We start from the raw sequence: 576,716 nt of genomic DNA on the forward strand, positions 1-576,716 counted from the left end.
TCAGCTGGGTGCTCCCTCCAGAAATCTTGGACCACAACTCTCTCATCATCCCAGACCATGCTGGTTAGGGCAGATGGGAGTGGGAGTCCAACAACATCTGGAGGGCACCAGGTTGAATATGGTAGATTTTAAAGGTCTTGCCTGTGCCACACACCTGCAGCAGAGGCCTTGTGGCAAGCCCTTTTTCTTCTCCTGTCCCTGTGGACTGTGAAATCCCAGCTAGATCCTAACAGGTCCATCTGCCGTGCCTAGTGGCTGCTTCTCACTGCTGGAATTTCTGAGTCAGTCTCAGTGTTGAAAGTGATAATAGGATCAGCAAAATGTTCTGGACTTCCAGCGAACTCTTTCGTGCACATTTAGCAGTGAATCAGGGCCGGTCCAAGCATTAGGTGGAGTGAGATGGCCTCAGGCAGCAGGTACTGAGCTGCAGGGAATTGTGACGAGGTGTTGGAGGCCAGAGCTATGTGTGCCACAGGCTCTGACCCTGCACTCACTTTGCCACTTCTGCCTTTTGAGATCCTTGTAATGAGAGACACTGGGGATTGAACCATGAGCCCGTATTTATGAAAGGATCTGTCATTGCGGTTTTGGCTGTGCACAGGACCCGCTTACTTAGATGTAAAGTCCATATTAGGATCTCATCCCAGCACATTTGTTTCAGTGTAGAGAATTTATTTATTTGGCTAGGGTGGAGGAATAGTTGTTTCACATTGTGTTCTTTTGACATTCTCATGCATATAAGAAAACAGTGTAATTACCAGGAGAAATAAGGTGTGGTGTGGCTCTCTTGCCTAGTGGTGGTCTTCAGGGGGCCGGCAGCCCAAACAGACAGCCTACTCCACATGCAGTGGGTTAATCTTTGCTTTCTTGAGGATTTCCTCCACCCATATGCAAAGCAAATGAACTACTAAAGGGAGGTGGCTTTTATTGTTGAAAAATACAGTCTTACATTTCTTTATGACATATTTCCAATATGATTATTCTTTAAAATTGATACTTCTTAAGGGTTATAAGCAAATTTATATTCCCCCCTCCTGTTCAAGTTGGCATACCACTGATGGAGCACATTTGTTCATTTAAGGCCCAGGCGAGATGTTTAAATGAGGAAGTCACTTCCCTTGGGAGTTTTTGGGAGCGGAGATGCATTTAACTGGTTCTCTGCCCACCACTGCCCACCCACTATAAAAACATCCACCCCACCCCCCATGACTTTAAACTGCACATTAGTGACGGGAAACACACAGTTGTCCTTGGGAATGTGTGGTCAAAACTCCACAAGGGAAGTTTGGGGTGGAGGCAATTTGGAGATGGGATAGGGCAGGTGGGAAAAGTACCAAGTACCTCTTCCCAAGAGTTCCTCTGCAAAATGTATTAGACCACTGTTGTGCATGCTAGCATGGAAAGTGCAGTTAGCCCTTCATTTGCTGATTAGCAATAATAATAGCACAGGGACAATGAAAAAAGGTATATATTACTCTGCTAGTGCTGCCCCAGAAAGTACATTAAGGTGGGCAGACTTTTTAGCTACTGTTTTTAAGAAGTCTTTTGTTGTTGTCGTTTAGTCGTGTCGGACTCTTCGTGACCCCATGGACCAGAGCACGCCAGGCACTTCTGTCCTCCACTGCCTCCCGCAGTTTGGTCAAACTCATGTTGGTAGCTTCGAGAACACTATCTAACCATCTCATCCTCTGTCGTCCCCTTCTCCTTGTGCCCTCCATCTTTCCCAACATCAGGGTCTTTTCCAGGGAGTCTTCTCTTCTCATGAGGTGGCCAAAGTATTGGAGCCTCAGCTTCACGATCTGTCCTTCCAGTGAGCACTCAGGGCTGATTTCCTTCAGAATGGAGAGGTTTGATCTTCTTGCAGTCCATGGGACTCTCAAGAGTCTCCTCCAGCACCATAATTCAAAAGCATCAATTCTTCGGCGATCAGCCTTCTTTATGGTCCCGCTCTCACTTCCATACATCACTACTGGGAAAACCATAGCTTTTACTATACGGACCTTTGTTGGCAAGGTGATGTCTCTACTTTTTAAGATGCTGTCTAGGTTTGTCATTGCTTTTCTCCCAAGAAGCAGGCGTCTTTTAATTTTGTGGCTGCTGTCACTATCTTTAGGTAGCCCTAAAATGGTAAAACCTATGTTTGCGGCTTGTGGATTTCATTCAGTATCAGCAGCACCCCTGCCGCCACCCCCATCACCCACCTTTCCTTCTGCCATAATTTAAGCACAGCCCTCACCTTACAAAAGATGGATATCTTTCTAATATAAACCTTCTTCAGTCATCTAGTACCCATGAATCAGTGTCAGTCCATGGGTACAGAATACATATTGGTGCTCTTTAATCTCCATCGGTGTGGATGGAGCCCTACATCTGGGTATCCCTGTGTGCAAAGGCCTCTTTCAGACTAACAGTGACCATGTATCAGCCAGGACATTGCCAGTGCATCCATCAGTGTCTGCACATTTTAGAAAGCCTGTACACAACCTGGGTCATCTGCTCTTCCAGAGACTGAGCACGGCACACTCCCACATTTTTAGCTTTCACCTGTGTGGCTCAGAGCCCTGCTTAAGAGCCTTTTGCACCTGTCAACATCCTCCTTGACTTGTGGGTGGCCAGGACTGAACACAGCACTCCGAATCAGACCAGAGCCGAGTAGTAAGGAAAACCACAGCAGCAAGACTGTTGCTTCCCAAGACTGGGCAGTGGATGGTACATTGTATTAATAATGCAGCCTGAAATAGAATTGACCTTTTGGGCCTCACCGTCACATTGTTGACTCACGATTGGTTTGTCATCCACTGAGTGGTAAAGACCACTCATCATGAATTTCTGAAGATTTTGTAGGTGTGAGGGCAGCTTGTTCTCTCACTATAAATCTGCTTCCCATTATCACAGCTGTAAGTGGGCATCTGATTATCTATTAGTACATTAGGTAGTCTTTGCTGCATCACTTCCATTTGTACACAGCAAAAAAAAGCTGAAGTATTTTCTTTGCCATGGCAATGGATCAACTTTTGAGCAACGCATTAAAATGTGAAGGCAGCATCTGTTAAGGCTCTGAGGCTACAGGGGATTCTGTGAGGCCTGGTCAAGGGGAGGATGAGAGAAACTTTTTTTTACTGTTCACTGATCCTCTTATACCCCAGCCTCAAAACCCTTACCCACTGCCCATCAATAAGTGCATTTTATTTTTATGACTTCTGTCTCTCCTTCCCACTTGTTCTTTAGTGGCCCATGCTGTAATTAGGGCATAGTAAGAAACCACCCTGGAGGTGTACATATCAAATGAATTGTTACTAATTCTGCTTGAATTCTGCTTGAAAGGTACTTTCACACAAGTCTGCTTAAAATCAGAGAGATAACCGAGTTTTGCCAGTGAATTAAAACACATTCATTGCAAAGTTGCTACATTTTTATTGGTGTTACAACTGACTTTTATTAAGGAAAGGCTAATGTTTGTGTTATAACTGTCTTAACGTATTCAAATTTACCTATCCCATAGTTTTCTTTTTATCATTTTATTGGTCTTTTTTAATAGCTAAAAAACTAAACTGAATAGTTTATTAATTTCAAAGATATTTAGATATGACTAACTTGCTTTGGATCCCATCATTTGCATCTCATATACAAAACTTAAGTCTGAGATTCAACGTCCAGTATATGTGTGTGTACAAATACTCCTTGGGAACTTGTAAAATTTGCTTTGGGCTGAATTAACCTAAGGCACTTTCCTATATGAATTGGCCCCTCTACACACTCTTAATCTATATTGGGTAGTTTCATGTTACTTACCCATAAGAGGTACGGTTTTTAGACAGCTTGATATATGAAGAAATTGGTACTGAGGAAGTTTAAGAAGAGAATTTAACACTTAAAAAGAAAAGATGGTTAATTTGGTTGGACATGACACAACCAAAGTTAGGCACTTGTTAAAGTCCCATTGATTTCACTGGGAGTTATTTAAGCATATGCTTAACTTTCTTTTAAAGTACTTAATTTAATGTGGATTGTGCACCCACCCAATGCATGAGAATGAGTTTACACAGGATCAGCAATCTCCCCCTTCAGATACCTCTAGCAATTTCTCAAAGCACTACCCTGAACATGTATTTTCCACACTAATCCTGTCTAATAGCCAATGACTGGCATTCTTCTCCTAAGAGAGGAAACAGCACAAAGACAAAGAGTTAAGACTTTGGTAAGGTACGTTTCAGTAACATATTAGGCAAAAATATTTCCTAAAATGGAATGAATAACCTAGCTATAAGAAGTGAATGTTTCAGGAAACATTGCCGTAGTATTCAAAAAGATTGCCACTATATTCTGCTATAGGCCTGTGTGCTACATGCTCCGGAAGATTATGTACCTTAGCTCTGCTAAGTTTCCATCCACCCAGCTTTATTTCATGCTACAGCAGAGTTGGTATGTTTGGTTGTACAGGGCACCCTCCTGTGGTAGCCGCTGGCATGGCACAAAGTTTTGATATGGAGAAAAATGTAATATAATACTGAGAGCACAAAGGGAGAATGGACTCATGGAAGGCAAATGCCTGATCCAGTTCTCCTCATGCACTGATAGCTGTGTGGGAATATCTGCACTAAAAGACGGATGAGAACACAATATTTTTAGCTTACATACCTTTGAAAGCACCAGGAGTTTCTTGCCATCTAGTTGCACATTGTTCTAATAGGCAGAATTATAATTCCTTGAGAAGGATTTTACAATGCTATCATTATAATTTGCCACTGTCTCTCGAGACAAACAGGTGCCAACAACACTAACTGCTGAGAGGGAGTGCATATGTAGGTGTAAGTTGGCCCAAGGTATGGCTATAGTGGTTCCTCGGGTTACAGACGCTTCAGGTTACAGACGCTTCAGGTTACAGACTCTGCTAACCCAGAAATAGTACCTCAGGTTAAGAACTTTGCTTCAGGATGAGAACAGAAACGTGGTCGGCAGCGGGAGGCCCCATTAGCTAAAGTGGTACCTCAGGTTGAGAACAGTTTCAGGTTAAGAACAGACCTCCAGAACAAATTAGGTTCTTAACCCGAGGTACCACTGTATACTGTATTAATTCTGATTTCCTTGTAAACTAATTTACAATCTTTTTCGATTAAAAAAATTATAAATACGAAATACAAATAAATTAGAAGGGGGTTTCCTGTTAGGCCCTCAAGAAGCCCAAAAGCTAAGAGAATCTACAGCACTAAACAGGCACATGACATTAGCTGAGGAAAGATGACTGAATCTTCGTTGTCTGCTATATTGACCCAACATTACAATTTAGCTGCGCTGCTTCTTCATTTTTTGCAGGGGGGTGAGAAGATAACTGTAGGGAACAGTTCATTAACAAGGCTGACCCTAGACTTTTGAGACCATTGGGCACGGCACCCTCAATCTGTAGGGTTGGAAGGGACCATGAGGGTCATCTAGTCCAACTGCCTACCATGTAGGAATCTTTTGTCCAACGTGTGACTCTGACTCAGGACCCTGAGATAAAGTGTCTCAAGCTCTACCAACTGAGCTACTCTCCCTAATAAAGATATGGGATATGCAAACTGAGAATTCTATCAGGCTCCAACTGAGCTTGGATACTCAGTGCAAAGTGGAAACAGTGGCTGTTACAGCAGTGAACCTTCTGCTGGTCTTGGGGGCATGGGAAAATGCCCATTGTAGCCACCTTCAAGAGCAGCTTATCCGTGAATGGCTATAAAGCAGTTACAGTGGAATTCTCTCTCTCATGTTTGCTTTTCGAAAATGTCATTTTAAGAACCAGCCCATGTCAAACACTATCTTTTAGCTTCTTGTATGTTATGTGTAGGTACACGGGCATGTTATTTATTTACTCTTACTGCTTATGTTTGCACTCTGTCCTTCTTGCCAGAGAACTCAAGAGCAACTTATATACGGTTCCCAGGATAAGATCAGTTTTGCAGAATGCAGGGCCAGAAATTGCCTTGCTCGGCTTCAGCAGTAGAACTGCATCATGGGCCTTTGTATCATTATTTTGAATAGAAAGTGGAAGAGTCTTATTTTGAAATCAAATGTGCATGTCAGCCAATGCAGACTTTACACCCACATTACAGGTGTGGGAAAAGCAAAGTTTTTTAGTGTCATAGTGAAAATGCCTTTATTTTGCAACAGAGAAAGGAAGCACCAGAAAAGCCACTTAACACTTTGTTCACATTGATTTCAAATGACCTTGTTCCAATATGTACATTTCAAAACTGTGTTCTTCTATCTGTTAAGGACACAAACTATTTATGGGGTGTTGTTTTTAGATATGGTGCCCTACATTCTGGGTTATATTGTTTCTTGTATCACGGCCTGAATTTAGACATTGTATCTATTTTTACCCTTCCAAAATATAACAATATTTCCTGAAGAGTCATTGTCTGGTTATATTCTAGCCAGGAAGAATGCTGAAAACATCCTCCTTCTTAACTTTTATTATAGCCATGCTGTTCTTTCCAACATACTCCAAATTGGGGTTATATTGTAAAACTATTTTCAGGTGGTTTTTATTTAGCTGTAATATTTGTTCCAACTCTCATCTTAACAGGGGCAGTTTTGTCTTATCTTAAATATACTGCAGTTTTGTAGTCTGAAAATCACCAACTGAGGAACAGCTATAGAAATGGTATGCATAAAACTAGTGTAGGGAACCTTAGGCCCGCCTGATGTTGCTGGACTACACAACTCCCATAATCTCTACCTAGCATGGCCAATAGTCAGGGATAATGGGAGTTGTAGTTCAGCAACACCTGGAAGGCCAAAGGCTCCCCACACCTGGTATTTTTAAAATGCCTTATTTCATGTTTGTTTGCATATTGGTTTTACTGCAACGTGCTCACATCTTTCTTCCAACTAGTCCATATGTGTGCTTAGCAAAACAACTTGTGCTGAATTTAACTCCCACCTCCCCCTTAGCCAGGCATTTACGGACATCAAGTCTTCCTGGGACGGCTTTTGACAGAAGGAATCTAAATGAGAAGTGCTAGCAGAACTCCCTTTGCGCTTTGTCCTAATTGTTTTCATACTATCTTGCTCTGCTTTAAAGCAAAATCGTTCACAGAGTAACTTGTATAAACACAATCTGAATGTAAATATACACTTAAAAGACTTAATTCCCACTTACCGTCTGATGATATACTTTAGTATTCTAGCCTCCCACTTTCTTTCAGTGTGTCTTGTGTCGACTCCTCCTCTGTTCTCCACTATAGCGTCCAGAGCTTATCTGCTATTTGTTCTTAAAGTCAGTGCTGCCTTGACCACACACAGCACGTTACATTATAGTAGGAGACTTAATACCAAGATGAAGCTCTTTTGAACTGTGTTAAAACTTTTCAAGTACACACAGTTGATCTGGATTATTGTTTTAATTTCTGTGGGGGAAAGCAGTCCAGCACCACTCATGCATGAGTGTAAAGGACTTCTGCAACTGGACTCTTATCTCCTACAGCACCAACTCCACAGATTCTCCAGAACAGATTTTTTGGAGGTGTAGGTGGACGGAGACTAAGATTATGCCACCTTGTGCAATGCTGAATTTCACCCAACATCTTTTGAAAAGGCCATTTCTCCCCCTAGAAAATTATAGTTCAATATCTCACAACATTCTTGTTTGTATTAGTCTGAAGGTGAGGCAGGGGAGTTGCCATTGGTTAAAAAAAAAAAGACCAAGCGGTGAGGATGAGGTAGTAACATTTTAGGGCAAGAAATGGAAAAGGAAGTAGGAAGGTTCAGGACATATTTAGGTAGATGGTTTGTAAGCATTGGTATTTACGCAGTACCTGAAAATTTACACTTATTTTCCTTATGCAATCACAGCTTTAGGCAGTTTATTATGCATATATGAATAGAAAGGGACTCTCACTTACTGGGCTCTGGAAGCCCTTCTAAGGTTTTGCAGGGCCATCCAAAGACTTTTCCTTTTCAGAAACAGCTTTTCAAGCTCTGCACCTTGCTTACAGGGTTCTGGGAATGTTGCACAAAGCCTCTGGTAGGCTGCAGAGAAATATTGGATGGCAGAGGTTGCTCCTCGGATTGTTCAGATTTCATGCTATTTTGCCTTTGCATATGGATCCCTAGAACCTCAGTGTACATTATACAGCAGAACTGTACAGCAGAACTGTTTTCATACCCACCCATAACAGTGCACAGAAAAAGGTCTACTTGCCCTTTCAGACCAATTAGGTAGCATAATCCCATGGCGCTATTGATGTAACCTACGCCACCACAGGCTCTTGCTGGTCTTGTTGGCCAATGCATCAAATGTTATTTCCTCCTCAATGTACACTCACAGTTCTTAAAAGTCACTGCAGAATGTAATTCTTCAGCGCAGGGTGGGGATCCTGTGCCCACGCTCCCCCCTATGTTATCTGGCTACAACCCCATCACTGAAAATGCTGGCTGGGGCTGATGGAAGGGCCACAGGTTCCTTACCCCTGCTTCAAAGTACATAGATATGAAGGCTGAGCAGATAATGGTAGAGCAAATATGCAAAAGAGGTGATTTGAGGCTGGAGGATGGCAGGTGGAGCAAGCTTCAGTTTACAAACTAACTACATTGGTCACCAGAGTTTCTTTTAAGCATACTAGCCAGTCCCTGTGATGAAGCCCACAAAGGTTTGTGCCATACACTCTTGGGAACAGAATATCACAAAGACCTGGTCTCTTACCAGCTGAAATTACCTTCCAGGCTGCTTAAAGGTAAAGTAGAGTAATTTCCTTTCCCGTTCCTCTTAACTCTCTGAACTGCAAACCGCCCTTTGCATCAAATGAGAACTTGACATTGAAGGGATATCCTGAAACACTCTCTGATAGTACTGAACAATTATGTGGTTAATGTATTCACTAATATTCAAAGAAACAGAAGTGATTCCTTCCATTATTTCATAATACAGTTATGCCTATCCCCACCGCCGCACCCCTTCTGCAAAAGGCCTTTGGGTCACTTTTTGTAGCTTTGCACAAGCACGCTAGGTGACAGCACACCACTTTGCACTTGTGTCCGCATCTCAGGCTTGTGCTTTAAAGCGAACATGAGGGCTCGCACAGTCCTGCGGTAGGGCGCACTAATGAGACGGGATGAGAGATGAAAAGCTTCTCGCTCAATATTTTCCACCAGCGGGTGACCAATCTGAAAACAGAAAGTAAGAAATGAGATCCTTACATTTAATAAGGAGACTAACTGTTTGAAATTGGAGGCTGGTTTCTTAATCAGCTCAAATTCAAGGAAATCCACTTCACATCACAAGTAAAACAGGAAGAGCAATTTAATTTCACTCCAGCAATTAAAGAACAAGGCAGTGTGGTCAGTCGCTTTCTTTGCCAGCCCAACAGGAAACTAATCTGCAGCCAACCTGGGGTATCAGGTTCAAGTGCAATTACGAACAGGGTAATACTGCCTCCGATAACATTCAGTGATACAAGACACTTTTGATAGCATTTCAAACTCAACTCCAAAACCAAAACCTGGATGTTCTAAATACTTGGCAGGGCCGACTGGCAGGGCTGTAAAGGGAAATGCAGACTCTGTGAGCAAGTGTAAGGAGGTGTAATTAAGAAAACAGAAAGGGATTTGCTAAATGTTAATTATGAAGTTATTGCTTCAACATGTGCCAAGCTATGTAATTTGGCACAGCTGAGACATCTAAATAAATTATATAGAAATAAATGAAAAGCAACTATTGCCTACCAAGAAAGGGTTTATTTCTCTTTTGGCCATTAGTGCCGAGGAATTCTGTATTTGGGGAGAATCCAGAATGTTCAATTGTTACTATCTTCAGGCTTATTTTCACCTCTGCTGTGGTATAACCACTTCCCACTCTTTGCGGAATCTTATATCTAAATTTTAGTACTCCGCTGAAATCACTGACCCTCCTCATCCTCCATAAGATCACTGATCTTTGCAGGGTTGTGGATCTGGATCTAAAGCACACCGTCCAAAGCTCACTGCTCCAATTATTTTGAATAGCTTCTAATTCTAACTCTTGCCTCTCATATTTTGCTCACAGCTCACCTCTGGTGGCTCATGAAAATGCATATGGCACTTCTTTGTATTAGTAACAATGGCTCTTGTGGGGAAGATTCAAATAATAGGACGGAGAGTTTTGATTATACTGGTGAATACACAGAACAGGACCTTCTCAGCAGTGGCTTCCCCGTTCTTGCAATTAGATTCCACGTGAGATAAGGCAAGCCCCATCGCTTGTTAACTTTAAATTGGCCTTAAAAACTTACTTTTAAAAACATGGCCTCTGGAGGCCATTTTTGTTTTACTGTATGTTGGTTAGTGTACATTGCATCGCACTGGATATTTAAGTGCTTAATGATTTTATTTTTGGATTTGCATTGCATACAATTGTAAACTGCTTTGAGAAGCATTTTAGCCTGAAAAGTGGTCTAAAAGTATAACAACTACATTTACTAGCCCTTGGGTTCCAATTAGAAAAGAATGGCATCGGCTGCCAATTAGCTTCCGGGCTAAGTGTGAGGTGCTGGTTCGAGTGTACAAAGTCCTATACAGCTTGGGATCAGGATACAATAGTCTCAACCCTTTATATATTCTACTGATCATTATGTTCTTCAGGAGCAGGCCTGTTCCCATACTATATAGGCATCAGGCCTTTAATGTGGCAGCTTCGACTTATTGGAATCCTGCCCCGCTCCTACACCCGAGCAATTAAATACTGGACAGGCTCCATCTCCATTGTTTTATTATTTATTTAATAAATTAAAAGCATGATCTTATGCTTTGCCAGGGATCACAATGGCTTAATCCAACACATGGGGGGTTGCCAGAAGGTGTTCAACAGAAGAAGATGCTCTGTGTTTTAAACTATTACCACCCTGGCCTTTGAAGTTCTCAGCGTGAGTGGGGATGTCACATTCCCTCCCCCCTCCAAAAAAATAGGCTCCTTTGCCCAACAGCCAACTTGCTAGTAGGCAGAAGCAAGTTCAGCAAGTATATTATCCCCCAACACTGTGGTGTCAAAATTAGATGTTTATGGCATTAAAGACTGGAATTCACCCAATTCGTAACTGGAAAAGACTGCAAATAGTTTGCATTATATATGAATCTTATATTAGATGAGCATTTCCCATGAAGAACAGTCAAGATGCTACCTTGCGCACCTAGTTTCCCCATTTGTACATTGCAGCAAAAGGCAATTTACCAGCCCTTCAGCAGCAAATGAATTTCAGAGTGACCCACACTCAATATATATATATATATATATATATATATATATATATATATATATAATGATTAAAACAGAAATGATTGGTTAGCAGAGGGATGCTATAAAGACAACTTGTTTCACAATTAGGCAGATGTAGGCAGTCACTAAGAGCAGTAGGGAGATAGTAGGGGTCGCTATTATTTCAACTGTCTGCTTGCTATGTCACTGAGGGGTTGCTAGCTTGTTTTTTCCTCCTAATCTTGCTTTGCATTGGTTAAAAAAGATTCTCATTCAGCAGCTATCTTAACATCTGCACAAATACACGGTGAAGGAGAGTGACAGCAGTGACCAGCCAGATGCAACAAGAGTAACGGATGGAAAAAGAACGTAGAGGCAGCGTATCAGTCAGGGGCAGGGAAGCTCTGGCTCTCCAGATGTTGCTGAACTACAACTCCCATCATCCTTGGCCATGCTTGCTAGAGCTGGTGCGAAATTTAGTTCAGCAACATATGGCAGGCAAAAGGCTCTTGGTACCCAATATATATGTTTGCACTAGGTGGAAATAAAAGAGCCCTGAACATGCAGACCCAGCCTTTTGGCAAAAGTGGAGAAGCACATATATGAATAGTAATGAGCCAGGAAAACAATCCCAATTAAAACTGGCTTCTGGCTACTGACTGCTCCAGATCAGCAACATCAAGCATGTATCTGAAGAGTTACATACATGGTAGAGTTGAAGCTGAGCACTCCAGCTTCAGGACCCAACATTAGCTCCTTAGCAGAAACGGTGCATGATTTTCTGACCAGAGTTGACAAGGACTGTAAACACTGCTTCTAAATTTTGCACGGCAATTCCTGAGGGCCTTGACGTGCCATTTAAAGGATAATTAATGAATACATTAAAAGGATAATTATTATGGAGTTTAATATAGCAGGCAAACTGATCATTAAGGCTTAGAGAGAATTCTTGTTGTGTTCATTACTTAAGAATACCACAGGGATCTGATATTTACCATCACTTTGTACACTATTGACCCTCTCTGTAGGTTCTCACAATAAACTTTGATTTAAAAACACTTAATTACGGATATAAAGTTTGCCTGAAATACAGAGCATCCAAAGGGCTTTAGCACAGATTTAGTGCATTAAAATTTTGTGTGATCTCCAATGTTGCACAAGCAGGCTTTTGCTCACACTATAGAACTTTGCTCCCCTCCACACCATGCAGCTCCTTGAGGACCCCCAAAATTTGCTCCAGAGTCCCAATCCATGGGAACTGAAGGGGGGGAGGAGGAGGGAAAGCCAATTCTGCTGCTGTGCTAATACCATGCGGTATTGTTCACTAACAATCCATTTCCATGCTTTCCTTTCTTTGAATAATTAGGATGATATGTACATGCTGGCTATGCAAAAGCAAATGTTTTTTCTACTCCTCCTACCCGTCAGTTACGAGTCCAGGGTCATGTAGAGTCCATGGTCTTCTTAACACATGACTCTGCTCAACTTTATAATCATAGTAAGATTATAGTAGTATATTATGATTATAGAATCATATTAAGATTTCCTAGTTCCACCCGATACCTTCTGCAGTTAGGCAAGTAACAACTAGGGAGGGAGCTTTCTCAGTTGTAGTGTCCATACACAGAATGTCCCTCCCAGGTGCCAAATCTGATGTCTTTTCCAGCACCAAGTAAAGAGCTTTTCATTTCCCAGGCCTTTCTGCATGCCATGGAACCGAATTCTAACTGAAAATGTTTTCTGATTCTGCTGCTTCTATCACTCTGCACACTTTTCTCATTTCTTCTGATTTTGTACTGTACCTTATTTTATTTGATATTGTTCATAGGACCTTTGAGAGCTACTCTCAAGCTTTGTGAATTTGGGAAGGATGACAATATTTTAAATAAGTTATTGTTGTTGCAGATCCTGTACACGAGCTTTTTTCTATACCCTCCTCATTACAAAGAATATATCTGGGGCAAAAGGACAGTGAAAATTCCTAACAATAGGTTTCAGTCTTAGGATCAGACAGTACTTTTGCAGCCACCTACAGAAAGGTTTTCTCATTCTTCAAGGCCAAATGATGAACTTCCATGTAATTTCTCACAATGCTGCAAAAACATTTATTTTTATTTTTCTGATTTATTTAACTATTGCTTTCTTCCTTCCCCACTGATTGAAGAGGTGAAAACAGATGGAACATTTTTAGAGCACTGGGGATGGGTTCGAAACACACCCATTGCATTCAATATAAAATTTACATTAGTTTTTCTAGGAAGATCTTTCTAGGAAGAAAGATCCTGCTCTGTAAATTGAGGGTGTCTCAGTTTCATTGAGAAAAAACCAGCTATAGATAGTGCTGACTGGATATCGCCCATTATGCTAATCAGCACACATAATCCTTGGTGCAGCTTTGAAACTTTAAAAAATTCAGTGGGAAAACATATAAGTGAACATGCTAACATATATGGCTTAAACCCTTTTTTAAAAATCAGATAGTCTTGCTGGAACATGGCATTCTACACAATTCTATGCAGCAGAATTCCTGCATCTGCAAGGGGTTGGACTAGATGACCTTTGGAGTGCTTTCCATCACCATGATTCTCTGAGAAGAGCAAGAAATCTGCTGCATAGACTCATGGGGAGAATAATAACATCTCCCATTATTTAAGCAGGCTGCCTGCCTTTAACACCCAGCCATTTGATGACTGAAGGACACTGTTCCTGACAACCCTGAAATCACTGTATGAGATTATGTTTCAACAGTTTCAGAATATGTTTTGTTTTGTTTTGTTTTGTTTTGCTGTTGCAACTTGGGCTCCTTTGGGAGGAAGAGGCAAGGTGTAAATAAAATAACATAATGTTACATAAATAATAGTTAAATCACTATAGGCAAGGTTATACATTGTTCCCCTTATTTTTTAAAAAGTAAGTTGCAAATCATTCAGGTTGTTGTTATGTGTACAACATGCAAATTATAAATACAGACTCATATCCCCTATAAAGTGCAACTAGAATTTAAACCTTATACCTCTCGTCACTAAGATCAGCACTTTTCTGTTTTGAATTCCTGGCATCTGCCCTAAATCCGTAACAGAACCACCCCAACTTTGTAAAGAAAAATGCTTCTCATTCAAAGCCATTTTCAGAAAATGAGTAATAAAAAACACAGCACCTCCAGCTCTAGAGCTTCAGCAAGTAGCTTCCGTGCATTCTGCCTAAGCTTCTCTGTCCTGGGATTACTCCTCACTTCTATTGAGGGCCTATTTGAATGGTCTTTGATGAATGTTCGCCACTCAGTATACACTTCTTTGGCAAGAGCGGCCACATCCTGATCTGAATGCTTGCGCATCTTGTTCACTGTATGACCTTGCAGAAGATGACAGCAACACAAAGTCTTAGCACACATTAATACATATTAGTACACAGCAGCACTGAATGAAACTTCTGAAAACTGAGGGCAAGCTTGGAAGCACCTGGAACATGGGTGAAAAAGACTTGCCATGAGATGGACTGACATTTGGCTGCTTTGCCAGCAGTTTCCAGGCCAGTGTTATTTCCACCAAAGCCTGCTATAAGCCCAGAGATTTAGCACAGCAGTTATGACAGCTGGAACATCTGTATACATCTTCACTTCTCCATAGAGTTCTTGACTAATTCATTGTATTTAAATATATTTAAAGCTGCCTTGGTAACTCTGATTACTGCTAGAGGTATAATGACCAACTAAGACAGCTAACATAAGATCAGCGAGGGCAGAGAGTGGGCTAAGGTCTTTAACATGGACACTTAAAATGCCAGTCAGGCTTAAGCTCACATTATTTATATATATATATATATATATATATATTGTTGTTGTTGTTTAGTCCTTTAGTCGTGTCCGACTCTTCGTGACCCCATGGACCAGAGCATGCCAGGCACTCCTGTCTTCCACTGCCTCCCGCAGTCTGGTCAGACTCATGTTTGTAGCTTCGAGAACACTGTCCAACCAATATATATATATATATATATATATATATATATATATATATATATATTCAACATGCCAAGCATTTTTAAAATGAGCACAACTGATAGGTCTCAGTTTATTCAAATGAACCACATACATATTTCCAATGGAAAATTTTAAAAAAGAATGTTACCTATTTTTGTTGAAAGTAAAACTTCTTTGGAGGGTATTTTCTTCTTTAATTCCATTAAGGCTTCAGTTAGATTCTCCTTGGACTGACCTGAAAGCTCTAGCATAGATTTCCATCTTTTTATATCTTCTATAACCACAACTCTCTGCAAAGAACAATCATCATTAGGAGACAGAAAGAGGCACACATAACTTATTGCAGATAAATGTACTGTATTCTGTGTCAGCTAATATGATTGCTATTGACTTATGAATTATTAAATATGACAGGTAGACTAAGTGCAGGAAACCTAGGTAATCCAAACAGACGAATACTTGTTTCACAGTAAGTCCCTGATGTGAAGCAAATGAGAGAAATCTAGAAAGCAAAATAAACTCATTAGACTGCCATCTTCAATCCACTTACTATTCTGAAGTGAGTGTTTTAAGCAGGGTTTTTTTAAAACAAAACCAAACATGAAAACGCCTCATTGTATTGTCAACTACCAGCTCTTATTTTTCATCTCATCCCAATGTAAAGTCATCCCTGCACTTACCAAATATTTTTTTCAAGCCACAGCTCAGCATCCAAATTCTTCATTCCAAATCTCAGTAGGCCAAACACCTCAAGCACTCCCCCCCACTCCTGACTTGGTCCACTGTAAGCTAACTTTTTACTTCACTGATGCAGCGCCTTTTGTTGTCAGCCTTTACATGGAATTCTTGCAGTTTCTTCACCACTTTGGACCCAGTCCTTCTACCAGAAGAGGGGAATCTGTGGCCCTCTAGCACCTGTTGGACCCTTAACTCCCATCAGCCCTGGATAGCATGACCAATAATCAAGAGATGATAGACGCTGTAGTCCAGCTCGTCAAAGTAAAGTGCATCATCAAAGCAGTTTCACTGAAGCTTTTGAACTACCGCATTAGGACCTCTCTAGCAGGAATGGTTTGTAAGCTGCATGCACAGTGTCAGATCCATCCCCACAGCACCCTCAAGCCTCTCCTGAAGGTGTGGGGGGGACGGGACACACACCCTGCTGAATGTGGTGAGTTAAGGCATATAAGACTAAAGGGAAAGGGAGAAGAAAGGGCAGGGAAGTCATCTTGCAACCAACCACTTCTGCCCACATTTCTCTGGATCCAACCCATACTATAAAAGATGCGTTTCTGACTACTTTAGGGAACCTTAATAGTTCACTGTGCAACATGTTAATTAATGATTTTGTTCCAACAACTGTGAAGGGACTAACCACACCCACCCAGACCCAAGTACTTATTGCCCTATAGGATTTTGTACCTACCTATCTCTCAAAATAACTTCTACTTTGCTAGTATTTATTTATTTCGTATACTGCCCTTCATCTGAAGATCACTAGGTGGTTCACAACATCAAGAAATGAAAGGAAAACACAAAATACACAATAAAACGAAAACAAACCAATAACCCTCCTCCTTTGCTTGGCTAAGTTTCGCCTTCCCTATTTGTACGCTCAGAAACACTGTCAAGCTATCTGAAACAAAAGGACAGCCATAACATATTACAGTAGACATTTAATGAAATTAGAATAATTTGGGCATATCCAATATCTTACCTTCAGAGATTCTATAGTAGCTTGCTTGTAAATCTTTTCTCCAGGATCTTTCTCCTTAGGGTGTCCTTCAGTTCTGGGTTTTCGTATAACAAACTTATCCATAACACAGTCCTTAAAGAGACAGAAGCCATTGAATGGAGCAAAAAGACAATTCTGTTTCAAAGGCCAGGTGTGTGTGCGTGTGCACACGCACTGTACAATTATCTTCTCCAGTAGAACATCTGGGGTTGATACAGATCTTGCAGCTATAACTAACACAGCACAGTGCCCATTAATCTGACAAAAATGATGAGAGCAGGAAAGGAGTAGGGGAGGAAAGAGACTTTCATACTCTAACTGGCAGCTTGGAATAAAATCACAGCATCTGAGTTAATAATGTGTAACAACAGAAGACAGAGAAGAAAATTGGGTATCAGACCACAAGCACTCAAACCTCTTAGAAGCAACAATGGTTTGATGGAGACCAGGAGTTACCGTAATATCCTTCAAAGATGGGTCTGTTTGGAGTCATGCCCTCTGTTTTGGATGTTCTTCCTCAACTACAGATTTGAGAGGGCCTCCTATTAGCTCCCAGGGTAAGAGGGCGATTGGTTAGCTACTATTCCTTCCTATATTGCAAGCCGACCAGACAATAGAGAAAGGACGAAGAACATTCACAATGCAGCCTTGATGATCAAAGCGAGTTAAAAGGCAGGCAATGCTGTGAAACCCTGAGAAACATTATGTCCGAGAAGGACGGGGAGACACCACGGTCTGAATGGTGGTGGACTTGCGGTGGACTCACCTGGGAAGGAGCAGCACTCGCCCAAGATGCTTCCCGGCTGCCTATTAGCTTCCGGTATTGCAGCTCCCATCCCGCCTCCAGGCTCCCCGAACTACATTTCCCGGCAGGTCTTGCGGCGCGCTCTGTCTTAGCTTTCACGATGTCTCCTCTTCCAATCACGCGCCACTAAGTCATTCATGGAGGCAGCCTATTGTTTTTTAAGGGCGATGGCTACTCAGAAGTACGTCCTGTTGAATTTAGTGGGGCTTACTCCCATGTAAGCAGAGTTGGGATTGCACTTTAAGTAGCACAACACCCATCCTGGAGATGGAACCTGCAGGGTTCCTTAGAACTTTTCCCCCCAAGGGAGAGAGAAAGAGAGATCGCCGTTCACAGGAAACTGGGGAAATCTAGGATTTTTAGCGTAGTTGTGGTTAGACAGCGATCATGTTCATACTGTTGCTAACGTAAAGCTTCTGTAGCGTGGAAAGTGTCCTAAAATTGCTCTAAAATCATCAATTCCAAGACAGTGAGAGTACTTTGATTTTATTACCTCCAAACTAGAGGCAAGAAGGACCAAGACGGGTGTGGATTTGTGCTTAAAGCCCCACCACGCACCAATCAGCCCTCATGTTGCAGGAAGCAATGTCGGCCTCAGTTCAGTTGCCTCCTCAGAGCCGATCTCCGAGCCAAAATCCAGCGCGCTCAGCCGCATTGGAAAGCCTCGCGCTCCCGTGAACTTTCACGCAGAAACCTTATGGTTTCCAAGTTTTAAAATCTTTTTATCATTATTTTTAACACCCCAAATTATCTAATTCTTCATATGAAACTAAGTTGCAAATAGTGCGACATCCTCTCTTGGTTGCTTTCTCCAGTGAATACTGTTCTACTAAAATCCAAGTGTATCCCCCCCCCCCGCAAGCCGCTCCCTTTATATGAGCAGTTCTCCCTTCTGCCCAGGGAGGGGGTGTGAACCGCACAAAGAAACCCGGAAGTCCGCATCCTCCGTCCAGTCTAATCCATTTAAGTCCGTAGAGCTGTTCGGCGGGTGCCGGAAACCGGAAGCGCGAAAGGGGCGGTTAACAAAAATAAACAACCGTCTGGCTGGGGGTTGGCGACTCAAGATGGCGGCGCTGCGGCCGAGCCGTTTGGGGCTGGGGTCTCTTCTTCTCCTGCTGCTGCTCGCTGTGGGCGACGAGGCGGCCCGGCCCGAATTAGAGCCCGTTCCGGAGTCCCTCTCCGAGTCTTTCGAGCCGGCGCTGGGGAACACCGCCCCTTGCCAGCGGACGTGCCAGAGCACCTACCCGCTCCATACTTACCCCAAGGTAACAAGCGGCGGGCGGGCGGGGGGGGGGCGCCCCACCTTCCCTACTGAAATATTCCGCCACCCCCCAAGAACCACGTCACGATAGCAGCCAGTTAGTGGGACCTTCTCTGCATTTCCCCTTTTTCATCCTGCCACCTGCATTTAAGCCCCGGGCGCTCCTGGTTTTTTAAATAAAAAAATAAGAATCTGACCCTTGGTTGCGGGCAGGAGGGGCAGCCCCTGTGGCATCGCTGCTTATATTTAATATATCTCCCCACCACCACCCTCAGTGTAGGGATGCGACCGTGGCTTGTTCTCCTTTCGCTGTGCAGCCCTCGGGGCAACTGGCAGCCGCGACTGAATGTTCTTCCTGGTAAGGAGAGGGAATGGGAAGGAAGCCACATTCCTGCGGCTGCTGCTGCTCCTCCTTTGGCCAGTGGATGAGGCCTGACTGGTTTTGCCAGTGCTGCGATGCCCTTCCTGGGGTTGCAACCGCCAAGTGGCTATGAGAACGCGGACCCGTGGATGGATTTCTCACCTGGTAGTCTTTGACTGCCTGAGGTGGGGCCTCGCAGCTTGGCTGGGTGCAAGTGGGAGTCTCTCTACAGTTGCTGTCCGCTAAGTTCTGTGCGATCAGCTCTCCTCCACTTTCCTCTCCTCAGCTTGTTGGGCTGGCTAGTACACAAAGGAAGTGTGCAAAAATAAATCCTTCACGTGTACCAAAATGCAAAGTGGCATGATTTATTGTTGTTACCTGTTAGCTGCATTCCTCATAGAAGTGGCCGGAAAAGACTTACAAAATGCTGGCATAGGTCTCAGCTGTCCCCTGCACAGCTACAGCATACTGTATCTGCAAAAGGCTGTCAACTTTAAGGAAAAGGAAAACTGCTAAGATAAGGTATCTGGGACTGCCTTCAGATTCTGGTTTCTATGCAAGCACTTTTGTCAGCTGGTCTGAAGGCCAAATAATGGTTGGGCTAATGATTTTCAGATTGATTGACATATGGAAACGGAAACTTTTCTATGTTTCCCCATGAGGTACTAAGGCTGCAATTTTAGGTGCATTACCTGAGATTAAACTCTAGCTAATTCAATGGAATCTGCTTTTCAGTAGGCATGCATGGGATTGCACTCTTATTTCTCAGCAAACTGCAAAGTAAAATGTATTGTGTCTATATCATCTACAGGATTTGATCTCTACATTTTTATTACAAAAATATAGTTGTCATTCTAGCCCACTTTCCAGCCTATATAACTCCCCCAATTCCACATCTAGAACCAAAATAGTGACACTTTGCTGACTTTTATACTACTGTAAATTCACTAAGAGTGTTTGTTCAGTATCTGTCCTGATATCTTTCCTAACTCTCTTCTTCCCAGTGCACACATGGAGCTGAGAAAATTATTCTTTAATTTCACCCACCCAGCCCAGTATTTGTGTAGCTTCTTGTAGCTACCTGCTTCTTACCGTACAAGATAACAGGTTTCTCCTCAATGTTAGGTCTTTACCTGTCATGATGATTATGCCAAGCTGTTAACATAATGACACATCAGACCAGGGCTTCTCGGCAAACATGCTCCTTCATATCTCTGCCAAAATTCCTCCTTTCACATCCATATTATTGTTAGCTACTGTATGTCTTCCATGCCGTTGTTTGTTCACCATTGCACCCATCAGTGTAATCAATACTGCTTTAAGACATTGACACTGTTACTTTCCTTGATAGATACCTATGGCACTGTTACTACACAGGAAATACATAGTTACACAATACATTGTCATTTGATTGTTGAACCGCATAAGAATTACCATTTTCTTGGTATGTGTGTTACTCCTGCTTTCAGGTTCCTGATTAAGACTGAAATATTCATAATAGATAAATATCTAGCTTATAGGAGAAGGGGTCCATATGTTGACTGGGGAGAAAAGTAAAGGAACCCCTGACTGTTAGGTCCAGTTGTGGACGACTCGGGTTGCACGCTTATCTCACTCTATAGGCCGAGGGAGCCAGCATTTGTCTGCAGACAGATTCCGGGTCATGTGGCCAGCATGACTAAACCACTTCTGGCGAACCAGAGCAGCGCACAGAAACACCGTTTACCTTCCCGCCGGAGCGGTACCTATTTATCTACTTGCACTTGATGTCCTTTTGAACTGCTAGGTGGGCAGGAGCTGGGACCAAACAATGGGAGCTCACCCCATCGTGGGGATTCGAACTGCCAACCTTCTGATTGGCAAGCCCTAGGCTCTGTGGTTTAGACCACAGCGCCACCCGCGTCCCTAGACTGGGGAGAAAGGATACATCAAATACAGTTTGGTCAAAAGCAGTGCCACCCATCCCTAACTCGGGACAGCCACTCCAGAAGGATATCATGGTCAGTGGTATCAAAAACTGCTAAGAGGTTGAGGAGAATTAACCAGGACCTATTTCCTCTGTCTCTCTCCCAACAGAGGTCCTCATACAGGGCAATCAAAGCAGTTTCTGTGCCAAAACAGAGCCTAAACCCTGATTGAAATGGATCTAGAAAATAAATTTCCATCAAGGGCACCTGGATCTGGTCCACCCACTCAAGATAGTTTATATTTGTGCAGCTTGTTCCAAAGTAAACTAAATAATAATATTTTATTCAACATCTTGGTTTCATATTTGTATAAGGTGTTTCAAGGCTCAGATACAAGACTTGTATTAAAGCCTACTTTTACTAACCTCAGTAGTCTGCTGAAGTCTCAAGTGAAAACTCTTGGCTCACTCTTGTAGCTCTGTGAAAAAATAAAAGAAAAATATTTTTGAAGTTAAATTGTGCAGCACATTGTGTATGTCTTTGTGTATGAGTAGGGTTAGAGTAGGACGATTATAAAAGAGTGATACTGACCTCTTAGGTTTTCATTACCAGGAAGAAGAGCTCTATGCATGTCAAAGGGGCTGCAGACTCTTCTCCATTTGTCAGTTTGTGGATGATGGGATTGATTTGAATCGGACCAAGTTGGAATGTGACTCTGGTAAGATAAGCTAGCCTCTTTTTCAGCTTGTAATATATGGGTGGTCCCCACTTTTCTTCCTACTCAGAGTAGGCTTATTGAACTATATTGACCAGTAATTTTATTTCAGTCAGTCTACCCGAAGTGTGACTTAGTTGGATATCTCCCTAGGAGAAGAATTAACACCATGATGTTAATTGATTAACATCAAGAGAGTTCAGCAAGGAGGAAGCTTCCAAAATCATGCCACAAAATAAGTGTCCACATAAGGGCATGAAATCTGATTTATTACAAAGTCAAAAAAGTAAATTTGGCTTAATGTCAACATGTGTCAGCCACAGATACCCTGTCATCAGGGAAATCTATAACAAAATAATAAGCCTTAAAACATGCACCTTGTCACATTTTGTTAGTTATAATAAAATATGTCATTGCAAGCTTAAGAATAAAATGAGATATTAAAATAAACAAAAGTTTGCAACATAAGAGAATGTTGTGATATAAAATATAATAATAGTGTTGATGCCTTAAGATTTTTGTAATTGTAGCTTCTCCTTTGAAAGAGAATTTTTCTGAAACAAAGAGGAGTTTTCTAAGATGAAAGAAAGTGTAATTAAGAAGTTTTCAGTCACAAAGTTACTTGCAGCTGGGATGGGAATCTCTTAGTCCCAAAGCTATTTGCAGCTTTGTTGAGACAGTATGGGTCTTGCTTCTACCGTATGAGATAGGTCTGCACCCCGTCACAAGATTGAGCCTGTCATGGAAGAGAAAGTTCTGTTTCCATGCTGAATTGGACATTAAATATAAACATTCATGAATAATAATCCTGTAAGCTTTGATTGGAAGTAGATCCATTGACTTGAGTAGTGCTCACTTCAAGTAAGCGCACATAGCATTGCAGCCCTAATTGGCTCACTGAGTACACAGTTCTGGGAAGAGTTTATTTTCCCTCTGCAGTTTCTCTGTATACAATTGTTATTTTCACTCTGCAATGCTATTATTTTGCCTGTCTCCTATCTAAAATGTTGGAACTGGAGCCTTTTAGAAGTTGCATCCTGACAGAGTTGGCATAACTGAAAGCTAAGCATATAGCTCAGGGGGCATACTGAAAGTGAGTGGGTATTCTGTTTTTACCCTGCCCCTCTTTGGTATTTCTGTCACTTGGGGAGGGGGTGTGGGTGTTTTTACAGATCCTGAATGCTGAAGTGTAGTTCAATTTTGCTTCTCTCTTATCTCTTCACTGACATAATTTGATTGGAAAGATGAGCGTCAGGGAAGGGAAGTCCAACATTAGTAGCAATATGTGTGGTGTTGCACCCCTAATATTCAACTGTGCTTTAGCTGCTTATGTGGAAGTTGTGAACATTTAAACTGAAAGAATGTGTCTTTTACAGCATGTTCTGAGGCATATACCTCTCAGTCTGATGAACAATATGCCTGCCGTCTTGGATGCCAGAATCAGTTACCATATGCTGAACTGAGACGAGACCATGTAAGTATTTATATTAAAGTGAGTGAATACATTTTCACTGCTCGTATTCCCATTCTTCAACTATTTTTAAAGTAAATTGTGGAGAGAAGCTCTGTGACATGTTTGAAATTGTTGCTTTTATATTAATATGTGAATCACTATTTATTTGCAGCTCATGTCCTTAATGCCAAGAATGCATCTTCTATTCCCCCTTACGCTTGTAAGATCATTCTGGAGTGATATGATGGAAACAGCCCATAGTTTCATCACCTCCTCATGGACTTTCTACCTTCAAGCTGATGATGGCAAAATAGTAATATTCCAGGTACTTGCTAACCTGCTCTTACCTGTTCTGGCATAAGAGTTCAAGGGAACTAAGGGAGGGTGTTTTTTGTTATTCTGTTTTAAATCAAATAACTCCATGTTAAATGTCTGGGAGTGTTCTGTTTTATTGGGTTTGCTCTGCTTAAAAATGGTAAAAATATAATGTGTCTATTTAAATTGCAGTTTGTGTCATTATGTAGGTAAATATGTTGGGTTTGTTTCACTAATTTGAAGGTTTTGTTATTATTTCAGTCAAAGCCAGAAGTTCAGTTCATTGAAAGTCCTGGTCAGGAAACACAGGATTTAAAAGAACCATCATTTCGCAAAGCATCTTGTAAGTTGTTTTAGGGAACTTCAAGGAATAGAATATGGTTTGCCAAATGGTAAGGATGTACTGTCAGTGTCTGACCAGCAATTTGTATCCATGATTAGATAACTGTGGAAACCAGTAGCTTATTTTTTAAGATGCTTACTGTTTGGAATTTGCTTGATGACACAATCTTTGTCTGATGTTTAAACATGGCAACTGAAACATGTTTTTACAAGTTTTGTACTTCAGTTGCTTCATTGGCTCTGGTTCAGCAAGACACTGCGTGTTGCAAATGTAAGAAACAAACCCACAAGATATTTTTTAGCTGTTCGCTTTTTCCTAGGACTTCCTTCCAGTTAAAAAAAGGGGGCATTGCTCAATCTTAGCATTTATTTAAAGAGCTTGCTGTGTCTAGCAGGAGAATTTACCGGAAGGAAAAAAGGTTGGGTAGACATTCATAGCGTACAGAGAGATTGGACACTGGAGCATATGTGTCTTGGATTCTGTGATAAAATTAAACAAAAAATGTACTATGATTTTCAGTAGATCTGCAGCCAGGAGGTCCACAGACACGCAAGGGATTCTTCGACGAAGATGAAAGTGATAACTTCTTCAAATGTGTTTCAATGTATGTACATTTTAGCATATGAAGTAATTGCTTAAGGGAGAGACATGTTTCATTCCCTAATGCTGTATATCACATGTAGTTCAACTACCAAAACAATCATGTCAAATGTTTTCACAAAACATTTTCTTAAAATTAACATTCTGACTGTTTATGCTGTATCTAACTGAATGCTCTTTAAAAACAGGAAATGCCCATAGTGGCACAACTTTTACTACAAACATTGCTGTCATGCTGCTTGCATTGAACATTGTTTCCAAACTCAGACCATTCTTTAATATTACTAGGTTAGGTCTATCTATAAGTAAAACAAAGTTCTGAGCAAAGCTGTTGGCTCACATAATATTGAGGGTCAGTTTGAGTATGAAAGGGGCTAAAGTAGTTGTGCTTTTAGGCTTGTGGCAGTGATTGTTAACAGCTTTGGCTCTTAAACCAACTTTGAAAGGTCTTAAGTTCTTCTGAACCTAGTAACTGTAGTTCCTGGTTTGGATGAAATTGAAAACTCTGGTTAATTCAGGCACACCATGAAAGGAAATCACTGTATTTCACAGGCATATTGTCTGTACATATCTTGGCTTATTAAGCTGAGACATGATCATGTGATCATTTTCACTGAAGGTAAATGGTAATGGGGAATAATAACCTCTTATTAGATCCTGAAAGCTCAAAGACAATGGTTTTGTTTATTTTCTGGGACCAGATTAAGGTACAGTAGTTGACTGTGATGGCATCTAAGTCTGCCTATTTTGGATTGTGTGTGTGTAGAAACGAATATTTAGGGGGGATACAATTTTCAATATACCTCAAGCTTGTCTTTATGGCTGATCTGTTTTCTTATTTTCCAGAAATTCTGGCTGGATACTGACAACCACACTTGTCCTTTCTGTACTGGTGTTGCTCTGGATTTGTTGTGCAACTGTTACTACTGCTGTGGAGCAATATGTTCCATCTGAGGTAACTTAAGTCCTAAACTTTCCAGCATCCTACCACATTATATTCTGTGATATCAGAATGCTTTGGGTTTGATTAGAGCCCTTTTGTGCAGAAGAGAGTATCTAATGATTCTCTTGTTAATGAAACAGGATTGTGAACATATATATTGATTATATATTGTAAGAGGTCTCACCTGCTTGTAGCTAACCTCCAATGAAATTACCAACTTAATCAGCTGATATGATCACTGGGGCAAATACAGTATGGAATATGTAAACTGGTAGTGACAGTTCATGCTAGCTTTTTCAGGGAAACAAAAGATAACAAGGGTGGTTTCATGGGATGAGTTTTGACATCTCCCAGCAGAAGCAAAGCATGCACGTGATTTTTGCTTAGCAAGATGACATTCTCTAGATTTGGTGGGCATTTCTGTGAGGTTGCAGTACTGAAGCCATTTCAGTTCATAAAAGTTATAGTACAGTTAGGCCAGAATGCAAAAAAAGGGGGAGGCATTTCTGGTAGCAAATATGCCTGAAAATGTTAATGTAAATAAAATACCATTGTAGAAGTCATATGGATAGCCATTCATATATTATGTAACATACAAAATGCTATGCAGGATTAGATCAAGATCTATCATCGTGTAGTTTTGTGGAGCCATATGCAGCCATTTTAAAAAGTGGTGCTCAGCTAAAGGGCTAATTATGTTTCAGATGTAATGTCCAAAATCTTTATTAAAATTTGAAGTCTTCCATTGCTACTTCCTACTGATGCACAATTTAATTGTGCCTTTTCTGTGCCAGTGTCTCAAAGCCTTGATAATTTCACTCATAAAGACTTGTTTAATATCTTCTACTCCTCACCCCTACCCTCCCCAACCCTATGTTTCTGGAGAGTGAACTAAAAGTGTGTGGTCCTGTTTAACAGTATAATCCTAAGCATGTTTACTTGAATGTAAGCCCCACTGACTTCAGTAGGAGTTATTCTCCAGTAAGTGTGCATAAGATTTTAGTCATGATATCCATGCACCAAGATGTACTGGAATAAAACTTACTGTGTGAAATGATTTCCATCTAATATCATTTTGTTGTTGTTGTTATTTTAGAAGCTGAGTATCTATGGGGATTTGGAATACATGAATGAACAAAAACTGAATCGATACCCAACTTCTGCTCTCATTGTGGTTAAATGCAAGGCTGATGAAGAAGAAGCTGGACCTCTACCTACGAAAGTTAACTTGACTCAGTCAGCAATATAGATTTAAAAAATGAATTCATTATCTTATTCTAAGACTTCTGTTAACTTTGGCGACTTTTTCCAATGAAGAGGCTTTTGCAGGGGTAGTCAAAATTCAGATTCAAATAAAGTTACATAATTGATTGCTGTTCTACTGTCATGGAATTCAATCTCATTTTCCACCAGTAAAGGAAATTGTGTTGAGCAAATGGGGTTTGTAGAGAATTTACCTTTATTTGCATCTTTTTTTTTTCTTACCGAAAATCATAAGTATTGTCTATACATTAAGGTTGTGGTATTTTCAAATTATGAACATCTGTTGGTATCAGAGTGTATATTTGGAATCTTGTTTCTAATAGTGTAAGGAATTTTTTGTGGTCAAAGATGCCTTTTAAGTTGTCTTCTCAGCTGTGGATAAATGAAACTAACATGTAGAATTGCTTAGAAATCCTTATTGCTTCAAATGGCTCATTTTCCACAATAAGAGTACATTTTTGTTGACCTTTGTGCCAGTTTCTGGCACTGAAGTACTGTGGGTCAGAAATAAAACTTTAATGTATAGAGGAATCTATTATGGTGTCACTTCTGTATCCTAAAACAAATAAGGTTCCCTGGCTTTCATTTGCTACACTTGTCGGCTCAGAGAAATGACTAATTTAAACAACAACAACCTTTCCCTAAAAAACAGGCAACATTGGTGGCAGACAAAAATTTCTGTGTATATTGGACATTGGTATATTTGACATCTTCACAAGAAGTCTCTTGACTCTCACACTCCTTCACACACCCGTTGAAATTGATAAATGCTACTTTCAATTTTAAACTAGCCACACCTCCCTCTTATGCAGATGCCAGCCAAGATCTGAAACTATGGTTTGATCCTGGCTTGTGTTCGCTATACAGAGCTGTTGCTAGAATCTGTTAGTTCAAAATTGAAATAAAAAGTTTTCAATTTCTTCCTCTGGGGCACAAAGCAGGGAAGATACTCACAAGCCCAAGGATGTTGGAACTCATTCTTGGAATAGATAATCATGGTTTCTCACTATGCATAAACCCAGACACAGTTTACACTTAACCCTATCTGGGACATGGCCAGCTTTTAAAAACCTACTTAATGAATAATAAATCGTTACGTTGAGGCTTGTGACCAAACAAATGTCTTGTCTAATACAGTTTTATAAATCAGTACTTTCCAGGGGAGTTTGCAAGTTCTAATTTATTGTTAATATAATTCTAAATGTGTTGAACTGGGAATTTTATTTCAGTATTTTTTTACAAGTGCTCTAAAAATCTTTAATGTTTTAAATTTTAATTTACCCTTGCTAATTGGTAAAAATGTTCTGAAAAATAATAAGCATCTTTATTCGGTTTACTGAAGTGTCCATGCTTCAAGTAAATGACGAACAACAGAAGAGGCAACTATTGTAAACTCTACGGTGAAGTGACAAGCCAATAAAATTGGTATGCCATTCTCTATAAATATCACTATTGACAGCATCTCTGCATAATTATAAAGCTGATGATTCTCTAATACAGTGGTGGTAGAAAATGAGGTTTTCTGTCTAAAAGTTGATCAATGGGAGCCTAATAGAATAACTTGCAAGGGCAATCATTAAGCAAGTTATATTGCTGTGGTTTCATCTAGTCAATACAAATTCTGAAGTTTAAAACTTGCCCTGTTTCTTAAAGCGAGAAACCATGGACACTCCTTTATCAATCTGTGAAATAGTTACTTTCAAGCAACTTTTGCAGCTCAGTTGCTGTTTGTGTTGTACGATAACTTCTGCAATATCAGTTGTCTTGATTTTTCACTTGCTGTGCTAAAATACTGTTGTATTATGCACCAATTATTTCAATTACATTTGCTTTAACTTATACATTTGTTTTTCATTTGGATTCTTGTTTTAGGAGATGCCTTTGCAAAATAATCCAGACTATATACAGTAAAGGTTAAATGGACTGAAATGTAGTACCCTTACTTTGAAGGTTCAGTATTGTTGAACTAAGGATTCCATATTGCTATGATGTAACTGGATTCTTCTCTCACTGTGACAACTTGAGCTGAAATCTGTTTAAAGGTCTACAATAAATCAATGGCTAAAAGAACTAGTGCTACTTAATGTACTACTTTTTTTAGGAGGAGAAGTTAGTGGTCCCCTGTTAGCAACCGTGTCAGTCTACCAAACTTCAGTTGTGGTTGGTCTGAAAAGCAACACTGAAAGCTCTCTTCTGGTGATTCAGATCAGCTAGTTGAAAAATACCTGTCCATTAAATATAAAACACTGATCTTGTTTCATACTTCATTTCACAGAACTGAACTGTTCTGCTCTAGCTTTGGAGATTAATAAAATCCATTGTGTTCAGTAACAAAGATAATTGATGTCTTAATGGTGCTTAAACATTGTTGTGTCTAATAAGTCTACAAAAGCCTATATTGTGAACACGCCTCAAAATTAACTGTGGCTGAACTGAATATTGGGCTACCCGATCAGTTTTGCCTTGCTATTTTTTTCAAAAAATATGCAAGTATCCATTTATTTTCTGGACCATTTTCAAGCTTGGCTCCTAACACTAGGTGCCCTTATCTTAGGTAGACTTGATGGTGAAACTTAAGGAGCTTTGTGAATTTACTGAAAGAGGGGAGTTGGCCAAGGCAAGGTTCCTTGGCAGAATTGATTGACATGCCTTACTCACATTGGAGATGGAAATATGTGGCGTTCCAAGATTTATTGGGGCTACAGCTTCCCATCAGCTTTGACCACTGGTCATGATGGCTGGGACTAATGGAAGCTGATCTCTAGCAACAGACCCAGCCCCTCCCACCCTTGACTTAGGTCAGTTCTAAACTCTGCATTTTTCTGGAACCCCAAATGTTGTGATAATGAGACTTAATTCTAGCTCCAGCATGAGCTCTACAGCAGAGGAGGGCAATATTTTTGGCTTGAGGACCATCTTCCCCTCTGGGCAAATGTCAGAGGGCTGCCTGCCAGAGGTGGGTGGAACCAGAAGCAAAAGTGGCTGGAGCAACAAATGTACAGTACAGATATTCAGTTTCTGTACACATTTACACCGTTTTCCATGCAAGCAAGTGGCCTCAGAGTCTACAGGCACATTCCAACCGGGCAAAAATACCATATTTGTGGTATGAATTAGGGCTAATGAGGGGTGTTGCCTGAGGAGAGGGGCTGTGGCCTGGGCAAAGTTCTGAGGACCAGACATAAGCTGGAAGGGGGTTGCATTTGGCCCCACCTCTGCTCTACAGGTTCCTGCAAGGGCCTTATTGAACCCCAGTGGTTTGTTTCCTTCAAATAGCTGAGCTTTAACATATTGGAAGGTTCTGCCTCAAAATCTTCAGTCCACTGCATCAAAAGATCAGTGCTTTATAAGCTGTGATCATAAAACTGAAACAAAGTTCAGTCATTAGTACAGACATATTTTTGTTCGTTCAGTAGGAAAAGTCCTTAAAGGGTTTGATCCTTTCCACACTTCCATCTAAACCGTACCATTATGGGCCTCCTGGGCCAGGAGCGGATTGGTCCCACATGTACTGTAGAACCCCAGTGGATGAAATATTTTCAAACCCTCTTCTATGACGACAAAGCTCAGCACAATGATCTAAGTGCCTACTCCGAGAATTTACCATATTGGCCTCCTGTCTCCATAGAGGAGGTGGGGAAACTAATTGCTCAACTGAAAAACAACAAAGCCCCGGGCATAGACCACATTCCAGCAGAGCTCATGAAGAACAATATCAGTTGGTGGGCTCCTATAATGGCGTCAATATTTACATACATCGATTCAACAGGCATAATACCTGGTTGCTGGACAGAGGCAGTAATTATTCCAATCTATAAAAAGGGTCCTATGGCAGATCCAGCGAGCTATAGACCCATTAGCCGCCTTACTATCCCCAGCAAACTGAATGCCAAACACCTCCACATCAAGCTAATTGACTGGATGGAAACTGAGGCAGTTCTGGCAGAGGAGCAAGCCGGCTTCAGACAGGGCAGAACAACAATAGACCATTGCTTCGTATTAGCACACCTCATTGACAAATACGTCAATAAAACACGTGGGATTCTATACGCAGCATTTATTGACCTGAAGGCGGCCTTTGACTTGATCTCATGAGTCAAACTTTGGGCTAAACTCAATGCTACCAACATTGACAAAAGATTACTATTCTTGATAAAAAGCCTATATAAAGACTCCAAGTTATATGTAAGAACCTCAGTAAATGGGCAACTAATTGGCCCTGTACCAGCCACCAAAGGAGTCAAGCAGGGCTGTATTTTAGCCCCGGCCTTATTCAACTTATATATAAATGACATGGTCAAATACCTAACATCCCCGGAGTTTCATGCCCCCAAATTGGCCGAAAAATCAATTTTAGTGCTCCTCTATGCGGACGACGCGGTTCTCTTATCACGAACTAAAGTAGGCCTCAAAAGGTTACTAAGAGAATTCTCAGCCTACTGCAGGAGAGATCAACTGCTGGTTAATCACCAAAAAACCAAAGTCATGGTCTTCACTAGGAGACACAGACATCACAGATGGGAGATGGACAATCAGCTAATAGAACAGGTCAAAATTTTCAAATACCTCGGAGTAGTTTTCCAGTCAACAGGGGCCTGGGAGGCCCATCATAAATATGCTAGGGAAAAAGCATCTCAAAGCGCCAAAATACTGTCTCGCTTTTACTTTATGAAGGGGAGCAGACATATCCCAGCAGCTCTGGAGGTCTTTCAAGCAAAACCCTTGGCGCAATTACTCTACGGGGCCCAAATTTGGACGGGAAATCATTGCCGCACACTTGAAACGGTCCAGTCTAAATTTTTAAGACAGATTCTAGCCGTTCCACCATGCGCACCAAATGCAGCCCTACGGCTGGAGACTGGCCTCCTCTCCGTCGAAACCCGGACCTGGTTAAGAAAATTCAACTATTGGCTTCGCTTAAATTTAAACCCATCCGGACTACTACCTCTAGTAGCACGAGATGCTCATAGAAGTCAGTGGTCCAAAGTAGTGCATCAAAAACTATTTACATGTGGCCTCCAAGCACAGCATCTCCTGAAAATGGGTCTCCCCAAGGCAAAAACCTTTATTGACCAGCGCATGAAGGATATTGAACAGCAGAATAATCTGGCCCATACAGTGGTACCTCGCAAGACGAATGCCTTGGAAGATGAAAAACTCACAAGATGAAAGAGTTTTTTGGTTTTTTAGTTGCTTCACAAGACGATTTTCCCTATGGGCTTGCTTCGCAAGACGAAAACGTCTTGCGAGTTTGTTTCCTTTTTTCTTAAAGCCGCTTGAAGAGGTGCAGTTGCGACGGACCGTGCTTCGCAAGACGAAAAACCGCGCAAGACGAAAAGACTCGCGGAACGAATTAATTTCGTCTTGCGAGGCACCACTGTATTAAGAAATTTAGTGCTTGGTACACTTATCTGCCCCCCTCCCACTTTGATTTTCGGGCACCTTATTTGTCTACCTTAACCATTCCAAAACTCAGGCGGGCCTTTACACTGGCCAGACTAAATATGTTACCCTCAGCTGTTCTTGAAGGTAGATATCAAACGTAGAGGCTACGTAGGGACTGTGTCACACGTTCTCTTGTCTTGCTCCCTATATAAAGATCTCAGGGACGAGACCATCACGCCGCTCCTATCTGCCATCCCGGGCCGCTCTTGTGAAGCCAAATTGTTCTCACTCCTAGCCGACCAGAACAGCTCAACAACAGAGAAGGTTGCCAAATTTATCGAGAGAGCAATGAGACTGAGAGCTGTTATCTGAATGACATCAGTGTCGTCACCCGGATTCCTCGCCTAGGATATTATTATTATTATTATTATTATTATTATTATTATTATTATTATGTTTTATTATTATTATTTTATTACCTCTGCCAAGTTTTAAGTACTGAGATTATTAATTTATCTACATCTGGTTAATATTATCTTTCTCCCTGTCCTGACCATCCCTCCGAGGTTATATTTATATTTATAATTGTCAGAGCTACCCTAGGTCCCAGCTCACAAAGGACCAACGCTGCTTCGTTGTTAAGTATAAAAGTCTTTATTGAAGTTCAGTTTCACTTCCAGAGCCGCAGCGCGCAGCTCTACGTCTCAACTGTCAGACCGCTGATGCTCCATCTGAGTCTCCTCCCCCTTGACACCAATTTAAGATTCTAGCCTTGCTCCACCTTCTCCGCTGCTCCTTCCTCCTCTGGGTCTGCCTGCCCGCCGGGGTTCCGCCCTTTCTAGCCTCTTCTCCCGCTGATTCCCCTGAGCCTTCTCCCTCCCTCCGGCGGGCTTTAGGAGCTGGTTCCCCATCCGGGTCTCCTGCTGTTCCGCGCGCCTGCACATTTGAACTTGGCGCGCGCGCCCAGCCAGCAGCTTTCCTCCTGACCGTTTCACTGCTGCTGTCACTGCTTCCCCCTTCGGGGGGGCTAGCTGCAACTGACCTCCCTTCCGTTCCCCCACTCTCCGATGGAGGCGTGGTCAGCCCTGACTCCCTCTCTGGAGGAGACACTGCCCCTGACACATGTGACTCTTCCCCCCCACTACGCTCTGGTGGGGAAACTGGTCCCGATCCTCCACTGCTGCTTTGGGGTTCCCCTCTGGCTCCTTGTTTCTGGTGCGTCCCCCCTGGGACCCCCCTTGCCCTGACCATCGGCGCCCCCTTCTGGGAATCTTCTGATTCGCTGGAGAAGCTCATGGAATCTCTCGGGCCACTGTCATACTCCCCTACGCTGCCCTCGGATTCTTCCCCTTCGCTCTCCAAATCCTCTCTCCCCAGTGCTCCTGCTCCTGATTCCCTGACAATAATCTTTCAATTTGGCTGGTCTATTCATTTAACCGACCTGGAACAATCTACCAGAGAAAAGGCCGCCGCCCATGGGACAGAGGGTCATGGATGAATGATAATCCAGCTTCTACCTAGGGTTTTAATAGGTCATAAGATTTTATGGTAACTATATTCGTAATGTATTTTTGTCGGTGTTTGTCCTTTGATGCTATGGCCTGTCGGCTACGCAAATAAAGTCTATTCATTCATTCATTCACTTCCATCTAAACTTTGTAACTTGTCGACTGAAAGAAAAGAAAGAAAAGTTGCTTTATAAATTAAAAACCCCCACATTTAATTGTTGTGAGAGTGTATTTAAAGAAGGAAATAAGCACTACAACCATGAAACAACTTGTGGAAACAGAAGATTTACAGTTATAATCTACTTTGTGATATCAGCTAAAATGGAACACTTCCTAAACCAGGCTAGTAGAGAAGAAACCAAAGGGTTGGCACCTGTATCAAAATACTTTAAAGTTAAGAACATGAAACTAGCAATTTATTCCCTAAAGCTTTGAAAGGGCAGCATTCATGCCTGTAGTGTATTTCCAGTGTTACTCAGTGCTACCTGTGCGTGACGTTTAGTAATATGCCCAGTAGGGGCTGAGACATTTTTTAATTATTTGTGGCACTAGCCAGAGGAGAAGCTAATGGGGATTCTTGAGTTTATGCTTACTCTGTTTCATAGGTATGAATGGGATTAGAATGACTTTCTTCTTCCTACCTCTGTTTCTCTTAGTAGCCAGGTAACGTTACCCCAGGAATGTATTTAGTGGCTTGGTGAGCTAATAAAGCAAGGCAGCTTGAAAGAGGCTAGTTCCTCCTTTCATACCTAAGCAACACAGTTTGAAGTGAACATTGATGGAAACATTGCCAGAACAATTCTGCCTATTAATTAGCATAATCCTGCAGCAGTCAGGGGAGAAATGAACAGAATTCATCCTCAGGTAATAGCATCCATTCTATTGTGTGTGGGGGGGGATGTAATTATTACTTTTAATACGATTGATCAGCTAGCTCTTATTGCTATTAGAAAGTAGACACGCTGGAAACCTCTGTATCTCTATTTTACCAGTAGCAAACTGGAATCAAAACTAAAAATTATAGTTTTAATTAAATCTCTGTATGTTAGTTACATGTTTTTGAATGTATGCAGATAGGGATTCTATCTGAATACTGAATGCACCGTAATTACAGACAATGTAATGCCTTGTGTTTCCTTAAAAACAATCTTCTCCCTCACAATGAAGGCAATATAATTTTATTTTATTTCTGTTAATTACAGAAAATTGAAGGAGCTTCATTTGGTTCAACAAACTCTCTCTTTACTGCTAACAGAGGTAATTGGTACTCTTACTAACAAAAAGCAGTTCAAAAATGCTGGGAACTGATTAGTTTATGAACTAAAGTTGTCCTTTCAAAAAGAGGAAATCTCTGCTTATATACTACTTGGCTCATATACTTCTTGACAATTGATGTTTCTATAGTTTACAGTATTTGAAAGTTGCTTCATTTTCAGTAGTGTATTATTTGGCTACAAAATGAAAAATGCTTTTAGTTCATTCAAAAGCAGTATCCTATAGGCAGTGGTCTGTTGTTAGAAAACATAGCAAGTATAACTCATCAGGTATGTCTTCATAACAATATGAAGAGTCTTCTTAATTGTTGGTATGGTTTTAATACATTTTATTGGCATTTTACCCCAGTTTGGATTTAAATTATAATGAACAGTGGGTAACAAATTGCATTTTTTAAAATACATTAAAATATTTTATTTGCAGCATTTCCTGCATTCTTTTCTTCTTACTAGAGTGATGGATGAAACTAAAAACTAAAAACAAATATGCAGTGGGGGACAGGAAGAGGGAGATCATCCCCCACACACTCCATTTCAACTTTTCTAGCTTGCTTCATTGCTGCCTATGCAACTTCTGTCTTGTACCATAGGTGGATTCTAGTACAAAAGCTTTGAGGAAGACATTGCAATGATTCAAGGCAGTTGCAGCTAATTCTTAAGTACCTTGTAAAAGGAAGGCAGTTAATCACCTAAAGGCAGGTTATGAGCACTGGGAGTGAGATTACACAATACATTAGTCAGCTAATTTTTACTATTTATACCCCGCACATCTTGCTGGATTGCCCCAATCACTCTGGGCAGCTTCCAACATATATAAAAACATAATAAAACATTAAACATTAAAAAAAACCTTCTCTATACAGGGTTGCCTTCAGACGGCTCGGAGGTCGGATAACTTCATACCCTCCAACATTTCTCCAATGAAAATAGGGACACCCTAAGGAAAAGTGGGACATTCCGGGATCAAATCAGAAACCGGGATGGCTTCTCTAAATCAGGGACGTCCCTGGAAAATAGGGACACTTGGAGGGTCTGGTAGAGCACATGCTTTGTCCCAGATTCAATCTTTTTGACATCTCAAATTAAGAAGACACTTTGGTGAGCCATTGCCAGTCAGAGTAGAGAACACTGGACCAAATAAATAAATGGTCTGACAGCAGCTTTGTAACTTCATAAAGTGCTACCACGTAATTTAGCTTTGAACAGGGATAGGAAACCTTAGGCCCAGATACCAAATGTGACCATCCAGTACTCTGTCTGGCCCATAGCTGTCAACTTTTCCCTTTACTTGCGAGGAATCCTTTTCGGAATAAGGGAATTTCCTTTTAAAAAAGGGAAATGTTGACAGCTATGGTCTGGCCCTCAAGACTCTCCTTAGGCTACACTGTCTACACTGTCCCTCCTCTGCGCTCTCCTCTGGTGTCTTTGCTTGCCTGCCTTCCTTCCTTCCTTCCTTCCTTCCTTCCTTCCTTCCTTCCTTTCTTTCTTTCTTTCCTGGAGGATGGACAGGTGTGGGTGTGTGAAACCTCTGACTTTGCTTACCTAGAAAGTAACTGCCTATACAAAGGTAAGCATTGTATCTGTTACTCCACCTGCCTTTTCCTCTGGCCCTGCCCATCAGTGGCATGCAACCCCCACCCCCAGAAGGGAATGCAACCCTCAGACTGGGGGGGAAAGTACTAGAACCAGGAGTGGAGCTAGCTGCTCCAGCTCCCGGAGCAGCGTGCACTTGGGGGCAGCGCTAGCCGCCCACAGAGGCGGGGCGAGCACCCCAGGGGTGTGGGGCGTGTGTCCCAGGGGGGTGCGCCGGCCACTGCGAGCCTCCTGGAGGGGGCGCTGGGCAGTGCGAGTCTCTGGGAGGGGCACCAGGCGCTGCAAGCCTCCCAGGGGGGTGCAGCCTGTGGCGAGCATCGGGGGCGGGGGAGCAATGTCAATCCCCCTGAGGGATGGCACCCAGGGCAGACTGCACCCACCTTTCTTCACCTCTGCCTAGAACATACATTAGCTCTTGACAAGCAAAAAGATGAGCTTTACAGAAGGTCAGCTGTTTGCACTTAAGGCAACAGGAAGCCTCTTGATTATTGTGAAGAAACATATTTTTATATATGTGAAGAAATGCAAATATTAGGGCATGACCTACGTGTTACCAGCATTATTTTTTTAGCATAAATGGGACAGGTGTGTGTGTTAAGTGTGGTACGAGTTGAAACCTTTGGGTATAAAGTCTTGTACAGTTATGTTCTATATAACATAGAATTAAATACCCATGGGATAATTTCAATATGGGTTAATTAGTAGGGAGTAGCAGAAGCCAATGTCCTCAGTGTGGATTTTCATACAAATTTAGTGTGAGGGTATATTTGGAATTGATCTTTAAGTCTTCTCTCTGTGACAGGTACTATACAGGGCCTGCAAGGTTGCTGCAAGGATTGCTGTGCATGCATCCCTTGCACCCAACAATGTATCTGTGTGTCTGCCATTGGTCTTGGTATACTTGGTGTCATCGCTACTGTCATTGCATTGGTGGTCACAATTGGCATCCCTCCACATATACCAGGTCAGTCATTTCTAGCTTTCGTTATTATGATGGTGACCAAACTACTGCCAACTGGAGTAATACTTTCAATGGGGCTGTGTCCAGTGTTTCTTCTACTCAGAGTAGACCCATTGGAAATAATGGGCAAGACTAAGGCCACACGTGCACAATACCACCTTAAATAGTCATGGCTTTATTGGGAATCTGTGGTGAGGCACAAGACACAATCCATCCGGAAATTCTCACATGCAAACTCTATTGCAATCAACATGAGCAGTGCAAAAGCTTCCATATATTTGCAAACTCATTCATGGCCATTGTTTATGTGTGATGCATCCCAACATGGCTATGGGTCAAAACTGGATTATTTGAATGTGTCACTATAGTACTGGGGGTTGGGGTCTGATTAGGTCTGATCATTTCTTTGTCAGTATCCTCCATTGTTTCATCTCAATTTTATTTTTCAGTAAATCGTTTATGTGTGACCTCCGGTAATCAGACAGGCTTTTTATGTGACAACAGAGCTAGCTGCATTCCAGCCAGCCAGGTCTGTGATGCAAGACAAAATTGTGCAAATGGGGAGGATGAGCAAGGGACACTATGCGGTAAGAATATTTGCTTAAATCCCCCTCTTACCATGCCCAGTTAATGCCTCATGCTTTTCCCCACCATAACTCAGCCATTTTATAAAGCTTCAAGCTATAGCAAGTTGGGTGGCGAGGAAAACAGAAGCAGACTGAGGATGAGGTCACACATACATGTTCTGCAATCAGTCGATACAGCATCTAGTGATTATTTCCATGTGTGAATAGACAAGAGAACAGAACAGCAGCATCAGGATTCAGGACCTCTTCAAGTGGACTGATGTAGCCTGAATTGAAGTTGTAGGTTGAAGTCAAGTCGTGAACTCTGCCAGGAGTTCTCACATATCAATAACGATATACCTGCAGCCCAGTCATCACTTGGAAGAAGACTATTTCAGTTTCTACTTTAATAAATCCTCAAAATGTGATTTGATTTTGATTATTTAATTTCTATGTTGTTGTTGCTGGCATCCATCTGTCTTGAGAGACACTGGAGTGTGCCTCTGGGAGTTAAGTCAAACCACTGTGTTAGTAGCACCGAAGTGGCCTCAAAATATCTCTCAGCTGTGTAAAAAATACCTGAAGCAACAATAGGCAACTTAAACAACTTACATATAAAAAGTTACATTAACACAAAGTTGCATGTGTGTGTGTGTGTGTGTGTGTGTGTGTGTCTCAATTAATTTCCCTTCTCACACACCCTTCCTCTCAGCCTCTGAGTTATCACCCAGGGTCCAAACAAACTTTCAGCTCAAGCCGAAAAGTCTCAAAACAATAAGAGTTCTAGAAACACCAGACATCACCCTAGTCTCTTACTCTAGACTTGCTTTTGTTTTGTTTTGGAGGGGCTGCCCACAGCTGTGTCCCATTCAACTGCACTCTCCAAACTCGGTTGCAGGTACAGCAGTTTGTTGAGTTTCCCAGGGGGTCCAGTGGATGTGAAAAGCCCCCCCCCTGCACACACTTCTCCTTCTTCATCCTCTGTCCTCTCCTCCGCCTCCAGCTGCTATTTGGTAGTCTGTATATCTAAGCAAAGCCTTTAACAACATCCTTTATTATTGTTTTTAAAAGCCCTTTTAAAGAAAGAGATGGTAACTAAATAAATGTAGTTGCTTCAACAGAAATAGTGTGAATATTGCCTTAGTAATTGAACTTCTGAATGACTTTCATTTTCCACCTGCAAAGTAAGGAGAGGGATGTTCTCTTCACAGACTATGTTTCTGGAATGAACTTCAACACCCCCCACCCCCCACCCCCCACCCCCCATGTATGCTGTTTTACTTTGAGGATCTATGCAGCTTACGATGCAAACTTGTACTTGTCTGTTCAGAAGAAAGTCCCATTGAGTTCAGTGAGAGTATCAAGATTGCCTTAGTTGTATTGTTATTTATTACTAATTACCACATTGTAAGCCACTGCTGTTTTTACCTAGTATATATTTTGCGCAATACAGCATTTTCTCCCCTCACCGTTTCTGCTTCTTTCTTTATTTTTTTGTAGATGATTTGCCCAACAACCTTCCAGGATACTTGATATTTTATTGCAGCAACCGCAAGGTTTGGGTCTACGCAGACAAAAGATGTAATGGAATCAATGACTGCGGTGACTGTTCTGATGAAGTAGGAGCTTGTAAGTATTTTCTTACAAAGTTCTGCTTGTAGTTAATGGATAAATGGGAGCAGTGCCCAGGCAAGGATTGCACCCCATAACCTCCTTGCGGGTGTTGCACGTGAGGCAACACAGCAGGCACACTTCACTGTGCCTCTGCTGCAATGGCTCCTCATGGAGGTTACCTGCGGGTTGCCGCATTTGCCCTCTCAGCTTGTCAAACTCCCGGCGTGAGTGGTGGCTTGTGCTCCTTGGTGGGCTTGGTGGCGTCCCTGCAGCGCCAGAGGTGAGTTGGCTGCACTCCTCTCTGCGCCCCTTGCCCAAGGACACATGGGAGGAAGGCCTAAGGGAAGAACCGGGGCTGGCTGGGAAAAGCCCAGGCTCCAGCTGGTGGGATTTCTGCCCTGAGGCAGAATGTCTCTTCACTGGCCATGTTTTATTGTTTTTAATACCCTGTTGGAAGCCGCCCAGAGTGGCTGGGGAGGCCCAGCCAGATGGGAGGTGTATCAGTAATAAATTAGGAGGAGGTGGTGCCACAGCCCTGAAGGCCTGGGCCTGGGCACAGCTCGCTTCCCCACAACTCCGTAAGGAAGTAGCCATGAGGCCTTGGCACGGGAGCCAGTCATGGGCGTGCTAGGTTGCACCCCCTCAGAATTCTGTGCCCAAGGCCATGACCCGCCTCAGCTCCCCAACGCTGCACCACTTTGTGTGAAATATGCTGGATTGTAAGTCCTTCAGGTTGGTACAGTCCCTTTTCATCTACCAGAATATCCTCTTTTGCATAGTGTCATTCTCTAGTTTAGCGACATGGGATTTTGCACTAGTTCCCAACATCCCTGACCACTGTGGCCATGCTGGCTGGGGCTGATGGGAGCTGGAGCCCAGCATCTGGTCCCCATCTCTGCTGAGTACATCTGTTATGCTTCTTTTTTATTCCAGGGGCCAGTTGTCCTCCTTGTGGGCCTCAATGGTGGGGATGCACCATGGTTGTCTTCCATATGTACTGTCGCTGCATTCCCAGACGTCTTTGCCGAGATGGAATACAGCACTGCAGTGACTGGTCTGATGAATACATCTGCACAAGATGAGCACTCCAGGACTGTAACCTTCAGAAAATAATGGGAGCTATCCATCAAATACTGCTGTTGGGGAATTGCCATACGTATTTATGAGAGGGGCTTGCGATGGATGCATTGTGTAGTGTTAGATGTGCTGCTCCTAGACCAGTGATCTTTCACCTTTTGAGCTCAGTAAAGTGTGTCTGCATGTGTGTATAACACCCTTGGCTTCCTCAAAACCCACTGCTACAAAAAGTGAAAGGAGGAAAAGAAGCCTGCTACCAAAAAATCTGGCTCAGACTTCCACAAGTACTGGAAGCTGCGAAATCTTGCTTTGTAACAGGGTAAAGGACCAGGGACAGCCGCAAATAAAATGTTTTAAGTGTGTTTAAAGTGCAATATACAATGTGACACTAGATGGCAATGGTGAGCCTTATGGAAAATTAAATGTATTTTTTTTATTTTTTTATTTTTTTAAAAGGGTTTCCAGAATGATTTTTATATGTGTGTAGAACTCAGTTCAGGCGGAATCCTTCTCGCAATTGCTGATCAATGGCAGCTATTGCACAAGCACTTACAGTGATGGAAACTAATAGGTATCTTATTCCTAGATGACATTTAAGAGGGCAGTGATTACCTGCCATGTGAACTCTCTGTTTTCCCCTCTCCTTTTCTCTGTTATTTTCCCTTAGCTATGGGCATTTGGGTGTTTGATGAGTAAAAGATCATTTATTTCAAACCATGCTGCTGTATTTGATACATTGCACTTCAGTCTACAATATTATTGTATCTCAAAGCCCTCACCTTTTTATACCTCTAACATGCCTGGTGTGACCTGCAGCTATTAGAGTGGAATGAACCCTTAAAAGTGAGAGCATTAGCTGTCAGTTGTAACTACGATAAAGTGGCCTCAGAATAGTCTTCTGGAAGAGGTTTGTGTGACTTTCATACTCTTATGTAGATGCAGACATCGTCTTATATAATGAAACGGGTACTACAAACAGACCTTTAAGTCAATATTCGTATCTGATAATCAGATTTCTACCAACATATACCATCAGACTAAAACGAATGACTCTTATTTCCTATTGTGACAAGTCATGCAATATATATGGTGCAATAAACAAACATTTACAAGTTGTTAGTTGCCCAACTAAATCTTATTCACTTCACAGCACATCATTAAATGCTAAGTGTTTAAACACTAATGGCAGATGAATGGGGTTAGGAGTCATGCTTATCTGTTTTTCGTTTGACAGTCACTTTAATTTACATATTGTATTAAATATGTTACTGCTTGAGTAAATAAAACTTGATTTTAGTATGTTTTATTATACTGTGCTAGCATGTGTTCCTCGGCAAAATTTGAAAACTCAGTCTCAGCTTGAAACAACACACCCACACAAAAAAATCCACAGCAATGAAGTGGAACAGTACCATGTAACAACACAGTAGGATACAAAAGTACCACGTGTTAGCTCTCATTTAATTCATCTAGGGATCTATATAGTATAGTAAAGGTAAAGGTAAAGGGACCCCTGACCATTAGGTCCAGTTGTGACTGACTCTGGGGGCTGCGGCGCTCATCTCGCTTTATTGGCCAAGGGAGCCGGCGTACAGCTTCCAGGTCATGTGGCCAGCATGACTAAGTCGCTTCTGGCAAACCAGAGTAACGCCCTTTACCTGCCCGCCGGAGCGGTACCTATTTATCTACTTGCACTTTGACGTGCTTTCGAACTACTAGGTTGGCAGGAGCTGGGACCGAGCAACGGGAGCTCACCCCATCGCAGGGATTCAAACCGCCGACCTTCTGATCAGCAAGTCCTAGGCTCTGTGGTTTAACCCACAGCGCCACCCATGTCCCTATATAGTATAGTACAGTATTCCAAATTTACTTCCTTCAGATCTACAAGGCAACAGAAACAAGTCAGGCTCAAATCCCCACTGTGACTGATCTTGAGCTAACTACTTACAGGTTAACCTACTTCACAGGGTTGATAAAATATCAGCCTGGGATTGCAGGGGGAAAGTCTGGATATAACTGTGAAAATTTCTTTAACATGATTAGGTCCCCAAGTCAGGGCTTCTCAAACTTCCTCTTTAGCAGGACCCACCTAAGGGCTGAAAATTGATGAGGCCCACCACTCACAATACAACGGCAGAGCCAGCCACAAAATGATGGCAGAGTTTGGCAGAATCAGCTGGCAAGTAGGGCAATCTGACCCTTCCTTAGAAATTGCTTCTCTTGTTCAGTCCCTTTTGCCTTGTTTCTGTATTTTCTCAACTTTCCCTCACACACTGCTGACTACTCTGTTCATTTCTTCCCTTTCATCCACTCCAAATTAGCATGCTGTAGGCTCATTGTCTGACTCCTATACCTATGTGTGCCTATGAAATGGACATCCAGAGATCCTGCTGGTCCAACCAAAAGGCTACAGCACACCTAGATGAACATAGGCTATGGCAACTGAGGCCTACAGCTTGGAGAGGAAAAAAAAGCACCCACTTTGTAAATCAGATGTAACCTATGATTAGTCAAGCCACATGGTATTACTCTATTTTGAAATACTTTATGCCGGAAAATGTGTAGCGTTTTGTGTACCTTTGGTGTTCACTAGTTGAAACCACCGAAACATGTTTAAGCATGACAACTAATACCCAGTTTGTTTATAATGTACAAGAGTCAACAGTGGTTTGGGTGTGTTCTGAACAATCAAAATCAGTTCAAACAGATATTCCACTTCAAAAAGGATAAAATATTTAAAACATATTGTGGGTGTATTTATACTACCGGCTTTTATTGTTTAATTCCTCGACTTCTATGTTTATTTTGTTAAATCCTATTATCTGTGGTTAAGTCTCACACTGTTCCTTTGACTACGGCACACAAAATACAAGGACAAACACATAGCGATGACTTGCTTGTAAGAGAAAAAGTCACTCAAGATCAGTCACCACTAAGAGGCTCATATCTAACACTACCTCAAGCAGTTTCTCAAACCTTAGGGTTTATAGCTAAACATGTGTTGTCCTTTTGTAAATGAGCCCTTTGGAAATGAAACAGTGGAGGGTGCTCACCAAAATTTAATCTATCCCACATTAGGCATTAGTTGAAATGTCATCAGTTGTTTTCTCTGATTAATTCAGAAATGGAAAAGTCACTGCTTTTTTTGAGGACACTGTCTGTTTTGATGGAAAGCAGAAAATTCAGCTGTGCCATTTTTTTTTCTTTTAAAAGTGTTTATTCGCATGCAACTCATACTCAGTAAGAATTTAGTAAGTCCCAGTCTGCCACTGAAAAGCTCAGCTGCTTTGATTTAAAACGCTGTTCTTTGTGCTCAGCTGAAGCTCTCTTTTTCTTCTTCTGTAATTCTTCGCTCTTCCCTATTAGTACAGGTAAATTTAACATTTCTGCTCTTGGCCTGTAGAATTGCAGGTTCTCAGAAGTCTCTATTTCAAGAGGTTCTTCTGTCCTGGCTCTTTTTCCATCTGCAAGACAAATTTTATGAAGTAACTTCACATAATTTTGAATATAGCTTAATTTTGCACTGTTCAGTTTGGGTCAGTTGCACTAACAGAAGAGTTAACCTAAAGAGGCAGTTTCCAAATACAATCGTACCTTGGAAGTCAAACGGAATCCGTTCTGGAAATCCGTTTGACTTCCAAAACATTCAGAAACCAAAGCACTGCTTCCAAAAATAGTTTGTAAACTGGAACAGTCACTTCTGGGTTTGCGGCTTTCAGGATCCAAAATGTTTGAGAACTAAGCTGTTCGAAAACCAAGGTATGACTGTAGTCAAAATATTTTAAGGGTTCAAAGCTTCTCAAGAATTGCTATTGTGACCTCTCCTATCATTTTAAAATAGAACATAAATGTGGTGATGGTGGAGGTTACCTGCAGCTTCTATGCAAAAGAACACATTTGCAGAAGCAATGTTACACGGAATTCTGAATGTAGCTGCATGTTACTAGCATGACAAAATCTAGGCCTTTATACTTAAATGATCGAGTATTACATGTTACAAATTGAATATTTTCAGCTGTCTTTTTAATTCTCTCCTAACCTATTTCTAATTAATTGCTAAGGTCTAAGTGCTTTGCTCTGACCACAGAGAAGCATAGCGATAATGCTACTTTCTTTGTCTGCAGCTATAAGCTCCTACGGTCAAAGACACAAGCCACTGCTCATGTTTCAAAACCAGCTAGCCTCTTCAGTTCTTGGAGCTACCATGAGGGGTCAGGGGTGACTCTGTGGAAAGCTCCACTTGCATTTGCTGTTTTCCAGCGGTGCTTAAATCATCTTTAGCTCAGTTTACAAAAATGCACTCTAGCTCTAATCCAAGTTTAGAAATTTGTATCTTCATGCAAGTTGCTTACAGAAAAGTTGAGCTGCAGTTCGAGATTTCAGGCTTTCTTGTGGTTTAATTGCTTCTTGCACTGCATGCTCCCATTGCAAGATGGTCTGAGAAAAGAATTGCAAAAAAGTTTCAGTAGGCTTATTCACTTATTCAAAGCTAATAGGTCACCACTATAACTTGACATTCAGTGTGAATATGAGTTTACAGTTTTTCAAGTGTTGTTTGTTAATGTATGGCAGTTCCCCTGTGATTCAACAGTATTCAGCCAGTGCTGAGTGATATACAGTTGACTGAGCCATATGGAGTTTGCATAACAACTCACACAGTCTTAAAAAGGAAAACTAAAGTTCTGTTAAAAAGCGTATACAAGCCTTAATCTACTAATGGAGTATTAATGAGAGGAAGGCAGATAGGGAGATAGAGAGGTAATTCTCTAGGTTCTGAGTCATTTAGAAAATCCCCCCTTTTTACCACACAGGAAAATCACTTTTTACCACATAGGAAGATGCTTGCTATATGAAGTCAAGAAATAGTTCAAGAAGGTACATTAAAGCATACCTGCTCTGCCCATCCCTCTGTCTTGCAGCTATTATGATCAAATTCTTTCAAGGGCACCTCTGAATGAACGAGACCTATTTGTGTCTGGATCCAACAAACAACATCATTTGTGTCCTAGGTAAAAAGAAAAACCAAAACAAATCCCCTTAAAGAAATAATTGTCAACCAAAGTCTGACTTTATAGAAAGACAAATTTTTGACTTTTCTTTGAAACTGCGGTAAATATAACATGAGTTGCATTTCATTTCTGTGCTAAAAATGCTCCAGATATTCAGCAGAGCAGAAAAATATGTTCACCTTGAGGCAAGTTCCAGAAAGATCCAAACAATTCAGCTTTTTGAAAGGAAGCAGATACCTGAGTCCCAAACGGGTGATTCCTGGATTACCTATATAAAATCAAGAATATTGTATTAAATCTAAAATTAAGCTAAATTACAAAATAGTTTCAAGTTGCACGTAAATGATAAAGTGGATTAAGCAAAAGGACTGTTTGTAGTATAGATACAGCCCAGTAATTCAGAATAAATCTGCATATACCCGTATTTTTTGTTCTATAAGACGCACCAGACCACAAGTTTTTTTTTGGAGGAGGAAAACAAGAAAAAAAATATTCTGAATCTCAGAAGCCAGAACAGCAAGCGGTATTGCTGCGCAGTGAAAGCAGCAATCCCTCTTGCTGTTCTGGCTTCTGGGATAGCTGCGCAACCTGCATTCGCTCCATAAGACACACACACATTTCCCCTTACTTTTTAGGAGGGAAAAAGTGAGTCTTGTAGAGCAAAAAATACGGTACTTTACATAAGTAGGGGTGGTAAAAAGTTAATTGGTTTTTTTCTGGTAAACACGGCTCTACCCTAATATCTAGATATGGTTTGTTAGTTCCCAGGGACTGGAAGAAAATAAAAAAATACATAAATGCCTACAATATAAAACAGGTACTAATGGTTAAGTCAATATGGAAAGTCAATGTTAATGATATCCAGTACCTTAGTTTGTAATACAGGCAGCAATCGTTTCGCATTGGGGTTCCTTTCCAGGTCCCCATATACATCAGTGGAGTGCATATAAACTTGCCCCTTTCCACCCAGCCCCCATTCTGCCTTCTTTCAGGTCCATAAGGACCCGCACATCAGTGGTCACACGTCAAATGGATGCGCCTAAATGGTCACCACCTGTAATAGGGTTATGCACACTTGGATGAAAACCAAGTTCTAATAGTACATAGTAATCTTTCACCCGAAACTCTCCCAAACCACAGACTCATTGTGTCTAAAGTCTAGGCAGAAAAGACGACGGTCATCTTTCTGGTATGAAGTGAAAATGGTTTTATGCCCCCAAGCCTTTGGTGGCAATTGGTGGTGATCCTGTATGAACGTAGTGGTTATTTTGTGCTGTTTTAATTACATTTTCTTTGAATGAACACTCAATGTTTTATGTTTTGTATTGTTTTGTTGAATTTATGCATTTTGAATTCTGTTATTCTAAATTACTTTGGGCCTCCTTTTGATGTGCAAAGCAATCTGTGCAAACTAACCCTTCCACAACCATATACAACTCAGCCTTTCTAAGCTCTACATAACAGAGCCTCCCATGCAATCACTACCTTTGTTTCAAATGGTTTATCAAAGAAGTAGCTCAAAGCTATATCCAGTCCAGGGCTGGGTTCTGGTAGCTGACATGGAACTATATCAGATATTTGCTATGATGTAAATCTAGGATTACAGCCTCAGGGTCAGCCCATACAACAGCTACTAAAATGTATGGTTTCCATATTAAACTGTGCAATACAAAATTGCCTATTTCTGTTGCAGAATACACAGCACATTTTGACCATCTCTTGTGTAAACTGGACAGCAGCTGGTTTTAATCAACAATATTGAACAGCAGCTATTCTGGTTTCTATGTCTCTCTTGTAATGGGTACTCAATAGTGATTAATTTTTATTTATTAAATTCTTCTGAAATTGGCAAGGATGAATGTTGGATTACAATGCATATACCCTGTTTCCAACCTGAAGCTATACTTACAAGACAAATCCAATACTGAGAGATTTTCAAGGCCCCTTTTCATCACTCGGACAGGCGCTGTCATTTTGCGAAGACCAGCATCTGACAAGCAGTTATCTTTCAGGAGAAGCCGAGTTAAACTAAGGTAAATGTAAAAGCTACAATTATACATTTATTTATTTATTTAATAAAATTTACATATTGTTTTGGTAAGTAGATGGGAGTTTTGCAAAGCCAAAAGGAAAGTTCTAAAACTAAGCCAGCTGTGAGATATACAATGAGTAAAATTTGCTGAGTTTCAGACTTTCTGCATTTAAGACTGATTTATATTGCTACAGTTCTTTGAACAACAAAGCAAATGTTCACTTCCTCTGCAGCAAACTGGTACCTAGATAGTGTCCTGTTGGTGATATGGTCTAGCAGCTCATGCTCATCTCCAAGTTTACAGAAGGACAAATCCAAGCATGTCAGATCCCGGAAAGATTTAATTTCTTCAAGTTTTTCAGAAATAACTAGGTAACTGTAAAAGAGCAAACACAACTGTAAGATTCTGCACCCTTGTCCAGTTTCTTTCATTCCCATAGATTTAGCACCACCAACCAACTCTGTCAATGGGGGAAATGCCTATGAAATTACTTTAGTCCAGTTGAGATAGATATATATGTATTTTACAAAGCAACCAAGAATCTCCTCAATGCCCTGATCCAATATTCTGTTTCTGATTATGCTCTATTCTACAGTAAACCTGGAGTGAGGAACCTTTATCAGCACCAACAGACACAATTCCTCATGAGCAGCCTCCTAAGAATGGGTGGGCCAGAGGGAAAACTGGGCAGAGCTCCCAATATGGATTTTGCCTTTGTACCAGTAGGCTAGAAGGCTGATCGCCGAAGAATTGATGCTTTTGAATTATGGTGCTGGAGGAGACTCTTGAGAGTCCCATGGACTGCAAGGAGATCAAACGTATCCATTCTTAAGGAAATCAGCCCTGAATGCTCACTGGAAGGACAGATCCTGAAGCTGAGGCTCCAATACTTTGGCCACCTCATGAGAAGAGAGGACTCCCTGTAAAAAACCCTGATGTTGGGAAAGATGGAGGGCACAAGGAGAAGGGGACGACAGAGGACGAGATGGTTGGACAGTGTTCTCGAAGCTACAAACATGAGTCTGAGCAAACTGCGGGAGGCAGTGGAAGACAGGAGTGCCTGGCGTGCTCTGGTCCATGGGGTCACGAAGAGTCGGACACGACTAAATGACTAAACAACAACAACAACCAGTAGGCTAGTTCCTACACATGCTCACACATCCCTTTCTATCCCCCATCCAAGCAAGCAAGAAACATCATCAGAATTCAGGGACACATTCCACTCAAGCAAAAAATATCTGAGGGGAGTGCAAAGCAGAACTGGTGAGGGAGGTGATCTGGGGAGAGGCCAGACAGGAAGAGGGCATTTGGCCCCCAAGCCTAAGGTTCCCTGCCCCTGTGCTAAATAATCAGCTATGAGAAAGCCCGATACAAGAAACAGTAACAGTCCTAGTAAACCATATATATAACAGAAAGTTGTAAAAGAGCATCTCTTCTAGGAAAAATATATTTGGTGCAGATAAGACTATGAAGAAGAAGCCAGTATTCATTCCTAGATTTGCTGTGAAGAGTACAAAGAACCACACTAATAATCTGAGCCTAAATTTAGTTGTTTGGAAGCAATGTTCAATAAAGCTTATTTTCAACTAATTGCACTTAGGAAAGATAAAAGGATTTACATTTAAAGGCCAATACCGAATCTTATTTGTAAGGTGTAAAGCAATGCTATTGCTCCATTATTCCATACAGAAAAAGGTAAAGCTGCCAAAACAATAAAAAAGATAAAATAAAGTTTTTAGTTGGATGCCTTTCCAAACCTAAGTAAAGTGGTTTATGTTCCAAATTCAAATGCTATGAAGCACTAGGAACAGCCAGAACAGGCCACACAACAGTATTCTACCTTATTCACTTTGTATCCTTTTAATTTAGCTCTAGGCAGTGTGATTTGCTACTTTATTGAGGACTCCTTTAATGGGGGTGCAGATGTGCTACTATAAACAAGTTATGCATGCTTACCCATTTTTCAAGCATAGAGTCTGAAGCACTAAACTTCCATAAGCATCAATAAATTTTTGCAAAGCACAGAGTCCTGTTCTTGGTTCTGTAAATTTCTGTCTAGCATCTGCTGCATAGAAAAGCTTTTCGGCTATCTGTTCTGGAAAGTCAACCAGTGAATCAACATGATGAATGTTGTCAGCAATGTAACTCAGAACGAGGCTGAAGAGAGATTTGGCAGAATAGCGAAGACTTCCCTTCTTTGTGTAAGTGAAGATGAAGTGATCTGTCCTTCCATTGTCATTTTCCCTATTCACACAGAGCTCAACAGAAAATCCTTTGGAAAAGAGTCTTGAAGGCCTTGGCTTTGGATCACTGTTGTTTACTCCTTCTGATGCTTGATTTGCCTTATACAGCTGTCCATTTTCCCGAACGTAGACAGATCCTCTATCTGGAAAGTTTTCCGCATAGAGATAGCATGACATTCCTCTTTAAAGTTTCTGAGAGAGGAAACAAACAAGGTAAAGCATAAAACAAAGCAAAAAGGGATTTAATCTGGGGAATGTCTACGTGTATGATTTCTACAGTGTCACAAATGTGCTAGAGTTTACACTTTTTAAAACAAAACAACAAGCAAACAAACAAAAAACAAGTTCTCAGTGGCTGATATGGTTAGGCATAGTGGATACTTTGAGACAGAATTCTCTCCCTTTGAAAAAAATATATATAGGAAGAGATGAAAAGGCTGTTGTTTCAAAGTGGCTGGGCATTCTTTCCTCACTCCTTGGTTGCACAGAATTTTGAGTTGCATCCTCCAAAATAGAGACAGGATTGTATCTATGACTGAGCAGAGAATGAAATCAACCACTACCCCTAGCCTCTAAAGGCTACAATCCAACAAATTTTGAGCTTGAGGGAGTCACACCCATGATCACTAGCAGGATCTCTACTACCCACATTATGCCCTAAGAATGCCTTCCAAACATTCTGGATAATGTATTTTTATCCTACCATCCCCATCAAAGGAGCCCAAGACCACAAACGGCAAAGTAACAAAACAGCACAAGTAAAAACAAAATCAAAACATTTAAAAACTAAGAACTAAAAACAAAAGCACACGCCGTACTGTGTGTGTGCAAGGGTGATGCAATATTTTTAAAGATTCTTCCAAGTCAAAAAGCTCCCTGCACTTCAGTTAACTGGGGAGAGGGCGCTAAATCCTTTCTCCCAGTTCTATTAAACGCGACGAGTTTTTGTTTGGAGTGCGGGGGAGGGGGCCATTCAAATACGTGACACCGGAGACTTCCCCGTCTCGTCCTGCACGTCTGAATGCAGAATGCTCACAACTCCACTCCGCAAACTCGTGCTGCATAACGCGCAGACCGTTTCGCGACCATAGACATAATAAAGACAAACTACCGAGGTGGGGAGGGGGAAAATCTGCGCCACTGGGGCCTCAGTCCTCCAGGCTAGCGGGCAATATGCACCTTGGGAGCCTCGAGGGCTTTCGGCGACGAGGCAACACCTGCGCGGCTTCTCCTGAATGCAGGCGCAGAGCCCGAAGGAGTCTCGGAAGCAACGCGCCCGAAGACCACAAATATAGGAAGGAAGACGAGAGTCACACCCTCCCATTAGCTGCGTGATTTTGGGTCTCGTCTCCTATTATTTTGTATGGTCAGGCTGCAATCCTACCTTACTTGGCATCAAGGCCACTGAGGTCGGGGGTGGGGTGTGGGGCTCACACCTAAGTAGACATATGCATAGGATTGCAGAAGTTAGAGAGGTAAAAAGCTCGATGCTATTGCACGAAAGCTGCACGGGGGGAGGCTTTAAGAAAGGGCTGGCGAATTTAACTTGAGCTGGTTTGGCTGCACACTCAAGTCAGCTCAGGTTTGTGACTGCGAGGTGTGTGTGTGATATGCCGCTGTCACAGCCCTACGTCTGCAAGTTGCAATACAGGGATAATGGTAGGATTCAGACGACACGAGTCCCTCTTAACAGCGCAATCCTCTTATGTATGCACGACTTAGAAGTAAAGCCTCGATGAACTCAGCGGGACTTACTGCAGCAATGGACGTACCCAGGATTTGCTCTCAGCAGGTAAGGGTGCCTAGGATTGCAGCCTTCGCTGAAATCTGTGGGGCTTCAGTTAGTCGCCGCGGCTAACTTTAGACCCTGATTTCAACGCAAGGATGGCTGCAATCCTAAACCCACTTACTTGGGGAGCAAGGCCCATTGGATTCCCTAGGACTTACTGCTGCGTAGGCACCATTAGGATTGCGTTGTTCGTCTGGATCCAAACCAACAACTTCGAACTGTTGTCTGCATTTGTAGCATACAATTTTCAGGTGCCTCTCTGGTGGGTTGCGGGGGGGAGTCGCATTTTCCACGAGAGCTGTCCCCCGAGTCAGAGAAAACACGTGCTCCACCATTATTTGCCTAGATACCTTTTGAGGGGCCGGGATGCTCGTTGCAGCAGCAGCTGCTGCCGCCGGTTTCGGCCTCCTAGGTAGGGATTTCTCCGTTATTTCCTAGGATCACCCATCCGTTTTGCCCCGGAGACGACAGAAAACATGGCGCCAAAAGCAACCAGGAAGCAGCAGAGGTAGAAATGGCTGGTCACGCCTCTTCCTGGGTTTTCCCTTCGAGTCGGGATGGGCTGCTAGGCAACCGGGCAACGTTTCTCCGTAGATGCAAGAGGCCTTTTAGGAAGCGAATTTTCCCGAGGGTGGAGAAAACATGAAATTCACGGACTACTGCCTTAGCTCCGAAGGAACCGATGTGATTCAAGCAACATCAAGTGATGAAAAATACCCGCCAGAAAATATCACGGATGGGTAAGGTCTTGATCCTGATGAAAGTAGCAGGCTCTCGCCTTGTAGCGCCTGATTATTGCTATTATATATCATGAGCTTTCGTGGACTAAAGTTCACTTTTTGGTGTATATATATAAAAAGGTTTGCTTCCAGGTTAATGAATGGTTTTTTACATCCTCAACTCGCATAATTATTTCCTTTGGGTTGGAAGTAAAACCCATCCATTTGGTTTCCGAAATGCTTTTAAATATGAACTTGAGCGTCATGGAAGAATATAGTATTTGTAGCCAGTGGTCCCCCCCCTAAAACAAATGTTTAGGGGTACTCTCATTTTCCTACTCATATTGAAATACTGCCCCTCAATGAGGCCAAACTTAGATTCACAAAATGTTTAGGGGTATTCGTACCCCTGTGCCCCCCCCAGGAAAAAAGCACTCTTTGTCGCATTTGTGTCACACATTCAAATAACAGTATAGTTGTAATAGGTTGCCATACTGTAGAATATAGGCTGAAAGAATTAGAGTCTTATGGGTACGTCCATTAGCTGGGGGTGAGAGACTAGGTCATTTGAAGGTTTGATTTTTTTGTTTAACATATTAACGGGTAAATCTTAATTATTTTTAATTTATATTTAGCTTGTCATTATGACATATAAAACACCTCATATTAAGTTGTACCTTGTCTCAAAAAGTGTAACATATCTATAATCCTGTTCTGGTACCATGTAAAATATAATATGATTCCCCCCCCTCTATCATTTAAGGTCCTTGATACCACTGTTTAAGGACCTTCCATAGAATATCATGGAAGAATTCCAAATATATGGTGAAAACAGTAATATAGTTAATGCTAACGTTTACTATGTTAAAATGCAACATTGGTATTGGAATGTTGGATGTCTTTATTATTGTAAATTGAATAAAATTTCTCTGTTACAGATATATCTACAATATATTTCTAACATTTTGCATTCATACAGGTTATTTCACTCTCTCTTAACAGAAAATCTGAAACCTTTTGGACAACAACTGGGATGTTTCCACAGGAATTTATTATTTGTTTTCATAAATGTGTAACTATTAGCAAACTCACAATCCAGTGTTATTGTGGTAAGTTGATGTTATACAGCATGGTTTTAATTTCTGAATTAACGCCTTTCCCTGCAAAAATATATGTTCTTTTTGCTTTAGGGCACAATCCAAGCCCTCCCTCCTGCTGGTGGGCTTTTGTGTAGCAGTGGATCTGTATTCCTGCTTCTTGTGGCCATAGCGGTTGGTGGGGAGAGGCAGATGATCAGGCCCAAATTGGACTAGATCACTGTGCCAGCTCCAGGTCCCAGTGCTGTTGCATGACATCAATGATTCTGGCTTGGTATCCATAAGATTTATGGCTGATTTAGCCCTGCCCCAGCCCACCATTGGAAGGCCCTTTTTCAGTGCCTTCCAGAGGTTACTGCCAGAAGGCAGCTCTCCACCTATCCACCCATTTTTGGGGCGGCGTGGGGAGTGGGAAATTGGTTCTCACAGCAGCCCTATCCACCTGCACATTTGGCAACTAGCAGGGGCCCGCACAACTAGCAAAGCTGAGGAACACTAATCAGTGAGGTTTTGTGTAGGGTTCTGCACTTGTAGTTCTATATAGGTTAGAGCCAGCTGTGTAGGAAACTGTGAATGTGGGTGCTAGTTTGTGTATGAAAGTACAATGGATAAAGTACAACCGCTTGTGGGGGTTTTTCACATGCAGAGGGGATTCAACTCATCACAAGGTTATAGATACTTCCCAAATGCAACTCAGCCTAGATTTTCTGTGTCTTTTAACAGTTCTGTATCTGATACTATCTGTGATTTGTCATAATTAATGAAATCTTAGGCATGATTGAACATTAATATTCTAATGTAAAGGCTAAGTACAACTTTGTCGATGAATTTTGTGTGAAACTAGGCAGCCTTAACCAAGGATTTCTTTTCTTAACACTGTCCTTAGTGCAGACATTACGGATTGAAAAAAGCGTGTCTAAAGATCCAGTTGATTTTGAAGAATGCATTGAAAAAGGTAATTCTTTACTTGATGTAACAGTTCTACTTAGGAGGATGATTGCAATTTAATGTACAAATCAGTTAAGGCCGCAATCCTATATCTCTTATTAGAAGGAAGTCCTATTGAACTCATTTGGAATAAGTTTGCATATACGAAGCAGGACTAGGATCAAAACACACTTCTGTGATATCTAAGGAACCGATGGCTGGTTCTCCACAACTTTCAGATGCTGACTTGTTGCTGTTGCCTGCTTATAACTTGTGTTGTGCCATTCATTGAACAATTTAGTGCATTTTATATTACCCCTTCTTGGTTGGTTGCTATGATTATTCAGATATTGTATATGAAGTACTTGGAGCACTTAGCAAAAGTGATCTATAAATATCTGTTACTATTTGGAACCCAGATGGTAATTTCTTACCTTCCATGACAATATTTTTCTGGGAAGCGATTAAATGTTTCCTTTGTCTATGTCTGCAATTGGTCTAAGAGTATTTTTTAAAAATAATATAGCAGTGAAAATATAGTACATTTTGAAGGGTCTTTGATAACCTTGGGTAGATTATTATGGGAGAAGTTGCTAATTTTAAACTATTTTTAAGTGGATTACATTGTGGCCCTAATGAAGCTTGTGACATACCATCTACAGAGTGTGTTAACTTTATTGGAGTTAATTTAGATCTTTACTAGGATTATGAGTTTTTATGCTCCAGTGAATTTTCAGATCCAGAATCCAAGCATCATGTTACATATTAAGGTGCTGCTTGTTTGTTTAATGTTCAGAGCTGCAACATAAAGAAGGAGAACTTCAAACAGAAGAATTTTCGGTAAGTATGTGCCATCTAGCATTAATGCAGTGTATGCAAAGAGTGCATAATGAATTTGTGGGGAAATCTTTAGTCAGCAAGGTAATGTAGACATTAGTAGGAGCTTGATAAAATCTGAAGCAATGTTTTCATGTTCCTACTATTATATATATATGCCTATGTTACATTTAACTGCTAAAACATAGAGGCCTTTGACAGTTCCATATCTGAACCAAAGTATTTTATATTTTTGAGTGATGACAGTTACCATTAGGGATTATGAACACTGACTGGTTTATGTATTTTTGCACATTTGCAGTGCAATCCTAAGCAATGTTTGCTAAGAAGTAAGTCCCATTAAGCTCAATGGAGCTTACACATCAGTAAATGTATTTAGGATTGCACCCCCTGTACTGTGCAGGATTGTCAATATTCATCATTTTTTACATTAACTGTATTATATGTGTATATGTGTGAAAAGGAAGAGTCATAATTATATCTATAGCTATATCTTAACACTAAATGTGTAGTAATTTCTCATGATACAACTTCTATCACCATAGTTTGCTAAATTCCCAAGCCTCTTAAATATTAAGCAAAAAGCAGTAATATAGAGGAACACTGATTCAGATCAAATTTTAAAAAATCAATCTGAAATTTACTTAGTAGCCTGATCTTGACCATACCTGTCATCAGCTCACTCCTGTAACCTGAGTGTAATTTGGGGAGTTTTATACTACGTCTTTAGTATAGCAAGATTTAGATTCGGATTCTTTCTAGCATACAATGGTTTATTTTTCAATTAACTAAGTATTCCCATGCTGAGTATCAAACAACTACAGAATACATTTCATCTAAAACTAAGTGATTTCAAGTCATATTGATTTCAGTTTTTGTAAATTAAAAAAGCTCTTAAATCTCTCACATTGAAATTATTGCCATTGAAAAATGCTTCACTTGCACTGAATTGTGCCCATAGTTCTATAACTATTGATGTTGTTATTATTATTATTTCTTTTTGGCAGTTTCCTGAGCTCCAAGCGACATACTTGCGATTCATTATTTTGTCTGGCTTTGATGCTTTTGTGTCAGTTCATAGGGTGATAGCAGAAGGAATAACACAAGATAGTGAAAACCAAACTTAATGTGCTGCAATCACAACTGTATAAATATTGTACTGATATTTGTATTATAGATTATGTAATCCAAGCATTAAAGTATGTTTTCTAAACTGTGTCTTTTGTATATCTTTGTCACAGACTTTTTTGTTGTTGGTAAATTCTGTTAAACTATGTAGTAAATATGATACCTCTGTTCCAGTAGAACTCATCACTTCCTTAATCTAAGTTTATAAATGGAGAGCTCCTATTCAATCATGTCCTGACCCCATTTGAGAGACATTCCGGACAACCTCCATTAATCTGAGACTATTTGAAATATTCCCCGCATTTTGGCCACTTCAGTGCTGGAGTGTTAGCCACTGTTATGCATCAAGAGGTCCTCTGGCACAAAGAAATTTTACAGTACTGTCAGAGCATTCAAAGTGGAGTGAACCACTTGTGAACAAATGTTTACCTATCTGTTTCAGAAGTATCCCTGACAGTTTTGATATCCCCTTTTATGAGTATGTGAAGTTCAAGCTTCTTGACAGAAAGATCAAATCAACATCTGAGCACACCCTGACCAATGCACTTACATCCATTGGATCCCAGTCAAGGTTCAATTTTGCTCAGGATAGCAACCCAGGGGGACAGGGAGTACATTATAAACACCCAAGAAAAATCACAAACTGCTGAATGTAACTGAAACTAATTACTTGGTTTATTGATATATAAACAATAGAGATGAAAAATTGGAGATGATGTGAAATAGAATTATAAATGATACAGAACGCATACAGAAAATAGAATATATAGTAATGAATACAAAATACGATTAAATATTTAGCCATTGGATATGATTTGCATATTGATTAACAAATGGCATGCACTGACAAAGCAATCAATCCAAGTGAATAGCACAACAGCTATCTCCCTCCAATCGATCTGTTGTAAATAATTCTACGTTCCTAGCATATTAGAGCAATGAAATTCATAGTTCCCAAACTTACAGCAATAGACCAGATCCTGTGGACCAGATTGTGAAGCAAGGTGGAAAGCAGCAGGAAAGGATAAAACCATAAACCGTGCAACCCTCCCCTCCCCAAATAAAAGATGTAGAAGAACTGAGCCTGCCTTTTCTATCAATCAGCAAAGGGACTATGGGGCTGGATCTTTCCATTAATTTTTTTCTTTCAGTTTTACTGTTTGTATGGACATACTCCCATAAACATGGGCTATGTATTACCATAATCCATATGGGAGAAGGAAGAAGGATGAACAAACGGGACCCTGTTGTACAAGTGGTTCTTCATGAAGGGACCTTTGACACACTACCAGCATCAGTTTGCCAAAACATGTTAGGCTCTCACTTTGTTTAGGTGATGTGGTTGCTTTTCTGCCACTCTGCAGAATACCAAGTCACTGGAAGCCTTGATTGAAAACAGCAAAAATGTGCACTCAGATTCAAGCAGCTTTCATAGGAAAGAGCCAGACACGGTACAATGTCCATTTTACTCCTATATGACTGTTCTACCATATGCACAGAACATATCATCAGGGTTGGGTGTGATGCACATGTAGGCCAAGCAAGACCCAGATAAGTAATGGTTAGGATCAAAAGGACCATATGACTAGTCTCAGATACACAAAGGGCCTTTGAGCTTGCAGTTTCTCAAAGAGTAGCTTTTCACATCACATGCCATACTGCTTTTGAAACTGGTGAGAATTTCAAGTGTATTTTGGTAATTATGGCAAGGGTGGAGAACCTGTAGCCCTCGACATATTGTTGGAGTCCAGGTCCTATCAGGCTAAGGCAGCATGTTCAACCAAGCACTCCATACGGCATGGGGTTCCCGGTTTGTTTTTTTATGCCAAATATAAAATAATCTCAACAGGTACATTTGTATACTTGGGAATGCTTGGAATATCTTAAGAAGACAGATTCATAGGTAGTGTTAACAACAACAAATAAAGGTAAAGGTAAAGGGACCCCTGACCATTAGGTCCAGTCGTGACCGACTCTGGGGTTGTGGCGCTCATCTTGCTTTATTGGCCAAGGGAGCTGGCGTACAGCTTCCGGGTCATGTGGCCAGCATGACTAAGCTGCTTCTGGCGAACCAGAGCAGCACACGGAAACGCCGTTTACCTTCCCGCTGGAGCACTACCTATTTATCTACTTGCACTTTGACGTGCTTTCAAGCTGCTAGGTTGGCAGGAGCAGGGACCGAGCAACGGGAGCTCACCCCGTTGCAGGGATTCGAACCGCCGACCTTCTGATCGGCAAGTCCTAGGCTCAGTGGTTTAACCCACAGCGCCACCTGCGTCCCAACAACAACAACAACAAATAGTGTGCTATAATTGCACACTAGCAACTAACTAGTACACTAACATTGCTAGCTGGACAGATCCACCTAAAATTACAGTATTCCTTCCAAGGCATTTGTTCTAGCAATGGTCTGAGTTGGATGAATATTCAGGAATCTTCTGGCATCAAAATCTCTCCTGCATATTATCTATCCAATACAGCCTTAGAAAACAGAGAACTTAAAGTGATCTGTTATGGAATAAGCCTCCGTCTTTCACCAATGCAACCACCACCATCCAGCATTCTGTAGTTGGTGTTTCTCCTTTGCTCCTTTTGACAATATCAAACGATGACACTTAAAAACAGCAAGCCTGTAAAGATGGTATGAGACAGTTTGATCATAATAATTTAATATATTGTTTCTGTTAATATTTTTTTTTGTGTAAATCAGGTCACAGCCACTTGTTTTAAGCTATGACCATCATAGACAAATATTAATAGAAACAAGACTAATAAATCTATAAAATAAAGTAAGAATTGGTTGTATCCAAAGAAGTTTTCCTGTTAGCGCCAAGACTTGCATGAACACTAGAACTTCCCCTCCCAACATCCTTCTCCCTGCAATCTCATCCAGAGGGCAGAGCGACCCTCTCGAAATATTATAGGGTAAGAAAGGGAGAGGAAGTTCTATTGTGCAGGCAGAAGTCTATGCACTAATGGGATTACTTCATGGGTTGTATGTAGCCTTTAATCAACAGACTATGATGTTACTGTATTGTTCACATACGAGATTGTTATTAGGCCTGTTTTATAGTTCTAAAGCAGCTTTTCCAAGACTTCACGTACCTCTTCTGGGTGATAATTCCAGGGTCCCACTCCACCCTGTAAAAGGAGAAATACCATTATTATGTCTCTGAGCAATTTCTAGGGAGGAGGATGCAGGTTGTACAAAAGTGATGCAATTAATTACGGATATTCCTCATCTTCATGAAAAGTATTTAGTGAGACAATATTTGGCATCAGCTAATTATTTAACAATTAGATGTCAAATATAGAATTCAAAATGGTTTGCAATTATACAAATACTGTATCTCCCAACTAAGCTATTGTTTTCCATCTCATGTGAGATGAGAGGCAAAATTACACAAGTGATTACACTGGGAGAAAGGGTGAGAAATAAATTCAAGGAACTAAATAAATGCATGCTGTGTTTTTTTGTTAAGAAAAGCAGACTTGGACAGCTGTTGTTCTGAACAGATAAGCAGACACATCGCCCTCCTGCATTTCCTTCAGGTTCAAGTCACTCCCAAACTGCTTTTTCTCCCACAAGGTCCCAGGTGCTTGTTCATCCTTACAAACAAGTCCATGGAATCCCACAGGGCAAGGAGGAAAGGAACTAGGTTTGGAAACCTTAAGCTGGAAGAGGGTTAAACACCCCTTTATCTCTAGTCTGCTCAGCTCAGAATGGCAACCCTCCAAACCTGATTTCCTTCACACATTTCTTTGCACATATTTACATGTAATGCATATTTTGCAACTATACAAGCATGAGAGAGAAACACAATGTAGTTGCCAGCGTAGCTAACAGGGTGCCCTCCAGATTTTGTTGGACTAAAACTGCTGGAGTAAAACTTCTGGAGTCTTTTCTTGAAGGCACTACGCAGGTTACCCCTGCAGTAGACTACTGTATCTCTTTCTCTTTAAGGAGATTCAAGTTGCAGTTCTCATAGGATCAAATCTTGGTAAAGTTAATGACATTTAGAAACAGATAGGTAAATTCAGGAGGCCTGCTAAGTCAAGGCGGATTCCACGTTAACTCTAAAAGAAGACAATGCAATGGATGTAGTCTCCACTTTCATGAGAAGGTTCTTGGTTGACTCACACAAGGGTAGGAATTATTCCGTACTTTTTCTTAATAATATGATCTAAGGCACTCAGGCTACCCAGACCAACTATCATGTTGTGATACATGCTGTGCTGATTGCAAGGGTCCTACCAAACTAATAACATTTTTATTACCTTGTAGATAGTATTTCCTTTTTGAAGGACATAAAGCCTTTCTGGTAGAGCTGCATACTTGGAACTGCTTAGGTTCTCCATTGTGTCTACAACCACTGGACATGAGGGATTCTCTTTCAGTAGGACCTGTGCAGCCTGGATACGATCTTGGAGGGTTTGATGACTTTTAATTGCAATATTGTTCTTAAAAGCCCATCCATCTAAAGCAAACAGCATGATTAGGCTAATCATATAGCATCTAGTCATAGCAACATTTATTAATAACCTTCAGAATTGTAGAATTGTATGTCGGAGTATTAAGTTGGATAATAAAATTTGTATTTTAATCCAGTTTTTACTGATTTATAAATGAGGCAAACTTGGCAAAAGGTGGTATTCAACCTAAGTTTTATTTGGAGTAGATCTATTAAAATTATTGAACCTAACTTTGCCATGTTTATTAATTTCAGTGGGTGCATTCTCAGTGAAACTTAGTTGAATACCACCCAAAGTATTTAAGTCCTCATTTTTAAAATGGTTGTGGCTAATACTGAGACCAAAAGGTTAACATATTTAGATGTATACAAGCACTTTCTTGCATCTTCTAATCCCTTTTAAGAAATTAACAAAACAGATACAGGGAATCTGTGACCTTCCAGATATTGTTGGACTACAACTCCCATCATCCCTGACCATTGACCATGGCTGGCTATGACTGATGGGAGTAGGAATCCAACAACATCTGGAGGATCACTTGTTCCCTGTTCCTGAATTTAAAATATGCTATAGTAGTTTAGTTACTGTCTATATGCTATGACAGTAATGGGGCACCTGAGGCCCAGGGGTGAGGGCAAATGTGGCCTTGCAGGCCTCTCTATCTTACCCTTAAAACTATCCCCAAGTGATACGCCCTCCTCAGCCATGCTCCTCACCAGCCCTGATTTGTACCCTCCTTGAGTGTTTTTGCTTAACTGGATAGAGGATAGAGAGGGATGTGTGAATGTGTGTAGAAATTACCCATAGTAATCTTACTTTACCTGAGGCATGAGCTTCTTCAATGTAGATTATAAGGAAATCTGCTGCAAATCTGAAGTCTTCGATGAGCTTCTTGAATTCGCCGAATTTGAACATAAATGAAGGTCAGGTACAGCTTCCAAATGCCAAGACCAAAGGCCTCGTTTCTGCAACAGACATAAGCAGTCTTCAAAGTGTAATGAAACTTACTATAATTCTAGTGTTTTCCTTAAAAAGTAAGTAAAGAGTTCTGCCACATTCCTTGTACACGCAGGACATCTAATATTTGATCCTATGGGAACTCAAACCTTGGGAGACAAGCAGGATGGCATTCTACTAATGTATCCCATTACAGCAAGGATTTCTGCTTGCACAATGGGACTTCCTCTGCTCCTCTGTGCAAACCCTGCACCCTCCGCAAATCTGTTCCATTGGGTTAGGGAAACCCATAGAATGCATTTAATGGGGGAGGGGGAGGAGAAGGGGATGGAACAATTGCCTTAGCTCTATGCCGGATTCCACACATACACTTTCCAGTATGCTAAGGGTGCTTCCATTTATCCTGCAACTCAAATGGGCCACCTACAACCTCATAGAATTATATAACTGAAGAGGTGGAAAGGACCACAAGGGTCATCTTGTCCAACCCCAGAAATGCAGGAATCTTTTCACCAATGTGAGGCTTGAACCCATGACCCTGAGATTAAGCGTCTCATGCTCTACTGACTGAGCTAGCCATTATGATCTTCATGGTATCTGATAAGTTGTGGGTGAACATATCAGACGACACAGAGATTCTTCAAACAGCTCTTGTTTATTCACAGGGCAGGCCAGAACTGAAGGGTTCAGCCATCCTGCTTATATAGAGCTCCACTACAATGCAACAGTAACAACTTTCTGTAACTATCCAATCACTGAACGTCACTTTCAATTCCTTATTTGCATATGTGGACCTGAGTGAAAACTATCTACAGTATCCCCCTGCTGGCTCAGGGTGAGAACTTCAGTACAGTGGTACCTCGGGTTACATAGCTTCAGGTTACATACGCTTCAGGTTACAGACTCCGTTAACCCAAAAATAGTACCTCAGGTTAAGAACTTTGTTTCAGGATGAGAACAGAAATTGTGCTCTGGAGGCGCGGCAGCAGCAGGAGGCCCCATAGGCTAAAGTGGTGCTTCAGGTTAAGAATAGTTTCAGGTTAAGAACGGACCTCCGGAACGAATTAAATACTTAACCTGAGGTACCACTGTACATAACAGTATCACCCTTTCATGACAGTCTATGAAATATCTTTCTTTGGTTCTTATTCCAAAACACATTTTGCCTCAGTCATACTCGACAACCAAGAATGCGCAGACCATACAGTGTAAGTTTTGAGAATGTGCATATGCATGTTTTGACTTTTCTGTGCATTTTAAAGACAGTGCAGTTATTTATTAGAAAGTGCAGCTTAATGATTGAAGAGTATGTTGTAAGAGAGAGCAAAGTGTGTTTTGTGTTTGTTCTTTGTCCTGACAGTACATTTGGGCAACCTGGAGCTTTAGTAATCACTGTCTCTTTTCTAGACCCACATCATGTACTTAAAAGAAATTCAATGCATTTTCAAAGCATATGGTTACCGGAAACTGTCATTTTCTCTCCTCCCTCTTGCCAGAACTACAATTCCTTACACCCTTACCAGTCCCCATAATTCTTTGAGGGAAGTTATGTGCTTTGAATGTATGGTCTGGATCTGACCAGGGAGAAGAGAGTCTGAGATCTGCTGCTGGAGTTCTTCTCAAGTCATTAATATGCACATGAAGGAAAGACCTTGCCATTTCACCACCCAATTTGTTCACAGTTAATTCCAGATAGTTATATCTGGCCTGAGTTGTTTTGTGCCTTTTGTAACCTTCCCCAATTTTCTAAATATGCTCTGGCTCAATTCAGGCTGCACACCCACCCACTTAATTATTGTTTAATGTGGTGTCTAAATTGTCAAACCATGGTTCACGATAAGCTAACAGTACAGAATCAGAAACCATGTTTTGAAATGAGTTGCCAAACAGCAGTTTGTGTTAACAAATACCAGGAGACCTTTAAAAATATTCAACTTACCATGCATGAAGTCCAGTATGTGACGTATTTCCCCTCTAAAATCTACTAGAGGGGTGTTAGGAGCAGGACAGCCTTGAAACACTTCGTCTTCTAGCCTTTGCCATCTGACTTTCAAGACAAAGAGTAAGTACTGGAAACTGAAGAAAGTTGGACCCCAGTTTTCATAGTCGAAACTGGGGTTTCTTGCCATGCTGCTCTTTCCCCCTTGTTTCAAAATATATCTCTTCGTGGTAGCTGGGAATAAGATCAAGCAGATTTTACCAACAGCCGTAAAGAAGCACACTTCAAAGAGAATCCAGAGTTTTTGCACAAATGTCCTGATTTTGAACATCTTGCCAGAATGAGAGACTGCTGTGTTGTGCAAAGTTGAGAGAGGGGGAAAGTAGATGAAGTAGCTTAGCTTTTGAACATGCATATGCAAGACTTCTGCTATTGGCTCACCAACTGCCATTCTAAAGGTTACGGTAAATGAAATGTTAATCAGAATAAATAATTTGCAGTTTCCAGGAATCAAGGGTGTATCCCTTCTGCTGTGCTGTAGGGTTTGTACTTGTTCCAATAGTATTTCGGTGCACCAATTATTACTGCTGGAAGATTCAGAACCAGGATCACATTTTAGAATGATTTAATTTGTTTGAACTGAGGAATATGAACAGGAATTACATTTTGTGTTTGTTTTTGAATCAGAATTCCTGACCCCCCCCTTGACTTCTTTAAAAAAGTAAGTGTGGCCCTTGTGCATACCAGCTGTATGGATAATTCCCATCTCCCTTTAATATCCTATTGCTATTTGTATTGTGCATATACGCTGCTGCACTTGCTCTCACAACAGCCACTGTTCCCATTTCACATATGAAAGCAGAATGCTTGAGGCTGTGTGGCAAGCGGGGGACTTCTGTTTACTTTTAACAGCTGGGCAATCCAACAAGCATAAAGATTAAGCAACAGGTAGAGTTTGGTCTATTGCGTCTCTGAACAACACGGTTGTGAAAGACGAGGGAGCTGCCGGGAAGAAAACAAACCTGTTTATCGGCGTCCCCCTGCTCAGTTCCCGCACATCTCTTTTGGAGCGAGCGTTTCTTCATCACTTTAAGGGAAGATGTAACAGTTTGCTCCGCCTTCAGGGGCTGAAAGCTTCCTAGCGAGATCATTAAGGAGGGTCGTGTGAAGACGGTACGGCGCTGCCCATCGGAGCAGAGATCGGGGATCTTGAAATCATGGTGCGAGAAGGAGGGAAAGAGGCTGTTTGAATGAGTAACCAGTTCAAGAACCTGCAGGCAGGCAGCCCTTGGAGCTTACTCCCAAGGGAGCATGCATAGGATTACAGTTTGTCCTTTACAGGCAGCTCTGCAAAAGGCAGAGCGGCAGCTTGGAAGGTTAACACATTTATTGCGGCACAAGCTTCCGCACCCCTAATCCCACCTGCCGCGACAAATCTGCTGGGCTTTATAAGGCGCCCGGTGCCAACTGGAGGCGCTGCTCGCTTTCTCTTTAAAGGGAGGGGACAGGAGAGCGACAGAGAGACGCGCCGGTCGGCTCCGGCCTCTTAAAGGGCGTCCTCTCTCTTTAAGGAGGAGAGAAGTTAAAGCAGCCGCCGAGCCCTTGCCGTTTCCGGCAACACAGGCCCTCGGTACGTAGCGTCCCTTCTTTGGCACCGGGAGGTAGTGACCGCGGCGCCGCCTCGTGGAGTGGGTGGGAGAGGGCCCACCCTGCGGCCTGGCCCAAGGGGAGGCTTCACACGTTAGGGGGAAAGAGAGAGACCCGTGTCTGCGCGCCGGCTCCCTGGCGCGCAGACCCCACGTTCGAATGATGCAGCCGGGGGCTTATTCATTGCGTCCAAATAGGACCGCAGGGAAGCGAAGCGATGGCTGCTGTCCCTCTCTTCCCGCCATAAGAGGCATCTCTTAATGCTGCTGGGTCCCTCCTTCGTGTCCTTTAACCGCCTTAGCAGTGCCAAGGGTGGGTTTTCTCCCTCGCAGCCAGGTTTATGGCATTAAATATGGAAGCGGCGGTGATTTGCATGGAACCGGGAAGTGATTTGGGGCTGACCTATAGATAGGTAACGAGCGCAAGGCTGCTGGTTACATCAAGGCTTGTCTCTTGCTACGTCTTCAGTCTCCATGTAATAAAAGCATATTTGCTTGGAAGTTAGCTTCATGGGTTCCCCAAAAGCACTTCAGGGTTGGCTTTTGGGGGGGCCCTCTTAGGCACTGGGTAGTTTTTTCTTTCCCTGCTGGAAGACTGCAGTGGCCAGAATACTTGCCTGCCTGCTTTCCCATACCTTGACCACTACAGATTTCCAGTAGGATATTCTGTCAGCAACCTTAGGACTTGAAAGATAAAGCAGCACGAAACTGCTTCTGAGGAAGTGCCCCTAGATTTTGTGTATGTGGTGTAAGAAGCGGCAAAAGCACCAGGAAAGATACTGGGGGGCTAATGCTACTGTAACGGTACCTCTGGGGATGTGACCACATAGTAAGACAGCCAGGGCAACTGCCGCTGTATGGCTCTGGCAGCTTTTCACCACACCACAGTAAATCACCAAAGAGAATCATTGGCAGTGGTGCATATTTGTGGGGCATTTGACATGCTTACAGATACAGTGCAGCCTTCATCCTGGTGTTTGTGACTTTCATCTTTGCCTTGCGCAAGGCAAAGATGACTAATATATTATTAAAAAAGAACATTAGGAATCACATTTGAATTTCTAGCAGACATCAAGTTGCTTTTTTGTTTGTGTGATTCAGGCCTTAGACTTTTGAGTTTGTTTTTTGTAATCTAGTTTATTATATTAATTGCCAGAAAGGTATTTGCACCCAGGTTAGTTGGCTTGTGTGTTTCTATTTAAAAAGCTGTAGTAAGGAGGGATTGCTTTCCTTTTCCCCTGTTATAGTCTGCCTGAGCTATTTGCGATCCTCGGATGAAGGGCGGTATAGAAATTTAGTAAATAATAGTAATTCTGCCCGTTATATCCGTATTTATATCATTCTCCTTATTGCTTGTAGCAATCTGGATGAAGTGGACTAATCTTGTTGGGAGTCTATCTGAAGGTTTCTTCAGATTTCCAGGATTTTCATAGATTCCAGAGCTCTGTGATTCAGTTTTGTCAATATGTGAATAATAGAGTTCCATTTTTAATCTGAAATTGTATTTAACCTGCTTCATGTTTTCCAGCTATTTTTCACTTCTGAGCACTTCGTTGAGACATTGGTGCATGAATGGCAACTGTGGATGACCTAAAGTTTCATGGTAACTTATAAAATTACACTTAAAGTCTCTGAATTATTCTGCAGTATGTGCAGGGGGCCATTGCATTAATACCACTTATATAATTAATCCATGTTTCATAATGCACAGTCTTGTGAGCTCAACATTACTGCTGATTGTTTTAAAAGCAGCGTTTATCAGTTATGGAACTGAGCTTAGTTGTCTCTACATAATGGGAATATTATGGGGAAAGTGATAGAGCATTTTGCACATGAAGAGTGCATTAAGTAATAGCTTAAAGTTCTGCCAATTTGCTAGGTGCTTATTCTAATTAGGACTGAAAGCCCAGTTACAGTTCCTACAGTTAGGTAGTATGCCACTGGTTCAAATGTATAGAAAGCCAACAGTTACAGCAGACAAGTAGGAGGAGTGACTACTTTCGGAGTTTGCCATTGGTGAAAATTTCAGTAGATGTGAACTGTTTCTGTTCTGGCAGTCTACTGCTGTTCTAATTACTTAAAATGTGTGTGGGTTTATACCATTTGTCTTAATTTGTCTTCTGCACTTATTGATTTATGTTTCTGTGCTGCTCCCCTTTCAATATGCACTAGTTCAAATAGCTCTTCTGTCTAGTGAACTCAACCCTAGGGTGTAGATTCAGGTCTGCCATCAGCTGGTGTGCAGGAGGTAGACCAGCAGCACATCTTACTCAAAGAAAACCAAAATCTTTTTAACTGGGGGCCAGCACAAGCTTTGCAACATAATGATGGGAGAGCCCTACTAATTTCATACAGTTGCATGCCCTGACAGTTAGCAATGTGAAAATCTAAACTTTATTGGAATGATTTGTTTTTCAGAATTTGATGATGCAGCCAATTTGTTGGCAGCAAATCCGGATGCTGTCACAATAAGCATTGATGAACCAGCTGAGAAACCAAAAACAAAGCACGGACATCTGCAAGATTCTGGGAGAGAGGAGGATGATGAGCTATTGGGGACAGATGATTCTGATAAGACTGAGGTTAGAGGACAATGTAAAGATGTTTTCTGACAAACTGATTTTCCTCCTCAAGCTTTTAATTAGTACAACAGCTATTTTAAATAAATTGAATATGTTGTATGTAAATAGCAGCAGAAGCCACTCGGGGTAGTCAACTGTGACAAAGAGAAAACATAGGATAGTCCTTGGCCAGGCTGCTCTGTAGCAAAAAGATTGTATTCCTGAGAAGTTTAATACCCCAGACAGGGTGTTCGATGGGTAGGCACAGTATTGGAAGATAGCTCATGGGGTGTAGGTTGGAATGGGGATAGGAGAGCTTTTTTGTTATCATTATTCACTTGCTGTTTTCTCTGTTAGCCCTGAGCTGGTTTGTGAAAGTGCTCTCGTACTTGTTACAATCTCAGGTGGTAAGCACTACATTAATGGTTTGGGGCACTTGTATATGTAAGCAGATATCAAATAAAAATAGTTAACTTCAGAATATTCCCTGTGAAAACTGTTCTACATGGCTTGTTGGTACCCTTTTACTGAATTGCTTTCTATTGAATTTCTTTCTTTCTAGCCACTGGAAGATTTGTTCAGTGGCAATACTTTCCCCGCTTTGACCAGAGGTGTGTGACTCCTCTGTAGTGCTGTGTGTGGCTTTCCCACAGGACTGCAAATTGGAAGGGATTATATACAGCACATATAACAGGCAGTGATGAAATAGATACTTCCTGAGTGGAGTGGCTAGAGTTGACTGAAGGACACGGGGTTGGTACCAGGTTGTCTGAACTTGTGGCCAGTGGCCGGACAATACCACACACACTGTTTCAGAAAGATGGGCTTGGCGAATTAGCAGGGTGTTAACAATAATATATTTGGCATACATTTTGCTGAAAATTCTTCTTCCAAGTTGAAATGTCTTTTCCCGCTTTGCTCAAAGATATTTGCAATTCCTATGAGTTAAAAAGACCTGCCTGTTAAAATGACACACTAATACTGACTTAGCAATCTTTTTCTCTTCTTCTAAAATTTCAGTTGCTTGCCGGACAGAAGAAAAGCGCCCCATTCTGGACATTTGAGTATTACCAAACATTTTTTGATGTCGATACATACCAGGTTTGCAATCTGCAGTAATGTCTCTATTTAGGCACCATGCACAAGTGATCTTCAGCTTGCTTTTTTGTGCATAACAGTTTGGCAGAGCTGGTAGTGAATACTATCTGCAACTGTTCAGAGTTCATCATGTTTCCATATTCACAGGTCTCCAAACAAAAAAAGGACAAATGAGTCATTCTTTTTGAAAATGTATCTGGCCTGTTGCCTCTGCCTGCCACTTGAAATTGCCAATACCAATCAATGCATGTGTGATTACTACTTTTGTAGCACTATTATAATACTTAGCAGAGTTTGCTGTGCCCTTCAGTCTCTGGAGTTCTGTCCACAAATGCAACCTGTTATTCAAAGTGCTGCATGCTTGCACCCTTTACTAGTGTGTGCTGAGTCATCAAATTTCAATGGCAGCTTAACTGTGGATGTTAACTATGGAAATAATAGGATGAGTGTTATGCAGCAATATAGCAATATAAGGAATAGGTGGGGCGGAGGGATAAGCAAACCATTCTTACAACTGAAGCAAGAAGAAAATACAGAGGGGATATCCAGACAACTGTGCCATTTCAAACACTCAAAGCAATTATCTAGTTCAGATGTCACAATAATTTAATTAAATAATTTAATAAAAATAATTTATCTTCAGTCAAATGTTTTGTATTACTTTTATTAGGTCCTCGACAGAATCAAAGGTTCTGTTTTTCCAGTACCAGGAAAAAACTTTGTAAGACTGTATATTCGAAGTAATCCAGATCTTTATGGTACGTGCAAATGCTAAAATTGTCATGAAAGAACTTAATTTTTCCCCAACACTGGGTCAGTCAGTCAGAATAAATGATCTTTTGCTTTTGTTTCCATTAAGGTCCCTTTTGGATATGTGCCACGTTAGTCTTTGCCATTGCTATCAGTGGCAACCTTTCAAAATTTTTCATCCATCTGGGCAAACCTGATTTCCATTATGTGCCTGAATTCCGAAAAGGTTTGTGTTAAAAGCTGTATTCCAAATACATTTGAGTTCCTGGTGGTTCACTGTTCTAGCTAAGATAACAGAAGAAGAAATTTAAGATAGTTAGCCACCATATAAAAGGTTTTGTTCCGAAGTACATGGCAGTTCAAGATACTAAGTTCCTCACCAAACTAGAAGCAAGGAAGAGGCTGTAGATATGGTGTGTATAATGTTGCCTGACCTAGACTGAGAGCTTAGGCAAGTGAAGACAGGAATGGCTTAGGGAGCAGCCAGACAGATCTGGGTGACCATAAGAGAAAGCATGTATCAGGTAATTGCTCTTAGTTATGTATGGGTGTTGTGTTATAGAGGTTCAGTAACTTTGGCAGCCTATTTCAGTGTTCCATTTCTCTTACTGAGTGACAGAGATAACAGAGGCATATTTTAAGGTGTGTCAATATGCAGGCCAGGGCAGCCTGTGAGACCTGATTTCAAAAGGTTAACTGCTGCCAGATGATTATCAATCAAACACAGAGTAATGCAGCCAACTGTTATGTACAGTATTTTTCACACCATAGGGCGCACCGGACCGTAGGGCGCACCTAGTTTTGGGAAGCGGAAAACAAGAAAAAATTATTCTGAACCCCAGAAGCCAGAACAGCAAGAGGGATCTGGCTTCTGGGATACCGTGTGGCTGTTCTGGCCTCTGGGGTAACCGCGCCAAGCCTCTTCAGGGCAGTGGGATGAAGGCTCCCCTTGCCCAAAGAGGCTGCGCAGGGCTAAAGCAGAAGCCAGGACAGACGCGTCGCTGAAGGGGCACTGGGCCTTCTCTCTCTCTCTGCGCAGCAGCCCTCCTTCACAGGAGAGGTGCTGCACAGAGAGGGAGAAGGGGCAGCGCCCTTCAGCGAAGCTGGAGAAGGAACAGAAGAAGACCCTTCTGTTTCTCCTCGGGCTTCGCTGGACAGGCGCGTCGCTGCGAAGCGGGAGGGGGAACAGAAGGAGACCCTTCTGTTCCTCCTCCGGCTTCGCTGGACAGGCGCATTGCTCAAGGGGCGCTGCGCCTTCTCTCTCTCTTCACAGGAGAGGCGCCGCGCAGAGAGGGAGAAGGGGCAGTGCCCTTCAGCGAAGCTGGAGAAGGAACAGAAGGAGACCCTTCTGTTCCTCCTCCGGCTTCCAGGACAGGCGCGTCGCCGCGAAGCCAAGGAGCCTGCATTCGCTCCATAGGACGCACACACATTTCCCCTTCATTTTTGGAGGGGAAAAAGTGCGTCCTATAGAGCGAAAAATGCGGTAGTTTTAATTTACATCCTTTGAGGTCAGTATTTCTATGATGTGATAGCCTTGATTATTTTGCTGTGATTCTGAATGCTGAAATACATCTCTTTACAGTGTCCATAGCTGCTACAGCCATCTATGCATATGCTTGGCTAGTTCCTCTAGCTCTCTGGGGATTTCTTATGTGGAGAAACAGTAAAGTTGTGAACATTGTATCCTACTCATTTCTTGAGATTGTGTGCGTTTATGGCTATTCACTTTTCATTTATATTCCAACAGCGGTAAGTTCAATATAAAGAATTCCTGAGTACATGAAGAGTCTTGAGGAAGTGCTGAATAAATTGTTTTGATTTTTTTATAATATAAACGGATCAATACAGATTGTTGACATTGTATATGGGAAGTTTAGATGAGAAATCCATGCATGGCCTGCTTAATAGACCTTGGAAATACTGGACAAAATTCACTGAGATTTGCCCTAAACTGCAGAAATGTGCATACATAATTTAATCTGAACTAAGGAAGGGATGCTTCTTGCTGTTCCCTCCAGCTGTTATGCGCATGGATTCCATGCACTATGCTGTTTCATGTGGCTACACTGAGGAATACTTTTCTGTAGGGCTGCTGCTTGAACATGGGTGCCATCTGAGATGCTGTTGGAATCTTTTGACAGATCCTTTTTTTTTTGAGAACCCCTTAGTTGACAAATGAAACAAAAAAATTGTGTATCGAGTATCATCAGTATCTTAACTTGTTGAAGGAAGGGTGGATTGATTGATGGTGGATTTTGGATAGTAGCAATGCAGAGTATTTTCTTGGAAATAGCCATTGCCTACTGTTCACTACAGGGACGCTGGTGACACTGTGGATTAAACCACAGAGCCTAGGACTTGCCGATCAGAAGGTCGGCGGTTCGAATCCCCGCGACGGGGTGAGCTCCCGTTGCTTGGTCCCTGCTCCTGCCAAACTAGCAGTTTGAAAGCATGTCAAAGTGCAAGTAGATAAATAGGTACCACTCCGGCGGGAAGGTAAACGGCGTTTCCGTGTGCTGCTCTGGTTTGCCAGAAGCGACTTAGTCATGCTGGCCACATGACCCGGAAGCTGTACGCCGGTTCCCTTGGCCAATAAAGCGAGATGAGCGCCGCAACCCCAGAGTCGGTCATGACTGGACCTAATAGTCAGGGGTCCCTTTAACTTTACCTTACTGTTCACTACATATGCATCATTGTGTACTGTATTGTGGGCCACAGTTCTAGATTATGTCTTGAAGAGCAGCCAATTTATAACTTTACTCAGTATTGAGTTCAAGACATTGGTTATATATAGAAACCGTTTGTGGGTGCTCTTACTAATTTTCTCATTAAAATCCAGAAAATTCTTTTTCTGTAAGATTTTATCTGATTCAAACCAGCAAAAACTAGAACTGCATTTCCTTTCTTTTTCTTTACAGATATTGTGGATTATTCCGCAGAAAGCTCTCAGATGGGTTTTGGTGGTATTTGCTTTGTGCCTTTCAGGATCTGTCTTAGTGATGACATTTTGGCCTGCTGTTAGAGATGACAACCGAAGGATTGCCGTGGCTACAATTGTGACTGTGGTCCTTCTCAATGCCTTGCTTGCTGTTGGTTGCTTGGTATGACAGTTGTTTCCTAACTTTTCAATAGTTTTTTCTTAGGTCAGTTTTCATGAACAGTTAAAAGCTTCACCTATGGAGACCTTTATTCATGGAGAAAATCTGCAATCCACACAAATGTGGTTGTACTTACTGTAAATACAGTAACTCTAGAAATGGGTAGCATTTTAAAAATAGGATTTCTGTACCAAGTCATGTCTACAAATGTCTATCAGTGACTGGCTTAAAAGCTGTTTAAGTGGCTAAGTGTTCCTATATTGGAGTAGGGTATAAAACCAGTATGTTGAACATGCTTAAATCCCATGCCTTGAGCACTTACTTGCTTGTGTAAACCTTTTTGGCTTTTTTTCCATATAATTAATTGATGCTATAATCTGTTTTTGTTTCATTTGTTCACTAAATCAATAGTCGGTATTGCAGTCATCTTTTAAAATCCAGTGGTAAAGCTAATGGTTGTATTACATCTTCCCTGCCCACATAAGCAATACAAATGTAAAAAGTACAGTATAAAGGTTAACCTGTGATATTCATAATATACTACTGTCCCTTCTTCTCACCTTATCCAATAATGTAGGCATACTTTTTTGATGCCCCTGAACTGGATGTTGTTATGCCAACTACTGCACTTCCACAAAATGTAACAATAAGAGCAATAAAGGAACAGTAACAAAGGTAAGTATTTCAAAAGTTATGCCCTATGTTGGTGGTCTTGCTATAACCCGCTTCAATTTAAGCAGTGATGCTTGTTGGGTCGAATTCTATGTTAAGTGTGCCTGGGTTCTCAGGTGGGTCTTCTACTTACATCCTTGCTTGCTGTGCTTGTGCCACAGCAGCTGTGATGACACCCTGCACAAGGCAAGTGTGGCACTGCTGGACAAATTAAGCAGCCTTTTAATTCCCCTCGCCATCATGAATGAATTTCAGCAACTCACCTATGTGGGGAAAACTCAATATATGAGCCTGGAGACACCAGTAGGATAGAGGCAAAATGCCCCTAGTAGCCCTGAACCTTAAAAATCAATTTTGCCTACAACTGCACAGTATCTTGTGATGATTCTTGGTCACAGTGAAGTGTGAGAAAATGCTGTAAACCCACTTATCACTCCCCACCCTCCCATTTAGACAAAGTACACCTGACAGTTCTCTGCATGATAGCATACCGAGGTAGTCATGTTTAATTAGCTAACAGGCTTGCTTCAGTGCTTATCTGTATCCTTCTGGGTGCATTTCATGGATATGATCATTTTTTGTTACCGGATGAGTATTTCTACAGATTTAGAATTAGAACTGGAATACATGAGGGCCCGCATCCAAAATCTGAATATGTTCTATTAAAATAAAAATGGACCTTTGCAATGTATCTGGTACAATTAAAACACATTAGCAAAACTGCAACGAAACTAAGAAGTGCTTCAGAACAAGGACAAATGCAAGTTTACAGGTTTTTCTCTTCTTTCTAAGTTTTTTATTCTGGACAAATTGTGTAGACAGTAGCAAAGATGCTCTAGAACTTGATATCTTCAGCATTCTGTATTTTAGATTCATAATACTAACTTGCTTGTCTTGCCCTCCTCAGATATATATTTCTTCATCTGTGGGATATTGCTTTATTGGGGCTTTCCCATATTGAAAAAAAGAAAACCCAAAAGATCTGAAAAGAAGCATCAGCGAAAGCCAAAAGTTCTTAATGACACATCAGCAGAACCATCTAAATTCATAGTACCTCACCCTTGAATGATCAACTAGTAATGGACTTAGCTGAAATTCTGCTCTGTTGAAGCAAAAGATTTAAAAAAGGTTTCCGTTCAGTGGAATCAATTTCACCTGGAGATTTGAATCCTAAAAATTTCAGCGGTAGATTTAAACCCTAATAATTTATTATTTTTTTATCTTCTGTATAATTCTTGTTTTGTCATCAAATAAAAATGACTCAAAATGCCACCATTTCTAAAAATTTCTTCCCAAAAGCCTGTATATTTTGCTGTATTTATAATACATCATCAGCATCCACAGGATTTTTGGGGGAGGATGGGAGCATATGCATACAAACATAGTTATAGCTGACTAAGTTTTGCTCAGAAAAGACCAATTTAAATTAGTGGACCCAAGTTAGTCATGTTCATTCATTTCAGAACGTCTACTCTAAGTGGGACTAACATTGGATACAAACCATAATATTTTTATGAGTTTGTGGATCCCAGCCCTCTATAATCCCTGGACCCAGCAGGTGTTAGATTTAATCAAGGCTTGTGTGTTAAGCTGAGTGCTAAGACACTTCTGATTCCTGGATGCAGCAAGTGTCAAAAGCTAATTAAGCAGTCCTGGGCGATAGGCCATTAAGAGGACCAGGGATCAAAGTGCTTGTTGTGCTAGATTGGCAAAAGGCGGGCCTTCCCTCCTTCAACAGATAAAGCCAGTTTAGAGAAGAGGAGTTAGGAAAGCTGTAAGCTGGAGAGACAGCGAGGTGGGTGGGAGAGCAATGTTTGATGTCTGTCTGAATCCAAGGCTGTGACTATGAGAGAAGACCCTTTTGGGGGTTCTGCTGTGAGCCCCTCCATCGTAGGCTCAGGTTGTATATATGTGTAAATAAACCATATATCATAAAGACACCACAGTCTCTGCTGTGTCTCATTTCCAAAAGGAAACATGGACCCCGGGCAAGCGCATGGAACCCTTGGGATCTTGCACCGCTCAAAGATTGGGGTGGCATGCAACTATATATACCAGGGCCAGCCCACCCATGAGACCAGGTGAAGCAACCACTATTTGTTGACTGCAAGGGTGAAAGTCAACCTAGCAGTTCAAAAGCACATCAAAAGTGCAAGTAGATAAATAAGTACCGCTCCGGCGGGAAGGTAAACGGCGTTTCCGTGCATTGCTCTGGTTCGCCAGAAGCGGCTTAGTCATGCTGGCCACATGACCCGGAAGCTGTACGCCAGCTCCCTCGGCCAATAAAGCGAGACGAGATGAGCGCCGCAACCCCCGAGTTGTCCACGACTGGACCTAATGGTCAGAGGTCCCTTTACCTTTAAGGGTGACAGAACCAGCACATGAAGGTCGCAGACTGGGCTCGTATTAAACAAGAAATTGGACATTCACTGCTAATACTATAGCCTTATCTTTGCCATATCAGAACTAGTGGGGAAGTTAATGGGGGGGTTATAGTGAAAGAAATCATCATCATCATCACCATCATTTTATTATTTATACCCTGCCAATCTGGCTGGGTTTCCAGCACAAATAAAAACGCCAAACATTAAAAACTTCCTGATACTGGGCTGCTTCAGATGTCTTTGAAAAGTTGTGTAGCGTCATTTGCTCTGCCTCCATCCATTGACCCCCCCCCCCATTTAATGGGTTGATTCCATGAGCCAAAGGCGTTAAATTTCTGCAATAGGATTTTCAGGTTAGTCCATGACATCTCCATACTTGTTCCTTTTTGCACCGGCCTCTGTCTCCTTCTGGGGGTCCACATGGGGCACTTTCTCTTTGGCTACATCTGGGACACTGGGTTGTTTGCTCTCCAGAAAGATCCATAAGTCAGAACACTTCTGTGTCTCCCATCGAGTCACTGTATAGCTTGCAACTGAACCTGCAACAAAGGAGAGCAGGATGTTCCACTGGAGCGGGTAGTGAATCTTCCAGATGATTTTTTGAAGAGCAAAAGCCATCCCGGAGACTGTAATAAATGTCCCCATGCCCTTCATGAATGCATAAGACTGGCAGGCAGTATATTCTTGTAGCCCCGGGTGCTTGGCTGCCACCGCTTCGTCCACGCGAGACAACCCCACGTTCACCATCTCTGCTGCAGACTCCAAGCTGCACACTCCCTCCTCCACCTGTGCCTTGGACCCCTCAGATCCTCTGAGGTGCTAAAATGAGAAATAGAGAGTTCAGAGAGAAGACCATTAGCAATCACATATTTTTCAAAAGCTTATTTTCATCTGCATGGTTCACTCAAAGATTTATTGCTAATCAGTAGACATAGGAAACTAAGAAGTTCCAATAAACCTTAATTGTTTTTCCATCCATCTGGCAGTAGACTTGCTCTACTATCATATTCCGTGTGCTGAAACCAAACTACATTCCTCCTGCTGGGAGTAAACCTTGGGGAATAATCTCTGTCCACTGCCTTGCAGGACAAATCAGGAGCGGAGTGCCTAAGACGGTTGGACGGTGCCTTGTAGACCTCCTTCCGTCAACTCCTGCAGCCACCCTGGTGTCAAATGTACTGTTTTGCTTTCCTCTGGACCATATCAACGAGGCCCAAGAGGGGGATTGTGTTTTCTGAGCAGCCCAGGACCTCCATAAACGCTCCTCAGACTTGCGCCCTGGGAAGGTCACTTTGGTGCTGCTATTGTCTTCGCCACCGGAGGAGCACTCCATTGTCTCTCGAGACGAAGGAAAGCGAGGCCGAGAGGGGGGTCTTGTCATCTAAGCAGCCCAGCACCTCCATGCACACTGCCCAGGCTTGCGCTTTTCCATTGTCTCTCGAGAGGGACGGATGCCAGCAACATTATATATTGGATATTTTAAAATACTATATTGTATATATGAAATATTTAATGATTTTTTTAAAAAAACAACACAAAATATATTTTAAAATATATCGGAAATCTGCACAAAGAAAACAGAGGCACATCTCACTTACTTCCTCCCCCTTTTCTACCGGGACTCCGTAAGAAAGTAAACTTCCGCTTAGAGAACGGTTGAAGCTCCACACCGACGACGGACGCGCTAAATTAACGTCACTGAAGCTATTCCCTGCTCTTGGCAACGGGAGCAGGGCTCCCTGGGATAGCATCCGGGAACTGAAGCAGTTCCTATCCGCTCGCGGCATGGGAGTGCGAGGGGTGATGTTCCATTCAACGCGGGAACAGCTAAATGTATGTATGAATGCGCGCGCATTAAGCACATGTGCACGAACACCCGAATAGAGCTAATGCGTGTTTGCGCAACATCACTTCATGCTTCAGAGGTATCAGTGGGTTCCCAATTCCTCCCTTTGGCAAGTGGGCGGGGGACCCTCGCTTTGGATTGGCTCCAATAAACCCATAGTTTTTAAGCACAGGCTTGTAAAACTGCCCAGATTCATTCAGTTTTATCTTTTGGGGAGAACTGAAGAGGACTGCAGGCAAGATAAGCTGGAGTAGAGTTTTTTTTAATGAGAACATAGTCCAGTAGAATTGCCATTACTTTCCAGTACTGCATCGGGTTGCTCGTTCTTCTGCCTTAGACTGAAGCAGAAGTTGCTGCCCCATGAAGTCGGTCGGCCCTTTCCATCCTGGCAAAGGCTGTCTTCGTTGAACCTCTGCATGCATGCTGCTATAACAGCGGAGGAATGCTGCCAGGAAAAGGTGGCACCAACCTTTTCTAGGTGGGAGTGGAGCAGGGGTTGTTGCTCATATTTATAATGGTATAAAACAACAACCAGCTGTTAAGATGTCTCAAATGTCCACAGAGGACAGCTGGCTTAAGAAAGTGCTACCCGTTGCTATCCTTGAAAAATTGGCCCTCCACTGGAAAGTATTAAGCGGTAACACCAAACATGGGGATTTGCAGCTGTTTGTTGGTCTTTCATGACATATATGTGCAATTGTTCTGATTTCAAAATTGTGCCAGCCAAAAATGACTTTATGTAGAGCTATTCATGACATCTATATGTGTCTTTACATATAAATAGCCCGTAAAATTCATTGTGTCTTCGGGTCTTCATCAGATTGCATGATGACCTCTTGCCCATGCCTATATGTTCATCCTTCACCCCCTTTCTCAAATGCCCACGGAAGAGCTGGTAGTTTGCTTTCTTACACTGTGTCATTACAGGTTTCATGCCTCAGTCAATAGTGGTTTGTTTTGATTAATAAAATTTATTTTTTTAGAAAATCAGTTGTTCCTGAGAGGGACAAGGTGCAGCCCCATCTACCCAGCTGGTTTCCTTCCTTCAGAAAGATAGCATGAGATCCATAAGACAATAACAAACAAAATCTTCAAAACACACACACACACATACACGGAAAAATATACAGGGAAGGAGGAGGAAAACATGGAAATGTAGGCACCAGTCCTTACATATACTTAAAATGAACATAATTCTGCTGTCCCTCTTCTTCCTCTGGTGCAGCCAGATTTACAAAAATATTGCTGTCCTGCAATCTATGCATGCTTAGTGTAATTGTGATTAGCTGGTTCACTAGCTATAGGTTCTCCAAATCTGTCTATGGAGTGGTGGCTCTGTAGATAAACCTTTGAGAACGTGTCCGAAAGCAAAGCCCTTCTTCCAGCTGGGCTAGCAACTGCTACTCAGTCTACTCTGAAGCAAATCCATTTGAGTTCAGTGGAACTTACTCTCAAGTAAGCGGTGTTAGGATTGCAACCTTGAATGTTCACATGCCTGGCCTAGGGAGTGAGCTGTTTACTTTTCAAGATATAAACGCTTTATAATTCTGAAATAACTCCCATTCCTTCACCTCTTCAATTTTAATGGAAACGCTGTTACTTATTTTCCTCTGAAAATTGTTCATATGATTTGAAAGTGATCAAACTCTTGCATCAAATTAAAAGAAAAAATAAATATTTTTGACTTAAAAGTTTTCCAAAAGTTCTATTTCTCTTTCCCCCACCTCTCTCTCCACCAGTCTTGAGAGGTTCATTTTGAGTAACTGTTTAAATGGGCATTTTGTCTACATCTACATCCTGGTTTATAGAGTCTGTGTTTGGATACGTTTTTGTTTCCTTTCCAGATCTTGGGATGGAGAGCAGCTGCAAGCCTTGCTTGGTCGGTGCTGCTGCTTCCTCTGTGTATTGCAGCCTTCATCAGCATTAGCAGCATTGACTTCTTCCACCCGGTACAATGGATCACAAGTATGTCAGTGCCCTGCCTGAGACAAATGTTACAGAGCAGTATTTATGCAGTTTTTAAATTCAACATTATTTGGGCATATTATCACAGCAATCCTTACAACAGCCCTAACATTTAGGCCAGTGTTCTCATATTACATGTAGAGCAAGGATGGGGAAGATTTTTTTCAGCCTGAGGGCCCCATGCCAATGGGGGGGGGGGTGCGTGGCAGAGGCAAAAATGGGTAGAGCAACAACTGTATATGGTGCCTTTGTACAGTAGGCTGGTTCCTACACACACTCTCACACCCCTCTGTATCCTCCATCCAGACATGCCAGAGGTATTATCAGAGTTACCTCTGGAATTACCAGTTCTGGACTGGGAAGAAGGCAGGGTAAAAACAGTAAGAACAGCAACAAGAATGGTTTAGTGTGATGTGTGAATGTGATCACTGAGTTTATGGCTGAGATGAGAGAGATACCAAAGACCCCCAAGGTCTCAGCCCAACCTTGTAGGCACTAAGATCTAGTAGTAGCTCTGTTGTATAGTACTTCTCATTCATATTTTTTCTCCTGTCTTAGGCTCATTCAATGACCTGTATACCTCCTACGTTATTTTCTGCATACTGCTAATGTCTGTGGTCATACTGGTAATAAGCATCTTCAACGTTGAGTTTCATGCAGGTTGGTGTTGAAAGCTGCATCAACTTAAAAAGTGCCGTTTGATTTGCTGATTTGTGCTTAACTCTGTGCATAACGTTAGGCTTTGTTTTAAACATTGGAATCTGTTTCTTTGTGTGTCAGTAGAAACTTAGTTTCCTACCTTTGCTCTTAAAACTCTCCATTAATAAATGTGGAATAACTCTAAATACTGTGCTAAATCCTTAAAGACCATTCTCCACTCCTGAAGGTCTGATTTGGCTTTTTTAAAGAATTCACTATCCTACAATGAACTCATGAGTGCTTAAATGTGGGGCAGTGATTGCCTGAATGTGGTGTCTTGAAATGTGACACAACATATGTACGTAACGTGATATTCTTTAAGTCAGGAGGTGGTTAAATGTTCTTATTTGCCTTCTTACTTTGCAGTTGTGCCTTCTATTCCTTGCTCTCGGTTAGCTCTGATAAGCAAGATTATCCACCCGCAGCAAGTGATCCATTCCGTTGCTCATGCTGTAATGGGAATGCTGGTAGCTTGGTGTGCAGCAGTTATGACGAAGGGGAAGTTTCTCTTTTTATCTGTACCCTGCACAGCTACAGAAAGGTAACCCTGGGAGTGGTTCAAGAGCTGTTTATTAAAATGTAACTTCTTGTGAATGCTAATAACGAAATGCTGCCAGATAGTTCACATTAGGTGATTCTCATTTTGCTGCAAGTATAGAAAGCTAGTAGGAAGATGTGTGCAAGCAAATGTTTCCTGAGAAATAAATTGCTGTGTACTTGTGACCCTTTGGGTGCAGAAGATAAAAGTAGCCTTGTAGCCACAGGTGAGGCAAGGAGAGACTTGGTGGAGGAAGGAACGTTTGTGCCATCTCTCCTCTTCTAAGCTCCTCGGTATAAGGGTTTTTGTTGACGACTAGCCTGCCAAAAGGCTAGAAGCTTGCATTTCCATGAAGGCCATAGAGGACGGGGCTCCCCCTGTACTGTAGCTTGTATAGGAAGTTAGTAACAATTTTTGCAGACTAAAAATAATACATGCAATTATTTACAAACCTGGATTAAAATACTCCAAAGAGGCTGCACCTTTTTCTGTAGCCTTTTCCCTATTTTTAGGAAGCAAGTCAAGGTTGCTGAGAAAATGCAATTCTCACACCAGCTAACTCCAGCCAGTGATCCCATAAGGGTTATAGTCGGTTGCAGTTATTTGTTGGATAGTGCTCAGGATGCTGCCACTGCCCCCCAATATTTGTGCAATTTTATCACTTTTTAAAAAGTCAGTAGTTAAAAATGAGCACCTCCTTGCAGTACCATATGTATATCTACAAGGCGAACTGAATATAAAGTTGGGGAATGTGTATTTCAGTCTGTTTATTATGTAATAGATAAACGAGAGTAAAACTTTTTTTCATAGTTGCTGGACAGTGTTTTGGAATGAGTCCACCGCCACCTTAATTTTGCAAAATTGGATAACATTTCCTTAAAGGTAGAATTGAGTATAGAGCTATTATCTTCCTGTGCAACTAAAGGCTAAAATTACTGCTTTGCTTCAGTGTAGCTGATGCTGATCTGCACATGTGCCTGAATGAGTACCACCTCTTCCTTTTGCTTCTTGGAGCCTTTATGGGTTACAGCTATAGCCTTCGGTATCTAGTTAACAATTTGAACTACCTTCCATTTCCAGTTATACAGGTAAGTGCACAAGTAACAGCAGGAATAGAATTCAAACACTGGGCCACCTGTAGTGCTTTTGCTTTTATGTGATCATGAACGTCAGCGGTTTGAATCTGTGTGATGGGGTGAACTCCCATTGCTCTGTCCCAGCTTCTGCCAACCTAGCAGGTCGAAAGTACGCCAGTGTAAGTAGATAAATAGGTATCACAGTGGCGGGAAGATAAACAGTGTTTCTGTGTACTCTGCTTCCATCACAGTGTTCTGTTGTGCCAGAAGCGTTTTAGTCATGCTGTCTACATAACCCAGAAAGCTGTCTTTGGATAAACACTGGCTCCCTCGGCCTGAAAGCGAGATGAGCACCACACCCCATAGTCACCTTTGACTGGACTTAACTATCCAGGGGTCCTTTACCTTTATTATTATTATTTTTTACCTTTTACGTGATCATGACTATTACCTATTTGGAGGGAAGTCATAACATGCTGGGTCCAGGAAGGATTTTCCTGCAGGGCATAGCTGCAGCATAGTGGGTGGGGACCCAAGAAAGATGAGCAAAACTTGAAGAAGGAGACTTCCCACGTCTGTTGGGACTCCTAGATGGTGTGGCTTGTGATGTGGGCCTCTGCAGTGGGTAGGCAAAATTGTCCCAGATCAGACAGAAACCCCTTATATGAGCAGAGCTTCCTTCTTTCAACAATCTCTTATATCCGCTTGCAGTTCTCAGGATCCAAACAAAGGATTCTTGAGATTGTCTGTCACCCTGTTATAGTTGGGCTTTGATGCTGTACAGTACAGTGGGTTGGATCCAGAGAACTCTGTTTTTCCCATAGTGTTTTCTAGGCTGCTCCCCCTTTACAAGCCCTTGTGTTCCGTTCAAAGGATGCCCCTGAGGATTTTGGGGATTCCCTAGAATCCAGCAGAGTGGAGCTGTAGCAGGATGGTGAAATCAGAAGAATTTGGTTTTGCTGCCATGCACATGCAGAAGTGCCTTTCCACTCATGTAGGACACCTTTGGATCCAAGCCAGTAACCTATAGTAATACAATATTTGGGAAGAGAGTAATTCTAAAATAGAAGAAAACGTGCTCTTAATATCTGTCAGGATCTTGCAGTATCTGAAATCGTTTCTGAGTTTAAAATGTGACATATTTTAAAATCCAAAGTCTGATATATGGTATGTGGATAAGAATATTCTGCTGTTAAACATTTGCCCAATCTTTTTCAGCAATACAAGTATCTGCGCTTCAGGAGATCACTTCCGTTGCTTGCAAGGCATAGTTGTGTGGAGTCGCTTTATATGGTCAGAAACTTTTGTGCTGCTTACTATTTCTTTGGTAAGAATTTTTGGTAATTTTACTTCTCTCCCCCTGCCCCCTTTTCTGTAAATGATATGAGTGGGAAGGAAGCCAGCAATTCCCTGATAACAAGTTGCTGAATTGGGGTGGGAGGGGGCTTTACATAAGAGTTGGCTGCCATAGTCATGCCCAACTTTTGGGGTTTACAAAGTCAACTGGCCAGTATAGGGGAGGGGGAAAATGCTCTGTGTAGCGGAGTTTTGCCCCAATTTATCACCATTTCTTTCAAATTTCTGTTGGTAATATATTTTTATGCCAGAAATACATTTCCTCTATGGAAGTGTTAATAGACCTGTGTTTTTACAGCTTGATTTCCCCCCCATTTGTGGCATTTTAGGTTATATTCCAAGGGCATGGATAATTACCACAATGAACCTTCAGACCGATAGGTTAGTACCTATAATAAATAAATAAATTGAATTTCTAACTCTTCATCTTGTAATAGAGGAACTCCTTGTACATTTTGCAGGTTGTCAGATTCCTACCCCGTGCTTTAGAAAATAAGACTCCCAGAGCAGCTTGAAAAAACAACAACAACAGCCTAGCAAGACTGTCCCCACTTTCAGGCGTATAATATGACACACAAGGAAGAAGGAATGGGGAAGGAAGAGTAGGGAGGAAACAAGCTCAGACTTCATGCTTTAAAATTGCAGTTCTCCTAGCGTTCAGTTGGGGTAGAAACAATTCAGGTAGGCTGATGGAGTTTAGCCAGTGAGATATTAAAACCAACACTTTTAATTGAACCCAGAATACAATAGGAATGCTTATGCAAATACTAGAGTAGTGGTATAATAATTCCCCCAGCAACCTTGTCAGTGAAAAGTGATGCATTTAATTGAAGTTTCTTATTGAGGGTGGTCTAGCACAGATGTTTCTTTCTAACAAGATGTGCTAAGTAAAAAAGAAACCTGGCCTCTCCCACCACCCTGGTATAGGCGTCCTTCCTATTATTGATGGCCACTCAAGGTCACATGCAGCTTTGATGTCGTACAGAGCTTCAAAACTTAACTTTCCAGCTCCACCCCACTAGTCTGATGGTGCCCACAGGAGAATAATATTCTTCCATGGAGTACGATAAATAGACTGAACACTAAAGCTTTCCACCAGGAATAGTTCTTACAGTGTTGGGAGATTTTAAAGATGTTTGAGGCTCATTGGGAAAGGATGGTGACATTATCCTCTCTGGCAGTGGGAAGTAACAAAGAACAGACTTCTCAGGCATCCTTGGTGGACCTACTGAGTCCGTTTGATTCTGTGTCAGTGGAGAATGTCCCAACTGTCTTCCACTATGCCCTGAACAATCGTATGGGAAACACTTTCACAACAGAAGTATTAGAATCGCATTTCCACTTGCATACCGTATTTTTCGCTCCATAAGATGCACCAGACCATTAGACGCACCTAGTATTTAGAAGGGGAATGCAAGGGAAAAAAATATTTTTAAAGGGAGCGCTGAGCAGAGCCTGCATGCATCGCAGGCTCTGCTCAGCCCTCCCTTTCACGAGCCGCGTGGAGCGTGTGTGCGGCGCTTGCAGGCTTCTCCCTCCTCGGCGGGAAAAGCCCCCAAGAGCCACAAACATGCTCCAAGCAGCTAGTGAAAGGGAGTGCGGCTCTTGCGGGAGGTGGGGGAAGGGACTGAGGGGCTGCCCTCTGTCCCTTCCCCCACCTCCCACAAAAGCCCCCAAGAGCGGTGCGCTCTTTAAAGGGTGTGTGGCTCCTGTGGGCTTTTCTACGAGGTGGGGGAATTCCCCCACATCATAGAAAAGCCCGCAGACGCCACGCACCCTTTAAAGAGCGCACAGCTTTTGTGTGCTTTTCTATGAGGAGGGAGAAGTGACTGACACAGCCAGTCAGTCCCTTCGCCCTCCTGGGGAAAAGCCTGCAAGAGCTGCGCAGAGCTTGTGTGCGGCTCTTGGAGTTTTCCCCGCCTGCCTCCCCCCTGCATTCGCTCCATAAGACGCACACAAATTTCCCCTTACTTTTTAGGAGGGAAGCAGTGCATCTTATGGAGCGAAAAATACGGTAGTTCATTTGTTGTGTTGTGTAGGCGTATATCAAAAGCGACCCTTTTGATATAAATCAGCTTGTATTTATATACTGCTCATTGCAAAAAAACACCATCTAATAGTGTTGGCTCCCCCCCCCCCCGGCCTTCCAGTAAACTTCATCCTCTGGACACGATGACTGGTCTCTTGGATTTGTCCCTTCTGTACCACAGCTGGCTATGTGGCGTGTTTCTTCTGATGACTTGGTACATTGCATGGCTGCTCTTCAGAATCTATGCCACTGAGGTTGGTGCTGTATGTCTGATACATACAATCTTACTATCTCTTCCATTTTTAAAGCAATGCATGAATGCTCTTATATTTTTTGTATAGCTCAGCAGGACTCTTGAGATCAGATTAATTGGTTTTCAGTTGGATAATTTTACATTCCTTTCCCCTGCTTTCTTGTCAGGGCTGGGTTGGGTTGACAGCCCGTCCGTTTTGCTGGTTTGACCAGGCTTGCAAATGTTCACAGTATATATTATTATTAATTTTGACAAAGGGGTTTTTCTCATGGCGAGCTTCAGCTACTGTGTGCGTTCCATTTTCAGGCACATCATTTTCCTGTCCAGCCGACTTTTGCGGAAGAAACCGACCAGTGTTTACCTAAAATTTTAAGCAGCAACCCCCCACCTCTTATAAAGGTATGAATTTGGTTAAATACACAGACTTGTCAAATTGCCTCTTTCGTAGTCTTTGTCATAATAGAAGCAATTTGAATAAAATATAAGTGATAAAGCATGGGATTTCATGCAAGGTATTTTTCAATCTACCAATAAAATTCACACTAGAAGCTTGCAGCCAAGGATTTGACAGGTTTTTTAGATCACTATGGGAATGTAATCTTTTCTCACCTCTGTAACTTCTAGCCATAAGTTTCTTTTGCCCATGTTCCTGGTTTTCCTTCCCCATCACATTCCTCTTTCCCCTCTTAATTCCTCTGAATCGTTTCTTTCTCCCACTCCTTTCTGAAGTCGCTGTGCTTCTGTTTTGGGATCCGAACCCCTCTTTCCCTAGGTCCCTAATGCTTCTATTGTCTCCTTCCTTAGGCCATTCTCTCTGGCTTGCCTTATCAGTTTAGCAAATGACAGCCATAAACCCATTTTCATTCTCCATCCATTTTCATAACTCTAGCAGCTCAATCAGACCCTGCCAAATGCTTCACCAGTGCAACATGTTAGTGCAAAAATCTGTCTGCGTATCCCAGTAATTTCTTATACGTTTGCTTGTGTACCTAAAATGGCTGAAGCTCTTTGTCCCTTATCTAGCACTTAATGAAAATGCAGTTCTCAGGTGTGTCTGGAAAAAAAGCAATAATTTGAAAATAATTTATTTTGAGGGTTCAGATAGATAGCCGTGTTGGTCTGATGCCGTCGAAATAAATTTAAAATTTAAAAATTGTCCAGTAGCACCTTAGAGACTAACTAGGTTTGTTCTGGGTATAAGCTTTCGTGTGCATGCACACTTCTTCAGATACCTGTATCTGAAGAAGTATCTCAAGAAGTGTGCATGCACATGAAAGCTTATACCCAGAACAAACTTAGTTGGTCTCTAAGGTGTTACTGGACAATTTTTAAATTTAAAATTTATTTTAAGGGGGCAGAGTGAAGGGAATTTTAGTGATAAAACTCGAGTAAAAACATTACAGCTGTTAATACTTCTAAACATTTCCCCCTGCAGTTCTTGGCTTTACAGGACTTGATGTTCCTTTCCCAGTATTCTTCTGTGCGACGTCAAGAGGTCTTCAGCCTTAGCCAGCCAGGTATTTGGAAAACAATATCTATGACCCATTAAGTCAGAAGGGGAAAGTGAGAAGTACTCTGTAAGAAGCTGACTTTGAGGAGAGTTGTTCTGTTTTCATTGTTGTATTTAGCAAATACTAGTGAGGAAAGGTAGGTTTTTATACATAGCATCTTATGCTGACCACCACTGTGTCCAAAACAAGGTATGAGGAGGTCCAAGATGGATTGTATACAAACAGCATATCCCCTCTGCACTGGCAAAGCAGACGGTGCTTGTCACATGCATTTAAAAGTAATGCAGCTATGCATATTATATTTGGGCTTTTTGGACCCCAATACAATGTTGTAAAATATGTTGGAAATGCCTCACTCCACTGCCTGATGTTCCAGTGTTTATTGACTAGCTTCTGATGGCTATATGATGCTGCTATATTCGTGGCCTAACAGTTTGACCACAACTTTGGGCATTTAAAGGGTTGATGTTTTGAGTTGATTTTTTTAAAAATTCACATACTTCACTGTGATATAAGGGCTTGCGTAATAGCCTGACCCCTGTTTTGGGCTACTTCATGCTATGTAAATTGGCTAGACTTTTTTGGTTGTAAGTTGCTCTGAGTTGCCTTGGGCAAGATAAAGTGACTAGCAAATGTAGTAGTAATAATAATAATTAATAAGTTTTTAAGTCTAGACATTCTGCTTGTCTGTAAAAGGTGGACACCCTCACAACTGGACTTCAATCTCCCAGGAGTGCTTGAAACTTTTAAGTGATCTGACACAGAAACTGATAATGCACCAGGAGGCTACAGCTGCAAATGGGAGGCTGAAACAGCAATCTGTGGGGGACATGAGACAGCCCTCTAGCCCTCCAGGTACTGGACGAATCAGTTGCAATGTTGCAGTTCTTGAGTCTCCAAATCACAGCTGGGCCTGCCAATGGGTGTCCGGGGAGAATCTTATTTCAAAAAGGGGTAGGACAGCTGATTTATTGTTTCACTTGCATGTGGAGCTTTTGCTGGTTTTTTTTCTTTAAAAAACACACATTCCAGTGGGTGTTTGTAAAGAGCGGCTTCAGACTTTATGTGGGAATGTTGCCTTGCCATGGTTGTGCTGGTGTTTTCTTACAGTAAACCCATGTTCACAGACACACATTGCTCAGCCTGCAGTGAAAATGTACTAGGGAACTCCCCGTGGTTTCATTCCGCTTTATGTCATGAGATATGCATCCGCCCTTCATGCTTTGCTTGTGTTACAGCAGTGTTTCCCCACCAATAAACAATTATAAGGTAAAGGTAAAGGACCCCTGGACGGTCCAGTCAAAGGCGGCTATGGGGTTGTGGTGCTCATCTTGCTTTCAGGCCGAGGGAGCCGGTGTTTGTCCACAGACAGCTTTCTGGGTCATGTGGCCAGCATGACTAAACCGCTACTGGCGCATGGAGGACCGTGAACAGAAGCCAGAGCACACAGAAACACTGTTTAATCAGAGTGCATGGAAACGCCGTTTACCTTCCCGCCACAGCGGTACCTATTTGTCTACTTGCACTGGCATGCTTTCAAACTGCTAGGTTGGCAGGAGCTGGGACAGAGCAATGGGAGCTTATCCCGTCACGGGGGTTTGAACCGCCAACCTTCCGATCGGCAAGCCCAAGAGGCTCAGTGGTTTAGACCACAGCCGATATAATTGAAGTATAATAAAGTATGAAGCAGCCCTAAGGAATATATCGCCTCCTGTTGCTGCCCAGCTGGGATTTGGATCACTGTCAGTAACTAAAACATTAGGTTTGCAATGTGCATGACTTAGTGAATGCTACTTGTTGGTATAAACCATTTTGAGTTCTTCTTGTAAAATATTCTTATTTGCCAGGAGCAGCTGCTGAAGAAACATCATTTCACACTCCAAGGTCCATTATGCTTCCTCGAACCCAAATGCCTTCTCTGGTCAAATCATCTCTGTTGCCTTTGAAAACATCCCCTTCTTCTGACGTCAGAAGCAATTTAGGGTCACCTTTCACACCTCTGAGTCGCAAGGCTGGCGTGCTGGATTTAAATTCTCCTTGGAATGGATCTGTCCAAAGTCCCCATATTATGAGGAGAGGACCAAAATTATGGACAACAAGTTCAGGTAGAATTTCTTCTCTCCCAACCTTAGTTTGAGCACTTAGCTACTTAATTACTGGGACACCCAGTTAGGCTTTTTTTTTTTTTTAAAGGGTGGGGGAACCAACAGTTTGGATTTCTTTTGTAGATCTGCAGTGGACAGCCTCTTCTCCTGAACCCTACCCAATGAGTGCTGTTGCAGGTGGTGCAAATGTAGCAGTACAACCAAGTTTTATCTATACGTGGCTGCAGAGCAAGAAAGAGCAGGTATACAAAATCAAGCAATTAATGAGTCAATACTTCCACCAGCATTATTTTCTAGTGCATTTCCCCAGCGCTTTGTAATGTAGTTTAGTACATTTCCCAAAGCAATCTGTAAACTTGCAGCAATGACCGCTTGATAGCAACTCCTATCCCTGCAATGAAGCAGCATATTTTTGTTCTGATCATTGACACAACTCCAAAGATTAAAGCTTCTACTCTACTGAAGCTCTGGATTAAAATAAATGTGGGTTGCAGAACATAAACCACTGTCAAATGCAGTGCTTGCAATTCAGAATATCTAGACCATGGAGAGAGACTAAGATAAAACCTGAAATGCATTTATTTGGACCTGCATACTGCATACAGCGCCTAGGACTTGCCGATCGCATGGTCGGCGGTTCGAATCCCCGCGGCGGGGTGCGCTCCCGTCGTTAGGTCCCAGCGCCTGCCAACCTAGCAGTTCGAAAGCACCCCTGGATGCAAGTAGATAAATAGGGACTGCTTACCAGCGGGAAGGTAAATGGCGTTCCGTGTGCTGCGCTGGCTCGCCAGATGCAGCTTGTCACGCTGGCCACGTGACCCGGAAGTGTCTGCGGACAGCGCTGGCTCCCGGCCTCTAGAGTGAGATGAGCGCACAACCCTAGAGTCTGTCAAGACTGGCCCGTACGGGATGGGGTACCTTTACCTTTACCTTTTTACTGTTTTAAATTGTTGGGAATTAGTTCCAACAAACTCATTTTAGGATTAGGGTGTCAACCAGTGAAGCTTAAAAGTTTTGGATTACTTTTAAACAGAGAGTAAATATCATTTTGATCTGCCAAAGATGTTCCGTTGTCTTTTCATTGATATTTTCTTCTTCCAGATCAAAACCTTCTTATCAAAACGAGTACTGATAATGTATTTTTTCAGCAAGGTAAGGATGAGGACATGACTTAATGATCAAAACTTAACTGGGCAGCAAAGAATTATTGTTGTTACTACCTTTTGAACTACTCCTATGAAACCTATGCTCATAACTATTGAACTCAAACGAGATAGGGGAACCTGTTGCCCTGAAAGCAACTCTCATCATCCCTGACCATTGGCCCTGCTGGCTGGGGCTGATAGGACATTTGCAGGGGGACAGGTCCCTCATCCCTGAATTAGGACTTGATACATTGATCCTTGAAATAAATGCTGTGTAAACTGAAAATTTAGCTTCAAAGTACTAATCTTCATAGGGTTAACACACTGAGCACTGAAACTATTTTCAGATTAACTTTTCATACAGAGCTCGTGATGGCTAAACTTTGGTTAGTTCATTTTATTTCTGTATTTGAAACATTCTGTTTATATGGTTGGCTAAAGGGTTTGCAAAAACACTTCTCTCTTTCTCTCTTTCTCAGAACCCTGAGGCTTCCATTCAGGCTCTCTTTTCTGATACCCAAATGCATATTTGGGCTTTGGAAGGTAAGCACTTTCTTCATATTGGAAATGGCTCTCAGATGCTGCTCCCTTTGATTTATGTGGTAACCTTGCAGTGAAATTCACTCAGCAATATCAATTCATTTTTCTTTTGGCACACCCTCCTTCTCAGTTTCTGGGTTCTCACCCAGGGTTGAAACAAACTCTCAGCTCACCCACAAAAGCCTCACAACCAGAAGAGTTTCTGGAAACAGTAGACATCACCCTAGTCGCTTACTCTAGACTTGGTTTTTATGGGCAGGCCCAAGGTAGATGGCACTTCCTTAGGCTGCCTACAGCTGTACAGCTGCACTTTCCACACCAAGTTCCAGGTACAGCTGGTTTGTAGAGTTCCCAGAGGGTCCAAAGGATGGGAAAAGGGCCCTCCTCCACCCACAGCTTTTTCTTCACCCTCTGCCCTCTCCTCTGCTTCCCACTGTGTTATAATCCCAGACTAAGCAGCAAGTTATCCAAACTACAAATTACTCCTTTCTTTAGGTTTGTCGCATCTCATAGCAGCTTCATTTACCGAAGACAGATATGGAGTTGTCCAAACAACACTGCCTTCTATTCTGAATACGTTGCTAACTCTTCAAGAGGTGAGGAGATTTACTTTCTTCTTTAAAAAAAAAAAGTGATATGAACTCCTAACATGTTAATTGACTTAGGAAAAAATGGTTTTTGTTTTGCCATGACTTTTTTCAAGCGAATTTTAGCCATAGAAGAAAGGTCTGATAAGGTAAGGAGGATATTGGTGCTTAAGTTTCCTGTTGGTTTATTTCCATCCTAGGTGGTAGACAAGCAGTTCAAGCTTCCTCATGTTTCCAGCAAACCCCCCCGGATTTCAGGAAGTCTGGCAGACACTTCCTACAAAACCCTTCGATTTGCCTTAAGAGCGTCACTGAAAACTGCAATCTATCGGATCATCACCACTTTCGGAGAGCACTTAAAGTGAGGTTTGGGCTCATAAAGCTGCCTTAATGTTCATTTCTAAATATAATGAGATGTACCATAGGCTTCCATCTCTTTTCACAAATGAATGAAAATGAAAGGTTAGCAGGAACCATGCTCTACTCTACGTAGAGAAAAATAAAAGAACTCTCTGCCAGGGATTTTACAAATTGTTATGCGCAGCAATCTGTGTAGCTTTGTACAGAAATGTTCTTCTAAGGCAGCATACACACTATACCTTTGAAGCACATTCAGAGCACATTTGCCCCCTCAAATAATTCTAGGCACTGTAGTTGGTTAAGGATTACTAGGAATTCTAACTGTGAGAGGTAAAGTTGTAAGGTGAAAATGTGCTTCGAATGTGCTTTGAAAGTATAATGTATACACAGCCTAACGGTGCTTTGAAGAAATCGGGAGCTGCATGATAGCAACTGAAAAGCCTTTTATCATGCCACTACCCTGCTAGACCATGAGTTGACCCCAGCATTACCATCCTTCCATTTCCTTGGATTTCCAAGTAATAGCAGAGGGATGATAATGTTGGGCTACATTTATTTGCCCAGGTTGTTTAGGCTTCACGTTTTTTTAAGAAAGTCATCAAACCTTTTCTGAACTTTGTATATTAAAGTGTTTGGGGAGCAGGTCTGCAAAATATGTTTTGTGTTTTTTCTGTTCTCCAGTGCCGTGCAAGTATCTGCAGAAGTCAAGAAAAGACTCCAGCAGTTCCTGGAGTTCAAGGAATAGTTCAAGTCAAACTGCCTGTGCTGTTAACAGGAGGATAATGCAAGTTCAGCTGCCTCAGATCAAAAGAAATTGAAACTGATTTGATCTGTCCTACTGACTTTCCAGAGGTGTACTTTAATTGCAAGTCACGGGGTGACTAAACTGTCAACAGAAGTACTTGAAACACTTAGAATAAGTTACTTGACGTTTTGTATAATAAAGTGTGTTTTTTTAAATGAATGAAGGTCTGCAGTAGTTGAATGCTATTATGATTTATGTATGGCAGATAATGGGAACCTGTGTCCTTCCAGACATTTTGGGCAGCACCTCCAGACATCCCTGACTGTTGGTCATGCTGGCTGGGGCTGATGGGAGTTGGAGTCCAACGACATCTGAAGGGCCATTAGTTCCACACCCCCGATATATGAGATTGCTCTGATTTGAAGGAGGGTATGGGTTTTTCTACATGATCTTTACTGATATGGCACTTTTCTTCTCATAACAAGTGGCTTTCCCCAGCCACTCTGGGCGGCTTCCAACCGAATATTAAAAACAATACAGCATCAGATATTAAAAACTTTTCTAAACAGGGACGCCTTCAGTTGTCTTTTAAAAGTAAAATAGTTGTTTATTGCCTTGACATCTGCTGGGAGGGCGTTCCACAGGGCAGGCGCCACTACCGAGAAGGCCCTATGCCTGGTTTCCTGTAACCTCACTTCTTGCAGCGAGGGAACTGTCAGGGAAAGCAGGTTGAATTCACTATTTAAGCTGAGGGGCCCATAAATCATTTGAAGAGCCACTGTGTGGATGCAGAGGATTCTAATACTGAATATATAAAACAGTATAAAACGTTATCTTGTGGCTGGCCTGTTCAATGAAGAAAATGAAGACGTCAGACAAACATGCTATTCTTTGCTGTACAGATTGGAGAATAAGTAGAAATTTACATACATTTGAATGATTGTTTTTGTGCTGCACGCCATCCTGATGTTGCAGTTTCTAAAAGGTGGTAAATATATAAACTTTTGCAAATAAATAAATAAATAAAAAGGTCTGGCTATATCTTTGGTTCACCACCAGAGGTCACTGTTCTACATGTAAATAGCATGTATTGCCTCCTTTCATCCAAAGAGTCTTGCTTTGCCCTTAACGACAAGCCGATCTGCAATACAACCTAGTTTCTCAAACTTTGTTGAGGGCTCAGCATGATGTGACAGGAAAGGGATCCTGAGGCTGGAAGTCAGATCAGTCGGAACACCCCATCAATTCTCGTTCATCCACTTTAGGGTTCTGCGAGTGACTGCTCTCGAGTGCCTCACCAGATTTAGTAGCTCAGGAGGACCAGCTGCTTTATTTCAATTATGTCTCCATGGTGGGTGTAGTTTCAGGAAGGACCAGAAATACAAAGGTTCTATTCTTTTATCATTTTTGAGATTGTTTTAATTTTCCTTTCTAATACAGTGGTACCTCAGGTTACAGACGCTTCGAGTTACAGATGCTTCGGGTTACAAACTCCACTAACTAGGAAGTGGTTGCTCCAGGTTAAGAACCTTGCCCCAGGATAAGAATGGAAATCATGCGCCGGCAGCAGGAGGCCCCATTAGTGAAAGCGCGCCTCAGGTTAAGAACCATTTCAGGTTAAGAATGGACCCCTGGAACAAATTAAGTTCTTAACCTGAGGTACCACTGTACATAGCAAGCAATAACAACAACCATAAAGAAAAGAAGATCAAAGCAAGATCATGATTCCATTATTTTCAATGTGAGTCTGAGATACACTGAGGGGCCAACACAAGAGATGGTAGGCAAATGAATTGCGCCTTGCTCCCCAAGTGCCTTCTCTAACTAGGGTTACCACATGTCCCCAGGTTTCTGAAAAGCCCTAATCCTAGCAACAAGGCCAGTGCACAGGGACTAGCTGTGAAGGAAAGAGCCAGTTTAATTGTGATTGTTTTGGTTGACATGCGCTTTTGAGGAAAAAGGGGGAAAGGCACACTAAAATCTATGCACAAATTACTGTCTGTGCAACTGTGAATGCATTTGTGTGTGTGTCCTTTCAAACACCATCCATTTCCTCTTCAATTAAAACAACAAGAATGTGTGGTGCGTGGTTGGGTGATAATGACAACACAGGACACACAGGACTTAAGAAACTGACAGTTTTTATTATACTTTCTTGTGGCTTTTAGCATGAAATCGCAGTATAAACATGGGAGATACAGGGTTGTATTCCATACAGTCTGACTCCTGAGGAACAATTGCATTTGCAAAAAATAAAGTAACACTTTGCAAAGCAAGGGCAATTCAGGGTAGATTGTACCCAGGTTGCCTTAAACCAAGTCATCTCATGGGTCTATCTAGCGCAGTATTGTCTGCTGACTGGCAACAGCTCTATAGATTTTTAGACTACTGGACCATAGATCTTCCCAGCCATACTGGGATTAGCTGGGGAAATGTCCTATGACTCTTGGCATGTGATAGGGCTTTCAAAGGCAGAATTAACATCCGGGGTTAGGGTTGGAATAAAAAAGCTCAACAACTTTCGGGTTTGAGCTTTCTGTTTCCTGTAAGAAAGAGAAGCTGTATTTGGAAAACAACTCTTGTCTGTTATCTCAATCCAAAGCCATTCTTTCCCAAAACAACTGTTTGGGAGGGAGGGTTTTGTGGCTCCTTGTGTAGCGTTTGGTATGCATAGCCATTTCTGTCACATCAGATCCTGTAATTATGGTCACATGCACATTTTTTGACCCACCTGCCTATTTTCCTTTATATGCTATGGTTAGCGTTGCAGAGGACAACTTCCTCTGTGAGAGCTCCCTGATTCCAGAGCATTTGAAATAACAAAGCTTGTCCTTAAGCAAATACACAGTTGCCCTTATCAGTCTTGAAGACGACTGGAATCTCTGTACATCCAGTCTGGAGAGCTCTGTCCATGTTGAGATTTGCTGTTATATTGCACTGGGCTGCTACCAGGGCAAATTATAATTTAATTGCTGGTTTAAAATAAGTTGCATTATATTTTAATTATTGGTTTAACTAATTTGATTTTATTATTACCGTATTTTTCCGTGTATAAGATGCCCCATGTATATTTTGGGGGACTCCAAATTAACACAACACCCCTCAGCACTACCCGTGTATAAGACGAGCCCCAATTTTAAACCTAATTTTTTGTTTAAAAAACCTAGTCCTATACACGGAAAAATACGGTATGTATTTTAATAATTAATGTTTTTAATGTCGTAAGCTACCTTGAATCCCAACTTGGGAGAAAGGCGGAATGTAAATATATTAAAAAATAAATCATAATTCTATTGTTTAATTATTGGGTGTCTCTGCCTGTTATGAGAAATTGGCCCTGCTCCATATACCTAGAGAGTGTAGTCTAGAAGGGGCCAAGAGGGACCACATGTGTATTACTTCTGTTTTAGCTAATAAAAGCTAAGCTCAGGCTGCTATATCAACAGAACCTCGGGCATGGGTAACTGGAGAGAAAAGGACAAACGGCTCCTGTAACTTTTATATTATTTTATTATTTTTACTGTCTAGAACTAAGGAAGAGTTCTCCAGTAATTTAACCTAGTTATCCTCTGGATAAGCAGCCAAGCGTAGAGAAAATTCAGCTAGCCATAATGATGGACTATAGTTTTGAAAAACTGGCTAAATTAATATTCCCCCCAGAAGCTAAGAGGTTAATGCATCTAATTAGGTTGTTTTCTGCTGAAAAAGACTTTCTACTTGTTGAGAGACTACATTGTTCACAAGTATGGTGTTGTCTCTTTAGATTCATGATTATAAACAGGCTCAAGGCTGGCAGCCAAACACTTGGCTGGCAAATTCCAATAAATATGTAAAATTCAGCTCCTCCAGATGCAGTCTGCCAGTTGGTCTAAGGCTATGGGGAAATGGCCTCCCAAAATTCTGCACACTCTTTGTGAGTGGTGAAACTGAGGAGAGGCATTTTGCTGAATATTTTTTTGCAGGTGAACTGGGGAGGTGAAGTCCTCAAACAGTATTTCTCTGAAAATTATCTTCAGAAAATTTTGGCTCACTTCATGTTGAATGAAACTTTGTTTAGAACTCCCTTATAGGTGAGGAAGGCAAATTTCAGTCTTAGTTTAAGGGCTGCCTCAGGTAACACTGGGAATGGATGGGTTTGAATAGACGGAAGTGAGGAACTGGTACCTTAAAAATGCAGCAAGACTTTTTAAATGTTGATCCTTGTTTGAGGGTGATGGTGTTGGTTTGAGATCTTCTTAGCATCCTAAGTGACATTTTGTGGGGGTTGCTGTTTGCCTTTTGGCAGAAACATGGATGTGTTTGACTTTTAGTCTACAGTATTTTAAAGCGTTTGGATTTTTTTTTGTTCTAAAAATTTGACATGAATTTTAATGTGAACCTTTGTAAGCTCTCTCAGGCAGCTATTTGGCTGAAAGTCATCATAAAAAATGTCTAACAATAACAAAACTTTACCTCAGGAAAAGGCCTGGGAGGAAGAAACATGGCTGTCATATACCTCAGTGTTCTCTCCCTCACACAGCAGTGACCATGTGCATTTAAGTTATCCCTTTTGCTTAAGTTTAAGAGGGTATAGAGGTCCTCTCTTCACTTGTCATTTGCTTTCTTGTAACAACCCCCCACTAAAAAAAAGAGGAGCATTCATCATCCATTTTTTCTACTAACACTGGTAGAGGAGAACTTTATTTTACCCATTTAACACAGTGAGTGGTAGTCAACTAAGTTTTACTCACAGTAGACCTGTTGAAATGAATGAACCTAATTTAGGCATGTTTGTTAATTTAACTGGGTCTACTCTGAGTAAAACTTTGTTGAATACCATCGGGGCGGGGGGGAGAGACAACTATGACTTGGCTGCAAAATGTTGCTGCAGCTTCTGGCACAGAAAAGAAGGTGAAAAGTGCTAATTCTCTTATATGTACAAACACCAACACACAGCATGTGCACTTGCTGCCTCATTGTGTACTCCTGCTGATGGGTGTGTACATATAATAACAGCCTAGGACAGTCAAGCTGCCTCAGTTCTTCCACATCTGAAGCAAAGCACATCCACCTAGAACTGGCAGCAAGGACGACTTTTGTGCTTAACTCTTCTAGCATGTACAAAACATCTCCACCCCTTTGCCAGTGTCACAGATACACTGTATGTGATAAGGTTCCCCTGCCACAAGTGCAGTACAGTGTAGACTGCAGATAGAAAAACCACAAAATGGCACCACCAGTTATCATGGTCAGTTTGACCTACATTCTGTCTTGGGATAAAACACACACTGAGGGGTTTTAGCTTAAAAGGAACTGGTCAGAATAATCTTTAATCTCTCTCTCTCTCTTGAAAAAGGATGTTGATGAATACCTGGCCTTTGTATGGCATTGGGTGAATTCAGTTTGAAAGTTCTCCAGTTACTTTCAGTTATTCATAATATAATACCTCTTATCACAGAATCTTCCTCTCAGCAAAAATCTTCAGACATTCTTTAGACTGTTTTTTTTTGCCAAAAGCAGAGGGATGTTAGGATCACCGTCTATAACTTCTCTAAAAGAAGTGGCCAATTTGTTTATCATAAAAGGTTGGCCCAGAAACATCTAAAGATCTGGAAGATCGTGTGCTCCTATCTTGAACGTTTTATTAACCCATCTGGTGCAGATATTGTTGACAGTGACACCAGACCAGGCCTGTACTACTTGTGACCCCATGAAAACAAAATGCAGCCCAGTAGCCATGGATTGTTGTTGGACAGATATTTGACAATCTATTTTTACACACACAGGCGGGCACCAAGGTGTGTTCTCTCTCTCTCTCTCACACACACACACAAACATACTTGGCTGATGAGCTACATTTTGCAACCACAAGTTGTCAAGGCCAGGCAGGACAGGGTGTACTGTTAGGCAGTCAGTTGGCTGCCACAGGCAAGTGACTGTGGGTGTCATTAAAGGGCTGCAAATTGTTATTTATTATTCTTGTATTTTTACTGCCAGGAATGGGAGAGATGGTTTTTGGAATTGTCTGCTCCAGAATTACTTGGCTGGCTTTGAGTGCTATGCATTTTGGGATGGTGGTGGCGATTACCATTTGCTGTTGAACCTCAGACAGCAAAATGTCTTGGGCTGGCCCTGGCTGCACTAAGAGCATGGCTAATACTGTGACCCTATTATGTGGGCTCCTCTTAGCAATTTGTACCGTTTTCAGAGCTACTTCCCAAATTACTATTTGACATGAAAATTAATCCTAGTGTTGAGAGAAAAGTGTATATTTACATTTGAATGAAGGGATATGTGTCTCTTATTTTTCAGCAACCTGAGTTGTGAAGGTGCCAGACGCATGTATCAACTTTCTGAACCAGGTACACTCAACTGGACAGAAACTCCATAGTTAGACCTTTCATGTACATGCTATTTTAGCACAGAGGTTAATTTTTATGCCCCAAAATTTAATATGCGAAGTGGCCTTCACTGAGAAACTAAAGACCATTTTGTTATAAGTAAGAGATAAACATTGCATTGAGAGGCAAATGATTAAAGCCCCTCTCAACCAGAGTCCCAGCATGGATTTGTGCACCTGCAATTTACTTTAACAAAAATAATACAATTGTTAATGGATGTGGCATCTTCCATTAACCCATTAGCCCTAAGAATGTTAGCTGGCTGCCAGGAAACTCCTGCTCAAACCTCTACTTAAGTCATGCACTCACTACATGGCCTGATATAAAACATTATTCCCTCAATCTCATTTTGTTTGTACCATAGTGATAATAATACCAACCCATTTTATAGGGACTGTAAGTAGTGTTTATGGTGTTAGGCATGTTACTCATGAGCAAATCCCACTGATTATATGGGACCTTGCAAACATGCATCAGGGAAGAAAGCTTATGGGGGTAATGTCTGTGGAGCACTTAAACTTGTTTGGAACCCTATGGAGTGGGGTGAGAGTGATTTGGAGTATTATAACAGGTATATTATAACAGCAGGTAAAGGGTTGCTCACCCTTCCCTTTGCCACTTTTCTCATCCCAGTTCATTGCTCCCTAAACTGCTTCAGGGTTTTTTTGTTTTTTAAGCTGCACTGGAGTTTTTGTAATGTATAATTAGGCTTTCTGAAAAGCGATCATCTAATCATCATTGTCATCATCTTATGAAATAAATAAGCATTTCATTGTAATTTTAAAAGACAGTCTACCTTATTAAGATTATTTTTGTAGATATTCTCCATCCCTTCTGTTAGTGATCATGCAACATGTGTGATAGCTGATGACTAGGAAAGATAAGTTGGCATATGTAACTAAGAGTGACTACAGGTTGTCCACACTTTTTGAAAGATGTTTTGTTGATACGGGGAAGAGCAATTTGGTCCCCAGCTGTAAAACAGGGCCATACTAATCAAATAGGGGGGGAACTTAGAGGTAAAGTCAAATTGCTACACAATGGATTTCAACAGTTCTAATGTGTTTTGAACCTGTATGGTGGTTCCTCCAAGACAATTGCTCCCAAGCTTATTAAGTTAATAGTTTTTCCTAGGCAACTAGAACAAGCCCAGAAAATAAAAGTCTAAAAAGAACATGGTAGCATTCTTTTGATTCCTTGGTGGACAAGCCATCTCTTCTTGGAAGGGTGAGATTATTTAAACCAGTTTAAAAAACCCTCTTCTCTTTCTGTTTCCTAGACCAATTTTTATGCAGAATGGTGCTTAAAGCCACTTCTTATACCAGGGAACCACTTCTTATACCAGGGAAGCCACTTCTTATACCAGGGACGCGGGTGGCGCTGTGGGTAAAACCTCAGTGCCTAGGACTTGCTGATCGTAAGGTCGGCGGTTTGAATCCCCGTGGCGGGGTGAGCTCCCGTCGTTCGGTCCCAGCTCCTGCCCACCTAGCAGTTTGAAAGCACCCCTAAGTGCAAGTAGATAAATAGGTACCACTTTATAGCGGGAAGGTAAACGGCGTTTCTGTGTGCAGTGCTGGTGCTGGCTCACCAGCTGCAGCTTCGTCACACTGGCCACATGACCCGGAAGTGTCTTCGGACGGCGCCGGCTCCCGGCCTCTTGAGCGAGATGAGCGCGCAACCCTAGAGTCGGTCACGACTGGCCCGTACGGGCAGGGGTACCTTTACCTTTTATACCAGGGAACCAGTGGGGACCTTGGAGGCAGAGTATGTCACATTGGGGGGGGGGGATGGCAAAAATTAGGTAAGTTGGTATAATGGGTGCTGAATGGCTAGGTGATATCCATAGCTAATTTAATTACAGTGGTACCTCTGGTTAAGAACTTAATTTGTTCTGAAGGTCCATTCTTAACCTGAAACTGTTCTTAACCTGAAGCACCACTTTAGCTAATGGGGCCTCCCGCTGCCACTGCACGCTGCTGCACGATTTCTGTTCTCATCCTGAAGCAAAGTTCTTAACCCAAGGTACTATTTCTGGGTTAGCCGAGTCTGTAACCTGAAGCGTCTGCAACCCGAGATACCACTGTACTTTAATGTAACCTGGCTATTGTTATTATTTAATGTACTTATATCCTGCCTTTCTCCCAAGCTACTTTATAAAATACAAAGTAAACAGGTTAAAAGCAATAATTAAAATACATCAGAACTCATTTAGAACCCGCAATTACAATTCAGTTTGCCCTGACAGCAGCCCAGTCATCAGCATCATTTGTACCTTAGTTTTCAGAGGCCCACCTTTAACAGGAAGGTCTTAGCCTGTTAGCGGAAGGAAAACCTAGCCAATCTAGTCTCTCTTGGGAGGGAATTCTACAGTATGGAAGCAGCCACAGAAAAGTCTCTCTCTCTCTCTCTCTCTCATGTCAATGTCAATTGTACTTCACATGTTGATGAGACCAAGAGAATATGCTCACTTGAGGATCTTAGCCCCCAGGTGGGTTAATATAGGGAGATACAATCATTTGGGTAGCCCGGGCCCAATGTTTTGCCTCAAGCTCAGTGGTATTATATGTCACAAAATGTACCACAACATTTCCTTGTTGGACTAAATTAGACCTAAATTTGATTAACATGCTCACACGATCACTCTGCCAAAATTAATTATTAAGCAGTATCGATAGCATTATGGTAACTAGCCCCATGCTATGCTCCCAATTGCATTGTCGCCTTCCTCTGTTTAGAGATAGCTGCTCCCTTGAGAAAGGGCTCAAGCTCAGGCATAGGCAAACTCGGCCCTCCAGATGTTTCGGGACAACAATTCCCATGATCCCTAGCTAACAGGACCAGTGGTCAGGGGTGATGGGAATTGCAGTCTCAGAACATCTGGAGGGCCGAGTTTGCCCATGCCTGTTCCAGCTCATTGCAGGGCAACTACTTTGCGTGCAGAAGGTCCCAGGTTCAAGCCCTGCCATTACCAGATAGTGCTGGGAATGTAACATCTGAAACCCTAGATAGTCACTGCGATCAGTAAAGAAAATACTGAGATAGATGAACCAGTGGTCTGACTTAGCAAAAGATAGCTGTTCCTATCTATTGACTGGGTGACTTTGATTTTGAAATAGAAAATAATATATTTATAGATGCTAGATATGCTCATTTCTCTCCCCCCCCTCTCTCTATATATACATAGCCCTTTTTATATCCAGCCCTTATCTTTACATATTGGCTTTGGTTAGCTTCCCTTAGCTGTACAGAGATTTAACTGAAGCTTGATGAAAATGGATACAGCCTGCTTTTGTGAAGACCTGTTCTTTACAGTGAATTGGCAAAAGGGTCAGTGTCAGCTTACCCATGAGCAGGGTGAAGCAGTCATCTCAGGTGGATGAAGCTCACAAGGTGTTGCCCACTGAGATCTCGCTGGTACCCCTTCCTGCCATGCAAAGCATGTTCTCTACCTTTCCCAAGTAAAGCAAGTTTTAAAAGGATCCTTAAGAATATTGAAATCAGTTATTTATTGAATAGGTCTTAATACTTGTCTCCATAATCCAAACTCCATAATGCAACCCTTAACGAAGAAATCAGCATGGTGCTGTACTCACACTTTGAATACAAAGTGTGAGCTTTCCAGTCTTTCTTGAAAGACAATGAATGGAACAATGGGTTGTAAACAACCCAAGTGCTCCTCAGAGTAGTCCCACTGAAATTAATGAGCCTAAACTAGTCGTGTTTAGTAACTTCAATGGGTCTGCTTGGAGTAGGACCGGCACTGAATACCACCTCATTTTGCCTAGGTCCAGGCTATACTCCCCGTGGGACTACAAAATCCATATATGATTTTGTTCTGCTTCATGCATCAAAGTAGTCTGTGATCTACATAAGCTTCTTTTGCAATATACGCTGTTTTCCATAAACATTGTGGCAAACTCTGCTGGTGTTCAGGAACAGCGCGTGAGTGTTTTGTTCAGTGTAGTGAGAAATTCCAGAGAAGTAGCTTGTTACTCTGTTTCAGCAAAATTCAGTCCTCTGCTATTTTAAAGTTTATGTATATTTATGCCAGCTCTGCCCACAAAATACCAATCCCATTGTGTGTGTAGCTGCGATCTGGGCTACTATAATTACAAAGGCTATCTGGGAAATGACGAATCGCCTTTTCCAGTGGAACAAAATGCAGGTACTGTAGTTGGAGACGGCGATACCGCTGCAACATGAATAAAAACAAGTGTGATACAGATGCTCAATTTCTTCCGTAAAAAGAGAGAGCAGAAACGAAAGAAAGAAGAGAAAGAATTACAGCTGCATTTTAGGGGCGTAATTCCGATATCCTGCAGATCACCTTGATGGGCATGTCTGGATAGCTCAGCTGGCTAAAAAAGATGTCCACTGATGCACTCGCAAACCCGGGCAAGAAGGAGCGAGCGAGGATAGCTTTGCGCCGCCACGTGCCGGCGTGCGCTCCTTTGCACACGCGTGTCCCTTCGCTGGCCCTTGCACGCTCGCCGCCCATCCCAGCCCCGAAGGGGCGGTTCCTCTCCGCCCGATCTGACTCAGGGGCTGGGCTTCCTCAGCCACCGGCGCCTTGGAAGGGCAATGACCGCGGCTGCCTTCAATCAGGCGCCCGGCATTAGAGGCAACGCCGAGCGGCTGGAGAAGCTACGACGGCGCAAGGCGGAGAGCAGCGATCGCCGTCGGAGCTCTTCCAGCGATGCAGTTGTTGAGACGGCAGCATCGTCTCCCGGGACAGACTCCGGCAGGTAGGGGGCATGGGGAGGATCCGGCTTTTCACCTGCAGGGGAGTGCGTATGCCTGCCTAACTGAGATGCTCTCCACCTGGCGTGGGTTCCAAAGGCAGAGTTCTGGTCTCTAGCTAATTCCCGGCGGGGAGCCTCTTTTTCTGCCCTTGGCTGCTTGGAGGAGTTTGGCGTTAAGAGCTCCCTGAAGTTCCTACGGCGAGGGTGCCCTGGAAACATGCGGACCCGTGCAGTGATTATTGCCTGCCGGCATCCCCCCCCCCCCAGCCTCCACTTTAGCGAGGCTAAATTTTGTTATATCGCTCTAAAATGCAGGTAGCAAGTTTTCGGCTGCAGCAGAACTCTTCGCTCAGCAGTGCAGGCACTTAGGATTCCCCGCAAAAGTTAAAAGCGCCCAAAGGCAGCGGGAAGGCAGTTCTGCATTCTGAGAGAGTGGTGCGTTCTTCGCTAATCGTGCTGTTTCAACAAATTCAGAAATGCAACTTGCTTTTTTTTTTTAAATAAACGAAGTTCTGCTGCAGTCTTGGCCATTGCGCTTTGTCAGGCAGAAGTGAAAGAATCAGCAGGAGCAAAACATCAAGAGTCCCTCTCCCCTTCCCCCCATAAGAAGACCAAGGGTAGCGTTGTAGGGAAACTTACATTCATCTATTAGCAAAACGTAACAAATCCCCAAACTTCCCATTGCTTCCAAGCTTCTAGCCACAACAAAATACTTTGCAGTCTTTCCTGCCTGGTATTTATTGTTCTCTGTAAAAAAATAAGCATCTGATTTACACTTCATTGGACAATAGGCTGAATGCGCTAGCCAATGCACAAGCCAATACGTTGCATAGATGTTATTTACGGATCCCCATGGATTTTAAGATTTATAAAGGAATTCTTCTTTTGGAATGTTTGACTGGAATGTGTACTGGGGTGTGAGATCAAGAAGGGCACATGCTGCTAAATGATGCTTTCCATGGCTGTAAATATTTAATTGCCACATTCTATTGGGGTTGAAAGGATTAATTTGATTTTGGAATTCCCATCTCCAAAGACCGGCTGTTGGTGAGACTTTGCTAGCCACAATCTATGCAAATCTGAGTTTGCCTAGTTGAGGATAAGGATCATCCTATGGTCTAAATGGTCACGTCTTTCAGTGACACCTCTTGATAAACTTATGCCATGCATGATCAATATTTTTTCTGGTACTGAGTGACAGAATTATGGTAAAATGTTAAAAATGAATAAATGAAATATTTTGGAAATAGACATCTTATTTCTTTATTTAAATTAGTTAGAAAATAGGGTTTACTCTTGTTTATAAATCTGTATCTTGTAGTGGGCTCTACCCTATAAAAGCTGATGCCACAATACATTACACATCTATTGTGGAGAATATTTTTACTACAGAATGACTGACACTGTAATCCCATAGATGTCTACTCATAATTAAATCCTATTGAGTAGGGTGTGTTCCTCAGTAAGTAGGTGCAGGATTGCAGCCTCATATGCATACTCCTCTGGAAGCCCACAAATGTTGCTGCCCACAGAAGTGTTACTGTCAGTTTGCTTACTTGCATTCTAGTCTGCTAGTCATTTATGGTAGACTGATGGTCCAAAATTGAAACCAACCAGCCAGCTGTCTTCTAGATTAGAAAACTTGTACTTCCTGATCATCTAGAGGTGATTTGTTGCTTGCTATAGGCAATTGTGTCTGTTTTCATACCTGAAGTAAATAAAGAATGCTAATCAACATTTAATCTGTTGACAGACTTCAACATTTCTTGCTCCACTTGATGTAGGAGACTTGGAAGGGAGCCTCTCCAGTAGAGGGGCATCAATATGCACTATGAAGTGGCAGATTATCCGAAGTCCAGCAGCAGCAGTGCAGCGTTCTTTGAAGTCCTTGACAAACGCCAAGTCATGCCTATGAAGGAGCTGCCCCAAGGTAGCTGTTCAAATAGCAGTCGAGCTTTCTTGAATTCCCAGATGTCCTTTAAAATAACTGTCAGCAATGGTGGTGACAGCACTGAAGCTCAGCAGATCCCACCTGAACTGCCAGTGCCTCTGCTAGATCTCTTTCCCAAAAGACCTAGCATATTTGAGAGACTTCCTATTCTGCAAAGGACACAAGAGACACGATGCCCTAAAACTGGCAGAGAGTATTTCCAGCAAAAGGGTGAGTAATAAAGTGCATGAACTGTAAAATATTTTATCTGTGGTCTCCTTTTCCTTCCTTGTTTCTCAGGATGCTATTTGCTTTTTTTATTCACTTAATTTATTTGTTAGCTTGGCAGCTTTCCTTCACCTTCTCACCACAAGACAATTTAAACCAGACTTCCCTTGTAGATGGCCTAGTTAGTCATCGATACTTGAAAGAAATAGCAAGACCAAGTTCTGAAAAATATGTGCAGACAGTGCTGTATAGGCACCGTGTCAGAAAAGAGAGAAAACACTCTTATTTCTTCTTTGTTCCGTATTTGTGGGTGTAGTAAGGTTAGTTTAGTTAGTTATTGCCCTCTCTCTTGATTTCAAGAGAAAATGAAACTGTCGCCATCTTAAGTGTCTGGTAGGGTTTTTGGTGTTTGAAAACTAAGCATGTTATAGCCAGTATTGTTTACTTGAGAGACAAATATGGCCATGCAAACTTATTTCCTATTTGGCTTGTAAAGTTTCTGCTTTCAAAATGCCTCACTTATGCTTCATTAATAATAGTTTTGTGTCATCTTTCATTGCAAGGTGCTGAATATATTATTAAGTTATTGTTTAAATCTTGTGAGTAGATGAGCAATATTTTCATTCCAAAAATTGTGGAAGTGAGTCTGAGTGATGAGGACTATAGTACAATGGGATTTGAAAGGAAGATTTTTCAGTAGGAGGTCTGATAACATGTAAACGCGTTGGGGCTTTTCAAATGTGTACATAGGCTGAATCTAATATGCTAATTCAGTGTGTACCAACTCAATCTAGGATGAAAGAGAGCAGTCTGATTTATCACATGGAAGTCTTCATAGCAAGAATGGGGAGTACTGTACATAATTTGCAATGGAAAACAGTAGTACCCAGAGTGGTAGCATTTGTCAGTGCTTCCTTCCTTTTTCGTACCAAAACGGCTGAAAATGAATTGTGAGAACTCTTTGTTTCATCTCAAAAGAGATGGCCAATAGTATACAATTAAGGATAAAGTATTAGAAAAATGAAACACAATATAAAACCTTCCAGAAAGATCCTTAAAAAGCAGCAAGAAAAACAAGACGTCAGTTTTGTCTCCTTCAAGTGCCTGCTGAAATAAAAAGGTTTGCTTTCTAAAAATTTAATTATATGTCAGGTCTCAGGTTTATCTGCTGGCGCACACAGACTTATCAAAAATGAAACTGTTTGGTGGGAGATAATATCTGTCCTCTAAGAAGTGATGTTATTGAAGTGATGCAGCAAAACGTAGCGGAGATGATAGCATCTAACGTCTTCACACGGGTATCCTGTTTTTTCTTCTTCAAAAAGCGCAATGGCAATGTTCTTCATAAAGGACTGCTTGAGCGAGAGGAGAGTTGGGACAGAGGTGTAAAGGATCTGGAGTAGGAGCCTCAAAGTATTCATGTGGTGGCTTTGAACTGGTGATTTACAATAGCTTGGCTAAGGAGGTTTTCAGCTGTCTTTCTGGGCAGAAGGCTTAACTTCTGCCGTGGGTTTACCACAGGTGTTTCAAGAATCAGTGTACTAGCCAGAAAAATTCTAAAGGATGCTGTCATTGTATCCATTTTCTTTCTTTCTGCTACAGTATATAAATCTAAATCCATCAACTTCCCTTTGAATGTTTTGCTCAGTCTTGCATCTAGGTCCCAGAGGAAGAGAAGTAGGTACCTAAATGACTTGCCATGAAATTAAGTAAATTCGCACCTAATTCTACATAACTAATCTGCAGCTGAACAATCAAGAACAAGCCTTGGCTACAGATCATAGTTAAGGAGGGGAGAGAGCTTAAGCATGATCCCCTGTTTGGCGATAACCTTAGTGTAGTTGCTTAGTGCTTGTGTGGATGTGGTTTGACTTAGTGCTTGTGTGAATGTGGCTATTAATGGTCCTAAAATAATGTGTGAGCCAGTGAATGTTTATGGATAGAATTATTTCAGGTGGGTATTCATACCGTTTTGCATATTCTAGCTCAATAACCATTACAGTAGCTTGTAAAGCTACCGTAAATATTATTTATTCATTTAAAAGCATTGATGAACTGAATATTTCAAAAATTCTAAGCAGTGTACAGTCTAAAAACAAAATATAATTAAAACATTAAAATTATAAACTGTTCTTAATATAGTGTTGTAATGTTCTGTTTTAATATTGTAAGCTGTCTTGGCACCTTAGGGTAAAGGGTGGGTAATAAATCAAATAATAATAATACAATAATAACCCACATAAAACATATGAGCTTTGTGCTATTAAATCAAGGTGATTAGGGTGATATGCAAGGAGCTTCTCACCATCTAAATTTAAAAATAAATATCTACACACTAAATTAACAGGCTCGCTTCAGCAAGCTGAAGTTCTGTTATGACTGCTAAAATCCAGTTGTGGCTCACACGAACATTTACTGCTGAGGTACAGATTGTCCTGGAAAATTCACAGCAAAGGTTTGCTGATACCTCAAGCTTCATAGAGCTAAAACATTTTGGGCAAATCCTGGGAGTCACAGTATTTTGCTTGGCGTGCCTGTAAATATTTGAAGTTATATGTTAATAATAAAAGCAGTTGGTCTGCTAAGCTTTCTCAAAACATTTCTGAGTATTTGGGTATTTATGAGGACTTGCTCAGAAATGCTATTCACTGTGGAAAAGAAGATTCTGAACTTTCTAAAACAAAAACAAAAAAACAGCCTGGCTGTTCTTGATGTTGGACTTATTCAGCATATAGGCTGCCTACCTTTTCTCTTCACCTGTGTAGGTGTGCCACCTTGTAGCATCAGAGAATATGCCTTCTTTCAATTGTCTTATACAATTTCTTCATAATAGTGTTTACGAAAATAAAGATATAGCCACATTAATTAGAAGAAGCAACTCCTGTCATTTTGTAGGAGATAATTACCTTTCGTACGGGCTGTTGTTGAAGTTTATCCTATTATGGTGTTTTCTGAATAGATAATACTCTTCTGAGGTCTTGCAAGTATATGCCCTCTGTGCTCATACAGTACATAGACCCCCATCACACTTGTCCACTGTCCTTTCATTGTCTAAACTTAGTGAAGACACTGAGTACAATGACATGGATGGAGAGAGGTATTTTACAAATAGAAATGGGAATCCTGGAGCAGACTGGTGTCATTTGCAGATAGTCCACTCATTCTTCGGCTAATCTCCTTGGTGGAGGGAGACTGATTACCATTTTATGGTAGGGGTGTGTATGTGTGTGATTTCTCCAGTATTCAGAAAGGTGGTGTAAACAGAGTATTCCTTCATAGCTTGCTCCATCCTTTGTGCAACTTGTTACATTTGATTTCTCAGTGTTAGTTTCTGAAGCTCCATTTCAATAATGTTGCTGGCCAGTTGGCAGTTTGTTTTTTAACCAACTGTGCCACACCAGGTGCTATTACAAAAACAGGACCAGCTAGGTAGGGGGTAGATTCAAGTGTTCCTATTGGATCAAAATCCCTCTACACTTGCAGTTACTGGAGGACTTGCTCAGAAATGGGCATAGTCTACCAACTGTCTAACTGGCAATAAACTCTAGGTCGTGGGCTGCAGCCAACCACATCATAATCTTCCTCTTTCTTCAAACCTAAATTTGATTTTCCAGAATTTCTCATTATCAAAAGCTTGCTGGGACTGTCAGTCTAAGCAAATAATACTGTTTTATTGAATTTCAAGTAATTGAGCTTTGTTGATCCTGCCAGCAATCCATAGTATAATCCATGGAGGGGAGCCTCAGAGATGTAAAATCATTAGTCTTATCATAGCTGCTGATTGTAAGACAATCTAATGAACAAACTCACAGAAGTTAGCACGTGAAAATGTTTTACTAGCCTGTGTGTCTATACAGACTGTGCAGAAAGGTATTACCGTATTTCTAAATAATAAACATTCATAAAATGATGGAGAACTGGGGATCAGGGAGAATGTTGCTTGTACTAATGTAGCAGTTCCCAAATGTTTATGTCTGCAGAGCACTTGAAAATTACTATGGGTCCCAATGGACCACTTAATAATTTTTCTTCATGTTGTTGCAATTATAATGTGCTGTGGCTAGATGCTGCATGATTCTTAATTGTATTTTTACAGATTACAGATCACCTGAATGAAGTGGTCTGTGGACTAAAGTTCGGGAACCTGTGCACTAATGGATATGTGGCTAATATAATAGTTAGTCCCTACAGCCATGCGAGCCATATGCAGTCTGACAATTGCTGTTGCAATGGATGCTGTGATGGAGTTTGCATTTGGGAAAATGTATTCCTTTCCCACAATCCCAAAGATGGTGTATAAAAATTGTGTGCCATAAATTATTTCAAAATATGCATTTATTGCATTAAAATTGATTGGGTTTAAAGGCGTCCAATTTCCCCCCTTAATGTAATGAAATAGCAAGAGTTCTCCCACTACCCTTTTTGGCATGTGAAAAGCCAAAGACCATTTAATCTAAATTCAATTCCAGTTTTGCCTTTAGGTTTGGACTTAAATACCTTTGAAGACTAGCTGCCAAGTTTTCTGCCCACTCTCTTACACTCTTAAGGCATCCAGTATGTGTGAATGCTTTCTTATTTGTACGACACATGCTTCACTGGTAAGCTGGCAAAAGGATTCCCCCCCCTTTTCTGTGGTTTAATTTGTGTTTTATTAAATGATGATTCATCACTGACAGTTACTGGGAAAAATACTGCTGTACGAAATAGCTCCAACTTATGCTGTTTCAATTTTCATGTGGTTTTGTGTATTTACGAATTGCAAGAACTTATTCAAACCATTGCAAAGTAATGAGCCAAGCTCTATCTGGCCAATCAGTACATTAAAATAAATATTGTAAAGTTTGATGTTGCTGGTTGATGTCGATTGACCTTTTATATTGCTATGCTTGAATAGGTCTTTGATAGTTTTACATGATTTCCTAATAAAAAGCACAGCAGTGAAATAAATCTGATTTGTAAATTTGTTTCAAGGATTAGGCAAATGATTTTTTAAAAAAACATTCAAAAGGATACCTGATTATGAAGGATTTACAAATAATAGCAAGAATCTTGATGTAAGAAGAAAAATAATGTGATTCTTGTGTGCATTTGCATGTTTTACTTTGGGGAGGGAGGGTGGCCCTAAGAAGACATCAGCAAATACCATAAAACTAACTTTTTAATGCATATTTCAATTGCTGTTATTTTAAGCTCTTAAGGGGTTGAAGACTTGGTTTATTCTGGAACATTGCTGAACTATATGAAATGTGACTCTTGGGATCTGGTATTTTAATACTTAGTAGAAATATGTATAATAGTAGATGATGTATTTTGCCTGCCTTCCAGGTCTGAAGAAGTTAGGCATACTGGCTAAGACAAAGAGAATCCAATGTGTAAATCAATGACTAACCTTTCATAAAATAATAATCTTTATGTAATCATACAGTTTTACAAGTTATGGTACGTAGAAGAGGATTAATATATGGTGCAACAGTGAAGCCAAGTAACTTCCCAGCACATACTGTAAGGCCTAAACTTTACTGCCAATGTGTTCCAGTGATTCACTGCTATTTCATGTTTTATGGAAGTGAAGTAGCTTAAAAAACTAAAGCCACCAATCCTTGGGGAAAAACAACAACAACCCAACAACAATTAAAGTGCATCATAGAAATGAAATTTAATCATACCCACAATCAAAGCCTAGGTTGCTTTTGGTTGCTTCAAGTAAAAGATCCCAATTGGTTTTGTTGCAAATATATTTTTCCTTGTTTAAGATTGACAGTGGCATAACTGCCAAATAAGAAATGAAACGCTTCTCTAGATGGATGTGCACTTAAGTTCTTCATGCTTAACGTGGTCCAGGTTTCTTTATAATACGTTTAAATTCTTTGGAATGTTGGATGCCTAAAGCTAAGCGCTTAATGATGTGTCGTTTCAGATATCTAGGAGCAGGTTTATGAAATGGGATATTTTGCTGGGAGGGATGAGTGGCACACTTCAGAGCTATCGGACCAAAGGAAGCAGAGCAGGGTGGTGCAGTTTTCTTTTTAAAAAATTATAATAATAAACATCTCACATTGACTTACATCAAAAAACATAATGCTTTTGAAAGTGATTTACATGAGAATAGGACCAGTTCTGTACACATTTTAAAGTTCTTGGATTTTCGGCTCTTCCTCTATCCTATTGCTGCAGCAGCTGGGTTTAATTTAATCTGACTCCTGCACTGAGGGCAAGGCATTGGTGAACCCCTGATAGAATTTGCTCTTTCCTGGAATTGTCCCATGTATGGTGAGTAACCCCAAAGGGAAACAGAAAATGGTATTGGAATAGCATTTGAACAAGGCAAGTTGTTCCTTAGCTTCTGCTAAAATAGACCACCCAACCTCCTTAACCCTTTTTTATGAAAACCTTGGTTTGCCCTGTGTGTGCCAGGCAGATGACTTTGTGGTTTGTGTGGATTACAAAGAAGAATGAGATGGATGGATTTCCTACTGGTTCCCCAAGAGAGTTTCTTACAGTAGTATTTATACACGTGCTCAGGGTTGCTGCAACTGCTTCCATTTTAAATCAAAGAGAATTATTGTTGTCTTCAAAGAGGAGAACTGAGCTCTGAGCACTTTGCGAAATCCTCACCCCTGATGGACTGGGGAACATTGGCAGCAAATATGACTTTATTTTGTTCCTACTGTCCATGGGTTCACGAAGAGTCGGGCATGACTAAACAACAACAACAACTGAAATAAAGAGTGACTTTGCCATTGACGTCAGTGAGACAACAATATGGACCATGGGTTGACATCACTGGTTTCTTCACATTCAGCTTTGTTTTCATATTGCTTAATAACTTCCTTGAAATTTTGCTAGTGCAAAAGCTGTTTTATATGTTACTCTAGTTTAGATTGGACTTGTAAAAAAACACAAAACCACTTGGACACCTCCACCTCAAAAATAGATTCCCAGTTAGTGGATTATACTGGGTGATATTCATAGGAAGGATTTCTAGCTGGAGAATTTCCACACACCCACTTTTTCTCTTGATGTTTCAACCTAAAGCTATGAGCAATGAGAAGAGTCTGCGTAGCTTCTATGATACCACATTATCCTTGCCTTTTTTACTAACAAAGAGGATTTATCAGAGACTGCCTTCTTCCCTATAGACCCTAATGGGTGTTAAGACCAGCATAGGGTGCTGTTTTGATAGTTCCATCTCCCTCAGAAGTTTGGGGTGGTGCAGGCCTAGGAGAGAGCATTCTCTGTGGCTGCCCCTGGTGTGGAATTCCCACAGAAGTGTGCATAGACTCTTCAATCTACAACTTTTGGTAATTCCTTTTTACCCTGGTCTTTGACACCCGAGATGTGTGTTTTCAGGACCCACCCTATTATTCTTAGGTAATAACTATTATTATTATTATTATTTATTATTATTTATTGGTTGGGTAAACTAGTCCAATGCATCTTTGAAGCCTCTGTACAACCAAGTTACCTGCTATATGGGCTGCCACCTCTGTAGCGGTCCTCCCTATATCTGATGAAAATACCTTAACATGAAAGCAATTCATCACGTGATATGATTTCCTTGTCCCCCCACAAAAAAATCATTGGCCACGGCTTAGTGTGAATATGCTGGCTCCCAAGGAGGAAATTGTAGTTGCTTTGCTATTCCTGGTTTTTTTAGATAACCATGGCAGCTAAGTCAAGGTTTGGTTGAACACGATAAACATTAAAGTTGCTCCTCCTTAACCAAGATCTGTAGCCAAGGAAGAGGGACCATGACCTCTGGGTTGGATGGCACATTAATACAAACCTTGACTTAGCAGCTGTGCTGTGCTGTGTTGACGTAAAGGCCAGGGAGAAGCAAAGGGATATGAGTTCCTGTCTAGGAGCCAGCATGTTTGTGTGGTCACAGTAAGCCATTTTCTGTTGCTGGCAGTGTGAGTTTCCTAAGGACAACCAATAGTATGATGATACACATGACTTTACTGTGGGACAGATGTGTGGAACTTCACTGGGATGCTTGTTTTTAGAGGCATCACCATGGCATGGCATATAAAACTCAGTTTCTAAGAAGCTGCACTGCAGGTGGTGGTTGTCCCATATCAGGCAGTTTTCCCATTTCTGTGCTCAGTTAGGCCTCATCAGATGTTTTCCCCTCAAGCCTGGCTTTTCTATGAGTCACAGCAATGTTACTTTTGCAAGGCCTTATGTATCTCAGGGAGAGAAAGAGAAAGAGAAAGAGAAAGAGAAAGAGAAAGAGAAAGAGAGAGCATTCTTATCTACTTGGGCATGGACAGGGACATATTAAACTTTTTACTACAAGCAAAGCTTGGGTGAGAAGTTGCTGATCATCTTTCCATTCCTTTTCCTAATGTTTTAAAGGTCAACAAAAGCTGATTCCCCCCCCATTGTCTCTTTATATTGTAAAGATATTCCTGTTGCACCACCTTTTTACCTTCCCACTAACATCACAGCCTGCAATTTACTCCAATGGTCTTTTTCTGTGGGGAGACCAAAAATCTAACGCGCAAATAACCTCTTTAGAAGTTGAGTTAGTCACACATTTTTAAGACATTCCAAAAATCCTGCTAAGCTCCATTTGAGCTTGCTCTGTTGACTGCTAAGTGAATCAGATGTTTGAAACTTTTTATTTTAGCTTTGATTTTACATTTTGGTCACCAGAGAAACATTGGTTTTCCTGGCAAAATGCAGAGTTGGTTTCATTAAAGAAAAATAAATCAGTTTTACAGATATGAGGTACTTCTTATTTCCTGAGATGTTAAAAAAGCTCAATTCTCCAACAAAAGCAGAGCAGAAAGGATGTGCGGGAAAACTATATGAATAGACTCACTCTGAAGGGAAAACTGGCTGCAATAGGGTGAAGGAGAGAAAGGGATCCATGATGCATTGGGGTAGGGAAGAGAGAAAGAGGTAATACCAGAAATAGTATATGACAGTACAGTATGTGATAAAGCAGTGTCAGGTGTGCAGAAAATATATGCATGACCACCAATGTATGTGGAATGCAGTTACCACGTCCAGACTATGATTCTGTATAGGTCATTTAGCAATAGCAATAACAATATAGATGTGGGTGTGAGCTTACACCCAAGAAATGCCAAGCCTAGGAAGGAAACAAATATATTATTTAATCCTATGGCAGGGATACACTTTCTTGTGGCTCCCATGGAAGCATTTCTTGATTTGGGGGGGGGGGGTTCTTTGAAGTTGTTTGAATATGGTTTAGAGTCCTGGCATGTCCTGAAGCTGGTAACCATCGTTCGGATGAAACGTGAAACTATGGGTAATTAGAGGCTTCCTGGTTTGATTGCTTGTACTAGGAAAGGAGGAGCAAAGGGTCTGCACTTTCAGTTATGTTTAACGGAGATAGGGTAGACCGAAGCAACTCTATGAGATCTTTCTTTCTTATGCAGTATAGTATGTCAGGCCATGCATTCACTCCTGTGAAAAGTTTCAACCAGATTTCAAGTCAGTAAGATTAACTTGCCTCCCACCCAACCACCATCTCTCTTAATTGCTACGTGTAAGGGGTTCTCAAAGTTCCAAGGGTATTTTATACAAGAGTTGCCTAGTGGAGGAAACTGGTTTTCATTGTGCAGTTCCTGCTATCGGTATCAACCCCAGAAGCATTGATGTGATTTAGCAGGTACCTTGCAGGCATGGTTTTTGGGTAATCACCATCTACATATCAACATTATGTAAATCGAGGTTGCTTAGGTATGCAATTTAATTGTGAACACTTAAAACATTTCTGAAGGTATAAAACAATACCTGGAGTTCCCATCTTTAAAACGTTTCAGGTCAAAGGACACACGTGTTTTTATTTTCTTATTTGTGGTATAATGTGTTCAAGGCAGATTTATGGCACAACCTTTGTTTATTGACTTGTACTTTTTCTGCATGAAACTAATGGAACATGACAGATGATATTTATGAGGCATGTGTTTCTGATTAAATTGCATTGGACATTAAAACCTGATAAAAGAACACATTTTAAAGGCCAGGTAAATGGAAAAGGACTTGCACTGCCTTAATTGGAAAGTTTACACAGAAAAAGGCACTGCCTTTTGATGGACTATACCTGCTTGTAATATTAGAATTGTTTCTAGCCAAGAAGGTGAATATGCATTTGTATGAAATGTTAGACAATCAATTGTTTGCCCTTTTGATAGTCAAGTTTTAATTGAAGCAGATGATCTAAATTGGACCATGAGTACAACAATGCTGTCCGGTGATTTAATGAGGCTCTCTTGCTTAATATGTTGTTTTCCTTTTGTGGAAGGGCTCTCCAGGTAGAGCAGTGGGTCAGTGCATCTGGCTGTTAACTAGAAGGTTGGTGGTTGGAAGGTTGGGACAGTTGCACAAGGCCTCTGGGACGTTCCCGTGGATGGTCCCAATCTCACGAGATCTCGGGCAGCAGGGGTGATTCCAGGGGTCGTTCTGACTTTACATGATTCTGTTTTTATTCACAGCCCCCAGGAACACAGTTGTCATGTAAGTTCTGATTGCTCTGTACAAGAAAGTTTTCTAAGGTGGGGGAAAACATGGAGTTTTAAGGAAAATATGTTACAAGGCAAAAAAATAAAAATCCAACCAATTCCCCAGTGGAGCAAAATTAGGCAGCAGCAAACCTGGGTTTGCCAGTTGGTCAAGAACCAAGCCAATCCTGAATGAATGTATCAGAAATAGTGCTACTTCCCAGTGTTGTGGACTACAGCTCCCACCATCCTTGACCTGAAAGGGGCTGATGGAGGTTTTGTGTCAAAGTACTCTTGAAGCCCACTTGGTATGAAAGGCTGGACTTCCCTGATCTAGAGGGTACCACATTGTCTACGCTATCCTATATGACACATAAGTTTGGTGCATTCAGAGGTCTCAAGACAAAAACCTAGTGACTTTAGGCTGCACCCACTTACCTGGCAGTAACTTGATGGAATTTACTTCCAGGAAGGTATGTATAAGATTGCACTTTTAGCGCCAGCCGCAGTTCTTTATCCCTATGGAACTGAATTTGCTGAGATTGAATCTTTAGATCTCAGTCTTAAGAGATTTATAAGCTTACTGGAACAAGGAGGCTGTTTTGTATCCAGAGAATGTTTGTTTGTTTAACTCTGGTAAAGTTATCTGTTTTGTATTAGTGCTTATTGTAAGCTTAAGAAGAAGTCAAATACAAAATAAAAATAAAATATGCAAGCCTACTTATATGTAGCATTTAATGTAACACGTAATGTAGCACTTAATTTAACACTTAAAAAAATATAGAAGAGAATGGTCTTAAATTTTTCTTTTAGTCCAGATTGCTTCCTGTAAAACAGAATTCCTTGGTTTTATTCACAAACTCACTAACCTCAGTTTGAACTGAAATATTTGATTGTTGCACACCAAGGTTTGTTTGATTGTTGACTGCTTTACACTGTGATGTTCTTTTTCTAAAGATGGTATAAAAAAAGTAAAAATTAAAAATAATAATAATTTTCTAATGAAGCAGCAGGAGCATGAAATAAATCTGGGACAGAACTTGACAGCACAGAAAATATGCATTGTTCTCATCAAGGGCTTCCTCCAATATATAAAGTTTATCCCTCTATCGAGAGTCTAGACTACTGACCTCATTTTACTAGTTTATGATAGATACATAGATAAAAAGTTAAATACTCTTAGATAATCAGTTTTAAAATCATTATCTTTCCTCTCTTCTCTCTTCTATTATCTCTGTGGACTCTCTTCTTACTGTGCTTTATTTGCATTTAATTTTCTTGTGTAAATCTTGTGTTTTTGATACTGTAACTTGACCCAAGACCTTTGGATGTAGGGCAGGTAATACATAAATCAATAATGATAGGATTCCCACAGAGGTGTACCTGGCCACTTCACTGTACAGTTTTTGGTAAACCCTGAAATTGTATGTGTTTAATGTGGCCTTTGACACCCTGAGGTGTATACTTTTAGGACCTGCTCCATCTTTTAAATTGTTTATCATGTAGTATTTCAAATTCTTGTAACCCATCCTGGGACCTTAGGGTGAAGGGAAGATAATAAATTAAAACCATCGTAATCATCCTCATCTAGCTCAGACCAGTAAAAGTGATTAGACTTGTGAGGAAATTTAGCAGGGCCTTCTCAACAGCAACTGCACAATTATGATATATAGCATTATACCTGTAGAGATCAGGCAGGCCCCAACTGTTGTTTTGTTTAAGATGACTGAAAAACAACATAACTAGGAACTTAACTAAAGCATGGTTGAGTTACTACTACTTTGTGCTGGTGATTCTAATACTGTTTATCATATGTTAAAAGGTTATATTAAATGAATTTGTATCTTGCAATATTTTAAGCGGCTTCATGGAAATATTTATTAAAAAATGATAAACCTCTAAAGATAAAATCTTTTTTAAAAAAAGTTGTTTCTTCTGTATCTTTATTATACAGTGCAATCTTAATATACTTGTTGCAAAATGAGTGCTGTTATGTTGTAATTCCTACACCTGTATTTCTGGACTATGGGATCACTTTGAGACAGAGTATCTTTGGTGTTCAGTATACATTATTAAATGTTGTGGCCTTTTATTTACCATATTAAGACAGCATCTTTCAGTAACCCGTTTTTGAAATATTTTACAACATATAGATGTGCCTTATACTACAAATAATAACCCCCTTTTGAATAGCACTATTCATTTAGAAATTCATATGCCACTTTTCTTAAAATAAACTCAGCAGGTTATGAAAAAGTTCATAAAATATATTAAAGAGAAGTCAATATCACTAATCAATAATATTTTTATATTATCCAGTGCCTCATTAGTAAAATGAATTCCCCAGGCACAAGATATTTGATTTGTAGTGTCTAGTTTGAGCAGAGCTGTGTTTTCTGTAATTTGCTGTATTTCCACACTACTTTTGAATGTGTGTACAGTACTGCTGAGTTTGTAATAATTGTGCCTCTTCTACTGAAGCCTTATATTCCAAAATAGTAATAATCACCCACCCATAGTCAAGAAAAATACTTGGTGCTTCCTAAGTGAAATTTGGAGTGTTTCTTACCCTATAGATAGGTTCACACATGTATACATGGCTGACTGAAAATTGTGTTTACATTTGTATTTTATGTGTACCCTTAGGCAAGGTGGTGTTTTTAGCAGATGGCCACTTTATTTTTGTGAGGCTGCAGTTAGCGTGGGTGAATAAATTTTCAATAACCTTCAGCTTGCTGTTGCTTCATCAAAGAAAAAACTTGGTGACTGCATTAAATAAAGGTTTCGAGATGACTGTCCTACCCACGCTTGCATTACAGTTGGAAATGCAAACTGTTTCAGGCCAATGCTAATTAATTTTATTCCTGTGGTTCTTTCCAAGCATGCAGTGTGCTAAATAAGCATTTTTATGAATCCAAAGAGGGTTTGTTTAATAAGTTGGTACAGTTTGACTAGCTTCATAGCTGTCTGAAGCCTGCTGGGAAAAAGTAACCAAAACTATCTGCTTTGTAGTCCCAAGACAAATCCCTTCTCTACTACAATTTGTCATTAAACTTATTGAGTTCTTACAGATTAAGGCATGAAGTTGTAATTCACAGTTTATAGAACATTTCACAGATTTCATTCCGACTTTTGGAGTGATGCTGACTCAAGTTCCAAGTGAGGAGAAAGATTAAAGGTCACCAGGAATACTGTTTTGAGGATGGAACTGTGACCAGAACTCATAAAATAAAACCAGGCAGTAGGATTTATATATTTTTTCAAGGCATTTTCCAGCCTGACAAATGTTTCCTGTAAATAGGTCACTGTGTTCTGTGTGATGAGGTTTGTGAACTGAAAAGAAAAAAGAAAAAACCAAAATTAATCCTGCATAACCGAGAACTTGTTGCTGTAGAATAGCGTAGGCTATTTCCTTTTAGTAAGTAGTCTCATTCCCATTCAGCTGTACTGTTTCATGATGCATAGGAAAATGTGGAAAGACAAATCTGTGTGAAAGAGGCGGTGTTTTTTAAAAAACCAAACGAAATTAATCTTGACCCTGTCAAAATATATGCGTAAGTTATGTTTTTGAGAGCATTCAATATTCATTAAATTGCAATAGTAATTTTTACATTATGGGATTTCCTCTGAATACAAGGAAAAAGTCACAGGGTTGGACTTGAGAGAAAAGTGTGTGGATGGGGTTTGGCAAAAGCGGATTTCGCTGCCCTGTGACAGCCCTCTTCTGAAAGCCTTCCCCAAGGATCAGAAGACCCTGCTGAATGGAGTAGGTTGTGGTACAGGGGACTGAGAGGAAGTGGGGAATCAGTGAAAATTGAGTGGAGACATTTTCCATAGCTTTACATGTTACTCTGGAGATGAATTGTGGGGGCTGCGAGGGCTTCTGGGAAAGGAGTGGGCAGGAGAGTCAGCATCTGCCAGCCTCCCTCTGCTTTCAGTGCCAAAGCTAGGGGTTCCATGGCCAGGGCAAAAAGCAGGAAAGACAGTGGGCAGCCCTGCTTCATGCCCTGGCCAATGGGAAATATTGAACAGCATTCCTCATTCACCAAAACTTGGGCTAGTGCCACATAATCTAAATTATAAAGCATCTCAACCCAGGGTGTGCTAATACCAAAGGAATGTAGACTTGTAGATATTGCTAGTTTAAATGATCAGTTGCCTTGACTGTGTTCAGCATCAGGAGAAAAGTAGGTTCTGGATATGATTGACTAAAAATAAAATTGTATTGATAACCCTTCTAATAGGGAGGGCTGTGAATCTTTGTCTTATGAATCTGACTTGGTCATGGTGGACAAAGTTGGGTAAAATTTTTGAAAGTCTGCTGATCACTATGCCTGTAAATAATTTAGCAACCACATTAATCAGTGAATTAGGGCTATATAATTCAACTTGCTCAAGCTCTTTCTGTGGTTTGGGTATAGCTGTGATAACAGAGGTACTCCAGGTTTCAGGAATTTGGCCTCTATTTTGTATGTCAAGAAACAATTTCAGAAGAAAAGTGAGATATGTTCTGAAAACTTTTTATAAAATGATTCCTGGTGAGACTGGTAAAATTTTGGCATTTTATTATATTCAAATAATTTTATGAAGAGTTGGGAGTCCAATGGTGCAGATTCAGAGTTTTGTTTGTAAAAAAATTAAATTCCCCCCAAATGTCTTTTCATCTATCTGTTTTTTCACCTTTCTGCACTTTAAGAGATGTGATTGTTAATAATGTAAAGGTCATACTATGTCAAATGTTCTTTTTAAAGTTAGCCAAGTTTGTGTACACACTCTTGCATACACAAGGACTTCAGGCACATACTTTATAAGGCTGCCAACACTTTTATAAAATCTTCATTTTTCATTAACTTGTTGCCTTAGGGTCTGTATACTAATGCAATTCCTCTAAAACAGGAAGCTAGGACTCTGTTTCCCCTGTGGTTTCACATTGGAGGGGTAGGAGTATGACAAGGTAAGAAGAAAAATTGACATCAAGAAACTGTTTCCCCCCCCCCTCTTGGGCATGGAAGGGACGTCCTGTGCCAAGGAACACACTGTTTTAAGGTCTTTCTTTTTCTTTGTTCACTTTGGGAAGAGAAGAAATACTTTAGGACAAATCCTACTAATTATTAATTAGGTAAAACTTTTCTTGAAACTAAAGAACCAGGTTTTTGAGCAGTGCAAAAGCTATCTCCCTTCACCCCACAATTTCACCCCTTCTGCAGGTACTGCTGCAGATCAGGGGAACCCTTTTCATAACATGCTGCAAACTTATCAAAGCCCACTGTCCATTTGAAATTGTGCTAAATTGTAATAGTAATGCAAGAAGCTTAGCCCAAAAATAGAGCATTAGCAGAGTGGTAACATGATATTTGAAACTATAAAAGAGATTTTAGCATTTAATGAGTTGAGCAGTATTTCATCGGGAGTAACGAAGGTCTGCTTCAAAGCTGTATAAGTGAAACACTTAATTTTATTTCTTATGTTGACTTGTTCATGGGCCCAAAGGACCAGACAGGAAGAAGTTAGAGAGCCTTATATTACAGTATAATTGCTTGGAGAAAGAATTCCATCTATTTCTTGTTATCCATTAGCTACTTCCAGTGTTAATAAGCTCATACAACTCCCTTCTACAGCATAATCCTTTCAGATATTATTTTATTTTAGGACACGCCCCCACTTTTATACTATTTCATAATGGTCTTCGGCTAAATGTTTAAGAACCATGGCGTATTAGCAGAATGGGTATATGGACTAGGATGGTGTGGCCAGGTGGGATGGTCTATATTGTAGGCCAAGGGTGGGGAACTTTTGACACTCCAAATGTTGCTGAACTACAACTCCCCAGGACAATGGAGTGTAGATGGGCGGCAACTAGAGGGCAAAAGGTGCCCCATCCATGTTGCAAGTGGTGCGGCAGTGATGCACAGTTTATCATTGTGTACTCTGTACATTTGATACCATACGGTTTTGCCCTGTGTAGGCCACCACTCTCCTGCTTCCTCTTTGGTTAGTGGTAGAGAATTTGAACAACCATGTGCCTAATTGCTCTTGATGCTAATATTTACATGTAAGCAGGGATTGCAACTTTGGCTCTTAGCTCTGCAGCTCATCCTGTGAATGTCCAATTAGTAAAGGTCTGAGAACAAGCATTTTTCCATTAATGTAGCAAACACTAAATAATATGTTGGATTCATGCTGAAATTTATCTCAAACCCTTTTGTAGTCATGACTGCAAGAATGGGATGAAGTTATGTTTCTTGGAACTGCTACTAAAAGCGGTGTGTGCAAAGGTGTTGTGAAGTAGCCATATGCGTTTCACAGTGTTTTTCTGATTATGAAATATGAATGAGTGAAAACGCCCTCTGTACTTTCACAGGGATTATTTCCCTCACCACTGAGTACAGAACTACCACCACACAACCAGGTCTTTGCATCAGAGGATGATGTTTTTAGACAGATCTTGAACCCTGGCATACCCTTTTCTAAAAATTAAACACTGATTGCAGAGGAAAATCAGCAGGAAGCAAGGAAGGGCATAAGTGCCAACCACTTCCATTGAAAAATAGTCTTTTTTTAAAAAAGTGACTAGCCTTTGAGGGCACAGGTTTGAGACCGAATCTGTCTTTTTGCCCATAATTTTTCTTTGAAAGCTTTTGTCTTTTTATAGCCGCAGTCTTAAAAGCAGTGGCCTCAATCCAAAATGAGTTAGTTCCACTTCATTTCCTTCACAATCAACATGACTTGTTACAATTAACTTACTCATTAATTTCAGTAAGCTATAGGGTGGAACAGCTGGGGAAGGAGGGTTAAAGCTCACCTCTTACCCCTCCCCCACATACCTGATACTCAGGTTGGAATCAATGACACTTTTAGCATCATGTCTATTTCAATCCCCCCCCCCGCCTGCTATTAAATTTATAATGAGATGTAATTTTGCATCAGATCCGCTTAGAAAATGAAACAAAAAGCACAGCGTGGGGAAAACATTTTGGACAACTCCACTTTTATCAAGGAAATTCAGATACACAGAAGTGCCATGTACTTCCTTGTACTATTATATACTGTACCATGTACGTATATTGAACTTCTATATATCTGAATTTCCCTGATGAAGGACCATTGTGGTCCAAAAATTGCGTTGGACAATAAGGGTATATGCAGACATGGGAAATTTTTCATTAGTTTTCCTGATTATTTACCTATATATTAATTTGTTTTCATAAGATTTATATACTTCTTGATTGTAATAAAACCTCAAAGTGGCTTACAAAAAGAATAAAACAAGATTTCGGTGAAAGACAGCATTTAAAACATAAACAAATTAATTAAAATCATTGATAAGTTAAAAACCAGATTAAAATGCATGTCAACATTCAACATGTCTGAATATGCTTGTACAAACAAAAATATTTCTAGCAGGTGCTGAATGCACTATGATTCCCAGGAAAGAGGAACGGACTGGCAAAGAGTTTTAAGTTTGTAGTGTAGATATTGCCATAACTCTCACATTTAACTTGCCAAAAAATATTTTTGTGAGTCAGGTGAATCGTATATATATCACTAGACACTGTATATACAAAGGGCATTACATTAATTCAGTGTTCATCTTTTAATTTATTTGATATTTATACTCCACCTCTTCTGCCTAACTGTGGTGCTTAGAGTAGCTATTTGCTCTTCACATATAGATTATCATATTTGTCCCACTAGAACTAGCCATCAGTTCTTCATTCCCAAGTTTAGCAACATATTTTGCCTGTTGCTTTCTTACCTGGCTTTCTGTGACTAGACACAAGTACCCTACGTGTGGGTATCCCATCAAATCTCTACAGCCTTATTTATCATTTTATTAATTCCATTTTATGTTCAAAGAGCTTTTATAACCCATTTTATCCACACTTGAAATCCTGGAGAGATTATGACAAGCCCAAGGCTACCCAGTCACTCTGAGCTGGGATTTGAATTAAGTCCAATACTCTCCATGCCCTGGACCTTTGAGGATGTAGAAGTTATACGGTTCCCACGGTCCCTTCATTTATTTCACTGAAAACTGAGTGGAGTCTATGCTGCTCTGATGTGCTGTCACAACCATTATTTAATGTTTGTTTGATAATTATATATAAATAATTATATTGTGAGTAATTAACAAGACCTAATGCTTCCTTACCTTGTGTGTGTGTGTGTGTGTGTGTGTGTGTGTGTTTAATTTAGTTTTTCATATGAGATAGAACGTCCCATTAGTTATGATGTCATGGTCAACTGCTAATATCACTACACCAGGTGGTGTTACTGTTTCACAAACAAAATTCTATCATGGTCGTAGGGCAATCCTTTTGGTATGAACTGATACAGCACCATTGTCTCACCTTGCTTGTGTGGAGGGTGTGGCTTGTGATGGATATGCTGGTGACAGATGAGATCCTTCCCCTGATCCTCTTTTGTATGAGACATCGTAAACCTGCATTTCATTGGTTTGAAAATTGTGTATAGCAATTGCTATATCTCAGATGGAAGAATATACCAAATAATAACATTGATGAAGAACAGTCAGGTAACAATAATTGTAAAGGGTAGAAATACCATAACATCTGTCTATGGACTACAGAGACAGATGAAGGATTCTCTCCCCACCCCCAACCTACTAAATATCAAACTTCCATATCCCTTGGTCCTGACTTATTGGCAGCAGGTTTCATAGCTAGTTTTGGCCATGACTTTTGGTGTTTGAACTATAATGTCCCAGTACAGAATATAACAACAAATACATCACATTACTAACATACATCTATCTTTCTGTGACAGATGGTAATCACAGTGTGCTTTGATCTGCTTTTAAAACATATATCCAAGAGTTCTTTTTGAAAATGTAGCCTAGATGCTTCGGCACAGGCCATTTCCCCCAATCTTGAGCTGCTTGACTGGAGGTGAGCTAATATTAAATCTGTTTTAGAAAGGAAGTGGTTGTTCATGATGGATCTACTGCATTACTGAAGTAATAGTATGCCTAGCAGCTTTGTAAATTAATGCAATTTTTTAAAACGATCCTTAACGTGCCCACAACAGGGACAACCCTGCTTTTCTGTGCATTTTCAAATTAAAGCAAACTATTTCCTATGAATACTTTTATTGTTTGCTTGAGCTGTGGAGTGTAAGTTTGGCCTTGCTTCCTATCCTTTGATGCTTTCATTTTTGTCTCTACCATCCACGCCATCCAATATCCATGCCAGCCAGCTGTACTGTGCTGAATGTGATTTTAAAAAAATCAAGCTTCCCCTTTAATTTGTAATGTAACAAGTCCTCAAATGTGTTCACCGCTCCTCCACAAAGGACGATTATTTTGGCACAGGCTTTCCAAAAGACCCATCCTGCTGCCAAAACAACTCTTAAACATGAAGCAATGATTTCTTGTGCATTGATGGGCATGGGACCCCATATGTTCTGTACCATAGACAGGAACTGTGCTTTAAATATTGCTTTAAGGTGAGCTAAATATAGTTTAGACTTGATTCCTGCAGCATTTATCCCTTTGTAGTCCATCTGGCTAGCTAGACTGTGTACTTGGTCCTTGAATCAACAAAGACAGCGTTGGGATGGATGTGCAGGGAGACTTAAAAAGGTAAATGTAAAGGACCCCTTACAGTTAAGTCCAGTCACGAACGACTCTGGGGCTGCGGTGCTCATCTCACTTTACTGGCCGAGTGAGCCAACGTTTGTCCGCAGACAGTTTTTCCGGGTCATGTGGCCAGTATGACTAAGCCACTTCTGGCGAAACCAGAGCAGCACACGGAAAACACCATTTACCTTCCTGCCGGAGCACTACCTATTTATCTACTTGCACTTTGATGTGCTTTCAAACTGCTAGGTTGGCAGGAGCAGGGACTGAACAACAGGAGCTCACCCCGTCATGGGGATTCAAACCGCGACCTTCCGATTGGCAAGCCCTAGGCTCAGGGTTTAGATCACAGCGCCACCCGTGTCCGCAGGGAGACTTAGGCACCAACTAAAAAAACCACTTGTCCTGAGCAGGTAAAATGATGTAACTTAACAAAGTTGTTGCACACAATGGTTGTAAGTGGTGGGAACTCCCTTCTGTAGTAGTGGTGTTGGTTTAAGGTCTTTTTGTATCTTTTGTCATTGATACACACCATTGTTTCCACTGTGTTAGTGCAGCATTTACTCACAATCTTTATCAGTATATTGTCATGCCACTTAATCAACATTGGTTTCTACAAGTGAGTAAGGAGAATGCTGCTGATTGTTTAGATTTCTCAGCATCATGTGGGCATTAATTTGTGAGAATAACAAACTGCATGTGAGGACGCCATTAATAAATATTTGGCAGTGTTGACTTAGCTAAGACATGCAATGGCTATTAGTAGTCTAGGACGCCACAATATTGCTCTCAGTTCTTCTGTGGCATCTTCCTGTTCCTGCTCTCCACCTCATTCTATAGTCTTTCCATTTTCTTTCCGATAGGTTGAACGTCATAGCAGAACACTAGTTGTCTTAAATGAATGTGGATGTTGATGATGCGACTCTGGCTCATACTTCCACGACTCTGGTTGAGACAGAGCCTTCTGTATTTCTGATACAGGGGCTGATAGGGACAAATAAAATAATAGGACCCCCTTTGGCTCTTTTATTGTAGCATCTCAAATACACTTTCTTGTGGTCAAGTTAAGTAGCAGAATATTCAAGGGCTACTCACTTGGGTTGCACAATCATGTGCTTACTTCCTATGAGAGGAGCACACTTTGGCTGGGTTGTGGGAAGCAGCCACCAGTGATCTGGTTGATAGTTGATCCTCACATGTTATCTGTCATGATGTGGAATTCAACAGCATGGTTGTGCCAGTAAAGCAATAGGTGTTTGGCAAATGTAGTGGTAGGAGGCTAAGCTAGGTTCCTTGCTGTTGACAGAGAAGTATATATAGACAATTGGCTTCAAACTACCATTGTGGTCATGTGGTATGTATTCTGCATTCAAAGCATTTTGCCTCTGGAATATTTTCTAGGGATACTCACGTGTCAGCACTGCCCTGTTTCTGATCATAGTATATACTATGCCTGGAGAAAGAAATTACAGCTGGCAGGAGGTGTCTATTCCATAATAATAGTCACTGTTATTTACAACACATCTGTCTTGTTATACTTAAAGTTTATTTCCTTTGGAAAAATGAGAAAATCCAGGAAAATTGAAGGATAGCTTGAAGAATAAAGCTTATAAAACCACTAGGGCATGAAATGTTGGATTTAAATAGCATAGTGGTTTATTCCCCACCCCTCCTCTTCTATTTATCATTTTAATCGGTTAAAGCATGTTTCTTAGAAATAGTCAAAATACAGACCCAGACATATTTTGTATTTTATGCATCCCCACTGGTACATTTTTTTGGATGCAGAATGGCTCTGCAAAACCTGTGGAGGTGTTTGAATAGAAAACATGGTGTAATGAAAGTCTTGCTGTGTATTCAGTTTTGAGAGAAGCGGCAGTAAATCAGAAGAGCCAATTGCTTTATGTTGCTCCCTACGCGGCGACAGTTTGTCATATTGCATGAAAACGTTACTGATCAGCTCATTGTACTTGTGCCAGTTGGTGTTTAGACTCCACACAAGAGAATTGTTTTTTGCAGATCTTAGTACTATATGGGTTAGTGGGTAAAGATCTGAATTCCTGACAATCATGCACATGGGTGGATACAAACATAGCATATACATCAGAACAGGAAAGTCCTGTTCAAGTCAAAATAGTATTGGGGCAGAAAAAGTCAAAATCTTAACTGGCAAATCTTAGCACTGTGCCCAGTGTGGTACCTTTAACTCAGCACTGCTGTGCAGAAGAAGCTGACATGTACAAAACTGAAACAGCATTTGTGTAACAACCACTGCTTCTAAATCATTATTTTGTTAAATCATGTGCTTGGACATATTATTAAAATATGTTCATAGAAAAGGATCAGAGAGAAAGGCTGTTGTTAATTATGACAGCACACAGTTATAATTGATTATTATACAACTTGTTTATAGATGTGTATGCCCACCCAGCTCCTGGTAACCTTGCTTGCCTAAGTGAGAAACATCTGCAGCAAAGACAGCTCATTTGGGCAGTTGTCACTATTTCAAGTGCTGCAAAAAGCTGCAAAACATGTTTGACCAGAGATGATAGCAAGACAAAAGGAATGTATACACCACAAGCAGTGATGGTTCTATCATACCATTATCAACTCTTCTAAACTTATCTGTCTGTATGAATGTAATGGAAAGTGAATGAATGTCTTATGAGAGTTCCAGCTGATTTAAACAGTATCAGATCCCATGCTGGAAATAGCATCCAGACTCTTGTGTTGATCTTAATATTGGAAACCTGTACTCTCTTTTGCCCCTCAATTTGGGTCTTTTCCATCTTATAACAAACCGAGAAGAGCATTTGGGGGAGCCCCTTCAAGGGTAGGCAGATTAAGTTGAGGCACCGCAATGAAATTGTTCCTTTTATACTACCCACTGACTTAACTATAATTTTGTGAGAACTTGGTAATAAGACATATAAGTGAAAATAAATCAGAATGTGATTTTGTTTTAGCTGCATTGTAGGTAAAGTGGCAAGGGTAGAGTGGATTTAGCATACAACAAATAATGGAGGAGGCTTGAGAGTACCAGATGTTGCAGCATTACTGCACCTAAGTAGCTGTGGAACAGGTCAGAAATGTGGATGTGAGATCGCTGGGAAACTTGTGTAGTAGTAAGATAGAAGGTCCCCCCGCCCCAGGGATATCCCTCATAAAGGAGTAGATTAGGTTCCACTAACTATGGCAGGTGTAGCCAATGTACTCTCAAGATGTCGTTTTTTTTTTTTAAATTTTATTAAAGTTTTACAAAAGAGAAAAATAGAAATTCACAGAATAAAAAACCATAAATTACAGAAAAAAGAAACACACAAGAGAGAAAAAAAAATACAGAAAGAAAAACACAACTAATTAAGAAAAATTGCATTTAAACAAAGAAAAAATAAAAACCATTCCATTTTTCCAATAACCTCAATTTCATATGCTTATGTTCTTGACCTCCTCGCACCTTCCCCTTTTTGTATTCCCATTCAAATATTTAATTCAGCAAATTCTTACCCTTTATCAAATGTTTAAACTTTGTGCCATAACATATACTATATCCCTATTTTTCAACCAATTATCAATACCTTTTTTGCATAATCTTAATAACTTTTATCACTAATTACCACTTATTACCCATCCAAGCACATTTTTAACACTCATTAATTTTATAATATTTCTGAAGATAGTCTTTGAATTTCTTCCAGTCTTCTTCCACCAACTCTTCTCCCAGGTCTCGGATTCTGTCAGTCATTTCCGCCAATTCCATATAGTCTATCAGCTTCATCTGCCATTCTTCCAGGGTGGGTAGCTCTTGTGTCTTCCAATACTTTGCGATGAGAATTCTTGCTGCTGTTGTTGCGTACATAAAGAAATTTCTATCTTTCTTTGGCACCAGTTGGCCCACCATGCCCAAGAGAAAGGCCTCTGGCTTCTTAAGGAATGTATATCTAAAGATTTTTTTCATTTCGTTATATATCATCTCCCAGAAAGCCTTAATCTTTGGGCATGTCCACCAAAGGTGAAAGAATGTTCCTTCACTTTCTTTACACTTCCAACATTTATTGTCAGGCAAATGGTAGATTTTTGCAAGCTTGACTGGTGTCATGTACCACCTGTATATCATTTTCATAATATTCTCTCTTAGGGCATTACATGCCGTAAATTTCATACCTGTGGTCCACAACCGTTCCCAGTCAGCAAACATGATGTTATGACCAACATCTTGTGCCCATTTAATCATAGCAGATTTAACTGTTTCATCCTGCGTATTCCATTTTAGCAGCAAGTTATACATTCTTGAAAGTATTTTAGTTTTGGGTTCTAACAACTCAGTTTCCAATTTTGATTTTTCCACCTGGAAACCTATTTTTTTATCCATGTTATAGGCTTCTCTTATTTGAAAATAGTGCAGCCAATCTCGCACCTTATCTTTTAATTTCTCAAAACTCTGCAATTTCAATTTATCTCCTTCTTGTTCCAGTATTTCCCAATATTTCGGCCATTTGGCCTCCATATTGGACTTTTTAAGTGCCTTTGCCTCCATTGGTGACAACCACCTTGGGGTTTTGTTCTCCAGTAAGTCTTTATATCTTAGCCAGACGTTAAACAATGCTTTCCTGACAATATGATTTTTAAATGCTTTATGAGCTTTGACCTTGTCGTACCACAGATATGCATGCCACCCAAAGACATTATTAAAACCTTCTAAATCCAAAATGTCTGTGTTTTCAAGAAGCAGCCATTCTTTCAGCCAGCAAAATGCGGCCGATTCATAATAGAGTTTCAGGTCTGGCAGGGCGAAACCACCTCTTTCTCTTACATCGGTTAGTATTTTAAATTTTATTCTAGGCTTCTTGCCCTGCCAGACAAATCTAGAAATATCCTTCTGCCACTTCTTGAAACAGTCCATCTTGTCCACAATTTGCAAAGATTGAAACAAAAATAACATCCTTGGCAATACATTCATCTTTATAGCCGCAATTCTTCCCAACAAGGAAAGCTTCAAGTTTGACCATATCTCTAGATCTTTCTTCACTTCTAGCCAACATTTCTCATAGTTATCTTTAAACAAGTTTAGATTCTTAGCAGTCATATTAACCCCCAAATATTTAACCTTCTTTACTATTGTTAGGCCTGTCTCCTTCTGAAACCTGTCTTTCTCAATCGGTGTTAAATTTTTCTCAAGAACTTTTGTTTTAGATTTATTCAGCTTAAAACCGGCCATCTGCCCAAATTCTTGGATCACTTCCAAAACTCTTTTCGAACTAGATTCTGGCTCCTGTAATGTTAAAACTAAGTCATCTGCAAAAGCTTTCAATTTATATTGCTTAGCTCCGACCTGAATGCCTTTTATCAAACGGTCCCTTCTAATCATATTCAATAATACCTCCAGGACTGTGATGAATAACAATGGGGAAATTGGGCAGCCTTGTCGTGTACCTTTCTCTATCTTAAATCCCTCTGTCACCATATTATTCACAATTAATTTAGCCTTTTGTTCTGAGTAAATTGCACTTATACCATTTTCAAACCCTTGACCCACCCCCATCCCCTGAAGATTTTTCTTCATAAAACTCCAAGAAATGTTGTCAAAGGCTTTCTCCGCATCTATAAAGATTAAAACTGCTTTGGTGTTTATATTCACTTGCAACTTCTCCAAGATGTTGATTATGTTCCTTGTATTGTCCGACAAGTGTCTACCCGGGAGAAAGCCCGCTTGGTCCTTATGAATCTCTTCCAGTAGTACTTTCTTTAGTCTATTTGCCAAAATGTCCGCAAATATTTTGTAATCCACATTAAGAAGGGATATGGGGCGGTAGTTCTTAAGTTGCGTCTTTTCAGACTCAGTTTTTGGTATAAGTGTAATATAAGCTTCCTGCCACGACTCCGGCGCCTTTTTCCCCTCTAGTATCTCATTGCATACCTCCATTAGTGGTCGAATTAACCAATCTTTCAAAACTCTATAGTATTTGGAGGTTAAGCCGTCTGGTCCTGGAGATTTGCCCAACTGCATGTTCCGAATGGCACCCTCCACTTCCTGTTCTGTAATTTTGTCACTCAACATTATCCTCTTTTCTTGAGAGATTTTTTGTAATCCGTTTTTCCTCAGAAATTGGTCTAATTCGACCTCTTTCTGTGGCCCTTGTGTATAAAGTTGTTTGAAAAATCTCTGGAAGCAGTTTCTAATTTCCAATGGGTTCTGTATAATCTTTCCATTTACTTCCAAATTTGTTATGGTATTTAGTTTCTGTCTTTTCTTCATCTGCCATGCAAGCAGTTTCCCATATTTGTTAGCCGATTCAAAGGACTTTTGTCTCATCTGTTTAATTTTCCATTCCACTTCCTGATTTATCATTCTCATATATTGTACTTGATATAACTTAATTTCTCTCAGAATCTCTTGGGATTTTGGTTTCGCTCTTAATCTTTTCTCTCCTTCTTTTATTTTTTCCAAAATTTTATCTTTTTTCTCATTTTGAGTTCTCTTCTTTATTGCATTCTGTTGAATCAGAAACCCTCGCATGACCGCTTTGCCTGCGTCCCAGACAGTTCTTTTTTCCACCGTAGTGTTTAAATTTATCTCAAAATAGTCTCTCAATGTTTTTTGGGCCTTCTTAATCACCTCCTGATTTCTAAACAGGGCGTCATTCATCCTCCATCTGAAGGAGCCGATTGGCATTAGTTTCATCTCCATCTTTATTGCATTGTGGTCGGAGCAAGTTTTGGGGCAGATTTCCACTTTTCGAATCTTAGGTGCCAGTCCTCTAGTTATCCATATTTGATCAATTCTTGTCCATGTCATATTGGCTTCAGAGAAGAATGTTCCCTCTCTTCCAAGGGGGTTCTTAGTTCTCCAAGTGTCAATCAAATCCATATTGTCAGTCAATTCAAAGAAAGTTTTGGGTAGTCTTCCATCTTTAGTTACCACCTGTCTTTGTGACTTATCCATGTTAGTAGATACCACTCCATTCATATCTCCCATCAAGATGATGTTATAGTCCATATAGTCCAACAATGTCTCGTGCAATTTCTTAAAAAATTCAGATTTCCCCTCATTTGGTGCATATACTCCTAAAATCAAATATTTTTCGCCTTGTAGTTGAATCTCAATTGCAATAAACCTTCCTTGTTCATCTTTAAAAACAAATTTCGGTGATAGGCTCTCTTTAGCGTATATAACAACTCCTCTCTTTTTAACTTTGTCCGATGAAATAAATTCTTGACCCAATCTTTTATTAATAAGAACTTTCCTGTGGAGCCTTACCACATGGGTTTCCTGCAAACAAATTAGATCCAATTGGTCCTTTTTCAATATATGAAATACTTTCCTCCTCTTCTCCGGCGAGTTAAAACCGTGAATGTTCCAACTTAATAATTGCAGAGACATGGTGTGATTATTTTAATTTCCTCCAGCCGCTCCCAAGAGCTCGTCAAGTTCTTGCGGTGGTATCTTCTTTTTTGATTTGTCAAATTCCAAAGGTGGTGGTGCTGTGCCAGCTCCTGGTCTCAAGGCTTTTGGCAGATCTGTCGCTTCCTTTTGTAGATCTTCTTCAAAATCTCTCAGAAATTTTTCCTTATCTTCCACTGATCTGATTCTGAACTTTTTCCCCTTAAATGTAAAGGACAGTCCCTGGGGGAACTCCCATCTGAAAACAATAGTATTCTTTCTCAACAAGGCCACCAAGTCTCCGTAGTTAGTTCTCAAATCCAAAAGGTGTTTCGGAATATCTTTAAAAATCTCCGCTCTGGTCTCATTAATCTCTAGGGTCTTCTGGAAGTGAGCACTCAATATTTTGTCTCGTTCCTCTTTCGATCGGAGGGTCACCAAACAGTCTCTCACCCTGTTTTTCCTTCCTCCTCTTCCAAGTCTGAAGGCGCTCACTATCTTAAAATCTTTATCCAGCTCCAAGTTCCAGAATTTCTGAAATTCCTGTGAAAGATAGTCATTCAAATTATCTCTCTCAAGTTCTGGCACCGCCCTGATCCTCAGGTTTGTCTGTCTCTCTCTCAATTCAACCATAGACAATAAGGCCTGGTGGTCCCCAATCTGTTTACGTATTGGTTTGATTTCTTCCTCCACAGCCACAGCTTTTTCTTTTGCCTCCTCGGCTATTTTCCTAGTAGTCGCAGATTCCTCCAACAGTTTTTCTATAGCTTTGGTATTTGAGTTAATACTGGCTGTGTTCCCTTTAATTTCAGCTGACTGATCTGAGACCTGTTTACTTAGGCCTTCCAATTTTTCGTAAATTTTATTCAACACAGATGTAAATTCCCCTTCTGAGGCCATTCCTTTTGGCTCAATTTGCCCTGGGTCTTCCTCCTGAGTCACAGGGAGGCCAGGCACAGATGCCCTACGTTGCTGGGAGATTGAAGTAGATTGTTGGACTTTGACCTTGGATCTTGTTGCTCTTTGGTCAGTCATTCCCCTTTATCTTCAGTCAAGGTCAATTCCCACAGGCAAGCCTTGTAGTGGAAAGTCCCCAAAGTTAACAGTGGAAAATTCCTCCAGTCAAGTATTAACTTCAATAGTCCTCTAGGGGGACACAGTAGCTACCATAAAATTCTCAATAGCCAGACAAATAAGTCTTTTTGTAGCTTTCCGTGTCCCCTCTTTAATTGAAACTAAGTATTCAGATCAGTAAAACTCAGAAATGTATCTTCTTGCAGAGTTAGATCACATATTTACTGTATCCACAGTCAATGCGAGCTCAAATGTAGCAAACCTCGTTAATCTGACAGACCGTTCCCATGAGAGTTCAAATAAAAAGTCTTTTTAAATTCCCAGAAGATCCCCAGAAGAAATACAGTCACTTTCTCAACTTCCCCTACAGGGGAGTTCTCTCTTTTGGTGCTTAGAGTTAAAGTTGAACGATCCACATTAAAGTAATAGCACAAAAAGGTCTTTGCTTTGATCTTTTACAAAGCGGAAAGGCGGACTTCCTGTTTACACCTTTCCGCTTCGGAGCCCAAATTCAATCCTTTTTGTTCTCGCTCTCAAGATGTCGTTGGACTCCAACTCCCATCATCTTCAGCCAGCATGGCTAATGGAGAGGAATTTGTAACCCAGTATGAGGAAGGCACCACAGTTTGAAGCAAATGCATGACTAGTTTCATGTGCCTACAGGGGCTTGTGTTATTCAATCAACAGCTGCCTATGCTGCATAGTCAATTATTTTTGTATCTCAGGAAGGTCATTTGTGATGCAGGATGTAGGGGCATACTCTCGAATGCAAATTCCAAACAGCTCACTGGATGTACCCAAACCATGTTGGGCATGCCCTACATATCACTTACAATTGTTATATTGGGATATAACGCAGCCACTATGAAATGCAATGTTTCTTTTCAAAAAGAGGAAAAAAGCAGACATTATGTAATTTCAAGAGACACATAAGAAGGAAGTGGTGAACCTGAACGTAGGTTTAGCTGTTTGTTGTTCCTCTTGCTGAGTTTCTGAATACCCAAACAGAGAAATCAATGTGTTCTGCTAAACATGCATTCCTAAAATAGAACTTAAATGGCAATGAAATGATTATATTGTTACAGGCTTCTTCTTTTTTACATGTACTTATAAAAATTCAATGGATTCACAACAAATGTTCATTTTCAGCTATGGATGTTACACAGCTGCATACACCAGGAAACATTGGCTAGCTCATTGGTGCAGTTAACTACTGTGGCAAATGTGCATTTGCCACCACATCTTGTGTAATACAGCTTTATTTGTGAATTTTAAACAAATATTTAATTAAAACATGTTTCATTTTATGTAGTATTAATATTAATAATTTTACACATATGCCTGGTAAGTTTGCAAATGTTCAGCTAGACCTCACATTACATCATCACCTTGCACTTTAATTTCAGTTTAGTTGTCCAAGTGCCACTGCTTATGAAGCCAAAATGGCAACAACTGTGCACAAGAACGAGCTATCAGCATATTTGGGGTTGGGGTGTCTAGAATCCTGAACAGAAGCACTCTGCACTGCATTACTTTGTTGGAGGTCTCTGCCATGAGCCCCACAGCACTGTTGAAATGTGTTTGGATTGGCAGGATATGCCCTTTCCACCCCAATTTCAGTTGTTACAGAATGGGGAGCATGGATGCCCTTGAATCTTCCTGCAGAGTGGAAAGACTTAGTGGAGGCTGGCAAGGGCTTTGAGTAGCCAAGATGTCAGTGACTAAACAGGAGCCTAAACAGGAGACCCAGCTTCCCAATGTATCATGCGCTAGCAATCCTGTCATTCCCTAAGATGAGCAAATATTGTCAGTAAGCACACCATGTAATGATAATATAATAATAATAATTAATTATTTGTACCCCGCCCATCTGGCTGGGTTTCCCCAGCCACTCTGGACGGCTTCTAACAAAGATTAAAAATACATCAAAATGTCACACATTAGAAACTTCCCTGTACTGCCTTTAAAAGCTTGGTGGATGTGGTATGGAAACCTATTGGGACATCTTTGTCACTTCCTTTGTTCTGAACTTCTTGCTATACGCTTGAACTCCTGAACTGAGACGCCTCAGCTCTGTGTCTGCTGCTGAGTCTGTGTTGAATAAAGATCTCTTTCTTACAAGAGCCTCTCTCTGCTTGTGTGTTTTGGGGCAGAAGTCAGGACAGTTCCACTTGTTGTTTGTCTCATTTGGAATGAGTAGCATTTGCTCACTAGGAAAGTTGTCACTGTGAAAAATTGTGATCTGTTGAGGCAGTATGTTGACAGCATACAAGGCAGTTTGTCAACATCTCTAATTTTAGTGATGAGTTTACGATGTTATTGGCTAATAGGTAATCCAAGGCGACAACCTATAAATCTTCCATTTGTGTGTATTTTTCTCACCTGCACATTTGGCTTTTCATCGAAGCACATAGCTGTTTACATAATAATATTTTTTAGCTATTAGTAATTGATGGAGGAATGAATTTAAACTGATCTCTTTCAGATTAAATTGGTATAAAACTGAATAGTAAAATTTATGTGTATTATGAAATTAGAGTTTTGTTAAGTATCCACAATAATCAACACATGAAAGTTGAAGCCAATTTAGAAGCACCCCCCTCCATCTTACATATAAGGTTTAGAAATGTGTCCTGGAAATGATTCCATGGTAGTCTTCCAGGTTTTGGTATTTGTGTAACATCCAATGTAAAGAGTTGGTGAATCAGACCTAAATGCTTGTGGGTTTGAGATCTGACTGACTTTGGTTCAAGTTCATATTTAAAGCTTATGTGCATCTTTGTTCCAGAGCCAAACATTCATTAACTTAGTATGGGCAAACTAGACATGATACCACTTGCCTAATTAACAATTGCATGAATTATTTATAAAAATAAGTAGTAGAGACATGGGACAGGGCTAATACAGATAGGGATCTTGGTGGGTGGTAAGGACCTTCAGACGGTAAGACTTTAGCCTTTTGTCTCTTGTTACAATTATGATTTGGATTGTACCCCCTGCCCCTGCTAGTTTCATTGGAAGAAAACTAAATTAAAATTCCCCACATGTTCCCAGGTTCCCAGTTTGGATTAGGGATCCCACACCTTATGTTGATTGTCAAATAAATATACATGTTACTGCCAACTTCATCAGTGGCTTTATGTCTAGTTTAAATACTGTCACAGTCAGACATTAACCAGAGTTATTGACTAATTTGGCCAGGGAGAAGTCTTTCTTCCTTTCTTTCTTTCTTTCTTTCTTTCTTTCTTTCTTTCTTTCTTTCTTATATGGCAGTTAGACACTGACTGACACCTACAGGCCCACAGGTGCCCAAGGTGGTTTTCCATGGTGCCCACAAGATCTTGTCCTGTCCACCTGTCCTTGCTGAAATTAGTCTTGAAAGAAGTTTTTGGCTGTAACCAATAGATTTTTTTTTTGCAGCTTAATTGTTGCACTATACATTTAAAACACATTGTTTGCCCCCAAAGATTCATGGGAACTATAGTTTACCATTCACAGAGATATAATTCCCAGCACCCTTAACAAACAACATTTCCCAGGATTCTTTGGGGGAAGCCATGCACTTTAAATATGTTGTGACTGTATGGTGTGGATGTGATCTCTCTGTGTGATTATTTTCTTGGAGTTTGCAGCTGGGAAAGGAAGGTTGACACTTGCTTCTCCAGTTGTACTCTTTAGGAAGCTCCCTCTCCCAAAAAGTTAGGGGAGGTGGGAAGTGAAAATGCTTTTCTAGTGGGAGGGGGATATTGAGTGCTCATGGTAATTTAACTGGTTTGGAAAGGTGTGCACAGACCAAAAAAAGTTGGCGACCTGGTACAACTTGTCTCCTGATCCTTCCCCAGCAACAAACCTCTTTATCTAATTGGCAGGCATCAGTTGTGACCAGCATTTTCATTTCTTGTAGTGTTTAGGGTAGCATCTGGTTTGGATGGTTATCCCTGTGCCAGTGATATCATGTCAGCTGTGCTTTTCACTAGGGGAGGATGGAGTGGGCAAGGGCCTGTGTCTCGGTTGCAAAATGTCTTAAGAAATCCAAGTCTATTTCTGGCCTTAGAATATGAAATGTTTAGCAAATGAAAACTGGTATCCATAGCACAGGCTTTAGGAGAGAATGAGACAATTTTGAAAGGATTTATTATTTCATCTGGGAATACCATGATATGATGGGAAATAAGAAAAGTCTGGGGAAGGTATGAAGGGGAGGTATTAAAAATATGAGCAGCAAATAGCCTTTGTTTTTTTAATTCTGTGTTTGGTTCACAGATTTATTCTAACCTCTGGCTTCTCTATCACTTTCATCTCAAGTCTGCCAGATTTTCTTGGTAAACAAACAGTGAAATCAACAAATACCCTTCTTACATAGCTTTGGATGATCCTTTAAAGATATTGTGAGGGTTTTATTTTAATTGCACAATGAGATTTCCACACACAACCCAAGGCTATCTGCTTAGGTCAGCTTTCCCCAACATGGTACCCTCCACATGTTTTGGACTATGACTGCCGTCAGCTTCAGCCATCTTGACCATGCTGGATGGGGCAGATGGGAATTAAAATCCAAAGCATCTGGAGAGCACTAACTTGGAGAAGGCTGAGTTAGGTTGTCATAGACTGTTTTTGTTGTGAAAATAATGCTCCACAAACTATCTACCAATAGGGATCAATTAGAAATATGTTATTGGGTTTTTTCCTCCAAGATCTTTATTCAGTGCTGGATGCATCTTCATTCAATTTCTGCTGAATGGTGGGAAAGCACTTCTGAACATCTTGAATTTTTTAAAAATAACTCTTACGATGTGAAGTTGATTTATTGCTGACCTGTACCGGCTTTCAGTGTTGTGTCTGCAGGTTTTGAGAAAGCATGATGTAGAAAATTATTGCTTCCCCTGTTGTTTGGAAGAATGACTCCCTAATGGAGTCTTCTAGGCTTTACTGTCTTTTATCACTAAAGCGGATCTTACCTTGGTGTATGAATGCAGTATTTGTACTACCTCACGAAGGATATCTGTTGCCTTTGCTGTGTGGTGGTAAGTCTTCCTTTTGTCTCCATGAAGCCACTTTGTTACTGGTTCCTTCCTTTCTACCTTTTTTTCTTCAGGGTGTGATGGATTAATCTTGGAAGACTGAGATCCATAGGCATGAAGAGGCTTGTCAATTGAACTCTTGGTAAAGGACCTTGATGATAAATTCAATTATAAATTATAAATCTATTTGTGAATTAGATTTACAGGGGAGGCTGAGTCAAAGATTTTAGAAATATACTTTTTTTCTGATCAAAAGATCTCTGAGGCTGGAAGCTACTCTGAGAGTTACATGCTAGTGATCACAACCAAGTCTCGTGGCAGTGTTTTACAGAAGTACTGTAATTGCCCTTACTTTGTCTATAATAAGTGAACAAACTTTGTATGCTGTCCTTGTATAGTGCTGTCGTCGCCCAGTGAGTCCCAACTGAGGGCACAAAGAGACACAACACAGAGGATCTGCAGTTGAATCTCCCAACTATTCTTCCACCACCACCACATCAGTTTAATAGTAGCATCAAGGACAACAACTACTTAAAAAAAACAACTTGGAGCAGAACTAGTTGAGGGAGGGTATTTATCAAAATAGACCTGAAGCTGCTTCCCATTACAGAAAAAAGAAGGATGTGATACTCCCCTGCCCTGCTGCAATCTAATAGCCACTTCCAGGGGGGCAATTTAGATTGGGATATGAGTGAAGTTTAAAATGACAATGGGGTGGCCAACCTTGTACTGTCCAGTTGTTGTAGGATTCAGATTCCTAACAGCCACAGCCAGCAAGATAGATCATAAGAAAAAGGTCTGTTTGCATATGTAAAAATAAAAACGATTAGAAACCCACTATAAAACCACCAATATATACCAATAGCGTAATACAACAGGTCTCTTTTTGAGACCTAATGTACCAGGCTAAAAACCTATCTAGACCTGCTTCCTGCTTACCACAGTAACCAATCAGATGCCTAAGGGAAGCTTAGAAGCAGGACCTTGGTGCAACAGCTGCCTCACACTGTTGTTCCCCAACAACGGGTATGCAGAGGCATGCTGCCTCTAATTGTGGAAGCAGTAGTCAGCCATCATGCCAGGTAGCTGTTGAAGAGTTTATGACTTAAATTGGAATTTAGGATGCTTCCCAACATGATCTGGAGCAGTCAGGTAAGAAGAACACATTAAAATTTCTACACTGATGCAAAGAGATATGCTAAGAAAAGGCATGAGGTACCACTAAAAGTCTGAATGAATTGGGAAGGCTGAACCAGGCACCAGCCTTGTAAGTTCTTCCTTTCTCTGCCTCCTTCACCCTCTAATCTGTGAATTTGGAAAGAGATGCGTGAGACACAGAGGCAGGCAGCACGTCCTGTTCTTGAATGGTCCTGTTGGGAGGAAAAGAAAGGGAACAGATGTGCGGTCTGAGGCAAAACAAAGCGTTGAGGTCAAAGAGCATCACTGAGGGATCCAAGCCCTGGGAGACCTGTCTAGTCAAAGGAGCAGAGCCCAAAATTAACTGTATTTTGTTTATTCCCATGTCATAATCTGTTTAGTCAGAAAAACAAATTCTGATTAGACTCTAAACAAGCAATTCTCCTTGCTACAGAGCCGGCTTGTATCATTTGTGCCAAGGAGAGTTGTCTCAAGAATACTTAAAGATGAAGAATTGTGGCATTTCCTTTCCTTTTGTATTTTTTTTTAAAGGTCCATTTAATTTTGTTTAACTTGGGAATAGGTCAGTAAGCTAGGTTTTTAAGTGGAAAGAAGAATAGGTTGGGCTGTATTGTGGTAGTCCTCAGAGCCTTCCACAAGGTCCCTGTCCCCTTAAGCATCCAACATAAACACCTTGTTCTAGCTGTCAATCTTCATGGCCTCACTGATATAACAGTGCTGATATAACAGTGCTTGTTCCTTTTGTCCATCCATCTCTACCTCTTATGGAAAGTCTACTGTTCCATCCACATGCATTGAATTTTGCAGTCTATATATCTAGACAAAGACTTGAAAAACAGTGGTTTCTCAATGGTGCTGCACAATATGCTTAAGGTCACTGAGTGGTGGCCAAGGAGACAGGAGGGGACCTAGTTTATGTCTCCCAATTTCAGTGGGTGTTATAAATCCCTCTGTAAATAACTGGTTTTAAAGCAGTGTCTACCATCAGTGATGGACTAGATGAGGGTGAACCAAGGGTGAACAAACCTAATCCAGACAAGACATAGGTGCTCTTGAATAGGCAGAAAGTAGAACAAGAATAGGGATTCAGTCTGTACTGGATGGGGATATACTTCCCCTGAAGATGCATGTTTGTAGTTAAGGTGTGTGCCTAGATTCAACCCTGAGCAAGGGATGCCCAGGTTTCTGTGGTGGTCAGGAGTGCATTTGCATAGTCAAAGCTAGTGTGCTAGCTTCATCAGTTCCAAGAGATGTCTGATCTGGCCACAGGAACACATACCTTAGTTATATCCCATTTGAATTACTGCATGTAGAGCTGCCTTTTAATAGTGCTTGGGAATTTTAGTTGACCAAAGAGCTACAACCAATCTGTTGACTGGGGATGGTTATAGGGAGCATGTTACTTCCTTGTTACAACAACTCCACTGGTTGCCAGTCTGTTTCTGGGCACAATCTGAAGTACTGGTTATGACCTATAAAGCTGAGTCTACACAGCTTAGGCCCAGGCTATTTGAAGGACTGTATGAACCGCGGGTGGCGCTGTGGGTAAAACCTCAGCGCCTAGGGCTTGCCGATTGTATGGTCGGCGGTTCGAATCCCCGCGGCGGGGTGAGCTCCTGCCCACCTTGCAGTTCGAAAGCACCCCTAAGTGCAAGTAGATAAATAGGTACCGCTTTATAGCGGGAAGGTAAACAGTGTTTCCGTGTGCTGCTCTGGTGCTGGCTCGCCAGAGCAGCTTCGTCACGCTGGCCACGTGACCCGGAAGTGTCTGCGGACAGTGCTGGCTCCCGGCCTCTTAAGTGAGATGAGCGCACAACCCTAGAGTCGGACACAACTGGCCCATACGGGCAGGGGCACCTTATGAACCTGCCCAGGTTCTTAGATCTTTGGGAGAGGCCTTCCTGCTCTCAATCTTACCACCCTCACAGACCAGGCTGCCAACTTGAATGAAATATTGTGGGGGCCTAGGTAAGCCCCGCCCCGCATAATCAATCACATGACACAGTGCACGCACACCATTTGAGTGGCAATGCCCATCAACTTTGAGGTAGCTCATCCCCCTCAAATATTTTATTGTGGGGGACGAAGCCCCCGCAGCCCCTAGGAGTTGGCTCCCATGTCACAGGCATATTTTGTGGAAACACAGTAGAGGGCCTTTTTAGTGACTGCTCCCAGACTTCAGAACTCCCTTCCTAGAGAGACTAGAATGACTCCCTCCCTGTTGTTCTTCTGCCGGCAGATGAAGACTGATTTATTCCAGCAGGGAACTGACTGCTTTCAAGGAAAGTGCTTTTAAATAGCGTGTTGTTTATAGTGTTTTTACTATCTACACTTTAATAGATTTGTTTTTACATCATTTAAATTCCGTTATAGTTTAATTACTTTTTAACTACATATAATCTTTTATATGTTTTCAGCTACCTGTGGTTTATCCCTTTTTGTTTCAATTTTTGTGAGCTGCCTTGAGTTCCTGTTTTGGGGAAAAGGAGGAATATAATATAAAATAAATATAGCATGGCAAAGTTCACTGTGTGATCCAAGCCTTCTTAAGTTCTTAGCATGCTCAAATGCTTTGTGTCCAAAATATACACTGCTGTGTGGCACAATTATAGACTAGTTTTGACTGTACCATAAAACCTCCTACTTACCTACCCTTTTTGGTGGTTCTTCAGCAGTGCCAGTTAGGTAGGTATGTAAACTGTCTTAGATGCTGCTTAACAGTGATTGCTGAAATTCTGTGGTTGCAGTGGTTGCAGATTCTGTATCTACATGTCTTCCTGCTGATTTCAGAATGTTGGGAGCACCAGATGAAAAAGTGTTCTACAGATGCAGTAGTACCAAGAGAATGCCCCTCACATCCTATAAACCTGGCCACCTCCTTAAGTAGATCAAGGGGAAAGGGCATAAATCAAACATGACAAGGCTGCTTCATGATAGTTAAACTAAGCCACAGGCGAGGTACATAATCCTTTTTCAAAAGCCCATGTTGCAGTTAGTGAACAAAGAGGAAGTTTGGTTGTGCTGCCACAAGTCCTGTAATATTATACTCGAAGGCTGCATTTCTACACGCACTTAGTTGTCTCCTTGAACTCTGCACAGGATTGTGTTGCAAGCTTCTTAATGATGAATGTATGCAATATATTTTGCTGGGACTCCTGTAGCTGCCAGCTCACCACTGGCTGCAGTTGATCAGTTGTTTCCATTGTGAGTTGCATGCCCTCTCATAATGTGTCCTCTACTGCTTCATTCATCAGAGGTTCCCTGCTGCAGTGGTAGAAAAGAATGCTGTTAGTAATTGGCAGAGTATCAAGCAAACTCAATGGATTATTTTCCTGTGTGCATTCAGGAACTGGTTGGTTCCATGTGTCTAGGAATGGATGGGCCTCTTTGTTGGCCTGATAGAAAGGTAGTTACCTATATTTTTAGAAAGTAATTATTAGGTCATGATGGTGTGGTTGTGTCTTCCCTTGACCCTCAGTTATTAGCATCTTTTTCTAGGCCAGTACAAAACGTGCAGCCTAGTTGAATTCATTTGCTGAAAACAAACATTAGGGGAAAGGTAGAGTATTTTAATCCTTTGTAATGGTTTATAATTAATGAGGGAATTAAAGTGTGTGGCACGTTCAATGCTGAAGCCCTCAAATTGCTTTGGAAAATGTACTATGGAGGTAAATGAGATGCCTGTGGGTGAGACGCTATGAGACTTCACGTAAGGCTAAAGAACAAGATAACAGATAAGAGAGTAGGAATATGATACTTTTAGCTGAGTTGCTCTACAATGCAACTGACATCTCAGAACAAGAAGAAATGCTGGGTTTGTAAAGCTCTTTATTCCAAGCTACACTGAACATAATAAACAAAGGATTTGATAATCCTTCCTGGACATTTTCTTTATTAACTTCAGTGAGAATGAAAGTAATGTTTATATTTAAGTGTATGTTTGTGTGTGTGTGTGTTTTACACTCCATTCATCATTTCAGTGTCTGTACCATCAGTTCTCAATGGATAATTTTATCAGTGTTACTCCTGTTACTACTTGCAGATTTTCTATGCATGTGGACTTGTCTTCCTGGCTTTGTGCATTGTTTTTTGAAATTGAAAATAAAACATCCCCACTGAATAAATAAAAATAAAGGTTCTTACAAACATATATTTAATAAGTCTACAAATAATAGGGGTCCACTGTTATTCCTTTCTGCTCCCTGCTATGGCAGTTTGCATGAGTGTTGAATTAGCTTTTCATGTAAAGATCTGTTTTTGTGCATTGATCTTCCTTATTGAATTGTAACTTGTATGTGTACAAGAATCAAGCTCAAACCTAGCCACTCGGCTCATGATCCTTAACATTTTAAAGTTCTGTAATACAAACTAACAGTAACATGAGCCAGAATGATTGCTGGCACAATAGAGAAAAGGGGAAGAATGCATTCCATGATAATAAACTGGGATTAATGCTGCAATTTTAAAACCTTATATTTGTTTATGTATTTATTATTTAATTTCTATAGAACTTTTTATATTAACAATATCTCTAAGCAATGTACAAAAAAGCTGAAGCAACAACAGGCAACTTAAACAAAATAAAGTTACATATAAAAATGGTACATTAATACATAAATTACTCATATATATAAATCAATATCCATTCATTTTCTGTCTAATTCTCTCTTCTTTTCAACTGCCAGGTTTCTCACCCAGTGTCCAGCAAACTCTTAAGTTCACCCACAAAAGTCTCACAATGAGAAGAGTTCCTTGCCATCACCCTAGTCTCTCACTCTAGACTTGCTTTCTATGGGCAGGCCCAAGGTAGATGGTGCTTTCTCTGGCTGCCCACAGCTGTGTCCCATTGAGCTGCACTCTCCACACCCAGTTGCAGCAGGTTTGTTTAGTTTCCCAGGGGGTCCAAAGGATGGGGACCTCCCTCTATTCACAGCTCTTTTTTCACCCTCTTCTCCAGCTGCTTTTGGGGAAGTTTTTTTTTGTATATACTGTATATACCAATGATCTGTGTCATTGTGTTGCATTCAGTGTAACTATTTGGGAGGACATGATTTAAGAGGTTGTGGTTCTTTACCCAGCAATAAGCAATTGCAATAATACTTGTAAAAAGTAACTTTTTAATTTACCTTTTCATCTAAGCACCACTAGGGGGAATTCAAATCACTACACTAATTCAGCAGCTGCCTCCAGCTGATGTATTTATCAAGTGGATAAGGGAATCTGCTGCTGTACCCGTCATGATTGTTTCTCTACGGTTTAATGTGGAAAATCCTTAAAAACTAATATTTATTGTTTCATAAGCTTTCATGTGTTAGAGCCCACTTCATTATATGCATGAAATGCTCCCCTAAAATGGGGATTGTGTATAACACATTGGCTAAATATCTAATTTCTCTCCGCACCCCACCCCTCACACACAAGTGTAAAAAGAGAAAATAAAGTTTTACATTATGGAGCCAAAAGACCAAGAAAATGCAAGAGCCATGGAATACTAGGTTTCATGGGAACCAAAGCAAACTGCAAAGCAATAAAGATTACTTATCACTCATTTTATGTTTCATTAACTCCAGTCATATATTGAACTATATCTCACACATTGTGATAAACCCTGCTCTCATTGAGTGATTATAAAATAAAGTGTGGGAAGTCTGTGATCATAGAATTGTAACTGAAATTGCAAGTGAAAGCAGAAGGGAGATTCTGCAGCACAGAGGCCCCCAAATCTGCTCTGGAGGGTTCTGCAGCTCTTTACATCAGTTTTTTTTTTTGGGGAGGGGTGGGGGTTGCAGAGGAAGGAGTAATTATCTGAATGGCTTCTCCATTTTCCATGGACAGATGCCTTCCTGTAGTGGAGCAACACCAGCTTGATTCCATCCTGTATCAAAGTGCACTACAAAAGATGTCCTCCTGTCTTGGAGTAAATCATTGTTCATTTGCATAGGATATGTAGGAAAAGCAGCAGTATGGCTTTTCACCTAGAGAAGAACACTTCTTTAAACTCTCCCAGAGACCTGAGGGTGTTGTCTTTTGCAACACCTGAAGTAACCACCCATGTTTGTTGTAACACTGAGCTTGCTGCTGGAGGTTGTTAACCTGGGGTTGGTATACTTAACCTCCAGGAAATTCGCCGAGGTGAGATGAGGCAGTTGCCTCAGGGCAGCAGACTCCCAACAACTGGGAGGGGTGGCAAATCCATCCTCTGTGGAGCAAACTCTGTACTTGTCAGCCTCCTCTTCTGCACATTCACTGCCCTCCGCCACGTGCCTTTAAAAAATATATATACATGCAAGAGCCAAACAAGAAATGAGCAGCATTGGACAGAATGAAGGAAGATCTGGGTAGAATTACAAGCAGGGAAATTTTTTACTGGTACCTTACTGCCAATGATGGAATAATAATTGTCCTACAAAGTTGCTTGCTTGATGCCAAAAGAGAAGATGCCACAATGAGTAATGATAAAGGAATGTACATTTGTCTTGAACATTCACACAGGTTCTTTTTATTAGCAGTCTAAAGTAAAATAAAGTACCTTAGTTATTACAGTGGCCATGCACATGAAAAGACGAGCTGGTGGATGAGCCAATTCAGTGACCCCAACCTGCACAAATATGAAAGTTAAAAACACATTAGATTTTCCAGAACTGGTGTTTTGGAAACAATATCCATCTCAGCAGAAGACAGAGTAGCACAACCCCAAGGGCTAGTCATTTGCTGGGCAAAGAGAACTAAACTCATTTGTTGAGCATGCATATATACAAACACATGCTTTATTGAAATTTTATTTTATTTATTATTTTGATAGATAAAGGTAAAGGTAAAGGTACCCCTGCCCATACGGGCCAGTCGTGTCTGACTCTAGGGTTAGTTTAGAAAAATGGCGATTTGGGGAACATAATATCAGAAGCTGGGGGTCATCCTATAAAGCTGAATCCTGAAATCTTCAGGAAAGGCAAAAGGAAAGACTTATTCACACCATGCAGTGATCTTTAATGCCGCTGAATTGCTGGAGACTTGCTTGAAGCTTAATGTGGATGTCCCTAGAAGCTTAATGTGGATGTGCACATGTGTGTTTTGAAAGAAACCCAACTGCATACCAGATCTCATGCTGTGCAATACATATCTAAGTGTGGGAAAAGGTATACGTGTCTGTGCATACCTGGCCTTGTTTCACTGCAGTGAACTTGCCATCTTCCTAGCAATGCATTATGTGTCAGAAGCGCCTCTCCACTCATCTAATCCATTTCTCAACCACGGATGGTTTAATTGTTGCAAATGGAATACTTGTTCTACAGAAGTCCAATAAATCTGCAGCCCGTCTTCCCGGTAATCAATCACAGATTGCGAATTGCATGAGGAAAAAATCTATAAGCTATGTTCTTCATGTCTAGTATGTTGGGTTATTTTCATGTCTTGTGGTTTGCATTTGGCCACTGTCATTTTGGAGGAATTTCCTGCCATCTGCGTTCAATTGAATTTTCTCACAGATTTGGACTTGCTTGTAAATACTGTGATCTGGCAAAGGGAGAATCTTTGTTTGTCAGGGGCATTTCTTGAAAACCATTATTATGGGATTGGCAGTGTGCCGGCCTAGGAAAAATGCAGAAGGTAAAAAAGGTGCAGGCTGATCTTTCTTTTTCTTAAATGGGTGAAACAACCAACACTTTTATCAGCTACTGTTGATGGCTCATTGAATCCTTCTGCCTGTTCAGGCTGTCCTTGTATTTCATATTTTCTCATTAGTGGACTGCAAGCCAGGATACAGCAGCAAACCAAGCAGTCCTTAGAATTATATTTATTTCCCAAGTAATGTCACTGCACTGCACCAATCACATCAGGACTTTATTTACTACCATCCCTAATGAAGTGTATTTGGTGGCTAGATTTGTTCTGCAAATTAATATTCTAACAGCAAACATCGGTGCCAGCCAATTCTTAGAAATGAAGTTGGGTGCGATTTAATTCTGCTGTGCAAAACATTTTCTTTAATTTGGCAATGGTTTCACAGCTGAGCTGACTATTGCCAGAGTAATATCTTTAGCTTTATCTCTGAGACAGAAAATATATTTCAGCCACTGTATTAGTACTCAAAATTAAGCAAAAATAAAGCTTTTTGGCCCTCTTATGTGTCTTCAAGGACACACTGCGTGGGCTTCTTGCAAAGACTGTCACAATCTCTACTGCACTCCCTCTCCCACAGTGCACAGTTGTTACTGTTTTACTTTTTGGGGTTATCAACAAGTTTTCCAGGTTAACAGAACAAGCCATTATTTTGTAAACAAACCATAAACGCTTCAGATTTTTTTCTAGGAGACATACATATCCCAGAGTCTTAGAAATCCATCTTTGAATGTTTTTTTTTTTTTTTAGCCTGAGCTGGATGGCTTGATTTTTGGGTTGCTATGACTTGAACTTTGACTTGCCAGATGTCTGCATTTGATCATGGTCATAATGCTTGTGCAGATTGTCTGGGTACAGGCCAGAAGCCACTTTAATATTTGTGTTCTACAGCCATTGGCAACTCCACACATAAAGATCCTTCACCTTCTCCCTCTGTAACATTATCCTCCTTACCTAATTATTGACCTCCGTAATTGCAAGGTGTGTAAAGCAATAACTTTGCCCAAACAATATTCGCTTTGGGCTGTTCCCTATGCAGTGGAAGGCTCAGTTATAAAAATTCCTAAACAAATCCACAAATTGTGAATTGGTAGCTTTCGCCTGCCATTCCTAGAGACAAGGAGGTAGGAAAACAAAATAGCCTCTCTAGCATTAATCTATCATAAAATGAAAGTGAAACAGGTGCTTTCAGTAGTGAGAACTGCCCAAGTCCCCACATTTTCAGAATACAAGTACCTTTGAATTATATATTGTTCTGTTTTCAGTTCTTAATTATTTTTTTATTTACTGTATTTATCTTCTGCTGTTTTTGACTTACCTCATTTTTGTCTGTTGAAATAATAAAATACTTAACGCTTCAATAGTGTGGTGATGATATGATATAATATTGTGAATTTAGGTTGGATTCCAATGTGGTTGCTTGCCAGCACAACAAGCAGATTTGGGGTGTGTGCAGAGGAGTTTAAAGGCTCTCTGGAGCAGATTTTTGAGGGTGCTGAAGGGCTGCTGGGGGGAAGGAGAGAAAGGTGAAGTTCCATTGTGTGAATGAAAGTTCATTCTACTTGTGCGCAGTGTGTGTGTATTGCTTTTTTATGCTATTGTTGGTGGTTTCCAGCCAGCTTGGGCTTTCCACAGAAGGGAAAAGCGGGATGTTAATGTTGAACTGAATAAATGAGTGCCTGTGTGTTGACCTTTGTCTGAAGACAGAGTGCTAGAAGCCTTTGCTTCTATTTGTTTCTATAGAAAAATGTATAGACCACCTAATCAGAAAACTTATAGCAAGCATCTTATTTCATCATCTCCCCAGAACTTCCAAATAATGTCATTTTAACACTCTGACAGCTTTGTCTGTGTTTCTTATCTTTCGCTTTAATGGACTTCATTTAATTCTGGCTCAGTCGAATGCCAGGTATTTTGTTTTCTTAGCTTTAAGAACAGCTTTTCTGTTTGTGTTTTTAATCATATACTGCTTCATCATGAACCTCTTGAGGGTGGGATGGTAAAAGGACACAAAGGAAACAAATTAATTCATTCTCCTTCAGCCTTTTACATAAGGCATGGCCAAGAAAATAGAGATTACCTCTCTGCATGACAACAGCATATCCATGATACAGCATCTGGACTGCAATACCTTTTGAAAGACTCCAGTTCTCAAAGAGAGGAGCTCTTTGATTTCAGCAAAGTTTCCAAGATTCTTTGGGTCACTGGTTTATAGTTTATTTGTTTACCAGAGAAAGAGCTGTGTTTTGCGCAAGCCAAACAAGGCTGGCACCACAAATAGAAAACAGATTACACTCATTGCCATTAGTCAGCTCTTCTTTGAAAAGGAACAACTGTGTACAAATGGCACAAGCTTTTCTATTTTGCTTTCTTGCAGGCACTGAAAAGGTGCTAGTTCTGACAACAAAACTCTAGCCCCTACCTGCTTTGCATTTGCTGTCAGGTATCCAAGGCTCATGTCACTAGGCTCCTGCCCATCTTGATCATGATTCATGATTGTTGTTTAGTCGTTTAGTCGTGTCCGACTCTTCGTGACCCCATGGACCAGAGCACGCCAGGCACTCCTGTCTTCCACTGCCTCCCACAGTTTGGTCAAACTCATGTTGTTAGCTTCGAGAACACTATCTAACCATCTCGTCCTCTGTCATCCCCTTCTCCTTGTGCCCTCCATCTTTCCCAACATCAGAGTCTTTTCCCGGGAGCCTTCTCTTCTCATGAGGTGGCCAAAGTATTGGAGTCTCAGCTTCTGTCCTTCCAGTGAGCACTCAGGGCTGATTTCTTTAAGAATGGATAGGTTTGATCTTCTTGCAGTCCATGGGACTCTCAAGAATTCAAAAGCATGAATTCTTCGGCAATCAGCCTTCTTTATCCCCTAAACCTAGCCACTGTTAAATGAGCTGTCATCAATAAATATCCTATCAATTATTTAATTTTTAGATCTCTATTTTATCTGGTAAATGTATGGGAACTTTTGTAATGTATGAAGAGGCCATTATGTCTAATAATTGAGACAGAAATTAGAGAAAAGGTCATGAATTTTGAAGAAGATTGGTAGGGGAGTGTCAGGTGGCATCAGAACAGCAGGTAAGATGAGGCTAGGATAATTAGAAACTATCTGTTACCAGAGATACGGGCCTTGTTCCAGGCGTTGGGATCATAGTAGAAGAGCAAAGGACAGGAAGGAAATAAGGGGAGAAGGCAACAGTTGAAGCTTTTTTGTATGTATGGGACTCCAGATCCATTGTTCTTTCAGATATACTATTGTTGCCTAGCAACAGCTCTTCACTTGCCAGTAGAGTATCCTATGTAAGAGGCATTAGAGAGGGACATAGCCATCCATCTCCCATCTATGCCTTTTAAAACCAGCACCAGTATAAAAGTGAAACAGTATTTTCCTCTGCTGTGTGAAGAATACATTATTGTGTCTGTTTGCTTTAGAAAAGAAAACCCATAATGTCTTCTTAGAAGTGAAGAAGGCATAGGTTACCAAAGCCAGTGGGACAGCAATAGAAATAGCAATGGTAGCAGTAGTAGTAATAGTAGTAGTAGTAGTAGTAATAGTAATTGTAATAGAAAAGGTTCCCTGGCTCATATTTGTATTAGTGGCTCTTCCTCATTCAGTTGCACTTTACAAATGATGGGGCTTCTTATTCTTCGTGCAGGGTGAGGTGTACAACCCATCATTTGTGGCATCACACAATTGTCATGGGTCTGGTTAAGAAAAACCTCCTTTTGGCATGTTGTGAGTTACATTGTAGAACAGAAGTTGGAGCCCTGAGTTCCTAAAGGAAAATTAATGCTTTAATAGCCAGCCTTTGTGCAACTAAGAACCAGGCTGCCAAACCATAATTAAAGTACATGTAGAGATGTGGGTTGGAACTGTGCATGCACCAACCAAGTTGTAGATGATGCCTGAGCAGTAAAGACTGAGGACAGTTCTCTCTGTGTGTATATACTCACCGAGCATATTCTTAATGTGCTGCAAGCTATGTATGAAGTTGTTAGTGTTTAATTCTAAAAACAGAATTGGCGGTCCTTAAACAATCCTGGAATTCACACCCATTTAACTGCAAGCAGTTGTAGGTGGGTGGGATATTATGATAATCCCCCTTTGAAGAGATGGCACTGCATGTGTTCAAAGACAATGAGCCCTGCTTTTGCTAGTAGAATACTGGAGTGTGTAGGTTTGATCCAGAGGTGCCTTTTGTAAGTAGATAGGGATTTCTGCTTGTGGAAGGTGGTCATGACCACTGTTGACTTCTTTTGGCAGCCCACTGCACCATATCCCTCACTCTTTTCAAAGGGGCACTGACAAATTCTGTATGGAGAAACCCCAGTTGTGTATGTGGGGAAACTGCTCACAGTTTACTGGATCCAACCCTATTTTCCATTGAGCAAGGGAAGTTGTAAATTACTGGATTCATTGTATTACAGTGGTACCTTGGGTTACAGACGCTTCAGGTTACAGACTCTGCTAACCCGGAAGTAGTACCTCGGGTTAAGAACTTTGCTTCAGGATGAGAACAGAAATCGCGCGGTGACACAGCAGCAGCGGGAGGCCCCATTAGCTAAAGTGGTACCTCAGGTTAAGAACAGTTTCAGTTTAAGAACGGATCTCCAGAACGAATTAAGTTCTTAACCCGAGGTACCACTGTACTTATTTTTGTTCATTTTTACAGTGAAATAAAAGAAAGAAAAAGACTGCTTATCGTATCCCAAAAATAGCAGCAGTAGATGTGGCCTGGCCCGGCCCAGCCCAGCCCCCAGAGAGCCTGAGGTAGGGTGGGAAGAGCAAATCACCTGTGTGGCTGGATGATGTTACAGGCAGTTTCAGCGGACCGCAAACAATGGTGGAATTGACCACCAAAAATGTTTAATAGTACCTGAAGTAAACTATTTATTAAAGATACAGGCGCTTGGAAAAATCTCAATACTGCTTTACTTTACTCACACTGGAAAGGCTGAAACTGCAACTCTTTTTTTATTTTAAAAAAGTATAATTTTTATCGAGTTTCACAGCAAATAAACAAAATGAAATGATACTGTATTCAGAAGTAAAAAACATCGAGTACCCTCCTTTTAGCAACCACTGACCATCCCCACTCCCTTTCCCAGAGTACTTAATGTCATAAGCACATCTAAAGCATATACATAGTACTTGGTTACAGCAGGAACAGACAGACTAAAATAAAGAAAAGGGAATCAATGCATACACTTATCAGACCTAAGAGAGTCAAACAGATTTGTATTAGGTGGGAATTAGTCTATTACCAGGGAGGCGGGTGGCGCTGTGGGTTAAACCACAGAGCCTAGGACTTGCCGATCAGAAGGTCGGTAGTTAGAATCCCTGCAACTGGGTGAGCTCCCGTTGTTCTATTCTAGTCCTGTTGTTCTATTGTTCTAGTCTATTACCACATTGCATATTCAATAAGGGAGTACCCATCCCCACAAATGAAGCAACTGTGTTTTTATTACAAATAAATGATCGCAAATCACAACTGAGAGAAGAACACTGGAATGCTATTATTTGATTAGAATGTCACCTGGGCTATTGGATGCAACCAAATATTTGTTGACCCTTGACTGAAATTTAAGCCTTGGGTGAGGTGTCTCTCTTCTAATGACTGTAACCACTAGCCAAAAGGATTTATTTTTTTCTATTGGACCGTGCCCAGTTTATTTTTTGTTATAGAGGCTAGCACTTACTGCCACAGAAATTAGCAGAACCCTTTTAATTACAATGAATTTATTTTTTGTTTTGAGCATAGCTAGATCCCCCTTAATCTTCCTTTCCCTGAGCCTAGAAGAACTCTAAATGCCCCAGCTTCATCATTTGATAAATCAAGCTGTTAGTACAAACAAGCCCCAACCATTTCTGAGATGTGGTTGGAAATTATGCAGTGAACAATGTGTTTATTTAAAGGCAAGTGGGGAAAAGCAGACCTATTAGTATTAGGGTGTGTGTGTGTGTGTGTGTGAGAGAGAGAGAGAGAGAGGGAGAGAGAGAGTGTTGAAAGCATTGTGCACATAAAATCCCAAAAATATTTTGTGGCCAGCTACTTAATAGTTTTTACTGAATTTATTTAAAAATAGGAGCCTTTGTTTCCTTTCAATAATAAAACCAAACGACTTCCATATTCTTGCCCATAACCAAGAAAGTTATATAGCATTCTGCAAACAAAGTGAGTATTAAAAAGTTTCTTTTCTTCCTACATGCTGAATTAATAATTTTGTGCAAGGTATTTTATAATAAACAGCTCATGCACTTCATTTTTTGTAACAATCGCGGTGATAGATCCTTCACAGATCTGAATTGTTAAGTAGTGTATGACTATAGTTTAAGCTTTATAAAAGTTTACTTATATTTATAAAGATTTTGGAGTTTTAAAAAAGCTAGCCAATTTCTTTAAAATTTCAGTCTTTCAATATTTTAAGAGAGCTGAAAGGATGATGACATTGTTCAGTCTTGAGAACAAATGAGCTAAGGAACCATTTGGTGTGTCCACATAACTGCAATGAATCCTTGCCTGACTCTGTGGCCCCTGAATGATGTCCCCACTTTCTTTGCAATGGTTCTGTGGTTGGAACTATCTTTGACTCAAAAGCCGAGAAAATATTTGAGGCTGACATTTTGGTAAGGGCTGGAATTGAATCAATATTTTTCCATTTATTTAATAATTTTGCCTTATGCAAACCATTTTTTGTATTTGTTTATGGCTTTAGTTTGCCTTTAGTTTTTCTTGCAATAGCAACCCCAAAGTGAAATAATACTAGCGAAAGTGGGGGGGGGGGAGCAATGATGTATATATAGAGACCTTCAGATTTTCTCCTCTCCTGGATTTATAAATTTGCTAGTGTGTTTTTAATTGACATGGATCACACAACTGAGGGGAAATAGCATTTGCATATTTTTGAGTTTCAATGTTCTGGGGAGGAAAATAATTGCAATAGTGGAGTAGAAAGTAGAGGCCCATACTAGAGGCGATGGGGCAGGGCAGAGTGTTGCAGAGAGGAACAGAAAGCTTGGTATGGCATTTGGCAATTCTGTTTAACACCCTGCTTGTTCCTCTTCTACTCTCAAATTTCCTTGGAAAGTTCATTGTATTATTGGAAGTAGATTCAGGTTGTATCCCATGTCATTTATGACTGTCTATTAATTCAGCTCAAATGTGACCTGGATGTGCACTACAAGAGAAATGGATTACTTGGATGCCACTATCATGTTTGGATGTAGTCCATGTCACACTATTCCTTTGTATGCTGTAGGCCTTTGACTACTGTGGCCAAGCATAGCAGAATCTTCAGAATGAACTTTGACTTAGGCAAAGCATGCTGTTGGCAACTCTGATGGATTTCTGGTGTTGACGAAATGGAGATTCAAGAAAGATAAAGGAGAAAAAAGTGAGCTAACCTTTATGTGTATCACAGGTGGAGAATTCTAGCAACACATGCTTTCTGAAGCTTTGGAAGAAACTGTTCCACCCAGCTGTCTAATTATAGGAACAGAAAAAAATTAAATGAAAAATTGTGGACCCAAGAATGTGTAATTTTACCTATAGGAAAAAGAACTGGTCTCCAGATTTTGAGCAGCAGAGTTTCACATCTGTTCTCATCATGAGCTCTAGATTTGCTATCTGTCATATTTTTCTACAAAGATGCTTATGGTTCATGATAACATGTTGATAGATGCAAAGCTTTTCCTCTGTGAACTAGTCATGGTGTGTTTGATATCATGCGTGGAAACATTGTACAAGTGGTGACTGGTGATTTCCGATTTATATTGAGACTTGCACCTGATCCAACTTGAGTTTTGAATTTATGATCCTTCTATCAAGAAGAAACCTGACTGTAAATCATGGTTTATAGTCTTGATAATATAATGTCTGCTGCAACTGATATTTTATTTCTTCAGCTTTTTGATTCTTTCCATATGAAAGGCGGTTGTCCATTGGGATGCTTTTGTTGTTCCTTTCTTTAGAGGATGAATACTTTTAGCATGGATTGAAGAACGGATTCCTTGAAATTTGCATATATAAATCAAAATTGTAGTTGTATGGTCTTCTGTTTCTTGGTGTCCTTAATATTAGATGATTAAAGATACTGCAATTTACTAATGAAAAGATGCATTTTTGAAGAGTAAAGGTCAGAGCCGTACTTGAAGACTTCCATTGCCTGAAATGTCAACAGTAATTTTAATCAAGGAATTTTCTAGTCCATCATCAAAGTGCATTCCCTTTCATGATTCAAAAAAGCCATACTGCTGATGTTTATAATTATGGTACACTGCCATCAAAATCTTTGTTCATCAAACTTCATTACAATGATTTATTTGACATGCTGTAATACTGTTAATGCAGAACAGAAATGAAGCTATTAGTTTACCAGCAAATTCATTAAAATGGTGTAAGTATTATTGTCAATAGATACACCAGGAACATAAATTATCCTGTTCTGCCTATTGGTTTTATAGGGTTTTTTGTGTTTTTGCTTTTGCTGTTGAACAGTTCCATATAAAGCAGCATAGAATGCCAGAATTTTCTCCCTTTAGCGAATAATTCTGCAGCCGTTTTGTATATGTTCTGTTGAATGGTTGAGTATCACCTAAGGGAATATTCTAACTCAGGCACTCTTTTCGAAAGGAGAAACAGTTTTTCTTACTATACAGAAAGTCACAATGTGTTGAATGTGACATGAAAATCTTTTTGTAATAGAGGACTTGTCAGACTTCGCAAAGATAAATTCATGATAGCCCAACATGAAGCCTGTTGGCCCTGACTTTTTTTTAAAAAAAGTTTGTTAGCTAAAAACAGCATGAGAAGACATTTCTAATCTGCCTGTCACCTCAGTGTCATTTTGTTGATATGCTGGAGATCCAGATAACCCAGTTTCTCCTTTATGAAAGCTATCAGAGTATTTTTTCTTATTTTTTGTAATCAATAAAAAATAATGTCCAAGACTGCAATGGGCTTGAATGTTCATCTGCTCATTTTTTGGGGCGCTCACTACAAGAAGAATATACAGTGGTACTTCAGTTTACAAACGTAATCTGTTCTGGAAGTCCATTCTTAAACCGAAACCGTTCTTAAACCGAGGCACGCTTTCAGTAATGAGGCCTCCCACCATCGGTGCCCTTCCACCGTTCCGCTTCTGTTCTTAGACCGAGGTAAAGTTTGCAAACCGGGACATTACTTCTGGTTTTGCGGAGTTTGTAAACCGAATAGTTTGTAAACAGGGCTGTTCTGTACTATGATGAATCCATGGAACATAATGTGAATGTTTCTTAAATTGCAACATGATAGCTTTGTGTTCAAGAGTGGAAGACTCAAATGGCTGCATGCCCTTTCATGCTGTGTACTTAGCAAACAAATAACTTCTCAACTCCTGGACCTAAGACCTGTATAATGTTGTAAATTGTCTGTATTTAGCCTAACATTTTAATGATGAATATGGATGAAAATTTTCCTTGCGGATACAAGAAGCAGAACATCTGCAGTTATCAAATTGATTCCATTTCATTTGCTTCAAGGGACATATTTTGTGCATTCGGACAGGTTTCTCCCCCCCCCTCCAGTTTTACTCACTTTACTTTTCCATTTTCCTTAGCAGCTGTATGCTTTACTTCCTGTGATTTGCTAGCTGCTAGCACTAACCATATACAGTCATACCTCTGGTTGAATGTGCTTTGGGTTGAGCGCATTCGAGTTGCGCTCTGCGGCAACCTGGAAGTAATGGAGTGTGTTACTTCCGGGCAGTGGCGTAGCGTGGGGGGTGCAGGGGGGGCCGGCCGCACCGGGCGCAACATCTGGGGTTAGGGCAAATCCATTGGTTAGGGGGCGCAAATCCACGGGTTAGGGGGCGCAAATCCACGGGTTAGGGGGCGCAAATTACTTGCCTTGCCCCGGGTGCTGACAACCCACGCTACGCCACTGCTTCCGGGTTTTGCCACTCTTGCATGCACAGACGCTCAAAATGACGTCACGCACATGCGCGGAAGCGGCAAAACGCGACCTGCGCACGCGCAAACGCGCCATTGCTTGTTACGTTCGCTTCAGGATGCGAACGGGGCTCTGGAATGGATCCCGTTCTCATCCCAAGGTACCACTGTAATACACCTTCTGTGGCATGGATTCTATCATTATTAGGTTTTCCATTCCAATCCTGGAGGATTGTTTGTTTAATTACATATTTATTCCCTATCCCCTTTTATGGACATAAGTCAAGTAGCTAAGTGCAATGCCAAAATAGTGTGTCCTCTTACGGTCATGACAGATTTTTTAATGCAAAAACAAATAATTGATATTTCAGTGGACCGAGGGGTTGAGTACAAGATGTCACAAAATGACTGTTTTAATAAGGTTCATTGGTGAAAATGATGTCACTGTGGGGTATTTAATGGGAAAACATATTTTTTTATTTAATTGTAATATTTGACCAGGCAGGTTTTAATGGGCTTAGGCTCTAAGCAAGGGTACCAGTCTCTTCTGGTTCTATCACTTTCCCTAGTTAAACATTCTCACAAAACCATAGAACTCAGATAGCCCAGAAGGCCGTCTGGACACATCATTTTCATTGAATTCTAGCCATGCTTTAAAAATGTCTTCACGTAATATTAGCTTGCCTCTAAATTGAATGAATACAGTATGTGCATTCAGATGCACACCCCATCAAAAGGATTGCGGTGCAAATAGATAACATTTATCCGCAAAGTACATTTTGATGAACATCCTAATTTATGTGCATGGTTCATGATCCAGCAAGTGATATGTGCACAGAAGTTTGTTTTAATGCACAGCTCATCCTGACTAGATTGGTATTCAAGAAATTCTGAATTGAATTACTAATTGGGCTTAGCGCTGCAGTTCCTTTCAAAGGACTGGAGTTAATTAATGGGGAAAGGAACTGGAATTAGCAAAAGCATTTCTTCCCTCAAACTTTAAAATGTGTTTTGTGTCAGGGACTTAAGGAATTAACAAGAAGGTAATTCACACACAGAGAGAGAGAATTTGTTTTTGTTTTTTGTTTTATTTTTGAAATCTTTTCATCAAAAGATACCTAGCATCAGGTGGTCATAGGGAACAGACTTTCTGTCTTTGTCCATGGAATTGCATGGATCATTGACTTTGATTGGTAGTGTATTAGAATCAGTTGAGTTAGACATTTTATGCTGAAATTCAGAGCCATCTGAAATTACTTGAAGATGAAAGAAAAAATTCTCTGTTCCAGGAGGGAAATATGATGATAAGAAGAAATACTTAACTTTCTTAGAGTTTCTCAGAGTTTGCTCCTGGAACAGGAAGGAACACAAATTATACCCTTTCTATCAAACAGTACATGTCCTACCATTCTTGATTGCTTTTGGAAATGTCATGTACCACTGCCCAGGTTCCATAGTCTTCTCATTACGTAGTCAATATGAGGTGGTCTTATTGAATATAGGCATTTGACATATGCCATTTGGTCAGATCTGCTGAACTCCCTCAGTCTGGGGAACTGACTGCTGTAGATTGCTACCAGACTATCCCCCTGTGCCTCCAAATTTCTTGATTGCCTGTATTCTGCTCGTGTTTGTCAGAATTTGATATATATTTTTCTGCATTGCTTCTGAAAAAACCCAATATTTGTTGCTGTATTGCTCCTTTACCAATCCTAATGAATGGTTTTAAACCATCTCTAATCCCCCCATAAGACTATTCTTTGCGCTTCATTATGAGTACTTATTCTTGATAAAGAATGTTGACACTGACATGTTCTTTTCCAGTAGTTTCTAGTCTGGTTTTGGATTATTCTTGTCCAATGTTGGAGGAGCATATAGTATGCTGCTTATATTACAAAATATTGACCACTTACAGCTGAAGGTAGAAACTGGTTGTAGTGCTGAGGTTTTTATAATGGAAATCCTGGCTTAGACTGAGGAGTATTTTAAAAACATTCAGTGAATGCCTGTCACTTCTATCCATAAAATATATTTCCCAAAATTTATTGGAGACATTAAAAAAGCATTGGCTTCTGGTGAGCTTCAACTGATGTTCATAAAAAAGAAATTCTAAAGCCCATCCAATCTAATAAAAAAATTTGGCAAGGTGGCAATTGATGGAGGAAAAATGCACAGTGTTTTCTATTCCTTTTTCTAGGGCCTTTGTTTTAACATATTCTAGCTCAAAACAGGGGTTTCTTTGTAAATAAATTTTTATTAGTTTCCCAATATTTCCCAAATAATAGCAGATTATAACAATGTCAGTTAAACAGAATGGAACTTCTCAACATGCCAGAAAACTCTCTATACTATTCCAAGAAGGCTACCATTTTGAAATATTGGGTTGCCATGGCTAGTTCATAATTACTTGAAGATCCAGATCAAACAGTGCTTGAGATACTAAGCTGTGTATCGTGAGAGTCTGAGTTGCACGACCTATTTCAGAGTGCAATGATGTTTTCTTCAGTTATTATTTGTGTTTAGTTTCTGCATAGTTTGGAAAAACGTGTCCTTTTTTGGGACATTGCAGTGCAGTGCAGTGCAGTGCACCCTTAATTTATTTCTGCTGTTTGTTCATGTTCCTTCTGTGACATTCTGGAAAAAAATAGATCTTTGCTAAGAAGTACTTAGGGTATAGGCTAGTACTGACAGACATGGAAGTCAGGTCCTGCCATTATAAGCATATAAAAATTATACATGAGCTACCTGATGAGGTCTATGTATATGGAAAATTTCAAACTGATCCATGAAATTTGCCAGAGGTACAGCAAATCAAAAGTGCTGATAATTTACACATTTACTTTTATTCCAATTTTTGAAAAGGCATATCATATATTGTTACATGCCCCTCAATCTTCACAAATGGTGTAAGTTTCCAGGGGTTGAAGGCACACTTTATCCTGTGTCTGTGTTTCCTTTTGGATGATGAGGCACAGTGGAGACTGCGGTGTTTTTATGATATGTGGATTTTTAAAAACACATATATACAACCTCAGCCTACGATGGAGAGAGTATGGAGCATTCAGATTCCAAGAGGGTCTCTTGCTTCTAGGTTTGCCACCTGTCCCTAGAAAAAATGGATTGGCCAGTTTTTGGACAAAAGTGTCCCCTGTCCAATTGAACGTCAACTGTCCCGTTTTCTACTTCTCATATTCGAGCTTGGCTGGCCCAAAATGGCAGTTGTGTCTCTGTTGGTGCAGCTCACAAGGAGCCTGGCCAAGTGACAATAGAGAGAAGGGGAAGGAGTGACCTCCTCTCCCTCCCTCACCCCGTCCTTCCTTCCCTTTTGCTGGTGCTCCTCCTCAACCATCACCCACTGGTTTAGCATTGCGTGAGTCTGCCGTCGCATAGCTCTCTCTGCCACCCAGACCTGACCTCTGCTCCCTCCTCCTTCCTTCTCCTATGCACTTGTCTTCCAACACCAACATGGGCGAGAGACTGGAGCTGCGGCTCAAGTCACCCATGGGAGCCGGCCGTCTACCCCTGGCCCCTGCCCATCTATGTGGTGAGGAGACAAGAGGTTGAATACAGGGAACACCCCTCCACAAAGAGGAGTAGGATTTGGTGTCATGAGAGTGTGTGTGCCCCCCAATCCCCACTCTGACCTGTCCTTTATTTTGCCCAGCCTGCCCTGTATTTTACCTTGCAAAGGTGGCAACTCTACTTGCTTCTCCCATAGGAGCAGCAGCCTGGGGTCTCAGAACTGAGAAATCAGCAGTGCTCTCTTTCTCTTTGCTACAGCCTGTCCTGCTCAGCTCACAATGTGTTCTTCACCCCCTTCCTCTTCCTTGTCCCTCCTAACAGACTGAAAAAGGTTTTTCCTGGTTTACATAATCCATACTGAAATGTAACATCATTTAAACCCCTTTGTCTCTGCCCACTAACACACAACTCTTCCTCTGGCATATTCTTCGCCCTCCTAATGGCTTCTCTTGATGGTTTAATGACTCAGCCATTATTAGCTTTGTTCCTCTTGACACCTCCTCTTCCAGGTGGCTTCCTGGACAGGGAAAGCTGAGTCCAGCTACTTAAAGGCTAACTTTCAGCTTAACCCTCCAAGCATTGATTAATTCTAACTTTTATTAGACCCAGGAATTTAGAGGGATCTGGCCTTACAATAACTCATATATATTTCTTCCCCATTTTTATTTTTCATCATTTTGGTGACGTTCTGAGCAGTAGGTTAAAGTTTTCAAGATTTTCTCGTCTCATTAAAGCCTGTGTCAGCAACTCTGGCAAAATAAGGCAATGCTAACACAGTTTCATGTTTGAAGCAAGAATTCTGCCAGTATTCTGCCAGAATTCTGCAATGTTTGCAGAGGGAGTCACCTAGTGGATACTGTAAGCAATGCCTATTCCTTAAGTTATGGAACAGAATATTGTGGTATAGGATCATGAACATTTTTGGACTCGTGGGCATATTTGGAAACCTGATATACTGTTGTTGAGACACACATGCATGCTGTAGCCATACATGGGTGCAGGCACCCACACTTTGAAAGCATATGTGTGTACAATTGTGTATCCCCCCCACACACCATAGTGTATCCAACCACACACACACACCCTACCCCAAACTGCAAGAACACATACATACAGGCACTGCACATCCCAGCTACTGTTTAACCTGTCCTGCCAGCACCGATGTAAGCAATGAAGAAGCATGGGTCAACTCACAGGAGGTTTCTTCTAGCAATTCAAGAAGACTTAGATGCTTTATGACACAATGCAGGACTAGGACAAATTGCAAAATATTTGTTGGTTCTTGGTACTCCATCTTTCCCATCCAGATTTGTGCTTGAAATGTGTGGGTGTATGGAGAGTATGCTGCACAGTTTGTGACATTGCATAAACCATTACTGATGATGGGACACATCTATTAAGCCTCAGCTTCTAAGTTCATGACTTTGTGGAGCTTGAGCCAATATGAGATAGCTTTAACTCTGGTTTTGAACAAGCAGGTGTTGTTATATTTTTAGAATGAGAAAGCTGAATACTGTACTATTTCTCAAATGTGCAGAATGTGATTTTGATCAATTAAGGACATCATAAATTTTCTGGATTATTGGCAGATTCTGAAAATGACATTAGATTTATTTTCCTGCATCTTTTTATCTTATGCATGCTGCACATGCAATTCCAGGGCAACAAGAATTGCACTCAGCACAGGGTGTCACACATTGGCCAGATTTGCCTCAGCATGTTGGCCTTCAATCCCATGCTAACAGGCAACACTGATTTCAGAGTAATGAGTTATTAAAAAAAATACAGTGTATCTAAGCAACAGTGTTCTTATAATGTTCATTCCTTTCCCTCAGCTTTGCATGTCACCACTGAATCTATTTTAAAAAAACCTTTAAATTAAACTAACATAATTTGGAGGGGAAAAAATCTTTTCTTTTGTTATGATATTTTTAGATTTGAATCAAATGAAATGGAGTTTCTGCTTGCCAGGCTCTTTGTAGAACTTTTCAACATAACTTTTCCTGTTAAAGCTATTACATTACTAAGATTAGTTTGTCTTTAGATAGAGCATTGTATTAAATGTTGATTTCCTGAATAGGGATTTACTGAGATGGCCTTAAAAATCTTTGAATATAATCTCTGAAATAAGTTGATGGTGGTAAATTGCAGAAGACTACTTACTGCATCTAAAATGATGGCAACTGTCATCAAATCCAAATCCAATAACTTTATTCCCTCTTGCATTTGACTTCCGCTTTTTTTGTAGATGGAAAAGTCACTGGGTACCACAGTTGTAATATTTTTGTTAACGATGTAGATGGGTTGGTGGGGAAGAACCATAGCTTGGTGGTGGGGCACATGGTTTGCGTGCAATATGTCATAGTTTCAGTGTGTGTGTGTGTGTGTGTGTGTGTGGTGGTGGGGGGTGGTTGGAATATAGCCTACTGTTTAGCCTAAAGGAAAGTCACATCTTCTGGTGCTTTCACTTTTTGCCTCTGGCTCAGCATAACACTGTTATATGGTCACCAAAAGATTACCCATGAAGGATTGTTACCTTTGGGCTTAAGAAATGTCTCCACCTGTGCATTAAACCATAGTTTATTTTTAGCTATGTTTTAATGTGGTGCCCAAACCACACCTAATTCATAATGAGCTAGATTTTTTTATTAAAAAAATTTAAATATTTTAAGCTGATTTACTGGGCAATTTGTTACCCAAAGCAGTTTAAAATCAAAACATCTGCCTCTGTCCCAGAACTACAACCAGGCACTAGTTTAGGATTCTGAGAATGGACAGGAAAGGTGAAGTCGAATATCATTTGCATACCGATGTAGCCAAACTTTTGGATGGCTTCCTAGTGGTTTCATATTGATGTTGAACAGCGTGGGGAGCAAAACAGACTGCCAGCAGAGCAAAAGTCCTTCAGCACCACCTTTTATATCCTTCCTGGATGCTTGCACCCTTATCACTGTAATACACAGATGGACCAATATCCTGATAGTTTAAACCCTATGATCCTAAGGTTGATCTTGTTAAATGCTGTGTATTTTTGTTAAATGCTAAGTATTTTTCCAGGGTAGGAAAAAAAGTCTGCATATCACTAAGTTGTGGTGATTCTGAATAGCCATACTTTGGCTTTAGGCTGCTTGGGGACTCATAGAGATTTGTCACCTTGTTCTAATAACTGAGATTTGGAAAGTGGGGATTGTAATCTAGTAAAAAGAATTTTTTTGTGCTTTAGGTTGTCCGTAAATGAGAGCTTCTATTTCTGTATTGAAATTTCAGAAAGTTAGTGTGTGTTTGTGTAGGGGAAGGCCCTCAACACACATTAGACTAGTGTTATGTTTTCCCTAAGCTACCAGATATTTTCATGGTGCTAATCTCTATGGAGACCTCTAAATCCATATAACATTATTGAATGCAAATGTTTGCTTTGGCACAGTTATTTAACAGTTGTGTGTGTAAATTTAGCATTTTCTCTAGTATTTTCTCTAGTGGCTCAAAGTGTAACCCCCCCACTAGTATTTTATCCTCTAAAGTTTCTACCAAGACTTGGTCCTTCCTAAATTTCATGTCAGTTTGATGTCTTGGTACTTCTTTTTGATATTTATATCTCTATATCTCTATATCTCTATATCTCTATATATCTATATCATCTATATCTATATCTATATCTATATCTATATCTATATCTATATCTATATCTATCTATCTATCATCTATAAATTAATTTAGTTCATAATGTGTTTTGGTGTAAAAATGGATTATCAATTTTCATTTTGATTTCTGGACTATGCTGTCCACTAACGTCTGCAAATGTATACCTCTCTCAACATGCTATCTTGGTTCCTCCAGTCTTTGTCCTAAAAGTGAGTTTCTTGAACAGTTTATGGAAATACAGGATTTTATACTAGAGCTGTTATTTTAAAAACACTTGGTAAACACCACTGAAGACAGTGGAATTTTCTTTCAAGTAAAGATGAATAGGATTGTACTGTAAAACAGTCTACCTATTTTGGATTCTGTACATGGGGGTGATTTTACCATTCATCTGAAAGTACAAAAAAGGCAATCAGTGGTATTTCAGAGCCTTGCCTTCCTTCTGTATCCAACTTGGTGCAAGTAAAGAACACACAGAGATTCACACCTTGGATAATTGCATTGACAATTAGGTTTTAAGCTCTCTAAGAAATATACCTTTAAACTTTTAAAATTAATTACATTTTATGTATCAGCCATTTGATTTATGGCTTCATAATATCTCCATGTTAATCTTTCAAAACTGATTATCAGTTCCATCTGCTTTCTACTTCCTTGACAGCTTCCTTTGCCTTGAATTCAGTTGTTGACATCCATGTCATTGTTTGACATTCATTGTACCAAACTCTAATTCTAAAAAATATTTACAGTATAGTAAAAAAGGAAAGAAAAGAAGTATCATTGGCACATGTGCATTTAATGATGTTCATTGTACTAAGTGGAACCAGCATGCATATTGGCATAAAAGAAGTTCAGCTGGAGTTGTGAGCTCTGTATTTTTAGGTAATAGCTAAAAGAAACAGAGTAATGAAGCTAGCAGCAGTGGAATAAAACAAATTGTCACAATTTTGTTTAAGTTTTGATTATTGTCTGTTATGGAGAATGGGGATAGGCATAACAATATACAGAGTAGCCTATCTCCTTCAGGTCTATAGTATCTTTTTGAGATGGCGCAGCCTGACTTGCACACAAAATTATCTACATCTAGATGTGCCACAGACTTGTGATGTTTGCTGTTATTTTTTTTAGATATACTGCCAGTTCCTAGTGTGTGTGTGTGTGTGTTTTAGTGACCTTTCCATTATGAAGCCCTGATTTGTTTGCCAAGTACTTGCAGTTAATGGCAGCAGTGAGATGGAGGGCAATAAGAGACCACCACTGACCACCAACTGAAGAGAACATGATTGCTTCAGTTTCCAGTGCTTGCACCTTTGCCATGCAATGCCTGCCAGTATGGATGTGAGGCTCCCCTTTAGCTTAGGCAGCCTCTTAACACCTTACAGCAGAGTTTTCCAAACTGTGTATTGCAACATGTTAGTGTGCCAGCTGCAGTGTGTAGGTATGTTGCGGCATGAACACTCCCTATACTCCTCCCGGGTCTGGAAAGGGGTTAGTTTAACATCCAGTTTGCTAGTAAAACTGAATTACTTTGTTGTGAAGTGATGCACATCTGAAAAGTGTGTAACCAACATGAAAAGTTTGGAAAGTTCTGCTTTTCAGTTTCTGAATCTTGGAGGCTATCAGTATATTTTTGCCTTTGGAGCACCCCCACACACCGGCAATATGCATTTATTCTTGGTTGCAGCTTGTAGTTAGTGAGGACAGAACTTAAACCACAAGGCAGGGTTTGAATGATACCCTGAGCCAAATCCTGGCTTAGCTCACAGTGGTGCAGGAGTGAAAAAAGATGGGGGAGGAGCAAAGCAGTTGTGACGTCTTCTCTGGGAGGTGTCACACACTTGTGCATAAGCCTTGGTTCCGCTTACTATGACATGTTACCTGGCCAGTGCTTCCATCCTAATTTTAGAATCCAGGAGTTCAGCGATATGAACAGAGCTCTGTTACTGCTCCAATTATACAGCTGCAATATTGTTTCCAGTCACTCAGCTGCAGTTAACAAACAGCTCCTTTTCCTGCCAGTGTGTGTATTCTAGGAAGAGAATGACTGCAGACTTGTTCCATTAGAAGTAACATGCAAGTCTTGTTCCTACCATTCTTTGGCAATAATTTCAAAGCCAAAACGTTGTCTTCTCTCTTCTGCTCAATGTTAGAATCTGTTCAGAAGGGCAATATGACAACAGAAAATATTTTTCTACTTATTTCCCTCAACTTTCCTTTTATCATCTGATTTGAAAATAGGGGGAGCCATTGTGGTGACCTCCAGAAGCTGTTGGCCGCCAGTTCCCATCAGCCCTAGAAAATATGACCCATGGTCAGGAGAGATGGGATCTGTAGTCCAACAAATTGCTGGAGGGTCACAGGTTCCTCAACCCTGTTTTGATGTATGTTTTTCACTTTCATCTTCCTAACTCCCTCTCCCTCAGCCCTACTGTGGACCTACTACTTGTTTCACAGCCACCATAATGACTCTGCCCATGTGGTTTTTCTGCAGGATATGTGATATTCACCTGTGATCCCTATTCTGTTCTTTTGGTTCTGCAATACAACAGACAACTCATGCACACCCAGTTCCAGATCTTTTATTACGGTTCAGTTGGGGTCTGTATTTGAACTGTCATTCAAATATTCAAGTGGTTTTTTTTTAAAAAGACGGGAGGTACAGGCAATCCTTATTTTGCACAGGGGTTATATTCCAAACCCCCACATGCATTGGCGAGGCCCAAATAAAGCATCCCACATTTCCCCCATTCACTCTTTTTTGTGACATTTTGGTAATGTTTTAGGGTCACTTCTGGGTTCGGTGCCATCCGTGCATGCACAATCGTGTGTCAATCAGATGCATGTAAGTTGGTTGTTGCCTGTACTTAGTTTTTTTTAAAAAGGCGTATTGAAAATATTTTAGCTGCTTAAATTGGAGGTGCTTCATCCTGAAAAAAATAGTAGGATTTGGATTGAGACTACCACCAGCTGAGTTTTACTTTTGCAAGGGGGCTTTCCCCCCTTCTCCCCTCTGAGACCTCCTGTGCAAGGTATCCATGCACATTTTCCACCAAGCCGACTTTACACTGCAGGTCTGCACTCCAACCCAGTCAGGAGTAGCTTTTACTGGATACAGGAAGAGAGAAAATTCCATTGTGTGTGCCACTCCAGATCTAGATATTTGTAAATATACACTGAGAGTCATTTATTTTTTAATTCTTTTATTTTAAAAAAGTATCATCCATCTTTCCAGAAAAATTGCCCATGGTTGTATACAATACAATGTATGAAGCCAAATTCAATAAAAGCATAAATATTCAGCAGCAGAGAAGAGGAATGCACACCAGCTCACAGCCTAAATGCCAGCCTGAAGAGGAAAGTTTTCACATGCCAAAAGTTAAAGCCAAGCTAGCAGCCAAACTATGAATAACCACTCAGTTCTGGGCACCACAATTTAAGGATATTGACGAGCTGGAACATGTGCAGAGGAGAGCAACCTAGATGATCAAGGGTCTGGAAACAAAGCCTTATGAGGAATGGTTGAGGGAATTGGGCATGTTTAGCATGGTAAAGAGGAGAATGAGAGGAGATATGATAGCCATCTGCAAATATCTAAAGGGCTGTCACATGGAGGACTGAGCAAGCTAGTTTTCTCCCAACCTGGAGGGTAGGACCCAAACCAACAAATTCATGTTACAAGAAAGATTCCAACTAAACAGCAGGAAGAACTTTTGACAGTAAGAGCTGACAGTGAAACAGACTTCCATGAGAGGTGGTGAACTCTCCTTCCCTGGAGGTTTTTAAGCAGAGGCTGTCTGGCCATCTGTCATGTATGATCTTGTTGAGATTCCTGCATTGCAGGGGGTTGGACTAGATAACTCTAGGGGTCCCTTCCATCTCTCCATCTCTACAATTCTATGATTCTAGAATAACTTCTGCCCAATCCAAAACCACCTTTCCTGTAGCAAAACGTAACCACTGAATTGTATTATTCTCATTCTTATCCTTCACTTTGTGAAACTGGACACTACAACTTGTTTAGCCAGGAACCTTTTGATGGGTGAACAAGTGTTGCATCCCAGTGGGAAATCGCCCGAGCTGTCATTTGTTCCCTCTGTCTCTCCAGCTCATTCTGTGAGAGCAGCCAACCCACAGGAATAGTTTTATCAGGAATAGTCCCCCCGCTTCTCAGCTGTTTTTGATACAGTAAACAACTCATTACGTATTAAGATGGTTAGCTTTTATTAAGACGTATTGAAAATGTGTAACTGCAATTTCATGAAATACTGTACATAAAATCTCAGTAGTTGCATATTTTGAGAATCAGTTATCAACCAATTTAATAGAATGGATCCAAGATGTAGGTATATATTATTTGAGATGATTCAATATCTTTACATGTTTTATAATTGTAAAGGTTTTACTTGTTTTTAGAATTGTACTTTCTATTGTTGTTACCTGCCCTAAGACCCTTATAAACAAACAAGCAAACAAACAAATGTAAAGCTCCTCTTTTGTATTGCTTCTGCCATTTTGTCTTGTCCTCCTCTATTTATTAACATTTCACATAGTAGGGTTTGTCTGTTTTAAAAATTGCAGTTCAAATGAAATCGAGATATATGTGCATATATATACTTTCCCAAAATTAAGAAGACGGTAGAATATGTCTAACTGTTGCAGGATTTTATTGGGTGATACTAAGCAGGTTATTCAGCAAGTTTTCTCTAACGGTTCTAAATTCTTGAGTTTGTCAGTCATCAGTCCTGCATTACTTTAAGTCAAATGTGTCTTAGAGCTGCAAAGATTAAGATATTTTTGCTGTCTTAATTTCCTCTTGTTTCCAGTGACACTGAGATCACCATTAACAGCAAGCAAAAATCTGCAAAATTGTTGTCACCCCCCTTTTGGATCTACAAAAATGGTGTAATTTTCCAAATTGTAGACATGACTTCATTTTGACATTCTTTCCTCACTCTTGCACACAGTGACTATATAAACAAGCATTTGGTGGATTTTTGAAGGAATGACTAAAATCGTCATCAAAATGTTAGGTTTTTAGCTCTTTTAAATTCTTGTGCTGCAGTAGCTTCTCCAGCAATTCTTCATACATTAATCCAGAGCTCATGTTCAATATCAGTATTCTCCGCAATACTAATGCCTTTCCTTAAAACGAGTCCCTGATGCAATCCTACCAGTTTTCATTCTGACCTACTTTGTGTATCCAGTCCTCTGTCAGAATTATGCCATGGTTTAGGGAATACAGAAAAGCATCAATGTGAAACTTTGTTAAAGCAATGATTCTAAATCAATGATTTAAATCAGTTGTGTGTTTTTAAAGATCATGTTTTGAATTACCTTGATTTAAATCAATCCACATTGGCAAGTGGCCCTGAACCAGCGCCAACTGAATTAAATGGTAGCACCCACACCAGCATTCCACCTTTCTGGATTGCTGGCATGCTGCTATTGGTTTCTACCATGTGTTTTAACTTACCATGGTATCTAGCACAAGGTTCAGTCAAGCCATTCCACATGGGAAGCAATTTTGACAATATCTGGACCTCAATCACATGGAAGTAAGTTTTTGCAGAATCCAAAATCCTGCCATAAATCATGCAACAGCTGGGGGCAAAGCTAAGAAGAGTTGAATATTTGAATTGTCACCATTAAAATATAGGGTCCCCCCCCCACCCCCGGCAGCTGATCCAGCCTTTTCCTGATATAGATATTCAATGATAGGCAAGGTTTCACATATTGAATGCCTTCCTTTTCAGCACCGAAGTCCTAAAAATGCAGTGAGACATATCACTAACTAAACCAGCTTTTGCCAGCATGGTACCCTCTGATGTTTTGAATTTCAGCTCACTTCATCCCTGACCAATGGCCACACTGCCTTGGGCTGATGTGAGTTGTACTGCAAAGCAGCTGGTGGGCACCAGGTTGGGGGACGCTCATGCAGAAGTAATTTTACAGTTGCCCTGGGTATTTTTTTAAAAAAATCCTTTCTACAAAAGGATAAATTCAATTGAATAAAAATAAGTGTCTTGTTCTGAAAGGACACTGCAGTGCAAGTTCCCAGTAAAAATGTTATTTTCTTTAGATATGTCATAGGTGCATTCTGTATGATGTCTCAAAGCAGCAAGAATAAGCAAATGACCTAGTTTGGCAGACACCACAAAAGCCACAAAAGCTCTGGGGATAGTTTAGTATGTTAGGCAAATATTTCAAACATATCTTTGTTTTGAGTGTGAGTCACTGCAGTTTTATGTGTCATTAAAGCTATTTGTTCATTGTTCTTAATTAGGTAAAGTTCTAAAGCACTGCAGCAAACTCTTGTCGAATCATCACCCTTTCCATTCAGCCTTATCTCATTGTGAGGCCCCAGTGGGTGCTTTTATCAGAAACAACAGGACCTCTGTACAGCACAGTATCCACTATGAATGAAAAACTGAAACATCCTTGGGAAGTTGGAGTTATTGCTATAGAGATTAGTGTCAGACTGCAACCCAGCATTGCCTTTTGGAGACAAACCGCACATTTATGTAAAAATGCATGTAATAAAGCTCTCATTAGCATGCAGCTACTCACACAGTAGGGACGTGGGTGGCGCTGTGGGTTAAACCACAGAGCCTAGGACTTGCCGATAGGCAGTTGGCGGTTTGAATCCCCGCGACGGAGTGAGCTCCCGTTGTTCGGTCCCTGCTCCTGCCACCGTAGCTGTTCGAAAGCACATCAAAGTGCAAGTAGATAAATAGGTACCGCTCCAGCGGGAAGGCAAACGGCATTTCCGTGCGCTACTCTGGTTCGCCAGAAGCGGCTTAGCCATGCTGGCCACATGACCCGGAAGCTGTACGCCGGCTCCCTCGGCCAGTAAAGCGAGATGAGTGCCGCAACCCCAGAGTCGGCCACGACTGGACCTAATGGTCAGGGGTCCCTTTACCTTTTTACTCACACAGTGGGACTTCCCTTCCTGTACTCCTTCCTGCAACCTCCCACGCCCCTGCAATTCTGCTCTGGTATAGGCTGGGGGAGGGATGTGGGATGGCAGCAGTGGGAGGGGTAATCTGTTCCGCAAACAATATGGCAGATGGACATTCCTGGATATCACCCAGTGTTTTTAAATATGAAAAGCAGACTCAGGAAGCTGCAGTTTTGAGTGAAAGAGCAATAGCACGATAGTTAACCCTTTCCAGTGGTTTCTTTCCTCTTCAGCACCCCATTCCCTGGCAACTTGATTAGTAATTACCCAAATTGTGTTTCGAGTGGGCAAAGACTCAAGAACCAAACTTTCCTCAAAAGAAGTCTCTGAAGGGTGCTTTTCTTTTCTTTTTTAAATGAAGCTTTGTTACATATGTATTAAAATGTAACATATAGTTGGTACTTTTGTAGTCCCAGGTACTATTGATTGTGAATGAATGAGACACATTTCAATGGCTAGGTTTATACACAATAACTATAGAACTGGGAGCACAGACCTCATACTATGTTTGCTGCAGGGAAACCTAGCTATTTAACCTATTGCTCACCATTCATGGTAGATAACAACATACAGTCAAACCTCGGCTGTCAAACGTAATCCGTTCTAGAAGACCATTTGACCAAATGTTCAACCACTGAGCATCAAAGGCGATCGGCAAAGTCAGTGGAGAAAAAAGAAAAAAACTCTGGGTTTTCAGCGTTTGGGAGCCGAAACGTTCCAAGGTTTGACTGTATTTGCATTCTTTTGCCCAGGTCCAAAAGTATGAATAAGCTCCTGTGACTTGCAAGAAATGTGTGCCTTTTGTGTATAGACTTGCCTAGGCATGTGCCTTTATTAGGTCTGCAACCTAGAACCAATTAATTGGTTCTGGCATGTGAGGGAATGCCATTTGTTGGAGGATAAGGCTATCAGTGACTATTAGCTATGATGACTCTATGCTCTGCCTCCACAGTCATAGGTGATCTCTGAAGATCCCTTGCTGGAAACCACAGTAGGGGAAGGTGCTCTTGCACTCTGGTCCTGCTTGCGGGTTTCCCACAGACATCTGGGTAACCACTGTGAGAACAGGATGCAGGACTAGGTGGGTCATTGGTCTGATCCAGCACACTCTTCCTTTGTGCCATTATTCATTTCTAGGATGACAGTAACTCCAAGAAAATTTATACGATTAATCCATTATCTGTGGCACTAACTCTTGTTCACCGAGTGAAAAAAATAGTGAAGTCAGAGTCTGAAATCAATACTGAAAGTGTAAAGCCATAGTTTTCTCGTAGTGTTTTAATTAACATTTGGAAGAAAAGTGTGTGTGTATGTGTGTGTAACCTAGAGTTAAACTTGGACATATTAACCCCCTGCGACATTAGTCTGGAAAGTAAGGAACAGTTTTATTTTTTTAGGTTTATTGTCTGTAAACTAAGACTAGTATAATGTAAATTTTGGAATTATTGTGATTGTATTGAAAGTAAGCAGATATTGTAGGGGTAGGCAGCATGGTGCCTTCCAGATGCTTTGAACTACCATGGTATTGGTAGTTTAAGTATAAAATATGAAAATGTTTTCCTTTCATCTGCTATTGGCAAGCTTAATTATCTAGGTTAAAATTCTGCTGACACCACTGAAACAGGAAGCGTAGCCCCAAACCTGTAAAGTAGCCCATTTCCCCACCAGCTGTGTTAAGGATGCACAAAAAATAGAAATAAACATTTTCTAGTTTTGCATCATGTTAATGTTCCTTTTTGTTGCTTGCTTGATTTACATCTAATTAATTGTTTCTAATACTAAGCTGAATTTAGAATTTGTATTTTAGGCCACTTTTTAAACTCTTTTCTGTGTTTTTGGATTAACAGGAAATGCTTTATTGCAGTGGTTTTCAACCAATGTGCCATGGCACCCTGGGGTGCCTTGAATGATGGTCAAGGGTGCGGCACTCCTTCCTTGTGTCTATGCCTCCCAAAGACTTGCATATGGGGAATTTTGTGGGTGTTTGGGCACCCAGGGAGCCAGCACCAATGGTGAGGAGGCACCTCTCTTTGGGGCAGGGGGGCGGTGGCTCAGAGACCAGGGGGCGCCAGCAGTGGCTGTCCAGAGGACTCCAAAGGAGAGGAGGATGAGGAAACACTCCACAAGGGAGGTTGTTCAATAAAGGGTGAGAGGCTGCCAGCTCTGCAGGCAAGGGGTGGCATAACTGGGCTTCTGAGCTCCACAGGGGTGCTGCAGAAAGAATGTAGTTGGTCAAGAGAGCTAAAGTTGGAGTTAAAAAGGTTGAAAACTCCTCCTTTATTGCCATGGCTTGTCTGTTATTGTTACTGCTGCATTTTTTTAAAAAATGGGAAATTGGCATGAAGATGATCTGACATTTTATTAGAAAGTCTATCTACATTAAACTTATGTTGTAAACATATGCATATTGCCAGTTGGCCTCAACTTTATAATACTTCTCTGGCTTTAGTTTTGGTACCCGCTGGGGAGGTAAATGTTGCTAACATTATGAAGATTGTGTTGATACTTCTCTTTAAAATTGTTCCCCCAATAGCATCTATGTTTTCTGTATGCATGTAGTTCAGCTGTTGTAAATAGTCCAGTTCAAGCCTTTGGTTTCTGTGTCATGATATCATGGTAAAAGTGCTAAAATGGTTGCTAATGAATTTCAGAATTGTATTGCCCAAGCAATGAAAGAGTGCAGCTACGCAAGATGTACACCCACAGGGTTTTTCCTGGTACTAAACCCATCCCATATGTGAAAAACAGTTTAGCACTTTGATGTTGGGTGAGATACTTGGGAGAGGGAGAGAAATCTGATGGGTTACAAAATGTAACCACTCTACCACCATTTTAAATGAGAAAAATGTACCCATGCAGTACTTCCATAGCTTTAGGAGAAAGTGGATCTATGTATAAATTGTAGTCATTACTTCTAGAAACCGAAACAACTTACAAAACTGTGGCTCCCATCCTATGTATGCTTACCTGGGAGTGAGCTCTGTTGAACAAAGTGGGACTTCCAAGTAAATATGTGCATTAAAAATACCGTGGCATTGACAAGCTACCAAGGAATTTACAGATCTCACTACCTCAAAGAGGTAATCTCCCCAAAGCTACATGCATCAAAGAGGAATTGTGGCTATTTCATTGGGCGGGATCCAGTGTTAAGTATATGTGTCCGGACTAGCAGACACTTTTCTCTGCTTCTTCCTAATGGCAGCTCTCCTACAAGATGCCCAGCTGGACGAGGTGGGCTGAGGTGTGGGAAGCTGTGTGGCAAGTGAGGATCCTTGAAAACCATGGGAAGCTTCTATGAGGAGCTCATCTCCCATAGCATTCAGTGCTACTCGTTCAGCCCACCCGTTCAGCAGGGTTTCTGAGCCTTGGAGGAGCGTGACAAGGCAAGGAAGTCAACTTCCACCAGCCTTGCTATGCACATTTAACTCTGGATCTGATCTATAGCTTTTTAAAAAACTATTTTGATAAGGAGTGCTGTATGCTTTCTGAAATATATTTATTATTATTGTGATTTTTAAAAAGACATTTAGGGTCACTGTATTTCTCATGCTCTGATAGTATAACGTTTTGAAACTGAAATGGATATGGCTGTTAAAGCATTGCACATGGGCACATTTCCAGGACTTCTTGTATCCTTCAAGACTAGCATGTTATCCAATTGAACTGTCTAACAGGCTACAATTCAAACTCTAGATTGCGTGTGGCAAAGAAATAGGAACCTATGATTTTGACGAGCATCTCATTAGAAGCCAGCTCATATACACTATCCTATAATGAGTCAAAAGTCAGGCAGCTGGCACATTAGAAAGAGCGTTTCTGAAGGCCATCTATTCTTATAGTTTGTGCAATGAAAATGAGTCAATGTTCAGGTGTAAAAGAAAATCAGTAAAAATGGAGGCTGCAATTTAGCACATAAGTGAGAGCTCTCAGTTCACACACATTTTAATTATTTCAGTTAAAGGCAGGAGGAGTGAAGCACAGTTATGTATGCTACTTTTTCAGTGTTGCATAAATAACCTTTACATTCTTATTTTTCCTCATTTCACATTTTTTTAAAGAGTAATGTGCTGCCCTTGTCTTACATAGTATTGCTTGGTAAAGACTTGAGTGGCTGAATAGAAGCAAAATGCAACCTGGACCGGCAAGAATTTGGTATCCAGTGTTTATGTTTCAGAAGAACATTTCAGGGCCTATGGTCAAAGTGCCACTTCCCATCCCCCCTCAACCTACAAGACTCCCCCAAAAGAAATAATAACTAAAAACAAAAACTGTTGTTTCACCTCCTCCCGTAGTAAAAGAAAATGTTATTGGAAATATTATCATTTATTCAGGTTTCAATATAAGGTGGTGGTAGGGAAAGCAACAATCAATGTCAGTAGTTAATTCCTTAGGAATTGGACCTTGATTACTTTGAAACTTTTTTTTTATTCTCTCCTGATTTCTTGAGGCAGACTGCCAGTAGTAGGTGGATCATGCTGACGGGAACAAGTAAGATACAGCACCACTCTTGTTGAGGAGCTCATCATTATGTTTTTCTCTTCCTCCTCTCCTTTCTTTAACAGTGAATGGTGCCTACAATCATTGTAATTTGATATCTGAGAAGAATAACTTGATGGATGTGGAGATGACAAATAGCTTGGGGCCCGTGTGTAGACAGAACCTGCTCATCCACTCAGGAAGCTCGCTTACCCAAGACCACCCGTTGCCTTGTGAAAGACTCCTACATGTTAGTCAGCTGAACTTGTCTCGCTCAGACACAAGGTATCGTTTTCAATTTTGACTGCCTTATGTGCTCTTATCGTTTCAGAAGTTGTCACAGGTCGGAAAACTTCAGCAGTTACACACTATGCTATTTTGCCAACTTGAGTTATTAATCTTTTTATTTATTAACTGTCTGTACTGCCCTTCATCCAAGGATCACAGGGTGGTTTACAATATACATACAAAAATAACATTACAAAACATAACATTACAAAAATACATAACATAGTAACAAACAACAACATCACCCCCCTAGTTTAAAATGCCACAGATTGTTTAATTAGCCAGGAGAACGACCGTTTACTGTAACTCTGATGATTTTTGCAGCTTTTCCCGGCCGAGAGTGGGAAGCAGTAGCCCTGCGCAGCCCTCTGCTTTGGCCTTGGCTGGCCACGGGGGCTGGCGGATTGCCCGCCAATAATTAAAAAATAATAATGGGCCACTCAGGGGCCCAAAAGAGTGGGGATGCCCCACCTGCGGACCTGGCCAAGTCAGTCTTCAGTCTGGTTTGCCTGCAGGGCACAAAAGCAGGGTGTGCTGTTGTCTGTGCACAGTCCAGAATGGGCATCATGGGCATCAGCGGACAAGTGGAGATGAAGGAGCAGTTGTTGACAATCCTGGATCCATGGAGGTCGGAAAATAGCAAGGATCACCCACTCCACATCCTCCTCAGGGCTTGAGCAGTGGGGTTGTTTTTTTGTTTTTGTTTTTAAAGTTTCCTTCCCTCAGGTTTCAGTACCAACTTTGTTTCTTCCCATTTCCCTTTTCTTTTAGTCTGGTTTACTTTCACCCCGACAGGCAAATGCTTTAGAGCACCAGGAGTCTTTGAGGCTGCAGAACATTTCCTTCCCTCCCCGCACCCCTGTATTCTTCTACAAGAGGAATGTTTTTGCTTGGTGCCTAAATATATGTAAGGAAGGCGCTGAGCAAGCCTCACAGGGGAGAGCATTCCACCTTGTACCTTCAAGTATGCCCTTCTTTTGTGTTCCAGTTCTAAGAATCAAAAGGGGGGGGGAGGCAATAGTTTCCTCTTAGCTTCTTGAAATAGGCTTTATCCATTACCACAATCTCTGATATGGTTTCCTGTAGTCAAAATGAGATCAAGATTTGCCATTACAAGAGGTGGTTTGTTGCTCATGCCCTTTAGCCAAACATGCAGCATGAATAGCTAATGACTAGATGGTAAGTAAAGAAGAGGATTTTTGCTCAACAAACATGTGGACGAGACATTGGTCTCCTTTTCACCCTCCTCTCCAATTACTTATTTCAAGGGTAGCCCTGCAGATGTTGTTGGACTATAACTTCCGTTGGTCCCAGCCGGCTTGGCCAATTGTTATGGATGATGTGGAGGGCACCTCAGTTAGGGAGTGCATTAATTCCATGTATGAGGCTTGATCCCATCTTCAGTAAATAATTTGTTGTAGATCCAAAGAAAATAATTGCTGGGTTCTGGACAAGCTGCTGACTTGAGTTTAGAATGAATCAGGGATCTGGCCTCAAGTACTAGAAAAAGGATGCTTTCAAGCTACAACTTGAAGGAAGGTAGAAAATAATAAAACAATCCCCATAGCAGTATTTCCCATAAGAGGACATCATAAGTTTCCATCTAGTCAACAGGACATTTGTATCTCTATCTCTCTCCCTCCCCCCCCTTATAAAAAAAAAATCCTTTAAGACTTTTGTGCTTTTTTAAGGGTGGAAAACTAAAAAACAACAACCATTTTTTTTTATCCTACTTACATTAGGTAACATTATTGCAAAGTTTGAATCTGGTACCCTTCTAAGAAGATGTCAATTGTTGAGAGAAACTTGCTATGAATTTTTATTTTTTAAAGGCGATCCATCAATTACTCTGCATTTTTGCTGAACAATATTGACCTTTTTGAGAATCTAGAGAGGGGGAAAATACCCTTCAAAGTTGAAACTTTTATATGAGATACTTTAATACATAAATGCTCCATGTCTAGAACCATCTTATTCAAATTTCCATATACATGGCATGAGGAAACAAGGGCTCTTAACTTATTCATGGCAATTTAGCTGCTTTTGATTTTGTTATATATGTTTGTTAACTCCATCTTGACCCTGTTATGAATCCACATGCTAACAATCTGGTTTTATTCTTTCACTGAATACAATTATGATGCAAAGATAATTGGGGTTGGAGCAAACAAAAGGAGGAAGAGAAGACCTTGCTTAGATCTTTTCAGGAGCTTTTTGAAAAATCCATAATGAGGAAATGACAGATGCCTGTATACAGGGGATCATAGTACTCCCTTACGAAATATGAACTCCTTACAACTCTGTCTCAGGGAAGATTCCCAGAACAACACAGGATTATGTGCCATAGAACTTGAGAGAGCCGCTATTGTGATATAAAGCAGCAGGTGACTGGGGTAATTCCCTTTACTCCTAAAGCTTGGCTTGGGCTCTGTAGGCTTTGCCTTTTTCTCAGAAACTGGAAGAATGTAGAATGAATGCCAGTGTTTCTCAGGGGTTCCATGGTTTGTTTGTTTTCTTGCTTACTTTTGGCACTTCAGGTCCCACATAATTTTATGTTTCTGTAGACGTATTAAGAGCCCCTTGCTGTGATGTCATCCCACAATCTTGTGGTATTTTTTTTAACATTCACACACACACACACACCCCAACCAGCAATTAGCTTTGCAAATTTCTGACTGCTGATACTTCACTAAGCTTCAGCCTTTCTAAACCTGGTGAGTACCGTGGATAGGATTCCTCCAGATGCCACCACAGCTGTTAAAAAGGAGCTTTCCTCCTACAGTGGCCAAATATTTAATATAGCCCATTATTTTGTCAGTGGATTCTCTGTTCACTGGTAACTAGGAGATCATATATGCATTTTTGCGGGGGGCAGTAGTTTTGGAGTTTATTTTTCAGTGCCCAGCTTAATTTCTGATCCTCTCATCTTCATTCATACAGACACCCATGTGGATTCTAGATATTTTCTTAACTCAAATGACACTTTTGTGCAGTCCTACCACAGTCTCCCAGTGCTACACTCAGAGCATGACTTTGTAGGTAGGAACAGAACCACTGTAAAACAGTGCCCACATTGCAATCTCCTCTCTATCCACCCCTTTCCTGCTTTATACATGCTGATTTACTGTTGCCATCAACACTCAGTGACGTGGGTCTGCTGCCATTACATGTAGTTTTTCTGGTAGTTTGGACTTTGGAGTTCACAAGTACCTGCCAATATAGTGGGCAGCTTGAGTATCTACTTTCCTGATTTTGGTCTTGAGTCAAAAGCCATTTGTGGGGCAAAGGCTGTCCTTGTGTGCTACCATGCTTTCTTCATGTAGCACCATTTAAAAGTTCAGTGTATAAGTTCTATGAAAATGAATCCAAGAGAAAGGTCCTGTCTGAGGTTAAAAACATAAGCATGTGGTGTCCATTATCCTTAACCTCCATTAAAGTAACAGTTTCACTAGGGTTTGAGACTACCGGGCAATAGAGGGGAAGCATTGTGATAACAGTATACTGGAAGCTTCCTTTGCTGTGGTCATTTTGGCCATTCCTGCTTCCCAGTCCATAAATAACAGAAAAGAGAATTTCTGTGGTTCTGTCTTTAATTCCTAGATTTGCAACCACAAAGAAAACCCCAATAAAAGCTTATACCATCTGTGCCATCAGCAAAAAAACATGTTCTAGACAACTGACTGTTGCGAATAAAATGTCCATTTAGCCTAATATGCTGAAATCCTTTATCTTCTTCCAGTCCTCCTTGACTTATTTGAGAGCTGTATTCCAGAGAGAACCTTTTCTTCTTCTTCTCCTACCCACAAGTTCATCTCATGGCTTTGAAAGCTATGCAGTACATTTTCACTACATAGAATAGATAAATGAGATCCATATGTTTTGATAGAAAAATCCTAATCGTTTATTCACTGCAACTGGTCCTGATAAACAGCTAATATTGGCAATTTTTCAGATAATCCATTATTAGGCACAGAAAATAACGCTTTTGCTGGATTCAGTCATAAAAGCAGAAAAAGGAGCATGTTGCAGAACTGTGAAAACATAGCAAAAAACTTTCAAAACTTGCAGTGGAGTGATCTAGGAAATTTATATATGTGTGTAAAAAAATCTGAAGAAAATTGAATGAAGTTATGTTAGGAAGACTATCTTGTTTCTTTCAGTTATTATCTTAAGTAGCAGAGCTGGAAATCTTTTAAGAAACCTCACATCTCTTGCCTTGCCTCAGTGCCTGTGAGTGTATGAGGATGTGTATTATCTTTATAAATAGAAGCATCCTAAACAAGTAGGCCAAGCCATAATAAATGTCTCTTATGTGTGACAGTTAAAAATATTTGATAACAAGCTTAACTGCATGAGTCTAATTGACCCATAACACCTTATTTCATCACAAATTGTAGAATCCAATTACAAATTAATTTGGAATAACCAGATACATTTTCTAGATGCCTGGAAGTTTATCTAGGCTCCAAACTAAGCCCTGATCCTGCCTCTTGGCCTTCTCAGAGATCTGTAAGCTTGAGAGCAATGGGCGTAATTGCTAGGAGTGAGTATCTACAGGTCTCAGATGCCTCAGTGACAGGAATTGGACCATCCTAATCACTCCTTTCATACTCTTTCAAGAAATGGAGTTGGGAGCAGCCAGTGGTTCTATGGTCTTCCAAATGCAACACACCGCTGTCACTAAGAGGGGATAGAAAAGGTAGTAGGCTTTTAGTGTAGTGTAAGCACTGAGTCAGAGCCAATCCACTGCTTTTGCTGCTGTGTTTGTGCTGTGCCTGCATTGCACCAAGCTACCACTGTCTTGCCCCTCTCCCTCTCAGTAAGTGGCAGTGATGTGTCATGTTTGGAAGGAGTCATAAAAGCTATAGAAGTCATACAATGATAGAGTTGGAAGGGACCCAGAGGGTCATCTAGTCCAATTCTGCACACAGAGCAGTGCAGCCACACCTGTGCAGTGACACCTGCTGCTAATGAATGGAGGGAATGATCACAAACACCTAGTCCATAACAGAGCCATCTTAAAGGTGGGCCAATCAAACTCCAGGAATATCTAACATCAATCCAATCCTGTTTAGGATTGGACTTGGGGAATCTGAAGTGGGTCTGATTTTTACCTCCAGGATCCAGCAAGACATATCTGGTTTACCAAAGACAGATTAACTTAAGCAACAGTCCTAACTATAGTAATTAAAGTCGCTAAGATTTATAGAAATACTTTAAAATAAATAGTGCCATTTGTTCATTTTTATTCAGCTACTGCTACTGGTTTAAATAAATTCTGCTTAGCTCTATTACCTAGAATAGGGTTTGCCAACATCTTCAGAATTAAAATAATTAAATTGTCAATGGACCAAAAACTCTTAAAACTATAGGTTGCCTATGCCTAACTTCAGAAATTTTGCTCACAAATAGGACAACTTTGATACCTTGTAGCAGATTAAGATACTGTGAAAATGCAGGGTTTTCTTGCATGGAAAACACAAATCATTGTAAAGCTATGAGTAAGCTGTGTTGGTTGTTCCAAATGAATGTCAGGTAAAGATTTTATACCACATCATTTTTCATTTTACTGGTGTGCCTCATATTTTATAAACAATCTGTTAAGATGTGTTAATAAATGTGTATTTACTATTCTACCTGTAAAAACCAGGTGTGTTGGTTATTATCAGATGAAGTGTAAAAGATTAAGATATTATAAACAATAAGTCATAAACATTATTTGAAATAGAATTTCTACAAGTCATCATGGTAGAGATGAAAGGCTTGAAAGTGGAGTTTCAATGGAAAGAGAGGGAAGTTTCCAGTGCGATTAAAAATCCTAAGCCTAGCTTTGATGGTTCAGAAGATATTGGATAGTAAACCTGCCACAAAGAAATGACTAAATCTTGCCAAACCAGCATCCCAGACAAATGTGATTTTATGAGAAGTCAAAATTTTCTGAGTTATTTTTAATGTGACATTTTGGAATCACTGGGATGCGTTAGAACGGTGGTATGCAGGTGGGGTAGAACTATTTTTAAAATAAATTCATTCCATCCCATGCTTCTGATACTTACTATATAGCTCTTTCTCATAGAACATTATGCAGGACATATACATAGAACTAAGTGGCGGGATACATGCTTAGCCTTGGGCAAAGCCAAAACAAGTGGCATAGGGTGGGTGGGAGGGAAAATCCAACGCCAAATGAACTTCTGCTTCCAGACACGCCCTACTTAAATGGGATGGGTGTGGACCAGAACGAAGAGTATGGCTTGCAGTCCCCACTCTGGTCCGACCCTGATGCCACACCCCCTGACCTGCCTGAGATTGGTGGAATTGAGGGCGGTTCCCAACAGCCTGCACAACCAGTGGAGGGGGAAGTGATGTCTTCCCCTGAGTCTGCGGATCAGAGGAGACTGGTGTAGCTGCCGCTCACTGCCATTGAAGACAGCAAGCGGCCATTCCATTCCCCTTCTTAAAAAACCCATTAGTTTTAGTTATTCTGAGAGCCAGTGTGGTGTAGTGGTTAAGAGCGGTAGTCACGTAATCTGGGGAACCGGGTTCGCGTCTCCGCTCCTCCACATGCAGCTGCTGGGTGACCTTGGGCCAGTCACACTTCTCTGAAGTCTCTCAGCCCCACTCACCTCACAGAGTGTTTGTTGTGGGGGAGGAAGGGAAAGGAGAATGTTAGCCACTTTGAGACTCCTGAAGGGGAGTGAAAGGCGGGATATCAAATCCAAACTCTTCTTCTTCTTCTTCTTTAGTTATTCTGTCTCTACAATCACATTTAGTTTGTTACTCATTCAGTACTGTTGTATCTGTTTTTGTAACTGGCATTTGTACTAGTTGCCCATTGCTGTCTACAGGAGACCAGACTGCTAGGGTAAGCAAAAGCATTCTTTGAGAGTCTTTTGCCCTTTGAAACTATGGTCATTCGTTTTGGAAAGAATGAAAAATTAACTACGTAGTTAATTTTTTTCAGTTGTCCCAAACAAATGCGCACCTCTACAAAGCATATATCGTTGACATTAAAAATGCAACTGTAAACTGTTCTATCCCCTCCCCAGCAAAGCTACTGCCCCCTTATTTTGTAGGAATGGGCTACTGAGCTGTTAACAACAGAAACTGCGAAAACACATGAGTAAAGTGATTAGCAAAACAGGGTTAGTTAGCCATTTAGGACTCATTATTCTCAACCTTCTAAAGGGTAGAGTTGAATTCTGTCCTGATGCCATCATTCTATACATGAAGCAGAATGAAATGGGAAAGTCCAGAGTTGGTAGAATGCACTGCACTGAGTCATTCTGCACTTAAAGGACCATATTTTAAATTCTTCTTCTTCCTCTTCCTCCTCTTCTTCTTCTTCTTCTTCTTCTTCTTCTTCTTCTTCTTCTTTGCTTCAAATAGAAAAAGAAAAGGCTGGTCCCTGTGTAATTGTTGGTTGGTCTTACTTGCAGCAAGCTTTTTTTAAAAAAATGTGCAGCCTGAAGTCCATTCCATCTCCCACCTCAGGATTCTACCACCTGCTTTTACTACATCTGTACACCAAACCAACCCTATTAGATAAATTATCTCAGTGTTCATGTTCGGATTCCAATGTGGAGTAGATTATAAATCATTGTTCAGTGGGAAGGATGTGTGTTTTCCATCTGGAAATAACCTATTTCAAGGCAAATATCTTGAAAGTATTCAGGTAGGTAGCCATGTTGGTCTGATGCAGTTGAAATAAATAAAATAAATAAAAAATTTAAAAATTGTATATCTGAAAGAAGTGTGTATGCACATGAAAGCTTATACCCAGAACAAACTTAGTTGGTCTCTAAGGTGCTACTGGACAATTTTTTAATATATATTTTTAATCTTGAAAGTATGTTATTTTCATTTTTCTGGACAGACATGTGAGCCAAATCCACAACTGTCTTGATTTGTTGTGTTTAAACTGCTCTATATACAACTAGTGGGGGGTGGAATTAGAAATAAATAATGCTTTAATAAATTTTGTCTGCAATACCCACTGAACAAGATATGTAGAGGTTATTGAGGTGCTGCCATTTTGAAAACAGCTGTAACAGTACTTTGCTCTGTATGTGTGAAACCAACACTATACGGGATGCTACTGCTTTTCCAGAGAAAGCTGCTAAATAATTTTCAAATGCAGTTATTATAAGATGATGTACACAGAAATACGATATCTTTATTGTCATTGTCCCTTGCGGAAATTGAATTTTTTTTTTTTTACGATGAACTCTGTTGTCCCTTGCTAAGGAGTTTAATAAACATTGCATCTTGAATGAAATGCTACAATTCTCTGCCACGTAGTGATGATAAATGAAACTGTGTTTCAGGCCTCCCGCATTTCAAGAATCAGCAGACTCTACCACTCTGTGCATGAATGGAAGCCACACTACTCAGCATATAAAACAGGAGTGCCGGAGCGATTACAAGGGCCTTTCTGAGGTTTCCACACATAGAGGGATTACCGAAGGAATGGAACTGAGAAGCTCAGGCAGCTTTCATCCTGAAATAGACCTAATGAACAATGGCCTTACAAATTCACTTTCATCATACTTGTTTAATAATGAACATAGCTCCTCCCTGGGCTCATTGTCACTCAGCAGCCCTCAGCATCCAAGCAGGCACCAGGCAAGCAACCTGAAGAAGAGATGCATCTCCATGTTGCCGTCTTCCGCTGATGGGATAGATATTACAACTATCATCCGCACATCACAAACGTCACTGGTTACCTGCGTGAATGGACTGCGGACTAATTCAGCTGGAGTTTCCCCTTCTCCTGGAGAGATCGCTCTCCACAGTACACAGAAAGCCTCTCGTCCCCAGTCTTGTTCCCAACCTGGGAACCATTGTCATCTTCCTTCCCCTTCGGTATGCCTTGTACCAGTTTCCACTGAAATTGTCCGAGGTGACTGTGATCATTCGCAAATGCAGCAAACCGGAGAAAATGCAAGCCTCTGTCTTATAATGAACAGTGCTAGTGTTCCTCATCAAGACACTTCACATAGCAGTCAGAAGTTGAATTTTTTAAAACAAGAACCACTTGATGAATATTCCTCCACTTCAGATCTTTTTCAGCATAACCAAGAGCTGCCGCCACCTTATCATTTGCACCAGCAGCGAAGCCAAACTCAAGGGACGCTGTCTCATTTACATGCTTCCATGTCTCCAAAGACAAACGAATGCGATGAGCAGGAGACCAGCAATGGCAAGCAGGCCTGTCGGTGGATTGACTGTAGTGCTGCCTATGATCAACAAGATGAACTGGTCCGGCACATAGAAAAAACACACATTGATCAAAGGAAAGGAGAGGACTTTACTTGCTTCTGGACAGGCTGTGTCCGTCGGTATAAACCTTTCAATGCGCGTTATAAACTGCTGATTCACATGAGGGTTCATTCCGGTGAAAAACCAAACAAGTGCATGGTAAGTCTGGAATATATTTATTTGGCTAGAAACATGCTAATGTCTCTGGACTTCTTCCTCCTCTTAAAAATCCTCTTCCAGCATTATCAGGGTGCTTTTCCTGTAACTTATTTCCAAGCAGGATTTGACTAAAAACATACACTCTGAGTTCTTTGCACTCTTCCTTCCTTCGCAATATCATTCCAGCACAGTAATGTTTTCTGGCAGTTTGGTCTGTAATGCTTCCAAGATGATTTTGGGTGTTGTGAGGGGCACAGAATATATACATATTGGGGGGCGGGAGTGTCTGAGATATAAATGTTGTAATGTCAAAGAATAATATTTTGTTGCCCTCTGCAAAAGCTTGACTCCTAATAGAGTTGTTTATTTTTAAAATGGCCATTGGAACATTAATATGATGATCAAAGCAGCCTGCAGCAATTTGACATGAAGGAAGGGTCATTGTGCCTCTGGTGACATTGAAATCAAACATGAAGTACATTTAATGAAAATTATTTTCCTTCTGCCTTTTGAACAGTATTCCAACTGAGCAGAAGCCTTTATAATTATAAATGGCAGAAAAAAGGGAATCCTAGTAGTGGTAGTAGTAATTATTATTATTATTAACAATTGCAGTTGAGCATGTCATAAAACTTTTAGGATGGCTTTCATTTAACTTTCAAAAGAAGAGTTTTGAAATAAAGCTGCTTTCTTCTGATCAGGCAGATCTAAGCCACATTATAATTCCAAAGAGAGCATCTTGGAACAGTGTTGTTTCTGCCTGTGTTATCGCAATAATGTGGGCAATTAAAATAAAAGCTAATGACTTGCAGTTGGCTTTCCACATGCTGAAAGCAGCAATAATATGAAACCCTGAATAGAATAGATAACAACAAGGAAAGATTGGTCAGAACTTCCAAACCCAGCAGTGAAATATGAAACTTTTGTTTGCAACCCCAAATGTATTGCTTACAAAGGAATAACCACACCAGCAGATTGGGTTGCCTCATCAAAACATCAGCAAGTAGAAGCACTTTGGAGATTTGGTGCAGGGGGTGGGGTGGGGGAGAGGTTTCAGTGGAGTACAGTGGAGATGTGCTCTGAAAAAATGAACACTCGCTACATACTATGGCTTTGATATTCTGGAATGGCAAGCATTCCCTTTAAACTAAGATGTCCTTTTACATTAAAAAAGAGCAAGAAGACTTTAGAGCAAGCATTGGGGAATATTGGAGCTATTACCAAGCACTGTCATAGGGTAAGGAATAATAACATAGGTCTAGTTATACTTCCTTATGATGGTGATACATTCCTCATACATCACTCTGTTCAATTTATTATTTAATATTTTGAAATATCAAGACAACAAAGAATCTGCTTTGTAGTACTTCTTATCCTCCTTATCTGAAACTATATTATATATATATTATGGCACCCTTTAAATATTTCCATTAAGCTAAAAATGGTAAATAATGGTGTCTCTGTGTATTCATGACCAGACATCTAAAAACAATTAAATAGTATTCACAGCTTTCCTAAAAAAGCACATTGTTTTCTAGATACTAATTGTGAACAAATAAGATTTACCCGAAAGTTAGTTTATTGAAAAAACCATCACTAGTTAACATGCCAATTAGGACAGATAATTTATGTAGTAATAGAGGGAAGCATCATGTAGAATTTTAAACCTCCAGTTTGCATCTTCTAAAGACACATTGTGCTGCGTTGGAGTTAGAAATTTGAAACTATGAAAATATCTGGATTACTCAGCAGAGTTGGCTATATAATTTTGTAAGTTGTTTTTAAAAAGGTGGTTAAAACCAATGTACTGGCTTCACTTTTCTCTTTGTCTCTTTTATAAAAGTTTGTTTTAAAATTAGAAAAGCTTGGTTAGTTGCTTTTTTTATAGTGATGAAAGATGTGGTGTAGAAATCTAGATTTACTCGACAGCAAGAAATACCCTCTCCATATTTTCTTTGAAGTGTGTGTTTGACAGCTATTTTACGGAGTATAGCAGTTTTCTAATGTTACCTTCCCAGTTAGCATTTCACACAAACCAGCTGTTGTAATTCAGGGTAAGGAAAACTGTGAGATTCCTGTCTTTATGTTGCTGTGTTAATCTGTATTAAATAATGAGCAACACTGGAAGAATATTGAGTTGCAAATAGGCCATGAAATAGTTGCATACGCTTTAAATAATTAATCTATTTTTCATGTATAACAGAAGACTTTCAGTACTGGTGACAGAGCAATATTTCAAATGTGCTTTTGTGACCCAGTCAGAATGAAAGAACCTAGCATAACAAAACCAGTTGTGATGCCTGGGGAGACTGTTAATAACTGTTTAGCAACTATGAGTAAAGGAAAAGAGAGTTAAATATTTGAAGTAAAAAATGCATCTTTAGGATTATGACTCTGAAGGGACTGTTAAAATGTATATTTCTCGCCAGCGTTGGTTTTAAAATGTTAGAAGGTTAAGATCTTAAGGAAACATATCTTCAAAATCATTGCTGCACTAGGACTATATGCATTTGTGCTTTTTGCTGCAATATTACTGTAAAAAATGTGTTATCTTTGGAAAAAGTTAATAACGATGAGTTCGAAGTATGAATTATTTTGTGCACATTGATGCCCTGTGTAAATTTAGAAACAATTAGCAGATTGTTTCTAAAGCCAAGATCAGTAACAACAACCAGCGATCATTGTTGGGTAGTTGCCGTGGCCCTGTACTTCTCCCTAACACCCCCCACCCCGTAAGTGATTCCTTTTTCTCTTGATGTCCTTCCAAAGCACTTTTTTTTTTTGATTATGGGTATCTTTCCAGTCTGTTCAGCAAAATTTGTTGGCTAAATATGCACTGAACGTGTTCACAGGAGGCTGGCAACAAGTAGCTCCCTGTCTATATGCATAAAAGCTCCTGTCCATGTAAAATTATTAATTTCTTATGACAGGCTTTGCTACTATGTACTGTAATAGACAAAGGAATTTTGGAATTCAGGCTACTTGAGAACAGGAAATACATGAGACATTTTGATTGAAAAGTAAATGGTCCACTAAAATGGCAGTTAATCCTTTTATTATCTTTCCAACAGCAGTTTCCACAATACTTTCATGAGGTAAGCTTTCTTTCAGTCCAACTGTAACACTCATCATTACAGCTGGTTTAAATTTAGCCTGTGTGCTCTTTTCTCAGCAGCAGACAGAGGAAAAGTAAAGTTCTATCTTCTGTAAAGGAATTACTGATATATATTTTTTGGGTGGGGGCAGGTTCATTTTTGCATTTGGTGCCAAAATCTTTATGAGTCCTTTTGTATTATCTGCTGGAATATTCTAATTCATTGATTCCTTTTCTGCATTGTGTCCTTCATTTGGGTATGTGCTTTCTCCTGGTCTTCTTCTCTTTTTATTCTTTGGGCTGTGTAAGTAGTCTGAAGGAAACTACCTAATCTCCTTGCAATATCCTGTTATGTTTCATACTTAACTTGTGTTATTTTAGTTTTATTAAATTTGGTGCTCATCTGCATTATGATCAGAAATATATCCAACAAAAATAATGATGCAATGCCTCTAAGACTTGAACTTTTGAAGATTAATTTCAAGCTTTTGTAGATTTGGTGTCCCAGACAATTGGAATTTTGATTGTCTGAGAGCAAAAAATTATCCAACTTAAATGTTTTCAGTTTAAAGCCTCCCCGCCCAAGATTTATCATATCATCTTTTACTTTCACCACCATTTTGATTAACAATTAATAGTGATCCCAATCTTGTACAATAATCTTTAAGTCCCTGTTTGCAAATGTAAATATGTTATTTCCACCAGAAGAGGTGTTGGGGTGGGGCTAGTGAGGTATATTTTATATTATATTATATTATATTATATTATATTATATTATATTATATTATATTATATTATATTATATTATATTATATTATATTATATTATTATATTATATTATATTATATTATATTATATTATTATATTATTAATAAAAGACAACTTCTAGTAAGCTAAATGAAGTGTTGAAGAATATGTTTAAGTTGCAGAATTTTCTTATTTTAAACCTGAGTATCTATGTTTAAAAAATTTCACAAGGATGACAGCTGATTCATGAATATATAAATTCCCAGAGTGGTAGCTGTGTTATTCTATTGCCACAAAAATAACAAAAGTGCCTTGTGAATCCTTAAAAACTAAAAATATATGGCATAAGGTTTTGTGAACCAGGGTTCCCTTCATCAGGTGCATGAAGAGTTATCTAGAGATGCTGATATATGCATACATGCATGTTGTTCTGGTGTGGTAGTGGTGGTGGTGTTCATGCAATTGTAAATGGTGACATTAAAAAGGTAAGGGTAAAGGTACCCCTGCCCGCACGGGCAAGTCGTGTCCGACTCTGGGGTTGCGCGCCCATCTCGCTTAAGAGGCCGGGGGCCGGCGCTGTCCGAAGACACTTCCGGGTCACGGGGCCAGCGTGACGAAGCTGCTCTGGCGAGCCTGCACCAGCGCAGCACACGGAAACGCCGTTTACCTTCCCGCTATAAAGCGGTACCTATTTATCTACTTGCACTTAAGGGTGCTTTCGAACTGCTAGGTGGGCAGGAGCTGGGACCGAACGACAGGAGCTCACCCCGCCGCGGGGATTCGAACCGCCGACCATGCGATTGGCAAGTCCTAGGCGCTGAGGTTTTACCCACAGCGCCACCCGCATCCCATATGGTGACATTAGAGGGAAATAAAATGTGGAAAGCACAGGCAGTGACCATTACATTATTAACAACAATGTGTCATGAAATATAGTGTACGTAGTATTCACCTATACTGCTTTATGCTCGTTTTCCTTTACCTAAATGAAGGCAAGACACCTTGCTTCACTGGGGTTCTTTCAGTATTTGCCTAGTTGAGTAGGAGCTGGTTTTGAAAAAGTGGGCTCTGCACTTGAACCATTTGGCAGGGAATGTTGGCATGGGTCTTCCCCACAGAATTGATGGCCTTCAACATGTTTCTAATTCATGGCTTGTTGATGCCCTGGTTGACCTATGGAACGCAGAGATTAGTTTAATGGTTGACATTACGGCTCCTAGGTGTTCTCTTTTAGTTTGCAAAGTCTGCATTGCAACTCCTCTGCCCAGAATTGAGGGATGAAAGAGTTTGATAGATTAGATCATAAGTGGCAAAAGACTTGATGTAAATGCTACCAAACACAGGCTAGAACTTACTGCTGAATCTATTCTGTGGTGGTGATAATGGCAAAGAGGCATACTCTTTTGCCACTGCTGTATCCTTTGTTGTTTATGGTCCATTGCAACTATGCCCCCATACTGATGTAAAGGAAACTTTGGGAGACTGCTGTAACATGTTTGCTGTGGACATCAAAAAGAATGCTAAGCATATCCTTTTCTATGTGGATGCCACAGTTGGCACAAGATAGTCCAGTGAGGAGTCTGGAGCACCATATAGTCTTCTTTTGTGGGATGGGCTTCATTTGTTGCAACCTGAGAATGGTGACAAGATGCTTGAAGGATTTTGGCCCCCTTTTCAACTCTATCCTTGCCCTCTCAGGCTTTTTACTTCTAGCATTAAGGGGTTGGCTGACTAAGTCCAAGGGGGGGTGATTCCAGCCCTCTTTAAAGAGGTTAGTCCTAATTGTTGTTAAGGAGGTAGTTGCAGGACATTTCTAGAAGCTCTCTGAGGACACTGCTTGGATTTATTTCAGTTTGGTTTCAGAAACTTTCTTAGTCAGCTTAATGCAGGTGTGGGAAACTTCCAGATGTTGCTTAACTACAACTCACAACATCCCTGGCCATAGGCCATGCTTGCTGGGGCTTATGGGAGCTGTAGTTCAGCAACATTGGGAGGGCCAAAGATTTCTGACACCTGCCCTAATGAATAATGTGTACTGGGAAAGGCTAAGAGGGAACCCTGCTTCTTCTAGATCTCTTTGGGGTGGTTGATACTATTGATCATGGTATCATTCTGTATAAGCTTTTTGGCATGGGTGTTTTGCTTGTTCCATTCCTAACCTGCAGGGCTGATCCAAGTAGTAGTGGTGGAAGACTACAGCTTAACTCTGTGGCACTGATGCTGCAAAATCCCACAAGCATCTCTCTTGTTCCCTAGGCTGTTTAACATCTGTTTATTGAATATTGGATTGTGTACATGTATGATTCTATAGAGATTTGTTTTTGTGAATTGTATCTTGACTTGATCAACATGAAGTAGCTTATTGAAAAAAATAAGTTATTCTTTTAAAAAATCAAACAATTAAAAGAAATTATAAATAATAGTAATCATATACTTTTTGTGGTACTACTTTCTGTAAAGAACTGTACTGCAAGCTTGAATTATTAGACTTACTCAGCAAAGTGGTCCAGACTCTCTGTGTTGTTTTATTCTTCCTATGTGTAGAGATAGTATGTCCACAAAGAAGTTCCTGTGTCCTGATACCATGCAACTTGCTTTGCTGAATAACTTATATTGGCCTTTGTTTTGATATTGCACCCAAGGCATTTAAAAATGGGAAATGGAAAAAGCATGTTCTCATAATCCAACTCGGTAAAGTTTGCACAACTTGCTCTTTGTTTCATCATCCCAACAATAAATCTTTCATTTGTGTCAGCTGAGAGTGCCTACTAAGTCTGCAAGTGATTACTTCTATGAATTGTGTTGGTACCTTTGCAGTACATGAGTGAACGATAAAATGGGGAGTTGATCAAACTCTTTTATGGTCTGGCAGGAAGCCTCTAACAAAACAGTCCTGATGCATGGAGTTTCATCCAAGTGTTTCTAATCTCTTACTCCGTTAACCTCTGTGTGCAGGTTAAACAAGTTAAAATTATTCCTTTACACTGTGGAAATTAATGTTATCTGATCAGAAATGGTTTTGAACATCCTTCGGAGGGCAAGCTGACACAGTAAAAAAATTAGACTTGTGCGTTGTCTTGAGAACAGAATTCCAATATTGTAACTGAAGTGAGGGGAAGGTAAGTCATTTTCATCCTCATTCACAGAGAGAGGCCAGCAATGATTGAAGCCCACCATATCCAGGACCCCCAACACTATCTCAAGACATTTTGCTGTCACACATTAAAAGCCAACTGGACCGGCAGTGGTTTTTTCCTTCAGCATTGGTGATAGGATGGTGTACTCTACTTCACCTAAGGCAGCAGACTAGCTTTGGGTATGCAGAGCAGACCACATGGCACACACACCTCTGTTCTCTTAGCAAGTTACTGCTGCTTGCTCACTGCTTTTCTTGGTACCTGCCTGCTGCTCACTCAAATATTGCAATGTATTAGTGTCAGCATGCATCATGTGAGCAGAGCAACATGCATGTACACATGATGCATGTTGGAAAGGATGGCTTGGGCTGGCTTCTTCTTTGCCTGCTCTCTCAGTCAGGGGCCTTTCCACACAGAATTGTTTGAGACATGTTGAGAGGGGGACTTGGCCAGACAGCCCAGAAAAGTAAGCATTGCCACCAAGGTGCCTGCTCAAAGGGGGGGGGGGACTTAAGAAGAATGGCTGGAGGACCTGCTGCTCAGAACTTAAGAAGAGCCTTGATCATAGGGATGGAGTAACACCCCTATGGGGAAAAGTCGCAGCATTTGGGACTTTTTAGTTTAGAGAAATAGTGAGTGAGAAGTGACATAATAGAAGTTTATAAAATTATGCATAGCACAGAGACAAAGGTTAGAGAATTTATTTTGCCCCTCTCATAACCCTAGAACGCATAGGCATCCAGTGAAGTTGAATGTTGGAAGAATCAGGACAAATAAAAGAAAGTACTTATTTGCACAGTACATAAACTATGAAACTTGCTCTTACTTAAAGCAATGGTAACCAGCAGCCTGGCTGGCTTTAAAAGAAGAGTAAACAAATTCATTGAGATTATCAATGGCTACTAGCCTTAATAGCTCTGCTCTGTCTTCACAGTCAGAGGTCATAATGCTTCTGAATACTAATTGCTGGCGACCCCAGGCAAGGAGAGGGCTCTTGTGGTGGGGTCCTGTTTGCAGGTTTGGCACAGGTATCTGGGTGGCCACTGTGAGAACAGGATACTAAACTAGTGAGATCATTGACCTGATCCAACAGACTGTTCTTGCATTGTTATGATGGCTAAGCTTACCCATGAGTCTTTTGCTGTATACCTTGCCAAAACCTTTTTGAAAGTCCAAATATGCTATGTTAACTGGATCACCTCTACCTACATGCTTGTTGACACACTCAAAGGTTTGTAAGGGACTTGCCCTTGCAGAAGCCATGCTGGCTTTGCTTCAGCCCTTATTGTTCTGTGTGCTTGGTTAGTTTATCTTTAACAATACTTTCTACCAGTTTCCCCAAAACCAACATTAAGCTAACCAGCCAGTAATTTCCAGGATCACCCTCATCCTGTATGGTGTTACACTGACCATCTTCCAATCTTTATGTATGGAGGCTGATCTTAGGGACAAATTACTCTTTTTGTTAGAAGACCAGCAATTTCACATTTGAGTTATTTGAGTACTCTCCAGTAGATGCCATTGAGGCCCAGTGATCTGCCAGTTTTTATTTTGTCTGTTTGGCCTAGCTCTTAATCTCTCCTCCCTGCTATGTACTTCAGTTCCTCAGACTCCCTTCCTACCAAAGTTAGTTCAGGCACTGGAACTTGCCCTATATCTTCCATTGTGAAGACAGATACAAATAATTAATTGAGCTTCTCAGCAGTCTCCTTATCTTCCTTAGCACACCTTCGACTCCCTTGCCATCTAAGGGTCTCCTGCTACTAATATATTAAAAAACTTCTTGTTGTTCATCTGTACACTTTTAGCAATGTGCTTCTCAATTCTTTTTTAGCATCCCTTATTGTTTGCTTGCTCTTTTGCCAAAGTTTGTGTTCCGTTTTGTTCTCTTCATTTGAACAAGACTTCAATTTTTCTTTTAAGAAAGCCAACGTCTTGAGATAAAAACTTGTTTGCCTGTGCCATTGCTAGGCCTTAATCCAAGCCCAAGTCATTAGGGGTCTAATGCTAATTTGTGTGTGACCAAACTCTGTTTTCCACGGTTGATTTTGCCCCCCGTAGTGGGGAAAGAGCAAGTTCCTTCCCTGCTTGCTCCCATCATATCACTTGGAAGTTGTTACAAGTGTTCCAATAATACTTTGTATTATTTCCCTTGGATGTTATTTGTATTTGCAAATAGGACAAAGCTAAAAGTTTTACTTCCAAGTTGTTAGCAAGCAGGATCATGTCTAGGCTGAAACACTGCAAGTGACTACTTGTGCTTCTTTAGTCCATTGAGCCATCTGTCATGGATGCTTTAGTTGTGATTCCTGCATTGCAAGGAGCTGGACAGATGACCTTTGGGGTTCCTTCCAACACTACAATTCTATGATACTCTAAACAATTGACTGCATTTTTATATAACATATGGGATCTGTGCTTTGCATATAAACAATGACTATAATATGTTCATGTTATGATTCACATTTCTAATCTTACAAGAGCAATCTATATTAGTAATGTTGTTGAGTTGTTGCTTTAAAAAAACACACGCACATAACTGGTGGATTAGAGTTAATTAGTTAAAATGTTCTAGAGAGCTTATCCCCATATTAGAAGAACAGCCAGCTGACTTTCATGTCCGGAACTATAGGAGTTCCATTTTGTTGTGGCAAGTCTCCATCTCTCATTTTAGTGTCTTTGGCACTCACTAAGAGGATAGGAAATTAAAGAATTGTTTGAAAACATGGAACACTGGCTTTTAAAAGAAGATTAAAAGAGTGAATTGTGTCCAGCTTGCCCAAAGAAAGCACTAAGGGAGATGAGAAAGAAAAGGGAATATTTGCTTAGAAGGGTTCAGGAAGCGATAAGTAAGAGTTAACAGGATGAAAAAGAGCAAAGCCAAAATTGAAGTGGATCAAAAATAAACTTTGTTGTGAGGCCTCCTGTGCTATTAAATATTTTTTATGGAAGGTCCATCATTACTGGAAACAATTCTCAAACCACTTGCTTCAAATTATTCACACTAGTATTAATGGAACTTCTTCATTTTAGGTTAGTTTTTATAATTAAAATCAAGAAGCCACACATTTTGGGTTAGTCACTGGAAGTTCTCCAGGTTAAATGGTTGTTTATCTGCAGCCTGAGGCTATAAAAAGCAGCAGCTGCACATTTCCTCCTTCTCTTGACCCTCCTTCATTTCATTGGCTGCTGTTTACAAAACAGGAAAATGTCTAGTATGTGATGATGTCATCTTTTGGTGAAGGGTATGTAAGAAATCTGATTGATGATGATATAGTTCACAAGATGTTGCTTGTGGAGAGAAGATGTGTGACTTCTGTTTTCAGCGGTAACCACATGATCTCCGTAACATTCCATAACATCTAGTTTCAGTCTGAGTTACCTATAATTGGATTTGAAAAAAAACTAGATATTGCTGACCTAGATAAGTAGAATCAGACAGAAAGAAAGTTTTACATGGATTTCATAGATTTCAAGGAAGATAGGAATGTAACACCTCCAGAGGAATAATATCCAAGGGAAGGTCAGAGGATTGCCCTTGGGTTAATTTGCTCAAAGGAGGGTTATTTCCAGAAGAACTGCACCAGAGAGGGAAAGGGCAAAAATATAAATTCATTGTAATTCCTCTAGCAGAGTAGTGTATTATTTTTTTTTAAATCTAGAGAATTTGAGGGATAAATAAATTAACACCTCCAGGATAATGTCATCCAAATATTTTGTTGTGAATACAATGTGTACTATAGGTAATTCAAACCGCATCATGTACTTGATGGAATTTACATTTTTATAATTTATTGCTTCCTATTTTTGTGTGCAGTTTTGATACAGTTTTAAAGGTATTTCCATTGTTATGCATGTGTCAGTTTCTATAACAGGAGCCCTATGTTAGCGTTCACGGCACACACAACTGGAATTGCGTGACAGGGTGGGACCACGCTTGTTGGCCCCACCTCCATTCCTGTAGTAGAGAAGCATGGTTTGGAAAGAACAATATCAAATATAGTTCAGGATACTGAGACCTAGTAATAGTGGACAAGGAGGTAGATCTTTTCTGGGCCTTGTCCTCATAGACTCTACATAAAGCATTTTGGGTGGCTAAAATTAAGCAGCCTAAAACAAGTTTGCCTCTATCTTGTCTTCTGCTGTATGTCACAACTGGTCTTGAGTTGCTGAGCACACTCAATGGCCACTGTGTCTCCAGTCCATTCCTCTTCTCATGTCTCATGAAAAATACTTCCATATAACTTAAATTCACACTGTGTCTCCACTCCACTTACTATGCACTCATTGCATTTCCAGCGCTGGGATTTTAACTTCTAGTTACACAACATTATCCAAAGTGCATGTGTATCTTGTGTTTTGTTAGAAGATGTGTTGTTTCTCAAACCAGCTTTACAATGATTGGCAAGGTGTGAACACGTTTGCATAGGGTAAAGACATCCCTGGCCTATCAGTGCCCCCTGGTATGTAAGCAAACAGAAACAAATTGAAGCTAGGGAGGAAAGAACTTTGAAACACTCCTGCTTAATTGCATTCTATGAAACGCTCCTACTTAATTGCATTCTAAGGCAGTAATGTCAATGCATCCTGATTTGGAGAAGTACCCCGTTTTCTGTCATTTAACTAGAACCACCGCCTCAGGTTCTATAATGTCACCCTAGATTACCTGCTCTTGTACATTGTCCTCTAATTTCTATCATGGCTGACTCAAGGTCATTTTAATACTATCTGGCCAGTGCAGTAGGTGATGTGAGACTTCTGTGACACGGTAGCAACTGGAGAATGGGTAAGGGTTTGAGTATCTACCTTTTCTCTTGGGATCAATCCAGAAAGTGTTAAGCTTTTTATGTAATAATTTATGTGTACATTCGTACATCAGGTTGTATCCCATGCTGCACAAATGATGTTCTACTTGTGCAGTAGAACTTGCCCTTCCTCTCCTCTCTGCTTGCTCTCCCAAAATCTGATCTGGAGGGTCCCTCAACTCGTTTGAGTGCTTGCAAAAGGCAGCCATGGGGTGCTTGACTCTATCACCTCTGTCAAACCCTCCTCCCAGGGCCTCATCAACTTACCAGTTTGTAAGCATGCAACCCCGCTTTAAATGCTTGTGACGTCTCTATCATCTATCACTGCTATGCAAAAGCCTTCAACAGTGCAACATCAACTAATTTTGGCATTTGCCACTTCAGCACAGTATGAACTTTCCCACCAGCCACAATTGGTTTCATGGCATGTGAAAACCACTTATATAAATCCCTATTGTTGTCCCTTATAGTTTGCCTTAGTGTGTACTTTGCTTCATTACCAAATGGAGTTTATTTAAGTTTATATTTAAGCAACCTACTCTTGGGTTTTAAAGTTCGTTTTTCCAAGGACAATTTGTGAAAGCATCCATTGTAACATAAACAAAACCACATTTTTTTCTTTTTAAAAAACTGGCTCACTCTTACTTTAAATCCATGGTGTTATGCCCAGAAATTATCTGGAGTACACGAAACTAATGTGCAGCTCTGCCACCTTAGACAAAATAGACAGTTAAATCTGTAGCTTATATTGTGTGGTTTGGATTGAGATATTGTACTGACAACATTGTAATTGTTTTAATGCTGTTTTTCCTTGCCATCAATTGTACCATAATATAGGGAGAAAATGAAAATAAAGACTGGAGCATTGGCTTAAATGTACTGACTGGTAAACAACAAAACTGCAAATTATAATTTTTTGGACCATTGCAAACCAATTTTAATTTTGATTGTGAAAGTGACTTTAATCCTGATTTCTGATTTTCATGACTATTGGGAGCCTACAATAGTTGTATTCATGGCCTCAGTCTGGTTCTGATTATTTTTTATAAGCATTTTTCAACTTGGACACAGGCAGCACTCACTTTTAAGTTGCTTTAAAATGTAACCTTGTTACCAGATATTGTGATACTTCCCTCAAAAACATGACCTGGATGTAGACAATGGAAATGCAGCTGAAACCTCTCATGGTCACAATAAAGGCACCATGAAGATATGAAGCTGTAAGTCACCACAAAATCTAAAGTGGTGTTTATTTGGAGTATTGGGTAAATGCTAGGTATTAATTTTGAGTCAGGACCAAGAACACATTTTCAGTGCTGTGAACCATGTGAAGTGAATGTTACAAAAGGTATTTTTCATTCATAGGAAATAATGTTAAGACTGTGGGAGCAATTTAGCAGGTTGCACTAGTAGACTGTTTGTCCACCAGCCCATTGATTATTCCATTACAGTATATAGAAAAAGGCATTGTATATACAGTGCAGTCTGGGCGCAACAACCTGGGAACATAGCCCATCTAGGAGAAGGAAAACTCTTATCCTAAACCTCTGCTGCCTTGTGGGATATTCTTGGGAAAAGAAAAAGCTAAGGAGTAAACCCTACACAAATCCAGAGTGGAGTTCCTAAGATGGTTGGCACCTTGTACACCTCCTTCCAGCAAATCCCGCAACAAAGCTGGTGTCAAGCATATTGCTCTGCTTTCCTTTGGGCCACATCAGCAAGGCCGGGAGGGGGCTCTTGTCATCTGGGCAGCCCAGGACCTCCATACACACTGCCCAGTCTTGCGCCCAGGGAGGTCACTTTGCTGCTGCTAATGCAGAAGTTGGACTTCATTTCTTGAGGCGCGCTCCATTGTCTCACGAGACAGATGGACGCCAACAACAATATATGGTGCCATAAACATGCATAAGTTATATGTTCACATATTGTACTAGCGTACCCATGTGAACATTTCTTACATCTATGAAATAAAATGTTGTTTTAAATTGAAGTATAATTGCCAATATCCTTTGTCAGGGTAATGCTTTTTTATCTGTATTATTAAGACTTATAAACTAACACTAATAACTTAATTCAAACAGTTCTTCCAGAACTGCTGTTCAAGTCTTGTGTTGTACTTTCCTTCGGTTTAATAATCCCCTTCCAAATTTATATTGGTTTCTGGAAAGAAGGACTTGTTAGGAGTGTTTTTCCAAATTGGCCACAATAATCCACTGAGATCTGCCAGCTGAATCATTGCTATGCTTGTGAAATTGCCAAGAGTGCTGTTGGGGAGGGGTTGAAATTTTCACAATACTGCACTGTTATTCATACCTCTTCTCTTACATTTGATCCAAAAGATGTTGACTGTGTACAAAATTATTTTAAAACAGTATGCACACATTGTCTGCAATATGTGGGAATTATGCTGATGTGTGTGTGTGTTTGGGGTGGGGTGAGGACCAAGTTCAAATCTGTATGGTCACAAATCTCATTAGGTTGACTTGGTTTATCTCCCAGCCCAATGTACTGGATTGTTGTGGATATCTCTGTTATAAAGCACTTAATCCATTATATGAAAAATGCAGTTGTAAATAATAATGGAGACTTCAATGAGAGCCTAAATCTAGCTCATTTAAATTGTTTTGTAAATAAAGAAGACTATTGGTAGCATTGTCTTACAAATAACACTGTATATATGTATGTGCTATATACTCTGATATCTAGAAGTTCATGTCCATTATTCACCTATATGTTTACAAAAACACCTCACATTTTATTTACCTCTATATCCCCATGTTCCTCATAGCCTCTTCTCTTAGTTCTCTACCCCTTATATGTATAATGCTTTACCTTTTACCTATATGTATACTGTCATATCTCGGGTTGAATGCGCTTCGAGTTGAGCGCGTTCGAGTTGCGCTCCGTGGCAACCCGGAAGTAATGGAGTGTGTTACTTCCGGGTTTCACCGCTTGCGCATGTGCAGACGCTCAAAATGATGTCATGCGCAGAAGCACTAAAACGTGACCCGCGCATGCGCAGACACGCGGACATGGGTTGCGTTTGCTTCTAGATGCGAACGGGGCTGTGGAACGGATCCCGTTTGCATCCTTGGGTTAAGAACTTAATTTGTTCTGAATGTCCGTTCTTAACCTGAAACTGTTCTTAACCTGAAGCACCACTTTAGCTAATGGGGCCTACCGCTGCCACTGCACCGCTGCTGCGCGATTTCTGTTCTCATCCTGAAGCAAAGTTCTTAACCCGAGGTACTATTTCTGGGTTAGCGGAGTCTGTAACCTGAAGCACCTGTAACCTGAAGCGTCTGTAACCCAAGGTACCACTGTAATGCATATGCATACTGCTACACAGCACTGCTTTGAAATATGCCTCATCATTGACAAATGTGTGTAATTTCTGGTTGTACGTTAGCATCATTGGTATATATGTGAGAAGGTTCCTAAGCCATTTATTTTTTTAGGATGCCTGGAAGGTTGCCTAGAAGGGAATTCAGGCCTTCAGCTGAAAAGGTTTCCCCACCTCTGATTTTGGGTCTTGCATATTTTTAGTCGTAGGAATCTGAATGACCATTGCATACTCTGGTGCAAGTGCTGACAGGCAGACAGGCAGCAGTGTAGCAAATGGACTGCCTAGTGGAGGCACAGAAGTATTACCTGGTAGGTAATACTTATTATCTGGTAGGCTTTCCTAATGATGAGTTTCTCAATGATGCAGGGCGTAGATAACCATTGGGTGGCCCTCAGGATTTCTGGTTCAAGTAGAGAGGTGTCCATTACAGATTTTATTTCGCTACTGCTCAGGCTGGACTGGGTTTCTGCTTTCTATGTTGGCCTCCTCTCTGCCCAACCTGCTGCTTTCCTAACTTTCTTCCTTGACTTATTCTCCTGGATTCTCAACCCTTGCTTGCCCTTATTAAAGCCTTTGTGGTAGATGCTCTTCTATTTTTTTTACCCAGCAGCCATACAATATCAGTGATACAGGAGAGCCATGATTATGGATCTGCCAAATATATGTGTTTTACTAAATACCATATCCAGCTGTCTTTAGCCACTACTTTGAAGACAATGGAAGTGGCACCAGGGAAGTGGTGGATTTAACTCATTAGTGTTTTGCCATTTTTTCTGTATGAAATTGCCCCTGGATATTTCTTTTAGCTTTGTTTTTCTACCACAGAACTAATAGCATATTGGGGGTTGATTACTTTTATGCTGCTCATCAGATCTTCTCCTCCAGCACAACTTCTCTAGTCTTCAAAGCAGCCACATGTGGGACTACTAATTGGAAAAAAACACTGGAAGAGATCTTGACCACAGATCTCCTACATTTTCTATGGTTTGTCCCTTAGTTGTCACCTTGGAGTGGAGTCTGGTTGTCATTCTTATGTGGTTCAAAGGTCTTACTGTCAGTTCATGATGTCATGTTAAATCTAGTTTAAAGAGACAAATTTAACTTTAATGATTACTATACAAAACAAATACACATCTTTTTTCTGCCTGCCATTTGTTATGATTTCCCAGTTATTAGCCAACACACCCTCTGATTTAACTATTCCACATACTTAGGTTGACTCAATATTTTTGTAACCAACTTGTACCCATTTAGCCCCTTTGCAATCAACATCTACTTCAGTTATCATTCATTAATTGGTTTATAGGAATACTGCACTATTTCACAGTCTTCTAATTTGCAAGGCAATTTTTCCTGCTCTCATTTGAACAGCAACAATAGTTTAAATGGATTTGTTTATGTCATTCCAAGATTATGTATAAATCTAATTTAGCTTTTGGAGGAAACTTTGTGGCTTTGGTGGTATGAATTATTCCCCCCCCCCCAAAAAAAAATCTCTTCTAGGCAGTATTCATTGAAACACAAATAAATCAGGGCAAGAGGAGAAGAATGATTTCTTTGCAACTGTGTTTATTGTTGCCTCCTAATTTTAGACTGAAGCTTGTTTTGGTAGATGAACACAGAACATTGGAGGTGGATTTGGTAGGCTAATTTACACTGCTGTCATTATGAAAGCCATAATGATGGATGAAAATTTGTAACAGGGAAGGAATTGCAGCAGAATGCTCCTTAGGACTGTGTTAGTGGCCTAGGTCCAGTTCTAAGAGATAACATCTCTTGTCCAAATTGGTATGCTGCTAGCCTGTACTTGCATTTTTGCAGCTAAAATAGCAGCATAGGGATTGGCTATTGAAGACTGGATCTTCTTGTGCCTAGAAGTAGACATTCTTTCCGTTCCCAAATGCAGAGTTTCTGAACATGTGGATTTATTTGTTCCTTGGAGTTGCGCACATTAAAAACAAATAAATGAAGAGACTTTTTTTACCATGCAGATTTGACATATGAGGAGAATATAGTGCATGACATAGGAAGAGATTATAGTGCATGGTACTATAAGAAGAAAAGGAAAGAAAAGGAAGAAAAGGAAAGATATGAATGTAATCAAGAAATACAGGTGATATCCAGCTGTGGTTGCCCACTTGCACACTATACTTTTGCTCACACAACTCTCCTTCTCTTTCCCACTCCAAGTGCTCCTTCCAAATCTAGAGGTGTGGGTCCCTCTGGAGCAGATTGGGAGGGGTTGGGGGAAGAGAGGAAATGGTGGGTCCATTGTGTTTGCTGGTATGTTGTGTGTCGAGGTCCCCAGTACACCCCAAAGGAAAACACAATTGACACTTAATTTTTGTTTAAATTTTTTGGCATAATTTTGGCCACAACTTTATTCAAATACAGCAATGTGAGTGGTTGCTTAGGCATTGGTAGCACTAACTGCCCCCGCACGGGGACAGCTCTGACATTCGCACCCCCCGCAAAGTCAGGAAGGGTAAGTCACCTAGGGAGAGAGACGGGACTGGGAACCATGCCTCACCTCTCCCCAGCATGCTCCCAGGGGCTTGCATGGCCCTAGCCCCTTGCCAGGGGGTTTCGGACAAAAGCATGGGGGAGCCCCTGGGTTCCTTTAATGGTAAAACCCTTCAGCAGCAGCAGCAGCAGCATTTTGGAGGGGCAGGCACAGCCGAATCCATACCCCTCCACCAGCAGCAGTATTTTGGGGGGCAGGCACGGTCGAATCCATACCCCTCCAGCAACCAATTCCAGACCAATGCCTAACCGCCAACTGAGCACTGAAGCTCACCGCCAAACCACTCACAAATGCAACCCTTCCTTCAAACCCAAAGCGACTGCAGCCAACCAGGTGTCATTCCCTACAGGGGAAAGATGTACCCCATCTGCCCTAAAGTGGGCAACAGCCTTGAAGGAAATAGCAGGGTGCATGATCACAGAACCGCCTAAAGCGAGGACCTTCTTTACCGCCACCTTGTTAATGCGCTTCCTGGCCTGCTCGGTGGCAGCCGGACTGCATCTGGCTATTTTGCATCTGGCAACATAGCAGCCAGTTTCTCTAGGTCCTTCCGTACTGCGTTACGCAAGTCACAGCAGTCGGTGGCAGGCAAATCATTCTCCCCCAGCTGGAGCACAATAGCAGAAGGGGGCCCCATAAGACTCAACTGCTTTTGTATCATTGGAAGCAATTCGGCCCACAGCATTCCATGTCTGGACAGCCAAGACACCTGCACATGATGGGGAAGGCCAAGTGCTGCTCCGAATCCAGACTCCCGAGCTCTGATGCCAGCCCAGTGGACAATGCTGTGGCCTACAATCCAAACCCGAACTTTTTTTTATTATTTTATTTTATTTTATTTTATTTTATTTTATTTTATTTTATTTTATTTTATTTTATTTTATTTTATTTTATTTTATTTTATTTTATTTTATACCGCTTTATTAACATGCTTTCTGGCCTGCTCGGTGGTAGTTTGTCTAGGCATTGGTTCCGACTATCTGCACCTGACCTCAGCAGGGGAGCACTGACGACTGGGCCCCACCATGTCGTCAGTACAAGCAAACATCGTGGGGGAGCAATGAACCAGGATCAGACTCAAGCGCACCCCAAATGCTCCAGGGACCCTTGCGTGGCCCTACCCCTCGAAAGGGTTCGACAAAAGCATGGCAAATCCTTGGATTCCTTTAAAGGATTACCTTTGCGCATTGGAGGGGACAGGTGCTCCGACCCCCCCCTCCAGACCGCCTTAAATTATTTTGAGTCCAGGGAGAGCTGCCATTTTTACCATGCAGATTTGACATATGAGGAGAAAAGGAAGAAAAGGAAAGATATGAATGTAATCAAGAAATACAGGTGATATCCAGCTGTGGTTGCCCACTTGCACACTATACTTTTGCTCACACAACTCTCCTTCCCTTTCCCACTCCAAGTGCTCCTTCCAAATCTAGAGGTGTGGGTCCCTCTGGAGCAGATTGGGAGGGGTTGGGGGAAGAGAGGAAATGGTGGGTCCATTGTGTTTGCTGGTATGATGTTGGACATCACTGAGTGCCTGCAGCATTCTGAGTTTTTCACATACAAAATGCAATCTGAATTTGCAAGCTTTAAACACAACGAAAAACTCTTCATTCCGCTGTTTCTATAGCGTAAGTGCTAATTACTCCACTGTTGAGATGCCCATGTGTGCAATTGTATTGGTTTTTAACCAGTGCTTTTTTCCCTAGAAAGGTCCTGGTACTCACCATTAAGTTGTTGCAGTAAATGCCACACCTTTTAACAACAAAAAAAGTTGTTTTCAGGATCCTTAAGTACCGCCTGAAAAAGGACTGTATTTAACACATATTCATACTGAAGAATGCCGTCACCCTCCCAGCAGGAGTATGGTGGCTGCCACTCTGTAACCAGCTATTTATATTTTGGAAGAATAAAAGTAACCAGAATCTTCCAGATTTTTTTTTTCACTCTTGGGTCCCTGATATACTAAACTGTTTCTGTCGCTTCTAACTGTATTTAAACCCCAGCACTAAATTTGTTACATGGACAAAAGTTGGGTTGATTTCAGTGGGACTCACATCCATATAAAGGTGTTTAGGAGTGCAGCTTAAATCTAACACAGATGTACTGGGGAGGAAGCACAAACCCTACAGTAGCAGGCATATATCTAGTGGTAGTTCTAGCAGTAAACTGGTTGTAAAAACGAATCCCTCGGCAAATGTGTGCGCAAATTGAGTATTAGAGGCCAAATCATGGTTCTCCTGAAATAGTTTTTTTCTGCTTGGGCTGTGTTCAACTCTCAATCCCGTAACCTCATTGAAACAACAATAATAAAAAGAGTTGTAATGAACTAAAATGTCAGCAAGATGATGTGTTTATAAAAGAACAGTTTTATGCAAATTCTGGCTAGGCTCAGCAGTGAACAGTTGTTTACCTTTGTAGTCCCTTGATTCAGTGGCATAAATAAGCAAGTCTATTTTCAACCTCTGCCTGTTGTGGACATTTTGCAGGAAAAGTGCAGTAGGCATTGTGCATGCATATCAACACATGAAAGTGGTGCAGTGCATCTCCATAAGACAAAGCCTGGTGCCATTTTGTAATAGGTACTTTTTGCCTCCCCCTTTTTTATATTAAAAATAATAATATGTGATTCCTGTGGTGGAATATGCTGGAGCCTTTCCTTGCTGCTCATCAGGATTAAATTTCTGGTTGCCATTGGCAACCTAGCAATCATATTTGTGGACCCCTATGCAGAATCTGACGCCTGTGGCTTATTATATGCAGTGCAAATGCTACATACAGCATCAACTTTTGTCAGTGACTAGTATTTGACAATTTAAAAGGGATTCCTTTTAGTGCAGGTTTTATGTAAAGCTGTTTACATTAAAGTAACAGCCAATTAAAATGTATTATGTAACCCACATCAGAGTTGAGTGCAGATTTTCTGTTTTAACTGACATATGGCCTTATTTATGAAAATAAAAATCATCATGTTTTGATGATATGTTCACATAATTTATGTGGAAAACCATGGGGGAATGCTTTTACTGAGTAAACTATTATTTTCTGGGATTCATTAAGTTCCTTTTAACCCATGTACACAGCTGCCCTCCCCCACCCAATTCTTTATCCTGGAACAAAGGGGCCAATATCGAATATGAAAAGAGATTGGGAACAGGAAAGAACAAGTTGTTCTATACCATCCCGTGCCATCAGTAGTCTGTGTTTAGAAGTGCATATTCGTTTGACTCATTAAATAACAAAACTTTTAAATAAATCCCAGACCTGATGTTCCAGGCAGCAGTCCAAAAACTCATATATTCAACTGGAGTACATTTTTACTCCTATTGAATTGGACCGTAATGCATTTACTTCACATTTGTTGCACAATAGGTCTGCTAAGAAAGGCATGCAATTTGCGTTTCTCTCCCAATAAAAGTAGTTTGGTTGATCAGTCAAGTCAATTGAACAAGGTTCAACTTGAGCATACATTTAATCTCATGTTCTTGTTCTTGTGCTCAAGTTAGATATTTGTAATGCCTGGGTGTAATGGTGTAATGGTTTTAGGGGTTGCTCGTGCGTAAGTTACCGCCGCTCTGGGCTAGGTTGCCTGGTTAAACCTTTTCTGTCTGGACAGCCATTCTCTCCGTGGCTGTTCAGTCGCTAGCAGAATCCGTCAGTGGGCGTTTCTTGAACCTCTTCCAGCAAAGAAGTTCTTTGACGCCAAGTCGCCGCCTACTCTCCCTGCACGGAAGTCTTCTGCGCAGGGTGGGTGTGGGCAGCGGAGGACCCGTGCTCTCCTCGCTGGTCTCCTGCGAGGAGTCCTGGAGCCTCCTCTCCGCTTCCCCCATCGGCCCCCCTCTATCCCTGGTGTTACGCTGATTTTCTTCCCCAGCCGGAGAGCTGCCTCTCTCCCTGCTTGGCCCTTCTCCAGCATCGCTGTGGAGCCTTGCCTCCACCTCTAGCTCCGATGGCAGTTCCCTGACACTGGGGTTACAAGAGGTTGAGAAGAATGTGTGCTGAGGGGCAGAGAACTGACAGCATAGTAAGAATTCACATTCTGACAGCATTTGCATGGCTAAAAACCAGTACAGAGTGCAGATAGTCACATGACAAAAATAGTCATATGAATATTTAATCTCACAGCCAGATCAGTTTCAATGTGTGATGAGATGAACAAGAAAAATGACTCCTGATCGCACACTGGAAATCAATGTAGCTGCAAAACAGCTGTTGGGTAACCGCTGCTGGTTGGCCAATGAGTTTTCCTGTATTTATTTGATTTGATTTTTTGTCCACCATTCATTCAAAGCAATATAGATTCTGTGAGGGCTGTGCCACTATTTCTTGGGTCTTTTACTGAGAGCCCCAGTTTAATAACTGCAGGAACATCTGTGCGAACTCTTTTGGGTCCAGTGCACCTATGGTAGTTTTGAACACATACTCATGGTACACCTTAAGAGTTTCATGAATTCTGGTGATGCACTTTGTTTCTGAAGAATTCCTGACTTGGCATAATTATCAATTTAGAAGATTTGAATATCTTCAGTTGTACCCATTGCACACTGGAAACCAGTGAAATCCATTGCACACTGGCATAGTGTAATCCCAAAGTGACCCATTCCCCTCAGAAGATGGATGTCTGCACAAGTTTCAAGTCAAACAAGTTTCAGTGGCAGCCTCCTATATGTGATTTGCCTAGTCACATTCATAAGACTACAAAAGGATAAATGGGTTGAGGAGAAATAGGTTGCATCCCTTTCAGAAAATTTAATAGGTGACATAAAGAGTAAGTGTGCTGTTAGTTCAGCTTAGATGTTTTAAGTGCTGTATTTTACCAGAAAGTATCTGAAACTGCAAAACTCATGAAAACATACTCTTGTGAAATTGATTATGCTGACTGTGATATTTGATTAATGAGTAAAGCATTCAAACACATATTTGGCTCAGGACTGTGATATTCAACGTCTAAGTGAAATTTTAATGGATTTGTCATACTTGACTTTTGTCTTAATTGTGACGTGAGCTAAAGAAAATTAATCTCAGAGTATATCTTAATTATGAAAACGTGCGCATTACAATTATGACAGTGTGTATTAAAACAGAGGGCTTCGCTTCTAGGGCAGAAAATGTTCTCCATATGCACAATAGGGAATTCCTATATACCCAGTGCTTCCTTCATAGAAGAGTGTGTGGGGCTTTGAACTGTGACAGAATCTACAAAATTGTAACCAGCAGCAAATCTTACACTGTCAAAGTGTATCAAATATATATTCAGATAATAGGGGTGCCAAGCTGCATACAGTGTATTTGTCAGATACAATATCCTGCTTTGGTATCATCAAACTCTAATAATGTTGTAAATAAAGCCCACAATGCCCCTGGCTAATGCCAGTGCATTGTGGGAGAGGCAAGTTATCTTCATTATACTGCCCATAGTGATTGGCTGTGCATTATGGGAAACATGTTGTCTTCATTTTGTTCTTGGATGACTTCTAGAATCATCACTCCCAAAGGAAGTTAGGTAAAACAAATTCAAGACCTATTTCCTTGCCAGAGTCTCTTTAACAATTGTGAAAGCTAATAAATGTATTAGTTACCATTTCAAATCTACTGAGACCTAATCCACATGATGGTAGTATTCATTTCTGAGAAACGTAATAGTACTTCCAACCAACTGTGGCAGCTGCTGGCAGCACCTCCTATTCCTAATGAAATTTGCTATTTTACATACTGTTGGATAGCTAAATCCAGCTAGGTTAACAAAGAGCTGTGCACTCTGGTCTTGATTATTATTACTGAAATCCAATAGGCCAGGCGCCAGGTTGTGTGGAGCAAAATAACCTATGAACAAGATGGGAAACAAAAGGGATGCTGAATGGATTTTTATTACTTGGCTAAATAAGGTTAGCAGCTCTTTGAGTCAACACATGCCCCCTCCTTGTTTTGTTAACTGAATGACAATTAAACAATGACCCTTGTAATGGAACATTGCCTCTGAATTCACGATGATTACTATAGCCCCTGCAAAGTGTGCCTTTTGTCCCTAATGCTCACCATATTTAGCAACATGGAGAATAAATTTTGTGTTCCACAATGTAAGGGCTCTTCTAGATTGTCAATATTTTCAGGTAGGACTCAGTCATATCCTGAGAAAATTCAGGCTGTGAAATTAGAGGTGATTTTTTTGCCCTTGGGAAACAAATCTGCTTTCTCTAAAGACTGGAATTTTTGTGCGAAGGAAAGTTGATGAGCAAATACTCTGAAAAGTGTGGGGTAACAGCTGCTTGAAGCAACATTGTCTAATCTCCCCAAAAACAAAGCAGGAAACAGCAGATGTCATCAAATCCTGGGGTGGGCAGCAGTTGCGGCACATCACCATCGCCCCCCAGCCCCCTGGGGTGAAAACACTTCCATGTGGTGGCCAGCTGTTTGGGAATTCCCCTGGCTGGCTTCAAGGGATGGCAGGGCAACTCAACATCTTCATATTAAAACTGCCAAATCATGAGCAGGCTGGGGGGTGGAGTCTGGACAACAAACCAGAGTGGATCTGGATATATAAGGTGACTGTGCCTGAGTATTGGCACTGCAGTTGGCTATCAGAAGACAGACACCACAACAACATTTTGAGGCTACTCTAAAAATTGCCAAATCCAGACTACTAAATATATAGATCACAGTGTGAATGAAGCCTGGGGATGTTTTTGCTTTAGCTGAATGCTTTCAGTGACTCTTTAAAGCAATCACATGAATGGCCCCACTGCAACATTTCATGGGTATATTCACAGACATGATCTAGAATTCAGAGGTTGCTAACCCTTTGGGGCCAGTGGGCACATGTGGAAATTTGAGAAAGTGCCTTCAGTGCCAGTTACAGAATAGCTTCTGTGGGAGCATAGTATAGCATAAAATGGCTGCCATGGGAACTGGACATAACACAAATGGCTGATGAGGGGGCATGACAAAAGCTGAGCCAATGCAAAAGAGAACTGAGCAGGAAGACCAAACAGCCTCCCATATAGTGTCAGTTTTTGAGAGAATGTTAACTAAGACATTTTGCAAGTATTGGTGACCCCTGAACTCACTCAGTAACAACATCTCTGGAAAGGTTGCATGGATTATTAATCCTCACAATAACATTATACGAAGGCACTAATAATGCCCCTGCCAAATCTAGCCACAAGCTGTTGTGTGTGAAGTTGGAAACAAGTGTGTGGTGCATCTGGGAATGGTATAATTGTCAGCACCATTGATGCTTTCTTTTTTTCTGAGCTATACTACACTGGTATAATCATAGACTTGGCTGTCAGCGTCTTTAAGTTATCTGAGAGCTGGCACACAATTATGATTTCTGCAGGGATGCCACCCAAAGCAGTATCTTCATAATGAGCTCTCTGCTGTTACATATCAAATGGTTGCTGTACCTATCATTTTTGTCATGTGGAGTCTTTACATCCTAGCTAGCTGCCACCAGGAATGTGTAGAGAGGACATGCAGACACTGTACATCACTGTACAAGCGGCCCATGGGGGTCATTTAACCAACTCATGGACCCCTGCCATCCGCTCAGTCGGCTCCCGTGCGCTGTGCTAAACCAGCACGGAGCAGAGCGGGGACTGCCAATGGGAAGCTGCGCACGCCGCCTCCACACCGGAAGGAGCACTGGAAATAGCGTTTGTGCATGCATGTGCACGCGCGCATGCATGTGCACTCTGGCCCACCGTGGCGTCTGCGGGACTGTGAACTGGCCCAAGTCACAAAAACTTTGCCAACCCCTGCTGTACATGAGGACAATGATCTTCACAGTGTATCAGCTTAGTTGGAAGTAGAAAACTTGTGTTGTTTCTCAGTATTTTCATGTAAACTTTAGGTTAATTTCTACCCCATATAACTCATCCAGCTCTTTGCCTCTCTAATGCATACATAGTAACATACCTTTGTTGTACTCCAAAAGTCAATAATAGCCACCAAAGAACTGCTATCCTTTTGTAGACCAATATTCTTCTCACTAATGTCATATGATTTGTTTTCCACCTAGGGGCATACAACATGGGGCACAGATCTTAGAATTCTTATTTGCATCTTTTACCACTATGCACCGGGACACGGGTGGCGCTGTGGGTAAAACCTCAGCGCCTAGGACTTGCCGATCACATGGTCGGCAGTTCGAATCCCCGCGGTGGGGTGCGCTCCCATCGTTTGGTCCCAGCGCCTGCCAACCTAGCAGTTCGAAAGCACCTCCGGGTGCAAGTAGATAAATAGGGACCGCTTACCAGCGGGAAGGTAAACGGCGTTCCGTGTGCTGCGCTGGCTCGCCAGATGCAGCTTGTCACACTGGCCACGTGACCCGGAAGTGTCTGCGGTCAGCGCCGGCTCCCGGCCTATAGAGTGAGATGAGCACACAACCCTAGAGTCTGGCAAGACTGGCCCGTATGGGCAGGGGTACCTTTACCTTTACCTTTTTACCACTATGCAAGTACAAGCACTCTTGTATTATAATGTTAGCAATTGTTAATTGTAGTAGCTGAAATCAAAGTTTAGTTAACATTACCCTGTGAAAGCATTATGCTAAAATACTAGGTTTTCCTGTACGTGTGTTGCAGAAGTAAAATAGATGCATGCAGTACCTGATGGTCAAAAGTATGACTTCAGTGAAGACGTTCCTGCCCACAGTAGTTCTTTCCAGATGCTGTTCTCTAAAGAGAAGAATATTTGACAGCTGCATTAATATTGTTACCCTAGAGGGGGAAACTGGGCAGATGCTGAGGTAAGACATATCCACTGACCTGCTTCTAAATGGAATTTGAACAATATAGTCCTTCCTTTCAAGCTTCATATCTGATGTTTATATCCTGCAGAATTTAGGGGAATATGGCTAGCATATGTTCATGCTTCATACATGGAATGTGTTCTTTCTTATTGGTTCACATTGCAAAAATATCCATTTCTTGTGTACCTCTTGAGAAGTTCTTCACACTTTTGATTTATCCACGCATGTTGGTTTTGTCATTCATTGTTGAGGGATTGTTGTAGAAAGAGTTGGATGCTTTGTTCTTGTAATTCAAGGCTGGTTTATAGCACTCAGCTGTCACATTATGCTCCCTATGTGGTGGCTTTTGTCTAGCCTTTGTCAACCTGGTGCCCTCCAGAGTTTTGGATTACAGCTCCCATCACTTCAGCCAGCAAGGTGAAGGCTGCATTGAGCACTCTGAGCATTGTGTTTTTAGCTGTATAATCAAGACATTGTATACTCCAGCAAATATTTCTGTTTGCTTTGATACAGAAAGAATTGTGCTGTTCATCTGGTGAGCCGTTACAGCAAAGGGGCTTAAATGTGATGATAGTTGTCAGGTGGGGCTCATAATGATAGCCATAACTGTAAAATATTGCTTGTGCTACATTATTTTGCTGTTAACCAAGTCTTGCTATGGCTGGAATCCTGACACAGCTATGTCCATTGTGCTTTATTCCATTCTAGAAACATTATGGACTTTTGTGCTCTTCTTCTACCTATATCTTTTATGGTCTGGAAACTTGTTAGATTCTCACCTTGCTGTATATAAATTTAATCCTTAAGGGTTGGGATAATTTCTAGCATTTAAAAGTCAACACTATTTAAAAGAATTGAAATAATGATTTAAACAAGATCTCTCTCCAGTTATAGAATTTTAAGGTAAACCCATTTTTGGTACCTGTCCCCTCTTTATGAAGTACCTATGGTGTTCTATACATTTGTGGAGAGATGGATCCTCTCCCTAAAAAAAGTGTCTAGTAAAATAAAAAATAAATAAAAGTCTGTTGCAGTCCTTGAGCAGTCAAAAGAGTACAGTGGAATCAGTGCTCAGGGGACAAGCTCATATCAATGAACTCAGGGCCAGTTTATAGAAATTAGAATATGTCACATTTTGCAACATTGTACTGGTGGAATTGTTTGTACATATATAAATCTAATAAAATGATTTATGACATTAGAACCTAGGAATTGTAATTTATTTTTAACAGGGCAAAAATTAAAATTACCATATCTAATTAAAGATAATATTTTGAGATTATTTCAACAAATTGATTACTGTATAGCCCTTTCTAAAAAAATACATAGACGTTGAATTGCTATTTTCCTCCACATCTTCATAACTTCCTGAGAGGTAAACCATCATGAATCCAAATATTTCACATAGGCAATTGAGCCTAAGACATGGTAATTTTGTCCTTGCAGTGCCTAAAGGAGTCGTGACTAAGCTGGGATTTAGACTCAAGTCTTCCAAGCTGAAATCCAAGATTCTCTCCATTGGACTATATTGGCTCACAATATAACACTTTCTTTTAACTAAAGTAATTTCCCATTGGAAAATTCATGGGAAAATTCAAGATACATCTCTGTTTCAAATTGATGTTGACTGTTTTTGAGCAATATAACATGTGAATTGGAAACGGACTACAGTCATGGATCTTGGCATGAATTGGGGCAGGGGTGGGGAGTCTATGGTCTTTCAGATGTTGCTGGACTACAGTTTCCATCAGCCCTGACCACTGGCCATGCTAATGGAGGCTGACAGCAGCTAGGAGTCCAACATTATCTGGAGGAACAGAGGTTCCCCATCACTGCAGCAAGGGCTGGACTGTTTTGAGACAATATCCAACTGCAATTTTCTCCAATTCCTAGGCACAGTATTGCAGATATAATGCTTTTATATATTCTAATTGTCATAGAGTTCTACTTTATTGTATTCCATCTGCCTTAATTGTTGTAATTATGCTATATGGGCATTGCAGGCTAGTCATTTGGAATTTTTAAAAAGAAAGTGGGACTTAAATGTTTTGTGTTCATAATTTTAATACAGGGAACCTTACCATCTAGATCAGCCTTTCTCAATCTTAGGTTCCCAGATATTGTTGGACTACAATTCCCATAATTCCTGACCACTGGTCCTGCTAGCCAGGAATGATGGGAATTGTAGTCCAACAAATATCTGGGAACCCAAGGTTGAGAAAGATGGCTCTAGAAGGTATACTTGTATTTTTCTGCTGCAGAAATCTGCATGCTCTCAGGTTCTTCATCACACTGCTAGCAGGCCACAGTGTATATAAAGACCTAAAGTGTGAACAAAATCTAACAGATAGAAAGATATTGATATAGAAAGATATTGTTATTTTGCCCTTTGTTATAGAGAACAGTAATAATTGATTGATGGGTACGTTCACTCAACTTCTTAATAATATGACATCATTCAGTAGTAATAGGCTGGAGTTTGATGTGCGTATGCAATTTATTTGAACTGAATATATTTCATAGTATATTTGGAAAAGTCAAATGGCTTCTATTCCCTTTTGAGAAATTCATAGACAGCTTGATGGGACTTACCTTAACTGTACCCTGAAGAAACATGTTGAATACCTTAAGTGAGGTGGGAAGGGGAGTGGAGTGTTAGTTTATTTTGTGATATTAAGTATATTTTAAAAGTTTTCTTAAGAAGTAAGAAAATAAGCATGTTGAGTAGATTCTGAGAGCTGCCTTGAAAATGAATAGCTGCTGGAGCAAGAAAATAGAGCTTTTAAATAAGGAGCACATGGTCTAGGTCTTGATGCTGTCCAGGTTGACACTTGCATGGCCGCATCACTTCTCTGCAACTGTTGCTGTTGTTTAGAAAGCCGTAGTTCTTATTTTCTGGTAGAAAATACTGAAAGAACACTGAAAAGTTCTCAAAACATATGATATTGACCTCCCAACCATTTTTTTTCAAATAGATTTTAATTTCCTTTCATTTGGGCGGACAGTTCAGCACATTTGGTGTGCTAGGTAAGTCCTCAGTCTACTTGGCTAATGTTTCCTAGTTCCAGATATGGTCTTCCGGTCTTTTTGCCTTGATTTTGCTTTTAGGTTCAATGTATGCCTTTAAGACAAAGGAAAGGGAGATTCATATGTGTGTGTTTATTTTTTAAAGTTGCCATTTTGGTTCCACAAAAATTAGAGTAATATGAACAGTACTGTGAAATGAGGAGGTAAGAGTTATAATATTTTACAAATTCAACCTTATGTCAGAAATTAGGTAATCATAGAGAAAAAATACAGAACTGCAGGGGGAAAAACTTGTATTTATTGAAGGATATTCTTCAGTATGTTGAAGGATATATACTCTTCTAAGGTTGAGTTGCTGAATTAGTCTGAGGTTTAGTAAACTATGTTATGTGGCCCACCATGTTTCAACGCTTGAAGAGATTTCATAAATTGTATGCTATAAAGACCCAGTTTACTTAGCCTGCAACCACTGTTATCTCTGGTACACTTGTGCTACTCTAATTGCATTCCTGTCTCTTCAGAATGTCTGAATCAGTGTCTTTGACTCCAGTGGGCTTGAATTCCCATATGATCCTGTCCTCTCTTGACCCATCCCAGACCTTGTCTACCTAAGCATGAAACAAGTTTTCTTACAAGACATAGCAATGTTGGAGGTAGAAAGAAACCACTGCCTGCCAGCACATCACTGTTGGTCATTACTGCATCAATGCAGAAAGTGAGACTGGGGTGGGGGCTCGTGCACCAAGCACTTGTAACGGAGCACCAAATTTATAGCGTTTGCCAGTTAGCTACTGTAATAGTGACCCCTCCACGTGACTTTGCTCCATTAGGAAGTAATGCATTTTGCTCTACACACAGTGTTGGGACACAGGTGGTGCCGTGGGTTAAACCACAGAGCCTAGGGCTTGCCGATCAGAATGTCGGCGGCTCGAATCCCTGCACCAGGGTGAGCTCCTGTTGCTTGGTCTCTGCTGCTGCCAACCTAGCAGTTCGAAAGCACATCAAAGTGCAAGTAGGCGGAAAGGTGAACGGCATTTCCGTGTGCTGCTCTGGTTTGCCAGAAGCGGCTTAGTCATGCTGACCACATGACCCGGAAGCTGTACGCCGGCTCCCTCGGCAAATAAAGCGAGATGAGCGCCGCAACCCTGGAGTTGTCCGCGACTGGACCTAATGGTCAGGGGTCCCTTTACCTTTACCTTTTACACACAGTGTTATTGTCATTAAAATACCAGACTGTCACAACGCTCCCATTTAATTGTTTGCTATTGCAAACAATTGGTCTCAGTGACCAATTTCCAACATTAAACTCTCATCTGAAGCATTCAAATTGAGCAGCCCATACCTCCTTTGTGCTGGGGTGGATTAAACAGAGCTCTCCTTCTGGCTGTGTTGGCCTCCTGATGTCGGCCTCCCCCTTCCACCTGCCAAATGGGCAGGCAGAAGTGCTGCTGGCAGGATCGCTAATGGTGACAGCCAGCAGGAACCCCCTTCAGTTGCTGGGAGAGGGAAGGCTGAGCTGGTCCAGCATCCTTTGGAGATGTGGTGTTGGTCTCATCACTCCATAAACTCCACGGGCTGGTGGGGAGGGGAGGTTAGGTTTGCACTCTTAGACTCCTGATGCTCACTGGCACTTCATCTTTCACTTTGGGAATCTATCACTCTAGTCCACTATTGATATGCCAGATCAGGAATCTTGATGCTGACTGGGCAGAGGCCACGCTTTTAATTTTAAAGCCAACATTGTTATTTCCTGGTGGCCAGCATCTCCTGGAAACTGCTCGGCTCTTGATAAGTTCTAGTAGAAGGATAAGATGGTACAACCATCTTATCCTTCTGTTGAACCGATTATTGCAAGATGGTGCTTGGAATGCTTTGAAAAATAAGTGTTAAAAAAGGTTGTCATATCTGTTTTCAGATTTATGATCATAATAAGTTGGGTACAGTATAGTTTTCATCTATAAAACACCCAAAATATGGTTGTTTTCCATGCAGGAGCATAGCTGGAAGATATTGACAGCAGATGCCAACAAACAAAGAAGCTTCCCCTAAGTTGTTTAAAATGTGGCAATCTGCAAGCCTGTTCCAGGGGATAATTCCAGACCCCAGCTTTTTACCTGCTCTTTGGCGTTGTCCCAGTTTGAGCCACTTATATACCCCTCTAACCTGATTTGCTGAAGAAGATGAGGCTGCCAAACCAGATATTTACCTTGGGAACACAAACTCTTATCCTGTAACATTTCATCAGGCACAGCTAAAGAAAAGATTTATAGGCTTTGTGGCACTGAAATAATTTCAGTTACTTTTTAGCCAAAAATAATGTAAAGTCATATAGTGCTTGTTTTTGTTATATACGTATATATAAAAGTTTGTAATTAGGAGACCATATTTTGGCTTGATTTACAATGTTAGCTTGGTATCCAATTAGCAATAATAGTGTTCTTTTAACTAAACACATATCCTTCCAGAATTATGCAGACTTTCCAATTACCATGCTCTGATGAAGTTATAGCTAGAGACTTGTAAAGTGGTGCATAGTTTATAAAGGCAATATATTCTTAACTACCTTGCCATACAGTATACTACTGAGCTTCATTTGCTCTCTGGGTTATAGGAGCTTGTTAAAAATAAAACATGTATAAGATGATTGAAAAAGTATGTCAGAGAATATTTATGTCTTTTCTCCCCTGTGCAATAGAGTTGGTCCTCCGAAACAGACAGAGAGGCAAACTTGTTTTCAAACTTTATTTACAATTGAGCTGCAGCTCCATATCCTTAAGTATGCCGGGCAGCATTGCTGGCCAAACTGACATGCTGCAAAGTAACACCAAATGCATAGGAGTAGCATGCCGATACAGCTCCCCTGAGTGTGTTGCTTAATTTCCTTCAATTGTTGATTTCACTCCGAGAAACACAATTGTGCGCCCAGGTGCAGGGTGTGTGCGGCTGGGCAAGGGGCAGGCCAAGGGAAAACTATCAGACACAGGACCTCAATAAAGGGCTTAAAGAGGCCACAACTTTATGATACAGCAGCAAACTGAGCTAGGCGGCTCATATGTGGCTTACTTAACTAAGTAATAGGCAGACCTGACTGGGAACCTCAAGCAATCTAGACTACCACTGTCGCAAGCCCCCCCCCCAGCTCCACTGCCATTGGCCTGTTCAAACAGGCATCCCTTGGCACTCTGCACGGTTCCAAGGGGAGGCGGATGTTCCCCAATGGCTGTGTGGGGAAATGGCCCCAGCCCAGAGTCGCAGCCATGCTTTTGTCGCAAACCACTGCTCCCTTGCATTTTCAGGCAAGTAGCCATTGTGTGGCATCTCATTTTTATGAAACCCTGGACTGCTCACTGAAGTGAGCAAAGTTGCATTTTCAAAGGAATTGTTACATGCATGAGGCTACAATATAGATCTCTTTGACCTTGCAATGCTGCCAGATGTGTTGTTGTTTAGTCGTTTAGTCGTGTCCGACTCTTCGTTACCCCATGGACCAGAGCATGCCAGATGTGTTAATGCATGCTGAATGCCACTCCATCCAAAACAAGTCCAGAGAGCTGAAGAAACAGGATGGAATAAGCCTTCACTCAAACCTGTGCTTAATTTCTAGGAAAAGAGATGTTGAACCTCTGGCAGCTGCTTAGGTGCCTTAGTTTTAGAATCTCTTCCTGATGGGTTGCGGACTCCCTCTACTTAAAACTCTGCCAGTTGAGAGGGAAAACACCCAAAATATGTTCAGGGGCATTTTCATCTGTTCTATCTTCCTAGGATTAAGTCCTGACGTTAGAAAAAGATGCCTGGACTGAGCTCTGACCAAAACCAAACCTATAAAGCCTTGAATGGCTCAGAACAGCAATACCTCAAGGACCGCCTCTTTTCATATGAACCTACCTCAATCCTGAGTTCATCTTCTGAGGCCCTTCTTCATGTGCCTCCTCTTTGAAAGGTCCAGAGGGTGGCAACACGGCAGGGCTTTCTCTACAGTGGCTCCCCATCTATGGAATGCTCTCCCCAGGGAAGTTCGCCTGGTGCCTTCATTATACACCTTTAGGAGTCAAGCAAAAACATTCCTGTTTAACCAGGCATTTGCTTGATTTGATTGACATCCTATGCCCTTTTAAAATGTGGGTTGTTTTTTTTGGGGGGGGGTTATTGGGTTGTTGTTTTTATTTTGATTATGGATTTTGTGGTTTTATATTTTGATTTTGTTCTGTAAACCACCCTGATACCTGCGGGTATAGGGTGGTTAATTAATTAATTAATTAATTAATTAATTCCATCTCCTGCTATGATCTAGTAATTCCCTTTCCATAGATGCCTGAGTTTGTTTGTACCCAGTAAGGTTTCCCTTTCCTCTTTTCTATCAATTGCAATACATTTTGTAATATAAGTAAGATTTAAAATACAGTTTGCAATTACTGTATTATTTAGCACAATATCCTGTTGTTCAGAGCAAAGGTAGAAAAAACCTGTACCTGTACCTGTACCTGTGCTTCTTCCTGTAATACAGCCTTCCGCAACCTAGTGTTTTCCATATGTTTTGGACTACAATTCCCATTAGTCCCAGCCAACACAGTTGCCTTGTTCAGATAGGAGTTGTATCCCAAAAGATCAGGAGCACCCCAGATTGGGAAAGCTTCTGTAACAGATCATGGCCCATGCCTGAGGCACCCAATCAGCTTCTCATGGGGTATGGCAATACAGATAATGCACTGTACACCATCATGTGGGAAAAACACAAGGCTGTGTCTTTTGTCACGATTAGAACATCTCTGGAAGTTGCAGCTTTACCTATGATGTTACGTGCAGGCGTTTACTTTCCCAACTACTCTATATGGATAGGCAGCTGAGTGTGAGGCTATCAGGGTGAAGTCAGCAGACATTATCCCATTCCTTCTCTCAACACATTCATCAGAACATCTGCACAGATGTATTGGATATCTTAATGCGTGTAACACAGCTTCACATTGATGTTTATATAAAAGCCCACATAAAGTATAGCATAATTTCTACCGAGTTTGATGCAAAACCCCCCAGCTAATTAAGCATTTTAAATACACATGACCAGTGCCTATTGGAACAAGGCACTTATATATCTCTTATTGAACATGTTGCTTCCTTCTGCAATAAATAAAAAAATATCATTCTATATGTGTAATGCCTGCCTCTATTAAAGCTTGTTGTGGTTTTAAATGCCAGCGCAAAGAGGGTAAGATTAGCTTTAAAGTGAATGTGATCTTTAGAGATATCCACAATCTCCAGTTACCGCAGACTTCCTGCAGTACGGGCAGACTAGGTAAATATATATCTTTTCTAATGAGGCACGGTATAGTTTTTAAATGGTTTATATCTAAGTTGTTCCTAGTTTTTATGTACTGCTGATTTCTAAATATCCCATTATTTGTACCATATGCTCCTCTGAAGTCATTGTTTAGCAGCACAGCAAAAGAAATACATAAATCTGGCAATGTAGCATGAGTCTGTGATTTTATTTCAGTCACTGTCAATCAACTACCATTCATGTAAGTTGGAATCGGAGCCAAAACATGTAATTAAATCATGGATGATGTCCTGGGATGATGGGGGGAGGGGGAGGAATATGGAATACTCCTGTAGACAGTGCCATGTACAGTTTACATTACACATATTACCAAATAAGCAGTAAAAGGGGGGGGGGACACTGTAGAAGGAATTTTCATGGCAGTGATGGTTCAAGGTACTGCATAACCAATTCTGTGTCTCCACTGTGGGGGGTTTTGTTTTGCCCTCCCATTCAAACAGCAACCCACCATCCTTTTCCCCTAACAGTACATGGAGAAATCCACTTTTGCAATTCACTGGATGAGGAGCTTATGATCCTCCAGGTGTTGTTGAACTTCCATCAGCTGCAGCCAGCATAGCCAGTGAACAGGGATAATGAGAGCTATAGTCCCTCAACATCTGGAGGACCAGAGATTACCCAGCCCTGATATAAAGAAAAATACTCAACAATGCAACACCTGTAGGAGCTCTGTACATTATGTCATTATGCAGTATAACAATAACTGTATCATAGCGATGTAGTAATGATAACAAACATTAACATATTATCAAAACATTAATATGTTATCTTTCCCTTGCAGACGATGACAGTATACAATAAACCACCAAAGGAAGCATAAAATGGGGGCTCAGGCAAGGGACGCATACAAACACCAAAATGGTTGACGGAGCCACTAGCTGTTAGAAAAATGTGAGAATGTGGTTTGTGTCGTCTAAAAACTACCGCCACGTATATATTCTTAAGCTAACTTTTTCTGTTCCAAATTGTCAGTTTGGAAACACAATACAGCCTTGTTTATCTTATAGTGTATGAGTCACATAAATCTCTTTGGTAAGCAGTAGCTCAATAAACAGTCCTTTTTGCTTTAGGGTAGGGGCCAGGTTGTAGGCTTGGAGTGGGAGAAGAGAAGGTTTGGTATGTGTGTTATTAATAGCAAATTGCTAATAAATTTGTGGGGGAGTGTGCACAGAGAGGATCCCCCCCCACCAAAAAAAATATGTGGAGTGCTCACAAGAGAAATATGAAAAACCAAGAACATCTAAGAATTGCTTAGTGGCTTCCCAGTTGGCAACTCACCTCTAAGTCCTTAGAGGGGAATTAGCTGTGAACCTCCGATACGCAGGCATCAATGCAGCCTGTCTCATGCCCTTAAGCAGATGTTATTTGTTACTGTAGGGCAGGGTTGGGCAGACTTTGGGTTTGCCATATTTGCTTTGTTTCCCCACTCTAGAACTCCTAGTATCTGTCATTCAGATCCAGGTGTAAAAGACATATGGTTAGGTGTACATTCCAAGCCCTGGGATTTATTTTAAGTACCAGAACTGAACCGAGCCTACATTCCTTTCACATCAAAGTCCACTCCTGGCTTTCTTTCTTAATTTCAAAAGCATAATTTAGGTGCAAAAATCATGTTGTTGTGGCTTTGTTAAACAATTGGGAGTCAGAAACTCTTAGTGATCTTCTATAAATACTAGTAGATCCCAGTCTAGGGCAGTATTCATCTAAATATGTGCACAAGTAGAATGACTTCCGCTTGTGCAAGCGGATTCTCTGCCCCACCCCGATGCACCCTGAACCACCCCCAAGGCTGGTAGAAAAAGATTCCATTGCAGAAGCAGAAGTCATTCCACTTGCCAAAGTGCTACTTAGTGCTGCTTTGAACACAGCCAAGGCCAACTGGTACATTCTGCCTCCCTGTTTGTGATGGAGAACTAGAACTTGATCTTATTTTCCCCCTGCCTCTTTTGGTTTAATATGTATTACACATTTGATTTTAATATATTCTGCTCTGAGGTTGCTTCAACAATGAAGAGCAGGTAAGAAAAATTTTAAGTAAAAGAATTAAGAGAATTAACTCATAATCACAGTGTCTTCTGAGTTCAAAATATATTTGAATTTTGTATGCTTTTTGAAGTTATGCATTAAGTTATGCATTAAAAATAAATTATTCCAATTGTTTCAATCACATTTTTTAAAGCTTCTGTAAATCCACAGGCAGTCTGCAAGGAGTGCTGGTGCTGTTTGATATTAAGGGAGAGTGAATGAAATACATTTAAAACTATCATTTAAACAGTGGCTACTGTGCATATAAAGTAACATGCCTTTGCACCACATGGAGTTTTACAAAATATTCCCAAGCTGCCTTCCAGCTTTACACATGTGGCAGTCTCTTCGTTTGCAACTGAAATGGGGACACTGCTGGAATGGAACAAAGTAGCTACTTAACACATAAGGCTTTTTACACATTGGGCTTGAGTGGAATTTGGCCAGGAAACTTGGGTTAATGCCTCTGCTCTCAGTAAAGTTTTCATGGGATCTTTAGCATCATATTTTTCAGCTTTTGCTCTGCATTTTATGTGGGTATAATTTCCAGGTGCAAATAAGTCTGTTACATTTTAATAGCCTAATAATACAATGCAACAGAAAGTTTAACATTAATTCAATTAATTTCTACAGGAATTAGTTAGGAGACTTAACTTTGGCTGGGTTGTGCCTTAAGGCTACGGTCCTCAAATTGCATTCTCTTGTATATTTGTGCAGTAGCCCTGCTGGTTTTAATGACACTTGTCAGCATGCAGCCTGGTGCTATGCATGGGTATTCAGAAAGAAAGAAATCCTTCTGTGTGCAGTGGGGCTTCCTTCCAAGTAAGTGTGAATAGGATTGCAGCCACCTGCCTCAAACTGGACTCACATAGAACTGACAAGGGACCACCTAAGGGTTGCTTTCTCAGTACGTCTCAGGGGAGATGTAACTCCAAACAGTGTTACATGTATAAGCTAGTAATAAACTTTGGGCTCATTCACACTGTCCTAGTTTGTGGCATAAGAAGAGCTAAAAGGCCCATATACCGTATTTTTCGCCCTATAGGACGCACTTTTCCCCCTCCAAAAATGAAGGGGACATCTGTGTGCATCCTATGGGCGAATGCAGGCTTTCGCTGAAGCTTGGAGAGCGAGAGGGGTCGGTGCGCACCGACCCCTCTCGCTCTCCAGGCTTCGGGAAGCTATCAGCAAGCCTGGGGAGCCCGCGGGAGTTCCCGCAGGGCTCCCTAGGCTGCGGATAGCAGCCTGCTGCCCGGAGCATGGGGCGAGCTGAAGCAGAGTGCCCCGTGCTTCGGGCAGATATCCTTTTCTCCTCTAAAAACTATGGTAGGTGCGTTTTTAAAAGCTCGGGCTTCCCCCGCCCCAGCCCCGCGGCTGGGGGGGAAATAAATTCCCCCCCCTTTATTTCCCCCCCAAAAAACTAGGTGCGTCCTATGGGCTGGTGCGTCCTATAGGGCGAAAAATATGGTAGTCATCAGCACCCTGTTTTACACATGATGTCTCCGGGGCGGATGTCTCTGGATACCCCAAAAGCAAAGTACGAAGGCATATGGGGTGAACTATGTAGCCATTGATAGATTTATCATCTTGTGAATTTGTCTAATTCTCCTTTAAACCATCTAATCTAGTATCCGTTTGGTGACAGCAGATTCCATAAACGTATATATGTTGTGTAAAGTATTGCTTTCTTTGACCCTGAATCTATAGCCTAACCACTCATAAGTTTCACTGTATGTCCCCAGAGATCTAGTATTATGAGAGCGAAAAGAATATTTCTCTCTACACTTTCTCTATATCGTAGGTGTCTATAATTTTTTTTTGTCATGTAAAATTTTATGTCTTTCATGTCCCCCTTTAGAAAAATGTGACTAGCTTGCCCTTCAGCACTGTAGCGTTTCCTTGTAGAGGAAGCTTCAGCACCCAGAGTAGTCTGGTTGCAATAGTGCAGCACTTCCCAAACTATGTTCTGTGGACCAACAGTGGTCCACAAGCTGCATTCAGGGGGTCCACAGCATGTCTGCATTCACTATTAATGTTGATTTCAAATGGTATATTATTGCTTGTTTTTTGAATCCCATAGAATTCAAATTGTGACCTGATAAAATTCAATATAAGAAATAAAAGAAGCAATGCAATACAATTAAAAAGCATACGGCTTCTAGCACAGTGCATTATAATTGCTACAACAGGCAGAAAAATAATTAAGTGGTCCGTGAAAACCCTCAGCTTTTTTCAAGTGGTCTGGGAGGGGGAGAGTTTATGAACCACTGCAGTAAAGAATTAGGCTGGATCTACCCCGACCTTTTTAACATGATTAGAAATACGGTTATAAAATGTCACAGGGCACACTGGTAAATTGAGAAACATTCCTTGCCTTGTTTTGTCAGTAACAAGCAGTTTCCCTATTGCTGGTTGCTCTGTAGCCCCCTCTGGTGTCACATTTTAGCGACGCATTATTAATGTTACATGCAAAACATCATATTTCTATCTACATTATGAAAATCATTCCTTAACTCTATCTTAACGTTATAAACCGTGAGTGTAGATCCACCCTTAGTGAGGCAGGACTTCCCTTTGCAGAAGCCATTCTTCTATATGCTTGATAATCTCATATTTAGTAATTCTTTCCACCAATTTATGTGGAACAGATGTTAAGCTAATTTAGGGTTGCCATATTTCAAAAGTTAGAATCTGGACATAAAAGTTGTTGAGCTTTTTTATATATACCAATTTTCATTTATATTTTTTTCCCTTGTTTGTTTTAATGCTTTTAGCAAGTCTCCCTCCCTCTTCCCCTTATTGTTGTTGTTGTATTGCCAGAGTTGTTATTCCCTTTGTTCCTTCTTCTTTTTTTTTGTTTAAATTTATCGAAGGAGACCTTCTTGCCTCATGTAGCTTTAAGCAATGCCCTTTGTGGGGCAGAAGAGTAAAAATGTGATTGCATATTTCAAGGAGCCTGCAAGGGTCTCTGCAGAGACCACTGCTATCTTTAAACTACAGCCTCCGGCTTGGTAAGGACTGCCCTTTCCACATCCTGCATGCTCCTCAGCACCAGTTCCTGCCCTCTTCATTTGCTACTCTTCTCAGCAGCTCTTGCACCTTACACACTGTAAAAAGGGTTTAGGTTGTGGTGAATGCTGTCTCTGTATTATCCTCAAGGGTTTTTACTCCACAGTCCACACAACCCTTAATGTTAGCAGGGAACTCTATAGCGTGTCCAGGTGCAGTGAAGCCGCAGGTAGTGGAGCAAAGATATGGTGAAGTTGCAATGAGTACAGTACAACCATATTGGGATACAACAGACCACAACTTTATTGATTAGATGTCAGCAGGTTTTGGCACAGGTATTGGGTCTGTATCCTGAATTAATAAGCCTGCTGCTGGTTGATTATTTAGCAGGGTTAACCAGGGTTAAGTATTGCCCTTGGCATACATCAAATTGCGGTTACACCCCAGAGGCCACTATTTTGGGAGTGCTATGGCCCATAAGCCCCTGTCTGGGCTTCTGGACAGAGACACCTCTCCCTGGATCCCTTTAACGGGATACCCCGATTCCTTGGACTGGGGTGTGGGGCTTCCGATCCCCTCACAACCACCTTGACCAAGGATTGAACCCAGTCCCTTATCCACCACCCAAGTCAGCCCCTTCATGCCGACTCGCTACCAAATTGCTCACATCTGCATCCAATCCCTAATGCAATTGTGAATGCCCAACAATCAAACCTTGGTGACCGTTGGTGACAATTTTAGCTCATTGGGTCTATACAGGGCCCCATTATCAAATTCGATACCCCCCCCCCCGTTGCAACACTGTGTGCTGCATCCCTCTGCTCATTTTCTTCTGTGCACAGGTGGCTCATATGGACTCCATGGTTCTGTCTTTCCAGCAGTTCTGACCACAAAATTGTCATCAGTGGGTGTGCTGCGTGCAGCACCTGAAGGTCCACTGCGGCAGTAAAGTTTAGGTTGATGACTTTCCTGGTTCCCTGATCATTTTCTCTTAACTGAATGATCTCAGCATCCAGCAGGCCTACCACTGCAATGTGAGATGTCAGCCAAGGCGATGTGGGATGTCACATGTTATATGAGCCTGGGCATCCAAACCGAAGTTCCTCTGCAGCTGGTAAGCAGCCCTTACCAAGCACAGTTAGCCGCGATGCCAACTTCAGGAAAAGCGTTAGTGAGCAGAGCTGAGTGCTGAGAGTAGCTTTGTTTCCAACTGCTCTTGACCAGTGTCTCTGTTGTTTGGCAGATTTTGTTTGGGGGAGAAAACAAATCACAGTTAAGCCATAGTTGAGAAGATGCCTGCCTTCACAGTTAAAATTAAACCATAGTCAGTGGGTCAGCAACAAACCTTGACTTACCGGTATTTTATGATCAAGCCCATAGTTAAGGCACTGTCCTGGGCTCAGATGTAATACTAAGTCAGGGTTTATTAACTAAGGTTTATTTAACTGTGGCCTAACCTGATATGCAATCCAGGTATATTCGGGTTTAATTATAAAATTGTCTCTTCTGTGTTGTTAGCTGTTACTTGAAACACTATTACTTAGCAATCTCTCTTCCATAGCATAAATAAAGAAATATGCTCCTTTTGTATCCACTCTTGTTAAAGCTACTCTGAGCATGCAACCATATCTGTCACCCCTAGTTCTGTGCTACTTATTACCTACGTATCTATTTTGATTCCATTGAAACAACCAAGTAAGATGTTTAGTATTTAATTGAAAGCATAAATTTGAGGCAACTAAAGGGGAAGAATGTGAAGTCCTAGGAATGGTGGCCAGACCTAAGCTTTTAACATACCATTTGAAAAATCTGACTTTACAGCAGCATCTGGGAACAGTCTTCATGTTTCCTTTATCACTTTAATTCCTTTTGTATGGAACAACACAATTTGGAAATGGAAAAAACAATGGCATGTATTGTATTAGTCTAAAAAGCACTGTAATTGGAAATGCTTGCTTCACACTGGAACAGAATCACATCTCCTGCACTTATCTTTTGTGCACCAGCCTCCTGTTTTATCTGCATATGAGCTTGAACTTAGGAAAGTTGGATGAGTGCTTGTTTTTAACAAGGGCATCTTCATGTTTGCAATATTAATGTTTGGAAATCTTACTCTTCTGCTCGTTATGGCACTATCTAAAATGATAGTTCTTATCAGGGTGGTTGGATTCTTTCCCCTGTGTCCCTGTGGGGGGAAAGCTTAGTTATGCTTGATTTTGCGTGACTGGATAAATATGCACAAAGCACTCCTTTGAATGTTTAAAATATAAGCTGGTTAGTCATTGTGCAAGTTATGGTTCATGGTGGTACAGGCGGGAGGAATCTGTGGCCTTCCAGAGGATGTTGGACTCTGTCTCACATCCCCAGCCACCATAGCCAATGGCCAGGGATGATAGGCGTTGTAGTCTAACAACATATGGAGGGCCTAGGTTCCTCTGCCCTATTGCATCACTAGGGAGTAATAGCCCAGGGAGGGCCAATCTGTGACCCTCAAATTGTGACCCTATCTGTGAGCTGTAGTTCCCATCAGCTCCAGCCAGCATAGTCAGTGATAGAGCATTATGGAAGTTGTACTTCATCAACATCTGAAGGTTACCAGCTCTACGCCTGTCTTGCCTTCTGTGAAATGAACCTGGAGAAGGCAGTGCATAGATGGACTAAGAATTGTCAGTTCCCTAATGAAAGGTCTGCTGCTGGGGGAAGAATAACATGAACATAAGGTGGATGATAGTGCATAGTTGAATGCCAGGAGTCACCCTTGGCACACTGAAACTCTTCAGAATTTAACATTTCGGGAAACATTTATTTAAATTAACCTGCATGACTTAATCCATTCAGTACATTGGCTAAATAGTAGAAACTTTTAAAGTTTGCTGTCCCCCTGGTAACCAAGAAAACAGAGCGCTTCATACACAATAGCAGATCAAAGAAACTGCAGCACTGTATGTTTCTACTGGGAACTGTTTCTGACAGATCACAGATACACAGCAATGAGCTCCTTCCCTGCTAAATTGCCAGCTGTTGAACTGTAGCCAACAGCAAAAATTGGGTCGTGGTGACATTTCTTTATTGTGCTAAATTAATGTTTCCATTATCTTATTTATGATCTTTGTTATTATATTGCCTCTAAGGTCACTTCCCTGATTTTACAAGGACACAGACACTGTCAGGCGTTAAAGAATGGGGCTGAGTGGCCAGCAATCAGCCTTTTGACCTTTTTCTCTGGTTCCTATTCCTCGCTTCAAATGTAGAAGGCATATTATTTGAAGCTGGCCATGTAGGCCTGGCAAAGAGATAGCTCCAATGTTTATTTGTTTGTTTGTAGTTGTATTTAGATGATCAGATAAATAACCAGAGTGGGCTTACATCTGGGACATCTGTGTCAACATTGTATGTGCTGGAAACATTTCTTTTTTTTCTGGCTAGACTTGCAAAGCAAATTCTAGTGGCTATCATCATATATAATCTGTGGACTGTATTCATATGGATAGGGAACATACACATGCAGGTGCTGGATTCCATGTTCATATCCCTGACTGAAGGACCATGCATGCAAACAGGTGCTGTGTACGTAGTTCTTGGCTAGATTTAGCTGCACACCTGGAATTGCAAACATATAATTGGAAAGAGCATTAATGAGTTCTTTGGAAAGATATCAGGGGGTTGAATTTAAACCATCCACTCTCTTCCCAAACAGCCAATCACAGCTATCACCACTTATCTATGCAGAGCTATGTGTGCCTGAGCACTGCCTGGTGAGCATGTGTTTAACTGGATTGCTGCAAGTAAATTTCTGTCTGAAGTGGTTTTGTTATTCCTCCTAGCTCCCCTCCAAAAATAATATAAACACTGGCGTGGGCTTTTGTTCTCGAGAGTGGACAATATAAACAACATTCCTGATTGTAGGCACAATTAATATTTATATTAATTTTGAGGTATTTTTCATTTTCTGGAAAATTATTTATTCCATGTTGTGTGAGGGGCTCTGTTTTACCAGTATATACCAGGAATAAATACCTTACCTACCTAGCAATAGCTGAGCCAACTGAAATGACAACCATTAGGTTGAATGCATTAACCCAAGGTAGTACTCTTTTGTGTCCATAGCACACACACAAGATTTTCAGTAGATGCAGCTTCTCCCTCCATTACAGTTATATTGTATTTATTTATTCATTTATATCCCATTTTTCCTGCAAGGAGCTCTGGGTGGCGCACGTGGTTCTTCCTCTCCCCATTTTCTATCTTCACAACAACCGTGTTTTGGCTGGAGCCTAGAACCCCAGACTCCCCGGTCATAGTCCAACACTTGAACCACTAGACCACACCAGCTATGAGAGAACAGGCTTCTAAAATCTTCTTTTCTGCATAACAATTAAAAGTACAGGCTCCTGACATATATTCAGCTTGAATGAGAATCATCTAATCCATGCATGTCCAACTCCCAAGAGACTGTGATCTGTGATCTACTCACAGTATAAAAATACTGACAGTGATCTACCCATTGTCATTGCCAGGAGTTGTTGAGCTTTTTTAGGGGAGGATTAACATTAACATTAAGATAATCACTAAACTTGATGCCACCGATTGACCGGGGGCACTTCCATGATTGACCATTCAATCACGATTGAATCTAATACAACCCCCTGCAATGCAGAAATATGCAGCTGTCCCATACAGGGATCGAAAATGCAACCTTGGTGTTATTAGCGCCACACTTTAAGCAACTGAGCTATCTAGGCTCAGTTAAGATAGAACCAATTGCTGCAAGACAGATTTATTAACCAGCTGCCTTCCAATTTTCCCAGTGAGTTTTGAGTTTTCCCAATGAGTTTTGTTAAGAACGTAAGAAGCTACTGTGTGCCATATACTGAATCAGATGATGTGCCTTCAGTATTGTTTCTGCTACGTTGAATGACGGTGGATTTCTAGACTTTCATTGCTCCTCCAGATGACCTATTTACAGAGTATTCATCTTGATTTGCTTGCACAAAGCTTATGTGGAAGTTATATCTGGTCTTTATTGAGCATTCATTCAGCTTTGTTGTCTGACAGTGAGCATTCATTCTGTAGAATAACTCCGTTTACTCCGGAGTAAGCTGGAGGTTATTTAATTCAGACAGAATTTTCATTCCACATGTCATCCTACATGACCCTGAGACCTTTCTGATCAGCTGTGAAGTATCATTACACGCTCCCATCACAGAAGGGCTAGAATGACTGTGAAATGTTCTTTTTGCCTTTCAAAATCAAGATGGGGTTATTTCAAATAGCTTCTATTTTTAGAGACTCTTTGCCCATGCTGCATTTTGCAAAGCATATACAAGAGCAGAGGTGACTTTAGCCAGGCCTTTGAAACCTGAGTATTTTTTTTTTAACCAACCAATTTGCTATTGATATTTTTACAGCTGTCATTATAGTAGTAGTGTGTTTCTATGTTGTACAGCACATTTTCCTGTGAAAGTGTGGGTTGTAAATATTTGAATACAGTGGTACCTCGGGTTAAGTACTTAATTTGTTCTGAAAGTCCATTCTTAACCTGAAACTGTTCTTAACCTGAAGCACCACTTTAGCTAATGGGGCCTCCCACTGCTGCCGCGCCGCCGGAGCACGATTTCTGTTCTCATCCTGAAGCAAAGTTCTTAACCCGAGGTAATATTTCTGGGTTAGTGGCGTCTGTAACCTGAAGTGTATGTAACCTGAAGTGTACGTAACCCGAGGTACCACTGTAAATATTTTTTTCCAAATTTTTATAAATTTTCATCCCTTTTAAATTTACTTTGGGTAGTATTCGACCAAGTTTTATTCAGAGTAGACTTGGTGAAATTAATGGACCCATCCTAGTCATGTTCGTTAATTTTAATGGGTCTAGTTTCGGTAAAACATGGTTGAATACCACTCTTTATCTTTCTTCACTTTCCTAACTCAGACACTGTTCTAACTCAGACCCAATTGGCAGTAGGAGTGAGGCAGACCTGCAGAGCTACCTTCCCAACACCAGCATTGGTCCAGCTTACTGGACAGGAGCTGGAGTAGGATAGGGTGGTAGTGAGTTTGGTCTACACAGATGAACCAATGGAGCCAATCCAGTGCTCCCCCTGGTGCATCTGCCTCTTAACCATTCTGCTTCACCCCAGCACTGTCCAGCTGTAACAATACTGGTGTCCAGAGGTTGGGTCTACACCAGTAAATTAGTTGTTGTTGCTAATCACTGGTTGAGTACATGAAGGTTCCTGCATACACCCTTGTGTATTCACATGATGCTGCAAAGAAGAATCCATGTACTGGACAAAGCCATATTGAAAAATATTTCAGCTGGAGTGTTTTTCCTTTTTTCTATCATCTGCCCTGCTTCTGTGTCCCACCAGGAAAGGAGTCTAGGATGGTGGGCGCAAGGGACAGGGCTTCCTCAGCCATGGCCCCAAGATTTTGGATAACGTGAGTGGTGGTGGTTTCTCTCTCTCTTCAGTTTTGCAACTTCTCTCTCCAGCTTACCTGGAAGATGGCTCCATAGTAAGTCAATAAAAAGACACCCATTCTTTTGTTGTGATTCCTACATCACAGGGGATTGGATTGGATGACCCTATGATTCACTGATGACAAAATCATGGGCATAGAGCTTAATACTCCGGGTTCATGGGGGCTCACTACTTCAGATCTTAGCTCATCACTGACAGTAGTAACATTAAGCAGAAACACAGATGGTCCTTGCCCTGTTTTCCTAAGAGACCTTCCTTTTTAATGGTGCGCAAGACATACAACACAAAAGCTCACACTCTGCCCATATATGATGAACTATTTCTTGTACACCCATTTTCTACACTAGTTTGAGGCATGTGGCTTTTGGGAGTGAATGCTCAGAGAAGAATGCTGCAATCTGATAGCAGAATCCTTTGTGGTTGTATTTGTCCTCTTAGCTTTTGTTCTCCATGGTTTTCTTTAACCCGAAGTGCCTGCAGGCTGCACTCTTGTTTAAGGGCTGTGATTTTGTCATGGTACATTCTGAGGGAAAATTATGGATTAGTCATGGTTGGGGTTTTTTGTTTTTGTTTAAGTTATGGTGAATTTTAAAAAAAGTTATCAGTATTCAACTTGTGGGTGCATGCATGCACATTTCACACCAACAGACAGACAAGTGTACGATGCATATTCCACCCACCCACCAACCATGTTTCTAGATTTCATTTCTAAACCCGGTTTGAGGTTCCACATTGCAGGTATTTGCTTCCTTTGCCCTCTTCTTTAAGATTGATCTGTAGAACAATATAACTTGACGTATTAGTCCAAATGTTAAGCTGTTTTCTTGCTAGCTCTCTTATAAACCTATATGGGTGCTTATAATATTAGCACCTGAGCATCTTTCCAGTTGAAACTTTTATTTATTTATTGTTTTATAATAACAACATTTTATCCCCTATTTTATCCTCTTAACAACCCTGTGAGGTAGATTGGACTGAAAGAAAGTTTACCCAGAATGCTTTATGACTTATTGGAGATGTGAATCTGAGTCACTATAGTGAGTCTAATCACTATACTTTTTCTACCTTTATTTTGCCCTCAGTTTCCTATGTTTATTTAGATAGCAGCCCAAAACATTGTATCCAGGGGAAATGATTTATTTAGGATACATAGAACTCTTTTTCTTTGTCTTTGTCTTGCCGGTTCAGACACCTACATTATGCATGTTTGTAAGGAAACCATTTTTGCACATCTCAGTCCTCTTCTCCAGAAAATGCATGATTTAATTCTGGAGAGGCCACATTGTTAGAAGAAAAACTTGACGTTTCATGTTCAGCAGTGATGCTAACATTTAACTGGGATTGCATCATTCAAATGAAATCATTGATAGTTAAATAAAGTGATTGCCTTGGCACAGGAACCTGATGTTGAGGTTTCATCATGAAGAAGAATAGGACAGAGTGACCTCTGTGTATTATGTATCATTCTTGCTGTGGAACATTGACTGCATGTCTTTAAGCAAACGTAGGCTGCAGCTGGACGAGTTTGGCAATAGGAAAGCTTAGTTTTTGGCTTTGTGGGAAAGGATGGAGGGGCATAAAATGTTTGGGTGTATGTTGTTTTTTGAAGAATATTGATAGTAGCGGATGGGAAGTATCATAATTACTTGCTGAATTATGTGAAGGTTTTGTTTCTCTTTACAAAGAGCCCATTGTGGTCATGTAAATGGCCATTATGACTAAGCAAATTAAACCCTGTAAGGCATCTGTTCTTTTCAAAACAACAACAATCAAAACTGCTCTTCCTACATTTCTCGAACGTATTGTAGACAATGATGAAGCCAATTAACAAAAAAACAACTGGAGTGCAACTAAGCTTTGGAAGTTTAATGTGGTTTAAGTTGCACAGCACATTTAAGGGCATGATTTTGCAATACTTGGGATACAATAAAACCATAAAACCCTGCCCAGCATTGTCCCTTGTTAGAGGTGTTTTTAAACATCTGTCACCAGAGAGCAATTGCGCAATTTAAAATGCCTTGGATCCAGTGTCCTTTCAATGAATGGAAGGGTTCCATCAATTTGAGGGAAAGACTATGCAGTGGAGACTCTTACTGGAGGAAGGGAGGTGGTTTTTGCTTATCCCCTCTTCCCTGTCCAGCCTCCCCTGCCACTTCCCAATGCTCTGGTTATAGCTCACTTTTCAACTAGAGTTCTCAGAGTGGCTAAACACAGCAGATACACCAAGTCATGTACTCAAAAAAGCCAGCCCCATAGGAGCAGGAGCTGGCATCCATTCCAGAGGGCCGTTGGCTCTATGAGGGTCATTGAGGAGACAGTCCAATTGAAGCAGGTCCTGATGTTGCCTTTGCTCTCTTCTTCCTTTCCACAGGACAGTTGGGAGGGGCAGATCTATGGAGATAGAAAGTTCTGGGGATTTGTAATGATCACTTCCAATATGAAGTGAATGACAAATGCTTAGTACTTTTCCAGGTCTGATTTCACAGACCACTGGAGAATTCTTTTCTTTCTACCCCTTCCCACCCAAACCTCCTGTACTTCAATCAAATCCACCAACTATTCCTCCAACTGATACCCAAAATTCCTACCATCCCACCCATGCTGATCTTCCAGTAGCAATCCCTGACAAGTGGAAGAAGGAAAAAATGGCAGAGTCCTCCATCGATTCCCTCCAATGACTGGTATGCTTCATGAATATACAGCATACCAGATACCACTAATAGGAGTGGGGGAAGACTTATTGCCAGTCTCCTAACCCAGGCACTGACCAGACCAATCCCCACTTAGCTTCAGCAAGGTTGCTGTATCATGTGCCTTGGATCACAGCTCAGTTGCAGACTCTCCAGACCATTATCCCATATAAACGGGGGTTTGAAGCTGAGAGAATGATTGAGGCTTGCCTAATGATTTGGGTTATGTGTACTGTATGTGTATCTGAATCAGGGACTTCCCAGCTTACTGAACATTTTTGTAAGGTGAGGATGTAATCCAAGAGCTAGCTTTGTCAGGGTTGCTTAAACTTAAGTTTTTCTTCTCAAATAAAGCCAGAAAGTAGAGTCAGAAATGTAGTAGTGAGTAAACAATTATCTGGGGTAATCTATATCAATTACCTTTATGGTTTGGATTTCATCCAGTTCCAGCTCTGACTCAGTTCATATATGCATGCATGTCATTACTTCTATCCAGGGTACTTTGGCTTATCTGAAACTTTGACAATCATAATTCCAATAACTCATTCGTTTGCAAGATTCCCAGAGTTACACACAGCGATAATACTTAATATTAAAGCTGTTGCCCTTATAAATACACTTAAAAGTATTGTGAAAGTCGATTTCTGTTGAAAAAATGAGTTAAGGTATCCAGTTCAACGTCAGTCTCTGAGTTTTATATTTAATTTTAGAAGCCATAACTAAATGTTTTAATTTGACATTATTCTTAACATCATGCTAATTTGTTCCAGATGTTCCTACAGAGCCAAACGCTGCAATTTTTGCATAGAAAGTATGTGCATGGGTGATTTATTCCGAAAGAGCTTCTATTTTACTGCATTTTATTTCTTCTCAATGAAGCACTTAACAACATGGTTCTCTTTAAGGCTTTTACTTAATCATATGGATATAATTTTTTTCAATTTACATTTTTAGTTCTTTAGTGGTGGACACGGGACGTTTCTTAAACTGGTCAGATTAAATGCACATGTCAAAAGCATCTTGTATGCAAGTCTGAAGCACTTTCTGTTGCAAAAGCCTTCATAGAAGATATAGAAGTGATTGTGGTTTGCTGCTAGGTTGTGGAATAGAGGTAAAAGGACCATGAAAACGTCAATGATTCCCCCTCACCAAATATTACATAATCATATATGACAATAATGTAAGTTCACTCTTTTCATATAAAAAAAGCATAGTACATTGTGAACACTTAAGACATGGGGAAAGAAGGGCCAGAAAAAAGCACACTAATTTTTTTTGTCATTTCTGGGCTGATGTTCAACATTTCAATTTAAAACCTATTTCCGTTGGGTTACATTTCCAGTTTTTCTCTAATATGATCTTGGAAAACTTTGCAATTAGGCAGATATTTTTAGAGCTGCATACGAAATGTGAGATGCTTCCAATGTGAAACCTGCCACATTTGAACATATTGTACAGCCGTTACTATACCTAGAAACACCATTTCTGAAAAATTCCAAGAATGTCATCTGGCTCTGCTCTTTGGAAATGTGGCACACATGTAATGCAGTTCATCACAAGAAATCACCATGGACTTGTGGGGCTGTAGGAAGCTGAGGAACAACATCCAGGAGAGCTGCCCTTTCTCCCTTTCACTGTGTAGACAGTCAGCATGATTCTGAAATTGTTTAATGCTGTGCTGAAACCTGTCCCATAAGTTCTCAAAATGTTTTCACCTGCAAAAGAGGCATCTGTTTTTCTGCATCTTTTTTTGGGGGGGGGGCACATATTTACAAGTGCTCACATGAGACATATGAGTTTCCTCAACACTGCTCCCGAGTTTCACTGTTATCCTTTATAGGGAACCATAGGTCATGGGTGCCATTGGGAAGCCACCTGATCAGGTCATACTGCGATGAGTGATACGGATCCAGCTCATAACATTTGCAAGTACTTAATATGTGATTAATTTTTATAGTCCTTTCCAACAGCTCAAGGGAACGTGGAGGAGCGTTGGGGAAATTTGCATGTCATGTCAAAGTAGCTTGGTCAAGCGGTAGTTGCTTGCTGCAGACAGGCCATTTTTAAGCAACATGTGGTGAGAGACAGCTGGGATTGACAACAACAGGACTTGAACATTTGGTGGTAACCAGCTCTCATTGCTCTACCACAAGCTATGGAGGAGAACTTCAGTTCGGTTTTCATTGGCAATGTATTTTCACTTTATCTTTATGACATCTATTCAGAACTGAATATAACTTCTTTATGGTGCCATGTCCTCAGTATCTCCAAACCCTCTTGTAGTTCCTCCCACATTTATTAAAAAGCTGTTCTTCATTACTTTCTGCTTTCTATGACAGGCAGAAATATTCAGAGTTCCCTAGGAATAGGCATTACTATTGAAACAATTCTGTGAATTGCAGCTCTCTGAAAGGAATAGGGGTCTTTTAACAACTCACAGCCCAATTAACGAACTACAGCTCCCATGATCCTTTGTGGGGGGGGGGGAAGAGCCATGACTGTTTAAAGTGGTGTGATACTGCCTTAAATGTATAGTGTAGATGGACCCTAGGAAAAATTGCAGTTAAAATGAATAGATGTAGTTGGAGAATAGGTGCTAAAAAGCAACACTGTAATAATGTTAAGACAGGCAGGCCCTGTTCCAGAGTAAGAATTGCTTGCCGGTACTGCGTGACCCTTTGAAGAATTATTCTTTTTCGAAAAAGAAAAAAAGTATAGCTACACTGACGAACTGAGAGTTCTGAGATGAAGATAAGAATCCATAGGTTCTGCTGTGGAAACAAAATGACCTTGTAATCATATGGGGGAGGGGGGCATTTCCATGTCCCTTGAAAAGCAGTTCTAGAAGGCCTTCAAAGGGCCCAAAATCTCTGGAGAATTTTTGGTGGGCTATAAGATGGAAGAGGGAAAAAACAGAAGTGCTCCCCACTTGCTCAATAGGACATTTGGACTGAAGCAATTGTTTCCCATATGCCATTCTATAGAAGTTTCATCCAGTATTCGACATTGTGTAGGTACGCTTTTTTTGCTATTTCTCCTGAGGATACAGATTTTATTATTTCAGAAATGACACAGTCCCTTTTGGACAGAGAAATGAATGGAGAATAGTGTATGGGAAGAAATGGGGCCTTTGAAGAAGGCAGTGGAGACAGGAATGTAAACACAGCTACTTGCATAAAACAGATTCTATTTTGAAGAAAACCATTAAACCTTGTCTGACACCTGTGGAATCAGATTCACAGAAAGACACTGTATAGAGGCAGAAAATTATTGAACTTCTTCAGTTCAGTATTTTACAGAAAAACATATTGAATAGCGTGCATTTATTCGTGCAAGGTTCAATGTCTTTCTATCGAACCTGCTGAACCACAGATTTTCTAAGGGTTTGGTGTCTCCGCTATGTGTGTGTGACGGGGAAACTGTTGAATCTCTTTCACATATAATGTTCAACTGTCCCCTACATAGCGTAGCCAGGGCTAAATTCCTGGGTCCTGCTTTACTGCGCTTGGTTGACAGGCCTGTTGAGTCACACGCCGCACTGCTTTTGCAGGATACAGATCCTTCTGTAACTCTGCAGGTGGCGAGATTTCTGAATGCGGTTATCTCACACTCAAAAACCACCAAAAACCAACAACAACATCAAAACTAATCGAACTGTTATGATGAGAGTGCATGTTGGAATTCGTCTTCAGTTTTCCTTTTCTGTGATCTGTCCCTTGGAGCTCTCCTGGCCCCAAGCTGTCACTTGGCTCTGCTCAATGACCCACCCTTGCATCGTGGTGTTCACCTCCTGTTGTCGGATATATCTGTTTTTATGTCCCTGTGTTTTTATGTTTGTACATATTTTATGGGCTAATAGCCGTAAATAAATAAATAAATAAATAAATAAATAAAATAAAATAAAATATTGAATAGCATAGACATTTTAAGAATATTGCAAATGTAAAACCCATTACAGGAGGAGTTTGCCTGACCTCCTGTTCAAATTTATGCGGAAATCATATCTGTGTCCACACTCATTTAATTTTTTGTCATGTTTATATTCCTCCCTTTCTTCCCAAAAGGTGCCAACACCTTATATGCATCCCAGCTTTATTTCTCTTTACACACATTTCTATTTAAATTAGAATGAGTTTGCATTTAAAAGCTAGCTTACCAAATTAATACCTTCCAAAATTGAAACACAGGCTTCAAAATATGCATTTCTTTGAATTTTGTAGTGCAGCTACCCAGCCAAGTGGCATGCACCAATTTCATATACTGGGATATATTGGTCATCTTACTCTTTCCCTCTTGGTTTGCTTTCATTTGCCCCTTTCTTCAGTTCTGTCAAGTTTCCTTGTATAAGAAAGTATTGCAGCAGCCCTTTTTCAATTAGGTTTTCCTCTTGCTTGCTGCAATAAAACTCCAGATGTTTTGGGACTTCATGGTTCTCTGGATATTCTTTTCCTTTATTTTAATTTTCTTTTGTAACATGCCACACATGTGGTATTTTGGCCTTTTAAGATGTTGTGCTATGCTAATCAGCCCATTTTTATTCTTTTTCTATTCCCTTTGTTGTCTTTATTTTGCCTTTGGTATATCGGTTACAATACTTTGGAAACTTTTCTTAATCAAATCAGATTTAAATTAATGGGAAGGAGGTGGGAAGAGATTTCAGAACTGTTAAGTTCTTTTAAAAGGAGCATGTGCTGGATATTTTCCTTGTAGAAGGTCCATACTTTCCTTGCACAAGAAGGGAGGCATACCTGAGTGGTGGAACATGTGCATTGTTTTGATGAAGTCCTAGGTTCAAAGGTGCGTCTATGGTTCACGGATCTCAGGTAGCAGAGCTGGAAAAGAATCTTGGTAGAACTATTTGCAGTTAGAGTATACAGAACTGAGACAAGCAAATGTGCAAATGCAAGTTAGCTTTGTGTACACTTATAAGTCCATTCTGTTCCTGTATCTTAAGCAGAGCCTTTGATTCATGCTGGTAAGTCTTCTACCAAGTTTTGTGTCAAAACTTTTGTAACAATGGAGACATGACTTTTTAAGGGCCCATTCTTACAAATACTTCCATGAGCAGTTATAGAGATGCCAAGGGCAGCATTCATAGAAGTATGGTGTTTACCTGGTTATACTATCAAAGTTACCACATCAGAAGAGAATACCACAATAAGGTAACTTTTCCCTTGGCAAACAGAGAAAAAAAATGTGGAAGGGGATTAAGCAGATGATTAGATGAACTTCAGTGTTCAATAGGGTTTCCAGATGCCTCTTATTTTACAGTAAGTCTCGCAGTTTAGATAGCAATGCATTGCTCTAGAATAATAGAATTGTAGTTGGAAGGGACCCTGAGGGTCATTTAGTCCAACCCGCTGCAGTGCAGGGATATGATCAACTAGATCATACATAACAGGTGACCATTAAACCTCTGCTTAAAAATCTCCAAGGAAAGAGAGTCTACCACTTCCCATGGGACTCTGTTCCACTGTTGAACAGCTCTTAGTGTCAGAAAGTTCTTCCTGATGTTTAGTAGGAATCTCCTTTCACGTAACTTGAATGCACTGGCTTGAGTCATAATGGGCACCTCAAATCCACAGGACTCTGTAGGGCAGATTTCTTAGTTCTATATTAACCCTTGTTTGGACCCACAAAGACTTCATGCCCACCCTGGTCCTGGACTCATCCAGCTGGAGTGAGTGGCCAGATATGAACCAGCACTTGATTCCTTTGCCTCTGTTACAGGGTGTTGGATCTTGCTTTTGTCACCATTTTGTTGCCATGGCTAAATAGGAGAAAAGGGGATTTGGGTGCATCTAGTTGAAATTAGTAATATCAAGCAAACAAACATATGCTGTGTTGTTTTATTACAAGAATTAAAAGTCTACAGGAGACTGGATAGTCAGTCATTAATAAGCTGTTCTGTAATTTGCAGTTTACAAATGTATCCAAAGGCTTAGGTGATATAGAGGGTTTCCAAGCCATACTTGTATTTTGTTCCAGACTTTCAACATAGTCTTGCAAACATCTGAGCCACGTGAGCTGCCTGTTGAGTCCTGTGAAATTTTATTAACATGCATACATATTATGTTTGCAGACTTGGTGGTGTGTGTGTGTGTGTGTGTGGCTCATGTCCTTTTTAAAAAGAGATTCTAGCATTCGAATCAGTGGTGTATATATATTTAAAAATCTTTTGAATACTATTCATGCACACATTTTCCTGTATATATGAGGAGTAGAATGTGTGCAGACCCTAGCCCTTTAATATTTATTGTGTATTGGAAGTTTTGCAATTGCTTTGGAAGAAGAAAAAACATTTCATAGTGCTCAGAAACAGCTTAGATATTTTGAGCAGACAGAAGACTTCCTATTGATAGCCATAAATGTTTTGGGAATGAAACATTTCAGGTTTTCCATCTGTAGGCTGTCTGAGATGTCAACAGCCAATATGACCTGGTGTTTCCCTTGTAGGTCTATAAATAAAAGGTAGCTTGTTTAACTGATCTTGCAGCCGAAAGCAGAGGTGTGTATTAATGAGCTTTCTCTAATGGCACACTGACTCTATTTACAACACCGCCACTGTGAAGCCTTCTCTCTTTCAGTCATAACTCATTTCCGATGAAAATGTCAGTTATTGCTCCACCTTACGGCACAAGCTGTTTGGTTTCTAGTTGGTTTCTTCCCGTTCCCAACAACTGACAGCTATTCTAGCCATGACTGTGATTAAGTACCCTTAGGAAAGCAGTCAACGTTTGATAATATATTGGCTTATGCTCTCATTCCCACAACATGCATTTATGATGTGGTATGGAAGCAAAGAAAAATGCATTTGAGCAATGATGATGTATCATATACAGATGATTGTGGCAGGCATAATGGTATGTCCTTAGAACCATTTTGGTATAATTTTGCTTCTAGTAATAAGATTTCTTAGGAAGTGCGTGGCATGTCAAGTTTTTAAAGAGGCATGTTGTCATAGAATCATAGAATTGTCGAGTTGGAAGGGAATCCCAAGAGTCATCTAGTCTAACCCCCCACAATGCAGGAATCTCAACTAGATCATACATGGCAGACAACAACCCAACATCTGCTTAAAAACCTATATCCTACAAAATATATTTCATGCTATTTCTGCTAATGAGTAGAGGACCTATCTGATGGCAGTTGTCCCACTCACCCTTCCCCCCTTCACTCCCAAAAACTTTTTCAGTTTTGGGATTGTTAAAAAGAAATGTAGTAGTAGTAGTAATTTGTACCCCATCCTTCTGACTGGGCTGCCCCAGCCACTCTGGGTGGTTTCCAACAGAATATACAAAAACACAACAGAACGTTGTCACACATTAAAAGCTTTCCCATACAGGTCTGCCTTCAGGTCTCTACAGAAGGTCATATAATTATAATTATCTCTTTGACATCTGATGGGAGGGCGTTCCATGGTGCGGGCGCCACTATCAAGAAGGCCCTTTGTCTGGTTCCCTGTAACTTTACTTCTCACAATGAGGGAACCACCAGAAGATCCTTGGAAGAGAAAAAAAATTAATAAGCTATTTTGTTGAAGGGTGTTTTACATCTTATATTTTTCAGATTTAAGAGCTCTGGTATACAGGGGTCAATTTAGCCTGTGAATTGATGGTTTAAATTTGGTATGAAAACCCCAGCCCACTATGGAAATGGATCACCAGTTTCATAGGTATTCAGTTTTCATATACCATAGTCTAGGGTGGCTGACCTGTTTTGGCCCCAGAGCCAAATTGTCACCCACTCAAACCACCCAGGGGTTTCATCATGGCTACACATATCAGAGCACATATATACAGCACATGCATTCTTGCACACACATACTCAGAGCACACAGACAAAAGGTTCCTTGAGAATGGGGGAAGGAGGAATCAAAAGGGTCTGGTCTCAGTGCAGACCTTCCTCCTGCTAAAGTGCTAAGCCATCTCAGTACTCCACATTGAGTGCTTCCCCTTTCGACTCAGCCCAGGACTGCAGTGGAGATTCAAATTGCTTATGTCCTCATAAGGTAATTTCTTCCCATTTTCTGGTACAACATCATTGTTTAGAGGTCTGACTGCTAGGACTTCCTAGCAATGGTGCCCTGGCTGAGGGGGAAGGCCAAGCACCTTGATGACTGCAGAAGAGACTGCCCAATTTTGCCAGGTTACAGCCAGATTACTGTAAGTGGCTTGGTGAGCCTTGATCTATGCTGCATATTGTCATGTTTTCATATATATTATAACATGCAAGTGCTTTTTGCATCTGCAAAAAGTTAACGTGTGGAATTGTACCCTAGGAGGAGCAGAACTATTGTATACAGTAGCAAAAGTTTTTTTGGATGCAAGGCTAATGTATAAAAAGCTATGTTGGCATTCTATCCACTGTTATTGCATGCAATGCCATGCAATGTATTTGTGAAGTGTGGCCGTTCCTAAATATGTGTACATTATGTCATAGAAGTGAAAATATGTTTATTCAAGCTTTGATTTTTTTTTAAAAAAAGAATAACTCCATTTACTGCTGTTTTTTGCAGACGCAAAAGATTGTTACTATTATCCCAGGTGTCAATCTTGAGAAAAATGTGTAAGGGAGTGAGATGAAAGAATGACAGATTAATACCAGATGTCTGGGAGATATGGCTAGAAGCCTTCTAAGTTGACCCAGTAGTTCTTATATTCCTACTGCTCTTTAGAAACTATATATTAACTCCTTGTAGACATATCATATAATGTATGAAAATGACCAATAATTTCCATGATAAATGATTTGAAAGGAGCTAAAAATACCCAGATTTCAGGACTATTTTAGATTCTGTGAATGCTTTTAAGTAGGCCTGCACTGAAAAGAGGATGACATTTTCACCAAAGGTTTTAAGAGCACCTTGCATTCTAGGTAAAGGTTGGAAACATTTGCCCACACTCTGAAATAGTTATGTTTGCCCTCAATGACATCATCACACAGTTAAACCTGATTGTCTATGTGGTGTCATGTTGATTCATGATAGGCTCACAGAGTTGATATCAACTAAGTCTGACTAACGATATGATGACATTATTTCTAAGAAAGAATGAATTAATCAAAACAAATGGCACTGAAACAGCAGCTTAAGACTGATCAGGGAACAGACTGTAAACAAGATGTAATAAAGAGAAGGATTGCATTTCATCCCCTCCTGCCTCCTTCAGTTGCTGCTGCTGTTATTTAGGAAAGCAATAACTTTCTATTCAATATCCCACCTCAAACTTGATTTAGATTTTTTTTTCAATCTTAATGTCTGTCAAAATTACCTATACTCCAAATTAATAATAATAATAATAATAATAAATAATAATAATAATAATAATAATATTTATACCCCGTCCATCTGGCTGGGTTTCCCCAGCCATATAGTTCAAAATTTAATTCTGCTTTGGGAAGGTAGGGTAGAGGGTCATGGCAGGACATCTGCAAGCATTCTTGAATAATACTGTTTATTTAGAATGATACTGATTACCTAGACCCCTTCCAGTTTGGGTTTAGGCCTGGTCATGTGTATAAATCAACACTGGTCATCCTGATGGGTGACCTTTATTCAGAACAGGACAAAGGGAGTGTGATATTGTTCCTTCTTCTTGTCCTGTCTATGTCTGTTGACACTATTGACCATAGTATACTCCTAGATCAATTCCATGGGATGGGTCCAGTGTCCGGAGAGGAGTGTTGGGAATTATGCTCGTTATTTCTCCATAATACGTGATTAGAAGAGGCTATGCAGGTTCCATAATGGTTGCAGTGGTGGTCTGGATGAGGGCAGTATTATTTTTACTGATAATTTTATAGGTTTATTCTCTTTGTAAATCACTTTTAGGGTGGGTGTGTTTTTACAATCAAGTGTATAAATTTTAAGAAATAAATAAAATAAATAAATTGAGTTTGAATCCTGTCTAGATGGAGGCTCTGTGGGTAAGCAATTCTTGTGTCCAAGAAATAGCCTAGAGTGGGATTTCACTCCTTCTGAAAGAGTAAGGCACACAATCTGGGGGCCCTTCTGGATCCAGAGGCCCATGTGACCTTTGTGCTGTGACTGCCTTCCATTAGCTTCAACTGATGCAATAGCTGCATCCATTCGCAGACCAGAATAGCTGTAGTTCAGGCACTGGTAACTTCAATATGGGATTATTGAAGTGCACTCTCTGTGAAGCGTCTCTTGCGGTTGTTCGAAAAACTGCACTTAGTGCAGAATGCTGCAACATGATTCCAGACAAGAGTGAGATTCTACCAGCATATTACACCTATGCTCAAAGATCTGTACTGGCTGCTCATTTGCTACTGGACCAAGTCCAAGGTCTTACTATTAGCATATAAAGCCCTTAACACCTTGGGAGCAGTTTCCTTGAGAGATTGCCTTGCTCTCTGCTTGACTACTTTGATCTGTGGAACTTGCACTCTTGCAAGCACTATACAATGTTCACTCCATAACTGCAAGGAGCTGAGCTTTCAGTGTGGCAGCACCAATGGTCTGAAACTGCCCCTGCTTGTTAACATTAGGCAGCCATCCTTGTTTGCTGTTCCAGATACCTACTAAAAAAAAATTTTGGTTTTGGCAAGCCTACCTGAAGGTAAACAAGTTATGCATACTTGTTTCTAGTGATTTCATTTGTATATTTAAAAATTATTTTAAATTGTTTTACATAGACCTGTTTTTAGATATATTTTTAATTTAAGTGGTTTATAAATTCTAAATAATAATTGGGGTTTTTTAAAGAAAGAAATGGCCTACACTGAAAATGTACTGTTCAAAATGGAATAAAAAGAAGGAGGGGGGAAGAAGGAATTACCTACACTATGCAGAATGTAGAATTAAGTTCAAGAACTGCAATCCTTAAAAACTTATCTTTCATTTCCATTCCAAACGATTGCCCAGAAAGTCTTGGAAATGTTCCTACCGCATGTGCCAAAGGCAGAAAATCCAGAACAGGCTGCATGGATCTTGGGGTTGGAACACCTACGTCAGAGGGGCTTCTCTGCAACATCTGTATTTCATGGCTTTCCTCTGATCCTCTGGTGTGTTGCTGCATTGTTTTCAATGGAATTGTGCCAGAGCCAGCAACATGTTCGGCAGCTAGGGAAAAATGATGCCCGTGCACTGCATAATTAGTTACCCTAAAGGAAACAGCAGCAAAATGGCTGTCATCAAATCTTAGAGTTGGAAACAACAAAGTGGATAATCTAGCCCAGAGATTGCCAACTGGTAATCCTTGAGCCAGATGTGGCCTACAAAGCACTTTTATCTTCTGGCCCTACCAAATTTGAAACAAGAAGTCATAACTTTTTTGCCTAGAGGTTTACTTACAAAGAACATAAAATTGCTTTCAAACATTGTGACAGCTAGAGATAATTCCACACTTAAAAAAAAAATTATATGTATTCATACAGTTTTAATCCCTCTGCCATTAGTTGCTCAGAAACAATAAGAGTCTGTGCATTTTTTATATTTGTTTTATTGTATTGCTACCCAGAAGGGCAAAAGAACACAGCCAATCTGTCTCTGGAGGAGATTTTTTGAGATGCACATTTGTTCCTCAGCTCTCCCACCCAAGTCAGGAACCTCTACTACTGCTTAATTGCCAAAAACTTCTGTTCTGCAAAGTACAGTACAGGTCTAGTGCCTGGGCAATGGTCTGGACATTAGACAGCTAATTATACAAACACTGGCACTCCTAATCCATTCAAATTGCTCTCTCTGTGAGAGTACATACTGCATTAGAAAACCACCAACAGAAGCTTGTTGGGCATTTTTATAGCACTCTAAAAGAAAGACGGTTCCACTAGGTAGCTTGTCCCAATGCTTAATTTTAATAGCAGCTGCCACATTTTTAGAGACTGAAATAAATTCCAGAGATCACCCCAAAAACCCTGGTTCCAGTCTGGAACCCTGATACTATCACTAAATGTACAACTAATTCCTCAGCTTTGTAAAACTGAATGGAAGGTGGCAGCAACAGAGAACAGAATTAAGGCTGCAATGCTATAAGCACTTTCACAGAAGTCCCATTGAAAGCAATAGGGCTGAGTAGACATGTAGACACTGTAAAAATGCTGAATTTTTGAGGGTGTTTAGAAAGGGGAAGGCTTAGTACAACAGAGTAAAAATGAGAGGGCTATAGCTGGGAGTTGTGTGTTTTCAGAGTTCTTTCGTTCCCGAATGGACTTAGAAAATGTCATGTTTGCCAAGGCTACTCTTAATTAAATGGACAGCTGCACAGTTGTTGGACAGTAAACTTAACAAAACTTAGATCTCAGGTTGCATTTTTCTTTTTTGAAGTTGTTTGCTAAAATATGTGCTCTAGTTTCTAGACCTTTAGCATTTATTTATTTACTTTTTATCTGGAATGACCGAAATCTTCCAAGCTTCATTGGCACCTAGAAAGACATCAAATATTCCAAGGGGGAATTCCCTAGCAGCCAAATAAAATTTCTGAGTCACAGGTCACTTATTTCTTCAGTTTTAAGGTGACTACTCTTGAGAAGAAAGTTGCCCGTTGATGCATATAACATTTCACTGTGCATTTATCCATAAAGCTAAGTCCAAATAACAAGTAACAGCAAAGGGCAGCAAAAATGTAACGGTCTTGTTATCGATCATCCCTCTATGGTATATATTGAGATTCTATTCTATGTAATTTTCTCTCCAATTTGAGGATCACTTCATGTGGACAAGGCTTCCTGAATAGGAGATTTACTACCTAGTCTTAAGAGAAGTGTAGGCACATCTGCTCAAGAAAAATTAGATGTTGGGGTGCTTACATTTTGCTTGATGAAGCTAAGAGGACTACTTTGGTTTCCCTTGCGGTAGCCATATTGTCTGGTGGAATGCAACATGGGATAGGATGTTGATGATGCTATTGATTGATTGTATGAATATGGAATCTTTTAAACCATATAGATTCACAAGGTAGCTAGAAATGTATGATCACAATAAATGAGAGCAGTTAAAACAATGAGAACAATTAATAAGTACAATTTGAAAGCCCTTCTTATAATCCCGTCAGGCTCACAGGCACACACAGGGAGGGACTTTTCAATGGATGCTCCCAGAATTTGGAACTCCATTCCTAGAGAAGCTAGACTGGCTCCATCCTTGTTGTCCTTCTGCTGGCAGGCTTTTTCCTTGGAACACCCACTTTTCTCTGTTCACAGAAAGATCTTTGGAAGATGGGTTGTTGAGGTTGCTCTCAGGCATCTTTGTTAACCAGCCAGCTCCAGCAACTTAAAACCTATGCTAACCAGCAGTTAAGAAGCTGATAACAATCACAACCTATTTACAGCGCTATGGACAGAATGTAATAAAATACGACTTTTTCACCAGTGTGCCACTAGCTGGTGGATTATCTAAGAAAACTAAGAGTCTAGTTGGCACACTGAAAACAACCACCACTACCACAAATTCCTTCAGACTTCTTTCCCCACAAATTCACTTGTAAATTGCATGCCAAAGGAAGGGCAGTAGCTTTTCTTCATAGCCAAAGACATCAAGAAGCTTCAGAACTGGTCGGGGCTATCACTGCTCATACCAGGAAAAGCATCACTGTGGGTGACACAATGACAGAAAATCACAGAGGTGATGTGCTTCATATAACAATTTTGTCCTATACATGCAGTTGTGAAGTGTGATTGTGCATCTGCCACACAAAGAGCAGGTGCTATAACTGCAGGTTCTGCGAGTTTTGCTGTTGTTGTTGTTACACATAACTCACAATGCACTTTAATTTTACTGTTGTGCCTATGTGGCATTATTTTTTCGATTGGTGTTTAGAAAACTGGAGGTCAGTTACACCCACACACTGTTGTTGTAGATTTATGTACATTACATTGTGGGGTATTAATGTTAACTTAAGTGATTATTGTGCAACTACTGTTTACTAGAAAACCGACGTTCGAAATGAAATCATTTATTATTATTTTTAAAAGCCTTGCAAATGGTTTTATGCTGAATACTTTCCACCAAGCATTTTATTTGTATAGCTTTCTCTGGGTACATTTGACACCAAAACCAGTCTCAGACAGTCAGTTTAGCTATTGAAAAGTAATTTCTCTGTTTTGTTGGTGGCAGCCAATGATCTGATCCTCACAGTAGCTCTTGTTCCAATACTTCATGCTGTTCATAACATTGAAGAGAACTCTTCCTACGCCGCTGAAAACTTGTTCTTTCTTATTGTTTAAGCTCCTTTACTTAAACAGTCTCTAGAAGCCTTAACACTGTGTACATATAAGAATACAGTATTACCGACCCCTACGCCATGCATAATGATGGATTAAGACAGCGGAGCGAAATCTGTTTCATCCATAAACTTCAGCAGATGTTCTGAATTCTGGTTGATTTGTTGCATGTCCAGTTTGGATTGTTTTTTCAAACACTGTACTCATTATAGCAGGATATGGTTTATTTAATAAAGCTTTACAGAGTTTTTTATGGCTTTATTGCAGTTTGAAGGGTGCAACAAAGCATTTTCTCGACTTGAAAACCTTAAGATTCACCTGCGGAGTCACACGGGTGAGAAGCCTTATCTTTGTCAGCATCCTGGCTGCCAGAAAGCTTTCAGCAACTCTAGCGACCGGGCTAAGCATCAGCGAACACACCTGGATACTGTAAGCATCACATTATTCTATATGACGCTATATATAGTGCATCCTTTGTAACAGGACCTTTCCTGAAACCAGCACAGCCATAGAATCATAGAGTTGGAAGGGACCCTGAGGATCATCTAGTCCACCCCCCTGCAATGCAGGAATACGCAGCTGTCCCACATGGGGATCGAACCTAGAGCGTTGGCATTATCAGCATGCGCTCAGTCTATTCCTGTGTGCTACAATTTGTTTTTAGAAAGAAAAGGGGAAATTATTATCCTATCAAAAGGTTCTCCATGGGATTTATTTTATTTATAAAAAAATATTTTTATGTCACCCTTCATCAAAACTGACTTCAGGGTACTTTACAATAATTAAAAATACAAGGTCATCATTAAAATGCAACACAGAGAGCAACATTGGCACACAACAGATAAAGGAGCCAGCAGAAATATTTAAAATGCCTTAGAATTATTTTTGCTCTTTAAGGTTTTGCCTAGCACCTAAAAACAAGTGTGTTGGTGCCTTGCATGTCTCCTTGTGGAGGGCATTCTACAACTGGGACATCACTGCCAAAATAGTTCTCTGTCTAGGAGGGATTTGGCAAATACTAAGGCTTGGCATAAGGGGCCGGCATCATCAGGCACTTGCCAGAACCTTGAGTCCTCTGAAGGGCCCACCAACCCCCTATCCCATCTTAAGGTAGGCTGGTGCTAGCAGCAATAGAAAAGAGGTAATGTAATAGGAAACCACCCTTTTAATTCCCTCACACTGTCTTTGGGGCCTGACAGAGTGTCGTTCCAAAGGTATTGTGAGGAAATTAAAATGGCAGGCTCCAGCAGCTCAATGAGCTTCTTTGCTACTCGTGCCCGCTGGCTTCAAGATAAGGAGGCCAGAGCTTCCATCGCTTAAAGGGGGAAGACTTCACTGTCTGCTTCTACACTGCCAAAGGCCTCACCAAACTTGACATCAGCCGTGTAGATCACCTTAAAGACAGGCAGGTTGCTACAAGAGTGAGCAACCCTTCAGGTTGTTGAGACCTAGTAAACAGCATGACTTTGAACTGGATTTGGAAAGATGTTGGCTGGTAGTGAAGATTTTTTTTTTTTAAGATTGGACAGAAATGGTCTGAACAAACTGTCCCCGTCAAAATACTGGTAGTTCTGAACTATCTTCAAAGGCAGCTCCAGTGATTCATACTGGAGGCTACCAGAGTATGGATAACCATGGGCCGACTATCTTTATCCTAGAGAGGTCACAACTGGCACACTGGCTGTAACTACTGAAAGGCACTTGGCACTAATGAGGGCCTTTTAGGGGTTACTATTGACCACTCCTTCCACAATCCCAACTGAAGCAGACTTCAGGAGCAATAAACATTTTTTTTTTTTAAGTCCTAAGACTTCATGTCAGCATTCCCCAACCTGGCACCATATGTTTTGGACTCCAACGCCTATCAACCCAGCTGGCATAACAAAAGATCAGGGCAGATGAGAGTTTTAGTCTAAAACATCTGGAGAGCACCAGGTTGGGAAAGGCTGCTTTGTATTGTGACAATATATTGTCATTACTAAGCTCCCCACCCCAACGGCACTTACAGCCTCCTTTATGTAAGGTGGTGTAATGCTCAATTTTGTTGTCCTAGCGTAGTAAAACGTCATTAATGCATATAGCCCACAGTACTTCCAAGAGTATTTGGGACCCATCTGCACTATATGTTAAGGCGGTATCATACCGCTTTAAGCAATCATGGCTTCCTCCCAATAAGGGTGCTGAGAGTTGCTAGGATGCCCCCATTCCTGTCACGGAGCTGCAGAGTTAAATGTATTGTTTAAATGCATAGTGCAGATGGAACCTTGGATAGGGATAAACAAATACAAAGTAAATAGGGTTATACCGACTTCGGCAAACTACCACAAACTATTCAATTAATTAGAATTTCTAGAGATTTCTAGGTTACTACAGTTTGGATAATAGCTATTTGACTATACTGTCCAGATCATGTTAGCCTTTACTAGTGTCAACCTACCCATGAAAGCAAAGCAGACTCCTTAGGTCACCTAAGCTCCTGGGCCAAAGCTCATAAAGAATAACAGCAAGAGTCCTTCCTTTGTCTTTTTGAAAGAGGTGAATATGTGGTTTAACGTTTGGCTGGGTGTTTATGGGGCAGAAACCTGGCGGTTAATTGATATTTACTTTTAAAGCAGCTACACATTTCAGACAGTACAGCATTAAGGAATGTGTAATGTACATTATGCCCTCCAAAAACAAACAAGCCAGTCAGTCACATTTTCCAAACCCAAGCACACTTACAATAACAATGTTTTATTTATTTGAAAGTCAGCTTTAGAGATTTGAATTTGTAATTACTTCTAAAATGTGGCTCTTTTGAAATTTAATATGCTGTATAGGATGCACCTTTTTGAAGTTGTAACGGCTTGACGTTAATGTAAGTGGAATGAGGTGGAAGGGCAGACTAACTTGGCTTGCAGAAATAATTTTGTAGACTTCGTGGTACATACAGAACCAAGTCCCTCTCTGCCGCCTTGTTTTTTTGTATGAGTGCTGTTGCACATCATTTTGTAGATTTCATGGTACACCAGAACCAAGTCTCTCTCTGTCTCCTTATATCTTGTTACATGGGTGTTATTGCAAAGTGCTCCTTTAACTTTCTATTCTCTTTTTCCTTCCTTCTTTTTCTTTACTTTTTCTCCCATATCTGTCTTTACTCTCTGAAATATTCATAATCAGCAAAAAGGTACAGTAATAATTTTGACTAACCTTTTGTTGGTGCTGTAGCTTAGTTTTCTAGACATTCTTTAAATTTTTTGCTGCATTCACAACCTGCATACGCCGGCATTCATTTTCTTATATATTTTCACCTAATTATTTAATCAATAATTTTAGATTTGTTTTGTCTTTTGCTTTTTTAACATAGATCTAAGTAATTAGAATGTGTCTTGCATGCTGGTGTTTAATGTTCCAAATGCATGAAACAGAAGATCTGCACTTCGCGGAGCAAACTCTGATCCCTTTTAATATGCCTGCTGTGTAACTGAATCCTGTGTGAAAGTGAGATTGAAAAGGTTTGGACTAGTATGGATGGACTTTTTCTGATCTAGTTTCCCCCATCCTTAATAATGTGTTACTATAGCTGGGAAAATACTCTGCCTAGTTAATTCCACTAAGGAATTGTTTAATGGTTTCCATCATCCTTCCTCAAATTTCGGTTCTCTGTGTGTTCCAGGCACTTTCAATAAATTGACTTTCATATGTAAGTTTCTGGGTACGTATCAGGTTAGCCTTTGGAGCTTTGAGCTGGTGAATGATCTTATTATTCCTTTGGAAATTTCCTGCTGGTACAAGGAGCAGGACTACTTATTCCTCTGGAGGCGCCTACAAAGAAAAAGGATTTATATGGACTGCTTAGTTCTTATTGAATGCATGTGGAAGTGATTTGAGATTCCGAATGCAGGTCAATCTGTCATTTATCTTCTCTGAAAGGAGAATCTGTAAATAATTACGAAGACCTGTTAGAATGTGCTGGTTTGATCGAATAACAGATTATTAGGTTAGGGTTAGGTCTAGGGCTGTCCTGGAAACTGGATTAGAATCTACCTTTTAAAGAAGAGATAAGATGACTGCTTTTATAGTGCTGGAAAGATTTACTACCAATGTTGTAAACCAGAATTGTTAAATTTTGTCCAAAAGAAGGAACAGAGCTTTGTCGTAGAGCAGGAGGAATCAATTTGGTGCCTGCCAGGTGTTTTAGACTACAACTCCCATGGTATGCGTTGGCCATGCTGGCTGGGGATGATGGGAGCCATAGCTCAAAACATCTGGAGGGCACCATGTTGACTGCTCCTGCAGATGAAAAGATTGTAGAATTGCGCTGGATTGTCCTAATGTCATATTGTCTACCCATATGTCAACTCAGCCAGCTAGATTGTAGGATGATAAATGCACAGAGATCAGCAGTAAGCAAGGGATATCATAATGCCAGAACTTTCAGCAGAGTAAAGAATAAATGAAATGGATAATAAAAGCCATGGATATATGTAGGATAGTGCAGAGGAACACAAACTTCCTTAGAAAATGAGGCTACTCTGATATTTGAAATAAATCTTCAGAATGGTTGTGCCCATGTGAGTGCCCCTAGGATTGTGCAGTGTTTCTGATGGGCTGTTGGTCTGATGTGTTGTCACATAAGTATTATGTAGGGCTTGTCCACAGGGGCACAGCAGGATGTGTGGTTGTAAAGACTTGCGGGGGAATGTTGGCAATATTGTATTTCTTCAGTAGTTGTGGACCCTGGACAGAGGAAGTGTCTCTTAAAATTAATAAAAAGGATGGACATGTAAAGAAAGTATCATTTAGTTGTTAGGCCTCATGGCAATTTCAAGACCTGATGTAATTTTCTCCGTTGCAGTTTCATCTAGTACACCTTATCCAAAAACATTAAGTGCCCAGATGTGTAAAATGCTTCAAGCATTTGGACTAAGTCCAGAATAAAAGCGATTTCTGCAGCAGATCTGGATGTACTACCTCTGGTTCTTTGCCAGGCCTGTTATACACAGTTATGGTTGCTCAAGTAGCATTTTCAAGCTGAGCAAAGCAACTAGAGGCTTCACAACATGTTTGCACATCACCAACAATCCCTGAATATTTCATGTTCTGAACATAACAGTTCATACCTTTAGGATAATGTTTCCAAAACAGACATCCTTCCATGTTATCTTTTCCCCTCCCCTTTCCTCTCCACATGCTTACAGAAACCATATGCCTGCCAGATTCCCGGGTGCTCCAAGCGCTATACTGATCCAAGTTCCCTCCGAAAGCATGTAAAAGCTCATTCTGCCAAAGAACAACAGGTGCGCAAAAAGGTAAGACCACCAGTCCAAAAAAGGAAACAATTCCAAATGAATGTTCACCTGAAGTGTTTCACCGAATGTCATAGGGCAATTCTTAGTTCACCCTGTCAAATAATCAACCAGTGTCAGGATATACACCCAATTCCTGTACCAAAATCTGCTGAAATTTGTAATAAATAAAGCTGAGACCTGTTTAATCCCAAAATAGTTTTAATGTGTTTACTGCTCCTTCATCATTTGTTGACCCCACTGTCCTCAGCTTCACTGCTCTTGGACCTGCAACTGAGAGGACAGGAGAAGCTGCTTTATACCTGGGCTTGGTCCACCTAGCTTAGCATTGCCTATTGGTTGCAGCTTTCGAGTTTTTTAGGCAGAAATCTTTCCAGGATTGAACCTGGAATCTTCTGCATGTGGCTTCACAACATGCCACAACCTGTCCCCCGTGCATTCAATTCCTGCCTTTTTTCAGGCAATGGTACATCAATGAGCTCTAAAATTCTTTTAAGAGAACAAAATGAAGTAGTTATTTAGTAGTAGTTTAAACTTTTATTGGCTGCAGCTGCTGATTGTGATCCAGAATTCTCAATCTTTGTATGTGAAAAAACAAACTGCCTGCAGGATAGAAGGCTAAACTGATTTGCCTGGATCTTTTAGTTTAGAATAACTGAGCCCAAGGGAAGGCGGAATGCAAAACTGTAAACTTCAAAACAATAACCATTTATTAATGGTCACAACATAGAATGGCTGTTTCTGTGTAATTTGAGCCTTGTGTTATGACAAAAGCTTGGCAACATCAGCATGTTTGAACGAGAATTAGAAATGCTTTTCTTTCTTAATTCTCTTCTCCTGCTGTTTTTAATATGATCAACATTGTGGTTTGCAAAGAGCATGCTTCGGACACTTTTGCCAGTGCATTCATTTACATGGAAAACAGCTGCCATATCAGCAGTACCTCTTGCACATTACTAACAGCCCGCCATTTTGTCAGCTCTAATCTGATAAGTGCAAACACTTTCCCTCCCCTATCAAATACCCTTCCAACCACTGCAGTTACAAAAGTGATGCAATCCTTTCAAGAGAAGGAACCCAAGATACTAGATACTAGAGGGGAGTATGCAGCCAAATTACTCCATAAAATTGTGAGGAGCACAAGGGTACATTATGTTTCTGAGAAACAAGATGCTGCTGGTTTAAGATCAGCATGCTTAATTTCTGTGTGCAAGAAAACCCAAATGATTTCTAATTAGAAGCACTAAGCACCTAATATATCTTCAATTACTCTAGTCCTGGAAACAATGGCATTTTGTTTCTTCCATATATGTAGGCTATAAGCAAAAAAGCATATGCATCCAATTAACTGCACTTTAGTTCTGCACTTTGAAATGAAAATCTCTTTGTTTTATCCTTCCCCTTTAGCTACACTCGTGCTCTGATGCTGAACAAGACATACTAAGTGAATGCTTAGCCATGCAGCAACTCCACCCTTCTTCACAACACATTTTGGATGGCAAGTGTGGGCGATCAATGGGCCACCATGATCTAATAACAGGTAGGAATATTTCTCAAAGATACATTATAGCATGCACCATCCAGTCTGGTGCCCACAGAGCTAAGATTCAAATCCCCACCTAGCCACAAAGCTAATCAGGTAGGCTTAGGCAAAGGCACTATCCCTTGGTCCACCTGGCCACACAAGGTTGTTGTAAGGCTGAAATAATACACTGATGTTCATGGAGAGAGAATGTGACATAGCAAATAAATACAATTCTGAAATCTGAGGTTTTGAAAAAGTTTCCATACATTCAAAGTAGAACCAGTGCTTTTCCTCCCAGGGGGTACTCAAGGGTACGCATTTCTGACACCTCTCTTTTTGTTGTTAAAAAGTGTGACACTTACTGTAACAACTTCAAGTTGAGTACCGGCACCTATTTTTCTAGAAAAAAAAGCACTGATAGGACTAGATGCATTGGCTGATAACCATGCATTGTTGCAAGGAAAATTTGCAGATAATTAGAAGTTGGCTTGAAATCAGTCTTCTCAAAGAGTGTTTACAGCTGGTGTGTATTTTCGGTTCAAACATGTTTGTGATTATTTTTCCAACAGCCCATAATTTGTCTGATGGACAGTTCATGTTTATGGTACCCATGTGAATTGGCCATCAGACAAATTTTCTGCCATTGCCAGTCGAGCACCTAAGTAATTTTAGATCCTGGATTTAATGGGACATCCTTTCAGGCTGTCCTGTGTACCACTGCAGTTACAAAGCACACAATTAACATTTGTCTTCTCCCCGCTCCCCAAGCACCATACGAAGCTTTCCAACTGCTTCCACATTCCTGATGTGTTAGAGCACAAAAACAGTGTGCCAGCCCTGATTAAAAAAAATATTTTGAGCATGTGCAGTTTTGCATTTTAAACTTGCGTAAATAATAATAAAGAATAATAAAAATTACCAGGCCTTCGGGTAATTAACACTCTATTGCCGTTTAAATGTGTTTTGGGGGAGCGGGGGTTATTAGTTTGTTCATTTTTGTTTTATTGTGTATTTTGTGTTCTCATTTAGTTTTTTTGTTGTGAACCATCCTGTGATCTTCGGATGAAGAGCGGTATTAAAATTTAATAAATAATAGTAATAATAGTAATAAATCATGGCACCATCATGACTACAATGATAAAATGAAGTTTGTGTCTACTGCCATTGCTGCCATACATATTTATTTGTGAATAAGCACTATTTTGTTGTAGAAAAGGATAATCTAAAAAAATAATAAAATCAACATCTGTAACCAAATGAATACTTAGACAACCACCCCATGTATACAGTATGTGTGTAGGTGTATGTATATGCACACACACACACACACACACACAGAGAGAGAGAGAGAGAGAGAGAGAGAGAGAGAGAGAGCGCGCCACAGTGACCAGTATCAGTCCTGGTGGGCCCTCCTGGAATAATTCATGCCAGACCAAGGTACTGATGCTGGGTCTGGTTGCCAATGTCTCTATCATCTGCCACGCTCCGGATTGTCATGGGGCTGGTCCTGGTTTTTGGCTTAGAAGTCCAGTCCTAGTGCAACACTGGCCATTATGCCATGTTAAAGGCTCCCTGGAGATGTGGAGAGGGAGCTTTCAATTTGTAACTGTTTGCTTAAGAAACAGGCTTATTCATTATTTATGTCATAAATTTTGATAGTGCTAAAACTGAAACCATAGTTTCTTTGTTCGTAGTGGTTTAGGCCTTCTCTCTCAGTAAGTTGTATCAGCAGAAAAACATGCCTTGTTTGTTTGTTTAAAGTTGATAACAAAATAGAAAAATATATTTTCCAGAGTCTTCATTTCAAAGAAGCTGTTTATCTAGGACCTCATCTACAACACTGTTATAATTAGTTTTGTTTGGGGGCACATCAGCCAGTCAATATTTTTTAAACATTACCCACAATATTTTTAAAATCAATATTTTTAAATTGATTTAAATGAGGTGCATCATTTAAGTCCTGATTTTTTTTAAAAAAAACACCTCTTGTATGTCACATAATAATAATAATAATAATAATAATAATAATAATAATAATAATAATAATAATTTATTTGTACCCCGCCCATCTGGCTGGGCTTCCCCAGCCACTCTGGGCAGCTTCCAAAAAAATATTAAAATCCTCTAATACATCAAACATTAAAAGCTTCCCTAAATAGGGCTGCCTTCAGATGTCTTCTAAAAGTCTGATAGTTGTTGTTCTCTTTGACATCTGGTGGGAGGGCGTTCCACAGGGAGGGCGCCACAACCGAGAAGGCCCTCTGCCTGGTTCCCTGTAACTTGGCTTCTCGCAGTGAGGGAACCGCCAGAAGGCCCTCGGCGCTGGATCTCAGTGTCCGGGCAGAACGATGGGGGTGGAGACGCTCCTTTAGGTATACTGGGCCGAGGCCATTTAGGGCTTTAAAGGTCAGCACCAACACTTTGAATTGTGCTTGGAAACGTACTGGGAGCCAATGTAGGTCTTTTAAGACTGGTGTTATGTGGTCTCGGCGGCCGCTCCCAGTCACCAGTCTAGCTGCCGCGTTCTGGATTAGTTGTAGTTTCCGGGTCACCTTCAAAGGTAGCCCCACATAGAGCGCATTGCAGTAGTCCAAGCGGGAGATAACCAGAGCATGCACCACTCTGGCAAGACAGTCCGCAGGCAGATAGGGTCTCAGCCTGCGTACCAGATGGAGCTGGTAAACAGCTGCCCTGGACACAGATTTAACCTGTGCCTCCATGGACAGCTGCGAGTCCAAAATGACTCCCAGGCTGCACACCTGGTCCTTCAGGGGCACAGTTACCCCATTCAGGACCAGGGAATCCTCCACACCTGCCCGCCTCCTGTCCCCCAAGAACAGTACTTCTGTCTTGTCAGGATTCAACCTCAATCTGTTAGCCGCCATCCAACCTCCAACCGCCTCCAGGCACTCACACAGGACCTTCACCGCCTTCACTGGTTCTGATTTGAAAGAGAGGTAGAGCTGGGTATCATCCGCATACTGATGAACACCCAGCCCAAACCCCCTGATGATCTCTCCCAGCGGCTGCATATAGATGTTGAAAAGCATGGGGGAGAGGACAGAACCCTGAGGCACCCCACAAGTGAGAGCCCAGGGGTCTGAACACTCATCCCCCACCACCACTTTCTGAACACGGCCCAGGAGAAAGGAGCGGAACCACTGTATGACAGTGCCCCCAGCTCCCAGCCCCTCAAGACGGTCCAGAAGGATGTTATGGTCGATGGTATCAAATGCCGCTGAGAGATCCAGCAGAACTAGGAAACAGCTCTCACCTTTGTCCCTAGCCCGCCGGAGATCATCAACCAGTGCGACCAAGGCAGTTTCAGTCCCATGATGAGGCCTGAATCCCGACTGGAAGGGATCCAAATGGTCCGCTTCTTCCAGGCATGCCTGGAGTTGTTCAGCAACCACTCGCTCAATCACCTTGCCCAAGAATGGAAGATTTGAGACTGGGTGATAGTTGGCCATCGTGGCCGCATCTAAAGATGGTTTTTTAAGAAGCGGTTTAATAACCGCCTCTTTCAGCGGGTCTGGGAAGGCTCCCTCACGGAGGGAAGCATTCACCACTCCACGAAGCCCATCGCCCAGCCCTTCCCGGCTAGCTTTTATGAGTCAGGATGGGCAAGGATCAAGGAGACATAGGCACAGTTTCTCATCACAAGTTGTTGTGACTATTATTTGTTGTAATAATTTTGTTGTTAAATATTTCTATATTTAATGAGTCATAAGCAAACAAGAGAGATCCCTGCCCAAGGACCCTACTATGTGGAAGAGTCAAAGAGGTGACTAGGTAAGAAAGGCAGAGGTGGACATATCAGGGGATGGAAAGGTGCAAGTGGAGTTGTGCATGCTTAAGCTTAGTTTTAGGTTCAGGACATGACTAAGGGGCTAAGTTAACACTTCAGCTAAATGAAGAACAGTGAGTTACAGCCCTGTAGGTGGGTCCAGTTGTACTATGGGTGGGATGCCAAGCTGCCAGTAAATGTATAAAATAGAGCACAAAGCACTAAAGACATTCTTCTTCCAAGTTAGTAATTGGAACCAACAGGTAGGTCTCAAGCAGAGGTAGAATTCCATTGGTAGGAGCTTTAATAAAATGTTTGGGAATTGAAATTCCTGTGTAGTGTACATAGTAGACTACACATGCTTCAAAAAGTAACGTGCAAGTCAAATTCACCATATAAAGCTTCCCTTTATTCTGCTTGAAAATACTTGTTTATGCTGGGCTGTTCTGTCAAAGAAACCACAGCATTAAAGTACAGAGTGCTGTGCCACTGGGATTACTTGGATTACCAAGAACCTTTCCACCTAAACTAAGGCTGCAGCATATTTAAAATATGTCAAGGATGAAAGCGAACATACAGATATGAATCATTTTTCAAGCCTCCTATCCCTTGTGCCAAACTTCAAAGCAAGCCTGCCTGTGCTTGGGCTAGAAGTAGAGAATATCTGAGATGAATGCTCTCTGTAATCACAATACATGGGCATTACAATTCTGCATTTTTAAAAAGTCCTAATGTGGTGCTTTAGCATAACGTTGAAACCTCAATCTACTATCCACTATTTATGAAAATGCTCAGGAACATAAGATCCTTGCTGAGTCAAACTGGGGATCCCTCTAAACCAAGATGTCCCAGCCCTGTGGTATATGAACTCAGGTCTATCAGATCCAAGTGCAACAATCCTCTGGGCCATACTGACTTCTGTTGTGAGGCAGATGATGGACGAATCTGTAGGTCAAGTAGTGTTGTGCATACAGAAGACTCTCTTGCTCGCTCTCTTTTGGCAATTCTTCTAGCTCTGTATTTTCTGCACCTTTTTGGTTTTGTTTTTTGCTGCAGTTACTTGGCAGAAACCCCAAAAAGCCCTTATCCCAGATGGTCTGTGATGCTAGTTTAGTAACAGATGTTAGTGCTAAAGGTTAAACCATTTAGATTTTGATGGATGGCATGTATTTATAAACTGAAGTGGTTAATGTGTTAAGAAGCCCAAGGTACTCCCTTCCATGCTTAGGTACATAGTAGGAAGACAGCATTTATAGGGCTTATGTGCAGTACATTGCTCCTTGGCGACCATTCCTCCCTTGAATGTACATTAAGGGACTGAAACAACACAATGGTTTCATGCTTTAGGATCCGTCCAGGGAGATCTTTGCTTTTATGAAAGTGCACAGCTTTCCAGGATGTGCAAATAGGAATTTGTACAGAATGCAGGGTAGAGTATTTTCTCATCAAACCAACAGACACTTCACTGACTTCAGTGCACACACTATTCTGTGGCTATGGTGATGTTCTCCAAACAGACAACACCTCCTAAAATGTCTACTCTTTGGAGATTAGTTATCAATCAGTGATGGAATGTGAGCAAAAAAGCCCAAGCTCATACTAGAGTTACAGACAATTTTGAGAAACTTCTCCAACACTTTTCAGATGTGAATTTGCACAGAGCAGTAGCATGGTGGTGGTAGTCTGTACTCCATATCCAATGCATACTCATTAAAATGTGTCAACAGAGCCTTCTGTATGCAGCTTCATGTGTAGAGGGCTCTATCCACATGCATGTGAGCTTTCAAAAGGTATTTTAATGCATGTAGGTAAGGGGTGAAGCTGCCACTGTGATGCCACCCCCATTCTCTTATTCATTCAGTGTACAAATTCATATCTGAAAAGGGCTCATGTGTCTTCCTTATACTCATGTCTCTTCCTTATACAGGTATATGCTACTACAGGAATCTGGAGTTCCCTACAGTGGGTACCCATATCAAACTTGGTACGTGTTTCAATGTTAAATGCTATGCAGTTGCAAAAGCACTACTCAAATCATATCACCCTCAATTGCTGTACAAAAATATGGAACGACTGCCTAAGACCAGTTGGGAAGAAGTAACTGAGTTCTCCTATTGAGCATCTGGTTTTAGATACCGTATATGTGCCAATTGCTAGGGATTAACACAAAATGGTAACCAATGGTACCTGTCTGGCTGCTGGCCACAAATTCTTGGGGTAGATCATTGCTCTGTCACAGAATGGCGTTTCTGCGTTTACACTTAAGTCATGTTTAGAACAGAGCCATTGAAACCAATGAAGCTTAAGTTAGTCTAACCGAAGTCCTATTGATTTCAGTGGGTCTAACCTAAGTCTGGATCCCAACCCTTAATGCTTAGTCATGATGATTCTGTGATATCCAAAAGCAGCCAGAAAATGCATTTCATGCTGGAAAGGTCAAATTTGTCAACCTGTGCAGAATTAGTTGTGCTTAAGCCCATTGATTTAAATGGTTTTAAAGACAAATGTAATGTGACTTTAAATCACATGCTTTGCACTTGAGTATGATGCATATTGCATGAGTGGAGGCCCTGGTCTGAACTGAAGCAGCAGTGGCAGGAAAAGGAAAAGCCCCGTATCCCCATGTTACGGTTGTGAAAGAAAAACCTTAATTAGGAGAATGTAATTCTGTTGATGTGATTAAGCTGCTAAATCTAGATCCAAATAGAGCTTTTTGCTGCCTGAAATCAATAGTTATGTGATTTCATTTTGTGTTCTCCACATGAATACCGATAGTCCTTTCATCTGCCCCAAATTGCAATATCCAAATGTTTGGACTTTCGGACAATACAGGTTCCCCTGAAAGGTAATAGCTCTTTCCATTACTCTTCCAGGAGAGCTATTTTGTCCAAACATCAAAACAGTTGGATTTTTCTTCCTCTTCTCTCATATTAAATTAGTTATTTATACAATCTGAGTTCCAGTCAAATAATTAAAGTAGCAGCTATGTGGTGTCTAGCAATGATGTGTTACATCTTTTTTAAATGTCATCTGAATGTCACTTGCATGAATTCAGCATCAAAAGACTGTGCCAAAAGGAAATTATAATACCCTGGAACCACACAGATATACAAATGAAAGCAGAGGTAGAATCAATGATACTGTCTGCAGAGAATAAGTGATAGAACAATATTTACCCAACTGTTAGTAATAGGTTGTCATTATATTCCCCAGAGGGACTTTCACATAACACAAGATGGGTCTTGTGGTTTGGAGCCCTTCTTGTAAAAACATGGATGTGTGCAGCTAGCTCACTCAGTTTAAATACAAATCCTACATCAGCCTGTTCCAAAATAACTGAAGTTAATGAGAAAGTAAAATTGTGGATAGTATCAAGCCAGACTAAAAGAGGTCATGAAGTTAAACAAGCCACCAGGACTGGTAGCAGACACAAGCATCCAACTCACACTCAAGGTCACCGTCAACTCAGATTGTTGCAGCCAACCAGATGCTGGGCCCTCCTTCTCCACCAGAAATGTGGTCTGCTTCATCTCATGCTCCGTTGGTCAATGTATCATGCTCGAGCTGCTCACCCTTGGCTGAGAGCTGTGGGATAAGAGCCCTTTTGCTCATGCCCTTGCTAGGCATTAGGTTTAAGTATGATACATGGAGATCTGGGAGAAAGAGGAGGCTAGTCTTCCCTGCTGAATCTCTTTCTACTAACCAGCCCCACTTTCTCTTATTCATGCTGATATAATTTATTTATTGGGCTCAGGAGTGTAACATGCTACATCACTGAAACTGCACCTGTCCTTCCTAACGGGAGTATATGTATATAATACATAGTACTTGAACAAAGTATTTGTTCTCTTTGCTGCCTGAAAGGATCATTATGCAGATGGGGGTGGGGAAGAGAACAGCCATTGGTTCTATCTTACTGAGGCATTGTTGTAAAGCTGGTGGGGAATAAATTTGCAGAAATTTTTTTTGTGAAGTGCACAACTCCCCGAAACCAGGAAAAAGCCAGGGCACAGGCACCTTATTCTGTTCCCTACTGTTCTCCACCCACCTCACTTTCAGATCAAACAGTAATGTTTCTCAGCATGTTTCTCAGGTATATGCATGACCGTGTGAAACTGCCTGGAAAATTCAGAGCTCATCTTACTTAGGAAATGGTCTGATGGGAAATGGCAAGAGCTGAAGGGATGCGTCTCAGGAAGAGACTCAGGCTACATATAAACATACATAAAAACAGAAATTGGGTTTTTGTTTTTTTTAACCCACTGTGGCATGATCCCAGCTTTCCTCATCCTACTTTCAGATGACATACATTCCTGTCTCTACAATGAATGCTGATTTTCTCACAGGTTTGGCTTCTCCCCTCATGTTTCTTTGTTGTTATTGCTGTACAAAATGTTGTTTATATGGTTATACATTTATACAACCATATGGCATCTGAATTTGTTTCATTTGTATGTATGTTTGTTTGCTTGCTTCCTTGCTTGTTTGTTCAGAAATGTGAAAAGCTGATCCAGGGTGAGGTGTACTTATTTACATTTCCTTTTGTTTCTACAGCTCAGAATGTTCACATGTCTCCTATGAATGTAAATCTTAAAGCCTATACCTGAGAATGCCAATACTAGTACTACTTAAGAAAATAAAGTAGTATGAATATAGTAAAAAGATGATTTAATGCTCCTGTTCATTGCCTGGCACTGATTAGCTAGCCCTGGAGGGACCATTGTCACGGGACAATTGCAGTGGTGCATGTGTTTCTAGATAAAGCAATTCATGGCAGGGACCTAGCCTGTCACATCTGTTTTGAGACATCTGCCCTAAGGAGAAGTTAAACAAAAGTTTACATTTTTCAGGGCTGAGCTTCTTCACTGGCAACTTTTCTCTTTCCTCCTTAGGCATGTACACAGGTTCCAGCAGTAACCACAATGGACCGTCACCTGGTCTCCTGCCACCATCTCATGATGTACCTGCAAAACAACATATGCTTGAGTCCGCCCTCACCAGTGCACACCATCATGTGTCACCCATAGAAGGCACCAGAGAAGGGTATGTTGCCTAGGAATGTGTTTTTAATGCAGTCCAATGTATGACAGATTAATGTGTGTTGATGCATGTATGCAGTTGTGTGCATACAGGCTCCAGTTGCAGGTAAAGATATTTGGATTGTGGAAATAGCCCCCCACTGGCATTAGAGCAGTGTGGAGTGTTTTTCTCTGGAGGGCTACAGCCCCTACGCTCCATTCTCCCTCCCCACAACAGCCTGTCAGCATTCTGTGCCCACTGAGCATGTTCTCCTCTTGGTGGGCTGTTCGCAGGCTCCTTTCTCCAGGTGGGTTTTTGAGGGAACATACTTGTGCACATTAGAATACAGTGGTACCTCAGGTTACAGACGCTTCAGGTTACAGACTCCACTAACCCAGAAATAGTACCTCAGGTTAAGAACTTTGCTTCAGGATGAGAACAGAAATTGCATGGGGGCCACATTAGCTAAAGTGGTACCTCAGGTTAAGAATAGTTTCAGGTTAAGAACAGACTTCCAGAATAAATTAACCCGAGGTACCACTGTATTGATTATCTCCACTGATTTCTAGGTGCAGTTCTGACTTCCAACCCTGGAAACGTTTTAAAATGGCTTGTCAGGAAATGGCCTATCCAGACAATGAGACTGTCCTCTGTACCATTTTTATATCCCCGTGTTTCTCCCTTTGGCCTCCTTCTCCAGCCACCCACTTTCACTCCCCCTTCCACACAGTTTCCAGGGTTTACTCTCTCTCGGTCAGCATTCCTTGGCATTGAGTTTTCATTGGGATGTTTTGGAGGCTTTCTCCCCTTTGTCCTCTCCCTGCAAACTCCTGATTTACCCTGAATCTGCTGGTACTTTGCCCTGGTAGGTGATGCTGTTCTGGGTACATACGCCAAGGCCTAAATTGGAAATAGAGGAAATGATCATAGAATCATAGTTGGAATGGATCTCAAGTGTCATCTAGTCCAAGTCCCTGCAATGCAGGAATATTCAGCTGTCCCATATGGGGATCGAACATGCAACCTGAGCATTCTTAGGACCACACTGAATCAAACAGGATTGCTCTGACCCTTTCCTAAATTTAAGAAATTTAAGAACCAAGCAACTCTGTTCCCAGATCACTGGGAGGGTGGAGGGGGCTTGATGTTGCAATCATGTCCAGATATCTAATATGGATCTATGAGAATCCACTGCCAGGCCGCAGCTCTTGAGAGGATCCTGCCACCTGTCTCAGGATCCCAACCTGCGGCCCTCCAAATGTTTTGGCCTACAATTCCCATGATCCCTGGCTAACAGGACCAGTGGTCAGGGATGATGGGAATTGTAGTCCAAAACATCTGGAGGGCCGAAGGTTGGGGATGCCTGTATTGGTATTTACTGGCTTTGGTCGCAACTAGATTAAAAAGGTGTGGTTTTTTTACTAGCCATGTCATGGAAGAGCATGCTAATCTATTACATTCCAATGTTTGGGTACTTAAGCAAAGCAAACAGTATAATGAACAGTCACATCTTATCCATGTTTATTCATAAGTAAGTCACACCAAAGTCTGTTTAGGATTGCAGCCTATCATTAACCTAATACAAGAGTAATAGCACAAGCCTTTGTGCATCTACTCAGAAGTAAACTCAACTATGTTCAATGGAACTTACTCCCAGGTAAATGTGTATAGGATTGAAACCTAAAATAATGAAAAGGTTCTAGCTATGATGCAAACCTCTGAAAACTAACTATGAAATTTCAGCATAGTACGTTTACATGCTTATTTTAAAACAGTGTTACCTAATTTTGTCATATGGTGATTTGATTGTTGGTGGTATATTTTGACTAGCAATAAAACTGCAAAGTAATTGTAGTGTTAAATATTTTATCAGCAAATGCACTAAAATATACATTTTATTTTTAATAGCCTTTAGTTTAATTGCAGGGTTTCAAATCTAAATAATATCTCTAATACATTGTGAGCTATATTATTGTGGAAAATCAAATTAGGCTTGAATTGGCCTCAATATGGGACTACCCATATGTACTTAAGGACCCCATTTATTTTTGGCTAGGGGTTCTTGGCAGTGGCAGATTGAAAAATATTGAATATTGGTTTTAAATGTTTTGCTACTTAAATTGTGTGTGCGGATTTTATTTTGTTCATGTTGCCTGTTGTTCTAACCCACCCTATGACCTCCAGGCAAAGATCAGAATATAAATCTTAGTTTAATATAATGTAAAGAAATCAGATCTTTGTGCATAGAGATTAAGTTTGGCTTGTGATGGGATGACTGTGTGTGCCAGCATTTATTTTGAGAGTATATGATAATCTTACACCTAATATTACTTATGCATACTAAGACTACATATACACCATACATTTAAGGTGCAATTCCCTCCCTCAAGAACCTTGGAAACCGTCGTTTGTTAAGGATAACAACTACTCCTACTTCATTATTTATATGCCAGCCATCTGACTGGGTTGCCCTAGCCACTCCTGGCAGCTTCCAGCAAAATATAAAAACACAATGAAACATCAAAATCTTCCCTATACAGGGCTGCCTTCAATTGTTTTCTAACAGTCAAATAGTTATCTGATGCTGGGAATTGTAGCTCTGTGAGGGATAAACTCCAACTCCCAGGATTCTTTGCAGGGGATGCTTTAAATATATGTGCACACACAATTGGCCATGTTTGTTGGCTTATCAACAAAAGAATACACATTCAGTGCGATTTGGCTACTGAAATTTTACACCTTTGTCAGTTAATTGTAGCAAAGGGAACATGAAGAACATGTGGCTCTCCATATCTTGCTGGACTGCAACTCCCATTCTCCTTTACCATTGGCCATGACAACTGTGGGTGATGGGAGTTGGAGTGCAACATATGGAGGGCACAAGTTCCCTAGCCTTGCTGTACTGCACCTGCGTTCCCTCAGATAAAAATGTATATGGCACAAATTAAATAAAAACCCATCACTATCCTTTTTTATGCAAGCTGCTATACACTTCTGGCAAGCCTGCAATGTTTTGCCTCATTCATCACCTATCTCAGCCTCCATGTTTAAGTACATGTACAGAATTTCTACACTGTGAACCAATGTGATGACAAGGTTGGATTCCTGGGTTTAAGTCTTTGGGACGGACCAAAATGATTGCTATCAAAAAACCGTAATGATTGAGTCATCAAATATGGGAGAAGCCAAAAGCTACAAGAAGCAGAGCACAAGAAGTCTACTCACGTTTGACAGAAAGACTAAGATTTTGATTTAGAACCTTTTTAAAACAAAAAAAAGCCCTTGTTATACCATTCTTTGCCAAAGTCAATAACAAGTGCAGCTCTCAGTTTTCCCAAATGGTTTGCTAAGACATTTAAATAGTTTGACAAAAATTATTTAATTTACTTGAAAATGTTCTAACAAAATCTGACTTCATTACCAAATATATTTACCCTGGCTACATATGAGATGTATAATATTTTTTTCTCTTCAATAAAGAAGTGTGTGAAGTGTACAGAATGCTGGATCAAGTAATTTTATACTAATTTATATTAATATTAATTAAAGGAGAAGTGTTTGATTTAGAAATATTTTGGCATATAGAAAGTGAACCTTGTCATGATCCAGTTTTTTTTTTTAATGTTTCAGGTAGTGAAGTGTTATTTTAGCATTAGTTACAACACTCACCATAAATAATGACAAGCTCTGTTTAATTTCACCAGTTGTGAAGATAGTAAAATTTGATTTGTGGCAGGCTGAAGATGGAAAAACAACACGGCATCTTAAGAGTTGTCTGCACTAAAAAAAAGTTTACAGCTATATGTGTGGTGTAGAATGTGGTGTGTATGTACTAGTAAGTATATCTTGTGTCCACAAACTGTTATGTCTCCCACAGGTCTCAATGCTGGTCCCAGCTTGCTCATTTTGACTAGATATGTTGAACTGTTTTTATAGAACTTCATAGAATAACAAGAGTTGGAAAGGGGCTAGATAGACATCTTTAGCAAGGAAGGAACCCGCCACATACCAACTTTTAGCATATCAATCCAGATATTCTAGGTCATAGCGTGTCATTGCCAAAGAGTGGGTGTGTTTCAAAAAGCATCTGCAAAGCAAATTTATGTAGGTGATTCCAGTAAGGAAGACAAATCTACTGATTTTTTCTAGGGGACAAAAAACTTGTGTTAAATATCCATGTTATCTTGGCTATAATTGTGCTATTTTTCAATTGGTGGGTGACATTTGAATTTTTGCACTCTTGTATGTGGGATAGCCATTGAATATTAGGAATATTAAGTACAGTACAGTGGTACCTCAGGTTACAAACACTTCGGGTTACAAACGCTTCAGGTTACAGACTCCACAAATCTGGAAGTAGTACCTCGGGTTAAGAACGGACCTCCAGAACGAATTAAGTTCTTAACCAGAGGGTTTCCTGCATATAAAGGCCTGTCCTTGTGCAAAATAAACTACTTGTTTAATTTTTATTGGGTGCAGAATTTTGCTTTTAGGGCAGAATTTAGGTTATGTTGGTGCAGAGTTTTACCTACAGACAACATGCAGTTCTGGCAACAAATATTGACAACATTCAATATTGCTAAAATTGAAGTGTCCCACTTTTTTGTAATAATAAAGTAAAAGGAAACTGTTGAAAAGTATAACTTTGGTAGCATCCAGCACCTTCTTTAAAGTTGCATTCATGTGTGAAAGATGTAGAACTGTTTCTGTTCCTCCTTCAACTTGAAAAGCTTTTACCCCCCCCCCCTTTAAAAGATAAACTTGTCAGACTAGTTTTGAGTTTTATTTCAAATTTGGTTAACTTCTGCATGTCAATCCATGCTGATATTTTGTGCACTGTGACCCATTTGGTTTTTTGCAAATTCAAGTGGCTGGTGTATCTGTGCTGAACTACAAGGGAGTCAAAAATATCCTGTTGAAGTTGAATGACAGAAGAATTCCTGGTTATTCTGATCTTGGTAGCGATTGCTTCCTTTGCTAGCTCTTGAGCCGAGCAGTCATTGTTCACGGAGAGGATAGAAGCATATTGCTGAGTTTCTGTTGAGTTCCAGTATAATGTAGTAGAGCATACAAGTATCCAAGAGTAAGCTTATTGCTGCATGCTTACACATTAATGTAAAACTATAAAATAGAACAGTTCTTTGGGAGAGTAAACTACAATGACTGATTTAGTATTGTGCTGTTGAAGGAATCCTGCATATTCTGTAAAATAAGGCAAAGGCACCTGGGACTGATTAGTAGCAAAGTTCACCAAACTTCAGATAGAGGGTCCCCCCCCCTAAAAACTGAACGGTTTAACTATTTCCTGAGCTTGTGTTGACAGAAATTCCCCGAGGGTAGGGCCCAGAAAAGAAACACGTGGCACGAAACTGGGCATCGTCCAGAAACTAGATTAGTAGAGCTTTGCACATCATTTTTAATATTATTGGAAGAGATGAAAATCGATGTTAACCTTTTCTCTTTCTTTTCATTTTGCTTTGGTCTTTTGATCCTGTAGCTGACTTGAGAGGTTATTTTATAAATATAATTTGAGTGATCAGAGTGCAGTTTTTATAAATGAGGCATTTTGCGTTTATTTGTTATAGTTTACTGCTATAGTATTATTTTACTTAAAGCTTGTTTACACAATCATGGAAAATATACGTCCTGAGGTGTCTAATTTATGGCTCCTACCCTGAACTAACAATTTGGTACAGTGCTTGTTTACATAATCAAGGAATCCTATCATGCTTTTGCCACACCTCCTTGCACAGTAATTTAGGACAACTGTAGATCACACCAGTTAGCTCTAAATTGCGAACTCTGGGAAAATACCATATTGCAGTGCTTAGAATTTCTTATGGACAACTATGTCAGTAACATTCAAGTCGGGGAAACAGTTCTTGATTTTTCCCCCTGAATTCCATTCTGCTTCATTCAATCTTGCCTATACTTCATGACTGCATAAACAAATTTGAGGCACAAACCAATTAACTGATCCTTATACCAAGATGAGTAGTTCTGTAAAACAGTCCTTAAAGTTTCCCCTTGGCTGGTTATCAAAAAATGGTCTAGTTTTTACAAATTTTGATATTTCCCTTTGGCATCCTAAAATCTTAAGTATTACAGTTAAGCATAAACATTCGACAAGTTTCTGACATTTACCCTAAACTTTCTCTCTCTCACACACACAAAATTAATGTGGCACCTCCTGGTCCACCTTCTGCACCTCTCAGAGTACACTGTTTATACTGTCATGTAGACCACTGATGTGAGTGGCTGACATGCCAGCAAATGGTAGGTTATAATGTATGAATCGGTCCTTAGTCTCTGAGGTTTTACTATACTTTTGCATTTCTTTGTGTTAGCATTCAATGAATAATCACCCTCCATGTCAACATTTATTATATGCTATTTGACAGTACTTGATAAATGGTTTGAAGTACAGACAAGCACCACATCACAAAACATATTGGAATTTATTTGAGATAAAGTACAGATGGACTGAACTCTGGATCTGATCTTCTTCCTGCTGAGATGGATGGAAGAAATATTGGGATCCATTGTTTAGCAGAGGAATTTGACAGTCAAAGCTGTCCTTCCAAAACAACAACAAAGTGAGGCTGTTCATATTGGAAACATCCCTGTCTCTGTTGTGGTCGTATTTTACCCCAAGTATAAGTAAAAGAGAAGTGGATTTCTCTTGAGTTTCAGTTTTATATTCTCTTAAAGTAGTTACCAATTACACATGCTGTACTGTATTTTCTGTTGTCAGGAATACATTAAATAAGATTAGCTGACTGTAAAGCAAGATGAGTGCCGCAACCCCAGAGTGGTCTGCGTCTGGACTAACTGTCAGGGTTCCTTTACCTTTACCTTTTTAGAGCGATAAAAGGCTTACCTTTTCATCATTTTAGTCTTTAATGGCTTTGGAATAGTTTATTCTGTAAACCCATTTACCGGGAAGATTTTAAAAGTAAAATAAAATCTGAGACATTATTTATTACAAAATACGTACATTGCCTCTTCTCAATGCAGGGCATTGGAACACAGGAAACTGCCTTAAACCAAGCCAGACCATTGGTCCAGCTAGCTCAGTACAGCCTACAATGACTGAAAGTAGCACTCCAGGGTTTCAGCCAGGAGGCTTATACAAAAATGAAAACAACGAAACCATTTCAAAAACAAATTCTTGCTTTTTAAAGCTAGGAATGGCTGGGTCAGACCAGTTATCAAGCAGAAGATGTACGTATAAAGTTTGTCTATACCTACCTTCCAAAAGATGTAAGAAGAGCCTTGCTGGATCAGACAATCTGACTCAGCAGCCTCTCTTCAAACTGGACAACACAATGCCTATGGGAAACTTGAAGCAGTATATGCTTTCCCACTTATGTTGGTATTAGAGGCATACTTTGTTCCAACTCAGTGCAGCCAGCCTACTTCTGATTAGATATGCGTAGGATTGTGCTGTAAACTTCAGTTGGAATTGGATGACCATTGCCATTTCACACATCCTGCTCTAGGCATCCACACACCTTGCTGAGACAAATGTGTCCCCTCATCTGCATGACAGTGCTTATCCAAGGCATATTGGACTGATACAGTGTGCTGTTTAATGATGGTGGTGATTCATATCCAGCACCATCAGTTATTTCACTTGATTTGTTGTGCTGTACCTCATATGGATTTATTGTCCATGGCTGCATCTGGATCAGGGTTCTTACAATCTTTCAGTGTATGGAACACCTAAAATATTTTTACAGGTACACCTAAATGTGTCAGACATGTAACTAAAAATGTGTGTTGTACAGTTACCGTAATCAGAGTTAGGATTGTGTTCCCTGCTGTATAGTATTAGAAAACCTGAGTTTGCAGCTGAATAATTTGTGTACTGTATGGTCTTTTAAAATCCATTTGTAGAATGCTCCAAAGAATCCCTAATGTATCCACCACAATACCTTTCTTTTCCCACTTCAGAGCATATTGTGTCAGGCACAGAAGGTCTAGTTGGAGGTGTCTCCTGCCTAAATTTTGGGTGGAACACCCTTAATGAAGTATTGCATCCACTCACATATCTCTGTGCTACAGTGATTCCCTGCATAGAACACTGAAAGCCTTTAAATTATCAGAACACCTGAATGGAATCAAGGGTAACTTTCCCTGCCAAAGGTATATGAGACAATGCTAGCAATATCAAATAATTAGGCAGCCCATCTGCCCGTGAATTTGACCTCATGATCTACAAGGACGGAAGCAAAGAAAACACATAATCTATAGAATAAATGCCATACTGTACTTGCATCCATATGGCTGGCAAAACGTGTAACATATTATTCTTGGTTTACACATTGCTTATATAAATCTAACACAGATGCCTCACTCTTCTGCTCTGCCCGTGCCATTCAAACCAGACAAATTCTGGGAAGGGTTTCACTTAAATGCTACTCTTTCACACACAATTCCTAACAAAATGAATAAGGTTTTCAACAGAGCATGGATTGCATGGCGGATTTTGCCCTATGGTTTCAAGTAGCTAACTGAAACATGATCAAAAGTACTTTCCACAAGTTCTTTCGCCAGTTGTCTCCACCCTGAGGTACATGGGGATGCCTAAGGCATCAGTGTCATAAATCTTCACATTGTTAGGACACTTAACGGCCCTCCCTATGAGGAGAGCCTTTACAGGATAATGAATGGTGATAGGTTTCTCAGTTAGAACCTTCATTCATTATGCAAATCTCTGGACTCTTCAAATCTTCAAACATTCTTGCTGACTACTGTGATCTTCTACAACAATCCAAGCCAGGGCTAGCTTCACTGTAGCTTCTGATTGGATCGTATGTGGTCTCCCTTCTGCCTTGTTGCTGTCCTATATTTGGCAATGTGCTTGAAAGCTCAGCAGTGGAGACAGGTACCCTTCAATGAACTTGCTCATGAATTAATAAGCACACCTGCTTTATTTCAAACATGACTGTGGAATACTTGTTACTTGCATGATTATCTTTTGTAGTAAATGCATCAATAGGAAGCAGCCCTCAGCCTTTTGAAGTTTTTAATAAGTTGCTTTTGGGCCAGTGGTGGGACAAATAATAATACTGGGGTTGTGTGCAAAGAAGGAAGCTCAGCTCTTGCAACTGGAAAACAAACCAGCTCAGGCATTTTTGATCAATTAAAAGCTCAATGCATTCTAAAAGGATGAAGTGCTCCTATGCTATGAGAAGTAGATGCAATGTACTCTGTAACTGTTGTCCGTAAAACTTTTGCAAGTGATTAGAGATTTGGGACTCAGCTATACAGATGCAAATAAAACATTTTAAGTGTGTTGTAAAGTTCAATAAACAAATGTGACACTAGATGGCGATGGTGAGCTATTGCTAATTCAATATATTTTTCAAAACTTTTTTTAAAAAGCATTTTCACAGCGTTTTTTATATGTGTGTAGATTCCACCTTGGCTTTTAAAAGTATATTTCTGTTAAGCTATTTTTGTTGTTGCTGTCATGTCTCACAGACAAATTCATAGTTATTAATACTGTACTTTTAACTTACATGAATTGTAAGTAAAATTCACTCACACACACATACTAAAGCTACACTTGCCCAAGTGTTTCATGCACTCAGTGATATGGGATCAAGTTTATCATCTCTCTCGCTCTTCCTTCTTGTTCTAGGATTGTTCCAAATATTCATCCTCCTCTCGTTAGTCCATTGAAAACCATAGTTGCTCCTCCCCTACTTCCGAAACACAGCTCCCCATCATCACACAGCCAATCTCCAGGTGGGCAGCACTTCTCAGCAAATAAAACATATACGCAATTTCAAAACCAGTCTGCACAGCAGGGACCACAAGGTAATTCTATACTATGTTCATGCATATGTGTGTGCGTGTGTTGATGCACAGTGCGTACAAGAAATGCCAAATGTGTGTGCAGATTCATTTAAAGAGCTGACCAAAAAGGGGATAGTGCACCATGCTGCTTGTCCTGACATCATGGTGCTATGACTTATGCTGTGAAGTGGAATAGAAATAGTAGGAACATATTCAGTATGGTGACATTTGTACAGTCGGTTGTACAACCCATTATAGACGAGAAGGGTTTGAGGCTGCTATTCTTGTCAGCAGCTAAATGTTCCTCATAATGTTTAGTTATGTCTGGAAGGTCTGCTAATATTTTCATTGACGCTCTGCATTGTTTGATTGGTTACAGTGCTTACTTACATTAAGGCAGCAAATGGCAACTGCACCACATTTATTCTGTATTGAAAGCACTTCATCTTCTGCAGTATGAAAGAGGAAAGCTATAATTAACAGTGGCATAATGGGCTGTAATCTGTGATCAATGATAACTATTTATGACTGGTAGAAGCAGCCACACTGACAAGCTAATGCAGTGTCAACCAAGTGCTTTGTATACGTTTTGAAGTGTACAAATGAAGTAGGAGCTTAAATACAGATGTGGAAACTGTGATAGTGTGTTCTGTTTAGTGCTGCCAAATTTCCATGTATTTCAATGGAAGGTGCCCTTTCAACAAGACAGAGCTCTTTTGAAAATGTGGACATCCAATGTGAAATGTTTTTATGTTTGTTGGCCTTAGTACTACAGGTGACAGCTGCCTAGACTTTGGGAAAGGGTATGTCCTGTGTATAAGCTAGCACAAAAGAGCAACACACAGGGGAAATCCCCACTCCATCTGTGCCCATTTCCAATTATATACCTGTCCCCACCATTGCCCATTTGATTTGGGTACAAGCAGGGCTACTAGCAGTCATGTGGTTTTACACAAGATGTATAAGGCTCAAGCTCAGTTAGCTGCAGAAATTTCCTGAGTTTAGTATTTTTTGGGCTAGTTCAGGTCTGTGTGGCTCAAGCAAGGCCACAAAGCAGCCAACAAGCATCAGCAAATGACAGTATCAAATAAAAAATGATAGTAAACATTAACAGTTTATCATCAACAAAGGATAAACAAAAACATCTATATTAAGCCAAAATCCATAAGTCTTGAAACTAGGCTTATAAGCAAACCTAAATCCCTTTAAATATATCTTTGCTTTTAAAAAAATGGAAATAAAGTGTAATTTTACACTAATTAGCAAACTACAAACAAAATACATTGTATAACATAAAACATCCTATAGTTAAGTATATCCAAAACATTGCAAAAACATGTTTTATATCTGGAAACAACTCATTTCTCCTGCTGTAGTCAACAAAAGGGTTCTGTGTTATGAATGTAAGTTGTCACTGGGTTGTGACCAATGCTCCTGGCCCACTCATGCATCAGACACCAACTTGCACAATGACGCTTATCCCTCTCCCCTGCAGCCCTCTGTGTGCCCTCAAAATCTAATCCTGATGGGTTGGGAGACCCTCTGGAGCAAATTTTGGGGGCACACGGGGAAAGAGGAGGTATGGTTGCAGAAGTGGATACAACCAATTTCATATTTTTCTTTAAATCTGATATAGTGTCTCAATTTAACCACTGAGGCAAATTTGCACAATTTTCCTGTCCATTCTTTAGGCTATATCATTGAAACCCAACATTATCCTAGCAGCAGTTATCATATGATCATACCTTACTAGATCATGCACATATTTCAAGAAAAAGAACAACAGGGTCTAGTTGAATTTTATATATTACAGTTATATCTACAGTTATATCTAAGAGTTCAGGAAATCCCCCCCCCTCAAATCTGTGTCTTTACATTCCCACTACATTTGGTAAAAATCCTCTTTTTTCTTGGCACTTCCAACATATATTGGCGAGTAGTTATTATGTAGTTATTTCTCAGCTGTGGAGTAATGTACTATCTATACATTACATAATGACATAATTTTATAGCAGCTGTCCCTTATGGGCCATGTTTAAAGAAAATGTATGTGCACTGTTCCATAATTTTTATCAGACATCCATTGGGGTATTTTTACCTATATTATTGGGCAAATAAACCCTGTATTCTGTAATGTGTTCTGATTCTGTGTCATACGACAATTTTAGTTTATGGATTTTTGAATGTGTATGACTGCTGTTCTCAATAATTAATTACTCAAAACTCCATTAAATCTCATATTTGCTGATGCACACTAAGATATTCCTACAGAAATGATCTCATCTATAAGTATTCAAAGCAAGTTGCATTTTTCTATTTAGTCTTCAATCTATTTAATCTCAGAATATGTTAACGTGGTGTTCTGACTCACAAAACCTTTAAACCTTAAATAGTTTGAGTTGCAGATTTCAAAGCCAGTATGCACATTGTATTTAATTTGTCGAGCACTGATTCTAAGGGTGATGGGCATGAGCTAAATAATCTTTTATATTAATCGCAAATGCTTTAGTTTTGGGATCAGATATGTCAAAATGGCTTCCAAGCAACTATAAAATCAACCTATCATTAAAATACAAAATAAAACGTTGTTCTTTACCAACCCAATCCTACAGTTGTTATTTTCCCCATAATATCTTATGGACAGTCTCCGATTCTTATTTGAAACATGTTCCATAGGAATTCGGTAGCTTATCCAGTCCAGAATCCAAATAATACAATTTGCAATACAAAGTGGATTCAAATTGGAGACTTTCAGACCCTTTCCCATTTTTTAAAATCTTGCATATCTTTCATGTTTTTGATTTTTGCATGTTCTTGTTGCATGCAACCATGACAAGCAGAACAATTTTTTCCTTGCGTAAATGGTCATAGCAAATCTTTCAAAAGCAGCATAATCAATTAAGGTTCCAGTGGACAACAAAAAAACATGAAATGGAGCTTGTTGCAATACATTATTTGTCCTTAATAAAAGCTGACTTGATCGGAAGCTGAACAGGTTATTAAATTTAAAAATATTAATGCCACTGAAGCACAATAGCTGATTTATGATAGCTGATTTATGATAGCTGATAATAACATATAACCACATTACAATAATAAGCTAAGTAACTATGAAACCACAAGGGTTTAGCTGCTTAAGAGTAAAGCAGAAACAAACATACAGTTATACAGAATAACTGTTGAACTATTGTAATAAGTTTATTCTATAAGAAAATCACACATCCTGTTGGAGGGAAGTGTTGCTTTTTCATTGCAATTTTTCAAAAGCAATTATTTTAGCCAAACACCAAAATATTACCTTAATTTCAGGCCAAGTAAATGTCATCAATATCCTTAAAAATCAGTTATTTTCTTATAATGAGTGTTTTAAATTAGTAAAGTAGTAGCATGTGCTCAATTTTTTTAACTCTAAAAATGAAAATATAACAACTGTCAACCAAATGTAAAATCTTTGCTCATGAGAGTAAAAGGCATATTTATACTTCTCCTTCCTCTGGGTAATAGAAGTCTCAAAGAAATCCTATTTGGACGCATTATGGATGAGAATGCATGGACAATGGATGAAAACAAAAACCCAGCAGAATTTTTGACTTCAGCTAAAGTAGGATCAGATGGAAATTGTTATGCGTTGAAGGAATTTGGCAACCAAATGAAATAGCACAGCTATTTATATATCTTACATGATGTCTTTTCATAGAGATTTTATGTAATTTGACGAGTTTGACTTATTTGTGCTCATACATTTAAGTGGAATGACATGAACGAATTGGCATTTAATAGGCATATTCCAATAATTTCCTCATTACATCATTCGTTTAAAAAGTGCTTTAGATTTTTGGGTTGTGGCTTGAGGGAAATAGAGGCAACGAGCATACTTTGTGATGTGGTTAACTACAGCTTTTCTGTGTCACATTCAAAGCAAAATTGTAACTGAATGTTATGTTTGGAACACAGTTGATTCCTTTATTAACTGTTATACTTCTACATTTTATTCCACATAAAACATTTAACAGTGATCATTTAAACCGACAGGGTGTTTGGGAAATTCTTCATTGGAAATTAGCTGCCACAGATTTGATTTAAATCTGACAAACTGAAGGAATGCTGAAATCGTTTGGGGTGCGGGGGGATGTCAACTCTGCCGCTGCCGCTGCCAGGACTTCGCTTAACACAAATAGAAATGTTACTTTATGAAACTTACAAAAATAAAAGAGATGGGGGGTGGAGAAAGACCAATTTTATACAGTTCCATGGAATGGTTCATATTTGAGCCCCTTAAGAGTTTGGAAATCCTTTTAAAAGCTCCATGTTTAGATTGCAGTACTAAACCACATGTGGTTGTTAATTGCACTATCGTTATGGGATTTGAACCTTGTTTTAAGCTCCTGCTGTTACTCTGTGTTAGATCTTGAAAGACACTTTGGCATGAAGGACCGACAAATCTGTAAGAGCTTAAGAACAAAATGCTTTTAAAAACCCACAACAATATAAATGTTTCCCCTTCTTTGCCTGAAAATAACAAGAGTAATCTAACAGTGGAATGATGAGTAACATGAAGAATATCTATGACATATTTGACAGAATGTCCAAATTGAAATATCAGCCGGGTAACTGTTTGGTTACGAGTGAGGAGGGAATGACAGTGGGAGACTTCACTCTGAAGTGCAGCAACACTGTAATCTAAGTAATTATTTTGTCATTACTTGAGCATTCAGCAAGCCAAGTTGAATGATACTCATCACAGTATGCTACTTTTATCTGGAATGGAAATGCAGTTGAACTAGTGTTTCTGATTAAATCGGCTGTATTGTCAGTCACTCCGCAGAGCTGCCTGCAAACTAAGGTACTGCAACTCTAGCCATTTTCTCTAGAATTAACATTTTGATCCCCTTAGCACCTGCTAACAAAAGTAGGGAGGCAATTTTAATGGGTCCCTCCTGTGCCACTTCCCATGCTGCCCTCAAGGGTACACACACCCAGCAGATTTGTGGGGGTGCAAAAGGGAGAGAAGGTATTAGTGAGAATCTCCTCCTTTATTAGGAGAGACCTTAATTTGATCACAAGGCCTTCCATGATTGGATCAAACACATATGGTCCAACAGTTACTGTAGAGAATCATAGTTGTTGTATTCCAGTGTTTTCCCTGTTGCTATCTAGCAGACTGGCAAAGGACCTGGTGCAGAGGAATTGTTTGCACTGAATGCTGTGATTGCCATGCTGCCATCACCTCTCTTGAAATACGGAGCCCTTTCAAAACAAATTCTGCAGTTCAGTTATTTGGGAGAGGAAGCATGAGCTAAAATTACTCCCCCCCCCCATCAAACAGAAAAAAACCCCTGTATGGATGTCATGCTTTTATTTGAACCCTTGACAGATCATATACCTTTCCTATAAGATGTGGAGATCATGGGAAGAGAAACAAACTGCTTAGAGAATGCTATTTTGAGCAGGGAAAACATGACAAGGAGGATGGGTTAAGCAACCCCCTATACCGCCACCATTTCTCCACTTAAATTTACCACTTCCCAAAATGGTTTTTCGTATTGCTGGGGAAACATACATTCAGCAATATGTCATGCCTAATTTGGAGAGAAACATGGGGAAAGAGAGATGACATGTCATCATTTCTGGAAGATGTCTCTACCGGGCAGGCTGGAAAATGTTCAGCTTTTCCCTTAGCAATGCATACAAAGTGCTCATTGGAGCTGAACGGATTGCTCAGTGGAATCCAAGTGTCTCATTGATTCACTGCCCATCTCTAAAGTATACAGTCATCTTAGAAGGTGTGTGCAGAGGACTTCATAGTTCATAAATATAGAAATGAGGATAACTCTCAACATCAATAAGGTACTGTCCTTGAAGTCTCAGAGTGAGATAGCTGATCAGCCTGGCATAAGAGCTCTTTGAATCTCTCAGCCAGACACTCCCTGCCCAATGCCAAAGAGGATATACCTAATTTTATCAAGGCAGCTTTCATTCCGACTCCCTGTCATGTGTGATTGGAAATACCTCCGACAACAAGCCTAGAAAATAAACTCCACAATACTGCTAAAATTAAAAGTTTAAAGATTGATGTCAAACTACAATAGACAGTACCACCATGAAACAAAATTTCATAAATGAAACCAAATGCATATTTCTAATACTAAAAATGCCTGTACAATATCTATTTGCAGGTTATCAAGGCAGCTTTCATTCTATACAGAACTGTTTCCACTATGAGGACTGTTACCGAGCAATGGACTCATCTGTCAACAGTGATGCGCTGTCAGGGGACTCCCATTGCTTTAACCCTCTGCGACAAAATGGCTATCACATCCTCAGTGCACCTATAGCTTCAACAGGTAACTGATCTGGGCTGTACTGGATTAATCTTGCTCAATAATTTATTATAGGGGGAAAGCAAACATCTTTTTTATATTTTATAAATAAGGAAAGTGGGATGCTGCTTTTTTGTATGTATTAAGGTCCCCTAATTCTCTTCTTTCAGAGACTGAATTATCTGACGCTGCACAGCAAGAATTCAATCTCTGAGTCAGGTGTTGCATGAAATGTGTAGCTCTTATCCATCCCCATGTCTCACAGTATTATCTAGTTGAATCAGACACATGGCACAACAACACTGTATTAACATCACATGCCTGTTTCAGTTAAACATTACTTGAAGGCATGCAGAAGAATTGTCGGCTGGCAGTGACTACATGTTTCATGTAATGCCTAGATCTAGTTCTACAGCTTGATCAGCTAACATTGCAGCTAAAGGTTTCTGTTTCATAGATATACAAAATATTTGTAGATTTATCATATCCTTTAATACTGAGACAACTGTTTTTATTTCTGTATTTAAGTTCACAAAATTGTAGCATGGTTGTGGAAATTTTGAGTTTATAAAATGTTACCCAAATATTAGAAAAAGGTATTAAATTCCTATTGGCTTTTTAAAAGGTTATTTTCATAATTTCAAATTTCTTATACACATGCAGTCTTTGAGGTGCCAGCCAATAATTTTTAATGCAATTTAAAAAAAATAAAATAACCAAAGATGTAAAAACGAAGCTGTAAAATATACATAACTTTAGCAAACTCCTGCTGGCATGCTTAAATCTCCCCCCCCAAGATTCTCTTCATTTGCTTGCCCTTTTCTGAAACTTTTCCAACTCTACAGTATCCCTTTTGAAATGAGGTGACCAGAACTGTATGCTGTATTCCAAATGCAGTTGCACAATAGATTCATATAATGACATTATGATATTGGCAGTTTTATTTTGAATTCCTTTCCTAATGATCCCAACATGGAATTTGCCTTCTTCAAAGCTAATGGAATCCTGGGTTTGATAGGTTCATTGAGTTATTCCCTATGACTCCAAGGTCTCATTCCTGGTCAGGCATTGTGAGTTCAGACTCCATGAATGCATATGTAAAATTATTGATTTTTTTGTCCTAACATGCATTGCTTTACACTTGTAATATTGAATTTCATTTGCCATTTTAATGCCCCATTCACTCAATTTGGAGAGGTTGTTTTGGAGCTTCACACAATCCCTTTTTGTTTTCATGCCTCTGAACAATTTAGTATCATTAGCAGACTTGGCTGCCTCACTGCTCACCCCAACTCTAGATCATTTCTGAAGAAGTTAAAAAGCACAATCCTTGGGGGATTCCACTTTCTACATCACTCTATCTGGAGAACTGTCCATTTATTCCTACTCTCTGCTTCCTGTTATGTAACCAGTTCCTAGAGTCTTTGGAAAGGTACTTTGCTGAAAGCTTTTGGAAAATCCAAATACATTATGTTAACCAGATGACCTCTATCTATAGGCTTGTTCAAAACAAAAAATTTTTTTCCTTCCAGTAGCACCTTAAAGACCAACTAAGTTAGTTCTTGGTATGAGCTTTCGTGTGCATGCACACTTCTTCAGATACCTGGTATCTGAAGAAGTGTGCATGCACACGAAAGCTCATACCAAGAACTAACTTAGTTGGTCTTTAAGGTGCTACTGGAAGGAAAAAATTTTTTTGTTTTGACTATGGCAGACCAACACGGCTACCTATCTGTAACTGGAACTATAGGCTTGTTGACACTCTTGAAGAACTCCAGTAGGGTAATGAAATAGACCTTACCCTTGCATAAGTCATCCTGTTTCTGCTACAGCAAGACTTGTTCTTCTATATGGTTTGTAATATTATCTTTAACAATACTTCCCATCATTTTTCTGGGGCAGACGTTAAGTTAACCCACCTGTAAATTCCAGGACTGCCTCCCCCCATCCCCAGATCCCTTTTTTAAAAAATGTGTTGTATTGAGGCCATTTTCCAGTCCTCAAATATGGAAGCTAATCTTACATATATTACATAGGATATAAGCAAAACAGTCATTTCACAGAAGGTAATTTGCCTCAGATTCAGACTTGTTTATCATCATATGCAGTTACCTTGTTCCAACTAGCACAAGTTAAAATCTAGTAAAAAGTTAAGGATGGATTTTTTAACCTACAGTTGACATTTTTGTATGTTGTTTCATGTTCTCTGCCTTTTTGGAAGTCGCTTTTTTGATGTTTTTTAAAACATCCTCTATTCAGGTTAACATCAGATTGCAGATTAGGATTAGTATGGAGCAGACTAAATAAACTTTTCAAAAGAAGTCACCGGAGCAAAGAATAATATCATGGCAAGAAACCAAATTCAACAGCCATTGATATTTTTATGTCTGGCGTCTAAACTGCTATGAGATATTTCACTTTGGTACTTTTTATATTTAGGCAAATACTTAAGAGTCTTAAACACAAAAACAAACAACCCTGCAATTCATAGATAATTTGTTGGACAAATAGACCATTTGTACTCACTGGGTCTTAGTTTAGTGTTTCTTTTTCTTGGTTTTATGGTACCATCAATATAAGGGAGATCTCATCTACTAAAAATGCCTGGTATGACCAATCCTATTAACCTGGTATGACCAATCCTATTAACAGAGAATAAATTCTTTATCTTAGTATTTTGGATGTTTTGTGCTATCTGGGTTGTTACAATGGCATCTGGGTTGTCATAGCTTACTACTGTCCATTCTACCACTGTGGGTGAAACAAAACCTAATAAGTGCACATAGGTGCATTTGCTATCATTTATCCTTGTTATCCTTTCTTGCCAACCTTCCTTTGCTGTTTTCCCACTGTTGAAATTTGGATTGTAAACTCCTGGGTTGACTGGGTGGTGGTGGTTATGTTTTATTTTGTCACTTACGGCAATCTGCAAAGTTCCATGCACATTGATAGTGTTATATAGAAATATTAAAAAATAATTATGTACCAAGAGCTGAAATAAAATAAATTCAAGAATGCAACCCAGAGCAGATCTGAGTTCCATGCTTATTCAGATTCTATTGATCATTTGAATGAAAGAAGCTGCCACACAGACCAAGACAGGAGTATATGGGATTTGGTTCCAAATTTATTTCAGCAGAGCGTTGCAGACTGAGCTGTAGCACAGAGGATAAACAAGTTCCTTGTGCAATGGGTCCCACTTGCCGTTTTCTGGGGCTATGTACACACTATACCTTTAAAGTATGTTATTTCCATCTATTAATTTTGGGTGCTGTAGTTTGTTAAGGGTTGCTGGGGATTGTAGCCCAGTGCCCAGAATCCTTTGAGCAAAAGAATGTGTTTTAAAGGTATAGTGTATACACAGCCTGGATGGTTGCTTATACACTCTTTTGAGCATGAGGCTCTCAAAAAATCCTGAAACTGGAGAATGAATTGGACATTGCGGGAAAGGGAGATAAGTTCCAGGTCTTCATACTTTCTCAATCTTTATCTTCATTGTCAGTCAAGTACCTTCCTTCCCGCTGCCCCCCATTCCTACAACTTTCCCTTTGAGCTCCTGTTAGCATAACAATTTAGAAGAAAGTGTGATAACTCTGAAATTTTGTCAGTTCTAAATAGTGGTATTGGAGCCAGAAGATTAAAAGTTGATAGTTTTGAGAGTATTGGCCCTTCTGCAGCATTCTTTAGCATAGCTGTTCACCCCTTTCCCCTTCCCAGCCACATTTTCATCAGCCAACTGCATTTGGTTTCCACAGGTGAAAAAGGACGAAGAGTGCTGTTAAGAGTTGGGTCTCTTACAAACAGGAATTTAAATGATAATAAGGAACAGATACTTGTTCTCCAAAAATGTTTTATAGTTGATAAGCAGCGTCTCTAACGCTGCAGCGCTGTGAAGCTACAAAATGCACAAGGAAGAATTGCAAATGCAAACAGAATGTGTTTTTTTAAGTTTCTGCTGCAGCTGCTCACGTGGCTAGCTGGTTTTAAACTTAAAAGTGACTTGCCTGCATAGCTATACAAGTAGCTGCAAAGTTGAGCTTTGTGTGGTTGATAATTATCTTTTGCCAGGATGTTGCACAAATTATATCCACATATCTCTAAGTGATATTTTTAAAACTTAAACAACAAAGTCCTCCATCCATACAACAGCCAAAGGTCCAGCCACTAGAATTTCATTTTAGAAACATATTTTGTGTATCCCCTGACCCAGGATAAATAAACAGTCACTCCCCACATTGTGTCTGTTTAACATCTTACTAGTAAGGCTATCAAGTCTTAATTGGAAATCATTGACAAAGCCATGCAGAGGAATTTTATGCTGTAACTTCAAAGCAGATCACGGTTACTGAAAGTTTTATGACAATTTGTGAATACAGTGGTACCTCGGGTTACATACGCTTCAGGTTACAGACTCCGCTAACCCAGAAATATTACCTCGGGTTAAGAACTTTGCTTCAGGATGAGAACAGAAATCGTGCTCCAGCGGTGCGGCAGCAGCAGGAGGCCCCATTAGCTAAAGTGGTGCTTCAGGTTAAGAACAGTTTCAGGTTAAGAACAGACCACCAGAACGAATTAAGTACTTAACCCGAGGTACCACTGTACTGTATTGAGCAGGAGTGCCAACCTGAATAAAATTGGGGGGGGGGGGGCAGGTAAGCCCACATAACTGAACACAAGACCTGACGCGCACACACCATTGAAACAGCAGTGCCCATTTGGGGGGCCTCAAATATTTTAGGGGGGGCAAAGGGTCCTCAGCCCCTGGGAGTTGGCTCCTATGGTATTGAGTGAACAAAGCACAAACAGCTGCTGTGCAACAACAACATGTATCAGAAGCTGTGGAGTTATGACTTAAGCTATGAGCTCAATTGCATATATTTTTCTCTGCAGGCACAAACGGGAGGTTTTGAGAGAACAAGTGGTAGGAAGGGAATGTGCTTGAGCAGCTCCTCTCCTCTTCCCATTCTCAAGCCTACCTGCTACTTTGCATTTAAAAAAATACACAATGAAAGGAAAATTAATCTTAGAACTGAGCATCACATTTAGTTTGTGCCTCGTACTCAGATTGTATTTGCCACCTTTCGTAGTATTAATCAGTCTCATGTGCTTGCCATATTTTCAGGTTATGAGGTCATTTCTGAAGCACAATGTGTGTCGGAAGAAGTAGTTATCAACGGAACAGAAGAAAATAATGGATTTTTCCAAAATGGCACTTTTGATCACTGTTTGAATCACATTCCTCCCATCTATACGGATACCTAAGCCCGGCTAAAATATTTGTTTTCTTTACCATGCTTATGCCTTTTGTATTTACAGAATTGTTGTTCAACTACCTTTACTGTATTTAGTCTGCAACTAAATGTATGTGCTCATTTAAGTCAATCTCTCACATTTTACCAATCTATTTTATAAAGGAATATACTGTACAATTATTGGAATCTATTCCTTTGCTGTGGCACTTTGAAATTGATTCTCTTAAGGGAGAAGGGAGAGCATCCGAAACTGCTTGTTGTGTAAGTTCTTTTAGTAAAATATAAATCTAAATTATATAATATGCTTGTAAAGATTTTTTTTTTTGAAAAGTATGTTTTCAATTTAAGAATCCTGGTCTCTTTAATCACAGTTAATTCATCTGGTGTTTTCTTGACTATAAAAGGACTTCTTTAAAAGTCACAGACCTCATGTACATAAAAGTTTTCACTATGCTGAGCTGGTTTTATATTTTCAATTTTACAAGAAAGCATTAAAAACTGGAAACAAGTCTACTGTCTTTTTTAAAAATAAAATTTCATCTGCCATTTTGCTAAACCTTAACATCAGTGACTTAAGAGCACATGCAGTTGTTTGCTGCAGTTTATATCTTCTTTCCCAAATGCTGTAATTGGTTATCTTCCACTAACTTCTCATAAAACTATTCTTCTTTCTGAATATGCTTTATGATACATTCCTGTGTTAGTATAACTTACCATTTTGATATGGTGCTGAAACTGACTAATTTTGTGTCAAGAAGCAGCTGCCCTGGTCTATAACCTTTGCAGTTACAGAAACCAGTTTACCTTGGTTATTCACAGAGGAAAAGGGAATAACCATATACATGTATGCAACCTGGGGTGGGGCAGATGTAAGGGTTTTTAACACCATCCTCAGCAGCAGCAACTACATGTAGGAGGAGAAGTCTGTGCCTGGAAGTCTATTTATCCAAATGGACTTTTCCTTGCTAGATCATGACCTATGTTTAGCATTATATTGGGTTGCCTTCTCTTTGGACAAGGAAAGTTTAAAACAGCCAAAGGTGAATGCATCATTCAAATAATAAATACTCAAAGTATGCAAATGCCTTTGTGCTTCTTGAACCAAGGCCATTATATTTCACCATCGGTTTTCTTTTTTTTTAAAGAAAGCAACAGCATATAAATAATAAAATCAGAAGATAGCCTCATCAACTGTAAACTTTCCATAGGCCATGCCCATATCTCCCTCTTGTGGCTAATTAATGCAAGCTATGAATACTTCTATATTTCTTTGAAAGAATACAATCCTATCCTCAGCAGTTAATCAAAAGTACCACAAAGTTGGGTGATTTTGCACAAGGAAGTGAAACTTAGAATTTCTGTGCATTAGACACAGCATTTCCCAATGCTACTGATTGTTGGTGACATTCGTTGATTCTTATTATTCTTATTTGTATCTGTAAGCTGCCCTGAGTCACTTACATGGAAACAGGCAGGGTATATACATATTATTATTATTTGATTATGAGAGCATGCAAGGCAACAACACACTGCTTGAAAGTTTTGAATATGAATAAATACCCTATCAAGCTAGTGCTATGTTTCCATGAAAGCAGACTTCAATGGCAGTAGTCCGGGATGGCCTCAAACTCACACCATCCCAGACCATTACCCATAGTGGTTGGGGGTTGATGGATGTTGGATTCGAACAACATCAATGGGCACTATGTTTACCTGTGTTCTAGCCCAATGTACCAGCTGAGGCTGTGCGTACACCACTGAAATAGATGGGGCTTACAGGGTTCTCCTTGCTCACTTTTTTTAACACTGACAAACTGGATGCAATTGTGAATATCTGACTAGAGGTATTGAAGCAGGATCAATATGTGCAGAGAAGACAGCACTGTATTTTTCTGGGTTATGCCAAGTAGATGCTACATTCTGTTTACAATCGTAATGTGGAAGGTTTGTAACAGCATCACTCTGATCTCCACCCAGTTCTGCCCAGCAATAAAATTAAAATAGGCAAGAGACTATGTTATTTTTTCTAAATATACAAATGCATTTCTTTCCATGGCAATGTAATTTTCTTTATGGGGTTAAAAGAAAAACAGATTTTGGAAGAGGCATTACGTCTCTGTGGTTGTCAGTTCAGGTTCATGAGCTTTTTGTACTAGCCAAAGGCCATGACAAACTTGTATTAAGCAATAGTATTAATAAAAGAATACAAAACATACATCCATAATATAAAAATCTGCAAAGCCTTTGCCAAGTTCCTGAGCATTAAAACACAGGTTCCCTGTGCCTCTCTGACAGCTCCAATTCTAATATTATTTTGCCTTTTAAAATCCAATTTGCCAACATCCATGATGTAAGAGAGAGAAGTTACCAGAGACACCAACAAACTCAAATCCAGCATATGCTGGGTGACAACAGCATCTGCCTCCCAGCCATTCCCAAGGAGGGCCTAAGCAGCCACTCCTATCTTCCTTGGCTGGTACTAGCAAAATTTGGTTGCTGCTGGCCTGGCCTAGCTGGCTGTCTTGCCTTGCTGCCTTCTCCCAACGTTATAGACAACACTATTTTGAAAGGCCTTTTACTCAGCAAGCATGCAAAAAGGCAGCCAGCCCAGGCCATGCAGTTCTGCCAGACACCATGTGGGTCACATGGTGTAAAATGGCAATAATTCTCCTGCATTATTGCCAGTGGTACCTTGGGATGCAAGGTACAGGGGTACCTTGGAATGCAAACAGGATCCGTTCCAGAGCCCCGTTCGCATCCTGAATAGAACGCAAGACGCAACGGCACATCTGTGTGTGTGTGTGGGTCGTGTTTTGCCGCTTCCACGCATGTGCATGACGTCATTTTGAGCGTCTGCACATGCGGCGAAACCCAGAAGTAATGCACTCTGTTACATCCGGGTTGCCGCGGAGCGCAACCCAGAAGCGCTAAACCTGAAGCACATTCAACCCGAGGTATGACTGTATTTCCTTGGGCAGGCAGCAGATGAGCATTAGGCAGAGTAGTGAGCTGACAGTTGTCAGATGCTAGAAGACAAAGCTGTATGTGTCATGCAACCTGATAAGTTAACCTGCTGCCCTCAGCTGGGGCACTGAAGTAAAAGTTAACTGTCAGTTCAGTTATGTTCTGTAAGTATCTGGAACAGGGAACTACTTTTGTCCTTCAACACAGACCAAAAATGTCTTGGGTCACCCCTACCCCCAGGCCTGTTAGCCCAGCACTGAAGCCCCAATACATGAGGGGGTCCATGGGAAGAGAAGGCCAGGTGTCTGTGTAGGCCCCACAAAAGCCTGAAGACAGCTCTGAGGGAGGACAGCTCTTGCAGAATGAAATGTGAGACTCTTTGCTTGTAAATGTAGTAAGGTTTCAAATGTGTTAAAAGCACATTTGGGTTTTCACAGATAAATTATTTTCTCTTACTGTAGAATTCTGTGAAATATTAAAATAACATTCAAATCTCAGTTGGGGATTGCATTAAGTATGAAATTAGGTTCAACAATAAACTATTTTCAGTTGCAGGATTTGTAGAATAAGAAAAACAATTATTGTTGTTATTTGGCATCTGTATAGCACTTTCAAGTGTTCAAGACCTTTCATGTGCGTTATGTAGTGGTAGTTCTTACAACGACCCTGTAAGCCTTATAGGGTAGGGTAGAGTAGAGTAGGGTAGGGTAGGGTAGGTCTTGCAAAGATGCTTAAGACCCCTTGATGTCAATAGGACTTTAAAATGTATAAATGCCTGTAGGATTTAGACCCTTATCTGTGGGAGATTTTAGTCTTATTCAGAAATTCCTCAGACAGATTCAGGGATCCTTGATTCCTCTCTATGCTTTTGTTATTATTTACAATTCTATAACATTGTATTCTACCCCTCCATCAACTTGTGCTGATCACCAGCTTTGCTTTTGTTTAAAAAGGAATATATAACAATAATCTTGTAAGTACATTCAAACCAGATAGTAGATCTAGCTGTTGTTCATTAGAAGATTTTTTTTAAAAGTCCTTATGTTGTTTCAGTTTTGTAAGATCTGTTCAAACACCCTGTTTCAATTACTTGCTTTGTGATACATAATTCAATAAGCCAATGCAGTTGTCTTAACCTGATCCTTTAATCCAGCATTCCAGCTATGAGCCTCTAACAGATGTATGACAATCAACAGGTGAAGCTTTTTAGGGACAAATCACATATGATGTCTGGAGACCCATTATTTAATCTTCTGCATTTTTAAGCATGGTAAATGCAACTGTGGGTGGAATGGGGGCAAGTTTGATTCAGAACAGGGCCATAATATAAAGAGATTTTCTAGCCTTTCCACCCAATTTTTCCTGTCTGAATTAACCCTCCACCCCTGGAAATTGCCCCCTGGAGCAAATGGCAGATGGCGATGGGGATTCACACTGCAGCCTTCATTCAAATCAGCCCTGCCTGCTTCCACAGCTCAGATATCAAGATACTGTATCTAGCTTGGTTCTCAGTTTGAAAACTGCATTGAGAAAGCACAAGCTGAATTCATAGGGCCTCGGTTTACAGCGTGGGTAGGCAAACTAAGGCCCGGGGGCCGGATCTGGCCCAATCGCCTTCTAAATCCAGCCCGCACACAGTCTGGGAATCAGTGTGTTTCTATATGAGTAGAATGTGTGCTTTTATTTAAAATGCATCTCTGGGTTATTTGTGGGTCATAGGAATTCGTTCATTTATTTATTTTTTCCAAAATATAGTCCGGCCCCCCACAAGGTTTGAAGGACAGTGGACTGGCCCCCTGCTGAAAAAGTTTGCTGACTCCTGGTTTACAGAATGGCAGCAACCTCAGAATTCCTAAGTATTTCATAACGCTTCTGCTTTACCAATCCTCCTACTGGTCGCACGCCTCAATCCTAGGCAATATTTTACAGATTAAAGAGATTTAATGAGAGGGAAGGGGTAAAAGTGCATAAAGGCAATCTACCTAATTCTATCTAACTCTATGTTCTCTCTCATCAGAAGTTAAACCACTTCCCCTGTCAGCTGGTCACCAATATTCCAACTTCTTCACACACAAGTGGTTCATGTGACCCAGTATTGAGAATAAAAGTCCTAGTGGTGGTGCAAAGGTCCTGCCTAATATGAATGTACACTAATACAAATATGGTGGCTCAAGGATACCCCAACCATCACTGGCGCCCTGGAATGCTGGGGCAGAAAACATCAGGGCTGCCTTCAGATGGCACTTTATTCTACCTTCTCGACATTTCTCGATCTGTTAATTTCTGCATTTAAGGCATTTTTTTAATGCAACACAAAAACAACTTCTGGAAATCTAGTGGAATCCAGCAAAATTTGGTCTCATTTCTGTGTTGCTTTAAAAAAACACAATCCATTTGCAGCCCCATTAACTAAGAAAATTGCAGGAGTTTTACATTGCAATTTCATGTGACAAAAATTTGGGCAGTATCCCAGCATACAGTTCTTCCATACCATTTAAAATTCAGAGCAACATGGTGCTATAGCTATCAAAAAGCCACTGTAAAAGGAAGGTTAGAAACTGGGACAGAAGCACCAGCATTATAACCAATAGGTAAAGGGACCCCTGACCATTAGGTCCAGTTGTGGCCAATTCTAGGGTTGTGGCGCTCATTTTGCTTTATTGGCTGAGGGAGCCGGCGTACAGCTTCCAGGTCATGTGGTCAGCATGACTAAGCCGCTTCTGGCGAACCAGAGCAGCACACGGAAACACCGTTTACCTTCCCGCCGGAGTGGTATCTATTTATCTACTTACACTTTGATGTGCTTTTGAACTGCTAGGTTGGCAGGAGCAGGGACCGAGCAACGGGAGCTCACCCCGCCGCGGGGATTCGAACCGCCAACCTTCTGATCAGCAAGTCCTAGGCTCAGTGGTTTAACCCACAGTGCCACCTGCGTCCCTTCATATTATTATAACCAATAAAATGCACTAAACCTGAAGTCTGAATGCAGCCCAGATTGCTCCACTTCCAGGCATTATGTTTTTAACTGCAGTAACAGCACACAATATGTTCAGGCAAGAGCAGTGCAATTCTAATCCCTTATTTGTTACTATCTAAAATATTTTGGGAGTCATGTTGGTAGTTCAGTCCATAATAGATAAAAGCAAATTATTTATAATTTCTTTAATAAAATAAAAAAATAAAAATCTTGTTTTTCTGCTAAAAAAAAGTCCCACAGCAGTTTATCATCAGAAAGGGGGTGGGGGAGGGAGAGAGAGGGAGATTTCCTGCCCCCAGGTTTACAATCTAAAAAGACGCAACACAAAAAGAAAATGGATTGGGAAGGAAGAGGAAATCAACTCAGGTTCAAATTTCAGGATAACAACCAGTTCACAATAGCAGTTTTATGTATAGATGAATTTATCAAATTGCCAACATCACACATAAACCCACCAACAGTACCTGAAGTAACATTAGCTGAGGTTTGTGAGAGAAGCCAATGTTTGCAATGATGCTGCCCTGTCTTGGCCGTGTGGGGAAGAGACAGAGTTGGGTTGGCATAATATGCTGACACCCAGAGCTTCCTGGCCTGGCTCCTTGCAGACACAGCAGTCATCCACATGCTTTTGGAAAGCACACAAGCACCACCTGGGTGAAACAGCACTCTCCCTACTTGTGATTCCCAGAAACCAATGTTCAGAAGCATACTGCAGCTGACCTGGAAGGTCGAACACGATTGAGGAAGAGGGCAAATAAGCAGTAGCAAGAGTGGCAAGTGGGCTAAATCAGGAGGCAGTCAGCTGCTAATAGCACCTTGACTAAGGGTCCCCAAAGCTTGAAGTTGTCACTGGAAGACAGAAATGCCTGGTGCACGTCTGGGTGGCCCAACATGCCTATTAATCTCCCAACACGAGATTAGCTAGTGGTTCTAATCTCCCTTGCTCTCTTAAGCCCAGCTACTGCCAGCCCCTGCTGTCATGGATGTTAGCTGCAAATAGAATACTATTCACACACCTTTGAGAAGCAGATAACACAGATAACTTTTTAGATGGTTCTGCTTTGCTTGCCGCAGGAAGCCACCAAACTTTCTGGTCTGCCCGTCCCATAAACTGGCAGGAAATCATGACGGGCTCCCAATTTGCAATAAAATGTTAGCAAACACCCAGTTCGGCCAACCCAATGCTTTTTTAAATAACACTATTCATCCTGTGCCTGCCAAATTAGAGGCGAAATTAAGATATTTTACATGCAAGTCTCAAAATTAGATCAGACTTGTGAAATGAGCCAACTATTTTTCTGCAAGCTGGTGTCTATTGGTTGTATTAGTTAACTATTTGGAAGTAATAATAGTAATAAAGTAAACAAATGACTGCATGTGAAGGGAATTGACTAGGATCCTGATACATCGTGATGGCTGCTGGTGGCAACTGTACAAGGAAATAAGAAAAAGAATTATTTTGTGTTTATAGTAACGACTACCAATATGGAAGCAATTAGAACACACTTGAACATTCTTTTTGTACAGAACAGATCGTGAAGGAAACAGTGTAAAATGATTGTTACTTAATCGGATCCATATGTGCTTAATTCAATTATACAATGACAACATATTGCTATTGATAATTAAAAGAATCAGAGAAGTACAAGGACACCCAAAGAGCTGACAGCAGCATTCCACTCCATTCCAATGCTAGCAGAAAGCGGTTCACCAAATTTAACCATGGTGTAGGTTTCCCTGAACTCTGTCAAGTTACACCCAGAATGAACCTGGCACAATGAAGCAAGAGTGCAAACATTAGAGAATTTTTTTTTAATAATAATAAAGCTTTGGAATGAGCTAGTCTCCTGGGGAATAAAACCCTGCAGATTTCCAGAATTTGGAAGACCATAGAAGGCTGTGTATTTTGGCTGCGTAGTCTAACTAGCTATTCACAGCTGTAGGACCAGTCACACTATGGAAGACATTTTATATAAACATGACTAAACGGTATAAAGTATTGAAGCATTTTTAAAGATCATGTGGTCAGTTTTTTCAGTTATTCACATGGTGTAATAAATTTCTGACTAAGGGGAAGGGGGTGGAATTAGTCCCCGAACATAACTACTACTAGTCATTCAAATGCCCTCTTATATTATCATTCAACAAGCGGCACCAGAATCACTTTTCTCCCTTCAGAGGGCAATTCTTCTCCAGTCACTCTGTGGTATAATTCGTATGGGGTAAAGGTTGTGTGAAGGATCCAATAGAAGGTCGACTCTCTGGCAATAATTTGAAATCCTGGCTATAAATTCAACCCTGATTTTTGAGGCTTGTGGTAGATTCTTTGTATTAACTAGACACATATGCATCTATTGGGAAGAGGGTTGAAAAAAGTTGTTTAGCAACGAGAAAAATATGGTTGTGTCCCACATTTGGGATCAATTTCATAATCCTTTGTGCTTGTTTTGCTATGAGAAGCAATCATATAAGCAGCATATAAGCATGAAGTGATGTCAGCTCTTTTATGTCAATATTTAAATGTGCTTTGTTACAGATCCCGATTTGATAGCTACAGTCTCTACACCTCTGCCATAGGCTTACATTAGCATGGAGCATTTTTAGACAATATTGAGAGCGAGGAATATATCCCCTGCCTTCTATCTCCACAATTTACTGCGTGAAACTGTCCCCACCCACCCACCCTGGCTTGCTTCTGATACTGGAGCTTCATCCACTTTCGCCAAAAGGGGAACAGATTATAGCAGTATTTAGATTCCCTATTACAGTGAATGGGGGAAACACAGATTATTGTTTTATACAGAGCAACTAACAGAGGATGGATCCTGCAGAAAGGAATGGCTGGATGTGAGTGAAAGGAATGACAGTGGAAGGTGACTAGTTTGCACTCACTGTGTGTGTGTGTGTGTGTGTGTGTGTGTGTGTGTACGATTTTGCTGACTTTCCTTCATGCAGATGGAATCCCCTTAGTACAGAGAATGATCAGAGAACTGTGAGAAGAAGGTGGGTAGACTGAAAGTTTTTCTACTCGCTGGCTCAGTCTTGGGAGACATACAGTTAGACACTTGACAAATGTGGGATGGTGCTTGAATTTAGATTTGTTCATTTCTAAAAAGAAAGATATCATCTGCCCTGGAATCCCTTTTTAATTCTGAGCAGATGAAGGAAGGCTGCAGTTTTATGACCCAGGGAATAGAACAGATGAAATCCTGGGCTGTTTAGATCAGCACCCTGATTGTGGAAGGCAGCATGGACAGGAGTTTATGTATCCTACAATGATTTCTATAACCAACACACTCACCCACCCTTCTGATGGTTGGTCTTCATTTTCCAGAAAGAGGTCTAGAGGCTTACATCATGAGTTTGGTTTCTGTGCAATGAAGGTCACTGGAAACTGGTGGCTTTTCTGCATTATAAGGTTTATTTGCACACACACATGATAGAAATCTCATGACGGTAACACTATGCACACCTTCCAGAAATGATCTGCAGCAAGTAAGTTTCTGTGGCAACACTTTGGCTGAAGGATACCTAAAAAGTTAGGGTCATTTATATAACAAAGAAACTGGTTTGACCATCTCAGCAATACTTTTTTCTGCAGAATCCAACTTCAAGATCCAATCACAGCAATAGAGGGAACCACAAATGCCCATTTGGTCCAACCAAGAAAACTAGCAGATCCAAGCAAAAGATTCTGATACGAAATCTTCTAATATGAGTATAACACTTCACCATCCTTCATCCAATGTAATTTAAATGCTTGATATGTCATTCTTGCAACTTTCTGACTACTCTCCTGCCCAGTTTCTACTGCCACCACCTCTTCCAGCTAGGAATCAGAGTGCACTACAGAGTGTGTCTACAACAGCGTCCCACAGATGGGGAAGACATTGTGCCACTTCCTCCAAGACACATGCAAACTAGTTTCCTGTGATGTCTGAATAAGGAGGAGAGGAAGGGGAGGGACATGCAGGCACATTGCTCATGCACTGTTAGATAAACTCTTCACTGACAGATAAACCATTATTTGTTGAACCGACACTATCACATCTGAACCTTCCAACATAACTTCTAAGTCAGCCTATGTTTCTTTTAGTCAGGCTAAGCCAAAGAGTTAAGGTTGGCCTGTGCTGCAGCACCTAGATGCCGAAATCCAGCATCGCCTGAGCTCTGCGAGTGTGGCTTTCTCCCGATTGAAGTGCAGAGTGTTTGAGGACCAGGACATTCACAGGGAAACCAAAATGCTTGTTTACAAAGCTATTATACTACCAACCTTACTGCATGCTTGTGAAACATGGACCACATATAAACGCCATCTCCAACTCCTCGAAAGATTCCATCAATGGTATCTCCGAAAAAATGTACACATCACTTGGGAAGACAGGCAAACTAATACCAGTGTACTGGAAGAAGCAAAGATCACCAGTGTTGAAGCAATGATTCTTCAACATCAACTTCGTTGGACTGGTCATGTTGTGCGGATGCCTAATTATCGTCTTCCAAAGCAACTACTCTATTCCAAACTTAAAAATGGAAAGCGTGATGCTGGTGGTCAACAAAAGAGGTTTAATAAAGACTGTCTCAAGACAAATCTTTTAAAAATGTAGTATAAACACCAGCAATTGGGAAACACTGGTCTGCAAGTGCTCGAATTGGAGAACAGCCTTTACCAAAGGTGTCATAGGCTTTGAAGACACTCAAACTCAGGACACAAGGGAGAAATGTGCTAAGAGAAAGGCACAGCTTGGCAAATCCACACCGTGATAAACTCCTGTCCGGAAACCAATGTCCCCACTGTGGAAGGACATGTGGATCCAGAATTGGCCTTCACAGTCACTTACGGACTCATTGTTAAAACCGTGTTTATGGAAGACAATCTTATTCGGCTACGAGTGATCACCAAAGAAGAAGACCCTTGATCCCTTATTTATGAACAGAATTCAAATCCTCGAACTAGGATCCTTCAGTTCACTGTTTCTCCTTCCTTGTCACTCTTGGTTAGAAGTCAGTCATGCAGCTTGTTTAAAATTCTCTCCAGGGCAGAACTGACTGCTTACAGTTAGCAGCAGAAACTTTGTTTGGCACCAAAAACAGAGTTACAGTCACACCTGATACCTAATACTACTGGCAGCAATAAAATTACAGCCTGATATTTGACAGTTTAAAAACTAAAACATTCCACACAAACTGCATTGACCCTTTCATATGTACTCAAAGCCACATGTCCAAGCTGATGTTTCAGTTCCAAATTAGGTGGCTAAGCAAAATATGCAAACAAAACAACTGCAATAAATTATAGAGCTCTGAAAGTACCACTGCAATTGCACAAATCAAGGTCAGACATGCTAATGATTAAAAGCTGGAGAAGCAGCAGCATCTTTGCCTTTTCCCAATTGACAATATACATGTCAAAGTGAATTCCCATGCCAATTGTAAAAACTGATTTATCTCATTGTACTAAAAACACTTATTGTAAGACATCTGCAAAAATGTTTGGAGGCTACCACATTTAACCTTTATTTTCAAAGGGTAAGTTACTTAATTCTGTAGACTGCACATTGTGTAGATTGTATTTTTACAAGAAGAAAAGAAAGACAGAAAGGAAGGAAGGAAAAGGAAATGATGTATTTATTCATTCCAATTTATATCCAGCATTGTAGCCTTTGTGACATCTAAGATGGCTTTAAAATTTGCTACCGTAAATGTTATGAAAAATTAAAAAAGTGTTTGTAGCCAGGAACTTTATTGAAACTATGCAACTCTTCTCAATTTTATAAAGTGGTAGCTAATCTATCCCTTGTCATTCTCCAGAACAGCTTCTCTCACACAAGTGCTCATGGAACGCTATAGTTTATAACATTATAGAATCACACAATATAAAAGAGTGTTCGGGAAATAACAGGAGACAAACAGACCAGCAGTACAAAGATCAGCAGCACTGGAGGAGATGGAAAAAAGACTTAGTCCTCCCCGTACAGGCAAATCTACAGGACCCAATTTAGGGTTTGCTTTTAAACTCGACTGATGAATAAAGTCAAGCCAGTTTGCAATTGTACATGATGAATGAGAAACTGAAAAGAATACTCCTCCTTAGAACATAAATGGTAGCACAGCAAGCTGCCTTTCATCACAGTATCAAATACTGGAAGAACTGTAAGTCTTACTTTTGTCACGAGAGGGAGCTCCAGTTCAAGTATTTCTTAAATGTGAATTTGAGAGTGGAGATGCAGTGTTTTGTCCAGCAAGAATAAGTTAACAGAGATACTATACCGATAAAAAACAGAAGTTGCAGACACTTTCTGACACCATGTTTGTGATAGGACAGGCAACAGTACCTATAAAACTAGGCAAATATTACATACTTTATTTTTAACCTACATTGTTCTTTGATTAAACTTTTATAAACAGGGGCGACAGTAGCACTGAGATGGGGGAAAAGATATTCAGAGTTGTACAAAGAAAAGTAGATAGGGAAGATCTTGATTTGGAATCAAGCCTAAGGGTTGTACTGAACTAGCTTCTAACTCGGAGTAGGCCCATTGAAATTAACGAACCTAAATGAGCCACATCCATTCACTTCAGTTAATCTACCCTAAGTAGGATTAACATTTAATATCACCCTAAAAGCTGGACCAGGAACTTCTGCAGTGCAAGTCCCAACTATACACATTTTTATACCCATGGCCATTTTTAAAAATTATCTCCATACTGTTGCAGACAGTGTTTGTTTGTTTGCTTGCTTTACTTTCAAGACCCTTATTCAGGTCCCCTAAGATATTTCTTTTTCAGATATGGGATTTATACCCTGCTCTACAATAAAATAAGACTCAAGAACAGAACGTATTTCCCATTGGGAGGGGGCAGCAGGTGCCTGCCCTTGTGCTGCTGCTACTGCCAGGGCAGAAGAGGAGGAGGTGGTGGTGGTGGTAGAGGAGGTGCCTGCCCCTTACCCTTGAGAACTGGTTCTGGGGTGCTTAGGGCAGGTTTTACATAGGTCTTCTGGATGCTCGTGGCCTCTGTTGTGCTTTCAGCAGCATGTATTGTTACAGAGTCTTGGGAGCCAGGGTTTATGGGTGCCAGATTCCCCTAAATCCCAGGGTCTGATAGGTGTTAGCATTTAATCAATGTTTCGAGTGTTAAAATTGACTTCCAGACACTGGATTTAGAAAAGCATTAAAATACAGTGCCAAGCCAGCTTCCCTTGTTCAGGAAATCGCCTGGGAGATCAGCCATTAACAAAAGACAAAGGGAAAGTAATGGGCCATTAGGAAAGCCAGAGAGAAGGGACTCTGTGCCAGGCAGAAAACGGGAAGGGTCCCTCCTCGCAGCTCTAAGTAAGTTTGGAGACAAAGCAGAGTAGGGTTCAGGAATGCAGTTGGCCGTGATGTGAGCTGAAGGTTGGAGTCTGTAAAAGGCAGCAAGCTAGAGGGTCAGAGCCATGGTAAGTATGCCTGGGACCCCTGAAATCTCACATCGCTCAGAGATTAGGGTGGCGTGCAACAGTACTTTGTGAGGTGCTTTCAATAAACTTGTATTTTTGCATTTCCACATAGATGCTGTATGATCTGGAGAGGGGGCGGCACAGCCTGTGTCTGTTTGGGATGCTTTTGGGGCCATGGAGTGTACTAGTGATCTTCACATCTGCTTACCTGGTTGTGCTATTAGTGTGGTTGTGCAACTGGAGGAGTGTGTGGTGGGTGCAGTCAGGGTGTGTGGCATGTACTCATTAGAGGCTGCATGCAGAATGTGCTCTGTGTTTCTGCACTGCTTCCCATGGATTCTCTCTAAGCGGCCTCACAGTCTGCACAGTTAGGAGGGCTTGGATCCTATCCACCCTGTGTGTCAACAGGTGGCAGCAGTTTCCATGGTGACAGTGGCGTTCTGTATTTCAGCAGATTTTTCTATTCTGCTGGGTTGGTGCCAGTTCAGCCATCATTTCTGCCTTCCTGAAGCTTCTGAATGGACTCAGGATCGGGAATACTTTATGGCGGCTTAAATTCAGCCAGCATATATTAAGCCCGATTCCCATGTTTAGGATTGCCCTGCCCGCTAAGATTCAAACTGGTTCACAGCATATCATATTAACAACTGCACTACCCTGCTGGGCTTAATCCATTTCCATTTAAAATCAGTGGGCTTCAAAACATGCTTAAATTGGCTGGAACAAACCTCTAATTATCTACATTTGTTGTTAATTGTCCAGGCAGGCAGCCCCAAGTGAACAGCCCTGACCTCTTTCACTCTCAAGGCTTGAGATTATCCAGACATTTCATCTGGTCCTACGGTTACTTGGAAATATATACGTATAATGAATTATACCTATTAAAATCATTTAAACTGCTTTTGTTTAGAGATGACATTACAAAGCCAATTGGATTTTTGTGAACCAACTTAAAAACTGTATCCTTGTGCACCAGTATAGTGAATCTCATTCTATATTGCTTTTAAATATATTTATTTCCCCTCTGTTTTCTGGCTAGCTACATGCAGTCCAATAAAGCTAATGGGACTCTGTTATTTCTTCAATATCCAGATAGTAAGAAAAAAAGCAAATGCTATTACATGGGTAGGCAAGCTAAGGCCCGGGGGCTGGATCTGGCCCAATTGCCTTCTAAATCTGGCCCGCAGACGGTCTAGGAATCAGCATGTTTTTACATGAGTAAAATGTGTCCTTTTATTTAAAATGCATCCGTGGGTTATTTGTGGGGAATAGGAATTTGTTCATTCTCCCCCCCCAAAAAAATAGTCCACCCCCCCCACAAGGTCTGAGGGACAGTGGACCGGCCCCCTACTGAAAAAGTTTGCTGACCCCTGTGCTATTAGATGTTGAGTCTACATGGATCACCTAAATCACTGGTCCCTTCACTGAAATTTTATCACTTTTTAGCAGCCCTGTACATTAAAACATTCTTTGTATTATTATTTTAAGGGAAAGTAATGAGAGATTAAGGAAGTTTGTTCTGTCATTCCCCAGTTAACAGCTTGAAGTGTGGAGTCAGAGTACTGCAATATAAAAGTACATACTCAAAAGTGCTCTGGCATGACTTCTGGAAAAGTGGTTGGGAAGTTGTAACTAGGGTTTCAAGCTTTAAATAGGTTCATTAAATATTTAGGCTGCAGTCCTATGCATACTTACCTGGGAGTAATTTCCAATGAATCAATGGGGCTTACTGAGCAGTCATGTATTGGATTGCACCGTTAGTTAATTAATTGCTGAGGATGGTGGAAATCCATCAGAGGGGCAAAGATTAAGGAAACATTTGTTGATTTTTCAAGGCTATTTTGATTCTGATGTGTTGCTGGAAGCTTTCACCTATTGAACTACAACTCACTTTTTCCTTCAGTAGTTCAAAAGTTACTGTAAAAGCTAGCTTGTGGGAGTGGGATCAAGGGTGTACCAAAGGAGTGGTTAGGTTGGGGACCAAGGGCACAGGCCGGGGGGGCACAAAAATCATGCCCCTCCACTCTGGCTCAGAGTGGCTAGGAGCCTATCTGCCCACTCTCCGTGCCAAGGGTGCAAAGGATGGGGTGTGTGTGTCAATACAGCTCCTTGCCAAGGGCGCAAGGGAGCCTAGGTACGCCTCTGGTGGAGACAGATTAACAATCTGACCAGATGGGCCACCAAGGTTCCCCCCTCCCCGACCATGGCATGTCCATGTCTCTTTTGCCAGATGCAGAAATGTGTGTTTGCTTTCACATCTATTCTGACATAGCATCAAAAACAGGGGCATACAGCTCTGCAAAGATGGAGTTGGGTAACAGAGAATAGTGGTAAAAATGAGTCACTATGTAGACCTGGAATGGGGAATCTATGGCCTTTCAGATGTTGTTGGACTACAACTCAAATCACCTCTGACAATTAGCCAATCCATGCTGACTGCGGCCAAGGTGAAATCTAACAATATCCAGAAATTCCCCATATCAGAGTTTAACTATTACTATTACTACTACTCCTACTCCTACATTACAGTTTGAGATACAATGCCCTATCATTATTATAAAAAACAATAGGGCATTGTATCTCAAACTGTAATGTGACAGTAAAAGTTCAAGGCACTGTAACAAATACTACTGCAAAATTAGTGCAGTTTCTCAGTCTTGTCTTCATGGGGGGAAATGTTTGGTTTTACCTTACCAATATGAACCTTTAAACTTTCAAGATATTTGGACTGCCATCTATTTTTTGTTTTGTTTTGTTATAATATCTTGGGCTTCTGAGTAATTGAACAATTAGGGTGATTAATTGCATGCTTGCAATAAAAACAGACGACCAGCAGAGATCCCTTACAGGCTAAATATTTTGAGAAAATTCTATCTGCTACTAGACATAACAAATGCAATCAACCCAGCATGCAACTTGAAGCTGGTTGAATGGATGCTTGCTGGTTTGCTCTGGAACCCAAACCTCCTTAAAAGAAGCCAAAGTGTTTAAAAAAATAAACTCAAGATGGAGAGCATGGGGGAAGAGAAATATTGACATGTGAAGCTGATATTATCCTAACAAAAGAAACACTGTTGGCCCTTTGGCCATTTCATTGTTCAAATCAAAACAGCAAGACTTGGGAGAGTACACACTAGCTAAAGCGTTTGCCTCTGAGTAATTAACTGCTGCTGGGTAAGTTACAACGCACCAATAGGATATTTCTCAAATGCACATTTTATATCAGGTGGTCAAGCAAGCTGTATTTATACAGCACAACACAAAATCTAGTGGCTTATGTAAAATTCAGAGAAAGTCAGGTTTTATTGTTTACATTACAAGATCAAGTTTCTAACCCATGGGCTTGTGAAGCAAAGCATAAAGACACAGGCAGTGTGATAAAGTATGAGAAGCTAGAGTGGCTTTAATTATTTATTGGACTACTACCCTGCCCTTCAAAAATATGTGACTCACACAATAATATATTCAAATACAAAAGCTAAAACTTGCAATAGCAAAAACTGGATAAAAACCAGCAGCAGAGATAATAAATTTTAAATTCTAGAGAGTTTTGGGGGAAGGGGTCTTCATTAGGCACCACAATAATGCAAATTACAGGGGAGGGGCATCTCTGAAAAGGGATGGGGCATCTCTGAAAAGACACCTACAGAAGAGCTGAAAACATGAAGCCTAGTTCATTTGTTTATACAGTGGTACCTCGCAAGACGAATGCCTCGTAAGACGAAAAACTCGCAAGACGAAAGAGTTTTTCGTTTTTAGAGGTGCTTCGCAAGACGAATTTCCCTATGGGCTTGCTTCGCAAGACGAAAACGTCTTGCGAGTTTGTTTCCTTTTTCTGAAAACCGTTAATACCCAGGGTGCATTGCTTGAAGAGGTGCAGTTCCGTGCTTCGCAAGATGAAAAATTCGCAAGACAAAAAAACTCGCAGAACGAATTAATTTCATCTTGCGAGGCACCACTGTAGGTAAATCTTCAGCTCCTTTTAAATCCCTTCACATCTTAGGGCTGGGGTATGTACCATCACTTTGAATTTGACTCATAAATAGACACTGAGCCAGTGCAACTATAATGCCCAGTCGTTTTAACTATATTCTAAACCAACGGAGGTTTTCCAATCTGTCTTCAAATGCAGTCCCATATACCACACATTTATTATTCAGTTCCTAAGCCTGCTCTTTATTGTAAATGATCCCAAAGCAGGTTACAACATATAACTACATAAACCACAGCAGGCCAACACTAACAAGCCAACCACTATCATAACGCATTAACAAAAAGTTAGATAAAAATTCCAAAACATTTCACAATAGCCCAGCTCAAAAACTGACTATATTGCTTCAATCTCTTCAATAAGCCTAGGCAAAGAGGTGCCTCCTTAACTAGCACTAAAAAGCTAACAGTGTCAGCACCAGGTAATCTTTAACAGGCAAAGCATTCCAAAGAGAAGGGGCCACCACAGAGATGGCCTTTTCTCGCATCACTCTACAGGCAGACTTGTATAGAAAGAGGTATTTAGGTCTGATCATTTTTTATACATCAACATTAACACATTGAATTGAGTGCTGCAGGTTCTGCAGGACAAATGTTGTTATGTGGTTCCAACCGCCAGTACTTCTCAACATCCTCAGAATTACATCAGCTACAGTTTTTAAACCATACGCAGCCCAAAAAGCACTTTACAATAATTCAACTGGGAAGTTACCATAACATGCGTTGCTATGGCTAGGCTTCCTAACCAGGAAAGGCCATCACTGACAAACTAGTAATTGGAACTCCTTGCCACCAGGACCATCAAGGACAGCACTGGATCAAGGAGAGCCCCAAGACCATGAGCTCACTCTTTCAAGAGGAGAACGAACCTATCCAGAACAAACTGTGTATTAAATTCCCAATCAGAGAACCAGCAACACACAGGTAATCTAACCTGAATGTTACCAGTCCAGAGCATAGATAAGTGAAGTCAAACTATTAATATTCCAAGTAGAGTTGCATGTGGTGCATCACCTTAAGCTTATAAAAAGGATGCCATTCCATGGAAGCAACTCACACTTCAAGTGACACAAGTTGTACCTAAGTGTCTACACTCTCTTGTTCCTTACTTGTATCAGAAAAATTTCCAGTGTGTGCTGACCCAAGTTACTGGAAGACCCAAATCACTGAATGAGAGCAATTTTTAAAGAATAAAATCTTTATGGACTACTGTGGGATAGCCCTCCATCAAAATAATGCTTGGGTCAATTAAAAGCCCTTCCTTATTGAGGCTTTACTTAGCTTCAGGTTGTGAAGGAGCAAGAGGCAACAAAAATAAGCCTATCATCTCAGTCATTCCCTACTGTTTCTTCACTAGCAGAGGGCAGCCCATAACAGGCATATCATGAAGCCTGCAGGAAGCAAAGGAAAGTGGAAAGAGCAGACTTTGGTCATTTCCTGTAAAAAGAGCCTGACTGCAATGTGCAGAGAATAACTTGTCTTGGTAGCTGAGAGCATTTGGACCTTTTCACAAATGAAGCAACCCAATCTTTTAAAAACAAAACCTGTGTTTATATAAGCTAGCTGCATGAATTCTTGTTGGGCAAATTAACTCTGTGATATGACTCAATATGTAGAGAAAGAATTTTAACCATTTCAGTTGCTATGAGTGTTTCCATGATTTACAAAGCTCTCCTTCATGCAAGAGCTCAATGGAGACCAAGAGCTGGGAAAATCTATAAGCTATAAATGAACCAATATACTATCTTTAAATGAAATTGTTGCTAAAAGAAAAGAACATACACTTGCTTCATTAAGGCAAATTATTACTTGGGGCATATTATTTGGGACTAAAAGCAAGACCTTGAGATGTTAAACTGGCCCCCCAAAGCTTGAAATACGTGTTTCTTTAGTATTTAAATCAATTGGCAATTAGTGCTTTAATTTCTTTTGTGTATAGAATGAAATATTGGCTCCAGCAATATTTGTATTTTGTAGGAAAAGGTAATGCGTATCTTGAGAACTGTAATGCATATCTTGAGAACTTTAACTTTCCTTGCCTATTGTTTTAGATAGTAGAATTGAAGTGTATTGCACTATTGCATTATTTGTAATAAGGGTGCCAAGAATCTATCATCAAAGTAGTATGGAATTCCTGTCGCCTAGGCAGCCCAGGACTTCCAGACACACTGTCTAGGCTTGTGCCCTTAGTAGTAGTGTCCAATATATTTCCAGCGAAAAGCAGTAAAGTTCAATTCCATACACATACTATTTTCTGTGGAGGTGGATGAGAGGATTTTCACAGCACAAATCCTATCTTTGCATGTCTGCTTGGCTGTATTCTCCATTTTGCTCATGAATCCAACTCCCTAGTAAGTGTGCTTGGGATTGCATTCTCAGAATTGAATAAGCTTGAAAGGAGGGCAGCTGCTCATAGAATGTGCACTTATTCTACCACCACTTCCGATAAGCAGATTCTGTAGGTTTTCAAAATAGTACAAAATCTGTAAAACCTTCTTGACCAGAAACAACAGTGGGCATGGCTACCCTTAAAAGGTACAGGACAGATCACACTGCACACACCGCAGTTCTTTAATTTCCCCTTCTGTTTCTGCTGACCCTCTTCTCCATGACAGTGGTGGTGGTGACCCGTCCTCGTCCCAGATTATTTTTTTGTCAGTTTGGGTGCATGTTTTTCTTTTTAATAGCAGTGGTAGCCTCTCTGCTTGGAGCATATCATAATCCGAATGATATGGCTAATCAAATGGCAATGCTGGTTACCAATTACCCTGCTTCAGCAAAGGATATTCAACTAGATTTTCAGATCCTGTTTGAAAGAAGCTGCAGTTGCGCCATTTTATGACATTATGCTATGTTGTAATATTTTTTCACCTGGTTTTTCCTCTGCAAGTAGTTACACTGTATTTTATAATATACTGGAAGCCATATGCCTGGTAATATTTTGCAGCTTCATACAGGCAAATAATGTTTTACTTATAAGCAAAACAAGTTGGATGAAAAAAGCCCAGTTGAACACATTTACAAACATAAACATTGATGAAAATAAAAATGCAAATCCTCACTCTTACCAGAACACACTGATCTAGTTCCAATGTATCACAACAAAGTAGAACGTTTTCCCCCTACATCAGAAATGGAATAGGAGTCAATGATGTTAATTACTTGCAGAAGAGTTACAGTTTTACATACAATATGAATATTTAGTAGGGAGACTTCCTTATTAATATTTCATAAGAATACTGGCCATCCAAGCTACTTAATAGATTTAAACTTTTAATAAAGATTCTACTGAAAAAGACAGTATCTGCTTGTTTATTTCTGAGCAACACTCTTGAGATAAATGCCTTACATCAGTGTTCCCCAACCTTGGGCCTCCAGCTGTTTTTGGACTACAATTCCCATCATCCTTGACCACTGGTCTTGCTAGCGAGGGATGATGGGAGTTGTAGTCCAAAAACAGCTGGAGGCCCAAGGTTGGGGAACACCGCCTTACATCCTCCTTGACTTCAAGACCTGTATCATTAACATTGTGATTTTCTTGTTTTGCGTGATGATTACACAAAATACAGTATCTGGCTGCCATGTCTATTAATTCTTTATTTTCTTGGCGTTTTATTATTTTGGGGCTCCAATTATTCTCAAGTAAGAGAAGATCTCTGGAAAAGACACTGGACAGAGCTTGCTCCTTCCAGTCACAATTATTTTCTCTGTACACATTTAGGTATTTATTCACGTTCTCCTCACAGGTACGTTTCTGTGAAGTGCCACCTTCAGTTTGGCTTGCTGTGATAAAAGCTACATTCAAAGGAGAAGTGTCTGTGATTTTATAAATGCAAGGTCCACAGTCTAGAACCTTGGTATTTGAATGCAGCAAAGGAAAACAAATATTCAACATACCAGAGTTAACGCATGTCAAGTAATTAAGGTAATCATGTCCACTTTGGAATACGTTTTCCTCAAGGGCTGGTAAGTGCTCTCTGCTCAGCAGCTGTCTTCTCTGATGGGCAGCAAATCCGTCAAAGGTTCTTTGTCGAAGTTCCCTTTCCAGCATTATTGATTCTAACTCCTTGTCTGCAAATGCCCTTCTTTTCCTCATTCTCTCACTGAGACTAGAAAGGCAATGTTCTGTTTCCTGGGAGGGTGGACTATTTGCTACAACAAAATCCAAAGGAAAAGGACAGTTATTGTGCAAAGCCTGGCATTAGGTGCTTTCAAACATTATGCATTTCCTTTACAGAAAGCATCACGCGGTAAAAGCGGTATTACTAAGAAACCTGTGTGTAAGTTGTCACATCACAGGTAATAGTTGCACGTGCCAGTCATTAACTGTTTGTACACGTTGTATAGTTGAAAGTGTAGCATAGTGAAAGTGCACCCATACGCTTGTCACATACAACAGCTAACAGCTAACTACACCAGTGTATTTCATGTGTAGGTAATATCATATGTAATTAAGACATCTGAAGCAGCCTTTGTGCTTAAATACAGCTGACACCAATAAAATCAAGAACACTCAGTTCATACTCAAATCAGTTGCACTTAGGTATACTTAGCTTCTCTGGAATGCATCCAGTATTCACTCATGCAATGTAATGTCAACCAGAGTCTTGACTAGAAATGCCATTGTTACACAATCTTTTGATGTTTTTTAAGGGTTTGGAGAGTCATGCCTAAAGAGGTCTTCATAAGTAGATGCTTATTTATGGAATGTGTCAGGAATATAAAATAAACATTCATTTCACAGCTATAACAACTTATTGTCCTATATCAATACCACATTTTACAATGGAATGCATTAAAAGGGAAGAACCTACTAGGTTTGTTTCAAGTGTATTTCCTACATGCAGGCACATACCTTCCGGTGAGTGTCTAGCCAACAACCTGGCAGTCTGCTTGGTCTTGCAATGGAAGTTTAATCTGTGGCCAGAAACTGAACATTCACTGCTCCTCATGGCTTTCTTAACCTATGCAACAACAAAAAGAAGAGGACATTCATCAACACCATAGCTATTTTTGCTTACTAACAATGTCCATGCTTGCCTGCTAAAATAATACTGAAAACATTCAAGCTATTTGGAAGCAAATAAGAAAAGCTGCATTATGATCAAAAGACAACTTTCCCCCAGGATGCATTACAATTATATAGTTTACATTAGGGGTTTATTATTGCTGTTTTAAATACATATAACATGAACTCAAAGAAAGGGAACTTGTCTTCAATAGCAGTAAACCAATGACAGTGCCAGGCCCAGACAGCTCCACTAGCACCCAAATTAATTTAAGAAGCTTAAACTATTTACACTGAATCCATCCCATTTAAAAGTTAATGTTACTCAGCTTCGGTCTACATGAGGCAAAGCTTACTAAAGACTGGAACTTGTTTTAGCTGAAACGCAGAACCAGATTCCAGTGACTTTCTCAGGAAATGGTGCTTCAGGAGAGGGCAGTTTTAAGGTTACTTTCCTTACATTATTCCTCAGCTTCACATCCTCCCTGTTTGTTTTTGTGTCACTTAGAATCATAGAACCGTAGAGTTGGAAGGGACCTCAAGGGTCATCTAGTCCAAACCCATGCAATGCAGGAATTGCAACCAAAGCATCCATGACAGTTGACCATCCAACCTCTGCCTAAAAACCTCTAGAGGAGAGGAGTCCACCACCTTCCCAAAGAGTCCATTCCAATGTCGAACATGACTTACCGCCAGAAAGGTCTTCCTGATGCAAATGCTTTATTTTTTGTTCTGGAAAAGCTTACTGCCCTATAAAACTAGCATGGGCCCAGAAGCTAAGCAAAAAGCCCACCCCACTGCCCAGGGCACACACCAATGAAGCTAAAACTAAAGCCAGCTGAACTTACAGGAGCAAATTCAGCAGCTGAAGCTTTTTGCTTTGCTACAGGAAAAAAACTTCACAGCTGAAGATGCTCCTGCATTGCAACGAATAAAGGCAAGGTGGGGGGTTTGCCTCTGAGGCGGGGATCCTGCTTATACTGTACAGGGACTAGTACGTTCTTAGTTTAAACAGCAACTATTCAACTTGCCAGAGTTGCCCATACTGGCAAATGTGGCCCTCTGAGGGGGCCCCACATCACATGCCCTGAGGCATTTCCGCCATTCCCCCACCCGCCGCCGCCGCCTGAGGGGATTTCTTTAGCCATTACTAACCGTTCCGCTGCTCCACCACCGAAATTAATACAACTCAGTGCTGAAGCAAGTTGTTCAGGTAAGTTTTTAATGTCTCACATTATTATTATTTTTATATTTTGCTGGAAGTTGCCCAGAGTGGCTGGGGAAACCCAGTCAGATGGGCGGGGTATAAACAATAAAATTATTATTAACTGTCACCATCATCCTCACCATTATTATTATTATTATTATTGTGTTATGGCCTCTTAAGGACTCCAGAGCCGTCAGCAAGGAGAGAGGGGCCCGAGGAGGAGCCCTGCTGGCTCTACAGCCGGCGTTGTGTTTCCCGCCCCTGCTGATTTTTTCCCCCGCGCAAGGCGCGCGCGCCCACTCACCTGGCCGGCCACCTGGTCTTGGTGCCTCCTCAGCGCCACCTGCGCGGCCGTCACGCGCTGCCTCTCGAGCACCAGCAAGCACGCGGCGCACGCGCACTCCCGCCAGCGGCACAGCCGCTTGTGGCCCTTGAGGCTGGACACCACGCCGTGGTTCCTGCAGCGCGCGCACTTGGGCAGTCGCTGGCTCAGCAGGCGCCGCGAGCCGGTGCTGAAAGCGCCGCAGCAGCCCTCGACCTCATGGCCGGGGCGCTCTGAAGAGTTGACGGGGCGGGCAGACTTAGCTTTTCGCTGCTGCCTGGAGGGCAAGGGCAACATGACGGACCTCTTGCTCGCTGTCTCAGGCCTTCTGAAGCTGTAGCTACTTTTTTTTTTTGGTGGGCTTGAAGGCACCTGCACAGGTTGGGCTTCACTTTGCTAGACGACAGCAAAGCCGCGTCGCATTTGCAACTTGTCGGGGCTGTAGCGCCCTCTGGCCGAGTCTGCGGCTGCTTCCCGTCGGCTCTCCTCTACAGCCGTGTCTTCTTCTGTCCTGCGTATTAGTAGCACCTTTTCTGATGAAGGCTCAGCCCGGCCCAGCCGTGATCTTTGACGTCAGTTCTCCACTTCTCCCCACCACTTTCCACTCAATCAAATCTATTCTAGGCTTAACCCCTAAAATGCTATAGGACACAAGGCTCTGCTTTGCCGTCCTTCCCACAACACACACGTATCGACCCATTTTCGAGTCCTGTACTACATCAATTATTGCCAAGAATCGGATGCATTATGAGAAGAACCTGGACTGTCAGCCTTGCAAGGCACAGTAAGTGAGGACGGTAATTCAAAATTACGCCTACCAGTGAGCAAGGACTAGGGCGATGTGTTTATTATGTTTCTTCATTACCTTTCTGGCAAGATACTCACGGCATTTTACAGCAGAAAAGCACAAAAACAGATGCAACTCCTCCCCCAGCCAGTAAGAAAAAAAAATAATGGAGATTGCAACAGCAGATTTTAAAAAAATAATTTTTGTAAATAGGAAACGGTCCTGAAAAACTCCACTGAAATAAGAGTTTTTACTGAACTTTCTTCAGTGGTTCACAGTCTTGACTTAGTCATTTAGCATTTTAAAATCAAAACTAGCACCTTGAAACATGGCTGGAAGCAAATCAGTAACCAGTGAAGCTAGTAAAGGATTGGCATAATGTGATACAGCTGGCAGTTGCATGTGGAACTAATGGAACCTTTTGGGCATTATTTAATGACGGCTCCATGTAGAACATACTGCAGTACTGTAATCCAATCTCAAATTAACAAGAAATTACTTTTGGTGTGTAATTCAAAGTTGGTAAAAAGCTGTCCTAGCCACCACTGATATCTGAGCATCTAAGTGCAGTTTTGAGTCTAGAACGCTCAAACTATGTATACTTTTTTCCTCATTCAAATGCAGATGTATACATATTTAATCATTTAAATGATTAAAACTAACATGATTAATTGACTAAGATTTATTTAAAAGGGTGATAGTCCTATTAATTGGTACGATAAACTAACATTTTAATCTACAATTACAATCTCTTAGCTAACTGATGAAATGAACAATAAATTTCAGGATTTGGGGCTCTTGTAGCACCAATAACTACAAGACTAGGTAAAAAAATAGTTTGCCATACTTATGACAATTGGCTTCTCTCTCATACTTTCCTATATAGTGATACCTCAGGTTAACTACTTAATTTGTTCCGGAGGTCCGTTCTTAATCTGAAACTGTTCTTAACCTGAAGCACCACTTTAGTTAATGGGGCCTCCTGCTGCTGCCGCGCCGCCAGAGCACGATTTCTGTTCTCATCCTGAAGCAAAGTTCTTAACCCGAGGTACTATATCTGGGTTAGCGGAGTCTGTAACCTGAAGCGTATGTAACCCGAGGTACCACTTTACTTCACAAAAGTCCACTCTCAAGGATCCACAAACAAACAAAAAAGAAACATTCTTTTATATTTAAATACACTATAGTTATTTAAAATATAGAATATTGACTTGAAAACCAGAAAATTCAAAAGCTTACATCTGTAGCACTACAAAAACAAGCAGAACTGCATACATCATTGCAAAATGATCCATGATCTCTTGATCCAACTGCTGTTTGTCTTCAGTGTTATGAATTTCAAATTCAGGGTCAACTTTTAAATATAGTGTTTGATTCAGAACTAAAATACTAGAAGATAATACTCCCATGTTGTAACACGTGTTCACCTAAGTAGTTGTAACACATGCTCACACAAGTAGTCTTGCACAGCTCTCACTCCTTTTGGTTGAGTTTGCACACAAGAATTTCTTACATGGTGGATTGTGACCTAGTGCACTAGTGCATTATTGTGACCTAGGCCACAATAATTTGTCCATCCTGGCTCATTTGTGATATGAAAGAGTGATTTCAGCCATGCAGTGATATGGCAAAACGCATCCTGACTAAAATGCCTTTGGCTCTGGATGTTGTTCGGTCACTTGAAATAGGAAATTTTTATTAATCCTTCTATTGCTGCTCATTAGGTAAGCCAAGTAGGTATATGTTTGAATTTTCCATTAATTCTTCAACACTGTACTAGTAATTGTATTCAGATAAAAGTAACCTTGTTAATGTCCCCTCCGCCTTTTAAACATTTGAAGTCTGTTTCAGAACAAAAATGTGACATTTCAAAACTTAAGATCAGTATCAATGTTTAATAGATTTAAGCAAAGAAAATGAAACTAACATTTGTAGCTGGTCTTTTTACAACGGAACACATTAAAGCAGAATGCTGTTCTTCATTCTTATTCTGATTTATTACAAAAATAAATCCTATCAGGTAAGAACTGTGCTCTTTGCAAGGATGCTACTTTTTCCCAAAGTAAAGGCTGAGTAAGTAAAGGCTCTTCCCCACTTCTTGTCTCTGGTTTTGGACTAAGCCATAATTAACATGAAACAGTTATATAAATGACACAGTTCAAACGCTGAGCATGAAGAGCTACACTTATACCCTGCCTGCACTGTATATTTAAAGGCCTTGAAGCAGTCAGAGCTTCCCCCAAAGAATCCTGGGAACTTGTTCGTTAAGGGTGCTTAGAGTTGCTAGGGGACCTCTGTTCTCCTCCCAGAGTAACACTTCTCAGAGTGGTTTAACAGCCAACCTCTCTTCCCAGAGAACTCTGGGAGTGTAGCTCTGGGAGGAGAACGGGGGTCTCCTAATCCCTCACAGCATCATAAACAAAAAAACCAGTTCCCAGGATTCTTTGGGGCAGGCCCTGACTGTTTTTAAGGTGGGATGACGCTGCTTTAAATGTATAGTGCAGATGAGGCCTTAATCATAGTGGTAACTGTTAACTCTGCTATCCCAAATTGATCCCAACTGTTCAGCCATATGAACCACAACTCTCTTCATGGTCTGTTATCATTAGCAGGCCCTTGAAACTCAACAGTTATTTCCCTATAAACATTTCTGTTTAGGGAGAAGGTTCTTCCCATTATGTGTATTGCAGCTCTAATACCTGCTGAAGCATAAAAAAGCATCTGAGCCATCCCTCTATAGTTCCTCTCCTGAACTTTGAAAGAAATACACAGCTGCAGCACAAGCGTAAGTTAGGGGTGCCAACTTGTCAGAAAAAGAATTAGCCTGATTCTGGGGTTTTAATACCAGCCTGATATGGAAGAATTAGCAAATTAAGCAATGGAGATAATCACCATCGCCTGCTAATATCTACATAGCAAACTCTTGTTAAAGGCTCAGACAGAAGCAGATAACAAAAGCTGGCAAGCCAAGAAATGGCTAGAATATCCACTTTCACAAGCACAGGCTGGTAGGTGGTGTGAAAGTGTGACCAGACATAACTTTATTTGGGGATCGCATGTACTTGAGCACATCTGATCTGCTACAGTTTACATTAAACCTGAGTTGAGCCTGCATTAACTTCCTGCCCATCTGCATGTCAGAAACAGACTATGAAGATTCCTAAACTTCCACTTTGGCACTAAGGCACCAAGCAGCAGAAATTCCTGTGTGGATAGCACCTGATAGACCAAATGTTGTGAACAATACCAACCCAAATACTGACGTGACCAGTCAGTGACGCAAAACAAAACATCGCTTTCAGAATGGCACCACTTGAAGTCAACATTTGAACATGACTTCTTGGTGCATTTAGTGCTCAGAATATGAGGAACATTTTCCACTGGCATCTTCCTGAGAAGATGACAGGCTGCGTTCAGATGTCACTCCAGAATCCTGGCTATCTGCAGGTGTAGCTGAAATACAGAAGCAGAAGAACAATCCAGTGATTTCAGGTTCTTTGTATGAATCTGCTCTTTATTATTAATCCAAGGAATTCTCTGTTTGTTTTAATTTCATGTCCATTTTTGATCTTGAATCATACAAATATCAGAAATACAAATAAGCTTAGCACCTCATGTTATTATAGCTTGTATCTTTCTAGTTTGCAGATGGTGGCTTATTAGATCAACTCCCCAATACTACTGCAAATATACAACTTACTTCATGTAGTCTACAAAGATGCTATAAAATCCTTGAAGTTTCAAACAACCGCTCCCCCCCCCCAAATTGACAACTCTAAAGAGTTTGAGATTAATTTCCAAGTAGTTTGCCCTCTTGTGGCTACTCAAAAATTAAACATCAGAACTTAAAACTCCAAAAATAATTTTCACGTCCCACATTCATGCCATAGACTGTGAGAAAAGAATGGAAAGATTGGCTCTGTTCCTTTAAAATCTGGGGTGGTATCTGACTCATAACCTGAATAGATTACTGAAATTAATGGATTTGTTAGTCTGGGTCATCTATGAGTATGACTTAGAACTGTCCGTCAATGATATCTGACTTTCTGTAACTCCATTTGGCTAAAGATACGTATGACTAAATACACAGAGGACTAAACCAGATAAATATACTTGTGAAAGCAAGGGTTGAAGGAGCATTTCACTACTAGCAGAAGTGTGCCTGCCAGACAGCACTATCAGCTAGATCCATTAGAAAAAAGCATCTTGCAAGCAAAGGAGAATACACATATAGTGCTTTTACAAAATGAACTTTGTTCCCATGTTGAAGTTAGCAGCTTTTCAAAACATACCTTCTCAGCTTGAGACAAGCTGCTGCTAGGAAGCAAACAATTTTTCAGTTTTCAGGCAACCTAATTATGTACACAAAACAGTATGTGGTGCTTCAGAGTATGTATTTAGGTCACATAGTTGTGAGTGCTTCTCTGCATCAAAAACAAAGCACATGTATAGGGAAAGAGTTTCAAGTCTAGCCTTTTCTTTGATGTGCTAGCTTTTCATACATAGGATTTTAAAAAACAACAACAGGTAGGCATGAACATACAAATAAGAGCTATTTCATGAGTTATTTCAGCATGTTTCTATCAGCCATGTTTGTGGCAGAACAGGAAAAGTAGTTCTTCTGAAGGGAAAAGTTAACTCTGTTTGAAACTGTAGAAAATGTTTCTGTATCACAGCTGTGATCCAACCAAAGGTTGCCCATAGTATACTTGATTTTCCCCTACACTGGGCTAAAGGCATGAAACCAAGAAAGGTAAATAGTTAAGGGTTTTTGTGTGTGTGGTTTTTCCTTGACCTTACCAAATCTGAAAGCAGCTATTAATTTATATTCCCACAATTCAAGATGAAAAGCAAACAGGAGCTAAATATTTTAAGAAGGACCATGCTAAAGAGGGAAGTGCTATAGCTCAGTGGTAAAATACACCCCACACAGGGCAAAAGGTTATAGGTTCAATGCCTAGTGTCTCCTGGTAACAGAAATATTCCTGCCTGAAACCCTGGAGAACAGCTGCCACTCAGTACAGAGTACAGGTGACTCTCAACTAATGCAGGAGTTACATTCCAGGGATAGTGCATAAAGCGAAAATTGCATATAATGAAAACACATTGAGTTCAGTGGCAGGTGGGATTGCCAAAGTCTTTTTTTCTATTGTTGTTTAATTGCTTTTTAATGATAGTTTCTTCTATGCTTTTAGGTGTTCTTATCTGTAAACCTCCTTGAGTCCCTGTCAGGGAGAAAGGGAGACTATAAATAAATATATAATCATTGTCATCTTTGGGACCCTGCCACCAGGTCTGGCCCAGGCGCTCCACTCCTGTCACTATTCATATCAGGTTACCAGCAGGATACTAGTCACATGGCGTCCTTTCACACTAGCCAACCTCCATGGGATTCCCCAACAGGCATGCTGGGATGGCGTATTGGCATCCATATCAGGAGTCTTTCAGGATAACAGGATCCTAACCTAATGCAATGCTTACCTCACTGTAGTCATGTGAAAGTTGTGGCCCATACACTTGTCTTAGTTGTTCTTTATCCCCTTCCTGTCTGGGTGGACAGCCACAACACACCTGCTATGCAACAAACGGAACCTTTTGAATGCTTACCAGATGTTTCCTTTGTAGCTTCAGCCACAACATTCAGTGGGAGAGGCGGCGGAATGTAGTGAATCCCTGGCAGAAATCCCTGAGGTATAAAAGGTGGCAATGGAGTGTAATAACCTGGACAAAAATCTCCACCTACATCTTGCATCTGCGTGAAGGCAAAGAGACAAAGGTATTTGGTTTCAGTGTGAATACATAAAAGGATAGAAGGCTAAGACAAAATGTGTTTTATCATTATATAATTCTGAATTGTTTACGAAGATTTATGTGTAGTTCGACCAGGAGCAAAAGAGGTCATTGTGGCTATGCTCTACTTTCAGTGTCAAATATAGGATGCCTCTGAATACCATTTGCTAGGAACCAAATGTGGGGAAAGTGTTGTGGCACTCAGGACCTGCTTGCAGGCTTCCATCTGGTTGGCCACTGAAAGAACAGTATGCTGGAGTAGATGGGCCTTTGGCTTTCCTTATGAACTTATGTCCAGGGTCCTGCAGCTTTAATAGTTGTGCAGAAGAAGGAAATTCTACAGCTGTAACCTGCGTTACAAGCTGCTACCGATAAACTACAGGAGCCCTGTCCTTTTTTGCACCTAGCTACCCTATTCCAGGTTGACTGGGGAAATTATGGCAGTTTTCATCATACTGGGAACCCATTTTGCATTTACATTTCCATACCATTTCCATTTACAGTGTCCTGATCTTCCATTCAAGTGCAAAACTGTGAACATGGGCAAAGTTCTCCATGTACATGTGCCCTAACAGGAGCCAGTTGCAATATGTACTAAAAAAAAAAAAAAAGGCCCCTAAAACCCCAAGAGAATGATTAGTTCAATTATCCAGCAGGTTCAATTTCTGATGTGGGTTCCTCTAGCGTAGATACCTTGAAATCATCTTCTGTCAAATTCTGTCTGATTTACTTTCACTTTGAAGAAACAAATATCAGTGTATGGATACACTATATTTTGTGCCAACTAGGAGCTGGGTATTTAAAATAAGGATTATTTCTGAGTGAACAACCAAATATGTACCCCACTGAAAGCAAAGGAGAACACCTGAACTTGGATGCACATATCTGTTGAAAGTAGTGGTTAAATCACATTTAAGGTACTTCACACCTGGCATTTTGTGTGGAATAGTCATGCTTTGTTCACTTATTCTTTACAAGACAGCTACACAGCTGTTGCATTGTATTTTTCCTGTTCTACTGTCTTTCCTCAGAAGAACAGACATACACCGAAACGTCTGACTTTATTATGCAATTGATTAATCAGTTTCCATGAGGCATCCTGATGCCTAACAGGCACCTTTTTCAGGAGAACAGAAGAGTAACACAATCTCCACAGGTGTGGATGCCCTTAGATGTACTTAAATATCTTTTTAGAACAGCAATATTTTCCTGTGGGCATTGATCTATCACAACATATATATGCTGTTACCTTTGTGGTGGAAACAATTATATCACTCTACTTTTTTATTGATATTTTAATTAGCACTAAAATGCTTTTCTGGCTTTACTTTTTTTATGAAGTAAAACCCCTTTGTTGTCAACACCATTTTAGCAATGTGGTTAATGGCAGTGATCAGGGTGGATTTTTAGTTTTTATTACCACTATAATACCCCTTTGATTAAAAGCAGATAGCCATAAAATACACACTGGCATTAAATATTGATTCAAAACTAAGCAAGCTGCTAAAATGGCACCAGCTACAAAGGCTGTCTTTATTTTTTCATTTAACAAAATTTATAGACTGCTTTATCAGTATAACAAATGCATGCTTCTCTTCCAGTAGCTGCTGACATGATTTGGACCTTCTCCCCCCCCCCCCCATATAAATTTTTATTAATTTTCCAGCACAATTGTACAATTTATCCAAATTTTAACAAATTACTCTTTTTGGACTTCCTTCAGTTTCTCTGGTAATCATCCATAATTACTCTTCAATACGCATTCCCTTCATTGTACTGCCATTTGACTTCCCTCCCTTTTCTATTTCTTTTTAACAATACATCTTAAACTTTTACAGTGCTTCTTGAAACCCCACTAGCGTTGTTTGCACATCACATACATTTTTCAGATAATCTACAAACTTTCCCCAATCTTCGATGAACTTTTGGTTTCGAACATATCTTATTTTCCCAGTCAATTTGTCCAGTTCCGCATAGTCCGTCAATTTCATTCTCCATTCTTGAATCGTCGGTATTTCCTCGTTTCCATTTCTGGGCCAATATGGACCTTCTTTTCCACCCACATCAGCTGTTTCACATCCAGTGATGAGGATGGAACATAGGAGGTCTATACATAGAGTAATAGTGTAGAAAGTCAATTCCAATTGTAGCTTACAGCAGAAAAGCCATGAATGGATGGCACTAGGAGCTGCCTGTCTGGAAGCTCATTCCAATGTGCATCCAGTTTGTACAATTCCTAATAGTAGCCGATCTGAAACACTCCCAGAGATATTATCTATATTCAAGACCAGGAGTTGGAAAGGTGGAAAACTCAATAAAATTAAAGGGACAAGTTTTGCATAACCCTGAAATTTACCCCTTTTTTGTTTTGTCTACATACAATTCAAGACTGATGCAACCAGAGGCAAAGGGTTCTTTCTTTCTTTCTTTCTTTCTTTCTTTCTTTCTTTCTTTCTTTCTTTCTTTCTCTCTTTCTCTTTGCAAGTACGGGATATTTCAAGACCTGAGCTCCTGCATTCAAACACAGCTTGCATTAAGCAGTACTATGGATAAAATGTCACTTACTGGCATAGAAGCAACACCTCCTGGCCCATGACTGCTAGGAAAGTGCCTGAAACCTGCTTGCAGGGGCAAGACAGAGGCAGGTGAAGGGCCTCTGTAGCCTGTTTGGTTGATAGTGAATCCAACAGAAAATGGATGGTAAGGGTACATCCCAGAGTACCCAGGATACACTTTCGGAGGCTCCCTCTCCACAGATTCTGGGCCCACAACAGCACATTCTTGAGGCTGGTCTACAGAGAAATAGAATAGTTGAATTGTTATAAACAATATATGTTATAAACAGTATATGTATTTTTGCATCTTGAAAATGCTGTGCTTCCACTATTTGAATATTCATGAGTAGGTCCTTTTTAGATGTCCTCCCAACATTGTAGGAGATGATTATCCAGGACCAGCTCTGTGCAGCTAGGAGGATGCTTAAATTGCCAAAACATGCGGAGAAGGACATAATTCTCACTGCACTGGGGCAAATTGCCAGGTCTGTGGGAAAGAACCTCACAATTGGGTTGTACCTATAGCTGGGTTCAGAGGTGTACTTAGGGGCTGGTGAAACAGGCCTTCGCTGGAGACGCAGGCCCAGGGAGAAGCAATAATCACCCCAGAAATCTTTCTCCAGCTGTCTGTGTAAAGTTGTGAATTTAGACAAGAGTGGGGAGCTGAGCTGTAGGAGAAATGGCAAGGCGGTATGAAGGTAGACCACTGGAGACTGGAAAGTGTGTGGCGGCACACCGCCACTGTTGTGGTAAGATCAAAAGTGGAACAAGCTTCCCATCCTTACTGCATCACAGAACAAAGACATGCAAATGTTTTCACCCTTCCTCCAATCCTCACACTAACTCTGGTCACTTCAAGTACTTAGGTAGCATAAAATGCAGCAATTTCTAATGTGGCTATTACAGTAAAGTCAGATTTTTTTCTGGGGGTGGCGCCACCAATACAGCTCCTTGCCATGGGCGCAAGGGACCCTAGTTACGCCTCTGGCTGGGTTATCTAAATGTTTTTATAGCTATGTAGAGGTACTCATGGATAAACAGCTCCCACCCAGCTGGAGAATGTCCAGAGACACCATTCCTACTCACAGATTAAAAGATTCTAGACACCATGTAGTATTGAAGCAAAGTTAAACACTACCAGGGCCTCTGAATTTGCAGCACTTGTGGCTGGAAGATTTATCAGTATTTCGAAACAAAACAAAACACAACCTGATGCATTTGAAAATAAGCTCACAGATTTAATTCTAAGTCTAAATAAAAGAATAACATACAGGCTGTTTTAATAGTGTTTAGTACACTGACAAACCAGTAGATGGCAAACCACAATTAAAGATAGCACAAAATAGAGGTAATAGAATTAAACAGCTAGAGAGCATGATGAAGTCATATTAACCACATATTTTTTAGAACTGAACCAACATGTTCTGAAAATTTAAAACTGAGGAAAATTGCAGAGCTTAAATACATTTTGCAACATATATGTTTTTGATAAATTTGTTTTACTTACAGCTTGTTGATTTAAGGCAGTATTGCTATCAACTTGCTAGATTTAACATTTTCTAAACTCCATGTTGTTACTTTAACCCTTAAATTCAATAATGAGAATGCTGACCAAAAAAATCTAAGTACTGTAAAATAAAATTTAATTTTGCAAAGTTAGATCTTGATTTTTCCCTCCCAAAATTCACTGCAGCTCTAGGTATTTGTAAAAGCAGCCACATATGAGCAGCACTTTCATTGCAAAAATAATTTTTCATAAGACAACAGTCAAATCCCAGGTTTGCTTTTCTCTTTTATATTTTACACACCCGGTCCTAACAAATGGCCGTAACTTCCCTGTTTATTTGCACTGGCTGTGATATATTCCCTTTGCTAAAGGAGATGTCTGTAAAATACAACAAACTTCATTTTAAGTCCAGACTCTGGGTTAGTCTTGTTGATCTATTGGCAATTCAGTGCTGCGCAGGGCCTGCTGCAAGCTCATTTCACTCTTAAAACAAAGACCGGCTGCATAGATTTGTGGGGTGGTTTTTCTTTCTTTTCTGCAACAATGAAACATGGTCAAGCAGCCTCCAAGACTAAATTCCTGCAGCTACAAAGTCCTCAAGCAGGATATGGAACTGCAAAATAAATAAATAAATCCATACTATCTTTTCAGGGAAGAAGAAATCCCAAAATAGCACCAGTACCAAATCTCAACAGAAATTATTGAGGCAGAGCAGGTGGAACATTTGGTGCATATATGCATACTAATACTAATACTAACAATAATAATAATAATAATAATTTATTTGCACCCCGCCCATCTGGCTGGGCTTCCCCAGCCACTCTGGGCAGCTTCCAACAAAGATGAAAAATGCATTAAAATAATGGCTATGAACACATCAGCCTGTTTGGAGCAGAGCTTTGAGCTGGGCCACATACCTAAATCTATGAAGGTTGGAGAGCTGGGTTTGGGTGGTGTCCTGGCAGTCCTTGTCCTCATAGAGTGGCTAACTGCTGCAGAAGTCCCCTTGGCTCCTTCATGCACAACAGACCCCTGGGTGTGGGGTTCTGAAAGATTCATCCTGGAGCACTTTCTGCCGCTACCTGTGGTTGCCACCTGCTCATCGCTGGGACTGTGCTGACCAGGTGGCAACATTTCCCTGAGTGGGGAGTCCGGTCCCTGCCTCTTCAAGGCCTTCTGCGCAGCCATGATCTTCTGGCGTTCAGTAATGAGAGCACATTTTTCACATGGGCACTGCTTCCAGCGGCAGTGGCCTGCGTGGCCCTTCACGGGTACCACAAAGCCGTGGTTCCGGCAGCGTGAGCATTTGGGGGCCCGGAGAGACTGAGCAGCTGCATCTTGGGACTCCATGGCAGGCAACCCTCTGCAGCCCCACCACACCAAGGCAGCAGGTCTGAATCTGCTGGTAGAAGCTGCAGAGAATAGCTACAATATAGCTAGTAAGCCTGGGCCTGCAGAAGGGGAGGAGTTTGGTTCCAAAAAGAAAAGAAACAATTGGCCAGCCCCCAGAATACAGTAGAACTCCTGTAGCAGACTTCAACAGAGTAATAGGTGGGTGGGTGGCATTGCATATCCTCAAAAACCTTTGTTTTTTAAAATCAAGTGTTCTAAGCTTGCTGACTCCCTTCTCCCTCTGTCAGAAAGGAGGTGGGGCTTTTGGTTTAAGGACTGCAGGCGTTTGCTAACAGAAGATAAGGAACTCAGTCTTCTAGTGGTCCTGCAATAATTTTTATTAAGAAGCAGGCTACTCAGTTTTGAGCTTTAACAGGACATGAGGGCGGCAGCATTCACTAAGATGGTGTTGTTTTACTGGCACTGGTTAACCCCGTGGCCGAGTGATTCTTGTGCTGGCCCTACCTGGGGCTGCTTAAACCACTGTTGGCTTTTGATTAATTAAAAACTGGCCAGCTTCACATGTTTTAAGTTTTATAAGTGGAGAACATGTGGCCCCTCAGATGTTATGGGACAGCATCCTCAATGCTTTGTTCTTTTTATTATATGAGTTTTCCATATAGTACATTTGCAGAAACAAGCAACTTATGTATGCCTTTAGTTATACAATACCTTGTTTTCATAAAATAAACGAAGGGCAACCATAAACTATTGTTTCACACAAAAATATTATTTCAGCTGTTTTTCCACCCATTTCTGCCAGATTCCTTGGTCAGCTTTTACAGCTGGACAATTATGGATAGCTCATTTACGGGCACTAATATGCCTTCTTTAAAAACTCCAAACAGCCACACAAGATATTCAGTATGTTACAAGGCAAGCTATATAACCATCAAGCTAATTGCTGTACACTGTATGGTACTTAATTGTGCAAAAGTCTGATAATAAATTGGGAACCCTGTTCACACAGGGTCATAGCTATACAAACATAGAGGCCAATTTAACACTGTTATTTATTTGTTATAAATATTTATATCCCTTTCTTCATTGCAAGCAATTTCAGAGTTACAAGTTAAAAGTATCATGCATCAATATAAAAACAACAACGTTAAAAACAGAAACAGATAAATTATAACCAAAAAGGTCACTTTCACTTAACACATAGAAATCGTGGGCAGAGGCAATGGGTGCAATGCTGATCCCCTCTTATGTATGTATATACTGAAAAACAAAATAAATTGGAAATATTTATTAAATCAAAGCATATAAATGACAAAAATATAAAAACTCTGCAATAACTGAAATATAAGAATAAAAAGAATGTATGAATGAAATATAAAACTGCAATTTATAAATGGAAAGCAAGATTAGAGTTGCAAATAAAAATAATTAACCAAACTACCAATAATGCATGTATACGTGTTAATTCCCCCTAAAATGCATCTTCCTAAACTTCAATCAGTCCAAACCAGTTAAATGTTTTTCTAAATTGTCAGTCTTATAAAATTAAGGAAATGGCTTCTGGGGACTCAAAGGAAAAGTTGAGGTAAAAAAAGAGGGGGGGGGGTTACAATGGTTAATAGTGAAGTCTGAGCCTCCCAATGGAACAAGCAAGAACTAACAGAAACAGAATTTTAGTGAAGATAAAAACCTATAAAAACTGCATCTATTTTTAAAAAAATGTCCATTAGCCAAATATCCAGGTCCAAAAAGGCTGGCTTAGAGAAAATGGCCAAGTGCAGCTTCAGAAACTCCCTGATATCTACAAAACTTCATATACTGTTTACTCAGCTAACCTTTGAAGTGCCTGTGTTCTTTTCATAATTTATATTGTTAAATATGGGTGCCACTAACCTTCTGAAATGTACAAGAATCCAGGACTTTCTATTGTGAAGGAAACAGACCTGGGAACACATACAGGCTTTAAAACCATACCACCACTCCAGGAAAAAGAAGCAGATGTGGATCACGAAGCTGGTTCATTGTCCACAATTCTAATTTTGTGAAAATAGATACTTTCAGAAGTCCTTTCAGAAACTGCTCAGGAGCTATTGTGTCCAACAGTTGCCGAAAGGTCAACTTCTGCTAGAGGGTTCTGCTGTCGAAGAACTTGACCTACACAGCAGTGCGTCCTCCAGGCACTGCCCTCTCTAGCTTTTTGCTACTTCACAGCAGGACAAGCAATCTGCTTTAAAAGCAGACCTCCTCTCAGGCCCTGACGTTGTCCCTCTTGGCCATTTTTGTGAAGCTGCAGTTTGCTTGCAAAACACAGTAACATGAGGAAATGAAAACAGCCACATACTGTAGTTAGTTGCCTAGCATTCTCCTTTTGCATGTAGTGGGGACAACTAATATGCTCATCATTTATCCTTGAAAACATTAAACTTAATGGTGCTTCCAGATAGCACCTTATTACAAATGGGTCATTTACAGAAAGCAAATGGACAAGAGGCATTCTTTAACTTACTGAAAATTCCATGGAAAGTGTAAAGCCAGATTAAATAGGGGGAAATGCAGGCTGTCATTTTTATGCCAATGATGTTGTGTGGGTGCTGCAAAAAACTTGTATGCATGAACAACATCAATCCCACAATAAATCCCTGCCTGAGAGCACATTGAAGCTTTGTTTCCTTCATTACAGTTAAAAATTTTGAATTTAAATTTAGCACTATGAATATGAGGTAGAGTCAGAAACAAACATTTATGCAAGTTACTTTGCATTAAAAGGGGAATGAGGGCATATTAGTAGCTCTCAAATATTTAAAGAGCTGTTTTAAAGAAGACAGTGAACAGATGAGAGAGAACGATGAAAGGTAATATTCTAAGCCACAGCCGTAGTAGCAGCGGCAATGGCAGCAGCAGAGGTTTGGCCAGAAAATAAGGAAAGCTTTGCCAGGTCTATTTTATCTTTGTCAAAACGTATTTTCAGCCTTCTAATACATTCTTACAACAGTGTGGAAAATTCTTAGCACCACTCCCCTGTAGCCCTAGAGCACAGGAAGGCAACCTTCAGTCCTCAGCCTACTTTTATGTGACCCTCAGACTAATTTCCTGTAGGTGAGGGAAAAGCGGGTTTCAGAAAGAGAGCCGGGGAAGAGAAGGGGTGTCCCATACACTTTTGTCTCTGGCCCCACCCATCATTGGTATGTGGTCTCTGACAGATTACACCTGGACACACACTGGAGGGTTAATCTGACTATGAGATGGAAATATCCAACTAGCTTTATGTACATTACAATCCCCAATAATACACTCAGGTTAAAAAGATCACTATTTTAAACTCTGATGCTCAGAAATCTAGTGGCAGGAGACATTTATTTATTTATGCAATCTTGATCAAAGACAATACAAAATGGCTGCCATAGACAACAACAAAAAAAAGATGCAATGGTACTTTCAACCAGTGAGTACCATTACAAAACAAGCACTGGTCATGCAGATCTGGCAAACCTTTTCTCAGATAATCCATTCTACCACAAAACACTATCCTGAAATCCCCACTTCTCTGTATCCCTCTTTTATCCTGTAACTCTCTCCCATTATATTTCCCATCTTTCCCCCAGCTTTATTTTTCCACTAACAGCCTACCTTTTTTCACAATTCGCATCCAATAAGTAATGTTTGTTTTCTAAGTATCCATGCACCTCCTTCTTAGGAGATCATGGTGCCATTTAGTTTATGCTGAGTGACATACAGCCACTAGGACCTTGCTGGCTATCTGTTAGCCAGTAACATACAACCACTGTCTACTTTATTTACATCAAACTCAAACCTTTAGCAGTTAAAAGTTAAGGCTTAACATCTTTTGGGGAATTCCATGTTGTCTTATTTCTCCCAAAGGTGTTAGGAAGAAATGAGTGAGTGAACAACCAGCCTCTGTTACTTTTAACCTCAAGCAAACTCTTCTACATTGTGGTTTAATCTTATTATTAAAGAGAGACTAATTCTTAGGACAACATAACCACTTCCCATCCTCTTTTATGTATTTAAAAGCCTGCTTCCATAGTGCTAGGCCTGTTTTGGCCCACTGAGGCCTTGTGGCTTTCAGCAAAGCCACGTGTGGAGTAGGCTAGAGTGTATGCAGTGCACAGTCTGCACCCACTGGGAGGGCCGATCCTTCCTTTGGAGGCCGAGTCTCTATGGTTAGAAGAACCCTGGGATTCGTGGCAGTTGGGAAAGTAGCCATTAATCCGCTCCTGGCCCTTCTCCCTTGCGCTGAATATGCCTTGTCCTTCTGCAGACCAGGGAAAATGCAGTTCCTGGAAGGAGGAGACTAGCAGCACCAAGTTCACCACCTCCCAGAACATACCTTGGCTGTGGAGTGCAGCTGCCTATTCTTCCTGTAGAACGGGTATCGACAGCAGATCCATCAGCAACCTGGAGAAAATGGAAATGGAGGCCTCTAGGTCTTGCACATACCCCCACCCCAAGCTCTGGTCTCGACTCTGGACAGTTGCTTGCCCCGCTTCCTGGAGCTCTCAGGGAAACAGCAGCGGCAGCCCTGCACTCCCACTTTTGTGCAAGGCCTCAGGCAGCTACAGGGCCATGGATGCAGTGGCCTCCCTGAACAGCAGTCCACTCTCTCTGTGCAAACATCAGCGCTGCCTGTCAGCAGCAGCTGCAACCAAAAAAGCGGCCCCTCCTCCACCTCCACCACCACCACCGGAGGAAGAGTATAGCTGTGAGTATGGGTCAACGGCTTACCTCATACTATGCTCCCTGGGCGGCGTGGTGAGCTGTGGCGCAACCCACACAGCAGTATGCCCGCTGGATGTGGTGAAGTGCCGCATGCAAGTGGAACCTACGCGCTATCGGGGACTTTTTCAGGGGCTTAGTCTCACTGTGCAAGAGGAGGGAATGCGTGGTCTGGTCAAGGGGTGGGCTCCAACAGCCATAGGCTACTCCATGCAAGGACTTGCCAAGTTTGGCCTCTACGAGTACTTCAAGATATATTACTCTGATTTGCTGGGTCCCGAACAAGCTTATCTGTGGCGTACCAGCGTTTACCTCGCTGCTTCAGCCAGTGCTGAGTTCTTTGCTGACATTGCTTTGTCCCCAATGGAAGCTGCCAAGGTACGAATTCAGACCCAGCATGGCTTTGCCAACACACTGCGGGAGGCAGCTCCCAAGATGTACATTGAAGAAGGGCTGTGGGCTTTCTACAAGGGGGTGGCTCCACTCTGGATGCGGCAGATCCCTTACACCATGATGAAGTTTTCCTGCTTTGAAAGAACTGTAGAGGCTCTCTACAAATACGTCATGCCCAAACCACGGGATGAGTGCACCAAAATGGAACAACTTGGAGTCACATTTGTTGGTGGATATATTGCTGGAGTCTTTTGTGCTGTAGTCTCACACCCAGCTGATTCTGTGATATCTGTGCTCAATAAAGAAAAGGGCAGCACTGCTGTAGGCGTCCTCAAGAAATTGGGCATGAAAGGCATCTGGAAAGGGCTGTTTACCCGCATCTTAATGATTGGCACCCTCACTGCCCTGCAGTGGTTCATCTATGACTCAGTTAAGGTTTATCTCAAGCTACCCCGGCCCCCACCACCTGAGATGCCTGCCTCTTTGAAAAAGAAACTCTCTGAAAAATAGATCCACACTGTGAGGCTATACTGCTATGTTTCAGGGGTGTCATATGTCATAGTTCTATAGGAATTTCTGTTCTACAAATATGTGGTTATGAGTAGACTGTAGAAATCCATCACATACTTATTCTGAATCTAAAACTAAGATGCACGGTGCTCCAACAACGTATTAAGTAAGCTATTTAAAATAACTACTTACTGCATGCAACACATCATTTAGCATAATATTTTCCCATATTTTATTTTGCTATTAATTGCGTTCAAAATTACATATTGCATAATTTGGTATATAGTTTTTATAGGCTGTTAAATATTTTAAGGTTAACCTAACCAGCTAATAGCAACTGCTAGATGGGCTGATTGTTTTAATACTGTTGTCATGCTCTGAAGATTATTGTCATTTGTCAAGTTGTTAGTATTCACTATCAGATGGCACCCTGATTATAATGTAGCAAGTTGTAGATCCCCATGTACATCAGTTGTTTGAGACAACATCAAACATACATACTTTAAAAAGTAGTACTCAAAAAGTTAGTGAAGTTGTTTTAGAGAATACTTTTGAAGATCATAGATTTTGGTGAGAGAGCCTGTTTATGCATGCAGAAGGGCAGGGCATTTTATTTGATAGGCCTTGCCCTATGCCTCACCACAAATCTCATTGAGAGTATCCTGGGCTTAAAAAATGATGAGCATCACACATGTTGGTAGTATTATATTGATTCAGAAACCACAGTATGGAAAGGAAGTCCTCTATGCTTGGGACTTGGCTGAAAGTTGAATTTATATGTTCCTTTAATGCGTATGTTGCACTTTCCCTAATTTGTATAGTTCATTGTCCTGCAATTTCATGTGGACACTTAGTGTTCACATACTAAATAAAGTTATTGTAGTTATTGAGAAAATAAAAGGCCTTCTTTGCTAAAGTTTTATTTATTTATTTATACTGCTTTTTCCGATTAAAGTTTAGTGATCCAACACAGCCCCTGCCCTAAGGCTTAGAATCTAAAATACACAACACAAGAAGGTACAAAAGAAAAAAGCCAACTCAGGCATGCATTCTTTAATGCTACTAACGTATGAATTCCTGCTATGGCTATGCTGATATCATTCCATAAACCTCCCAAAGTGGAGAGCAATTTTTTGGGAGATTTCCAAATGTTAACTTATGCTATCTTTGAAGCTACCAAAAAAATTCCAATTCTGTTCTGCTCTATTCTTACTTGTATTGATAAAAATTAAGAAAAACCATCTTGGATTCAGAATGTTATCAATAGCTTCTAATTAGAGCCCAATCAGATTTTTTCTTTGGCACCATATTTATAACTGGACAGCCCTTTCACATATGAAAGATACCAGTATAACAAAATCACATTCCATTTCCCAGACTTGTTCACTTTGTTTAGACACACACACACACACGCCCCATACCCCTTTTTATTATAAAATACTGTATCTGAGAATATTGAAATAATAAGGTGATAATTTATTTGCATTTCCACTCATTAAAAAAAAAAAAAGCAGAATCCACTTGTGTTATACTTTCTAGTTGTTCTAAATTAAGGTGCCAGTAATCTGGTATTAAAGATTTGGAAATGCTTTTATTTATATTTTGCACATTGGTAACTTTTGCATCTAATTGAGGGGGGGAACTCATCAAAAAAGAATAATTTGTATTAATTGACATAGGAATTGGCATTAGGCCCACAGAATTTTACACACTATTCAGTATCATTCAGGAAACAATTTAAAACTGATGTATGCTCTGCCCAGTTTAGCCTCACTACTGTGGTAATGCAACACCATATTGCACCTAGTTCTCAACTGAGGTAGTAAATGGAGGTGGGGACTTACATGACAGAACATTCTTCCAATACAAAAACCCCCTCCAACCCTGCAAACAGATCTCTTATCTCGACATCCATTATTATATGGGGAGATTGTTTTTTGTATGGGTGGCCATACATTCAAGGGTAGTCGCTCTGCATTCCCAAGGGTAACAACCCAGGCACAAGTTAATAACCTCATTGAGAACTAGGCTCAAAACAGCATTTCAAGACTCTTGTTTAGGCATGTGTCATTCAAAGTCTTCTGCTGCTTAACATGTGTTTCACAGATGGCTTAACAGATTTAGGTTAGGCCAGAAGCCAAAGCAAACATAGTTGCATGGTTTCCCCACACTTTTCATGCATGGTTGAAGACTTCACCTTTCCTGCCTGACAGTTTTCACACAAGATACTAAAATTGTTCATTTGACCATGTCGTCGTATTTCCATTACATGTGACCATTGATGATATCACATGGAATGTGAAAAGCAAAATATCTATATACATTACAGATTTTACATCTGCTTGTCGACCAAGAGAATTAAGTTTATTGTGTGAAAATGCTGTATGAATTACTTTAGATGATATTTCAACTAGCTCACATGCTAGTCATGGAACTCCATGACATAGGCATACAGTACATGAAAATAGTATGACATACATGAAAGTGGTATATCATGGTAAAATATAGCTATATATAAGTTAACTGTTTCAAGAAGAAAAGGAACTTTTGGGTGATTTCTCCATAGTAAAGAATGGTTTTCTTATGTAGCTTGTTATTTTATGAAAGTAAAACTGCAAATACTGTATTTTTTTCCTTTTTTTGTAAAAGGGCCCTCTTGCAAAAAGATAGAAAGCAATCAAACCCTTTTTCTGTCTTTCATTCCAACAATTCCAAATATGAATATATTTTGATATGCAAATTATTGCTCTGCATATATTCTTCTATTGTGATTATCAGTATGTGTTGATTGAAGTCAACAGCTCTTGCAGTGATAACAATGCCACATGGATGTGGTTCAGTAGTGAAACTGTAGAATATCACTTTTACACAAAGCTTTTGTTCCAGCTGGAGACTTAAATTAATTCTGCATAGAAAAGCATATTTCAAAAAAACCTTTTGAATTCTAATCAAACATGCTTCAAGCGGGGGTTGTCACCTTTTTCCTGGCAGAGGCAGATAAAAGGGCACTTTTATTAAGAAAAAATCAGGCACGTTGTTTACTCTTTGATGTCTCACTTTGCAGGGATTATTTTGTTTTACATTGACTGAGTACTCTGACATTAGAGAGGGTGAAGATTCTGATACTGGCCCAAGCACCCTACTTTTATGGAAAGGCCCCTGTTTGGCTGATGGACTGCATGTCATTGCTGGAAATCCAAGAGTTGTCAATTTCCCATTCATTTATTTTCTTTCCCCTTCACCTCCTGCCCCCCAAGGAAAAGCTGGCTTTTAACTTTCCTTGCTCACTCATGGCTAGGTTAAAATGCGTTTAGGAGAGTTCTTAACTAAATGAACAATACCACTGGATAACACCATGTGTAGAATTTGCTTGGGCAATGTATATTCTGAAACAAAATTCAAATTGATTTCTGACATTCTTATTACTACACAAATTGCCTAGTTTCACAGATTTAATATTGTTAAATCCACAAATGGAAGAATGATGTAATTCTTATCACACTACATGTGTTAATTGCCACAATGTCTGTGTTACCAACACAACTGTAGTTATCACTCTCCGTATTTTTCAGCATTTAATTCTTTTCTGACCTGATTACAGTTCACATTTTTAGCAGGCGTTTTTTGCTGGCACCCATGATGCTTATATCAGGATAATAGTACTGACACCTCTATCTTCTTTTACCAGCAAAAAGTACAATACATAGACACATCTGCAACTCAGTATAACACTTCATACATCTGATGAAGTACTTGTAGTTCATGAAAACTTATGTCATTATAAATTTGTTAGTTGTTGTGGTGCAACCAAAAATGTTCTTGTTTTGTTGCAAGAGAATAAAAAGGTTACTCCTCTGGAAATTATTACAGGTGTGTTAAGCCATATGCTTAGGTTTCTGAACTTTGCAGCTTTGGGTATTCATCAGTGCCAAAGCAGTATCTTGAAACCAAAGGGTTTCTGTTCATTGGTATGGAATAGTGGCTAACAATCTCTTTGCTCTTGAATGGTGCACCTTAGCCAGATAGTCTGACACAGTGTTTGGGATTTACGTCGACAAAAGTTTGTATAAATTGGACTCATTTGAGATGAATGGATAGAAGGTCCCCTTGAACAAGCTGGACCAACCTTCCACTATTTCTGTAGGCATTTCTAATAGCTGACATTATTGTGCCTTGAAAAGCATGTTTGGTTGCCTAATTGAGTTGACAGTTTTGAAGTTCTTCCGCCTGTTGAACTGACAATTTTCTGACTGGACCTCGAAGCTAATATTTTTTGTACTATTTGTGGCTCGTGGGGAAATCTAGATGGACACAATGATTGCAGAAATCAAATCCTGGTTGCTTAGGGAGAAGTTCACACCAACAATTTGCTTCTGAAAATATATTAGAACTGTCCTTACGCTACAGGCGCAAAGAGTGAGTGGAAAAATTTAAAAACCCTGATCTAGGAATCAGGATGATAACCAAATTATAGTAAATTGTCCTAGAAACAGTCTGTAAAATCTGTTGTACTCTGTTCTTATGAGATTCACATATAAAAATTAATAAGTGATACATACATTGTGTTGTAACGTAGCTTTACATTCTGAAATGGTGACATTCACAATATCCTGCAGTTTATTTGTTTTTACTATGCATAGTATCCAAGATCAAATGCCCCAGCCTAACTCATGTCACCCGTATGTTTTTCTACTAGTTTCCCTAGTAGTCTCCTTTCCTTTAAAAACAACAACTTCCCCACTTTGTAGCAGTTCTAGTGTGGATGAAAGTAAACTCTCTAATGGTTTGTTAGCAAAACCAAGGGATCAAGGAGCTGCTTCCTGTGCACGGAGCAGAGGCATAACAAAAGTTGCAATTAAAAACAAAAGATGGATTTGGCCTGTTTGTGGTCCTTTTCTTAGTGAGCTGTAGAGCAGAACAGCTCTTAATGCTTTGTGATACATCATCTCCTATTAAAAGAGGCATTTTAATAGGGAGATCATTAAATGTACCATAAACAAAAGAGAAGGTTTGCACAGCCACAGTGAAGCCAGTGGAAACAATGACACTCTCAATTTATTGTATGGAATACATTGCTCTGACTTTTGAGAATTTTGAAAGGGATCTTTCAGGATCCAGTAGGATAAGAAATAACAAATAAACATGTGATTTAACTTATTTTATTTTTAGTTGGATTTTGTAAACATATTCAGTGGAATCAATTCAATTCAAAAAGGGAACGCTTGGGAGGTATTTTGTAAATAATCTCATTCTAACAAACTGCATGTGCAACTGGTTCCCGTTCTCAGTGATGTAACGCAAGAATGCACAAGTTTATAGTGGACTGTGAAAGGACCTGGCTGCACTTTTTAAAAATGTATATAATTCATTGAATGTCATGTGCTTCCTCTCTCCGTCTGCCTTGTATATATGTCATGCATATATATGGTGAACTGTTCTTGCCCATCCCATCAATGGATGTACAGTGTAACACTGATGCCAATCTACATTCATGCAAAAATGCGTGTGCAGGCTCTGTGTGAGTGTAGGGTCCATATTGATGCATATTCTGACTTTATCTAAGTACATTTTGTACGCATGGCCGAGCCATATACCCTATATTTAAAGCATGTTCAACGTGCATTTAATAACATGACTTCCCCTGAAGAATCCTGGCAAATTTCGTTTTCCCCTCATGGAGCTACAATTCCCAGCACTCAGAAATAAACTACAGAATTGACATAAAATATCACATCATTGCCTTTGAACTAGAATTTGTGAGATTATCCTTCAAGTGCTAAATTATAGTTGGACTGATAACTGAATAAGCCTTAGGACTGAAAATCATGCGTCTCTCTTTTACAAGCTGTGCTTCTTTTATGTCAGCAGATGGAGCTGTAAGATAAATAGTATTACCTAGTACTGTAACCAAATGGATACACAAAATAGGTCAGTTGTTGGTACCTGTTGAGGAAAGAGGCTGAATAATTTTGAGTCCTGCCTATGATGGAATCTGTAAAAGTCTGGAGCTGCAATTCTTAATATATTTACTAGGTGTTCCTTTTAACTTGATGGAATTTACTTAGGATTGTACATCACATTGGTCTAAAGTGGAAATACTTTGACTTAAGTAGTGGATCAGGCTTCTCATATGTTTTTGTCAATACTGTAGTGGGATGTAAGAGGTGGGGTCCCACAAGGATCGCTATTTGAACCTGTGCTTTTAAACTTCTTCATAAATGACACAAACCTGGGGTGAGGTGGCAAAGTTTGCTGATAACACCAAATTGTTCAGGGTGTCAGAACAGAAAGAGATTTCAGTGAACTCCAGAAAGGAGTTCTATCCAAATTGAGTGAATAGCCATTAAAATAGCAAATGTAATTAAATGTGACCAAGTGTAAAATGATATATATTGGGGCAGCAGCAGCAACAACAACAACAAAATATATTGCTTGTACCCCGCCCATCTGACTGAGTTACCCCAGCCATTCTGGGTGGCTTCCAACAGAATATAACCCCCCCACACAAATCTTCCTGATATAGGACTGCCTTCAGATATCTACGAAAAGTCATATAAATGTTTATATTTTCGGCATCTGATGGGAGGGCATTCTACAGGGTCTGAACTGGTGGTGGGTGATTAGGAAAGGGCTCTTGGAGTCAGGTAAATAGCTTGATGAAGATGCTAATTTTGTGTGCTACAGCTGGACTAGAATAGGATGCTGGCCTAGATGGGCCTTTGGTCTGATCCATAGGTCTCATCTGACAACTGGAATAATTTATTTGTATTCTGTGCTGTTTGCATGTCTAGTCATTTCTTTCCCCATCCTTAAAAAGAGAATTATCTCCCTTTGTGAAAGTTGCAAACTGAACTTGTGTGTTGAATGTCAGTGTGGCCTGGAGAGCCAATACAATGTAGTAGGTGGAAGGTTGCACTTAGATTCAGAAAATATGGGTTCAAATCCCTGCTAGGGCACAAAGCCTACAGTGTGATTTTACAGCAGTCACTGTCTTTTAGAGGATGCTTGCGAGATCTAAAAGGTGGGAGATAAATAAATAAACCAACAAACTTTTGAAAGCTCTGGGATAGGGTCTGGGGGCTTCCTTCACCACCAATAGTGTGGCCACAAAAAGCAGAGCGGAATAAATTCCTGCCTGAACTATCAGGCTTCCTTGGAACTTAGTTAAGCAAAAAGGAACTGCTACATTCTTTTTCCTGCCTTTTTAAAGCAGAAGACACAGGAAAGTTTGGCAGCTCTGGGGATCTGGGATTGCCAAGTAAGATTGGTGGCTGCTATAGTCTATAGTACATCTATAGCATAGGAAGAGCCACAATTTCTGCATTCCACCTACAGAGAATGCAACAAATCTGCATAGCAGATTTAATCTGCAGCATAGAAATAAATGCTTCTCCTAAGGTTAACTGATGTGGTTGTAACTCCCATAACACTGGATAGGCATCAACTGAGAGACAGTCAGTACATGTATTTCTATGTAGCGGCCACAAATTGCGAGATCACATGATGGGTTACCATCTGCTTTGACCTCCATACAACCTTTGTGTTGCTTTGCTTTGAGTCAAAGCATTGGCATTCAAAACACATGCAAGGTATTTCCCCCCAAGCACTCATAGGGATGCTGTTGTCAGTTAACTGTCCAGAATCCATGAATCACATCAAAACTTCAGTGCGGGAAATATAGAGGTCTTACACAGAGTGCATTCATCAGCTGGAAAGCAGGTCATCTCCCCAGCAGCAATTGCCCTCCATTGTTTGTAGAATGAATGAAGCAGGCTTTCCCCATGAAAGTAACTTCATGAATTTTTATAGCATTCCTAAAGAGAACCAAAACTGAAACACGCTTTATGACGAGCTGGCAATTTTAAAAAACAAACATGTCAAACAACAGTGTGCAAACACTGAGCACTCTCATGTTTTGCAATGGGCAATTGAGCATTCTGGCTCCTACAATGTAAAGCATATAGTTTAGATTAATTTACCTGGAAGGATGATAAAATGGAGAGTCAGAAGAGATGGGACATAGTAGCGAGTGATGACAAAGGCCTTCAGTGTTGCCTTCATCAACTTCATTTCTTGGTTGTCCTTAATCTCTAGGAAGTGCTGTGGGGCTTGTTAGTCTTAAATTATTAAGAATAACTTGTCCTGAGTACACAAGCACTGCCAATGGAACATATCTTTAATGGCCTCTCTCCTGATCCAGAAAGCATACCCATAGTCCCTAGGAAAGTCTCCAAGATGTTGCGCCACAATTTTCCAGATTGTGCACAACAGCTGCTTAAGAAAGGGACACCCTTAAATGTGTTTTATATTTAATGTGTCTGCTTCTTTTAAAATACCAGTCCTTTTAGGTGAGGGAGCAGTTAGCATTGGGATTGTGGTGTACAACAAAAAGGGGGTTAATCTGATGGAAAAAGAGAGAAAGCAGTGGGCAGGAGATAACAGACATCCAGCTAGTTTCAACTCTTTGGAAGGAAATGCCAGCAATAAGTTGCACAACCACTCAGTCTTTTCCTTCCTTGTGGTTTCATCTGTGCTCTGATAACCTCAGTCAGCTTTGCATGTAAGATCAGATGCTATCAGCATACGGTCCCGGTAGATATTTTAGTTCTGTCTGTGAGACACAAATGCTGCTTCTGATTTTGGCTGGGTTAGCTTGTTTAAAATTCAGAACAGGTTTAGCTGGCCACTGGGGTTGTAGCAATGGATGTGCATGTCCTGTATGATTCTAAGAAAAAGGCTTTTGGTCTCTTTCTCTGTGCGTTTTTATCCTGGAGAAGTGAAGGCTACAATGAGGACCTGCTGCTCTGTTGTTTTGGACCAAAAAAAAAAAAAAAGCCTGATTGAACTGGCATTTCACCCTTCTTGATACAACAATTGTCTAACATTTACTCTGTTTCAGCTTTTGTTGTTGGGTTCAGCTTACTGTGCTGCAATTTAGCAATCCACACTGAAAACATTTCCCTTTTTATGAGGCTACAGGTTGGCGTGGCTTTTGCTGAAAAATGTTATTGGATGCAGCCCACCAGGTGCACCTTCTTTGAAATCCTCAGTATAATGGAAGGGATTTCTTTGGGCAAAGGCATGCATCTCTTGCATATATTCTATTCATTACAGGAGATGACCCCTGTGGATGAACTGTAGCTGTGTTCATTTACATCAGATATGGGGAACTTGTGGCCATCCAGATGTTCATAGAACCATAAATTCATAAAATTGTAGAATTTTCCCTTGCACCACAGTCATGGAGCGAAGAACACATTTTTTGGCCAGTGCTTGATGTCCCAAATTATTTTACGTTTCTAAAATATATTCAGTTTTGAAATCTATATAATTTAAAATTATATCGTTCTAAAGAGGTTTTTTGAGTAGCTGGGAAAGGACTGTAGCTCAGTGGTAGAGCATCTACTTTGCCTGCAGAATATTTCCAGGCGCAATCCCTGCCATCTCTACATGGGGCTGTGAGACACCCCTGTCTGAACTCTAGAGAGCCACTGCCTTTCAGTGTAGACCACACTGAACTAAGTGGCCCAATGGTGTGACTCAAAAAGGGCAGCTTCCGATGTGTTTTCCAATACTTTTTTCTATACAATGTGGCAGTTTAATCCCAATGCAATGTTTAATTCCAACATTTGATTCTGATCTACCAAGATGCAATAGCTGATAAAATGTAACATCACTCCACATGCAGCCTTGATTATCTGGGGGAGCAAGAAGGTATTATCCCATCCCCTGACAGCAGTCACAAACTATGCCTGTGTGAGCAAGCATGCAGTGCTACTTGCATAAGCGTTTTGCTGTTGTTCTCTCGCCTGCTATCATCATTCACTGTCTGGCTCCTCTCTCATGGGGAAGTCCAAAAGGAACTAAGAAGCCAAGAAAGCACAGGAACATTAGGAACGAGTTGAAATGTGAACGCCACACAGCTCCCACTGGCTCCTCTGAAATTGCTTTCTTGCAAGCATGCAAGACAGAATTTCAAGGCAAAATTTCAGTCAGCAGACTGATAAGACTCAGGGCCATGCGAGGGCTGTTACTGAAATAGCGTTCTATATGTATGATTTGGGGAAATTATCCACTTTAGAGGAAAGTCAGGCAGTAGGATTGCTCTGGTTAATAGAAACTGTGCATTTAAACCAATATGCCCTAAAGCTTTTTGATCCACTGGAGAGCTTCATTTTTGTGATGGAGCAAGTAATAGCCTTAGCTGGTCTAGGTCATTGTAATTTGGTTGACTGTATGAATATATGGCCTTCTGGAGCTTCACTTTCACCTTGCTTTGACCTAGAACAAACCACCCTCAGTTTATCAAAGCAATCCTGCTCCCCTTTGCTGCTCCCTACACATGGAGCTGCCTCCCTGATCAAGGTCTACAGTCCCATCTCTCTCCCTTCCTTAAAATCTATATTTTGACTGGAGCAGCAGTAGTGAGGGAGGAACGGGTAAGTTAACTCTTTTGCTCTGTGCTGTTTTTGTGATCAAAATGGCAGTCCCTCAAATCGTCATTAGCTCCATGGTGAAAAATATGTTATGGCCTCAGATCAATATGAGAGTGAGGAAGTTATAAAGTGCACCTTCTTGTGTACCTTTGGAGTGTGAGGTTCAGGAAGTATGAAAGATTAGGAAGCTCTTGTGTCCATGTGTCAACGACCACTGTAAGCTTAAAGCTTTGAATCCTGGTAATGCAAGGGTATGGAACATTTTTTCAGCTTGAGGGTGCATTCCTTTCTGAGCAACTTTCCAAGGGCCACACAGTGGGTGGGGTCAGAAGCAAAAGTTGATGTGGGAGATGTTCCACAGCCAAATATAACTATGCGTACTTGCCAGTAAAGTAAGGGGTTAAGGACCACACAGCTGAAAAATGCTAAAGAAGTCATGCCCCTTCACCTTTGGGGAGGGAGGAAGTTTTATTTGTTTCCTGTTCGTCTCTCCCTCCCTCCCTATTTGAATCATGTAACTGAGCAGATGTCGGAGGCTGGGTCTTCCGAGTCAGCCTGTGTGTTTGAGACTAACGTCTGTATTTTGTAAACAAGAATTCCTTACCTGTGTTGTTTCTGCTGTAGCACTAAACAGTGCACGAGTGAGAGTTCTGATTAATGTAAATAAAATGTTTAAACTTACTTAGGTTTGAGGGAACGCAGTTGTCAGCACTTAATACTGGGGCATTTTAAGGTCTAACAACTCATATTTCCCATGCTTTGCAAACACTGCACATATATTTTAGTTTTAAACTCTGCTGGGGACTCTTTTGGCTAGACAGTGAGTCAAACACCATACTTTTTGTAGTTACTCACACACGGGACTTCAGGATTAACTGGTATTCCCCAGTTATTTTCCAACAGTTGACAGAGCAGTGAATTTCACCTTTGTATAATAGGCTGCTTTCTACACATATACCTCTCTATTCTCCAGACAGACAAGCAAGAGATGTTATTAGAGTTCAAGGACATATTCCATCCATTCAAAATAAGCTGGGGTGTGAAGCTGGGCATGGGGAGAGTTCCCAGGGCCTGAAAGGCCATATATGACCCTGGGCCTGAGGCTCTGTGCTAAAGCCTAAGATTGTTTTTTTCCTCTTTGACACATTAGTTTCCTGCATTACAGTGTTGCCGGGAGCAAGGAACATCTGCTAGTGACAAGAGAAAGACACACACACCCTGACAATAAAGCAGCTTTTCTCCCAATTTTGGAAAGCTGGAAAGAGATTCCTGGAGGGATGTCAGGGGCTGGCAGGACTCTGAAGGATGTGAAAAGGAGGCAAGGGAGCTGGATGAACATCTTGGGGAAGTGGCCAGTGATTTGCGGGGTTCTGTGCCACCCATGAGACAGGAGTTGGGGCTGGAGGAAGAGGACGAATTGGGGCTGTCAGAGGCGGGGTGTCGTGAACTGGCAGGACTCAACACAACACTAGGTCCGGAGAATTGTGAAGGTTACAAAACAAGGGTTGGCTAGCAACACAATTGCTGCTGCTGGCATTGGAAGGATTAACAAAGGGTATGTGGAGGGGGGGAAGGAGCCAATGGCAAGCTCCACTTCTGAGGAACTGTTGGATAATTTCAGGTTCAGATGTCACCTCAGCCATAAACTTACTGCAATTGCTTTAGGCAAGTCCTTGTTTTCTCAGTTCCACACACTTCTCAACCCCTATCTTCCTGTCACTCCGCTAGCAAAAACACCTCTACTCACCAGACAAGCCAATCCCCCTCTCTTCTCCCACCATTCTTCTTGGGGTTCTCCTGATTCTCCAGAGCAGAATTGCAGGAGGCATTTGGAAGGAGCGGAATGTAGGAAAACTCCATTGTGCTAGCAGGAGCCAATGCACTGGCTTACGCTACCACACTAGGTTGGTTGAATCTAGGCCAAAGTGTTTCGGACAGCAGAAGTATGCTATATAAATGCTAATGGCTATTGTGCTTATAAATACAAGCTGGCCTGTCTACCAAAAATGATCTATTGTGCCAGTAGTCCAAATTGACACCCCTGTTCCAAAATTCAGGACAAAGAAGTTGCTCAGAGGGAAATTGACACATCAAGGCAGTTTCCTTTAGATACTCAGCACCGTATCCTGGATTCTGTTGGGTTTTTTTTTTGCTCAAACAGCTGTGTTCTCACCTTTGTTTCCAATCTAGAGGAGGTGTGCTGAGAACAGGATGTGGGACAACACTGCCCCTATGTATCGTTCTATCAATGTACCTCAGTCACCTCTAGACCTGCAACACAGATGTATACCTAGGGACCCAAAAGAGCAGCAGTCTTTGATAAAGCGACATATACGTAGTTAATAGCACATCAAATGTGCAAATTTTAGTTGGACAGCAGTATTTGTTTGAAACCTGCACTAGAGACGGCACTTTCTACCTGGAGGAGACTGGCTTCCCAGGTAGAATTCTGCTGATTTCATTACATTTATAATCCAAAGAATGTCAGCACTGCTGTGTTCTAACTGGGTGACATTTCATTTCAAAGGTACTCAAGACCAATTAAGCATTTTGCATGCAGCTAAGCTGGAGAAAACAAACACTCTATAAAAATGCTTTCCACAACACAGAATGTGCTCTAATGACTACATTAGGATATGATGATCCATACTTATCACAGCTTTTGCTGATTGTGTAGTGTGTGTGTGTGTGTGTGTGTGTAAAAGTGCAAGTAATAAATGAGACCCTGAGTATCATCTTCTGTATGTGCCATTGCATCCAATGCTTGCTGCTGGAACGAGAGCATAAGGTGATCCCTGCTTGATTAGGCCTCTTTAGTCCAGCATCTTATTTTCTATAGTGGCCAGCTAGATGCCTATATAGACGAGCAGGACATGGGCACAATAGCATTGTCTCTCACAGTTGTTCCCCAGCAACTAGTATTCAGAGGCATGCTGGGTCTGTAGCTCAAGGTAGCATATTGCCACCATGACTAGCAGCTAATGAGTAATGGGATAGCGAAGCTGTGCCAGCTCCCACCTGCCCACCTCCAATCACCATGGCCTAACATCCATGTAACTGGGATATTATGTGATCAGGAGCCCTGGTTGCATGACATTCTCGATAGTGTGGTCAGCTTGTGCATGTTCAGCTCCCCTTTCCAACACTGTTCAAATGGAGAAGTTGCTCATATCAGATCTGCCTGGTGCCAGTGTTGTTGTTTTAATTATTGATGTACTTAGTTGTACTGAAATAATTGAATAGAGGGTGGGCTAGACATTTATTTCTTTATTTACTCTTTTTGATTGATGGGTTTTTATCCAACCTTCCCCGCAAAGGAGCCCAGGGCAGCAAAAACAAAGCAGTATAATTTATTTTAAAACACAATCAAATATCCTCACAGCTAAATGATATCAAGGTTGCCAGGAGCAATATCTTTCAAGCCATGAAATGCTTGAGTGTAGAGGAATGTTTTTAAATTCTGCTTAAATGTTAATAATGAGGGGGGCAGATGGACCTCAACAGAAAAGACATTCCATAAGTCTCCACACTGTGACCCCTCTGTGACTCAGGTGTTGTGAGAGTCTGCAACACACACACACACACACACACACACACGCACGCACGCAAACCAAACAACCATCCCAGTCCTTGAGTTGATGCAAGGAATTACCACTGTAGAAGAAATAGCAGTGAAAGCAGAACCAACTGAAATGTGAATAGGGCAGATTCATTTTCTGCAGAAACTTGCTGCTTTGGAGGACCATAAAAATGCAACTGCAGGAATTCCTCTTGCAGACTTCACATGTGCCTACCAGGAAAAACAGTGGCAGAGATACTTTCCTCTGGATACTCAGGATATGGTATATTGCCTCTATGAACAATGGTATGGGAAAAGCAAACAGTAGCTGTAGCAGTCTCAGAGGTGGAAGCGCATGAATGACCTTAATTTTGCAGAGAGCATGATATTGATTGCATCTCGATCAGGAACTCGGCAACAGGAGCCATGCTTTGTATAAATCTATAAAACATAGCCACAGAGCCAAGATGCACTTGAGATAGAACTGGTTGTGAGTCAGGGAGATTGCTATGTTATTAGGAGGAAAAACACAAGAGTTCATCTATACTCTTCTCTGCTTCGAGGAGCTGAGAACACAGATGATTTAGGAGAGTTTCCTGAGGCTTCGGATAAGAGGAGGTTCACGTTGCCTCTATTCCAGTGTTAGCAGAAAATCATTTTGTGTGCAGCACAGCCATGGATGTCTCAGGCAGCTAATCTGCCTGGTGTCATTGCAAATAAGCAGGTGCTGAAGGGTTGATTAGCACGACATTTTATACATAGTCACTTTCCTAGAAATTGCGGGTGGCGCTGTGGGTTAAACCACTGAGCCTAGGACTTGCCAATCAGAAGGTCGGTGGTTTGAATCCCTCTGGCCCTCTGGCCAGTCACAGGAATGCTCTAGAATGTGCTTGGTCAGGACTCATTACTGGGTCAAAGACTGCCTTAAGAGATGGAGGATTGTAATACCAACCCCAACCCCATCCACATATGTCGTAAAAAATTAAGAAGTGAGCCCCCCCCCAAGCACATTTGGGCTAAAAGCGGGTCCTGCTGGATCTGAAAAGCTGATGATTACTGCTCTAGAATATAATTGTGTTTTGTGAAACAGGGCATTCAGGACATGGATCACTTTAGGCAGAAAGGTGTGGCTTATTTGGGTATTTGGTACTTGTAGGTGTAGGGGGTAGTAAGAGGATGTAGGCTAGCTCTGCCCCCTATGGTGCTATAGTGCATGATGCCCGCATCTCTTGCCACCTTGTGTTTGGCATCAGTCACAAGGGGGGAAAGGGGGGTGGATCACTCTGCAGTGAAGTAAGTTCCTTGGCAGAGGGTGCAACTCAAGATCTGTGATTAGGATCTCCTGCAATTAAAAACCAAATCAATAACTGCCTCAGGACAGGAGTGAAAGTCAGAACTGTGGAGCAGAGGAAAGGGGTCAATCCTTCCTCCTGCACTATTTTCCTCATTAAAATCCTCCCCAAGTCACTATTTGTCTCATGAGGGGAAACCTACAGGTACCAGTAAGATACCTTAAAGTTTACCCCTGCAGGGAAAATAGTAGCAAGGGGCAAGGATTTTAAAAGGGAAAACAGTGCAGAGGAAAGACTTAATCATCCCCTATAATAAGTACCCCATTCCTGGCTTGCCAACTTAAAATGCTGTAAGCCATCTACCCCACTGCACTGCTTCATTTGTGTTTTAGATTGCATTTGCAGGTTTCAAGTTGCCTGCTGCCTGTCCACACCAGTCTTCATATGGCTTACATTTCCAATTCGGATGGAAACAGGTTTGGGCAAAAATGCATCAAGACGCATGATATCTCAAGAAACTTACAGGATAGATGTGGGTCGTGGCTAACATCGTGTGTACATGGCTTCACAAACCAGCTGGTGGAAGCACACTGGATACAGAGTAAACAGGAGTATGTGCACAGCCTTGATCCCCACCTTCGCCTCCCATATCTGCTGTTTATTAATTTATTTACAGTGTAAGATCCTAATCACAGATCCTATCAGAATGTGAATCCAGTACTAAAAGAATTACATTTTGGACAGTGCCGCTTTTCTGATTAAAAAAACCAAAGAAATATGTGCCTTCTAAGCTGGTTGTTGGAAAACTAGTTCATATGATATTTTTTAATGAAAGGAACACCTAGCTCCAAAACCTGTAGAAGTGGATTTTGTGCTGATGCTGTCTATCCATAACTATGATCTGTCTGTCAGAATCTGAAGAAGACAGGCAGGTGCTCAGCTTTCCCAGATTCTAATGACACAACTGTCATCAGGGGATAACTGAATTTGTGCTGATATGTACTTTCTAACTTATCTTTAACCTGGCAGGGCTTCTCTGCTGCATCCTTAAAAATTCAGAATGGTAATAATAATAGTAATAATAATAATTACTATTATTATAGCATACATGGTGTTTTACCATTTCATAACCCCCAAAGCAGCAAGACTAGACAAGCACCCTTTATGAAAAGTTATTTCTCCCACAACTAGAAAGATCAGTTGCCTTAGAAATGATTCTCAGCAATTGTCCATAACTAGGTCATGCATCAAGTTGAAGGGGGAGCAGTAACAAAGGGGGTATTGTTTAAAATGAGGGTGATAAGGGTGCCTGACTTAAAATATTTTAAAATATAACATGCTTTAGAGATGGTCCCTCAAAAAACTGTTTGTCCTCAGTGTTTTTTGACTAACGCCTATAAATTGGGTTGCCAGTTTATCACTGGGACTAATTCAAAGTTTACGAAGTGCTAAATTGCTTAGGACCCATCTACTTAAAGAAGGGCTGGGAACCTTTGGGTCTCCAGTTCTTGCTGAACTACAGCTCCCGTCAGCCCTAGCAAGCACGGCAAATGGTCAGCGATAATGGGAGTTGTACTTCAGCGACGTCTGGAGGGCCAAAAGCTCCCCAAACACTTGACATAAAGGAATGCCTCACAGAGTCCTATCCTGTGTGGGCTCTGAGGTAAACTGGGGTAGACCTTTTAGTGAAACCATTTTTGATCAACGTGTATAATTCTGTGACCTGCTGGAGGCTCTTCTGGGGAAACCCAGCCCGATGGGTGGGGTATAAATAATAAATTATTATTATATTATTCTCATTATTATATTATTATTCTCAGCAATGGCACCCAAGCTTTGGGACAGACACATTCTTCCCCACCCACTCATAGTTCAGCTGGCACTAACGTTTACCATCTTTCATTGTCAGCTTAAGACCTTCCTCTTTTGTCAAGCTTATGGCTAATATATTTGACCTAGGCAGCATAGTGCAGTTATTTTGATAAGACTGATTGTTATGCTTTGACTTTTTGTTTTTTCAAGCATAGCTTTCTACCCTAAGTTATAAGGTGGAACATAAAATAAATAGATAGATAGATAGATAGATTAGATAGATAGATAGCAAACCAAGTCTGAGTGGGAACATAAAGTTTCCAGAACATCATCTAAGTATTGGCAGGATCAGCCCCAAAAACCATAGCTGAGCAAAGTCAGTCACCATGGCAACCACACAAAAAAGGCTGGAAACAGTTCAGGAAAGCCATGGGAACCAGTCATGGTAGAAGGATTTGAACATAAAAGGAAGACATGAGGGGCACGGGAGGTAATAAAGAATTAAGTGGAGTGGAAATTCTTTGGGAGGACCAGGCAAAGCCACTTGCTAGAACAGGAGGGAGAGCACTACCATTATGGACTGATGGGTGGAATCCGGGATGTGGAGAGGGGGGAATCCAGTGATTTCTTTGTTTTATTTCTCCCACATAATCTACACCTCAAAACAGCTGGCAGGTGAGGGTAGAGAAAGGAGCTTGTAGGGTCACATGATTACTCAGGATTTATCCTATCTCTTTTGAATACCGGTACATCCAGACAAGGCCCTCCTCTGTAATGAGGCTCTTTTCTGCTAGCCCAGGCTTCCTCAACCTTGGCCCTCCAGATGTTTTTGGCCTACAACTCCCATGATCCCTAGCTAGCAGGACCAGTGGTCAGGGATGATGGGAATTGTAATCTCAAAACATCTGGAGAGCCGAGGCTAGCCCAACCTTCATAGCTAAAAAGCTGCCAGCCCCGATTGCTCCTCTTCCCAGTATCTGTCTCCTGGGGCTGAGGTAAAACAAATCCAGTGAGCCTGCTTATTGGACTGACTAAGACTGCAGTCCTAATGCCTCTTACTAGAGAGTAAGTCCTATTGAATTCAATAGGGCTTTATTCTGACAGGATTCCTCTGTTGGTGTGTGTATGAATAGACGTGGTTGCAGTTCAGACAAAATAAATAGTCTGAAATTCAAGATTTTGTGTGTGTGCGCGCGCGCGCAAGTTAGAGATGTTGTACAATAATTAAATCAGATAATGCTTTAGTAGGTCTGTGTTTTGAAAGCTCTCTCTGAGCGTCATCTATTTTAAGGTGTTTTTGTCCTTCTGCCGATTTTAAATATTTGTTTCCATCTCCAGACAGCTCATTATCAGGTTTTGCAATAGTAAAAATAGCATATTTCAGTGTTGTAAGTTTTGCTTTTAATTGGCTTTAGCACACTATATCAGTCCGCCCCACTGTATTCTGTGCTGTTTTGGGAGTTGTGGTCATTTTTATTTTGTGATGAACGTCATCTAGACCTTCCAAGAGAGAGAGAGACAGAGGGTACCACTCTTCTTCCCTCACCTCCTCTCCCCTTCACCCTAGAATGCAGGATGTATCAAATATTAAACTGGCATTAGATTTAATCCTACATGAAAGGGTAGGAATTAAGAAGAGTCCACTTTCTGTAAACTGGCATTTGATGTAAAAAGAGAGAGAGAGAGAAAAGAGATAAAAATAATCTCATAGCAAACTTGTACACTAGGAATTATCCTTTCTTAAACAAATATCATAGGGAAGTGCTGCTCCAAACAAACAGGAATATCCGATTTGAATTTTATACTGTAATCTTCAACAAGAAGTGAAAAACGTCTTTGAAATTTGAGTGCCTGAGAAGAAAAATTGTGTTTGAGAAGTAAGATGATCGCAAATAAGACTGCAATCCTAGATCCACTTACCCAGGAGTGCTAAACTGCCTTGAGCTCAACAGGACTTACGTATGAGTAGTCATGCACCACAAGAGACAGAGACTGCAGCAAGTCTTAGCAATACTCTTGATACTCCAGCTGAGTTTTGAAGACTGACCTACAAACAAAGACAGTTTCTTAAAGTTACCTTTGAGTAATGGATAAAAATGACTCCAGGAGTCCAGGATGCAGAGAGGAGCACATTTTAAAGGTTTCAGTAAGGAGGAAAGATGAGCTGTAGGTGAAATCATTTGGATTATTTATTAGAGCACTACTCCATTTACAGCTTCTAGTGCTACCATCAATGGAGCTTTTACAGTGTTGAATCCTGCCTTATGCAGTAGTTTTAAGAATTTTCCCAGTAAGACAACAATCTGAATGCGTGGAAATCACAAGGGGAGGACATTATTTTAAAACAAACAGTTCACCCTAATTCACATTGAGGTGGAAAACCTGTGCCTGGCGTGGACCAATTGAGGCTGCAGGTAATGTCAGGGACAAGGTTGCTTATCCACCTGAGGTATGTGAAAAAATGCTCGATGGCATAGCCACTTCCGGCCTGCCCAGGAGGTGGGGTTGCGGGCTTCACGCCCACCCCCACATGAGCGGGGGCTGGCTTCAGCCCCCGCGAGAGCAGGGGAATCCCGGCCGCATCTCCCCCCCCCCAGCCAGCCAATCAGCTGGCTGGGGGTCGTGGCCTGCCCTATTTAGGGCCGGTGCAGAGGGGGCTCGCCCTCTTTTCGCCGGCTAGCCCCCATGTTTTCCCACCCTCCCTCCCTTTGGGTAGGCTTTAGGTAGGTCTCTGACTTTGCTATGGACTTCGGTCTGTCGCCGCAAGGGGCATGGTAGGAATTTTTCCCAATTGGCAATTTACAGCCATTTGGTTTTTCGCCTACCTCGTAGCAACTCGTCACAACTCCTCGGCATTGGCGGTTAGGCATTGGTAAGAAGGGATTAAGAGGATGTGGGGGGGGAGGAACGCCATCACCTCCCCCCAGTGAATGAAGGGTGGTCCGATAAAGGACTCCGGGGGGGTGGCCCTGTCCGAAGCCTATGGAGGTGCGGGCCAAAGGCACGCCCCCGAGCGGTGACCCAGGGAGCTCCTAGTTGACGTGCCTCAGCAGGAGACTCCCCCCCTATGGTGTTAACCCTTCCCGTGTCTCCAGCAAATGGGCTGGAGCCAGATAGTCGATAGGACCAATGCCTAAGCCAATGCCTCTCATTCCTGAATTCAATAAAGTTGTGGCCTAATTCGCCCATTTAACCTTAAATTATGGTGTCTTGTGTCTTTATTTATCCTGGTGGGGGGCGGGAACTCGCCACGCAACCTCTACCAATGTGGTCAACAAGCATTAATTCTAGAATGGCTGCTTGATGCATTGACTGCCCTCCAGCAAAACAAGAGAGGAAATGCATCACCAAAAGAGAGAACAAAAGATGGTGCTCATTTGCATAAAATTTGTATATGCAAATATATGTGCAAATTTATAAGCAATGATTTTGATTTAAATAGAAATACAATGCACCTCATCACAATGAGAAAGACTGCAACCAGGTGCTATGGGTACCAGCTCAGTCTTATCCAGAGCTGTTGATGGGCACTGATGCCCCCCTTCCTTCTTAAGGGACAACTCTTCAAATGGAGGACACCTTCAAACACTTTCAGATTAGAGGACTGTCCTCTGTGAAGTCAGACACCCCACCTCATTCACAGGTAAAGTCTGTGGAGCCTTGATCTGTGACACAAAATGCTTTCTAATGTTTCTCCTCATTCAGCCACTCAACAAGCACCCAGATAATTGCCCGGCTTGCTGACCACAAACATTTAGCTGTCAGCAGAACTCTTAAATAATACAACCACTTATTCTACCCAGCTCTCCAGAACACAACCTCAAATAACTGTCTCAAAGGGGGAGATTATCAGAAGTGTGAATTACATTTGTTCACTAATGTATTGCCAAAAAGATGTTGCTAGAGGGCAGCTACGTAATGTACGTGCTTTGCATTCTCATTGCAGCAGATTTTTGTCTGTGTAGATGCTGTTTTCCCGTCAGCAGCATATCTCGACTGCAGCCTGTGCCCTAAGCAACCAGTGCACCCCAGATGGACTAAATCGCATCTGTTTACCTGATACTAGAAGAAGAAGAAGTCAAAAGGAATCTTAAAGTTGGTCAGGGTGGAGGGGGAACCCTTTCCTGGGCAAGAGGGGATTTATATTTGCTAAAGGGAGAGGCTGGCTTTGATTAATAATAGAAGTGCTGAGCTTAATCACTGAATCTTTTCTTCTTCTTCCTGCCTATAGGCACAAAAAGGCAAAGGCTCTTCTCAAAGAGATACAGAAAATCAAACATTGATCAGAGTCTATTGCTTTCCTTTTGGCTGTGCCTAAAATACACATATCAGGTTCCTAATCTCAAGAGATCTAAATGCCAATGTACAAGGAACAAATCAGTAAACATGTGTGGGATTTTGCTATAAGAGAAGGAAGAACTCATTTTTGGGGGGGGGTGCGTGTTTGGAAAGGAGAATTAAAAGAGAAAGGACTAAGAATTTGTAAACTCAGATAAATTCTTGCAGAAACAAGTTGTGTTGGGGTTTAAAAAGACAAAGGCTGCTGATGGGCAGTACTTCACCTTTAATTCTTGGTGGAGCTACTACCTCCTACTCTGATGTGTGCCATTGCTATAATCTGTATTCTGCATGTTCTAATCATTACATTAATTAATTACATTAATTAAATTCATATAATTTGCACACCACTTGCTTGTAGAAACAACCCTCAAAGTGGTTTACAAAAAGCGTAAAACTATAAATTACCACTAAGAAAAATTAACAACAATAATTTAAGATTTTCAAAAAGTTAAAATACAAAAGTTAAAAGCCTACATGAAAATGTTTTTAGCAGGCACTGAAAAGAGTACAGTGAAGGTGCCTGTCTTATATCAATAGGCAGTTCCAAAGTGTAGGTGCTGCCACACTAAGAGACTAAGTTCCTACAACGGTTATTATTCGGCACCTGTAACAGTGCCAGTTCTGCCAATCCAAGTGGTCAAGTGAGCACATGCAAGGTAAGGCAATTTTGTAAGTATGGTAAACTTATCTCAAGTTGTTAAAGGCTTTATATACCAAGAGTAACACCTTGAACGCGACCCAGTTGCAACATGCCAATATGGCCCTTGGGTCCAGAAGGGCCAGCCGTCCCTATTCTAATTGGTTTGAGATCTTAGCAATGTTGTGCTCCTTCCTAATGTGCTGTAGGAGGGGTTGATCAAAATGGCTTGGCTGCAACTTTTAGCCATATGACTCTGTGATTTGGTGAGTAATAGCTCATTTTATGTCTTAATCAGGTATAATTTTTCTTCAGACAATGAACACATTGGTATTTAGCAACTCCGCCATGTTTCTGTGGGAAAGCATGCTCAGATGAGAGTGTTATTCAGAAAATGGATATCTAGCAAGAAATTATTCTGCCTGCTTAGAAGAGCTACCTGCTCTTTTCTTTCAAGGTTTACTCGAAAAGCAAACCTGTTATGTGAAGTGAATCATTTTTTAAAAAACAAACAAAACAAAAACAAACCCACATACTTTTAGTGTCATACTTCTGGTGCTGACATTTAGAAAAATCCAAACACAGCAAGAAGTGTTCGGCAGCCATATAGACAAGCATTGCTTTTTAAAATATGATTGTAAAAGGGAGGGTTAATGGGGACAGAAGAACTGCTGAAATTTGGTCAAGCCTAGTGGTGGAAGTCTGGCTCTACCTTTCTTTTGTTAAGGAGATTGCTGGTTGATTGCTCCCAGTCTCTGAATCTTCTCCAAGGCTTCTGAATGGGGGTAAGGGGCATACCATCGTCTTTCCCAGCTAAGGGTGATGTAATATAAGTCTCTTTGTGTGTCTGTGAAAGGGAACAAAGGAAGAGACAGACTGCAATCAGAGAGAGAAAGGGAAAGAGCTAGCTTTGAGCTCTTAAAAAAAGTATTTTTGGAAAGGTTGCCCTGTCTGGAGATATTTTGTGGGGCAGTGGATTTTCTGTTGGAATGTTTAAGCTGTCTGACAGTAGCTGGTGTGTGGGGTGCTCACGTTACCTCTTGACAGTTGAGTCATTGCTGCTTACCTGAACAGAGAGAGGGGAGGTTGGCCAGCATAGTAGAAATGTGCAAATGCACTGCTGGGGCCCTTCTGACATGCCTGACCTCACCACTTCATTCCTCCGCTTCTTCTCCTCCTTCCCTGAAAGCAGCAGCAACTCTTCTCCCTGGAACCCATCCACTACTGCTGTTGAACTCTATCTAGGCTCAACCTGTATATTTGTTAACAGTGTCACAAGATGCCTCACGTCTTTGGTCATGCCTTCTTCCAATGTAAAGCAAACCCTGGTCAGCACCTGGTGTGTGTAACAATAATTTGGGTAACTGGTCAAATACTTAAGGGAAATCCTCAGAATTAAACTTTTGTTTGATTATCTAATTTCTATAGCGCTAAATATATTTTAAAAATATGTGTAAGCAGTGTACAAAAAAACTGAAGCAACAACAGGCAACTTAAACAAAATATTACAAAAATAGAGTTACATATAAAAATGCTGCATTAATACAAAGTCGCTAATGTACCAATCCATGTGAATTATATATAACAAAGCATGTACAAAATATTTGGGAAAGTGTCACGCTTGGTTGTAGTGCTTTAGTTTAATAAGGAACAAGAATGAATTTGTAACAGTGCACTACATTATATTTTGCCCAACACATTTCAATGAATCTTAGAGATTTCCAATTTCACATTTGAACACATGAAGAGAAATAAACGAAAATGGACTATACCTCAGGGATTCTCTTTTCTTGTTTCTGCACTGATGTCTTCCTCCTTTTCACCTTTTGAAAAATAAACTTTGAGGGGAGAGGGTGAGGAAAAAAAATATCAGAATTTTTCATGGAAAGCTGTCTTTGGAGAAAATTCAATTCAATTCTAGGTGAAGGAATCCTTTGTTTTCACCCACTTTTCCATCTCTTTGAGATACCCCTGAAAGAGGAGGAACACATTTCTGCATCTAATGTTTGCCAGCTCACTGCTCTCCTTTTTGACTCAGCCCTAATTTTATAGTGCCTCTAAAATCTGCCCAAGTTTTAACATGCCTAGAGTGGGAGCTCCACAAAACCATGCTGATCCTACATAACTGATAGCCAAGTCATTCCTATTTCCAAACTGCTCTAAATTTATATAATGTCTTATGTCAGGCTGTTACCCCAGGACCACATGGACCTCAGACAATTAATCTTTGATTGCCATATGTTAACAAATGACAAACTACTAAGAAACCATGTGAAATTAATGCTAACCATGCTCTACTGTCCCTCTCAATTGTCTTCAGATGGATAACTGCATGCCATTATTAATTACTGCAGACCAAAGATGTCTCTCAGAAGCAACAATCATCTTCATGAGTAGCACAAATATTAACATTCCTGAACAGACATCATTCTTCCTTTTCTTGTTCACGGAGTTGGTCCAAGCACACTCTCTCTCTCTCTCTCTCTCTCTCTCTCTCTCTCTCTGTGTGTGTGTGTGTATTTAAGGCATCAATGTGGGCCAGCCTAAGATAATTTGCTACTTGATTGGGAGCAGCAAATGCCCCCACCCCAAGTCAACCTGCATAGTAGCCAAGGCCAGCCAAGATTTGTTGGCTTAGGCATTGGGCAAAAAATATCATAAGAACCTGTGACATGAAAAATGCAGCAATAGCAAATTAAATAACTAACAGTTTGATGCTCTTTCATGACACCTCCTGAAGCAGCAACCTCAGTCCATCTAATGGTAGGACTGGCCTTGTTATTAATTTAAATACCTTAAACATTAAAAGAAATTAATGTTGAGACCTCTTGTTCTGAAAGGGGGAAAAACTTGAAATGAAGTTATGGAGGACACTCTCTGGGGTCAATCTAGTCCTGGTTCATGGCACTGTGCGTACATGCATAGATGTGTGAGAGTTAGGGGACCTGGGAATGGACGGAATCTTCCCCTTAGACTGTATGTAAGACAGTAACAGAAATCAAGAGGTTGCCCATTTGCCAATTCTATGAAGTGGAACAGTGGAAAAAGCAATTTAAATTTGTAGTTGGTAGCGCTAATGCCATTGATCAGGAAGAACTCTTCACAGATATGTATAAGAGTAGACCGTGAGTAGGCAAACTAAGGCCCAGGGGTCGGATTCGGCCCAATCGCCTTCTAAATCTGGCCTGCGGATGTTCTGGGAATTAGCATGTTTTTACATGAGTAGAATGTGTCCTTTGATTTAAAATGCATCTCTGGGTTAATTGTGGGGCCTGCCTGGTGTTTTTACATGAGCAGAATGTGTGCTTTTATTTAAAATGCATCTCTGGGTTATTTGTGGGGCATAGGAATTTGTTCATCCCCTCCCCAAATATAGTCCAGTCCCCCACAAGGTCTGAGGGACAGTGGACCGGCCCCCTGCTGAAAAAGTTTGCTGACCTGTGGACTAGACTGATAACACTGTTCCCAAGATCAAAGGCAGGCTTATGGATTCTTGAAGGGAAATAAAAACAAGGTGTCCTCAGAAATCCATTGCCCTATCATGTGTTGTCCTGCATATACAGAATGAGATCATTTATGCTGTTGAGTTAAGGGTGCACTGAACGGCTTAATTTTCTACTCTCTTTAATGTAAGGTGTAAGGGAGTGTCCAAACAAGCCAACCCTTTTTCATATCTTTTCTTATGATATGAAATCAGATTTCCTAGGCTTCCTCAAAGTTACTGCAGCTGTTAATTAAAGAGGCATTTGCAGCTGAAAATGTACATCATTTGTGGGGGTCCTCATGTGCTCTGTATGTGTTTGTATATGCAAGCACCTGCTTTTTTGTAATTTTCATTTGAAATATCAGTGCTGTGTGTGAGAGACAGTGCACATACACACACAGAATAAGTAATAAAATATCCCTTTTTTAAAAAAAATCCATTTCAAACAGTGCCATTTGAATCTTCAAAGTCTTGTTTTGAAAGCATAGGTAATGGGGAGGGGGGAAAGTACAGTATGAACACTTCCCTTGTCTGAGGAAAGGTGTAGATTTAAGCCATGTTGTTCTCATTCTCATTTGACTATGGGCAATAATATAAATGATATAATTTTTAAAAAATATATATCAGAACATGACAGAGGAGATTTACTAAAAACCCCAGCTGTGAGATATCATAGCAGAAAGACAGGTTTATTTCCTTGTTCATTGGATACCAATGCTCTACTGATCTGCTATAGAAATTGTTTTCTTTTCCCCCCTTTCCATTTGAAAGTGCTTTTACATATTTTATTTGAACCAAGCCCCACCATTACCAATTAATTTGAGGAGGTCTCTGGCTCAGCGGTGGACTCCATCCATTGTGTGCAGAAGATCTAGGTGGGGCTGGGAGAGTTTCCTGCATGAAACCCCAGAGAGCGGCTGCACTGAAGACAGTAATGAGCTAGGTAGCCCAATAGTCTGACTTGGCATAAGGAAGCTCTATATCTTCCTAATTAAGTTGGTAAAATCTGCTCTGCATTTCTGGACAGTTAACATATACCTCCATCCGGCTGTCGCGGATGAGTCACAGATAGTGATCTGAGATGAGCTGGGAACCAGAAGTTGGGACTTGTGTCGGGGAATCAGGCTTAAGGGACAAATCCAGAAGTCAGGCCCAAAAGAGCATAGCAGAAGTCAAGGCTGATGGTGTCCAGCTAGAGTAGGGTTTCCCAAACTTGGGTCTCCAGGTGATTTTAGACTACAATTTCCATCATCCTGCTAGCTAGGGATGATGGGAGTTGTAGTCCAAAAACAGCTGGGGACCCAAGTTTGGGAAACCATGAGGCTTGGGCCTATGGTTATGTGGCTCACTACATGGAGAGCACCCACACAATCAAAAGACTGTAAATCTGAGATGTGGCAACTCCAGACACTACCACACACTGTCCACTTTGTGGTGTCCATGTTGTGTGAGCCTGGGATTAATTGCAGTTATGTGAAAGAATGTTCACAAAAGGTTTAACTTACGCTTGAGCTTTGTAAAAGCAGAGAGACACTTGTGCCATGGTGAGCAGGCCCATACATTAGTAGTTGAAATGTATCAAATGAAGATCCATGGATGAGGTGACCTTCCCTAGCCCCGTTACTGTGAGGCTTCTGAGCTTTGTGCAGTTCTATAGAGATAGGTACATTACTTTGCCATGTTGGCTGCTCCCTGTCCAGCAGCGCTGATCTGTTCAGCGCAACTGCTTACTACAGTCTCTGGGGCACCCCCAAAGGTTGCAGATTTATACTGATGCAATAATTTCTGAGTCTAATCCTCCCTCTTTGCTGGTGCATTTGCTCATAAGAAAAACTCCTTAGAGAGAGAGCTGGACAGAGTTCAAACCAAGATCCATCAACTGAAGACAGGTGTGAAATAGTAACTAAAGTGGGTGGATACAGATGGAAAACAATTATCTACTGCACCCCAAAAGCAGCATACTGTAATGTCCTATATATAGCAGTACAGGTGGGCTCTGTTGTACTATTACTTTAAAAGCACATTTAAAGCACATTCTTCCCTGCTGTAGTTTGTGAAGGGTTTCTGGAAATTGTAACTCTGTGAGGAGCAGACTACAATGCCCAGCATTCTTTGACAGAAAGAATGTGTTTTGTATGTGCTTTAAAGGAATAATGTGTGCACAGCCTATACACTAAATAAAAGGTTTATTTTTTTCCCCCAAAGCTCTATCCCAGCCTGCATTTGTACTGGAACTATTTTTAGTTGTACTAGAACTATTTTTAGATGTTTACACTTGTGTTGTGGTTGCAACTATTTTCTCTGTTTTATAATTGAATTTTTTTTTATTGTTGTAACACACCCTGGGACCTTGAGGTGAAGGGTGGATAAGAAATAAATCAATTATAAAACTGGCCAGCAGGACTGCACGAAGAACAGGTAAAAAGTAACCAGCTAATAATGCTAGTGTTTTATAGTTGAAGAACTTGGTGCTAAAGAAAGAGGTGGATTTGCCCTGCCAGACTTAAAACTTTATTATGAATCAGCCGCTTTTTGTTGGCTGAAAGAATGGATGCTTCTTGAAAACACTGACGTGCTGGATTTAGAAGGTTTTAACAATGTATTTGGGTGGCATGCATATCTGTGGTATGACAAGGTTAAAGCACATAAAGCGTTCAAAAACCATATTGTCAGAAAAGCACTGTTTAATGTTTGGATAAGATATAAGGACTTGTTTGAAAATAAAACCCCAAGGTGGTTGTCACCAATGGAAGCGAAGGCTCAGAAAAAGCTCAATATGGAGGCCAAATGGCCGAAATATTGGGAAATTTTGGAACAAGAGGGAGACAGATTAAAACTGCAGAGTTTTGAAAAATTAAAAAATAGAGTGCGAGATTGGCTTCATTATTACCAGATAATGGAGGCATATCACTTGGACAAAAAAATTGGCTTCCAGGTGGAAAAATCAAAATTGGAAACAGAACTGCTAGATCCTAAAATTAAGAATTTGTCAAGAATGTATAACTTGCTGTTGAAATGGAATACTCAGTATGAAACGGTGAAATCTGCTATGATTAAATGGGCACAAGATGTTGGACATAATATTATGATGGCTGACTGGGAACAGTTATGGACCACAGGTATGAAGTTCACGGCATGCAATGCCTTAAGAGAGAATATAATGAAAATGATATACAGGTGGTACATGACACCAGTCAAGCTTGCAAAAATCTACCATTTGCCCGATAATAAATGTTGGAAATGTAAAGAGACTGAAGGTACATTCTTTCACCTTTGGTGGACATGCCCAAGGATTAAGACTTTCTGGGAGATGATCTATAATGAAATGAAAAAGGTATTTAAATATATCTTTCTGAAGAAACCAGAGGCCTTTCTCCTGGGCATGGTCGGCCAATTGGTGCCAAAGAAGGATAGAACTTTCTTTATGTATGCCACAACAGCAGCAAGAATACTTATTGCAAAGTACTGGAAGACACAAGATCTACCCACCCGGGAAGAATGGCAGATGAAGGTGATGGACTACATGGAACTGGCGGAAATGACTGGCAGAATCCGACACCAGGGAGAAGAGTCGGTGGAGGAAGATTGGAAGAAATTTGAAGACTATTTACAGAAACATTGCAAAATTAATGAATGCTAGAAGGATGTTGGAATGATGTTAAGTGGCTTTAGCATAAATGTTATAAAGAATTTGGGAAAAACTGACTGTTAATTGGTGAAAGGAGGGAAAGTAAAGTTACATTATATTAAGATAAATTACAGGACAAAAATTTGAAAAGATGGAAAGGATTTGCTGAAACAGATAATCGAACTAGAATACAAAAAAGGGAGGTGTGAGGAGGTCAAGGAAATAAGCTAATGAAAGATAAGTTATGGGAAGATGCGTTGTATTTTTCTTTTTTGCTTTTTTAATGGATTTTTTTTTCTTTTTCTCATTTTTGCTTTTTCTTTATTGTGATGTGTTGTATTGTTTTTGTTTAAAATGGTGTTTCTTGCTTTTCCTTTCTGTAACCTTTAAAACTTTAATAAATATTTTTTTTAAAAAAAAAAAGAAGAACTTGGAAGCTAAAAAAAAAGGATAAGCACAATAGCAGCCTTTGCAGTTTTTTAAAAAACAAAACAAAAACAAACCTTGCCATTAATCTTTCTGTTGTTGAACTACTTGAAACATAGGAACGGATAGTATCAGACCTTTTGTTGATCTCTAGATCAGTATTGTCTACGTTTTCCCCGAACCCTACCTGGAGATGCAAGGAATTAAAGTTTCTTTATGCAAAGCAGATGCTTTGCTACTGAGCAATAAATGCCAACTCTATGGCACTGCCCCTCAAAGTATGTGGGGACAGGGCTGAGTGCCCACAGTCTTGAGAGGCCAGGCCCTGCAGGGGCTTCCTGTGGTGACAGAGGACCCTGCTGGGCCTCCCTGCACTGGCAGAGGGCCTCTTTGGGCCTCCCCACTGTGGCAGGGGGACTCTTCGGGTCTTGTGGCGTCTCTTGGACGCGCATGACGTCAAATGCATTCAAAGAGGCCCCCCCACACACACAGTGCCGCGTGGAACGTGGTGTCTTTGCACTGAACTATGATCCTATCCCACTGGCCACCAGAAATCTAATGCAAATCACCCAGAGATCTACCAGCACACTCTGATCTACTATATGTCCCTTAAACAAGGAGCTGCTTCAGCCTGCAAATGAAATTTCACCTCTCAGGTATATCCAAAAGCAGGTTTCTAACCTTTCCCACGAGTGAGCATGCCCAAAGCAAGAACAAAACAAAACAAAAACCCCACTTCTTTGAGCCTCCTGAGGTGTGCATGAGGTAGATGTTTGGCTTGGCAGTGACCACTTGCAGCCCGAGGAAGAGGCACTGGAAAAAGAGCAACCACAAGCTGGGAAGGTGTATTAATTTTAGTCCCCTGTTGTGCTTGTGAAAAGATATCTCTGCTTGCATTTTCTGTTCTACTTCCTCTCATTTGTCTGTAGAAAGCAAAAAAGAAAAATGGACATTCTTTAAAGAACAAGTATGAAGCCAAAACTTTTCAGTCCAGCAAAGCAGCAATTATTGCAATAAACAAATATGACAGATGCCCCCAGCAGGACCCTTAAACATGTTTCCTTGTCGTAACAAATGCTTACAGATAATAGAGTTTTCCAGGTCATTGAAATCTCTACTCTAACAAAAATTCTCTGCCAGTGAATTGTTTCGGGGGGGGGGGGCTTTAGCAGAAGGAAATTCAGCCTAGATGTAACCTCTACAGCTAAACAATGAATATGGTGACATGATCAAATTATTGTCATATTATGGGCTGCTTTCCACATTTCCTTGCTTCACTAAAATAATGTCCTGAAAATAGCTGGAAAAAATGTCATTTAAACACTGAAAGCAAATATGTTTGGTCTCAGAACCTTTGTAGCTGTCAGGGAACTGCCATCGGAGCCAAGAGTGGAGGTAAGGCTCCCCAACGATGCAGGAGAGGGGACCAGCAGGGAGAGAGAGAACACTTCCTTTGGGGAAGGAAATCGGCGTGACACCAGGAAGAAAGGGGAGCAGGGAAGGACTTCGGAGAGATGGCTCCAAGACTCTTCCACAGAGACCAGCGGGGAGAGCCCAGGACCTCCGCTGGCCACGCCCACTCTACGCAGAAGACTTCCGCGGAGAGAGGCTAGGCGGAGACTTGGCGTCAAAGAGCTTTTATGTTGGAAGAAGTTCAGGAAACACCCACTGACGGATTCTGCCAGTGACTGACACAGCCACGGAGAAAGGGCTGTCCAGCCAGGGAAAGGTTTAGCCAGACAACGTTGCCTAGAGCAGCAGCCCCCTTACACACGAGCAACCCCAATTCCCTTTACAGTAGCATACAGGTTTTATACTTGTGGCTGATGGTTCCAGTGTCAAATAACCCTATTTCTCAGCTGTTTTCTTGCTGCTTCCAAATCTATTTCCATGCACATATTTTTAAATGCAGGTAGAGAATCCTACCTGACCAAATGACAACCTTCTCTGCAAGGATGCCCTGATTATGGTATGTCCTGCCCTGGAAACATGGGTATCAATGCTTTGACATTTTGGTGCCAGGCTAAGGCCAGCCTTTCCCCCTGGGCATTTATGAGTTGCTGCTAGGTTTTATGCTTATAGAGCCATCATGTACATATCTTCTCAGAAGTAAGCCTCAACAGAGCCAACTCCCAAATAAGTGTGTCAGCCTTACTGACTTTCTGAGTCAGGCTAATGTCCATCTAGTCTAGCATTCTCTTTTCAACAGTAGCTAGCTGGGCACTTCTGAAAGCTCACAGGCAGGGCATTTATTTATTTATGCCCTGCTTTTAAAAATACAGTTTTACAAAACAACTTACAAACACACACAAAACATAATAGTAACAAATTCATATGGACACTTACATATCCCTCTGAAATCAATGGGACTTACTTCTGAATGGACATGCACAGGATCGCACCGTAAAAATATGGTAGAAAGTGAACCAAATGCAAAACACATTGACATTAAAAACAAAGAATGCAACATAAAAATAGTAGGAAAAATATGAAGGTGTGGTATTCCTTTTTATTCCTAGCATCAAAGAGATACTGTCTCTGAACATGAAGTTAAATTTCTTCTTAATTCTTATTGCTTTAATTCATGTGTTGCTTTTCCACATAGATGTGTCCAAAGCAGCTCATAACACAAGAACAACAACAGGTATCATAACATCCTTATAATAAACAGTCTTGTACCAGTTCATTTCAAAAGATAATATAGCAATCCAAATAAACAGTTTGCTTCAGTAATACTAACACAACATTTTGCAAGTTGGTATCATGCAAGTATTACTACAAAACAAGTACTATCAATCATTAAAGTAAATATCAGTTGGTTCTACTTATCCATTATTAAAACATGTAGGGTGGTAATCCAATGTAGTTCAAGCAAGTGCACCATCTTGCACTGACAGCAGTGGAAAGTTTTATCGTGTCTGATTCTGCCTTATGGGCAACATCCAATGGCACCCACCATCTTGCAGAAGAGACTTTCTACAACAGGACTTTGGGCTTCTCATCTCTCCCCTTCTAGCCTCCCAGTGCCCCACAAATGTATTCTAGAGTGCTGGGGAAAACCCCTAGAACAGATTTTGGGGGTATGTGGGGGCCTAAGGGGTGCAACATGGTACACTTGCCTGTTATTGACTCGCTTGTCTTGTTGCCTTCACCTTAATAGACATCAATAGACTTGCAGTGAAGCTATTTCTGCCTTGATCTGTTCAGTGACTCCTTATCCAATGTTACTCTTCCACACATGTCCTATTTTCTTTCCTCTTATCTCATTTTTGCTTCTACGTTATTTTATTTTATTTTATTTTATTTTATTGAGATGGGGCAGGTGATTCTCTACCCCAGGGACATAGACATGTCTGCAGAATACCAAATAATACAAATGTAGCAAAGATAAAAACTTTTTCATTTCTTATACAGACATGAAGAGCATGCTACATGTATTTCATTTAACAAATATTTTCCCCATTCTTCATTGCTATTGAAGTGAAACAATTTCCACCTATCTTCTTTAAAAAGAAGACAGTACACATTCCTACAGAACTAGGATCAAAGATGTTATTACATGTCAATGATTTCCTGACAATTTTATGATGTATCATTTCTTCTTACTTGCACACTGTTTTGAATTTATAAGGGAAGCAGGTGGAAATAGTTTTCAAATAAATAAATGACCATCACATCGACAAATGTGCAGAATTGGCTTTCACATGCAAACTATAATTGAAATACTGTAAGAGTTGCTACATGGCCAGCATGCTAATCTTGAAATTTTATAAAATGGGCTTTGGGTTTTTTTAATCAGTGCACTCGGCAATGAATGGCTAATCATTCAGAGACTAAATGCTAGGAAAGAAAATGGGTAAGAACAGCCCAATAATATTAATGTAAGGTTAGCATGAGCATACCTTGCTAGAAAAAGCAAGAACATGGCACCTCTACCTGCAGACCTACCTTGGTCTATGCTGGTAGATATCTTAAACGAAGGTCTCACATGTGGACAAATTATTAATGAAAACTGTAGGGTAACTAAACAAGGCTTATTATGAGTTAATATTCAGGCCCAGTGTCTGCATCAGGCATCCTTTCCAGATATATAATGCTGAAAGAATGCAATTGCACCAGCCCATGACTACAAGGGAACCCAGATGCTGAGGTGGTACACAGTTGACCCATGTAAAAGATCTACCTCTCTCATAAGCATGTTTAAGAGTCATGTGTAAAGTGCACACAAAAACAAGTTCCCAGGGACATGTGCAACACCAGGGAAGACGATGCTTCAAAGGGCTTTGCAATGTGGCCCTTATTTAAAATGGCACTCTCTGTTTTGTAAGAAAGCCCCACATTGATCAAATGTGACGGATAGTTCTTAATTCATAACACCACAGTCCTGAATCACTGTGCATACAACAGTGTTCCAGGGTGAATTTTATTTATTTTTGTTTTGTAAGTGTTAATAATCTGCCAGCCCTAAACTTACTGCTTGTGCCTCTTTTATAAACAAGGGGCAAGAAAAGCATCTGCTGGCACATAGGGAAAAGCAGTGGTACCCACTGTAAATGTCACAAGAGAGGCAGAGAGTGTTGTAGATTAGCCAGATCCCACATGAGCTTTGAAAATAGACTGCATGCTTTTCTTTATAGCTGCCCAGCATCCTCCTGTGAGCAGAAATTGCAGGTATTGTCTGCATTCCCAGTTGCAACAATGATAATACAAGGAGCACTTAGTAGTTCTCATGGAGCATGGGTATTCCTTAGGAAGAAACAAATAAAACACACGTTCTTGATGCCCAAATCAGCTCATTGTTCCTTCCCCAACTTCCGAGGGGGAAGGGGAGCACATTTTTGTGGACTGAAATCTGGATTCAAATAATTTTCTGCTGCATTGGCGGGGGCGGCGGGGAAACAAGGAGGAAACTTTAATATTAGGCTCATTATTGATGGTTATTATTGTATCTACTTGAGCGTGAATTCATCTGCAAAATGGATCATCATGTACTCAAGTGGCTTTGCTAAATGATAGTAATAATGAAATATGAGACTCTGTGCCTGGAGAAAGTTAACTTTGCTTTCTAATGAGCAAACATAGTCGTGTTGGAAAATGGGTTCTGGGTCTTAGTCTCCAGTTTCCAGGTTCTGTTACAAGCAGAATGAAAATGTGACTTTCACTGGGGATGGCATTAATGGGAACCAGTGTGGGAATGGAAATACACAAGCACTTGCCAATGAAAAGGTCTGAGTCCAGTTGAAGTCAGCCTACAGGAAGAGGGAAGCAATAGTGAGCAAGCTCAAAGAGGGAAAGGTTAGAAGAGAAGGGTGTAATGTTGGCTACCCATGCCCTGGACATTGCATCAGTCTGGGACATGGTGGATAGAGGGGATATGGCAACCACCAGAAGCAGCCACCATGTTTTTGCTTCTGTAACTATTTTGAATTTCTCATGTGTCCCAGACTGAGGGAATGTTTACGGCATTATGGACGGTAGGAGCCTTGAGACTGATCTGCAGAGGGGTTCTACTGCCCGTTACATTAGAAACTTAAAAAAAACACAACAACCCACTCCCTACAAGCGTTACTGAGGACCACTCACAGCTGGAGCTGCCCTTTTACCAATACCTGTTCATAATAATTGGAATATTTTAGCAAGCAGCAGTAGCATTGTGAAAACATATGAACCTCACACAGGACTGTGACATCTATCTCTTCTCTGATGAAGATGAGAAGTAGCTCAGTGCCTGCAAAAGGGCTGTAGCTCAGAGGAAGTCTTATTTGCTTTGCATGGAAACAATTCCAGATTCAGTCCCTGGAGCTGCTGCCAAGTTAGTGTAGACCAGCCTTTGCTAATTTGCCACTCTTCCAGATGTTTTGGACCACAACCACCATCAGTCCCAGCCAACCAGTCTGTGCTGGCTTGGGCTGATGTGAGTTGTAGTCCAAAACAACTGGAGGGTACTAGGTTGGCAAAGGGTGACATAGACAATAATGAGCTAGATGGCCCAGTGGTTTGACTTGGTATAAGGCAGCTTCCCATGTTTCTGTTTGCACCAGGTCCATTATATCAGCAATGGCCAACATAGTTCTCTCCAGATGTTGTTGGACTCCAACTCCCATGAGCTCCAGCCAGCATGGCCCGTGGTCAGGGACCAGGGGAGTTGGAGATCAGCAATATCTGGTTAGCTACATCTGCTTAATATGGAATAAATGCATTTAGACTAGGGCTTGAATCCCCATCTGCCACTGATGTGATGGCCTCTATTATTATGCCTAAATAAAACTAGGTGTGGTGCAAAACACAAACAGGCATGTCAAAAATGGGGCTTGCAATCTAATTTGGACAGATTAAAACCAAAAAGCAGAGGTGGGAAAATAAAAAAAGACAAGGGCTAAATGAAATGAATGAACTTCAAGTCTTTTTTAGAAAGTGAATCAACTTTATTGGAAACTTTAAAATATGTTAATCATGGAAGGGTGGGAAATGATCAACTCAGCTTGCTGGCTTTATGAATACCTACCTTCTCTTAAATGTTTAATGTGTATATATTAGCAACGGGACCTTTCCCACTTCTCTTAGGCCTCCAGCATTGGCTCTGGAGACACCAAATGCTTTCCCCTATGCTTGTGTTCCAAGTTGTGCATCTTAGGGTGGGACTCTCTCCAAAGCCCATCAGTTGTGCTTCTTAATTGGATGGAAGGATTGGTGTCCAGTGAAGCGAAGCACCCATCTGCCACCTCCCTAGGGATAGGCAGACTGAGCATGCTCATGCAGCTGCTTTTTTTTTTTTTTACATTTAGTCACCTTTTTCCTTTCTGAAGATACAGTTGCACTATAGAAACATCAAACACACCCCTTCCCCCTGCTTCCTGGCACTTTTATTATGGATAACTGCAAAACCTAAAATTCATTGTGAGCGGTTCCCCTATGAACTATCTGCAAACAGGTGTTGAGTCCAGTTCAAAGGTACCCATGGCAACCAGCCTTTATGGAAAAATACAAATTTCTGCACGCCAGACATGGGTTGACTTTCAAAAGAGCAAATGACAAATGTGCTATGGGCTTTATACGAAAAGCTGTGACATATTAATAACATGGCTTTAAAGTTCAGCCCCATGCTACTGTTGATTATCCAGGTGCCATTTACAGAGCGAGGAGTAAGGACAGAATACATGAATATATACAGAGCCTGAAATATTGATTTTTTTCCCCAGCCACTTATTGCTGCAAGTCAGGTACTGCATTCCTCAAAGAACCATTAAAAGCCTGCTAAAAATTCCCACTCAATCTGCACATAGATTAAAGATTATGAAATACATGGTACATAGCCATGTTGGTGGTGGTGATGGTGAAACACCCACTTTTTATTCACTATGAACCTTGGGGACTGCAATGTACAAAAAGTTCTTACTAGTTTTGCCCAGCATAAGCAGCTCTGTGAACTAAACTTACTTACTTCACCAAACTTTTATTAGGCATTACAAGTACAGGTGTCAGAGCTACCCTAGGTCCCAGCTCACAAAGGACCAACGCTGCTTCGTGGTTAAGTACAAAAGTCTTTATCGAAGTTCAGTTTCACTTCCAAAGCCGCAGCGCGCAGCTCTACGTCTCAACCGTTAGACCGCTGATGCTCCGTCTGAGTCTCCTCCCCCTTGACACCAATTTAAGATTCTAGCCTTGCTCCACCTTTTCCGCTGCTCTTTCCTCCTCTGGGTCCGCCTGCCCGCCGGGGTCTCGCCCTTTCTAGCCTCCTCTGACGCTGATTCCCCTGAGCCGTCTCCCTCCCTCCGGCGGACTTTAGGAGCTGGTTCCCCATCCGGGTCTCCTGCTGTCCCGCACGCCTGCACATTTGAACTTGGCGCGCGCGCCCAGCCAGCAGCTTTCCTCCTGACCATTTCACTGCTGCTGTCACTGCTTCCCCCTTCGGGGGGGCTAGCTGCAACTGACCTCCCTTCCGTTCCTCCACTCTCCGATGGAGGCGTGGTCAGCCCTGACTCCCTCTCTAGAGGAGACGCTGGCCCTGACACATGTGACTCTTCCCCCCCACTACGCTCTGGTGGGGAAACTGGTCCCGATCCTCCACTGCTGTTTTGGGGTTCCCCTCTGGCTCCTTGTTTCTGGTGCGTCCCCCCTGGGACCCCCCTTGCCCTGACCATCGGCGCCCCCTTCTGGGAATCTTCTGATTCGCTGGAGAAGCTCATGGAATCTCTCGGGCCACTGTCATACTCCCCTACGCTGCCCTCGGATTCTTCCCCTTCGCTCTCCAATTCCTCTCTCCCCATTGCTCCTGCTCCTGATTCCCTGACAACAGGCCATCATAAAACATCCATATATAATTTTTTAAAATATACACAAATAAGCAGCCATGTAAAATACATAATGACGAGGGTATCTGAACTAACCAATAGCATCTGAAGTTAATTTGAACTATTCCCTTTGTTCAGAGAGATATTTAATCTATATTGTAGTAGACAAGTATTTGAACACCACCTGAAAGCCAAATGCCATTTTTATACAGAGATTTTCCCTGCCACCTCTAAAAGGAATTCTTTATAGAAACGTTACATCAAAGCCTTGGCACCACCATTGCAGATGCCCTTGCTCAACTGTACGTCAGATGGCAGTGGAAACACAGAATAGCTACTTACTTGGCTCTTGGGGAAGTGCCATAGCTCAGGGCTAGAGCATCTGTTTTGCATACAGAAAGTCCCAGGTTTAAGCCTATCCAAGCAGGGCTGGGAGTGTCACCTGCCTGAAGCCCTGCAAAGCCACTGCCTGTCAGTGTGGATAATGCTAAGCTTGATGGACCTATGGTCTGACTCAGCAGAAGGCTTCCCATGTCCCTATGTACTGAAGACCTGTGTGTTTGGTTAGGCTCATATGGACAGGTGCAGACCTTTAGATACCATGGTTCCAAGTTATACAAGACTTTAAACTGGGATCAGAAACACAGTAGACAATATAGCTAATGGTATAGAATCAGACTTACATGATCCCCAAGCAGGCTCCAGTCCAAACTCTAGTCGCTACATTCAGCAGCTGCTGACTTTCCAAACACCTTTCAAAGGAAGCCCTGCACTGATCATGGCACAAGTTGCCAACTGGGAAGAAGCAACGTTGATTTGCTTTATTAATTTGGTCAATTTATACTCTGCTCTTCATAAATTCTACTGATCCCAGGGTGAGACACACATCTTAGCACGCTGTAAAACTATACAATTACATTTTGAATAACAAAAGCATGCTAAAATACAGCACATAATAGTTGGATAATAAGAATGCAGCAGATCATTGCTTACTAGGCCATGGATTATTTGCATTTCAACCTTGCTCTTACAATACTCCATCCTGAGCACTGCATGGAGCTGTCCAGGGTGCTGCCTGATTTCTGAAATCCCATCTCATGTTGTTCCGCCTTTGCCTTGAACTTCCCATTTGAACGGCAACCCCCAGACTACTGATGACACTGCTTGGAACAGCACATGAGAGCTGAATGATTTAAAGAGAAAATAGGGGTGTGGGTGTGGGTGGTGGGGTGTGTGGGTGTGCGTAATTAAGCATTCAGAGGCACAGCTTTGTACTTTTGACCTTGCAAGAAGTATCCTTGAATATTTCTGTCACACTTGAAAATATCCGTAGGCATTATCAGGCTCCTCCATGATGTCTCAACACTATTCAGTTCTGTTCATAAGTTTCTTGTTCTGGCCAAAAGCCATGACAAACTTGCTTTAAGCAATAGTATTAATAAAATAATACAAAACATACAACCATAATATAAAAATCTGCAAAAACTTTGCTAAGGTCCTGAGCATTAAAACACAGATGTAGGTGTTCCTTAAAAAAAAAAAAACCATACGCACAGATTTTTAATTTGAAATGCAGTTCAAAATGCAACTAACAAAAAAAAATCTATGCATAACAACACCACGAGATCATGGAAAACCTATTTGTCTCAATTTCATGAGAAATATTGCCAAGTATGTGACCATGGGGAAGTGGCTGTTGTCATTCAGAAATATTTTGCTCATCAGATCTAGAGAATATTTGTGCTGTTTGTTTATATTTGTTTGGAGAGCTCATTATGAAAACAAGGAAAGAATGTGGAGCATTATCCTGAAGTCAGATTTATAAGTTAAGCAAGGGATGAAACACTCTGCTTCTAAACAACAACAACAACAAAATCTTTGTGGTTGCAGTGCATGGCTAAAAACTAGTCCTAAAACTTAGAATGTATTCCTTAGACTTAATGTAACTAGTCCTACGCCTTACACGTACTACAGCCAGGTAGACCATGAAGTAAAAGATGCAAAATCTTTTAGCATGGCATAATAAACCTGCCAGCAAAAATGGCCTAAATTAACAAGAACTTATAAATCAGAAGTGAAGAATATCAGGCTCAGAGTTACAAATGAGGCCCTCCAGGCTTCTCTGCCCGGCTCTCAGAACTCTCATTAGGCTTCATCCCCTTCTGCCAGGTTACACCATTCACTGGTCCTGCTTCACACCCTGAATGTTTTTGCCTGGCTGGAATTTGTCCACCTCTGACAATGCCTCTTGTCTGTCTGGATGTAGGCTAGAAAGAAGGAAGTGAGTGTGTGTGGAAACCAGCCTACTGTACAAAGATCACTTTTGCCAAAACAGCAAACCCAAGACTTCATGCAAGGGCAGAGCAACTCAAGACCAGCAACTATGAGACTCAAGACCAGCCAGTGGGGCCCAATTTGAAACTCGGGCCCAACTTGAATTTTTTTTTGTGGGGCCCCAGTTCACAGCCAAAGTCTGCAGAATCTTAGAGATATAAATATTGCTCCATCCACTTTTTCTCTGGCCACCCACTTTTTCTCTGGCCCTACCTACCATCAGCATGTGGCCCCCAGAAGGTTGCCCAGAAGCAAATGTTATTGACGTTTTCTATGCTTAACCTTTGTCTCTGGACTGGATGGAAAGACACGGGGACAAAAGCAGAGGAGCCAAACTGTTGCAAAGCCTCTCTTGGGAGAATAAGCAAACAACAAGAAGAGGAAGATAAATGGTGAAGGTAGATGTGCAGAAGTAAGAATCTTTGTTTTGTGTGGCTTTGTGCTCTTACCATGCATTAGCAGGCTTTCCCCCCAGTTGATACTAATGTTCAATTAGGCACAATAAATCTTTCTGTCCTGCTTGGAACACCATGGCATTTGCAAGCTTGGGGCAGAAAGGTGTCAGCTGAAGTATGTCGGAAGCCAGTCCCAGAGGGGAAGACATGCCCTTATCCATTTATGTTTGTGGGAGTGAAGCAAAGAATCAATTCCATTTGACAGGCACAATCACTGTTGGGTTTGTGCTTAAGCGCTGAATATATATAATTATTTTTCATGTCATTTATTTGTGCAGTCAGAAATGCTCAGAAAGGCAACCTTCTAAAATACATGATCCATAAAATAAAATTGTGAAAGTTGTCAAATGTGAGCAGACCTCTGTTGCCTACTCTCTGTTGTTTTTGTTGTTCTGTGGCTATGGAATTTGTCACATTCACAAGACTGTAATCTCTGGTGATTACAGAAGCATTCATTTCGCAGCACTACATGCACCTGAAAACACCTGAGATGTGGGAAGCATCCATGCAGAAATGGAAGCCATGCAAGTCACTTAATGTAAAACTGGACCAAAATATATATTATGAAAGAGGATGGGACCTTAAGTTTATTCCATTACATGAACATGTGTGTGTGTGTGTGTGTGTGCGTGTGTGTGTGCACGCTGTGATGAAGTGGACTCTAGTCCGTGACAATGTATGCCGCAATAAATTAGTTAAGTCTTGTTAAGCCACAAGATTCTTTGTATTTGCTGCAAAACATGCTAACAACTCTGGAAGTTGTTGCACACCCGCAGAAAGCCAGCTAATGTGCTTAGCAGGCATTATCCAGATCTTAGCTGGGTAGAGAGGAAAAAGAGTCTCACCTGCAGTCTGGTAGTGAACGCCAACAGAAAATGCTGAGAGATGGAATTTGTGCATTGGCAGCCTTGTAAAATGCACCTCTGGGGTTCCATTTCTCTGTCAAGCACAAAATCTGCTGAAGCTCTAATTAATCCAGGAATTAAAATTATTTATGGGGATGCCACCATCACAGTTACCTCAAAATGAAGGCTAAACTGGATTCCTCTTCGGCTCTGTGGCCTTGGACTTAAAAGAGGTGTTGGGATGCCTTTCAATTACAACTGCTTCCCATGGAAACAAAGAATCATAAAGGCATGACATTAAATACAATCTAGATTGAGTAGTGAATGCAGTGTCCTCAAGATGCTGTTGAACTACAGCACCCATCAGTCTCCAACCAGCATGACCAGATGATGAGGCAAAGCCATCCACCATCCTTTTCCTGACTTGTTTTTATACTGACTTGTTTTTAAGAGGTGATTTAATTATTGTTTGATTTTATATCAATGTTTATGTTTGGTGTTAGCTGCCCTGAGCCTGGTCTCTAAAGCTGTTGTTGTTGTTGTTGTTTTCTCACAGATGCCTATAGAAAGCAGGACCTGACTGCAACAGCATTCTCGTCGCTTGTGATTCCCATTATTGTTCTACAGGGCTCTTAAGTTCTGAAAGCAGGACAGATAACTGCAGTGCAGAGTGGCCATAAATTCAGCAAGACCATCTGTGCAAGTGCTCACAAAAAACCATGAATCTCTTATTCACATGTTAGGAGACAAATCTTTCCATGGTATTGTATCATCCTTTTTGTGCAAATTCTTGTGATGAATGGTTTTATTTGCTCCTTCTGTAGTGAATTCTGACAAGAAAAGCCATCATAAAAACAACGTGGAACTTCACTTTGAGATGAGGAAACAATTTCCTAAAATGATGCCATTCTTAACTGTGGATGGGTAAAAATCCTGTAACTTTTGAACTACTCAGAGAAAATAGTTCAGAGAAAGGAAACTATTGCTTGCAATTTCCTGGGACATGTGAGAGCCAAAATGGGCCTCTCCTTTGAGTTAGCAATCTTCTTTCCAAGCATTCTTGATATGGCTGTTTGGGTGATTTAAAAAGCTTGTGAGGATTTTATATTAATTCACACCATAGAGCTAAAGCTATGCTGTGTATCATTCCTTCTTCTTCCAATGTTCAGACGCAAGTGTCATTGCCTATGTAGCCAATGCTGTACGTCCCATGCACGAGAGAGAAGTGTCAGCCGACTCTGAGGAACCCTGTGGGTTCCAGAAGTACAAAAAAATCTTTGGAAAAGAAACACAAATGAGAAGAAACTCTCCAAATGAACCCAAGGAAGACTGAATGTGCTCAGTCACTGTGCTGATGGATTCTTAGGGAGAGGGCAGAACAGTGTGATGGGAAGGAAATGGCATGGAGTATCCTGAGGAAAGGCAGTGAGCAATAATAGTCTGCATTGCAGCGTTTTGTTTCAGGTCCCATAACGCCATGCCCCCCATTTTAAAGGGTGTTCCATAGCAGAAGACATTCAGAGGAAGACCTAACAATATTGGAAAACATTAATCTGAAGTAAACATGCACCTTTAGCTTGTGGCCTGATCTAAACAGTGCCTTTTCATGTGTTGACACCAGCTGTTGTATGATTTTACAAATAAGCTGGAGAAATATATTCTTACTGGGAATGAAATGAAGCATGCTGAGCAGCTTCACAGAGGAAGTTGCCTCCTCACTGAGAGCCCTTCAGAACACCTGCAGTTTGGGATACTCGGAGGTGTCGGTCCTTCTGATAAACTTCAGAAGCTGTAGCCAAATGTAATATATTACTGTTTGACCAATTTCAGTTACCGAAAGAGAACTCAAACATCAATATTTCACAGCATTTTTCATCAGAATAACAGGCGGCAGTTATCCTGTGCATCCCCAATATGTTTACATCCTATGACAGAATGAATCAACTATCTTCCCAAAACGACTGATATGTTTCAGCTTTTATAGCGATGTCTCTGGTTCTGTGCTGTTTTACGCAAACAACCAAGAAAATGTATTCCCTGCCCAATACTGAGAAATATGAAACAAAGTCAGTATGGCCTATATTTTTTTTTTTTAATTCTACCACATATAAAGCAACTCAAAATATAGCTTAATAACAAATGGCCAATAAAACTTCCATATGCAATAATATTATCAAACAAGTATATTTCTCTCAAGAATCCTGGGTATTGTGGGTTTTTTATGGGTGCTGAGTGTTGTCCTGAGACCCCTATTCCCCTGGCAGAGCTACATTTTCCAGAGTGGTTTAGCAGTCAGTTCCTCTTCCCAAGTCTAAATGGAACTGAAGAAGGAAAAATGGTCTGGCAGCTATGATTCTGTGAGACTCAGCTTATTCAAGATGTATTGAGTTCCTGTATGAAGAGAGTCATTTTCACTTTCAGTCTGATAACGACCAGGATGGAAGAGGTGAGCCCTAGTATCTCTGATGTTATCATCTGCAACATTTGTCAGTACACACATAGAATGCAAAATGTGCTGTGTCTATGTGGGTGCTGCACACACACTGACTTTGAAAGAGAATGAGGATTAGAAGATTCATTTATTCAATCGAAGCTCCATTTGATAGATGCAGAAATCCTGAGCTAACTTCCTCCATTGCAATTTTAGTCTTTCATTTCCCAGAGTTTGACAAGACTTTGGCCAAGCTTTAATGGAGTACGTCATTCAGGGAAGTATACAATGGTAAATTACTGGGACACATAAAGCAGGTTATGACAATAATCTAGGGATAAATCTTAGGAATCCCATAGATACAACACTAGAAGACTTTATTCACACCCACCCACCATGAGATATCATTTTTTCCCTTTCTCAGTATCATAAATGGTAAACATTTGTATGAAAAGTTCTGAATATTTTTGTGTTAGGTGGAAATACTTGCTGTTCAGTTTTATCAAGAAACTACTAATCTTGTGGCAGTCTGAAGTTTAAATCAGATGTAACATCATCTTAATGGGACTCTTAAAAGAAAAAAAAGGATGAGTCACTTCTAGAGGGCCAGTTGAGATAAGAGAAATGGAAGAGAGAAGAGGGAGAAGAGGAATGCTTAACGGTTTCCATCGCTGTCATCAAAGGGAAGGTCCTTAGCTCAGTAACACAGCAACTGCTTCACATGCAAAAAGACCCAGGTTCAATCCCTGGAATCTCCAGGTAGAAATTAACTTCTAGAGACTATCTGATCTCAAATGAACCCACCATAGGGGGTGCAGGAGGCTAGCTGGCAGGGATACCACTAAGAAGTGTGTAGGCCTGAAGGTAAGAGAAGAGATCCCACTGCATGGAAGTGCGTAAGGCCAGTAGGCCTGGAAACAAGGGAGGAAGACCCCCACTTTGGCAAGCCCTCACTAGGAATACTGTACAGTATACAGGTCTGGTTGCTTTTTTAAAGGGAAAATGGGATTCTTGTGCCTTTAACAGTTGTATGGCAAGCAGAAATCCAGCAGGTGAAGGCTTTTCTAGAACGGAAACACAACTATGGGAAGAGCTCCACCATAAGAGTACTCTCTCTAATTTTGTTTTCCACCATGAAACCCATGACAGCCATGTTGTATACTGCCATGGCTGCCATCTTTTGACTGGTGCCCGCAGCACTCTTTCAGATTTCAAAATGTGCCCACTGGTCCTAAAAGGTTGGCGATGCCTGGTCTAGTGCTAAGCTGGATGGGCCAAGTGTCTGACTCTGCATAAAGTGGCTTCCTATGTGAGTATGTTCATTCCCACACACTAAGAGCTCACACGGCAGGTTTTTACCTTTGCAGAGGTTGAATTGTGATGGAACCTGGACTGTTTTTAGCTAAAGCCTTGTTCCTTCCTCAAAACTGTATTATTTTCTCCAGTATTTAAAACTTCCTTTTACGAAAACAGCCCACAGGTTTCTTTTTCTCATTAACATATAAGAATCCCTTCTTTAAATTTCCCCAAATGCAACATTTCCCCCTTTGAGACACCTGGCAGCTAGACTGATGGAATAGCCACCAGCTGAGAAGCAAATTTATTTTGTAAATATTCATGAAGCACCAGTTAAAGGCATCTGAATTTTAAAAAACAAACCGGATTTTTGAATTTAATGCTTATAAAATCAAGCTGCTCAGAACCAAGGATATTAAATTTAACCACACAAAAAAGTGCAAGGAAGCCTGAGGAAAACATCCCCATGGAGCTGTATAAGTGTGTATTTAATGTCTTCCTGAAATTAGCTGCTGTTGCTGTGCTATTCTAAATCACTATATACATATTGTGTTGAATGAACTACTGTATTAATTTTCCATTTCTGTACCATTAACTTTTCAGCTGGACATGACAGTGTCTCTGTTCATTTCTGGGTAGATGTTTATTTTTCAACTTCCAGAGATCTTTTAGAGGTATTTCTTGTCCCAAAAGAAAAAGGGGCGGGGGTTAAAAGAGGGTTAACTAGACAACATCCTGAGAGATTTGCTTTGTCACTTTAAAACTACTGAGGAATCTATTTCTCTGCTACAACTGTTTATATCCTGCCTTTCAGGATATAAATATAACCAAGGCAGCTTACAATGAACATCTGAATACAAATTTTAAATAATTTCTATGTTTTCAGAGTAAATTGCATCATTTTTAATTGCATGATTTACATATATAGGAATCAGCTGCACCACAATGTTTTATCCAGCATATGCATACTTAGGGAGGAAACAATACATTCCATTCGCAATTATTTAAGTAGGTATTCTTACTAAAAAAAACCACAGGGGTATATCATGGCTGTGAGGAAATCTTTGTGCATTTTCACACCCTGCTGATTTTGCCCAGTTACGTGCATTGGCAAGGCAGTTAACTCACCAATAAATTTGCTTTTATGGGGTGATGGTTGCTCTCAAGACCATCTTCCATGGCAAAAGAAATAAATAACTGAGGTATAAAAACATAAAAAGACCATTTATTGTCAGAAAACACAACTAGTATAAAAAAATTGCTAATAAAAAGAAAAACAACTATGTACAAGTCTTTCCCTCTAGACTCTTTTTCCAAGTTAGCTTTTACTGACTGCGGAAAAATGCTCCTAGCTCTGCCTTGTCCCATGTTGCACGCTGCTGTATCAGGGTACTGACCATAGAAAGCTTTCCCTCCCTCAGGCGATCCAATATATACAGAGTAAAATAAAAGGCTGCCCTGAGTCCAGCAATCACATTTTTCAGATCCTAGGTCCAGTCTGCTAGCATCCCAGCAGACTTCTTCCCCTCTTCTCTCAGCACAGTCAAATGATTGACAACCCAGACTGACAACTCACTGCAGGCTTATACATCTAAAATGAAGCTAAACACATAATGCCACTAATTAGGTAGACGCCAAAAGTGTGCATCTGCTGCCATAAGCAGGAGTCAGGTTTTGTCATGTCACTGGGGACATAATTTCTTGAATGATTGTGGTGGCACATCCGACGCTGAGTTCATGATGAATGCTACGTATGTGGCAGGTGCACCCAGAGCCACATGGCTATGGGCTTAAGTGGCTGTATGTCAAGTTGCACAGGGCTTCCCATCATGCACTGTTGCAGTCCCATGAGCAGGTCTGGAGTTCTCACAGCCAAATTAATGTGCTAAGTTGTGGGTTGAGTGCACTTTTGCTGCCTCTGGAGGACAATTCACTCTACTGCTAGCTGTTTCTTTTCTTCCACCCAAATTCTGCTTCTGAAACATGCCAGCGCAAGGTTTTAAAAAAATCCTCATAGCATATACTTAGAGATGTTTACTTTTGAAAGCCCATTTACGGTGCTTGTTCTCTGAGTCATAACTCTTACTAGTTATTTTTTAAAACAGACAGACAGACAGACAGACAAATGCTACCATGAGTGTAAAATCTTTGCCTACCTGGCTTGCACCACACTTCTGTTGAATAGATCACCTCAAGCCCAAGCCACAATTTTTCAGGCTGCTGCGAAACCTCCATGGAGAAGATTTCTGGGGACAGGCAATATTATTTTGGGGGCGTAAGGTTAATGATTGGGAACATAGGATGCTCGCCTCAGGGCTCCTCCAGACAACCCGTTCAACATTCATCCTGATTTGCTGGTGTTTTGTTTTGTTTTTACAGATCTTCCTGTCAATCAATCATTTCTCACTCACTTTTCAGTGCATTTCCCCCATCACTTTTCAAACAACAAAAAGTTGATTTTGTTAAAAGTGGATTTATAGAGTGACAGAACACTTGGATATACCGTAATTTGCGAGCCTAAAATTCTGGTATGCACTTGAATCCCTCCTACTGAATAGTGGTGCACTTTAGAGGCACCGTTATCCTGAGTCAGCACACTAGTCTTTTTAGGTCAGTATTGTCTACACTGACTGGCAGCTTTCCAGGTTTTCTGACAGGGAATCTGTCCCAGCTCTACCTGGGAATGACAGGGATTGAATACGGGACCTTCCGCATGCAAAGCAGGTGAGCTAACCACTGAGCTACAGCCCTTCCGATGACTTACACCCAGGGGTGTAAGGAACCATGGTTTTCCATTCCACTCTGTATTCGTCACATGCACCACTGTTTCTGTTCCACTGCAGTTTGGCTTCTGCCAATGTTGTTCACGTTGCTGACCACTGTGGTTAGATTACATAACTTACATTGCCATTGGATTGTTCCACACAAACACTCATTCATTTAAGTGCAATGGAAGCACAAAGTAAACAGGAGGAGGATGCAGTTTCCACTCCCATTTTTTGCTTTTGTCAAAATTCTCTGACTGCTTATCAAACATTCTGAGATATGTCTACTGAATGGCACTTGCTTCCAGATAAGCTGCTATAGGATTCCATCCTTAGCCTCTTACAATGCAATTCTGTACATAATTTCAATTTTTCCATTACTCCCTGGGAAGTGTGTTTCAGGCTGCAGCCCAAAACCACTATCCAAGCGAAAGAAAAGGCCTTTTCCCAAGTGCATGATCAAAGACTTAACTTGACTGCTTAACTTTTTGCTTCAATTGGTATAGAATACAGCTAAGTAGAAAGGGTGATGTGAATTGGCCCATCCATATTTTGTAGGAGTTGCATGTTTTGCCATGAAATAGCTCAGACCACTTCCCTGCCATCTACAAGCTGGTTAGATTTTCTTGGCAGATCAATTTCATAAGTTCTGCACGCTCCAGATGCTGCTTGAAAAATATATATCTGACCAGTATTCATAGTGGGGGGAAACCACCGAGGAAATTACGGCCCTGTAAACAACCAGTGACAAATCCAAAATGGAAGAAAAACTGCCTAGTTAGCAGCACTAAAACTGGATTTTTAAATAAATAAAATAAAATAAATAAAATAAAATAAGGCTTGGAAGCTGCCAATGTGGCATTTGATTATGAGTTTATGTAGCTATGGCTGGCTTTATTTATGGGCATAGTTTCTATTATAGATCCTGGAGACAACTAAGATTTATCACAGTATCTTTTTTTTTTTTGTAAAGAAGAAGAAAAACCCAACCCTAACAACCGAAGGGATCTTCATTGCCCTTCGAAAGCCCATTTACTGTATTTGTTATCTGATTCACTGCTCTGGCTTTTATTAATAAAAATGACATTTATTTCAAATTACATTTAAGCCAATCACCAAATTAATCATGCAGCTACAATTGTATGAAGGGGGCCTTATCTGCTAGGACTGAAGACAGAACCTGCCAGGGGGCAAGAGCTGCCTCCTCTAATAATATCCTGCATTGATCATATCTAGTCTATTCTGGATAATGAAGAAGTATTCTGAATGTGTGTGGGAGGTGTGCTCATGTGAGTAGAGGCTGCTGCTACAATTGGGTGGGGCTGGATACTACCAGAGGAAGGCAACCTCTGTCCTATATTAGTTCTTTTAATTTCTTGCCTGTCATAAGATCCAGAGGTCTTAGCTGAGACCTTGCAAACATTATGTTTGTAGACAGATGACAATCCAATAGGTGCAAAATGATTGATTAAGCATATGTACACATGATTGGCTTAAAATGCAGCAAGGTCCTCACAGCTCCACTGCCCTCGCTGCATTTCAAGTCACAGATGTAGAGAATGCAAAATTTAAACATCGAAAAGATAAAATAACATTGTTGTCTACAACTACCCATCTTGCAATATTATTTCTATATCAATAGCATGGTGAAGACTTGGATTGTACACTTATAATTCTACTCAGAGTAGACCCATTGAAATGAATGAACCTAAATTAGTCATGGTCATCCATTTCAAGGGGCTAATCTGAGGAGGACCTACATTGGACGCAACACTCACTCTCCCACTTTGGACAAGATAATACCCCTCTTCTAATTTATCCCTTCAAGTCCCCAAGTGGCCCGAAGGAATTGAATGCAATGTGTGCCAAAGCAGGTGAACATTTACACAGCAACACTTTCAGCTGGGAAAGAAATTTCACCTCACACTGAAATCATGAAGCAAAGTATACAACAGGAAGCAACAAGGAAGCCAAGGGTGCTAAAAACAGGTAATTAGGATGAGAGAACACCAATGTGTAAATGCACACTAATCAGCTTCTCTTGCCATGGAAAAAAATAGTTATTTCTGTTAACCAGAGTGTTCTCTTATTCATTAAAGAATTATTTCATTTCAGTACAAGCATCATTGAACTTATACAAAAATGTGTTGGGATGCCGTAGTAAGGGTAGGCATACAAATAATAACTAAGCATGTTAAGTGGTTATTTTGTGTTAATGTGTTGGGATAAGTCATTAGTACATGACTGGTATCTTTTCCTAATGATGTTTTGTTTTCTAACTTGAGTGGGGGGTGGATAACCATTTTGGGAGTCTGAGTGTACAGCTAGATGTTGCTTTAAAGATTGTCAGTTACATATTAATTTCCACAGGCAATTGTCTGAAAATGGATAGATGCTAATTTATGGATTACTTAAGAGTATCAATTTCAGTCAAACTGAGATAAGATGACTTTTTTAGCAGCTGCAGCTAAACGATCATATTCACATTCAGTCTTATGATTATGAACTGATGAAGAAGAAGAGGTGAGTTGAATGAATATCTTCTCAGATCCAAGAAGGACAAAGAAACTTAGCGGTCCAGGGAAGAGCCTTGTTTCCCCCTGTTTCTTTTAATTGTGCAATGGCAACAACCACCTGCAATTGGGGGTGGAGGTGCATTTTAATTTGGGGTGCTTTTTTTCCATCATAAATCTTTTTTTAAAAAAAATTAACAGACATAATGGGTCAGCTGAAAACCTCTCATTCCACTGTACAGTGGTACCTCTGGTTACGAACTTAATTTGTTCTGGAGGTCCATTCTTAACCTGAAACTGTTCTTAACCTGAAGTACTACTTTAGCTAATGGGGCCTCCCGCTGCCGCCACGCCGCCAGTGCACAATTTCTGTTCTCATCCTGAGGTAAAGTTCTTATCCCGAGGTACTACTTCCGGGTTAGCGGAGTCTGTAATCCAAAGTGTTTGTAACCCAAGGTGCTTGTAACCCGAGGTACCACTTTATTCAACTGCAATAGATGAGCTCATGGCATCATCTTTGCCAGCCTCCACATTTCATATGTGATAATATAGATTTATCTTCACCTTATTGTGCAGCAAATCTAGAGCAAGATCATATAAATAATACAATAAGGAGAATGGGAGATTTTAGCCCATGTAAGGCTATACTCAATCATTGTAGGATTCCCATAAATGCTCTACTCAGCCACTATTCTTATTGAATGTTCAGGACCCTGTACATAATGTGAGTGATAGAATCACTTATCAATGGAAGTGCTGGTATGATGATAGCAGAAGTTTTTTGAACCTTGCTTCTGTTATAAAAAAAACAAGTTCACATTATAGGATCAACACTGTGGTAAATTAGTATAGCAGCATTCTGTGGTGTATCTGTGGCAATATTCAGCTCTTTGTTGTGGATGTTTTTATATGTTCTGTTATTGTAACGGTATTGAAATGATGAAATGTTGCCAATGCAAAGGTTTTCTACCACATTTGTACTCCCAGAGCAGGAATATGGAAACTGTGAGCCTCCAGATGCTGATGGACTACAACTCCTATCATCCCTGTGCATCCTTATGCTGGCTGTGACTGATGGGAGTTGGAGTCCAACAATATCTGGGGGGCCACAAGTTCTACATCCTTAACTAAATGCACTAGAAGGATCTTTAAACCTCTATACGAGAGAAAAATGATACTCATTTCCCCAACATACTTAAGAAAAGGACTCTTACACAGTTGTACTCTGACTGGCTCAGTGTAGACCCAGATATTTCCTTGTGGAGGGTTAAATACCAGTTACCTTTTACCCTTGAGATAGAAGCAAAATATTTTATTTAATGCAGGCAATTTTTCCGCTGAATTACGAATTCCAAAATAGCATTGAATAACCTTTCAAGCAGCAGACGTGAAGGCCAATTATTTATGTTCACTAATAGCTTCGAGTTTGGCATGATTTTTGTTATTAAAAATACCAGGGACTGAAGGTGTGCAGCATTTGGGAAGATGGATGGTTGCTTTGCATTTAAAATATCACTGTTTTGGAAGCCCAGCCTCTTCCATGCCCTGAAATGCTGACCTAAACAAATAATTTCCTAATGTACCGATGAATTTGGGGTACATTTTGTCCATCAGTCTTCAAAATAACCTATTTCCTTTCGGATCTTTTATGGAATCACTAAAAAGACGAGGTCTCTTTTCAATTACCTGCCTCTTGGAATTACTTGTGCTGTATCATGGCAGACATCATTCTTAGTAAGTAAGGATTGCTCACTTGCTTATTTCTGCTGTGATGCTTTTGTTACCATTGCAGCCATTAATCTGGATACAATAGAAATGCTACTCATTCCCATCACTTCAGCAACGTGGAGACAAATACTGTCACACTTAAAATTGTGGAATTAATGAACTACCCACAGCTAAAGAAAACAAGGCAAAAACAAGAGGGAAAAGAGGGATAGCTACATAAACTGGAATGCAAATATTCACTCCTGGGCTTTAACAAAGAAAAGGAAAAGGAAACATTGAACATTGTATGCCTGAAAATTCTACAGGTTGATACGAATTGTGTCTATTTGTGTGGTTTTTTTAAATTGTTCCATAACTTAAGGCCTCCGACATTCAAAATGCATGTTAGAATATATGCCATAAATCAGTGGGTGTTTCAGGATTCTAGGTGGGCGGTAGGGGGTTCTACGGCACAAGCTGAATCCTCCTTCCATCGAGCACTGGTGGGCGGTAAATAAATTTTACCATCAAGAAAGATGCATTAGTGGGCGGTAGGTATAAAAAGGTTGACTACCCCTGCCACAAATAATTAGCACAAGCCAAAATATATCCGAAAGAGTGAAAATTTCAGCCATGTTGATTGATATCCAATGTGATAGCACAAGCCAGCCTAAAAGGCTATCTGGTTACTCCCTTTGTTGAAGATCAATTCAGGATTATGACTGTTTAATGAAAATAACTAAGAAGGCTGAACAATTTATAGAAAGTGTAATATTAGGGCTATTATAAAGGGAAATTATAGACCATGATCCTGATCCACCTGCAGTTGCAGACAAGTAGTCATGCATTGCGGGGGTTGGACTAGATGATCCTCAGGGTCCCTTCCAGCTCGACACTTCTACAATTCTATGTGTGCATCTGGGGCCACCAAACGTTTACTCCTTGAAGGACTCCTCCAGATTATCTGTTTGTTGAGCAGTCATCCTGATTTGCTTGCAGAAAGCTTATGCAGAAGTTAATTTATGTCTGGTCTTTATTGAACATTTGTTTGGATTTTTTTTGCGGGGAGATTATACAACAATGTACATTCATCCTCCTTTACTTACACAGTGTTCAGATGCGGGGATTATTATGTTGCTTTTCCCGGTTATAATGCTAGCACTTCTGTCCCAGTTTCTAACATTCCTTTTACACTGTATTACCTGTTGCATTATGGAATGGTGCCTTTTTTTAATCGATGTCACACTAAATTTCATTCATACCAGTGGGTGTGCTGTGACACAACAGCAAATGTCACTGGACATGTTGCCATCACCTCCGCCCTTTATGTGGACGTGCACTTATTTACCACAGTGAAAATGGCAGGAAAGAACTTTATGCGGGCATACCGCCACAAATTTCATCCTACAATTTTCTGGGTTAACAAGGTTCCAAACAGATATTTTCTGTGCGCAATCAACACAGAAATGAGTATTAAACTTTCACAAGATTCTGCTAGATTGCCCAAAGTGGCTTTTATGGTGTGTGAAAGATCACATAAAACACAAAAATTATCAGAATTCTTGGGACAGGTAAATTGGTGAAAGTACTGGGATGTCTTAGAGCTTCTCAGCCTTCAGAACAGAAATACAGTCCCCAGGCACAAAATAGAGCAATGGAGGTAATGGCTGTTAAACCAATTTTACTCTGTAGTGTAGCTATACCCTATGTGACTTCAACCCTGTGGCATTATATATCCTCTTTGCTACCCAATGGAATTTCTGTCTTCTGGCACAATATTGTGTTGTCATGAGGTAACGCTGAAGGATAGATTCTCTGTAGCCCAGTGGTACGGTCCTAATTCAACAGTTGTCATGATAGTTTGGGGGCCTTTCTGTGAAATCTGCAACAATGAGAAAATGTAGGTTTTCCACCTGAGGGAGGTTGTGGGCTGTATACGGCTGTGTCCAAGCTAATAAGTCTACGTGAGGAGAAAATGAAATGATTCCCGCTATAACAGTAAGCTGCACAAATAATTTAAAGGCTACTTTTAAGGGAACCGTGCTCTTTTATTTTAATACCAGTCCTACAAAAGTAGCTAATACCGTGGCCTTCTTTGCAACATTAAAAACAAAAGAAACATGTAAGCAGCAATTGCAGAATGCTAGTGTATTGTTTCATATCTATTCTCATGAAGGTTTTTCATGCTGAGGTTCTGTTTCTAGGCATCTGAGCCAATTTCAGCTGTGTTATTACTTTTATCTTCCTTCATGTATGTGGGGGTTCTCTGCTCAAGAGTGAAATATATGCAGCAGACTAGGACTGGTGGGGGCTGAGGCACACAGCATTTAGTGGGGCTGTTAAGAGCTCACTGGCGGGCTGGTGGCATGGCCCATGAGGTCATGGGGCCATGATCCATTTGTTACTGTTTTCTCCCCAACTTCCTCCTTTGTAAAAGCACTGTGGACAAAGAGAATGGGAGACTGACAACAAAAATGTCAGCCGGAGCCTTTCCAAATTCAAATGGATAATAGGATGTGTAGTACAGGAAAAAATATGGCTTTGAGATCTCAGAGATTTATTTATTTTTAATGGCTTAACATTTCACTTGCCCTAGGGGCCCTAATAGACCAGCACTGTGAAACATGTCACAAGGCCCAGTGAGGCCTGCTGCCATGAGGCCTGGCCTCTCAGGATTGATTGGGGGGGGCTGTCAGCCCCATCCCAACATACTCGGGGGGGGTGCGCTGAAGACATCTCAGCCCTATGGAGTTTGGTGCCTTTGGCTTCCAGTCTCTTGAATGCCCCAAGAAGAATTTCTCCTAGAGACTGTCAGGTGCAAACTGATCACGAGTTAATTTCAGAATTCATTATGGCTTATTCTGCCAAGAGCTCAAGTTCCTCAGCTTATCAAAGCAGATGACAGCTTGCATAGGATTTTTATTTTTTTTAAAAGGAAATTGAAATAGTGTTGAATTTGAAAGTGTGAGCTCTAGCAAATTCATATTCATTTGCTATGTTGCTGTGGACAAGTTATGAGTTCAAAGGGTCTTACTCCGTGACTTCCGGGTCAGCGCCATCGATTAATGGCGGATTCCCTCTGAATCTCGGAGGGACTAGCTCCGTGGGATCGGGTCTTACCGCTGCGGCAAAGCGGGGACCCTTTAAAAATCACAGGCGGGGGAAGCCTGTGAACGTGGGGACTCGGCGGGCACCATTTGCACCCCCCCCAATCTGCAAAGGGACCCTTTTTTAAGGGCTCCGGAGCGGGACAGGGTGAGCAGCGCGGTGCTGAGAGTCGACTGCTTCTTCCGCGGAGTGAAGCCGCACAGCTGTTATCGGAGAGCGCTGACTTTTTCCTGGGACAATTGGACTTGAAAGTAACTACCCGTGAGTAGGATTAAATTGGATTTAAAAGAATATGCTAATTTGACACCGAAGCGGGAAGGTATAAACAGGAAGTCTGCCTTCCCTTATTGTAAATAGATCAAAGCAAAGAGACTGTAAAGCAGAAACTTGAAAGGACGTTTTGGAAAAAGATTTAAATCTTAACATCAGGAAAGCGGTCTCCCCTCCAGTTTGCAGGAGAGGAGGGGGGAAAGTTTGAGGTGTATTTACCTGCAAAAACAAGAGGAAAAGGAAGCTAAAATCTGCTGCCTAAAACCTGGGAACGGACTGCCCCCAGAAAAGGAAAATTATCAGATAATGGAGGCATATTGGAACAAGATGGAGACAAATTGAAATTGCAGAGTTTTGAGAAATTAAAAGATAAAGTGCGAGACTGGCTACATTATTATCAAATAAGAGAGGCCTACAATTTGGATAAAAAAATTGGCTTCCAGGTGGAAAAATCAAAATTGGAAACAGAACTGTTAGATCCCAAAACTAAGATGCTTTCAAGAATGTATAACTTGCTGTTAAAATGGAATACGCAGGATGAAACGGTTAAATCTGCTATGATTAAATGGGCACAAGATGTTGGTCATAACATTATGTTTGCTGACTGGGAACAGTTGTGGACCACCGGTATGTAATTTACGGCATGTAATGCCTTAAGAGAGAATATTATGAAAATGATATACAGGTGGTACATGACACCAGTCAAGCTTGCAAAAATATATCATCTGCCCGATAATAAATGTTGGAAATGTAAAGAAAATGAAGGTACATTCTTTCACCTTTGGTGGACGTGCCCAAAGATTAAGGCTTTCTGGGAGATGATCTATAATGAAATGAAAAAGGTATTTAAGTATACCTTCTTGAAGAAACCAGAGGCCTTTCTCCTGGGCATAGTCGGCCAATTGGTGCCAAAGAGGGACAGAACTTTCTTTATGTACGCAACAACAGCAGCAAGAATACTGATTGCAAAGTATTGGAAGACACAAGATTTACCCACCCTGGAAGAGTGGCAGATGAAGGTGATGGACTATATGGGATTGGCAGAAATGATTGGCAGAATCCGAGACCAGGGAGAAGAGTCGGTGGAAGAGGATTGGAAGAAATTTAAAGACTATCTACAGAAATATTGTAAAATTAATGAATGTTAGAATGATGTTAGAATGATGTTAGAATGAATAGAAATTAAGTGGTTTCCAGCTGTAATGCTTTAAGAATATGGAAAAAGGTTATAAATAGGTAAAAACATAATTAAAATGATGTTGGATTGGAAATAAGTGGTATTAGCAACAAAGTTAATAAGAATATGCAAAAATGAATTGATAATGGATGAAAATACTGAGTTATAAAATGTTAAGTTATAGAGATAAGATAAATGAAAGAGGGTAAGGATTTGCTGATTTGATTATTTAAATGGAAATACAATAAGGGGAGGTGTGAGGAAGTCTAAGAAACAAGCAAATGAATTTTAAGTTATGAAAAATGGAATTGTTTTTAATTTTTCTCATTTTTTGTGTGTGTTTATTCTTATTTTTTTGTTTCTTTTATTATGTGTTTTTGTATATTTGTTTTTGTAAAACCTTAATAAATATTTCTCAAAAAAAACAACAACAAAGGTTCTTACTCCCAGGTAAAGTGTGTGTGGGATGTTCTATATTACTCCAGTAACAGCAGATACTTCTGTTTCAGCATAGAGACAGCATAGCTGATACAATCATGTAAATTGTTCTGTACAGTATCAAGACTGAGGTTACACCAAATCTCAGAAGAAACATTTAAATGAGCTTTCCTAGAAGGCAGTCATGTGCTAATCTATATTTTCATATAATCAAAAATTATTCAAATTCCCCCAGCAGGGCTTTATGTACATTACAAAAGAAAGACAGCCTTAAGTCATTCCAGTCTGGAGTAGGTCTTTTTGTTTTTCTTCTTTGTTTTCTTTTTGAATTTATGTAATTAAGGAACAGGATCCATTTCTCAAAAAGCATGTCAGCATTTTTGGATTCACGCTACCCTTGATATCAGATGGGACTTGCCAGACAGATTTTTTGTTAAAATCAACAGATGGGCAAATGTGACAAAATGTTGGAGTGTGATGGCAGTTAAGAGATATATAAATGATTCTCTCTGCGTTTGTGTGTCAGTCCATCTTCTGCCTCTCTGTCACAGTGTAGTGTGACACCCAGGATTGGTGTTGCTGATGAAAGGGCAGGACTATATAATTAGAAGGGTAGCTCAGTCCTCAGGCTTTTGTCAGAGCACAGTAATTGGGCCGCAGTAGGGACACTTTGGGGGCTCAAGAAGTAGATGGTCCTAATGCAGCTTTACCCAATTTTTACTTTTAAGAATTATTTTTAAAGGTAGTCAAGCAGGCTAAATCTAGCTCTGATGCTTGGGTGCATGCCGATATAGATACGAGAACAATATCCTTTGGTTTCTTCAACATAATGAAATGTGTCGATTTAATGTAAATTGTGGACAAGCCCTGAGACTTAATTATCTTAATGTTTGTTTTTTTCCCAGCCAGACCTATTTGCATTCTCAGATGGGTCCTCGCTATCAGCTTGCTAGTTTGTCTCTTCCATTTCTCCCTGTCGCCTCTGCCAACAGTCTTGTCTGCCATCTATCAGGAGCTTGCTGAGTGTTGCTGCTGCTTTTCCCTAAGCCATGTTTGCATCGAGCACACAAACTTAAATATGGATGAGCCTGGATGGCTTCCAATTTGTCTTTTTCCTTGCACAATTATATGCTTGTCATAAACACTTTCAGGAGGATAGCCATGCTGAAATATTTAAGAGGCAGCTTCATCTTTCTAGGCGCATTGATTAAAAGTGGTTAACTCCTTAATACTTTCTGTTGCTTATTTAGGGGCAGTTTATTTACAGGGTTAGTATGCAAATGAAATAAAAACAGAAATTGCAAAGCAGTAATGTTTGGATTCTTTTGCAATTACAGGATGCCTCTCCTGGCAGTGATAGCGAAACAAAACAAAATGGGGGAGACCCCATACCATCAGGAATAGTCTGCATTGTGATGAATACAGTTGGTGTCTCCAGGAGTCTTGAGGTGCATCAGTGGCGTAGCGTGGGGGGTGCAGGGGGGGCCGGCCGCACCGGGCGCAACATCTGGGGGTTAGGGTTAGGGGGCGCAAATCCACAGGTTAGGGGGCGCAAATCCACGGGTTAGGGGTGCAAATTACTTGCCTTGCCCCGGGTTCTGACAACCCACGCTACGCCACTGAGGTGCATTATTTCCCCCCTAGTTCTGAAGTGTTTCTACCTACTGCTCAGATACTGGTAAGTATTAAAGTTCAGCACAAGAAAATAACTGAATGTACCAGTGGGAAGGAGTGGCATCAACAATCTGTTTCACCACATCCCCCACATTCTGCCAACTATAAGCAGATAGCAGGCATGAAGGCAGCAAGGAATTTGAGAAAGCAAGGTCAGAATACATATTCATCCTTCTCACTAGCCACTAGAAGGTCCGTATGGTGATTATCAATGACGGAAACCGTAACGTCTCCAAATAGCCTCTAGTGAAGATGAAATCCTTTCTTCTTAGCATGTCTCTCAGGTTGTCTATGGTTCATCATTGAAGAACACTAAGGCAGATGGACCATAGTTTCTCCAGGCTGCATTGCAGCTTACAGAATAGATCTTTGGTGAAGGTCCTAGAAGATTCTGTAACTGAACACCTTTGCATATTTTGGGAATCTTTGAGTCTTGCATTAAATATAAATGACAATCAAGTCATCATGGATTCTGCACACTTAATCTTTCATTTTCTTGTGTGGGCATTGTACGCAATGGATGTGGCATTTTCATTGCCTTGGAGTTGAGAAAGAGTACTTAATGATGCATTCAGTATATGGAATGCCTATGAATTTGAAAAGTAACCAATTATTTGTGACTCCCAATTTTATGTGGTATTCAGTTCAAAGACATCAAGGTTTGTCAGGTTTTGTGGATGCTGTACTTTGTACTCTCCTGGATGGCTTAGCACATCTAATTAATATCTCCTCACTTGGCGCTGTGTGCCATTTCCTGTTATCTTCCATATGAAAGACGTTTTTCATCTCTTTTGTATTGTGAGATGTATGAATAGGTTTACTTATGAGACAATGGAAGTGACATTTGCTGGTGCTTTGATGGGAGACACACCTGCATTCCTGCTTGCTAAACCAATTTGAAAGTGAACCTTTATGGGTAGATTCCAAAGTCCAAAAGCAATAGATGAGTATTTGTGTGTGTGTGTGTGTGTGTGTGTGTGGACACGAGAGAGAGATGGAGTGATGGGACCGGGGAAGGAGGTGCTGGTATTGTAGCCTAGTGTTTCCTCACTCACTGTACTGTGAAATATATAATTAAACCCTTTGGACCAAGTAATTTCTTCTTTGCATTGTAAGAAGTATTTCTCCCCCCCCCCAACCTATGTTGCTTCACTATAAATCAGGGGTGGTGATCTAGTAGTCCCCCCTTCCTTCTATGCATAAAGACTCTTTTTTGCTTTTATCTTGCTTGTGGTATGATGGTTTTACATGGAATCTTTATAACATTAGTACTGTTTCACATGCTAGTGATGAAACCTCTTTGGATCGGGTACAGCCTGTGAGCCATGGGGTTCAGCCACCCCTGTTTGAAAATCATAATGCATTTCAGAAAGGATCGGGGGAAAGCATGCGGTCCAACTTTTTCACACTCAAAACCAGGACACATGTCTTCCAGGATGCACTCCTGGGTGAGTCACATGACCCACGCCTCACTCTCGATGTGCTTTTAGGGGGCAAGAGCACAGCGTGAAAGTGCAGTGCAAGAGTGCAAGAGATCATAGCACCCAAAGTGGCCGTCACATTCTTGCGCAAAAAAACCAGGCTGTCCTGTTTTATCCGGGGCACTTGGCAGGTATGGGAAAGACAAGCTGTTGTATATACAAGACCTTGAAGTATTATTCTAATTTTTGATTCAGCTAGTCAGCTTTTCATCTAGAAAATTAGAATGAAAAGACTGCCAGCAAGCACTTTTTTAATTCTTCATGAACAAATTGTTTCATAATAGAAATCTGGAAATTTATGGTACTTTTTTCAAGCAAGGTTCTCAGGAGAACATAGCAAAGCAGTGCAGCATCACTCTATTGACTCCAGTAAATGCGCTGACTAAAGTGCTTTCCAGGAATGCAGCATTAACAATTTGACCTCTAAGCAAGGCCATAACCATACTTGTCTTCTGAGCTAGATGCCTTTATTAGCATGAAGTCAGGAAACAGCAAGATTATGTGCAAGTAGGCAAACAGAAACTTCAGCCCTATGGTGGAATCTGTGACCATCAAGTCCCTTGGCTGCAAGATCATTTTTGCCTGAAACAAGGGCAAATGTTTGTGCTGATGCAGACAGGACCTTGAAAGAGACCACAAATGTCCATTGGAATTAGAGGAAACATTTTTGTCTGTGACAAGCAGGGGAGAAATCTCTTTTGTTTTGAGTCAAAAAAATCTCGAGTCTGAGATAAAATGTGAGTGCCGAGAAACTTACGTCTATTATTCATTTTTCTGACGCCAGAAGGCAGATTGGCAGTAAATTTTAGGTTGACCTTCAATCAACAGAAGGCTGGAGTGAACAATTCATTTGGAAGGATAACCGTAAAGATAAATGTTATCACAGTTCCTCTGGAGCTAGAGTAGAGGCCAAAAATGGAAAACAAGGTGCCTCACATATAGCTTGATTCTGTAACAGGAAAATAAGGTTTTACATCTAGGACCCATACAATATTTGAAGGGATAGTGAGTGTCCATGTGCTAGGATCCATGCAAAGCTAGTCTGAATCAACAGGAGCATCTTTCCAGGCAGAGCTAACAATAGCTGTTGTGTACCAACCCTATGTCCATCAGAACAACCTTAAGATATCATGTTGGTGTAAAGCTAAGCAGGGCCAGTGCCAGTGCCAGGCTACTTTGCATCCAAAGTAAGGCTAATTACTTTCATGCACACACCCCAAATGGCTAACTGCAATTTTAAAAAACAGATGTATTGCAGAAAAAATAAAAAGCACAAAACTTGAAACTGCTAAATGACTGACAATATGGACTGGGTTGACATCTGGAGAGTTAGAAACCCCCTGGGAAGAGAAGGAACATTCTTTTCTGAAGCTCAACTGACTTGGACACGAATCGACCAAATATGGATAACTAGAAGTCTGGCACCTAAGGTGAGGAAGGTGGAAATCTGCCCCAAAACATGCTCCGACCATAACGCCTTGAGAATGGATATGACATTGATCCCAATCGGCTCCTTTAGATGGAAGATGAATGATGGCCTGTTTAGAGACCAAAGAATTGTAAAGAAGGCCCAAAAAACCTTAAAGGATTATTTTGAGATTAATTTGAACACTACGGTGGAAAAAAGAACTATCTGGGATGCAAGTAAAGCTGTGATGAGAGGGTTCTTGATTCAACAGAATTCCTTAAAGAAAAGACTGCAAAATGAAAAGAAAGATAAAATTCTGGAAAGTATCAAAGAGTTGGAGAAGAAGTTAAGATCTAACCCGAAGTCCCAACCGATTCTGAGAGAAATTAAACTTTATCAGGCGCAATATTCCAAGCTGATAAATCAGGAAATAGAATGGAAGATTAAAACAATGAAACAAAAAACTTTTGAATCGGCAAATAAATGTGGGAAACTGCTAGCTTGGCAGTTGAAAAGGAGACAAAGATTAAATACAGTAACAAACTTAGAGGTTGAAGGAAGGAACATTCAGAACCCGGGAGAGATTAGAAAGTGCTTCCAGAGGTATTTTAAAAAGTTATATACTCAAGGGCCACAAGATGAAATAGAGATTACACAATTTTTGGAGAGAAATGGATTAGCAAAGCTGTCAGAAGAAAATAGAACAATTTTAAATGGCAAAATAACACGACAAGAGATTGAACAGGCCATCCTGAGTCTGAAACAGGGCAAATCACCAGGGCCAGATGGACTGACCTCTAACTACTATAAGACATTGAAGGATTATTTGATACAACCTTTGTTGGAGGTCAGTAATGAAATAATGGAGGGGAAGAAGGCGCCTGAATCGTGGAAAGAAGCATTTATCACATTGATTCCAAAGTCAGAAACTGAAAAGACACAACTCAAGAATTACCGTCCCATCTCCCTTTTAAATGTGGATTACAAAATATTTGCAGATGTTTTGGCACGAAGATTTAAGAAAGTTTTAAGTGAGATAATCCATAAAGACCAGGCAGGCTTTCTCCCGGGCAGACATATGTTTACTAACACAAGGAACATCATAGACATATTGGAACTTTTACAAACAAACATAAACACTAAAGCAGTTTTAATTTTTATAGACGCGGAGAAAGCCTTTGACAACATATCTTGGAAATTTATGAAGGGGAATTTAAAAGAAATGGGAGTGGGACGGGGGTTTGAGAACGGGATTGAGGCAATATATTCAGAACAAAAGGCTAAACTGATAGTTAACAATGTGGTTACAGAAGAGTTTAAAATTGAAAAAGGTACACGACAAGGCTGCCCGATTTCCCCATTACTGTTTATTTCGGTTCTGGAAGTGCTCCTGAATATGATTAGGGGGGACCGGTTGGTGGAAGGGATTCAGGTCGGAGCGAAACAATATAAACTTAAAGCTTTTGCAGATGACCTAGTTTTGACATTACAGGAGCCGGAGTCTAGTTTGAAAAGAGTTCTACAACTGATTCAAAACTTCGGTCGAGTGGCAGGATTTAAGTTAAATAAGCAAAAAACTAAAGTTTTGGGGAAAAACATGACAGATATTGAGTTGGAACAGCTTCAGAAAGAGACAGAACTAAATGTGGTTAAAAAAGTTAAATACCTAGGGGTAAACATAACAGCAAAAAATCTGAGTTTATTTAAAGATAATTATGAAAAATGTTGGTCAGAGATTAAGAGAGACTTGGATAGTTGGTCAAGACTAAAACTTTCTTTGTTAGGCCGAATAGCTGCCATCAAGATGAATGTATTGCCAAAAATGTTATTTTTGTTTCAGACACTGCAGATTGTAGACAAGACAGAGTGTTTCCGGAAGTGGCAGAAAGATATTTCTAAATTTGTCTGGCAGGGCAAAAAGCCCAGAATCAAATTTAAAATATTAACAGATGCGAAAGAAAGAGGGGGCTTTGCCCTGCCAGATTTAAAGTTGTATTATGAAGCTGCAGCTTTCTGCTGGTTGAAAGATTGGTTACTTCTTGAAGATACGGATGTCTTGGATTTGGAAGGTTTTAATAATGCGTTTGGATGGCATGCATATTTATGGTATGATAAAGCTAAGATAAATAAGGCCTTCAAGAACCATATTGTCAGAAAATCAGTTTTTAATGTCTGGACAAAATATAAAGACTTACTGGAGAATAAAACTCCGAGGTGGCTGTCACCCCTGGAGGCTAAGGCTCGGAAAAGAGCCAATATGGAGGCCAACTGGCCAAAATATTGGGAGATAATAGAAAAGGATGGTGACAACTGGAAATTGCAGAGTTTAGAAAAGATGAGAGACAAAGTGCGAGACTGGTTACACTATGCTCAGATTAAAGAAGTGTTTAAAAATGACAAAAAGTTAGGATTCCAAGTGGAAAAGTCAAAGTTAGAAACTGAACTGTTAGAACCTAAGACTAAGGTACTTTCAAGAATGTATAACTTGCTGCTGAAATGGAACACACATGACGAAATGGTAAAATCAACAATGATAAAATGGGCGCAGGATATTGGGTATAATATTATGTTTGAAGATTGGGAAAGGTTGTGGACCTCTGGGCTGAACTTCACTGCATGTAATGCGTTGAAGGAAAATGTGATGAAAATGATGTATAGATGGTACATGACCCCTGTTAAACTGGCTAAAATATACCATTCGTCTGATAGCAAATGTTGGAAATGTAAGGAAAATGAAGGAACATTTTTTCACCTCTGGTGGACCTGCCCTAGAGTGAAGGCCTTTTGGGAGAAGATATATAATGAATTAAAAAAGGTGTTTAAATACACCTTTACTAAGAAACCAGAGGCCTTTCTCCTGGGTATTGTCGGCCAGAGTGTGTTAAAAAAGGACAGAACATTCTTTTTGTACGCAACAACAGCAGCAAGAATATTAATTGCCAAGAATTGGAAAACTCAGGAGCTACCCACTGTGGAAGAATGGCAGATGCAACTGATGGACTATATGCAATTAGCCGAGATGACCGGCAGAATTCGAGACCAGGGAGAAGAAAGGATGGAAGAAGACTGGAGGAAATTTAAGATTTATTTACAAAAATATTGTAATTTGGTTGAGTGTTGAATTGGATGCCAGTGCAGACAATTGTCTACCATTAAATTAGATTTAAGGCTGAATTATATGTCAAACCAAATTAAGATTATTAATTAAGATGAGTTAAATGATAATTTGTTTGAAATTAATTTAATAATGATGTAAGTGTATGCGGGAGGTGTGGGGGAGTCCCATGTAACAATTGAGAGATGTTAAATGGACAATGATAAGTTGTGCTTATCTAATATATGCTTTATTTGAAAACTTCAATAAATATATTATAAAAAAAAAAAAAAAAAACTTGAAACTGCTAAATTTGCTTTAGATTACAAGAATAAACAATACAACATTCTTTGATTATCTTTCTCAAATACAAAAGATGTTTTAGCACACAAATCATTTTGAACAGCCTTACGAACTGTGGTGTTAAAATTGAAATCTTTAAAAAGTTTCAGTTTCAGACACATCAAAATCTCACTCTGCATGGCTTTTCCTTTGCAAGTGTTGTCACTAATTCCTTCAGGTCAAGCGCTGATGCTTGGGCAGGTTCAACTGATATAGCTGCCAAACCATGTCTAAGAGAACATAGTAGAAAGCTTCTTTGAATTTCTGCTTTTGGAACTTGCGGTGCCTCACCTTGGACATCATACTCAAACTGCCGTTATTTTCTCCTTTTTTCTAACTTGTATCACAGTTTGGTAGTATATCTAGCTCCTGTGCAATCTCAGTAGCATCTATCATAACTTGTTGAAAACCTCATCACACCTGCAGCCCATAAGGTAATCCTTGGTCGCATGCAATTGGCTCGTAGCTCGATTTAAACCAGCTTCCTTATTTTGTAGCAGCTTGCTTCTAAGATTAACTTCAAAAAAGTTGTACCATGTAACAAGTGACACCACACACTTGAATGTACAAATTGCATGAGCAAGGAAGGGCCTTAGCTTCAATTCAGGGAGTATTTCCAGATAAACCTTTTAAGCTTGTGTCATTGAAGATCGCTATTAAATCATCATGTATACTACCAATATGATATCTCAGTGGTTTCAAAGCATCGATCTGACTCTCCCATCTTGTTTCACTCAATGGCTTAACAGTTATGCCTAAGCCTGATACACAGCTGGTTAGAATTTGCCGATGCTGAGTTGATGCAGAAAAATAATTATAGCTCTGTTGAACTAAACTGAAGAAACTAGTTGCTTCCAGATAGCACTGGTGGATTTATGTCCAGGACTCTCTTTTAGACACCATTTTCTTTGCCTTTAATGTTACTCCCATTATCATAAAATTGACCATGCAGATTCTTAATTGGTAATCCCACTTGTAAATCTCCACTTGTACCACAGAATACCAGGTTTTGCATGTCAATACCTCTGACCAAAGCAATCAAGCATTTCAAGATTTGTCACCAATATTGTTTTTCTTGCCTAATTTTCTGTCTGTTAATATCAACTGTTTTTCTTTTTATTTAGTTCAAAAATGATAAAATTATTCAAAAAGAGCACAGTATCAAAAAATTATAAGAATAACAAAACTGCACAAAACTGTACCCTTTAAAGGTCAGTACTTCACCCCTCTGAGGCCTGTACCCTAGGTGGCTGTCTAGTTTACCTAATATAATAATAATAATAATAATTTATTATTTATACCCCGCCCATCTGGCTGAGTTTCCCCAGTGATAACACCAACCCTGATGCTAAGGCTGCATTTGGATATAAGACTAGACCATAGTTTAGTGCAACATAAGCAAGCCTTGCCCTCCCTCCCCACTCCTCTTCTGGCCTGGCTGAAAGGTGAGGTTGGAATAACCCACTTCCATTTTCAGCTAAGCAGTTTGCTATTTCCCCCCACATGTGACAAACTCTGGTTCATAGGCATGCACGCAGGGTGTTCTTTATGCTGTGAAGACTATAATTTTGTTTTAAAAATACAGAATAATAATATAAATTGTTGCATCTTATTTTAGAGTGAAGAGTGAGGCAGTGTAGTCAGTGCAATACAACCACAGCAAGCTTCTGTATCATTTATGCCACAGAAGTATTTTAGTATATACATGTATTTTGTGAAGAAGTTGTGATAATATTAATGATATACCCATGTCTCTCTTTGTTTTCTTGTAATTACTGTAAATTATACAGTATTATCATCCAGATGGTTGAAAACAGCTCTTGAGTGATAGGTTGTCTGCTAGAAAGAATGACTGAGTCATGATGATGAAGTTGAACAATGTCTTTAGAACTTTGTGGAGCTATTATTCATTCACATCCACCATTTGATCACTATGTTTGCTGTAGTGTTTACCAGGAATATAACAGCACTTTTACAGCGCTTATAGGAACATACGTTTACAGCCTGAAGAAGTGTAGTTATTGGAAAGAAGTGGGTTTCTGTTTTAGTACAGGAAATTTTCAACCATGAGGTTGGTTGAGAAAGAAAGAAAGAAAGAAAGAAAGAAAGAAAGAAAGAAAGAAGACCATATATTTTACAGCTGACTACATGAGGCAATGTCATCAGGCTGTTACATTACGTGAACTGCAGAGACTGAGACTGGTCAACGTATTTTGGGTCCCCATCACCACCACAGCTATTATGTATTTCTGAAAACCTGGGGAATGGCGTTCCCCGGGACAACTGATACCTCCCTCTTGGATGGCGCTATTTTGGCTGCATAACAATTGGCACTAGGATAAGTAAATTTGCTATTAGTACAAATGTTGAAGTTTGGAGTGTTTCTGTTCAGGGCAGTTTCTATTTCATCTCCATTTCTGCTTTTCCTCCCACCACCTCAGCAGTGAGTCAGCATTTCATGCCCCTAATCCTCATTAGGTTGCTTCTGGTTCCCCCTCCTTTCTCTGTTTTTTTTTGGGGGGGGATGGGCTTGACACACGTTTACTCAATCCCAGCTAAATTATATTATTTATTATATTATTATTATTGAATATAATTTATCCACTGTTGTCTATAGACAGGGCAGCTCCCTCTACCATCCCTGGTGACACTGAAAGATTGCTTGGAGTGCACCAGATAGTGACCTGTCCAGACAATGAAATGGTTCTTTCAGTCCTTTATATGTATCTTTACATTTCTCTATCCTCCCATCACAGCCATTCTGTGACTTTCCCCTTTTCTATCCAGTTGTTCTCCCCCTGCCTCATTCAACATCCATGTCTCTGAGTTATAATGGACCTTTTTTGGGGGAAGGTGTTCTTAGATTTCCTTTCCACCACCACCACCACCATATATTTGTGCACACATGGAGGTAACCACCCCAAGTCTTCTGATGCTTTTCTCTTGTGCATTGGTGATGCAGTTTTGGGTCTGTAAGCGTGAGTGTGGACAGACGTGCATTGGTGTTCGTATATAGGCAATAATATGACAGAATGCCACTCAGGGTGGTGAGATCAGGCCAGTTATCAGAAACAGAATTCAGAAAGCTGTGTTTGTTTTTTATTTGTTTAATAAGAGCCACTTCGGCCATAACTTCATTTGCAAAGCTGAATGAAATGAGCGGAGGTTTGTATCAGAATTGCTTTTTTGCATCGATGATCCAGTCATGAATATACAGCAGCTTCATTAGTGAGCTATCTGCAGGGGAGCTCACGCTTCACTTTACTAGCCCTAAAATGGAACGCTCTTTGATAAGAGGCATCAAAGAGCAAGGTGGGAGATAAAAAGGATGGCAAATGAAGGACTTTAAAAACAAGAGAGAAAGAGAGAGACCCTTTGCAGTCTGTGGACAGGCAAATTTCAAATGGATGATTGATGAGAAAGCTCCCCTGCTTTCTCTCTCTTGCCTTCTTCGAGCCCTCTCTTACCAAATGAGGGAAGCAGGTTTTAATTTTCTACCCACAGTGCTAAGGGGAAAAATGTATTGGTTCCAATGACCCGCTGACATTTGTAGCATCAATTTCTATGTCATTTGAGCACGAGTCTGGCTAGCAGGATCAGCAATTCCATCTAGATGATGAGAACTGAGAAGCTTTTCAAGTATATACAGCAGCCGATAATAACGGTCTATTTAAGCTAATAATTGTATGTGAAAAGCTGGAATGGCTGAAATATCATCCTTTGTTAACATTTCTAAAACCAAACCAGAGCTTTTTCTGTGTATAAAGTCAGTAGCCTATCAGAATGGGAACAGACGGCATGTTGGGAGAAAATGAATATGTTGAAGATGTGGCCAGCAGCAATTGTCAGGTTCATTTTAGACTAATGCTAATGCTAATTGGAAGCCCTCTAGACACTGACCGTACGGCTTCTGTGTTCTGCATAATTCTTAATGTGAAAGCTATGGAAAAGCTAAATGAAAAAACAGTGGCATTACTGGAATTTGGTTATCTTTTCCTAAAGTAGATTTCCAGGATAAATAATAATAGAACTGGAGGTCTGAAACTTGGAAGAACGGTGTCCATAGCAGCCAGGGTTTTGTGCCCAATATATTCCACATTGTACCAGTATATACTATTTCAGAGGTCCAATCATTTACGTATTTCTCTGTTTCTTATGAAAATGTCCCACACTTAGACAAAAAAGAGGTCTTGCTACTGCTTAGGTTTGCACAGCTGCATTTGCCCCCAGCTATTCCCTGTTATTCCCCCCCCCCCCGCTTCTCTCTCTCTTTTTTACCTTTGCTTCTTCCTCTCTCTGTGCTGTTTCCATCAACACTGAGACTGTAAGCTGCTCGGGGCAGGTGGCTGACATGTTTGCTGCTGTTAATGTCGCCCTGTACAGTGTTAGGCATGTTTATGCCGAAGTGTTAACTGATAGCCACTGTAATGCTAAATCTCTGCCAGGATTGAAAAGTATAACCCAGCTATTATGGAATGGAGGAAGTCTTTACGTACTCTGAACAAGCCATAAATGTGCCAGCTCACAAAGCATACTGCATAGGAACAAAGAAGAAATAAGGCATTAAAAAACCAAATGTCAATGGTTTATTGGAAGTGTGATGGTGTGGCTGCAATCATAGAATCAAAATCTAATCCTCCCCTCCATTCTGAAGGAGGAATTGCTATTCTTTATCATCCTTCAGGTTCTAATTTTCATACACTTTTAAAAGCTCCGAGTGATGGAAATCCCAATCCTTGGGACATGTTGTTTCATGCTGTAGTATATTCCTCCTAAAGGTATGGTGCTTGAGATATTTGAAACTTGCTCTGATGCAGTGGCGTAGCGTGGGTTGTCAGCACCCGGGGCAAGGCAAGTAATTTGCGCCCCCTAGCCCGTGGATTTGCGCCCCCTAACCCGTGGATTTGCGCCCCCTAACCCATGGATTTGCCCTAACCCCAGATGTTGCGCCCGGTGCGGCCGGCCCCCCCTGCACCCCCCACGCTACGCCACTGCTCTGATGTCATTTCTCAGTCTTTGGAGCCTGTGATAAACTTGTTCAGATTATTGAGCCTGCCTCCTCCTCCTCCTCTTCTTCTTCTTCTTCTTCTTCTTCTTCTTCTTCTTCTTCTTCTTCTTCCTCTTCCCTAGCTCTCCTTCATTTTTTTTAGAAATTAGGGGATTGAAAATATGCAGTACTTTACCCCAAAATGTTCCATGAACCAATGGCAGAGGTGAGGACCCAGATTTCTCCCAGGCTCTGCATAGACTCCCATTTACTCCTATTAGTTTGGGAAGCAGTGTATGCATGAGGTTAGCCAGAATCCATATCCTGTCATTTCTAATGAAATACTGTGTTTTGATGTGCCCCCACAATCAGCTTCAATTCGATTTGAGAGAGAAAACACCTAGCTGTGTTTTAAACTGGTACTGTATACACAGCCTCAGACCCAAATTCAACTCGCTGTCTTTCTTCTGGCCAGCTTAAAATCCTCACAAACTTACTCATATCCTACTTGAAATGTGGTGCCCCCAAACTGGATACTACATTGGTTTCATGATTTCATTGACTTCCACTCCATGTACCAGCAGTCACAGGAAAGGGCATGGAGACTTGTATTATGATTGCATGATAGGGTTGGGTTGTCGGCATGACAGCAGTCTGAGGTGAGCCAGGAGGCTTAGATCAGAAGTCATGAAACAAGCCTAAAGTAATGACCCCAACACAAAGCAGGAGGCCAGATCAAAGAGCAAGTCAGCAGTCAGGATCAAATGGCACAACCTAAGGACAAATGAGGCAGGGTCAAAGACCAAGTTAAAAATCAGGACTGAAGCACAACCAAGGATATAGCATGCCTGAACTCCAAAAGAACCTGTTGTTGGAGCAAGACTCAGCTGCGAAGAAGCTCCCTTCCACTTCTTCCTGTCCCAAACAAGCCAGCGGCCATAGCCGGCTCTGGAAGGTTCTTCTGGCTTTTGCTCATCTGAATTGTAGATGTGGCCTCGCCAGAGGTTCATTCCCAGTTCTTGTGTTCAGTATTTCTGTGCTCTCATTCTGAAATTAATTTGTGACGGCATCAAGTTGCTCATTCATGCAGTCTGTGCAACAAAAAATTCCAGTTATTTTTCAGCTGTGCTATTTCTCAGTTGGACTTTCCCCATTTTACACATATTCATGTGTTTCCACCCTTTTCTGTTTTCTGTCAACCCCCCCCCCCCCCAATTTTCTGCATTTCACTTTGCTGGTTTTGTTTCCTTTCTCCAATTTATCATTTTGTAATAATCTAATCTAACCCCTAAAGAGAGGCAGGAATCAATATACTCAGAAGATCTCTAGCAGATGAATATGGCCTGTGGCATAATTGTCATGCTGCAATATATTTTATTGTTAAGTGCTGCCATTATGCAGTAGTATAGTGGCGATTCTTTAATTAAAACAGAAATTAAAAAGGGAGATTTTAGAAGGGCAGGTTGTTAAAATTCATTGTGTAAGACAAAGGACAGCCTTTACCTGAAAGCTAATCTTAGGAATGTTAGGCACTGAAGATAACTATTATCCTGTATGTGATGATGGTGTCATTCTAGATCAGATAATTTTTTTTCCAGATACGACAGTACGTTTTTCTAATAGTCATAAAATAACCCTAACTTGACGGATTAAACTCCACATATACTTACTATGTTGCACATGTCAGAAGAAGGGAATTTTTAAATCCCAAAACCCCCAGTAAAAATAAGGATTGTTTATGTCTATAAGACTTAAAGTTATAATTATATTCTCTGCCAATGGCATCTTAGCATCTCTTACTAAGGGTGAATGAAGACTAAAATGTAGTAAAAGTGATTTGAACATTGGGACATTTGTTTTCAGTGCAGAGAATGGGTGATTAGACAACTTTCACTGTGTGAAAGAACATATGTCTTTACCCCTTAGTGGGGGAATTGGTTGGGATGCTGTTTTATGTTTTTATATACCTGTATTTATATCCAGGTTTCCTAAACAAATAACTCATTTAACAAAAAACACTGATTTGTACTTGTAGAAAAACTATTCCCATTCAGAAGTCTACTAGCTGCCCCAGACATGTGGTTATTGTGAAGGAGGGTTAAACTGTAGGCTTAGAAGGCACCTAATGGCTTTGCATCCCCAAGAACTTCTGCTTGTCTGAGTACAAAGAGAAGATTTTGTTAAATAACAGCAGCTACTCAAGTTGGACTCAGTGTGAAAGGATTAGGTTTGTCTCACTCACAAGCCTAATCTCCCCCAATGTGTTGGGTCATTCCGAACTGTCTCTGAAATAGAAAAGATGCGGGATAGGGTACCCAAAATGATGATGAGATTGGAGCACCTTCCCCATGAGAAATGGCAAAAGCATTTAGAGCTTTTTAGACTTTGGGGGGCAGGAGAGATGAATAATGAATAACTAAGATGATAGAGGTTCATAAAATATGCATCATGTGAAGAATGAACTTTTCTCTCTCTTCTGTAATCCTTGAATTCATGGACACTCAATGGAGTCAATCACCAGTAGATCCAGATTCACATTGTCTCTGCAATGTGAACTGGTGGTGGTCTATGTTATTATTAGTATTATTTGTATATTATTATGTTTTTGGTGTCCCGTCCCCCCCCCCCCCACATCCCGCTTCTCTTTCTTCTTTAATTTTATTTCATCTTTTTCTCTTTTTCCTTTCCTTGTTAAGGCATTAGTGTTATTTTAATAGTAAGATTCATGACAGAATCTGTAAGGGAAGGACCCTAGCTCAGTGGTGGAGCACATGCTCTGTATGAATAGGATATTGGGTTCATTCTCCTGGCAACTTCAGACAGAGCTGCTTGGGAATGTCCCGTGTCTGAAACCCTGGAGATCTGCTGCCAGTCTGTGTAGCTAAATGGTCTGACTCAGGATGAAGTATTTTGAAAATACTTCAAATGCATAGCTGTCTTTGGGAATTTACTGTCATAAGATGTGGTTGTTGGCATGGATGGCTTTGAAAGGGGATTAGGCAACTTCATGGAGGACAGATCTATTAATAGGTAAAGGGAACCACCAAATACCAGTTTCTGGGGTGCAAAAGATTCCCAGAAACACCTGGCTACCCATGGTTAGGAAGCCATGGACTACAGAGACCAGTTCGTTTGAGTCTTAGAATTAGTTCAAACATAGCCCCTAAATCAATTTGGGCGCTTAAGCAGGCAGAATATTTTAGAGCTCAGGCCTTACCCCGAAAATGAATGAGTGTCTTAAGGATTTGGCCCCAATATTGTGAGTAATGGAAGTAGGTGGTGATGGTGGGAGAAAGGGACTCAGTCTGACGGCACACACAAATTTGTGGATTGAAGCATAGGTCTGTTCTATCCTTTTGGGGAGGAACTGAGTGTAAAACAAATCTTCTTCTTTTGTACTTTCCTCTACTAAATCTGCCACACAATAGCATCTTTTGCATGATGGATTATTATGCTCGAGCCATCCATAACTGCAATTAAAAACTTGACATAATATTTCCTGGGCAATATGCTGTTATCTAGAATCAAGCGCGGTTCCTTTTTGTGAGCATAATTAGCATAGTTAATGCATTATGTTCTCAGTACAGTTTTATTAAAGTCATATGTTTGTGCTCCCTCACCAGGTAGTGGCAAGTTGTTGGCAAAAGGCAGAAATGCACACCATACATTCAATTCACATTTGAAGTACATGACTTCCTGCAAAGAATGCTGGAAGTAGCTCTGTGAGAGAGAAACTAGCATCCTGGTTTGGGGGAAGGGGCAATGTGCTTTAAATGTACACTGAATGGGTTTTTAATGTATAGTGTACCAGCGCCTACTTCAAAACCACTTTGATGGGGTACATTATTTAGAAATATCTGTGGGTCTATAGTGGGTCATTTTTTACGTTAATGCTTTTTAATATTTCATATCTGTGTTTAACTCTCACATTTCTTTTATTTGCTGGCTTCAAATATGCGTAAATATATGTCTTACAACCTTCTGCTATGTGGCAGTCTGGGAAAAGAATTGGTCATAAAGCCTCGTTCCCTTTTCTTGGATGGAGTTCATTTGGGGGAGAGAAATAAGCAAACTGTAGACATCATGTATTATAATACACAAAATTATAAGCCTTTTAAAGCTATGCATTTGGGAGTGGGCACTTTATGATATCATTTGGTGATTCGTTTTTGATAGTCTTCTTCCTTTTTACCACCCCTATTAATATTACACATCTTTTCTGCTACCATACTGTTGGAAGTTAAACTCGTAGTTATCAGTACCTTGGTTGATATGACACTAAAGTCAAATTAGAGAACTTCAGAATTTAATTCCACTGAACCCAGTTATCAAAGAATGGAACATGGCAAAGAAAATGTATTAATTAGGCAGTATTCATTACTGACTGATGCTCAGCTAAAGGGCCTGTCATTTTTCCACTGTTTTCAAACAAAGGAGTGTGGCAGATAGAGCTGGGCGATATCTGGTTTTCAATATCACGCTATATCACCAGCTAAACATTGTGATATCTCTATATATCACGATATCTGAAATAAGGCTGGAGCTTATAATAATCTGGGAAAATATCGGGGGGGGGGAATCTAAATTTGATGTGTATAATTAAATGAAAATTTACTCAGTGATAGCATGCTTAACTAAACCATTAAAAGATTTCTGGAGAGTATATTACTGTTCTATTAAGGCAGGAGTCAGCAAACTTTTTCAGCAGGGGGCCGGTTCACTGTCCCTCAGACCTTGTGGGGGGCCGGACTATATTTTTTTTTGGGGGGGGGGGAAATGAACGAATTCCTATGCCCCACAAATAACCCAGAGATGCATTTTAAATAAAAGGGCACATTCTACTCATGTAAAAACACGCTGATTTCCGGACCATCTGCAGGCCGGATTGAGAAGGCAATTGGGCTGGATCTTGCCTCCGGGCCTTAGTTTGCCTACCCATGTGTTAAGGGTTTTATACACCCATAGTGACCCCTTGAACTTGGCCCTGTAACAAATTGGGAAGTAGTTGTAGATCAGTGTTAGAAGGTCAGGTAGACAATCTAGGTGTAACTTGGCACCTGAAAATTAGGTTACAGATGGCCATCCAACCTCTGCTTAAAAACCTCCAAGGAAGGAGAGGGTACCACCTACCAAGGGAGTCCTTATGCCTTGCAGATCCGGCAGGCAGGAAATGGCCATTTACTTTGTGCTGCTTCCTGCCTCCCAGGTCTGCAAGGCCAGTTGGGCAGTGCATTCTCATGGTGAAAAAGTATGAAACCTTCATCACACTAATATGGGTAAGGAACAAAGTATCAATATATCGCCCACCCCTAGTCCTAGTGGCAGACATTCCATGCTTCTTTGGGCACAGTGAAGATATAAAACTTCTTTAACAAGAAAATTATCAGCCTGGCAATCTCACCAATAACATATTGATACAAAACCCAGGAGGTGTCTAGTAGTGCTGTTTGTGAGCACAGTAATAATTTATCATTACATGCCAGGGATCGCTCAAACTTTTCATTAGTAGCTCGTTGTTCTGAGGAATTCAGTTGTTGTTTTCATTTACATAATAAAATATAATAGCAGGTTATTTCACTGAATATTTCATATTGGAGTCACTGAGCCATACATTTGTTGTTGTTGTTGTTTAGTCGTTTAGTCGTGTCCGACTCTTCGTGACCCCATGGACCAGAGCACGCCAGGCACTTCTGTCTTCCACTGCCTCCCGCAGTTTGGTCAGACTCATGTTTGTAGCTTCGAAGACACTATCCAACCATCTCGTCCTCTGTCCTCCCCTTCTCCTTGTGCCCTCCATCTTTCCCAACATCAGGGTCTTTTCCAGGGAGTCTTCTCTTCTCATGAGGTGGCCAAAGTATTGGAGCCTCAGCTTCACAATCTGTCCTTCCAGTGAGCACTCAGGGCTGATTTCCTTAAGAATGGATAGGTTTGATCTTCTTGCAGTCCATGGGACTCTCAAGAGTCTCCTCCAGCACCATAATCCAAAAGCATCAATTCTTCGGCGATCAGCCTTCTTTATGGTCCAGCTCTCACTTCCATACATCACTACTGGGAAAACCATAGCTTTTACTATACGGACCTTTGTTGGCAAGGTGATGTCTCTACTTTTTAAGATGCTGTCTAGGTTTGTCATTGCTTTCCTCCCAAGAAGCAGGCGTCTCTTAATTTCGTGGCTGCTGTCACCATCTGCAGTGATCATGGAGCCCAAGAAAGTAAAATCTCTCACTGCCTCCATTTCTTCTCCTTCTATTTGCCAGGAGGTGATGGGACCAGTGGCCATGATCTTCGTTTTTTTGATGTTGAGCTTCAGACCATATTTTGCGCTCTCCTCTTTCACCCTCAATAAAAGGTTCTTTAATTCTTCCTCACTTTCTGCCATCAAGGTTGTGTCATCTGCATATCTGAGGTTGTTGATATTTCTTCCAGCAATCTTAATTCCGGCTTGGGATTCATCCAGCCCAGCCATTCGCACGATGAATTCTGCATATAAGTTAAATAAGCAGGGAGACAAAATACAGCCTTGTCGTACTCCTTTCCCAATTTTGAACCAATCAGTTGTTCCATATCCAGTTCTAACTGTAGCTTCTTGTCCCACATAGAGATTTCTTAGGAGACAGATGAGGTGATCAGGCACTCCCATTTCTTTAAGAATTTGCCATAGTTTGCTGTGGTCGACACAGTTGAAGGCTTTTGCATAGTCAATGAAGCAGAAGTAGATGTCTTTCTGGAACTCTCTAGCTTTCTCCATAATCCAGCGCATGTTTGCAATTTGGTCTCTGGTTCCTCTGCCTCTTCTAAATCCAGCTTGCACTTCTGGGAGTTCTTGGTCCACATACTGCTTGAGCCTTCCTTGTAGAATTTTAAGCATAACCTTGCTAGCATGTGAAATGGGTGCAATTGTGCGGTAGTTGGAGCATTCTTTAGCACTGCCCTTCTTTGGGATTGGGATGTAGACTGATCTTCTCCAATCCTCTGGCCACTGCTGAGTTTTCCAAACTTGCTGGCATATTGAGTGTAGCACCTTAACAGCATCATCTTTTAAAATTTTAAATAGTTCAGCTGGAATGCCATCACTTCCACTGGCCTTGTTATTTGCAGTGCTTTCTAAGGCCCATTTGACTTTACTCTCCAGGATGTCTGGCTCAAGGTCAGCAACCCCACTACCTGGGAGCCATACATAGCCTGCATTGATTCACTGCCTTCCTACCCATCACATGTGGAGAAAGTCTAGAGTATGCAATGCATGGTGCAGACCACATGAAAGATCCAGAGATACCCTGATACAAAAATCTTCCCTCACTTTAAAATAGATGGGAAAATATGTCAACCCTCAACATTAAAAACAATGGGAAATTTGTTATTTTAAAATGCCCGGAAAATAAAAGGGAATACAGTAATAATAATTATTATTATTATTTGTGCCACGCCCATCTGAGTTTCCCAGCCACTCTGGGCTGCTTCCAACGTATATTCCAACATCGTTCTGCCCGGATACTGAGGTCCAGCGCTGAGGGCCTTCTGGCACTTCCCTCGCTGCGAGAAGCCAAGTTACAGGGAACCAGGCAGAGGGCCTTCTCGGTAGTGGCACCCACCCTGTGGAACACCCTCCCACCAGATGTCAAAGAGAAAAATAACTACCAAACTTTTAGAAGACATCTAAAGGCAGCCCTGTTTAGGGAAGCTTTTAATGTTTAATAGATTATTGTATTTTAGTGTTTTGTTGGAAGCCGCCCAGAGTGGCTGGGGAAACCCAGCCAGATAGGCAGGATATAAATAATAAATTATTATTATTATTATTATTATTATTATTATTATTATTATTAACAAATTTAAACATTAAACATTAAAAAGCTTCCCTATAAAGGGCTGCCTTCAAATGTCTTCTGAAGGTTATATAGTTACTCATCTCCTTGACATCTGATGGGAGAGTGTTCCACAGGGTGGGTGCCACTACTGAGAAGGAGCAGCAGTTCATTTTCCTCCTCTTCTGGGAGAATAGATTTTTTTTAACATTTTACCATTTCCAACTCTGGCTGAGCCTGCTCAACTGGATTAAGGGTGAACTACATGTGTGTGAAATATTATAAAGTTGTTTGGATTTATTTATATATTTTGTAACCCATATGAAAATTTTATTTGTGCAATTTATGAACAGGGAACGACACACACTTTCAAACAGCTTGCGTGAAATTCAAAGCAATTAACAAGGATTTCGTCAAAACGAAATGGTTAATGATGGAACCTTCTGGGTATACACCACCAGGCAGCCAGCTTTGAATGCCTTGTCTGATGAATCCATACTATAGCCATGCAGAAAGTCATTTACTATTTTGAGCCAGAAGAGAACTCCAGGACAGAATGCTATTTAATTCACATATCAGCTGACCATTACAAGCTGGTTGAACCCATTTTACCTAGGGTAATGACAAACTTTGGTATGGGCATGAACAAAAACCCCAAGCAAAGTTGTGGTGTTGTTTTTGACTTTGATTTGAGTCATGAGCATGGAAAACCAAATCTCCCTGTGCAGAGAAACCTTCAGTCTTTAACCACACAGTCCATGTGTTGCCACATTTTTCTCTTCACATAGAAGATTTAGCAAATTACTGGGTGTTGTAAACAAAATAGCAACCCATGTTTTGGATATTTCCAGGTTTTGAAATAGACAGAATATTACATGTCCAAAAGGCAGTTTCTAATCACAGCCAAGCTTAATTCCTAATCTGTCATCTATGTTCACACTATTGATAATACAGTTATTCTGTACACCAGTCATTCAACATGGTATCCTCCAGTTCCTGTTGTACTACAGTTCCTATCAATCGCAGCCAGGATGGCCAATGGTCAGAGATGATGGGAGCTGTACTCCCAACAATTTCTGGAAGACACCATGCTCTCTACCCCTGCTGTAAACTTTCATCATTGATTGTACATGTGCATTCTGGGCCCACACAATACACACTCATGTTCACATCTGTACAGTGTAAACAAATATACTTTGTTCTTCTGCTACACAGATCTGCAGTTTGTTAACGTAGTCCTTTGTCTTGTATAAATGTGGCTTATTTCCCCTGAGAACAAAAAAAATCAATGAAGATCCTGTAACTTTACAGAGACACAATGCAATATTAAATATCACCCTGGGAATATGCGTCAAAAGGACAGGACATCCAGCAGAGCAGATTTCTGCAATTAATTTCTCAGCTCAAACTTCTTAGATCACAGGGGGAGAGGTTTAGCTCACCCTCACCTCTGCAAAAAGAGGGCAAGACATGAGCTAATACTCAACTCAATGTTTAATTAGCCATGGAAAAATATCAATAGCGGAGCATCTTGAATGTCAAAGATAATATGGAAATACAGCTTCTAATTTAATACAATGAAGTTTCCAATCATGGCCATGCTATATAAATGTGACCTAGACCAGCATTAAATTGGAGAGAAAGCAAAATAAAGCAAATGGTTAATCTGCAATCACTTGCTGCATAGGTCGCTAAAAGCAATTAGGAAAAGCTACTCTTGATTTCACATTTTCCCTTTGCAAATGCAATATGTAAAAACACTGACTCGGGCCTGATTCTGTGCATAGTTCCTTTAAAATCGATCCCATTGCATTTTATGGTACCTACTCCTACATAATTGTTGGAATGCATTCATAATATGATGTAACATAAGCAGTTGCCCTATTCAGATTACCAGTCTATGTTGGCTGCACAAATTGAACCCACAGGAGTGCGTGTAAAGTTTCATCTTCTTTTATTGTTCTCTAGAGCCCAGTGAAACCCAACCATATCATTTCAAGTACATTCAATGTGATACCCATGTTTATTTAGTTATTAGCCTTACTCTCTACCCATCTTTAAACAGGCACCCAACTATCAAGGAAACAGCAGGAGAAATAGCTACAAGGGAACTGTAAAACAATGAAATAGCCAGATATGAAATTGCATCACTCTAGTTCAGGGCTGGGGAACCTTTTTCAATCCAGAGTACACATGCCTGTGAGGAGTGGAGCCAAAGACAAAAGTGGGTGGGTTTCAGCCACTCCAAATCAAAGGTTTCTACACACATCCTACTTCATCCAGGCAAGCAAGGGTTGTTATTGCCACATCCATGGCTACGGGCATCGCATGACAGCATCAGAGGCAAGGGGAGTTGGAGGAGCACTGTCACAGCATTGTGGCAACCTCTTACTATCTCTCTGACACAACCACCACTGCCACTGACTAGACCCATGCCTGTCTGAACATAAGAAACAGAGAAAATGGTTATGGCTTTATAAAAAGCACTGGACAATTAACAAAAGGCCTGTAAAGACATTATCTTCTGCAGTTTAATCTTTGGGGTAAGTGGTTAATTACTAGTAGTTCCAGTATGTGTGTCTATTCCGATGCACTTTAATAAGAGACACTGGACATTGAGTTGCATTATCTACTAGTTGGATAGGAGCTTATCTACAGTCACCAGTAGCCTCCATTGTGCCACAATACCCTACTTTAGGGTTGCCACATGTCATTAAAATCCTGGACATGTCCTCTTTTTGCGGGGTCTACATGCCTCTCTGGGGAGATTTTTACAATTGTAAGCAAATGTCCAATTTTAGGGAGAGGAATGTGTGTGCTTGAGCGGTTCAGGCTGTGTTTCGGGCTCTCCTTTGGGCTTGGTGGTGGAGGGGAGAGCAGGCAATTGCCAAAAAAAGCTCAACAACTTTCTTTACCTAGATATTTACCCCAGGAAATATGGCAACCCTACCCGTGACTCACCTGCATGTGAACATGCATAACTCAAGAAATAAAACAACACATACACAGCCGAAAACAAAACAAAACAAAAAACACCTTGCGAAATAATATTCAGAAATAACAGCACTTTCCATGCAAGGGGAAAAATGAAATGGAAAAGGTTACATTGAAAGTGGAATTAAGAAACCTGTGGAAAAGCTGCATCAAGCAAAGTAGAATGAAATTAGCATAATTTATAACTTGACATCCTGCTAACAGGTCAGCATCCTCAATTGGGGGGAAGGTGATGTGACTCTGCATATGTACACTTTGTGCATCGGTGAAAAACCCAATATGAGAGCCATATAATATGCACAGAAGTCGTGTCTCGGGGGTTTATTTGTCTGAATTGTATACCTTCAGTTGTTTGTTCTATGACTTGGAATCTGATACAACAAACCTCATTATTTGATCCTCACTTATCCAAATTCATCTGTGTTGTGCATCCACAGTATGCACTGCTCCAACTGAGCTATGGCCCTTCACTGGAGCGCTGCCTGAATGTAATTCTAGGGGAAATGGCAAGTCAGATGGCAAGCCAAAGGTTTTAGATTTCTCCAATGGTTGCCGAATTGCATAATAAAATAACCCTTTTTAAAAAAAAACCCAGAAGAGTGTTCTAAGGGGAGTGCTTTGCATAGAACCAGAGCATAAATCAAGTGGAATGGAGAACAGTAAGTGCCTCAAAAATATTATTTTGTGCAGAGCAGGTATTTTCTTTATTATCATTTTTTATTACTTATTTAATTTGTTAGTGGCTTTATGTCGTCCAAAGCAACTCTCAGAGTGATTTACAACCAAACAACCAACCAAACCCCACACTGATACATTAAAACCGGGGGTGGGGGGGGACATTAAAAACTGTTACCTGCTTCTAAAAGGCACAGATAGTTAGAGGCCAAAAGCCTGGTAATAGAGGAATTTTTTTGCCTGGTGCCTAAAGATACGATGGTGCCAGGTGAGCCTTCCTGGGGAGAGCATTCCACAAATGGGGAGCCACCACTGAAAAGGCTTGTTCTTTTTAGTGGGAGATTATGGAATTTCTCATCTGCATACAGGTGTTCTGCAAACCTGAATGGGTGGTCGTATGTTACATCTTAACGAGTATGTTACATCTGCACACCTGGATGTGCAAATAGTTGAGCTGTATGCTCCTATTGTTATCCACATGTAACTTTTAGTGAATGTACACTCTGTGTACATGTGTACACAGTAATTCAGCTATACAGTGGTACCTCAGGTTACATATGCTTCAGGTTACATACGCTTCAGGTTACAGACTCTGCTACCCCAGAAATATTGCTTCAGGTTAAGAACTTTGCTTCAGGATGAGAACAGAAATCGTGCTCTGGCGGCACGGTGGCAGTGGGAGGCCCCATTAGCTAAAGTGGTGCTTCAGGTTAAGAACAGTTTCAGGTTAAGTACGGACCTCCGGAACGAATTAAGTACTTAACCCGAGGTACCACTGTACAAAGCAACATGTGTACACTCTTTCATACAAGTTCTTGTGTATGTGCAAAGACAGTTTGTACTGTTATATGTTCAGTGTAACTTTCAAACAGGCCTTATGTTCTTCTCTCATTAGATGGTTTCTTAAAGCTCCTTAAAGCTTACAGGCCAGGTGGCTTCTTTGCAATGGTACCTACAACAAAATAAACTCTTGGTCTAGAGTAGACCTTCATTTTTATTCCTTTTATTTCTTTATATTGCTATTAAAAAGAGACTGAAAAGATTAGTCTGTTGCCAGGACCCTATTGGGCAGCATACCTACTTGTAACTCAGAAAACAGCTTTCTTCATGGTATGTGGCAGCTTTTCAATCCCACCGTGGTTTTAGGGCTTTCGTATCCAACCTCAGAGAGCTTCTTTGCTGCTAGGGAAACTTGATTGACATTACTTCCACACTGGATGTCACCAAACAAACTTCATGCATCAAGAGTGCTGCTCTGAAATTATTAACCTGCATCTTGGCATGAGCCCTTAGATATCTGTTCAGAGAGAGAGAGAGAGAGAGAGAGAGATTTCTGAGGCATTCACCAGCTCACACATGTATTGTTTTATTGCCCACACCTTAATGAGAACACAGTGTATAATACCAACTCGGTTGACATTTGTTCCTTCCTCAGAGCTTGAGGCACTTACTTTTCAAAAACTACCTTTCTTTTCACCTCATAAAGTTCGCTGACTGCAAATGCTTACAAGAAGTGAGATGCTGATATTGTACAGCCAATTGTCCTTTATTGTTTTCTGCAACAACGGTCAGGCCCTTCCCCAATCAATCCCCCCCTCGGGTTAAGATTTATCTGGACGTTCCTTCCCTCAGTGCCTCCCTCTTTCGGGTAATTTGATAAAAGGTGAAGGGATCACATGTCCCTTGAGTCCCTACGCTTTGCAAGCTCCATGTTATTGAGATGGGATTTGAACAAACGGGAGCAAAGCAAATGCCTTTCCCCCTCAGAATCGCTGGGCTTTCTCAGCAATGGCCCAAGTAATGAGAAAAGTTGGTTAGGCTCAGGTATAAAGCACGGTGCAATATTAAGCAGAAAATTCTCCTAGGGCATCTGGTCTCATAAATGTTGTGGTCCGTATTCTTGAGGCAGAAGTAGATACTACAGTGACTCCGGTGGGAGCTGAGCTTCTGAAATTTTGTCAGCAAGACCTTCCTATTTGTAAGCTAATTGAAATGACTGTTGCAAATGTTTGCTTCTGCTGAAAAGCAGTAGACTTGTGTAGATAAATATTAGCCTAGTTTGATATTAGCATTTTAGTTTGTTCTAGACTGAATAGGAAATCTGTTGAACAAGGACTACAGCTCTTTGGTGGAGCACAAGCCTGGAATATAGAAGGCAACAGGTTCAATCCCGGGCACTTTGTGTGTGTGTGTAAGTCCATTTATTTTAGTGGGTGTCTTCTGAGTACGGTGTACCTTAGATGAAATTCTGTGGTTGCAATCTTTTTCCCCCAGATTCTTCATGAGTCGCTCCACAAGCACTGCAACTCTGATAGAGCAAAAAGGAATGCAGCTTATTTTCAGGGTAGTTTTTGAGAAGATCTGCATTCCTTCATGGCTGGATCTCTCTGTGTTTGAAGGATATGCTGCATTGCTTCAGAGGCACACTCTGAAAGCCAGTTCTTAGAAAGCCCCTTTTGCTTTCTGTGATCGCTTTGAAGCCAGATGATTTCCTGGCAATACTGACTGTAAGGGGAACGATGCGACCGTGATTTAAAGCACACTGACAGCGATGACTTCTGAAATTTTTATAAGGGTGCCAGATATGCTATTTAAATTTTCATAAAGATTTGAAACTACATTCTTTCAGGGGTTCTTTTTTTTTTTTAAGTATCATGGCTCAAATTGCTCACACAGGAGAATGCTTGCAATGGGCTGCTTAACAGATGTGAGCCTTATAGTTGGGATGTTAGGCTGCTGGAACTGTAAAAATCATTATGCCATCATAGAGTTGGTAGTTGCATAATGGTATGTACAAACTTGTGGATATGTCTTATCTATAATTCAGTACATCTTTTAATGAACTTGCAGGGCCACTGGGAGCCTGGGACCAAGCAAGGTGATATAGAAATATGAAAACAATGCCGGAAAAACCAAAGCAATGAAAGTCTGCTTGGATTTGGGGGGGGGGAGGTTGAGGGGTGGCAATTTCTAGACAAGCAAAGGGACAAGGCTGTTTTCCCTTTCGGCTTTTATTTTCAAAGCTGCGTATGTCTTAGATGAACAGACAGGTTTTGTGGGGGCTGTGCTCTCAGCTCTTCCAAAACTTGCTGAGTTGGGCTTTGCCTCCAGACTCATCAAAAAAGCCGGCTTCTCTATGCGTAGAGGTGCCTCCACCCTGGACCTGCAGTTTCCCTGCAGCCTATGTGACTGGGCTCTCCCAGCAGGCCCTGCTCAGGAAACAGAGGTGGTTTTGGGAGATCTGGCAACCCTACAGGTACATGAACTCCTCTGAGCTCCTCCAGATAAACTTGGTTTTGATCATGCCCCCTCCTGATTTGCTTGCTTAAAATTTACATGGAGGTTTACATGGTCCGTATTGAGCATTTGTTCTGATTTGTTTGTGGAAAGGATATATGACAATGAACATTCATCCTGGTTTGCTTGTGTGTGGTGGTTATATGCCTCCCCATTAATCAATTGTTTTTCCTGTTGTTGTTATAAAATTTACTACCTGCCCTTTACCCTAAGCTCCCAGGGCAGGTTCCAGCACTGAAACACAATATTACAGCACAATATTAAAAACAGTTTTAAACAACTTCCAATTATAGGAATAAGGTGGGTGATAAAAGTATACATCTCATGTGTCAAAAGCCAAGTCATCTCTATCCAAAAGGGGACAGAGCTGGCAAATCTGCCAGAGCTGAAAAAGAGCATTCGTAGCCACTGAGGCCATATGAGTCTCTAGTGACAGCATTGAATCCAGGAGACTCCTAAACTACAAACCTGCTCCTTCCAGGGGTGTGCAACCCCATCCAGGGCAGGCCACCTACCCACCTCCTGGATATGAGAATCTGGGGCATATAACACCTCTGTCTTTTCAGGATTCAGCTTGCATCCAGCCCATCACCATATCCAAACATTGGTCCAACACCCCAACCACTTCTCCTGAGTGCATTTCCTCATCACCTTCTCAGCTGTAAAAAGTCTTCTTTTTTTACACTGGCGTGCTTTAATTACAGAAACTTACATTTGCGTAGGTACATTGTGCTAGAATCTCTTCCACAAAATAGATGATTAGATCATCTTGATTCTTAAGTTGGTTTGGACGTGATATACAAATCACTATGCAAAATAGATGGTGTCCTCACCTCTTACTTCTGGTAAAGGCAACCTGGATTTGCTCTCTGTTTTCTCCACATTAAGAAATGGTGTTGCCTTCATACTTGTATATCATCTTGGTTGATCTCAGAGCCCTTCAGCAACTGCAGCAAGCTTTCTTTTAGCAAGTCATAAATAAGACATAATCCTTTGTTTATAAATTGAATTGCATGGGGGGAGGAGATGTACAAGGGAAAAAAAAGGATGCTTATAGCAATAAAGCTGCTCTGTCTTTGAACTTACCATTCTTATCCTCAATGGGAGCTTTAAAATACATGTTTAACAGCACAATGCTTTATTCACTATGTTCAGTGCTCCCAGGTAAGTGTGTATAGGCTTGCAGCCTCACAGTTGTACATTGCACTGAAATTTATATATTGATTCAGCATGAATGGAATGGAGTTATTTACATTTATCCAGCCCTTCTTCAGAGCATCATTGCTCAGTGAAAGCCTATGCTTATTTACTTTACATAAACTGCAGCCTTTCAGAGCAGTTCTGACCAAGTCTACTCAGAGGTATGGTAAAGTGGAGCTAGGATCGCATCAGTCTTACTATTCTTTGAGATCACTGTGAGAGACAGTGACAGACTCAAAGCTACCCTAGGAGTTCTATAGCTGAGGAAGGATTTGCATCTGGGTTTCTCACATTCAAAACTGACACTGAACCCCATCCATTGCACAACGGGGGGGGGGGGGTGGAAACTAAATATAGTGCTAAGTAACCATCCCATCAGTGCAATGATTTATACTTCTGTAATGGGACATTCCTACCCTTCTCTTCCAATCTGAGGGAACTCCTAAAACAGAGTTAGGCCATGGGGAAGAGAGGGAAAAAATTCCCATTGTGTAAGCATAAATCTTGATGGGGCAGTTACTTGTCATTGCACTGGAATCAAGTCCAAGAACCTTGCATTTCCAAAGCTGTTGCCACTATTATAGGCTGTGTTAGGAAATTAGCAGGAGTAGTGGATATATATCCTTGAAGGTACTTCAGGATCACAGGTCAGCATAAAACTTACTGCTGTGTTCAGAAACACAACAGAGTGACACCTCAAAATGCTAACAAAATAATTATATTGTTATATATGATATATATGCAATAGGATATATAATGTTATATATAATTATAACCATATAATATAGAAAAACTAACTATATACAGTGGTACTTCGGGTTAAGTACTTAATTCGTTCCAGAGGTCTGTTCTTAACCTGAAACTGTTCTTAACCTGAAGCACCACTTTAGCTAATGGGGCCTCGTGCTGCCGCCATGCCGCCGGAGCACGATTTCTGTTCTCATCCCGAAGCAAAGTTCTTAACCTGAGGTACTATTTCTGGGTTAGCGGAATCTGTAACCTGAAGCATATGTAACCCGAGGTACCACTGTAATAAAAATAGAATGCATAACTAATAAGTATGCTACAATAAACGTGTTAAGTCTTTTTGGTACTAAAAGAAATTCTCATGTTTGCTGCAACAGACTTGTAGCTCCCTCTCTGGGAGCTGTTACCATATCCATGAAGCTCTATTGCACACAGTAGGTTGAAAAAAAGCACACCTATACCCCATCATTAGCTCAGGGCAATTATTTCTTGACTTATTACTGATTAACGGCTATGTATAGGTGCTTGGGAAATAATTAGACACAGCATTTTCATTTGTTGCCTAGACTGTATTTATGAGTTAGCCTGTGGATATGAATTTTAAGGTGGTTTTTTTGTTTTTGAAAAGCAGAGTCTTGTGGGCTTTTGTTCTTTATTCCTCATTTTTCCTCTAGGAAATGTGACTGTTAGGGCTTCTGTGTAACACACTGCATATTCATTTTTCATGCAGATCAGTGACTGCTAGTCTTGGGTCAGCGAGGGCTTAATAATGCAAAGATTATTAATCCATCCAATAAACCAAGAAGTGAGCATGCAAAAACTCTCTGCGTTCGAAAATTGGACTTTTGAGTGTTTATTTTTCAGTGAAGCCTCCCTTCAAATATGTTTAATTTGCCATCCTGACAAGCGCTTCTATGTTCATTTACTTTTCTGTGTGAGAAGAGGAATTACGTGCCGCCAGTTTTGGAAGGTGTTTAGCATTGCAATTTCACCTTGTGTCACGTTCAGGCAAGCCAGTATTTGAAGAGCTGTACCCTACCTTGGAAACCCTATTTGAACATTACCAGTTAATATCAATACTGAACAAGCATACTACTAGGGATTTTCTATTCGCTGATGTTTCTGTACTTTACGCCTGCAAGAGAATCCAAAAGACCACAGATGTGGTGCAGACCAAAGCCCACCTTCTACTACTGCCACTGCAATGCTGAAAGATTTGTGGTATGCCAGTGTCTGACCCCTTTCAACTGTACGGGTGGCAAGCAAAGCAGTCTGTTTCAGGGGAGGCCACACACCACAACTCCTTGAAATGTCTTTGAATGAAATCTGCTGCATTCACCCAACTCAGTGACACAGATACAACTGAATCAATTGTCATACTAAGATTGTGTAAACACACTGACCTCCATTGTCACACCAAAGGTGACACAGCAGCCTCAACCCACACCAGGGAGTGGTCTCTGTGCATTGTTTTCCTGTGATGCAATGTCATTAAATGGGATTCCTACCCGTACTTCTTCCATCCCAACAGCAGAGAGCTTTTTTGCTGCTATCCACAAGTGGTTTCGCTATCCACTTAACCTCATGAAAAAAGCCCCAAAACCACCTCTCCATTTGGTAAGGGTTTCTACCTTAAGATTTGCATTGCCTTCTGCATTAAGAAATATGGTGTGATTTTTGCTGTTGCTCATCATGCATGTGGGGTAAAAGTGGGAGACTATATCAAGGAGCAAAATCTCCCCACAGCTACCTCTTGGAAATTTAACCTTCGGTATTCACGCAATGTCTGCCAGCATGTCAGTTACTCAGAGTATGCATCAACATAAAATAATGGAAATTCAGAGAAAAATGTGAGGCATGAACATCTTTGCTGGAGAGGTGGGTGGCGAAACCTGCTGTATGAATTGACCTGTGGAGAGCTATTAAGATGGTCGAGAGCTGTTACCCAAATGATATTCTGCAATCCTTTTTCATCTGTATGGGTGTGATCCAGATATTCCTGTGCCAAAATACTTCCATGTACGCACTTGAATTTATGCAGTTTCCTCTTTCGACTGCAGAACCTTGTGCTGCATTAAATGCTGTCTTAGAGGACACCTGGACTTTTAGAGTGTTTTTCCCCAAGCTGCACTGTTAGGAAGGGAGGCTCTCGGAAGCTCTGATACACCTGTGGAGGTTCTGTGTGGTCCTTTGCATCCCTCCGTCTGATTCCACATGAAATTTTGTACACCGTGTCATAAGAACAAAATGAGAGGTGCTACAGGTCTAATTAAATTCTGAGATCAAGGAAATGTTCAATTAACATGGTAATTAACACAGCAATCCCATCTCTGTTTTTTGTGCTGTATCCCTTCAGGAACATTGGCATAATGAAGAATCTAACATAACAGTGCCTGCTGGGCCTGAGCATTTTTAGCACATGGTCACCAGGGAATTAAGCAAGTGGCTCTCCAGAGACTCCAAGAAGTTACAAATCATTTAGTAATCAAACAAATGGCTTTGCCTGTGTTATGAAGAATGGCACGATCAATTGTAAGTGTCTGACTGACTTGTAATTTATTAGTCTGTATTGCTCTTTTCTGTAATTGTTGTTCATTGGTTTGCCTTATACAAAGATATACTTCCAAGTGCTGAGTAAAATCATCATCGATTTTAAGCTGGCTGGTGCTAAATCCAGGTTTCTGTGGAAAGTCTGTATTTATTTTTTCCTTCTTCATTTTTGTCCACATTTTCAGCAAAGGAAGCATTGTAGCTAAATTGGGTTTATAAATACAATGCCAGTAACTTACAGCTAAAGCTGCTTTACCTCCATCAAGAGTAATCTCTAGGCTGTATGCTTTGCACATTTACAATGATATTATACCAGCATAATTCCACCGACTACATTGGTATTTGCTCCCGAACAAGTGATTTTGAAATGTGTGGAGCCAAATTGTAATTTTTGGACACTCTTTTTCAAATGTGGCAGGGCCTGATGGATTGTAATGGCTTAGAACAAATGAGGTATTTTGGCTCATTTATCACATGCTCATTTACCACAAGTGTGCTCTAAATCAGCATGCTGAAAACTAAGATAGCATGTTTGAATAAATTGGTGTTGATACATAATAAGCTGTCAATGGACTACAGTTACAATCAAAGGCAATAGCTACCTCCACAATTGATTAGTGGCTTACATTGTGTCAAGCTTATTCCTTAAAGGGAAAACATTAAGTTTTTTCCCAACCAAGTATTTATCAGTGTGCCCCTATTTATTAATCTTCCCAAGACTGTGATTTCATGAATCTGCATTGCTATTTTAAAACTTTTTGCATATTTGATTGTTCCATACTTCATGATAGTATATGAACATTTTTTTAAGAGTATGGTGAGTCTGCTTTAATTATTACAGGGGCATTTAATATGGAGCAGTTTTGTGATTTTGGCTAGTCTCTCACTGCACTATTTGCACTTATGGTGCACAGTTACAGTTTGCACAGTACTCTAGTTTCAATATTTCAGTATGAATTGCAGGAGTTGTCTTTTTGTCTGTCCTCTTTTAAGTTGCTTGTTTTCATGAGTCATGTGCTTGGGCAGAGGAAGATACAGGGAAGAGTTTGGGGTGCCTCTGTTTGGATAGTCACGAGGGAATGGATATGAAAGTAATACTGATAAATATGGAATAATCAAAATAAGAAGTCCATCTCCAGCCTGCCTAATGCCAATTTTGAACTGGGAAAGGGGAGGAAAAAATCCCAATCTAAAAATCAAAGAAAAATGTGTCTGGGACACAAGCAGGATATTCAGGTCTACAAACACTGGAGTTCACTGGCAAATCCAGTGTGTGGCTGTCACCTGGGACAGGCTTGTCTGGGTGAGGTGTGCAGGCAGAGAGTGCAATCCATGCTCCCATACTACATATAGGCTCTGCACAGGGTGTTATCATCTGAACCATCCCATGCACCAGCCTACTTTCTGTAATAGCATTTTAAGTTTGCCATAGTCTTTTTATCCTCACAACAACCCTGCAAAGTAAATCATAGTAAATTTTTAGGATTCTGGGGATTCAGTTTCTGCTGTAAGCCGTGGCTAGCTCTTTGATTGAAAATGTACCAGAATAACATAGCCAATGTCATACAATGAACCTGAGGTACAGAGGAGGAATTTTAAATTAGGCCTCCAGATCCTGCATTTTTTGAAGTTTAAAGGGAAGACCCTTGGCAGCTGGCTTACTGAGAATTAAAAAGGGCAGACAGTATTCTACCCAATCAAAGCATGACACATCCCCAAGGGTTTAATTTGAGAAATTGGAAGACATGATTAAGAATTCTGAGCCTCAGAAATAAATGACATGAGCATGCACAGAGTGCACCTCTCCTCAGTTACAAATATGTGCATGTGTGATGATTCCACAACAGTTACTTCTAAATAAAATGAGTGTCCTTTGGGTAAAGAGCACATTTGGCAATCACCATGTAGTTCTGCGCTCAGTCTCCCCACATCAAAATTGACAACAGCACTCAGTACACTTGCACAATAAATACATCCCAGGTCAAATCAAGTTGTAAACACAAACACACAAACACCTTTCTTTATATGATACTCCTGTTCCAAAGCTTTAACCATTCCCATCAAACATCTCTATCAACAAGTTTCCAGGTTCAGAACATCCATTCCCAGCCAAAATGAAATACATGTACCAACATGCCTTTGAATAAAGTCACTTGGGCGGGGGGGTTAATTGCTTGATATTCTCCAGTAGCACTAGTACAAGAGCCAACTTACACCCGGGGATGTATCTGCCTGGGAGGGAAAAGAAAAATCCTAATATTGTGCAATGAACAAATAGTGCAAATCATAATTACATATAACATTACATATACTCGTTGTCCTTTGTCACGGGATTTTTTCTTTTAGATCTAAAGCCTGTGGGCAGGGACTGTCTTGTTTTGATTGTATATAAACTGCTCTGGGAGCTTTTTTTGGCTGAAGAGCGGGGTACAAATGCTCTAAATAAATAATCTATTATGTGCTAATCTGTATTTTTACGGGATTACATCTTTTGGTGTTTGATGTCATGGTTTCAGTTATGAAACAGAGGAAACACTGCTGCTTTCTAAGCTTGCCAGGTCTTCCACCCCCTCAGCTCTCATAAACTTCATTAGATATACCTGTTCTGCCTCTATACCTCCTGCTTTGCTTCCTTCTCATGCACCCACATAGTTCTGCCTCCTAAAACCTGGTTCACAGTTCATCCTTCCTTCTAGCTACAGCACACCTATTAGGGCCAGACTGACACCAATGGTTGGGAGGTAGCTACAGTGGTACCTCGGGTTAAGTACTTAATTCGTTCCAGAGGTCTGTTCTTAACCTGAAACTGTTCTTAACCTGAAGCATCAGTTTAGCTAATGGGGCCTCCCGCTGCTGCCAGGCCACCAGAGCACAATTTCTGTTCTCATCTTGAAGCAAAGTTCTTAACCCGAGGTACTATTTCTGGGTTAGCGGAGTCTGTAACCTGAAGCATCTGTAACCCAAGGTACCACTCTATAACCAAATCGAGATTTGGAGTCTGTGTCTTCTAACCCAGGATCTCTGAGCATTAGTTGTTGGAGATTTGGTAAAGGGCAAGGGCATGAAATGAAATACACAAAGAATAACTGTAAGCTGCTGGGGCTATTTTGCAAAAGGTTCAGGTAAAAAACGAGGTTATGACATTTTTGTGTTCTGTTTTATGGTGTATTAATTTGTGCTTTTCACAGTGTTGTCCCTTTTTGGAACAAGGTTTTTCAGGAATGCTTGAATATCTGGATCCATTTCAGTCTGGCTTCATGCCTGGTCATGACATCAAAACTACAATGGTCATCCTGGTTAATGATAACATTTTTCAGGAGTGAGATGTGGGGAGCATGACCGTGCTGGTTCTGGACCTCTCAGATACTGGACCACAGTATCCTTCCAGAGTGGCTCAAGGAGGTGCAGGTTGGGGGCACCTGCTGCTACTCTGCTCCTAAATTCAGGACTGTTTCCAGAAAGTTATGGAGGGGCACTGTTCCACGCCATGGGAATTTTCCTGTGATGTTCCACAGGGTTCCATCTTGTTCTACATTCTATTTAGCCTCTATCTGAAGCTTCTAGAAGGCGACCCCAGGAGTTTTGGAGTCAGGTGTCACCAATATGCAGGTGGCACCCAAGCTTGTACCCTCTCAATCAGGAGAGGGGGCTGAGGTGCTAAACAGGTGTTTGGAGTCAATGATAGACTGGATGTGGGCCAACAAATTGAAACTGAATTCTGAAATGCCGGAAGTATTATGCGCTCCAAGTTTTCAAGTCCAGGACGTAGTAATATGACTTGGAAGGAGCAGGTTCATAGGCTGGAGTTTCTCCTGGACCCAACATTATTACTTGAGGCCCAGGTGGCCTTGGTGCCTAGGAGTGCCAATTTCCCGCTCCAGCTGGTTCACTGGACCCTTTGGGATAGAGATGATACTCCATACACTGGCAACTTGGAAACTTCAACTGGTCCAAAATACAGCAGCCAGATTACTGGCTGGGGTTTCCTTTAGAACATTATTTGCATAAATTTGCATAATTTTTAATTGTTCAAACCATTGCATTGGTTGCCAGTTCATTCCCAATTCACCTTCCAGGGTGTTAAGATCAGCAGAGGGAGCCTTCATACGTGTGGGGGGGGGGGGCGTAGCCCAGGACAGTGCATTCCGTCCTCAGAGAAGCAAGCCTGGCACTTTCACTCTGGAGCAGCTGCGGAACCCAAGCGGCTTTGCACGTGGTTCCCAGGTCGTCACCCATCCAGGCTCCGAGCAGGCCAAAGGCGGCTAAGCTTCCGTGCTGGTGGCCTCTTCGATCACCCGGTGGGCGAAGTCCTGCTGGTTCTCTCCCCCTCCCACTTTTAGTAAAGAAACAACGGTGGGTTGCCTCCAGGAATCCTGCCGGAAGCGAGCAAGATGAAAGACTGATTGGTGGAAACCGCCAGCAGCTGCCGCCTCGCGCACCCCACTGCCGGCTCCGAAGGCTTCCCAGCCCTAGAGGGGCGAGAGGTTGCCTTGGAGGGGGACTGGCTGTAGGGCTGGCCCCGCTTGCCTGCCTGCCGGCCGGCCGCCCACGTGGTGCCGCCTGCCTGGCGGGCGGGCGGGCCTGCCCAGGTCTGGCTGGCTCGCTCGCTGAAATCCCGCCCAGTCGGGAGCGTCACTGGCTCGGGCTGAAATGCACACACGCGGGAGGAGGAAGCAGCCGCCCGCAGTTCGCGCTCGGCTGGCGAAGGCTGCATGCGAGAGGCAGCCGCGCAGGGGCCCATAGCCGCCGAGGAGGGGACGCCATGTGCCGGCCAGCTCTCACCAGGCTGCTGCTCTTCCACCTGCTGCTCGTCAAGATGCACGTCGCCAGAGGTGGGTGGGCGGGCGGCGCGGGCGGCGTAGCCGAGAGAGCGGGCGAGCGCCAGGCGCTCGCTGGCTGCCCCCAAACTCCTGGCCGACCCTCGGCGTGGCGGGTGGGACCCCGAGGCCACCCGGGAGGTGCATGCACGCGCAAATGGGCAAGGCGCACAGAGCCACGGATATCCCGGTGCAAACTGCTCCAAGGGGATAATCGCTTTAAGCCAAAGCCGGGGGGGGGGGGGGGAAGGACGACACCTCTCACCTGGGGACACCTTTTCCAGAGGACATCCTTCCTATTTAGCTGTGGTCCGATCAGCACCGTTGCAATTTGTCATCGGTCGTTACCGCCCCCCCCACCCCCCAACTGGGCTAATACAATGTGCCTTCAGGAATTGGGCTGAGGAAAGGTGCCATATCTGCACTTTTGGCTCTCATCGCCCCCCCAATCTCTTTTTGAAACATTGCCGGGGGGGGTGAGGCTTATGTTTTAGGAAGCAACAGCGGCGGCTCCCGCACCTTCTCCCACTTGGCTTGGAATGACCCTTTGTTGTTGTTGTTGCTGCTGCTGCTGTTGTCATCCCGCCTGAGCCATGCCTGCCTTGTGTCCCCGAGCCGAGCGCGATCCGTGCCGCCTCCCCAAAATGGGCACGCGCCGGGTGGGGGCGGAGGAGCATTGTTTCCCGGCGGAGATGCTTCCTTGTATGCAGATGGGGCTTTGTGCGCTTTTCTGCGCCTTCTCGCGGAGAACGTGGCCTAGAACGCTCCGGGCTTGCTTGCCGTTTTGCAAGCGGGCTGTGGAAGGGATGGCTGGGGGATCGGAGGGAGGGAGGGAGGGGGCTGACCCCCCTCCACCCACCACCCCTCTGAAACTCCGGATGTCCCTTTGCCGCTTGCAGGCTCCGCCAAGGAGTGCGAAGAGGACCAGTTCCAGTGCCGGAATGAGCGGTGCATCCCTTCCATTTGGAAATGCGACGAGGATGACGATTGCTCAGATAATAGTGACGAGGCAGATTGCCGTGAGTATCAGGCGTGGGGAGGCGATCAGCCCCCTTTTAAATCCTCTCTTGCGAGCGGGAAGACAGCTGGCTGGGGGGGGAGGTGGGGGGGCAGTCTGCTCCTGTTCTGCCGGGGTGTCTGCAGGGTGGGGGGGTGAGAGATGAAGGCGCGACCCCGCTCGGTTTCGCCTGCCCTGGTCTCCCCCGATGGGCAGAATGGCGAGGGCAATGCTCTGCGTGCATCTCCCGAGAGACGTGTGTCATCAGCGGATTGACCCCGGTTGCAGGAAGGGAGTGGATTTCAGTTTATATCCTAGGTGAGACGTGGGCGTTTGTGTTCGAAAGGATTACATGCAGTTCTGTGGCTCCCAGCCTGGAGCGAAGCCGCGCAGGGCTTCATGGTTCCGTCTTAAGAAGCTCAGAAGTGAAGCTCAGAAGTGAAGCTCAGTTGGCTCGCTTCACTTTGGCAAAAATGGTCCCGTGCGAGAGAAATCCCGTTTCAAAGTTTCGTGGCACTGTGTAAGATTACACCCTCTTCCAGTTTATGAATGAAATTGCCTCTTGTGCCGGCGACTTTTTGATTGGCTGCCGGGTAAACGCCAGATAGGTCACATGGTACCGGATCCCTTATAGGAGCGGCGCTGTCTTTGTGTGTGTGTGGAAGAGTTCTGGACACACATTGAACCAGCCTCACCTTCGCTCTGCCCCTGGAAGGCCACACCTGCCTGTCATTGGTTTAGGCCGAGAGGACATGGTGGTGTGTGGAGGCAGCCTGACAATCTAAATTTATGCACTCAAAGCTGTTTAGTATTGCATAGTCATGATGAATCCTTTAGGGCAAGGGATGATTAAGCTCTTTAACAGCAAGTGCCAATGCAGGTGATGATTCATTCTGGTAGTTTCAGAAATACAGAGCTTTCTCTTAGTGTGCGACAACTTTCTCAACTATGCTGGGGAAATGGCTTCTATTGCTTTATTTGTTTTTTAGTTTTGTTTTTAAATATATCAGTTACTTACCCAATTGCTCAACCTACTTTCAGGCTTATCCTGCGTTCTAGGAAACAAAATTGTGAAGTTGTTTTACGCAAGTTGTTTTATATTGTTGTGATCTGGAGTGAACATTATTGTGTGTGAACTGCATTTCTGGCATTTTATGTGTTCATCATCCTAAGTAAACCTTTTCTCAAGTTGGGTTTTAAAAACAGCAGTACGTTTATTGTGTGCAGAAAAATGGATAGTTAAATTGCATGACGAGCTGTCCAGGTACAACATAATTGAACTCTAGGCAGCTAATGCAGTAAGTTCTTTAAAAAAAAATTATTATGCATCTGGGGCTCCAAAAAGAAAGAATGTTGCCTTCTTCCTTTTATACCTATTTGGTGGTAAAGGTAAAGGGACCCCTGACCATTAGGTCCAGTCGTGACCGACTCTGGGGTTGCTGTGCTCATCTCGCTTTATCAGCCGAGGGAGCCGGTGTACAGCTTCCGGTTCATGTGGCCAGCATGACTAAGCTGCTTCTGGCAAACCAGAGCAGCACATGGAAACGCCGTTTAGCTTCCTGCCGGAGCGGTACCTATTTATCTACTTGCGCTTTGATGTGCTTTCGAACTGCTAGGTTGGCAGGAGCAGGGACCGAGCAACGGGAGCTCACCCCGTCGTGGGGATTCGAAACTCCGGTCTTCTGATCCGCAAGTCCTAGGCTCTGTGGTTTAACCCATAGCGCCACCCGCGTCCCTCTTATCCAGCTGTTGAAGCAGCAGCAAATCAGAAATTTGAGTCTCATCCACACCATCCTATTTAAAACAGATGGCTTTACCCAGAAAATCCTGGAAATTGTAGTTTGCTCCCCACAGAGCTACAATTCCTAGCACCCTTAACAAACTACAGTTCCCAGGATTATTTGAGGGAAGCCACATGCTTTAAATGGATGGTGTGGATGTGACCTCAGAGTAGTCCATAAGTGCTCCCTTCTCTCCATCTTTGTAAAAATCCCAAGGTTTGTTTGGTAAGTTAGGCTGAAAGTTAGTGATTGGATCATGGTCACCCAATGAACATCATGGCTTAGTAGGGGTTTTGAACTCTGCTCTCCCCAGACCAAGTCAGGCACTTTTAGTTTATACTGCACTGCCTTGTCAGCATGTACATGTGTCAGGGTGCTTTACTGAGTAAATATGCTATGTAAGCTTGATGAGCTGTTGATTCATGCTGACTATTATGAATGGCAAAGGAGCATGAGATTAATGACAGATGAAGGAGAACATTATGCCTTTTGTGTTGAAGTCCTGCTTAATCTTCTGAGCCGTGGTTTCCTACTTGATGGTGGAGCTAAAATACTAAATGTGTGTGCCTGAAGACTCATGTTCTAGTTGTTTAGGGAAATTGCTATTGAATGAATGAATGCTGCATTTGTAATTTATGAAGTCCTCAGTGCTGATTCCATGAATCGTAATTGCTTATTCTGTGGAATAAGTTGATAGCAGGCACTGGGGAAATGGTTGCTTGTGCTACTTATGCCATGCTTTTGCTTTGGTTATCTCTTATTGCTGAATAATTTCACAATCTTTATCCCTGGCTAATGTTCAAGGCTTAGTTTTTGCGAAGAGAAGATGAGGTGGTACGCCTGTGTCAAGATGTTTATTTAATTTCTATACCACTTAATATATTTATACCTCTGAATGGTGTACAAAAAGCTGAAGCAACAACAGACAACTTAAACAAAATGTTACAAAAATACATTGTTATATATAAAAATGTTACATTAATACAAACTTACTTGTATATATAAATCAATATCGGTTCATTTTCCTTCTGACACTGCCTCTCAGCCCTGGCTCCTCACCCAGGGTCGAAACAAACTCTCAGCTCATCCACAAAAGTCTCAGGGGAAGAGTTACCGTATTTTTCGCTCTATAAGACATACCAGACCACAAGACGCACCTAGTTTTTGGAGGAGGAAAGCAAAACAAAAAAATATTCTGAATCTCAGAAGCCAGAACAGCAAGAGGGATCGCTGCGCAGTGAAAGCAGCAATCCCTCTTGCTATTCTGGCTTCTGGGATAGCTGCACAGCCTGCATTCGCTCCATAAGACGCACACACATTTCCCCTTACTTTTTAGGAGGGAAAAAGTGAGTCTTATAGAGCAAAAAATACGGTACTGAAAAAGTTACCATCACCCTAGTCTCTCACTGTGACTGGTACTCCCTCAGTCTTCCCACAGCTATGTCCCATTCAGCTGCACTCTCCACACCCAGTTCCAGCAGGTTTGTTGGGTTTCCCAGGGGGTTCAAAGGATGGGGAAATGACCACCCTCTTCTCATAGCTCTTTCTTCGTCGTCTGTCCTCTCCTCTTCCAGCTGTTTTTTGCAGGTTGCTCTGGAAGTTCTTTGAGGGACCCCAGCAGGGAGAAGAGGGGCAAAGTGGAAGTCCTTGTGCAGGGTTTCTGCTGAGGGGCCTGGTTGGGGGACTCTTGCCTTCGATCTTTTGTAAATTCTTTTGTGGAATTTGGTAGCTTTAACACGGACTTCCTCAACCTCAGCCCTTTTAAGCTTTGCTGATTTGCAGTTGGATGTACAGCCATACCTTGGAAGTCAAACAGAATCCGTTCCAGAAGTCCATTCGATTCCCAAAACGTTCGGAAACCAAAGTATGGCTTCCACCAGAAGCTCCTGCAGCCAATCGGAAGCTCTGTTGGATGTTCAGGTTCCAAAGAACATTCGCAAACCAGAACATTCACTTCCCGGTTTGCGGCGCTCGGGAGCTAAAACGTTTGATTGCAAGGCGTTTGACAACCAAGGTACGACTGTATTCACTCTTGCTTCCTTTCCCCTATTAAAAGTTCTCTCTTTTCTTCTTCCCCTCCTCTGATCTTCATAAATGCATCTTCTCAATATGTGGTTGCAACATCTGATTAATGTAACTTGTTGTTTTGTGGCTGTATTGTTTGGAAGCCTGTTGTCAGGAAGAATATAACATGAGTGGTGACCAGATTGCTTTCTGGGTAAAAGTTAATTGGCATCTCCGTAATAAACTGTAAATTGCTAGGGAGAAGGTAATTCTCACCCCCAAGCAGCTTCAAAACGTATACTGTTTAGGGGCAAGCCATAAGTGAGCATTTTCACCCTAAATTTTAACTGCTTCAAAAAACATAAAATGTTTATTTTTGTTCAGGCTGTTACTTCTGCAAATAATCGGCTTATAAAACAAATTAGGCCTTGTAGGCGTAATGGTCTAAATATCTCCCAGTTTCAAAAAGAATGTGGTATATTTGCAATGGCAATAATGAGCAAATTATGCTGTATCTTGCTCTGGGGAGGGGGGAAAGTGGTGTGGGGAGTTGGCGGTACTTGCTGTGCTTCTGGAAAGCATCCTGCTTTGAACAGGCTCTTGGTGTCCCTGCACTCCTCCTTCCTGGCTGTCCCGTTGCTTGTCTTACGTCAAAGGCATGCTAGATTTAAGAGAGTCCGTTCATCAGCCAACCACAAGAAGGTGTTTCTTGGCATATTTTGTCATATCCCTGCCTGACCTGTGGTAAGAGCCTGAGGTCTGCGGTTTGGGTTATAAAGACACTGCTGGATTTGCATCGGCTGTTGGGGTGTATTGTAGAAGAATACATGATTGAAGTAGGGAAGGGTGATCTCATGATGGGGAAAATTCTTTTGTGGAATTTGGTAGCTTTAACGCGGGCTTCCTCAACCTCAGCCCTCCAGATGTTTTGAGACTACAATTCCCATCATCCCTGACCACTGGTCCTGCTAGCTAGGGATCATGGGAGTTGTAGGCCAAAAACATCTGGAGGGCCAAGATTGATGAAGCCTGCTTTAACGGAACATAAATACTTTGTGCATTCCTGCAAAGTTCATTGGGAATGGGATGGTACACACCTGCTTTTGGCCACTAGTCTTTCTTCCAGCTAAATACTGCTGGGAACATTTCTCTCCCTTTTCTCCCTTTTGAATAGGGTGGGGAGAATTTGATAAGAAGGCAAAAACAAAACAGATAAGCATACATATTTGTCTGTCTGTAGCAGTATTTCATTACAAAATTATACACAATGAGGGTTCCCACCACAATAAGACAAACAACAGCTAGTCAAAGAACTTCATAAAAATGTATTTTAAATTCTCATAGTTGCAATGCCCCATACAGACCATGAATAACCATGCCAATTACAGTACTAAAGAATATCAGTAAGACTCCATTCTGACTAGATGTCTTCTTTATCAAGTTTGTATAACAAAGTCCTATTTCCTGGGCTGGTTTGCAGTTGTAAGCAGCAGTGCCACAACTTCATACAACACAGCACAAGTTTCACTAAAAAGTCTAGGCCTTCTATTTTCATAAGCTGAGATGTTTATGATACAAGATTCAGTGTCCATGGGCAAAAGCTGGTTGTAGACAAAGTACTCTTGCTGTGGAATGCATAGTATTTTATACATTTGAGTTGCAGAGATGAATAGGCTAGATTGGGAGAGTTGGGCTAATTATTTCAACAAAAATGAGTCACTTGGTGAACATTCTTCCTTCAGCACACCTTGGAGCTGTGAAAAGGATGTGATTAAAAGTACCCAGAGATCTGGAGCAAATTGCTTTCAATGGGGCTGCAAATGTTTCTAAGAGTCAGAGACATAAAACAGTGGAACAGTCTCTGAAGCAGTTCTGGGAGCAAAGGCATAGTTAAATGTAGATCTCTGAATAATACCTTCTGAATTCTGTTCTGTTACCTTAGTTCTGGCCTAGTTGGCCAGGTAAAATTTGCTAGCATTTCTACCCTGCATAATAGTTGGACTGCTTGTGAAGAATCGCAGGAATGGCACAAGTAGAGAGAGGAGGTGTGGCATTTTATCATATCACTCTTCTTTGGGATAACTGGGATGGGTTTTGCTCTTGGCTGGAGTTTGTATTAGCAAGATAACTGCTGTGTCTTGGTTTTGGGGAAGAATAATCACCTGGGGCAGTGTATGTTCACATTGCACCTTGTGGGTTACCTTGCCTTCAATAGTCATCTTCTGCTTTGTAAGTGCCTCTTGCAATGAACAGACTTACCTTGTCAGCCAGATAGTATCTAGAGCAAGGCCTCATTAGCAAAGCTTAATGTACTTGGATGCCTTCTCTCTGGGCTGCGTTCTGGGTTGTTAAAAGTGCTTGAATGTATTGGTGTTGGTACAGATGGGCCTTTGACAATTTAGTGATGGAGACGATTTTGAGCAAGAGGCACTGCTAATGCCAGATACTGTATTTCTCTTTGATTGGAGGCTTAGTGTTGTACATCTGATTTGGCCAAATTAAAAGAGTATAAGACAAGTCCTGTTGGATTAAATCAGCCTGCCTCAACCTTCTGCCCTCCAGATGTTTTGGACTACAACTAGCTGATTAGAGTTGTAGTCCAAAACATTTGGTTGGGGGAAGGCTGGATTAGACCAAACTCTATCCAGTCCATAATTCTGTTCTAAGCTGTGGTCCTTTAGCTTCTAGGATGCTTAGAAGCTGCTCGTAAAGGCAACAGCCCTTTCAGGTTTGTTCTCACCATCTGGTATTCACCAGTATGCGGTTCTTCTATGGACATTCTCTTGCCCAGAACTTCATCCCTCTGTTTGTTTACTGTAATTAGTACTGGTCATGCTTTATTGTGACTGGTCCTTTGATTCCACAAGATATAGCACTGTTGGCAACCATTTGCAGCCTCCAAAAGGCCCTAATCACTGCTAATGCCATCTCCCAGTGACTCTAACTCATGAACACAATCATTACCACCATTTATGGATGCATAAAATAACTGTTTTGAGCTTTTGTATGACCAGTACAAGAGAAATAGCATGGGTTCTACGTATTTAGCATAAATATTGTGTTGCTTCTTGGTGATACTGTTTTTGCATTCCCATCAACATGTTTTGAGACTGAGTGTGATTTAAAAAGCCCAGTGATGCATGAAAGATATATTGATTTACAAAAATATCGCCTATCAGCACACATTTTGGGCAATCTAGATCTCCTTCAGCAGACTACCTTCTTTATCATGTAGCTACAAGCCTTGGAGTGATAGCAACTGGATAGCTTGGATTGTGTTTGGACTCTGGATGTCCTTATGAGTTAATTAATCTTCTGTCCGCTCCACATTGTTTGCACAGCCACAACCATAATGTCTGTCCAGCTCTGGAATAGAGGAAAGGGTAAATTCAAGGCTAGCAAAGGGCTGAGTGGATACCCCGTCAGAATGTACACTATTTATCAAACTGCTCATTTTATGAAAGATGATGGCTATAAGCTGCAATTGGCAATTTGCAACAAGAATATTCCAATAACTGAAAAAAGATCACAATAAAGAAAATTTGATTGATTGTTGATTGTGTTGTAGATCACAGAATTAGCAGTGTCTTCAAGCTGAAATGCTTCCATTAATTGATTTTGTTTACTTGGGTGTTTTTGGTACCTTAGTAGAGGTTATGAAATACGTCCTGCTTTAACTTTTCAAAGGGTGGGGGGGAGTATAGAAGAAACAGATATGAATTGCAGATACGATTTGGACCTAAAGCCTCAAGTGCCTGGTTATCAACCAAATTCATCAAAAGAGAAAGCATGAATAAACACTGAGGAAGTGTTAGAAATAATGAGTTATGTTCAGCGTGATCTTGCCTTAAAAGGACATGTCACTGCTTTCTCTCCTTTTTTCTTTGTAAATACTTAAATTTACAACCCTTTGAATTTTCAGTAGAATTCCTCCCACTCCTTTTGGAGACTGGCAAATATTGATTCCTTTATTTCTTTGTCTTAGGACAAAAGGCAGGCTGGCTTCATTTGGTTTGCCTCTCTTTTAGATCACCTCCCTCATTAGGGATGTTGGCAGGAGTGCAACAGGCCAGTTGGCATGAGCATCAGGGGCCAATTTAACCCGTGGTGTAACTCCAAAAAAGCCTAGAGTTCTTTTGGGAAGGAGAAAACATTCTTTCTTAGCTGAAGGTGAACTGGTTCATAGTCGCACACAAAGGCAGCTGTGTTGGCCCATTAAAAAATCCAAAATCAATAGTAGGGCAACACCTCTGTTAGGCCAACCAAGTTGTCACAAAATAGTGTGCAAGCTATCAAGTCCTCTAGGACTCTGTTAGTCAACAAAGTAGGGCCATTGGGTGGGTGGCTGGAAAGTGGACTGATAGTGAAGCCATGGAGTGGTATTCAACTCAGAGTAGACCTCCTGAAATTAATGAACTTGATTAAGTTAGACGCATTAATTTTAGTAGGTCTGAAACATTGAGTCTGCATCTGGCAGACTCCTAGCAATTGATTGAAAAAAAGCTACTGCATTGCCTTCTTTCAAAAATCATATTGTAATGAGAATTTTGCTACTTTTGAGGCTGATGGTTAGTGAATTTTGTTCTTGATTTCAGATTTGCATTTATGAAAAAAGTGGCGTAAGAAGGGTTTGACCAACTTTATGAGCTATAGAAGAACATAGCCCTCTTCTTAGTTTGTTACGTTCTAAGAATCTTCTGATTTTGCTTGGAATTCCTTTTCTTGAATGTTGCAGGTAAAAGATCAAAAACAAAATGGCAATTTTGTTATACCACCTTAAAAATAAAGAACACTGAGATGTTACCGTTATTTACATTTTGGTCGTATTCTTTCCCCAAGTTTCTCATGGTGGTGTATTTCTCTTCCAGCAAAGTTTGCTAGGACATGATTGTAAACGTGTGGAACTTCTATCAAGTGACTTTACTCTCCTTAAAAAAAAAATAAAAAATTAAATTAAATTAAAATGCCAGTGGCAGTAACTGTGGAAAGCCAGACCAACGATAAGCTTTTCAGCTGAAATTAGTAGTTTGATGGTGGTCAAATGTGCCACTTGGAAACTGAAGGAAGGAAATTATCCTGGCTTGCTTAAGGGAATGGCAAGGAATCTTCACTCATCCTTAGGAAGTGGGAGACCTCACCCCTGTTCATTCCTTGTAATTCCCTCCCCACTAGCCCTCGAATATACACGCATTTTTAAAACACAGTCTGTAACTTTAGCTGTAACTCCCTTGGAATGTAACAAGTTAGAATAAAGTTCTAAATAAATAGTTTTGGGGAATAATTAAAGTGAAGACAGTGCTTACGGAACATCTTTAGCTTAGTTTTTGTGCTGAAGGCTTGCATTGCTACTTGCTTAAACATTACAAATGCTGGTATGTTTGAGCTGATATCCTAATTGTTTGTGGCCTGGAAAGAGAAAGACGTCTTAAATTCTCGGGTGTTTGTCCCTTGGTACCAACATCTGTTTCCTCCCTTTGGGAGGAATCCCAGTTTTATGCTACACACTTGGGAAGATATATAAAATGACGAGCCTGATCTTTTAGAAAATAATCGGTTTCATGTTAACTTCATGAATATTTACATAAATTCAAGTACAGGAAGGGAAAGTTTTGATATAATTAATGCAAATTTCTCTTCAGCTGGTTAAAAAGAGGTCTGCCAGGAATAAAAACAGCTTAAGTAGTTTAGTAAATACATGCTGGAAACCACTACCCTGTGGCGTGGAACTTATAAAGATTGCTCAGAGTGAAGGAATATTTTACAAGGATTCCAAAGTCTGCTTCACGTAAGATACATTTTCCACCTGAAAGTCGCATCTATCTCAGAAGCAGCATGTAATTCTTTGCGTGTGATGATACAGGGTGGTGTCAGTAATAAAGAGTGCTGGAGTATGACTGGGAAAACCTGGGTTCAAATCCCTGTCCAGTTATGAAGCTCGCTGGGTGAACTTCATATAGGATTGTTGTGTGAACTGAATCTTAGAGGCAGATGACTGGCTTTTATATGGTTTGGGGCTTGCAATCATGCCATTGTATTCAGTCCCATATTTCAAGGCAAATTGACCCCTCTGAAAGTTGGTTTTTGAAAGTTTGTTCCCTTAATTTCTTTCAAAATATGTGTGGGAACCATTGTGTTAATTCCTTGCTGGCCATGCCATTGAGGATGACTTTGAAGGCCATATTTTGAATGCTTCTGTGCATTACCTGGCAAAGATACTGCTCTCTACCCTCCCCTAAGAATCAAGTCCTTTATTTGTCTGTTGCTCTGGGAGATTGCAATCTTAGGGGGTTTCTTCTGCCTGAGCTGTGTACGGTCATTATACCAGCTGCTGGGCTGGCTGATTGTGCTAGGATTAATTATTGTTAAAAGCTCCTGCCTTTGCTGGGCCAATTGCTACCAGATGTGACACCACTCAGCCTACTCCAAAGAATAGTCAAATGTCATAAGCTCAGGTCCTGTGTGAGCATCCGTTGTCTGCCCTCCCAATAACAGACTATTGTACATGGCTTACTGGAGATGGAAAAAACTGCAGCTTGAGCCCGTGTCTGTTTGAAAGAGAAGGCCCAAGATAAGATCATTTCTCATGCTCAGCAGAGAAATGGAGGACGCTGACACATTTTACTGACAAATAGATGCAGAGAATGTGGCCATGCATTGAATGCAGAAGGTCTCAGGGAACACACTGGTGAAGAAAACTCCTGCAGAGACCAGGATTGAAGTATCTGATCATCAGCTGGTGAGCAGAGAGGTCAGTCCTGCCCAGTAGCTCCCCGCACCTCTGTGGGTCAGCTCTGACAGCTGGGTGGCCCTGCCAGATAAAGACCTGGCTCACAAGGCAAAAAAGGTTTCCTTCCCCAAATGTAAACAGCACTGAGCTAGCTGGACCAATGATCTGATTTAAATGTATGAAAACAGACTATTCAGCTTCCTATATGCATATTCTGTCCTTAGTCCATTGTTTGGCTTTTTGTAAGTGATGTCCCTCTACATAATAGTTTTTTAAATGACTGTCAGTTTTCTTAATATATAAAAAAATTAAAAAATTGTCCAGTGGCACCTTAGAGACCAACTAAGTTTGTTCTTGGTATAAGCTTTCATGTGCATGCACACTTCTTCAGATACACATGAAAGCTTATACCAAGAACAAACTTAGTTGGTCTCTAAGGTGCTACTGGACAATTTTTTTATATATTTCAACTGCATCAGACCAACACCTGATGTCTATTATTTCATAGTCTATTTGCTCTGCTACTCTTTAGCTAGTTTAGTACAGCATATATTTTTTTCACTGAGTAAACTAAGACTAGCAGAAACAGCTTTAATCTGATGAGCTGCATGCTCTTCAATGGGTTTTCAGCTGAGACCGAAAATAGTGACTTGCCAAAGGCGAAATCATAAATGCATAGGATATCTTTGCTGAGACCTGAGCATGCTATCCGCTGGAGTGCACTGGCTCTTTGTTCAAATTTTCTGCCTGAGTGACCTCTTCCATACCTATCCAGTGTCTCCTTTTAACTCCCAGCTGTGATTTGCTATATTTATCTTGTGGTCTTATTCTGTATGTATGCCGCTAGTGGTTTCTCGTTTTCAACTCATCTGGAGCAGAGCAGAGCTCTTTCCTCATGGAAATGTTAGATAATGGTTCATGCTCTGAAATGGGTTCTGGCTCATAATAAATCTGTTGCTCTTTTAAGGTGCCCCAAAGCTCTCTTGTCTTGGGAAGCTCTGTAGTTGTGGGTACTACTAATTCCAGATTTTTTAAAAAGGAGGTATGGAACTTGGATGCAAAACTTGAATTCACGAACAACATGAATCAATTTCCAACAGTGTTCTCCTCAGTGTGGTTGAATAAAGATTCATAATTTTTGTATTGATGTGAGGAAAGCTCATATTTGCCCTCTACAGGATTAGAGGCTAGTTCAGCTAAGCAATATTGCCCTCGTTGCTTCTGCATCACCTGGTTTTGGGGCTCCTAACGTGGCAGCAGCTGCTTTTATCTTAATGCAAATAAGAGAAGAAAAAATAATGAGTTTCCTTCAAAGTTATGAAAACTTCCAGAAAGTTTTCTTTCTGGAGCATGCCTTCACTATTCAGGGATCATACCATCTCTTTGGGAATTTGGGAATACCATCTCTTCCTCTTGCAGATCAGACAGAGGCAGGAAAACTTCAGGCTTGCAGGGTATCTACTTTCTATTTTACTAAAACCCAGAGCCCACCAATTGGATTTAGTTGCAAAAGACATGGGTGTGATAGTTTGTGAAATTTGGATAAAATTGTTTAAGTGTACTGAAATTTAATAAAAATTTATGGGAGAAGCAAAAGACATACACCTAAAACTTAAGAATTCTGAGCCCAGGAATTTGTTTTGAGTATTGGAACCGAGCCATACGCTCAGAGTCCTTACACACTTTCTTTAGTTCAGTTGTATAATTTGGGTGGTGGGGGTGGAGAAAGCCATTTTGTTTTTGCCGTTGTTGAAACAGTTTGGAGTCAGATGTTTTTACTGATGTACTCCAGATCACTCAGAGATCTTCTGGCAGATCCAGATCTACCTTCTGTTCACCATTGCTTTAGTCATAACAGTCACTGTAATAGCACTTGTGCAATAGGCACTCACCTCATTCATAGCTAGCCATGGCTTCTTCCCCCAACTATCACTGTCCTATTGTTGTAATGCTAAACTGGAAATGAGGAGGCAGAGGCTGCACAAGAAAAAGTGCCAGCAAGCTGAGGCATTGTTTAACCTGTGCTACCTGTGGTTATTTTGCTAGACTCCTATCTGGACTAGTGGAGACAAGGTGAGCTTGTGGGGTTCACAGGTGCCTGATACCCTGAAACAGTGCAGCCGGCATTTGAAACTTCAAAGCACTTTGTGTGGAAGCTGCCTCACTGTGTGCCTGGCATGCCAAGCACAAAAATTCGAAAACTTCTATCTAGCAACTGCTATATTTAAATTCCCTTATTTGTTTTTGTAAATGCTGCACCTCTGTCTGTGGTAATGGCAATTAGCATACAAATTAGTCCTGTTGTTAATGAGAGTCTCTTCCACCGGTGCTGCAGAGCATCTTTTGTAGACAAGTTTTCCTAATGAGCCAGCAAGTTCAAGCAGAGGCTATGGAAAAACCCCAGTCAGGATCTGATTTGGCTGCCCAAAGTTGCTTGCTTTATTATTGCTAAATGTTGGGGGTTACACCTTGGGTTAGAGACTGAAGATGTAGATACACAGACTTGATTCAAGCATCACTTCAAATTGGCTGTGACTTCGCTAATATCAAACCAACCAGGAAAACGGTTGGGCACACTCTGATTTAGGAAAGGGCTACTGTCAGGGCTGTCCCTAAGGGGTGCAGGGCCCAGGGAAAATAATACTGTTCCCCCAGCCCCATATCCCCAGTTGCCTTTCTCTCCTGTGATTATGGGCAGCAAATCTGTTTTTATGAAATATTTCTGTGATATAGTTGTGAGGTTTGAAGGGCAAGTGATGATGCAGGCAAAAACTGGCTGTGTCCTTTAGTAATTCTTATCAAGGCCTTCTTGTTGGTTGAAGCTTAGCTGAAAGGGCCCATACATTGCAGTCTTGTTGATCTATGTGGACACAGATGTAAGCACAAATGGAAATAATCAGTGGGTCATGCTCCAATACTTCTCAGGCTGTTGCTGCAAAGTACATACTGAAATGCTCAGTTCATTGTTAATTGCTGTAAATCTGAAGCATAAAGTTCACATTGGGGCATCTCTGGTTTAAAGCAAAATGTTTGCTATTGTGTTGATGGCTTATATCAGTAGCTTAATATGGTTGGTTGGATTCTTTATGAATTTTCGGGATCTACAGACCTTAGTTGACTTCCTTATTGTTTAGCATAAAGCACAGTTTTCACAACTTCTGCTCATTGAGGAAAAAAGCTGGGATAGGGGTTAAGTAGGGGAGTTGTATGACAGAATGGGTCTATGGTGGATCCTATTGGGAATTAAGACCGTGATCTTAACAGGGCTGTTTATGTTTACTGTATATGCTGTTGAAGATCTCCGATTGCCTGTTGGAGATTATCAGTCCACTAGACCACTGTGAGTAATTTGGCAGTTAGGTAGGCAACCTGGATTGACAGGTGAGTTTGAAGAGAGAGGTTCCAACAAGGCAGAAATAATAGAATGGAACGTCAATTTGGTGTTTATGATTTAAAGTATCAAAAGACTGCCTAGCTTAATCTGAAGTGATTGTTCAATTGCAGTTCAACTCAGTGCTGTAAGGTTCAGTACAGTTGAGTTATCTACCTAATAAATAAAACATACTGTATTTTGGGCTGTTGTCACTTTCTTTATAAAGTTACACTTACTATAAACGTTGTTGTTTCTGTCTGTCTTCCTTTGCATCAATATGCAGTGCGACTATGTGCCCAGCGCTGGATTCACTGAGGCTGCTAACTTCATTATGTAGTAGCAAACATGCCCCTTGACCAAGAATGTTGTGGGTCATGCCTAAGCCACTGAACCATATGTAACATTTGTTAAAGTTTTATGCGATGTAGGCCAGCCCAAACAGCTGAGGTCTCTGTGACCCTGGAATCTGCCAAGTGCCAAATGGCGCAGAAGAAGCTACAATCTAGGGAGCAGTTATTGGACTAGGCATTCTGTATAGGAGACATATCTACAGATTCTGACTTGAGGGGAGTTGGAGAAGTGCACCTCTGCTGGTTGATGCTTCCCATCAATTCAGCTTTTAACTTGTAAAGGAAGAATTTTTACAGTGAGGTTCTTTTTTTTGCTTGGAAGTCTCTTCCTGGGGTTATAAAAATAAGAGTAATTGATCCCAAAGAAAGTAGAATAAGAGAAATGCGTTTTATTGTATTGCCACTTGCTGTGTACATTTCATTCATCATTTTGTCTCTGAAAGGCTTTTGTATCCCAAGACTTCTGAGTTGGGCCTGTTTGGCATCTAATTAGCATAGCCTGCTCTAGCCTCCTGCTTTCTTTGTTCTAAAGAGCTCAAAATTTATCCCTCTTGCAGCTTTGCATCCATTTACAGCTGCCAGAGAGCACTTGATTTTGGATAAGCTAATTTGGTCCTGAATTGCCACGCCAAAAAGTATAGTGACTACTGCCCAAGGCCAATTAAGTATCTGTTTTATACTTACGGGATGAATGTGTGTGTCATTATGGCATCTGTTTAGTGCAACTTCATATCCAGAGAGTGGTTTGCTAATTTGGACCGATTTTCTGAAGTCTAACAGTAACTGGAGGTATTGTTGATCCACCCTGTTTTTGGAAAATGAACAGTCCCAGCTTGTATCTGCAATGCAGATTGTTTAGCTTCTGTAGCATATTGTATGGATGTTGTTAGAAGATAGACCAGGCAATAGTACTCCTGGATCTTTTGCTGTGGACCCCGTATTCCTTTCTTTCTTTTTTTAAAAAAACTTGACCATCTGTTTACTTTTATTTTTTCACTTTGCTTATGCAGTAACTGGCGTATTACAACATGCCATGCTGGTGAGATCCCATCCTCCCATCATCTTTATTTACTCAGAGCATCTATAAATTAGCATATGCAAATTTATGCCATGGGCTTTGGCCCCAAGTCTCTTTTAAGTACCTAGCAATGCTCTTAAGCCTACAGTATTGATTTGTAACAATTTATTTAAATCTGGTTTTATGCTTCGTTCAGTTCTTCTATGTTGGGAGCATATGCTGTGTTTTGAGGTTGGGCACTTGCAAGTCATTCACTTTCTATGTGACTCCAGTTATAACAGATGCACAAATAAAAATATAATCCAGGAAAGCAGGGGTGGTGAACATGGTGCCTTCTAGATGTTTTGGACCAAAGTGCCCATCATCCTTGGCCAGTGGGCTAAAGGCGGTTGTAGTCCACACCATCTGGAGGGAAGCACATTGTCTTCAGAGATGCAGTTGCTTCCATTGGAGATTACTTAGTTAAAGGAAACAAGGCTACTTCATCACTGTCAGGGTTTTAGAATGACCGTTCACTGTTGCTGTGTTCCTTCCCTCTTGTCCATTTTCATAAGTTCAAAAAGCCCAGGTAAGATGAGATTTTTCTGCAAAAACTCTGAATGTTGCACTAAGCCAAACCATGGCTCAGCACAAATGTGTGAACTCCCAGGGAGAAGATTCTGGCCACATCATTCCTTCCTGGTTGTTTTGCTGCTGTGCCACACTGAGTGTCATCTAGACCTAGGCTCTTGGTTTAGCTTTGTCCAGACTAACCATTGTCTGTAACAAATATTTGTTCTCTGATTAAGAAAGGTAAACCACGAGCCCTGATTTGGATGATATGCTAAGCCAAACTATGGTTCAGCTCCATGTAGTGCAGCAATAAAATAATCAGAGGAGAAGCAAGACGTTAAAAGTATTTTCACCTGGATCCTTCAAACTAACACCAAGTTATATGTTGGCTTGGTGTGATGTGCGAATTAGACCACAGGGTAGTATCTAAGTCATACCCATTGAAATCAATGAACTTAAGTTAGACACATTTCACTTGGTGTACTCTGGCTATGACTTAGTTGGATACCACCCACAGAATTGGTGATTGCTCTGTAATTAGCTGTAATTAGAATGTGCTAGGGATGCGGGTGGCGCTGTTGTCTAAACCACAGAGCATAGGGCTTGCTGATCAGAAGGTCACGGTTCGAATCCCCACTACGGGGTGAGCTCCCGTTGCTCGGTCCCTGTTCCTGCCAACCTAGCAGTTCAAAAGCACGTCAAAGTGCAAGTAGATAAATAGGTACCGCTCCAGCAGGAAGGTAAACAGTGTTTCCGTGTGCTGCCCTGGTTCTCCAGAAGCTGCTTAGTCATGCTGGCCGCATGACCTGGAAGCTGTATGCTGGCATCCTCGGCCAATAAAGCGAGATGAGTGCCGCAACCCCAGAGACATCCGCGACTGGACCTAATGGTCAGGGGTACCTTTACCTTTACACAAATGTGCTGGTTTCTCTCAGTGATCTGTATTTCCATTAACGTTTGAGAGTCCATCATCCAAAGGCCTGTGAAGAGTTCTTTCTAGTTTAAGTCCATATCACCATTTGTTTTTTCTCCTTTCCTATTTTTAAAAATTCATTTCCTAAAAAACATGAACTCTTTTGTCTTTTCTAATACTAACTTTCCTGCTACTATTATTTTTGCCTGTGTAAAAGCAGGGCTAATTAGGTTCCTGGAACAGATGTTCTGGATGCCTGCACTGCAGTGCAGTTTATTGTTTCGGGCTACAGAGACCCCCTCGTAGGTGTGTTTGGCTCCCCACCCACCAAGATTTAGCAGAGTTGAAGCCTTGTAAACAAACAGGCTTACCCATATAGCAACATTTAAAAAGGTGGCTGTGTATGTTAAAGTTCTTTTGAAACCAGGCCAACAAGCATCTGTTGGGTTGTGCTTTTTAAGGACTGTGGTTTGATAAATGTTTGGCGCAGCTGCAAGGAGCACACAGACTTTGTTTTGGTGCCTTTTGTGTGATCTGAGATTTGCTTGATGGTAGGAGGCAAGGATCTCTACAATTTGCACTCTCCTCCTATCACTTTAACATGAAAATAATTTGCACCCTCTGCGCACCCCGGGGAGGCAGGAATTCCACCACTGTTAAATCTGCATTCTAATATGCTTTGGGTTGGCTACTGCGGAAATGTAAAAACAAAGGGAGATATAAATAGCATAACATTGAAGTGGATCTGGAGAAATATGGTGATTTGTGGACATCCCTTCTGGTATCATGACACAATTCTTCCCCCTTTTGTATAGCTCATTTGCCTTTTAGATATCTTATTTGTTCATGTATGCATTTAACAATTCATAACCATATGGTATCATATTTATTTTGCATATAAGTTCTATGTGTGTGCGAACACACACATGCACAGGATCTTGGATATTTTTTTGTTTCAGAGCAACATAGAATAGATCAAGCAGAATTGTGATGCAGAATGTTAATAATTTATCTGGTGGGAGGATAACCCCACTGGGATTATATCGCTTGAGATGGCAGATGGGAATTGCCATGATTGATAGCTCCTCTTCACCACAAATCCTTGTTTTTGGAAAAGTAGCCTTTTGAAGAGAATGTGCTTATTAATTTATTTATGAAAATATTCATATACCCTATTTCATTAAAAATATAAAAACGGTTTAGAACAAAATAAAATAAAATATACTGTACAGTTAAACCCAAATATAAAAAGTTAAAAACAGACATCCGGTGACCATTGTGGAAAGATGTATACTTATCCCAGCCTTTACTCTGACTGAACCATGTGGCTCCCCTCACCTGCATTCTGAGGGTGTCTATCTGAACTGCATGCATTTTCCTGGATATGTATATTGACTACAGTTGCATATAATGCAGAACTATGGGCACCACTACCAAGAAGGCCCTCTGTCTGATTCCCTGTAATCTAACTTCTCACAATGCGGGAACCTCCAGAAGGCTCCCGGAGCTGGATCTCATTGTCTGGGCTGAATGATGGGGGTGGAGATGTTTTACTGAGTTCGAGTTTCAGTCTGACAACTCTTGAGAACCTACCACTTCTTAGAAGAGTGTAATGATGTACTGGAAAAGTCGTCACTGCTGTGCTTCCCGTCACATTCCTCTCTAAGTCGTGTTGCTCAAATTTCTCCTCCGTCTTCTGTGAAATACAATAAATGTAACACCCTAGCAAATTGTGGGTGGATGGTTAGGAATCAGATCTTCTAGAAATGGAATGAGATGTGTAGTGGTGGCAGCTTGTTTTGCTGAATCATCAGTGGTAATGACAACACTCCCCCTCCCCAAGGTTGTAATATAGTAACTGATATTGAGATCTCAGTCTGCTTTTGTTAAAGCCATGTTCATCTCTATTCTGATCCAGCAGGCTTCTGAGCGTGGTCTGAATGATACTTGGTTCCTATTGTGCCCAGGCATTAATCATGAAGAAGAGATGATTCAGGGAGTTTGCAGTTCCTTCTTGGGTTTTTCTCAGTCTTTGTAATGAAGCATGTCTTCAAATGCGTGACTGTTTCACAAGGCAGGGTTTTTCCTCTTCCTTCCCCCTCCCCCAGGAAAGGGAAAGAAAAACCTTGTGATCATACTTTTTCTTACAAAGATCAAACAGTATTGTGGCGCAGAAAATCAACATTTTCTATGGTGGAATGATATCTTGGAATAATTAGGTCACATACAAGTTATCGTACCGTGTCAACAACTTTTTAGCCAGGAATCTGCTTCCCCAGTCCTCTACAAAGTCTGTCTGAGGACACTGGGAAATATCTTGGACTTGATCAGAGGTCTTGCTACTGTAGAATCTCATTTAAAATAAAGCAGGAGTAGAATCTGCTTAATTTTAGTCCATCCAGACAACATGGTACCAGGTTGTTTGGGATTCTATAAAATGACCTTGCTTCCACGCTCTGTGCTGCCCTCTGCCCTTCCTGGCATCCACAACTTGACATGGGGAAACGCTGAGCACTGCCACACCTGCTCCCACTCTTCCTGCATCTTCACAGATAGCAACAAACAAGTATCTTCCCAGGACCTAGGTTGGGTAGCTCCTCCCCACTACAAATCTGCAGCAGGCTTAATGTCCACTCGAACCTTGTGCTATCATCCATTAGTGAGAAGGGTCAGTGGCTGTGTTGAGGGCACATGCTATTGCTAGGAGCTAAGCAACTGGTGGGGAGAAATAAGAGGGGTAGGCCATGGGTAGGCAAACTAAGGCCTGGGGGCCGGATCCGGCCCAATTGCATTCTAAATCTGGCCTGCGGACGGTCCGGGAATCAGCATGTTTTTACATGCGTAGAATGTGCCCTTTTATTTAAAATGCATCTCTGGGTTATTTGTGGGGCATAGGAATTCGTTCATCCCCCCCCAAAATATATAGTCTGGCCCCCCACAAGGTCTGAGGGACAGTGGCCCCCTGCTGAAAAAGTTTGCTGACCCCTGGAATAGGCCCTGCTTGTAAGCATCTGGAGACATCTTGCTAGCCTCTGATTCAGGCACCAGAAATCTGTGGCTCTCCACATACTGCTGGGCTGCAACCTGCATCATCCCTGACCATTGGTAAGGACTAATGGGAGCTGGAGTCTGTCAACATATGGAGGTCTACAGGTTACCCATCCTTGCCCTATTTGAAACATAATGCTGCATGAAGTAACCCATAGTCTGGTCCAGAAAGGCAGTTCTCATAAGAGATGGGCATTGGCCCTGACACTGTATGTAGAAAGTTTCCCATGACAGATGTTATCAAGAAGCTGTAAGTTTTCAGAGTCCTAAAGTTAGGGTTATACTGTGGCTTCACAAAACTCCAAACAGGTTATGAAGTTTCCAGTGTGACAAGGCAAAAAATCTTTGGTCTAGATCTATGTATCTTACATCTTGCATGCGGTGTCTGGACTGTTCCACCTAAGATTGCAGACGGTGGAGTGGTTCATATAATTGAAAGTCTTTTTTAAATATAAAAATTAATCTCTGTACATAGAAAACTAGATGTTAAGGAGAGAAATTGCGGATTAGCCTTTCTGACATGTGACATCTCTATTTGGAGAATTATCACCGTTGTCTCACGGTGGAAGAACATGAATTCCATCATGTGAGCTGCCATATATAGTCTGAAGTGGAACAGGCAGGCATAGGTTTAGTGACAGTATGGGCTAGCTTAGTTTGGACAATACTAATCAATGAGATATTTCATCTGCAAATACTATTATAATATCTTTTAAAATGTGTTTTATTGGTAAATGCAGTTTCAAAAACCATTGAGGTTAAATGTGACTGGTTTATGCTGAGGTATTTCTGATGGTCACAGCCTTGGTCCCCAGAAGACTCTTCTCAGAACTGATTGTTTGGGAAAGGCCCATCCCAAAATACTCTCTTGTTCATGGTCACCCTGAAGGTCTTTTTGCGTATGCTGCTTGCTTAGGAGGCTTGTTTCATGCTTGCTAGTGCCTAGCTTTAATTGTGCTCAACTTTTTGCTCTTGGTGTCTGATTTAATGAGTCGGACAATTCATCAAGTGCACTAAATAAAGATCTTTAAAAGAAAGACCATTTGTCATTTTCATCGCATTCTATTCATAGGTGTATTTGACTTCGCTGCTGTTCTACTTTAGCAGGAAGAAAAACCTACATAAAATCTCTAGCTAACACAAAGTTAATACTACACTCTCTAAGACCTTTTGTACGCCAAGAGTTTTCTGATTAAGAAATTTATATTTTTGAAAAAATAATAAAAGAGATTGGTACTAGGCCCTCCAAGTTTGGTTTTGATACCATTATAGTATATAAACAAATATATAGATAATGTTCTGGAGCAGTTTTTTCATCAGATTTGCAAATTGGTCCATAGCAGTTTCTAGCTTAAAATCTTACTTTGGGCCCAACTGCCCACATGTACAGTATCTAGTTTAGTCACTTGTGAAGCAACAAATTCACAAAAATAAAAAAATAAAAAACCCCTGCCTGATAGCAGATCTTTATTTTATTTACAACATTTTTTAAATCACATTCTTTTTGTCCTGCCAATTCATTCTCACAACAACCCTAAAAGGTATGTTGGATGGAGGGATGGCGACTGGCCCTAGGACATCTAACTAACCAAGTCATGAACTTCATGACTGTAGCAGAATTTGTATCTTGAAAGGAGACCAGGCAAGTGCCTTTTTACAAGACTCGTCTCTAAACAAACAACACAAACAAATTATGCCTTCAGCAGTAGCTTTTGAAGCCAAACAAAAACTGCAAATTAATTAAGACATAGCCGGTTGGCTGAACTGTGTGTTTTATTCCAGTGGCTGCATCTGGACACTCATCAAAACTGAGCTGGTAAACAACAGGTATAGAGTAGAATTGGGCAATAACTGGACTGTGGGAGCCAAAAATGTACCAAACAATTGTCACGTGCGTGCAGATGAAACACAGACCTTGAGACCTTTCTGTGTAACACATAAGAACCCCAAACCTGCTTGTTTATGGAAATAGATTCTTTTAGTAATCCTACAACTATTTTTTTTGTAAAAAAAATATTATTAGCATTCTTTTGCATGCTAAAAGCCCTTATTAAGTGTCTCTGAAAGTACTTGCAGCAAAGGACTTATACAGAGGTAAATTACACAAAAACTCTCAAAACAGCAAACAGTAGCACACGCATAAGGGTTTTGCATAAATGATATAATTATCATAAAATTAATGAAGCAGGTCTTCCTCCTCCCAAAGTTCTGTCAGGTTGTATCACCATAAAACCTATTCCTGAAGCCTGATCTTTCCGCTGGCTCAGTCACCTCAGCTCCTCGGCAGTCTTCTCAGAAGGGCTGGCACTCAGGAAACTTAAAGCCCTAGGCAGGGGTCAGCAAACTTTTTCAGCAGGGGGCTAGTCCACTGTCCCTCAGACCTTGTGGGGGGGGCGGACTATTTTTTTTTTTAATGAATGAATTCCTATGCCCCACAAATAACCCAGAGATGCATTTTAAATAAAAGGACACATTCTACTCATGTAAAAACACACTGATTCCTGGATCATCTGCAGGCCAGATTTAGAAGGCTATTGGGCCAGATCCGGCCCCCGGGCCTTAGTTTGCCTACCCAGGCCTAGAGGAATGTGCAGTGTTGGGAAAATTTCAAACTCATTTTAAAACTTGAAAGGAAACCTCATTACTAACCTATTCTTAAGGTTTCTGGGCCTCACAGAAAAGAGGCAATGGACACTATCCAACTGTTAAGGTAATAAGCTAGTAGCTCATAATGGTGGCTACTGCTACTGCAACGCTCACACTGAGCATGTGCAGGCTTGTTGACAAGACATATGGCAGTGGGTTACAATTCTTTGTCCCTGTCATTATTCTCATAAGTTTAAGGACTAAAGAATAATCAACATTGCAAGACTAGTAGGTGTTGATTGAGTATGGTGCCCCTTTCCAGCAACTGTTAAAGAAGCGTATTTATCTACCCATGTGCGGCCACATTTCTAGCTTTCTAAAGGACCGGGATCTTGCATATAGGTTTGAATGCCTATGGCTGATGTTTGAATGCTGCCTTCTTTCTTTGGCACCGCAGTTATAGTGAAGCCCACTGTGGAATTTAAGAAGAGAATTTAACCGCGATCAAATACATTAGAGTTATTACTATGCTCAATCATTTTTGACACTGAGAAATGGCGGTAGTTCAGTTGATGAGGGGAGAGAGTAAAAGGAGTCTCTCTGGAGCTGAATCAGTCTGATGGAGTCGACGTTGTATAAATTGTATGTGGGGTTGGGTATAAGTCTTTGAGCTACTACAGGTCCGCTTAACAGTATTGTCATTGGTGCAGATAAGTATAGTGGGTGATTGTGGTAGAGGTCTTCCTCAGTGTGCTTCTCATCGTTGTTTGAGGCGTTAATCTGGTGTTGCCATGATGTTTTACTAGCCCAGAAGGCCAGCACTGGCAGTGTAGCATCTGCAAATTGTGAGAACTTCGATTTATTTAATTCCACAACTGAAGGCCACGACGACAGATTATGTGGGAAATCTATGTCTGCCACTCTGGTGCACAAAGATTCAGGCAGTGGAAGCAAATACTGGGCAGGAGGCCTAGAGAAGCAGGGGAGCTGTCCAGCAGGGAATGAGTAGAAGGAGCTAGATTGAAAGGCTGAGTGTGGGAGCTTCCTCCCACAAAGCTGTTGAATTAACAGCTGGTCTCAACTGAAGAGTTTTATAGCAGATCTGATTTCTCAGTCGTTTCCTGGATCTCAGCAGGGCCTTGATCCAGCACTTGCAGCAGTGCTCCTTCTGAGTAAGGTTGTTGACAGGGGAATCCTTGAACATGCAATGTACACTACCTGGACTTTGAGAATGACTCAGTATCTCTAACGTTCTGGAGGTGAAAAGGTGATGACAGATGGTCCAGAGCTTGGGGCAGGGATGTGTCTGTCTGTCTGTCTTGGGAGTAGCTTCTGGGTGTTGATTCCACAAGGTTCCTGTGTTTCCTAAGGGATACAGTAGAATTCTGCTGTCCTTTGGAAGAGGTATCACTCATGGGTTCACAGACTGTGGGTCAGCAGGCCCTGATAGAATATCCCAAAACTTATTCTCCCCCCCCCTTTAAGTGCAGCTGTAAGAGCTGCTAATTTCCATAGTAGAGACAGGCAGGAATTGGGGGGGGGGATGTTTAACCTTCATTCTGTTCTCCTAATCACAACCATGCTTTCCACTGACTATTTGCCCAGCCTGAGTCCCTGACATGGTTATCTGGTGTTACCTATCCTCCTATAGTGAGTCCATTCAAACAAAATTGAAATGTGGTTAAAAAAAAATAAAGGTCTGTGTTGTACTGTGAAGTCTCTTTATTACACATTTCATGTGCTTCTGATAATCAGAATGCATAAATTAGACATGGCCCCAGGACATTATTGTCTGGGTTCCAGCTACCATTATTCGCAGACAGCATGACCAATGCTCCAAAGTGACAGATGTAGTTCAACAACATCTGGAAAGCCACAGGTTCTCCTGCACTACCTTATGCTGAGGAGTCTTATCCACTCTGTGAATGTGTATACCAATGGCATAGACACATCTGTTCCTTTGTTTTTGGTTTGTGTGGAGAAATTATGTAGCCAATAACAGATCTGACGACCCTTTTAACTGCTCTGATCTGGCACTGGGTTACAGGCAAACTGATAGGTTAACCTGAAGCCTTCCAGCAGTCTGGGCATCCAATTAGATGTGAAATTCCTCAGTGTATAGATATTCCATTAGGCAGTAGGTATGAAAGAAACTGCTTGCTATCAGTTGCTATATGACACAACAACTGCTGCTAGGTTATAAAATGATACTATATATTGCATTGCACTCTTTCACTGAACCTGCACTGGGCACTGGGAAATAAAAAGCATTTGAATCAAGGTGCTTCATGAAATCTCTGCATAGCCCATGCTATTATCGCTTACTCGCTGCTGTTTGTTGCAGCTTACACAAAATCCATTGCGTATGTAATGATCGTATGGTGTTCTAATACAGCTGTATCATCAGTGCTGGTACTTAAGAGCTGAGCTAAACTCCCAAAGCAGCATTGCTTCAATGATCTGGCAATCTTGCAAGTAACTGCCTAACTGAGGTAGCTGAGGCAGTCACTGACAGAACACGTAGGTGTATTTGTGGCAAAACAAAATCTGATGCCAACTTCAATACCCAACAAGCGTACCAAATGTCTGTCTGTGTGTGTCAGCCATGCAGCAAAAGGAACAATTGCACTGGGCCATGCATGCACTCGAATTGTAGCCAGTCACAGTTCCCTGCTGTGTGCACACATAGTGGAACAGATGCATGTCGCCACTTGAAAGGTGACATTCTTTGTCCTTAATGTGTGAAACTGCCCTTAGAGGCAGAGGATGAAACGGAACTGGTTGGAGCAGCTGAAGAGACCTCGTAGAATTGCTGAGCAGGTCTGGGGCTGCAGCTTCGGCTGAGTTCTTGTCAGCCCAAATCCCACAAACGCTTACTTGGATGTGTTCCTTTTAAGCAGCGGTGTTTACTTTTACCAGTTCCACCCCACTATAATCTTGTCTAATGTCTGAGATCACACTACTTTCTCTTCTAGATGGTAGGGTAGGAGAAGTTCATTGTTGCAGACACAAAAATTGTTGACTGTGATTTTCTTTTTTTGACACTGGTGTTAAGAAGAGGGCATTCTGCCAAGAATGGCACGCTGAGCTGTTTATTGCTTGGATTATTTGTAGCTGCCTCTTCACTGAACACATGCCAGAATGTGTTTTGTCTTAATTTATAGCAAGCCAAATATACTTCACCTGGACTGATGGATGGATAGGGAGCTTGCATATGGAGGCTTTTCTTTGCAGGAAAACCTCTCTCTGCAATCCCCCCCCCCTTACTCTTCTTTGGGAGAAAAAGCACATTAGCAAACATGTGAAGGTTCCTTTTCTCTCGCCAGTGTGCAGCCTCTCATATTGGTTCTGCATCTGTAGAAAACAAATCTCCAGACTGGACCAAAGAGCAGGGTGTTAAATATTCCAAATATGTAAAAAAACAAACATATTGGTTCCGTTTTTGAGAGAGATGCAGGGAATTGGCAAGACATTACAGTGAGGGCATAGTTTGATTGTAAGGAACTGTCAGGAAGAGCTTTTGTAATGCTGGAGTCTCTGGAGAGTGTGTCCCCAGGGCATTGTAACTCCCAGGATAATGTCTGTGTTCGTCTTCTCTGCAATAGGTTAATCCATTGTAAAGCTCTATTATTTCTTTTATCTGCTAACTTGTAGCGGTGAATGTCATTGTCTGCTTTACTGTTCCTTTTTGTCATTTTAAAAAAATAAATCTTATAAGAAAAGAGTAATTAAGGCTGCAGTCCTATACCACCTTACCTGGAAGTAAATACCATTGAACTCACTGGGACTTACTGTACATTTGAGCAGACATTGCACTGTCCCTAAATCATTCACTCATGCAAGTGTAGAGTAGATTATAGCGAAAGGAGCCTGCTGTGCGACCTTATTTCAAAGGTAGTTGATCTGGTATCCTTCTGAAAACTCCTGCTTGTTTAAATTACTTCCCTTCCTAAATGAGTTAGATGAACAAGTCAACTTACTTACCATTAAACACAGTATGGTGTGCTAGATACTGATTGTTTACATCAAAAGTGTAACATAAACAGTTCATGAAAGAAAAGTGAATTCCTCCTAGCTCAGTGGTATTTCTGTGAACTTTGGGTTCCTTATCAATGTTTAGTGATTTTACCTGTTCAGATGTAGCACCAAAGCATGGTGCTTCTTTTTACTCAATTAAACCTGTGAACTGAGGTTCCTTTTTTCTTAGTTTTGTGGCAAGCTAGGATTATAAACCAAGGTTTAATCATTGTCACTACACTAAACATGGTTTTGTGTTTCATCTGAACCACGTCTATGACTCATAGACTCATTGTCTCATTGTAATAGGATTTGATAGCTACATTGCAGTGTTTTATTGGTTGTAAACAACTTTATGAGATGATTGTTTTGCAAAGCAGTATATGAGCCTTTAAAGAATAAATAAATGCATTTCCACCGTCATGGTTTGGCATGATGTCTGAATATGGCATGGTGTCTGTAAATCCATGATGTCTTGCCAGATTTCCCTTTGATAAATGAATAGCTACCTTTTAAGAGCACTTTCTACTCTTGGATTGTACCCATGCAGTTAATGTTGAAGTCTTCTCATTGACAGATGCTTCAGTTAGATAAAACTCTGGCTATCAATAAAAATGTTTCCTTGGCCAGATTTTTGTCTTGAGTGCTGATTTGTGAGGATGGAAGTGTGTGCTTCAGAAGTGTGGGCAGGTGTGCAGAAGATAAATGGATAAGATAGAGTATGTGAAGCAATGCGAAGATGTGTCCCTATCCATCTGCTCTGTGTTGAATTGTTCTGATGTGACGCCCTTCCTGGGTAATGTAATGAAAGTGTTGTCATGGCTGAGGAAGAGCCAGATAAATTTGTTCCTGGAGAATGGAAAAGGAAGGTAGTCCAAGTGGGTGACTATATATTAGCGGTGTCATTATGTTGCCTCTTGTGAATTATATTGTTCAATAAAGAAACTGTTCAGCGAAGCAAACACATCATTTGGTTTCCCTTTAAAAATTTGACAATGATTTTAGATGTTTTAGAACAGGGTGGTCTAACACGTGGCCTGTAAGGAACAATGTAAAGGATGCATGGGGAACTGGATCTGGCTTGTGGATCAGAACCTTATCTCCTCCACTGCCCACAGGCCAAATCTGACCAGGGGGCAGGACCACCTACCTTTCAATCAGTGGCAGAGGATGCTGCTGGAGCACCCGGACCTGCAAATATGACGCGCACCCTGGGGGTGCTGTTGGCACCATGCCAATCCTCCCAGGGGTGCCAGCGCTGCCCGCCGGTCACACAAATATGCCTGGCATGTGGCACTGGCTGCCAGGGATGCGAGCACTGCCCCCTGGGGGGGCCTGAATGCCACCTACTGGGGGGTGCATCTTCGCCACCTGCTGGGCATATTTGCACGATCGATGGGCATCGCTAGCATCCCCAGGAAGATCGTTATGCCAGGGATAAGAGTGCCACCTGCCAATCAGTAGGCCGATTTTCGCAACGACGATCACGAAAATCCACCCGCCGGGGGATTTTGTCACCCCCCCCCAGGCATGGCACCTGGGGTGGACCAACCCCTGCCCCCACCTTCGTCCGCCAGTGCCGTCAATGACCTCACATCAGAGTTTAGCCCTCACGCTGCTTCCGAAAGCTGGGTAAGCGAGGTGCTGGGCTTTGGGAAGGAGGAGTGAGGGCTCTAGGACCCTGCCAGAGCCTCACGCCTCCTTCCCAAAGCCTGGTGACCTGCTTAGCCGGTTTTGGGAAGGCAGCGCAAAGGCTGGGGCGTGGGTCAAATTAGGCCTTGCTCCCCTCTCCCCATGAGTATTTTTTCCTCATACATAAAAATTATTATCCAAATAAGAACACGTGAAACAACACTCAGTACTTAAATTTGGCTGTTATTTTTTTTAAAAGGGAGTTTGCATTTGTGTATAATTAAAGTTTTTGCAAAACTGAAATGCCTCCTTCCAGGTGGAACAGCCAATTATTGATGGCTACTAGACGGTAAAACGGCAACAGCCGCAAAACCAGAATAATTACTGTGTTGATGTTAATGAAGAGAGACTTCCACAGCTTAGTGAACAAACCTAGTGGAACTTTATATACCCTCCCAGGCCTCACTGAAGGGACAGATTCTGCCTGCCTTTTATTACCTAGCAAACTTCATTTTGTTGACCCACTGGCTAAAGATGAGATTGAACTTAAAAGTTGAGTGGCTAGGTAGGGGAAAGTGGTCATTTGAGGATGGGCAGTTACAATCGTGAAGGTGTAAGTTTCAGGTGGAAAAGGCATACATTTCAACAGACACCAATGGGGGAAGGCCAAGTTCACATTCTCACTTAGGTACAAATTTCACTGGGTGATCTTGATTTGCTCATCCCTCAACCCAGCCTACCTTGCAGGGGGTTTGGGGGGTTAAATGGGAAGTCTTGTATGCCACCATGAACTCCTTTGAGGAATGATTGTATGAAAATCTAGTAAAAGTAAAACAATTTGCCTCTTCTCAGTCATATTAGACCAACCTCTGTGTACATAATAATTGAATAGTCAAAGGTGATGGTGGAAGAGTGGTGATGACAGAGAATGCCCCAGCTCTTAACATGTTGAATAGTTAACGATCCAGAAATACATTGACCTATTGAGGAATGTAAAGGAAATGGTTATGCTATTGGCAGCATAGCCATTGCAGATCAAGATGACAAATCTTCTGTGCAGTCCACAAAAACTAATATATTGTGTACCTTGCTTTTTGCATAATTTTGTGTCTCGTGTAGAAACAGAATGTACTACTCTTTAAGATAAATATGTAACTATTTAAAAAGCCTAGTTTTGTTTTAGTTGGAACCATACTTGAATGTTTGTGTACAGGTCCCCTTGCCTCAAACCACAGACAATAGCATATATACAGTCTTTCAGGGCTGCCGCATTGGAATCTGGAATTCCTAAGACAGCTTCATACCTGGAGATAACTGAGTGACTGGTATCTACAGTTCTGCAAAAGGGAGAGGACCTTTTGTCACAGTCTGCAGTTCCTTGTCCTGCATTCAGTATTTAATCAGCAGGGAGAAAATGGGTGGGGGTGGGGAACCACCACATGCTTAGTTTAGGCTAACAGCATTTAAAGTTTCTTCCCCAAACAGATATGTGGTAATTAGTTGTTATTTCCGTGTCTAAAGCTGCATTGAAAGATTTCTTTCCAGTCCAAGCAAGAACAAAAAACATCATTATTTTGGGGCATATTTGTTTTCCTGATAAAGCCAGCACATCATTATTGCGTCTGTGTCTGTCACATAGGATAGATATAGAAGCCTTGCTCTGCTTTTCTCTTCGCTTTGGAATACCAGACATTGCTGGCAGCATTTTTACCTCTTGAAGTCTGATGTATAATAGAAAGTGTCTAAAAAGTCAGCCAGGCTATCAAAACGGTGCTTGGGTTGCTCATTAAAATGTGGTGGTTGGTAGATGCTTGGCAATGCTTGTGATCAGAGACTGGAGGATAGAAGCCCAAATAAAGATGTGTTCTTATTTAGGAACGGGGTGGGGAAGATGGTGGGCTTTAGCTGCCCATAAGCTCTGTTCATAAGCGGGACAAAAAGATTTTTTAATTTTAATTGCGTGTCTGGAAGATAGGTATCTCTGGGATACAAATAGAACTTCTCTTGCATCTTTTGCTTCATGGTACAGTTTATGAGTGTGTTGAATAGCTAAAAAGGGATTTTACCAGCTTCTTTGCTCTCCTGATTTTTAAAATTTTCTTACTAGATTTCATTGGAGATGAAGCCCTTCTGGGAAATGATATATAATGAACTTTAAAAAATGTTGAAATATACATTTGTAAAAAAAACCCCGGAAGCCTTCCTACTAGGAATCATAGGTAGAGAAATACACAGGCAGGATAATACATTATTTTTATAAGCTACAGCTGCTGCGAGAATATTATTAGCCCAATGATGGAAACAGGAAGAGATACCATTGAAAGAAGAGTGGCAGATGAAATTAATGAACTACGCCGAATTGGCAAAATTGACTGGGAAAATTCGGAACCAGCAGGACCAGAATTTCTTGAAAGACTGGAATAAATTTATGTTGTATTTGAAAGACAACTGTAAACAACTGACATTGCTAGTATGGTTACAAGAAGCTTTGTAGGTTTAAATTATCATTTATTGCTAAATGTAATTCACAAATTGTTTATTTAAGATTATGATCTAATGGTAATATAAATAAGAATAAAATGCATATTAGAGATTAATCTGGAAAACCATTAGTCGAGGAGGAGGGAAGTTCTAGGCTTATATAGCCAAATGTTTCTTTGTTTTATTTATAAAATTGGTGTTATGATGGAAAATATTTGGAAAAACCAATAATACCTATTATTAAAAAAGAGTTCATTGGAGACGCTGAATAGGGTTAGGACTATGAATGAGAGTCTTTATGTTCAGCAATATCATTAAATATAGGCCTGTTAAGACCGTGTCACAGAAGAATGCTTGAATTCTTTCCCATGGTTTTGTTATGCATAGAAAAAAAATTAGACTATCAAGGCACTGCTCCTTGATAATGCTAACTTTCTGCATGCAGGGAACTTTTGACATAAGGGGACATTCTATTATGTCATTCTTCATTTGCATTCTAAAGTGACACAATCCCAGGGCAGTTGTGCTGCTTAAAAATTGTAAGCACATTCAATCTAAGGTCCCAAGGTGGGGTATAACAATTTAAAATACAGTTTTAAACAGGTTTTTGAAACATACAATTAAAAAAAGAGCTTGATGCAGGAATTTTACTTTACCAAATTTATATCCTATCTTTCCACTTCTAATGTTGTTGTTTAGTTGTTTAGTCATGTCCGACTCTTCGTGACCCCATGGACCAGAGCACGCCAGGCATTCCTGTCTTCCACTGTCTCCCGCAGTTTGGTCAGACTCTTGTTTGTAGCTTCGAGAACACTGTCCAACCATCTCGTCCTCTGTCGTCCCCTTCTTCTTGTGCCCTCAATCTTTCCCAACATCAGGGTCTTTTCCAGGGAGTCTTCTCTTCTCATGAGGTGGCCAAAGTATTGGAGCCTCAGCTTCACGATCTGTCCTTCCAGTGAGCACTCAGGGCTGATTTCCTTCAGAATGGATAGCTTTGATCTTCTTGCAGTCCATGGGACTCTCAAGAGTCTCCTCCAGCACCATAATTCAAAAGCATCAATTCTTTGGCGATCAGCCTTCTTTATGGTCCAGCTCTCACTTCCATACATCACTACTGGGAAAACCATGGCTTTAACTACACGGACCTTTGTTGGTATTTGTGGAATAGATCCTCTGTCCATGGGATGACTTGTGATCCAGCAAAGAATCCTTTTGGTGAAAGGGGGAGCTGGGGGGGCAACATCATCCAGTGCCCCTCCCCCTACTCTTCTAGAGGGTCCCCCCCCCAGCCCTCCAAAGCAGATTTTCATGGTGGTGAATCTGCAAAAGTCTCTAGCGTTCCTTCTACTAGCGAAAGCAACCCATGAGTTCTACTCAGGGGACTCTCCTGTTATCAGCAGGGAACTCTGTGTTCAAGGTTGAAGCAATTTTTTAAAGCAATGGAATCAACATTGCTCCGGAAATTCAGTAACTTTTTTTTATAAGGTAATTTTTGTGTGTGTCATCCTCTCCATTTCAGAATGAAAAGAGGTGCAGTTGATTATTTATATGCAGTATATACACACGCTTCCAATAAATGTTAATCCCTGTAACCACTTAATGTTGGTTAATCATCTATCTCTTTATCTCTTCCTCACTCACAACCCTGCTCTAAATCACAGTGGAAATACAAATGCTGTATTTCTTCATTCCCGGCTTGGGATCTGATCCTGCCCTCGCTGCAAGCTCATACAGTTAATTGCCGTTGCTTATGTGTTCTAATCAGTACAAATAGCATGTATGTAATTAGAGTCGACTGTTATGCCAAAGTTTACTGCTTGGTTGATTTTTAAAATCAGTACTTTTATTTTAACGTTAGGAAAAATGTGCAGATCTCCCCTCCTTTCCAGGTTGCTGGGTTTGGTAACAAAAATGAGATTTAAACTGGGGGAAGGGAGAGAAAGGGGTTGAGGGAAAGCCAGTTTTCATGGAAATCAGCTGCCTCCTCCATTCTACAGATGGCAGCCTCTCCTTTGAATAAGCACTGGCATCGCCCAAAGTTGTGTTTCCTGTCTTTTCTTGGCTCCCTTGGCTCACTGCCTCAGAGGGATGAGGCTTTTTCTTTTCTTGTTTTGTACCACCACAAAAATCTACCAACTCCAAAATTTCAATCCAATTAACACAGCAGATTAGTGCTTGACTCCCCTTGTTAACTAGGGCACTTGTGAATTGAATGTTTTCAGAGGGGGGTGTTCACAAGTTTTATTGGTTGCTGCTAGATAAAAACAAAAGACCCCCTCCCTTCCCCCTCCTTCTGCTTATTCCCTTTGATAACACAGGCCTCAAATTAGAATGATAATGTTCTCTGTTTAGAGTAGCAGATAGGCACCTGCCAAAGGTGCCGGCTGGTCCAGTAGGGCTACAGGGCACAGCCCTCCCAAAGAGAATTTAAGCATTTTTAAACCACCAGTATCCTGCAGATATCAAAGCCACAAACTCTTTCCTGCCCCAGATATATTTTATACTTCTATTAGGACTCGGAGTTCTACAAACACTTCTGCCATTCTCGTGTTCTCTGGCCAATCAGTTCTTTGCAGTGCTCAGCTAATCCTAATCCAAATTTATAGCTGTGGCCAAATAAAAGTCTCCTCACATGTTTTTCTGGGAAGAAAAAGGATGTTACATGTGAGTATCAGCAGGGCTGCCAGTTTTTCATCTCCATTTGTACAGGTTGCTCCTCGTGTTACTACAAGGCAATTTCAGCCTCTGCATAGGAGCAGGTAGGGGCTGCTTTAAGAGCAGTCCTGAGCATGCCTAGAGTTGTTTCATTTAACCCCCCCCCACTCCAAACAGCTCAAAGCATATTATTTGTGGCTACCCAGGAGAAGGGTGTGGTTGCTAGTTTCAGTGGCTTGTGTTCCTTATTATTAATATTTGCTCAGAGACAGCAATAGTGGACAGGGAGCATGAGATACAGTGCTTTTTTTTCAGGCAGTGCTCAAGGGTACATAGTTGGTACATAGCTGTTACACTTACTGTAACAGCTTCGTAGAAAAAAAGGACCGGTGACATCTATTTTTTACTTATTCATTTTTATGTATCGGGGAGGAAGATCGGAATGCAAAATGGTGGATGGCTTCTGTAAGTGCTGCAACTTTCAACACTTGCATGTTATTGGAACTGTACGGTTTGTGTACGTCTCTAGGTTTGAGAGAAGTGTGGAGATGGCACCTTTAAGACCAGGCATGGGCAAACTCCGGCCCTCCAGATGTTTGGGGCTGGAATTCCCATCATCCCTAGCTAACAGGACCAGTGGTCAGGGATGATGGGAATTGTAGTCCCTAACATCTGGAGGGCCGGAGTTTGCCTATGCCTGTTTAAGACTAACCAATTAATGCTGCAGTCCTGTGCATACTTAACAGGGAGTATTTCCCATTGAATTCAGTAGGGCTTACTTCTGAGAAATGTATAGCTTCTTTGACATGAACCAACACTAGAACTGTTGACAGCAAGAACCCCTTCTGAACCAAGGTAAGGCACTTTTACCAACAGTTATCACCCAAGTAAATTTAAAATTGCAATGAAGTGACCACAGCTTTGCAGGGGAAGAAGATGGGGAGTAAACCAGAACAACTTGGCCACCTTTCACCACTTTGTAAATGTGACTAGGAAGGAAATGATCCCGTCTTCAGCTTCAACAAGACTGTGCCCGTTTGCTAGTGTTAACAGTAGACAATCCTGCAGCTTGTTCCTTCAACAAGATAAAAGTGAGGAATAACAGTTCCAGTTTTCCCTGTGCCACCTGTCACAGCTTAAGAGAATAGCCCTGTGAGTATTTGGCAGGGAGGATAACATCACATTTAAATGTCATCCCAGCTAATGGTTATGAACTCAGTTTGGTATGATAAAGGGGAAAGGGTGAGGTTGCTATCTGTGATCTCTTCATCTCCCTCCCTGATCCTAATGACAGCCAGAATACCAATTGGGACCTGAGGTAATTTAGAGATGTTTAGGAACTTAAATTAAACACCGGCTGAGAACAGCTCTGCTAATTTGTTGGAACAACACCCCATGACTGCCTTCAGCTAGCCCCTAATATATTCTCCAGTGTTTGTATGGTTTTCTCTAGGCAGTTGTTCCCTTTCTTATTACATACTGGGCATTGGGAACTAATCTGCTGACCTACTTAATTGAGGATCACACTTTCTTTTCTGGAAAATCAAATTGGCCCTTATAACTTTTGTAATCACTCTGTAGTTAATAAATGTGTATAGCAGTTTAAAGGGTTAATCTGTAATCCAATAGTTGGATGCTTTAAAATAATTGCTACAAGTGTTTGCTAAATACTGTGATTCAAGTTAAGTGGCATTCAAAAGAGAAGTTGTATATTTATCACCTTTTGGGGACCAGATTTTATGGGAATATTGCTTTGGCACTCTAGCCACTTCCACAGATTGGGAACTAATTTATGCTTTGTTCATCTTTTGTTCCCCACCCTCCTTGTGTGAGAAATAGTGTTCCACACTGGCCTCAACTATAACTATACGTAATTCACATAAACACATAAAAATTTGACATAGAAAATTACTAACACTTTCCTTTGAAGGAAAAACCAGGTCCCTTTTTCTTTGTTAATGAGGGGAAATCTCTTGGGAACAGTTAAAGCCCATGAAGTATAATAATACTTTGATAGAACTATCATTTCCCTAGTATTTTATAGCAAATAACATTTTTCCATGGGTCATCTCAAAGCACTTTGCTGAATTTAATTAAAACATTATGACCTTGTGTGAGGCAACTTGAGAGTGCTCTTCTATCATTTTTTACCAAGAGGTGTCCAAAAAGCCAATTCGCCATACAGGGCGTTGTCTCTGTGTGTGTCACTGTGGCAAGGCTATATGGCATTTAGTAGTAGGAAGTCATCTTATTAGTATTTTGGTTTTAAATGTGGCCTTTTGGACAGATAGTCACAAAACATTTGTTGAAAGGACAGCAGATGTTTTCTCTTTGTAAAGCTCTTTGAGGTTTGTTTCTTTAAGAAAAAAACAAGTGGTGTATTAATTTTATGAATATATAGAGGGGGGTGGAATTGGGGGAGCATGGCCAATTTGGTCACACTGAGCTTGGAGTCTCAGTAGCACCACCAAGGGCCCAGCAACTATGAATTACAATGGAGTGTGAGAAGCGGAGGGGCAACACATTTTGGCGTAACACAAGGGGCCACTGAAATTTGAGACTCCGAGATACCCCCACCCACATACACACATTTACACACACAAATAGTACTGTTCCCCTGTACTGAATCAGCAGACCAAACCCATAAGTCGTTGTCAACCAAGCTCTTCACAGCTTCTCTCGTCCAAACAAGTTTATTGAGTTCTGGGTTTAGGGTACCATACTTTGTAGCTGGGCTCCATTCAGTTTGTTGTGTCACACATTTTGTAGGCCTGCACTAGGTATATGTTGTGGGCTGATGAGCTTTGTGGATAAGCTCAAGGGAGGAATTATTAGTCACAAGACAACAAGGCCCTGTTTAAAAGTTGGTGCTCAAACCCCTCAGGTGAGCAGATTCATGAGAAAGTGTTGACATTTTATTAATGTAGATTGCCTCTTAGTAGATATCTGCTCTCACTCCAGTGAGGGCTGTATCCCTAGTGTCTGCCATAAGACTGTTTTAGCCAGGCATCCCCAACCTTCGGCCCTCCAGATCTTTTGGACTACAATTCCCATCATCCCTGACTACTGGTCCTGTTAGCTAGGAATCATGGGAGTTGTAGGCCAAAACACCTGGAGGGTTGGGGGTGCCTGGTTTTAGCCATAATATTGTGGTATCCTGTTCTAATGTCAAGTAGTTAGGAGCCGATTTAAACATCTACCTCAAAGTGGAAGCCACAGAAAAGTGCTCCCATGTGGTGGGCACAGTAGTTTAAAATCTCCTTGCCTCGTTCATTGGCATAAGAACATGAGAAGAGCTCTCCAGGAACAGGCCAAAGGCCTATCTAACTCAGCATCTTAGTCTCACAAGTGACCAACCAGATGTTTGTGGGAACCTAGCAAGCAGCACTTCATAGTGAAATATGAAAGGCGTTTAGCATATCTGTGCCAGTGGTAATTGAAGAAAGAATTGGATGTTATGTGTGCTCCCTGCCTTCCCCTCCTTTTCTTGCGGTGTGGGTGAGCTAAATTTAGCTATAGATGATCACATTTTAAATTCAGTTATTGTCTATTGTATTTTCGGGTGACTTTCATTTAAATGCAGATAAACAAATTACTGCTAAATTTTTAATGCTTGATGGAAAACATTTACTAAAGTCAGCTGTTAATTTAAGACTGAAAAATGTGTTTTGTCCAATATGAGGCAGCCCCAAACATAGGATTTTACACTGCTGTAGATATATTATGTATTCTTTTTGTTCCTACGTTCTCATGAATATGACATGGATTCATTCTGCTAGGAACTGGCATTCCCCATGGTTAGAACTGGGCGCATAGATCAAGAATTTGAAAGAAGAAAAATGCAGAGAAGCCTTTACAAGAGCTCTTTGAATCAAATGTATGTTCTAGGACCTATTTTGACAGTGGAGGAAAACCTTTGTTTTTGTCGCATGAGTTATCCAAAGAAAAATACACGTTACAATTGTTAGTTTTCCTTGCTGCTAGAAGCTGTTCCCAATTTATGCATAACCTCATTCCGTGCTTTTCATTGCAGAAACTTGCTATAATTAGCATGCAATCTCCCTCACATTCTAACTCAAAGAAAGTGATTCCTAGATTTTGAATGGTACATTGTCAAGATAAGATGTTAAAATCCCTGAATTGCATGATGTGTGTATGTGTATTCTGCTTTGCTCACACAACTTCCAAATCTCAACTCTGATTGCCCGGCAGACACATTGTTTGCTAAACCAAGTCAGTGTTGGTGAGATTCTACAGGACAACTACCATATTTTTCTGTGTATAAGACGCCCCCATGTATAAGATGACCCCTATTTTTTTTAACCCAAAATTAAGAAATTACTTTATTTAGCTTTTGGGAGGGGGAGGTCACTTCCACCAATCGCTAACCTGCCTGCCTGCCACTGCCGATCGCTTGCCACAGCCACTGCCAATCGCACACCTTGCCACAGCCAATTGTCTGCCCGCTTGCCGCCACCAACAACCCACCCGCCCACTTGCCGCAGCCGCAAATCGCTCACCTGCCCGCCTTGCCACAACCCCCAGTTGCCTGCCCAAGTGTGGCAGCCACAGCCAAACACCAGCAGGCCTTGCCGCAGCCACTAAGCAGCCACTAATCATTCGCCCAATCGGCGCTGCCAATCTCCTGCTTGCTGCTGCCATTAATCACACGTCCCCCTTCTGTATTCACCATCCGTTTATAAGACAACACTCAGTTTTTGCCTAACTTTTTTAAACAAAAAGCATTGTCTTATACATGGAAAAACACGGTATTTTTAATTGCAAATGTGTCCTCTGTATCACTCTGGGCCAATGCTTTGAGAAAGAGCTAAGTTAGTGGATTCATAACACCTGAAAGCTCCAGTTTCTATTAAAAGAGAAATTTAATAATCCTAATGATCACGAAGAATGATAATGAAGCGATGGGCTTCATCCATGCATGGTGTTGCATGCCACCCCAATCCCCAAGCAGGGAGAATCCAGGGGTTTCAGGCACTTGCCCAGGGTCTGTGTTTCTTTCTGGAAATGAGGCACAGCGGAGACAGTGGAGTCTTTATGATATATGGTTTATTTACACATTATACAACCTGAGCCTACAGAAACAAGTTTCTCTTGTTGCCTTTGATTCGAACAGAAAGAAACATTGTGCTCTGACATTCTCACCAGATTGCTGACTTTACCAGCCTGCAACCTTTTTACCTCTAGGTCATGCCACAGCCAACCCTAAAGGCTCTACTTCAAACTCCAGTTTTATCTTCTAACTAAGAGCTGGAGGAGGTGTCCCAACCTTTTGCCATCTGGCACAGAGCCCACCCCCCCACCCCCGCTCTCTTACTGGCCCATCTCCCAGGTGCTTGCCGCTTTTGCCTGCAGCTTTTAGCTCACATAACAGCTAACTCAACTCCAAACTCTGGCTTTATTCCTCCTATCCGCAAGTCGAGGGAAGGGCCCCACCCATTTGCCATCTCCCGCAGAGCCCCTTTCTTTTCTCTCCTTGCACCTCACCAGGAGGCTAGTCTGGCTGTTTCCTGGAATTTGAAGGCTTGGTTAGCTTTTAACACCTACTGAGTTCAGGAATTAGGTGTTTTGCACCCAATGAAATAGCAGAAAATATAAGCAGCTATGTATGTATGTATGTGAGTGAGATGCCTATTAATTAATAGAACAGAAAGTGTGGAGAAGTGAAGAGATGCAGCAGCTTCCTCATTATAAGGGAAGGGGGAATCAATACATCCTGCAAATGGTACTGATGTTTTATCCAGGGAATGCATGTGGGAAGGATGAGCCAGTGGCGTAGCGTGGGGGGTGCAGGGGGGGGCGGCCGCACCGGGCGCAACATCTGGGGGGGGGGGCGCGCTCGCACTCGCAGCTCTCTGCCCCTACCTGGCTCACTCACTCTCTCTCACTGCAGTGCTGGCTGTGCGAATCCGATCCGAGCCGCCGGGTCGCCGCCCACTGTGGAGGGGGTGGGTGCCAGGCGTGCGGTGCGGAGAGAGGGCGAGGGACTATCTGGGGGAGGGACAGTGCAGCGGCCGCCCAGCGCAGCGCTGAGCGTGGGAGAGAACCACACCAGACCAGACCAGGCAGCAGCAAGAAGAAGCTGGCAGCGGCGGCAGGTTAGGGGTTAGGGGGCGCAAATTACTTGCTTTGCCCCGGGTTAGGGGGCGCAAATTACTTGCCTTGCCCCGGGTGCTGACAACCCACGCTACACCGCTGGGATGAGCAGAAACTATAACCTATTTCCTTCATAGATATTCATCGGAAAGAGTGACAGAATGTCACCAGGGAATGTGGGTCCCCTCACACATTATTTTTATTGTGTATGTATGATTATTTGTGCTCATGATGGTGTTGGCACGATACATGATCCCTCTTCCAAGACTGTGCCTGCAAAAGTTTCCGGGTTAGCATACTGCTCTGTTTCCCATCACGGCATGCCCGATAGCCTCCTGCTGAAATCCAGTCACTTCTCATACCACTTAGGTCCCAATGGTTTCCCCCAACTTTTGTTGCACTGTAGTGCAAGAGTTATCCAGACAGCAATAATGAAGAAACATTGGATGAGCATTGCAGAACAACCTTTAAGGTAGAGAGATGCATGAATGATGCAGTATAAATGCACCATTAATTTCAATATTATTGTGTAAGTGACATCATACAGAATCATAGAATTGGAGAGTTGGAAGAGGCCCTGAGGGTTATCTAGTCCAGTCCTTCAATGCAGGAATCTCAACTAAAGCATCCTTGAGAGTCGGCCATCTAACTTCTGCTTTAAAACTTCCAAGGAAGGAGAGTCCACCACCTTCTGAGGGAGTCTGTTCCACGGCTGAACAGCTCTTACTGTCGGAAAGTTCTTCCTGATGTTTAGTCAGAATCACCTTTCTTGTTAACTTGAATCCATTGGTTTGGGGCTTAGCCTTCAGAGCAGGAGAAAATAAGTTTGCTCCATCTTTCATGTGACAGCCCTTCAGATAGTTGAAGATGGCTATCATATCTCCTCTCAGTCCTTTCTTATAAACCTGCGCGCGCACACACACACACACGTGTGTCTGGAGGGGCTCTGAATAAAGTAATGCTCAGACTGCAACATTTATGCATCTGGGGTTAAGCTACAGAGTACCATCATTTCTTTGCCCTTCTTCCCTGACTGGAAAATGAGAATCATAATAATAACTTGCCCTCTTGGTTTGTTGTGGGTGTAAGTGTGTGTAGGGGTTATTGTTTTTGGTTATTTTGTTATGTTGTGTTTTTATGTTCTAAACAGCCCTGTGATCTTTGGCTGAAAGGGGGTATATATTATTGGTGTGTGTACACACACACACACACACACACACACACACACTTTTTAAATCATGCCAGTTAAACTTTGGTTTCAGAGAAGTAGGCATTTACTTCTAGGATAGTGGAAGCTCGCAGAAAGAGGAATTGGTGTAGAGAAAACTAAAAATCAAGTCATGATGTGACAATTTGTAACAATCTAAGTGCTAAGTATTTGTGGAGAATCATAGCATTGGCAAACTTTCTGTATCTCACAAAAAAACCCCACAGGGTAATTAAAGGAGTATGTACAATCCCATCTCTTTCATATCAGAATTGTTTATTCCTCATTTCTCTAAGAAGGCAGATTTTGCAGCTGGGATTTTTGTTGCTGAGATCTGTTGCTACTGTCCTCAGGCTCTATTCATAGGATACTGCGATGTTTTTTTCCATTTTCCTTTCTCTCCTAGCAAGCTCTTTTTTTGAGATCATTCACTATATGCTCACTCCCACAGCAATTATTACGGTAGCAAGGGCATATTTCTAGTTCATTGGGAGAACTATCTGGCAGATGCCACTGGTGTAGCATTCCCCCCAAATTCAATAGCAGAAATCTCAATTTTGCATTTGGAAAAGACTAAACAAATAAGACACCGCCAGCATATATTTTAACATATGCTTACAATTCTACGGTTCCCTTTTGGAAACATTTTGCAGCTGCAGAATTTCTAGCGTCACACATTGTATCTTTTAGGGTGTTGGCTGAGATTCATCCTTGGAGGAAGAATGTATTTGGGACTTTCCCCTTTAAATACATAGTTACTAGCTGTTCCCTGACCTTAATCTTGTCAGTGCTTTCAACTCTCCATAGGTCAACTGACACAGAAAATGAGATGGCCTAATTGCTATTACAGATGCACAGTGCACAGCTTCTCTTGGGATTTGAGTCATACCTGCTTCCTTTTCTGCCTTGTGAAAAGAACACACAGAAATGAGAGCCGATACTGTTATCTCTGCTCCTTGCCTCTCTTTTTCACATCCAAGGACAGCGCTGCCCTTGCTTGGAAGAGCAAGCATGCCGCGTGGTATGGCCCGTCTCAAGGCTTCTTAACTCTAGGAAATCGGGTGCTCCTCTCCATACGTCCTCCCTTGGGTTAGCCTGCTGTTAGCTGGAAGGAAATCTGGTTAGCCCTGTCACCTTGATAATTGCATTAGCTTCTAGCTGAAGCAGCAGTGAAAATTGTGTCATTTAATTTTCCTCTGAAAGACTAGATAAGAGGAGCCGTGATTGCTCCTCTCAGGAGAAGATGGAAGATTGCTGATAAAGCTGGAGAATTATTTCTCTTTTCCAGCTATTTAGATAGACAGGGTGCTAATAAGTCTCTTAAAGGTGTTCTTTCTCCTTATCACATTTCCTGTCCATTTTGCTTGTGGTTGTGTTTCAGCAGCTCTGCCTCTATCTGCCCTGTGTGTTGTGTAACATCTCCCCTCCAGAACCGAAAGGTTTTAATTTGAAGGATAAAATTACATTTCAGCAGGTTTATTTAAGGCTGTGACCGGAATGTTCAGGTTGGATGTGTAAGGACCTCAGGATCTCATTCCTGTTCTGATACTTGCCTTGTGGCGTTGGATAGGCCACTTTCTACCTGAGCCCCCTCACAGGGTTGTTGTGAAGCTGAACCACTGCTGTGAACTTAGAATAAGGTTAGCAAACAAATGGTGCATTTAAATGCTTTATTTCAGATTGAAATGGAGCTTTGTTTTTCATGCTGGCCACAACTTGATTTCACGCCATCCATGTTCCCTCGTTGTGAGTCAGTAATATCCCAATTGCACTGCCTTGCTCTCGGTTTTCAAATTCCGCCTCAAAGCCTGTTTATTCCACACAGTATCCCATTAAGTTTTCACTACAGGCCCTAAATCTCCAGCACCATGTGTGCATACAGTGTTTTGGGTTTTTGTTTTTTTGCTGTCTTGATGGATAACTGTGATTTGTTTCTTACATTTCCATTCAGTTTTAGACTTCAGGCTCCTCTGGCTAGTGCGTTGTCTGTCTTTAAGAATTGTAAAGTACCAGCTGGCTTGAGGGTGCTGTTGAAATGTTGGTGTGTAATAGTGATGTTTCAGTAGAACAATGGCTCATTACTCCTAAGCCATGCTAGAAAGAGAGGTTTCAAATCTGCTGAGGCACTGTGGTTCTTCAGACTTCATACCCTTTCTTTATCAAGTCATCTCTCCCATGGAACCCTAGAGGAAACTGGAGCATCTTCCAGGGTGTGGCCTGAGTTCATGGGGTACACATTAGCCAGGCTTGTTGAGCCTTACTTCTGCCCTGCTTGAACTCAGTGCAACCTAGAACTTGACCAGCATGCTCCTGCAGCCATGCATTGCAAAGGAAGATCAATAACGGTAGGCAACCAGTCCAGCTGGAAAGTTTGTTCAGCATTTTTGTTCTTGTCAGTGATTAACTCTCTTTTAGGAAGCTCCAGTTTTGAAAGCCACTACTTTGAGGAGGAGGTAGCATAAATTAAACTCTAAATTCATTGTCTTAAGAATAAAGGTCTGCTTTTCTGAGGAGGGACAATGAATCCCTTTATAAATACAAACAAATATTCCAAGATTCTCATTTTTATCTTTGAAGATATCCTAACTTTCTAGAAGAGGATATTCTTTTTTCCGTTCTTAATCTTAGCAGAGGGTAAGTGGGGAGAATACTGCTATAATTTGGGTCTGACAATTCACGGTGAAGACTTTCCTGCCATGCAGATTAGCCTTACTATTATACTGCAGCAGTGAATTACTGCGAATGTTTTCATGTGTTCAGTATCTGGGAGTTACTGTAGATGGGAAGCTTTAAGCATTTATATAAGAATAATTTACATGGCATTAACAAATGCAAAACTTCAGAAAGATTTGCAAGATTGGACAAGTTAAAACAATGGAGAAAATGAACATTGTGAAAATATGTATCTAGCCAAAAGTAAATATTTTATTTCAAAACGTACCATGCATGTTATCTGATCAAACTTCGCAAGGATGACAAAAGAAGTTTATCTGGGATAGGAAGAAAGCAAGAATGAATTACAGTCTAATAAGTGAATCACAGGCTAACGGTGTGTTAGGGCTTCCAAATATTAAATATATTGTTGTTGATTATGCAATAGTTTAAAGAAGAACAAAGTAAACATTTCCCCATCATCAGATGCAAAGTAGATTTGGTGTGGATTTCACCACAGTTTTATCCACCAAAGTTATTATACCATAATTTATTTAAACACCCTTTAGGTCACTTAAAGGTAAAGGTAAAGGTACCCCTGCCCGTACGGGCCAGTCGTGTCCGACTCTAGGGTTGTGCGCCCATCTCACTTAAGAGGCCGGGGGCCAGTGCTGTCCGGAGACACTTCCGGGTCACGTGGCCAGCGTGATGAAGCTGCTCTGGTGAGCCAGAACCAGTGCAGCACACGGAAACGTCGTTTACCTTCCCGCTATAAAGCGGTACCTATTTATCTACTTGCACTTGGGGGTGCTTTCGAACTGCTAGGTGGGCAGGAGCTGGGACCGAAAGACGGGAGCTCATCCTGCCGCGGGGATTCAAACCGCTGACCATGCGATCGGCAAGCCCTAGGCACTGAGGTTTTACCCACAGCGCCACCCGCGTCCCTTAGGTCACTTGGGATGATGTAAATAAATAGAGGGTATGAGAGAGGCGAGGTGTGTGTGAGACAGAGAGAACCAGTTATTGCTTTAAATTTACAACAGTATGTGTGCCAGCTTGGCTGAATGTGACTGTTAACACAGGTGACCAGGTGAAGTTAACAAACTTGCCAGAGTGGGAATATGGGAGACAAGCAAACATTTCATGTATCCTGATTTTTCCTGGGTGTTTGAGATGAGTAACTCCTTCAGCCATTCTAAACTCTGACCTTATGGTGCATAAGGTCCTGGGGTTAACCTGGAAAGTGGTCATCATTGCTCTCTTGCAATAGCAGAGCATTTGTCAAGCTGTCCGCCAGGCATGAAATGAGGCCATGGTTGGACAGCTTCTTCAGAGCTGGGGAAGAAGGTGCTGCTGTGATGCATGCCTTTGAACTTTTTCTTTGCCTTGAGTGATCTTTATTACTCTTCCCCTCACCCCCCAATCCTGGTTTCAATAAAGGTAAGCCTTATCTGTAGCATAGAGAACCATACTTGTCAGTGGAACTTTTTCACATGCTGATCTGTGAGAGGGGCTGCATGTTCCCTCAGGAAATGTTCAATTTTCATTAAGATGCCAGCAAGTGCTGCTGCAAAGTTTGACGCTTTCTGACGAAAGCCCAAGGCTTTACATGATAGAGTTTGATGAAAATTCACAGCCACACAGAAAGCGTAAGTCTCCTAAATCCTTCTGTCGCCAGCTCTTTGTGTTTCCTCAGCCAGTGGGGCATACACCAGCCTTCATTCCCAGCTGTCATTCTTTTGATACCTGTGGCTGCTTTCATAGCTTTTTTATTTTTTTATTTTTTAAGAAAATCTTAATAGCATAAGCAGAATAGATGACTTCATGATCTAAATATTCAGTAGGTATCCTGTGATAATTAATGCCAGAGATAATGGAAGTGGAGTCTGGTTCATTAGGGCTAATGGGACACTGCCCCACCAACTTAGTCTGCTCCTAACTGCCTGCTTTCTCACCTGTCAGGGGGTGGCTTTGTCTTTCACTGGCTCTGGCTCCACCTAGTGGTGGTCTCCCTGCCTTTTACCCTACCAGCCTTAATGTGTACCAGCCACCAGTGGAATATGTGGATGGCTCTGGTTTTTATCTAAAATGAAGAAAAAAACTTGTGGGGTAATTAAAACATGATGCTCTCCATTTAAGGAAATGTGATGGATGATGGGAATGTTTCTTTGTTAAGCAATATGATGAGAGACCAGGCTTCCTTACTGGGTAGCCTTGAGCAAATTGCTTCACCTAGCTTAGAGAGTGTCCTGACCAAAGTCTGAGAGACAGTTTGACCCCTCCTTCCTTTCTGTAACTTCAAAAATGTGTGCTATTTTATTCAGGTAATTTTATTTGGGTGGCACTGTGGTCTAAACCACAGAGTGGTCTAAACCAACCTCGGGCTTGCAGATCAGAAGGTCGGCGGTTTGAATCCCCGCAACAGGGTGAGCTCCCGTTGCTCGGTCCCTGCTCCTGCCAACCTAGCAGTTCGAAAGCACGTCAAAGTGCAAGTAGATAAATAGGTGCCGCTCCGGCAGAAAGGTAAACGGCGTTTCCGTGCGCTGCTCTGGTTCACCAGAAGCGGCTTAGTCATGCTGGCCACATGACCCAGAAGCTGTACGCCAGCTCCCTTGGCCAATAAAATGAGATGAGCACCGCAATCCCAGAGACATCCGCGACTGGACCTAACGGTCAGGGGTCCCTTTATCTTTACCTTTAATTTGCATGAGCATTTCTACCCCTGACAATCAGGGATGACTGCTTCTTCCTACTTTAAGTGCAATGAAGTAAATGAGGAATTTGAGTGCCCTGTTTCCTGCAGCCTCTTGGGGGGGTGTGTTTTTAGACTTCACTTTCAGTCCAAGTCCCAAAGGGCATCCCAAATCTATAGCTGCTTTTTGAAACTTTACCCTCCCTGCATACTCATGTTAATAATCAAATGTTTAAGCATCAAAGAATTTGCCAATCAGCTGTTACGCTTTTTCATGGAGCAGCATTGCTCGTATGAGCCTCCATTTACTGGCAAAAGGTATTTCATGGTTTCCTTCTGTGTGGCTCCTCCTCTGGTACCTTAAGGCTATACTTGTTTTGATTCCTTTGATTCAATGCACAGGCACAACACCTGGTCTCCAGCTCTGGGATTATGCTCTGTTAATATGTTCAGTCTCTGAGCTACCATTCTCTCTCTCACTCTCTCTCTCATTTATCAGAGACTTTTTTTAATCACGAAAGGCAGAAATGAAAACATTAGCGATGCAGTGAAATCCACTGGCGCAAGAACCTTAAGCGTACTTTAAACAATTTACAGGGCTAGCCTATGCAGATCTACTCATAAGTAAGCCCCACTGAATTCATTTGGGATGTACTTCTAGGTAAATAGAAAGAGCCCCTCTCCCTTGAGTCCACCAAACTCACTGATCTAGATAGCACAATAGCAAACTGTGGTTTAGTGTTACAAGGATGAGCCTCAGTGAGCTTGATCCCCCTCTTCTGGCACAGCTGTGAACAAGTTAACTTCAGTTTGTTGTGCTTGGAAGCAGCATGATTAGAATATGCTGCTGGCATCATATGGGCTTCAGTTCTGAGTTGGACCATACAGTATATCTGACACTTAGAATCTTAATCTCCAGTTCCCTTCATACACAACACTTTGTTCTTAGATGTTCACACAGCTTTGGTGATTATTATTATTATTATTATTATTATTATTATTTCATTTAACTCACTTTAAGGGTCTTTCCCGTTTGTTCAAGTTTGTATTTTAAACTGAGGATGGTATACAGATCCTGAGGTTCTGCCCCCCCCAACAAAAGGCCTGTCCCCCATAACAAAAGGCCTGCCCCCCACATAAAAGTCCTGGCTATGCCCATGGCTCGCTGCTTTTACTTTACTATATTCTATGTCTATAGCTTCCTTTTGCCTATCCCTTGACCTCAACTTGTCTGTCCCATTGCCCTCTAATTGATTCAACTTCCTGCTTTTGACAGACTGGAACAAAGTTATCCAAGGCTTTCTTACCTAAATCCTCCACCTTTGAAGCTTATTTCAGGCGTATCTTTGTTTGCGTAAAGTCCTGTCATTTGACCTGTGATGGTATGAAAATATATTTACTGGCAAAGATTCTTGTGGAAAACCTCATCGCTTTATATTCAGTTGCCGTTGTTTTAAAAAAACTCTCTGGTATTTCAGTCTTCATTCTCTGAATTGTGTGCCCCCTCACCTCCTGCCAGTCAAAAGACGAGAGCTAGTTTGTTACCTGGCTGTGTATGAACAGTAATTCTTTCCTTCAGCGTCTTTGTCCCTGCACTATATTTATTTACTGAAAGCATTCTGAACAGAATCCATGCAAATTTTGACTGGGAAGACACCTCATCTTCCTGCCAACTACAAATTTGCCAAGGAAGCTTCAAGAGACTGGGCTGATTCATGCACAAAGTCCTGGAAGGGATCACTATTTCTTGCTATAAACAAGCAATATTACTTATTGTGACTGAGGAGTCAATTAACTGACTAATTAAAGCTATTTCTCAATGCATAATTGAATTCTTGTTCATCACTCTTTGTGTGCTGTAAGACTGTCCCAGAAATTAGACCCCAACCGCAGTGCAAAGCTTCTCACGATGCAGCTGCTTAAACATTTGTTACTAGGTATTAACATTTTCACACCAAGGAACGTGGTCCTGATAAACAATGTGCTCTTTAGTTTGTTGGGCTAAGTATAAAGGGATGAAATGATTCTGTGGTTTCCACCATTTTATGGAAGCTGCCTGCTCACCACATGCTTGCCAGCACATCTGAGGAAAATAGCACATTACTAACAAATAATAACTAAGCCATTATAAAGCCCAGAGGCCATTTCAAAGGGATTTTGCTCAAAAGGTTTACTTTTGAGAGAATAACAATGTACATTGTTGTTACCTTTTCTGGGGGGGGGGATAATTTATTTCCCAACTTTGAATCAACCCTTCAAACTTGGGACTGGGGCCCATTTCTTCCTACCCTGCCCACCCCATACGTTCTCCTGCTCGTTCTGAAATGCAGATATGCAAAAGCCCTCCAGCCAAGTGTGTAGTGAAATCAGCATGTAAATTCTGCTAGTGTAAAGAATGGCTGAGGTTCCACTTGAGGTGGTGGAGAGCTCTGTTGGGTTGCAGCACTGTGAAGTTCTTGAGAGCTTTTCTGAGCATTATCTGAAACCATTCCTCTGTTTTGTTGTTCTGCCACTGAGGAGGGTCCAACATTTTTTGCTTTATCCAATGTTGCAGGTCTTCTGGTAGAATGGACCTCTGTGTGCACAACAGAACTTTCTCCTCCTGTGTCCTCTCCTGCCCCCTGAGCTTGGGAGATCCTCTGGAACAGATCTGGGGGGCAGCGAAAAGGGGGAACTGTTCTGTTGGTTTAGCACAGGATGCAACCCTGTTTAAAAACTAAAATTAAGTTTGGAGGCCCCCCCAAAAAAACTTTAGGCATCACAGTGTCACAGCAGGAAACCTTTTGGAGGGGTATAAATAATTTTAAATGAAAAATTGGGAGACATGTCTTTGGGGACCACCATGGACTTCAGGTTGGCTACAACTTTGAGATTAACTTTAGGAAGGTCTGCTTTTGCAGCAAAACTCCAGTTTTGTGAAAGGGGAATGATAATAAATATAGAGAGGTGGGGGAGAAATAAAAGGGGAAGAAGAGAGGAAAGGCAGAGTGCATAGCCTGCAAAGACCCCTTTTAGTTGGTGCAACATTGGGAAACCTGTGTTTTGGCTCTCCTGCATTCTCTTCCCCCCACCCCGAAATTATCCCCACTCCTGCCCTCGTACTGTGTGACTTCCTCTTGCATGGTAAGTTAACTTTCCTTCCATAGCAGTACAGTCCTCCACCACCTGCCTGCCCGCCCAGTAACTTCTGGAAAATAAAATGGACTATCTTATCATGGAACTGCCAATGTCATTCTAAGCCTGCCTCTGCAGATCTGAAGATTCCATCAATCTCCAGAGAAGCAGGGTTGACATTTTAACCAAAGGAGAATTTTCACCAGAGACAATATGAGGTGATGGTCAGATTGTGGCTTCTTGTGGGGCATCATTCAGTGCTTAAAATCCAGACCAAAAGGCAAATGAAACAAACATATGACAACACATTTGAGGCATTCTAGAGCTTGCCATAGTAGGGATGCGGGTGGCGCTGTGGGTAAAACCTCAGTGCCTAGGACTTGCCGATCGCATGGTCGGCGGTTTGAATCCCCGCGGCGGGGTGAGCTCCTGTCTTTCGCTCCCAGCTCCTGCCCACCTAGCAGTTCGAAAGCACCCCCAAGTGCAAGTAGATAAATAGGTACCGCTTTATAGCGGGAAGGTAAACAGCGTTTCCATGTGTTGCACTGGTTCTGGCTCGCCAGAGCAGCTTCGTCACGCTGGCCACGTGACCCGGAAGTGTCTCCAGACAGCGCTAGCCCCCGGCCTCTTAAGTGAGATGGGCGCACAACCCTAGAGTCGGACACGACTGGCCCGTATGGGCAGGGGTACCTTTACCTTTGCCTTTAGAGCTTGCCATAGTGAATTTAATGTATGTGTGCATGTATATCTTAAAACTTTTCATTTATAATAATCTTAAAAGTTAATTTTTCACAATATTTTCCTTGCTTTTGTGTTAAGATAACACAACAAAAAGATTAAATACTGAGACCCCAATGTAATAATTAGGCAGGCTGTACCCACTTTTTAAAAAATAGTCCAGCCCACCTAGAGATGGGAAGGAATGGGAAAAACTGGGAAGAGAACTGGATGAGATTCCTGAAACTAACCATTCACAAATCATTATTACTTCATTTATGAATGGTTTCCTATGAAGAAGCTTGAAGTGTTTTCATAGTACAATAAAAACCATAAATATAACTATGTATAATAGACTAAAATGTCTAACAAGAGCTTTCTAGGTTATGACTTTGTTTGCAGACAAGATCCTGTTTTAATTATGCTTTCCATCATACTGATACAAGGAATTTTTTGTAATTATATTAATTTTTATAACCAGTTTCCCCCTATTTTGCGTACTTATAAAAAATGTTGGTTACTTAACAGTATCCTCAGTGTCATGTGACAAAATTAAAGTCCTCATTAATAGTGAGTAAATACTTGAATTTAGTCCATTGTATGCCATCCTTTACTTCTTTGCTCAGATGGTCAACAAAGGACGTTAATTGAAGTTAATTGGTCTGTGACCACCTCTCCATTAGGTTACTGGAAGGGTGCCACAATCTCCAGTCACATAGGTCTCCACAACAGCTGCCAAGTGGCAGTCGTTGTTGCTAATTTACTTCATATCATTTCCTTCCCGATTCATCTTTAAGTGATGTTGAATCGGGCAAAAAGTCAGAACAAATGTAAATTGCAAGAAAAGCTAAAGGGCGAAACATGGAAACAAGATTGACCTATTTCTTGGCGACAGCTTTCTGCTAACATTTACAGAGGGAGAAGCTTGGACTGACTGTAGAGGGAAAAGTATCTTAGGGCAACGCCTCCGAAATAAGTTAATACATGCTTTTGTTCAGATATTAGAAAACGGGCTCATGACCCTTTATTATGCTAAGGAGGCTTGAGGTCTAGTAGGGATATTAAAGCTGACATACATTTTGCAAGACATTAGACAATACAGTAGAACTGCTGAGATATTGATTGGTCAACCAAACAACCTCCAAGCTTCATATGCTCTCTTCTACTCTTCCTCAAGCTGTTGCTACTGGAATCAGACATAGTGCTGGGGGAGGGATAGAGACTGACAGGAAAGGATATGGGATAGCATAAAGCCAGGGTGGGGGTGGGGGGAAATCAGCCTCTAGTATAATGTTTACAGAATAAAAATTATATGCTTTATGGTTGAAGATACTTCAATTAGATTGTAGCTTCAAGTAAATGAAGATGCTGCCCAATGAAATACCTAATCATAGAAATAGAAACTTTACTTTTTAGACTTTTGAGACTTCTTCTGCTGAAACCTTTAAATAACCATTGTGAGACTGACCTTTGACGCCTATCTTGAACACATGGCTTGACGTTCTGCACCACTAGTCTGTTACATTGTATATACGAAATCTAATAGGTTTATTTCTACTTTTTGAATGATATCATTATTCTATTATATATGCTTTAACAATTATTAGCCTACATGTTGTGTCTATATTTCTGTGATTGTTTCTCATTGCAACACAGGGGTTTGTTTTTGGCAATGAAATATCTATACATACAATCTCAGCAAATAATGCTAACATAGCCTTGGTTTAAACAGAGCCACTAGTCATAATGGGAAACAGATTTCAGTTGGCCTCATCACTGAGGAAACCTTTTTTGGCTGACCATGTTTATGGAACACCTTGAGAGAAAATTCGCTATGTATTTGGACACGAGTTTAAGGATAGTAGCTAGAATTCAATAAACTTGGGTGGCGGTGGACAGAAATCAGACAGAATCCCCTTTGAGCTCATCACAACCTGATTGAAATACAGTGAGATGATTTAACTTATAATATTAATTAAAAAGCGGTCAGTCATTCAGTCTCTTAGCATCTGGTTAAGCATTTGGTTTAACTTTAAGTATTCAAATGTGTTGAATGAAGTACTTTGTTGGGTTGAAGCCTGTCAGCCGCATTTGGCAATAGAATAGATCAGGATTATTTTGTGGTTGTGAGTGCAGAATGAAGCCCTGGCATGAATGTGTATAGATGATGGACTGCTATTCCCTATGTTGCTTTTACTGGGTTTGGGGGTGGGGCATGGTGTGTCACACTTTAGTACTAAGGTTAGGAGTGTGTGCATTTTGTACTCTTTAAAATTGCAAGCTACTAATGAACTTTAGAGTTCCATCTGTCTGTCTGGCTCAAACTATTAATTTTGGAATAGTTAAGGCACTTAAATGCTCAGTAAAATTGTTTGGAATGGACACTAAAAGATCCCTTTAGTGTTAGCCACTATTTTTAACAGAGTAACATTTGGAGTAATAATCAGTGTTATAATTTGAGTTACCATATTAATTATCAGAAGGTTAATGATAAACATGAACTAGATTTTTGTAGTGCTAATGCCAGGATAGAACCAAAAGCTGGAAGTTCCAGATTGTGCTTTAAGTTTTATTTGTGAAACAGATTACTGTAAAACAAGGAGGGAAGCAAGGAAATGAATTTATTTTAAAAACTGAATACCACTTAATATAGTAAAAAAGAAGAAGCTAGTTACATAAAAACCATAGAAATCAGCAAAATGTTATTTAAACCAAATGATAACACAACACGACTGCATATCACAAATAAAACCAAGCAAATAAGATAACTCCGGGGGGGAGAGTATTACACAAGCAAGGAACCACTGCAGAAAAGGTCTTGTGCTTATGCTCTCCAGACCTCTCATGGAGGAGGCACATGTAGAAAGTCCTCAGATGGTGATTGCAGGGTCCGGGGTGGTTCATATGGGGAGAGGTGGTCCTTGAGGTATTGTGGTTCTGAGCCGTTTAAGGCTTTATAGATCTAAACTAGCGCTTTAAATTGGGCTCAGAAACTGATTGATAGCCAGTGCATTCAGGCCAGGATTGGCATTATATGCTCAAACCACCTTGCCCCTATGAGCCACCTGACCGCTAAATTCTGCACCAGCTGAAGTTCCTAAACTGTCTTCAGAAGTAGCCCTACGTATAATGTGTTGCAGCAATCTAATCTGTAGAGGTTACCAGAGTATAGACAACAGAAGTTAGGCCATGCCTGTCCAGATACAGGTGCAGCTGGGTAACCAGCTGAAGCTGATGGAAGGCACTCCATGCCCCTGAAGCCACCTGATCCTCAAGCGACAGCAAAGGATTCAGAAGGATCCCCAAGCTGTGGACACACTCCTTAAGTGGGCAGGGAACCTTGCATCATTCTGGTCTGGACAATCATCCACTAACAGTGCCTCAGTCTAATCAGGATTGAGCTTCAGTTTGTTGGCTCTTATCCAGTCCATTACTGAGGCAATGCAGGGGTCCAGCACATCCATGTTTTGGCATATTAAAGCTTGGTACACTTTAGCCCTCATGTGAGCATGAGTGTGGGTTGGTGCTGGCTATCCCCATCCTGACATTACTCACAGACTAGCCCTATGCCCTGGTGTCCATGTGCACAGTGTTGATGTCTGCAGGGAGGGAGTTTTTGCATGATTTGGAACTTCAGGTGATCTGGGTTCTAGATTTCATGGAGGCTTTCGTGAATAAAGCCATACGCATGAAGTCTCCCTCCCTGCAGGTGTGTGCAGCGTGTATTCTGGGGCCAGCCAGAATGCACAATGTTGGCACAACACTCAGTTTGCCTAAATAGAGCTTCTCTCGTAAAGATTTTTTAAATGTTACAAATTTATTCTGGATATTTTACGCAAACGGCTTGTGCTCTCTGGTATGAATAACCTATATAAGCATATTAAAATTCGCACCTCAATTCCAACACTTGTTTAACCAAAGTCCCACAGAGTTCTATGAGATGGGAGTATATAGGATTGCAGCCACACAATAGCAGCTCAGAATGGTGTTTATATTAAGGGAGGTGAGGCGCATTTTGCTAAGGTGCATTTTAGAGTGTGGAGAAAGTATGGAAAAATATGCCATTAGGAACTTGGGGAAATGGGGGAGAAGTGACTGACGGGACTCCTCCGTATCCATCTTCTGGTTCACACTTGTGAATATTGAAAGACATTTTGCTGCATTACAGGTGTAGTCTTCAGTTATTCTCTTATCTAATGAACAGAGGCTTGTTATTGTTGGCATGCTGAATGCTTTAGAAAGGGTTAGTGATACTCCGGTTTAATTTACAGGCTGTTATTCCTTACTAAAGTCCTTTTGTTGTTTGTTCTAAGTTCTACATTCAGTCCTTGTTCCCTTGCAATCACACTGCCCATAGCCAGACAAAACATTAGCCCTGGCTCCCAAGGTAGTTCTTCCAACAATGCAAAGAAGTCTCATCAGGGTGTCAGCGATTTCCGTGGCTGCTTTTGTAATGACATTTTGATGCCAAGTGAAAACATATTTGTTTCAGTAGGGCTTTGACCTGAGTCGCTTGCAAATTGTTATCCCCTTGGCTTTTCAAAGTTGATTTTTAATCTGCCACGCTGTCTGTGTTTTTCTGTTCTACTCTTACATGATATGGTTTTTGTGTGCATTTGATAGGTGCCTTGGAAAAAAAGGCAAGCTGGATAGAAGTATTTCATATAAACCAAGAGAAGTCTCTAGACCTGTTGAGCTTTGCTAAATTAAGGACTCTGGTCATCTAGCCAGCAACTGAACCAATCACCAGTTTTAGGGTAGGAGTTGGCCTGCCCTTTCCTTGATCTCTCAATGGGCTCACTTGTCAGCTAGCAGGTGATAAGGCAGGAGTCTACGTTTCCTGAACATTTGGGTCTGCTATTGCTGTTAAGATACTTTGGAGTCCTTTTTCCTGCCAACCAAACTAACAAACGGAATTCTTAGCCTACCTAAATGACACTGGACAAGCCTTGAGCAGGCCTGTCTGCTTTACTTGTGTTCTGTTATTGGGTCCCATCCATACCAAACGTTTAAAACACTCTTATACCGCTTTGACCGTCATGGCCTCCCTCCAAATAGTCCTGGCAACTGTAGTTTGTTAAGGGTGTTGGGAATTGTAACTCATTGAGGGGCGCCACCCTTAAACTACTTGTTCCCAGGATTCTTTAGAGGAAGCCATGACTGTTAAAATGGTATAATAATGCCTCAAATGTATGGTGTGCATGTGACCTATATTCAGCTGCACTGGGGCGAATTTTGCAAATATTGATACCAGCCTTTTGTTGTTGGTTGACAAGAGCCTTGCTGTATCAGACCAAAGGCCTTAGTCCTGTTTCCCACAAAGGCCAATCAGATACCTCTGGGAAGGCTACTAGCTGGACACGAAGGAAACAGCCCTACGGCTTTCTTTCTCTCAGGAGCAGTCCTATCTAAAAGCTTTTGATTTCCTCAGCTGCAATGATCATTCCAGCGTAATGCTGGAGCCCACAGTCTTTGGGGACAAAAGCAAATGCATTAATGACTCAACCATATAGTCCATAAGCAGATTTTGCTAGTTACCAGCTGATATTGCTTGGCAGGGAAAGCCCAGAGTTCTTTGTACATAGTCCACACATCTTTCCTCCGATTCAGAGCGCTGGCTGGCATTGTGCACTGTGAAATAATATGCTAGCTATCAAAACAACGTGGCGAAAGCAGTGTGTGCAGCCTATGGGCTCATTAACATCCACTGACTATGTGGCGTGACAGGGAAGCACTTGAAGTGCTGGATGATCCCTTCAATTAAGAGCCAGCGCAGCGATTATAGCCCATCGTTTCCTGAAGGCTTCTGAATGGCATGGATTAGAGGGGAACAGAAAAGTGGTTGATTGCAATGAGTGTGCATCATCCAGCACAATGTGACCAACTGCTCTATTGCCAAGGTCCAGGAAGGAACCAGTCCCAGTCTGAGCCAGCTGCTTGGCCTGTACATGTCAAGTCAGGCTGGCTTGGCTTGGCAGCTTGCCACAAACTTCTGAAGCATGAGGGCTAATCTGGGGGAAAATTGTTGTAATGTATGCAAAGAGCCATTACACTAGCTGCAGAGCAGCATAATACAAATGAATATGCATGGATGAGGGTGCAGTCTTAGCCAGCTCAAAACACTGCCTCATGAATTTTGTGGATGCAGGAGTTGGAGAGCAGGCTGGCGGAAGTTTTGTGGCTGTCTCTTGTAATCTTCTAACCAGACAAAGCTGCTCTCTTATGAGGAATACCGTTCTAACCTGCATGGGTTCATTGATCTAGTATGTACGGCCCATTGGTTTTGGCTGAAAACGCACAAGATTAAATTAATGTTTGCAAAGCACCTCTGTGGCTTAGCATCTGTTTTCCATGATGGCTTTGCCCCTGTAGCCTTGAAACTACAGACTGAGAGTAATGTGCTGAAATGTTTTATTCCTTAGGAAATGATGCTAGCCAGGCTGGTATTTCCCCAAGAATGAGTTTATGGAACTTTGTGCAGGATGGGTGTTTTGATGCATTTTGATGATGTGATGCAGTAAACCACCAAAGGCGATTTCTGCTCAGCCTTCTCTTGCTCTGTTACCCTCTCTATGTTATGGTTGCAAAGCATGTTTTTTCTGCATGTTAGCTTTCTTGCTTTGGCACTGACTCCCTCATGGGCTATGCCTTCCTCAAGACCTCCTGTGGTCATCCACCATACAAAAATTCCTTGGCTCAAATTATAAGATAAGTGGACAAAATAAAGTTTTTCACTTCACCCCTGCATCAATCTGCAAAGCCCCTCTGGAGGGTCAGGGGAGCAGGGCTCTACTGACGGAGGGGGAATTATCTCACTCTTCAGGATCCTCTTCTTGTAACTTCTCCTGTGTCTAATTTTTGTGTGTGTTTGGCCTTGGTAAAGTACAGTCAGGACTTGAGTAATGGCATTGAAATAAAAGCAGCTAGCCTCAATGCAGTTTGCAAGTTTTTATGACGTAGCTGTCATCTGCAACAGTGGAGGGAGCTTCTCACTCATAACAATTGCTTGCTGTACTACAAGCCTCACATTGGGCAAAATATATTTGCATTGCAGGGGGTTGGACTAGATGCCCTTTGTGGTCCCTTCTAACTCTACAATTCCATGAATATTGGAGACATTTGCTTCTCTTCAGAAGATGAGAACCTGGAAATCAATTTCCACTGAATACTTAGTGCTAATTTATAAGAAAGGGAAAACAGCCTTGCTGAAATAAACAGCTGTTTTAGATGACCACTATCAGATGAAACAAGTGTAAACATTATTTTCTACCCTGGAGAAATCCATATGACTTCAACAGAAAGCATAAATATGTATTTGTACAGGTTGTGACCTACTACAAAATCTACTTCATTAAGGTTTAAAATAAAAATAATAAAAAACCAGCATATTGGAGGCTATCGTATCCTTATCTATCCAGCATCATCTGTTACCTCAGTTTTTAAAAGATTTTGGAAGTGTGTCTTGAGTCTAGACCAGTGGTGTCCAAACTTTTTTCAAAGAGGGCCAGATTTGATGAAGTGAAGGGCCATGGGGGCTGACATTTTTTAGGATTGAGGTTGTTGAGGGTTTTTTTAGGATTTTACCCCAGGAAATAAACTGCCGCAGGGGCAGGATTAAACCAGCCGGTGGGCCAGATTAGGCCCCCGAAACGGACTTTGGACATGCCTGCTCTTATAAAGCCAGGAGCATTTTTCTTCTTAGAACCATAATAAAAGCAGCAAAATGACTACTCTCCTTCCCACCCCTGTTATGCCACTTCTTATTTTTGGCAAGGCATGTGTCTGTGTGGTCCCTTTCCTGCCGCCTTCTTGGATTTATAGTGTTAGAAGTTCTGAAGAGATAAGTTGATTTATCAGTTCTTAAGCTTCATCTCAGGTGACAGCAGCTGAATTGATGTAGATGGAATGGAGCAGATAAAACGATCACCCAGTGTTAAGATAAGCTTTAATAGGAACAATTTAGGTGTTGATGCGCTTGGTAAATAATACTTCTGTTTACTAATCCTAATGGCTCCTTTTGTAGCTAATCAGTCATAAATAAACAAAGCTGATTAATACTCATTTTATTGGATTTCACCAGTTGTCAGAAAACATGGAGGTTCTGACGGAAGTTTTGCATTATTATTGTTGTTATTCAAAGGAACTGCATCAAAGCAAGTGGAACTGATTTGTGCCCAAGTAGAGGATGTGTAGAGGATGGGACGCAGGTGGCGCTGTGTGTTAAACCACAGAGCCTAGGGCTTGCCAATCAGAAGGTTGGCGGTTCGAATCCCCGTGACGGGGTGAGCTCCCAATGCTCGGTCCCTGCTCCTGCCAACCTAGCAGTTCAAAAGCATGCCAGTGCAAGTAGATAAATAGGTACCGCTCCGGCGGGAAGGTAAACGGTGTTTCCGTGTGCTGCTCTGGTTCGCCAGATGTGGCTTAGTCATGCTGGCCACATGACCCGGAAGTTGTATGCCGGCTCCCTCGGCCAGTAAAGTGAGATGAGCGCTGCAATCCCAGAGTCAGCCACGACTGGACTTGATGGTCATGGGTCCCTTTACTTAGAGGATGTGCAAGAAGGGAGGAGGGCCCTGTCTGAGAAACTGATCTGGTTTCAAGCACTTCTGCTTCTAAGGTCTGTCCCACTGTACTTCCTAGAGGCAGATGATTGTTGTATTTCTCTCCCTCCCACACCTTTTTTCTAAACTTTCACAGAAATGTACTGAATTGCACAGTTGATTGCTGCAGGCTATCCAATATGGTTTCTGAACACATTCTTTGTCTTACATCCCCCCTACTCCACGATGTGTATACTGCACAAAGATTTGGTTTGGGTGCTTCAGTTCAGAAGTGGGGCTGACCAACGTTATCGCCAGAGGACCTTTAAAAACTAATTTAAATAATAAAAAATAAAATTCCAACATAATAATGCTACACTGAACTGATAACAAGCTAATGTTACGTATAGCATTACCTGAATCAGTGATTCTAAATTTATAAAGCTGTCTAATCCCCCCCACCCCCAGATTATTTGGATCAGGGTAGTGAGTCTTGGCCGAGACCCTTGAGGCAAAAGGATTCTTGCTGGGGGATGGGTCTCCCCATAGCTGGTTGGGGGCAAGCACACAGCTTTCCCCAGGCAAATCAGTGGAAACATCTTTGCATTCCTGAGGTAGGAGGAAAAGCTGTATCATTTAAATGGCTGCTAGTTGGAAAGCTTGCCCCCCACGAAGGATTCCTTGGGGCAGTGCAAGACTCTGTGTGTTTACTCTGAAGTAAGCCACACTGCCTTCAGTGGAGCTATTTCTAAGTAAGTGTGCATATTGTTGCAGCCACAGTGTGGCCCAGCAGATGGTATTTACCTATTTTTATTTTTATTTAGTTAATTTGTATATTACTTCATAGTTAAACAGTTGAATGATTTCTATGTCCCAGCAAGAAGGGAATCAATATTAGAAATTCACTATAAATTCCACTTTCAAAACCAAACAATACCACTAAATAACAGCAAGAACTCTACCTAATTAAACAATGAATGTCTAAACAATTTACATAAGTAAAACAACTAAGAACAACAAAACCAAATCATAACTAAACATATAAATACAGTCATCCCTCAGGATAAATACTCTTCAGGATAAGTATTTTCGGGTTGCGCTCCAGTGATACCCGGAAATAACGGAGTGCATTACTTCTGGGTATCGCCGCTCGCGCATGCGCAGACGGTCAAAATGACATCATGCGCAGAAGCAGCGAAACGCGACCTGTGCACATGCAGACGCGTTCTCACATCTTACATTCTGTTCAGGATCCGAATGGGGCTCCAGAACGGATCCCGTTCGCATCCTGAGGTACCACTGTATACAAAAAACAAACAAAACAAGCTAGACCTTGTGTATTGTACCATTAATACTAGCAACCATAATATAGAGCTGGAAAGTAATCAACATGATTGAATACAATTTTGCAGAAGAGATATTGTTTTAGAATAATAAAAGATGGGCAAATATGATAACCTTGAAAGTGATACTGATCCTGTGGTGTTCAAAGCTACTATGATAGCCATTGGAGAAGAAAGGTGGAATAAATGTGGAAAAATAACAAAGAAGAGAGTTCGTCTTATAGCATTGCCATATGGTTTGTTTTCATACCAGTTGGATATCATTTTTTTTAAATGACAAAAACACACGAGAGTTGTGATACTAGGCAACAAACAACAGTAAATGTGCATACATCTAAATTAATTAAGAGATGCAAATAAATTAGAGGAACAGTTTCTTTTGGGGAAGGTGGAAGAGCCAATTAGACACTGTGCATACTTTTTCGAGCTGTCATCCTTTGATAAAGGATTCTTGGCTTGCTAAAAACAGTTTCTTACATTGCCAGTTTTCAATTTCTTCAGCTCTGCAGAACTGTTCGTTTTGTGTTTCCTTTTATTTCAGCCCATTCATACCTCATTATTTCAAGAAACCCCCATGATATGATCTTGGGTTGTTTTTTTAACGAGCCTTTCATCATAGGATGAAAAAGGGATCCCAACCCAAGCAGCAATTGCCTCCAGCATTCCATGTGATTACTTCTAATGCTGTCACTCGTGTCAAGTTGCTTAATTTTAGGATTGGTTAAACTTGCCACTGTCTGGTTCTGAAACTACCTGCTAGGTGCATCTGTGCAACACCTTCGGTTTATACAATTTATACACAGTGTTATATATGCAATCCATTTCTTAAAGAAAGCATTTCTACAAGATGCCTCTGGCAGTGTGATATTCATGCTTCAGGATGCTCTTTATGGTATTAATAAATCCTGTAGACGCATCAGCATGGCTTTTACTAAAATCAAGGAAAATAACTGTGCTGTAATTAGGTAGCAATTAACCCTTTGAATCCAGAGTTTCTTTGATGGAAAAGCAATCTACATTTTGACCTCTCATGAGTTTCAAGACCAACTATCTGAAGAAGGGCTATGTATTTGAGACTGCTAGTTGGTGGTAAGGGTGGGCTAGCTATTACACTTCTCGACGTTTCCTTATGTGATCATTTCTACATTTTTTTGTCATCTTTCCCATGATGTAAAAGCCACTTCTGAAAATCTAGTGGAAGTTTGTCCATGCTCATTGCTTCCAGGGGAGAAAAAAAAAATTGCAATTCTGTCCACATGGAGAATTGCAGGAGTTTTGCGCTGTAATTTCCCTGCCATTTTCATAGATCATGAGAGGTAATGGAACTTGCTAAGCTTTCTTATACATCCTGTCAGTTTACCAAGCAAATAGATCAAACACCTTTGTGTGGCAGATAAAGAGTGTTGGCTCCAGGCTTGATTCAGACAAAAGAAAAGAGAATTAGTTCACTTCTTGGATGAACTAGTTCCTGAGCTTGGATGCTCCGGAATGATCCATGCCATCTATTTACTAAAGTGCATAAGTTTTTTAAGCATGTTTTCACCTTTTTTCATCTCAGCCACTTGTGTTGGTTTATTTTGCCTCCTTTGTTCTATAGGTCAAGAGAGAATTTGATCAAACACCAGTACCTTTTGGATGACCAAAAGTACGTAAATTTGGATGAAACAAAATTCCTGTTTATTGTTCTGTAAGCAATTAGATGAGTAACTACCAAATTACGTTTTTCTTGAAGGGCTTGAGACTTTCTTAATAATTTTGTAAACTAGAGCAGAATGCAGGCAAGGCAGGGAGGATTGTTGGCTTTTATAAAGAAGCGTAGTAAATTCCACCTTTAATAGTTTTGTGATTTTGAAACAGGTTTCTAGCAAGGGCCTAGTGGCCCACCTGACACCATTTATTTTTTTAACTGTGTGGTGCATCCTGGCCACTAGGAAAAGTGGCAAGGAATAGCCACAGAGTATGAGTGAATAATTCTGGATCATGATGGGAAGAGTACACTTCATCTTAGAACGGGCTTCCTGTTCTGCCTATAGCTTTTCTGCATGGATATTGCCAGGATTTTTATAAGAGGGGTCAGGTATTTGTTGGGGGGGGGGAGCAGAACCTACATGGTTGGTCAGTTAGTTAAATATTTCTATTGTTTTACTTGATGGGGGGCCAGCTGCCTTGGCTACGCCCATGCTTTTCTGAGTGTGAAATCTCTTTGCTATGTCACTGCTTTCACTTCCTTTTGTGCTGCTCAGTTTATACAGGGACTGTTAAATTTTGACAACTATTTTTTTGCTTGACAGTTCATAGCTTTAATTGTAGAAGGCAAGTAGGGGCTGTGAGCAGAGATCAGGGTGGTTTGGCTGACAGCAGTGCACACACAGGATGGGAAGCTTCTTTCTGTTGCAAAATAGGCATGCAACAGACCTCCACATTTCACATTGGTGTCATTCTTATTATACTTTTCATCCTCTCTATTTGTGTGTACATGGTCACACATATGGGGGTACAGCATATGCAGCAGAAGTCATGTACGGTAGAGGATTTCCAAATATAGGAACGCTATTCTTGTTACTTTACATTTAATATTTTTCAGTCAATCTCTGATTTTATGTCTTTAAGAAAGGAAGGCGGGGAATGAGAGATATTCCAGTTGAATAATCTGAGTCACTCTGTTGTCTAAACTAGTATACCACCTTCTTCTTCTTCTTAATTTATTGTAATTAATTTATTGAATTTATATACCGCCCTATACCCGGAGGTCTCAGGGCAGTTCACAGAACAAAATCAAAATATAAAACCACAAAATATATAATCAAAATGCATATGCTAGATACATTGCAGAGGATTGCAGAAGGGGAGTAGCATTAGAAAAAGGCACTAATTGGACATCCATGGTTAACTCTTCCCATTTGGAATTTGTGACCTTAAGACATAGACATATTGCTAACTCTAAAAGTCTTCAAGTATTCTTCATCTTATTATTTATGTTAATATATTTATATTAATTGTGCAACTTGGGGTCACAATATCTTAAGGACAAACTTAGTCTTTATGTCCCAGAGTGATCACTGAGAATCCCCCCTGGACCAGAAGCATAACTTACACCGACAAGGCGTCAGTGTAGTACACTCAATTCTGTGGAACTCTCTCCCATTAGAAACCAGACAGGCACTCTTCTTGCCAACTTTCAGATGCCACATTAAAACAGTTTTATTTCAGGAGACCGTTGTTCTGTATATGCTGTTCTAATGCTTTATTCTTCAGTGCTTTAATCAATGATTTGATTTTTTAAAAGCTGCTTTGAGATCCAGATAGGATAAAAGGAGGGGTATAGTTTTTAAAATTAAAATAAATAATCAATAGAGTTAACCCTCTTAGATTAGCAGTTTGTTGCTGTTTTACGGATAGTTGAAAACCCAGGGCTAAAAATAACAACCTGCTCAGAGTTGGCAGTGTTCAGCTCAGTAAAGAAAAGAATAATCTACATTATTCATGTAATCTGGAATCTTGGGGGAAAATGTGTGCGCCACTATAGTTCCTTCCATATGTATTTTTTACAAGTACGTGGCTGCTTTTTTGAATGAGTGTGCTAAGCGTTACCTTGTAAATTTCATTTCTAAAGCTTCATATGGATAGATCTTGACAAGAATGATCAAGAGTCTACTATATAACCAATAGCTATATTGGTTTTTTATTGAGTTGTATTGTAATCTTACTGCTTCAGCAGCCTCTTATAACAACTGAAGACAACACTTCATATTTCAACCTGTAATTTCATGTGATCTGCTGATCGTCATAGACAATATTGGCAAATAGTTTCTCGCTGCTGAAATGAAGTATTGGCTACTTGGTGCCAATTAAATGGGAGGCTGGGGGAAAAAGCTTCCCAAGTGTAGATAGATGTCGTGGGCACATGCTTAGGGTAGCAAGTTGGCATTTGGAAAGTTGTCAATAGCTCTTAATGCTGTTAACTGATGGGTGTGATTAGGTGGGAGCTTTCTTTCGTACTTGATGATACCGGTACCTATAGCTGTGACACCTTCAAAATTCCTATAATTTTGTAGCATCCACTGTAATCCCTCTAATAACCCCTGTACACTGAAACTGATTGTTCTTTCTCCCTGTGCTGCCAGCTTGATCTGCTTGGCAATATCAGAATATGTTGGAGGGGGCATTGGGTGAGACTGATCTTGGAAGTGGAGCTTTCCGTTTTATTTTGAAAGTCTGATTCAAAAGGCTAAAAATGCTGTGAACGGGAAAGAGGGTTATTTTGCTTGAGCTGAAAGCTGTCAGTGTGTCATTTTCACTGTTGGAGAGAAATGGGTCGGCTTATGGTATTTAAAGCCTGGTGATGCCAAAGGGTGTAGGAGTGCCTCAATCATTCTGCTGGGCCGCTGTGGGATACTTTATGGAGGAGATCCAGCAAATACATGAGCGAGGTACTGAAAATAATTTTCTCCATAATATCAGAGCTACAGCACATTTACCTATTAAAAAAAGACATAGGCACAGATTTCTCCCCCGCCCTGTAAATTGCTGGTTTTTTGTTTTTAAACTATACTGGGTGGCCTTTTGTCTTAGCAGCTTTATAGTTATGTAGAAGGATTCACTCTGATTTTTGATGGGTGCCTCTTAAAACTCATTCTGTCTAACTGCTAAGTGATATTGTGTCCCAGTATTGACTTGGTACCTTCATTTTGTCACGGAACTCTACTCAATATTGATCCAGAGCAGAACTCTTGATGTATAGTTAGCAGAGTAAAAACTTAAACACATTGCAGGATTCCCAAAAAATAGACCAGAGCCAATTGTATTTCATCCAGCAGAGATTTACTGCTACCAAAGGCAAATGAGCATAATGGTCACAAATCCAATACATTCAGGATTGGCATTGTCCATAAGAAATCCAGTTGCAGCAGACTTAACTTAAACTTACAATAACTTATAATAACTCTAAAACGTTAGCGCTAAGCATACTATGTACCAAACACCACACCAGAAGAAAGAGAGATAGAGAGGGAAAGGGAAACTCGGGCTCCTTCTGGCCTTACTATTATAGTCAGCAGGACCTTGACAGAAAAAGATAAGAGGGTCAGTTTAAGCCAGCTGTACTCAGCTTCTCTGAAGGAATAACCCAAACATCATGAACCCTCTGCTTGTTTCTTTAACACAGAGAAGCTTCCAGAACCCTCTTAAATTAATTAGACTAGGAAAGCTCTCTAGATCAATACTTTCTGTACTAAAAAAATGCAAACTGACACATTTGTGGTATATCACCAACACAGTAACTTAACTAAGAAATTTGGGTACACTACAGATGCATTTTAAATACAATACTGCTTTGGCACTATCCTCTGACATCATGCCACAGTAAACCAGATAGCTTCTCAAATGCCACTGTACACTTTCTGCTTCTTTGTCTTTACTCTCTGAATCACAGGCTGAGGGAGCTACCCAGGAGTGGAGGTCAGATGCAGATGAAGACATGGAAGAAAAACCCAGAATAAGTGGCTGTGAGCCAGTGTAGGAGCAAAGAATGAGTATAAATCTGTAAGCTTCTGAAACTAGCCCTGTTTTCCTAGTATTCAATATTTGGGGAATGGGGTGGGAGGCAATATGGAACTGTGTGATATGGAACTGTCCCCTGCACATCCAGAGTGGGCCCAGTACAGATAACACGAAACCAAACTTTGGCCCACGTAAGAGCTCCTGGAGCTGAGAGGGCCACTTCGCTCCTTCTTAATCCTTTTGTTGCTGCACTGTGGTAAACTAAGCCATAGTTTGGCTTAGCACGTCATCAAAACCCGGACTTGTGGTTTAGCTCTCTCCAGACAACCACGAGCAGTAACCAAGGTTTGTGTTTTGATTTCCAATTCATTCAAGCCTAGGTTTGGATAACACTTTAAGCCAAACCACACTTTAGCTCCATGCAGTAGCAAAACTATCAGGGAGAAGCGAAGCAGCCTCCTCTCGAGAAGCTTCCAGATTTGCTCCTTTGTGCCAAGCCATAGTATGGCTTAGCATTATGTGTGAATGAGAGCACTGTGGCATGCACCTGTAAGTCATAGAAGAATGTCACGCAACAGAATGGACCTTGAAGTTCTTTTTTCCTTTTGGGAGCTGAGATTCACCTGGCCATCTCGTGTTGTACATTTCTGCTGGAGATGTGCAGTTAATGAGGGTGTTGTGCCCCCTATAGTGGAACAAGGGAGACTGAAACACTCCTTTCTGAAATCATTGCAGAACAGTCGTGCCAAGAGATTAATATCTCCCTCTAGCTAAGTTAGCTGAAAACTACCATACAGTGTGCATTAGCTGAGGAAGGAGTCTGAAGGGAGAGAAGTAGAAATGAATAGGATTGGCTTGAGTGTGCTGCTCTGTGCAGCAGGCAGCAGCAGTTACTATGAGACGGAGTAAAAGATGTGCTCTGTGTGTGTCAGCTGACAATGCAAGGGATTTGTGTTAACACACTGCAAACACAAACAGCATGTGTAATAACAACCCCCTTTTCCCTCTGTTCCTGCCAAGGTGGCAACGACAAAATGGAATTTGCAACCGGGTCTCGGTGAAAGGCAAAAAATGCATTGCGATGGTGGGTCAAATGAATGAGGGGCATTGTTGAGGTACATGCTGGATTAATGCGTTGCTGGGAGAACAGGGCATTAGTCTATTAATGGTCATAGGAAACCTCTGTGCGACAATTGAGAAAGGAGTTTGGACTCGGCAGCGAAGCATGGACTCCCCCCTGCCCGCACTCCCCGCCCCACGCCTTCTGCTTGGAGCCTGTGTTTTTCTATCGTCTGTCTGTCAGCATCCCTTGGCGATCAATGCCCAGACACTGCTAATGCTGTGTGGAGAGAAGAGAAATGATTTGTAACAGACAGCTAAATACAGTCATTGTAATGCTCCATAGTAGGAGGGCGGGGAAGAAACAATCCAAATGAAAATGCTTTAAAGCCAAGTTGGTAAATGTCTACTTCATAGATGCCTCCCCCTGTGCCACTGTCATGACAACTTGCTTTTCAAAGACCTGGTTAAAAGTGCAAAAGGTCCAAGAGAAAAGTTGACTACTGCGCGCCTAGCATTTTAATACCTCTTGCCAGGGACCCCCTTGGTCACAATCTTGGTCACAAATTGTCCTTTTAATGTGGTCAGTGTTTTGTTGCTCCTCTTGTAGCTGAAAGCTCGGTGTGAATGAGGAGTAAAGAGGCAGAAAGGCTCAACTTTTGACCAGAGCAGTTTTTTCTTAATTGTTGAGGCACAGCCATAGCAACTATATTTATTATTATAGGATTATTCTTTTGGCTCAGGCTAGGAATTCACAAATAACTGTGATCTGTCTAAGTTATAATTCCTGGCTACAAAAGAGAAGAACAGCTCAGCAGACATTCTGTTGAGGTGGACTGAGCAGTGGTGAAGTATTTCTGACTTTTGAGTACAAGTCATCTAAAAGTGTGTAGTGAGCTCCGGAGTCTGGAGACTGCAAACTTTGTCATGTATGAGACCTCTTCAGGAGAGTCATTCCTCTCCAATATCATTTCTACAAGGATAACAAAAGCTGCTACATCAGGCATAGGCAAACTTGGCCCTCCAAATGTTTTGGGACTACAACTCCCATCATCCCTAGCTAATAGGACCAGTGGTGAGGGATGATGGGAATTGTAGTCCCAAAACATCTGGAGGGCTGAGTTTGCCTATGCCTGTGCTACATGTTGTGAAAAGCTGGTCACTGAAATCCCTCTTGAGTGGCAAAGAAAAGGGATGAAGAAAACAGCTGTGCCTTTTATGGTATGGCATTTTTTGGGTACATAGTTGTTTTTTAGCATGTTAACTTAATACTACTAATTTGCCATAGCCCTTGCTAATTCCAGAATAAATCAAAACAATCCTGCACCACAAAGTGTAACTATGACAGCATAAGAGTTTGGCTTATATACACAATCTTACTGCAAGAATGGTGGACCAGGATAATTTAGGGTCTGCATGGATGGCACAGCCCCATGGTGGAAAGATGGTCATATACAGCAAGGTGCTTTCCTGAATATAACTTCCAATTTTACGTTAAGGTTCCACCCAGAGCATGGAGAGTCCATGGATTACAACTTGTATCCTTCTGGTCATTGACCATGCCAGCTGAGGCTGATGAGAGTTCAACTGCAACACCACCTGGAGGACTACATGTTGTCTATCCTTTACATAAAGTAGTGGTCTTCAATCTGGTTTCCTCTTTATGTTGAAAGACTACAGTTCCCATCAGCCTGAACCAGCATGGTCAGTGATTTGCGGGGGTGGGGGAGAGAGAGAGATACAGGTTGTAATGCCATAGAGTTGCAGTCCTAAACATCTGGAGGGCACTTGGTTCTTGAAGGCTGGAGTAAAGAAAAGTCTCTGAGTTGACATAGTCTTGTAGAAATAGTCTTGGGTTTGGGAGAAATCATTTGAATTGCTGCTCTAATTTCTTCAGTAAACTGAAGACATGGCAATCAAATTGGCACTACTTGGAACATTCCAGTTCATCTGTCTTCTCTATGTTATATGGAGAACATGTTGAGATAGAAAGAACATACAGTTCCCTATGGGGTAAATGAATTCTCTTCACACTTGCTTCAATTAAGCATCTCTACAGGAGTCGGAACCACATTCTGCTCTCTTCCTGCTCTTTTCCTCTCCCCTCCCTCCCCATAGTCAATGAAAACAATAGTGTCATTCTTGTGGACTCTTGAGTTGCTGCTAGATAAGGATATTTGTAGGTTTTGCTTGAGGATGACCAGATAGATAGCCTAGTGAAGCAAATGCTTTGCAATTACACAGGTCAAATGTAGTACCTTGTTCCTGCTTTAAAGTTAGCTGTTTGGCTTTCAATGGCAAAAGAAGATAATTCCCAACCTTTGATTGTAAATGCCAGCTGAAAGGGATGTAGCTTTAAACCTGTGTGCTGAAGTTTAAAGGGGGAAGTGCCTTATGGCATTAATAATCACAGAGCAAGTGAACGGGTCTGTGGGCTGGATTTAAGTTTGCACTACATTTTGAAATTATTGGGGGTGCAAATCAATCTTACAACTAGCAGTGCAACAATGATAAAATCACATGTTTTCATTTTTTATTCTTTTGGTCTCTGCTCCATTCAGCTGATATGATCTAAGTCCTGTTTATTAATGGAGATATCTGTGAACCCCAGGTGGCAAATAATTTTAGGTGCTCTATGTGTTTTTGTACCATCCCCATTAACAATTATACACTAGGGATCTGGTCACTAAAGTGCTCCATTGGCTAACTGGAATTTGGAGCAGACAATAAGCATCTTCTGAGTAGTTTCTTGTAAATTTGATCATCTAATCAGATAGACTTACAAACTGCTTGAGGTGCTTGAGAGAGCGAGTGTAGTGTAATGGTTAAGAGCAGTGGACTCGTAATCTGGTGAACTGGGTTCGCTTCCCCGCTCCTCCACATGCAGCTGCTGGCTGACCTTGGGCCAGTCACACTTCTCTGAAGTCTCTCAGCCTCGCTCACCTCACAGAGTGTTTGTTGTGGGGGAGGAAGGAAAAGGAGATTGTTAGCCGCTTTGAGACTCCTTAAGGGGAGTGAAAGGCGGGATATCAAGTCCAAACTCTTCTTCTTCTCAAGTATGTGCAGATGTGTATTTCTTTGAATTGGGCACAGTCGTCATTAGCAAACAGCATTGGAACAGAGAGAATGTGTTTAATAACTTAGTAGCAGCAGACTATCTAGGATTGTATCGTATTAGATGTTTAGGTTTTTCCTCCTTATATTCAGAGTGCTTGATCAGAAGGTAGGACTTGTAATTTGCTGGAGTGTATGGGGGTGGGCTGTAGACTGCTGTAGACCAGTCAAGCCAGTCTCATTGACTGTGGGTACCAGCTCAGATAGTGGAAAGGGCAAGAGTGCTGGCAGCAAATGTTGAGGAGCCCAGCCAGAATTGCAAACAGCCCAAAGCATCAGCCAGACGGTTGTTTCACTGCGGACGACAAGTTGCAGGAATGTTTGTGGGTCATACTTAGCAGCTCACTGTTATGTTGTAGAATAGAACTGAAGTATTCCTCCCAATGAAAACTATTAACATGGCAACCACAAGTGTGCCTAGCCTTTTCTTACGCACAGTAGTAGGCTGTGTCTGCTGTGGCTCTTCAACGGGGTTTGCAAAAATATCTCAACCCCACTGTTATGGGAGAAGCAAGTTTGGGGGCACACACATACATTGGTTTTTAATAGAACCTTCTGATCTTGAGTGGTTCTGTAAGGGGCTTTCCGGCAAGGGCTAAAGATAATAGAAAGCCATCACACCTGAGAGGCTGTGTAAACATTGATGTGCTTATTTGGCATATTGTGTGTGGGTTTCTTCGCTTTTCTTCTTCTTTGAAAATGTTATTAACTAGAGCATTAAATGTTGGCCTCCAGCAGGGTCCCTCCATATGTTTGGAACAAATGTTTCCTCTACAGAGATAGTGTATTGTGTGTTTGGGGGGAGAGGGAGGGAGGGAGGGAGAGAGAGACCGTGCACAAGAGCGAGAGAACACTCTTATACGTCCCAAAGCCAGGTTTCTCTATAGGCAGGAATAGATGTATTTGGAAATGTGGTTCCGTTTAGAGATATTCATATAGCAGCAGATTGCAAGGTTTCCCCCTGTTGTCCTATCCACCCATGGCAAAAAGAGAAGTGAGATATGTGGGACCAGATGTATCTTTTAGGTGATGCATGAAGATTGGCCTATCCCCTAAGGCAGGAATGAAAGGTTCACATTCTTTCTATAAGGCACATACACTGAACGAAAGATAACGCTGGAGTGAAATGTCAGTATTCCACTTGAGTTCTCATTCTCTCCACCCCCATCTGGTCCCCAACTTCACCTGCTCTTAATATATTCATTCTGCTCATACACATAGGAGTTGCTGATTTCATGTCTCCAGTTAAAACAGCATTGCCCTTACACATGTGGGGGGAGGGGGGTACTAGCAGCTATAGATACTTAAAATTTGTTTGTCTATTCCACTATCCATCAGGCTTGCTGCAGTTTAGGCAACTGCCTTGATTTAGTTACTTGTCTCTGGAAATTATTTTTAAGATAATATGGTGTAATGGAGTTGGCCCAAGGAGACCTGCATTCAAATTCCCATTAACCTACATCTAAGGGTTGTCAAAAGGATAAAATGAAGATACAGATCCTAGATATGGATATGATTGATGCTTTCATCTAATACAATGTTTTATTTATAGCGTAAATAACAGAAAAACAATCTTCATCTGCTTCCAGTTTAAGTGTTCCAGCTTATAAACTTTACTTTAACTCCCTGCTTTGGGCTACTGGAGGCAATTAGTATTGAGTGAGCCTCCACATATGTCAGTGGACATGTGTGTGTCTCCTCCACTATGGAGGGACCAAATTGAAAGTGTGGGAAGGCTTGTGGAGAGACCCAACATGGGGCATGGAACTGGCTGGCCATGGATCAGCTGGTACAGCTTCTGGAGAGAGGTCCCTCTACTGTACTGGCCTGGAACTAGCACAGCTGAAAACAATGTGAAAGCAGGGCTTTCATTGAAGCAGTGGCTCCGCTGCTCCATTCCAACCCATTGCTCCCTGTCTAGAGTTTGGTTGGCTTAGTTAAGGTACAATTGTATGCACAGTTACCTGGACTAAGCTCCATTGAAAATAGTGAGATTTACTTCTGAGTACAGGAATGCACTGTCAGGTACTTCTCTAACATCAGAATGTTTGTTCTCCATTTGTAAATCCTGGATCCCAGGGCCATTCAAGGAAAATACTACTACTACTACTACTACTACTACTACTACTACTAATTTATTTATACCCTGCCCGTCTGGCTAGGTTTCCCCAGCCACTCTGGGCGGCTCCCAACAGAATATTAAAAATAGAATCAAACATTATAAACTTCCCTAAATAGGGCTGCCTTCAGATATTGACACTAGATTGATTTTATTTAGTATATTGATACTCAGTGGGCTTGTTTCGATATCCTGATGAATCACAATTTGTCTTAAACTATGGCTTAATTCAGAGCATGCCTCCTCCTGTGACATGAGTCCCTGCATATCACTGCGTGTTCAGACAAGCCATAGTGTGGCTTGTCATGTTATCTGAACCTGGACCATGGTTTATTTGTTTCAAGCAAAGCACTAATGGTAAGCCAGAAATAAACTAAGAACGGACCTTAGTTTATTTCTGGATTACCCTTCTGGGGTCTGGGTTTGAATGACATGAAAAGCTATGCAATGGCTTGTTTGAGCTGCGTGCAGATTGAGGTGCAGAGGCGAGGACCCCTGCAGCAGGGCGGAGGCAAGTTCACATTTAAACCTTGGCTTCAGACAAACGTGATTCACAGAAGAGCGAGCTTAGGAAAATATTCAACTTAGTAAAATTCTTCCCACCAGGTGATTTGCCTTGACTGAGTAGCATTTCTCAGAATCACTCTAACAGCCCCACAGGGATGAGGCACTTGCTTGGTTGTTGTTCCTGACATGTTTCTGAAGACCCTGCCTCCATGGAGCTGCGGTGACCTGGCATGGAAGCTGGAGAACTGAGTGCATAATCAATGGAGCTGTCATATGAAATATGCATCTCTTCTCTTCTGAAGACTTGTTGCAAGGGGGTGAAAATCCTCCCTCTGAATGAAATATGCGTGTGGCGTTCCTTTCCCCTCTAGTTTTCAAATCTGTTTGATTGTGTGATGTTTCTTTCATTAGGCAGCTGGAAGACACATGATACTAATTGACATTGGCTTCTGTCCCTTTTCATACCAAAGACAAAACTAAAAGCCAGAACCCAAAAGGGAAGGAAAGATGGTGTGAATGAGGCCCCCTTCCCTGGCTAATAGACAAGACACAGCAGGGCAGAGTGCAGTCTGCCTTCCATATAGTGCTGTGTTTTCCTGTTCTACTGGTTGTGTATACAAAGGATAAGGATGGGTGAAGGATCTGGCAACTTCTGTTTCAGTGTATCTGAAGAAGTGTGCATGCACACGAAAGCTCATACCAAGAACTAACTTAGTTGGTCTTTAAGGTGCTACTGGAAGAAAAAAAAAATTTTTGTTTTGACTATGGCAGACCAACACGGCTACCTATCTGTAACATCAACTTCAGTTCCTACCAGTTTCCCATTTTTTTCTAAACTTGGGTTCAGTTCTCCATATTTTCACATCAATTTGCATTTTTTCCTTTTAAAGGCATTGTGAAAGTTCGTCAGAATTTTTGTGTGACTTTTTCGTAATAAGTACATATCTCTGTGCAGTTTTGCCTGTTGTACACATTTTGTGGAACAGTTTCCCCAATATAATGCATTTTATGTTATTTATTTATTAGTGTATGCACACGTTGCCCTACTATATGCAGTGTTGTAAATATCACCTTGCTTGGATAACTGCATTGCGAAATTTGGAGAATTTCATTTGGATGGATGAATGGGTTTCAGAAAGTGTGAATTAGGGTGGCTCACCTTTAAATGCAGACTAAATAAAAAATTTTCCCCATCCACAACCAAGGAGGAAAAGCAGAAGACAAAAGTGCTGCCTACTAAACAAGCAAAGATGGATTACTGGTGGGATGTCCCCACTATGAGGCCAAAAGACAGAATATATACATGATATAGATAGGTAGACAGACAGACATACAAGAAGATGGGTGCTGAATCATTATGGTGGGAGGGTCACATACCGTATTTTTCGCTCTATAAGACGCACCAGACCACAAGACGCACCTAGTTTTTGGAGGAGGAAAACAAGAAAAAAAATATTCTGAATCCCAGAAGCCAGAATAGCAAGAGGGATCACTGCACAGTGAAAGCAGCAATCCCTCTTGCTGTTCTGGCTTCTGGGATAGCTGCACAGCCTGCATTCGCTCCATAGGACGCACACACATTTCCCCTTACTTTTTAGGAGGGAAAAAGTGAGTCTTATAGAGCAAAAAATACGGTATTTTCTCATCAGTAAACTTTCTGTGTCAAGTAAGGGGAAAGGCAGGGCCATTTGGGGTAGATTATTCTGCATTTAAACAAAACTATTTACTGTTACTTTATGAATTAAGGCTTTATATTATTCAGTTTTCAAAATCTAAATTGTTTCAGTATAGCATAAGCCAATCCTCCTCTGTATTGGTTCATTTGTGAAAACACACCAGTGGAATTTTATGTAATTTCACTGTTTCTTTTGACTGGACACTTGATCCTTCAGTAAAGCTCTTGTGGCCTGCTGGTTGGGCCCTGGAGAACTGGTAGACCAATGACACTTAGAGGTACAGTGGTACCTCAGTTTCTGAGCCTCTCGGAAGCTGAATGTTTCAGTTTTTGAATGCAAAAAATCCGGAAGTGTTTGCTTCCGTTTTCGAACGCACCTCAGAAGTCAAACAGCTTCCGCTGTGTCTCTCCCCCCCCCCCAATTTTTCCAATTAAACTTGCAGCCAGCCCTTTGCGCCTCGATTTTCGAACATTTTGGAAGTCAAACAGTCTTCCGGAATGGATTACATTTGAGATCCGAATACATTGCTGTATAGCAATGTTGTAAGATTATACAGCATTTTTGTTTGAGGCAGTGCAACTTAATGTTACTTAAAGTTGTGTGGAAAGTGGTAGTGATTGTTACCAATGTTTAATTTTTTAAAAAGGCACAAGTGTGCCTAGAAGCCCTTGGCTGGCTGGATATATATAGATAGATAGATATAGATATAGATATAGATATAGATATAGATATAGATATAGATATAGATATAGATATATACACACACACAGAGAGAGAGAGAGAGAGACTGTAGTTGGTGGTGAACAAAGAAGGCTCTGCATGTGTTCAGAGGTGCATTCTTGAGTCTTGTTTCCAGATGCAAAGGAAGAAAAATCCCCACTGCAGCATTCAGTGTAAGACCTTAGGCCAGACATCATCTTCTGAAGCAGAATCCAGGGAGTGGAAATTGACCACTGAAGCAGGGATTTTGATTATTCTTGCCGTAAAAGTAATCTGGCCATATCAACCTACCCAGAGGTTATGATATGTATCCTCTTGTTGGATGTAACCTTGAGTAATAGGTATGTTGTATCACATATTTATCTATATATCACATACACACATACAGTTACTGGGTGGGATGGGGATAAATGCTGAAATGCTGCAGGTCATTTGTGAGAGTGGGCAAGAGAGATCACATTTCTTCAGTCTTATATCTGTTTCGTGAGATGCCTATGTTGCTTTCCAACCCAATTCAAGGAACAAGTTAGGGCAGAGGGAAGATGAGCAGGGGAGGTGGGTGGTTAATGGGTGGGTGGCTAAGAGACAGTCCTGTTTCATGGTAACAATGTGAAGGCCCTAACTATTAGATTTTAAAAGAGAAACCAATTGTCTTCTTAAAAGCCTTCCTCCCCCAGTATTTTCGTCTGGGTCCTTGGCTGTGTACTTCCCAATAACTTTTAAAATACATTTTTGCTTTACACCTGGATTTTGCTGAGCAGCTTGGGTATTTCTTTCATTTTAATTTTTGCTGCATTTAATGGCATTGAGAGGTGCTGTGTGTTGCTTGATAGAAAAGCAACAAAAGTCCTCCCCTGCTCCCCCAGTGTCTGAAAAGCAATGTCAGCAGTTTGCGGCAAATTGTTTAACAGTCAATGCAAATCCTTTTAGGATCTTTTCTCATTTGGGAGTTGGGTGCTGAAAATAGTTGCAGGTAGGCAGCCCTGACCAAAGTTAACCCTTGCACATTGCTGAAGACCTCAGGTGAGTTGAGGACCTCAAGTGGCCTATGGCCATTTTTCTGAGGTATTAATGTATATGAACCTTTCCAAGGTGGCATTTTTAGACATGGAGTTTTAGGAGCAATTATTGTCTTTGTATAACATGAGCCGTTGTTCTGCATGTCAGAAGCACAACACATTTTTCCCCAGAGAGTCAAAAGCAAGTTTTTGCAAGTTTTTACGTTCTTATATTTGAATATTTCTGTGTTGGTCAGCATGCCATGAATGGTGTGAGTTGATACAGTAAGAAGAGTATGTGTATCCTTATTTACAGAGTGCATCCTCACCATGCCAGTTATGTCAAATATTTGCAGTCTTGAGTCTTAGTTAAATGGCCACAGTCTGCCATATTCTCAATAATTTGATAGCTAGCATGTTATGCTTCTATTAATGATTTGTGAAGCACATAGCAATCCCAAGTATCTTTTAAAGTGCTCATTTTCATAATGATATCCATTTGCAATGATTAAATAACATTTCATTTTCATTTGATTGCTCTAATAATGGTAACCATAAGGTTAATAACACAGGACCAGCAACATTAAATGTGCATTAGCATCTGCTGCTCGACCTAATGTCCTTTTCTGCTGCGATCCAGAATTGCACATGTTCTGAATCAATGCACAGTTCAACTTTGGACAGAAGCGAAACAAATGTTTAAGCGCTTGATTGCATTGTTGAGGATAGTTTAATAATATGAATGAAGAAAAAAAGGCAGTTCTAGCTGGCAACAAATATATTAGTGTGACATAAATGGCATTTATTAAACATGACATATTTTCAGACTTAGGTATAAATTTTGCAAAAACAAATCCACTTGGAAGGAGGTGGAAGGGAGCAAATGAGTATCAAGACATTTGAGTATAGATCACTGGCCATGATGGGGAGATGTTTCAGAAGGACTGGAGGTAACAGAATGTGCTTTTAGTTCAGAGTTTTCCGTGGTTGGGTACATTCTGTCCAAATCAAATTGAGCCTAGCCAAGCAGATCAGTAAGGATTCAGAAGGTATGTGGTGTTTTGCTTGTTCCTTCTTAGATGCAGAGGTTTGAAGAACTGTATCATTTCCAGGTTATTCTGTCCTGCTTTCTGCTTGCTCTCTTTTTGTTCCCTTCTTGCCTCTTTCCCCCAGTACATCCAATACAGAAACTAAATAACAACAGAAGCAACAGTTTTTTATTATTGCTATTACATATATACCTTCTCAATCACCATCATTATCATCAATACTACAGTTAAACCTTGTCTTTCCATTAGGGTTGCCATATTTCAAACAGTGAAAATCTGGACAGAAAAGTTGTTGAACTTTTTTCTTCAGCAAAATAACAAAAAATGCTGTTTTTGAGCTATTTTTATATCGGCAAAAACAGCACTGCTGCCATGGGCTGCTATTTGTCCTGGACATTTTGCCATTTTGCCACCCAGACACTGCTTCTGACTGCTGTTTACCAGATATATCCCTACATTACTCAATGAGGCTTATGGCAGTATTTATTTAACTACATTTATCAACTGCCATGATTCCGTCATGGAACTAGTCTAGGTGGGAATACATGGGGGTTTTCAGGTTGCCTCCCATCCTGGCATTGACCGGACTCAAATTCGCTTAGCTTCAGCAATGTGGCAACATCATGTCCTCTCATGCCCTGAAACTAACAACCAGAATTATAAAAGAGAGACCAGGAGACAGCAGATAAACCTCAAAAATTAAAGAGTTTGCAATATCAAAAGTTTCAGGAGTTTTTCAGTCAGTCGGTAGAAGGCTATCAAGATAAGCAGGCCCCTCTCAGAAGGGTCTCTTCTGTGACCCAGACAAATCTTGTGCCTCTTCCATATTCCTACAACCAGGATATCTTCTGCCTGGTAAATACACCCATGAAGAGGAGACTACCCCCCCTTTTAAAGATAATTCTTCTATATCCTGGGAAATAGTTATGTTTATAATTCATTTGCAGCAGCCTGTTTCCTTTAAAAATAATTGTTTCAACTGGCCCTGAGATTCAGCTAATCTGGGTTATAAATCAAAGTACCTCTGCAAACAAGCTCCAGTTATAACACATGGCATTGATTATATTTCATTTATGTTTATCCCTTTCATAGGTTTTAATCTACAAGACATATCACAACAATGTAAAAAAGTTTTAACTTAATAGTGTATTTTAGTAGCTGAGCAGTGAATCACTTCTTTTATTTACATTCCTCCATTTCCAGAGAAGATTTAACCTTGCATCTGTCACATTAATAGATATAATATTTTTGTGTATATATAACATGAATAAGCAAACAATATAGTTCGGCAAAAACAAATGTAAAAATTGGCTATAGAAGCTGAATTTCCCTAGCTGCTTGTAGATCACCTCTACGTGCACCATATGCAAAGTGCTGGCAAATATATGGAGGATGTCTAATACAGTTTATCTGTAGTAACCCAGTTTATCTGCATAAAGGCACTTCCAGCTGGAGGGTTTTCCGAGTGTTAGGCACAAAGATTCAGTGCACCTGATGCCCAAAAGCCTCATGGGGAAGTGCCAAACCCTAGCTGATGTTCAAACAGCAAACTGAGTTCTAGCACAGTAAGTGCAGGTGGTATATCCCAATGGAGTAGCCAAAAGTGATACCTTTCAGATGTTTTTGGACTACAACTCCCATCATCTCTGACCACTGACAAATGTTGGCTGAGGCTGATGGGAGTTGGAGTCCCAACACCAACTTTTACAGGGCCCTTTGCTGGCAACTTTGTGCTAAAGTTCTAATTTAGTGTCACGGACAACTCAGGCATATGGAAAAGTGTTGTCAGGATGCAGCCAGAGTCTTTACAATTGAGTGGGATGAATAAACTGGGCCACAGAGGATGGATGGGTAGCTGGATGGATGGATGGATGGATGGATATTGTATCTTGCACGCTCAGTATATGGCTTTTTCAGATTACAAATCTTATGAAAACAAAAAGCAATATAGTTTTAAAATGTTCAGAAACCACGAAAGCGGAACAAGTTACAGCAATGTAAAAACCGCCCAACAGCTAGTCCAGCAATCTAAAAATTTTCTATGAACAATATTCCTTGTTGAGAATGTTTATGTTTTTCGTAAGTGTGAATTGGCATACTTACCTGTTTTTCTTTAGGCTTTTATTCATCGCAGGTTAACAGATTGCCTCTTTTTTCGTCATTTTTTAAAAACCATTCTGTTGGCTTCATTATGATTTTGTTTGCTTTATGCAATGGTTTTACTTCTGCTACCTATTCAGAGAATCTTTCCCATCTGATGTTTTGATAATCCATTTACATTAGGAAATAAATTTCTGACTGGGATATTATACCTGAGTGCTCTATTTGAACCAGAGTTGCTGGTGGCCTACAGGTTTCTTGTGTCGCTCTTTTCTTTAGATCAAACACGTTCAGTAATCGGTTATAGAGCATTTGAGTAAGTGGGATTTAGTATTTGTAATTCAGTGACATTCCTCGCAAGTGAGAAAAATGTCTCAGCATAAAGAGACTTCATGCTTTGAGAGTTACAGTATCTTACCACATTTAGTAGTTTCATCCAGCTAAATTCTACATCCAGATTATACTTTTTCTCTCTGTGTATATCTCTCTTTCTCAAATAAAAGCTGCTGTATCCATTGTAAATACTAAAGGTAGCTAGAGTGAAATTGCTAGAGGGACAGTAATTAACAGAGTTTTAATAGGTTGTCAGTGGGTGTGTTAATTCTAACAAGCTAATTACTATGGGAACAGCAATCAACACATGATGAAACATAAAGCACCCAAAAGTAATGAAGCAATTTGTAGAACTTCTTAGTTCTTACGTTCCCTTTTCAGAGAAGCACATTAAGAGCACCTTTATGCAACTGAATAAAGAGACTTTAATTCTACATCCACTCACTGAATTTTTAACCAAGATGGTAGACAGCTAAGGCCTTTTTTAAGTGTTACAAATTGTTTGTCTGTAGCAGCAAAAACAGCGAAGGAACTTGTGGCACTATAGAAAGGCCAATAACTTCATTATGACATAGTCTTCTGTAGAACAGACTTCAGATGTAAGGTGGGTTCTCATGCCATTTCGAAGTTACTGATCTTTAAGACAGCCTACACACAACAGTTTGGTGTGCATTCAGGGTCCTCTGTCTTTTAGCACTGATGCACACTACCTGCGAAGGAAATGGCAACCTGTATGCATGGCTGGCAGCTATATAGATAACACACTAACTTTTGGTGTATGGACAACTGCGAAGCGATATGTACAGAAGTATTCTTGGGCGTGGAGTGGGGAAGCAAGTGCTGCACATTTCAGCCGCTTAGTGTGTACACAGCCTAAGGTGCCATGGGACTTTGCTGGTCTTTACAGTGCTGTAAAATGGTCTTGTTGCTGCTGTAACATACTACCATGGCTATCTATCCATCTGCAAATTGTAACCTAAAAAATTAGGGTGGTATTGCCAACTAAATAAGGCGTTCAGCTAGTGCAACTAGTCCCCCCCCCATCTTCTTCCACACACACCCCGGTGCAAATTCCAGAACATACTTAGGGGCATGGGGGTGGGGGTGGGAGAGGGGGAGAATGTTTCATGAAACAAGGATACACTGGCAGAATGTTCACCTTAGCACTATACTGAATATAGTGCTATATTCAGTATACCTTAGCCAGTGTCTTGATTATGGCTTACATGAATTTAAATAGAAACCATCAAAGAGCAATGCTCCTGAGATGTCCCTGCCCCCTCAAGTGGTGGAATTCCAGTTCATTGGAATGACAGACAAGCATTCTTCTACATCTTCTGGTAGATGTTGAATCTACCAGACATCTCCAGATATTACTGGACTAGTTAGTTAGTTAGTTAGTTTTTTTTTTTACGAAACCAAAAGCAATACCCATGTTCTATGAAATAATAAATAATGAAATGTGTGAACTTTGGCCATGCCAGCTGAGGCTGAAGAGAGTTGTAGTCCAAAGCTTCTTCCGGAGGGTACCAGTCTGCGAAAGTCCGTTCTACAGGGTAATCGTTGCCATTTCAGTGGGCATTCCTAGACATCTGTTTTCTGGATGGCAAGTTAAGACAACACTTCTTCCACACTTAGAATGTCTGTCTCTTGTCACCCTCAGTTGCTCTCTTATTTCCTCCTTCCTCCAGAAAGCTGACTCTTCAGGTTTCTTGCTCGTTTAAGGTAATTTAGTTGGAGAGAATGCCAGCTAATTGTCTGGCATAAATAGCCCTGTGCAAATTAGCCATCTGCGTGAGAAGCGGCACCTGAATGCTGCTGTGAAAGAGCACTAATTTTTAATTTGGGTATTCACTGGGGAAATGTTGCCAGAGTTGGGTTCAGGCACTCGCTCAGCGTGAACTATAGCCTTCCTAAACACACCATGAGCTAATGTAACATGGAGGCGTTCATGTGGGAAATTAAAAAGTCAGATGGACGAATGATGCAGCTTTGAGAACTCAATAAAAACTTATTACCTACTAGAGTGATCCTAATATCCCAGTGATAGAAATGCCGGTGGTATTGCAATGGCAGCAGGAGATTTTCTTTCCTTGTATTTTGCATGTGTGTGAGAGAGATAGAGAGGGAATTTTTCAGAAGAGATTAGAATTTAATTTCCTTCTGGATATAGTTAGATTTAAATGGAAATGTCCCTCTTTTGCCCTTTCACAAAATGCCTTGGTTCCTTAGTTGTACTCGTCAACCCTTAAGCAATATGGGGAGCGTAAGTGCACTTAATATTTGACAAAATTCAGGGCAGTAGTGAGAATAGTGGTTTAGGCCTCTCATGACCCTCATTAAAGCCATCTCTTATGTGGAGTGATGGGAAAGAACAAAAGAAATTAATTGTCTCCTGCTAGTATGTGAACATTGCTAACATGGGCAGGTGCAGTCACACAGACAGCACTGGGAACAGATTTGGTAAAATATAAAAGGTTTAGACTGCTAAATTAAATTGAAGGTCCATTTAGTCCTCATCCGAAAGAGGTCTATAAGCGGAACATGAAGGCAGCATCCCTCCTTGGTTGTATGTCCCCAGCATTTGGTGTTCAGGAGGTATATGCATCTGCCCCTGGATGTTTTATGTATCTAATTTGCCTAATAGGCCAGGATACCTCATGCAAAGCACAAGGTTTTGTTTTATTTCTAGGGTCTTTCATGAGTACCAGAGCCTTCTGAAATCACTTCACTCAAAACTGAAGTTTGAAAGCTACATGTTATGCTTGTAATCAGGGAAACAATGCTCTAAGGAGGAGAATAACAAAATGTAAATATTAATGCTGCATGTATTGTACATGACCAAGTGCCTCAGACTGATTGTGCCTGATGCACAGTTTCTTGTTTGCTCTGGAGGGGTAAGATTTTGATAGAAGTACCCAAAATGGGGGGGGGGGCAGTTAACCACTTCTTTTAAGGCAGTGTTCCTCAACCTTGAGTCCGCAGATGATGCTGGACTATAACAGGGATGATTGAAGTTATAGTCTAACAACATGTGGGGGTGAGCATTTCATACTACAGTATTTGTGACTAGAGAAAGGTCCGTTGGTAGCACTCAATTTATTGAAATAGTTATGGAAATCTTCAGACATGTTTGAAAGAACTCTCAGTAAAATGACATGACGAACATGGAAAGATATGTTGGGGGGAGCAGGAAATAGCTGGGGTATGGAAGACATTTGCCATGTGCTTTGGGAAGCTTCACTTTCCCTTTCCAGCCTGTGTTAGCAAATAGATAATAGGCTGGGCGTACAAATTTACTATCTGAGCATACATCACGCATGTAGCTTTCAAAAGTATGAATTTGTCTCTTTGAGCTTTCCAGAGTTACAGGCGTTCAATACACCCATACCCTTTGTGCTGAATCAGGGTCATCGTGACTGGTGGCATTTCCTAGCTGATTATGAAGAGTGTGTGAACAAGAAGAGGGCTAATGTCTGCCTAATGTCTCTCCAGAGGAGGCTCAGATCAAATCAGCCACCTGTGTGAGCTATGTAAACAATTGCTTATGTCTATTTGCCATTGGTTTTCAGCTAAATCTGTGTCTGGTTCCATTCTTTTTATAGTTTGTATGGATTGCTTGTCTAGAACTAATTGCACTTACTTTCCCATTCATTAGTTTATATCCAAGCCTCAGCAGAGGAATTTCTGTGGGAGTTACTTGTTGAAGACCGCTCGGCTTCAAGACGATTATAGAGCACCAGTCAAGGTTGCTAGTCCTACAAGCCTTTATGATACACTATAATCTGGAAGTTGTGGATTAATCTCCCAAGTGGTGTTAGATATGGAGTTATCTCCTGCTTTCAGCACAAGGTCTTTGGACCAGCCTGGCTCCAAACTTCTTGTAAAATGGAACATATCACTGACTGCTAAGACTCGTTTTATCCCCCATTGCCAATAAGAGCATTGAACTAAAAAAATAAAAAGCGGAAACTTTAGAAAGGATGTGGTCAGATGAAAATGTACGAGTTAAAAACCTGAGATTTCTGCAGGGAACCTGTTTTGGTTTTGATTTGCTTGTTTTTTAAGCAGAAAGCATTTTCTGTATTTCCCTCTCCTGACTGCTTTGATACGCAGAGGACTCAAGAGATACTTTGGGAATTTTAAATAGTGAAAGATATTCAGGCATAGATAGTTATACCTTGTTCAGCTGTAATGATGGTCCTTAGGAAGAAGTAGCCTACTTCCGCATGCTATTTTCTACTACTAGAGTGAGGAGGAGGCACCTGCAATTAATCATAATGGCAAGGAACAGTGCGGGGTTCCATATTTCATCTCAACAGAGGTTTGCACAGAGAAGTGTCTGCCGTCTCAGAGCACCATATTTTCTGAAGGATTTATTAGATAAGCAGTTGCATCTGTTGAAGTTGTGAATGTTGGATAATTTACTGTATTGTGGGGAGCACAGTATGTGTGTAAATAAAAGTGGTAAATAAAGTTAGTGCCATGAAATAGGGAATATAAATCTATAAACGGCAGTAAAAGAGGGCTTGCGTTTTCTATAAGCCTCAAAGAAGTTCACAAATATTTCTGAGTGAAAGGTGTGGAGGGTCTATGAAATGAGTTGCAGGTAAGCATGCAGGGGTGCAGAGAAAGAAAGATGATTCCTTTGGAGCTACACCAATCCTACTTGGTAAATGTATCTACCAGCAGGAGGCTTATGAGGTATGCTGGTAGAGGATTGCGTTCCAGAAATTGTTACAAGGAATGACCATTTGTGTAACTTCTTAATCTTCAGATAATTTTCTGAACATTCTTGTGCTCTGTTTTCAGCTTTCAGTACTATCTCACTCTTGAAGAGGATTAGACACATATTCATTGGGTGCATCCCTGTTCATCAGGACAGTAGACTATATACTGGGCCAGTTTTTCAACAGGCCAAAATTTAGTAAATCATGAACGCACCTTTCTGAGCTATTTGTGTCTTCTGTGCTAGCGCATAATCTCTGATTTAGCATTGTGTCCCAACTAGGGAGCAATACAGGCAACCTCCAATTTACGTGGGGGTTGCGTTCCTGGCTCCCACGCATGTTGGCAAAGGCATGTAAGCCTGCCCTGTTGCGCACCCCTTTCTGATCACTTCCAGGTTGCAGTGATGTGTGCCTGCATGTTTGTGCTGCTTTGAACATGCGCAAAACAGTTGTTGTCTGTAGTTTGTTTTGCTCTCAACATACCATGATCAGCAAGCCAAGAACAAACCTTGCCTGCAGACTCTGGTTTGCAAGGAGACTGGTGGAGTGCTTTGAAGCACCACTGATCACCTGATTGGCAGGAATTGAAAGCTCATTGCAGGGCTCTTTGCAAGCCCCTTTGAAAGAGCTCTGTGCTGTGCTTTGAAGTTCTATCAATCTGATTGGTGGGACTTCAGAAGCCTCTTTTAGCCCAGCTCAGCTACCTTTTTACTTGCCCATCCAAACACCATATATGGCATCAGGTGGTTGGCATGTGGGCATGGTTTGGCCAAAATAACCTGGCAGGATAGTTGCGGACACGATCCGTTCCGGGGTGCCGTTCGCACCCTGAAGAGTCCGCAGCTAGAGTGGCGCTTCTGTGCAAGTGCGGAGCGCGGTAGAGCGCTTCTGCACGTGGAGCGAAACCCAGAAGTATACACTTATGGGTTTGCTGTGTTTGCAACCTGAATAGCCGCAACATGAAGCAAACGCAACAAGAGATATGACTGTACTGACATTGCATCATCCAAGAATATTGTTTGCAAAATCCAGAGGCTCAAAGACTGTCATTTAGGTCCTTCTGATAAAGGAACTTGTTAATCCAAGTGAACAGGAGCTTGATGTACTTTTATTATCTTCTCCATTTTTATTTGCTGATGATGATACTTTATTGCAAAGCATTTCATGCAGAATTGTGGCTGACTGTTTTTGCTTATTTACATTGTTAGTGCTTCCTATGGATATATGTGTATAAACTATATCAACAGCTACTTTTGCATTCTGTCCCTTCAGTTTTAGTCCTGGTATGCATATACACATTCTGTTTTGATGTTTTCTGCCTATACAAATGAGTTTGCTCATTAGATCTCCCCAGCACTTTCTACCAATGACTGCAGATGCACCTTATCAATTATTCTCATTTATTCAAATGGCAGCTAGTAGCTGTCCATCTGAATTACTCCATAACATTTGCACCTTACGCAGGCAGTTATTCAAATCCTAGAACAACACTGGTTCATCAAGTAAACTGGATAAGGTAGAGCTTTTTAAAATTGTGTCATAAATTTCTATGGTTTGTTCCTCATGGCTTTCTTACACAAATGCTTTGGGCATGATCCAGTCCACCGTTAACACAGTTCCTGCATGTGATGGGATCCCCATAACAGAGCACAATCTCCCACTCCACAATCCTTGGAGTGTACGCTTCCAGGTTCTTACTGCATCTGGCTGCTGTGGGGACTGCTCCACTTGGTCTTCAAACGCAGTGTTTCCTGGCTGGACAGAAGGAGAAAGAATATAGGAAGGCATGAACAGTCAAAGACATTTGGGGAAGACCCGCTATCAAATTTCTGCTCAGCTATGAAGCTCCATGGGCAACCTTAGGCCAGTCACTTTCTCTCAATGTGTTTGTTGTTGTTGTTGAATCGTTTAGTCATGTCCGACTCTTCAGTTTAGCAAAAATAGTTGTTAGGTGCTAAAGCCATTAGTTTAAAGACTTTTTCGATACTAATTTTGATCCAAACACTTTTCTGTTTGTCAGAAGTACTTGCTGTACACAGATGCTGGGTATTTTGATCACCCTACAGTATGATCAGTAGAGGCTCTGGGGTATATAATTGCATATGATTCTGTAGGCAGCACATTCTCTGAACCATGAGAGTGTGCGTCTTGCTGTTTTCAGCTATTTCTGTATCATTAAATTAAATTAAAATCCGCCCTAAGCTCTCATGCCCTTTGGGCTGGTATAGTTAGGCATGCTACTTTCTACAGCTTAGGGAGAAAGCACAGTATCAAACCACCACTTATTTTCCCATCTTGTTCTGCTTGAATTAGTGTATTCAGGGTTTGAAATAACTGAATCAATTATCAAGTATTACCTTGGAAAGAACAGAGTTAATAACTGTGGCCTAATATTTGGCATGACATCCAAAAAAAAGTTTCCAAATTGTGTGCACTTCCTCACTGCATGGGCAGGACAATAAGTGTAAGTGGTGCCCATTTCTCAACTATTACATATGGTTGCACGCCACACCAGTCTCCTAGCGGTGCAGTATTCCAGGGGTTTCAGGTACTTACCCAGGGTTTGTGTTTCCTTTTGGAAATGAGGCACAGCAGAGACTGTGGTGCCTTTAGGATATATGGTTTATTTACACACATATACAGTGGTACCTTGGGTTAAGTACTTAATTCGTTCCAGAGGTCCGTTCTTAACCTGAAACTGTTCTTAACCTGAAGCACCACTTTAGCTAATGGGGCCTCCTGCTGCTGCCGCGCCACCGGAGCACGATTTCTGTTCTTATCCTGAAGCAAAGTTCTTAACCCGAGGTACTATTTCTGGGTTAGCGGAGTCTGTAACCTGAAGCGTATGTAACCCGAGGTACCACTGTATAGCAGTCTTCAAATATCTAAAGGGCTGTCATGATGAAGATGGAACAGGCTTGTTTTCTGTTGCTCCAGAGGGAAGGATTAGAACCAGTGCGGAGAAACTTCAGGGAAGCTGATTTTGGTTAAATATTAGGAGAAACATCTGCATGGTAGGAACTTCTCTATAGCAGAACAGGCAGCTTTGGAAAATCGTGGAATGCTTAAGTGATGACTGGCCATCTGCCAGAGGTGCTGAAGCTGCACCTGGCATTGCAGACTCTTCACTGCCTGAATGGTGGCACCCCACTTCAGTGCCAGGCCCCTAGGGTAGCCCACCGGCAACAGAGGTGTCATTGCATTAATCCCTTCTTGCCACAATTCATTGTAGCTTAAGGCAGTGTTTGTGGAACTCTCACCAATTCATCATCATCTCCTTGGAAGTAGGGGGCTTGCAAGTTGAATTCAAAGTCTCATTGGTGAAATCTCATTGGCTTCAGTCTGTCAACCCTCCGCTTACTGTAGCCCAAATGATCTAAACAACATGGTCGCCATTAAGTGTTCTCAGATAGTGGTACAGAGTTCAAGCAAAGAGAAACCATTGCACCTTTCCGTCTGAATCTTCAGTTGTATGGGGCAAGTATGTGTTGAAATTCAGAATCTTCCTTTTGTAGCTAACTTTGGCTTCTACGTACACTCACTTGTCTTGCTAGGAAAATCCACATTTTCTGAAGAGTTTCTTGGCAGGCTGCCTATGTAGACCTTTCAGCACTGACTATTAATTTCATGGGAGATTCTGTTCCAGAATAAAAGATGAGCCCGGTGTTTTTCTGCTGTGCGTTACTTTATCCTTCTGTTAGTTCATTTCCTGTTATTAAATTACTCTTTTGTAGAGAATGGCAGATACACAAAGACTGTGTCTCTGTGTTGCTTCCCATCCCATATGTAGCAACTGTAGTGCCTGCTGTTGTTGCAGTGATGAGCAGCTATACTGGGGATAACAGGTTAATGTTAGACTTCTAAATATAGTTCTTTTGTTCTATGGCACATTCTGGATATTCTGCAGAAATTGGGATGTTTGTTCAAAGTACTTTTTGCTAGAGAGTAGGAAAGGAATACTTTGTGGAGATTATTGGCGCAGCTAGAACAACTTTGGAAACAAGGGAAAGGCTGAACTATCTTCACTAAATTTGCCAGAAGTCTGGAATGTATCTAAAGTTTTGGAGTTGTAGCCTTAAGGTCTTTGGGCAAGAAAGGTCATCTCAGAATAAGGGGCTAGAATCAAGCAAGGAGCAGGTTGTTTTTTGCTTAGCTTGAAATTATTTCCTGTTTTCTCTGCTCCCATGTCCATCAGGCTCCATCCTTGAGATACTAGGCATAGCTCTGCTCTTCACCTGCCTCCATCTCCACCAGGTGCCACTATATCCACTCCCAGTGCTTTTCTTCTAGAAAAAAATGGTTCCCGTACTGTGTACCCTTGAATTCCCCCAGAAAAAAGCACTGCCCACTCCTACAGTACCAAGCTTCTTCCTCTGTAGGTCCCAGACGCTGCCCCTTGAATCTCAGGAGGTCTTTTCATGACCGTTGCTAGCTGGTTGAGGCAACGCATGAGGGACTGCTGCTCTCAAGGAGATAGACCCTTGTGAAGCAACCAAGGGAGAGTCAATGATAGGGGAGGAAATAACTTGGACTAATACCATTCTGGTTTCTTAAAGCTTAGGTACATTTGGGAATGAACCGGTTGGGATTTCTGGTGAGATCTGAATAAAAAGGGAGAGGGGGTACCGTGTACATGGTCCTTAAAACCTTTGCTTTATTCTACTGCATAAGGGCTGTAGGCTAGCACCTTCCAGGGAGACAGAACATATGACTCTCACAAATAAGCGGTTCTTGGGTACGTGTTGCATGTAGCTATTGGAGATGGGGAAGATATAAAGCAGTCTTTTGCAGCTTGGTGCCTTCCAGATGTTTTAGTTCAAGACATCTGAATAGCACCAGACCCCTAGTTTCTGCCAGCTTTGCTCCACAGAAGGGCTAGCTTTTTATTCAGTCAACTACATACCCTCCAACATTTCAGGAGGGCAAATCAGGATGCAAACCCTGCCACCCCCACGGCACCCTCACTCGTGCCCACCACCCACTCACCCTTCCCTTGCCCATCCATCCATCCATCCACCCACCCACCTACCCACTCACTTACTCCCTCCGCCCTTCGTATCTTCACCTGCTGCCCCCGCCTCTGCTGCCACTGCAGCCTCCCAGAAGGCGAGCTGGCAATTATGAAAAGGTCACACCAGAGCGCTAGACATTGCCCAAGCGCCTTCACGTAAGTAAGAGAGTTGTGCCAGAGCGGAGGCTCTTTGGTGCAACCCTTTGGCGATTGCCAAAGCGATCCTGGAAGGTGTTCTGATGTTCGTCAACAGGGGCGGGCGCAACCCTGCTGACTCGTGCCAGGGTGCCAGTCTTAAATGGGACATTCCAGGATCAAAATAGAAGCCAGGATTGGCTTCTGTGATCCAGGATGCCCCACTTAAAACAGAACAGTTGCAGGGTATGCTACTAGAGTAGCCATTTTGAGTGCCTCTGTAGAAAGGTGGAGTAGAAAGAGAGAAAGTGTGCAAATATTGTATCCTTCAGTACTTCCCAAATTCTCAACATGTTTCTGAGTTTTTTGGTAGCTGTTTTGGAGTCTTTAAATGAAGCCCTATTCAGCAGCCTTAGATGCATAGCAGCTGGGCTGTGACTAAGCCTGAAGTCACTGTGATTATTTTGATGGTATAGAAATCATCTCAGCATTTTCTCGGAATGTGCAGTTTTAGCTTCTATTTGTAGGAGCTATTATTGTTTCTTCCTAGTGCTCTCTCAGCATCCAGAATGCCAGGGCCCCTGGGAAATAAGTGGCCTAAAGTACAAGCTGTTAGTGTTAATCAAACCTCTAAATAATCCTTCCTCCTACCTCCAAACTTCTGAGCATGTTCCTGAGCCACTCTTCATGCTGTGAATCTGTTTCATTTTCTTGTTTTTAAGGACTCTCTCTCCCCTGCCCCAGCTTTTTAAAGTTAGCTGAACTGTTTGCAAAATGGACTGTTTTTCGGTTGCCAGCAGATCCAGGGGATTGGGAATGGCTTAGCAAGGCCTAAAGATGTCTCCCTTCCTTTATTTTATTTTCTTTAAGAGCTGTACATCTAAAGCAAATAGGTCAGCTTTTGTGCTGAGATGCACAGCTTTTGGACTGAGCTCCGGTCCTGCCAACCCCATGCTGACAGATTCCAACTGAACCGCTCTGGGGTCTATTCCCAGGCCTTCCACAGGTGATTAGAATGTTTAAATTCTGTTTTAAAAGAGTTGGTAACACAGTTTCGACAGAGTTTGCAAAATACATTGTTCCCCTTTTATAATTCTCAGATGTGGTAGATTTGAATTCAGGTTTAAAAACAAAATCCAAAATGTGGTATCACATTTAAAATAAACACTTCCCCTCTCCAGAAAAGCAGATACACCCTCTCTCTCAATGAATTTGAGAAATGAGTATAAGCAGTGACAGACGGAACCCAATGAATAGCCATTAAGATTTTACAAATCTGGCTTACGGTGCTAAGGAACTGTAATTGTAGGTCGTAACACCGATATTGTCACACCTAAGATCTGATTCTGTAGTGAAGTTAGAATAATTGCAGTCTTTGGCTATCTGAAGATTAACTGGATAAATCACTTTTGGCCATGGTAGACTACATCGGTGGACAGCATTGTATTGTCATTTATATTGAAATAGATTTTTCTTTTTAACCTGTGGGAGCTTTTATTTCTAAAGAATAACAGCACACACCTAGAGTTACCTACTCAAAAGTAAGCACCATTGACTTCCATGGGGCTCATTCCCACATGTAAGTGAGTATAGAATTGCAACTTAAGGTGCTTGCAAATTTTACCAGTCCTTTCTTCTTTGAGTCCCTTACCCTTTCTCCTATACTATATTGTGTTCATCCTACACACCATCTTTATGACTGAATCTGCTCATCAATCAAGGTACGTTGAAGGGAAATGTAATTGAATTAAACTTCTCTGCTTGGTGCAGAAACAGGTCTTACTTGTGAAAGTATATTTGGGGTTAATACTCCTCCCTTCTCCTTTTAAGTTGTCTAATGTGTCTTGCAAAAGAAAAGAAAAAGGCTGTGCAGAAAAAACCATTACAAGTAAAAACCCCAAATAAACTCACTTGTATAAACAGAAAAATGACAAGCACTCTAACCACTCTGTGCATTAAGCTGTTGAGAGAATAATTTCTTGAAACTTATATAAGCATATTAGGAGAAGCATTGGAATGAATAATACATGGAGTGTTACATTATTAAGAGAATATATTTTATTTGCATCAGGGCTGTACACTTAATGGCTTTTGTTGTGCAGAGGCATGCGTGTGAAACTGTTATACAACTGGCTTCAACCAATTTAAACTTTTTGCTGCTGAATCTGAAACTACGCCACCGTGTCCTCAAACTACCACCTGCACTCTTAACTTCCTTAGTTCATGTTTTCTTTCCATTAGTGGGATATCAGGTGATGACTTGCAACTCAGCCCAAACTGAGTTGGTTGGAAACATATTATGAGTATCCACAGAAGACTAGATTTGATTCCAATCCTTCTCCAACACTTTGTAAAGTGGGTTGATTTAGCTGAGATCTCTTGGGAGGACACCAGCTTCCCCTGAATCAGAACCTTTCTTCAGAAAATCTGAATCTTCAGTCAACACATGGCTATAGCTTTTTTTGCTTTTTGGCAGAACTGGATGAAATTTGCACATTCAAGAATATTAATCATGCCAATTTTCAGGAAAGTGGGTGCAAGGGTTTTGTGCTAGGTGTCTTTAAATTTAAATTCTGGTTTGGAGATAAATCATCTATATGCAGATCTGTGAGCTTGGCTATTGTGGGTGAAGAAAATATTTGTTAGAACTGTGGAACTTTCAGCATCCTTTCTTTTGAAACATAATTGTCCTATACAGTTCTTAAGAACATTGTAGTTACAGTATTTGCCATATGCTAGCATAGGAATCATTTATTTAACTGTATCTGCCTAAGCCAAACAGAACTAGAGACTGATCTATGATGTCCTTGCTTCAGGTAGCAAGTGGCTCACTGACGTAAGCGATGTAAATCAAGGAAGGGCTTGTGGGATATAAAGGTTGTGAACACATTCCTGCTGTATTATTGGAGAGCCTTACAGCAAACCCCAGGAGATCTCTGGAGTGTCGAGGAATGACACAGATGTGGGTGGCAGCTACAAGTTAAAAATGAAATGTAATGAAGTGGAAATTACTAGATTGAATTTTGAGTGGTCAAGTTGTTCCATTGTGTTATTTATCTTTTGGGATTGGGCAGAATAAAAATCTAAATATACATATTTATAATCTGGAGATTAATTATAACCAAGTTTAGCAGAGAAATCCAGTTATACAACAGATTGCAAAACTGAGCTGCGGTTGAAAGGAGACAGTGACCTGTAATATTGGCCTGTTTTCTCATCTCTTCACATGGGAGTAACTATAGAAAAGCACTTAATCTGTTCTGATTTGCTCTATCAAATTACTTAGTCTGAGGCACAGATCTTATACATTTTAAGAAAAGCATTATTGAAATAAGCAATAAATTAAGCCAATAGGGATGTGGGATATAGGGTGAAATGGGCAGCTCTAACAAGATTATTCATTCTGCAGTAAGTTGCAGGGGCCAACCTGGGAAGCCCCATGAGATAATAACAAAAGGGATAAAAAAGTGTCCTAGATTGCCCTATTCAAGGTTGTTAGGCAGATGTTCCTTAATTAACTCTGTAAAGGAATAATTCAATTTGAGGCGGATCACAATTATTTATTTATTTAGGCTTCTAAACCATTCTTAAAAATAATTCCAGAGCAGGGTACAATATAATAAAAATTATACGTAATAAAACATAAGTTATATCTATCTCTATCTCTCTATCTGTATCAAAATTGTAATGCTGTTGTCACGCTGCACTTTGTGTAGCTGCCAACAGGCAACCCCAGCATGATGACAGACTGGCAAGCAAGCAGTGCAGGTCTCAGGCAGTCCAAGCATACTATATAAAGGAGGGTAGAAGGTGATTCAGAGAGCTGTTTGGCAACTACTATCTGGAGCACCTTCCCCCTTTAATTAAACATTGCTGGAGCTGGCTGTAAGTAAGGAGGGGAGGGGCTTGTGGCAAGCTGGGAGGGGTGGGTGAGGTGTAAAGGGAGGGGTTGTGCAGGTCTAAAGTGAGGAGGAGTGGTTGGCTAGGTGGAGGAGGAAGGGACTGATGGGTAGGCAGGGTTGGTTATTGGAACTAACAAATGGTAGCCCATAGTAAAACTTTTGACCATCAACAGCAGCAAAAAATTCCAGCAGGGCAGGAATCCAGCAATAACAAGATAGTCAAAGGCCTGGACACAAAAATGTGTTTTTAGCTGGTGCCAAAATCCAACCAGGATAATATATGTGGCCATACAGGTCTAAGGAAATATATATAAGTTATTTCTGTCTCCTGAAAAGTGACTTAAAACTGCTTGGTTCTTATTTGTGTTAGTATTTCTCAATGATGCTTTAAACTGGAAAAATCCTATTTTATTTCAGAGAGATTGCTCGTGACTGATGAGTGAATGAAGGCTGTTGTGGTACAGTAATCTTCTCTGAAACATTTTGTGTAATTTCCAGAGACAGACTGTGGGGCAACAGGGCTGCTTAAAAATGGAGATATGGACAGGCAGTCTTGAAAGGTCACCAGAGATTATGCAGGCATAGAAACAGTTTTGGAATTGGACATACAGTACTGAGTGTTTTTACTGTACACTGAGAGGGAAGATAATACTTCTAACATTTTTTGAAAAAAAAGAAATATTATTACTAAACAGCCACTGGTCAACACATATTGCATATATTTCTACTGAAATATAGACATTGAAAAATATACGGTATTTTATCTGAATATCCCATGGATCTTTCCAAAATATTAAATGCTCCTCACTTCTCCAAGCAATGGAAAGTTCCAGGGGAAGCACTATTGCAGGGGTAGTTCTTGCTTCAGATGATGGACTACAGTTCCCATCAATCACGCTGGCTGGGGTTGATGGGAGTTGGAGTTCAGCAACATCTGGAGGGCTCTACATAGGCTACCACTGACAGGCAGTGACTTCCCGAGATTTCAGGTCTTTCCCAATCCCACATGGAGATGCCATGGACTGAATTTGGGACCTTCTGTATGCAAAGCAGATGCTCCTCCACTAAACTATGGCCCTTCCCCAAGGCGACTCACATTTGTTGAATGGCAATGAAGCTGAGGATTTGTGACAATCAAATATTAGCTTCTAAGGCCTCTCCGGGTAGTTCCTGTTTTCCATTCGGATCCATGCATCTGTCACTCCCACTGCTGCTGTGTAACCTGGGGTGGAGGGGGAGAGAGACTGCCAAGAAGGCACGATGTGCTATTTCCGCACTTGGACTGCTGTCTTCATCAACAAGTAGGTTTGAAAGATGTAAAGTGCCACTTGTGTTCATTAACATTGATCTGTGTCAGGCTGCATGTGGCAGTGCATATTTTGGAAGGATGATATGCTACAATGTCTCGTAAAGTGCCAGTCTTACGCTTTCATGAGAGGTCAAGAAGATGGGGGCGTATTCATCCAATCAGCCCTAATGAGTTTCATGTAAAGCTGCTCTGCTGCCTACATGCAGAACCCCAGCTGGGTTATTCAGATGCAGTAAGTCAGAAAAAGGAGCTGATGGGCTCTCTTAGGACAACTGAGCTTTTGCCTTTCTTTCCCTGGAAGTTGTTCATAGTACAGTGATAAGGTTATGGTGGACAAGAGGAAGCAGCACGTTATAAATTGTACAGATACTGAGAAAGGCACCAATCTAGAGTCTTCTTTAAAAGGGCAGGGATATGGAGCTTAAACAACTCCACTTCCCTTACAGAGGTAGGACTTCCAATCTGCTGTAGATGTTGTTATTTATGGGTCCATGCATCACACTGTGGTCATTAGGATTTTGGACCAAATGCCTCCGAACTGAAAAACTGGCCGTAGAGGTATTTATTTGGGTAGGAAGGCAAAGATGATTCAGAGCTCTTTCCCTTGATGTCTAGACGCACCCTGTAATTAAATGAAAAGCTTGTTAGAATTAGGAAGGCAATGTATTGTGTTTTTTTGCGGTCTTCACACAGCACACAACCTGCAGGCTTCCCTTGCTGCTGTGCAGCTTCTAGTGGAAGCTCTGCTCAAAAGAAGAGAGATGTTACGAAAATCTTTGGGGAGCTGCACAAAATATTAACTATTTTAAATTGCAGCTTTCTCATATTTTTATGTTACATGGAATGATTTATATAAGCCCACTTCCTTGGATAGATGATAAATTTGTAGCTCTAACTCTCAAAATTAAGTTCAAAGTTTTTATTTTTTAACTTTAATGTTTAAGGAAATGATTAATCTCTCAGGCAAGAGCTGCAACCTTAAAGGGAATTAATTGGTGAGCAAAGTCCATCTACGGCTCTCCTATTACTGTGCCACTTCAGACTTTGAAATGCTTCTAGTCTGGTATTGGAAAGCTGCTTCCCGGCTTGCTTGCTATCATTACTGATGGTGTAACAGTGTTCCTAAAAGGACCAGATGGAGAACTGGGGTAAATTGAATTTGCCAGCATGTGCTCATCTTTCAAGCAGATTTCATTGATTCCCTAGTTTTTGTTCTCAAACTTTTTATTTAGCAGGTTTTTCCAGTAGAATTTTATCTTTATTCAAAGCCTCACATTTGAATAAATTTTGCCACTTACCAACTTGAACTGAATTTTGAATTCATTACCTGGAAAGAAAGACTCTATTCTCCTTTGCTTTTTTGTACTTTGTCTGAATGTCTTTTCCCAGTGCTAATGTCCAGCAGGACTCCTGCTCAATGGAAGACAATAAGGGCAGGACAAAGTAATCTTACACCGATTCATCATCACCTTTGTTTCTTTTCTTTTGGAAGAAAGGAACTGTAGGGGGAAAAAGAATTCGGACTTCACCCGCTGATTGATGATGTTGAAATTAAACTGCCCAGTTCCTGCTGCAACAGGACAAGCCCATTAGTGCAAACTTATTTCTAATTTGCCAGAACTCCAAAGTGATTTGCAACCCTTGACTTCTCTAGACTTCTTTTTCCTGAGGATTTTTCTGTTATTTCTTTCCTGCTGCTTCTGTGGAAATGTAGAAATGAGGGGGAGATGAAGTGATGCCCATTACCTACAGTTCTTCCTCTGCATTTGTGTCCTGCTGTTGTCGTCTGGCATGAGGGCTTGGAGAACATTGTTAGGATCTCTATAAATTGTAGAGATGGAAGGGACTCTTGCCTTGCTCCTTTCTCTTTTTTTGAATTCTAGCTGTCCTTTCTCTTTCAGTATCCTGTTATGCAGTAGACGGCTGTATTCATGGCAGGGCACATAATGGTCCACTTGTTCTAGGTGATGGTGCGTTAAAAAATAGCTTCTCATTGCCGTATGAGAATCCAAATAAGAAAACTTTGTGCCACTTTTCTGATTTTGGCAGATATTGATAACATGGGAGCCCCGGAGCTATTAGATAGCCAGAAAGAATACCTTTTGGTGTATTTTCAGGCTTCTGAATTGGTGTTATGGCAGTAATACTGGTACCATCATAAAAAGAGCCCCGGTGGAGCAGACCAAAAGTCTGCCAACTCCAGTATCCTTGTCTCCTCATGGCTAACCAGCTGCATCTATTGCCATGACTAACTGTAGTTGATAGGCCTATCCTCCATTAATTTGTCTAATCCTCTCTTTTAAAGCCATCTAGTGCAAGGATTAGGGGACGCGGGTGGCGCTGTGGTCTAAACCACAGAGCCTAGGGCTTGCCGATCAGAAGGTCACGGTTTGAATCCACACGACAGGGTGAGCTCCTCTTGCTCGGCCCCTTCTCCTGCCAACCTAGCAGTTTGAAAGCACGTCAAAGTACAAGTAGATAAATAGGTACCGCTCCGGCAGGAAGGTAAGTGGCATTTCCATGCACTGCTCTGGTTCACCAGAAGCGGCTTAGTCATGATGACCACATGGCCTGGAAGCTGTACGCCGGCTCCCTCGGCCAATAAAGCGAGATGAGCGCCACAACCCCAGAGTCGTACGTGACTGGACCTAATGGTCAGGGGTCCCTTTTACCTTTACCTAGTGCAAGGATTAGTGCTAGTGCAGGGGGATTTCCCTTTTCTCCTTCCCCCATATGATACCCAAATTTGCTTTGGAGGTTTAGAGGAAAGCAGTAGAACAGATTTGGAGGGGCACAAGGGAAGGGGAGATGGTTCTGTTGTGAAAGGAAAAATCCACGTGCTGTCAAAACAGCCTTAGCACTATGCTGAATACAACCCAAAAGTATTTGAGTATTGTTAAAGTATCGTAAAGTATCAATATGTTTTCATACCATGTATCATCCGAATACATTTGTCAGACAAGATTGGCTGCAGATTCCTGTTGAGAGTACACTTGGCTTGTTGTTGTTACATACAGTGTTATAAATGACTTTTCAAGAGTGAATGAAATAGATGGAGGGTGGCAGATAAAAAGAATCAGCTTTCCTGTGGAACTTCGTAACTCAAAGGAGAAATTTAACCTGATGAAAAGAATTTGGAAAAGCTGCTCAATCTCTGGGTCAAGGGAGTTTTGTTCATTTATTTTTTTTTGTAATTTAATTTTATAAAGTGTGTATAAAAAAAGTTAACTTACCTTTAACTCTGGTTTTTATGAATAATTTTAAGCCCTTCTTTTATGTTAGCTGCTTAGATGTTTTTACAATTAAGCGGACTACAAATTCCGTTAAATAATTTTTTTATGGTTGACTTTCTGCAGCAAGAGAAACAGCTCCTGTTTCTGCAGAGGAAAACAGCACCTGCTATTTTCCTCTCCCAGCTCCAGGGGTGAAATTACCATAAAATTTTAATAACCCCTGAAGCCTCTAAAATAGCTCTGGTTTTACTTCTGTGCATGTTCAGACCCTGCCAAAGGGTAGCAGGGAGGAATGAGATGGACCACACAAAGACTTAGAAGGTTGTGAGGTCAAGTTAAAAGGCACCATAGCTACCAAACACTGTACAGCCTGTTTATAAGACACATGGGGATTAGTGAGCAATAGTGGAATGAAGCTTCCCCTCAGCAAATGCTTTCCAGTCACCTAACCGTTACCAAGACAACTATGGCCTTTGGAATACAAATTATGTTTTGGGGTGCCACAGCAAAGTTTGACGGCAACTAACCCTGCATGCAAATTTAAATGACAACTGAGTAAACAACAGCTACTATAAACCATCAGAAGAGTCAATGGGAGCTGTAGTCGGTTGGGGAGGGGGAATGTTACACAAAATGGAGCAAGTAGAGGAGGAGACACAGACATTCACGCACAAATCCATTGGCCTTGTAATTCATGACTGCTGAGACTTGGAGCTCTAACTCCCTAGGAAACATCAGTTATTCTTGTCCTGAAAGTCAGCCACGAACATGGCCTGGGGTTAGGGGTAAAAGCTTTGGACATGAGAAGATTGCCAGTCCTCTGTGCTTTAGAAACTTTGAAAGCAGATGGGGTCATGGTGACTGTTGGTTTTGAGTATTCCTGAAAGACAAAGATGTTATTACTTTGCCCAGTTGGATTTGGTACATTAGGCAATCTAAACTTCCAGCTGAGCTGTTCAACTAAAGTATGAAACTGGCTTTTTGGACTCTCAGGCTTTCAGCAATATCACTTGCACCACTGAGCACAGCAGCAAGTACACAAAAAGTGAGCTGAAATAATATCATGCGAAGACTGGTGATGTCCATTTATTATTATTTTGTCCTTTGATTATGAACACATATTCAACTGTGATAGAGATGTTCTGAAATGTTCAGTAATTTTGTTTCCCTGTGTTTGACGAGGGACTTCCAAGTTTTCATTCTGAGAGGAGTCTCTTTGTTTCATTAAGAAATTTTGCAGAAAACTTGAGAACACTTTGGTTTGCTTACTTAGTAATGATGTTATTTTCACAGCAGTTGTGTGAGAGAGATTTAGCCGAGGGCTCTTGAGACTTAACAACTTTGCAGGCAAGCAAAGGTTTAAATAGGATTCCACATTCTCACACCAATTCTGACTCTCAGTGAAAAATTATTCCAGAAGATACTGCTAGTGTTACTTGAAATCTATATCCTGTTCCGAGCCTGCTCTCCTCCCAGCATGTGAGCTGGCCTACCTGCTTGAGAACGCCTTCTTATAGTGGAACTTGCTACGTAAACATACATAGGATTGCATTGCATGGCTGAAATCCTAGGCATGATTAATTTGGGGTTAAGCACCATTGAACTAAATAGGTCTTACTTCCAATAAACTGTGCATACGATAGGGCTGCATAGCTTTTTGTTCTGTCTCAAATTCATCTCTGTGTCTATTAATCCAACAATCTGTTATCATCTGTCCCAATGCTTTCTGTTTTTACATGTCCCAAACTTCAAGGAGTGGGAGCCTCAAGTAGCTGAACATTTGAGGTGTGTCTTTGGTGCCTCCGTTTTCCTACTTCCTGAGTAATGATTCAAATCCCAGACACCTCTGAATGTTAAAATATACAGCAGACTCTGTTACACTTGCCAATTATATAATCTATGTTTTAAAACATATCTATCTTTCTGCAAAACCAAGGGAGTCACTGGCAGGCAAGCACTTGCATATTAAATATATTGGACTAAAAGAACCCCATTGCTCTTTCTTGGAATTAAAAAGATCTAAAACTGTCTTTGAAACTGTTAGTTGGGGGGGGGGGGGCGAATAAGATGGTCCACTGAAGCCAAAACAGCAGAAGAGTGCAGGAGATCCTCAGAGATCTGAACCCCTGAAATATGAACTGGCAAGGCAGGTACCCCTTTATCATCACAAATATTTTGTCCTTGGTAGCTGCCCTTGTGGCTGGACAGAGCCACCCTTGCAGCACTGGCATCATTTCAGCTTACTTGGACATGGCTAGATGAGGCAGAGCTTTGTTGAGACCAGGGGTGCACCAGCAGAGCCTCAGCTATTGTGGCAACAAAGTGGGGGGTGTCAGTGGGAATAGAGAGAGGAGGAATGAAGGTGGGGTGAAACAACAAAGGCAGCACAATCTCTTGCACTGCCCCTGATAAGTTGGTAGATGCAGGAGATGTTAGAAAGTGATGATGGAATAACATAATTAGTACAAATATTTCTGAGTTAATGGCCTTATTCTGTTCCAAAGGGTCTGCTGTATGAGGAAGATTTTTGAGTTTTCTATGCAAAGGTTTGTTTCTTTTTAAACTGTTCTGAACTGATGTTCTTTCACTGTCCCAATATGTTCTACAGCAGAGAAAAACACTGTTTCTTTGATTACTTGCTTTTACTTTTGTGGAAACATGCTGAGAAGAAAGGGATGGTTTGTTAATATATGGTGCTTTATGGGCAAATCTTTTGGGGAAAGGGGAGATTATCTCACACTGGAGCAAAAGGGAAGAGGCATGTTGATTGTAGCTAGGATTAATTTGATGTAATTGCCTAAATTCTATAAACTGCAACCAAGGCTCCCAGATATAAATAATGCATTTTAATTAATAGGTTGCCAGGAGCTGTAATGAAACTCAGGTCAATCTGCAGAACTACGGCGCCTGGCATTTTTAATAACTGGAATTTATTTGTGATTTGACTGCGCTTTGTGTTCCACCATCTCCTGATGATCTGAAATATGGGGCCGAATCTAATTTCCTAATGTAAGTAGCCCTATAGAAGTCAGTAAGGCTTCTCGCCAGTAAGAAGTTAATCTTCAGTGTTAATCATCCAAAACTGAATGAATGAATGAACAGTTGTTTACCCTTCATGCAAGACTTTCAGGGTCGTAAACAATAATGTTAAAATTGCAATAGCCAGTGAAATTGTTCTGTTTGTACAATGGAACTTCCCTTCCCTCTTCATGTGTGTTGGAGGAACCCTTAGAACACGTAATGTGGGGACAGGGGCAGCTGATCCCATTTCACTGCCAAAGGGGCCCTCCCCCCCCTCCCCCAGGGTGGGTGACAGCAGCTTCCAGGATCTGCAAGATCTTGCAAGAGGTGCACAAGTTTTTTTCCCCACCCAGAAGCTGGCGGGGGAGGGAACGCCGCCTGCCATGGGAGAAGCAAAGAGGAGTGAAGTGGCTGTTTCTCACTGGAACCCAGTAGGTTTTCCTGCTGCTGCTGCTTCTCTCCTGCAGGGTCACCACCCCTTGGATTCTGTCGCCTGAGGCAGCTGTGTGGAGAAGAGGAAAGGGAGGGGAAGTTCCATTGCGCAGCTAGAAGCCTTAACACTAATGGAACTGCTTCCATAAGCACATCAACATAATAAATAACCACTATAGTGGAACCTCGGTTCTTGAACGTCTCCGTTGATGAACGTTTCGGAACCCAAACACCGAAAACCCAGAACTGCTTCAGTTTTCGAATGATTTTCATTTTGAGTTTCCCTGTTGAACTGAGGCTTCCACTTTCAGTTTTCGAACGTTTTGGAAGTCGAACGGTTTTCCGGAATGGTTTACATTCCAAAACCGAGATTCCACTGTACAAATAAAATAAGCAGCACAAGCAAGAATAAAATATACTCACTTATTTCATCCCCATCCCCAAAAAATCTACCTGTTTTTACTTGTCCTCTGAATAAAATTAATGCTGATGCATAACTTACCTACATGCACCTAAATGGCTTTAGATCGCAGATAGATTTTGTGGTACAAAAGCCAGTGGCAGACAGAATGGGACTCACTAATATGGTAAGCATTTTCATAGTGCTTTTGAAATGTTCAAAGAGTTGTAGTCCGGCTACCTCTGGAGGGCCCTGGTGCCCCATTGTCTGCATTAAACTGTAATTTATTTTAAACTATAGTTTAATATGAATGAAGGGTGGCGCTGTGGGTTAAACCACTGAGCCTAGGACTTGCTGATCACCGCGACGGGGTGAGCTCCCATTGCTCGGTCCCTGCTCCTGCCAACCTAGCAGTTCAAAAGCACGTCAAGTGCAAGTAGATAAATAGGCACCGCTCCAGCGGGAATGTAAACGGCGTTTCTGTGCGCTGCTCTGGTTTGCCAGAAGTGGCTTAGTCATGCTGGCCACATGACCCGGAAGCTGTACGCTGGCTCCCTCGGCCTATAAAGCGAGATGAGCGCCGCAACCCCAGAGTCGGTCATGACTGGACCTAATGGTCAGGGGTCCCTTTACCCTTAATATGAATGAGTAGTGTACCAGTACATGCTGCTCAGATTTTCCTAACCCACTTCTCTCCTGCTAATCCTTTTCTGTGCAAGGGTGAAAATAAACCAGAAGCTAGCTTTCTTTACATGTGAACCAGTGCTTGTGGGTTTTTTTTGGTGAAAATTAACCATGAACATTGTGTTCACAAGTAACATGAAGTCAGCCTCTGGAATGTTTCCTTTCTGACACTGCAAAGGATTTTGTGTTAAACCATCCTTTAAAATAAACTTTGGTTTATTTTAGTATGCGAACCAGTTCACACACCCATCAGCATATTTGTAAAGTAAGGTTTTTTTGTTCCAGTGTGCATCACTTTGAATTTACTCCCTGCATTTAGGTGTGATAAAATTACTTTATTAATCTTTGCTCTGAAATTGTGTAAGGTGGGACTATTAACATATTGTTTTGCTGAAGGCTGTAATGTAAATCCTTAAGCGACTCTGATTATTCAAGTTATTGCATGAGCACGAAAAACCAAGGAAACCAGCACTTTGTGTTAGAATATTAATAGACATTTGCTTGGCATCGTTCCACAGTAACAGGCTTGGGTTGGAAGGGAAACCTGCTGTTCGATTTGCAACTGATGTTGGCTTTGGAAAGGTTTATTAAAATAGCTTTTATATACAATTCAGCCAGCTTTATTGGCGATCAGGTTCAGTCAAGTCCAAAGTGAAGTGTGTCCTCATGAATAAACGGAACAGTATTATGCTTCCAAATCTTTGTTCTTTATCGTATATGGTCAAGTTACGAGAGATGCCTGTCTTCATCTTGGTGCTCCTCATGTTGCATTTTATGTGTACAATTTCCATTCATTGGAAAGCCTTCCTGTTGCACATAGTTGCCATCATTAGCATCTGTTGCAGGTGCTTCTTTTCCTTTTCTTTTAAAAACATAACCCTTGTCTTATTTTAACTCAACACAAACATTTTAAGTCAATTGTCTACATTCTTGAGCACTTAAGTGTTCGATTTTGCTTAAATGGAAAACTTGGATTGTATAAAGTTTGAATATGCTATGCAAAATAGACTTGAGGGATATAAGCAGTTTTATGGTTGCATTGTTTGTTACTGCTTTGAACAGTGGCAAATTCCTGTAATACTTGTGGTTATCAGATTTGCACCTCTTGCATTGTGATTTCAGGATTCTCTTTCTTTCACCATGAGAATATGGCAATTGTTAACAGCTTAGTTTTTGAATTGCTTTAAAAATGTAATCCTTTTGTTACTGGAATTGTGAGTTACTAACAAACATTATGATTCAATTTAAGGTGACTGCATAGTGTATAAAGCTATTTCACAATGCCGTGAAATTTTAAAAAGCAAAAAAACTCAGGCACAGTAAGGATTTTTTCTTTCCTTTTGCAAAGCAGAGTGATCAGGGCACATTGCTGCACATTTAATTTCCTATTCCATAGATTAGCCCAACAACTCATTTCCCAGTCGACTGCTAGCAACAGATTCTGCTCATAACTCTAATAATGCCTTTTCTTGATAGTTCCAGACTGCTTTCTCGTTGCACACAAACATCTGGGGAAAAAAACAAGCATTTCTGTATACGTTTGTAAATAATACATTATTACACGTCTTGTTTCCTTCAGATGAGAGAACAGACTGAACTTTTAGTGCATCCATATGCTGAGTTCCAGTGTAGTGCAAGGGGGCACTCATCCATGGAATGGAACCTCTCGCTCCTCTCTTCCTCCCTGCTGGCCCCCTCCCACGCATTACCATTTGGGGGGGGCTCACGGGGGTGGAGGAGGGAGAATAGAAACAGGAAGTCCTGTTGCACAGTTGGATTTCTGCTCCATACAGTCCCGCTTTCCCTTAGGACGTCCCTATTTTCATTGGAGAAATGTTGAACAGCGTCCCCTGACATGGCTCTTGTCTTTTGCACTGGACTGAATTTGCACAAGCAGAAGCTCCTCTTGACATGGAAGTACCTATCAAATGTGTATGCAAAATGTGTGTTCCAACTTAGGGGGAAAAAAGGGTAATAAGCCCTGGGCATTTTGTGTATTGAATTCAATTCCCATGGATTTATCCAATCATTTACAAGGCATATGTTAAAGTCTGGCATGCACATTTTGCCTGGGGACACACAAATATTTGAGTATGCAGAGACTGGCATATTAATTTAGAGGTCTTGTCGACCTGCTGCAATATTTTTATGCCTTTGGGAACAAGATGAGCAGACCTTTTAAAATCAAGTGTGTAAACTCAATTTATCCTGCAAGCTGGGCTTTTATTGAACTGAGCAAATCTCAAAGTTGGGCTTAAATAGTTGCTGAGCAGGAATTCTTGTCGTTTCCAAAATTTCAGACTGGACACAGACAGTGCAACAGAAGATGCTAAACTGAAGGCAGCTGTCATCTGCCGGCTTGAAACCTGCTGAGTTTACAGTCAGATGACATTGCTATTTTCCAATTTGAGGCTCTATGAAGATGTAGCTTTTGTACATGTCACAAACCTTGTCACAGACCTTTGTCTACATCATAGGTCTCCTGCTAACATGTTGCTTGCAAGCATGCACTAATTGATATATCCTCTCAGCCATGGCCCTTTATGAAGATGTTCCAGGAGACTGGATGAGTATTTCTTGTGAGGTGCTACAGAGCACTATATTATCCCCAATTCTATTTGACATCTATATTGGGTGTGGTCAGCAGGAGATTTGGAACTAGATGTAATTAGTACATTGATGATATCCAGTGCTCTTTCTCTCTAACATCTGGATCAGAAATGGATGAAAAGGCCATGGACCAGTGTCTAGATGCAAGCAAATAAACTGAATCTGAATTCTGGCAAGACAGGGACTCTATGGTAGAGTGGTTCCCAGGTCTGGGAAATTGCCTGCCCTAGATGGGGTTGCACTCTACCTGAAGGGGCAGATGCATAGTCTGGAGGTGCTCCTCGATCCAGCTCTATCAGTGGAACCACAGGTGTCGTCAGTGACTAGGAGTGCTTTGTTTTACCAACTTTGGCTGATAAAGACAGCTGTGACTGTTTCTGGACTGAAATAGCTTGACAACAGATGTCTGTGCATTGGTAACCTCAAGGTCTGGATTCCTGCAATGTTCTGTATGTACAGTGTGCTGTACACTTGAGGTTGCTCCAGAGTCTGCAGCTAATGCAGAATGTGGTCCCTAGTTTGCTTGTGGGGGCAAACTAACACCAGCATATCACACCTTGGTTAGAGAATTTGGGCTTGCTGCCAATCTGCTACTGGGCCAAGTTCAAGGTTTTGATACTAATAGATAAAGTCCTACACCACTCAGAATCTGGTTATTTGAGAGATGGCTGTATGTTTTATATAGGCAGTAGGTCCCTGAATTTTGCAAGTGAGGCACTGTGTGTTCTACCAGTGCCTGGGCTTGGTAATGGAGCAGGAAACTGAGAGTTAGTCCAGACAAGACAGAGATATAGTTGGTGGGTGCTTCATCTGTCAAGGCTGGTAGTATTCAACTTATCCTAAATTATTTTGCACTTATCCTAAAGGAGCAGGCTCATGGATAAGGGTGCATTGTGTGTGCTCCTAGATACAGTGGTACCTCTGGTTACGTACTTAATTCGTTCCGGAAGTCCGTTCTTAACCTGAAACTGTTCTTAACTTGAAGCACCACTTTAGCTAATGGGGGCTCCCGCTGCTGCCGTGCCGCCGCTGCCTGATTTCTGTTCTCATCCTGAAGCAAAATTCTTAACCCGAGTTACCACTATATAGTATTGTTGCTCAGCATCAGGGGGCTTGGTGGGATGGAGTGCTTTTGTCCATTTCAGCTGCAATCCTAGGTGAACAGAGATAGTGTTGCAACAGCTACCCATCCTCTGGTAAGCTACCTGTTGGATTTCTGAAGTGTGCCTTCCTTACCTGCCCAGACCTTGAGAACTTTCTCAGAGGCCTGTCTCCAGGTTCCCCATCTAATGAAGTGAGGCGAATAACGGCTAAGGATCAAGCTTTTTCAGTGGCAAAATCCCCTCCCCAGAGAGGCTCACCTTGTCTTCTAGTTACTAGGAGAAAAGCTTCCTGTTCCTCCCAGGCCTTCTTAATAATCCATTGATTGCTTTAGTTTTTGGACCATGTTCCCTTGGCTGGTTTTAATGCTGGTTTTTGTTGTTTAAATCATTTTAGTGGTAGAGCCATGTGCCAATTCTAGGAGGTTTTTTGTTGTTCTTTTTGCTTTTGTAATTATTCTTCGTGTAAACTATCCTGTGAACTTGGTTGGATGAACAGCACACAAATGTAAATAAATAAAATTCTGCCCTGATCTTTTCAGCTGCCAATTTCCTGCCTCTTTCCCTTAGGCGCTTAGCAGTTCCTCACCTTCTTATCTAATAGCAGTGGCACCTGCTTTTGTGACCCATTTCCTCAAGCATGCACCATTCCCCTTCTTCCCAGACCCTCAGACTGCCATCACCACAAATCTCTTTCCTTACCTGTTGACATTGTTTACGTCCTTCTTTGGATCATGCCTGTAATCTGATCTTTCAATTTCTGCAAACATCACCCATGTCTGATTGCAACAGAACTGTTACAGCTTGCAGGATTTGGCATTGCCTTGTTGAATGATCCCATAAAAACCAGAGCAGATGGCTGCCTTTAAAGCAGCCGTTTATATAGTGTAGCACCCTTTCTCTTTTATCTTCTCCTTGCATTTAAATCATTAAACAAAAAGAACTGCCCTTCCCCAGCAATTCCAAAATCACAAGCACAAAAGAACAGATTCAGCCCTTGGTAACTGTTTTGAATGGCCACTGAAATGCTCATTGGAGAAGATTAATCTACATTTGATGGATGTTTGAAATTGCCTTGTGGGCTAAAATAAACAGTTGGGCTTTTAAAAAAAAATAAAATAAAAATCTGTTATAATTTTGCTGTCAAAACATCTATAGAATGCTTGTACCAGGATGCACTTTCTCTTTGTCTCTAAGAATTGTTTTTCCTGTACAATATTCAATAGTCATTGATCAAGAGGGGCTGTACAGATGCTGGCTGATCTTGAGGGTTTGGTAATGTCTTGTAAGACAGGGAAGCTCAAATTTCTCTCTTCCAGGAACAACAAAGCCAAACTGAGCAGGGTTGTGTTTTTGTGGGGGGTTTTGCACCTGTTTCCTGACAAGGGATTTAACAGGGAAGGAGTGGTAAGTGGGGTGACTATCTCTAGCAACCCATCCAATGCATGGCTCTGACTCTGGCAGGCTGATGACATTCTTGAAGAGGCACCATCTGCTTACCAGCATGGCTGGCAGCTGAAAAAAACAAACAAACTCATTACACCTGTAGTAAAAGGTAAACTGATCTGACAATTGCATTTGTAGACCCCTGTCAATTACTGAGTATATAGTGGTTTCTAGCCAATGAGATGGCAGGGTGGGGGGAGTTGGCGGAGGAAAGGAATTGCAGCTTGGCAGGAGTAGGTGAGACAAAGAAAGGTTATTATACAGCTTATATTTTTCCATGAAGCTCACTTGTTTTTTCCATAATAAAAAAATTCCTTCCAGTAGCACCTTAGAGACCAACTAAGTTTGTTATTGGTATAAGCTTTCGCATGCATGCACACTTCTTCAGTTTTTTCCATGTTACCTTTCTGTTCTATGTGAGGAAATATTGGGCAAGTCTATAATGTACATTTCCTTAGATAAATCAATTGAGATAAATCAATTTTCATATACAATTTAATATTCAGCATTCCTTGTGTTTAAAAAGTTTAAACTGGCAACTGTGAAAAAGCTCATTATGATGCACAGATAAGAAATGGATAAACATAAATGGAATTTTATCTTCCATTTTTTTAAAAAAAAGAAGTCAGCTGCAATTAGAAGTTCTTCACATCCTTAGAAGTAAGTCACATTGAGTGCAATGGGGCATACCGCCAGGTAAATGTGTTCAGAATTGCAAATTTTCAATAAATATACATTTTTTTAAATGCACAGCAAAAATCAAGACAAAAGAATTCAGTTCAAGCCAAGTGTTCAAAACTCCCTGGGTGCCAGTCCCTGCTGCTGTCTCTCACTCCTGCTTGTGCAGCCCACCTTCATTTGGGAAAGCGGAGACTTTGAGCTCTTCAACCTGGTGGAGGAGGTCCTGAAAAACTTCTACTCCTGGTGGTTGGACAGGAGTAGTGAACAATGTTATAGTTAACTGCTGTAGCTTGTCTTTGCTTGCCCTACCCCACTGCCCCTGGGGTTATAAATGGTCCGTGTCACCATTAAGAAAAAGAGGTAGGAAAAGGCCAATACATATAAGAACTGTCCCTGGATTAAGTGACTTTTCTTCTTTAAGTTCTCAAAGTTCTTAACCTAACTGAAGGTTGTCATCTGCGCTAGCCAGACGTTTAACTGATAATCACAGTCAGTCCATCATTCAAAAAAATAAGACTTTAAAGCCATCTTGCCCCAAAATGGCAACTAGACATTCCATTTTGGTGACTGCAACCTAGGTTTAAGAAGCCATTTGGTCCCCATCTTATATATCTGAGTTCCTAATACTATTCAAGGATGCTGTCTTACTGCACATCAAATGTTGTCTGATCCCCAGCTCTTTGCTCTGCAAAGTTCATCTGAAAATGTTAATACATGAAATATACTTGGAGTCGAGTGTGAATTTCAGGCTCTTTATTCAGCTCATAGTAGCAATGAATGAATCTTTCCCCAAAACGTCTAGCTATATATACATTATTTACACAATGGGCCCCGTGTGATTGGCTAATTCTGGGCTGCTCCTGTAGGCCAATCAGGTTGCGGATTCACTTCCTCCAGAAGCCTGATTGGCTGCTCCTGCAGGCCAATCAGGTTGCTGACTCACTTCGTCCAGGAGCCTGATTGGCTGTTCCTGCAGGCCAATCAGGTTGCTGATTCACTTCCACCTGGAGCTGGATTGGGTGGCTTCTGCGGACGAATCCGACTGCTTCATTCTGGATCCTATTGTTCTAGGATCCAGCTCAGTACATAACATACAGGTTATCTTTATTTCAAACAGCAGCCATTAGAAACTTGTTTGAGTAGCAAAGGAATCTCTCTGGTTCTTTCCTAGCTGAATTGGTTTCCACACAGTTTAGGGAAATGATGATTACAAAGGATTAATATCTTCTAATCTCATGCATTGTGTTGCACTCTTGAGCAGCAGAAACAGGCTCAACAGCAACAAATAGTAGCAGCGGGAGGGGAGCCACCCTTCTGCCATTAGCATCGTTGCTGCTAACCTAGATGAGCAGGCAAGTCGTTCTCCCCCCACCCTCAGTTCCCATCTATAAAATGGGAGGTCTCAGTCGCCTCCCTCACAGCTTTATTATGAGGATGACATAATTATGGCAAAGTAATTCAAATACAAATGAGTGACATGGAAATGTGATAAACAGTAAAAATAATAATAATGAAGAAATGGCCCACGAGTATAGTTTTGCCAAGGGCCTACACTTTCCCCCGAGGAGCGTTATATTTAGTGATTTGGTAGCAAATGAATTGCCTGTGTGAAATCTTCCAAGGTTAATCATATTCAGCGGCATTTGTTTAAATATATTTGTTTTAATTAAGAGAAAGGATTTGCACGCTGGGGGTGTGTTCACATTTCAAGATCCCTGAACTCTGTTGCGGTAGGAATAATTACAGCCCGGGAGTTTTATGTGTCTCTGCAGTGTCCTTTTGAGATATTTAGATGCCTTCTGTTGAGATGAAAGACCGTATGGATTTCTTTTCCTCTATTAATCTGGCACAGAATACCAGACCTCCTGGGTCAGTTTGCTTACCAGCAGTGTTTGTCCCTGCAGTTTAATCTGCAGATGTTGTCTTGGCACATATGACATTGCAGAGGAGAAGATGCTTCAGCCTGTCTGATTGTCGGGATGCACATCAAGCACATTAACATCTTCCAAAGGCCACCTTGTGGTTCATTGTCAACAATGTATTTCTTCTCGCCTTTTGTGATTTCTCATAATAAATTAGTTGTGCTTCCAAAAAAACAGTGCCAAGGGAACAAAGCAATCAGTGACACCATCTGCTGCCAGCAGGTTTGTGTGTTGAAGGAGCTGCATATCTCCATCACTCAGGAATGTCGACGGACCCTGATGCTGGCAGCAGTCCCTTGCTTCAAAGCCACAGGCCTGGGCTTGTGTGAGTAGATCAGCGGGGAAATGGCTTTGTCAGACTAAGGTGAATAAATAGGTTTGGCAGTGGCAGGCTGGAAGCAGACATAACGGGCCCCTTGGGTGCAATGTTACTATCATAAGTTAGATGCTTAAGGCTGAAGCAGATCAAACAAAATGTGAAAAATTACTGGCCGCATACTTTATGAAGGCCATTAGACTTTAATGCTGTACTATCTAAATTCTTTTGATCTTTCCCTAAGAAGAAACTTTTGATCCTGAACATGGGAGTCCATTCAAAGGCAGGCGTGTGAGTGTACAATCTGAGAGCTATACAACCGTTTTTCAATAAATGCTAAGCCAACTCTATCCTTAACTCCGGAATTTAAGATACAGCCTGCAGTGTATCTTAACACAGCTCAAGAGGGAGAATACCAACACCTGCAATTTTATTTTATTTTTGTATTTCCTTGTGTGCTGAAATTTCCCATTGTCCAACTCAGCAGACAATTTACATCACCATGCACATAATGTCTGGAGATACCTTCAAAACCGAGTTTATATTCCGCTATTGGCTGTCTGCTCAAAGCGGGCTTCTTTAAAATGATGTAAGTTGGATATGGCTCATATTGCTGTCCAGTTTCAAAATCAGTGCCGGCACAAAGTTAAGCATTATGCACCATCTGTTTCTGTACAAAGACTCTGAAGCACCTGTAACAGTCTGCACCAAGGTGTTATTTGGTAATCCCTGGAATACAAAAAATAAAAACGAAATGAAAGGATGTAATTCAGCAAACATCACTCATGGACATTGAAGTTTAGATTCTAATTTTTCTTCAGATGCCCTAAGTACTCAGCTGCCTGGCTTATGCCACCTTAGCTCTTCTGTGATGTTGAAATAATTAATCCAATAGCAGCTAGAGGGTCTGTGACACTTCTTTCTGCAGAGCAGTTCAGCCAATGGCATCAAGAGGGAGCAGATACTGAGACCAAGTAGAAAATGCTGTGAGAACAAGGAAGTGAATCTACAGGAGAATGAAACTTGCAGACCATCATACTGATGGACCGTTAGCTACCGTAAATTGTTCTGTATTAGTACAGAGCCATTATTGGTGACACTGAAGTAAATACCCGCTATTGTCAACTCATAATTCATATGTTGAATGCAAGGGAAAACAAATATACTTTGTTCTTATGGAATGCCTGTCTGAGTAGATTATGTTATGTTTGATGAGGCTTTACAACATTTATTTTTGGGATGCCACAGCAAGGAAACTGCATGTTTTATGAATCAGAAAATTAATGCTCCCATCACAGACCCTTTTTCACCTGCATGCCCGCCTCTCTGTTGACATACTATTCCTTTACAGCTTGTCAGTTGACTTTGGTATAACAAAATTAATATTTTACCAAGTGGGCCAGTGATCATTCTTCAACCTTCATACCATATTTGTGCCTCTCTCTGTTTTTCTAGCGGTTTTACTGTTCATGCCTCCAGTGGTGGGCTTTGGCAAGGCATGGCAGCAACTCTTTCAGTCCCAAAGCTGCATTAATGTTGAGTGTTTGCATCAGGATAGAGATGCTTAATCTCTGTCTTCAGCTACTGTTAAGCTCATGTTCACTAGATCATTCACTCAAGCATGTCTGTGCAACAAATATAAACTACTTTAAAATCCTAGGAACTGTAATTCGTTGCAAGAGCTGAGAGACTTTTATCATAAAATCTCAGCACCCAGTTCCAAAGTATAAGGACGCTTCAGGAATTAGGTATTTTGTGTGAGTGTGTGAATGCTCTTATGATCTCCCCTGATCCAGTCTCACAGGATAATGTTTCACTTGGAATGCACGTTCTGCCCTAGGGCTGGGTGATATATTGTCCAAAATCATTTTGAAGTGCATATTGTGATATCAGTTTCATAATTTTTGACCTAGCAATACATTGTGAATCATGAGGTGTGTGCGCTATGCAAAAATCACAATGTGGGGAAAACTGTGAAGCCAGCCACGGTGGCTGAGACCATGAAAGTTAAACCAATAATAAACTGGTTTACATTTTTAAAATTTATATTTGTATCCTGCCTTATCCTTGGATTCAGTGAGTCTTAGAGCTATTTCATCAGAGAGGTCATTGCATGTTTGGCCTGAAAGATCAAATGAGAGACAGACATCAAAGGTGGTGTGTACTGTTAGTTCTCCTCAGAGTAAACCTATTGAAAATAATGGGCATGACTACCTTAACATCCATTATTTTTACAGCTCTACTTTGAGAAGCACTTAGTGGAAAATAATTGTGTTGGATTGAATCCAACGGTCTAACATTCCCTATTTCTTCTTTCAGCCAAGAAGACCTGTGCAGAAAGTGATTTCACTTGCAACAACGGCCACTGCATTCCTTCCAGGTGGAAATGTGATGGTGAAGAGGAATGCCCAGATGGGTCTGATGAATCCGAAGCCTCGTGCAGTGAGTACTCCTGCTAACTGGTTATGGAACATAGCTTTATAGTTGTTTGGAAAGTGGACTGATAAACAAATAGAAATTATATATCATGTGCACATGCATGTGAGCTCCCCCTCTCCATACCGCTGTCCTGAAAGCAATCAGTGATGTGGTTTTATTATTATGTCTGGTTGAGGACAACAAATGATATGTTGTGCACAAGTTAAATCTGTCCTCTTACTCAGGACTTAGCAGTTTACCTCTAGAAACTTGCAAGGCTAACCCTAAGCCTGGGGTGGAGAATCTTTGGCTTGTGGGCCTGATTAAGCCTGCCAAGCCTCTCCAGTTGTCCCAACAGGTCACTTTGGCCAAGTCATGTCCACTTGCCAGGGGGCCAGGCCAAAATGCGGGGCTTTTCAGTTGGATGAATTTTATGTGATTAGCCAGTTCCTTATGACATTTTCCACTTTTATATTTTAATTATGTTTATTGTGGTTTTATATTTGTTGTGCACCGCTTGATGTTTTCTGTAGAGTTTAGCGGTATATAAATATATATTTTATTAAATAAATAAAAGCTTTCTCCTTTTGTTTCTGTAGAGAATTTCATTTGAAAAATGTGATTATGGGATTCAAAATAAGGAAGATTCAGACATTGCTTTGCATATGCACTCAGCTAATAAAAAAACACCCCACCATTCATTGCTGACAGTTCTTTTTTTAGTAGATTGATTGTAATTTAAATCTCCTTGGGCTTTTGTTGTTTCCCAAAAAGCTGTGCAAGTGGAAGACTTCTGATGCAAATGTTTTCCACTGCTCATGGTTAGATTGGAATTATTGGAATTTCACCAGTTCCTCTCTTTTATATAATTGTCATGCCCTTAAATAGTAGTACTATTGTCTAAGTCCGTCATGAGCCACTATGTTCAGTAGGGGTTTTTCTATAGATCTCATTAGCTTTGAGTGGCACCCTGAAAGGAATCAACCTCAAAAATCTTTTTCAGGTTACATGTTGTCCTTTTGAAACTGTACCATATTGCATCTCTCTCCTGTTGCATCATAATAGCTCTCCAAGACAGCATGGCATTTCACGGGCTGTACTTGCATTGGGCAGCACAAAGCAAGCAAGCTGGAGACTTCGAGTTAAGTAAAGAATGCTTGCAGGCAATAACTGACATGGAAGCCAAATGTGGCAAATTTCCCCAGCAGGATAGACTCAATTGCAAATGTGACATTATTGTAAGTGTCAGGAAACACTCAGCTTTGCTTCAATACCTTTTACCACATTGTTATTCTCATCCTGTGGGACAGATCATCTATTTCCCATTGATTTTAGAGAGTTATTAAACATTTGCTGATACTGACTAGATGGGGATTTAATCCAAATAAAAATTGAACTTAAATATTAGGTAACACACGAGTGTAAAAGTGTGTGTTTGAATATGATTGACATACTTTTCGTTTGGGAAAACAAACTCTATGAGTGGATACTGAGCTATGTGGACATAATGGACTAGTTACTTGGGTTGCAAGATTTGTTGCAGGTCACACACATTTTAAGTATGGAAAAGAATAGGTAGAACGTACAGGTAAAGGACCCCTGGTTAAGTCCAGTCAGAGGCAACTATGAGGTGCGGCACTCATCTCGGTTCAGGCTGAGGGAGCAAGTGTTTGTCCGCAGACAGCTTTCCACATCATGTGGCCAGAGTGCACGGAAATGCCGTTTACCTTCCCATCACACCTATTTACTTGCACTGGTGTGCTTTAGAACGGCTATGTTGGCAGAAGCTGGGACAGAGTTCACCCCATTGTGTGGATTCGAATCAACGACCTTCCAGTCAGCAAGCTCAAGAGGCTCAGTGGTTTAGACCACAGCCCCACCCACTGGGTTGGGCAAAACACATTCCACAATTGGTCAAAGGTTTCTCATTTTGTAAACGGCATAAGGATCTTACATTTTTAGTAGTATATGATGATGTTATTAATAACAGCTGCCTTGAAATGAACACGTGCAAATTTTAATCATGCCAGATGGAAGCATCAGGTAGAGAATGCTGGTGCCGTGTGTGTGTGTGTGTGTGTGTGTGTGTGTGTGTGTGTGTGTTGTGTGCATTTCCCTAATTAGGCAGCAATGCAGAATTGTCTTAAGAAATAGGAGGTAGAGAGAGGGAAAGATGGCTGAAGATACTGAAGATGGCTCCTGCCATGGACTTGTCACAAGAACAGGTGTGGAGGGGAAGGTGTAGCTATCAGAAAAGGAAGCATTCTGCATGATTCATTACTGGATGCCCAGACCAGCAAAACAGCTGGTTGGAAAGAGCAGGAAGTGGTTAAGTGGGCAGTGCATGTGTCCAGCTAGAGTGCAGCTGCTGACATGACTATGGGTTTGCAGCATAGAAGAGAAAGAGGCAACACAGGCCCCAGAACATTATTTTTTTTAAGGTGCTAATATATTCCTCTCATTAACTGATAGCTAATCTCTTCAAGCTACCACAACCCTGTTGGGCCTTCTGGGGACATTCTCCTGTAAGAAGAAACTGAATAGGCTCCAATAAGGATATACAATTCCCTGTGATGACTTATTATATTTAATTTATAAGCCAATTTTATGCTAAAGATATCCAAGGTAGCAAAACAGGTGTCCTCCTCCTCTGTCCCACTCCCTGCAACCCTGTTCATTCCCCCCTGAACGCCACCATGTGTTGCAACCTTTCTAAGTCCATTGAAGACAATACATTGAATTTTCAATTATATGCCATTTAAGTGTATTTCCCCAGGATGGATGATCCTAGCAAAAGGGAAGATGGTTTGTTTGACTTTGTCAGTGTGCAGTGCAGAGAGGAAAGTACAATTATCCACCCTCTTTCCTCTTTATTTCGTTAGCCAACTCTGCCTTGCTGCCTAATTAGGAAAGATACACGCTGCTTCCTAACAAAGCCCTCTTCTAAGCAGCCACACACAGTATCAACGTAATCATCTCAGCTGTGACATTAACATATTTATAATGCACTAGGGTCTGGTCTCTGGCTGCCTCTCTCCCTCTCAGCCAGAGTCTTCTTATTAATGCAATGCCACTCTCCCATTGGATGGGTTTAAATTAACTTAGCAGTTTCCTTCCCCAGAATTCCCTGCCTGCAAATCTCTCTAGCCTGAAGCAGCTATGTTTAGACTGCACAGTTCACTGTGAGGTCCATGAGGATTTCATTTGACCTCCGTCAGCCAGCGATGCAACTCTTCCTGTAAAGAAGATCAGCCTGTGTTATAGAAAGGCTGAGCCTTCAGTTACCTGAGCATTGACTTCAGTTATACTTGCATGCCTCTGGCTTAGTAGTCTTGCAAGAGGCTTCCATTTCACCTTGAAGCGTACAGTGCATTGTGACTCATATTATGTTCCGGTAAGAAACAGGAAAGCTGCATTGAGGGGAAAAACTTGGATATGGCTTCCAACTCCAGCTTAGCCATGGGCTTCTTGGTTGGCTCCTTCAGCAAGCCATTTCCTCCTGGCTTTAATGTGAATTTTCCAATTGCTTCATAAAGTCGCCAGTGTTTCACAGCCATCCCAGCACAACAGCTCTATGGCTATCACCTTCGGTTAATTCCAGTTTGTCTACAGAGCTAACCGTTGGCAATGATGGGAGTTGGCAGCAAGCTGAGGAAGGCTGCTGTAGGCAGCTTTGTGGAAGGATTTGCCACTTCATAAATAGAAACACAACTGCATTATCAAATGTGGGTAGCTTTACCACAGAGATCCACCACATGCATCCACACTAAATCATGTGACTGCACCATGCTTATCAGAAGGGCAGCTGTTTTTGTAACTGGTACGATCCAGTGTGAAAATGATTGGTTCTGAACTTGAGAATCCCTCAACTTTGGCCACTGAGTCTCCTAGGGGAACCACTATCTTTTGACTTGAGTTTTCTGTCTGTAAACTGCAAATAGTAGTTGGATAAAGAAATATTGTGATCCACCTGGAGTCTTTGAGGACAGTGTAGCCTTTAAATCTATAAACCTACAACAACTTGACTGAAGAATTGGGAGTCTTACTCTGGACAACTGAAATTAATCTGCCTCTGGTTTTTGAGGCAGTATATTTTCACATGTTTATTCATATGCACAAGGGCTAGAGATTTTACTTTACTAAAAAATGACAAGTCTTCTAAATGAGTTCCATCTTACTTTAAAGAGGTAAAGATTTAAATATTGAATTGTGTTTATTTAGCCCAGAGATCTTTGTGTGTGGTCAAAAATAAAATAAAAGCTCTAGGAAATATAATATTGGCTAACGAATTGTGATAGTGCTAGTGAAAGCTCAAAGGGGTAGGACAAAAAGTGAGTACAAAAGGTGAGTCCAAAGGTCTTATGTGTGCATGTGTATATAATGAAATCCAAGGATGTGAGCTGTATACTTTCCCCATCCACTTTCCCTCTTATTACGTACACACAATGCTCTAACAGAAAACAGTAGAAATTGCTTTATGCAAATGTAATCTGAAGACCCACAGCATAAATAGAAAGAATAGGGGGGAAATCACTATAGCCTTTTATGAATCCATATTAATTTCACTAGAGGATATAGCAGGCAACCATTGATGAATGAGTCATCTGTCCACAGCAATTGGTTCAGTTAAGCTGCACATTTATATGAACTAATGTATTTATGTATTTAAAGCATTTATAACTCACCCTTCCTTTATACCAGCCTGACCCAAATCTGGTGCCCTTCAGATGATTTGGACCACAATTCCCATCAACTCCAGGCAGTACAGCTGTGCTAGCTGAGGTTGATTGGAAGTGCACTCTGGGTTGTGGAAGGCAGATACCATATAGAGACCAGGGTAGGATATAGAACAAATAATAAAATAAACAACAATTAATGTTAAAATGCACAGTCAAGCATATAGGACAGTGAAAAACAACTGAGCAGGTTAAACTGTCAGCAACTTATGAAACTAAGTTTCTGCTTGTCAGACTCTTGATTCACATAGCCTGGTATTGTCCAATTTGAGGGTAGCCAATGTGGTGCCTTCTAGATGTTGTGGTCTCCAACTCCCATCATCCCTGAGAATTTGCCTTGTTGGTTGGGGCTGATGGGAGGCAGAGTTAAATAGCATATTCTTTTTGATGGGAGCTGAAGTCCAACACCAGCTGCTTTGACTGGCAGCTTTATTCTTGACTGGCAGCAACTCACCAAGGAACACAGGTGGAAATCAGGGATTAAACCTAGAACTTGTCTCTTTCACTGATTATGATTTTTCATAATTATGAGTTATGTCTTGGTCTTCAACAGTGCAAATTGTGTTTTAGCTAAAGAAAGAGGGTCCCTAGGTGAACAGTCCTGTGGCATGCATGCCACTTTAGTCTGCTAATGGCAGATAGTATGACAGAATCCTCCATGGGGAAAGGACCTAGACATAAGATTTCAATACATAAGGGGTGAAGACTAAGCCGGAACTTTTCCTGGAGTCATCATGCAACTCTTCTAAGGGAATGATTATTTATAGATTTATAAGATTTTTAGACCACTTTTATTCAAAAGTCCCAAAGCTGTTTCCAACAATAAAAATGCAGATTAAAACCAGATATAATTTGAACAATATAGAATAGGGCAACCTAAAGCACCAGGGCAAACTAAACAACTTTTCCAGAAGCCAAGGAGAACTGATAGGTCTTGACTTGATGACAGGAGGCCAGCCACAACACTGACATCTGTACTTCTAGGGGAGGAGTGTTCCTAAGTTGGAGAAACTCGCTAAGGAGGCACTGTCTGGTGTCTAGCATGACAAGTAATACTCATGGTGATACTGCAAGCAAGACCTCCCTCCCCAATTGATCTCAGGTTCTGGGGTCACTGATATAGAGAAAGATACTCCGTCAGATATCCAGATTCCAAGTCAGGGCCTTATACACCTTTAACTGAGCCTAGTAACATATAGATTTACCCTTCAGTATTTCAGCTACCCTTTTTCTCTCATACTATGCTATAGTGAAACAAAGTTTATGTTGCCCTTGCAAATCTTCCCTAAGTCAGTTCTTTTTAGAGTTTGTTCATCAAATACTATGAATATAGTAGCAGTGTCAAATTTCTGTTATTCCACTAATGCATTTGAGTAGTTCATAAACAAGGACAGCAGTAAAAAGCTTGATGGGATCACTTTTATAGCTGTTATGAATCTTGCACCCATTCAAGTGAAAGGGTAGAGGATGTGAGGTCATTGGCAATTACAATTGTAGTACTATCCTATTTTTAAAGACAGAAGATGCTTTGGGTTGTAAAGAAACAAGTTTTAGGCATCAAGTTTTTAAATGACCACCCCCACCCCACCCCCGGCAGCCTGCTATTGTATAGAGAAGAGAAATCATGGCAAGTTTAACATAATTGTCTCCAGAAAGGGGTGTTTATTTCATTGCTTTCAGAAGAATCCTGGCTTTGGTTGTGGCAAATGCAGTATGCTTTCAAGTAATAGATGGAAGGTTGGCATCTTCCTCTGAACAGGAGATTTAATGTGACTAGGAATGATTTTCTGTAAATCAATTAAAACTTTGGCTGCATGTACAGATCTTGATTAATGGTGCACAAGAACAGTAAGTGAATACAAAAAGTATGTGAGTTTTAACTGGGATAGGTAAAGTTACAAGCTGTAACCAATGACAACTTGACCTTAATGGTACTTAATGAAGAATATTCAAGAGCCAATGATCCTTTATTTGTGACTAGACTGAAGAAGGGGTGTGTTTTTGAGTGGTCACTGCTGCTGCTGCTGCTGCTGCTGCTGCTGCTGCTGCTGCTGCTGTGATATCTGGTTACATTTCCAAGCTTTCAAAACTTTTATGAAATAAAAAAAAATTAAAAATTGTCCAGTAGCACCTTAGAAACCAACTCAGTTTGTTCTGGGTATAAGCTTTCGTGTGCGTGCACCCTTCATCAGATACCTTTAAATGCACACGAAAAGCTTATACCCAGAACAAACTGAGTTGGTCTCTAAGGTGCCACTGGACAATTTTTATTTTTATTTTTATTTATTTCGACTGCATCAGACCGACATGGCTACCTACCTGAATCTAAAACTTTTATGCTTTGTCTGCCTGGATGGTAAGGTGAGGCGAAGACTTCTGTCATGAGAGGAGTGGGTGACAATCATCTGGTTGTCACAGGAAGCTGCTTTGATGTAGAACCCTGTTACTGATAGGGAAGACAATCCAAATGACATTGGTGGTGGAGGCTATCTAGGCGGTAGATAGGCAGCTGTGAAATGCTTTCTTTGTGTGGAACCAGTGAAAGAAACATCTACAGTGCAGAAGCAATTCTTAAAGTGAGAGTATGAGGCAGCTTCTGATCCCTTCTAAGTGGATTCCCAAAAGCAAATGAAGAAATATTTGTCCAGGAGTGGTTCCCTAGAGTGTGCATGAAAAACTGGGTAGAGGAGCATATTCCCTCCAGAGGATATGACTCTTCTTTCTTTCATGTACTCAGTTATATAAAAGCTTGATGTTGGTAGTGCAGTGGCACTCTTATGACTGACAACGTAATGGAATGGGCAAGTCAATGTCTCATTCTTGCTGTTTAGATACATTAACTTGCCCATTCCATTATCTTGTTGAACCCCAGACACTGATAGAGAAAGTTGGGATAGGCAGCACCGAGCTGCCCCATTAGTCACATTTCAGCCCTGTTGGCCATAGGTCCCATCATGTGGCCTATAGCCTCGGTAAGTTAAAGTCAAGGCTTTGAGGTAATGTAACCTTCTGAAATAAAGGTTGAATCCACAAATGTATAGCATTATTTCTTTCCCACAGAGCAGGGGTGGGCCCCAGCCCCAGCAAATGTGACCAGTTGTCAGGAATGATGGGAGTTATAGTTGAACACCTGGAGGTCAATAATTTAGCCAACCCTGGCAAAGAAGTGTATGCCTTGATTATATGCAGCTTAGAGTTCAGTATTGTCTGTCATACCTACATTAGGCTTCCCTTGTTTTTTGTGGTTGTTTTCATTATGCAGTCATTGAAAAGCTAAAGGGAAAGTATTTTTCCATCAATACAAAGGAAATGCATTAACTAATACAATAGAAATGCATTAACTTTTTAATGTATTACTTTCCTGCTCCAGCAGATATCAGGCAGCTGGATAAAAATAAAATTCCCAGCCCATGAAAGGCAATTTAACTCCTATGTTGCTGCTGATTTCATTGAGACCTGCACAATTTGCCTTCATCATTTGATCACTTAGTTTGGTTGGTTTAGTTTTATATCTGGGGACCTGTTTTACAGGTAGTAATACGTAGGAAAATGAGAGCGCAGTTGTTAGGTATGGGTTCTCAAAAAATCCAGAAAGTACATGCTGGACACAGACTCATGGTTGGCTTCTCCTTTGCATTGCCACAGGATAAAGAACAACTGTTCTTAAGGATGCATAAGCTTTCATGGTCTTCTCATGGTTAAAGTAGCACCTTAATCGTAGAGTTAGGAAGGGGCTTGGAGGTTGTCTAGTCTGCAGTGAAGGTTCTCTAGCAGATGATTTTCCAGCCTCTGCTTAAGTATCACCAGAAAAGGAGAGCCTACCACCTGCCAAGGCAGTTGGTTCCATTGCTGAACATCTATTATAGTTAGGAAGGGTCTCCATTTAATGTTTAGCCATAATATGCTTCTCATCAATTTCCACAGGGATAAGGACTATAGCTTAGTGGCAGAGCATCTGCCTTCCATCTAGAAGGTCCCAGGTTCATCTCTTGTCTAAAACCCTGGAGAGCTAGTGCCAAGTCACTGTGGACAGCACTGAGCTGGATGGACCAATATCTTAGACTAGGACAGCTTCCTATGTTCTTATATTCCACCCATTTGTTCTAGTCCATCCTTACTGAGCAACAGAGAACAAGTCTGTTCCATCTTCTGCATGACAGCCCTTCATTTGAAGACCACTCCCATGTCCTCCCCTTAATCTTCTCTTTTACAGCCTTCTACAACTTACCCAACTCTTTCAACAATTCATCATAGGATTTGGTCATCCTGGTCATGCTTCAGTTTGTCAGTGTCCTCCTTTGTGGTGTCCAGAACTGGACACAGTGCTTTGTCTTTAGTCTGAGCAATTAAAAAAAAAGTGCTTATGTAAAGCGGAAAAGTATAGACTATTGGTAGAGTTTTTTCATGCTCTGCATTTGATGTTCTGTTGGAAGGTTTTGGGGTGCCTCAATAGAGAGGAAAGGCAGTAGACAATTATAATCTTCTATAACTGGGTGGTGCCAGAATGTGAGCTTTTGAAGGCTTTAGAATTCCTATATTTTACGCTTTATAGAAAATCTGTGTCAACAGTTTATACAAAAAGAGAGAGAGCATAGCATAATGACATCCAGTCTTGACTTCAAGAGCATATTAATTATCTATTAATAGCGATGGTGTATAAAATGTATAATAGAACAATTTGCTTTTTTTTTCAATAAAAAATCCATAATGAAAACCTTTCCTCCCCATAATTATCCACTCATTTAATTGATGAAAAGCCATTTCCTTGCACATCTCATTACAAACCAGCAATGTAAAGAGCCTGTCTTAAAGGGATTGAAATACCGCATACTTAAAATACATTATATCCTTTTACATTATACCCTTCCCCCACCTCCCATTTGCTGTAATTTCATAATGTATAAAAAGGAGGCTGTTGAAGAGAAATTCAAAGCCAAACTGAGTCTCCCATTCACTATCCCTCTTTCAGTGTTTACTGAGTTTTGTCTTGTTTAATTATATTTATACTTAGTTTTATGTTTTGGTATCTTTAAGACCTTTTCCTTGCAGAAGGGCTACAGTTCGAAGGACTTCGTAGTGTCCATGGATCTGTGCAGCCATTCTGTGCCTTAGCATCACAGAATCTTAAGAGATGGAAGAGAGCCAAGGGTCATCTAGTCCAACCCCCTGCAATGCAGGAATCTCAGCTCAGACATCCATGACAGCCTTTTTGCTCCAAAATCTTTGTGCTAGTACAGGCATACCTCGTCTTGCATTCATGTTGCGTCTTTTCAGCTTGCGTACACGGCAAACCCGGAAGTGTATACTTCTGGGTTTCGCCTCATGCGCAGAAGCGTTCTGTGTGCTTTGTGCATGTGCAGAAGTGCTCTATCGTGATCCGCACTTGCGCAGAAGCACCGCTCTAGTTGCAGACTTTGTGGGGTGCAAACAGCACCCCAGAACAGATTGTGTCTGCAACTAGAGATACCACTCTACTGATTTTACACATGACAAAATAACCATGGAACTCCTAATGCCAGTACAAAAACCAACATCATGTTGTGCATCATGTCGTTTTCCTGTGTAAACCATTCATTTCATTTGAAAACCCTGGTTTAAAGCAGTCATAGATGAAGACAGACAGCTGTTCTGAAATCGGTTTCATATCAAGGCATTTGTTTTCAAGCAAAGAATAGAAGTTCAAACTACTTCTGCCACATTTAGAATGTATGTCTTTATACAGCATTTTCTTTACTTAACCCAGTATGCTTTAGAAGAAAAAGATCAGTTCTTAATTCTGTGCCTATATGGTCTGTCCTATGTAACAAATGGCAGCATCATAGAATTTGAAATAAAAAATATGACTGTTGTATTATGGTACTCAGTTTTGGAACTCTGGTCCATCAAAACCAAAGTGGAGCAAGCCAACTTGCGTGACATCTGTGCAGTTCTGTAGTAGAGAAGCATTTCAATCACTCAATGTGGTCAGAAATAGAGTCATTTCAGATACTATATGTGAATAATTTTTATCCACTTGAGTGTGAGATTGGAAGTTTGGTGGTCTCCAATAATTTAAATGTCTCATTAAAAAAATGAAATCCTATGTGGCTTTCACAAATAATTTAAATAGGCATGAACTGTAATTTCTCTCTCTCAACAACCAAGGACTGTATATAATAAAAAGATTTTGGAGAATTTAAATATAGCTCTCCTTATGCTACTGATTTTTAATAAGCAAAGCTATATTTATAGACCTTTTGTATTATTTATAAAAACTGTACTAGTTTCAGGAATTGTAGGCATCTGCAACACAAATTGCAAGTGAAAGCAGGACTGCAATGCAAATTCTTTATAGTTTCCTAGGGAAACCTGTTCCATTCCATCTGGATATACAAACATTTGAGGAAATGTCTAATTCTGATGGCAGGGAGATCTTGGCATTTAGCATAATGGGCCTTCCCAAATTAAGGAAATAATTGACTAGTCTTTCTATATACAAGATTAGCAAAACATTCAGGAAGCAAGGTAAACTGTTGTCCTTCAGGAACAAGTAGATTAAAAAACCGGGATGGGGAAAGGGGACAGGGTTATACAGGACAATAACATTCTTCAGGCTGCAAGGCAGAGGGACCTTTGGAAATAAGACATGATTTCCACAGCTCTAGAAGAGAAAAGGATCAAACTGCATAGCAGAAATGTGGGAATTGACTTGTGAAGATAGTTGAGAAATGCAGTCACATGACATATACTTAGGTGGTTATATACAGATGTCAGAAGTAATCATGCTTAATATGTGTCTCTCTTTCCTTTTTAAAAATACTGTAATGTATTAATGTGTCTCCAGAAGCTACCACCCACTGTGCAACTTTCACACATGTTTTGCCCTGAACACACACACACCCCTTGCATACATACCTTAGTAGATTTTAAAAAATGGTATGGAGACATACACATTAGTTGTTGAATGCATTCCTGATCATTACAGAATGAAAGCTGATGTTCTAGGACCAAGGACAGCTCCCTGGTAAAGCTGCAATCTGAATTGTTTACTGGAGCTGCATAGACATTTAATAGTCTCTCTAAATAACCTGTGGCTGATAATTTAAAATGGTGATTTTAAGTATATTATTACATATTTATCAACCAACAGAACATGATCTGAAATGCAAATTATCCCTAATTAATGTTTAATGTTTAACTTATATACTAGCTAATTTTCTCTTGCATGGTTAGGTAGAATAAGTTAACTCTACTATAACTTCTGTATTCTACATCTACCCTGAAATATTTTCAGCTTCTAATTTGTTAGATTTCCCCCCACCCCCGCTATAATCAGGCCCATAGCAATAATGAAATTGAGAGTGTTGCTATAATATTCATTTGGCTAGACTTAGCCCAGTTCAACATAGATAACTAATTAATAATTTCTATCCTACTGTCTTTTGAAGCATTATAGAAGAGGACCATAACTCAGTGGTAGAACAAATGCTTTATATGCGAAAGGTCCCAGAATCAGTCCCAGGCACATACAGGTGGGCTATGAAAAAACTCCTGTCAGAAAACCTGAAGAGGTGTTGCTAGTCAGTAGATTGGGATAGGGAATTTGTGGCCATCTAGATGATGGACTCCTTATCATCCCTGACTACTGGCTATGCTGGTTGGGACTGATGGGAGTTGGAGCCAGCCAACACTTGGAGGTTCCCCATCCCTGGTTCAGATAATGCTGATGTTATCAGTCACTTCCTGTTTCATGTTCGAGCAGCTTCCTGTTTGAGGTAGCATACGGTAGTACCTCGGGTTAAGTACTTAATTCATTCTGGAGGTCTGTTCGTAACCTGAAACTGTTCTTAACCTGAAGCACCACTTTAGCTAATGGGGCCTCCTGCTGCCGCTGTGCCGCCGCCACCCAATTTCTGTTCTTATCCTGAAGCAAAGTTCTTAACCTGAATTTCTGGGTTAGTGGAGTCTGTAACCTGAAGCGTATGTAACTTGAGGTACCACTGTACTTGAAATTGTATACAACAAAGAAAGACAGGCACTATTTCATTCCACAGCCTCTTTTCCATAATGCTTATTACTCAGTTTTTTAGAAAAAAGATCCTCCATTAGCTATGGAAAAGGGGATCTCTAGCTCTCTATGTAGTATTTGCCTAGATTCTTCTTTCCTATTTTATAGATTTACTGGTGTCAAATGCTATGAAGAATAATCAGCAATAACTTTCCAGCATGTGGATTTGGACCATTTTCCCATACAAACCACAGTCCATCAAGCAACTGTCCAGCAGTACACAGTTTGGCACAGATTGTCTCAGTCTGTCACAGTGCTTTTGATATAAGTGGATCAAGGATGGTTGCAATCTGAATCAAGGGATAAAATATAAACTGGTATTATTATTTAAATGTGCTCAGGATGTTTCTTCTCTTGGCATGATAACTTTGATTAAAATAAGCTGCTTTAGGAGTGTAATGCATTTATAGAGGATGCAGTAACATTTATATTTCTATGCAGCCTTCAAATCAGTCTGCAGCTATTGAAACACACTGCTAAGTCAGTTTTCTTCTCTTTATTTAACTTCATGGACATCATTCTAAGTGAAACACTTTATGACATCTGTGGGCAGAGTGGGAGAGGTTGGAAGGGAAAGCCAGAATTATGCAAGCAGCTTTACTATGCCTTGCCAAACGAGGTGATTTTGTTTACAAGGGGTTTCTCTTACTCACCCATAAATACAGTCATGAAGTGGAAGGGGAGGGGGAAATGCTTATGGCTCAGTAGATATGAATTGTGTGCAGAGGTATAAATACCCCCTGGATCCTCTTTAAATGAGACTAGCCAATCCCAGCCAGCCCCCAGTAAGGTGTGCAGACAGGTTATCTGATGCGATAGCATGCTATATGTGCACCAGCACATGTTCTGCAGCAAACCTGCACATGGAAATCAGTTTCTCTGTGCAGATCAGTGGCACTGAATGAAGGACAATTGAATGTTCTTGGACAACACACCTGCAGGGCTCTTTTGCCCATTTTTTCACCCTCCCTGAAAGTGGATCAAGGTTGGAAGAAGGTTTCTTCCCTACAGTCCTGATTGCTCAGTATGAGCAAAATTTTGACATGTGTAGCCTTCTGCTGCTTTCCTTTCAGGTCAGAACAAACATGGTAATCGCCTGCCCCCTGTCTGTCAAGGCACAATGTCTCTAAATACTAGGTGGAGAGAGGGCTGCTTGTGGGCAACAGGCTGGTCAGGATGCTTTTGGCCTGACCTGATCCAGCAAAGCTCTTCTCAGGTTCTTTTCCCATCCCCTTGTCTGCTTTTCCTGCTCAAGAATAGGAAAAATGGTTTTGGTGGAGTTGCCAGTTGAGCCTTGGCCACCCAGCTACCAAACAAACCTCAGGCTTCATTCCAAGTTTGGAGCTAGGAGGTGGGAGGAATCACTGTGCAAACTCCCAGATGATCCCTGCCCACTTCTGCAGCTTCAAAGTTGGAAGGAAGGCTGGCTGTATCATGCTTGCCAGAGGGTGGTGCCACACTTGCCATTATTTGCTGAAGCCTGGCTGCAAACCTGGTTCTCTAGAGGCCAGTGACATTTGGGAAATATGCTGCCTATAAGAATACAGGGATCAAATATTAGATTGAATCAAGAGTCTTATGGACAAGGATTCATTGGCTGGGTCCTTTGAGGAAATAGTATTTTGATTATTATTAATTGCATCTTGTTATATTCTTGTTAAGAAAATCCTGCTCTGTCCTGTCTGTCAGGGTGGGCCCTTCTATCACCACCTGTGGGCAGTAAACAGTATCCCCACCCCCCAACCCCGATCATTGTCAGGGAAACAAAAGATACAAAAATTCAAAATTAAGAAAAGTTTCACCAGTGAAATGAAGTTTGTTCCTTCCCTTTTGATAAGAAGAGTTTGATGAAAGGTGCAGCATGAATTCTTCAAAGGCCATAATTAATTGTTATATTTAGAAATGGCTAAGCGTATATTAATTATAGAGAAACTCTGAAGCAGCTGTGTCCTTGATGAACGTCAACTATTGCAGCAGTGGAAGGTTGTGCAATTAATGTCATGAATATTCATGATGAGTTTTTAACAGGTACTAACCATTCTTAACTGTTTAGGTAGCCCACCTGTCTTAATACTTCACTACTTGGATATGGATGTATTGTATTAACAATGTCTGACATCTATAATTCAGCTTGTGTATCTACTGTTGGCTAATTGGAATAGACTAAGTTAGTCAGATGAATTTGAAAACCTGTCCTCCAGCTCCAGCCTCTGTTACAGAGTATAGAATCTGTTGCTCTGTGCTTAAGCAATGTGACTGGGTTGAATCCACATATGGCAGGTGCCCTTTGCTCATTGAAGCATTATTCTACATCTTGCATTAGTTTTTTATGCTAGCAATGAAATGAAATCCAAACAGTGAAACAAAATCCAAGTATGCCTACCATATTACAGAACCTGTTATAGTTCTGCATAAAGTCTTATGCACTCTAATTATCGTCATATGTGGTCTATGGTACATATTACAATGCCTCTTTAAACAGTAAAATGTAGGAAATCTCAGTTTTGATCCAGAGATTCCCTTCTTCTGATGGAGGAAGGTAACCTTTGAAGCCAACTCAAGGAGGACACACATTAGTGTTTACAAGTAAAATAAAAAAATATAATGAAAAACAATTATAATTAATGCCAAATTTGGCATGCAAGATAAATTTCAGAGGTGTGAGTTGTATTTACAGATGTTTTCCTTAAGTGAATGACTGATGCCACTACAGTCCATACACACTGATCAGTTCATTTTCTGCTCAGTACTTTTATACAGTGTGTATGGGAGATGGGGTGTTTTTGGAACATCTAAGACCTGAGCTGGATTTCCAGTTATGGCCACTAGCACAGCTACAATAAAGGCAGTAAAGTCACTGAAACGAGCTGCCATATGTCCTCATTTTCCAGGACACATCCTCTTTTTCATGGGCATGTAAAATAAGAGTTGTCATAGCGATCCATAGTTAAAAGTAGAAGTCGGCAAATGTGTCCTCTTTTTTGCTCTTCAAAATATGGCAACCCTACAAAATCAAGTAGGCCTGAGTTGCTTTGAAAGAGGAAAAGCAACTGGAATGAGAAATATGGTAGACTAGACCTAATAGAACTTTGCAAAGAAGGTTGTCAGTGTAGGTTGATTCTGATGGTTTTAGTCAACGTATTCCAATTAAGATTTTAGACTTTGTCTGAACAAGAAACGGGGGGGAAGAGAATTAGGAAGAGAATTAGGTTGACTTAGGGAACTGATCTAGAAGAGCAATGAAAGCTTTAGTTCAAAGTCTACCTCAGACGACTGCTGCCATGAGGACTTTCCAGCTCTCTCCTGCCAATTCTAGGTTTGAATTGATTGATTGATTGATTGATTGATTGATTGATTTCCTAGCACTGTGCTTGAGTTGATTCAATGTAAGGGGGGTGCCTGTACCCGGCAAAAGCAAGCTCACACCTCATGGAATTTGTATACATACATATGTAAGAGACTTTTTTATAATTACATTTTGTGAATAATTATGTTCTTATGTAGCTGCATTGTTTTATACTTTCTGGATGCCCCATGATTATATTATAAAGTAGATGTGCGGGAGGCAGTGGAAGACAGGAGTGACTGGCGTGCTCTGGTCCATGGGGTCACGAAGAGTCGGACACGACTAAACGACTAAACAACAACAACAAAGATGTGCTCTGTGCTATAAATCAAGCACTGCTAGAAGTTGCTTCTTTTTGCTTTCCAATATATTTCTTATCAATAAAAAATTGGTGCAGTGCAAGCAAATTTTTATTCTGAAAGTGTTGCCCAGAGAAAAATGTTTGAGAACCACTGCTCTAGACACTGGATGGTACAATTCATCTCCAGGAAGAAGAATAGAACCTGAATACAGGTGAACTGGCAGCACTGTACTTTATTCCAGCTGATGTATAAAGCTGTATGTAGCTTCTGAAATGTAAAATGATTTGACACCAGTGTGGTGTGGTGGATAGAGTAGTGGATTTGGACCAGGGAGACAAGTGTTCAAATCATTGCACCCCCATGAAGTTCATTGGATAAAACTTGCTCCAGTAATAAGTTATCTTAACCTACCCTATAGGTTTCTTGTGGAGATAAAAATAGGCAAAACGCTATGTAAGCTCTCCTGTGGAGATGCAGCATACAAATATGATTAAAAAAAGAAAAGAAATGTACAACATGAGTTTGCAAAGAATGTCCTAAGGGTGTGCAGAAACTCCAGTCACATGAGTACCTGCAATTACAGTATCAGTTATGATAAAACAATTTTTTTGTTCATTAAATGTTTTATGTACTTGAGAGCTTGTCCCTGTCCTCAAACCATCACTTAAGTCAATTAACTGACTGAAGGATTCCTCTGCCCTTCTCCATGTGATGCTTTCTTTGATCATATGAGCTCCTCTAAGCCACATTCCCAGTATACTTAACTTACTCAAAAGCATGCTTCATATAGGCAGCTTTCTGGCTTTAATAATTACCTCAAAGTATCCCCAACTTTTCCAAAACAATTAGATTCAACCTTTAGTTCAAAGTCTACCTCAGGCGACTGCTGTTTTTTCTTTTCTTTCCTTAATTCCTTGGGTAATCCCTTAAGGCAGGTTTGACTGAACAATTAAAAGCTTTAGAATATGAGGCTTATGGGTCTAATTTGATTGAACAAAAGCTAGAAAATCCAGCATTAAACCTGCCAGAATGTAAAGAAAAAGCCCAGGGGCAATGTTCCTTTTTCCCCTCCAGTTTGACCGAACATTCTAGCAAGTTCATATAGGGCAGGCATGTCCAAAGTCTGTTTCAGGGGCCTAATCTAGCCCGCCGGTCAGTTTAATCTGGCCCCGTGGCAGTATATGTCCTGGGGTAAAATACTAAAAAAAGGCTCAGCAACTTCAATCCTAAAAAAAGCTCAACAAATTACTTCATCAAATCTGGCCCTCTTTGAAAAAAGTTTGGGCACCCCTGATATAGGGGAAGGTATGTGAAGTAGTTATGCGATACCATCACAATGTATTCCTGATTAAAATTAATAAATAAATCTGTGGTATCTCTCCTAATGAATATGGGCTTGCCCATTGCTTAAATTTGGTTTTTGAGGCCGTGCTTTGAGTGCCACCATTTCCCAAAGTTAGGTGGGTGGAGACTGGAGATGAGGCCTTTTCTGTGGTGATGCATGATTTGTGGAATCTCTCCCCAGAACCATTGCTGCCATCTTTTAGACAGCAAGTGTAAAACTGTTTTATTCATTTCAGCATCTGCTGGATGTCTTGCTGTTGAGTGTTGATGTTGTGGGCAGCTTTGGTGGCTTAACAGTGGGGAAGTGAAATAGAAATGTTTCAAATAAAATTAATAAAATAATAATAATGTTTATGTGCAAACACAACTTCAGCTCACTTCCTACACGTATCCTGGGCTATTTGAACACACACACACACACACTCCAGATTAATTAATAATGAATTATTTTTAATTAATTAGCCCTGAGCAACCTTGGCCTTGTCCATTTATTCTTCCTTTTAAATCCTTGAGTTGAAGGGTATTTTTCCTTGCATCAACTATTACAAGGAAGGGTTTTCTTCTGGATATAGAACTTGCCTAGCTTAGCAACATAGCTAATTATTCACTAAATTACATTTTCTGCGATCTCACATGGGACAGATGAAGAGGCATTTATGAAGCTTCCAATTTGTGTAAATCAAAGAGTGTCAAATATGTATTGAAGCAGTAAAAAAGTAATAAGCCTTTCAACAAAAACTACATGTAGACATATCCATGCCTATGTGGTTTTTGAACTGCAAAGCTACAAATACCTCTGAAACAAGAGGATATATCAGAAGATATCTGACTGAGCACTGTAATATTTGTGTTGTTACAGCTGTATTTAAGATGGCCAGACTTTTAGCAGAAGGTAGTTCCAAGCTGCCTGAAAGACAGCATTTGTTTCTGATCCTGCTTTTGATTCAGTTGTGTAAGAGCAGGGAGGTCTCTGGATGCAAAATGAATGGGGAAGTAAATGGAATACGCAGGATGAAACGGTTAAATCTGCTATGATTAAATGGGCACAAGATGTTGGACATAACATTATGTTTGCTGACTGGGAACAGTTGTGGACCACCGGTATGAAATTTACGGCATGTAATGCCTTAAGAGAGAATATTATGAAAATGATATACAGGTGGTACATGACACCAGTCAAGCTTGCAAAAATATATCATCTGCCCGATAATAAATGTTGGAAATGTAAAGAAAATGAAGGTACATTCTTTCACCTTTGGTGGACGTGCCCAAAGATTAAGGCTTTCTGGGAGATGATCTATAATGAAATGAAAAAGGTATTTAAATATACCTTCCTGAAGAAACCAGAGGCCTTTCTCCTGGGCATAGTCGGCCAATTGGTGCCAAAGAAGGATAGAACTTTCTTCATGTATGCAACAACAGCAGCAAGAATACTTATTGCAAAGTATTGGAAGACACAAGATTTACCCACCCTGGAAGAGTGGCAGATGAAGGTAATGGACTATATGGAATTGGCGGAAATGACTGGCAGAATCCGAGACCTGGGAGAAGAGTTGGTGGAAGAAGATTGGAAGAAATTTAAAGACTATCTGCAGAAATACTGTAAAATCAATGAATATTAAAATGATGTTGGATTGAAAATAAGTGGCATTAGCAACAAAGTTAATAAGAATATGCAAAAATGAATTGATAATGGATGAAAATATAGAGTTAAAAAATGTTAAGATATAGAGTTAAGATAAATGAAAGAGGGTAAGGATTTGCTGACTTGATTATGTAAATGGGAATACAAAAAGGGGAGGTGTGAGGAGGTCAAAGGAACAAGCAAAGGAGTTTAAAGTTATGAAAAACGGATTTGTTTTTAAATTTTTCTTTTTTTGTCTTTTGTATGTTGTATTTTTTATTTTTATTTTTTCTTTCATGTATTTTTGTATTCATGCTTTTGTAAAACTTTAATAAATATTTCCTTAAAAAAAACACAAAATGAATGGGGAAGTAATTGTTTTTAATTGATCCTCGCTTTCAGGTTGTTACCTAATTTTGTAAAATTGTTCTTACGTTTTGTGATTGCATTATCAGAGTATTTCGTAAGTTGCCTTGACTGTTTTAGGCAGCTGATATAAAGAAAGAGGGAAGTCCAGTGCTCCATTTGGCGTCGGCACCTGTTGATGATTTGAGGTCTTAAATTGGTTTTGGTCTGGACTGGGAAGGTGAGGCCCTAGGCATGGGGTAGCCAGTGTAGTGCCCCCCCCCAGCCATATGTTTTGGACTCAGCTGTCCTCTTCCCTGGCTATTGGCCATTCTGGCTCAGTACATGACATCTGAAGAGCACTTAGATAGCTACCCTTGCCCTAGCCACTACTTTGTCATCTGGGGGCAGTGCAGTGTATATGTGGCTGAAATGTGGTTCATCAAGAAGCACATGTTGCTATGGAAATAGACATTCCTATGAGAATTACCGCATTTTCTGTGTATAAGATGCCCCCTATTTTGGGGGACTCCAAATTAAGAAAACACCCCTCAGCACTACCCGTGAATAAGACGAGCCCCAATTTTAAACCTACTATTTTGGTAAAAAAAACAAACCAAAAAACCTAGTCTTATACATGGAAAAATACGGTATAACATGTCCAGAAGGCTTACCAGTCAGAGGTGATACCCAGCCTCCCATACTCTAATTGATTGATTTTATTTGACACAATTTATTTGGCACTTTTTTGTTGATTAACAAAAACCACAAGTAGTTTACATCAGTGTTTCCCAACCTTTTTTCGACTGTGGCACTCTTCCAACCTTGTTTCCTTCCTGTGGCCCCCCATGGGTGTAGCCAAGGGGGGCAGCAAGGCAGCTGCCCCCTCAGTAAGTAAAAACCAATACAAATCAATACAAATCTGAGGTTCTGCCCCACCTAACAAAAGCCTCCACCCCCAACAAGCCTAAGTGACAATAAAGTTACCGGAGATCCATCTTTCTCACTTAGATCATTAGTCTCAAAAATAAGTTGATTTATAAGGCCTTAGTGGCATGTCCTGAAATGAATGCCTATCACTGTGTTCTAAGCTCCTGCTATAAAATGTAGAATTTCAGTGTTTAGGATTAAGTCTGGGATTTTGAATGCCTGATTATTTACTCTTATCTCCAATATGATAATTATGTGTGTTAATCTACATTAAAGCAAGGCAACTGATTGCTTTGTCCAATGGTTGCCATGTTTATTTGATGATGAACAAGCTTCAGATGATCCACAGAGTCAGTGAAAGGGGATGGAGAGACTAGTCTGTAACCCTGGTTGACCAAATACAACAGTTTTGGCCACAAAATCCCAAGACTTACATTTGTGAGAGGGCTGTGCGGCTTCATCCAAAGGAATTAAGCTCAAGCAAATCCTTTTCTATTCTCCTGGGAATGTGAAAAAAATAATCTGTATCAAACAAAATCACATACTAGGAGCTAATATTTATCAGCCTTCACAGCTATGATCCTATTAATACTGTGCTCTGACCATAAAGTTTTGCTGTTCATGTTTGATATTTTCTCTACTTCTGTGGCTTCTCTGCAGTAATATGCAATTAAAGTCTTAAAGCCGTAGGTTAATTATATGAATCTGAAAATGTTATAATTTTCACCAGGGTGTGGTTTCCTATTAATCTGCCTTAGCATAGTCACCCACAGCTGTTTCATATACATATAAAGTTGTTAACTGAAAAATAAAAATAAATTTCATGGGTTATGCCAGCACCAGCCTTCTCAACCTCCACAACAGGGCACCAGTTCAAGTACTTTTAACCCATATTGTGACCTTTTCCTACCACAAGCAATATTTGACTGAGATTTGTGGTAAGTCTTGGCCAGCCTTCAGAAATGTGTCTCTTTCATATGCCACTTTATTGAGGTTGTTGCCACAGCAAAACCACTACTGCCTCATACTAATCTATGTCCTCAGGAGAAATCAAGAATAGTGTTAAGGATTCTTAACATGGTGGTAGTGGGAAAGCAGGCCTCATTGTTCAAGATGACACATTTCCACAAAATGGGCCTTTTTTTCATGCTCCCAGATACTGTCTAGCCTGCTAATGAAGAGATCTGTAGGTTTCCCACACGTAGAATTTGCTGAATTCCCGTTTGTACGTGGTTGCAGAGTACCTGCATGGTGAGAACCTGACAAATGGTCTTGTGAAAGGAAATCCATTTTGTTATCTCCCCCTTTCCTTGAATATGCATAATGCTTCTATGCTTGAAAAGCTCAGCAGTGGCGTAAGAGGAAGCCAAGCAGTGGGGCGCCAGTTAGGCTCTACGATTTCTGTAAAAGAATTTGTAGCATTGGGGTGTAAAGAAAACAAGAAGAATGAATGGGCCATTTGCTGTGGCTAGTCAATGGAACCGTCTTGTCGTCTTCGCTCTTGTCTCTGTATAAATAAAGCATTGTTGTCCATCCTTGGCATTTGTGCTTCATTGTGATAAATTGGTCTTGATGTGTCTGACATTTTTTTTTACCAAGTCTTTTTCATTGGCTGTTTTGGAAAAGTCCAGCTTCCTTGTACTTTGCGTCAACACAAACCTCAAGAGCCTTGATAGCAGTCACTATCAAGTACAAGTTAACCTTCTCTTTCTCTGCAAGATTAGGGAAGACCAGAATAAAAGAGTGTGAGAAAAATTTGGGTAGACAAATTTGCAAAAGCCTAAAATAAATGAAAGCAAGCAAGCAGAGGAGATCTACACCTTCAACTCTACCCTTCTTTCATGACCTGTTGGCTAGTATTCTCATAGCATTTTTATTTGAAATGAAGCAATCCAAAATAGCATTGACTTTTCCTCAACACTTTTGATTTGATTTGTCATTTCTTTGCCCATGTTCCTTTCCTTACCTTTGCATTTCATAGTGAAAAACTGAGATTGAAATGATTCAGGCTTAGCTGCCAGTTGTGTTTGAACTCCCTATAGTTGATGTACACTGACAACTGATGGCTTTCTGCTTTGAGGGTTAACTGCTCAGATTTACTTTTCAAAATGCATCTAATTACTTGTATCATTGTGGTGATTAACCCAGTGTCCTTTTCGTAAACAGATGCTGCCCGTCCTACCATTCTCATATCCATTATTCTTCCAAAGGTGTTTCTTGCCGTGGGCTCTGAGATCAAATTGATACTGAGATTCCTACATAACCTTCCTGCCACTTTGCTACATTTCACCATAATTTTTATATTTTTATTGCTTGTTTTTGTTCCCCAAAAGCACAAGTTTAAGACAACTCTGAGCTATTTTACCTTCAGGCTTTTTCTGATGGCGAGAGAAATTTCTTCTATCACATAAACAGAAATGGCCAATTCCTCAGAGACTTGCTCTCAAATAAATTTCAGCTGAACAACTCTATTATGTTCTGTTTCTTTCCCAAAACTGTGGTCTCTTAGGTTTTTCTATTTTGGGAGAGTTGCAAGTAAGCATGTAAGTATATAGAAATTAAATTGCTTACATGTCAGGCCAGGAAAAAAACTTCCATAGCTGGAGGGTTTCCAGATATTGTTCTTCCATTCAGGGCACAGTGGGAGCAAAGCTAGAATACCATCACTCTGGTACTCCAAAAGTGTAAACGTTGGAAAAGCTAGCTGTTCAGACAGTCATTTAATCTAGTGGTTTACTAACCACATATGTTTCCAGCTATTTAGAAACTCCCAACTGATGTGATCCAGACAAATGCATGGCTACCTCTGTGCACTCTGTAACTCCTTTTGCAACTGGACACTGAGCTAATGCACAACATTTGGGGAGCTTTCAGAACTTCATTTTGCAGTATTGTGGGGCTAGTGTTTGTTTGGAGAAGGGCAGGTGGATTAAGAGCCCCACTTGGCATGTACAGTTCTTTGATGTTCACGGGCAGTGTGATCATTTGTATATGACATTAATAGAGTTATATGTCCATAACCTCTGAGAACCTGATTTATGGGCCTTGTTCGTGATGAGGGACAGGTGGATGCCTTCTACATTCCAGTCCTGTGGCTGTTACGATGTTCATATAAATGCCCTCCAGATGTATTGGAAGCTATAATCTAAAATATCTGGAGGACACCAGGTTGGCAGAGGCTGGTCTAAAATGGAATTAGTTTATGTCTTCAAAACAGTTTCACTAAGTTAGGTAATGACAGCATCCACTCTATAATTATTCAGGGTTTTGTTTTTCAACTTCAGTAACGTGCTACATTTTTATTGACAGCTCCTGGTGGCCTTTCATTCTCCTGTTAGAATGATGAGCTACCTAGGAAAAAAAACCAGGCGGTGAAGCTGCAGCTGCTTTGATTGCCTTCAGATTGGAAACCCACTAAGAAAATGTCAATGAGGGCAGTTTCATTCACTAAGCACTTTTATGGCCTCAGTGTAGGGATGGGAGTGGGGTGGCAGGGAAGCATCACCTTTTGGACACTATTAAATGCTTGATTAATCCCTTAATTTCCAGTTCCTTTTCAATTTCAGTGGTGCCCACCAAACACTTATTTCCTCTTATTATTAGGTCAGTGGTGCATCTGTGGAAGCAGAGAAATTCAAACTTACGAATATGTATCTTAGTGTTGCAAAGGCAGATCTGCCTGTCAAACGTCCGTGATCAAAATTAACTTGTGTGCCAAAACAGTTCCATGTTAAATATCATCATATGAAACCACAATAAGGGAAGGGAATCTGGACTTGTATACTGGGTAAGAGACAGTATCTCCAAAGGCAGCAGCCTGATCTTCTGCAATGGTACCCACAAGAGCAAGAAGAGTAGTAAGGACTGCTTTTCACCACCCTTTCTCCTTATCCTGGAATAGGTAGCTAGTATTTGCATTCCTAAATACAGTATCTCAAATAAGTACTTTTTTAAAAAAAAAAGATTTAATCCTATTCTTTGGGTCTGTTCATCTATGGTATTGTAGTCAAGGACATTGCAATGGGTTCAAAGTGTTGCAAAAGAGATTTCAGACTGAAACCGATTCTTGTTTTTGTAATGAACTAGGCAGCTTTCCCCTCCGCCTTGTTGTTTAAATCTATTCAGAATTAAATTCCTAAATTCTTTCTCCAGACACTCATGGTACATTGGGTTTAGCTTCAGTATAGTGATCTTGGGTACACTGTCTTCTAATTTACACCTGTTTATATTCCTTTATAACATCCTGAGGTTATGAGATTATTCAGCCTGCTATACTTGGAGGAGATCTATTCTTTTTAACTCTGTTACTGTGCTTCAGGTAGTGAAAATATAACAAACCAATAAACAGGAAAATACATGCCAGCTAAATTATTTGCATAGTATTTTGATCAAGTTTAGAAAGCAATTCTAGAAAGCAAAGCAGCAATGAGAGTGTCTTGTACAAAGCTTTCAGATATAATTGTACAAAGCTTTCAGTGAATCAGTCCTTCTGCCCACAAAGGACATCCACATGTCTTTCTACTATGTCTGCTGCCTGATGGAAATATGGGGCACTCTGAGGTAAAGTTATATATAGTTCTTTTTTTATTCATTAATTATGTTATTTTTGTGCTTCTTTTTTTAGCCAAACAAGTATGCTTAGCTGAAAAAATCAGCTGTGGAGACTCCAGCAACAAATGCATCCCATCTTCATGGAGGTGTGATGGAGAAAAAGACTGTGAAAGTGGAATTGATGAGGCCGGGTGCACTAATGGTGAGTCTGAATGATCCTGGGCCTTTCATACTGGTGCTGTTATTTGACCTCAATGAACTCAAACTCCAAATTATCTGATGCCAGTTTTTGTATCCCTTCCCTCCTGTATTTCCTATCTACCCCAGCCTTTCTGATTAAATGTGTTTGTACTACATCTTAAGCCACAAAAATCAATATTTGTTTTTCCATATGCTGTAGGTTTTAGGAAGGGCGTTGAAGACAATCTTACCAACATTAGATTGTAGGGACACACATGCCACCCAGCCTATGCAAGCTCCACAGACCCCTCCCCCCCCCCTGGAGCATAGATGAGTTGGGAACTAGTGTGGGCTGCCTCTACCCATGAGTAGGAGTAGTGGTGGAGAAACATTGAATTGGCACTTTATTCCTTTAAGAGGATTCCGTTCTATATTCAAACTTCAAACTCTGGAAATAATATTCTAGGCAGGGTCAGAATCTACAGCACATAATAATAGCCCTTGGGGGAGAAAATGCCACTCCGTAAAGCACACTGCAAAGTTAAAATGAGAAAATAATTTGTGGGATTCCCCAGAAGGCTGGATATGTTTTCTGTTTCCCAAACACTGCAGTAAGATTTTATCAAGCTGTTGAAATCGCAGGTAATTCATTTTCAGCCATTAATTTTTTGCTGCAAGTTCCACCTACATATTAGCTAGTACTTGGGAATGTGGACTGAGAGACTGATCTTGCTCCAGTACTCTTCAGCCATTAGCCACTGAATAGGTGACTGTTGTGTTTTTAGTAACCCACAAAGATCGAAAGGCAATATCTATTGTAAATGGTTTCAAGCAAGCAGATAGTGCTACTGTGTTTATCCTCCCAATAGCTCTATGTACAGTATTGTAAAACCTCTATGGGTGAGTAAAGAATCATACATAAAGGAACAAAGCAGTGTCTCTTGTAGGGACAGGGGGACAAATTCAATTTAGTTCATGCTTAAAGGCAAATCTACCAGATTTGTACATTCCATAGCAATGCACAAACCAAAACAAGCTATCCTTCAGAGTTCACACTTCAGCTAGCAATTCTCCAGACAAGTAATATGTACAAAAACATATATATTAGTGAAAATAATATACAAAAATAAGAACACAAGAAGAGCCTTGTGGATTGGGCTAGTGGCCCATCTAGTCCAGTACCTTGTTCTCACAGTGGCCAACCAGATCCTTATGGGAAACCACAAGCAGGATTCAGGCACACTCACCTGCTGTGAGAGCCAGTGTGGTGTAGTGGTTAAGAGCAGTAGTCTCGTAATCTGGGGAACCAGGTTCGCGTCTCCGCTCCTCCACATGCAGCTGCTGGGTGACCTTGGGCCAGTCACACTTCTTTGAAGTCTCTCAGCCCCACTCACCTCACAGAGTGTTTGTTGTGGGGGAGGAAGGGAAAGGAGAATGTTAGCCGCTTTGAGACTCCTTAAAGGGAGTGAAAGGCGGGATATCAAATCCAAACTCTTCCAAAACTCTTCTGTGGTTTCCAGCAGCTGCTTTTCAGAAGCATTGGGGTCTCCATTCTTGAAGGCAGAGCATAGCCATCAACAGCCCTTTTTATGCTCTATATTGGGGAAAATTGCTTTGCAAAAATGTGTACATTGGGAGGAAATGCAGGCAAAAATGTATACATTAGCAGAAAAGTGAACTAAAATGGTAATGGATTTTCATGATATATATAGTGCTTGTGTGCATTCGTGCGCACGCATGCAAACTGATGTGGAAATGTGTGAGGACAAGAAATAGGAGAAACCAAAATCCTGAAATCGACAGATTCCCCCATCCCTGGTCTCCCTCCATTTGTGTGAATAGCTGCACAGCCATACAAGAGGCTGGTTTTATTCGTACAGCTAGGGGCTTGTTTTACACACTGCGTGGCAGACTAAGCATGGCAGAACCAGAGAATGGAAAGGTTGCTTTTGTGGCCTAGGTGTCCCCACATCTCTTCTCCGCCTTGGGTTGTGGTCAGTTCTCTTTTCTTGGAAAGGAGCACATTTGTCAAATCAAGCCATTCTTCTCCGGATGAAGATGACCCCCTCTCTGCTGTTCGCAAGCCTTCTGAGTTTTAAAGGATTGATTTCAATCCTTTCTGTTATCCAAATCTGATAAAATCCCTCTAAGCTTATCTACTGATACTCTGTAAGCATCCCTGTTTCTTCTCTGCTTAGAATTTTTGTCATCTTCTTTCTCATCTTTGCTGTTTGCTCTTCCTCAACATGGATGGGGGGTGAGGACAGGGGGGAGAGAGGAGGTTTTACTTATCTCTTCATTCTTCCTGAGCCTACTTTGGGGGAGGGGGGACTTTCTTTCCTTTTTGCCTTGCTTGCTTACTTGCTTGGAGTTAAATTTGAAGCTATCAAGCTCATCCTCTGAAATGTGACGTCTCCTTGTCACATTAGAGGCTGTGCCTTTCACAGAAAGTATCTGAATTTCAAAGTAACATCACATTTCATATATCTATTTGAAAGGGAGTTCATCATTGTTGGAGATAATTTTCACATCTCGCTGTGCAAAACACACAGACACAAAACCCTTAAAAACCAGAGGAAGTGTCCAGGAAGAAAACTCAGTGGCTGTTTCTAAAATCCAAACAAACAACATATCTGCATTGAAAATAGCACAACTGGCTTTTCTGAGGGCTTTGCTAAGTTTCTTCCTGAGACGTGCAAAACCTATGCCACATTGAATTTTAGTCGGAAGGTGTTGCCCTGTGATGAAGCAGAGCTCAGATGGCAACGAATCCGTTTGATAATGGCTGGAAAATACAGGGACTTTTCATATGATGAGGTTTACTGGTGAGGGATTGTATAGCCATATCAGACTTCATGTCAATAAATGCTCTGGTGTGGGAGAAAACTTGTGTTTCACATTCAAACTTTTAAGTCAGAAAGTTGTGAATGAAGCAAATGCAGCAGCCATAAATGTTCTTGTGGAAGGTGGGAGGACAGAATTTCTTTGCAGTAATAGCGCTCCCACAGGAAGCAGTGATGGCCATTAGCTTGGATACTCTAAAAGAGGATTGGACAAATGCATGGAGGATAAGGCTATCATTGGCTGCTAGCCAAGATGGCAGAGCTCTGCCTCTGTGGTTTGAGGTGGTAATGCTTATGGATAAAAAGAGCCTGCTTGATCAGGGCAATGGCTCATCTAGTCTAGCATCCTGTTCTCACAGTGGCCAAGCAGATGCGTGTAGGAAGCCTATAAGTAGCACTTGAGTACAACAGCACTGTCCCCACTTGGGATTCTGAGTAGCTGGTATTAAGGAGCATATAGCCTCCAACAGTGGAGGCGAATCATAGGTTTCTGGTGGCTGTAGGGGGAAGGGATCAGTTCCCTAAGAATGAAAGGAGATACAGGGGCTTATTGCAAGTAAAACAAAGCCTCTGACAAGGCTCTAGAGCAGGCATAGGCAAACTCGGCCCTCTGGATGTTTTGGGACTACAACTCCCATCATCCCTGACCACTGGTCCTGTTAGCTAGGGATGATGGGAGTTGTAGTCCCAAAAATATCTGGAGGGCCGAGTTTGCCTATGCCTGCCCTAGAGACAGTGTGCTTGATGATCCTCAACTTCCTCCTGGGATACTGCCAGTGCATAAGCACCTTAATTCTCCCGAGCATTGATTTGTTGGCTTAGTTATGCTAAAAATTTAAAGAAACTGTTTCTTTATCCATCTTCGTAAGGATCTCTGCATTTTCTAGTTTCAATGATTTTATCCCAGAGAATGTGAAGGTAATCAGTGTCCCTTGCCCCTACCAGGTAGGAAATTCTGAGCTAAATAAGCTGTTATAAACTGCTGTATTTGATTTGGGAATTCCAATAATACAAAGCAAAACTTCCTTTTTAAGGAGTGGTTCTGCCGGCTTGTAAGATAATCTCCCAAAGAGATGGCAAAAGGCCTCCAATTGAGTTGTTGTAAAAGCAGCAGTGGGAGAGTAATCATCAAGCACAGTGGGATTTGTGCTACAAAAGCTGCAGTCTATTCCCTCCCTCCCCGCCAGTACCCACTCATGCCATAGTTAATTATAGACCCCTAAATGCTCCTTGCACAGAGACCTAAGTGCCAACCTAAGCAGGAAGAACTTCATCCCACAGTGAGCAGAGAGAGCAAAATCTTTCTGAAAGACTCAGGCGGCATCTTAAAACTATGTGTTCAGCTTCATTTTATGTCTTATGGCAAGTTTGTTCATGTGTAGGAAATTCACCTGCCCTGCTGCCACATCAGCATCCTTGAGTTGGAGTTTTCCTTACCTGGCATGCAGGGAGAAAGATGTAAATATGCAGATGCTGCATTGTAACAGCCCCTTTGTCTGATTCTGTGCTGATTCTTTCTTTCCTTCCTTCTTATTTGTTTATTTCATTTACTATTTGCATATATAGCCTGCCCCATTCACCAACTGGTCCTAGGACATCTTACAAAAATACTGCACTTAAAATACGTAAAATTCACATTTAAATCATGAAATAGAACCGCATAACAAATGTGGCAAAACAGTAGCACAGACTAGCAGTGCACAGCAATGCCAGTGAAGGGAAGATATCCGCTTTGGCAAAGTTCTGGGTAAAGAGGTGCATCTTGGCCAATTGTCAAACTGCTTACAATAAAGGCACAAGATGCATCTCAGAGGTAAGTCATTCCAACACCTGGGGGCCACCATAGAGAAGGCCCTTACATGTTTTGCCCACAAAGCTTTCCCTGCTGATCTTAACTCCCTTGGCAGGTTGATGCCTGGTCATTTTGATTTTTGGCATGGTAAAGACCCCCATCGGTACTTCTTCCCTGATTAAAAAATACCTCCTGCACTTGGTATGTGAACCCACTCTACTGTGTGCCATAATCTTCCCTGAACACCCACAACAGAACATTTTGTAGCCTCATTCCCCTACCAGAGTTTGGTGTAGTTCCTTGTAAGTTTGAGTTCAATGGCTTACATGTTGCAAGAGTCCCTTCGGCAATGTCTTACCATACAGGCAACTAAGATTGGAACTACACAGTGGCAAGTGTATATTTCCAAACCTGCATCTGTCAGAGCAAGAACATTTGTAGGGGAGAAGTGATAGGCAGGAAGAAGGAATGCTTAAGCTTTTCTGCTGCCAGAAGCTATTGAAACAGTGTGAAATAAGATAAAATACAAAACATCAAGCTCTTACAAACAAGAAAACAATTTCTACAGTTGAATTTCCATAAAATGGCTTCTTAAACAAAAACACCTTCAGTGGCCTAAACATCTTGTTTGCCTAATTCCATCTGGTAACTGATTCCAAAGGGCTACAGCCGGTTTCTTGTACAAACTAAGGACATCTCTGGGGAGTTTAGGTACTCTCAGTGCCATCCAAGGAGTGCTGTTGCTGCGCATGGCTATACATACAGTCATTTGACAAGTAGTAACTTACAGAGTAATCTACTACCACCGCTCCTTACACCAGACTGGAAGTGTAGGGGGTTGGATTAGGTACAAGTGTTCCTCCGCCCAGCTCTCTCAGCTCAGCTAATCAGCAGGAGGCCTGCTGGCTTGGACCAGTGGAGACATGGAGTTCACAGGGGCCGGGGGGCTTAGCTGACAAACTCCATGTGGTAGCATTGGGCCTGGTTGTCCTTCTCCCTACCTCCCACTGCCATGAGTGGCTCTGACACTCTGCAAAGCCCCTCCTTCATGTGATGGGAGATACAATTGTGCCCTTACTTGAAAGGTATCATCCTGCTGAGTAATATGGAAGGTGTTTGCCATCCTTCTACAACTGATGAGAAATTTGTGGAAGCAGAGCAATAGTAAAGCTGTCCTTTTCATTTGGCAAGATGATACAGAGGACTGGCTTACCAGGTGGCTACAGCACACTGTGACAAATCTGTAGTTGCCCATAAAGAAAAAGAAGAAGAAGCCTAGTTTCTTCCCATATTAAAATGAGATATTCACTGCCTGTCTCCCTGGCCTGGAGGACTGATTTTAAGTACTCCCCGAACTATCTACTCTTTAGTTTTAACCAATGTGTACCCATTAACAGGACACATCTTGTTTAATTCTACTCCAGAGACAAAGCCACCTACAGTTCAGTGGTCTCCTAGATTAAATTATCAATACTATTAATGGCTACAACTCTCTCTATTGATCTATTGAGTTGGGCATCCAAAGGGGTGTTTTTATCAAGGAAGGGAATCATTGAAGAGTAGCAGAAGCTTTAGATTGGTTTTACTGACAGCATCACTTACTAAAACTAGGAAAAGATTAAGCAGGTTCAGTGTCCCTTCTTCCCTTCAGCTATTTCAGCATGAACTAGAGAAATATTGCACACTGTTTTTAGCATGTACTTGTTAGGGACTGGCTGGATGAGGAGGAGTGGTGGCAGGCACCAGGCAGGGAACTCCCTAGGGATGCATCAAAGGAGGAAAGATCAGAGCCCAGGAGTGGTGGTGGGACACTGAGGACAGGTCATAGGGGGAAGGAGGGGAGGAGTGGTTGGATTCTGAAAAGGCAACAGACTTTAGTGAGCAAGAAGAGCCAAGGGCAGAAAGCAGTTCTGACTCAGCTGATGAAATATCTCAGGAGCTTGCTGCTCCTACTGTACTAAGCTGCCCTTCCCACTTGTCTCCAAGGACACAGAGGGCTATACAGTATGTGTAGCAAAACAAAGGGCACAGATCCACACACACTACACATAGTTTGAGGTTGCTTGGCAAAACATCCAGCTTTGGGGGGGGGGGCGGGACTTAGAGGGAAGTAGAAGATCAAAACCTTCAGTCCTGGTAACTGTTTCATAGGGGCCAGTCCTGTTTGTAGGCACGGCTGTCTGGTGGCATGCTGTTTTCTTGAATAAAAGAGCTAACTTTTCTGCTTGTCTCTGCATCTCACAGTACAGCTTTATAGCATGCTCAAAGGGGTCTCTTAAAATGCCATGAGTGACTTCTCTGGAGTTGCCCTGCCATAGCACTACTGCCCACCTTCCTAACTTCAAAGCACATTGGATCTTTCAAAGCATACTTGTTTTGTCTCTAAGAAGCAGAAAAATCCTTTCATAGGATTTTTTTGTTCTTCTGGTAGTAGGATTTTTATTATTTTATCACAACATGGGTACATCCTCTGTGACAGATTTATGGATGAGTGGAGGTGTATCTTCTTCCACAATTTAGCCCGCAGGATAGCTCAGTCAGTAGAGCATGAGACTCTTAATTGCAGGGTCATGGGTGTGGGGCAAAAAGATTCCTGCACTGCAGGAGGTTGGACTAGATGATCCTTACGGTCCCTTCCAACTCTACAATTCTAGGATTCTAGGGTTATTATTTTTTCTACAATCTCTATAATGCACTACTGTGTTAGTATGCAAAGTGGTTTATAAGTCTTAATCTAAGGACTGCAACACACAAGATGAAAATTTCCCACATAGTAGTCAATTCCATTTTTCTAAGCAGCATGACTCTCCTGTGTAGATTGTCATTTTGGATAAATGCACTTGCATCTGTTTCTCCACGAGTATACACTGTGGTAAAATGCCTTGGCAAAATACACACACACACACACAAACACACACACACACACACACACACACACACACACAACGAACTATATGTAAGATCTATGGCCTTTCCTGCCTACCTAAAAGTGACTTCCACATACCAAATTTTGCATGGTGAAGCAGCCATCATTTACCTTCCCAATAACCCTATTTCCTATTTTGAATAACTGGGATGAAAGAACAGTAACTTGCTCCAAGCTTTCCTGGAGGTCCAAGGTCCTACTTTTCTGCTTCTGCACCTCCCTCAACACAGTCCCTCCATTTCAAATTAAAGAGAGTCATGCGGAGGACTTCTCTGTGCAAGAGAAACAAGAGCACCTGTGTCCCTGTTCTTTGGCAAGCAAGGTTGCTCTCATAATGTGCAAAGAAAAATTATTTGCCCAATTTAAGCGTCAGGCTGAATGCTCCATGAATGCACTGCTTTGCATTTAATTATGACAAACAGCTAATATGTTCATGCCAAAAGCACCCTTGTTTCTGTTTGTGAGTGTGTGATTACAGGCAACCACAGAGACAATTTTATTTTATTTTTTGCCTCTTTGTTGTGAACCTGCAGGATAAATCTGAATATGAGATGAGGTAGTAACTAAAGAACAATTTCTCCTGCTTTCTAAGGAGCTCTAATACCTTAAGCAGTGATAAAGTAGCAGCTGGCACACTATGTTTTAATTTCTGAATAGCCAGGGCATAATGCACAGCATTAATCCTTCCAGCTGTCCAGTAGTTAAACAGCATGTAAAATCAATGGTGTAGTATTCTTTCCTGCCTTATCTTATTTATCAAAGACTTACACTTGATAAACCTGCAACTATTATTGTTTCCATCTCTGTGTTCCTTTTAGATTCTACTGTGACTGTGACAAAATAATGAAATGGGGGATTTTGGAAGAAACATTTTGCTCTAATGGCTTGGAAGAGAGCCAAGGGGCTATTCCAGTCTCCACTAGGCATAAGTTCAGATAATGAGATATGTATTGCTATAATGTTTAGCATCAGACTTCATGTTTAGTTGGAAGTACTAACTGAAGAGCCCATTACCTTGTATTTTACTTGAAAACTATTTTTGAAGATAATTTCTTCATAATGTCTCCTGTTTTCCTTCCACTCCTTCCCACGGGCCTTTTTCTCCACCTGTCCCAACCTTTTATGGGTAAAATTTGATGTGCCAAACTCCAGCTTTCTCCTGATTCTTTTCCTCTTTGCTTCAGTGGAGTTAATGACAAAATGTGCTAAATACTGGGGATATTTAGGCCTTGAAATGCAGCAGTCTTCATCTCTGCCCTAGTGGAGAATTCCCATCAAGAGAATTAAATTAGCGGAAGTAGAAGTTTTATGGGGCGATGACCCCACTTACTTGTACTAGGAGCAGTGCCTTATACATCATTATTCAGTAGAGCTGCACTGCTGGGAGTCTGTGTCTCAGTCGTTGTAGCTGCAAGGTTCTCTTACTGAATGAAGCAAGCTTTTCTTACTCCTTTTGATCAGCTTAGATTATTCTTATTCTGCTCATTGACTCAGAAGTTGACCGTGAGCGTAGAAGTTGGGAGGGAGTTTCTGCTCTGCTTCTGATAGATGGGTTTCCAGGGCATCCTCATCTCCAGGGCCTGTATCTGCTTGAGAATTTGAAATCCAAAATGTGTATCATTTGGATATGGGAGGATAGCATTTTTCAAAGGTTGTGCACCTATATATTCATTATAAAAATGTGTCATTACTTTGTTTATATAATGCAAAACTGGCCTGTTTTTCATTAATTCATTGAATTCTTTTTAAAAAGATCATAATAATACAACTTTTTTAAAATTTACACTCAAACCTTCAATAACTACTCTTTTTAAGGCAGTTTTACAATTCAGTCAAAGCACTTGGGACGCGGGTGGCGCTGTGGGTTAAACCACAGAGCCTAGGACTTGCCGATCAGAAGGTCAGCGGTTCAAATCCCCGCGACGGGGTGAGCTCCCGTTGCTCAGTCCCTGCTCCTGCCAACCTAGCAGCTTGAAAGCACGTCAAAGTGCAAGTAGATAAATAGGTACCGCTCCAGCGGGAAGGTAAACAGTGTTTCCGTGCGCTGCTCTGGTTCACCAGAAGCGGCTTAGTCATGCTGGCCACATGACCCGGAAGCTGTACGCTGGCTCCCTTGGCCAATAAAGCAAGATGAGCGCCGCAACCCCAGAGTCGGTCACAACTGGACCTAATGGTCAGGGGTCCCTTTACCTTTACCTAAGGCCACACTGGCTGCTACAGTAGCTTTGTTAATAGTAGTCTGTCTAACTTGAAAAAGTCCTTCTTGCGTTCAGATAGGTTGGCCAGAGCATGAAATGAAAGCTCCTTCCTTGGCCCTAACTCCTTTAGCTCATGTCCTGCTTTCCAGCTCCACTTCTGGATAACTCCAGTACTTTGGAACAAGTAGCACAAAATAGCTAACAGAAGGTTATGTGGAAGTGAAGCGTTCTTTACTGATTCCAGTGGAGCCATTCTGAGATACCAGACTAGCCTTCATCAGCCATTGATTTGATCCAGTTCATTTTCAAAATGAGTAATGGTTCTTTTGCATCCACAGTGTTTCCAGGGAAATTGTTCCAAAATTTTACTCTATGCATTTCAGGAATATGTTTTCCTGCCACAGTTCATATCACTGGACCATGTTTTATTATGTGACAAATAATATTAGCTGTTTCAACATGCCATGCCATGTACCAAATATGTGAGCTAATAGTCAATTACACGCACAACCTCATTTGTTTCTGGGGAAGCTGTTGCGAAATTGCTAGTTTAGCTGACAAGTCTCATCCAGACTGGAGAATAAATGGGCACATACCAAAGCAATTCAGTACAAACTGAACATAACACTCTGGGAATGCTAATTGTTTGTAATGCTGCACTTGTTGTATTGAGGGGTAAAGTGCATTAAATAACCTGATGGACCATTTTGTGATTGGCAGATTGAAAAGAACTTGCCTGAAAAGCACCATTGCCTTATTTGTGAGGAAAATTGTTACCTTTATTACATAGCCCAAAAGTGCTGTGGCATGTATATAAATGGGTTGATTGATTTACCAGTTAATTGGTTAAATTGGTTACAGTTAGTCAACTAAAAACAAAAGTAGGACATTTATAGTGGTTTATAAACTTTTAAACTTGATATGAACTCTCTAAACATTTCTCACGCTTAAAAAACCCAACGGTTTATTACCACAGCCCATAGAGATGTAGTCATCTCAGGTAGTATACTGGAATGCTATTGAAGGAGAGTTTCCCCTCCCCACGCTTAAGTGCTACAGTCTCTCAGAGGTCATCTTTCAGGGGTGACTTGCCAGTAGTGGAGTCAAAAGTGAGCAGAATCCCACCCTCACTCTGACACCCCCTTTCCCCTCTCTTTTTGACACCCTTTTCTCTCTCTCTCTCTCTCTCTCTCTCTCTCTCTCCTCCTTTCTTTCCTCCCAGTGGTTTGCAAGGAGAGAAACAGAAACAGATCTCTCTTGCTAGCAGTCTGAGCTGATCCCTTGCAAAGGGCTTTTGAAATTAAGTCACATGTGGCAGTAGGACCATAGTTTGCCCATCCCTACATTAAAGTATGGTAATTTTGTCAAATTAGGAGTGGCACTCTTTGGACTTTCAGTCTCAAGTAGCAATATACCTAACATCTCTTCTGGAGCTATTTTCCCAGTATTGTTCTCCCCAGGGTTAATGATCTGACTAACCATTCAGTCAAAGCACTTGTATGGAAATTTACAGTTAGAGAAGCTTTTTTTGCTTGTCCCTTCTTTTATTACAAAGCACTCTTAAGGAAAAGAATGCAAGAGACATCTAAATGCCCTTACATGCATACTGAGTCAGTGCTTTTTTTTCTTTCCTTCCATTTCCCCCCTCCACATACACACAGACAAATAACTGTAGGAAATGAGGTGCATTATACCAGTTTTCATAATATACTCTTCTTAACTGCATCATTTCAGTTTTCTAGTGAACAAAACATGTATGGGGGTGTTTGGTCATAAGATATATATTGGTCTATAGATGAATAAATATGCTTCTCCATCTCTCTCTCTCTCTCTTCTACCCCACTCCACATTTTTCTTTCTTTTTAGAGGAAGAGGTAGGGAAAGTAAGGCTGCATTATTGTTTACTGCTCTCATTTTAATGCTCCTGGTACAACTTTCCTTGGTATCTAGGATCCTGAAGATTACTTTTGAGAGCTCTTTAAGTGGCTTCTTCAACTGCAATTGCAGCAGCTCTTTCTTGGAACCTTGAAGAACAAAACTAAAAAGAAATCCATATCTTTCCCCTCGCAAGTAAAGAAACACATACCGTACTGTAATAATAGCAAAATCAAAGAAAGTAAACAGATGGCTTCTGTTAAAGCCAGCACATCTTATTTATGATCATTTAGCATTGCATCCATTGGTTATTTGAGATGGCCTTTGATGTGAGAACACATAGGTCCATAAGCAGGCGCAGAGGAGATGAGGAAGAAGCATTATATTAATTTGTATCAGCTGCTGGTGGAGGGTCATTTTTGTGCATATGTGTGGAATGGTCTTATTTGCATGTTTGGCAGATTTCAATAGACAGAGAAAAGGTATACAAGCAGAAGGAAGGGCGGAGATGAGCTAATGAAGAATGAAAGAAAGAAATGCTTGTTAGACCCACAGGAAAGAGAAATAAATTCACAGCTGTAGTTTATAAATTGCATCAGCCCTGCCAAAAAAAAAGGAGGGGTGCTTATGCAAACTTTGCTCATTGATTTGTAATCCACTCAAATGAAATCTACAAAGGCAATTTCCTCTATGCAACCTGGAGTGCTACATTAGCAGCGTACAGTCACTGCATCTTTCACGTTTATCACAACTCTTTGAACTTTTCAGGAAAGCTTTTATCCTTGCTACCGTAAATTATTATCTAATAAGGGAATGAGGCTAGTGATCCAAGAGGGCTGCTGTTGAGCTATTAAGCAAGATTAATAGGTCAGTTGAAAGTGCCAATTAAGTACAGGGTACTTGGGGGAAGCGAAGGGAGAGATGGTCACTCTCTGACTGTAGGAAAGTGTTAGCTACGATGGTCATGGGTTGGATCATGTCTGCATGATCATGAAGTTCTGAAATCTTAGGCCTTTGGTGGTTTGAAATAAGCACCAGAAGGACTGGCATTAAGGTAAGTCACACACCCCTTTGTATAGGAGACTGAATTACATGCTATGTAGCCCATGTGGACTCGGATTGAGGAGAGATTTCACAGCAACTTGATAATTCAGGATTGCAGTTCCAAAACCGACAGGCTCAATCTTGGAATGCATGAGCAACCCCCAAGGTATCTCTGACCCCCCTACAAAAACACAAGGAGCCCCCATCAGTGTAAATACCGTAATTTTTGCTCTATAAGACTCACTTTTTCCCTCCTAAAAAGTAAGGGGAAATGTGTGTGCGTCTTATGGAGCAAATGCAGGCTGCGCAGCTAACACAGAAGCCAGAACAGCAAGAGGGATTGCTGCTTTCCCTGCGCAGCGATCCCTCTTGCTGTTTTGGCTTCTGAGATTCAGAATATTTTTTTTCTTGTTTTCCTCCTCCAAAAACTAGGTGTGTCTTGTGGTCTGGTGTGTCTTATAGAGCAAAAAATACGGTAGGTTTGTGGAACTGTTGCCAAAGCCTTCCTCTACTCCTGACCTAGTTGGTGCAAAGCTGCTGCAATGCTGTTGTCTTTAAGCTCAGCCTACAATCACAACAGAGGTGAGGGGAAAGTGTCCAGTTTTCTTTAGCTTCCTTCAGCCACGGGCCCAGGGTGTTAGGCTGATAAAGGCTGCTTTTCACTCAAGCAGACAGGAGCCTCTAAAAGAACTTCTTGTACCACCAGGGCCTGTGGGCAAAAGCCAAGGCTTACAGGTGTCTTCCCCTGCTCCTGAGGATCCAAAGGCCTCTCACAGCACCTCCCAAGTGCAGTGGTGCAGGGAGTGTACCAGGTGGTAGGCTAAGGAATGGAGGAGGGAGGGAGTGCCTATCTTCAAGCCAGAGGGTTGGCCCCCTGAAGCTCTCAACAAAGGGGCAGAGCCCAGGAGAGGAAGTCTTGAGGCTGAGGCTTAAAAAGGCTCAGTCTACTCTCAAGCTCTATTTGAGCAAGTTGGTCACTTGGAGCTTTCTGTGGTCAGGCAATTCTTGCCCTGTAGAATCCAGCGGCAGACCAGAACACCTTTTGGGAGCTGGGGTGGTCAAGGTGTTAATTAAAAAGGAAAGTGCCAAGTCTTTTCTCAGCATTTCAAAGGAAGTCTCCGATTGTGTTTTCATAAGTGGTGGGAATTAGGTGGCTTGGCAGCTTTTAGCTGTAATGGGAAACTTAAAGAGATTCAGGGTCAGCCTTTGTCACACCACACCTGTCCTGTGCCTTAGCTCACTGCACTCTACTGTTTTAAGCTGTTCTTTCCCTGCTGACTCACTTCTGGCACTGGAGCCAAGCTTGGGAGAAGCAGTTAGCTCAGTTGGTTAGAGCATGGTGCTGATGATGCCAAGGTTGCAAGTTTGATCCCCGTATGGGACAGCTGCATATTCCTGCATTGAAGTGGGTTGGACTAGATGATCCTTAGGGTCCCTTCCAACTCTACAATTCTATGATTTCTATGAGTTTAAAGCAGCAGAGTATGGTAAAGTGAAGTAGGAGGAGGGTGTGGGCTTCACTCTCCTCTTCTACTGCTTTTTACATAAAACATTAACCCACCCCCTGCCTTAAAGTCAAAGAGGCATGTTTCATAAACACTTCTATGTACAGTTTGACCCAATTCTGTGCACCTCCATCCTGCAGTTAAGTTGCATATCACAGTCTTTGGGCACAAGCCACCTGATGCTGCAAATGAAACAAGGAAATAAATTTAGAATTGAGGCTTGCATCTAATTAGATACCTTGGCATAAATAAAGACCAGTGGACCAGTTGTGGGGTTTTTTTAACAGCCTCCTCCAGCTTAACCCCCCTCCTCTATATTGTTATTATCTCAGCTACTAGTAAGCTGTGTGGGATCTCACTGGAATGGTACAGGAGGAGCAATGTTTACTTCAACTGTTAACAAAAAAATGCCCTCTTGCGCCAATTAAAAGAACTTGTTTCCAAGAGTGATGTTTCATGTTGCATAATTTGTAAAAGTAATCATTTCCCTATGGATTCTTGAAAGTGCTGAAGCAGAGGGGTGTGTGTGTGTCTTAACAGCAAAACAAATTACACACAATTAAGAGTTTTCAATGGTAGCTCTTGATGGGGGGGGGTGAATTTGCTTTTGGTAATCTAAGTGACCATTAGTTCCCTGCCACTATGGCACCTGGAAGTTTTAATTTGAACTACTTCCTCTAGTTCAACTTTGAATCAGGCATGCAGAGATTGGAGGAGAGAGAAAAATATCAATCCCAACTTTATAGCTCAGAAAACTCTCATTTGTATGCAAATGCCACACGGTGACTTCCAGGGGAAAATTTCACTGTGTTGCAAAAGGGGCTTATCAGTGCAACTCAGAAGCTAAATCCCTGCGTACCTCACTGAGCATTTGCCCTATGCATACCTCTTAATGTGTTCAAAACAAGACATGCTATGAAATTCAGAAATCTACTTACGTTTGGAGGGGAATGAAATTGGCACTCATGAAGGGCCAGAGCAGAGTATACTATAGTGCAGATAACAAGCCTGCACGCACTTGAGTCATCCCCGGTCTTTAACTGGGGCATTCTGATATCTGGCCTCCCCAACTGGCTGCAATGCTGATCTCCAGCCTTTCTGTGCAACTGATTTGCTCTTTTCCCCCCTCCAAATTTCTACAGTTGTTCCCTCTCACTGTTTTATAGTGACCTGCAATTCTTGGACTACTCCAGTTAGATTTGCCACTTTGCTGCTTTCACGCTTAAAAGAGATTTTGGAACATCTGGCTATTTTTCCCTTTAGCTCAGCCTCAATGCTAG

The 576,716-nt window shown here is 41.0% G+C and overlaps 14 protein-coding genes and 1 long non-coding RNA gene across 47 annotated transcripts in view; 9 read left to right on the top strand and 6 right to left on the bottom strand.

Moving 5' to 3' along the window:
* Window positions 1-6,103: 6,103 nt before the first annotated feature.
* Window positions 6,104-18,160, bottom strand: TCEANC2 (transcription elongation factor A N-terminal and central domain containing 2). 2 transcript variants are annotated; one of them, XR_014549409.1, is made up of 6 exons: window positions 17,681-18,160; window positions 16,897-17,007; window positions 15,328-15,469; window positions 14,361-14,554; window positions 7,290-9,141; window positions 6,104-7,249 (listed from the first exon to the last, which is right to left on the bottom strand). XR_014549409.1 is itself a non-coding variant. In XM_083619520.1 (5 exons), exons 2-5 carry the CDS (start codon window positions 16,996-16,998, stop codon window positions 8,953-8,955), a joined length of 627 nt encoding a protein of 208 aa, XP_083475646.1. In that variant the 5' UTR covers window positions 16,999-17,007; window positions 17,681-18,160; the 3' UTR covers window positions 6,104-8,952. The 2 variants fall into 2 exon arrangements, 1 of the variants encoding a protein (XP_083475646.1); XM_083619520.1 differs by having other exon boundaries at window positions 6,104-9,141.
* A 504-nt stretch (window positions 18,161-18,664) lies between these two features.
* On the top strand, window positions 18,665-28,950 carry TMEM59 (transmembrane protein 59). Of its 2 annotated transcripts, none has more exons than XM_083619492.1 (8): window positions 18,665-18,984; window positions 21,861-21,966; window positions 23,340-23,437; window positions 23,589-23,741; window positions 23,993-24,074; window positions 24,594-24,678; window positions 25,521-25,629; window positions 26,714-28,950. In XM_083619492.1, the coding sequence occupies exons 1-8, from the start codon at window positions 18,784-18,786 to the stop codon at window positions 26,864-26,866; spliced, it is 987 nt and encodes a 328-aa protein (XP_083475618.1). In that variant the 5' UTR covers window positions 18,665-18,783; the 3' UTR covers window positions 26,867-28,950. The 2 variants fall into 2 exon arrangements, with proteins under 2 accessions (XP_083475618.1, XP_083475619.1); XM_083619493.1 differs by having other exon boundaries at window positions 18,698-18,984; window positions 24,597-24,678.
* A 4,963-nt stretch (window positions 28,951-33,913) lies between these two features.
* On the top strand, window positions 33,914-42,169 carry LDLRAD1 (low density lipoprotein receptor class A domain containing 1). Its single transcript, XM_083619519.1, has 6 exons — window positions 33,914-34,637; window positions 34,976-35,030; window positions 37,443-37,604; window positions 38,051-38,188; window positions 39,668-39,796; window positions 40,715-42,169. The coding sequence occupies exons 1-6, from the start codon at window positions 34,617-34,619 to the stop codon at window positions 40,861-40,863; spliced, it is 654 nt and encodes a 217-aa protein (XP_083475645.1). The 5' UTR covers window positions 33,914-34,616; the 3' UTR covers window positions 40,864-42,169.
* A 1,883-nt stretch (window positions 42,170-44,052) lies between these two features.
* On the bottom strand, window positions 44,053-52,425 carry LRRC42 (leucine rich repeat containing 42). Of its 4 annotated transcripts, none has more exons than XM_083619481.1 (8): window positions 52,283-52,425; window positions 49,857-50,335; window positions 48,144-48,275; window positions 47,777-47,895; window positions 46,047-46,135; window positions 45,750-45,863; window positions 45,211-45,295; window positions 44,053-44,322 (listed from the first exon to the last, which is right to left on the bottom strand). In XM_083619481.1, the coding sequence occupies exons 2-8, from the start codon at window positions 50,318-50,320 to the stop codon at window positions 44,096-44,098; spliced, it is 1,230 nt and encodes a 409-aa protein (XP_083475607.1). In that variant the 5' UTR covers window positions 50,321-50,335; window positions 52,283-52,425; the 3' UTR covers window positions 44,053-44,095. The 4 variants fall into 4 exon arrangements, with proteins under 4 accessions (XP_083475607.1, XP_083475610.1, XP_083475608.1 ...); XM_083619484.1 differs by lacking the exon at window positions 52,283-52,425 and adding an exon at window positions 52,091-52,229; XM_083619482.1 differs by lacking the exon at window positions 52,283-52,425 and adding an exon at window positions 51,323-51,470.
* A 108-nt stretch (window positions 52,426-52,533) lies between these two features.
* On the top strand, window positions 52,534-56,725 carry IFT25 (intraflagellar transport 25). The gene is made up of 5 exons (XM_083619523.1): window positions 52,534-52,672; window positions 53,654-53,760; window positions 54,635-54,703; window positions 55,472-55,515; window positions 56,520-56,725. Exons 1-5 carry the CDS (start codon window positions 52,575-52,577, stop codon window positions 56,637-56,639), a joined length of 438 nt encoding a protein of 145 aa, XP_083475649.1. The 5' UTR covers window positions 52,534-52,574; the 3' UTR covers window positions 56,640-56,725.
* Window positions 56,726-57,293: 568 nt separating this feature from the next.
* On the bottom strand, window positions 57,294-64,475 carry DIO1 (iodothyronine deiodinase 1). The gene is made up of 4 exons (XM_083619518.1): window positions 64,010-64,475; window positions 61,935-62,078; window positions 60,919-61,118; window positions 57,294-59,781 (listed from the first exon to the last, which is right to left on the bottom strand). Exons 1-4 carry the CDS (start codon window positions 64,458-64,460, stop codon window positions 59,716-59,718), a joined length of 861 nt encoding a protein of 286 aa, XP_083475644.1. The 5' UTR covers window positions 64,461-64,475; the 3' UTR covers window positions 57,294-59,715.
* A 618-nt stretch (window positions 64,476-65,093) lies between these two features.
* Window positions 65,094-75,774, top strand: YIPF1 (Yip1 domain family member 1). Of its 4 annotated transcripts, none has more exons than XM_083619512.1 (10): window positions 65,094-65,229; window positions 67,184-67,258; window positions 68,074-68,237; window positions 69,237-69,317; window positions 69,985-70,072; window positions 70,174-70,290; window positions 71,647-71,813; window positions 72,983-73,165; window positions 73,740-73,837; window positions 74,742-75,774. In XM_083619512.1, the coding sequence occupies exons 2-9, from the start codon at window positions 67,228-67,230 to the stop codon at window positions 73,830-73,832; spliced, it is 924 nt and encodes a 307-aa protein (XP_083475638.1). In that variant the 5' UTR covers window positions 65,094-65,229; window positions 67,184-67,227; the 3' UTR covers window positions 73,833-73,837; window positions 74,742-75,774. The 4 variants fall into 4 exon arrangements, with proteins under 4 accessions (XP_083475638.1, XP_083475637.1, XP_083475639.1 ...); XM_083619511.1 differs by having other exon boundaries at window positions 65,216-65,639; XM_083619513.1 differs by lacking the exon at window positions 65,094-65,229 and adding an exon at window positions 65,700-65,968.
* Window positions 75,775-76,345: 571 nt separating this feature from the next.
* TMEM141 (transmembrane protein 141) lies at window positions 76,346-77,886 on the bottom strand. 2 transcript variants are annotated; one of them, XM_083619522.1, is made up of 2 exons: window positions 77,817-77,886; window positions 76,346-77,037 (listed from the first exon to the last, which is right to left on the bottom strand). In XM_083619522.1, exon 2 carries the CDS (start codon window positions 76,963-76,965, stop codon window positions 76,573-76,575), a length of 393 nt encoding a protein of 130 aa, XP_083475648.1. In that variant the 5' UTR covers window positions 76,966-77,037; window positions 77,817-77,886; the 3' UTR covers window positions 76,346-76,572. The 2 variants fall into 2 exon arrangements, with proteins under 2 accessions (XP_083475648.1, XP_083475647.1); XM_083619521.1 differs by lacking the exon at window positions 77,817-77,886 and adding an exon at window positions 77,469-77,597.
* Window positions 77,887-77,917: 31 nt separating this feature from the next.
* Window positions 77,918-93,192, top strand: NDC1 (NDC1 transmembrane nucleoporin). Of its 3 annotated transcripts, none has more exons than XM_083619451.1 (18): window positions 77,918-78,051; window positions 79,909-80,029; window positions 80,588-80,689; window positions 81,095-81,269; window positions 82,216-82,354; window positions 83,561-83,669; window positions 84,028-84,079; window positions 85,849-85,981; window positions 86,287-86,379; window positions 87,416-87,497; window positions 88,188-88,346; window positions 89,339-89,596; window positions 89,720-89,838; window positions 90,698-90,748; window positions 91,221-91,284; window positions 91,777-91,877; window positions 92,069-92,229; window positions 92,910-93,192. In XM_083619451.1, exons 1-18 carry the CDS (start codon window positions 78,004-78,006, stop codon window positions 92,971-92,973), a joined length of 2,031 nt encoding a protein of 676 aa, XP_083475577.1. In that variant the 5' UTR covers window positions 77,918-78,003; the 3' UTR covers window positions 92,974-93,192. The 3 variants fall into 3 exon arrangements, with proteins under 3 accessions (XP_083475577.1, XP_083475575.1, XP_083475576.1); XM_083619449.1 differs by having other exon boundaries at window positions 78,023-78,143; XM_083619450.1 differs by having other exon boundaries at window positions 78,023-78,143; window positions 89,345-89,596.
* On the bottom strand, window positions 90,235-311,641 carry LOC310765027 (doublesex- and mab-3-related transcription factor 2-like). 14 transcript variants are annotated; one of them, XR_014549407.1, is made up of 6 exons: window positions 310,852-311,635; window positions 309,188-309,296; window positions 308,230-308,484; window positions 307,401-307,454; window positions 266,326-266,481; window positions 264,280-265,526 (listed from the first exon to the last, which is right to left on the bottom strand). XR_014549407.1 is itself a non-coding variant. In XM_083619499.1 (5 exons), exons 1-4 carry the CDS (start codon window positions 311,164-311,166, stop codon window positions 307,429-307,431), a joined length of 705 nt encoding a protein of 234 aa, XP_083475625.1. In that variant the 5' UTR covers window positions 311,167-311,635; the 3' UTR covers window positions 90,235-90,288; window positions 307,401-307,428. The 14 variants fall into 14 exon arrangements, 13 of the variants coding, with proteins under 13 accessions (XP_083475625.1, XP_083475628.1, XP_083475629.1 ...); XM_083619499.1 differs by lacking the exons at window positions 264,280-265,526; window positions 266,326-266,481 and adding an exon at window positions 90,235-90,288; XM_083619502.1 differs by lacking the exons at window positions 264,280-265,526; window positions 266,326-266,481 and adding an exon at window positions 233,646-235,479.
* Window positions 96,747-287,468, top strand: GLIS1 (GLIS family zinc finger 1). Of its 5 annotated transcripts, XM_083619438.1 has the most exons (13): window positions 96,747-97,043; window positions 99,265-99,314; window positions 105,849-106,256; window positions 177,196-177,394; window positions 185,725-186,817; window positions 250,230-250,391; window positions 255,143-255,253; window positions 256,658-256,790; window positions 262,490-262,546; window positions 265,455-265,605; window positions 275,231-275,409; window positions 281,565-281,732; window positions 286,831-287,468. In XM_083619438.1, the coding sequence occupies exons 3-13, from the start codon at window positions 105,920-105,922 to the stop codon at window positions 286,968-286,970; spliced, it is 2,730 nt and encodes a 909-aa protein (XP_083475564.1). In that variant the 5' UTR covers window positions 96,747-97,043; window positions 99,265-99,314; window positions 105,849-105,919; the 3' UTR covers window positions 286,971-287,468. The 5 variants fall into 5 exon arrangements, with proteins under 5 accessions (XP_083475564.1, XP_083475563.1, XP_083475565.1 ...); XM_083619437.1 differs by lacking the exons at window positions 96,747-97,043; window positions 99,265-99,314 and adding an exon at window positions 103,809-104,098; XM_083619439.1 differs by lacking the exons at window positions 96,747-97,043; window positions 99,265-99,314 and adding an exon at window positions 103,809-104,098 and having other exon boundaries at window positions 105,880-106,256.
* A 1,890-nt stretch (window positions 311,642-313,531) lies between the features above and the next one.
* On the bottom strand, window positions 313,532-327,317 carry DMRTB1 (DMRT like family B with proline rich C-terminal 1). 2 transcript variants are annotated; one of them, XM_083619515.1, is made up of 5 exons: window positions 327,210-327,317; window positions 322,426-324,121; window positions 320,012-320,238; window positions 317,264-317,408; window positions 313,532-315,109 (listed from the first exon to the last, which is right to left on the bottom strand). In XM_083619515.1, exons 2-5 carry the CDS (start codon window positions 322,856-322,858, stop codon window positions 315,006-315,008), a joined length of 909 nt encoding a protein of 302 aa, XP_083475641.1. In that variant the 5' UTR covers window positions 322,859-324,121; window positions 327,210-327,317; the 3' UTR covers window positions 313,532-315,005. The 2 variants fall into 2 exon arrangements, with proteins under 2 accessions (XP_083475641.1, XP_083475642.1); XM_083619516.1 differs by lacking the exon at window positions 327,210-327,317 and adding an exon at window positions 326,489-326,783.
* LOC310765021 (solute carrier family 25 member 3-like) lies at window positions 326,996-329,414 on the top strand. The gene has a single exon (XM_083619479.1). The coding sequence runs from the start codon at window positions 327,122-327,124 to the stop codon at window positions 328,496-328,498; it is 1,377 nt and encodes a 458-aa protein (XP_083475605.1). The 5' UTR covers window positions 326,996-327,121; the 3' UTR covers window positions 328,499-329,414.
* A 57,716-nt stretch (window positions 329,415-387,130) lies between these two features.
* On the top strand, window positions 387,131-417,921 carry LOC310765046. Its single transcript, XR_014549414.1, has 3 exons — window positions 387,131-387,191; window positions 387,368-387,421; window positions 417,801-417,921. It is a non-coding gene; the product is annotated as an uncharacterized lncRNA (long non-coding RNA).
* Window positions 417,922-422,637: 4,716 nt separating this feature from the next.
* The window catches only part of LRP8 (LDL receptor related protein 8), a 192,343-nt gene continuing 38,264 nt past the window's right edge, over window positions 422,638-576,716 (top strand). For 2 of the 4 annotated variants that reach the window (XM_083619434.1, XM_083619436.1), the window contains exons 1-4: window positions 422,638-422,826; window positions 423,711-423,830; window positions 535,750-535,872; window positions 561,147-561,275. In XM_083619434.1, coding sequence (XP_083475560.1) covers window positions 422,757-422,826; window positions 423,711-423,830; window positions 535,750-535,872; window positions 561,147-561,275 — 442 coding nt within the window. In that variant the 5' untranslated portion in view covers window positions 422,638-422,756. Of the gene's footprint in view, window positions 422,827-423,710; window positions 423,831-533,077; window positions 533,440-535,749; window positions 535,873-561,146; window positions 561,276-576,716 lie in introns of those variants that run through there. The other 2 variants (XM_083619433.1, XM_083619435.1) reach the window with 2 other exon arrangements.

This window comes from Podarcis filfolensis (assembly GCF_964270895.1).
Source record: "Podarcis filfolensis genome assembly, chromosome: 6".
In the NCBI taxonomy this organism is placed as follows: Eukaryota; Metazoa; Chordata; class Lepidosauria; order Squamata; family Lacertidae; genus Podarcis; species Podarcis filfolensis.

Coding starts and splice junctions, on each gene's coding strand:
- TCEANC2 (XM_083619520.1), bottom strand. CDS start 16,998: ATGGATAAGTTTGTTATACGAAAACCCAGAACTGAAGGACACCCTAAG. Junction 15,470..16,896: donor CTACTATAGAATCTCTGAAG/GTAAGATATTGG, acceptor TGTTCTTTGCAG/AGAGTTGTGGTTATAGAAGA. Junction 14,555..15,327: donor TTTACTTTCAACAAAAATAG/GTAACATTCTTT, acceptor ATCTTCTGCAAG/GTCATACAGTGAACAAGATG.
- TMEM59 (XM_083619492.1), top strand. CDS start 18,784: ATGGCGGCGCTGCGGCCGAGCCGTTTGGGGCTGGGGTCTCTTCTTCTC. Junction 24,075..24,593: donor ATCATTTCGCAAAGCATCTT/GTAAGTTGTTTT, acceptor TATGATTTTCAG/TAGATCTGCAGCCAGGAGGT. Junction 25,630..26,713: donor AGCAATATGTTCCATCTGAG/GTAACTTAAGTC, acceptor TTGTTATTTTAG/AAGCTGAGTATCTATGGGGA.
- LDLRAD1 (XM_083619519.1), top strand. CDS start 34,617: ATGAACAGAATTCATCCTCAG. Junction 35,031..37,442: donor TCTCTTTACTGCTAACAGAG/GTAATTGGTACT, acceptor TCTCTGTGACAG/GTACTATACAGGGCCTGCAA. Junction 39,797..40,714: donor TTCTGATGAAGTAGGAGCTT/GTAAGTATTTTC, acceptor TTTTTATTCCAG/GGGCCAGTTGTCCTCCTTGT.
- LRRC42 (XM_083619481.1), bottom strand. CDS start 50,320: ATGTCATGCTATCTCTATGCGGAAAACTTTCCAGATAGAGGATCTGTC. Junction 46,136..47,776: donor CTCAGTATTGGATTTGTCTT/GTAAGTATAGCT, acceptor GATTTTATATAG/GTAATCCAGGAATCACCCGT. Junction 45,296..45,749: donor CAGAGGGATGGGCAGAGCAG/GTATGCTTTAAT, acceptor TTCTTTTCTCAG/ACCATCTTGCAATGGGAGCA.
- IFT25 (XM_083619523.1), top strand. CDS start 52,575: ATGAAATTCACGGACTACTGCCTTAGCTCCGAAGGAACCGATGTGATT. Junction 53,761..54,634: donor CACAATCCAGTGTTATTGTG/GTAAGTTGATGT, acceptor CACTGTCCTTAG/TGCAGACATTACGGATTGAA. Junction 54,704..55,471: donor TGAAGAATGCATTGAAAAAG/GTAATTCTTTAC, acceptor TTTAATGTTCAG/AGCTGCAACATAAAGAAGGA.
- YIPF1 (XM_083619512.1), top strand. CDS start 67,228: ATGGCAACTGTGGATGACCTAAAGTTTCATG. Junction 69,318..69,984: donor TTGATGTCGATACATACCAG/GTTTGCAATCTG, acceptor TACTTTTATTAG/GTCCTCGACAGAATCAAAGG. Junction 71,814..72,982: donor TCATTTATATTCCAACAGCG/GTAAGTTCAATA, acceptor TTTTCTTTACAG/ATATTGTGGATTATTCCGCA.
- NDC1 (XM_083619449.1), top strand. CDS start 78,054: ATGTATGAATGCGCGCGCATTAAGCACATGTGCACGAACACCCGAATA. Junction 88,347..89,338: donor ACAGCCCTCTAGCCCTCCAG/GTACTGGACGAA, acceptor CTTATTTGCCAG/GAGCAGCTGCTGAAGAAACA. Junction 91,878..92,068: donor CGTTGCTAACTCTTCAAGAG/GTGAGGAGATTT, acceptor TTTCCATCCTAG/GTGGTAGACAAGCAGTTCAA.
- GLIS1 (XM_083619438.1), top strand. CDS start 105,920: ATGCACTATGAAGTGGCAGATTATCCGAAGTCCAGCAGCAGCAGTGCA. Junction 265,606..275,230: donor ATAGAAGGCACCAGAGAAGG/GTATGTTGCCTA, acceptor TTCTTGTTCTAG/GATTGTTCCAAATATTCATC. Junction 275,410..281,564: donor TGCACAGCAGGGACCACAAG/GTAATTCTATAC, acceptor ATCTATTTGCAG/GTTATCAAGGCAGCTTTCAT.
- LOC310765027 (XM_083619494.1), bottom strand. CDS start 311,166: ATGTTGCCCTTGCCCTCCAGGCAGCAGCGAAAAGCTAAGTCTGCCCGC. Junction 309,297..310,851: donor AAGACCAGGTGGCCGGCCAG/GTGAGTGGGCGC, acceptor GTTGTTGCATAG/GTTAAGAAAGCCATGAGGAG. Junction 308,485..309,187: donor GGCTAGACACTCACCGGAAG/GTATGTGCCTGC, acceptor ATTTTGTTGTAG/CAAATAGTCCACCCTCCCAG.
- DMRTB1 (XM_083619515.1), bottom strand. CDS start 322,858: ATGGAGTCCCAAGATGCAGCTGCTCAGTCTCTCCGGGCCCCCAAATGC. Junction 320,239..322,425: donor TCCAACCTTCATAGATTTAG/GTATGTGGCCCA, acceptor ATTTCTCTGTAG/ACCAGCCTCAAGAATGTGCT. Junction 315,110..317,263: donor AGCTACAAAGGAAACATCTG/GTAAGCATTCAA, acceptor TCTGTATTTCAG/CTACACCTGCAGATAGCCAG.
- LOC310765021 (XM_083619479.1), top strand. CDS start 327,122: ATGCCTTGTCCTTCTGCAGACCAGGGAAAATGCAGTTCCTGGAAGGAG.